Source organism: Homo sapiens, chromosome 19 (genome assembly GCF_000001405.40).
Source record: "Homo sapiens chromosome 19, GRCh38.p14 Primary Assembly".
Classification (NCBI taxonomy): domain Eukaryota; kingdom Metazoa; phylum Chordata; class Mammalia; order Primates; family Hominidae; genus Homo; species Homo sapiens.
In genome coordinates, this window is record NC_000019.10 from 18,047,825 (window position 1) to 18,571,396 (window position 523,572).

Genomic DNA, 523,572 nt, shown 5'->3' on the forward strand with positions numbered 1-523,572 from the left:
AGAAATCGCTTGAACCCAGGAGGAAGAGGTTACTGTGAGCCGAGATCCTGCCACTGCACTCCAGCCTGGGCAACAGAGCAAGACTTCATCACAAACAAATGAACAAACAAAACTTATTTATTTTCTAGAAACAGGGTCTCGCTCTATCACCCAGGCTGGAGTACATTGGCATGATCATAGCTCATTGCAGCCTCAAACTCCTGGACTCAAGCGATCCTCCCACCTCAGCCTCCCTGAGTAGCTGGGACTACAGGCACCTGCCACCATGCCCAGCTACATTTTTTCAATTTTTTGGAGAGACAGGATCTTACTACATTGCCCAGGCTAGTCTCGAACTCCTGGGCTCAAACAATCCTACAGCCTCGGCCTCCCAAACTGCTGGGATTACAGCCTTGAGCCACCAACCTTGGCCAGATTTAGATTTGTATGGCCTTACGTTTCTGAGTTTGTAAGATTATATACGATTCATTTGTTCATTCATGTTCATTCATTCCTGGCCACATCCAGGTGCCTGCCTTATTTGGGGTAATGCTCGAGGCCCCAGCTTGGGAAGGTCCAGGCTGGATAGAGATATTCTTGTTCCCACAGGGTCAAGGCTAGGCTGGAGGGAGGTACCCAGGGCTGGGGGTCCCCAGCGATCCAGGAAGTGGGGGGCTTGCTGAAGAAGGGAACCTCATGCCAAAGGCCTGGGTCCCTTCCTCCTCATGCCCACCACCCCCATGACGAAAGCCAGAGAGGATGAGGGCAATGTGGGGCTTCCATACCCCAAATATGATCCTGGTGCCTGGTATGGAACCCCAGAGCCTGCCACCGTGTCTCTAGTGATCCTTGAAAAGTTCCAGCATATTTTGGGAGTACTCAACACCAACATCGATGGGTGGTGGAAAATAGCCTTTGCTATCACTGCCATTAAAGGTGTGGATGGAAGATACGCTTATGTGGTGTTGAGGAAAACAGACATTGACCTCACCAAGAGGGCGGGAGACTCACGGAGGATGAGATGGAATGAGTGATCACCATTGTGCAGAATCCACAGCAGTACAAGATCCCAGACTGGCTCTTGAACAGACAGAAGGATGTAAAGGATGGAAAATATAGCCAGGTCCTAGCCAGTGGTCTGGACAACAAGCTCCGTGAAGACCTGGAGCAACCGAAGAAGATTCCGGCCCATAGAGGGATGCACCACTTCTGGGGCCTTCATGTCTGAGGCCAGCACACCGAGACCATTGGCCGCCATGGCCGTACCTGTACCGTGGGTGTATCCAAGAAGAAATAAGTCTGTAGGCCTTATCTGTTAATAAATAGTTTATGGCCGGGCGCGGTGGCTCACGCCTGTAATCCCAGCACTTTGGGAGGCCGAGGTGGGCGGATCATGAGGTCAGGAGATTGAGACCATCCTGCTAACACGGTGAAACCCTGTCTCTACTAAAAATACAAATAATTAGCCAGGTGTGGTGGCACACGCCTGTAGACCCAGCTACTCTGGAGGCTGAGGCAGGAGAATCTCTTGAACCCGGAAGGCAGACGTTGCAGTGAGCTGAGATCATGCCACTGCACTCCAGCCTGGGCGAAAGAGCAAGACTGTCGCAAAAAAACAAATAGTTTATATACCAAAAAAAAAAAAAGGAAGAGGAAAAAAAACCTGAGCCCAAAGCCTAGCCCTAAACGTCACCTCCGGTCCCCATTCCCGGCTTGCACCGGGCAGCAGCCAACACCACGGGGAAGTGGCCTGGGCTTCCCGCCAGACTGCCTGCTGGAAAACTAGCTCTGGGAGGTGGGGGTGTCACCATCCAGTATGTGAGGGTGGAACCTTCTGGGCTGACCATTTATGGGACAGGCCCCTAGAATGGGAGGCCCAGGACAGCCGGAGAGCCACAGAGCCCAGCAGCTGGACCAGGGTGACCATGATGCCACTGGGGCTGGGACACCTGCACGAGACTCTTCAGGAATAAGCCCCTATTTCCCCACCTAAAAATGGAAGTGGGGCCGGGCACAGTGGCTCACGCCTGTAATCCCAGCACTTTGGGAGGCCGAGGCGGGTGGATCACTTGAGGTCAGGAGTTCGAGACCAGCCTGACCAACATGGTGAAACCCCGTGTCTACAAAAATACAAAAATTAGCCAGGCATCATGGTGGGGGGCCTGTAATCCCAGCTACTCAGGAAGCTGAGGGAGGAGAATCACTTGAACTGGGAAACAGAGGTTGCAGTGAGCAGAGATTGTGCCCCTGCCCTCCAGCCTGGGCCACAGAGCGAGACTCTGTCTCCAAAAGTAAAAAAAGAGACAAATAAACAGAGAAACAAGGAGAGACAGAGGCAGTGAGAGACAGAGACACAGAGAGATACACAGGGAGACACAGAGACAGGTGAAACAGAGACAGAGAGAGATGAGACAGAAACACACAGAGAGACAGACACAGAGAAACAGGGAAAGAGAGAAAGGGAGACACAGGGAGACAGAGACAGAGAGACAGAAGTGAGACAGAGAGATGAGACAAAGAGACAGAGAGAGAGACAGGGAGAGAGATGAGAAATGAGATAAAGAGAAAGATGACACAAATATTTTGGGAGGCTGAGGGGGGAGGATTGCTGGAGGCCAGGAATTAGAGACCAGCCTGGGCAACATAATGAGACCCTTATCTCTACAAAAAGAAAAAGAAAAAAAAAGATGGCAAAGAAAGAGACAAGGAGAGAGACAGAGAGACAAAACACAAAGATAGAGAGAGAGGGGCACAGGGAGAAAGAGACAAAGAGGGGCAAGACAAGCCAGGTGCGATGGCTCACTCCTGTAATCCAAGCACTTTGGGAGGCCGAGGAGGGCGGATTACCTGAGGCCAGAGAGTTCAAGATCAGCCTGACCAACATGGTGAAACCCCGTCTCTACTAAAAATACAAAAATTAGCATAGTAGGGTGGCGCACGCCTGTGATCTCAGCTACTTGGGAGGTTGAGGCAGGAGAATCTCTTGAACCTGGGAGGTGGAGGTTGCAGTGAGCCAAGATCACGCCATTGCACTCCAGCCTGGGCAATAGAGTGAGACTCTGTCTCAAAAAATTAAAAAAAAAAAAATTAAAAAAAAAAATAAAAGCAAGTCAGAGAAATAGAGACAGAGAGACAGGAAGAGATGAGAAATGAGAGATAGGGAGAGACAGGGAGGGAGGAAGGAAATAGGAAGCTGGGGGTGGGGCCAGGACACAGTGGCTCATGCTTGTAATCCCAGCACTTTGGGAGGCTGAGATGGGAGGACTGCTTGAGGCCAGGAATCTGAGACCAGCCTGAGCAGCAGAGTGAGTGCTCTTTCTACAAAAAATACAAAAATTAGCTGGGCTTGGTGGCACACACCTGCGGTCTCAGCTACTTGGAAGGCTGAGGTGGGAGGATTGTTTGAGCCCAGGAGGCTGCAGTGAGCTATGATCACACCACTGCACTCCAGCCTCTGGGTGACAGACAGAGACAGTGTCTCAAAATAAAACAAAATGAAAATTAGCCAGGCATGGTGGCGGGCACTTGTAATCCCAGCCACTCGGAAGGCTGAGGCAGGAGAATCGCTTGAACCTGGGAGGTGAAGATTGCAGTGAGCCGAGATCGCACCAGCCTGGGAAAGGAGAGCAAAACTCCGTCTCAGAATAATAATAAAATAAAATAAAGATCACTCCTGTTTAGTTGGTTAAGAAGAAAAAAAAAAGAGGTTAGGGGTACAAGACCAGCCACTGGGAGAAGAGGGCCCTCCTACCCGGCCAGAGGAGCCCCCTGCCTGGAGCTCCTGATCCCAGCACATAAGGTTTAATATTATTAAAGGTGATGATATCTTGGAGGGTTGGGCACCTCGTTCACCTAGCTCCTTCTCACCTCTCATAGGCCTCCCCGGGGGGTTAACTACCCCATTGCACCGATGGGGAAACTGAGGCTCGGAGAAGCCCTGGCTGCACAGGCAGTTGGAAGCAGAGCCAGGACTCGGCTGGATCCTTGAGACGTTTGTCGACTGACTGTGTGACCCTTGGCCCCTCCAGTCTCCAACCCGGAGGAGAAACCCGCCCCTCTTCCCGTCCCCCACCCCCAGCCCGCCCGGCGGGTGTTTTTTTTTTCCTCCTCCTGGGTATTTTGGTTTCGGCAGGAACCGCCCCGGGGAGCAGGCGGTTCCCGCTGGCAGGGTCAGCCCAGGGCGGGGACGGGAGCCAGGAGCAGCTCCAGGCCAGGGAAGGTGGGGAGGACTCGGGGAGGAAGCCTGGCCGTGGCCCCGACCACTGGGACCAGGCAGGTCGCGTCCCCATCCCAATCTTCCGGTGCCTCAGTTTCCCCACCTGGAAAGCGGGGCTCTGCGTGATCGCGGCACAGCCCGTGGAGGCGCGTCGCGCATGGGGCCGGGCGGGGTTTCCACGTCTCCGCCAAGGTTCTGTCCACTCAGTTATTAAACATTGATGGATCGGGGACAGAGCCAGAGGCCAGTGCCCCAAACCGGGGCGGGAGGTGGGGAGGGGAGGAGGGGGGAGGGACAGGCCAGAGGTGGGGGCTGGGGGCGGGGAGGATGGGGAGAGGTGCCCGCAAGAGGGGTTTATCAAGATCAGGAGGATTCTCAGGTAGCACACCCAAAGCACAAGCCAGCAAAGGAAAATAGATCAACCCGACTCCACACAATGCAAGACTTTTCTTCTGCAAGGCCACTATTAAGAGAGGCCTGGCACAGTGGCTCACACCTGTAATCCCAGCACTTTGGGAGGTTGAGGCAGGAGGATCGCTTGAGTCCAGGAGTTCAGGATCAGTCTGGACAACATAGTGAGATGAGACCTTGTCTATACAAAAAATATTTAAAAATTAGCCAGGTGTGGTGGTGTGTGCTTGTATAGTCCCAGCTACTGGGGAGGCTGAGGTGGGAGGATCGCTTGAACCCAGGAGTTCGAGGCTGCAGTGAGCTATGATTGCGTTGCTGCACTCCAGCCTGGGCAAAAGAGGGAGACTCTATCTCAAAAAAAAAAAAAAAAATGACAACCCACAGAATGGGAGAATATATGTGCAAATTTTGTATCTGATAAGGGTCAAAAAGATAAATAATCCAGTCAGACATGGTGGCTCACGCCTGTAATCCCAGCACTTTGGAAGGCTGAAGCGGGCAGATCACTCAAGGTCAGGAGTTCAAGACCAGCCTGGCCAACATGGTGAAACATTGTTTCTACTAAAAATACAAAAATTATCCGGGCATGGTGGCTAACGCCTGTAATCCCAGCTACTTGGGAGGCTGAGGCAGGAGAATCGCTTGAATCTGGGAGACAGAGATTGTGGTGAGCCAAGATAACGCCACTGTACTCCAGCCTTGGCATCAGAACATCAAAAAGAAGAAGAAGGAGGAGGAGGAGAAGGAGAAGGATAAGAAGAAAAAGGAGGCCAGGCGCAGTGGCTCACGTCTGTAATCTCAACACTTTGGGAGGCTGAGGTGGGAGGGTTACTTGAGCTCAGGAGTTCCAGAACAGCCTGGCCAACATGGTGAAACTCTGTCTCTAGTAAACATACAAAAATTAGCCGGGCATGGTGGCAAGAGCCTGTAATCCCAGCTACTTGGGAAGCTGAAGCACGAGGATGATCGCTTGAACCCGGGAGGCAGAGGTTGCAGTGATCCGAGATCACGCCACTGCACTGCAGCCTGGGTGACAGAGTGAGATCCTGTCTCAAAAAAAAAAAAAAAAAAAAGAAAAGAAAAAGGAAAATAGCAAGTGTTGATGAGGATGTGGAGAAATTTGAACCCCCATGCCTTGCTGGAGGGAATGTGAAATGGTACAGCTGACGTGGAAAACTTTGGCAGATCTTCCAGAAGTTAAACACAGAATTACCATATGACTCTGTGATTCCACTCCTAGATGTATACGGAGAAAACTGAAAACAGGTGTTTACGCCAAAACTTGTACACAAACTCTCAGAGCTGCGCTATCCACAATAGCCAGAAAATGGAAACCACCGAAATGTCCATTGATGGCTGAGTGGATAAATAAATAGTGACACATCCACACAATGGAATGCTATTCAGCCATCAAAAAGAACGAAACCCTGACACACACTATAATGAGGATGCGTTTCAAAAACATCTGAGTTTCTTTCACAAAAGAACAGACAGAAAGGCCACATATTGTATGATTTCATTGATATGAAATGCCCAGAACAGGCAAATCCATAGAGACAGGAAGCAGATTAGTGGCTGCCAGGGGCTGGGGGAGGGGAACGGGGAGTGGCTACTGATGGCACAGGTTTTCTTTTTGGGGAGATGAAAATGTTCTAGAATTAGGTATGAGTGATGGCTGCACAACCTTGTGATTGTACAAAAACCACTGAATTGTACTTTTTTTTTTTTTTTTTTTTGAGACAGGGTCTCACTCTGTCACTCAGGCTGGAGTGCAGTGGTGCAATTACGGTTCACTGCAGCCTCAACCTCTTGGGCTCAAGTGATCCTCCTGCCTCGGCTTCTCAAAATGCTGGGATTGCAGGCATGAGCCACCACGCTCAGTGTCAACTGTACACTTTAAGAGGGTGAATTGTATGGTGTGTGAATGTATCTTAAAAAAGGAGGAATGGCCGGGCGCAGTGACTCACGCCTGTAATCCCATCACTTTGGGAGGCCAAGGTGGGCAGATCGCCTGAGGTCAGGAGTTTGAGACCAGCCTGGCCAACATGGTGAAACTCCGTCCCTAGCAAAAATACAAAAATTAGCCATGCATGCTTGGTGGTAGGTGCCTGCAGTCCCAGCTACTCCAGAGGCTGAGGCAGAAGAATTGCTTGAACCCAGGAGGTGGGGTTGCAGTGAGCCGAGATCACGCCACTGCACTCCAGCCTCCTGGGCGACAGAGTGAGATTCCATCTAAAAAAAAAAAAAAAAAGAGGAATAAGGCTGGGGCTCAGTGGCTCGTGCCTATAATCTCAACAGTTTGGGAGGCTGAGACAGGAGGATTGCTTGAGCCCAGGAGTTCAAGATTGGTCTGGACAACATAGCAAGACTCTGTTTCTACTTTAAATTTTTTTTTTAAATGAAAGAAATGAGTTAAAAAAGAGAGAGAGAGAAATGGGCAGAGGGCAGAGTTGGAAGAAGGGCCTTCCTGGGCAGAGGGCCTGGCATCTGGGGCACAGATAATAAAGTATCAGGGGCCAGGCCAGGGGCTACCCTGAGTCCAGGGGTCATCTCCTGCAGCTCATGGTTCCCAGAAACCTGACACCTCAGTCCCATCCCGGCTGAAGGGCAGAGGCAGAGACAACATCTGTTTCTGACCAAACCCAGAGGCTACTGGAGAGATAGAGAAGGAAGGTACCTGGGAAGGTAAACTGAGGCAGCCTATCTCTCTGATGGAGACACGCTTCCCACCCAGTAGGTGGGAGCCATGGAGAAGGGAAAAGATGGATCAGGAAAGACAGAGACAGAGGAGGGGAGGTGGGAAGAGGGGCAGGGGCTCTGGAGAGGCTGCCTGACCACATCCATTTTATGGACCAGAAAACTGAGGCCCACAAGATGAATCACTTACTCCCAGCTGAACTGCAGCCAGAATAAACTCTGAACCTCTCACCCGTCAGGACCTGACTCTCCAGCTCCAGGACCCCACAACCCAAGAATAAAACCCTAGCCCGCCAGGCGCGGTGGCTCACGCCTATAATCCCAGCACTTTGGGAGGACGGGGCAGGCGGATCACGAGGTCAGGAGATCGAGACCATCCTGGCCAACATGGTGAAACACCGTCTCTACTAAAAACAGAAAAAGATTAGCCGGGCATGGTGGCGGGCGCCTGTAGTCCTAGCTACTCGGGAGGCTGAGGCAGGAGAATGGCGTGAACCCGGAAGGCAGAGCTTGCAGTGAGCCTAGATCGCGCCACTGCACTCCAGCCTGGGCAACAGAGCGAGACTCCATCTCAAAAAAAAAAAAAACCTAGCCCACGGGTACAGTGGCTCACGCCTGTAATCCCAGCACATTGAGAGGCCAAGACAGGAGGATCACTTGAGCCTAGGAGTTTGAGATCAGCCCAGGCAATATGGTGAGACTCTGTCTCTACAAATAATCAAATAAACTAAGCTGAGCGTGGTGGCACGTGCCTGTGGTTCTAGCTGCACAGGAGGCTGAGGAAGGAGGAACAGTTGAGCCCGAGAGGTCGAGGCTGCAGTGCGCTGTGGTCACGCCACTGCACTCCAGCCTGGGCGACAGAACGAGACCCCATCTCAAAAGAAAAAAAACAGCTCTGGTCCATATGCCCCCAGCCTCACGTGGGCTACAACCTCTTCCCCCATCCCCCGTCCATTCCCCACCAGCAACCTCAGGGCCTTTGCACTCCCTCTTCTGGCCCCTCTTTACCACCTTGGTCCTAGCATTGCCTCCTCCAGGAAGCCCTCCCTCACTGGCTACTCCTCACATCCCCACTCATCACTCTTACGGTTTCTCATAACTCTCTGAGTGATAATTAGATTAGTGTCTGCCTTCCCCACCCAGCTAAGAGCCCCTTATGACCAGGAAGATCCTGACTTGTGCAAGATGGGGCCTGGTATACAGTAGGCACTCAATGCTGGCTTTTTTTTTTTTTTTTTTTGAGACAGGGTCTCACCTTGTCACCCAGGCTGGAGTGCAGTGGCGCGATCTCAGCTCACTGCAACCTTGACCTCCCCAGGTTCAGGTGATTCTCCCACCTCAGCCCTCAGCCTCCCAAGTAGCTGAGACTACAGGCATGTGCCACCAAACCTGGCTAATTTTTGTATTTTTAGTAGAGACGGGGTTTCACCATGTTGGCCAGGCTGGCCTCGAACTCCTGAGCTCAAGCGATCGGCCCGCCTTGGCCTCCCAAAGTGCTGGGATTACAGGTGTGAGCCACCGCGCCGGACCCTGATTTCTTAAATGAATGAATGAAACTGAGCTGTGAAATGGGGGCTAACACCATCCTGACTCCTGGAGCTGCTGGGAGAAGCTGAGGCAATGGCTGCTCTGAGGAGCCCTGGAGTAATAGTTGCATAGCAGTTGCTCAATAAATACCAGGCCAGGGCCCAGCTAAGCAAACTTGCTGGGCCCATTGAGAAAAGGACTCCAAATCCCTTCCTATTTTATAGACGGGTAAGCAGAGGCCCAGAAAGAACCTCCTGTTGGTCATTTTCTAGGGACAGAAGAAGGACTCAAAGTGGCTTCATCAAACAGGGAACTGAGGCCGGGTGCAGTGGCTCATGCCTGTAATCCCAGCACTTTGGGAGGCCAAGTCAGGTGGATCATTTGAGCTCAGCAGTTCGAGACCAGCCTGGGCAACATGGCAAAACCTTGGCAACAAGGCTTGAGCCTGAGGCTGAGGCTGGAGGATCACTCGATCCTAGGAAGTGGAGGTTGCAGTGAGCCAAGATGGTGCTACTGCACTCCAGCCTGGGCAACAGAGTGAGACCCTGTCTCAAAAAAGAAACAAAAAATAAAAAAAAATATTTATTTATTTATTTATTTATTTATTTATTTTTTGAGACGGAGTCTCGCTCTGTCGCCCAGGCTGGAGTGTAGTGGCACAATCTCGGCTCACTGCAACCACCCCCTTCCAGGTTCAAGCGATTCTCCCGCCTCAGCCTACCAAGTAGCTGGGATTATAGGCGCTTGCCACCACGCCCAGCTAATTTTTGTATTTTTAGTAGAGACGGGGTTTCACCATGTTGGCCGGGCTTGTCTCAAACTCCTGACCTCAGGTGATCAGCCCGCCTCTGCCTCCCAAAGTGCTGGGATTACAGGCGTGAGCCACCATGCCCGGCCTAAAATATTTTTTAAAAACAGGAACCAGATGGAAAATATTGGGTTTCAGGTATGGCTGGATCCAGGAACTAATGCTTCATCTCGGTGCTGCTGTCCTCCCTGCAGGCTCCTCTCTCAGACAGGCATCCCCACGGTAGGAAGGAAAGAGGCTCCAAGCTCCAGGCTTCCCTCTGTCCAGCTCAGTCTCCCGCTAGTGGAAGCAGGGTGTGCATCTTCCCCATGCACTCTGGCAAAAGTCCCAGCTGCTGCCAGTAAACATTGCCTGTCTCCTACTTCTCGCACCCAAGGGACTGTGCATAGGGGTGGGTTTGCAGCCAACTCCAGGGGCCTCCAGGGCTCACACCTGCAATCCCAGCAGTTTGGGAGGCCGAGGCGGGTGGATCACTTGAGGTCTGGAGTTCAAGACGAGCCTGGCCAACATGGTGAAACCCTGTTTCTACTAAAAATACAAACACATTTTAGCTGGTCAGGGTGGCGGGCGCCTGTAATCCCAGCTACTTGGGAGGCTGAGGCAGGAGAATCGCTTGAACCCGGGAGGTTGCCGTGAGCCAAGATCGCGCCATTGCACTCCAGCAACAAGAGCCAAACTCCGTCTCAGAAAAAAGAAAGGAGGATAAACGCTCAAGGGAGGGCATGCCTGGTGGAGGGAACGGCTTGAGCAGAAGCTGGGATGTGGCAGATCCGGAGCGGGGCGGGGGGCATTTGCAGAACTCTGACCAGCCACCGTGTGGCTGGGGCACCGAGATCCAGGCCTCTGTTTCCCTATCTAGATGCATCGATGGGGAAAGGGAGGCCCCCAGACCAAAGGGGCGGGGCCTGGGCCTCTTGCCTCCTGGCCCTATTGGCTGCCAGGGGTCTCTCCCCGAGAGGTCTCATCCTTTTTTTGCCACAAAATTCAGTAGTTCTGGGCTTTTTAACTCCCCTCCTCTGTCTGAAACCGGAAAAGTCTGTTTAGCAAACGCGGTGGGAGGAGGCAGGGCGGGCCCGGCCGGGGAAACGCGCGCCGCTGTTGCCACCTGGTGGCCATGGGGAGAATCTGGACTACCCGCTAATCGCCAGGGCTGGGGTGGGATTTCAGGAGCCCCCCCCCACACCTCGGCTCAGACCGCAGTGGGGATCAGGGGGAGGCGGCTGCAGAACGCGAGGGAGGTGGGGCAGTGTGGGCAGAAAGAGGGAGGATTCAGGGTGTGTAAGGGGGGCAAGGGTCCTGCTGCGAGTTGGTGGGCGTGAGGAGGAAGGAGCGTGGGGGCAAACCACGGTTCCTGTTACCGGAGTGCCCGGCTGCTCCACTCCCCCTAGGCCGTCCCTTCCCCTGCTCAGTCCTAACTTAGTAGGGTTCCAAGCTCTCATCCGGCTCTGTCTCCCCCGGATTAGGTGCTCCTGGAGGAGACCTAGAGGAAGAGATTAATAAATATATGTGGAATGAATGAATGAATGAATGAATGAATTCCAAGGCTCGTGTTTTGAGATTTTGAGCAGGACATTCAAGCTTCAAACAGGAAAAAAATACCCAAGAGGAGGCTCATTTACGATGATTTTGAACAGCTGTGTAAGGTCATTATCACCACCCCCATTTTATAGGGGGGTGAGGGTGGGGTGGGGGGTGGGATGGGAGGACCGTCATTTTTCCCACAAAGTTTACAGCCCCCTTCCCTATATGCCTGGATCCTCCAAGCTACAAGACCCCGCAATGCTGCAGGGAGCCCTTGAGTCCAGACTCCCCATCCAGTGCTCCTGGGGGTGGATGCCCAGCCCAGGGTCCAGGGATCCATCTGAGCCCCCCTTGCCCCCATTCCCAGTCCATTCTACGCCAGAACAGGTAAATGGCAGGGTCTGCTCCTGCCCCACGGATGCCAGGCCCAGCAGGGTGCAGCAGCTTCCATTTCATGGCAGCATCTAGGGTTCCCCCGCAGGATGGGTGGCAACAGGCACGGGGCAGAGAGGAGGCAGGTGCACTGGAGCCTGGAGGAGCTCTGGGTTATTTGGGTCCAAATGTGACTCCTGTGTGTGCTACGTAGCCTCGGGCGAGTCACTCACCCTCTCTGAGCCTCAACGATCACATCTGTAAAGTACAACAGTCATGGTTCCTTTCAGGGGGTGGTTGTAGGGATTTGGTAGGGAATCATGTGAGTGGATGGAATGGGCTGGGTATGCCATAAGTGCTTAATAACCAGCCGTTGTGATTGAGATAGTCGCTCTTCGTGTCTGTAAGACAAAGTGGATGTTTTCGTTTCTCCCTCAGGCCTCCAGGCCCTGATATCCCAGGAGCGATGGATGTCTAGCCCCCCCACCCCCCGGGCAGGGTTGCACCCCTGACCGTCTGGCCCACTGGGCCCCAGGACCTTGGCCTTGCACCTGTCTCCATCCTCCAAGGACAACTCTGTATCCAGGGCCAGCTCAGGGGCACCCTCAGGTAGCTCTGTCTTCTCGAGAGGCTCAGTCCTCTCGCCTTTGTCCCAGGACATCTCTACCACCAGGGCCTCCTGCAGGGATGCCTCTTCCTGGAAGTCCACTGGGTTGATCCACTGCCAAGTCTGCAGAGGGAGGGTAGGGCCACAGCTGTGAGCAGAGCTCTACTTCCCATCCACAGCAGGATGGAACGGACCAGGTCACTGCTGGTTAAATTCTCTAACATCCTGAGACCTGGACGGGTGCAGTGGCTCACACCTGTCATCCCAGCACTTTGGGAGGCTGAGGCGGGTGGATCACTTGAGGTCAGCAGTTTGAGACCAGCCTGGAGAACATGGCCAAACCCCATCTCTACTAAAAATACAAAAATTAGCTGAGCTTGGTTGCGCACGCCTGTAATCCCAGCTACTTGGGAGGCTGAAGCAGGAGAATCGTTTGAACCCGGGAATCAGAGGTTGCAGTGAGCCGAGATGGCGCCACTGCACTCCAGGCTGGGTGACAGAGCGAGACTCCATATATCCTGAGACCGATTTGAGGATGGAGTCTGCCGCACTGACTCCCATTCAGCCCCTCTTAGGAAGAGCACTCCCATCTGTCTTTGGGAAATTTCCCTCCCTCTTTTCACAGATGGTGTGGTTGACAGTGCAGTGACCCCACCTCAGCTCTAGCAATGGTCATGTGACCCTGGCCAGCCCACCCATCAGACCCTTCCCTACCCCTCTGGTTCTAGCCATAGGCTCAGGGAAGGGCATGTGACCCAAGCTGGACCAATCAGTGATGGCCCTGAGACTTTTGCCCCAGTTAATGGGGAAAATGGACACCCTGCTTCCAATCAGAGAAGGCTCAGCCTGCCTGCGGAAGAACCCTGAACGGGCAGCTCCGAGATAGACCCCAATCGCTGGATTCAGGCATATCTGAAGCCCATTCCCTTGGGATTTTTTCCATCAGGTTTCCTTTATAATAAAGCCACTTTGAATTCTGTTTCTAGTGCCAGGAAATGGACCTCTGCCTGCCTGTCTTTAAAATGGGAAGGGGTATGGAGCACTGGTTTTGGAGTCCTTACCTTGATGAATTGGGAGAGAATAAAATGAGCTAATGCGTAACCCTTGTCCAGCATGTGCACCCAATAAAAAGACTTGGAATTAGAAAAGGCATCCTTACCTCCTTCCCTCCAGGGAACTCAATGGCGGAGCTGGCACAGGGTGTGGGCAGCGGCGGGCACAGGTGCCGTGCGGCCCTGGGGAGGAAAGGGGACCAGTGAGAGGAGCTGAGGTTTTTTTTTTTTTTGGAGACGGAGTCTTGCTCTGTTGCCCAGGCTGGAGTGCAGTGGCGCGATCTCGGCTCACTGCAACCTCTGCCTCCTGGGTTCAATCGATTCTCCTGACTCAGCCTCCTGAGTAGCTGAGATTACAAACGTGTGCCACCACACCCGGCTAATTTTTGTAGTTTTGGTAGAGAGAGGTTTCGCCATGTTGGCCAGGCTGGTGTCCAACTCCTGGCCTAAAGCGATCTGCCTGCCTCAGCCTCCCAAAGTGCTGGGATTACAGGAGTGAGCCACCGTGCCCGGCTTGAAAGCAGCTTTCAATCAGACATGCCCACCAGTGTCACCGCCCCTTTCCATGGGAATGACCAAGGACCCAAAAGTTACTATCCCTTCCCTAGAAATTTCTGCATAGGATCACCTGAGGTCAGGAGTTCAAGACCAGCCTGGCCAACATGGTGAAACCCTATCTCTACTGAAAATACAAAATAAATAGCTGGGTGTGATGGCACGCACCTGTAGTCCCAGCTACTTGGGAGGCTGAGACAGGAGAATGGCTTGAACCCGGGAGGGGGAGGTTGCAATAAGCCAAGATCGTGCCACTGCACTCTAGCCTGGGTAACAGAGTAAGACTCCATCTCAAAAAAGAAAAAAAAAAGAAAGAAATTTTGCATAAACTGCCCCCCTTAATCTGCATGCAATTAAAAGTAAGTATAAATCTGACTGCAAAACCGCTCTCAGCGGCTACTCTCCGCCTACAGGGAAGCCCTGCTCTGCAGAGGCAGTCACGGAGCTATAACTGCTGCTTCAATAAAGCTGTTTTCTTCTACCTCTGGCTTGCCCTTGAATTATTTCCTGGGCAAAGCCAAGGACCCAATCTGCGGGCTAAGCTCCACTTTAGGGCTCCCCTGCCCAGCATCATTACCATCGCTATGGTAACGGTAAGAGGTGTCAGTTACCTGTTCAGGCCAAGGTAGCCAAGGACGCCCACGAGAAGGATGCTCAGGAAGCTCCCCAGGGAGGCGAAGAAGATGAGCCAATCAGAAACCTGCACTTCTGAGGTGGGAGAGCGTGGGTTGGCAGAGGGCTACCTCCTGCCTCTTCCTCAGGGAAGGAGCTAGGAGGGCCTGGTTTCTCCATGAACTTGCTGCTGATCCTGGTGCACATGCCACGGGCTTCTCACTGGGAGACCACAGAACCCACCTGCCCGGTAGCTGTCAAGAAATAAAGGCCTGGCATGCAGGAAGTGTTCAAGACTCTGTAATTCCAGGCCGGGCACAGTGACTCATGACTGTTATCCCAGCACTTTGGGAGGCCAACGTGGGCTGATCACCTGAGGTCAGGAGTTCGAGACCAGCCTGACCAATATGATGAAACCTGTCTCTACTAAAAACACAAAAATTAGCTGGGCGTGGTGGTGTGCGCCGGTAATCCCAGCTACTTGGGAGGGTGAGACAGAAGAATCGCTTGAACTCGGGAGGCGGAGGTTGCAGTGAGCCGAGATCGCATCATTGCATTCCAGCCTCGGCAATAAGAGGGAAAATCTGTCTCAAAAAGATAAAAAAAGACTCTGTAATTCCAGGAGCCTGCACATAGGGCACATGTGGCTGCCCCTGGACCCAGGCCTGCCTGCCCCCCACCAACCCTGACTCTTTTGTTCTCTGGGTTCCAGTTGGTTCTCTTGGAACTGAAAGGACACCGTGGCATGAACAGGGATCATTTGATCTCTGAATCTCTTATAACCATGCACCCGACAACAGAGCCTGTGTTGTTCTCTTCCTCCTCCTCCTCCTCCTCCTCCCTCTTCTTCTATTCCTCTTCCTCTTCTTCTTCTTTCTTCTCCTTCTTCTTCTTCTATTTTTTTTTTTTTTTTTTTTTTTTTTTTTTTTTTTGAGACAGGGTCTTGCTCCGTCGCCCAGGCCAGAGTGCAGTGGTGCAGTCACGGCTCACTGCAACCTTGAACTCCTGGTCTCAAGCCATCCTCCCACCTCAGCCTCCTGAGCAGCTGAGACTACAGGTGTGCACCACCACACCCCACTATTTTAAAAATATTTTTTGTAGAGATGAGGTCTCACCATGTTGCCCAGGCTGGTCTTGAACTCCTCGGCTCAAGCAATCCTCCAGCCTCAGCCTCCCAAAGTGCTGGGATTACAGGTGTGAGCCACCACACCGGGTTTTGCCTGTGTCCTCCTTATTTTTGCATTCATTTATTTGTCGCTCAATGAACAGATTCCTGCATCTTCCTCCTCCCCAAGAGCCCCCAGATACCTTGACACATCTACCCCAACCCCGCAGTGTCAGACCAGGGAGAAGGGACAGTTGTAAACAAGGGCATGGCCAGAAGGAGGCAGAGAAGTCTTGCTGGAGGAGGGAACTTTTGAGCTGAGTTTTGAAGGACGAATAGGAGTTGGACCGTGTGGAAAACAAACATTCCAGGCAGGAGGCAGGGAAGGGCCTGCATGGGCAAGGCTCCTGGAGTGTGAGAGGAAGCTGCGAGAGAAGGCAATGGGAGCAGTTTGAGCTGCTACTTTCTCCTGAGGGCAGTAGGGAGCCATAGAGGGAGTGAGAGTGAGGGCAGGGCTGCTAAGATCATTGTGGGAAGCGCAGTGCAGTGCATGCTGGGTAAATAACTGGGTCCTACCCCCTCCACTCACCGATGCTGAAGCGCTGGGGCTGGCTCCAGACACCCCTCAGCCACGCTGTGTCTGCTCGCACCTGCACCGTGTAGGCTACACCAGCCCGCAGGCCACTGAGGGTAACTTGGGTCTCTGTGGGCTGCACGGGATGCTCTGCAGTGGGAGAGGCAACCCTGAGTCCTGGGACCTCTTTACTCCTCAGAGGCCAGGCTGGGCTACCACAGCCTGTGGGTGGGGTGGGGATTCATAGGCATTTTGCTAAAATCTCTACTCTTTCTTTCTTTTTTTTTTTTTTTTTTTGAGACGGAGTCTTGCTCTGTCGCCCAGGCTGGAGTGTAGTGGCGCCATCTCGGCTCACTGCAAGCTCTGCCTCCTGGGTTCACACCATTCTCCTGCCTCAGCCTCCCGAGTAGCTGAGACTACAGGCGCCCGCCACCACGCCCAGCTAATTTTTTGTATTTGTAGTAGAGACGGGGTTTCACTGTGTTAGCCAGGATGGTCTCGATCTCCTGACCTCGTGATCTGCCCACCTCGGCCTCCCAAAGTGCTGGGATTACAGGTGTGAGCCACCAAGCCCAACCTAAAATCTCTTCTCTTAATGCGCCCATTCATCTCAAGATTTTTTTTTTTTTTGAGATGGAGTCTCACTCTGTTGCCCAGGCTGGAGTGCAGTGGCACAATCTCAGCTCACTGCAACCTCCACCTCCCAGGTTCAAGCGATTCTTGTGCCTCAGCCTCCTGAGTAGCCGGGATTACAGGCGCCCACCACCATAGCCAGCTAATTTTTTGTATTTTTAATACACATGAGGTTTCACCATGTTGGCCAGGCTGGTCTTGAACTCCTGGCCTCAAGTGATCCGCCCGCCTCAGCCTCCCAAAGTGCTGGGATTACAGGCGTGAGCCACCGCGTCCGGCTGACTTGTTGGATCTTTGGGCAGGTGGATCTGAGGTTGGAGGCAGGATTGGACTCTGGAGGCAGGGCTTGGACACAGGACCAAACTGAGGACTAGCTAAAGCAGGTCCTGGGCTTTCCATAAGACACGCCCACCAGTGTGCCATGTCAGTTTACCATTACCATGGCAACACCCGGAAATTACCGCCCCTGTCCACGGCAATGATCCCACAACCCGGAAGTTACTACCTTCATCCTAGATATTTCTGCATAAACCGCCCCTTCATTTGCATATAATTAAAAGCGGGTATAAATATGAGACGTAGCTGCCCTGCCTGTGGGGCGTCCCCACTCTGCAAGGAGCAGGACTTCTGCTGCTGCTCTACACGGCCACTTCAGTAAAAGTTTCTGTCTAACACCACCGACATGCACTTGAACTCTTTCCTGGGGAAAGCCAAAAACCCTCCTGGCTAAACCCTGTTTTGTGGGCTTTCCTGTCCCTCATCAGATCCCCCCTCCAGGCCTTAGTTTCCTCATCTGTGGAATGGAGACAGTCATCCCTGCTTGATGAGAGTTCAGCTGCTGCTACATGTGAGGGGCAGCTTCCCATGGATGAATCCAATACACCATAAGCACTTGGCTGGTGCCCACCCAGCCTTCTCCAGGGTCTGCAAGGGGTGATCGAGACCCTCAAGTTCAGCTGGGTGCTCATGACTAATCCCAGCACTTTGGGAGGCCAAGGTGGGAGGATAGTTTGAGGCCAGAAGTTTGAAACCAGCCTGAGCGAGGCCGGACACGGTGGCTCACACCTGTAATCCCAGCCCTTTGGGAGGCCAAGGCGGGTGATTCACCTGAGGTCAAGAGTTTGAGACCAGCCTGGTCAACATGGTGAAACTCCGTCTCTGCTAAAAATACAAAAATTTGCCAGGCATGGTGGTGGGTGCCTGTAATCCCAGCTACTTGGGAGGCTGAGGCAAGAGAATTGCCTGAACCCGGGAGGCAGAGGTTGCAGTGAGCTGAGATGGCGCCACTGCACTCCAGCCTGGGTGACAGAGACAGACTCCCTCTCAAAAAGAAAAAAAAGAAAAAATCCCAGCCTGGGCAATATAGCAAGGCCTCATTTCTACAAAAAATAAAATATTAACTGTGCATGGTGGTGTGCACCTGTGTTTCCAGCTACTAGGGAGGCTGAGGTGGGAGGATCGCTTGAGCCCAGGAGGTTGAGGCTGCTGTGAGCTATGATGGCACCACTGCACTCCAGCCTGGGCACAGAGTGAGTCCCTGTCTATAAAATTAAAAAAAAAAAAAAAAAGACCCTCAAGTCTAATTCTCTTGTTTTTGTTTTTTGTTTGTTTGTTTTCGTTTTTGTTTTTTCTGAGACAGAGTCTCACTCTGTCACCCAGGCTGGAGTGCACTGGTACAATCTCGGCTCACTGCAATCTCCGCCTCCTGGGTTCAAGCGATTCTCCTGCCTCAGCCTCCCGTGTAGCTAGAATTACAGGCATGTGCCACCATGCCCGGCTAATTTTGTATTTTTAGGAGAGACGGGGTTTCTCCAAGTTTGTCAGGCTGGTCTTGAACTCCTGACCTCAGGTGATCCGCCCGCCTTGGCCTCCCAAAGTGCTGGGATTACAGGCGTGAGCCACTGCGCCCAGCCAATTCTCTTGTTTTAAGGGTTTGATAACCAAGGCCCAGAGAAGGACGGCAAGGTGCCCAGGGTCACACAGCAAGAGAGATCACAGGCCAGGATCCTCCCTTCCTCCCCAAGCCAGGTCTGCACTGCCTCACGTACCTGACACCTGTTTGCTGTCTTCATCTCGGCAGCGGACAACATACTCCTTTAGGACGCCGGGACAGGTGCTCAGCAGGGATGGTGCCCAGTCCACAGACACAGAGTCCAAGCTATGATTCTTCACCGAGACGTGGTGCGGTGTCCCAGCTGCTGAGGCTGCAACCAGTACCATTGTCATAGTCAACACCAAGAATGCTGGTCGAGGCCTGGCACAGTGGCTCGCACCTGTAATCCCAGCACTTTGGGAGGCCGAGGTGGGTAAGTCATTTGAGGCCAGGAGTTCAAGACCAGCCTGGCCAACATGGCAAAACCCCTTCTCTACTAAAAATACAAAAATTAGCCAGGCATGGTGGCGGACACCTGTAATCCCAGCTACTCAGGAGGCTGAGGCAGGAGAATCACTTGAGCCCAGGAGGCAGAGGTTGCAGTGAGCCAAGATGGCACCACTGCACTCCAGCCTGGGCAACAGAGCAAGACCCTGTCTTTAAAAAAAAAAAAAAGCCCAGCCACGATGGCTCATGCCTGCAATCCCAGCATATTGGGAGGCCAAGGTGGGTAGATCACTTAAGGTCAGGAGTTCGAGACTAGCCTGAGGAACATGGGGAAACCCTGTTTCTACTAAAACTACAAAAATTAGCCAGGCATGATGGTGGGCGCCTGTAATCCCAGCTACTCGGCAGGCTGAGGCACGAGAATCGCTTGAACCCGGGATGCAGAGGTTTCAGTGAGCCAAGATCGTGCCACTGCACTCCAGCCTGGGCCACAGAGAGTGACTCTGTCTCAAGAAAAAAAAAAAAAAAAAAAAAAAAGGAGTGCTGGTTGAGCACTTCCTGAATGCCCAGCCTCCCACTGTCCAGAGACGGAGGTAACATTGGCCACAGAGTCAGGTGAGCTGGGTTTTAATTCTGGTTCTGCCACTCAGTCACTGTCATTTCCCTTCCCTGGGCCTCAGTTTTCTTATCTATAAAATGGACAATGCTGGCCGGGCGCAGTGGCTCACACCTGTAATCCCGGCACTTTGGGAGGCCAAGGCAGGTGGATCACGAGGTTAGGCATTTGAGACCAGCCTGGCCAACATGCTAAAACCCTGTCTCTACTAAAGATACAAAAAATTATCCAGGCATGGTAGTGCACACCTATAATCCCAGCTACTCAGGAGGCTGAGGAAGGAGAATGGCTTGAACCCGGGAGGCAGAGGTTGTATGATTGCAGTGGTGCAATCATAGCTCACTGCAGCCTCAAACTCCTGGGATCAAGTGATCTTACCACCTCAGCCTCCTGAGTAGTTGGGACTACAGGCACATGCCACCATGGCTGGCAAACTTTTTTCTTTCTGTAGAGACGGGGTCTTGCTATGTTGCCCAGGCTGTTCTTGAACTCCTGGGTTCAAGTGATCCACAAGCCTCAGCCTCCCAAAGTGCCAAAGTGCTGGGATTACAGGGGTGAGCCATTCTGTCTGCCTTAACAGCATTGTCCTTTTTTTTTTTTTTTTTTTTTTTTTTGAGACAGAGTCTTGCTCTGTCACCCAGACTGGAGTACAGTGGCATGATCTCAGCTCACTGCAACCTCCGCCTCCTGGGTTCAAGCGATTCTCCTGCCTCAGCCTCCCAAGTATCTGGAATTACAGGCACCCGCCACCACACCCGGCTAATTTTTGTATTTTTAGTAGAGACAGGGTTTCGCCACATTGGCCAGGCTGGTTTCAAACTCCTGACCTCAGGTGATCCACCCACCTTGGCCTCCCAAAGTGCTGGGATTACATGCGTGAGTCACTGTGCCCAGCCTCTATTTTTTTAAATTATTTAAAAAGAAAAAATAATGTAAACCTGCAGGTTTGGGTCACTTACCATTGCCCCCAAAGTGGTAGGTGGACAGGACCGTAGACCACAAGGTGAGCTTCTCGGGGTGCGCAGAGGCAAAGATGGTAATGTAGTAACACTTTTCCTGCCCCATTGCCCCAGACTCTCGACTCCAGCTGTAGGTTGCTGGAAGGATAAGCAAAGGCCAGGCCATTCAGTAGATTGTGTTCCCACCTCTGCACCTTTGCACTGGCTGTGCCATCTGCCAGGAACCCCCAGAAAACTCCTACTCATGTTTCAAAGCCCTTGCACCAATATCCCCTCCTCCAAGATCTCTTCCCTATGCAACACCCCCAACCCCATCCCCATCCCCCTCTAACCCAGCCCTTACTCCATGGAACCAGGGCTTCTTTTTTTTTTTTTTTTGAGATGGAGTCTCGCTGTGTCACCCAGGCTGGAGTGCAATAGCGCAATCTTGACTCACTGCAATCCCTGCCTCCCGGGTTCAAGCGATTCTCCTGTCTCAGCCTCCTGAGTAGCTGGGATTTACAGGTGCACACCATCATGCCTGGCTAATTTTTATATTTTTAGTAGAGACAGGGTTTCTCCATGTTGGCCAGGCTGGTCTCGAACTCCTGACCTCTGTTGATCCACCTGCCTCAGCCTCCCAAAGTGCTGGGATTACAGGTGTTAGCCACCTTGCCCGGACAATGGGGTCAGGGGTTCCGTGTCCAGTTCTGTCTCCTCAGGCTGTGTATTCTTCAAGGAACAGGCTGAGGCTGAGGCTTTCTGGGGCTCTGGCAAGGCCCAGAGCAGGAAGCGGGAGAGTGAGAGGCCACCTGAGCCTCACGGCCCCCCTTTCCCTAAAGACTGCTCATTAATTTGCCACCAGCATCTCGCGAACTGCCACCTTCCCTGGCGCGGTTGAATATTTAACAAACACCTTGGGATGTGAGATTCATTACCTGTATGTGTGTGATCTGCCTGGAACTGAGCTCAGGATGCCAGCAAGAGGTTCCAGACCCATATGGGTGAGAGGCTCCGAACCTCACCCTGTCCCTACCTCTGTATGACATTGAGTAAGCAGCAACACCTCTCTGGGCCTTAGACACCCGCTGTGTGCCTTCCCTGCAGGTTTGAACCCACCAGGACCTAAAAGGGAGGGCACAGAGGAGGGGTAGGCGCAGGCCATTCCAGGCCATTACCCATTCCAGCCGGATCCGGGTCTTGCGGCGCAGTCAGGCTGCAGGTGGCAAGGCCCCCGTCCTGGCCCACAGGCTGCCATTCAATGCAATACGTCATGCTCTGAGCCCGGGCTGGCCAATACATGGTGGTCCCGTTGGTTCCGACGCTGATATTCAGAGCCACTGGTTCTGGAAGGAGAGGGGAGAGACGCATCGAGACAGTTGCCATCTCTCTCCCCAGTCCCCTTCTCTGGCTCCTGCAGCCTCTCTCCCACCCTCTCGTCTATACCCCTGACCCTACAGGGCCAGGGGTGTCTGTGTTTGGCTGTTTCCCTGCACTGGAGGCTGCCTTGGGGCCAGGCACAAAGTGGGTAGCAGATGGCGTTTGTTTTTTTTTGTTTTTTCTTTGGAGACGGATTCTTGCTCTGTCGCCCAGGCTGGAGTGCAGTGGCATGATCTCGGCTCCCTGCAACCTCAGCCTCCCGGGTTCAAATGAGTCTCCTGCCTCAGCCTCCTGAGTAGCTGGGACCACAGGCATGCGCCACCATTTCCTGGCTAATTTATTATTATTTTTTGGTGGAGATGGGGTTTCACCGTGTTGCCCAGGCTGGTCTCGAACTCCTGACCTCCAGTGATCCACCTGCCTTGGCTTCCCAAAGTGCTGGGATTACAGGCATAATCCGCCGCATCCAGTCAGCAGGTGGTGTTTGAATGAGCTGAGTCCTCCTCCAGCCTAACTGCTGTCTCCTTGCCAGGATATTCACCATGAGAGCTTCCTGTACTGCCATTACACCCACTTCCAGCCTTGTAGGCGTCTCCGGCTGTGGCAGATACCTGGCTGCCCACCACTTGCCTAGCCTAGGCGGAGAGTGTGATGCAAGACTAGGCCTCCCTGGCCTGACCGGCGCCACTGGTGGTCTCATGCCAAACTCAGAAGCACGAGCACACACCCACTCAGTCCCTGGGCAAATCTCTCCCACTCCCTCCCGCCAGGGCGTCTTCATGAATGTCAGAGAGATGGATACTGCTTGCAATTCTGGGGATAGCAACAGCCGTTTATTGAGTACCAACTGCATGTGCCAAGCCAATGCTGAGAGCTTTACAGGCACCATTTCACTATGATATGGGACCAGGCTGGGTACGGTGGCTCACGCCTGTAATCCTAGCACTTTGGGAGGTGGAGATGGGTGGATCACTTGAGCCCAGGAGTTCGAGACCAGCCTGGGCAACGTAGAGAGACACCTGTCTCTACAAAAAATAAAAATAAAAAATTAACCAGGTGTGGTGGTGCATGTCTGTAGTCCCAGCTACTCCAGAGGCTGAGGTGGAAGGATCACTTGAGTCTGGGAGTTCAAGGCTGCAGTGAGCCATGATTGCACTCCAGTCTGCCAACAGACTGAGAACCTAGCTCAAAAATAATAAAAATAGTAGGTCGGCCACAGTGGCTCACACCTGTAATCCCAGCACTTTGAGAGGCTGAGGTGGGTGGATCACCTGAGGGCAGGAGTTTGAGACCAGCCTGGGCAACATGGTGAAACTCCATCTCTACTAAAAATACAAAAATTAGGCTGGGCATGGTGGCTCACGCCTATAATCCCAACACTTTGGGAGGCCAAGGCAGGTGGATCACTTGAGGTCAGGAGTTCGAGACCAGCCTGGCCAACGTGGTGAAACCCCGTCTCTACTAAAAATACAAAATTAGCCGGGTATGGTGGCAGATGCCTGTAATCCCAGCTACTCGGGAGGCTGAAGCAGGAGAATCTCTTGAATCTGGAAGGCGGAGGTTGCAGTGAGCTGAGATCATGCCATCTGTCACAAGAAAAAAAAGAAATTAGATCTTAAATAAACACAGGGTCAACTCTAGCCTTTTTTCTTTCTTTCTCTCTTTTTTCTTTTTTGAAAAAGAGTGTAGCTCTATCAACCAGGGTGGAGCGCAGTGGCTCAGCTAGTTTTTGTTGTTGTTCTTTAATAATGCATAATAGCCAGGTATGATGGCACATGCCTATATTCCCAGCTATTTGGGAGGCTGAGGGAGAAAGATTGCTTGAGCCCAGAAGTTCAAGTCCAGCCTGGGCAACATAGCAAAACTCTGTCTCTTAAAAAAAACAAACCAACAACAACAAAAAACTGCATTATGGATCTTGATTATTGAATTTTTTTTTTTTGACACAGTCTTGCTCTTTGTTGCCCAGGCTGGAGTGCAATGGCACAATTTTGGCTCACTGCAACCTCTGGCTCCTGGGTTCAAGCGATTCTCCTGCCTCAGCCTCCCAAGTAGCTGGGACTACAGCCACCACACTCAGCTAATTTTTGTATTTTTAGTAGAGACTGGGTTTCACCACGTTGGCCAGACTGGTCTCGAACTGCTGACCTCAGGTGATTCACCTGTCTTAGCCTCCCAAAGTGCTGGGATTACAGGTGTGAGCCACCGTGCCTGGCTGATTACTGAATTTTTGATACACCCCTAAATCAGGCACTCCTTTAAAATTTTCTGCCTCGCTCCTCTCACCCTGGTCTAGCTGAGGCTCAGAGTAGGTGCTCAGCTCTGAGGGGCCCTCATACCGCCCTCCCCACCCAGAGGAGGCACCTGTGTGGGTGTCGGCAGGAATGTGCCACGTCTGGTTCAGGCCAGGACCAAATTGGTTCGAGGAGATGACAGCCACGTTGTAGGCAGCACCCGAGAGATAGGGCATCTTCCCCAGGTGCAGGGTCCTGGTGGCCTTGGCCTTACACGGGCAGGACAGCATGTGGAGCTGTAGTCGGTAAGTGACCTCCGTGCCAGGCGCCAGCCCTTGACAGCCTTCTGGAAGCTCCAGCTGGGTTGGCTGTCAGGAGTATGAAAGACAGCTTGTGGGTACCTGATCACACTCATCATCCCATAGGCAGACAGCAGGGCACAGCCTATGAAGACAGACTTGGACAAAGGCCACAGCCAATAACATGCATCAAAAATTAAAAGAATAATAAACCTCAATGCTGGCAAAGCTGCTGTGAGACAGGCATTCACCTCCCGCACACATCTAGCTTGAGGGAGGTGGGAAATTGACAAAACCCACTGACATTCAGGAAAACAAAAATGTTTCCATCTTTTAACCCAGTTACCTCAAGCAGAAAATTTTTCCTTAGAAAAGGAATTTGAGAGGCCGGGCACGGGGGCTCACGCCTCTAATCCCAGCACTTTGGGAGGCCGAGACGGGTAGATCATGAGGTCAGGAGATTGAGACCATCCTGGCTAACACGGTGAAACCCCGTCTCTACTAAAAATACAAAAAATTAGCCCGGCATGGTGGTGGGCGCCTGTAGTCCCAGCTACTCGGGAGGCTGAGGCAGGAGAATGGCGTGAACCCGGGAGGCGGAGCTTGTAGTGAGCCGAGATGGCGCCACTGCACTCCAGCCTGGGCGACAGAGCAAGACTCCATCTCAAAAAAAAAAAAAAAAAAAGGAAAAAAAAGAAGAGGAATTTGAGTTAGAGGAACATAGGAAATAAAGGATTTTTGCTACAGCCTTATAGTAACAGCCCATTAGGGACCTGACTAAGATGACTATGGTAAAGTCAACGAGTGGAGTATTTGTCAGTTTTGTCTCAACAGAGATACTCCCTCTATGCCTCAGTTTCCCTCTCTGTAAACTAATCAGACTGCACTTAATGGGTTGTTTTGGGACTTAAAGCAATAATCTGCTACCCAGGCAAATGCAGTCACCATTATCTCCTTCCTGGCCTTCTGGCTTCTGTGCAATTCCCCCACACTCTGTTTCTCACACAGGAGCCAGGGAAAGTCTGTGAACATCTGAGTCCAGTCATGTGCCTCTCCTGCTCACACACACACTCCATGGCTCCCTATTACCTTCAGAGTTAAACCCACAATTTGCCCACTTCCTGCCACCTCTACATCTCATCTCCCTCCATCTACCACTTGCTCATCCCCCGCCTAGGCTTTTGCCTCCTGCTCCCCATCCCAGGCCACCCCACAGCCCTGTGACAGCCCCGTTACCTGCTCTTTCAGGGTCAGCCGCCTCCTCCCATCCTGGCCCAGCTGCTCCACCGAGAATCTCACCTGAGGCTGTGGGGGGTTTTCTGCAATCAGAACCAAACCAACTAGACGAATTGGAAGGAGAGAAAGACTGATGGATGTTTTCTTTGTAAATGATGGATTCTCCACATTTACAAAGTGAAAATCCCTTGCTGCCCCAAATTGCAGAAAAGAGAAAAAACTGAAGGAAGAAAAATTAACACAATTTGCATCCCCAGGGATAACTGCCACCTGTAATCTCATGTTGCCTAAGGTTTTTTGTTTGTTTGTTTGTTCGTTTGCTTTTTGAGACGAAGTCTCACTCTATTACCTAGGCTGGAGTGCACTGGTGCGATCTCGGCTCACTGCAATCTCTGCCTTCTGGGTTCAAGCGATTCTCCTGCCTCAGCCTTCCAAGTAGCTGGGATTACAGGCATGCACCACCATGTCCGGCTAATTTTTGTATTTTTAGTAGAGACGGGGTTTCACCATGTTGGTCAGGCTGTTCTTGAACTCCTGACCTTGTGATCCACTTGCCTCGGCCTCCCAAACTGCTGGAATTATAGGCGTGAGCCACTGCGCCTGGCCTCTAAGTTCCTTTTTGAATGCAAATGTATTTCTCTGCATGGTTTTGTTGTTGTTGCTGTTGTTTTATAGACTAGAGACAGAGTCTCGTTTTGATTCCCAGGCTTGTCTCAAACTCCTGGCCTCAAACAATCCTCTGGCCTCGGCCTCCCAAAGTGCTGGGATTACAGGCATAAACCACAGCGCCAGGCCTTTCTGCATGGTTTGAAACCCTCTCACTCATTTTCCTGTTGCCCAGGCTCAGGGCAGCAGCTGTTTAGTACACCCTGCCACCTGCAGGTGACATTGTCCTTGAGACACCGTGAGGTTCAGCCTGATGATTCTCACTTGATAAAGCCCTGTAGTGGGCTGAGCGCAGTGGCTCATACCTGGAATTCTAGCACTTTGGGAGACCGTGGTGGGAGGATCACTTGAGGCCAGGAGTTCGAGACCAGCCGGGCAAACATGGCGAAACCCCATCTCTACTAAAAATACAAAATTAGCTGGGCGTGGTGGTGCATGCCTGTAAATCCCAGCTACTCTGGAGGCTGAGGCAGGAGAATCGCTTGAACCCGTGAGGCGGAGGTTGCAGTGAGCCAAGATCACACCACTGCACTCCAGCCAGGGTGACAGAGCAAGACAGTCTCAAAACAAAACAAAAAATAGCAGTAGGCCGGGCGCGGTGGCTCACGCCTGTAATCCCAGCACTTTGGGAGGCCGAGGAGGGCAGATCACGAGGTCAGGAGATTGAGACCATCCTGGCTAACATGGTGAAACCCCGTCTCTACTAAAAAATACAAAAAATTAACCGGGCGTGGTTGCAGACACCTGTAGTCCCAGCTACTTGGGAGGCTGAGGCAGGACAATGGCGTGAACCCGGGAGGCGGAGCTTGCAGTGAGCCGAGATGGCGCCACTGCACTCCAGCCTGGGTGACAGAGTGAGACTCCGTCTCAAAAAAAAAAACAACAAAAAACAACAAACAAACAAACAAAAAAAACAGCAGCAAAAAACCCTAAAGTGGGTGCAGCAAGACCGGATGCCACATTGTCAGGGTTTGAGCACCCATTTCTCCCTCTGCCTTATTTCTAACACTCACCACCTTGTTTCTAATACCTGCTGCCTTATTTCTTTTTCCATTTTATTTTATTATTACTTTTTTTTTTTTTTTTACTTTTTTTTGAGACAGAGTCTGGCCCTGTCACCCAGGCTGGAGTGCAGTGGTGTGATCTTGGATCCCTGCAACCTCCACCTCCCGGGTTCAAGGGATTCTCCTGCCTCAGCCTCCCAAGTAGCTGGGATTACAGGCTCCCGCCACCACGCCCAGCTAATTTTCGTATTTTTAGTAGAGAAGGGGTTTCACCATGTTGGCCAGGCTGGTCTCGAACTCCTGACCTCAAGTGATCTGCCCGCCTCAGCCTCCCAAAGTGCTGGGATTACAGGCATCAGCCACCACGCCCAGCCCCATTTTATTTTATTTTTTAGAGATGGGGTCTCACTATGTTGCCCGGGCTGGTCTCAAACCACTGGCCTCAAGTGATCCTCCCGCCTCAGCCTTCTGAGCAGCTGGAACTACAGGTGTGCACCACCACCTCCGGCTGTTGCCTTATTTCTAATGCTTGCCCCTGTTCCTGTACTCAGAGTGATCTTACCAGGGGGAACGCACACGGGGCTGCTCCACTTGCTCCAGGAACTTCCTTGGCTCCCCAGCTGCCGTCGTCGGAGCTGGAATTCCTGGGCCACATTCATCTCCAGGGGGCAGAGGCAGGACTCTGGGGAGAGGCAGGTCGAACATCAGGCCGTAAGAATTGTCCAGGACTTGGCACCAGTCACTTAACCATCATGTGCTTATTGAGCTCCAACTGTGTACAGAGCCACGTGCTGGGTCCTGGGGGCTCAGCAGAAGCAGGCCAGGCCCTGTCCTCTTAGGGCCTCCAGGATCACCCACGTCCATCCCTGCCCCTCAGTTCAAGTCCTGGCTGCGGCCATCCCTTCGGTCGTGACCTTGGCCAAAGGCTTCTCACCCCCTCCAAGTCGTGATTTGTTTCCCCACCTGCAATTTGGAAAGAATCCAATACTGAACTATGGGGCAGGGTAAGAGGCATACAAAAAAATTCAGCATTGGACCTGGCATACAGTAGGTGCTCAATTAATGCCAATTTGCTGCAGCTGTTGTTGTCATTACTATTATTATTCTCACCAGTATCATCATCCTGAGGTCCGCAGTCGCCCTAGAATAAAAACATATTCATATATTGTTTTGCATTTTGGTGCTGAAAAATATTTGCTGTTTTACAATTAGTTATTTATTTACTTATTTATCTGAGACACGGTCTCACTCTGTCATCTAGGCTGGAGTGCAGTGGTGCAATCATGGCTTATTGAAGCCTCAACCTCCCAGGGCTCAGGTGATCCTCCCGCCTCAGTCTCCTGAGTAGTTGGGACTACAGGCATGCACCATCACACTCAGCTAATTTTTGCATTTTTGGTAGAGACGGGATTTCACCATGTTGCCCAGGCTGGTCTCAAACTCCTGGCCTCAAGCAATCCCACCCCAACTCGGCCTCCCAAAGCACTGGGATTACAGGCGTGAGCCACCGCACCTCGCTAAATTTTTTTAAATTAAAGACCATACTTCCAGGGATTATTTCTATCGTTAATTACTAGAGAACCTTCTCTAGGTTCAAACCTTCTTTAGGAACATATAAAGCAGTAAAAAATTATTATAACTAAATTTTAAAAATTAATAATTATTTTACTAAACACAATGTGGGATCCTGGATTGAATCTGGGAGCAGAAAAAAGACATTCCTGGAAAAATTGGTGACATTCAAATAATGCCTGGAGTTTATGTAAGACATTAACATTAGAGGAGTTTGGGTAAAGGATATATGGGCGTTCTCTGCACCAGTTTATATAGTAACTTTTCTGAAAATCGAAGGTTATTCCAAAAGAAAAAATTTATTTTAAAAAATTTTAGTGGGAGCAAGGCGTGGTGGTTCATGCCTGTATTCCCAGCACTTTGGAAGGCCAAGGTGGGCGGATCACCTGAGGAGTTTGAGACCAGCCTGGCCCACATGGCGAAACCCCGTCTCTACTAAAAATACAAAAATTAGCTGCGTGTGGTAGTGGGCGCATGCCTGTAATCCCAGCTACTCGGGAGGCTGACGCAGGACAATCGCTTGAACCCGGGAGGCAGAGGTTGCAGTGAGCTGAGATCATGCCACTGCACTCCAGCCTGGGCGACAGAGCAAGGCTCCGTCTCAGAAAAAAAAAAAGAAAAAGAAAAAAACCACCTCAGGGGCTAGAGTGGGGGCTGGTTGGGAGCGGGGACAGATGCAGAGATGGTGAGACTGATTTGGGGGTGAAGGTGCCCTGGAGAGGCCCGTGTCCACCCTGGACTTGGGAAACAAACTCACCAACTTCCATGGGCTGCTGGGTGTCCGGTGCCGGAACTGCACCTCAGCACCAACCTGGTTATCCGGGGTCTCCCACTCCATACGCAGCTGCCCGGCCAACTTGGACACCTTGATGTCTCCCAGAGGAGGCTCATATTTAACTGGAAGCAGAGGTAGGGATTGGCGAGGGGCAGCCCACACGTATGTGAGTTAATGGGCCCTGAAAATCCACCCTGTCCAGGGTAAGCAACTGAATCCCTAAATATGAATTAGGGGACACTTGCAGGTCCCAGCTAAGCCTGGTATATTATGATCAAAAAGTCAAGATTTATACACAAGCCACATACGGTGGCTCACCCTGTAATTCCAGTATTTTGGGAGGCCAAGGCAGGAAGATCACTTAAGCCCAGGAGTTCGAGACCAGCCTGGGCAACATAGTGAGACCCCCTCATCTCTACATAAAAATTAGCCAGGCATGGTAGTTCATGACTGTGGTTCCAGCTACTTAGGAGAGTGAGATGGGAGGATCTCTTGAGCCTAGGAGGCTGAGGCTGAAGTGAGCCCTGATCACACCACTGCTCTCCAATCTAGGAGAGAGAGGGAGAACTTGTCTCTAAAAAAACAACAAATATGGCCAGGAGCAGTGGCTCATAGCTGTAATCCTAGCACTTTGGGAAGCCAAGGTGGGTGGATCATCTGAGGTCAGGAGTTTAAGACCAACCTGGCCAACACGGTGAAACACCGTCTCTACTAAATACAAAAATTAGCCAGGCATGGTGGTGGGCACCTGTAATCCCAGCTACTTGGGAGCCTGAGGCAGGAGAATCGCTTGAACCCAGGAGGCGGAGGTTGTAGTTAGACAAGATCCCACCACTGCCCTCCGGCCTGGGTGACAGAGCAAGACTCTGTCTCAAAACAAATTAAAATTAAATTAAAATTTAAAAATAAATAATTTTTAATAAAGATTTATACACAGGATCCTGTTAGTGAAGATAACTTTAAAATATTAACACCCATTGCTGGCAAGGCTGTGAAGAGACGGGCACTTTTGTAAATTGCTTGCCAGAGGGTAATCAATTCTGGTAAGCAATTTACAAAAGTGCCTGTCTCTTGGGGGTGATCCGCCCACCTCGGGCTCCCAAAGTGCTGGGATTATAGGCATGAGCCACTGTGTCCAGCCAATTCTTTTTTTGTTTGTTTGTTTGTTTAGAACTATCAGGGAAATCGTACTTAGTTTTTAGATCTATTTCAAGGAACCTGACCCAAGGAGAGACATAAATTAGCATAAAATAGTCTTGCTGCACCGTGGTCATACCCGGCCTGATTCTTTTTTTATATCATTGTATAAATTTAAGAGGTATGATGGTTTGATATACATATCCATAGTGAAATGATTACTACAGTAAGGAATTTAACATATCCATGGCCAGGCACAGGGGCCCACGCCTGTACTCGAAGCACTTTGGGAGGCCAAGACAGGAGGATCATTTGAGCCCAGGAGTTCAAGACCACCCTGGCCAACACAGCAAGACCCCATCTCTTAAAAATATATATACATATCCATCACCTTCTATAATTACTTTTTTGGTGTGTGGTGAGAACACTTAAAATTTTTTTTTTTTTTTTTGAGATGGAGTCTCGCTCTGTCACCCAGGCTGGAGTGCAGTGGTGTGATCTCGGTTCACTGTAACCTCCATACCACAGGTTCACGTGATTCTCCTGCCTCAGCATCCCGAGTAGCTGGAATTACAGGCGCCCGCCACCACACTCGGCTAATTTTTGTATTTTTAGTAGAGATGGGGTTTCACCATGTTGGTCAGGCTGGTCTCGAACTCCTGACCTCAGGTGATCCTCCCACCTCGGCCTCTCGAAGTGCTAGGATTACAGGCGTGAACCACTGCACCCAGCCCTTAAATCTATTCTTTTAGCAAATTTTCAATATACATTATTTTTAATTATAGTTCTCTACTGTACCTTGGAACTCTAGATTTATTTGTGCTGCGTAACTACAAATTGTATTCCTTTGACCTACATCTCCCCCATTTCCTCCTTCTCTCCATCCCCGGTAACCACAGTTCTACTTTCGGTGCCTAGATATTCGACTTTTTTTTTTTAAGATTATACATGTAAGTGGGATGGGCGCGGTGGCTCACGCCTGTAATCCCAGCACTTTGGGAGGCTGAGGCGGGTGGATCATGAGGTCAGGAGATCGAGACCACGGTGAAACCCCGTCTCTACTAAAAATACAAAAACTTAGCCGGGCGCGGTGGCGGGCGCCTGTAGTCCCAGCTACTGGGGAGGCTGAGGCAGGAGAATGGTGTGAACCCAGGAGGCAGAGCTTGCAGTGAGCCGAGATCGCGCCACTGCACTCCAGCCTGGGCGACAGAGCGAAACTCCATCTCAAAAAAAAGAAAAAAGAAAAAAAGATTATACATGTAAGTGAGATCATGAAATGTTTTTGTTTCTGTGCCTGGCTTACTTCACTCAGCGTAATGTCCTCCAGCTTTGTCCATGTTGTGGCAAATGACATGTTTTCCTTCATTCTTTTCTTTTCTTTTTTCTTTTTTTTCTTTTTTTTTGAGACAGTGTCTTGCTCTGTCACTCAGGCTGGAATGCAGTGACTTGATCTTAGCTCACTGCAACATCTGCCTCCTGGATTCAAGCCATTCTCCCGCCTCAGCCTCCTGGGTAGCTGGGATTGCAGGCATGCACCACCACACCAGGCAAATTTTTTTGGCTTTTTTGTGTGTTGCTGTTGTTTTTTAGATGGAGTCCTGCTCTGTCGCCAGGCAGGAGTGCAGTGGCTCAATCTCAGCTCACTGTAACCTCCACCTCCCGGGTTCAAGCGATTCTCCTGCCTCAGTCTCCCCAGTAGCTGGGACTACAGGCGCGCGTGGCCACTCCTGGCTAATTTTTGTATTTTTAATAGAGATGGGGTTTCACCATGTTGACCAGGATGGTCTCGATCTCTTGACCTTGTGATCCACCCACCTCAGCCTCCCAAAGTGCTGGGATTACAGGCGTGATCCACCGCACCCGGCAAAATACATGATGTCGAGTCATGAGAACAGATAATAAGAACCCAACCAGGTCTTGGCAGCATTATGGCTAGCAGAGAGAAACCAGAAGCAATCTAAGTGCCCACGAATAGGGGATTGGTAAGGGGACCATGAAAGACTGCTTTGTCACAATAGTGTTTGCGTGACACTACGTGAAGTGACAATGGCTAGTAGTATCAAGTCCCTTGCCAAGGGCCAGGAATCCTCTCTAGCTCCAGCCTTGCAGCCTGATGGCCTCTCTGGGTAAAAAACGGACGGGGGGAGAACAAGGTGCTAACCTGAGTTGTAGAGCTGCAGGGTCACCTCAGGAGACTTCTCTGTCTGGTTCCTGGCCCAGGATTCCACCCAGAGTGTGACAGTGTACAGCACAGACACCCCAGCCTGGTCGGAGAACTGCAGCCTGGTGGCTGAGCCGGCGGCGAAGTAGCAGCAGCGCCCGGAGCTAAGGCTGCAGCAGGAAGGAGGGTGTCAGTGCCGAGTCTGGGGTCCTAGTGGACCCCACAGCCGACTTTGTGCATCACATCCCAGCATCGTTTTTTTGGTGTTTGTTTGTTTGTTTGGAGATGGAGTTTCATTCTGTCACCCAGGCTGGAGTGCAGTCGCGCAATCTCGGCTCACTGCAACCTCCACCTCCCTGGTTCAAGCAATTCTCCCACCTCAGCCTCCCTAGTAGCTGGGATTACAGGCACATGCCACCACATGCGTCTAAGTTTTGTATTTTTAGTAGAGATGGAGTTTCACCATGTTGGCCAGGCTGGTCTCCAACTTCTGGCCTCAAGTGATCCGCCCACCTCAGCCTCCCAAAGTGCTGGGATTACAAGCGTGAGCCACCGTGCCCAGCCCCCAGCATCCTTTTCTGTCCCTTGTACACCTCCTCCCCCAGCCTGGGGGTTCCTTGGAGATCAGTCTGGGACTGGAGGGGTTTGAGGGACCCCAGTATCTCCCAGCAAGGACTGCACCACACAGCGAAGAAACGAATGAAAGGGCTGGGCGCAGTGCCTCACGCTTGTAATCCCAGCACTTTGGGAGGCCAAGGGGGGGTGGATCACCTGAGGCCAGGAGTTCAAGACCAGCCTGGCCAACATGGTGAGACTCTGTCTCTACTAAAAATACAAAAATTAGCAGGTGTGGTGGCGTGTGCCTATAGTCCCAGCTACTCAGGAGGCTGAGGCAGGAAAATCACTCTAACTCAGGAGGCAGAGGTTGCAGTGAGCTGACATCATGCCACTGCACTCCAGCCTGGGCAACAGAGCAAGACTCCATCTCAAAAAAAGAAAAAAAGAAAAAAGAAAAAATGGATGGATGGATGGATGGATGGATGGATGGATGGATGGTTGGATGGGTGGATAAGTGAAAGGGTGAAGAAGAAAAAAGGACTAGAGAGACCCTCATGGCCACCCACCCTGGGATGCCTACCTTCACTGACCAACCCCCCACCACAATCCTCCAACTCTCTCTTCTTAGATGAGAAACTGAAGCCCAGGAAGGAGTGTTGACCCAGCCAAGATCACGCATCCGAGAGTAGGGGCACCAGAGGGGGTTGAAGCAAGAGTGGGATGGTGGGTGAGGGTTTGGGAATGGTAGAGGGGTCCTCACCAACACCGCAGGAAGTGGCTGACCCCAGCTGTGGGACCCTCATACTGCCAGGAGCACTCGTAACGATCACTGGATATCCGATAGCATCTCAGGTCCCTAGGGCCCGAGGCCGAGCCTGGAAGAGATCCTGTAGGCTTGGGAACAGACCAGAGTCTGGAGGGGTCTTCGTGCCTAAGACAAATCTTTGTGATGCTTACATCTTTCAGCGTCACCTCAGCCTAAACCCTCCCCGCGTCCTTCCTACCTCATCCCCTGCCGTCTCTCACCTCAACCTATTCCGAATCCTCAGCCTCCTAACTTGTCCTCACAGAGGCCAGATGTCCTGCCACCTCTCTCTCTATCCCTCACCCTCCTCTGGTGTTTTTTTTTGGGGGGTCCCCAGGGCCCCAACTTTCCTCCTCTGGTTCTTCAAAACACATCATCACATTTGTGATAGACATTTGTTTGCCTGTTGTCTATCTCTTCCACTAGGCTGTGGTCTTGGGAAGTTAGTTGAGCTCATAGCCAGTTGCCTATGTCTAGAACTGTGTCCGCACATAGAAGATGCTCAGTAAATCGTTATCAAACAAAAGAATGGACAGCGTGTCTGCTTAGTGTTCAGACCCTTTTCAGGGTGCATTAGGAGCATAAATGTTCCGACAATATGGCCGGGCACGGTGGCTCATTCCTGGAATCCCAGCACTTTGGGAGGCTGAGGCAGGTGGCTCACCATCACCTGAGCTCAGGAGTTCAAGACCAGCCTGGGCGACATGGTGAAACCTGGTCTCTACTAAAAATACAAAAATTAGCCGGGTGTGGTGGCGGGCACCTGTAATCCCAGCTACTTGGAAGGCTGAGGCTGGAGAATAGCTTGAACCTGGAAGGTGGAGGTGGCAGTGAGCTGTGATCAGGCCACTGCACTCCAACCTGGGCAGCAGAACAAGACTCCGTCTCAAAAATAAATAAATGAAATAAATGTTCTAATAATTTATCAGGTTGGGGGGGGGGCTTCAAAATGCTTAACAGGTACTTTCTCCCATGTACCGACCAATCTGAACGGACACAGACACCAGCCCTGAGACCATGCTAGGGAAGTGATAATGTTCAGAGAGGCGGCTGGCTACTCCAGGGCAACTTGAACCTGGTAAGAATGGGCCAGCAGGTGGTGGGGTGGGGACTCCCAAGACCACAGGCAGGGCTGGGTCTTTGGCCTGGTGGTGGAGGCCATGGGAGGGGCCGCTGTGGATGGGGTCAGGCAGAGCCCTACATAATCCTCAGCCAACAATGAGGAACTGCCCCGAACCTGAGTCTGCATCCGGATATGGCGGGTCCTGAAAACAGCACTCACTGGTTCTGCAGGCAGCTGCAAAGGCAATGAAGACATAATGACATTCCTGGCCTTGCACTGTGTGGGGAGAAGGGCTCAGCCTTGGGGTCTACACCCAAGTGATCATCAGCCCTCCCACCCACCCACTTTCCCATCTATGCACCCTCCTACCACCACCCATCCATCCATCTGCCCATGTATTTATCTGCCCATCTACCCATCCATCCATGTATTTATTCATCCGTCCACCATCTACCCATCCATCCACCCATGAATTCATCCATTCACCCATCCATCCATCCATCCATCCATCCATCCATCCATGTATTCATCCATCATCCATCCACCCCACCATCCACCCATCTACCCATCCATCCATCCATGTACTCATCCATCCATCCACTCATCTACCCATCCATCTATCCAACCATCCATGTATTCATTCATCCATCCACCCATCTATCCATCCATCCATCCACCTCACCATCCACCCATTCACCCATCCATCCATGTATTCATCCATCCATGTATTCATCCATCCATGCACCCATCTACCCATCCATCCATCCATCCATCCATCCATCCATCCACCCCACCATCCACCCATTTACCCATCCATCCATGTATTTATCCATCCATGTATTCATCCATCCATCCACGCATCTACCCATCCATCTATCCATCCATGTGTTCATTCATCCATCTACTCATCCATCCATCTGCCCCACCATCCATCCATCCACGTATTCATACATCCATCCATCCACCCCACCATCCGTCCATCCATCCACGTATTCATCCATCCATCCATCCACCCCCCATCCATCTATCCATCCATCCATCCATCCATCCATCCATCCATCAATCCATGTATTAATCCATGCATCCACCCCACCATCCACCCATTTATCCGTCCATTCGTCCATTCATCCATCCATCCATGTATTAATCCATCCATCCATCCATCCATCCATCCCACCATCCACCCATTCACCCATCCATCCATGTATTCATTAGTCCATCCATCCATCCATCCATCCATGTATTTATCCATGCATCCATGCATTCATTAATCCATTATCCATTCACCCAACCATCCATCTATCCATCTAGTCACCAATCTATCCATCTATCCATCCACGTATTCATTCATCCATACACCCACCCATCCATCCATTTATCTACCTACCGATATATCCATCCAGCCATCCATCCATCCATCCATCCATCCATCCATCCATCCATACATACATACATGTATTTATTAATTCATCCATCCATTCATTTACCCACCCATCCACCTGTCTATCCATTCATCCACCACCCTTTAGTCCTCAGAGGTTGAGATGCATATTTGGGAGACACTCTCGGGAGGTACCCCTGCAGGAAAGAACAGTAAGACCAACAGTCTGGAGGGCAGAGAGAAGTGGAGGTGTGCCTGGGGTGGCACCAGTGTCTGAAGCCAGCATGGGGAAAGACAGTAGAGGGTGCATGGCAGGGAGAGGCCTGCCAGGGCTGGCCCAGGCAAGCACACTTGGCCCACTAGCAGTCAGGGCAATTATTAATAACATTTCTCCAGGAGGCAGCGACCTCCCTCAGCCACTGGGATCCCCGTGCCCTTTGGGATTGCCACAGTCTGCTAGGTGTGGAACTGGGTGAGAGAAGGAGGGGGATGCCACCATGGATGGGTCAGGAAGACCCCGGCGCCCTCACTCCCACAAGAAGGACCTGTCCTGAGCCCTGCAGGCAGATTGGAAGCCTTGGGGGAGAAGGCGGCACCCCAGGAAACAGCCCCAAGTGTCCAACCTTGAGGGGGGAAAGATGCTTAACACACAAGGCTCTCCATCCTTCCATCTCTCTCTGTGATGACACAGAACCCCCACCCACCCACCCACCCCTGAGAGCCTAAAGCCCATCCTCCTTCCCTTTCCCTGGACTGACCACTCACTGCCACTATCTCCAGGATACCTCGTGGGCTGCCTCTCGCCCCCTCCCTGCTGCTGGTCTCCAGCCATGCCTGGCCCCTGAAGGCGCTGGGACCTTGAGGTGTGGCCAGCACTGCTGTGGGCATTCTACAGGCACTCAGTGCATCTCAAGAGCCATTGAAAAAGTCAGCACCCCGCTGATCCCCAGTGTACAGAGAAGGAAAGTTTATTTATTATTATTATTATTGAGATAGAGTCTTGCTCTGCCACACAGGCTGGAATGCAGTGCTGCAATCTCGGCTCACTGCAACCTCTGCCTCCTGGGTTCAAGCGATCCTCCCACCTCAGCTCCTAAGTAGCTGGGAGTACAGGTGCCCATCATCAAGCCTGGCTAATTTTTGCATTTTTAGTAGAGATGGGGTTTCACCATGTTAGCCAGGCTGGTCTCGAACTCCTGACCTCAAGTGATCCACCCATCTTGGCCTCCCATAGTGCTGGATTTTCAGGAGTGAGTCACCGTGCAGGGCCTGAGATTATTAAAAGTATATGGGAAGGCTGGGCATGGTGGCTCATGCCTGTAATCTGAGCACTTTGGGAGGCCAAGGTGAGTGGATCATTTGAGCCCAGGAGTTCGAGACCAGCCTGGGCAACACAGCGAGACGCTGTCTCTGTAAAAAGTATACACCAAAAAAATTAACCAGGCATGGTAGTGTGCACCTGCAGTCCCAGCTACTCAAGGGGCTAAGGCAGGAGGATCACTTGAGCCCAGGTGGTCAAGGCTGCAATGAGTTATGATTAGGCCACTGCACTCCAGCCTGGGACACAGAGTGAGACCCTACCTCAGTAAATAAATAAATAAATAAATAAATAAATAAATAAATAAATAAATAAGTAAAGTATACGGAAGGATGTGCATAGGTTATATGCAAATACTTTACCATTTTATATCAGGAACTTGAGCATCTTTGGATTTTGGTATCTGCAGAGGGTCCTGGAACCATTGCCCCGTAAATATGGAAATGACTGTATACATTATATTATGTATGTCTATCTATTGTAAACTACATACATAAGATACTATACTATGTATACCTATTAGATACATACTTGCTTTTTATTCCTTCCTTAGTTTTTTTTCTCATTGAACTCCGGGAGGTGGAAAAAATTTAGTGCATTTCACAGAAGAGAAAATCTAGACCAGAGGAAAGATGTCTAAGTTCGATCCCAGAAGCCATGACTGCCCATCTCCCATTTGACAGCAGGAAAGACTGAGGCACAGAGAGATGAAACCAACCCACACAGCAGGCCCACAGCTCTCCACACATACACGTGCCTCCACCCAGCAAGAGGAGCCGCCATGCCAGGGTCAGGGGACTCACCGCCCTGCCTGGACAGCAGGAAGAGGAAGAGGAGGGGGACCACCCAGGTCACCAGCGGCTCCATCGGATCCACGTAGAGCCCCACAGCCCCAGGGGAGCCTCTCTGCCACCTGCGAGGTTCAGCCACCCCGTCCCCACTCCGGAACACATTGAAGCTGAGCAAGGAGAAAAGACTGAAAAAAAAGAAAAAAGAAAAAAAGTAAAGTGTCACAGCCCATCCCTAAGGCAAGTCAAAGTGAAAGAGAAACCCAGGAAGTCAGCTCCGTGGTGGTGGTGATGGTGGCGGCCACAGACTCTGGAGCAAGTCTGACTTTGGAGCAAGTCAGGGTTCTAGGGGGTTCTGCCCTGCTGGCCCCAGACCTGAACTGAACACCCAGATGCCAGCCCCATGGGCCCATGGGCCACCTGTGGTTCCATGCACTTGGCCAGGTCTCTGGCCCTCTCTAGCCAATTTTTTTTTTTTTTTTTGAGATGGAGCCCTGCTCTGTCGCCCGGGCTGGAGTGTGGTGGCATGATCTCCACTCACTGCAACTTCTGCCTCCCGGGTTCAAGCAATTCTCCTGCCTCAGCCTCCCGAGTAGCTGGAATTACAGGCAACTGCCACAACATCGAGCTAATTTTTGTATTTTTAGTAGAGACAGGGTTTCACCATGCTGGCCAGGCTGGTCTCGAACTCCTAACCCTAAGTGATCCACCCACCTCAGCCTCCCAAAGTGCTGGGATGACAGGCGTGAGCTACCGTGCCTGGCTGCCAAATTCTTTTTTTCTTCTTTTGAGATAGGGTCTTGATCTGTGGCCCAGCTGTAGTGCAGTGGTGCAATCACGGCTCACTGCAACATCAACCTCCCCAGGCTCAGGCCATCCTCCTACCTCAGCCTCCCCAGGAACTGGGACTACAGGCATGCACCACCACGCCCAGCTAATTTTTGCATTTTTTTTTTTTTAAGAGAGGGGGTTTTGCCATGTTGCCCAGGCTGGTCTCAAACTCCCGGGTTCAAATGATCCGTCCGCCTTGGCCTACCAAAATTCTGGGATCACAGGCGTGAGCCACCGCACCGGGCCATCTCGCCAGCTTCTGAATCTGAGACTCAAGAGCTGAAGGAGGGCAGTGTTCTTGGATGGCCTAATTTCATCCTTCCAACAAATTGTTACAAAGAGCTTGCAGCATGCTGGCCCTCCACAATGCCCACCTCCCCACATGCCAAGCTCCAGCCTTGTGCACCTGGGCTCACCCCTCTAATCCCAGCACTTTGAGAGGTCGAGGTGGGAGGATCACTTGACCCCAGGAGTTTGGGTCTACCTAAACAACATAGCAAGACCCCATCTCTATAAAAAATAAAGAATTAGGCCAGGCGCGGTGGCTCACGCCTGTAATCCCAGTACTTTGGGAGGCCAAGGCAGGTGGATCACGAGGTCAGGAGTTTGAGACCAGCCTGACCAAAATGGTGAAACCCTGTCTCTACTGAAAATACAAAAATTAACCGGGTGTGGTGGCAGGCACCTGTAATCCCAGCTACTGAGGAGGCTGAGGCAGGAGAATCGCTTGAACCCAGGAGGTGGAGGTTGCAGTGAGCCGAGATCGCGCCACTGCACTCCAGCCTGGGCAACAGAGTGACACTCCATCTCAAAATATATATATATATATAAATTAAAAGTTAGCCAGTCGTGGTGGCACACATCTGTATTCTCAGCTACTCAGGAGGCTGAGGTGGGAGAATGGCTTGAACCCAGGAGGTTGAGGCTGCAGTGAATCGTGATTGTGCCACTGCACTCCAGTCTGGGTAACAGAGCAAGATCCTGTCTCTTAAAAAAAAAAAAAAAAAAATTTAAGAGATGCAACTTAGTCTTTCCCCCATGTTCCATTTCTTAGCCTCTGAGTATTTTGTTTCCTGCCCCTCCCTCCCCACTGTCGGCAAAGCCTCTAAATGTCAGTGGAGAAGCTCTGATCCAAGCTACCATGTGGATGAACCCTCAAAAACATAATGCTGGGCTGGGTGCAGTGGTTCACATCTGTAATTCCAACACTTTGGGAGGCCGAGGTGGGCGGATCACCTGAGGTCAGGAGTTTGAGACCAGCCTGGCCAACAAGGCGAAACCCTGTCTCTACTAAAAATACAAAAATTTGCCAGGCCTGGTGACATGTGCCTGTAATTCCAGCTATTCGGGAGGCTGAGGCAGAGAGAATTACTTGAACCTGGGAGGTAGAGGTTGCAGTGAGCTGAGATCGTGCCACTGCACTCCAGCCTGGGTGACAGAGTGAGACTCCATCTCAAAAAAAAAAAAACACACATACACAAAAAAAAAAACCCATCATGCTGGGTGGACGAAGATGGACAGGAAAGGCACACACTGTATGATTCCACTTATATAAAATATCCAAAATAGGCAAATGTACAGAGGCAGACAGTAGCTGAGTGGTTGTCAGGGGCTGGGGGGAGGCGGGAGTGAGAAGTGACTGCTGATGTATGCGGGGTTTCCTTTTGGGGTGATGCAAATGTTCTGGAACCAGATAGAGGTGGTGGTTGCACAACACTGAATGTGCTAAATGTCACTGAATCGTTTGCTTTAAAATGATGAATTTCCGGCCCGGGCGCGGTGGCTCACTCCTGCAATCCCAGCACTTGGGAGGCCGAGCCAGGTGGATCATTTGAGGTCAGGAGTTCGAGACCAGCCTGGACAACACAGTGAAACCCAGTCTCTACTAAAAATACAAAAATTAGCTGGGCGTGATGGCATGCACCTGTAATCCCAGCTACTCAGGAGGCTGAGGCAGGAGAATCGCTTGAACCCGGGAGGCAGAGGTTGCAGTGAGCCGAGATCACACCACTGCACTCCCACCTGGGTGAGAGAGTGAGACTATGTCTCAAAAAAAAAAAAAAAGATGAATTTTAGGTTACGTGAGATGCATCTACAGAAAAAAGAAATATTCTTAGAGTCCAGGGGCACTGAGGAGGGAGAAGGAGAGGGTCTCTCCTGGGGATGAGCATCTGTGGAAACTGAGGCCCAAGTGGCCAGGGTTGTGCAATGCGGTTCAGCTTCCTGGGAGGAGGTCCCTCCTTCAAGAAGCCTGGCTCCGAGGGGCAGCTGAGCTGGCCAGGGTCAGGCGCCCAGCAGGCTATGAGGTCAGTGAGTTAGGGACAAAGACTCAGTGTCCTGGGCCTGGCACAGTGGGGACGGGGGCCCTGTGACCCCATACAGGACAGCCTTCTCTGGCCCCGGGGCCCAGGCCAGGGTCAGCTGGGGGATGGATGTGTGAGGCCTGGGGGAGGGGCAGAGACAGAGAAAGGGACAGAGATAGAGAGATACATAAAGATGGAGGAGGCCAGGCAGGGTGGATTATGCCTGTAATCCAGCACTTTGTGAGGCCAAGGCAGGAGGATTGCTGTAGGCTAGGAGTTCAAGAGCAGCCTGGGCAACATGGTGAGACTCCATCTCTACAAAAAATAATTTGCTGGGCATGGTGGCAGGTGCCTGTAGTCCCAGCTACCTGGGAGGCTGAGGCTTAAGCCAGGGAGGTCGAGACTGCAGTGAGCTCTAATTGCGCCACTGCACTCCAGCCTGGGCCACAGAGCAAGACCCTGCTCAAAAAATAACAAGAAAGGTGGAGGAAATAGGTAGAGATCAGAGGAAAGTCATGGCCCCCTCCTGACCATCCTGAGACCCTCCCAACTCCACCAATTCCTGGAGAGTCCCTCACTTGCCTTATTTCACAGATTGGGAAACTGAGTCCAGGGGCACTCAGACCACCTGAGGCCCCAGCTGGAGATGAAGAGATGGATTCAAACCACCCCTTGTGGAGTATAGTTTTGCCCCTTCCAGAGTGGAGACCGTGCCTCAGGGCTTCCCCCACCCGCACCAAGGTTGGCCCTCTCAGGCCTCATCTTTCCCACCTGCAAAATGGGCTTTTGTGAGTATGAAGGAGGGCTTGGCTTGCAGTGAGCGCTGTCCACCCGCTGGCCAGTGTGATTAGTCATTGTTGTTGTTCCCCAGTGGCCTCTGCCTGGCAGCTGCTGGAAAAACATCGAGGGAGGGAGATACAGGGCTGGGGAGGTGAAAAGCTGGACACAGACGCCCCTAGCCCCTTGGGATCAGGAACAGATGGAGGCCGGGTGCCCTGAAGTGGAGCAGGGAGGACTGCCTGGAGGAGGGACACTTGAGCTAGAATGTATAGAATTACAGGGCATCTCCGGCAGAGGCCACAGCAGAGGCAAAAGTCCAGAGGAGGTGCTTTGGGGACCACCAAGATGGACACAGTGGGTCTGGGTTTCTGTGGGGTGATGGGCTGGGGCCTCGAGCGCCAGGCTAAAGGGCCTGGCTTTCTCCGAGGGCGGTAGGGAGCCATGGCAGGTGTGTGAGCTGGAGGGGTACCCCAGACAAAGGTGAAGTGGTATTTCTCCCCTTATTGAAGTCACAACCTGACACTCCCTCTGAAGTTCCCCACATCCCACCTTCCCCTTGCCACATCTTGGCAAGCCCACCTCCTTCCCTCCGTCTCTAGGCCTGCCAAGAGGCCCTGTGGGCCCCTTATGGCCCCACCCAGCTGCCCCAGAAGCTCGTCTGAGATAAGTTCCCAGGGCTGCCCCACTTTCAGGTGCCCCACAGACTCGGGGGCGGGTGAAGCAGGAAGGATCGAGTCACGAGGGCCCCAGAAAACATGACGGGAGGAACCACAGCACTTCCCCACCTCCTCAGCTTCCGCCTTCTCAGGGAGAGAGACCTTCAGCCCGAGGAGGAGGGCCGAGCTTCCCTCCATGTGGCAAGAGACCCTAACGTCGCTGAGGATCATCTAAAGAGGGTGTTGAAGGATGCATAGGAGTTAGCCAGGAGACAACCCATTTGTTAATTTAACAAACTCATAGGCATCACTCATCAACAAGAACAATTTTCATCATTCAATCAGGACTTTCTAATGCCTCTGAGGGATCATTTGAGGATGTTTAATTATTATTTTTATTTGAGACAGGGTCTCACTCTGTTACCCAGGCTGGAGTGCAGTGACACAATCATAGCTCACTGCAGCCTCAACCTCCCAGTTTCAAGCTATCCTTCTACCTCAGCCTCTGATATAGCTGAGACACAGGCCAATGCCACCATGATGCCTGGCTTTTCTTTTTTTTTTTTTTTTTTTTACTTTTGAGACAGAGTCTTGCTCAGTCACCCAGGCTGGAGTGCAGTGGTGCGATTTCAGCTCACTATAACCTCCGCCTCCTGAGTTTAAGCAATTCTCCTGCCTCAGCCTCCTGAGTAGCTGGGATTACAGACATGCACCACCACACCCAGCTAATTTTTGTATTTGTAGTAGAGATGGGGTTTCACCATGTTGTCCAGGCTGGTCTCAAATGCCTGACCTTAAGTGATCTGCTGGCCTCGGCCTCCCAAAGGGCTGGGATTACCGGCGTAAGCCACCGCCCCTCGACCATCCAGCTTTTTTTTTTTTTTTTTCAGTTTTTGGTAGAAATGTGGTCTCATGCCTGTATCCCAGCACTTTGGGAAGGCCGAGGTGGGCAGATCACTTGAGGTCAGGAATTCGAGACTAGCCTGACCAACATGGAGAAACCCCGTCTCTACTAAAAATACAAAATTAGCCGGGCATGGTGGCTCCTGTCTGTAATCCCAGCTACTTGGGAGGCTGAGGCAAGAGAATCACTTGAACCTGGTAAGCGGGGTTTGCGGTGAGCCAAGATCGTGCCATTGCACTCCAGCCTGGGCAACAAGAGTGAAATTCTGTCTCAAAAAAATAAAATAAAATAAAAATACAAAATTAGCCAGGCATGGTGGCACGCGCCTGTAATCCTAGCTACTCAGGAGGCTGAGGCAGGAGAATCGCTTGAACCTGGTAGGCGGAGGTTGCAGTGAGCTGAGATTGTGCCACTGCACCCCAGCCTAGGAGACAAGAGCAAAACTCTGTCTGAAAAAAAAAAAAAAAAAGAAATGTGGTCTCACTATGTTGCCTAGGCTGGTCTCAAACTCCTGGTCTCAAGGGATCCTCCCACCTCAGCCTCCCAAAGTGCTGGGATTACAGGCATGAGCCACCGCTCCCAAACAGATTAGAGGATGTTTTAAGGAAGACTCAGGAGGTTACCAAGAAAAAAGTTCATTCAACCACCACACTTCCTGATGTCCCTTATAGAGACATGTGAGGAGAGTTTTGATGGGTACATAGAAGCTCACAAGAATAAAATGTATTTGTTCATTCAATACAAGGTCCTCTGATACTTCTCAAAGAGAATTTGAAGTGGATTTTGAAGAATATATAGATGTTAGGCCGGGCACAGTGGCTCATGCCTGTAATCCTAGCACTTTGGGAGGCTGAGGTGGGTGGATCGCCTGAGGTCAGGAGTTTGAGACCAGCCTGGCAAACATGGTGAAACCCTGTCTCCACTAAAAATACAAAGATTAGCCGGGTGTGGTGGCAGGTGCCTGTAATTCCAGCTACTCGGGAGGCTGAGCGCAGGAGAATTGCTTGAATCCAGGAGGCGGAGGTTGCAGTGAGCCGAGATTGCTCCACTGCACTTCAGCCTGGCCAACAGAGCTGGACTTTTGTCTCAAAAACAAAAAACAAAAAAACACAAATATATATATATATATACTTGTGTGTGTGCGTGTGTGTGTGTGTGTGTGTGTTAACCACAGAAAAACTGCATTCATTCATTCAGTCAGTCCAGTCAGTCACTCAATAAGCACTCCTTCTTGCCCACTGAGGGGTTGTTCAGGAGGCAGTTCAGTGTAGGAATTCTCCAGATGGAGCAGCGGATTTGAGACCTCTCTGGTGGCTCTCTCCAGCATGTTCCCACATGCCCAACCCAACCCTGGTTCAGGGAACCTCTCTTTCCCCAGGATTCCAGTCAAAGCCCCAGGGAGGGCTCTGATAGGCTGAGCTTGGGTCACATGTACACCTTGAACCAATCACAGTGGCTGAGGTGGATAAACGAGTCTGAGTCACATGTCCACCCCAGGCTGGACTAAGGGAGAACTTTGAGGCAGAGCTGCCCAGAGTCAGAACAATTGGCCATTGCAGGACATGAGCTTCTCATCACTTGGGGTGTGCAAGCTACAGCCTGAAGTTCACTTAGTGTAGGACTGCCAGATAAAACACACGACTTCCCCACCCCCATTGACTTCTGCCTTCTCAGGGACCTTCAGCCCGAAGAGTGGGGAGCTTCCCTCCATGTGGCCAAGAGACCCTGATGCCCCTGAGGGGTCATCTAAAGAGGGTGTTGAAGGATGCATAGGAGTTTGCCAGGAGAAAATCTATTCATTCATTTAACAAACTCACTCGTAGTCATTATTCATTAAATAACATTTAAATTAAATTCCCAGTTAAATTGGAATTTCAGACAACCAACATATTGGTTTGTGTTTTGTTTTGTCTTGTTTTGTTTTGTTTGAGATGGAGTCTCGCTCTGTCACCCAGGCTGGAGTGCACTGGCACTATCTCAGCTCACTGCAACCTCTGCCTCCCAGGTTCAAGTGATTCTCCTGCCTCAGCCCCCCGAGTAGCGGGGATTACAGGCGTGCCCCATTACGCCCCCTTAATTTTTGTAGTTTTAGTAGAGACGCGGTTTCACCATGTTGCCCAGGCTGGTCTCAAACTCCTGACCTCAGATGATCCACCCACCTCAGCCTCCCAAAGTGCTGGGATTACAGACATGAGCCAGCACACACGGCCAACACATTGTTGTTTAATGCAACTATGTCCCAAGTACTGAAGGGGGCATACTTACACTGAAAAAACATTCATTGTTTATGGAAATTTAAATTTAACTGGGTGTTTGCTTTGGAAAACAGCCTGGTTGTCTTTTACAAATTTAAAATATAGAGTTGCTGGGCGCAGTGGCTCATGCCTGTAATCCCAGCACGTTGGGAAGCCAAGGCAGGAGGATCGCTTGAGCCCAAGATTTTGAGATCAGCCTGGGTAACATGGCGAAACCTTGTCTCTACAAAAAATACAAAAAATTAGCTGGGCATGGCGGCATGTGCCTGTAGTCTCAGCTACTCCGCCCTCCAGCCTGGGCGAAAGAGCAAGACCCTGTCCCAAAACAAAACAAAACAACCCAAAACATAGAGTTACACCATATGACCCCGGAAGTCCATTCCTAGGTAAGTACCCAAGAGAACCAAAATATATCCACAAAGGCAGGGGGCGGTAGCTCACACCTGCAATCCCAGCCTTTCGGGAGGCCAAGGTGGATGGATCACTTAAAGGTCAGGAGTTTGAGACCAGCCTGGCCAACATGGTGAAACCCCCGTCTCTACTAAAAATGCAAAAATTAGCTGGGAGTGGTGGCGGGTGTCTGTAATCCCAGCTACTCAGGAGGCTGAGGCAGGAGAATCAATTGAACCTGGGAGGCAGAGGTTGCAGTGAGCCAAGATCCCGCGACTGCACTCCAGCCTGGGCATCAGAGCAACACTTCATCTCAAAATAAATAAATAAAGAAATAAATCTATGCAAAAAGTTGTATGCCAATGTTTATAGCAGCTCTATTCAGAATAGCTACCAAAATGTGAAAAAATCCAAGTGACCACCAACAAATGAGTGGATCAACAAAATGTACATGTACATATATACAATGGAATATTATTTGGTCATGAAACGGAATGAAGTACTGATATTTGCCACAACATGGGTGCATCTTGAAAGCATGATGCTGAACGAAGCCAGACACATAAGGCCACATGTTATGTTTTCATTTTTATGAAATATCCAGCACAGGAAAATTCATAGAACAGGAAGCAGATTGGTAGTTGCCAGGGGCTGAGAGAGGGGGAATGAGGACTGGCTGCTAATAGGTACAGGGTTTCTTTTGGGGATGATACAAATGTCCTGGAATCAGATCGTGGTGATGGTTACACAACTCTGTGAGTATGCTTAAAACACTGAATTTATTGCACACTTTAAAAGCGTGAATTTTATGGTATGTGAATTATATGTCAATTTTTAAAATTGTATGAGAAAAACAAGTTTTCCCTGGCATCCTGTATTTTTATTTGCTCAATCTGGCCACCATAACTTGATGCAATTCTACAGTACCTCATGGACAGTCAGGCCCAGTGACCCTTCCTAGGGTCCCCTCGAGCCTGAAAGCATACTCCAGTGTCCACACTGTACAGTGGGGCAGCCGAAGACAACTGCGGCTGCAGAGAAAGTGCGAGTCCCAGGGAAAGAAAAAATGCAGGTGCTAAGCCAGGCACAGTGGCTCATGCCTGTAGTCCCAGCGCTTTGGGAGGCTGATGCAGGAGCATCACTTGAGGCCAGGAGTTCGAGACCAGCGCGGGAAACATGGCGGTACTCCATCTCTACAAAAAAAACCCAAAAAAATTAGCCAGGCATGGTGGCATGTGCCTGTGGTCCCACCTACTCTGGGAGCTGGGGTATGGGGGCTGAGGCAGGAAGATCGCTTGAGCCCGGGAGGTAGAGGCTGCAATGAGACAAGATTGCACCACTGCACTCCAGCCTGGGTGACAGAGAGAGACCCTGTCTCAAAAAAAAAATTTTTTTTTAAATGTGGGTGCTATTTTGGGACTTTGGGCTTTTCTCAGCCTCAGTTTCCCCTCCTGCAAAATGGAGTAGAACAATTATCTTCAAATATCTGTGAGAGATGGTGTTTATGAGACACTTAGGGCAAAAAGGCAATCATCCTCAAAAAAGAAACTGACAACTGCAGCGGCTACCTGCTTTTGTAAGTAAAGTTTTATTGGCACCAGGGCCAGGATTAAAGGGAGGCAAACAAGGCTGAGTGGTGCAAGGACAAGGGTCTGATCATGTCTTAAGAGTTTTAGTGTTTTGGCCAGGCAAAACACCAAAACTCTTTGGCCTGCAATCCCAGAACTTTGGGAGGCTAAGGTGGGTGAATCACCTGAGGCCAGGAGTTCGAGACAAGCCTGGCCAACATGGTGAGACCTCATCTCTACCAAAAATACAAAAAATCAGCCTGGTGTGGTGGTGGGCACCTGTAGTCCCAGCTACTAGGGAGGCTGAGGCATGAGAATAGCTTGAACCCAGGAGGCAGGGGTTGCCGAGATCATGCCACTGCATTCTAGTCTGGGCAACAGAGAGACTCGTCTCATAAATTAAAAAAAAAAAAAAAAAGTTTTGGTGTTTTGGCCATATGCGGTGGCTGACACCTGTAATCCCAACACTTTGGGAGGCCTAGGCAGAAGGATCTTTTGAGGCCAGGAGTTCAAGACCAGCCTGGGCAACATAGTGAGATCCCCGTCTCTAAAAATAAAATAAAAAATAAAAGTTTTGATGTTTTGTTCATCATAAATGTTTTCATTAATTTTATGTTTTTAAAATATTATTTCTCTTGATGGCTGAGTTTTGTGGGGCCACCTTAAATTTTGCACAGGGGTGAGATCCTCACTCGCCTCACCCTAGAACCCGTTCTGCTGTGTGTACTGGGCACATTTTTTGTTGTTGTTTTGTTTTTGTTTTTGAGACAGAGTCTCGCTCTGTCGCCCAGTCTGGAGTGCAGCGGCGCTATCCCGGCTCACTGTAACCTCCGCCTCTTGGATTCAAGCGATTCTCCTGCCTCAGTCTTCTGAGTAGCTGGGATTACAGGCGCGCGTCACCACCCCCAAGTAATTTTTTTTTTGTTTTGTTTTGGTTTTTTTTGTTTAGTAGAGACAGGGTTTCACCATGTTGGCCAGGGTGATCTCGAACTCCTGACCTCAAGTGATCTGCCCACCTCGGCCTCCCAAAGTGCTGGGATACAGGCGTGAGCCACTGCGCCCGGCCAATGCGCTGGGCATATTGATTAACCTATCTTAGCCTCAGTTTCTTCATCTGCAAAATGGGGCTGAACGATGCTGCCTTACTTCTGAGAGGATTCATGCAAAATATTTACTTCTGCGCTCTGCTGGAGGGGCGGGGCCAGCTCGCCCAGTGGGGGCGGGGCCCTGTGGTCGGGCTCCCCGGGAGGGGCGGGGCCAGGCCGTGTCAGCTGACCGGCCTGGCCAATGGCACCTGGCGGCGGGGCCTGGCAGGCCGGGGCGGGGCCGGGGGCGGGCCTGGCGGCGCGGACTCCCGGGCCATGGACGAGTCGAGCCTCCTGCGGCGCCGCGGGCTCCAGGTGAGGCCCCTGCGCGGGCGGGCGGAAGGCAGAGGGCGCGGCCAAGTGGACGCGGCCTGAAAGGTGCCGGGAGGGGCGGGGCCTTCACGGGCTGTAGGGAAACTGAGGCAGAGGGTGGGGAACGCTCAGATCGCTTCTTTTTGACCACCCGCTTCTCAAAGTGCTTTTTCTCATGGTGGGAAGGGGGAAGGTGCCCCCTTGGACATCTAGGGAAACTGAGGCTCCAAGCGATGGCGTGGGAGGAAGAGGCTGAGGGCTCTGCCCCTCCCCACCAGCTGTTCTAATAATAATGCTAGCAACAGCAGCCAGAGAGCTCACCATATGTTCATGGTTGTTTTAGTCCTATTACTAGCGATGTATTAATATGAGTTCATATGTATTAATACCTCCTTGGGTCGTCGCTGCACCACTGTACACCCTCAGCTCAGCCCTACGACGACCTGGGGAGGTTGGGGCTGTCAGGCGCCCATTTGTCAGAATAAGGAAACTGAGGCTCTAGTCCCGGAAAGCCACTCTCCAGAGGTCGCCTAGCTGGGATTCGATCTGCGCCCTCAACCAGCTCTCTTACGGCACAAGGCGCTGCCAACCAGCAGTGTGACCTGGGGGGAGGGCACCCTTGCTTCTCTGGGCCTCAGTTTTCCAATGAGCCATAGGGTCCTCCTTTTACTGAGTTTATGTTTAGGAGGCTGTGTCATCAGGAGGTAGGGACACAGGCGTCGGGGACAGCAGAAGCCTAAGTTTGAAGCCACACAGGGACTACATGACCCCGGGCAGCCACCCTTTGACTTCTCTGGGCCTCAGTGTCCCCATTATAAGAAAAGAAAAACAGGAATTAAGATTTGGCCATTTTCCTCTGGGACTTAGACCACACCCTTAAGAAGCCACCAAGTTTTCAGGTAGGGAACCTGGGATTCAGCACTTACCCAACGAACATTTATGGAGCGCCTGCTGTGTGCCTGGCTCTGGAGAGGCAGCGGAGTGTTCTGCAACCTCTGGAGCTGCCCTCCTAGAAACCCCAACCTGTTGGGGGAGGTAGACGCCAGAGCAGCGGTGACCCCACGGAGTGATCAGTTGTGATAAGGGACTCACAGCAAGTGAAGGAGGCGCCTGACCCAGTCATTGCTGGGAGCCCTGGGGTAGAGGAGGCAGCCAAGGGTGGCGAGGCATTGCAGCGGGGGGCGGTATTTAGGGAAATGAAAGAGGTTGACAGAAGCTGGAACCTAGGGAGGACTGAGCAGGTGGGGTGGGGGTCGGGGACTGAGGTTAGCTCCGGGCGGGTTGAGGGGGTGAGAGGAATGGGGCCGGCGGGTCTCCAACCTGGAGCCGCACCGGTAGCTGCGGGACTGCGAACTCAGCAGGTGATGGGAAGCCAGGTCGGGAGTGGTCAGGGAAGGCACGGGCTGAGCTGCAGATCAGAGACACCCGGTCTCTGGCCGCGCGGGGGTGGGGCAGAACTGGAGGCGCTGAGGCCAGAGGCAAGAGTGGGGGACTTGGGCGGAAAGGAGGGGGCGGGGCGGGATTGGCGAGCAGCGTGGTGTTGGTGGGGGGGCAGTCCCGCCTCCAGCCCCAGTTAGATGCCAACCCGCCCGCAGCCTCTTAAAATAGAGAAACCGCCTCCGGGTAGGCGAATGGGGGTGCTGCTGACGTCAAGAAGTGGGGCCTGTTCCATGGTGGGGGGGTCAAACATTTCCTGATGGTAAGTTCTATGTTACAAAAGGGGAAACTGAGGTTCAGAGAAGCATAGCCACTGTCCGGGTTTCACAAAGTATAGGTGACAGAGTCAGACAGGATTTGAACCCACGCAGTTCCGGCTTCCTCTCCAAACCAACCCAGCACAGGCGTCCCTCCACGAAGGTGGAGGGATGAGCACGGATTCCCCGACTGAATGAGGGCATTCCGGGCAGAGGCCACAGCACGTGCAAAGGCCCAGAGGCATGTAGCCTTTCTTACCTGTTTATATGGGGAAACAAGAACTTGAACCTATTTCTTAGCACTAGAGGCTGATGGCCAGGACTTAATGCTTCCAGGGCCTTCAGTGCTGATTTTGAAGAGGTTAGACTTTCCCCCTAGGGTGATGGGGAGCTATGGAAGGTGCTGGAGCAGGAGAGGACATGCCCATATTGAGGGGCTGGGAAGACTCCTCTGGAGGGCTAGGAGCAGGAGTGGGGGAATCAAAAAGGGCAGGAAGCCAGGAAGGAGCATGGAATGAAAGTCTAAGTGTACCAGGTGTGGTGGCTCATGACTGTAGTCCCAGCTACTCAAGGAGGCTGAGGCAGAAGGATCTCTCTCTCTCTCTCTTTTTTTTTTTTTTGAGAAAGAATCATGCTCTGTTACCCAGGCTGGAGTCCAGTGGCGCAATCTCGGCTCACTGCAACCTCCACCTCCCGGGTTCAAGTAATTCTCCCTGCCTCAGCCTCCCGAGTAGCTGGGATTACAGGCACATGTCACCACGCCCGGCTAATTTTTGTATTTTTAGTAGAGACGGGGTTTCGCCATGTTGGCCAGGCTGGTATCAAACTCCTGATCTCAGGTGATCCGCCCACCTCGGCCTCCCAAAGTGCTAGAATTACAGGCGTGAGCCACCGCGCCCAGCCAAGAAGGATCTCTTGAGCCCAGGAGTTTGAGGCTATAGTGAGCCATGATCACGAGACCCTATCTCAAAAATAAAAATAAAGGTCCAAGTGGAAGAAGATTAAAATAATAATAAAATAATAGTAAAGTGGGAATAACCGTTCATATTAACAGGCTAAGCCCTCTCATGCATTCAATTCTCCCAACAGCCCGAGTGGTCAGTGCTATTATTAGTTCCACTTTTCAAAGGAAGAAACTGAGGCCCAAAGAGGGAAGTACCCACCAGGAAGCCAGAGAAATTCTAACCAATCTGGCACGTGAAGGTGTTGTCTTCATCAGCCCCAGTTTGGGGTCTCTTTTGACTGGAAACCTTGTTAATGGTCCAGGAGCACCCCAGCCAATCAGGGGGTAGATCGCTGATGCGAGCCAATCAGATTTCCTGGAGGCCAAAGGCCAAAGAGTCCATTCACAAACGGGTGCTGACCGGCCAATCCAGACGCATAGCCCAGGGCGTCCTCTCCGGTGGTGACAATGTGAGGCGTGCTGTTGGCTGTGTGCAGGAAAGGTCTGAAAAAGGATCCGGCCTGGCCCGCGGGCGGCCAGTTTGCGACAGCCCTGGGTCCAGGGAGGAGGTGGAGACCTTCCCAATTTGGGTTAAACTCAGCCTCACGCATAACGTGTGCAGGCACCGGGTAACGTGAGCTGTTATTACTACTACTACTATTATCTTATTACATTTATCATCTCCTACTTGGACCTTTGCTTTACACATGACCGAATTTCAAAACACCAGGTCCCACAAACAGAGCATCCCCCGGCAGAGAAGGGCTAGAGCCTGTATCTGGACTTTTGTCTCTGCCGCTACTGGGGTGGCTCCTCTAGGTTCAGCCCTCCAAGGTGATCCTGCTTTCTCATGGACAGCTTCCACTTATTTTCCTCCTCCTCCTCCTCCTCCTCCTTCTCCTTCTCCTCCTCCTCCTCCTCCTCCTGGAAGCCCTGGGGCTGGTGCCATGTGGTCCATGCTGACTTCTCTCCCATTTAATTCCAGGGGCATCGAACTTCCAACCGGGCTTGGTGCCCAGCAGGCTGAGTCTCACCTCCCTTTGCACGTGCTGTTTGCTGGGCATGGACTGGTGTTTTCCATGTGCCTGCAGGCTTTGTTTGACACCCCCTACTCCAGGAAGCCCCTTAGCTCTCCTCTCTGTGTGCCTCCAACCCCTCTTCTCCCTTTGAGTCTCTCTTTTTTTAGACAGGATCTTGCCCTGTCGCCCAGGCTGGAGTGCGGTGGCCCAGGCTGGAGTGCAGTGGCGCCATCTTGGCTCACTGCAGGCTCCGTCACCTGGATACAAGCGATTCTCACAGCCTCAGCCTCCTGAGTAGCTGGATTACAGGCGAGCGCCACCACACCCGACTAATATAATTTTTATATTTTTTAGTAGAGATGGTGTTTCACCATGTTGGCCAGAATGGCCTCAAACTCTTTTTTTTTTTTTTTTTTTTTTTGAGACGGAGTCTTGCTCTGTCGCCCAGGCTGGAGTGCAGTGGCGTGATCTCCGCTCATTCCACCTCCCAGGTTCATGCCATTCTCCTGCCTCAGCCTCCCGAGTAGCTGGGACTACAGGCTCCTGCCACCACACCCGGCTAATTTTTTGTATTTTTAGCAGAGACGGGCTTTCACCGTGTTAGCCAGGATGGTCTCCATCTGCTGACTTCGTGATCCTCCCACCTCGGCCTCTCAAAGTGCTGAGATTACAGGTGTTAGCCACTGCGCCTGGCCTTTTTTTTTTGAAACGGAGTTTCACTCTTTCGCTCTTCTTGCCCAGGCTGGAGTGCAATGGCACGATCTCGGCTCACCGCAACCTCTGCCCCCGAGTTCAAGCGATTCTCCTGCCTCAGCCTCCCAGGTAGCTGGGATTACAGGCATGCGCCACCACATCCTGCTAATTTTGTATTTTTAGTAGAGACGGGGTTTCTCCATGTTGGTCAGGCTGGTCTCGAACTCCTGACCTCAGGTGATCTGCCTGCCTCAGCCTCCCAAAGTCCTGGGATTACAGGCATGAGCCACTGCGCCCGGCCACCTTTTTTTTTTTTTTTTTTGAGACGGAGTCTCATTCTGTCACCCAGGCTGGAGTACAATGGTGTGGTCTTGGCTCACTGCAACCTCCGCCTCCGGGGTTCAAGGGATTCTCCTGCCTCGGCCTACCGAGTAGCTGGGACTACAGGCGCCTGCCACCACATCCAGCTAATTTTTGTATTTTAAGTAGAGACGGGGTTTCACTATGTTGGCCAGGCTGATCTTGAACTCCTGACCTTGTGATCCGCCCACCTTGGCCTCCCAGCGTGCTGGGATTACAGGCGTGAGCCACCGCACCTGGCTCAAACTCTTGATCTTAAGTGATCCTCCCGCCTCAGCCTCCCAAAGTGCTGGGATTACAGGCATGAGCCACAGCACCCAGCTGCTTCGGGTCTCTCTTAATCCCTCCAGTATGGGGGTGCTCCTGCTGTGCTATGTCTTCTCCAAAATGGGATTTCCTCAAGGTGGGGCTAAAGCTTGTTGGGGAGGCAGCATCCCCCAGCCTGGGCAAGCGCAGACGGGTATACCATAAATATTACCTTTAAAGGGCAGTTTCAGGGGGTCGGGGCCTCCCCAACCTCCACTCCTCTGGGTGGGAACCACTCCCAGGGGAACAGCAGGCACAGAGGGAGCTGTGGGTGGAAAGCAGATGGTGCGGGGACCGAAGGGTCCGGGAGTGGTGCCAGGAGAGTTCTGTGTGGTCCAGCTTCCCCGGGAGCCTTTGCAGGGAGCTGCCGATTTTGCCTCACCTCTCTCTGCCACTTTAAAAAAACATCTTCAGGCCAGGCACAGTGGCTCATGCCTGTAATCCAGCGTTTTGGGAGGCCGAGATGGGAGGACTGCTTGAGGTCAGGAGGTCAAGACCAGCCAGACCAACATGGTGAAATCCTATCTCTACTAAAAATACAAAATCAGCCAAGCGTGGTGGTGGGCGCCTGTAATCCCAGCTTACTTGGGAGGCTGAGGCAGAAGAATCGCTTGAACCCAGGAGGTGGAGGTTGCAGTGAGACAAGATCGCACCATTGCCCTCCAGCCTGGGCGACAGAGCAAGTCTCCATCTGAAAACAAACAAACAAACAAAATATTCACATCTTTTTGTCTTTTGGAAGCAACTTTCAACTGGTGGTTATTATTCACGTCTTGATCATTGTCTTGACTCCCATCCATCCAAGTCTCCCCCAGCACCAGGCTCTGAGCTTGCTACTCATTGATTCCTCCAGGGACCCTATGTCACTGGGCCATTTTCCAAATGAGAAAACTGAGGCACAGAGGGGTTAAGTCACTTGTCGGGTCACACAGTGCAGGAGTGGGGGAGCCAGACTGGGAACCTAGGACTGTCAGAGTTTTGGAAGGAAATGCCTGGATGGGGTGCAAGTGGGACCCCCCACCAGGGTTCAAATCCCTCCCTGTTTCACGTGGGGTAGTGGAGGAAGTGGTATAAGATCCCACAACTGGCTGGGTGCAGTGGCTCATGCCTGTAATCCCAGCACTTTGGGAGGCCAAGGCAGGTGGATCACTTGAGACCAGGAGTTCAAGACCAGCCTGGGCAACATGGTGAAACCTCATCTCTATAAAAAATACAAAAATTAGCCGGGTGTGGTGGCACATGCCCACAATCCCAGCTACTCTGGAGGCGGAGGTTGCAGTGAGCCAAGATTGCACCACTGCATTCCAGTCTGGGCGACATAGCCAGACGCTGTCTCAAAAAAAAAAAAAAAAAAAAAAAAAAAAAAAAAAAAAAAATTCCCACAACTATTGGAAGGGGAAGAAGGAGACCCTAATGGCCACGGTGATGGTGGTGATGGTTCCATCACCATGACTGCTTGAACTAAACGCCGTGAGTTGTCTGTCCTCAGACATATTCAAGCAGTCAGAGAGACCTTCGAGGGGTAGATTATTCTCCTCCCATCGTGACAGCTTGGTTTTCTGAGCGCAGAGCAGCTGAAGTCAGGCCTGGGGTAACGCCACACCCCCGCGACCCTTCCCCGCCTCTCCCGGGAGACCTTGCCCTCCCAGCTGGGTCATCCGGCAGCCCAGCAGCTTCCGGCCCCCTCCAATTGGCTGTAGGGGCCGATGGCGTCACTGGTTGCTATGGCGAACACCCAGATCACGACGTGGGCAGCCTGGAGCCCACCAAAGTAAAAATAGTCGTGTGTCCCCAACGTGGCCGCCCTGATGTGTGTGGAGGGAGGGTGTCCTGAGACCCAGTTTCCTGCCTCTCACTCCACTAAGAGACGTGGGCAGCCGGCTTTCCTCTGCACCTAAGTTTCCCTGCCAGTAAAACAGCCCCTGCCCGCGGTTCGTAGGAGGTGGCTCAGTAAATGCAAGGACATTTACCAGGTATTATGACAGCTTCCATGGTCCCTTGCTGAGCTCAACAATAGTACAACAGCACACAACAGCAGCAATAGTAATGGCTGATCATGATTAACCCAGAACCCTCCTCACGTCATCTCCAGTTACAGATGGGGAAACTGAGGCACGGGGCATACAAATAATTTGCATGGCCAGGAAGAAACAGAGAATTGAACTGGACCCAGGTCTGGGTGTCCCCAGATTCTAAACTTGTGCCACATGGCATTTTGAGAATTTAATAAACCCTCGTGATTGACCGGGTGCGATGGCTTACACTGTAATCCCAGCCCTTTGGGAGGCTAAGGTGGATGGATCACTTGAGGTCAGGAGTTCGAGACCAGCCTGGGCAACATAGTGAAACCTCGTCTCTGCTAAATATACAAAAATTAGCCAGGCATGCTGGCACACACCTGTAACCCCAGTTACTTGGGAGGCTGAGTCAGGAGAATCGCTTGAACCCGAGAGGCAGAGGTTTCAGTGAGCCAAGACTGCACCACTGCACTCCAGCCTGGCGATACAGTGAGACTCCATCTAAACAAACAAACAAACAAACAAAAAACTGGTTTTTTGGCCAGGCATGGTGGCTTATGCCTGTAATCCCAGCATTTTGTAATCCCGGCATTTTGGGAGGCCAAAGTGGGTGGATCATCTGAGGTCAGGAGTTCAAGACTAGCCTGGGTAACATGGCAAAACCCTGTCTCTTCTAAAAAAAAAAAAAAAAGTCCCAGCTACTCTGGAGGTTGAGGCAGGAGAATCGCTTGAACCTGGGAGACAGAGGTTGCAGCGAGCCGAGATTGTGTCATTGCACTCCAGCCTGGGCAACAAGAGCAAAAGTCTGTCTCAAAAAAACAAAAACAACAACAAAAAAAAACCCTCTTGGGCAGCCCATGTCTGAGGATGGACTGTGAGGTCACAGTGGAACACAAGCTCACGGCTTTCTATCCTTCATGCGGTGAGGGCACCCAGAGTTGGTGCAGGTCAGTTTGCTGAGCTCTAAAAGGGTCTTCAAAAGGGAGTCACCCGTCAGCCGTCCTCCCCACGCCCCCACTGGTACCCAGGGCCCAAACCTGCATAGGCTTTGCAGCGAGTGAGGAGAGAATGGCGTTCAGACCTAGACCCAGGAGGAGAGGGACATCTGAGATGGGACAGGGAGAGGACAACTCAGGAATCTCTGTTTTCTCAACAGATTATTAGTTTTTAGCCACTACTGACATACTTCTTCATAAATACAACTAATTGGTAATTTTAAATAAAATTATTATTAATTTTTTTTAGACTTAGAGTCTTGCTCTGTCACCCAGACTAGAGTGCAATGGTATTATCATAGTTCACTGCAACCTCCAACTCCTGGGGTCAAGCAATCCTCCCACCTCAGTCTCCTGAGTAGCTGGGATTGCAGGCGTGCAACACCACACCTGGCTAATTTTTTTTTCTTTTTTGAGACGGAATCTCTCATTGTTGCCAGGCTAGAGTGCAATGGCACCATCTCAGCTCACTGCAAGCTCTGCCTCCCAGGTTCAAGCGATCCTCCCGAGTAGCTGGGGCTACAGGTGTGCAATACCACGCCCAGCTAATTTTTGTATTTTTAGTAGAGACAGGGTTTCACCATGTTGGCCAGGATGGTCTTGATCTCTTGACCTTGTGATCTGCCCGCCTTGGCCTCCCAAAGTACTGGGATTACAGGCATGAGCCACCGCACTTGGCCCTTCTTATTTATTTATTTATTTATTTATTTATTTATTTATTTATTTATTTTTGAGATGGAGTTTCGCTCTTGTTTCCCAGGCTGGAGTGCAATGGTGTGACCTCGGCTCACTGCAACCTCCGCCTCCCGGGTTCAAGCGATTCTCCTGCCTTAGTCTCCCAAGTAGCTGGAATTACAGGCACCCACCACCATGCCTGGCTAATTTTGTATTTTTAGTAGAGATGGGGTTTCACCATGTTGGCCAGGCTGGTCTTGAACTCCCGACCTCAGGTGATCTGCCCACCTCAGCCTCCCAAAGCTCTGGGATTACAGGTATGAGCCACTGCGCCTGACCGGCCCGGCCTTTTTTTGGAGACAGGGCTCAAGCAATCCTCCCACCTCAGCCCCCCAAGTAGCTAGGAGTACAGGCTTGAGCCACCATGCCCAGCAATTTTTTTTTTTTTTTTTTTTTTTTTTTTTTGTAGAGACGGGGTTTCACTCTGTTGCCCAGGCTAGTTTCAAACTCCTGAACTCAAGTGATCCATCCGCCTTGGCCTCCCAAAGTGCCAGAATTACAGGTGTGAGCCACCGCACCCGGCCTACTCTGGCTAATTTTTTTAAAAAGTTTTGTAGAGATGTAGTCTTGCTATGTTGCCCAATCTGGCTTAAACTTCTGGGCTCAAACAACCCTCCTGCTTTGGTCTCCCAAAGTACTGAGATCACAGGTGTGAGCCACCGTGCCCAGCCTAAAATATTTTTTAATGCAGGTATGGTAGGAGCCGGGTGGGGAATTAGACTGTGAATCTGGAGGGCCTCCAGGAAGAAAGGATGTTGAGTTCAGATCTGGAGTATGAGCTGCAGTTAATTAGGGCCAGAAGGGAGGGAAGGCTGTTCTGAGAGAGCGCACAGATAGCGCAAAGGCCTTGAGGCAGGGCTGAGCCAGTGTGTAGAGTGAGCGGGAAAGATGCATTGGTTGGGGCATGGGATTGGGGATTGTGGGGGTGCATCAACGGCCAGGGGTTCTGAGGGCTAGTCTCTCTGAGAATGATCCCCATTTCTGTCTCATTGCAGAAGGAGCTGAGCCTGCCACGCCGAGGACGTGGGTGAGTTCACCTGGGACTGGCGGGCTGGGTGGGCCCCAGTGGTCTTGGAAGTGGATATTTCAGCAACAGCCACTGAATTGTGAATGTATTTAATAATTACAGCAACACATCTCATGTTCATTCTTGCCCTCGTGTTTGCAAAGTGCTTCACAAGCACCTGGCCTCTCACCACAAACATGGGAGGCCATGCCAGTTTGCAAATGAGGAAGCTGAGGTGCAAAGGGGTTTCATCACCAGCTAAGGACACTCAGCTGGGAAGGAGAGAAACTTGTCTGGAATCCAGAGTCCAGATGTTGAATTTCAGCTGAAGTGTATTAGAACTGGCTTGAATGCCTCTCATGACGGGGAGCTCACTTCCTTTTGGGGAACACCAGCAGAAAATCATCTCTCAGCTAGGCACGGTGGCTCCCGCCTGTAATCCCAGCACTTTGGAAGGCTGAGGCAGGCAGATCACTTGAGGCCAGAAGTTCAAGATCAGCCTGGCCAACATGGTGAAACCCCGTCTCTACTAAAAATACAAAAAAATTAACCAGGCGTGGTGGTGCTCGCTTGTAATCCCAGGTACTCAGGAGGCTGAGGCAGGAGATTCGCTTGAAGTGAGGTGAAGATTGCAGTGAACCAGGCTCCCACCACCAGACTTCAGTCTGGGCAACAGAGTGAGACTCTGTCTAAAAAAAAAGAAAAGAAAAAAATCATCTCTCTCGGGATCACATCAGTGTTCCTGTAGGTTGGGTTTTTTTTTTTTTGTTTTGCTTTGTTTTCTTTTTGAGACGGGGTCCCTCTCTCTCTGTCACCCACATAGTACAGTGCAGTAGTGTCATCTTGGCTCACTGCAACCACTGCCTCCCAGGTTCAAGAGAGTCTCCCGCCTCAGCCTCCAGAGTAGCTGAGACTACACATGCGAGCCTCCACACCTGACTTGTATGTTTAGTAGAGACAGGGTCTCACTATGTTGCCCAGGCTGGTCTCAAACTCCTGGACTCAAGCGATCTGCCTGCCTCAACCTCCCAAAGTGCTGGGATTACAGGCATGAGCCACCATGCCCAGTCTAGGTTACCATTTTTTATCCCCAAATCTTAGAGAACATTATTGTTCAATGCTTTCATTCATTTACAGATGAAAGAAACCAAAGGCCGGGGTGGGGAGGGGTTTTCCTTGAGCTAGTGGTCTGGAAGTGTGTGACTGTGGACACCCCATCTTTGGGAGCTGCTTTTGCCTGAGTTGGGGGTGGGAATCACTCAATGAACATTTTTTTGAGCACCTGCTGTACACTGGGCCCTGCTGAAGCCAGAGGGGATACAGACAATTCAATCTCAGAGCAATGGTTGAAGTTTTGTACTCAGGAGAGAGCTCAACCAGAGAAAGAGACAGAGGTGCTGGGGGTGGCTTTATCCTGAAGATCTGGGGCCTCTTGGAGGAAGTGACCTTTGAGCTTAGATCTGGAAGAAGAGGAGGAGCTGGCAGCGGGGAAGTCTGGGGAGAATGGCATTCCAAGCAGCAGGAACAGCTTGGGCAAAGTTTCTGGGGTGCCAGTATGCTTGGCGTTAGAAGAACAGCATGAAGACAAGGGTAGCTGAGTGGAGTGAGTGGAGATGAGGTGGCAGGACAGAAGGAGGAGGTCCTGGGAATGGGGTCAGAGTGGCCCCCAATCCCAGGCCATCTGCTTCTGTTCCAGTGGGGATGATACAGTTGGTGGGGAGGTGCTTGAAGGCCCCAGTGGTTGGGGGTTGCTGGGGGACTGGGACATTGCCCCGAGAGCCGGCACTGTTTCCAGCCTTGGCCCAAGCTGTGGGCAGAGTGTTGGACCGTGAATCAATGAGGACTGCCGAGGGCAAAGTCCTGGACCTTGGGGCAGGACAGAGCCAAAGACTCCACAAGGGATGTCCACTCCCTGCCACCTTCCCTGTGCCCCACTGGGTCCACCGGGGCCTCAAGAGGGCCAGAGTGAGACACAGACACCCCCAGACCGTGGGGTTTGCGCTGAGAGGGAGGAAGGACAGAGCTGGCGGCGCCTGGTGCTGGTGGGGGTGCAGGTACAGCTTGGCGGAGGAGGGGCTGGTGGGGTTGGGATCGTATATGGGTGAGGGGGCGACCTTCCTGGCAGAGGAAACAGCTGGAAGCCAGGGACTGGAGGTGTGGTCAGAGCCTCTAGTGTGCGCGGGGATGCGGAGACCCGAGCGGGTTAGGACCTCAGTGCTGAGCAGCTGGCCGGGATGCGGGGTTGGGGAGTTGGGGCGGACTGCGCTCAGATCCCGGCTCCCAGAGAGCCCCAGGGCCGGGGCGAGGGCAGAGGCCGGGCCGGGGCGGGGAGAGGCGGGGTCAGGCCATGGAGCAATCGCGCGGACCGCGGAGCCAGTGACCGCCCTTCCCTTCCGGGGCGCAGCTCGGGGGCTCCCAAGCCGGCGGCCTCGGCGTCCCTGCGGCAGACAGGGCGGCACCCGCGGCTCCCCTTTCCCGCTGCGCGACCCTCGCTGCCGGGCCGGGCCTGCGCGCAGGTGCGGAGCTGCGATCCCCGCCCCGAGGCGGAGCCAGCCCGGCCCCCAGCGGCCCAGCCCCCGCGTCTAGTCTGCCGCACCAGCCAGGCGTCTGTCCCTGCGTCCGTGTGTCCGTCCGTCGGTCCGCTCGCGCCACGATCAGGGCTTCCGGGGGCCAACAAGGGGGCGTCGGTACCCCGCCGCACAGAGGCGGCCTCTGCCTCGGCATGAAGTCCCGCAGGGACAAGCTGCACATCCCGGCGCTGACCCTCGAGTGAGTGTTGGGCAGGGCGGGGGTATGCGGGGTGCAGGGAGGACAGGATGACAACTACCCTCCCCCCACGTCTCTGTTCGTGTCGCCCAGAAACGCACCGCCGCCTCCGGGGAGCCCTCCCGGGCCATCGGTCTGGCCCCGCCCTCACGTCCTGAGCTGAACCCAGAATCCCCGGTCTTGGGCCCCTACTCCCTGAGGGAACCGCAGCCGCCATCCGGAGATCCGGATTCGGCCACACGAAGGGGCGGCCGCCAGGTTCACCGTCCCCGGCCTCTTTCTTTGCAGTCTGTCTCCGAGCAGCCAGAGCCCGTCCCTGCTGGGTCCCAGCAGCCCCTGCAGCCCCTGTAGCCCCTCCTTGGGCCTGCACCCCTGGAGGTAAGTGACAGCGCGTGTGGGCGGGGCGCAGACATCGCCCTGGCACCCCAGAGCCTTGGAAACCCTCCAGACTCATCGGTCTCCTCAAGATACTGCAGGTTGGTGACATCACCTCTCTGGGCCTCAGTTTACCCCTCCACATAATGGCACTGCGATACGTTCTAGGGGCTTAATGGGAAAATTCCATTTTTAGCCAGGCCAGCATCTGACAGGTGGCCAAGGAAAGGGAAGAACTTAAGCTGTTGCCCAAGGACTTCGCCAAGACAGGTGCCGGATTCCCAAGCGGCTCAGGGCACTCCCTGCTGAATTGGCCTGGACTCCTGGGTGGTGACCTCAGGGAGAAAGCTCCTCCCTCTAAAACACACGCACACCCAAGGCTGAGAGGCCACCAACGAGAGCCCTGTGAATTGAGATTAACCAAAGTGGCGCCGGGAGAAAAGAACCAGGGTGACTGAGCGCTCCCTAACCCTTTCCTGATCCCTACTTCCCAGTTAAGAAAACTGAGGCTCAGAGAGGAGATGCCAGTTTTCCTGATTCAGTCCATCCCCCGGGGGCCAAGCATCAGGGACAGCTTTGCTACCAGGTCTGTTGAGGGTTCTACTGGCCAGTTGGTTGACTCTGTGACTGGCCAGGTTTCAGGACAGGAAGGAGTTTTGTGAGCTCCTCTCATGGTTTGGGCAAAAGTTTAGGGAGGGACAGATGTGAGGTCAATGGTGTCTGTTAGAGTTATGTGGCCCATCAACCATTTACACTTTAGTATGAATGAGCTGCTTAACTCTTTCCACAGACTTTTTTTTTTTTTTTTTTTTTTGAGGCAGAGTCTTGTTCTGTCCCCTAGGCTGGAGTGCAGTGGTGCAATCTCAGCTTACTGCAACCTCCACCTCCTGGGTTCAAGCAATTCTCCTGTTGTAGCCTCCCAAGTAGCAGGGACTATAGGCACCTACCACCACATCCAGCTAATTTTTGTATTTTAGTAGAGATGGGGTTTCACCATGTTGGCCAGGCTGGTCGCAAACCCCTCTGCCTCAGCCTCCCCAAGTGCTGGGATTACAGGCATAAGCCACACGCTGGGCCATCCACAGACCTTTAACGGGGAGAAGAGAGAACAATATAGAGCCCACATTTGGGTGCTGGGCAACAGGGAGGTACCTTCCTTCAGACGCCAAGCACTTATGAGGCACCTACTGAGATCCAGGTGCTAAAGGCATTGCTATAAAGAAAACATAGTCCCTCCATCAATGACTTCTCAGTCAGCTTAGGGAATTCAGTGATAAAACTAATGGATAAACAAGATGTATTCAGACAGGGACCTCTTGGGGAGGTGATGTTTGAGCCAAGGCCTGGGCACAGCTAAAGAAAGATTGGCACCAGGCAGTGGGTACTGCATGTGCAAAGGTCCTGTGGCAGGACTGAGGTGGTGGGTTTTTTGTTTTTGTTTTTTGAGACAGTCTCACTTTGTCGCCCAGGTTGGACTGCAGTGGCATGATCTCGGCTCACTGCAACCTCTGCCTCCCAGGTTCAAGTGATTCTCCTGTTTCAGGCTCCGAGTAGCGGAGACTACAGGCGTGCCACCACGCCCGGCTAATTTTTTGTTTGTTTGTTTGTTTGTTTGAGAAGGGATCTTGCTCTGTTGCCCAGGCTGGAGTCCAGTGGTACCATCTTGGCTCACTGCAACCTCCGCCTCCTAGGTTCAGGTGATTCTCCTGCCTCAGCCTCCCAAGTAGCTGGGATTACAGGCACACACCAACACTCCCGGCTAATTTTTGTATTTTCAGTAAAGATGGGGTTTCACCATGTTAGCTAGGCTGGTCTCGAGCTCCCGACCTCAAGTGATTCTCCCGCCTTGGCCTCTCAAAGTGCTGGGATTACAGGCATGAACCACCAAGCCTGGCCTAATGTTTGTATTTTTAGTAGAGGTGGGGTTTCATTATGTTGGCCAGGCTGGTCTTGAACTCCTGACCTCAGGTGATCCACCCGCCTTGGCTTCCCAAAGTGCTAGGATTATAGGCGTGAGCCACTGCACCCCGCCTGAGATTTTTTTTAAGCCTCTGTGTCTGCCTTGGGGGGAGAAAGTTCTGCTGGGGCCAGGAATGGAGGTGGCCAGAGAGAAGGAGGTGGCTAGGACAACATCCAGGAACAAGTCGAGGCATCCACTGAGAATCAGAGACTGCCATCACCCCCATTTAGTGAAGAAAACAGGGGCATAGGACCTCAGAATGTGTTATCAGGAGCATCCTAGGAAGGTTTCGGGCCAGATCTGACTCTGTCTAAATCCTTGGCTTCCACCCCAGGTGAGGACATGATGAAGGGAGGGACCCGTGTGTTGGAGGCCGCTGAGCAGATTTGACCAGTTTTAACTGGGAGGGGAGGGAGGAAGTATCTGGGACTGAGAAAGGCCATAAGGCTGCCTCACTCACCACCGGGGGGCAGCAGAGCCACATTGCCTTGGGCCTGGCGGGGGAATGGGTCCCTGCCTGCCATGTTCCAAGCATCCTAGGAATAAGCTCATAAACGTCCCAACAGAGTCCAGCCTCTGCAACTCCCCTGCCTCCTTTTTTTTTTTGAGACAGTCTCGCTTTGTTGCCCAGGCTGGGGTGCAGTGGTGTGATCTCTGCTTACTGCCACCTCCGCCTCCTGGGTCAAGCGAGTCTCCTGCCTCAGCCTCCTGAGTAGCTGGGATTACAGGCATGCACCACTACACTCAGCTAACATTTGGGTGGTTTTTTTTGTTTGTTTGAGACGGAGTTTTCCTCTTGTTGCACAGGCTGCAGTGAAGTGGCACGATCTTGGCTCACTGCAACCTCCGCCTCCTGGATTCAAATGATTTTCCTGCCTCAGCCTCGTGAGTAGCTGGGATTACAGGCATCTGCCACCACTCCTGGCTAATTTTTTGTATTTTTAGTAGAGATGGGGTTTCACCATGTTGGCCAGGCTGGTCTCAAACTCCTGACTTCAGGTGATCCACCCGCCATGGCCTCCCACAATGCTGGAATTACAAGCGTGAGCCACTGCGCCTGGCCTGATCTTTATATTTTTAGTAGAGACAGGGTTTCACCATGTTGACCAGGCTGGTCTTGAACTCCTGACCTCAGGTGATCCACCCGCCTTGGCCTCCCACGGTACTGGAATTACTGGCATGAGCCATTGTGCCTGGCCTTGCAACTTCCCTGCTTCCATCCTATCCATCTCCCCGTCGCTCACTTGGCTCCAGCCACATGGCTGATCCTCCAGAATGCAGGCTGGTCCAGCCTCAGGGCCTTTGCACTTGCTGTCCCCACTGCCCAGAGCTCTGTTCCCTCCTTTCTTCTTCCGTCACATCCTCATCAAGGCCTCAGCCTCAGATAGGAAGCCTTCCCCAACCACCCCCTCCTTCCAGGCCCCACAAACATGGGGTATAATATGCATTATACCTGTCCATTTCCACATCCAGACCCCAGGGATTTTCTTTTTCTTTTTTTTTTTTTTTAAGACAGTCTTGCTCTGTTACCCAGGCTGGAGTACAGTGGTGCGATATCTCGGCTCACTGCAACCTTTGCCTCCTGGGTTCAAGTGATTCTCCTGCCTCAGCCTCGAGAGTAGCTGGGATTACAGACATGCGCCACCACGCCCTGCTAGTTTTGTATTTTTAGTAGAGACAGGGTTTCACCATGTTGGCCAGGCTGGTCTCGAACTCCTGAGTTCAAGCGATCTGCCCATCTCAGCCTCCCAAAATGTTGGGATTACAGGCATAAGCCACGGCACCCAGCCAACCCCAGAGATTTAATTTCCACATTGTCTTGTGTGATTATCCAGTTATTTTTCTCACCCAGAGGTTTGACAGCCTCTCCGAGACCAGACCTTGTCTGTCCTGGTCATATCGTAGACTCAGGGCAGGCCCAGGGTGTATACAGCAGGTGCTCAGTTAATGCATGTGGCTTAGATGAATGGGCAGTATCTGGGAGGGCTGTCCTTGTGGTAGTGATAGCATTGGGGGTTGGGGGTGTTGTTGAAGAAGGCCATGAGTTGGGCGCTCATAGGCAAAGTGGCTGTTCCAGGCAGCAACAGCATCGTCAGAGACACTTTCCTTCTGGAGCCTCAAATCCCAAGGGCAGGAAGAATGTGGATTTTCTACCTAGGGCACTAGGAGCCATAGAGTGTGGTGCTGGGAGCGGCACAGATATATGGGCAGGTGGGAAGCGCTGGGGTAGTCCCACTAAAAAGGGACCGTTGAACGGGGGTGTCTGTATATCTACCTGAGACTTTGGCATTTACAGTCACAGCACATGCAGGGAGAGTCAAATGCCAATGTCACAGAGTTTGTCAGGGACAGGGCTAGGATATGACCCCTGGGAGAGGGATTCACCCAGGAATGCAGTTTTGTTTTGCTGTGAGAGCAATAGGGAGCCATGGAGGGTTTGTGAGCAGGGGGAAGGGCATGATCTGGGGAGCAGTGGGCCGACACCAGAGATCAGTGGCTCAGCCAGCCTTTCATGGAAGGCCTTCACCGTGGCAGCAGGCCCTCTGGATTGTCAGCTGCAGCCCTGTTTTGCAGAGGGGGAAACTGAGGACAAATGAGCATGGGAGAAGGTTCTCTCCCTGCTACAGATGTCAGGGCAGTGGGTGTATGTAATAGGGGGTGTGTAGGTGTTACTGGGTGTAGCTGTGGCTGGGGACGAGGGGGCAGCGCCTTTACCGAGTGTGTGCAAAGGTGTGTCCCCGTGCATATGGGGTGGCTCAGCACGTAGTGACAGCAAGTGGAGACTGTGGCCCCATCCCCACTTGGGTCCCCAGACTCAAGAGAATCTGCACCCCGCATGAGGCTTGGGCTGCATACCTGGGGGTCATAGGTGACCACTCCCATACTCATCACCATCTCTGGTGGTCTCAAAACCACCATCTCCCCTGGTCTCAAAACAAGTCCCAAATCCACCCACTTTTCTCCACAGCTTCAATATTCCCCTCCCAGACACCGTCCCAGACCCTTACTGGCCTCCTGCTACCTTCATTCCTGTCCCCCAGCAGTCTGCTCCCCATAGCAGACACAAGGGGGTTTACAAACGTAGTCCACATCATACCCTTTCTCTGCTCAAGCACCCTCCATGGCTCCCCATTGCTCCTACAATACAATTGCACTCCTCCCTGCAGCCCACAAGGCTTATGTGGTCAGCCCCGCTGGCATTTTGCCCTCAGTGCTGCCTCAGAGAGTTGTGCCCTTTGCCTGGGACACGCTTTCTGCATAGCCAGCTCCTTCCTCCTCCATTTCTGGCTGGCTGCAGCATTACCTCCTCTGAGAGGCCTCCTGGCTAAAGTCGCCCCTTGCAGTGTTCTCTCCTTTCTCTTCCCTTCTCAGCCTTGGTATTTGAAATTATCTTTTTTTTTTTTTTTTTTTTTGAGACGGAGTCTCGCTCTATCACCCAGGCTGGAGTGCATTGGTGTGATCTCGGCCCACTGCAACCTCCACCTCCCGGGTACAAGTGATTCTACCACCTCAGCCTCCAGAGCAGCTGGGAATACAGGCATGCACCACCATGCCCAGCTATTTCTTTTGTACTTTTATTTCTTTTATTTTTTATTTTTTTTTATTTTTTTGAGACAGAGTTTCGCTCTTGTTGCCCAGGATGGAGTGCAATGGTGCTATCTCAGCTCACTGCAACCTCCGCCTCCTGGGTTCAAGCGATTCTCCTGCCTCAGCCTCCCAAGTAGTTGGGATTATAGGGACGTGCCACCACGCCCAGCTAATTTTGTATTTTTTTTAGTAGAGACTGGGTTTCACCTTGTTGGCCAGGCTGGTCTCAAACTCCTGACCTCAGGTGATCCGCCCGCTTCGGCCTCCCAAAGTGCTGGGATTACAGGCGTGAGCCACCACGCCCAGCCGAAATTATCTTGCTCATTGAATTGTTTCCTGTTGGCTGGGCAAGGTGGCTCACGCCTGTAATCCCGGCACTTTGGGAGGCCAAGGCGGGAGGATCACCTGAGGTCAGGAGTTTGAGACGAGCCTGGCCAACATGGTGAAACTCCGTCTCTACTAAAAATACAAAAAAATTAGCTGGGCGTGGTGGTGCAACACCTGTAATCCCAGCTTCTCGGGAGGCTGAGACAGGAGAATCGTTTGAACCCAGGAGGCGGAGGCTGCAGTAAGCTGAGACTGCGCCATTGCATTCCAGCCTGGGCAACGAGAGCGAAACTCTGTCTCAAAAAAAAAAAATTTGTCTCTTTAGCTATGAAGCCTGGGCCCCAGCATTGGGCCTGGACTGGGTCCCAAAGTGTCCTGTGGCCCAGGAAGGGGCATCCCTCATGATGACACTGCCCCTGACTTGCCTGGGCTGTCATGACAGGAGGAAGCATTAATTCAGTCCTTACGGTGGGAGACACTTCTGCTTCCATAGTGAACACATATTGTACCCTCAGCCCTGTTCCAGGCTCTGTGTCTCAGATTTTATTCTGTTTTCAGTATGGGGGATGTTACGCATGGGGAAACAGAGGCCTGGAAGTTAGCCTGATGCTATCGTTTATAGAGATAAATTATATATAGATATGGAACATATACCAGGTGCCCTTGGAAGCGCCCCCTTACATCTGATTTGTGTAATTCTCATGTCAGTTCAGTTTTCCTCCAATTTCACAGTTGAGGAGACTGAGGCTGGAGTTCAATCAGGTGGCTGCTTCCTAACTGAGGCAGGGCTGATGGCCTTTCCCGCCACACACAGACAGAGCATGTCAGACGCCCCGACTCAATTTGCCAAACACACCCTCTATGCCAGTCCGGTGCTGGGAGCTGCTGGGACCCTAAGGAGCCCCCAGCCTGGGGAAGACATAGCCGGACAGACAGGAAAGCGGGTTTTTCAGAGGAGAGGACGCAGTTTTGCCAGGCTAGATTCCAAGCAGTGGGGCCAGGGTGGGCGTGGTAGCATGAGCCGGCCAGGACGCTGGGGTGGGTCTTGGGTGCCGCACTGAGAAGGGGTCAGTGCTCTGGGAGAGAGGAAAAAGATGGAGGGAGCGATTAGATTTACATTTTAGCAGAAAGGAGCCAAAATGCCTGCCCCTAGCTCGAGGTTAAGGTGCTGCCAACGCCCCGCCCCCGCCGCCCGCGGTCGTAGCAACGCCCGGCCTCAGCCGCCCGCGGCCCTAGCAACGCTCCGCCTCTCCGCCCGCGGCCATGGCAGCGCCCCGCCCACTCGCCGGCACGCGGGTCCGCCGGCCTCGCTTCCGCGTCGCTCGCTCCGCCTCCCGACAGGCCCCGCCCCCAACGGCCCCGCCCCCGCACTCGCCTGGGCGGAGTTCCAGTCGCGCTCGGGGGCGCGCGCTTCCTTCTCGCCGCCCCCCCATCCCCGCAGCCCCGTGCGCCCCCCTCCCTGTCCGGCTCCGCGGGGCTCCTGGGGCCGATCCCACCGCCGAGGCCTCCCTTCCCGGCCTCGGGCGGCTGCGGCGGCACAAAGGGAAGCAGCATGTCCGACCCCAGCTACTGGACGGCGGTGGCGGCTCCCGGCCATCGGAGCCGCCTGGCAAAAGGCGCGCTGCTGCAGCGCTCCAAGAGGTAGGGGGCACGGCGCCGGCGAAGGCTCGGCGGCCAGCCGAGCAAACAGGAGTTGCCAGAAGTGTGTCCTGGCCGCGTGGCGCGGACCACGGCGAGCGTCTGTCTGTGGCAGCAGTGGGAAGGGGGGAGGACGCCTGTGGATCGAGGTGTCCCCTGGGGTCCCTGGCACCCTCCTTTCGCCCCTCGTTCCCTGGACTGGGGTGTCTGTCCGCCAGCGTCGCAGCTGGGGTGGTGACAGACAGGAGTGAGTTGAGATTGAGCTAGGATTTGAACCCGGGTGTCCAGGGCTGGGCAGAACCAGGGAGGAACTTCTTGGAAAAACTGAGGCTGATCTGCCGCTGGGGGTCCATTCAGCAGAAATGTTGGCTCAGAAGCAAATATTTACTGCACGAGGCTGGCATTTGGGTGGGGTGTCAGGAGTCCAGATAGTTGGGGTTAACCCCCGCCAAAGCCTCACCGCTCTTGGAGTCTCAGTTTCCCCTTTTGAAAAGCAGAGAGGATAAGTGAGGGCTGTGGATTCTACCAGACCTGGGTTCAAATTTCGACTCAGCCACTACCAGGCTGTGTGACCTCAAGTAGCTCCTTAACCTCTCTGTGCTTGGGTTTCTCATTGGTGCTGGACTGGGGCAAAGTCTGGGCGGTGGGACCAGCTACCGAAAGACCTTGAATGCTGAGTCCAGGGCTTAAACTTACCTCCAAGATCGTGGGGAGCATTGGAGGGGGAATATGGGTGCCAGAGGGATGAGGTGCAGGAGGCTGGCTTCAGGCCCCTGCTTTCTGCCACATTCTCTCTGTTGTGTCCTGGGTACCAAGAGAGGATCGTTCTCAAATGGCAACTTCTCGAGGTCCTGGATCTCCTCCAGGAAGAGTTGAACAAACAGTCGGCCCTGCATAGATGCTTGGGAAGTGAACAGATGATGCTTAGTTCTCCTTTGAGGCCTCACATTTGGCCGTGTTTTCAAGAAGACCTCGCCCAAGAACAGGAGGGAGGGCAACGAAGTGTTTTTCCCAAATGCTTTTGGAAGCAGCAAGTGATACAGCAGGATCGGGGAGGGAGGGTGCTGGTGGTGCAGTGTGGGGGCGAGGAACCAGGTGAGGGGCTGGGAGAGGATGTGGAGACAGCCAGGTGAGCGTGCATTGAGGGGTTGGCAGGAAGTTTTGCAGAAACCTGTGGGTTTCACTTTTGCTTCTGCAGCTCAGGCTGGGAGACAATCACTGTGACTGTTGACATCTGTGGCTTCAGTTTCCCAGTCTGGAAAATGGGCTCAGCTGGTCATTCCCAACTCTGGGGCTTGTTGGAATTGGCAGATGTTGGGGATGTAATTCACTCAGGAGGCACTGGCTGCCCTCCCGGCGTGAGCCAGGCCCTGTGAGCATTGTCTAGGCAAAGACAACAGTGTATGTACCCGAGTCCGACCCAAAGCTGAGCACTGGATGTGGTAGGTTTCATCCTTCAAGGTAGAGATGAGGAAACAGGCTCAAGGGGCAGCCACATGTGGAGACGTAGACAGGCTGGGCCTCTTCTCCCTGCCCACCTTGTCACCTGTGTCCTTTGATGATCATACGCTTGTTCTCCCATGGATTGACCTGCTCCGAGCATTCTGCCTGGGACCCCATTTCTGCACCTCGGAGGCCCCGAGACTTCATCTCTCCCTCCCCGCGAGATTCTCCCGCCGCTGAGCTGCGTTGGCGGCTTGGGGTGTGTGGGCTGATGCTCTTGTGGAGCAGAGCTGTTGCTGGGCAACTGCTCTGGTGGGGCGGGGGACGGTGTCGCTCCCAACTTCCTTCTGTCAAGGTGTGGGCTGAGGCCAGGGCCCAGGTGGGAGAAGAAGCCAGGCAGGGTGTGAGAGACCTGGGCCAGGGATCTGGTGGCCAGAAGGGAACTGGGATGGAAAGAGGAAAACGTGGGCAAAAGTTCAGCAGAAGAGGCAGGACTGTGAAAGAGGTTGCATTTAGGGTTTCTAGTTGGGTCACATTGGCATTTTAGGGGCATCTTGAGAAGAAGGAGGGTTGTCAAGAGATGGGAGCAGGGGCTTCAAGAGGGGTATATAGAATGGGGTGTCTCAGCCCATATCTGGGCTCCAGGGTGTGTTTGGTTCACCTGATTTGCTGGTGCTGCTGGCAGTAGCCATGGTACAGGGAAAAGTGTGGGGGTGGGACTGTGACACAGAACCCTGAAAAGCTGGTCCAGGGGCTCCTGGCCATATGTAGTGTCCTCCATCAGGCTAGAAGCACTTCATGCCATTGCTGTTAATAACAACACTGCCAATAGTTTGTGTTGGTTTTTGTTATTGTTTTTCAGATGAAGTTTCACTCGTGTCGCCCAGGCTGGAATGCAATGGCACTATCTCAGCCCACTGCAACCTCCGCCTCCTGGGTTCAAGTGATTCTCTGCCCCAGCCTCCTGAGTAGCTGGGATTATAAGCATGCACTACCACACCTGGCTAATTTTTGGTTTTTTTGTTTTGTTTTGTTTTGTTTTGTTTTTTGAGACGGAGTTTCACTCTTGTTGCCCAGGCTGGAGTGTAACGGCACGATCTCACCACAACCTCCACCTCCTGGGTTCAAGCGATTCTCCTGCCTCAGCCTACCAAGTAGCTGGGATTACAGGCATGCATCACCACGCCCAGCTAATTTTGTATTTTTAGTACAGAAAGGGTTCCTCCCTGTTGGTCAGGCTGGTCTCAAACTCCTGATCTCAGGTGATCTACCCACCTCGGCCTCCCAAAGTACTGGGATTACAGGTGTGAGTCACCATGCCCGACCTAATTTTTGTGTTTTTAGTAGAGACGGGTTTCACCATGTTTACCAGGATGGTCTCAAACTCCTGACCTCAGGTGATCCGCATGCCTCGGCCTCCCAAAGTGCTGGGATTACAGGGATGAGCCACTGTGCCCAGCCTTGTTTTTGTTTTTTTAAGAGAGAGGGCCTTGTGCTGTCACCTAGGCTGGAGTGCTGTGGCACCATCATGGCTCACGGCAGCCTTGACCTCCTGAGGCTCAAGCGATCCTCTTGCCTCAGCCTTCTGAGTAGCTGGGACTACAGGCGTGCACCACCACACCCAGCTAATTTTTAAATTTTGTATAGAGACGGGGTCTTGCTATGTTGCCCAGGCTGGTCTTGAACTCCTGGCTTCAGAGGATCCTCCCACCTTGGCCTTCCAAAGCACTGGGGTTACTGGCGTGAGCCACCATGCCTGGCCAGCAGTAGTGTCAATAATAAGGAATGTTAGTTGAGGGGTGATTCCCTCCTGGGCCTTGAAGACCTGGCTAAGGGCCATGGGGGAACCCAGCTGGGGGCAGAGTGGGAGTGGCCATGTCCAACATCCCATCCTTCTCCAGAACGGGCTGCGAGTGTGATTTAGGCTGGGCAGGTGGCTTAGCGCGGGGCCCTGGGCAGCCACCTACCCTGTCCCCTTTTCCCCCCACAGCTGCCGCAGCGGGAACCGCAAGAGCTTGGTGGTAGGAACGCCCTCCCCGACCCTCTCCCGGCCCCTGTCGCCATTGTCGGTCCCAACGGGTGAGTGTGGGAGCAGCCAGCGGGTGCTGTGTCCTGCCTCTGCCCCGCTGACTCAGTTTCCCCGCCTCCTCCTCAGCAGGCAGCAGCCCCTTGGATAGTCCTCGGAATTTCTCGGCTGCCTCTGCCCTAAATTTCCCCTTTGCCCGGAGGTGAGTGATTGCCGGCTTTGGGAGACAGTGCGGGCACCACGGGCAAGGGTTGGGCAGGGGCACGTGCTCGGTGGCTAGACCTGGCTCCTCATTCATTTCATTCACCTTTTCCCCTCCCCTGGCCCGTCTGGTGGTGGTCTCCCCCTCTGGCTCCCATTCCCGGCAAATGCATGCCATCTTGCAGCCACATCCCACGCATGGACAGGTAATTTCAACCAGCCCAGGGGGTGGGGGGTCATGGGGGGATATAGCCCTAAGAATCATTAACTCACTAAAGAAATCATTCATTCATTCACTTAACAAGAGCTGATTGAGCACCTGTCATGTGCCAGACGCTTGCATTTCATTTATTTATTCATACAACAACATTCATTAAGCACCCACTGTGTGTATGCTCTGTGCTGCGGGCTGAGGGCATGGTCGCAAATGGGCAGCTGGCCCTGAGCCCCTGGGGAGTCCTCCGTTTGGTGGGGGGTGGTCAATGTGTGCCCCAGAAGCTACAGCTCAGAGGTTGAAGCTTTGACAGGGGACACAGTGGCAGCTGGACTCACGGGGGGGCTTCCTGGAAGAGGTACCTAAAGAGAGAGAGCATGCAGTGGACTTGGTCAGCCTGTGTCTCTGTTCTTGGTTATTTTCAGGAGATCCTTCCTACAACAGGGCCAGAATATGCTGGCCACAGTGTCTGTTCTTAGTCCCCACAAACCACAGGGGCCAGGCCTTCCTTCCATCTGTTCTTGTTCCCCTCTCCAGGGCAGACGGCAGAAGATGGTCCCTCGCGTCTCTCCCATCTTCCGGCTATGGAACCAACACACCCAGCTCCACCCTCTCGGTACCCATAGCCCCACCTTGGCAGGTGGACAGGCAGATGCCGGGTTGTGGGGGGACACATCTTTGTGTGTTTTTTTCAAGGTGTTGGATAGTTGTGCAGTCAGCAAACATACTAGTTACTTCCTCCATGCACGCCCCATTCTGGGAAATGCAGGGTCCCCTGAGAAGACCCAGCCTTGGCCCCAAAATAGTCCCTGGTTGGGGAGATACAGATATCCTCAGCCTATGGGGTCAGGGCCTGACCAGAGGGGGACTTGGGGCTGCCCAGGGGTACAGGCAGAGAGGACTTCCTGGAGGAGAGGGCATCAGAGCTAGGGTTTTGAGGGATGCATAGGAGCTAGGCAGGAGAAAGGATGTTACCTTCTGATGGCCAGCAGGCAGCCTGGGCCTTGAGGGGTGGTGCTGGGTTCCTGGCCACAGCACTGACGGTGAACTCATGGCTCTGATCCCCACCACTCTCTACCAGTCAAGCTCATCCTCCCGGGAACGTCTCCACCAGCTTCCCTTCCAGCCGACGCCGGACGAGCTGCACTTCCTGTCCAAGCACTTCCGCAGCTCAGAGAATGTGCTTGATGAGGAAGGCGGCCGGTCACCCCGCCTCCGACCCCGCTCTCGCAGTCTCAGGTGGGCCGCGACCTCTGGCCCCAGCCCCGGCCCCTCCCTGGGCTGGTGTGGAGGCCCAAGTTGTGGCTCCTCCTTCACCCCAGCCCTGACCCTGCCTGAGCCTAGCCTCTGATTCTTGTCCCTCAACCCTGGCTCAGATCCCCCAACATCCTCCCCTGGGGTTGGTCTCAGGTCCCATATCACAAGCCAGCTGTCTTCCTTTCAGCCCGGGCCGTGCAACGGGGACCTTCGACAATGAGATTGTCATGATGAATCACGTGTACCGGGAGAGGTTCCCCAAGGTGGGCAGCGCCTGGCGGCTGGACCAGCCCCTGCACTTCTTTCCACATTGCTGTCCCTCCATGGAACTCTGTCTTCCTGGCTATGTCCCCTTTGCCAGTCTGTTCATTTCTGTCTTTCCTTCCCCTTCCGTTGAAAGATGTCGTTCCTCCTGCACCAGCCCTCCCACCCGATCGCCCCATTGCCCCATCTCCTCTCTCCCCAACCATGCCTCTCCTGCCCCATTCTGCGTGTGTCACTCCAGCCCCGCCCTCTGACCAGGTCGCCCCGTCTCGCCCCACCCAGGCCACAGCACAGATGGAGGGCCGTCTGCAGGAGTTCCTGACGGCCTACGCGCCCGGCGCCCGGCTGGCGCTGGCTGATGGCGTCTTGGGCTTCATCCACCACCAGATCGTCGAGCTGGCCCGAGACTGCTTGGCCAAGTCTGGCGAGAACCTCGTCACCTCCCGCTACTTCCTAGAGATGCAGGAGAAGCTGGAGCGGCTTCTGCAGGATGTGCGTGGTTTTTCGCATGTTGAGGTTTTGCATGCAGTGGGACGTGGAGTGAGGGGGGTCCCCAGGCCAGACGGTGCTGAGGACCTGTGGGTGATGCCACGACCCACCTCCCCCAGGCCCATGAGCGTTCGGACAGTGAGGAGGTCAGCTTCATCGTCCAGCTTGTCCGGAAACTGCTGATCATCATCTCACGGCCAGCTCGGCTGCTGGAGTGTCTGGTAAGTTTCTCTTTCTACGGCCAGCTTGGGGTCCAGGCAGAACTGAGATTGGGACCACAACAGTCCTGCCAAGATACAGGTGACAGTTCCCATCGTGTAGGGCTTTGAGAGGAACACAGGGTGCTATTGGGCTAGCGTGGGCTTCCCTAAGGAGGCAGCGGGAGTGGAGACCCAGTGGGTGAGCTGGGAAGGGTGCTCCAGGCAGAGGGAACAGCATGTGCAGAGGCCTGCAGGTGGAACCAAGCCCTGGGTGACCAGCCCTCCTGTGCCCCTAGGAGTTTGACCCTGAGGAATTTTACCACCTGCTGGAGGCGGCTGAGGGCCATGCGCGGGAGGGCCAAGGCATTAAGACTGACCTTCCACAGTACATCATTGGGCAGCTGGGCCTGGCCAAGGACCCCCTGGAGGGTAAGCCGGGATGGGAAGAGGAAACCAAGGCTGGGAAAGGCCGGATGGAGGCCAGGCACGGTGGCTCACACCTTTAATACCAGCACTTTGGGAAGCTAAGGCGGGCAGATCACTTGAGGCCAGGAGTTCGAGACCAGCCTGGCCAACATGGTGGAAACCCCCCCCCTACTAAAAATACAAAAATTAGCTAAGTGTGGTGGCGCATGCCTGTAATCCCAGCTACTCAGGAGGCTGAGGCACAAGAATTGCTTGAACTCAGGAGATGGAGGTTGCAGTGAGCTGAGATCGCGCCACTGCACTCCAACCTGGGCGACAGAGCGAGACCCTGTCTCAAAAAAACAAAAAAAGAAAGGGCAGATGAAGCCAGGATTCAAACCCAGGCCCATCCGATTCCAGAACCACCGCACTGTTCTTTGTCTCTCTGTGGCCTTGCTCTTAGGTCACCTGTGGGAATTATGCTGAGACCCTCTGATCTTTTGGGGCCCAGGGGCCTCAGTGTCCTCAAATGCCACGTTAAGATGGTCAGGAAGCCTGGGGACCAGTGTTAGCAGTGGCCTTCCCTTTGTCCTGCAAATTCACAAATGACTTTACCAATTTCTGTGGCCTTTACTGTGGCCCAGAAAGTGAACTTGGAGTCAAACAGGACAACCCGTAGGTAAGAAGACGGTCAAAAACTCCCACAGCCGGCCGGGTGCGGTGGCTCACGCCTGTAATCCCAGCACTTTTGGGAGGCCGAGGTGGGTGGATCACAAGGTCAGGAGTTCAAGACCAGCCAGGACAACATGGTGAAACCCCATCTCTACTAAAGATACAAAAATTAGCCGGGTGTGGTGGCGTGTGCCTGTAATCCCAGCTACTCGGGAGGCTGAGGCAGGAGAATCATTTGAACCCTGGAGGCGGAGGTTGCAGTGAGCCGAGATCACACCACTTCATTCCAGCCTGGGCAACAGGGCAAGACTCTGTCTCAAAAAAAAAAACAAACAACTCCCACAGCCAGCCAGGTGCAGTGGCTCACGCCTGTAATCCCATAATCCCAGCACTTTGTGAGACTGAGGCGGGTGGATCACTTGAGGTCAGGAATTCAAGACTAGCCTGGCCAATATGCAGAAACTCCATCTCTACTAAAAACAAATATTAGCCGGGTGTGGTGGCATGTGCCTGTAGATCCCAGCTACTTGGGAGGCTGAGGCAGGAGAATCGCTTGAACTCAGGAGGCAGAGGTTGCAGTGAGCCGAGATCACGCCACTGTGCTCTAGCCTGGGTGAAAGAGTGAGCCTACATTTCAAAAAAAAAAAGATGTAGCTGGGTGTAGTAGTGCGCGCCTGTAGTCCCAGCTACTCAGGAGGCTAAGGTGGGAAGATCGCTTGAGCTTGGCAGGTTGAGACTGCAGTGAGCTATGATCACACCACTGTCCTCCAGCCTGGGTGACAAAGCCAGACCCTGTCTCAAAAAGAGAAAAAAAAAAATTTCCACAAATAGCCAGGATAAGAGGAACTGAAAGCTGGAGCATTGAACTTGGACCTAGCCTGGTCCAGCAGTAGCCAGGGGGAGGCTCTGGGAGGAGGCAGTGTTCAAACTGAGGCCTGGAGGGCAGGAGGTGACCAGGTTGCAGATCCAAAGGAAAGAGTGAAACAGGCAGCATAGGCATAGACCCTAAGGTTGGACCATACCTGGAGTGGGACTGACCTGCCACTGTCCCCATTGAAAGCTGGGGAGGCCCGGCATGGTAGCTCACACTTGTAATCCCAGCACTGTGGGAGGCCAAGGCAGGAGGATCACTTGAAGCCAGGAGTTTGAGACCAGCTTGGGCAACATACTGAGATCTCGTCTCTATTAAAAAAACAATTAGCCAGGCATGATCGCACATGCCTATAGTCCTAGCTACTTGCGGGGCTGAAGTGGGAAGACTGCTTGAGCCCAGGGGTTTGAGGCTGCAGTGAGCTATGGTCGCACAACTGCACTCCAGCCTGGGTGACATAGCAAGACCCCATCTCTACAAAAAGTAATTTTTTTTTTTCTTTTTTGAGACAGAGTCTCGCTCTCTCGCCCAGGCTGGAGTGCAGTGGCACGATCTTGGCTCACTGCAAGCTCCGCCTCCTGGGTTCACGCCATTCTCCTGCCTCAGCCTCCCGAGTAGCTGGGACTACAGGCGCCCGCCACCACGCCCGGCTAATTTTTTGTATTTTTAGTAGAGGCGGGGTTTCACTGTGTTAGCCAGGATGGTCTCGATCTCCTGACCTCATGATCCGCCCGCCTCTGCCTCCCAAAGTGCTGGGATTACAGGCGTGAGCCACCGCGCCTGGCCTACAAAAAGTATTTTTAAAAATTAGCCAGGCGTGGCGGTGAATGCCTGTAGTCCCACCTACTTGAGAGGCTGAGGTGGGAGGATTGCTTGAGTTTAGGAGACTGAAGCTGCAGTGAGCCATGATGGCACCACTGCACTCCAGCCTGGGTGACAGAGCAAGAGCCTGTCTCTGAAATAATCATACTTGGCCGGGTGCGGTGGCTCACGCCTGTAATCCCAGCACTTTGGGAGGCCAAGGCGGGCAGATCACCTGAGGTCAGGAGTTTGAGACGAGCCTGGCCAACATGGTGAAACCCTGTCTCTACTAAAAATACAAAAATTAGGCTGGGCGTAGTGGCTTATACCTGTAATCCCAGCACTTTGGGAGGCCGAGGCAGGCGGATTACCTGAGGTCAGGAGTTCAAGACCAGCCTGGCCAATGTGGTGAAACCCCATCTCTACTAAAAATACAAAAGTTAGCCAGGTGTGGTGGCAGGCGCCTGTAATCCCAGCCACTCGGGAGGCTGAGGCAGGAGAATCTCTTCAACTCAGGTGGTGGAGGTTGCAGTGAGCCAAGATCTCGCCACTGCACTCCAGCCTGGGCGACAGAGTGAGACTGCGTCTCAAAAAATAAAAATACAAATACAAAAATTAGCTGGGCATGGTGGCACACGCCTGTAATCCCGTCTACTTGGGAGGCTGAGACAGGAGAAGCACTTGAACCCAAGAGGTGGAGGTTGCAGTGAGCTGAGATCACACCACTGCACTCCAGCCTGGGTGACAGAGCGAGACTCCATGTCAAATAAATAAATTAAATAATCATACTAATAAAAAATAAAGCTGAGGAAACTGAGGCTCCAGGCAGATAAGGCTGAGCAGGGAATCAAACCCAGGTGTACCTAAGGCCAGATCACATGTGGTCTGTGGCTGGACCATGTTTGCCAGGCATTCGCTAGGGGCTGCCCCTCTGCCAAGGCCTGGGGCAAGAACATATTGGACCCTCCACCTGGGCTGCACCCTGAGCTGAGGAAGATGTTAGGAGCTGACACCCAGGGGGCCTGTGTCTCATCCCGTCTTCACAGGCTCAAGGCTCAGAGCCTAAGTTTGATCATGACTGAGCACTTCAGAGCCAGGGCAGCCCACTGGCCCTTCTAGAAGGTTCCTAAGTCATTGCTTCATCCAGCCTCCCGGATGTGGCTTCATGACAGTGTCATGAGAGCTGGTCAGGGGAGGCACTGCATCCCCAGCCTGGGGTGAGAACTCTAGAGGCCTCAGGAAATTGCTGGGTGATGCAGGGTGAGGCAGGGAGGCTCCAGCTGAGCCTCCTCCCTCATCTTGCAGAGATGGTGCCACTGAGTCACCTCGAAGAAGAACAGCCCCCAGCACCTGAGTCCCCAGAGGTGAGTAGCAGAGGCTGGGGGACCCCCGCTCATCTTGTTCTTTCCAGAGTGGACCAGGCACCCGCAGAAAGGGCTGGGTTTGCCGAGGTCTTGCATGTAGCTTAATTAGCATCGGTGACTTTGGAGGCAAGGTGACGGCACGTGGGACTGCCCTGCCTTGGAAGTCGGGTGGGGGCAGTGCTGGAGGGGCACTGGACAGGTGAGTTTTGCAGGACGTGTAAGAATTTCCCAGGAGGAGGGCACAGCTGTGAGCAAAAAAGTACAGAAAGTCAGAAGCTGAGTTGGAGAAGTTTGGACAGGGGAGGAGGTAGCATCGGGCACCAGGACCAGTGGTTTGGGCTTGGGGGCAGGAGAAGCCTTCCCAGCTCTGCAGCGGGGCAGGACCCTAAGCCCTTCCCATCCCCTAGAGCCGCGCCCTGGTCGGCCAGTCACGGAGGAAGCCATGCGAAAGCGACTTTGAGACCATCAAACTCATTAGCAACGGAGCCTATGGGTGAGTCCCTGAGTCCTGCATAGACCCATTTCACAGATGCCTGAGGGGATGGTTGAGGCCCAGGCAGCTCCTGCATCCCCCTCCTACCCCAGCAGGGCTCACACATTCATCCTTGAATGGGCAGAGAAGGCACCTGAGGACTGGAGGGGGAAGTGGAGACACGCCATAGCGAGGTTACAGCCTCATGTGTGCTCTGTCCACGAGCCAGGCCTTTACCTGCCCCAGGTGTAGGGCGTTCTAGGGGCTTGGGGGCTGATCAAGGAAATAGATGCCCACCCAGTGGGAGTAGCACGCAGTGAGCTTTATTTAGGTGCTGCTTTGAATGGCAGGCTTGCATACAAGGGAAGTCCCTCATAGCATAAGCCTTTTGGAGGCTGAGGTTCCAGGAGTCACCATCAAGAGGGAGAGGCCGGCAAGGGAACTCCCCGGGCAGAGGGGGATCAGAGAGGGGGCTTACATGTCTAGGTGATGTTGTTCAACAGCATGGGCACTCAATCTCTGGGTCAGAGACTCCCTGCAGGGTGGTAGCAGCTTAGGGTCTTGAAATCCACAAAGTTCATCTTATCCATGGCTCAGAGATGGTGCAGTTTCACGAGTCTGCAAAGCAGACAGGCTCTCAGTGGCTAAAATTTTGCTTACTTGGTCTGTGTGTAAAACAAACGGATGTGTAAAACTTTGAGTTTGGTGCTAGCGGTCTTTTAAAAGAGCTAGACCAGGTGCGGAGGCACTTTGGGAGGCCAAGGTAGGAGGATCGCTTGAGGCCAGGAGTTCGAGACCAGCCTGGGCAACATGGCAAAACTCCATCAATACTAAAAATAGAATAATTAACTGGGCGTAATGGCACATGCCTGTAATTCCAGCTACTTGGGAGGCTGAAGTTGGAGGATCACCTGAACCCAGGAGGCAGAGGTTGCAGTGAGCCGAGATCACCCCACTGCACTCCAGCCTGGGTGACACAGTGAGACCATCTCAAAAAAAAAAAAAAAGGAAAGAAAGAAAGAAAGAAATACACAAGCAGCCAGGTGCAGTGGCTCTCGCCTATAATCCCAGCACTTTGGGAGCCCGAAGTGGGAGGGTCACTTGAGGCCAGGAGTTTGAGACTAGCCTCCACAACATAGCGAGACCCCATCTCTACAAAAAATTTAAACATTAGCCAGGTTCTGTTGTGGGAGGATCATTTGAGCCGGGGGGGTGGTAAAGACTATAGTGAGCCGTGATCTCATGACTGTGCTCCAGCCTGGGCAACAGAGTGAGGCGCTATCTCAAAAAACATAAGATAAAATAAAAATAAAAGAAACATACAACCTAGAGGCCAATATACAAGGGCCATGTGCAGCCCATTTATATGGCCCCCAGCCATGGTGGCTTAAACCCAAAGGTGGCTGCTCTGGGAGGGGGAACAGGTAAGGAGAATGGGTGGCCCAGGTGGAGGGCACAGCACAGGCAAAGGCCAGGCAGGTTGGGATCTGGGCTCAAGTTGAGCTGTAGTGCCTGCTGGGGCCTCGATCTCCGGTCCCAGCAAGCCTGGCCCTCTGTCCCCAGGGCCGTCTACCTGGTGCGGCACCGTGACACACGGCAGCGCTTTGCCATCAAGAAGATCAACAAACAGAACTTGATCCTGCGTAACCAGATCCAGCAGGTCTTTGTGGAGCGTGACATTCTCACCTTTGCCGAGAACCCCTTTGTGGTCAGCATGTTCTGCTCCTTTGAGACCCGGCGCCACCTATGTATGGTCATGGAATACGTGGAAGGTACGCTCACTGGGGCTTGCATGCCTCCAGCGATGGGGAGCTCACCCCTCCACGCCTGGGAGAAAATTTTTAGACCAAGTTGAGGTCTGTTCTGTCCTCCATGAGGTCTCACCCTGCTTTGGGGAACCCTCAGGAACCCCAGTCTGGGGTAGGGAGCCCAGCCATGGGGGTTTAGGGCTGGAGGAGCCCAGACAGGAGTGTGTGAGGATGGGACCCTGGAGGCAAGAGGAGGGTGGCCATCCTAGGTGGGGGGAACTGATGGGCAGAGGCCTGGAGACCAGAAGTGAAGGCAGGGAGATGTATGGTTCAGGCAGGTAAAGTACTATTACCAAAGTACTGCCAGGCGAGAGAGCGAACATGCACTTAGGAGACACCAGCTGTATACAGCACTAATTGCTGCCCTGTCGGGGAGAATCAGAAGGCAGGGTCTCAGCTTGGCGCGCTGGCTCACGCCTGTAGTCCCAGCACTTTGGGAGGCCGAAGTGGGCTGATCGCTTGAGGTCAGGACTTCGAGACCAGCCTAAGCAACATGGCGAAACCCCCATTCACGCCTATAGTCCCAGCTACTCGGGAGGCTGAAGCAGGAGATTCGCTTGAACTCTAGAGGCGGAGCTTGCAGTGAGCCGAGACTGCGCCACTGCACTCTAGCCTGGGCAACAGAGCGGGCAACAGAGTGAGACTCTGTCTCAAAAAAATAAATAAAAATTTAAAAAATAGGCCAGGCGCGGTGGCCAACGCCTGTAATCTCAGCACTTTGGGAGGCCAAGGCTGGTGGATCACGAGGTCAAGAGATCGAGACCATCCTGACCAACATAGTGAAGCCCCATCTCTACTAAGAATACAAAAATTAGCTGGGTGTGGTGGTGTGCGCCTGTAATCCCAGCTACTCTGGAGGCTGGGGCAGGAGACTCGCTTGAACCCGGGAGGCGGAGGTTGCAGTGAGCCGAGATCGCGCCACTGCACTCCAGCCTGGCGACAGAGCGAGACTCTCTCTCAAAAAGAAGAAAAAATTAAAAAATTAAAAATAAATGAAGGTAGGGTCCGCCCCTTCCCTCTCCCCCGACCCTCCCCGCTGAGATAGAACAAACTGGGGACCTTTTGCAGGAGGTAAAGCGAGGAGGATGCATAGGCATTGGGCATAACCTAAGGGGCGGGCGGGGGGCGGGGGTGCCCCGGGCCTCATGACTACATCCGCCCTTCTCCCAGGCGGCGACTGCGCCACGCTCCTGAAGAACATGGGCCCGCTGCCCGTGGACATGGCCCGCCTGTACTTCGCCGAGACGGTGTTGGCGCTGGAGTACCTGCATAACTATGGCATCGTGCACCGTGACCTCAAACCAGACAAGTGAGCTGAGCTAGCATGAGCGGGGCCTCGCGGAGGGCGGGGCCAGAGAGGATCAGGGGCGGGGCCAAAGAGGATCAGGGCAGAGCCTCTGAGGTGCATCCCGGGACCCTTCAGGAGCCCCATCTGTCTGAGCTCTGTTGGTACCTCCTGACAGGAAGGCAGGGAATGAGCGCATGGTGAACATCTTGTGTGTACAGAGGAGAGGAGAGCAGACACTTAATAGGCGTCTGCTGTATGCAGGGGAAGGCCGGTGCACTTATGGAGGTGCTGCCAATCCAGGGGAGAGGATGTGCACTTAGGATGCACACACTGTATACAGGAGAAGGGGCTGCGCACCCAGAGCTGCTGCTGCACAAGGGGAGAGAACATGCACTTATAAGACACCAACTACACACACAGAACAGGATTATGCAATTTGCGAGACCTTACATGTAAAGACAGTGACCGTGCATGTCTTGAGCACCTGCTGTATATTAGTGCAGGAAAGCAAGGAAGAGAACGTGTTTACTGAGAGCCTTAGGATGTTTATTTTATTCTGGTAGGTGGTAAGCACCTACTGCATGCCAGACCCTCTGTGGGCAACTGGGAGACACAGGGCCACCTGCTTTGAAACCCCTGTATTATTTTCTCCTCTGCATTTATTGAGCGCCTGCTGTGTGCAGGGAAAAAGGAATGCCTGTTTGTCAGGTGTCCTCGAGATACGAGGCAAGAACTGACATTTCTCACATACATGTGTGGAGATGTGAACATGAGTGTTAAGAGCCTTGCATGTAGGCCAGGCTTGGTGGCTCACACCTGTAATCCCAGCACTTTGGGAGGCCAAGGCGGGCGGATCACCTGAGGTCAGGAGTTCAAGCCCAGCCTGGCCAACATAGTGAAACCTTGTCTCTACTAAAAATACAAAAATCAGCTGGGAGTGGTAGCGCGCACTTGTAGTCCCAGCTACTCAGGAGGCTGAGGCAGGAGAATCTCTTGAACCCGGCGGAGGTTGCAATGAGCCAAGATCGTGCCACTGCACCCAAGCCTGGGCGACAGAGCGAGACTCCATCTTAAAAAAAAAAAAAAGCGCCTCGCATGTTTTCAGGGCATTTTGCAGTTGGCAAGTGGCTTAGAAAACAGACATGTATGTGGCACCTGCTGTATACTTGGGCCTGTGCTCGATGCTCTAAGGAACTCAGAAGCATGAATAACTCCTTACACACTAACGTTGGGTTTCTATATCACATTTTCTTGGTTGGCATGTACTTGTTAGGCACCAGGTGTATACAAAATAGGCAGAAGAACAGTTATTAGGCAATGACTGTGTACCTGGCCCAGAACACTTTATCTTTATTTATTTATTTATTTTTTGAGACAGGGACAGTCTTTGTCGCCCGGGCTGGAGTACAGTGGCGCAGTCTTGGCTCACTGCAACCTCCGCCTACCGGGTTCAAGCAATATTCCTGCCTCAGCTTCCCGAGTAGCTGGGATTACAGGCATGCGCCACCACTACGCCCAGCTAATTTTTTTTTTTTTTTTTTTTTTTGAGACGGGGTCTCACTCTGTCGCCAGGCTGGAGTGCAGTGGTGCGATCTCGGCTCACTGCAACCTCAGAGTCCCTGGTTCAAGCGATTCTCCTGCCTCAGCCTTCCAATTAGCTGGGATTACAGGCATGCGCCACCACGCCCAGATAATTTTTGTATTTTTAGTAGAGACGGGGTTTCACCATGTTGGTCAGGCTGGTTTTGAACTCCCGACCTCAGGTGATCTGCCGGCTTCGGCCTCCCAAAGTGCTGGGATTACAGTTGTGAGCCACTGCGCCCGGCAAATGAACTCATTTTTAAAACTCTCACGCAAGTACAGTATATACTGCTGTTTAGGTTTTCCTATGGACTTAAATATATAAATGTTTTGCTACATCATAGTGTCTTATGCACCAGCTGTATGAAGTCGCATTTCCGTGCACCTTCTGGGTGCATCTGCCACTTAAAAATACATTCCAGAGAATTCACTGTGTATAACCATCATTTAATGAACTATGTAGTCAGTACCTCCTGTTTGCTCCAGCTCTGTAAAGAAACAATTCTGTGCCGGCACTTTGGGAGGCCGAGGCAGGTGAACTACCTGAGATCAGGAGTTCAAGACCAGCCTGACCAACACGGCAAAACCCCGTCTCTACTAAAAGTACACTAAAAAAATATATATATATATACACACACACACATATACGCACACACAGTAGAGACCAGGCATGCTGGCTCACACCTGTCATGCCAGCACTTTCAAAGGTGGGAGGATTGCTTGAGGCCAGCAATTCAAGACCAGCCTGGGCAACATAGCAAGACCTTATGTCTACAAAAAAAACCTTAGCTGGGTGTGGTGGTGTGCACCTGTAGTTCCAGCTACTTGGGAGGCTGAGCAGGAGGATCGCTAGGGCCCAGGAGTTGGAGGCAGAGCTCTGCCCATCTCAGGCGGAGCCAAGGTCTAGGGCAGAAGGGGAGGCCAGGCACCCCAGCCCCCCAGCTCTGAGCACACTCCTAACCTGCCCACAGTCTGCTCATCACCTCGCTTGGCCACATCAAGCTCACGGACTTCGGCCTGTCCAAGATCGGCCTCATGAGCATGGCCACCAACCTCTATGAGGGCCACATCGAGAAGGACGCCCGAGAGTTCATCGACAAGCAGGTGGGCGGGCAGGTGGGTGGGCAGCCCCGGGATGCCTCCTCCTCTCTCCTGGGACCTCTCTTGGGCTGGGGGCTGGCCTCAGTTTCCCCGTTCTCCCTGGCCCAGGTGTGTGGGACGCCGGAGTACATAGCCCCCGAGGTGATCTTCCGCCAGGGCTATGGGAAGCCAGTGGACTGGTGGGCCATGGGCGTCGTCCTCTATGAGTTTCTGGTGGGCTGCGTGCCTTTCTTTGGAGATACCCCCGAGGAACTCTTCGGTCAGGTGGTCAGCGGTGCGTTTCCTCCACGGGCCTGGGTTTGAGCTGCAGCCCCACCAGAGCTCTGGGCAGCGGTCCTCCACCCGCATGTCAGGGAGAGAAGCAGGAAGAGGGGAGGGAGTTGGATGCCAGGTGGGGAGGCGGTGGGGTGCTGAGTGAGGCGGGTGGCTGGATTAATTATAGGGTCACAGAGGCTTCACTGAAGTGACTTGTGAGGCTGGGCACAGTGGCAAACACCTGTAATTCCAGCACTTTGGGAGGCTGAGGCGGGAGGATCATATAAGGTCAGGAGTTTAAGACCAGCCTGGACAACATGGTGAAACCCCATCTCTACTAAAAATACAAAAATTAGCCGAGCATGGTGGCGGGCACCTGTAATCCCAGCTACTTGGGAGGCTGAGGCAAGAGAATCACTTGAACCCAGGAGGCAGAGGTTGCAGTGAGCTGAGATTGTGCCACTGCACTCCAGCCTGGGTGACAGAGCGAGACTCCATCTCAAAAAATAAAAAAAAGAAGTGACATGTGAGCAGAGACCTGCAAGAACCTGAGAATGAGAGAAAGCCATAGAGACAGAAAAGAGAAAGGTGGCTCTGAGCATAGGGCACAGCTGTGGCAAAGGCTGTCAGTGGGTACCAAGCCTGCCACGTTGCAGGGGCAGAGGAGGCCAGTGGCTTGGAGTACAGTGAAGTGAGGGGAAATGGTGGATGGTACTAGAAAGGGGTACCCTGCCTTCTCCCTCCCTCCCTCATTTTACCTCCCTCCCTCATTTTAGATGAGATCATGTGGCCAGAGGGAGATGAGGCCCTTCCAGCAGACGCCCAGGACCTCATCACCAGGTTGCTCCGGCAGAGCCCGCTGGACCGTCTGGGCACTGGTATGTAGTGTGGGGGAGAACCCAGGTGGGTGGCTCCTTCAGGCCCTGGGACCCAGGGAATGGAGGGATAGCGCCCGGGGTAGACAAGAGTTCTACTTGGGAAGCTGCATGGAGGAGGGGGTTTGCAGCTAGGGTTTTGAAGGATGCACAGGAGTTCTCCAGGAACTATCACAAGACCTTGGAAAGAATAGAAAGTAGCTGGGTCTGGTGCCCATATGGAGCACTGAGCCTGAATAAGTGTGTGAGGCTGTAAAGTCACCAGGACCTGTGTCAAAGGCCCAGCCCAGAAGATCCCACTGTCCCAGTTTTCCCAGCCACCTGGTTAATCATTAAGGGACCGTTTGAGACTCATGCAGCCACCCATCACGTGGCCACTATGGCTCCTGTTCATGACTGAGGCTTTGCTATGGGAGACGGTTGGGTCCAAGGTCGGGGATCATCACCTGCTCTGTGGAGCAGAAGTGGGAGAAGCCCGGGAAGGAGGCCCTCGTAAGGCTCTGGGCTTTCTCTAGGCGGTGTGGTCCCAGATGGCAGCAGAGAGAAGGGCAGAATCTTTGGAACCTGGGCAGCCTGGGTGCTTTTTTATTTTTTTGAGATTAGATCTCACTCTGTCACTCAGGCTGGAGTGGAGTTGCACAATCTTGGCTCACTGCAACCTCCGCCTCCCAGGCTCAAGCGATCCTCCCACCTCAGCCTCCCGAGTAGCCGGAACCACAGGCATGTGCCATCATGCCCGGCTAATTTTTATACTTTTGGTAGAGACGAAATTGAGACGAAATTTCACCATGTTGCCCAGGCTGGTCTCAAACTCCTGACCTCAAGTGATCTGCCCGCCTCAGCCTCCCAAAGTGCTGGCATTACAGGCATGAGCCACCATGCCTGGCTGCTGGCCTGGGTTTGAATCCTGGCTTCGTCCCTCTCCAGGCTCCTAAATGACAGCGGATTTTTGTTCCCATTTTTCTGGTTCTTTGTTGTTGTTGTTGTTGTTGTTTTTTGAGACAGAGTCTTGCTTTGTTGCCCAGGTTGGAGTGCAGTGGTGCTATCTCAGCTCACTGCTGCAATCTCCACCTCCCAGGTTCGAGCGATTCTCTTGCCTCAGCCTCCCGAGTAGCTGGGAATACAGGCACCAGCCACCACACCCGGCTAATTTTTGTGTTTTTAGAAGAGATGGGGTTTTGCCATGCTGGCCAGACTGGTCTCGAACTCCTGACCTCAGGTGATCCTCCCTTCTTGGCCTCCCAAAGTGCTGGGATTACAGGTGTGAGCCACTGCGCCCGGCCCATTTTTCTGGTTCTGTGTTGTCCCTACTATGTGTCCAGCATGGGCAGTGGGGGTAGGGGGGCATCCTGTGGCGGGTGAGGTGAGGACCTGCAGGGCTCAGCGGGGCATATCTGCAGGTGGCACCCACGAAGTGAAGCAGCACCCCTTTTTCCTGGCCCTGGACTGGGCAGGGCTTCTCCGACACAAAGCCGAGTTCGTGCCCCAGCTCGAAGCTGAGGATGATACCAGCTACTTTGACAGTAAGGAGGGATCCCCCTGGAGGGGGGGCGGGGGGTGCTCTGCCATCCCTCAGTCCCTGGGGGCAGAGGGCTGTGTGCCAGGCATTCCACCCGAGCTTGGCACCTCACCTTAGGCCTGGAGCTTCCGACTTCCTGAGCCTTCCAAGAATCTAGGGCGTGTGTCGGCCGCCCCCTGGCTGGATTTCCTGTGTGTCTGGGCTCAGGAGGCCACAGCATCCCTCAGGCTTCAGAAGGAGAAACCAAGGCACCAAGTGTGGCAGACCCTTGTCTGGGGTTCCCCAGCAAGTTGGGCCTCCTGGGTGTCCGTCCCTGACCAGGCATGGGGCCCCATCTGTTACCCAGGAGGGTAGGGCGCCTAGTGCAGCTTTTTTGGAGGCGTCCCTGCAGGGGCACTGTAGGTGAGCTCTGAGGAATGACTCTCTCTCTCCCCACTTGGGGTTCCTGCCCTTCAGTGTCCAGCACCTCCTTCAGAACTTGCTTCATGTCAGAGGTCTTCTCTGAGCTTCTGTTTCCTCTTCTGTAAAATGAGGAACATCCTTTATGTTGGAGATGCACAATTTTGGCCAGGCGCAGTGGCTCAAGCCTTTAATCCCAGAACTTTGGGAGGCTGAGGTGGGCAGATCACCTGAGGTCAGGAGTTCGAGACCAGGCTGCCTGACCAACATGGAGAAACCCCATCTCTACTAAAAATACAAAAAATTAGGCAGGCATGGTGGTACATGCCTGTAATCCCAGCTATTTGGGAGGCTGAGGCACGAGAATTGCTTGAACCCAGGAGGTGGAGGTTGCAGTGAGCTGAGATGGCACTATTGCACTCCAGCTTGCGCAACAAGAGCAAAACTGCCTGAAAAAAAAAAAAAAAAAAAAAGATGCGCAATTTTACCTAATTCTGTGTGACCCATTTCAAGGAATCACTGAAGCTCAGAAATAGGAATTCCCGCCCCTGGTCCCACAACCTGTTTTTTTTTTTTTTGAGACGGAGTCTCACTCTGTCGCCCAGGCTGGAGTGCAGTGGCGCGATCTCGGCTTACTGGAACTTCTACCTCCCGGTTTCAAGCAATTATCTGCCTCAGCCTCCCGAGTAGTCGGGATTACAGGTGCCTGCCACCATGCTTGGCTAATTGGTCCCACAACTTTTTAATTATTTATTTTTTGAGATGGAGTCTTGCTCTGTCACCCAGGCTGGAGTGCAGTGGTGCGATTTCGACTCACCACAACCTCTGCCTCCCGGGTTCAAGCGATTCTCCTGCCTCAGCCTCCCAAGTAGCTGGGATTACAGGCGCTTACCACTACTGCCCAGCTAATATTTGTATTTGTAGTAGAGATGGGGTTTCACCATGTTGGCCAGGCTGGTCTCAAACTCCTGACCTCAAGTGAGCCACCCACCTTGGCCTCTCAAAGTGCTGGGATTACAGGCGTGAGCCACCGCACCCGGCCCCACAACTTTTTAGGGACACAGCTGGTGTTGATCCCCAGATATCTGCTCTGCCGCCCAAGCCTCCCGTGGTCCTTAAACACACCAGGCACTGTCCCACCTCAGAGCCTTTGCCCTGGCAGTGACCCTATCCTGAGATGCCCTCCCCGTATTGCCACACCGCCCTTGAGATCATCTCTGGGCATCAGGCGTGCTGCATGTGCCTCTCCCTCCCACAGCACGTTCGGAACGTTACCGCCATCTGGGCTCCGAGGACGACGAGACCAATGATGAAGAATCGTCCACAGAGATCCCCCAGTTCTCCTCCTGCTCCCACCGGTTCAGCAAGGTGGGCCCGGGTCCCGAGGGGAGCCACTGCTCAGAAAACATTGCATGATGTCTGTTTGCTTTCGTATCTGTTTTTTGATTTTGCTTTGTTTTGTTCTGTAGAGATGAGGTCTTGCTATGCTGCCCAGGCTGGTCTCCAACTCCTGAACTCAAGTGATCCTCCCACCTCAGCCTCCCAAAGTGCTAGGAATTGTATTGGTTTTTTGTTTTGTTTTGTTTGAGATGGAGTCTCGCTCTGTTGCCCAGGCTGGAGTGCAATGGCGCAGTCTCGGCTCACCGCAACCTCTGCCTTCCAGGTTCAAGCGATTCTCCTGCCTCAGCCTGCCGAGTAGCTGGGATTACAGGCGCATGCCGTCACGCCCAGCTAATTTTTGTATTTTTAATAGAGATGGGGTTTCACCATGTTGGCCAGGCTGGTCTCAAACTCCTGACCTCAGGCTATCCTCCTGCCTCAGCCTCCCAAAGTGCTGGGATTACAGGCATGAGCCACCACACCTGGTCAAATTTTTTTGTATTTTCAGTAGAGATGGTGTTTCACCATGTTGGCCAGGCTGGTCTCAAACTCTTGACCTCATGATCTGCCCGCCTCGGCCTCCTAAAGCGCTGGGATTACAGGCATGAGCCATCGCACCCGGCCTTGTATTTTTTTATTTTGTTTTGTTGTTTTAATTTGCTTTTGTTTTAGCCATTTTTTTTTTTTCTTTTTTTTTTTTTGAGACAGAGTCTCGCTCTTTTGCCCAGGCTGGAGTGCAGTGGCGTGATCTCTGCTCACTGCAAGCTCCGCCTCCCGGGTTCACGCCATTCTCCTGCCTCAGCCTCCCAAGTAGCTGGGATTACAGGTGCCCGCCACCACGCCCGGCTAATTTTTTGTATTTTCAGTAGAGACGGGGTTTCACCGTGTTAGCCAGGATGGTCTCGATCTCCTGACCTCGTGATCCACCTGCCTCGGCCTCCCAAAGTGCTGGGATTACAGGCGTGAGCCACCGTGCCCGGCCTGTTTTAGCCATTTTAAGGCAATTTCCGAGGCAGGCGGATCACTTGAGGTCAGGAGTTCAAGACCAGCCTGACTAACATGGTGAAGCCCTGTCTCTACTAAAAATACAAAAATTAGCCAGGCGGTGGTGGGTGCCTGTAACCCCAGCTACTCGGGAGGCTGAGGCAAGAGTATTGCCTGAACCCCCAGAGGTGGAGGCTGCAGTAAGCTGAGATCACAGCGCTGCACTCCAGCCTGGGCGACAGAGCGAGACTCTGTCTCAAAAAATAATGATAATAATAAAGTGTACAATTTCGTGGCATTCAGCACATTCATAATGTTGTGCAACCATCACCTCTATCTAGCTCTCAAATGTTTGATTCCCCCAAAAATTTGTACCCATTAGCAACCACTCCCCATTTGTCCTCCTTCAGCTTCCATCTTTATGGATTTGCCTGTTCTGGGCATTTCATATCAATGCAATTCACACTATGTGGCCTTTTGGGTCTGGCTTCTCTTACTCAGCATCACGTACTCAAGGCTCATCCCTACTGCAGTGTGGACCAGTGCTTGCTTCCTTTTTATGGCTGAGTAATATTCCATCATATGGATGGAACACATTGTTTATCCACCCATCTTTGATGCACATTTGGGTCTATTCCACCTTGTGAATACAGGTACCATTTTAGTTTATTTACTTATTTATTTATTTATTGAGATGGAGTCTTGCTCTGTTGCCCAGGCTGGAGTGCAATAGTGCAATCTCAGCTCACTGCAACCTCCACCTTCTGGGTTCAAGCGATTCTCCTGCCTCAGCCTCCCGAGTAGCTGGGATTACAGGTGCGCGCCACCACACCCGGCTAATTTTTGTATTTTTAGTAGCGACCAGGTTTCACCATGTTGCCCAGGCTGGTCTCAAACTCCTGTCCTCAAGCGATCCGCCTGCCTCAGCCTCCCAAAGTCCTGGGATTAAAGGCATGAACCACCGCACCTGGCCCTGGATGTTATTTTATAACCTCACGAGCTTAACTTACATTCCCTACTTTTTTTATGATCTGATCAAAAAATGCTCCACTCTGCTTTAGGCCTGGGCCCCAGGCAGGACTTTCTAGTCAACAGCAAAAACGCAGCTTGGTAGCCTGGCCCCTGAGCCTCAGTTTTTCCATCTGTACAATGGGCTAAAGTCTATGCTCTTTTAGGGATGTGGGGAGTGAGGATTTAGAGAAGTGACTCATACTGAAGCAACTGGTACATAGGAATCACTGGACTAAGCCAGCTTTCTTTTTTTTTTTTTGAAACAGAGTCTCGCTCTGTCTCCTAGGCTGGAGTGCAGTGGCACAATCTCGGCTCACTGCAACCTCCGCCTTCTGGGTTCAAGCCATTCTCCTGCCTCAGCCTTCCAAGTAGCTGGGACTACAGGCATGTGCCACCACGCCCAGCTAATTTTTGTATTTTTAGTAGAGACGGGTTTTCACCATGTTGACCAGGCTGGTCTTGAACGCCTGACCTCAAGTGATCCGCCCACCTCAGCCTCCCAGAGTGGTGGGATTACAGGCATAAGTCACCAGGCCTGGTCTAAGCCAGCTTTCTTGCCACCTTTGTTACTGGTTTTTTTGTTTGGGTTTCTTTTTTTTTCTTTTTTTGAGACAGGGTTTTGCTATGTTGCCCAGGCTGGTCTCAAACTCCTGGGCTCAAGTGATCCTCCCAGCTGGGCCTCTGAAAGTGCTGGGATTACAGGCATGAGCCACCGCACCCGGCTTACCATTCTTTTGTCTTGCCTCCCAGGTCTACAGCAGCTCTGAGTTCCTGGCCGTCCAGCCCACTCCTACCTTCGCTGAAAGGAGCTTCAGTGAAGACCGGGAGGAGGGGTGGGAGCGCAGCGAAGTGGACTATGGCCGCCGGCTGAGTGCTGACATCCGGTAAGTGGCCTGGGGAAGTGTAGGCAGATCCAGCTTCCAAGCCTGCTGGGAGGTAGAGACACAAAATCTGATGCAAAGGGAGCTTCCTAGTGGCCAAGTAGAAAAGGGTCAAACATATTGACCAGCCTATCAGGTCCCTGGCAACCTTGCTCCCTTTGGCTCTGTGTTCCTCACCATGCAAACATAAAACAGCTGTGTACCATCATGCTGCTAGGCACACTTTTCCTTCTGTCCAGAATGCCCTTTGCTTACTAACTCCTGTTCATCCTTCAAAGCTCAGACCCAACAGAAACAGTCAATGTCTGCTAGAGGATGGGTGTTGGAAGCTGGCCTTTTTTTTTTTTTTTTTTTTTTGAGACGGAGTCTCGCTCTGTCGCACAGGCTGGAGTGCAGTGGCGCAATCTCGGCTCACTGCAAGCTCCGCCTCCCGGGTTCACGCCATTCTCCTGCCTCAGCCTCCCGAGTAGCTGGGACTACAGGCACCTGCCACCACACCCGGCTAATTTTTATATTTTTAGTAGAGACGGGGTTTTGCCATGTTAGCCAGGATGGTCTCGGTCTCCTGACCTCGTGATCCGCCCTCCTCAACCTCCCAAAGTGCTAGGATTACAGGCGTGAGCCAATGTGCCCGGCCTTTTTTTTTTTTCTTTTTTTAAGAGACTGGTTCTCACTCTGTCTCCCAGACTGGAGTGCAGTGGCACGATCATAGCTCACTTCAGCCTCAGACTCCTGGGCTCAAGAGATCCTCTCAAGTAGCTGGGACTACAGGCGTGCACCACGGCACCCGGCTAATTTTTTAAGCAATTTTTTGTAGGCCAGGTGCAGTGACTTACACCTGTAATCCCAACACTTTGGGAAGCCGAGGCAGGTGGATTACCTGAGGTCAGGAGTTCAAGACCAGCCTGGTCAACATGGCAAAACCCCATCTCTACTAAAACTCCAAAAATTTAGCCGGGCATAGTGGTGCACGCCTGTAATCCCAGCTACTTGGGAGGCTTAGGCACGAGAATTGCTTGACCCTGGGAGGCGGAGGTTACAGTGAGCCAAGATCGTGCCACTGCACTCCGGCCGGGGTGACAGAGCGAGACTCTGTCTCAAAAAAAAAAAACAAAACAAAAAACAAAAAATTGCAGAGATGGGGTCTCCTTATGTTGCCCGCCCTGGTCTCGAACTCCTGGCCTCAAACAATCCTCCTGTCTCAGCCTCCCAAAGTGCTGGAATTATAGGTGTCAGCCACTGCACCCAGCCTGGAAGCTGGGTTTTAAAAGTTGAATAGGAAGCCGGGTGCAGTGGCTCACGCCTGTAATCCCAGCACTTTGGGACCCCAAGGCAGGCAGGTCACTTGAGCTCAGGAATTCAAGACCAGTCTGGCCAACATGGTGTAACCCCGTCTCTACTAAAAATACAAAAATTAGCCCAGTGTGGCGGCAGGCACCCATAATCCCAGCTACTTGGGAGGCTGAGGCAGGAGACTCACTTGAGCCCTGGAGGCAGTGGTTGTAGTGAGCTGAGATTGCACCACTGCACTTCAGCCTGGGTGACAGAGTGAGACCCTGTCTTTAAAAAAAAAGGTGAATAAGCGGTCTCCAGGTGGACAGAGAGGACAGTGCAGACAGAAGGAACTCGTCCTGTCTATGCAAATTACCCTTGACTGCAGACTGAGAGTTAAGATGTGGCCATGAAGGTGGCTGAGTATCCTGGGGTGCAGGTGCCTGGCAGGGGTGATGCAGGCTCTTCCTCCCTGCAGGCTGAGGTCCTGGACATCCTCTGGATCCTCCTGTCAGTCATCTTCGTCCCAGCCCGAGCGGGGTCCCAGCCCATCTCTCCTGAATACCATCAGCCTGGACACAATGCCCAAGTTTGCCTTCTCATCAGAGGATGAGGGGGTAGGCCCAGGCCCTGCAGGCCCCAAGAGGCCCGTCTTCATTCTAGGGGAGCCTGACCCCCCACCAGCGGCCACCCCAGTGATGCCCAAGCCCTCGAGCCTTTCTGGTAAGTGGGGCCCTGAGTAAGAGGGATGATGTCATGGAAGTTTCCCAGAGGAGGGGCTATTTGAGATGGGTTTTCAAGGATGAGTAGGAGTTCTCCAGAGCCAACAAAGGCTTTAAGAGAGGAGAAGCCAGGGTCCCAGAGAGACCCCCAGCCCCCAAGGAACCCCAGTCTAGGGTAAATGCCCCCAGCTTCATAGAGTCAGGATGGGACCCCTAGCTCCCAAGATGGGGGAACTAAGGGTCTAAATGGGTGTGGAGGAAGGCTTCCTGGAGGAGGGGACTTGAAGACTTTTGCATAGAGAATAATTTGGGAAGGGAGTGCAGGAAGAGGGAACTGCATGAGCAAAGGCCAGGAGGCTGGACTGTGTAAATAGTGACCAGGGAGGAAGGGCCTTAAGGTCCCTTTAGGACCACATGGTGAGTTTGAGGGGCACCCAGCTGACCCTGCTGACCCTCTAGCCGACACAGCTGCTCTCAGCCACGCCCGCCTACGGAGCAATAGCATCGGCGCCCGACACTCCACACCAAGGCCTCTGGATGCCGGCCGGGGCCGCCGCCTTGGGGGCCCAAGAGACCCAGCCCCTGAGAAGTCCAGAGCCTCCTCCAGCGGTGGCAGTGGTGGCGGCAGTGGGGGCCGCGTGCCCAAGTCAGCCTCTGTCTCTGCCCTGTCCCTCATCATCACGGCAGGTAATGCCCAAGGCCCCTCTCACCTTTGTCTGTCTGCACCCATTTTCACCAACAGGGTGGGGGCCCTTCCTGAGTTGGGGAGGCTGGGGATGAGCCCCAGAAGAGGGGAGGAGGAGTAGGACACATGGAGAGCTGGGGAGATGGTGTTCCCAGTAGAGGGCACTGCACGTGCAAAGGCCTGGTGGGGTGACCATGCTTGGGACATTGAAGCAACAGCAAAGTGGCCAGGGTGGTCGTTGTGGTGGGAAAGAGGGGGCCCCAGGGGAGACCTGTGAGGGAGTGAGTGACCCCCTCCCTAACCCCCTGCAGATGATGGCAGCGGCGGCCCCCTCATGAGCCCCCTTTCCCCGCGCTCTCTGTCCTCGAACCCGTCGTCCCGTGACTCTTCGCCGAGCCGAGACCCGTCCCCCGTGTGTGGCAGCCTGCGGCCCCCCATCGTTATCCACAGCTCTGGCAAGAAGTACGGCTTCAGCCTGCGGGCGATCCGCGTCTACATGGGTGATAGCGACGTCTACACTGTGCACCACGTCGTCTGGGTGAGTGCCGAGTGGGAATGGCAGGGACCCGGGTTCTAGTTTGACTCTGCCCGGTCATGTCCCTTCTCAGAGCTGCATTTTGGAGCCTGGCAGGGTTAGGTAGATAGAGCTGGTGCCACCGAGTTCATCTCGGTCCCTGTCATTTGGCAGGGAGGAGGTCAGATGAGAGAGACAAGGATGGATGGATGGAAGCTCACAGATCCCAAGTGGCATTAACCTCCCAGCTCCATATGGGGACGCACTGGGCATGTTATCCTCCCTCTCCCAGCCCAAGGGCGTCGAGGCATGCCCTCCCTATTGGTTGCTCCCTGAACAGACACAGAAGGCTTTCTGGAGAAGGGGGCGTAGGAGCTGGGGCTTTGATGGGTGAGTAGGAGTTCCCCCAGGATCAGGGAAACTGAGACAGCACAAGAGGCAGCAGCTTGCTGGGGTCCCACAGCAGACCCAGCCTGGGCTGGGGTCCCCAGATGTGGGGCCCAGGCCATTGACCCCACCGTTCTCGTCTGCCCCCAGAGTGTGGAGGACGGAAGCCCCGCCCAGGAGGCGGGCCTGCGGGCTGGGGACCTCATCACCCACATCAACGGGGAGTCAGTGCTGGGGCTGGTGCACATGGACGTCGTGGAGCTGCTGCTGAAGGTGCGGCACCCCCACTGCCCACCCTCAGGGCTCCCCAGCACCCCTTGGCCGCAGCTCCCGGTTCCCCGTGGTTCTCCGCGTCCAGACACACAACCCCACATTCAATGTCAACTCCAGGCCTGGCACATCCACTTCCTTCGGCCCAGAATACATGTCCTTCTTCAGCCCCCAACATCACCCCTTAGAGCTGCTCCTCCAGGAAGCCCTCCCTTCTCCCTGGGCACCCTCACATCTGTTCCTCCCTCTGGCCTGAGGCCTGGAGGTAGGAGATGGGCTCAAGACAGGAGGAAGGGCCGGGCGCGGTGGCACACGCCTGTAATCCCAGCACTTTGGGAGGCCGAGGCAGGATGATCACCTGAGCTCAGGACTTTGAGACCAGCCTGGGCAACAGAGCGAGACCCCCATCTCTGCAAAAAATTAAAAAATAAAATTAGCTAGGCATGGTGGCATGCGCCTATAGTCCTAGGTACTTAGGAGTCTGAGGTGAGAGGATCGCTTGGGCCGAGGAGGTTGAGGCCATAGTGAGCTGTGATCGTGCCATACTGCACTCCAGCCTGGGACACAGAGTGAGACCCTCCCTGGTTCTAAAAAAATAGAGGGCTCTCATGTGGGCAGCTGCATGGGTGGTTCATTGAATAGCTGGACACTGGGTAGGTGTCTTTGGCCTAATGACTCATGGGCCATTAGGTGAGTGATTGGGGGATGGGGAGATGTTGGGGTGATTAATGGGTGGATACCAGATAGGTGGGTGACAGACCCCGGGAGGGTGGAGAGTGAAGAGGGCAGGCCTCGATCGGCGTTGACCGCAGAGGGAAGGATCTTAGCAGGAGGGGTGGTGCTCCCTGGGCTATTGTTTGACCGGATATATTGGGTAGGTCACTGGTTGTGTGGATGAATGGATGCTGGGGTGGTGGGTCCCAGCTGGTGCCCGGAGTGAAGGGGACATAGCAGCTGCCTGGCAAGTGCTGGGCCCTGTGAGAGGCACAGAGGCAACCCCTCACCATCCCTCCCGCAGAGCGGCAACAAGATATCCCTGCGGACCACAGCCCTGGAGAACACCTCCATCAAGGTGGGCCCCGCCCGGAAGAATGTGGCCAAGGGCCGCATGGCACGCAGGAGCAAGAGGAGCCGTCGGCGGGAGACCCAGGATCGGTGCGCGGCAGTGACCACCAGGGAGCGGTACACAGGGGGCGGGGCCACGGGGACTGGGGTTCTTTTTTTCTTTTCTTTTTCCTTTTTTTTTTTTTTTTTTTTTTGAGACAGAGTCTTGCTCTGTTGCCCAGGCTGGAGTGCAGTGGCTCAATCTCGGCTCACTGCAACCTCCACCTCCCGGGTTCAAGCGACTGTCCTGCCTCAGCCCCCTAAGTAACTGGGACTACGGCGTGCACCATCATGCCCAGCTAATTTTTATATTTTCAGTAGAGACAGGGTTTCGCCATGTTGGCCAGGCTGGTCTCGAACTCCTGACCTTAAATGATCCATCTGCCTCGGCCTCTGAAAGTGCTGGGATTACAGGTGTGAGCCACCATGCCTGGCCAGGAGCAGGGGTTCTGAAGCCTCCGGTTTTCTTACCCCAGGCGGAAGTCACTTTTCAAGAAGATCTCCAAGCAGACCTCCGTGCTGCACACCAGCCGCAGCTTCTCCTCCGGACTCCACCACTCACTGTCATCCAGTGAGAGCCTCCCCGGCTCGCCCACCCACAGCCTCTCCCCCAGCCCCACCACTCCCTGCCGAAGCCCAGCCCCTGATGTCCCAGCAGGTGGGTGCACCCCGACCCCCCACCACCCCGGCTACCCTGGGAGCAAGGGCTGGTGGGCCCCAGGAGGGAGGAAGGAGTTCAGGGGATGGAATGACACGATGTAGGGAAAAAGATGACCGGGATCCTGGTGTCTAGCAGGGAACCTGGGAGTACTTAGAGACGAATGCAGGTGCCAGGGAAGGATGCACCCAGCAGAGGAAACATCATGGACAAATGGGGCTAGACAGGAGGGTGGGAAAACTGAGAAGAGGCCAGGCACGGAGGCTCACGCCTGTAATCCCAACACTTTGGGAGCCCGAGGCAGGAGGATCACTGAGCCCAGGAGTTTGAGACCAGCCTGGGCAACACAGGGAGACCCCATCTGTACAAAACATAAAAAAATTAGGTGGGTGTGAGGCCGGGCATGGAGGCTCACACCTGTAATCCCAGCACTTTGGGAGGCCGAGGCAGGTGGATCACCTGAGGTCGGGAGTTCAAGACCAGCCTGGCCAACATGGAGAAACCCCGTCTGTACTAAAAATACAAAATCAGCCAGGTGTGGTGGCACATGCCTGTAGTCCCAGCTACTAGGGAGGCTGAGGCAGGAGAATCGCTTGAACCCAGGAGGTGGAGGTTGCGGTGAGCCGAGATTGAGCCATTGCACTCCAGCCTGGGCAACAAGAGCAAAACTCCATCTCAAAAAAAAAAATTAGGTGGTTGTGGTGGTGCACACATGTGGTCCCAGCTACTCTGGAGGCTGAGATGGGAGGCTCACTTGAGCCCAGGAGGTCAAGGCTGCAGTGAGCCATGATTGCACCACTGCACTCCAGCCTAGGCAACAGAGTGAGACCCCATCTCAAAAAACAAAAGGGAAAAAAAAAAAGAAAACAGAAGTGATACAGAGAAGGCTTTCTGGAGGAGGGGGAGTAGGAGCTGGGGCTTTGATGGGTGAGTGGGAGTTCACCAGAGCTAGGCCAAGGAAACAACCCTGAGCAGGAGGCAGAAAAGTCTGGCATGAACCAGGCATGATGGCTCATGCCTGTAATCCCAGCACTTTGGGAGGCCAAAGCAGGCGGATCACTTGAGGTCAGGAGTTTGAGACCAGCCTGGCCAACATGGTGAAACCCCAACTCTACTAAAAATACAAAAATTAGCCAGATGTGGTGGCACATGCCTGTAGTCCCAGTTACTTAGGGGGCCGAGGCACGAGAATCATTTCAACCTGGGAGGTGAAGGTTGCAGTGAGCCAAGATCATGCCACTGCACTCCAGCCTGGGTGACAGAGCGAGACTCTATTGAAAAAAAAAAAATTAGCCAGCCATGGTGACGTGCACCTGTTGTCCCAGCTACTCAGGAGGCTGAGTTGTGAGGATCACTTCAGCCCAGGAGGTTGAGGCTATGATTGAGCCAGTGCACTACAGTCTGGGCAACAGAGCAAGACCCTGTCTCAAAAACAAAAACAACCAGGCATGATGGGTGGCCACATGGAAGGATGTGGGCTTTAGCAGTTTTTGTCAGTCCCACAGCTCCACTTCTGGGCTGGGGACATTGAGGCCAGCAGCCCTGACCTACGCTTATCACCCACAGATACCACTGCATCCCCACCCAGCGCATCCCCGAGCTCCAGCAGCCCCGCCTCCCCAGCTGCTGCTGGCCACACCCGCCCCAGCTCCCTGCACGGCCTGGCTGCCAAGCTTGGGCCACCCCGCCCCAAGACTGGCCGCCGCAAGTCCACCAGCAGCATCCCGCCCTCCCCGCTGGCCTGCCCGCCCATCTCCGCGCCCCCACCCCGCTCGCCCTCGCCCCTGCCCGGGCACCCGCCCGCACCTGCCCGATCCCCGCGGCTGCGCCGGGGCCAGTCAGCTGACAAGCTGGGCACAGGGGAGCGGCTGGATGGGGAGGCGGGGCGGCGCACTCGTGGGCCAGAGGCCGAGCTCGTGGTCATGCGGCGGCTGCACCTGTCCGAGCGCCGAGACTCCTTCAAGAAGCAGGAGGCCGTGCAGGAGGTTAGCTTCGATGAGCCGCAGGAGGAGGCCACTGGGCTGCCCACCTCAGTGCCACAGATCGCCGTGGAGGGCGAGGAAGCCGTGCCAGTAGCTCTCGGGCCCACCGGAAGAGACTGATCCCCTGCCAGGTCTCTCCCTGGCATCAAAGTTACGCGTTTTCTTGTGCAATGTTTTTTCCGTAAAGTCATGCCTGGATGGGGACTGAGCCACCAGCCTGACACCCAGAAGGCGAGAAGCCATCTCGGTCCTTGCTGGAAGGTGGAGACATCGCTTGTGTTCTGGTGTCAATCGGGGCTGGATGGGGCAAGAATGGGGGACAAGGGTGGCTTTGTAAATAGCAGCAAATCCCTGCAACTAATTTATTACTTTTTTTTTCTTTTTTTTTTTTTTTTTTTGAGACAGAGTCTCACTCTGTTGCCCGGGCTGGAGTGCAGCGGCGTGATCTCAGCTCACTGCAACCTCCGCCTCCCAAGTTCAAGCGATTGTCCTGCCTCAGCTTCCCAAGTGGCTGGGATTACAGGCGCCCACCACTATGCCCAGCTAATTTTTTGTATTTTTAGTACAGACGGGGTTTCACCATGTTGGTCAGGCTGGTCTCGAACTCCTGACCTCATGATTTGCCTGCCTTTGCCTCCCAAAGTGCTGGGATTACAGGCGTGAGCCACTGGGCCCAGCCTAATTTATTACTTTTTATAAGCGATAGCCGTACTGAGCCGCCCCCTGAAGGCGGCTGCCAGGTCTTGCCCCAGGCACCTGGGACTCTGTTTGCAGGCCCTGCCCTCTGGGCTGAGAAGGATGCACTTTGGACAAGTCATCTGTGTTTGTGTTTTCCAGTTTTTCTGTACTTTTTAAGTGTTTTGTGTTACCTGGTCTCATTCCCCTCCCCACACCTACCCATTTGAGGGGATGGAGTTGAAGTCACCTGGTCACCTGTACCGGCCCAGTTCGGCTACAACCTGGAGTGTCCGTAAACAATTCCTCTCACCCACAAAACAATGTAATCCCAGCGATGGACTGGATTCTGAAGGCCACTTCCCACCATCATAGCTGCCATGCCCAGGCAGTGCCTGCTCTATATATAGAGTCTGCCTCCAATCCTGCTGGCTTCAGCCTGGAGAAGGGATATGGGAGCTGGAGCTTTGATGGATGAATAGGTGTTCACCGGATCTGGGCAGAGGGGTCATCCGCTCCCCAGGTGGGCACTGATAAAGGAAGGTACAGGCCTCACCTGGAACTGCCAAGGCAGCCTCCAGAAATGCTCGGCTGTCTCGGGGCACGCTCCAGTATGCCAGTCCTGCGGGATTACGTCCAGCTACTTCCAGAAACACTCAGTGTCCCCTCCCCTCAGGCTCTGCCTTGGCCTGGCCTTGTCCAGTCTACCCTGGACAAGATGCCGTGTGTTTGAGGCCCAGCAGAGTAAGCCCTTGGCCGTGATGTGTCTGAAACACCTGTTAGGGGTTCCCTCCATATGTCAGAGCCTCTCTGGGATGAAGTTCAAGCCAGAAAACCCAGTCGAGGCTCAAGTTTGAATTTCAGCTTCACTGTGTGGCTCTGGGAAAATGGCTTTCCCACTCTGTGCCTCAGTTTCCTTGTGTTTACAAGACTAATCCCATTGACTGTTTATTAAGCACCTACTGTGTGCCAAGCGCTTTTACGTGGCTTCTCCCTCAGCCAGCCTTGAGAAGGCTGGAGGTGGTGTCATCACCTCCATTTTACAGACAAAGCAGCTGAGACCCCAGCGAGGGGCGGAGACCTGTCCCACGATCACCCAGCAGGAGTCGTGGCAGAACGGAGCATCAGCCAGACCCTGTTGTGGGCGTTGTCATCAAGGGAGCTTGAATGGAGGGTCTGGTGTCAGATACAGCCGACTCCAGCCCCAGCTCATCCCCCATGATGCTGTGTGACCCACTGGGCACTCTGGTGAGGGAGCTTTCCAGACATCAACAGCCCACTCTGCTTCCCTTTCTGAGTCCCCTGTCCAGCACTGCCTAGTGTTGGAGGGTAGACCAAGGCTGTGCATGATTCACCCCCTCCTTCCATCCTGGAGCTGGCAGTGAATAAAAGCCCGTATTTACAAAGATGAGCTCCAACGTCTGGATTTGTGAGGGGCTGAGAAAGGAGGAAGGGAAGAGTGGGGAGGGGAGCGGAGTGAAATAGACCCATGGCTCAAAGTCATTGCAAGTGGGTTTTGAGGACTGCATAGCAGTTCGCTGTTGAGATTCTTCCTGATGCCATCGCTGGTACCAGCCTCCTGCTACCCTCTCCCTGCGAGTACTCCATCATAGCCCTGCCTTTAAAAGCTTCCTCCAGACATCTGGGCCCTGAGCTATGTTTTTTATTTTTATGTTTTTGAGACAAGGTCTCGCTCTGTAACCCAGGTTGGAGTACAGTGGCGCAATCACGGCACATTGCAGCCTCGACCTCCTGGGCGCCCTGGGCTATGTTAATAAAATAAATAAGCGGCGGGGCGCGGTGGCTCACGCCTGTAATCCCAGCACTTTGGAAGGCCAAGGCGGGCGGATCTCCTGAGGTCGGGAGTTCCAAACCACCCTGACCAACATGGAGAAACCCCGTCTCTACTAAAAATACAAAATTAGCCGGGCGTGGTGGCGCATGCCTGTAATCCCAGCTGCTCGGGAGGCTGAGGCAGGAGAATCGCTTGAACTCGGGAGGTGGAGGTTGCGGCGAGCCGAGATAGCGCCATTGCACTCCAGCCTGGGCAACAAGAGCGAAACTCCGTCTCAAAAAATAATAACAAAATAAGCAATCGTCGCGTCCTTTCTATCCTGGTCTTAGCTTGCGCTCTGCCATAAAACTCCCTCTAGCCGAACCCGGCCCAGCCCTAGAGCAATCCGTTACTTCCGGGGCGCTCAGCCGGCATGCAAACACTCTTGGCTACAGCCCCATCTCCGAGTGCGTTCGGCTATTTCCGGAAACCGTCGGCATCTAGGCTCAAGTCCGCTAAATTCTAGTGCCCGTAGGGGTCGAGATCGTTGGCTGTTTCCGGACGCTCTGGGTTGCCATGGAAACTCCTTCAACCCTGGCTTTCTCCGACTTCTGCTTTTTGCGGCAGGCCCTTTCCCCACTCTACTGCCCCCTGTTTGCTGAGCTTGAGAACGCCTCATTTGTCCCCTGGAACCATCTATGCTTCAGTAATTCCCATAAGCTGGCGGTCGCCTCTGGGTCTAAACTCCCAAGGCCTCCATTGGGCACTGAGCACATTCGGTTATTTCCAGAAACGCTCCGCGGTCTTGGGGATCAGCCTCAGTTGTGCCAGTGCGGCCGTAGAGAGTGTTCGGCCATTTCCGAAAGCGCTCGGGCGTCTCTAAGCCCAGCCGAGCCCAGTCTCGGATCCCTCGCCGACCCGATTGCACTCGGCTACCTCTGGAAACGCTCGGCTGTCTCGGGGGCACCCTCTAGTCCACCAGTCCCGCGGGATTACGTTCGGCTACTTCCGGAAACACTCGGGTGCCCCCTTACCTCAGGCTCCGCCTCGGCCTCGGTTCATCCGCCCGGCTCGAATGCGCTCGGGCATTTCCGCCGGGGGCGGGCCAGGCCGCTCGGAACCGTGGCGGCGGCGGAGGCGGGGATCCCGCGGCTGCGGCGACGGTGGCCGCGGTGGAGCCACGGGGCGGGCTTGGCTTGGTGTGACGGCGGCTGCGGCGGCGGTGGCGGCCGCGACCAGGTGAGTCCTGACTGGCCCTCGTGGCGGGGGCGGCTGGGAGTGTGCTTAAATGCGGGGCGCCCGGGGGCAGTGCCGGGCCCCGGTGGAAGCCAGAACGCAAGCGCCAGGCTGCGTCGGGCCCCGCGGGAACTGGGGGGGCCGCAGGCAAGGGGGGGCCTCGGGCTCGGCTCCGCAGCGGTGCAGCCTCCTTGGGACGGTCGGGGCAGAATGGGGAGAGACTCCCCGCGTCCAAGATACCGGACTGGAGCCGAGGCCCCAAATGAAGGGAGGCCCTGCCTGGAATGGGGCTTCGAATAGTACCGAGGGGCGCCCAGGCATTGTGCGGGGCAGAATGGGGTGCGGGAGGGCCGGGGGTCGAACCCACTTCCGGTCCCCTAGCCGGGTGGCCGGGTCCACGCAGACCCAAGTGCGCGTCTGTGTGAGCGCTCAGGCCCTGCCTTCACCCGCGGAGCCCCCAGCCCTGCCTGCCCCGCCCCTCCCGCCTCCCGGATTCGGGGAGCGCTGCTCCCGGGGCGCGCACACCGGGGCGTGGGGGCGGGCTGGCAGGCAGATCCAGGCGGTTTTCTGGGCATCCCCTCTCGGGGCCTCAGTTTCCCCACCTGTAGAATGAGGGTAACAGAGGCCTAGGAATGGGTAAATTGGGCACCCGAGAATGTGGCGCCCCTCCGCCCTGCTCGGACACCTCTTGGGGTTCCCCGTGACTGAAGGATGCTCAGAGCCTCCACCTGACACTCGGGCCTCTTGGTGGATAGCACCTATCCTTATAGCCACCCTGAATCCTTGACAAGCAACTTAACCCACTGCCAAGGCTTTGCATGTGCCGTTCCGTCTGCCTGTCGCGCCTTCCTATCCGCTGTGATGATCCATTCTCTAGAACAGCACGTCCATCCCCCGACCCTAGCCCTGTCCATCACAGGGCGTCTGAACCCGCAGGGCTAGGCTGGGAATGTGTGCCTATCTCCGCCTCCCCAGGCTGGGACTCCTGGGGAATAATCAATGCCCTGCTGCCGGCAGCCTCCCCTCCTCCTCAGCTGCAGTACCCCCACCTTCTCCTGGCTCCCTGTCCCTGCCTGGGGCTAAGGTTCCTTCTAAGCACCTCCCCATCTGCATTTTGTGCCTACTCTGGGCCCCAGGCTGGAGCTACCTGCCAGCCCACTCACTCCTCCTCTGCAGAGACTGGAGGTCCATTTGCTTGGACTCACCTCGAGGCCTTTGCTTGTGTAGAGGCCTCTTCCTGGACTTTGTTCCCTACCTCTTAGTTCAGCTGGCCTGACCCCTCTATGGAGCTCCCAAAGCACCCGGAGTGGCCTCCATTGCGTCCTCCCTGCCCTAGGTATCTGGCCACCTGGCTGCTGCCCCCTCATGTCCAACTGGGCCAAGTCGGCAGATCTAGGTGTAAGTCCTGGCTTCCTCCTGGCCTACTGCACGGCCCTAGATACCTCCCTGCTCTGAGCCTCAGTTTCCCCATCTGTAACAGGGGTGATGAAAAGCCTGTTTACTGGCCGGGCGCGGTGGCTCACACCTGTAATCCCAACACTTTGGAAGGCAGAGGCAGGAGGACTGCTTCAGCCCAGGAGTTTGCGACCAACCTGGGCAACATAGCAAGACCCCACCTCTATTGGAAAAAAAAAAAAAAAGGCTGGGCAAGGTGGCTCATGCCTGTAATCCCAGCACTTTGGGAGGCCAAGGCGAGCAGATCACTTGAGGTCAGGAGTTCAAGACCAGCCTGGCCAACATGGTGAAACCTCGTCTCTACTAAAAATACAAAAATTAGCTGGGTGTGGTGGCCTGCTACTCGGGAGGCTGAGGCAGGAGAATTGCTTGAACCTGGGAGACAGGTTGCAGTGAGCTGAGATCACACCACTGCACTCCAGCCTGGGTGACAGAGCAAGACTCTATCTCAAAAAAAAAAAAAAAAAAAACTGATTTACTGAGCATGTAGTATACCTGGGGCAGGTTCTTGGGAACTCTACTCCCAGCAGCTCCAAGGGAAGGCTGTCAGTATACCCATTTTACAGATAGAGAAGCTGAGGCCCTGAGAGGGACCGGCCCCAAGGTCACCCAGTGATTCAGGGAATTCCAAATCAGGATTTGGGCCCATCTCCGTGTTGGGGGTGAGAGGAGTTGGCCTGGCTAACGCTGCCCTATCCCTGTCTCCCTAGGTCGGCGTCCTCAGCTGGCCGAGCATGGTGGCAGCCTGCACCCTTGGCTCCCTTGTCTGGTGCAGCCAGCAGAGCCGCCAGCCTTGGGCGCCCATGGCCCTCCGTGTGAGGGCGTGAGCGGCCTGCCCCAGCCTCACCTGCTGATGGAGGACTCAATGGCCCAGTGACCTGACACCACACCACCAACTCCCTCCCACCAGCTGACGAATGGTGGACCCAGTGACGAGTGGCCCTTGTAAGGGTCATGGAATAATTTGAAGCGAGGCATGAGCGGCCCCTGTGGTCGCCTGTGACTGCTGGAGATAGAGGTCCCAGCACCCCAAGCCAACCCAGCGGACCCTCCCAGCCCTGCTTCAACCAATGGGGCCAGTGGGGCTCCAAGCAGCCACCTAACCATCCAGACCCCACCCCACTCACGCGGCCATGGCGGGCCCTGAGGGCTTCCAGTACCGCGCTCTGTACCCGTTCCGCCGGGAGCGGCCGGAGGACCTGGAGCTGCTGCCCGGCGACGTGCTGGTAGTGAGCCGGGCGGCCTTGCAGGCGCTGGGCGTGGCCGAGGGTGGCGAGCGCTGCCCACAGAGCGTGGGCTGGATGCCCGGCCTCAACGAGCGCACACGGCAGCGAGGTGACTTCCCTGGCACCTATGTGGAGTTCCTGGGGCCCGTGGCCCTGGCCCGGCCCGGCCCTCGCCCACGGGGCCCCCGCCCACTGCCCGCCAGGCCCCGTGATGGGGCCCCTGAGCCAGGTGAGCAGCAAGCAGGGGCCCTGGAAAGGGGGGTGGTCCCCTCAGACCCTTGGTCTCCTCTTCTGTCCAGTGAGGCAATGGGATCTCCAAGGAAGGAGGAAAAAGGACATTTGGTCATTTGACAAGTGTCTTCAGTGCTAGGCTCAGCAGTGGACACAAGGCCTGTTCCTGCCCTCATGAGCTTCTGGTTCAAGAAGGGATGAGAGTGGGTTCAGGAGGTGACACATGCCATGAGGAAGGGGGCTTGCGTGGGAAGATGCGAGGGTGGAAGCTCAAGGCAGTGGGGGCAGCGAGGGCAGAGGCTGTGGAGTAGAACTCTAATGGCGGGAACGGCCAGCAGGAGGACCAGAGGGAGGAAGGGGAGGGCAATGTGCGCTGGCATGGAGGACTTAGTGGGATTGATTTTGAGGACAATGGAGAGTGTTCAGTAGGATTCAGAGGCTCAGCCTAGCTTCATCCTGCCTTTTGCAGACAGGGTCCCTTGAAGAACCCCTTTGGAGACCCTGATTTCCAAAATGAAGCCACAAGGAGGGTAGGATGTGGGCTGCTCAGCTGAGGCCACACAGCACAGTGGGATATGAGGACCCCACATCCCTCTTCAAAGACCCTTGGCCATCACCACTTGCCAGGGGTGTGCCAGGTGTAGAGAATCGGGGGCACCGAGCCCACTCAGTGACTGCTGTTTGATGGGCAGGGAGTGTGGGCTCTGGCCGGGGAAACTGTGGCCCAGGTTGCAAGGAGGAGGCTAAGAGGTGCTGCATGCTCGGCATGGTCTGCTCCGACCCTCCCAGCAGCCCAGCAAAAGGCCCTGTGTGCAGACCGGGAGGCCTGAGTGCAAGGCCGTCAAATGCCGTACTTGAAACCAGTTGGTCACCCAGGGAGGCCAAAGCCCCGGGAGGTGCCAGGCCTGCTTTGTGCCAGGGTGACATTGCCCAAAGGCAAACCAGAGTCCCCCAGCGCAGGGCGGAATAGGGGGTGCTGAGGTGGTGCGACGCTGGCCCCAGCCTCCAGGCATCTGGTATCTCCAGGGCCCAGGCCTGCGTCCTGCCTCGGCCTGAAGGAGCAGGAGGTGGCCCCGTCTGGGCTCCCAGCCAGAATCTGCCTCTCCCCCTGGTAACAGCCACCTCCCTCCTCTGCCTGGCCTCTGTCCAGCCACCATACACGGCCCCACGTGGGGCGGCTGCCCAGCCCCACCCTCTGAATCTTCCAGGGTTATGTGACCTCGGCCAGAACCCGCCCCCTCGAGGCCTCAGTTTCCTCATCTGGAAACAACAGGGTTGGTCCCTGGGGATGCTGGGACCCAACCCCTCGGAAATGTGCTGAAGTCACCTGAGCCCCACCTGGCTGTGCACCCACGGGGGAGGTTGCAGCCCCTCTGACCCACAATTCCTCACCTGCAAAGTCGGGGTGATGCAGTTCTGATGGGAACCCCCTCCCCATTCTGCAGATTGATCCCAGGCCACTCTCAGGGTTGAGTTTCCCAACCCACCGGCCAGAGTGTCACCCACCTCCACCTCCTCCTTGTCCTTTTCCTTTTTTTTTTTTTTTTTGGCGTTTTCGTTGCAGCTGGGCCTTTCTCCAGCTTGAGGCGCCACCTGGCCCATCACTCAGGGAGGCCCCGCAGGCCCCGGCTTGCCCCTGCTGTGTGCCAGGGCGTCCCCGCCGAGGGCCAGAGCAGCGTCCAATGGTGGCAGACAGCGAGCTGCTGAGGCGGGGATGCTGCACACAAAAGGCCCTGTAGTGCTGGGAAGCCAGGGCTGGGAGGGGGCTGGGCCCAGGATGCCGCCGGCACCCGCTAGGAGGGGTTTCAGCTTTTCCAAAAGGGGAGCAATAATTTTCTTTCTTTTCTAAATTTTAATTTGGGGAAGAAATAATTTTTTAGAAGCAAAATGATTAAGAAAACGGGTCATGGTCCTTGGAAGGAAGCTGTTCTGACCCAGGCCGGGATATTTTTCTTTTCTTTCCTTTCAACCACTTTTTTGTTTGCATCAAGAAGGGAGAAGCGGGCCGGGCACAGTGGTTCATGCCTGTAATCCCAGCACTTTGGGAGGCCAAGGCGGGTGGATCACTTGAGGTCAGGAGTTCAAGACCAGCCTGGCCAACAGGGTAAAACCCCATCTCTACTAAAATAATACAAAAATTAGCCAGGCATGGTGGCACCCACCTATAATTCCAGCTACTTAGGAGGCTAAGTCACGAGAATCGCTTGAACCCGGGAGATGGAGGTTGCAGTGATCCAAGATCATGCCACTGCACACCAGCCTGGGTGACAGAGCAAGACTCCATCTCAAAAAAACAACAACAACAACAACAACAAAAAACGAGGAGGCCAAGGCAAGTGGATCGTTAGGGGCCAGGAGTTTGAGGCTGCAGTGAGCTAGGATTGCGCCACTGCACTCCAACCTGGGTGACAAAGCAAGAACCTGTCTCAAAAAAAATGAGAGGCAATGTCATTGGCCCATTTTTCATTTGAAGGAACTGAGGCCCAGAGAGGGCAGGTCCTGTGGCCAAGATTGCACAGCAGGTTGTGGCAGAGCCCAAACCTGCTATATGACTTTCAGTGGCTGCCGCAAAAATTACCACCAACTAGGTGGCTTCAAACAATGGAAATGTTATTTATTAATTAATGTATCTTTTTGTTTTGTTTTGTTTTGTTTTGAGATGGAGTTTCGCTCTTGTCGCCCAGGCTGGAGTGCAATGGCGCAATCTTGGCTCCTGCAACCTCTGCCTCTCGGGTTCAAGCGATTCTCCTGCCTCAGCCTCCCGAGTAGCTGGGATTACAGGCACGTGCCACCACGCCTGGCTAATTTTTGTATTTCTAGTAGAGACAGGGTTTTACCATGTTGGTCAGGCTGGTCTCAAACTCCTGACCACAAGTGATATGCTCACCTCGGCCTCCCAAAGTGCTGGGATTATAGGAGTGAGCCACTGCGCCTGGCCTCCTTTTTTTTTTTTTTTTTTTAAATTATTTAAGAGATGGGGTCTCACTCTGTTGCCCAGGCTGGTCTTGAACTCCTGGACTCAAAGGATCCTCCTGCCTTGGCCTCCCAAAGTGTTGAGATTACAGACGTGAGCCTTTGCACCCCACCACAACAGAAACTTATTCTGTCATGTTTCTGGAGGCTGGAAGTCCAAAATCAGGGTCGTGCCCCCTCTGAAGTTTCCTTCCTTGCAGCTTCTGGTGCCTCCAGGCATTCATTCCTCTCATGCATGGGTTGATTATTCCAGTCTCTGCCTTGGCTTTCTCTTCTTTTTTTTGAGACAGAGTCTCACTCTGTCACCCAGACTGGAGTGCTATGGCATGATCTCAGCTCACTGCAACCTCCGCCTCCTGGGTTCAAGCAATTCCTGCCTCAGCCTCCTGAGTAGTTGGGATTACAGGTGCGCACCACCACACCTGGCTCATTTTTTTTTTGTATTTTTAGTAGAGATGGGGTTTCACCATGTTGGCCAGGCTGGTCTTGAACTCTTAACCTCAAGTGACCTGCTGGTCTCAGCCTCCCAAAGTACTAGGATTACAGGCATGAGCCACCGCACCCGGCCTGTTGACTTATTTTTGAAACGGAGTCTTGCTCTGTCGCCCAGGCTGGAGTGCAGTGGTGCAATCTTGGCTCACTGCAACCTCCGCCTCCCGGGTTCAAGCGATTCTCCTGCCTCAACCTCCCGAGTAGCTGGGATTACAGGCACCCACCACCACGCCCAGCTAATTTTTCTGATTTTAGTAGAGACAGGTTCGCCATGTTGGTCAGGCTGGTTCGAATTCCTGGCCTCAGGTGATCCACCCACCTCGGTCTCCCAAAGTGCTGGGATTCCAGGCTTGAGCCGCCATCCTGGCCGGCTTTCTCTTGTTACAAGGACATCAGCCAGTGGGTTTAGTGTCCACCCTAATGCCAGGCTGGTCTCATGTACAGATTCTTGCTTTCCTTACACCTGCAAAGACCTATTTCCAAATAAGGTCACAGGTACCAGGGATGAGGACTTGGACATATCTTTTTGGGGACTTTATTCAGCGCACTCCACCTAGTCTGTGAAGTTGTGTGAACTCCTCATATTCTAACCCAGAAAATTGTGTCCCATCAATTCTGCCCTTTCCCAGCCCCTCCACCCAAGGTCTTGCAGCCTCCTGCGGATGGGAGTCAAGGTGCCAAGCACTTGCCTGAGCTGGGCCCTGCCTCAAACTGCCCCAGCTGAGGTTCAGCCAGCAAAGAGAGGGGCTGGGCTCCTTCCAGGAACCCCACCAACATGCAACCCCCCTGTTTCCCCCACCAGGCCTCACACTCCCCGACTTGCCCGAGCAGTTCTCCCCACCTGATGTGGCTCCCCCTCTTCTGGTGAAGCTTGTGGAGGCCATTGAAAGGACAGGTAAGTTCCAGCCTGGCTGCAGCCCCTGGATTCTGCTTGCTTACCTCTAGTGACAGGCGACTCATCCTCTCACAGGGCCTCCAAGCTCATGCTGCACGGAAACAGGCTGAGCCTGGATGCCCTGGGCCTCTATGTTGAATAGGGCACAGAGTGACTCCTAAGGGAAGATGGGAAGGTGAACATGACCAGGCCACTGCATGTGCTGTGCCCTCTCCCAGTTCTCCCTCCCCACCCCTCCCATGCCCTTATCTCTGGGCAGCAAAGGGAGACTGCAGGGGGGTTGAGCGGCCAGTCCAGGCCTCACGAGGTCGGGGCAGCATTTGAGAGCTGACTCGCCTGTCCCCTTCACCCCCAGGGCTGGACAGCGAATCTCACTACCGCCCGGAGCTGCCCGCACCGCGTACAGGTGAAGGGGAGCCTCAATGGGGTTGGGAGGAGGCTGGGGGCCCCAGTACACATGAGTTGGACGTGTGCCCCCCTGCACCCGCAGACTGGTCCCTGAGCGACGTGGATCAGTGGGACACGGCAGCCCTGGCTGACGGCATTAAGAGCTTCCTGCTGGCACTGCCCGCGCCGCTCGTGACCCCCGAGGCCTCGGCCGAGGCGCGCCGGGCCCTGCGGGGTGAGCCTGGCGGGTAGCCCGGGGGAAGGAGGGGGCTGTAGCGGGTGGGAGGGCCCAGGCCTGGCTCACCCTGCCCTGGCCATCTGTCCGCAGAGGCCGCGGGGCCCGTGGGGCCGGCGCTGGAGCCACCGACGCTGCCGCTGCACCGCGCGCTCACGCTGCGCTTCCTGCTCCAGCACCTGGGCCGCGTGGCCAGCCGCGCCCCGGCCCTGGGTCCCGCGGTCCGGGCCCTGGGCGCCACCTTTGGGCCGCTGCTGCTGCGCGCGCCGCCGCCGCCGTCCTCGCCGCCGCCAGGGGGCGCTCCCGACGGGTGAGGGGCGGGGCGGAGCCGGAGCGAGCAGGGGTGGAGTTTGGGGTGGGGCGGGCGGGGCATGGCCAGAGTGAGCGGCGTCTAGACCCTAAGAAGGGAGGGGATGGGGTCCAGAGTGAGAAGCTGCGTTCTTGTGATGACGGAGCGGAGACCTGGGCTCCTGAGTCGTGGGACAGAAGGTGAAGGGGCCTAGTCCCGAAGCATGTGGGTGGTGCCTGCACCTTCCCTTCTGCTCGTCGCAGCTCCGGTACTGGTCTCTCGCTCGCCTTTGTGTGAGAATCTATGGAGCACTTACTGCATACAGCTATGAGGGAGCTGGCCTCGCACATGTGCCTGTATCATCTCCTCCTCCGCCCTGCACATACTGTCTCGTATATACCCCCAGGCGTGCAAGCGCACGCACAATCCTGTGCACATGCGTGGGCGGACAGGCCCTACCCAGCCCTCACCACACTCCCCTTCCCCCTAAGGAGTGAGCCCAGCCCTGACTTCCCGGCGCTGCTGGTGGAGAAGCTGCTTCAGGAACACTTGGAAGAGCAGGAGGTTGCGCCCCCAGGTGAGTCCCCTGTATTGCTGTCATTTCTTCCCGTTGGGGGCCGTAAATACTGATCCCTGAGTGCTGCCGGCATCAGCAGGCTGGTTGCAGTGGGAGGCAGCCACAGTATACAGTCGGTGCTCAGGATGCATTTGTTTTCCTGTCCCCCAGCGCTGCCGCCTAAACCCCCCAAGGCAAAGCCGGCCTCCACAGTCCTGGCCAATGGAGGGAGCCCACCCTCCCTGCAGGATGCTGAGTGGTACTGGGGGGACATTTCAAGGTAGGTTGCTGGCAGGGGGCCAGGGACCAAGGAGGTGTCACAGGGTGAGCGGGGTCTCCAGGTGGCTCGGCAGTCCCAATGTTGGATGTTCCCACAGGGAGGAGGTGAACGAGAAACTCCGGGACACTCCCGATGGCACCTTCCTAGTCCGAGATGCTTCTAGCAAGATCCAGGGCGAGTACACGCTGACCCTCAGGTGGGGGCCTGTCCCTGCAAGGATAACCGGGGGTCACAGGTCACAGAGACCGGGAGTTCAGAGGGGATAGAACATGTGCGGTTTCAAGAATGGAGGGCCAGGCACGGTGGCTTACACCTGTAATCCCAGCACTTTGGGAGGCTGAGGCTGGCAGAACACCTGAGGTCAGGAGTTTAAAACCAGCCTGGCCAACATGGTGAAACCCCGTCTCTACTAAAAAATTAAAAAAAAAAATTAGCCAGGCATGGTGATGGATGCCTGTAATCCCAACTACTCGGGAGGCTGAGGCAGGAGAATTGCTTGAACCCGGGAGGTGGAGGTTGCAGTGAGCCGAAATCGCACCACTGCACTGCAGCCTGGACAACAGAGCAGCAAGACTCTGTCTCAAAAAAAAAGGGGACAGGGATTGAGGGTCAGGTGCGGGGTCCCACTGGGTGCCGACACCCCTCTCCTCCCCCAGGAAAGGCGGGAACAATAAGCTGATCAAGGTCTTCCACCGAGATGGGCACTATGGCTTCTCAGAGCCACTCACCTTCTGCTCCGTTGTGGACCTCATCAATCACTACCGCCACGAGTCTCTGGCCCAGTACAATGCCAAGCTGGACACACGGCTCCTCTACCCTGTGTCCAAATACCAGCAGGTCCGTGCTGGCCTGGGAGCCAGGGAGGGTAGCACCTGGCTGGCCCCAGGCCTCAGTTTCCTAGGTAGACCCGACCAGGCTATGCATCTCCCCTCATTCCGCCACGTATCTCCAGGACCAGATTGTCAAGGAGGACAGCGTGGAGGCAGTGGGCGCCCAGCTTAAGGTCTATCACCAGCAGTACCAGGACAAGAGCCGCGAGTATGACCAGCTTTATGAAGAGTACACACGGACCTCCCAGGTACTCCAGGCCCCGTACATGAGGGAAACCGAGACATAGAGGGGCAGTGGCAAGGCCGGGAGCAGGATGACCAACCCCAGAGGACTTGAGGATGAATATCCAGTTGCAGGTCACAGAGCAGGCACTTAGCACCAAGGGCTGTTCTAAAAACATAGAAATAAGGCCAGGCACAGTGGCTCCCGTCTGTGTACTTGGGAGGCAGAGACAGGAGGATCACTTGAGCCCAACAGTTCAAGATCCTTCTAGGCAACATAGGGAGACCCGTCTACAAAAAAATTTAAAAATTAACTGGGTGTCGTGGTGCATGCTTCTACTCCCAGCTACTCAGGAGGCTGAGGTGGGAGGATCCCTTGAGCCTGGGAGTTTGAGGCTGCATTGAATTGTGATCATGCTGCTGCACTCCAGCCTGGGTGACAGGGCACGACCTTGTCTCTAAAAACAGAAATAAGCGTACGAGGCTGGGTGGGGTGGCTCACGCCTGTAATCCCAGCACTTTGGGAGGCCGAGATGGGTGGATCACCTGAGGTCAGGAGTTCGAGACCAACTTGGCCAACATGTTGAAACCCTGTCTCTACTAAAAATACAAAAATTAGCTGGGCATGGTGGCGGACGCCTGTAATCCCAGCTACTCAGAGGCTGAGGCAGGAGAATCGCTTGAGCCTGGGAGGCAGAGATTGCAATGAGCCAAGATCGTGCTACTACACTCCAGCCTGGGTGACAAGAGTAAAACTCCATCTAAAAAAATAATAATAATTAAAATAAAAAAATAAGTGTACAAGCTTTTACAAAACCAAAAAAGGACAGATGAGAAGGGCCCAACCAGCCTCACAGGAGTGGCTGAGCCAGGACCTGGGGAGTGTCCAGGATGAGCCTATCTCCGGCTGGCCCTCAGTTTTCCCATCTGCAGAATGGAACCAGGCACCTTGATTACTTATGTCCCCTTCAACCAAGATGTTATTCAAAATGAAATCATGCCAGGTGCAGGGCGCGCACCTCTAATCCCAGCTACTCGGAAGGCTGAGGCGGGAGGATCGCTTGAGCCCAGGAGTTCAAGACTAGCCTGGGTAACATAGCAAGACTTTGTCTCTTAAAAAAATAAAATAAAAATTAAGTGAAAGGTTTTGTCACTCAAGGACTGTGCTAATAAGCTTCTTTTGCAAGTTAAGAGGGAATAGATTCAGGTGGAACAGCTGGGAATTCCTCAGTCGTCCCTAGTACCCTAAGGGTTTTCTGTCCTCTTTTTTTTGTTTTGTTTTTTTTTTTTTGAGACAGTGTCTTGCTCTGTCATCCAGGCTAGAGTGCTGTGGCATGATCTCAGCTCACTGCAACCTCCGCCTCCCTGGTTCAAGCGATTCTCCTGCCTCAGCCTCCCAAGTAACTGGGACTACAGGCACGTGCCACCATGCCTGGCTAATTTTTGTATTTTTAGTAGAGATGGGGTTTTGCTGTGTTGGCCAGGCTGGTCTCGAACTCCTGGCCTCAAGTGATCTGGCTGCCTCGGCCTCCCAAAGTTAAAAAAAAAAAAAGAAAAAAAAAATTTAATAAAATTAAAAGGTAGGCCGGGCACAGTGACTCATGCCAGTAATCCCAGCACTTTGGGAGGCCGAGGCAGGCAGATCATCTGAGGTCAGGAGTTTGAGACCAGCCTGGCCAACATGGTGAAACCCCATCTCTACCAAAAAGATAAAAAAATTAGCCGAGCCAGGCACAATGGCTCAAGCCTGTAATCCCAGCACTTTGGGAGGCTGAGGCAGGTGGATCACGAGGTAAGGAGTTCAAGACCAGTCTGGCCAACATGGTGAATCCCTGTCTCTACTAAAAATACAAAAAATTAGGCGTCATGGCATGCACCTGTAATCGCAGCTACTCAAGAGGCTGAGGCAGGAGAATAGCTTGAACCTGAGAGGTGGAGGTTGCAGTGAGCCGAGATCACACCATTGCACTCCATCCTGGGACAGAGTGAGACTCCGTCTCAAAAAAAAAAAAAAAAAAAAAATTAGCCGGGCATGGTGGCTCACACCTGTAATACCAGCTACTTGGAAGGCTGAGGCAGGAGAATCACTTGAACCCAAGAGGCAGAGGTTGCAGTGAGCCAAGATCACGCCACTGCTCCAGCCTGGGCGACAAGAGCAAGACTCCATCTCAAACAAAAAAAATTTTGAGGTGCTGTCTCACCATGTTGCCCAGGCTGGCCTCAGACTCCTCAGGGTTCAAGAGATCCTCCCACTTTAGCCTCCCTACTAGCTGGGATTACAGGCATTCGCCACCACCCCTGGCCTCTGTCCCCTTTTTACTGATGTGTTAGCTGAGGCTCTAAATGGACAAGACAGTTGTCCAGGATCAGTTAGGAGCACTGTAACCTCAGAATTGACTTTGGCCCTGAGCCTCAGTTTCTCTGTTAATAGTTGTTACTTTGTTAGGGGTTGTTGGAAGGGTCCATGGGACAAAGTAAGGAAAGTCGTAGTGCGGCATCTCCCCCAAGAAGCCCTGTGAGCTGTAGCAACTAGATCTGTCATTCATTCTTAGCAGTGTTAACAGGTCCAGGTGTTTGTGGATACCTATAGGAGGATGTAAAGAAGAAGAGGGTTTGGGGGGTGGGGTTTTGAAGGCTGAATAGGAGTTCATTTGGTGCAGCAGGCGTTAGAAGAATGACACTCTGATAGAGGGACCAGCTTGAGCAGTCTCCGTATCAGAGTTGAGATGTGCCTTTACCCCTCACGAGGGCCTTTTGGGGAGTCCCAGGAGGTGCTGAGCTGCGCCCCCTCCTCCAGGAGCTGCAGATGAAGCGTACTGCAATTGAGGCCTTCAATGAGACTATCAAGATCTTTGAAGAGCAGGGCCAGACTCAAGAGAAATGCAGCAAGGAATACCTGGAGCGCTTCCGGCGTGAGGGCAACGAGAAAGAGATGCAAAGGTGAGTCTGGCGCCTCTGCCCTGCCCCACCCCACCCTGATCTGGTGCAGTACAAGCCAGGGAGGGAAGGAAGCAGAAGGAGGCCAGCCACTTGGAGGCAAAGAGTAGTCTGTTGAAATGGACTTTGGGCCTGGTGCGATGGCTCAGGCCTGTAATCCCAGCACTTTAGGAGGCCGAGGCGGGTGGATCTCCTGAGGCCAGGAGTTTGAAACCAGCCTGGCCAACATGGTGAAACCCTGTCTCTATTAAAAATACAAAAATTAGCTAGGCATGATGGTGCGCACCTGTAGTCCCAGCTACTTGGGAGGCTGAGGCAGGAGAATCGCTTGAACCTGGAGTTGGAGGTTGCAGTGAGCCGAGATTGCACCACTGCACTCCAGCTTGGGTGACAGAGAAAGACTGTCTCAAAAAAAAAAAAAAAAAAGAAATGGGCTTTGAAGGATGAATAGGAGTTTGCTAGAAAGAGAAATCAGAGGAAACAGCATATGCACAGGCTCAGAGGCTGGAAGCACATAGTCTGGTGCAAAGTAGGTCCTTGAGAAAACCCTGGAGGCCGGGTGCAGTGGCTCATTCCTGCAACCCCAACACTGTGGGAGGCTGAGGCAGGAGGATTGCTTGATCCCAGGAGTTTGAGACCAGCCTGGGCAACATGGCAAAATCTACCTCTACAAAAAATATTAAAATGTTAGCCAGACATGGTGGTGCACACCTGTGGTCCCAGCTACTCGGGAGGCTGAGGTAGGAGGGTCACCTGAGCCCAGGAGTTTGAGGGTGCAGTGAGCCGAGATAAAACCCTGAGGTCTCTGCGCCACCCCACCCCTCCCACAGGATCCTGCTGAACTCCGAGCGGCTCAAGTCCCGCATTGCCGAGATCCATGAGAGCCGCACGAAGCTGGAGCAGCAGCTGCGGGCCCAGGCCTCGGACAACAGAGAGATCGACAAGCGCATGAACAGCCTCAAGCCGGACCTCATGCAGCTGCGCAAGATCCGAGACCAGTACCTCGTGTAAGTGGCGGCTCCATACTTCCCTGCGGCTCCCTGGCGACTGCTGCGGCACATGGAGATCTCTCTAGGAGTCTCAGTCTCTCTCTCTCCACCAAGTGGCCCTTCCTGGGCCCCGAGACCCCTTAAACTCGGTTCCTCCCGGGCCCCTTGAAAGTTTTCCCATAGGTCAGCCTCAGCTTAGTCAGAGGTGTGTGCAATGGGAGTGTCACTCCTATCCCATTCCATTTTGTGGAAAGTTGGAAGCCTTCCACAAAAATTCCTGCTGGGCTGGGCGCAATGGCTCACACCTGTAATCCCAGCACTTTGGGAGGCTGAGGCGGGCAGATGGATCACTTGAGGCCAGGAGTTCAAGACCAGCCTGGCCAACATGGTGAAACCCCGTCTCTACTAAAAATAAAAAATACAAAACCCGGCCAGGCATGGTGGTGGGCGCCTGTAATCCCAGTTACTCAAGAGGCTGAGGCAGGAGAATCACTTGAACGGGGAGGTGGAGTTTGCAGTGAGCAGAGATTATGCCAATGCAGTTCAGCCTGGGCAACAGAGCAACACTCTGCCTCAGAAAAGAAAAGAAAAAAAAAATCGCCTGCTGTGCAACCTACCATGCTGGGTGGCTGCGGCAGCCCTGTCCTGGGTTCAAATCAGTTCAAATCCTGCCCCCACCCACCAACCTCCTGAAGACCTCAGCCAGAGCCTCCACCTCCCTCTTGGGCCTCAGGGAGGGCACTGTCGCGTGCCAGGTGCTGTGCTAAGCACCGTGCTCGTTATGAGTTCATTTGGTCCTTTTCAAGCCCTTTGTAAAGTTTGCCCTTTACAGCTGGGGAGACTGAGGCACAGAACCGACAGCTGCCCTGTGCAAAGGCCAGCAGTGCTGGAGTGAGCCTCTGGTGATGATGAGGGGCCTGGGCTGGCATCTTCTTGGGGGACTCCATAGGCGTTAACAGAAACAAAAAAATGAGGGGTGTGGGTCAGGGTTCCCCAGCAGAGCTGGGCGAGCCACCCTGGGTTCAGGCTGCCCTGAGCCAGGTCAGCTCTGCCCTCTTGTGGCAACCGGAGATATTGTACCCAGAACCCTCTCTCCTCAGCCAGACCCTGCCTCCCACCGGACAGGCCCACTGTGGGCTCAGCACCCACACAACTGCACAAGCCCACCTTTCCTGTTCCTTCTCAGGTGGCTCACCCAGAAAGGCGCCCGGCAGAAGAAAATCAACGAGTGGCTGGGGATTAAAAATGAGACTGAGGAGTGAGTGACCGTCTGGAGGGAGGCAGGGAGGGCTTCCCAGAGGAGGGGGCCATTTGGGGTGGGTTTCGAAGAATGAGTAGGAGTTCACCAGGGAGGAAAAGTTGTCCAGGCAGCTGGGGAGCCTCGGAGGCTGGCAGGTGAGTGACCAGGGCCCTCCCCGCCACCGCCCCCCACCCCAGCCAGTACGCACTCATGGAGGACGAGGACGATCTCCCGCACCACGAGGAACGCACTTGGTACGTGGGCAAGATCAACCGCACGCAGGCAGAGGAGATGCTGAGTGGCAAGCGGGATGGCACCTTCCTCATCCGCGAGAGCAGCCAGCGGGGCTGCTACGCCTGCTCCGTGGTGTGAGTGGACCGCAGCGGTGGGGATTCCCGCGTCCCTCCCAGAGCTCTCATTGAATGCCTGCCGCGTGCCAGGCCTTGGGAAGGAGTCCCTGGTGGGGTCATCCGGGACAGGGGAGCACGCGGCCCTGGAACGGGGAAAGCTTGGCGGGGAGGCCAGCCTTCCGACTCCCCCTCTCGTCTGCCCCCACAGAGTGGACGGCGACACCAAGCACTGCGTCATCTACCGCACGGCCACCGGCTTCGGCTTCGCGGAGCCCTACAACCTGTACGGGTCGCTGAAGGAGCTGGTGCTGCACTACCAGCACGCCTCGCTGGTGCAGCACAACGACGCGCTCACCGTCACCCTGGCGCACCCAGTGCGCGCCCCGGGCCCCGGCCCGCCGCCTGCCGCCCGCTGAGCACCGAGGACCCGCCCCAAGCAGAGCCGCCCCTGGGCCCGTCTGCGCCGGAGGCTGCGGCGGCGGGAGCCACGGACCAGACCAGCCACATCCAGGGGTCCTCATTTCTCCGGCTCTGGCTCTTGTTTGGGGTTCTCTCACCCTCTTTCTCTTTCCTTCCCTCCCCCATTCTCCAGATCTCCCTCTGTCTCCTTTTCTCTGTCTTTCTTGGCCCCTGTCTCTCTCCATGTTGGGGGTCCTAACTCCCCCACCCCATATCTACGTGTCCTCCGGGCATTGCCCTCTCCATGGCTCTGGTCACCCTGACCCTCTGCCCTGCCCACCGCAGGTCCCCCGGGGTCCCGGAAGCCCCTTCTGGCTGCACCTGCCATGTTTACAGAGGGCCCCTGGGCTGCGCGGCCCCAGCCTGGGCACCCTGATTTTTAAGCCATAGACCTGGGGTCAGGGCAGGAAGGAACTTCACTCTGCTGCTTCCGAGAACCTCGGCCGTGACATTCGGGGCCGGGCGGGACCCGCCCCACAGACTCCAACTTCCCCTCCAAACCCCGAAGTGAAACCCGCCACCGGGTTACCCCCACAAGGGGGCCGCTGCGAGAAGTTCACCCACCCCCGAAAAAATAATTAAACTCGCAGGCCAGGCACGGTGGCTCATGCCTGTAATCCCAGCACTTTGGGAGGCCAAGACGGGCGGATCTTTTGAGGTCGGGAGTTGGAGGCCAGCCTGGCCAAAATGGCAAAACCCCGCATCTACTAAAATACAAAAATTAGCCGGGCGTGGTGGCGGCCGCCTGTAATCCCAGCTACTTGGGAGGCTGAGGCGTGAGAATCTCTTGAACCCAGGAGATGGAGGTTGCAGTGAGCAGAGATCGTGCCACTGCACTCCAGCCTGGGTAACAGAGGGAGACTCCTCCGTCTCAAAAAAATAAATAAATAAACTTGTGAGCTGGCCCCAACCCCTCCTAGGAATCACAGCTCCCCGTACTGGTGCCGCCGCAGTGGCCAAGTTGCGACACTGCCCACGGCCCCTCCCTCTGATGCAGATTCAGGGCTTCTCTTCGATCATGTTGGGTTTTGATTCTGTTTTTCCTTGACTGCAAAACCCTCTTTCCTCTCCTCTTTTGGGACAAGAGCCCTGGTTTTCTACGCTGCCCTTGGCCACCACACTGCCTGCCCCACGAGCTGGGAGGCAGGTTTTGTACGGTACGTTGTTATTGATATGATATAAAACATCAAACGTCGTGGGTGATTCTGTTGTCAGTGACTGGGCTTCAGTACCACCTCTGCGTGTCGGGGACCCTGGTGTCTACGGGGGTCACAGCAGGTCGGACCCGTGGGTTTAACTCCAAGCCCCTCTGAGACCCGACAACCCCTCCCTCCCCCAGTTTAGCTGCTCAAGCCTGGAGAGGTTGAGGCAGTGCCCAAGGTCATACAGGAGAGAGATTCGAATCCTGAGCTCCCGACTGCTCAGGGGACCCCAGACCCCATCCAGCCCCTCAAGTGCTTCCAAGCTGCTTCCCCCGCCCACCGCCCCCAAATTTGAATCCTGTCGCAACCATCAGCTGTGTCCTTGGGAAAGTTGTATCCCCTCCCTGATCCACAGCTTCCTCATTCATTGCCAAGTGGCGTCAAAAGTCAAAACCCTCCCATGCCACAGGGAGGAGTCTCCCGTGTCTTTGATGTTCTCAAGTCGTCGGCACCTCCAGCCAGCATTGGAGGCTCTTCTCTGACCTCTCCTCACCCACTCCCATGCACAGCCCGCCGGGTCCCAGGAGACGCTGAGCAAAAGCCCTGTGGGGTTTTTTGTGTTTCTTTTTAAAGAGTCAAGGTCTCTCACTCTGTCACCCAGGCTGGAGTGCAGTTGTGCGAACACAGCTCGCGGCTCACAGCCTCAAGCTCCTGGTTCCCAGCCTCAAGCAGTCCTCTCATCTCAGCCTTTAGAGTCACTGGATTACGGGTGTGTGTCACCATGTCCAGCTAATTATTTTTAAATTTTTTTAGAAACAAGATCTTGCCGAGTGCAGTGGCTCACACCTGTAATTCCAGCACTTGGGGAAGCCAAGGCAGGCAGATCACTTGAGGTCAGGAGTTTGAGACCAGCCTGGCCAACATGGTAAAACCTGGTCTCCACTAAAAATACAAAAAAAAATTAGCCAGACATGGTGGCGCATGCCTGTAATCCCAGCTACTTGGGAGGCTGAGATAGGAAGATCAGATGAACCTGGGAGGTCAACGCTGCACCAAGCCAAGATCGTGCCACTGTTCTCCAGCCTGGGTGACAGAGTGAGACTCTGTCTCAAGAAAAAAAAAAAAAAAAAGGGTCTTGCCCTTTTCCAGGTGGGTCTCAAACTCCTGGCCTCTAGTGATCCTCCCACCTCAGCCTCCCTGAGTCGCGTAAGCCACCACGCGTGGCCTCATGGCGTCTTTGACTTGGACTCCTGTTTACCACCCTCCCCATCACACCCAGAATCCACACCCCCACTGCGACGTCATTGTCCCTTCAGCCCTCCCCAACCCTGGGGCCTCACTGTCCTTGTCTGTTTTGTACAGCCACCTCTCAAGGCCCAACAAGGCTGAACCTGGGGCAAGTGCAGAAAGAAACCTCCACTCTGACCCAGTCTACTGCTGGGACCTTGGGACAGGACCTGCCTCCCTTAGCCTCAGAGCCCCCTAGCCTTGCCAGGCACTGTCCCTGCCATGTGTCCTGTCTGGAGATAACCCATAAATAACTCCAGCCCAGATTGTGCCTCTCACTGCATAGGTGCTCACAGGAGAAAGGTTGCCATCTTTATGATCCCAGCTATGCTGAGCTGGGGGTGGAAGAGAATATCCCGTGTGGTCTCTAAAAACACTCAACCACTGGCTGTGTGTCCTTGGCAAAATAGCCTTCCCTCTCTGATCAGCCATTTATTTGTTACCAGCTGGAGTCAGTAGCACCTACCCCCAGCCCCAACTGGATGCTTCTGAGGGTTCAATGATAAAATGGGTTGTAGGCCCACTCTATGCCTGGCACCAAGCCAGAGAGCAATACATTGTAGGGTTACATTTATGATTTCTTCCAATAGGGCTGGTGCCTGGTAACTACTGGAAAAATTGTAGCAATTATATTTATGGTTATTTCTTCAATCCCACCCGGCATAGGGTAAGCACCAAAGTTGGGGTGGTGAGTCTTGGGGAGCCTTTGCCAACGGTTTGGTCGTCTGAGGGATGGGCTCGGGGACCATCCAGCCACTGGGACTTCAGAGAAGCTCCGGCTCCCAAACCAGCTACTGTGTGTGTGGCCAGGGTCTTCCCCACAACTAGAGGGGGGCACAGCTGGGGACTCAGGTATATCTTCCAGCTGGGTGTGGGACATTTTCTTCCCTAGGATCCGATGTGTCTTGCCCTGAATGTAAGGCCTGGCAGGGTTGGAATGTCTCAGTTATTCCCCCAACACTCCAGCCTCCATCTGGGCCTTTTTTCCAGGCTATTCTCTCTGCCTTCACTGTTGGGGCCACTGTCCTGTGTAGGCACCAAGGCCTGACCATGCCATCCAGAAGCCCCAGCCTGGGACAACTCTCCCCCACCTGCCTCTGAGCCCTCCATGGTGACTCTTGTTCCCCAAACCTTATCCTTCTCCCCATTACACAGAAGGGAAAGCTGAGGCTCTGTCACTCAAATCCAAAGCCAGGTGGACTCCAAGCCACCCCACCCCTATCCCAGACAGCACAGGCTGCCTCTCTCCCCCATGGGCGTCCCTTGAAGGCCAGGTTGCCCCCCACCCCCCACAAGCCTTGAACGATGAAAAGAAGGAAGGCCAGTTCTCTTCACCCCAAGCCAGAAGTGGGGCTGGGTGGGTACCCTAGAGAAATGACACGCCACTCCCTGCGCCAGCTTCTGCTTTCCGGCGTGGCTGTGGTCAAGCCTGAGTCAGTCCCACGGGACCACGGTGAGGGGTCTGGAGCGTCGGGGTCAGGAGTTTGAGGGGGGAAGGGTTGAGGGGCAGGATGTGGGGGTTGGGTGTGAGGGAGGTCACGGGCGAGACTGGAGGGAGGAGACCTGGCCACACAGGCCTTGCCCACTCTCGGGGGCCTGAATATTTCAGTTACTCCCCCAAAACCCCGGCCTCCATCCCATCCCCAGCCTCCATCCGACGTCACCCCTGTTAGGTCACAGGCCCACTCTGAGAGTGGGTCTCGGGCCTCAAGTCCCCTAGCCGCCCCTAGAAGGTCTAGGGGTGCGTGGAGACACCACCATTCCTCTCAGCCTGTGTCTGTCTCAAAGGCCCCACCTCACCTCCCCTAAAGGTAGTCTTGCGCCAGGGCTCACGTGCCTGGGCAGGGCTGATTGCCAAGGGGCCCAATGGCCTCGTGACTGGGGACCCAGCACCTGGCAGGGGTGGGGGTGGGACACTCAGAGGAAGGAGTGGAGGAGGGAGAGACGCTGGCCCGGGACCCGAGGGGCGTGGGCATCGGGAGGCGGGCCCGGGTTAGGGGCGGGACCGCCGCCTGGTTAAAGGCGCTTATTTCCCAGGCAGCCGCTGCAGTCGCCACACCTTTGCCCCTGCTGCGATGACCCTGTCGCCACTTCTGCTGTTCCTGCCACCGCTGCTGCTGCTGCTGGACGTCCCCACGGCGGCGGTGCAGGCGTCCCCTCTGCAAGCGTTAGACTTCTTTGGGAATGGGCCACCAGTTAACTACAAGGTAGGGACGGCGACAGGGCGGGCAGGCTGGAGGGAACAGGCGCCCTGTCGGGGCACGCGGCTCCTTCTTTCTCCCCAGACTTCACAGGGGAAGACCAGGGCCCCGAGGGGACGCTGTCCCTGCCGGGTTCCTGGAAAAACCCTGTTCAGTTCCCGGCGCTGCGGCCACACTCCCTCCGTGCCGTTTCGCTTTCGCATCCCGCATCTGAGAGGCGCAGCTGCCTCCACCCGCCTAGTCCCGCCCAAGGGTTCAATGAGCGCCTACTGTGTACTTTTGGGGCAGGAGCTGGGGTCTCCTTTTGTGGCCCAGGGCACAAGTTCAGCAGCTGGCCAAGGGCCGCCGGCATGCATTCTTGCTGCTACCCTTGATGCATTCATTCCAGCCAGGGCAGGGCTCGCGTGTCTTTGGGACCTATTAGGCAGATGCCCTAGAGGCTGAGCGACTTGCTCACCGCTCCAGCGACATGGGCCACCCGCCACCCCTCAGCTGAAGCCGGAAGTCAGCACCTATTAGGTGCCGCCTCTATTCAGTCGGACTTGGAAAGGGTTCACGTGGATCCCTTGCTCAGCTCAGAGGCAAGGTCTCCAGGTGAAGTGACAAGAAATGAGCATGGGCCAAGGCCGGAGGCGGTGGCTCATGCCTGTAATCCCAACACTTTGGAAGTCTGAGGCAGGCAGATCACGAGGTCAGGAGTTCGAGACCATTCTGGCCTACATGGAGAAACCCTGTCTCTACTAAAAATACAAAAATTAGCTGGGTGTGGTGGCATGTGCCTATAATCCCAGCTACTCAGGAGGCTGAGGCAGGACAATTGCTTGAACCAGGGAGTCGGGTGTTGCAGTGAGCCGAGATCGTGCCGCAGCACACCAGCCTAGCGACAGTGAGACTCCATCTCAAAAAAAAAAAAAAAAGTCTCAAAGTCAAGATTCCACCTGGCAAGTTCTGGAAGGCGTGCAAGATGAATTGCGTATCACAGCCCCCTTTCTACAAGACTACCAAGTGGGGTTGAGAGAAGTGGGGAACTGCCCAGGGCTACACCTGCCTCCCACGCCTTCCTAATCCACAGACAGGCAATCTATACCTGCGGGGGCCCCTGAAGAAGTCCAATGCACCGCTTGTCAATGTGACCCTCTACTATGAAGCACTGTGCGGTGGCTGCCGAGCCTTCCTGATCCGGGAGCTCTTCCCAACATGGCTGTTGGTCATGGAGATCCTCAATGTCACGCTGGTGCCCTACGGAAACGCACAGGTGTGTGGGCGCTGGGGAAACTGAGGCACGTGGGCAGGGGAGCAGGGGACCCAGCCTACCAGCAGGCTCTCACCCTGCTGCCTTGCAGGAACAAAATGTCAGTGGCAGGTGGGAGTTCAAGTGCCAGCATGGAGAAGAGGAGTGCAAATTCAACAAGGTGGAGGTGAGCGGCCCCAGGGCCCCACACTGGGGTGGGGGAAAACTGTCCCACGTACAGGAGGCAAATACGAGGATGCCAGCTCTGTCTTCTGCCTCGTGTGCTCCCATTTAATCACATCTTTATTCCCTATCTCCTGGGTGGGTACTGGTGATTATTACGAGAGGGTGTCAGGGTACCCTAGGCCCTCTTCATGCCCTCTCCTGCCCCCTCTCCAAACCCCAGGCCTGCGTGTTGGATGAACTTGACATGGAGCTAGCCTTCCTGACCATTGTCTGCATGGAAGAGTTTGAGGACATGGAGAGAAGTCTGCCACTAGTGAGTGACGCCCCTCACTCCACCCAAGGAGGGGGACATGGGTGGTAACCTTCCCTGCATCCAGGCAGACCCAAATTCAAGTCCTAGCCCTGACCACTGCTGTCTGTGCAGCCCAGGAAAACAACTACCCTTCTTTATTTTATTTATTTTTTTATTTTTTCTTGAGACAGAGTCTCGCTCTGTCGCCCAGGCTGGAATGCAGTGGCGCAATCCCAGCTCACTGCAACCTCCACCTCCAGGGTTCAAGTGATTCTCCAGCCTCAGCCTCCTGAGTAGCTGGGATTACAGTTGTGTGCCACCATGCCCAGCTAATTTTTGTGTTTTTAGTAGAGACAGGGTTTCACCATGTTGGTCAGGCTTGTCTTGAACTCCTGACCTTGTGATCCGCCTGCCTTGGCCTCCCAAAGTGCTGGGATTACAGGCGTGAGCCACCGCACCCAGCCCTTTTTTTTTTTTTTTTTTTTTTTTTTTTTTTGAGACAGGGTTTTGCTCTGTCGCCCAGGCTGGAGTGCAGTGGTGCAATCTTGGCTGACTGCAACCACTGTCTCCTCAGTTTAAGTGATCCTCCTGCCTCAGCTTCCCCAGTAGCTGGGACTACAGGTGTGCACCACCATGCCCGGCTAATTTTTGTATTTTTAGTAGAGACAGTGTTCACCATGTTGGCCAGGCTGGTCTCAAACTCCTGACCTCAAGTTATCCGCCTGTCCCAGCCTCCCAAAGGATTACAGGTGTAAGCCACCACGCCCGGCCCCAGCCTCCCCTCTTGAAGCCTCCATCTCTGAATCAGGGGAATGAATGCAGGTCTCTTAGGAGCATGAGTGATCACAGAGGACTTACTGGAGGAGGCATTTCTGAGCTGGGCATGGAAGGATGAGCAGGAATGTGCAGAGACACAGATGATGGGATGTGGAGATGATAGGACAGACCCCACCTACTTCCCCGGGGGATTGTGAAGAATGACTCCCAGAGAAGTGACTCATTGGCTCCAATCATTTATTCATTCATCAAACATCCGGGTCACCCAAGAGGCCTCACCTAGTGACACCCTAGTCCTGCAGGGTTAGATCAGGGCTGAGAGAGTGGCAAGGAGAGGGCACTGAGGAGACACTGTGGAAGGAGGATGAAGGGTGTTCCTGGCAGAGGGATCAGCCTGTGTGGAGGTCCTGAGTAAAGTGAGATACTATGGGGGTCAGAGGCAGTGGGTCTGGTCTTAGGGATGAAACCAAGGGAGCTAGGAGGCAGGAGCAGCCCAAGCCCTGCCTTAGGGGCCTCCACTCAAGCATGTATTGAGCACCTGCTGTTTGTGGGCTTTGTCGCATCACTGTGAAGCCAACTGTACCCTCTTCTCAGTGACGAAACAGGCTTGGCTCAGGGCTGGTGGGCGGGACCGTTGAGATAACGGGGAGGAAGCTGAGGCAACCCCCTGCTCCCCACCCACCCAGTGCCTGCAGCTCTACGCCCCAGGGCTGTCGCCAGACACTATCATGGAGTGTGCAATGGGGGACCGCGGCATGCAGCTCATGCACGCCAACGCCCAGCGGACAGATGCTCTCCAGCCACCACACGAGTATGTGCCCTGGGTCACCGTCAATGGGGTAAGAATCTTTTTAGCCCTCAGCTTGACACTCATAGTCCCATGGAGTCAGGGATGGACAAGACAGAGGGACCAGAGATAAAGGAACCCAGGCGGAGGTTGCAGTGAGCTGAGATCATGCCACTGCACTCCAGCCTGGGCAACAAGAGCAAAACTTGATAGCTTTGCATAGGGAAAGAGGGCATTGATGCTGGGGTTTTGAAAGGTGAGTAGGAGTCCATCAGGCAAAAAAAGTATGTATTAATTCGAAGTATTAAACATCCCTAGCCACCCCCATTGGGAAAGATGTGCCACTGATTTGCGAGGCGGGAGGCGGGGGCCAGACTTGGGAATATGTGCAGCCCTTTCTGGGCTGGAACCAGGGTGCATGGGTTGGGGTAGCTGCTGGGAATATGCGACCCCTGTCTTGCTTTGTGCAGAAACCCTTGGAAGATCAGACCCAGCTCCTTACCCTTGTCTGCCAGTTGTACCAGGTAAGCTGGGAGGGGAGCAGTGGGATTCAGGTGGTGGGGGTAGGGTCTCCTTCCAGGACCCCAACTCATGGCCTTCACCTCCAGGGCAAGAAGCCGGATGTCTGCCCTTCCTCAACCAGCTCCCTCAGGAGTGTTTGCTTCAAGTGATGGCCGGTGAGCTGCGGAGAGCTCATGGAAGGCGAGTGGGAACCCGGCTGCCTGCCTTTTTTTCTGATCCAGACCCTCGGCACCTGCTACTTACCAACTGGAAAATTTTATGCATCCCATGAAGCCCAGATACACAAAATTCCACCCCATGATCAAGAATCCTGCTCCACTAAGAATGGTGCTAAAGTAAAACTAGTTTAATAAGCCCTTCTGGATGGTGTAATTAATTTGATAAGTCAGCCATTCCCCCTTCCCCAGGCCTGGCAAAACCCGCTCTCTACTAAAAATACAAAAATTAGCCAGGCGCGGTGGCGGGCGCCTGTAATCCCAGCTACTTGGGAGGCTGAGGCAGGAGAATTGCTTGAACCCGGCAGGCAGAGGTTGCAGTGAGCCGAAATCGCGCCACTGTGCTCCAGCCTGGGCGACAAGAGCAAAATTCCATCTCAAAATTTTAAAAAAGTGACTGGTTGTGGCCGGGTGAGGTGGCTCACGTCTATAATTCCTGCACTTTGGGAGGTCAAGGTAGGAGGATTGCTTGAGGACAGGAGTTTGACACCAGCTTTGGCATGAAAGCAAGACCCTGTCTTTACAAAACATGAAAATAAAAAGAATTAGCAGGACATGGCAGCGAGCAACTGTGGTACTCGGGAGGCTGAGGCAGGAGGATCACTTGAGCACAGGAGGTCAAGGCTGCAGTGAGCCATAATTACACCACTGCACTGCAGCCTGGGCCAGAGAGCAAGACTCTGCCTCTTTTTTTTTTTTTTTTTTTTTTTTTTTTTGAGACGGAGTTTCGCTCTTGTTGCCCAGGCTGAAGGGAAACGCGTGATCTCGGTTCACCACAACCTCTGCCTCTTCAGTTCAAGCGATTCTCCTGCCTCAGCCTCCTGAGTAGCTGGGATTACAGACACATGCCACCACGCCCAGCTAATTTTGTGTTTTTAGTAGAGACAGGGTTCTTCCATGTTGGTCAGGCTAGTCTCGAACTCCTGACCTCATGATCCATCTGTCTCGGCCTCCCAAAGTGCTGGGATTACAGGCGAAAGCCACCACACCCAGCCAAGACTCTGCCTTTTAAAAGAAAAAGAAGGGAAAGAACATGTTCAGTGTTGTATTTTTTCCTACTGATGGACTGGTCAAATCATAGATGTATATATTCTTCCTTCGAGGAAGTGAGGCTTAATTCCACTCCCTACAAATATCTTTGTTTCTCTTTATTTTGAGATGGAGTCTAGCTGTGTTGCCCAGGCTGGTCTCAAACTCGTGGGCTCAAGCGATCCTTCTTGAGGATCCTGAAGTGCTGCGATTATAGACGTGAGCCAGCGTGCCGGGCCCTACAACCACCTTGACAGTGAACTAGATTGAGTAACTTGATTCCAAAGAGTAGAACAGGAAAAGTGAAAAAGAATACCCCGGCTGTGCGCGGTGGCTCAAACCTGTAATCACAGCACTTTGGGAGGCTGAGGTGGGTGGATCACTTGAGGTCAGGAGTTCAAGACCAGCCTGGCCAACATGGCGAAACCCTGTCTCTACTAAAAATACAAAAATTAGGCTGGATGCGGTGTCTCACACCTGTAATCCCAGCACTTTGGGAGGCCCAGGCAGGCAGATCACCTAAGGTCAGAAGTTTGAGACCAGCCTGGCAAACATGGCAAAACCCTGTCTCTACTAAAAAATACAAAAGTTGGTCAGGCGCGGTGGCTCACGCCTGTAATCTCAGCACTTTGGGAGGCCGAGGCGGGTGGATCACAAGGTCAGGAGATCAAGTCCATCCTGGCTAACACGGTGAAACCCCGTCTCTACTAAAAATACAAAAAACTAGCTGGGCGTGGTGGCAGGCACCTGTAGTCCCAGCTACTCGGGAGGCTGAGGCAGGAAAATGGCGTGAACCTGGGAGGCGGAGCTTGCAGTGAGCCAAGATCATGCCACTGTACTCCAGCCTGGGCGACAGAGCAAGACTCTGTCTCAAAAAAAAAAATTTAAAAAATACAAAAGTTAGCCATGCGTGGTGGTGCACGCCTGTAATCCCAGCTACTCCAGAGGCTGAGATGGGAGAATGGCTTGAACCCGGGAGGCAGGGGTTGCAGTGAGCCGAGATCACGCCACTGCTCTCCAGCCTGGGCAACAGAGAGAGACCCCATCTCAAAATAAATAAATAAATAAATACAAATCATCAAGTAGCAAAGGTGGCATGTTTTGAGGTGGCACGTCCTGAACTTCCTCATTCCCTGGCTGAATTGGTGGTGGAGAGAAATTCAGGGTAGAAGTTCTGAAGTAACACATCTACAGAAGGGGTAGAAAAAGACAGATTAGAACAAATAGAAAGGAATAAATATAAGCACACTATGCCAGATATTGTCGAATCAGTATCTTTGTCCTGAGAATAGGTTAGCTTGGTTACACACTTGTATCTCATTTTATTTTATTTATTTATTTATTTTTTGAGACGGAGTTTCGCTCTTGTTACCCGGGCTGGAGTGCAATGGCATGATCGTGGTCTTGGCTCACCACAACCTCCACCTCTGGAGTTCGAGCGATTCTCTTGCCTCAGCCTCCCAAGTAGCTGGAATTACAGGCATGCGCCACCACACCCAGCTAATTTTGTATTTTTTTTTTTTTTTTTGAGACGGAGTTTTGCTCTTGTTGACCAGGCTGGAGTGCAATGGCATGATCTCGGCTCACTGCAACCTCCGCCTCCCAGGTTCAAGCAATTCTCCTGCCTCAGCCTCCCGAGTAGCTGGGATTACAGGCATGCACCATCATGCCCGGCTAATTTGTTGTATTTTTAGTAGAGACGGGGTTTCTCCAAGTCGAGGCTGGTCTCGAACTCCTGACCTCAGGTGATCCGCCCGCCTCGGCCTCCCAAAGTGCTGGGATTACAGGCGTGAGCCACCGCGCCCAGCAATTTTGTATTTTTAGTAGAGACGGGGTTTCACCATGTTGGCCAGGATCGTCTCCAACTCCCGACCTCAAGTGATCTGCCTACCTCGGCCTCCCAAAGTGCTGGGATTACAAGTATGAGCCACTGCACCCAGCCTTGTGTCTCATTTTAGAAGGTGGTGGCTTAGGAGGGAGTTGGGAACCTATCTAAGTTAGGTCTCTAAATGGTGTGAGCAATCAGGCATTTAATGAGCATTTCTTCTTTCTCTCTCTCTCTGTCTCCCCACCCTCACTTTCCTTCCTTCCCTTTTTTTTTTTTTTTTTTTTTTTTTTTGAGACAGAGTCTCGCTTTGTCACCCATGCCGGAAAGCAGTGGTGCAATCTCAGCTCACTGCAGCCTCCACCTTCTGGGCTCAACCAGAGTAGCTGGGACTAAAGGCATATGCCACCATGCCTGGCTAATTTTTTTTTTTCCCGTTTGAGACGGAGTCTCACTCTGTCGCCCAGCCTGGAGTGCAGTGGCACATTCTGAGCTCACTGCAACCTCCACCTCCCAGGTTCAAGAGAGTCTCCTGCCTCAGCCTCCCGAGTAGCTGGGACTACAAGCGGGTGCTACCACACCTGGCTATTTTTTTTTTTTTAGTAGAGATGGGGTTTCATCGTGTTAGCCAGGATGGTCTCGATCCCCTGACCTCATGATCCACCCGCCTCAGCCTCCTAAAGTGCTGGGATTACAGGCGCAAGCCACCGCGCCCAGCCACACCTGACTAATTTTTGTATTGGTAGTGGAGACGGGGTTTCGCCATGTTGCTCAAACTGGTCTCAAAGTCCTGGACTCGAGCGATCTGTCCGCCTTGGCCTCCCAAAGTGCTGGGATTACAGGCGTGAGCCACTGCGCCCAGCTCTTCCTTTCCTACTCTACAGGATCTGGCTCTGTTGCCCAGGCTGGAGTGCAGTGGCACAATCATAGCTCACTGCAGCCATGACCTCCTGGACTCAAGCAATCCTCCTGCCTCAGCCTCTTAAGTCGCTGGGACTACAGGCTGGAGTGCAGTGGCGCGATCTTGGCTCACTGCAACCTCCACCTCCCAGGTTCAAGTGATTCTCTTGCCTCAGCCTCCCAAGTAGCTGGGATTACAGGCACATGCCACCACACCCAAGTGATTTTTATATTTTTAGTAGAGACAGGGTTTCACCATTTGGACCAGGCTGGTCTTGAACTCCTGACCTCGTGATCCACCCGCCTCAGCCTCTCAAAGTGCTGGGATTACAGGCATGAGCCACTGCGCCCCACCCCGAAGTTCACATTTACAAACAGATTTTGAAAACAATATTTAAGCAGGCATACTATAAAACATAATTATTGTTGAAAAGCTTATTTACAAGCTTTCATCTCACTTTCATTTAACTTACTTGTGTTCAACAATTATGCTTAATTACTCATGAACATTTCATAAAACATTGAAAAAATAATCATCATCTTAAGTTACTTTTCTTGTTGACAAATCAAGTATCAAAAATCAAAGAAGCAAAGAACCTAAAAAAATAAATATATGGGACGCAGCACCATGGCTCACACCTGTAATCCCAGCACTTTGGGAGGCCACGGTGGGAGGATCACTGGAGACCAGGAGTTCAAGACCAGCCTGGCCAACACAGTGAGATCCCATCTCTATAAAAAATACAAAAATTGGCCAGGCGTGGTGGCTCGTGCCTGTAATCCCAGCACTTTGGGAGGCTGAGGCGGGCAGATCACCTGAGGTCGGGAGTTCAAGACCAGCCTGACCAACATGGAGAAACCCCATCTCCATTAAAAATACATTAGCTGGGTGTGGTGGTGGTAGCTCTAATCCCAGCTACTCGGGAGGCTGAGGCAGCAGAATCGCTTGAACCTGGGAGGCAGAGGTTGCGGTTAGCCGAAATCACACCATTGCACTTGAGCCTGGGCAACAAGAGCAAAACTCAATCTCAAAAAAAAAAAAAAATAGCCAGGCCTGGTGGCTCACACCTGTAATCCTAGCTACTCGGGAGGCTGAGGCATGAGAATCACTTGAACCTGGGAGGCTGCAGTGAGCTGAGATCATGCCACTGCACTCCAGCCTGGGCGACAGAGCAAGACCTTATCTCAAAAAATAACCATCCAAGGAACCAAAAAAAATTAAAAACCCACATATGGGTCTCTCCTTTACTTTTTAAAATTAATTTTATTGTCAGGCTTGACATCCATTAAGCAAATCACCTTTTTTTTTTTTTTTTTCAGACAGGGTCTCACTCTGTCACCCAGACTGGAGTGCAGTGAGGTGACATCACAGCTCACTGCAACCTCTGCCTCCAGGGCTCAAGCGATCCTCCCACCCCAGCCTCCCGAGTGTCTGGAACTACAGGCACAAGCCACAACACTCAGCTAATTTTCTATATTTTTAGTAGAGACAGCTTTTCACTATGTTACCCAGGCTGGTCTCAAACTCCTGGACTCAAGCAATCCGCCTGCCTTGGCCTCCCAGAGTGCTGGGATTGCAGGCATGAGCCACCGTGCCCACCCTCAATTCACTTCGTAAAAATTTTTTTATTTATTTTTTGAGACAGGGTCTTGTTCTGTCACCCAGGCTGGAGTGCAGTAATGTGATCACAGCTCACTGCAACCTCCATTTCCAGGGCTCAGGCGATCCTCCCTGCTCAGCCTCCCGAATAGCTGGGACAACAGGTGCGAGCCACGAGCCAGCATGCGTGGTAAATTTTTGTATTTTTTTTTTTTTTTTTTGCAGAGATGGGGTTTTGCCATGTTGCCCAGGCTGTTCTTGAACTCCTGGCTTCAAATGACCTACCTCCATCAGCCTCCCAAAGTGCTGGGATGGATGACAGATCTGAGCCACCACCTGGCCAAGCAATTCACTTTTATTGCATGTATTGTTCTTAGGTTTATTTTATAGTTTTACAGTTTACACTTTTATAATCTTCAACATCTAAAGATAACATAAGCCTGTTTGACTAGTCTTAATTTACATAAGCAAATGTGGTTTTCTAAAGTCAATGAAATAGAGCTCCTTTACAAGTTAATCTTTAGGAATTCCATCAAGAGGGAGAAAGTGTTACATACCTATAACATATATATATATAAACATAAATAGGTGCAGTCAGAAATCTTATAGCTTTCATTTTAAAATTATAGCTGTGAGACAGGTGTGATAATACAAAACTCACTAGTTTTTAAAAAAATGGTGGAGCCGGGCACAGTGGCTCACGCCTGTAATCCTAGCACTTTGAGAGGCCGAGGCAGGCAGATCATTTGAGGCCAGGGAGTTCAAGACCAGCCTGGGCAACATGGAGAAGCCCCATCTCTACTAAAAATACAAAAATTAGCCAGGCGCAGTGACTCACGCCCATAATCCCAGTACTTTGGGAGGCCGAAGTGGGCTGATCACCTCAGGTTGGGAGTTCAAGACCAGCCTGACCAACATGGAGAAACCCTGTCGCTACCAAAAATACAAAATTGGCCAGGTGTGGTGGCACATGCCTGTAGTCCCAGCTACTCGGGAGGCTGAGGCAGGAGAATCACTTGAACCCAGGAGACAGAGGTTGCAGTGAGCTGAGATCGTGCCTCTGCACTCCAGTCTGGGTGACAGAGCCAGACTCAATCTCAAAAAATATAAATAAATAAATAAGTGAGATCCAATTTGCATCTGCAGAGGCAGATGAAATGAGTTAAGATTACCTACTCAGATCATGAAAGCTTTGTGCTAACATTTGTAAAGACTGTTAAAATTTTTCACTTGCCAGTTGGTTTCCAAATTGCCCTCTGAGAACACAGTTCTGATCCATTGCAGGGGAGCCCCAAATTTTGGGCTTAGCCCAGGAGGGCTCTTGGCTTCTTCTAGGAAAGTATCCAAGGGTGACCTGGTGGTGTTATACAGCACCTTTTTTTTTTTCCCTGAAAGAGTCTTGCTCTGTTGCCCAGCCTGGAATGCAGTGATGTGATCACAGCTCACTGCAGTCTCCAAATCCTGGGCTCTAGAATCCCCTTTGCCTCAAACTTCTGAGTAGCTGGGACTACAGGCATGCACCACCTATCCGAGCTAATTTTTTAAATTTTTGTGGAGATGGGGTCTTGCTATGTTCCCCAGGCTGGTCTCAAACTCCTGAGCTCAAGTGATCCTCCTGCTTCAGCCTCCCAAAGTGCTGGGATCACAGGTGTGAGCCATAATCCCAGCCTGATAAGAATTCGTCCTTTTCTTTTTTTTTTTTGAGACGGAGTCTGGCTCTGTTGCCCAGGCTGGAGTGCAGTGGTACTTTCTCGGCTCACTGCAACCTCCATTTCCCGGGTTCAAGCGGTTCTTCTGCCTCAGCCTCCCGATTAGCTGGGATTACAGGTGCCTGCCACTACGCCTGGATAATTTTTTTGTATTTTTAGTAGAGACGGGGTTTCACCATGTTGGCCAGGCTGGTCTTGAACTCCTGACCTCAGGTGATCCACCCACCTCGGCCTCCCAAAGTGCTGGGATTACTGGTGTGAGTCACCGTGCCAGCCTTTTTTTTTTTTTTTTTTTTTTTCTGAGACAAAGTCTCACTCTGTTGCCCAGGCTGGAATTCAGTGGTGCTATCTCAGCTCACTGAAACCCCAGCTTCCCAGGTTTCAGTGATTCTCCTGCCTCAGACTCCCGAGTAACTGGGACTACAGGCACACACCACCACACTCAGCTAATTTTGCTATTTTTTGGTAGAGATGGGGTTTCACCGTGTTGGCCAGACTGGTCTTGATCTCCTGACCTCAAGTAATCCACCCACCTCAGCCTCTCAAAAAGCTGGGATTACAGGCATGAGCCACCGCGTCCGGCTGAATTCTTACTTTGCATTGGCTTGTCAGGTCCCAGCATTTCTCCCCTGCAGACCCCAGAGGGAGCAGATATTCCCAGCCAATTGTAGCCCATCCTCATCACCAGAAACTAGCAGGGCTAGAGCTTTCCTCCTCTCTCTGGTGTCTGGCTCAGACTGACAGACAGATTAACAAAACAATAGCACACAAAGCTTATTCATTGTAGATGGGAGCCCTCACGAGAAAAATGGAGACCGAAAAAAGTAACTAGACCTAAGTGTTTGTTTTGAGACAGGGTCTTGCTGTGTCATCCAGACTGGAGTGCAGTAGCGGGATCACAGCTCACTGAAGCCTTGACCTCTCAGGCCCAAGCAATCCTCCTGTCTCAGCCTCCCAAGTAGTTGGGACTAGAGTTGCACACCACCACACCTGGCTAATTTTTTAAAAATTTTGGCCGGGCACGGTAGCTCATGCCTGTAATCCCAGTACTTTGTGAGGCAGAGGCTGGGGGATCACCTGAGGTCAGGAGTTCAAGACCAGCCTGGCCAACATGATAAAACCCGTCTCTAGTAAAAATACAAAAATTAGCCAGGCGTGGTGGCGGGCGCCCATAATCCTAGCTACTTGGGAGGCTGAGGCAGGAGAATCACTTGAACCTGGGTGGCGGAGGTTGCAGTGAGCTGAGATCGCGCCACTGCACTCCAGCCTGGGCAACAGAGTGAGACTCCTTCTCAAAAATAAAGAAAAAATAAAAAGATAGATCACAGAGCCCTTCTGGGCTGGCTGCGGTGGTTCGTGCCTGTAATCCTAGAATTTTGGGAGGCTGAGATGGGCAGATAACTGAGGTCAGGGGATCAAGACCAGCCAGACCAACATGGCAAAACCCCGTCTCTACTAGACATACAAAAATTAGCCGGCCATGGTGGTACATGCCTGTAATCCCAGATACTTGGAAGGCTGAGATAAGAGAATCACTTGAACCCGGGAGGTGGAGGTTGCAGTGAGCCAAGATCATGCCACTGCACTCCAGACTGGGCAACAGAGTGAGACTCCCTCTCAAAAAAATAAAAAGAAGAGCCCTTCTTGCATCCACTGTTTGCAAGTGTGTTTAACTCAAAATTCTCAATATCAATATGCCAAAGTTGTATGCTGGTATGTTATGGGTGACATGTCCTGAACACTATCAACAGAAACATACAAAAATTACTGCCAGGTATCAAAAGCTGCTCTTCCTGGGAAGCAATAAAGTATCTTTTGTTTTTCTGTTTTTGAGACAGAGCCTGGCTCTGTCGCCCAGGCTGGAGTGCAATGACAAGATCTCGGCTCACTGCAACCTTTGCCTCCCGGGTTCAAGTGATTCTCCCGCCTCAGCCTCCCATGTAGCTGGGATTACAGGCACCCGCCATCATGCCTGGCTGATTTTTGTATTTTTAGTAGAGACGGGGTTTCACTATGTTGGCCAGGCTGGTCTTGAACTCCCGACATCAGGTGATCCGCCTGCCTCGGCCTCCCAAAGTGATGGAATTACAGCCATGACCCACCGCACCCAGCCCCATAAATTCTCTTAATTTTATTTTTTATTTTACTTTTTGAGGCAGGGTCTCGCTGTGTCATCCAGGCCAGAGTGTAGTGTCACCATCTCAGCCAGCTGAAGACTCAGCCTCTGGGACTCAAGCGATCCTCCCACGTCAGCCTCTCAAGTAGCTGGGACTACAGGTGTGCACTACCGTACCCGGATAATTTTGTTATCCGGTCTTACCATGTTACCTGGTCTTACCATGTTGCCCAGGCATCTGGGCAACTCCAACTCCTGACCTCAAGCGATCCTCCTGCATCCAGGTCCCAAATGGTAGGATTACAGGCATAAGCCACCGAGCCCGGCCAAGCAACAATTTTTTTTTTTTTTTTTGAGACAAAATCTCGCTCTGTCGCCCAGGCTGGAGTGCAATGGCATGATCTCAGCTCACTGCAAACTCCGCCTCCCAGGTTCAAGCGATTCTCCTGCCTCAGCCTCCAAGTAGCTCAGATTACAGACATGCACCACCACACCTAGCTAATTTTTGTATTTTTAGTAGAGATGGGGTTTTGCCATGTTGGCCTGACTGGCCTTGAACTCCTGACCTCAAGTGATCCACCCGCCCCAGCCTCCCAAAGTGCTCGGATTACAGGCATGAGCCACCGTGCCTGGCCAATAAATTCTTAATTTATCCACCATTGTCTCTCAGCAACCAGTAATCCATTTGTAGATTACCAAATGGTCAGCTCAATGTCAAACAAAACTATGGGAGACCACTGTTTTGGACTGAGCTCCTGCACTAGGCACCAACAGACCAGATGAAACCAGAATGGAGTCACTCGTGCTAAATGCCACATAATCAAACTGAAACTTTGAGGAAGCAGACATATCCCAAACAGATCAGTTTCTTATTTTTTTTTTTTTTAAATTTGTTTTGTAGAGATGAGGTTCTGGCCAAGTTGCCCAGGCTGGTCTTGAACTCCTGGCCTCAAGCGATCCTCCTGCCTCAGCCTCCCAAGGTGCTGGTATTATAGGCATGGTCCACTGTGCCCAGCTGTCTTTCCTAAAAATAGATTTTAGTCTACCTGGGCCGGGCACGGTGGCTCATGCCTGTAATCCCAGCACTTTGGGAGGCCGAGGTGGGCGGATCACAAGGTCAGGAGATCGAGACCATCCTGGCTAACATGGTGAAACCCCCTCTCTACTAAAAATACAAAAAATTAGCCAGGCGTGGTGGCTGGTGCCTGTGGTCCCAGCTACTGGGGAGGCTGAGGCAGGAGAATGGCGTGAGCCCGGGAGGCGGAGCTTGCAGCGAGCCGAGATCGCGCCACTGCACTCCAGCCTGGGCGACAGAGCGAGACTCTGTCTCAAAAAAAAAAGATTTTAGTCTACCTGAATTAGCCCGATAAGGAAGTCCCCTCTGCTTTAACACTTACCAAAAAAAGTAACCTGAAGTTAATCAGGTTTTTCTTTTTCTTTCTTTCTTTCTTTCTTTTTTTTTTTTTTTTTTTTTGAGATAGAGTCTAGCTCTGTCGCCAGGCTGGAGTGCAAGTGGCACGATCTTGGCTCACTGCAACCTCCACCTCCCCGGGTTCACGCCATTCTCCTGCCTCAGCCTCTCTGAGTAACTGGGACTACGGGCGCCCGCCACCACACCCGTCTAATTTTTTGTATTTTTAGTAGAGACGGGGTTTCACTGTGGTCTCGATCTCCTGACCTCATGATCCGCCCACCTCGGCCTCCCAAAGTGCTGGGATTACAGGCGTGAGCCACCGCACCGGCCTTATTATTATTATTATTTTTTAAGATATTCTGTAGTTATGGATTGGAAAAATCCATATTGTCAAAATGTCCATACTACACAAAGCAACCTACAGATTCAATGCAATTTCCATCAAAATACAATACCAATGACATTCTTCACACAAAACAGAAAGAACAGTTCTAAAAAACAGTCCTAAATTTATATGAAATCACAAAAGACCTTGAATAGCCAAAACTATCCTGAGCAAACAGAACAAAACTGGAGGAATCCCATTACCCAACATTCAATTATACTATAGATCTACAGTAACAAAAACAGCATAGTACCAGCACAAAAATAGACACATACATAAATGGAACAGAATGGAGAACCCAGAACCAAATCCATACATCTACATTGAATTCTTTTTTACTATTATTATACTTTAAGTTCTGGGATCCATGTGCAGAACGTGCAGAAGGTGCAGGTTTGTTACATAGGTATGTATACACGTGCCATGGTGGTTTGCTGCACCCATCAACCGGTCATCTACATTAGGTATTTCTCCTAATGCTGGCCGGGTGCGGTGGCTCACGCTTGTAATCCCAGCACTTTGGGAGGCCGAGGCGGGCTGATCACGAGGTCAGGAGATCGAGACCAAGGTGAAACCCCGTCTCTACTAAAAATACAAAAAATTAGACGGGCGTGGTGGCGGGCGCCTGTAGTCCCAGTTACTCGGAGAGGCTGAGGCAGGAGAATGGCGTGAACCCGGGAGGCGGAGCTTGCAGCCAGCCGAGATCGCGCCACTGCACTCCAGCCTGGATGACAGAGCGAGACTCCGTCTCAAAAAAAAAAAAAAAAAAAAGAAGTTATTTCTCCTAATGCTATCCCTCCCCTATCCCACCCTCTGACAGGTCCCGGAATGTGATGTTCCCCTCCCTGTGTCCATGTGTTCTCATTGTTCAACTCCCACTTTCTTTTTCTTTTTTTTTTTTTTTGAGACAGTCTGGCTCTGTCACCCAGGCTGGAGTGCGGTGGCGCAATCTCGGCTCACTGCAGCCTCTGCCTCCAGGGTTCAAGCGACTCCCCTGCCTCACCCTCCGGAGTAGCTGGAATCACAGGTGGGGGCCACCACACCCAGTGGTTTGTTTGTTTGTTTGTTTGTTTGTTTGTTTGTTTTTTGAGACGGAGTCTCGCCCTGTTGCCAGGCCGGAGTGCAGTGGTGAGATCTCGGCTCACTGCAACCTCCACCTCCCGGGTTCAAGCGATTCTCCTGCCTCAGCCTCTTGAGTAGCTGGGACTACAGGCGTGTGCCACCGTGCCCAGCTCATTTTTGTATTTTTAGTAGAAACGGTGTTTCACCGTGTTGACCAGATTGGTCTCAATCACTTGGCCTCATGATTCGGACGCCTTGGCCTCCCTAAGTACTGGGATTACAGGCCTGAGCCACCTCGCCCGGCATTGATCAGGTTTTTTTTGTATTGTTCTGTTTATTTGTCCCACTTTACGAAACTCACTGTTCTCCTATTGCCCAGGGGGACATGTCATTTTATCTATTCTCAGTAACTCATGCCTGTAATTCCAGCACTTTTGGATGCAAAAGTGGGCGGATTGCTTCAGTACAGTTCAAGGCTAGCCTGGGCAACATAGTGAGACCCTGTCTCTACTAAAGAGGAAAAAAAAACAAAACCTTTCTTTAAATAAAAGTTTTAAATTGGGGGAAGGAAGGAAGAAGGCTCTATCTCAAAAAAAAAATCAGAAAACCATGAAGGGTGTCCTCTGACTGGGCAAATTTTTGTTGTAAAAACCCATATTGTAGGCTGGGCATGGTGGCTCACTCTTGTAATCCCAGCACTTTGGGAGGCCGAGGCAGGTGGATTTGAGATCAGGGGTTCAAGACCAGCCTGAGTAACATGGTGAAACCCCGTCTCTACAAAACTACAAAAAATAGCTAGGCATGGCGGCGGGTGCCTGTAATCCCAGCTACTCATGAGGCTGAGGCAGGAGAATCGCTTGAACCTGGAAGGCAAATGTTGCTGTGAGCTGATATTGTGCCACTGCACTCCAGCCTGGGCAACAGAGTAAGACTCCGTCTCAAAAAAAAAAAAAAGCCATATTTCAGTTTTACTTTTTACAGGCCAACAAATGGCATGATTGTGTTTCAATGACGTTTGGCTTATTCTATGACCTGAAAATTATATGAAATGCAAATTTGTGTCCATAAGTAAAACTTTATTGAAACACAATCATGCCATTTGTTGACAAAAAGAGTGAAACTCTGTAAAATATGGGCCGGGCGCGGTGGCTCACGCCTGTAATCCCAGCACTTTGGGAGGCCGAGGCGGGCGGATCATGAGGTCAGGAGATCGAGACCATCCTGGCTAACACGGTGAAACCCTGTCTCTACTAAAAATATAAAAAATTAGCCGGGTTTGGTGGCGGGAACCTGTAGTCCCAGCTACTCGCCAGGCTGAGGCGGGAAAATGGCGTGAACCCGGGAGGTGGAGCTTGCAGTGAGCCAAGATCGCGCCACTGCACTCTAGCCTGGGCCACAGAGCGAGACTCTCTCAAAAAAAAAAAAGAAACTCCGTAAAATATTTAAAGAGGTTAATTCTGAGCCAAACGTGAGTGACCACGGCCCTAGGCACAGCCTTTTTTTTTTTTTTTTTTTTTTTTTTTTGAGACAGTCTCGCTCTGTGGCCCAGACTGGAGCTATCTCGGTTCACTGCAACCTCCACCTCTCGGGTTCAAGAGATTACCCTGCCTCAGCCTCCCGAGTGGCTGGGATTACAGGCGCCCACCACCACGCCCCTGGCTAATTTCTGTATTTTTAATAGAGATGGGGTTTTACCATGTTGGCCAGGCTGGTTTTGAATTCCTGACCTCAGGTGATCCAGCTGCCTCCGCCTCCCAAACTGTTTGGGATTACAGGCGTGAGCCACTGCGCCTGGCCAATCCCCACCTTCTTGACTGACCATTTAAAAAATGTAAGAAACACCTTTAGCTCATCATGAGCAGCACAAAACAGGCAGGGACAGGATTTGGCCCTGAGGCAGGAGAATAGGTCTGGAGGCAGGGAACATAAGGCCAAATCAAATGGAAACAATTCAGCTATGACAGGAAATATCTTCTCCATTTAAAGAGGGCATACATCCAGTAAATGACTTTGTAACTTTACTTCATCCTCTTCATTTACATAGGACGTACATTAAGTAACCAGTGAAAACCTCTAGAGGGCATTTAAACCCCAGAAAATTCTTAAACAGGTCTCTTGAGTCCGTATGCTCCACTGGCTCCCACCCTGCGGAGTGTACTTTCGTTTTCAATAAATCTCTGCTTTTGTTAAGCTTCATTCTTTCCTTGCTTTGTTTGTGCACTTTGTCCAATTCTTTGTTCAAGATGCCAAGAACCTGCACACCTTCAACAGTTAACAGCCCACAGGCAGTAGTTTGCGACTCTAGTAGAGAATGCATAGGGATTTCCATTGAAAATCATTTTTTAAGCCAGTTACGGTGGTTCACGCCTATCATCATCCCAGCACCTTGGGAGGCCAAGGCGGGTGGATCTCTTGAGGTCAGGAGTTCGAGACCAGCCTGGCTAACATGGCAAAACCCCTGTCTAGACCAAAAATACAAAATTAGTTGGGCGTGGTGGCCCGTGCCTGTAATCCCAGCTGTTTGGGAGGCTGCGACACGAGAATCGCTTGAACCCGGGAGGGAGAGGTTGCGGTGAGCCGAGATCGCGCCACCGCACTCCAGCCTGGGTGACAGAGCGAGACTCCATTTCAAAAAAAGAAAAAAAATAATTGTTCCCTACGGGAACGGTATAATTAGGATATAATTGTTTCTGGCCACAGATCACATCCCTTCTGGTTAAGTCCAGGAGAATCTGGAAATACGTAGGGCAACCAGGCCAGAAGGCGTTGTAACTGCCTAAGATTGACCAACCCTAACGCGGGAGGCGGGACGACGGTCACTGATTTGCCAGCGTGACGCCGGTCTGCGACTGGCCAGTGCCGTCCTGGGCGTGTCGGTAGGACGGGGCTGCGACGGTTTCCCATAGGCTGGCACAGAAAGGGGCGGGGAAACAAGAGTGCAACGTTACCAATCGGCATGCGGGACGTAACGCAATTCTTTTTTCCGATTGGTCCGTGAAGCTCGGGAGGTCGTTGGGGGCTCGACCTTGGGATAGAACGCCTGCCTTTTATTGGTCAATACTCTTCGGGCCGGGCAATGTGGCTCCCCGAGGCTGCCTGCGATTGGTGAACGCGTCGCGGCTCGGGGCGGACCTGCGGACTGAAGATCCTTATGCGATTGGCCGGGGAGCCGGAGGGGCGGGCAATTTGGGATCGACAGTGACTCGCGACTGGTCGGCGCGGCGAAAGCAGAGCGGCGCGCCGGTTCCTTGGTTCCTGAGGGCGATGGCGCGGGGTGGCTGGCGCCGGCTACGCCGCCTGTTATCCGCGGGGCAGCTTCTATTCCAGGGCCGCGCGCTGCTCGTCACTAACACGCTGGGCTGCGGCGCGCTCATGGCGGCCGGTGATGGCGTGCGCCAGTCCTGGGAGATCCGCGCCCGGCCCGGCCAGGTTTTCGACCCACGGCGCTCCGGTGAGGACGCCACGCTGCTTAGTCCTTCACCCCGGGCGACCTTTGATCCCGACACCCGACTGCGGGCCGTGACCCCTGACCCGTGGCCTCAGTCCCCCGCAGGACCCTTGCCCTGACCGCGCCTCTCCCCGGGTGTCTGTCTCCCCGCAGCTCTGGGTCTCCATCACCTCCCAACCCCCGGAGGTCTCTGCCCACTACCCAGGAGCCTCTGGAGCCGCGCCTCCTGGTGGGGCTTGTAGTGGAAGAATGCACGGGTGGGCTCTTCCGGTTTTCCCGGTGAGGCTGAGGCTCCGGGATGGCATTGGGCTTACCCAGGCCTTAGCCAGGGAGGGAGAGAGGGAATGGACTGAGGAACTTGCCGGCCCGACCCAGCCCCCTGACTTACACTCTTATAGCGAGCATGTTTGCGGTGGGCTGCAGCATGGGTCCCTTCCTGCACTACTGGTACTTGTCGCTGGACCGCCTATTCCCTGCGTCTGGCCTCCGAGGCTTCCCAAATGTCCTCAAGAAGGTCCTCGTGGATCAGCTGGTAGCCTCTCCATTGCTGGGCGTCTGGTACTTCTTGGGTAAGGAGCCTCCTAAGCCTAGGCTTTGCCTCTCATAGGTCGGGAGGGGTGGAGCCAGCTTTGTGTTAAGAAGGATGCAGAGGTGCATTTCCAATTTGCCCCCTGTTTGGGTCGCCCTGGACTAGGAGCCAGGTCACAGCGGGGACAGGACGGACTCGGCCGATGTGAACGCTGGCGAGTGTAGGAGGGACGAGGACTGTATCTGTTGGGGCTGCCCTGGGCGGGAGGTTGAGAGCATTTCCCAAAGAAGGGGACCACACTCAGTTGAGACATGAAGAGGGAACCAGCGGGCAGAGGGAACAGCTAATGCAAAGGCTCTGAGGCCTGAAGGAAGAGAAATTGAGGCTAGACTTAATGGGGTGCAACCGTGCCAGCCCTAGGCTCGGTAAAGACAGCGGTATTAATAGAGGAGTCTCTCATTCTCCACCTCCCAGCCCGGCTTCCTGGTCTGTGATGGAAAAGTAACACAACTCCCTCAACTTCAGGGTGTCTCCATTGGGGCACGTGTTTATATGTTTATAACCTCTCTTTCTCTCACTGGGACTGACTTGCTCTGTTTTGTCTCTACACCAGCTACCCTAATTCTCTGTCCATCCCATCTGAAAGTCCCTGTCCCTCTGCCCGGGGTGGGCGGCGTGGGCTCTCAGGGGCCCAACCCCGCCCCCTCCATCGTCAGCCCATCTTGTCGTCTCAACAGTACTTCCTGGCCTCTAACACTCTCATTTCTTGGTTTGCTTCCCAGGCCTTGGCTGCCTGGAGGGTCAGACAGTGGGTGAGAGCTGCCAGGAGCTGCGGGAGAAGTTCTGGGAATTCTACAAGGTGGGAGCACCCGCCCCTTGCACATGTCCGGCCCCGCCCCCTGATGGCCGCTCCGCCCCCGCCCAGCTCTGGCCCCGCCCCTCATCCCCCGCCTCTCCCCGCAGGCAGACTGGTGCGTGTGGCCTGCTGCGCAGTTCGTGAACTTCCTCTTCGTGCCCCCCCAATTTCGAGTCACCTACATCAACGGCCTGACGCTGGGCTGGGACACGTACCTGTCCTACTTGAAGTACCGGGTGAGTGTGGAGGGCATACCAGGCACCCAGGGGACTCCCCAGGGGGCTACACGTGTGAGCTCCAAGTGGCAGTGTAGCCAGCCACCCTGGAGGGTGGGAGTCTCCTGTGCTCCTGACAACCCACACCCAACAGTGGGCTGGCGGAGAGCTCCTCACTAGCAGTTAAGACCCAGCCGTGGCTGAGCGCCGTGGCTCATGCCTGTAATCCCAGCACTTTGGGAGGCCGAAGCGGGTGGATCGCCTGAAATTGGAGTTAGAGAGCAGACTGGGCAATATGGTGAAACCCCTTCTCTACTAAAAATACAAAAAATTACTGGTACGCACCTGTAATTCCAGTTACTTGAGAGGCTGAGGCAGGAGAATTGCTTGAACCCAGGAGGCAGAGGCTGCAGTGAGCCAAGATCATGCCACTGCACTCCAGCCTAGGTGACAGAGCGAGACTCCGTTTCAAAAAAAAAAGACCCATGCCGGGCGCGGTGGCTCACGCCTGTAATCCCAGCACTTTGGGAGGCCGAGGCAGGCGGATCACGAGGTCAGGAGATCGAGACCGTCCTGGCTAACATGGTGAAACCCTGTCTCTACTAAAAATACAAAAAAAAAATTAGCCGGGCGTGGTGGCGGGCGCCTGTAGTCTCAGCTACTCCGGAAGCTGAGACCGGAGAATGGCCTGAACCCGGGCAGCGAAGCTTGCAGTGAGCCGAGATCGCGCCACTGCACTCCAGCCTGGGCGACAGTTCGAGACTCCGTCTCAAACAAACAAAAAGACCCAACCCTTCTCTGCTGTCTGATGTGACCTCAGCCCGGTCCCTGCCAAGTCTGTTGAGCAGGGCTGACCTCTGGCCCAAGGGCAGGTAGAGGGACAGGGAGGGATGAGCCAGGCTTCTGACCAGATGCCTTGTCTTGTGTGGACAGAGCCCAGTTCCTCTGACACCCCCAGGCTGTGTGGCCCTGGACACCCGAGCAGACTGAACTGTCTGCTTCCTGGACCAGATGCAAGACTGTCTCCTGGCGGACCACCCCCTCTGACAGAAGGGGAATGGGCTCCTGCAGCAAGCTCGGGTCTTGAGCCACGTCCCAGCACCACTTCAGCTCCGGAGCATTGGGCTGAGCCGCCCTTTCCAAGCTCACTTCTGGGACTGAGTTTCCTCAACCGGAACACACCCATGAAGATGGATGATCATCCCCTAGCCCTTCTCAGCAGGAACCTCATGCGACCTGTGACCAAGATGTCCCATCCTCAGCACAGGGCCCACTCTGCCAACCAGTCTCAAGCACCAGCCCCTCAACACTGCCATCCACCTGGCTCTGGGCCAAGCCACCAATCCAGAGCTCCCTCAGGTCCTGGGACTAAGGCGGGGACATGACTGATCCCCTCAGAGCAGGCTCAGGCCTGGAGTCGGCCCCCAAAAGTTTCACATAGGGCCAGGCAGCCTCTGTGTTTCTTTCCCTGGTCCTGAACTGTGGAAATGCCATTAAACTCTCTCTATAATGTAACTGAAACTGCTGGCTGGGCGCAGTGGCTCCCACCTGTAATCTCAGCCCTTCCCGAGGCTGAGGTGGAAGGATTGCTCGAGGCCAGGTGTTCGAGACCAGCCTGGGCAACATAGCAAGACCCTGTCTCTATTTATATTGAAAAATAAAAATAACAAAAGAAAATGCTGTGGATGATCAAAACCAGGGTGGGCAGGACCCGGTGCTCACAGGGACACACATGGATGGTCCATTCGCTTTATTGGGTGCGTGTAGTGTTGTCATGACATCTCCTAAGGAACTGGGGGGCACGTTTGACACTCATGAGGTCAGAACAGGTCTGGTGGGCGGGGGGGGGGGGGGTCCCAGGGTGGTGAATACCCACAGCACACCCCCCCACCAAAAGAGAAAACGGGGAGAGGAGCCTGGCAGGCCAGACTCTGATCCCCATGGTCCACACAGGGAAACCCCCAACAGCGGCCTCGGCCCACCGCGGCAGAGCCGAGGGGCTGGCAGGCCTGGCCACCTCCCATTGCCCGATCAGCCTGCTTTAGGGTGTCATCTGGCCCCTCTTCACAACTGACAACTGTGGATGGGGGTGAATTTTAAAAAAAGGCGGGGGGGGGGGGTTCAGGAGGGTGAGCGGTGAGTTCACGGGGCCACGAGACACCACAGCTGAGTGGGGAAAGGGCTATATGTACAGGAGGGGCAGGGCTTGGGGCGGGCAGGGGAGCCTGGGCCCCTGGGGGACATCTTCAATAAATAAATAAATAGCTACAATAATAAATAAGGGTGACGGGCTAAGTCAGGAGCAGGGGTCTTGTGCCCGTGGCTGGTAGGGGCCGGGTCAGGCCCGGGTAGTTGGGGGAAGGTGGGGAAGACAGGGAAGAGGGGAAAGGGAGTGGGATGGCTCTCAGCAGGCGCAGTCCTGGTGCGGTGGCACCTGCTGGTCACTGAGCTGTGGGCCCTGCTTGGCGCCTGTGACCGCAGGGTCCGCCGTGTCCAACGACTCGGACATCTTCTCGCAGATGACATCCACCAGGCGCTCAAAGGTCTGCTTGACGTTAATGTTGTCCTTGGCGCTTGCCTCAAAGAACTCGAACCCTGTGGTCAGAGAAGGCAGGGATGAGGACCCTGGCCACGCCCTATGCCAACTCCCAGAGATGCTTCTCTGAGGAAAGGGAACACCTGGAGATTCCCAGTGCCAAGCAACTTATTGAAGGTACTGACAAATCCCACAGAGAAGAAACTTATTGAAGGTACTGACAAATCCCACAGAGAAGCAACATGGAACTGGGTCAGCTTTGCATTTCCTGCTTTTTTTTTTTTTTTTTTTTTTTGAGACAGGGCCTTGCTCTGCTGCCCAGGATGGAGTATGGTGGCGTGATCATAGCTCACTGCAGTCTCGACCTCCTGGGCTCAAGTGATCCTCCACCCCCACCTCTCAAATTGCTGGGATTATAGGTGTGAGCCAGCGCACCTGGCCTCCTGCCCTTCCTTCCTAAAATTGTGTCTCGTTGTCCTTAGGGACCTGGCAAGACATGCCCTGCAGCGTCCAGCCCAGCCCCGTGCACTGGCCCTGGAAGGCTCTGACACTCAAATCCAGCTGTGACCTCCCCCTGCTCACACACCCTCTGTGACTCCCTATTGCCCTCCAAAGAGTCCCAGCCTCTCAGCACATGGTTGAGGCCCTCTGTGATCGGCCACATTTCCTCCAGCTGACCCTCATGTTCCAGTCTTGTGAAATTATTACCAAAACACACAGGACCTTTCTCACTGCAAGCCTTTGCCCAAGCTATTTCCTCTGCCTGAAAGACCCTTCTTCACTACCCACCACTCCAGGAAGCCTGGCTCCTCTCATGTGCTCCTCCCATCCAGGTCCCTCCCTCTACCTCAGGGGTCCCTCGAGGCACCCCTAGATGCCTCTTGAGCCCAGCAACACCCAACAAAGCGTTGGACGGTGAGTGTCAGAATAAATCCTTAAACTTTCTGCATGGCAAACTCCTACACATCCCTCAGGATCCAACTCAAATGGCTCCTGGATGAAGGCTAGTTTGCAGAAAGTGTGAATTACCTGGCTTTAGCTGTAAGACCTTGGGTGTGTGCCCTCCCCTCTCTTAGTGTCCTTTTTCTAGACTTGTGGGTCTCCAGCCCAGCTGGGCACTCACCAAGGTGGTCAGCTAGCTGCCGGCCACGTTCTGATGACACCACCCGCTCATCCTCCATGTCACACTTGTTTCCTACCAGCAGCACCTGGGCATTGTCCCATGAGTAGGTCTTGATCTGGGTGGACCTATAGGAGGCACCAATGGGGGCAGGTCAGGGCTTGGAGGATCCCAGCTCCACCCTGACGGGCTGATGTGGAGCCTGTGTCCTTGTCCGAGGAAGAAAGACCCAGAAGCTTGCCCCTCCATCCTCCCCACCATCCTTTCCCCCAATGTGCCCCGCTTTCACCCCACTCCAGCCCCCGACTGACCCATTATTGTTTCTGTGTTTTGGGGTTTTTTTTGAGATAGAGTCTGGGTCTGTTGCCCAGGCTGGAGTATCTGCCTGCCTTCGCTTCTCAAAGTACTGGAATTACAGGCATGAGCCACCCAGCCCAGAAATTTTCTTTTTTTGAGATAGAGTCTTGCTCTGTCGCCCAGGCTGGAGTGCAGTGGCGCGATCTAGGCTCACTGCAATCTCCGCCTCCCAGGTTGAAGTGATTCTCCTGCCTCAGCCTCCTAAGTAGCTGGGACTATAGGCATGAGCCACCATGCCTGGTAATTTTTTGTGCTTTTAGTAGAGACAGGGTTTCACTATGTTGGCCACGATGGACTCGAACTCCTGAGCTCAAGATCTACCCACCTCGGCCTCCCAAGGTGCTGGGATTATAGGCATGAGCCACTGTGCCCAACCCAGAAATTTTTTTTTAAAGTTATTACTTCTGAGCAGAAAATTGAAATGTTTACAATCTCTAACCTATGCCAACTCTCCTTTTTTTTTTGAGACAGAGTTTTGCTCTTGTTGCCCAGGCTGGAGTGCAATGGCAATCTTGGCTCACTGCAACCTCCACCTCCCGGGTTCGAGCGATTCTCCTGCCTCAGGCTCCCAAGTAGCTGGGATTACAGGTGTGCGCCACCACGTCTGGCTAATTTTTGCATTCTTAGTAGAGATGGGGTTTCTCCATCTTGGTCAGGCTGGTCTCGAACTCCCGACCTCAGGTGATCCACCTGCCTCAGCCTCCCAAAGTGCTGGGATTATAGGTGTGAGCCACCGTGCCCGGCCATGCCAACTCTCCTTATAGTCTCTATATTCTCCACCCTACACTTGCAGATATTTGTTTCTATATGGTTATAGTTTTACTTTTCCATCTGAAATCCTTCTCTGACCCCTACGTTTTATTTATTATTTTTTGAAGAAAGTTTGGCTCAGAGACAATGGCCCCAGAATGAGTGTGGAAGGCCAGAAGCGATGGCTCACGCCTGTAATCCCAGCACTTTGGGAGGCCAAGGTGGGCAGATCACTTGAGCCAAGGAGTTCAAGACCAGCCTGGGCAACATGAGGAAACCCCATCTCAACTAAAAATACAAAAAAATTAGCCAGGTGTGGTGGTATATGCCTGTAGTCCCAGCTACTTGGGAGGCTGAGGCAGGAGGATCACTTGAGCCCAGGAGGTCGAGGCTGCAGTGAGCCCTGATCGTGCCACTGCACTCCAGCCTGGGTGACAGAATAAAACCCTCTCTCAAAGAAAAGAAAAGAAAAAAAAAGAGCAAGTGGGGTACACTCACCAGTCCTGCACTGCATTGAAGGATTCCTCGTTGGTGATGTCATACATGAGGATGAAGCCCATAGCGCCCCGGTAGTATGCGGTGGTGATGGTCCGGTACCGCTCTTGCCCTGCTGTGTCCTAGGGAGGAAGAGATGAAGGTCAGAGAGGACCTGCACATAAGGCCCTCGAAGAGGAAATGAGCTCTGATATCATCCAGTTCAGCCCCCTGGGAGAAGCAGGAGCTTGCCCAGGGGCACAAAGTGTCAGGAAGAGCAGGTTGGGTCACCAGTGCTCAGAATATATGAGTGCTCCATTATTCCACAGAGTCATTCACCAAACGTACTGTGCCAGGTGCTGTGGCTCACACCTGTAATCCCAGCACTATGGGAGGCTGAGGTGGGCAGGTGGCTTGAACCCAGGAGTTCCAGACCAGCCTGAGCAACATAGCAAGACCCCATCTCTACAAAAAGTACAAAAATTAACAGGGTGTGGTGGCTCACACCTGTAGTCCCAACTACTCAGGAGGCTCAGGTGAGAGGGTTGCTTGAGCCCAGGAGGCAGAGGTTGCAGTGAGGTGAGATCGCGCCACTGCAGTTCAGCCTGGGTGACAGAGTGAAACCCTGTCTCAAAAAACAAACAGGGGGTCGGGTGTGGTGGTGGCTCACGCCTGTAATCCCAGCACTTTGGGAGGCCAAGGCAGGTGGATCACCTGAGGTCAGGAGTTCGAGACCAGCCTGGCCAACATGGTGAAACTCTGTCTCTACTAAAAATACAAAAATTAGCTCGGCGTGGTGGCATGCACCTGTAATCCCAGCTACTCAGGAGGCTGAGGCAGGAGAATCGCTTGAACTCAGGAGACAGAGGTTGCAGTGAGCCGAGATCGCGCCATTGCACTCCACCCTGGGTGACAAGAGCGAGACTCCGTCTCAAAACAATAACAACAAAAAAAAAAAAAAAAAGAAAGAAAGAAAGAAAGAAAGAAAGAAAACAGAGGCCAGGCGTGGTGGCTCATGCTTGTAATCCCAGCACCTTGGGAGGCCAAGACAGGTGGATCACTTGTGGTCAGGAGTTCAAGACTAGCCTGGCCAACATGGCGAAACCCTATCTCTACTAAAAATACAAAAAAAAATTAGCTGGGCTTGGTGGTGAGCCCCTGTAATCCCAGCTACTCAGGAGGCTGAGGCAGGAGAATCGCTTGAACCCGGGAGGCAGAGGTTTCAGTGAGCCAAGATTGCACTACTGCACTCCAGCCTGGGTGACAGAGCAAAAACTCTGTCTCAAAAAACAAACAAACAAATAAACAAACATGGACTGGGCACTGATCTTTTCCACACCCTGAACTGGACACTGGGGACACAGTTGTTAACAAGATGGGCACTTCCCTTGCTAAGTGACACTCAGTGTGGGAAATAGAAAATAACGGTATAAATGTATCCTATATTGGAGAGTGACAAGGACCAAGGAGAAAAATCAAGCCAGATGAAGATGGAGAGAATTTAACTGTAGGTTTAAAAATTAAAGGAAGCTGACACTTGCCTGTACTCCCAGCTACTTGGGAAGCTGAGGCGGGAGGATTGCTTGAGCCCACGAGTTCAAATCCAGCCTGGGCAACAGAGTGAGACTCTGTCTCTTAAAACTAACAAGGCCAGGTGGGGTGGCTCATGCCTGTAATCTTAGCACTTTGAGAGGCTGAGGTGGGAGGATCGCTTGAGCCCAGGAGTTCAAGACCAGCCTGGGCAGACATAGCCCGACCCTGTCTCTACAAAAAAGAAAAAAATCAGCAGGCGTGGTGGTAGAAGCCCGTGGTCCTAGCTACTCAGGAGGCTCAGGTGGAAGAATGGTTTGAGCCTGGGAAGTCGAGGCTGCAGAGAGCCGTGATCACGTAACTGCATTCCAGCCTAGGGGACAGAGCAAGACCACCCTGTCTCAAAAAACAAACAAAAAAAGAGAATGGGGACCAAGATCCAGCTGAAACCTCATACATGGAAGAACTTGAAGATGGGGAAACTGAGGGACCAGGATTAGGTGCTTATGGGAGAACACAGGTGCTGTTTCTGCCCCGGTACACAGTGGGCACCTTACTGATAAATGCCCAGTGTGTAAGTGAATGACTCCAGTCAGGAAAGAGATAGACGAGGTTGGGGCTGCTTTTCCAAGTACGGGAATCCAACCGAGCCGGGCGGGAGCCCTCCAGCTGGGACCCACCCAGATCTGCAGCTTGATCCTCTTGTCGTTGCGATAGATGGTCTTGACCTTGAAGTCGATGCCCACGGTGCTGACGAAGGCAGGCGTGAACGAGTCGTCAGCATAGCGGAAGAGGAAGGACGTCTTGCCCACGCTGCTGTTGCCGATGATGAGAATCTTGAACATGTAGTCGAAGTTCTGATCCGAGGACTCCTTCTGCCCATAGCGCGAGTCTGTGGCGGATGCCATCTGGGGATACCGGGTGTAGCAGAGCCGTGAGGGGGGCTCTCTCCATCCTCATGTGCCCAAGCCCAGGCAGAAGATGGCAAGGGCTCCAGAAAACGGCCGGTGTATGGAGGACACCCTTATCCCATCAGGAGCCCCAGTATTAATTGGTGGTGCCCCCAGCAGAGGGCAGCCTGTGACCTTGAAATCCTGGGCGTTTCAGAGGAGGGGCTCAGAGGGTTGCCGATGGGGACACCCCAGCAGCCCCCTTCAAGGGGCAGGTGCCCCAGGTGGGGCTGTAACCCTAAACCCAGGGCTGAGCCCGGAGGGGGTGACTGCGGCTGGCTCCGCCCCCCATCAATCTTTCATGGTCCTCAGAACCCGGCCGCGCGGCCCCACGTGCACCGCGTGCATGGTCCCTCGAGGACGCGCATCTGCAGCCCCCGCTCCCCGCAAACCTCCAGGCCGGAGAGCTCCGGCCAAGGCCGCTGCATCACATGATACAGGAGGGGCATGCACACGCTCACGTGCACACAGCCTCAAACACGCTCATCCGTACATACAGGAGTGTGTGAACGCACTGAGGTGCACAGGACAAAGACACAGACACCTGTTTGCACACCGACTCGCCTATAGAAATGTGCAAACCACCCGTGCGCACAGGCCCCTCCACCCATGCAGGCGTGTGCACATCACCCACACGGACACGGATCCCCGTGCTTGTATGCACGGGCCATACCTGCACAGGCGGTCCACACGTCTTTCTCCACGCGCGTGCAACGCTCACACACTTAGGCCCAGACCCCCACGGCGTCACACGAGCATATCCAGGTACACAAGCAAGGGTGCACACAGACCCGCTGACACAGGCAGGCGCGCACACGCGTGTGCACACCACGCGCACGCGCACGCAAAAGCCTCCCGCGCGCACAGCTTCCCGCAAGGAGCTCGGCTCCCCTCCCCCTCCGCCGCAGAGCAGGGGGGTTGGGGGGGTTAGTGGTGAGGATCAGGCAGGAGTGGGGCGCCCGGGCCCTACCCATTCCCAGCCTCGCGACCGCCGCATCCTTCCCCCCATTCAACCCTAGTCAACCTCGTCCCCCACCTCCATCAGCCCATCAGTCAAATGAAGGTTATGCAGGTGCTCGGAGCCTGAGCACACCCGGCCGCCCAGGAGCTCACCTTGCCCTGCACCGATGCAACGGCGACCCTAGCGGCGGTGACTTTTTTGGCGGTGGCGGTGACAGGACCCCGGTGCGTTGATGTGGGGCTGCGCGGCGGCGGCGGCAGCAGCGGCTCAGGCCCCTGCAGTCCTCCGTGACGTCCTGCAAAGGGAGGGGCGGAGCCTCACATGTAGATAAGTCCGTGACGCCATCCGGAGGCGGAGCCGCGCGTAGAGATGTGGCCCATTGACGCACGCAGAGCCAGATGGGGCAGGGCTCCTGAGCAGATTGACGTGCAAATGGGGCGGGGCCTAGCGTGTGCATCCAGTAGGGGCGGGAGCGGCGCGGGGGCCGACTCCGCCTCTCGTCCGCCTCCTGTCCGCCTCGGGGAGGCGGGGCCCCTCAGCGTTCTCTCACTGGCTTAAGCTCTCGAGCGACGGGCGAAGTAGCCAATCAGAGATTGTCTACGCCCTCCTCTTGTCCAATGGTGGCATCTGGGAGATTGAAGGGCCGAGAGGCTGAGGCCTTGGCTGAGCCCCGGTCTTCGAGGGGCGGTTCCCTTACCCGCCCGCACCCACCCCAGGTAGGGGACTCTTGAGGCCACCGTCTAGTCCAAGGTGCTGTGACCCCTGTTAAATGCCCCTGACTCCCAATTGCAGAAAAGAAAAATCGAGGCCCAAGAGATGTTTTATACCCTCACATATATGGGGTTCAAAATAAATACCAAAGAATAAACAGGAGTCAAGAGGGACCCCTGTCCCATTCCCGAGGCGTAAGACCCCCCCACTGAGGGAGGGGCTAGTAAAGACTCCACCCCTCCCCCGTTTCTGAGGTTTGAAAAGAAAGAAGTAGAGGTCAAGAGAGCCTCCCCTCCCCACCATTCCCAGAAAAGGAGGAAGGGGCTGATGGACTCTCTGGGAACCCCCTCCCCTCCCTGCGCCCCGTCATCAAGAAGAAAATTCGAAGAAAAGGTTTAGCAGGGACAGAGAAGCGACCTGTCCCGGAAACCCCTTAAAGCCTGCGGTAAATGCCCCGGGAAACAGGGAGGGCACGAGCCGAAGCCTCCAGCTCTTCAAAGCTCGGATTCAAAGACCCGGGGGCTGGGAGACCCCCTCCCTCCATCCTGGGAAAGCAAAACTCAGAGGATGGAGCCTTTTGGGAGCTAAGATGGTCCATCTTTTATTCCTCCAAATCTTTAGGGAAGGAAGTCAGAATTTGGGGAGGGAGGAGGAGCCCGAAACCCCAGCCCCCACTTTGGGTCTCCTGCTCCCCCTACTCCAGCTTTCAAACCCTCCAGGGGTGTGTGGCCCCCAGGAGAGTCCTGATCCCCTAGATTCTCCCCCCACCCCTCCCAGTAGGCGGGGCTGGAGCGTGTGTGTGTGGCGGGGGGTGACTCGTCCTGTTTATAAAAAGCTCGCCAGCTGCGGAGGCGCCGAGAGACCAGAATAACTTAGCGCCTCGAGGCCCAGCCGCCGCCAACCCAGTCCCCAGCCCGCCCCCAGTGCCCTGGGAGTACTGGGACGCCCACCCCCACGTCCCCGCACCGTTTACATTTGGGAAATTTATTTTTTCTTTTTAGGGTAACATGTTTGCTCCCTCCTCCCCCACTCGGACTATAGAAGTATCACCAATCCACTGCAGAGAAATTGGGAAAATTCAGAAAAACAAAAAATAAAAAGAAATCCACCTCCCATTCTCCCTGCCCTCCGCGCCCACGCGGTAGTCCGTGCTCTGTGGGGGGCTCCAGGGCAGCTGGTCCAGGCCCTGGCCTGCCGCCTCCTTGGAGGGGAGGTTTTTCGGTTGCTCAGCTCCCTGATCGCCCAAAGGCACGCTTCCTACATGGGTGGCTCTCTCGGAAATACCTCCTGCCTTTTTTCCCCAGGAAGAGAAAAGTGAGCCACGAGAATGTGCGGAAGCTTCCGTCACTGACTTAGTATTTTAAAGTAAAAATAGCCGGGTGCGGAGGCTTACGCCTGTAATCCCACCACTTTGGGAGACCAAGGCGGGAGGATCGCTTGAGCCCAGGAATTGGAAACCAGCCTGAGTAACATAGGGAGGCCCCATCTCTACAAAAAATTTAAAAATTAGCTGGATGTGGTGTCGCGTGCTTGTGGACCCAAATACTCCCGAGGCTGAAGTAGGAGGATCACTTGAGCTCAGGAGGTCGAGGCTGTAGGAAACCGTATCGCGCCACTACACTCCAGCCTGGACGACAGAGTGAGACGCTGTCTCAAAAAATTAATTACTTAATTTAAATTTAAAAAGAATGCAAGCCCTTGATTGTCCAGAGCAGCATTGGGCTCTGGAATTAGAAATGGTTGAGCTGGGGGAGGGGCTGCGGGATTGGGGTATTTTCTTTGTGTCAGGGGAGACAGAGCTGGTGGGAGAACGGGCTAGGCTTCCAGGCCGGTCCCACTCAGAGGAAAGTCCAGAGGCTTCCCTGCATCCCTACCCTATCGTCTACACTAGACAAATAAAAATAAAAATGTGGCCAGGTGCGGTGGTTTATGCCTGTAATACCAGCACTTTGGGAGGCCGAGTCAGGAGGATCACTCCTTGACCTTGAGGTCAGGAGTTCGAGACCAGCCTGGCCAACATGGTGAAACCCCATCTCTGCTAAAAATACAAAAATTAGCCCGGTGTGGTGGTGCCTGTCCCAGGAGGCTGCTCAGGAGGCCCAGGCATGAGAATCGCATGAACCAGGGAGGCGGAGGTTGCAGTGAGCTGAGATCACCGGCACCACTGCACGCCAGCCTAGGTGCTAGAGGGAGACTCTGTCTCAAGAAAAAAAAAAAAAAGTATCCCAGATACGGGTCCAGGGACGACTTCTCGGGGAAGAAGACACTAACTTAAAACCCAGTGTGGGGGCCAGGTGTGGTGGCTCATGCCTGTAATCCCAGCACTTTGGGAGGCCGAGGTGGGTGGATCACCTGAGGTCAGAAGTTCAAGACCAGCGTGGTCAACATGGTGAAACCCCATTTCTACTAAATATTAGCCGGGCATGGTGGCGGTCGCCTGTAATCCCTGCTACTTGGGAGGCTGAGGCAGGAGAATCGCTTGAACCCGGGAGGCAGAGGTTGCAGTGAGCCAAGATCACGCCATTGTCCTCCAGCCTGGGCAACAAGAGCGAAACTTTGTCTAAAACAAAAATAAAAACAAAAATCTAATGGGTGAGGCTGGGGGCTGAGAGAGAAGCATTCCAGGTAGTGGGAACAGCTTGTTTGAAGGCCCTGTGGTGGGACCAGGCTTGCAGTGTGGCCAGAGCAGATGCAGTCAGTAAGAGGAGAGGGACAAATGCCTTTGGCTCAAACTGAAGGAGAACATATGAATATTCATTTATAAGAAATATGAATATTCTAGGGCTGGGTGCAGTGGCTCATGCCTGTAATCCCAGCACTTTGGGAGGCCGAGGCAGGCGGATCATGAGGTCAGGAGTTCAAGACCAGCCTGGCCAACATGGTGAAAACCCAGTCTCTACTAAAAATACAAAAATTAGCTGGGCATGGTGGTGGGCACCTGTAATCCCAGCTACTCAGGAGACTGAGGCAGGAGAATCGTTTGAACCCAGGAGGCGGAGGTTGCAGTTAGCCAAGATCACACCATTGCACTCCCGCCTGGGCGACAAGGCGAGACGCAAAGAAAGAAAGAAAGAGAAAGGGAAAAGGAAAGAAAAGAAAGACAGAGAAAGAAAGAAAAGAAAAGAAAGAAAAAAATATGAATTTTTTTTTTTTTTTTGAGACAGTCTCGCTCTGTCACCCAGGCTAGAGTGCAGTGGCTCGATCTTGGCTCACTGCAAGCTCCGCCTCCCGGGTTCAGGCCATTCTCCTGCCTCAGCCTCCCGAGTAGCTGGGACTACAGGCGCCTGCAACCACGCCCGGCTAATTTTTTGTATTTTTAGTAGAGACGGGGTTTCACTGTTAGCCAGGACGGTCTCGATCTCCTGACCTCGTGATCCGCCCGCCTCGGCCTCCCAAAGTGCTGGGATTACAGGCGTGAGCCACCGCGCCCAGCCAAAAATATGAATATCTTATAACAGATGGAGAAAAACTAGAGGGAAATAAGTCAAAATACTGCAGATAATCCATGGGTGGAGATACAGCAGAATTTTATTTCCTTCTTTATACATTTCCATTATTTCCAAATTTTTTACAGCGAACATGGTATTACTTTGTAAGCGGACTGGGGGGAAAAATCTTGAAAAAAAAATTCCCTAAATATCTTCTTTTTAAAAGTCTGGAAGGAAATGCACCAAGTTCGTGAACCCGGATGACTTTTAGTTCTGGCACTGTGGAATTTTATCATTAACTGTGATGATGATGAATTCTGAGTGGTTATAATATTTATGAACGAAGCCAGCTGCTCTGGAAGCCGAGGGCGGCTGTGATGACGCCTGTATCTTGTATAAATATTCAGGCACGCGAAGAGGGAGGCAGAGGGGAGGGATGGATACTGAGGCTTCCGGAGGCGGGGATCGAACCCTAGGCTTGAGCATGGTGCTGCCCAGTCCGCTCGGAGGCCCGACCAGCAGGACGAGCTCTTCCCGGCGAGGTGCGGTAAGTGGGACCATCAGGGCTGGAGGATGCCACCCCTCCGACCCACCCCCCAACCCCCGACAAGCGCGCCCCGCCGTGTCTCCCACGCCCGCCACCAGGGGGTGCCGCTGGCTAACATTGGGCGCCCAGATGCTTGACTTTGAGCTGGCAAGAGGACCTCTCTGCGCCTCAGTTTCCTCATCAGTGAAATGGCCAGGACACTCAATTTGGTCAATCGAATGTCTTAAGATGTAAAGATTTTATTTAACCCCAGATAAATGCTCAGTACCCCAAATGTCTAAGATATTTCAGGGAGGTCACAGACAACAACCCCCCACACCTCGTCGGAGTTTATCCAAGTACTAGGATCAGGTTACAGAGGGGAAACTGAGGCCCAGAAGAGGCTATGATGGCAAGAAAGCCTCAGGGGCCTCCCTCCCTCTAGGGGGAGTCTGAGGCAGTTTCAGGAATCAGGAGACTTAGAGACCTGCTAGAGAGGGAAAATTGTGTGTTTTTGTTGCTGTCCTAGGGAAGGAGGAACACGTAGGGGACCCAGTATGGAGTTCTGCGGACAGAGAAAGCAGGGGGCTCCTACATCCAGAGACACCAAAGACAGAAAATAAAGCGACTTAAAGCAACAACTGGTGCATAGGTTCAATCAGTCTTCAGAGACATGCCGGGCACAGAGCCCCCTCTTTTTATTGTTGTTGTCGTTGCCCAGGCTGGAGTGCAGTGGCGCGACCTCGGCTCACCACAACCTCCACCTCCCGGGTTCAAGCGATTCTCCTGCCTCAGCCTCTCAAGTAGCTGGGATTACAGGCACCTGCCACCATGCCTGGCTAATTTTTTTTTTTTCTTTTTGAGACGGAGTCTTGCTCTGTCACCCAGGCTGGAGTGCAATGGCACGATCTCGGCTCACTGCAAGCCCCGCCTCCCGGATTCAAGCGATTCTCCTGCCTCAGCCTCCCGAGTAGCTGGGATTCAGGCACCCAACACCATGCCCAGCTAATTTGTGTATTTTTAGTAGAGATGGGGTTTCACCGTGTTGGCCAGGCTGGTCTTGAACTCCTGACCTCGTGATCCACCCGCCTCGGCCTCCCAAAGTTCTGGGATTACAGGTGTGAGCCGCCGCACCCAGCCTCTAATTTTTTGTATTTTTAGTAGAGACAGGGTTTCACTATGTTGGCCAGGCTGATTTTGAACTCCTGATCTCAGGCGATCCACCCCCACTCAGCCTCCCAAAGTGCTAGGATTACAGGCGTGAGCCACCTGGCCCGGCTTTTTTTTTTTTCTTTTCTTTTTTGAGACAGTGTCTTGCTCTGTCGCCCAGGCTGGAGTGCAGTGGCATGATGTCGGCTCACTGCAACCTCCACCTCCTGAATTCAAGTGATTCTCCTGCCTCAGCCTCCCCAGTAGCTGGGATTACAGGCACCCGCCACCATGCCCAGCCAATTTTTGTATTTTTAGTAGAGATGGGGTTTCACCATGTTGGCCAGGCTGGTCTCGAACTCCTAACCTCAGGTGATCCACCTGCCTCAGCCTCCCAAAGTGCTGGGATTATAGGCATGGGCCACTGTGCTCGGCCTCAGAGCCCCGTCTCTTTCCTTTCCTTCTCTTTTCTTTTTATTTTTAGACAGGATCTTGCTGTGTTGCCCAGGCTGGAGTGCAGTGATGCAGTCATAGCTCTCTTCAGCCTCCAACTCCTGGGCTCAAGCGATCCCCTTTGTCTCAACCTTCTGAGTAGCTGGGATTCTCAGGTGCACACCACCATGCCTGGCTAATTTTTTTTTTCAGAGATGGTGGGGGTCTTGCTATGTTGCCCAGGCTGGTCTCAAACTCCTGAGCTTAAGCAGTCCTCCCACCTCAGCCTCCCAAAGTACCGGGATTACAGGCATAAGCCACTATGCCTTGCCCAGCCCTTCTTTTCTGCTCCTCTTCCTGCCCCCTACCGTAGTTTCAGAAACAAAACTGGGTATGAGTGAAGCTTTGGTGCTGAAAATTTTCCCCACTCACATTTCCATGCTCTTGCAGAGAGCCGCTTGGTAGAGGAAGACAGGGAGATGCCTTTGGGATGGTCTCCTGACTCCCCACCCTTTGTGCAGGGCTACTACAGAGGCAGAAAGCTGGCACGAAGTAGATGAGCAATAAATATTTGATAAAGAAGGAAATAATTAAGTGACAGATGTGACTCAAGAGTGACCACTGGAGAGGGTGGACTAGAGGCTCCAGCAGACAGCACCTCTCCTCACAGGGATAGAAGCCCAGGAGAAAGACACCAGGGCATCGTAAGAGGCTGCCCCTTAGAGAGCTCTTTTAGGCAAGTCTAGGGTCAGAGTGGACCCCAGCCAGGTGCCTCCAATTAGACCCTGGGAGCCACCTATAACTAAGAGCTTGATTGTCTCCCTAAATGGGTGGGAAAGTGAAGCAGGAGCCACATGGAGCCTCTTCCTGGAAAGTCTGCCTGCCAAGAGCCAAAGGGCTTTACCATCCATTGCCCCTGCAGTTCACGCAGGGCTGGCCCTAAGTCCTCTGGTTGTCGAGGGGTAAGTCCCCAGGGTCTGGGCCGGCTTCAGGGGACAGGAGTTCAGTGTCAGGCAACTCCAAGGCCTCTTTGGCTAAAGCTGTCTCTTCCCCCTCCTCTTCTTCCTCCTCATCCTCTTCCTCTGCCTCCTCCAGAGTCAGTTCAAACTGGAATCTGTCAGGCCCGTCCCGCTCGGGGTTGGTGAGGTCTGAGGGACTTCGGGGGATCTTGCTCTGGTACCACTCTCGATTGTCCTCCAGCGTGTCCAGCAGGTCCTGTGCATCTGGGTGGACCAGGTCAGCCCAAGTCTCCCACAGTGGGTGAGCAATGTAGTCAATGAAACCCACCTGTGGCGGGGGGTGGGGCATGTCGGCATTTGGTGAGTTACAGTGAACCCTAGACTCAATCCAGCCTCCAGATCTTTAGCCAAGTTGTTCCCTCTGCCTGGAATGCCGCTTCCCAACAACTGCTCATCCTTCAAAACCCTTTTCAAATAACTCATTCTCTAGAATGCCTCCCTTAACCCTTCTGGCCTCCTCCAACCCCAACCCTAACCCCACAGGGCTGAATGTACGTGTCCCCCAGACTGGAAGCCCCTCCAGGGTCCCGCATGTCACCTAGAACAGATGTTTCCAAACCCCAGAAGTGCATGTCCCTCTCCCTGAAGCCCAGAGAGAATGGATCCCAGGTCTAACTCGGCCCAGACAGCACCCTTCAGGCACACTCCCTGGCTAGCCAGCCAGGGCCAAACCAGGGCTCGTGGGGTTGGCTCAGCCCCTCCTTTTACTTCCTCCCAGTGTCTACCGGTTCAGCCCAGTCCCCTGCCAACCTGGGACTTCTCCACTGAGGCCGTATGCTTGTCACACATGGGACTGATGTCCAGGCCCGACTCACGCTCGCGGTCTCCCTGCTGGAAGAACTCGGCCATGATGCGGTCCGTCCACTGGCGGTACAGGGGCAGCGGCTTGGTGGGGTTGCTCAGATCAGCACAGTGCACCAGGTTCTGCAAGACCTACAGAGATCGAGGCTTGGGAGGGCACTGGCGGGGCCCAGCCACACCTAGACCTGGCACCTCCACAGACAGGCTTGGTGCCATGGACACATTCATCTTACAGGTGGGGAAACTGAGGCCTGAGACCTGAAGAAATGGTTAAGGCACAGGCATGTGACTCTTGCCATTTCTTCAAGTTTGGCATCCAGTCGGCACTTCATAAATGAAGCTAAATGAGAATTGCAAAAATGGAGGCCCTCTCCGATTTTTTTTTTTTTAATGAGTTAGGGTCTCACGCTGTGACCCTGGCTGGAGTGCAGTGGCAAGATCTTGGCTCACTGCAACCTCTGCCTCCCAGGCTCAAATGATCCTCCCAGCCCAGCCTCCCGAGTAACTGGAACTATAGGCATGCGCCACCATGCCTGGCTAATTTTTGTATTTTTGTAGAGACGGGGTGTTGCCCAGGCTGGTCTCAAACTCCTGAGCTCAAGCGATCCACCCATCTCAGCCTCTCAAAGTGCTGGGATTACAGGTGTGAGCCACTGAGCCCAGCTTTTTTTTTTTTTTTTTAAGAGACAGGGTCTCACTCAGTTGCCCAGGCTGGAGTGCAATGGTGCAATCACAGCTCACTGCAGCCTCTAACTCCTGGCCTCAAGCAATCCTCACACCTTGGCCTCCCAAAGTGCTGGGATTACAGGCATGAGCCACTGCGCCCAGCCTTCACTCTAAATGTGTAAGAAACCTGGCTAAAATTGTTTTTGTTTGTTTGTTTTGGCTTGTTTTTTTGAGATGGAGTCTTGCTTTGTCACCCAGGCTGGAGTGCAGTGGGGTGATTTCGGCTCACTGCAACCTCTACCTCCCAGGTTCAAGCAATTCTCTGCCTCAGCCTCCCGAGTAGCTGAGATTACAGGCGCCCGCCACCACACCCAGCTAATTTTTGTATTTTTAGTAGAGATGGGGTTTCACCATCTTGGCCAGACTGGTCTTGAACTCCTGACCTCATGATCTGCCTGCCTCGGCCTCCCAAAGTGCTGGGATTATAGGCGTGAGCCACTGCGCCCGGCTGCTAAAGTTGTTTTTAAAGTAAAACCGGCCGGGCGCGGTGGCTCACGCCTGTAATCCCAGCACTTTGGGAGGCCGAGGTGGGCGGATCTCAATCTCATGGAGATTGAGACCATGGTGAAACCCCGTCTCTACTAAAAATACAAAAAAAATTAGCTGGGCGCGGTGCCGGGCACCTGTAATCCCAGCTACTCGGGAGGCTGAGGCAGGAGAATGGCGTGAACCTGGGAGGCAGAGCTTGCACTGAGCCAAGATGGCGCCACTGCACTCCAGCCTGGGCGACAGAGTGAGACTCCGTCTCAATAAATAAATAAATACATAAATAAATAAATAAAGTAAAACCAAAATTTAAAAAGGAAGCCCCAGTGCCCATCCAGCTACACACCTGGATTCGGTCGGAATAGTTGTCCAGGAGGAGGACACCGAGGCTTGTCACCTTCTTGGTCTCCACCATGGTCTTGAGGTCGGCCAGGAGGTTCATGTGTTTGGACATGTCTGTGGCCAGCACCTGGGGGCAGGCAAGGGAAGGTGACAGGCGCGAGGACCCTGCCCACCCCAACCCTCACTCCCAACTCCCAGATGCCACTCTGGCTCAGACTCAGCCCTCTGGGCCTCAGCATACTCATCTGTGAAATGGAAGGATGCAACTGCATTCACTGCAAACTCTGCTCAAAAGAGGGGCTCAGTCAGGGGCCCCTTTTGGGAGGTCATCTGGGTTGGCCATGAATTCCACATGTGTGACAGGGTGTAGTGGGGAGGTGATCAAATCTGTGCGCCTGGGACTTGTCAGACAGAGTCTCCCACAGTGGGTGGGCATTGTAGTCAATGAAACCCACCTGTGGGGTGGGTGGGGCGGAAGGCATTCGTTGAGTCACAGCAAACCCTAGAACCAATCCAGCCTCCAGATCTTTAGCCACGTTGTTCCCTCTGCCTGGAATGCCGCTTCCCAACTCCTACTCATCCTTCAAAGCCCTTTTCAAATAACCCACCCTCAGGCTGGGCGCCGTGGCTCACGCCTGTAATCCCAGCACTTTGGGAGGCCGAGGCAGGTGGATCACGAGGTCAGGAGATCGAGACCATCCTGGCTAACATGGTGAAACCCCGTCTCTACTAAAAATACAAAAAGTTAGCCTGGCATGGTGGTGGGCACCGGTAGTCCCAGCTACTCGGAAGGCTGAGGCAGGAGAATGGCATGAACCCAAGAGGCGGAGCTTGCAGGGAGCCGAGATCCTGCAACAGATCTGGGCGACAGAGCAAGACTCCGTCTCAAAAAAAAAAAAAAAATAACCCATCCTCTAGGATGCCTCTGTTGACCCTTCTGGCCTCCTCCAACCCCAACTGTGACCCCACAGGGCTGGTTAGGGGCTAGGGTGACTTGTGCCTGAGGACAGTGGGGAGGATGAGTTCTGTGCAAAGGGGCTGGAAGAGTTGGGTACATGGGAGGGAACTAAAAGAGGTGGCTGTGGCTGGAAGAAGTGAGCTCAAGAGAAAGGGAGGTGAGATTGAAGAGACTGAGGGCCTCTGGCAGCTGGGGTAGATTGTCCAGAGGCTATGGGAGCCACAGGGGAGTTTGCAGCTCACTGTGGGGAGGGATGTGACTTCATACCCCTCAAACTTCCATGTAGCCACCATGTGCCCTGGAGGGCTATTTCTAGGCACAGATGTTTAAAAACCAGATTAACCCAGCCGGGCGCCGTGGCTCACACCTGTAATCCCAACACTTTGGGAGGCAGAGGTGGGTGGATTACCAGAGGTCAGAAGTTCAAGACCAGCATGGCCAACATGGTGAAACCCCGTCTCCACTAAAAATACAAAAAATTAGCCGGGTGTGGTGGCAGGCACCTGTAATCCCAGCTACTCAGAGGCTGAGGCAGGAGAATCACTTGAACCCAGGAGGTGGAGGTTGCAGTGAGCCAGGATCACACCATTGCACTCCAGCCTGAGTGACAGAGCAAGACTCCATTTCAAAAAAAAAAAAAAAAAAAACTTAACCCACCCATGTGGACTCAGCCCAGCCAGGAGTGACTCAGATGTGGTTCACCGGCTTCTCTGAGAGTCAGACAAAAGTCTCAAAACTTCTCCTCAAATCTCTCATCTGTCCCAAATGCTGTCTCCCCACCCTGTGGGTACCCACCACTCAAGACCCCAACTCCACCTCACCAAACGTTTAGTTCTTTCTCACTCCAAGCCTTGGCTTTCTCTAAGCCCTCCTCACGTGGGGTTCCCTCTGCTGAGAACACAGCCTTCCTCATTCTGCACACCCTGGCTTCAATGTTCCCTCTCCAAGAAGCCCTTTCTGACCTCTTTGGCTGGTCTGGGCTCCGAAAGCACCTTGAACCTTCCTCCTCACAGCTCTGCCTGCAGGTCCCTAGTCAAGGGTTAGAATTTCATAACGGCCGGAACTGTCTTTGCACAGATCAAGCACACAATAGGTGCTCAATAAATGCTTGTTAAGTGAATGAATGAGGCATGAGACCCCAAAACTTACTGATGTGCCCCTACCTAAAAAAAAAAAAAATTCAAATGGATAGATGTGTATAATTTTTTTTTTTGAGACAGAGTCTTGCTCTGTTGCCAGGCTGGAATGCAGTGTGCGATCTCCGCTCACTGCAATCTCCGCCTCCCGGGTTCAAATGATTCTCCTGACTCAGCCTCCCGAGTAGCTGAGACTACAGGTGCATGCCACCACACCCAGCTAATTTTTGTATTTTTAGTAGAGACAGGGTTTCACCATGTTGGCCAGGATGGTCTTGATCTCTTGACCTCATGATCCGCCTGCCTCGGCCTCCCAAACTGTTGGGACTACAGGCCTGAGCCACCGTGCCTGGCTGCTTAATTTTTTTCTTTTCTTTTTTTTTTTTTTTTGAGACAGAGTCTCACTCTGTTGCTGAGGCTAGAGTGCCGTGGTGCAATCTCCGCTCACTGCCACCTCCACCTCCCGGGTTCAAGCGATTCTCCTGCCTCAGCCTCCCAAGTATCTGGGATCACAGGTGCCCGCCACCAGGCCCGGCTAATTTTTGTATTTTTAGTAAAAACAGGGGTTTCACCATGTTGATCAAGCTGGTCTCGAACTCTTGACCTCAAGTGATCCACCCGCCTCAGCCTCCCAAAGTGCTGGGATTACAGGCGTGAGCCACCACGCCTGGCCCAGATGTGCTTAATTTAAGGCTTAGCAAAAGTTGCACCTGACACCCCAGAAACGGTTTCCACATTGCCTGGGTACAGCCAGGATCTGCTGGGCCCAGCAGAGGGCCTGGGGTTTGGGCAGTCACTAGCCCCTTTTTTTTTTTTTTTGAGATGGAGTCTCACTCTGTTGCTGAGACTGGAGTGCAGTGGTGCGATCTCAGCTCACTAGCTCACTAGCTCACTACAGCCTCCGCCTCCTGGGTTCTAGCAATTCTCCTGCCTCAGTCTCCCAAGTAGCTGGGATGACAGGTGCACACCACCACACCCAGCTAATTTTTGTATTTTTAGTAGAGACGAGGTTTCACCATGTTGGTCAGGCTGGTCTCGAACTCCTGACCTCAGGTGATTCGCCCGCCTCTGCTTCCCAAAGTGTTAGGATTACAGGCATGAGCCACCGCCCCTGGCCCCACTGTTCCATTTCACAGATGAGGAAGCTCAGACAGAGTGAGGACATGCCTGGGTCTGGATGAACCGCCGGCCATGCCAATATCACCCCACCCTGCTGTCTGCAGATGAGAAGGATGCCCCGCTCCCCTCTGCCCCTCCCGCCCCGCTTACTGCCCTGGCCTCACCATGTCAATGACCATCCTGCGCAGACTCAGTCGCTGCTTGGCGCTGAGGTTCTGGAAGATATCGCAGTTCTCTGCCTGCAGCAGCTTGAAGCCCACAGCCAGGTGATGGTTCTCCAGCACCGAGGCGTCGTTGTACATAAGCGCCAGCTCTGAGTCTGTGAGGGTATGGGACTGAGAGCCCCAAGATCCACCCGCCCCACCCACTCTACCCAAAAGCAGCTTTTGGAAATCCTTAGCAAACTCCTACCCATGCGTTGAAGGCCCAACTCTAGCATGCCCTCCTGTAAGAAACCATCCAGGTCCCTGGCGCTTCCCTGACTGCAGGGCTAGGGTTGTCTGTGTTTGGCTCTGCCTACCCAAGACTGGGAAGGCTCCTCATGGACCCCCTATGGCCAGTGACAGTGAGTACTCAGTAATGTTTTTTTTTTTTCTTTTTCTTTTTTAGAGACAGGGTCTTGCTGTCACCCAGGCTGGAGTGCAGTGGTGCAATCACGGTTCCCTGCAGCCTCAACCTCCTGGCCTCAAGTGATCCTCCCATCTCAGCCTCCTGAGTAGTTGGGATTACAGGTGTGTGCCACCACCCTTGACTAATTTTTGTTATTTTTTTGAGAGACAGGGTCTCACTGTATTGCCCAGGCTGGTCTCGAACTCCTGGCTTCAAGCAATCCTCCCACTTCGGCCTCCCACAATGTTGGGATTACAGGTGTGAGCCATGGCACCCAGTCTCTGGACTCTAGGTCCTTTTGAGTGAGGGGCCTCCACTCTCACCCCCAGCACTCCAGGGCTTGTACACAAAAGGTGCCCAATAATTGCCTGTCAACTGAGTTTTTCAGATTCCTCATAGGATCCTAAACTTTAAGATCTTGGTGGAACTGTCTGGGCGCGGTGGCTCGTGCCTGTAATCCCAGCACTTTGGGAGGCTGAGGCAGACAGATCGCTTGAGGCCAGGAGTTTGAGACCAGCCTGGGTAACAGAGCGAAACCCTGTCTCTACGAAAAATACAAAAATTAGCCAGGCATGGTAGTGTGTGCCTGTAATCCCAGCTACTCGGGAGGCTGAGGCTAGACAATCGCTTGAACCTGGGAGGTAGAGGTTGCAGTGAGCCGAAATCGCGCCACTGCACTCCAGCCTGGGTGACAGAGCAAGACACTGTCTTTAAAAATAAATAAATAAAGGTCTTGGTGGAACCAGATCAGCTCTGCCACAGCTCATTATTCTGTCATTTGTTGGCACCTACTGTGTACCCAGACCTGCTCCAAGACCCTGAAGGGAGGGAAAACTGTCATAGTCATTTCATAGACAGGGAGACTGGGCTCAGGGCAGATGGGAACCCCCTGAGATCACCTGGTGGACAGGGTGGAGGCAGGGTCCACCTCTTCTCCTGCACCCACTTCCCACTCCTACTTACTGGTGTTAATCAGAAACTGGTTGGAGACCCCAGGATGGTCCACGTCGTGGATGGCGCTTGCAAAGAGGGCAGCCAGGATTTCCAAGTCTGTGAACACAGCCTGAGCAGGCAGAGGGCACAGGCGGTGAGGGGCGGGTTCTCTGGGCCCTGCACCCGCCCACCTGCCTGCAGTCATGGCGCAGTACCTCGAGGGCGGGCGTAGCCAGCAGCACATGCGTGGACTGGGCCACGTCGGCGGCATGTAGGCTGTTGTGGTAGGCCACATTGGCGTGGTAGTGACCTTCCAGCATCAGCAGGTAGGTGGCCAGTGTGTCTGCTGGGATCTGGAATGTCTTCAGCAGGTCCCGCTCCTGGTCCATCACAGACCCTGGCTCAGGGCCTTGGCCTTGGGGCTGCAGCACACGCTGTTCCTACCCCTCTCTTCTGAACTCCTATCTATGCCTCAAGCACCTGCTCCTCTGAGATGCCCTCTGTGCTCTCCTGAACTCCTCCACTCTGTGTTATTTGGTGGTCCATCCCTGACCCTACAGGACTGGGGGTGTCTCTGTCCAGCTCTTCTCTCCAGATTTCTCTCCTCTTCAGGGCCAGGGGCCGGGCCAGGGCTGAGGCTTCTGGACAACAAACTGTTCATCTGAGTGAACTCCTATTCATCCTTCAATACCCTGCTCAAATTATCCCCTTCAGAAATGTCAGGGAGGATTTGAAAAATGAGTGTCCCTGAGGTCTGTGGTAGGAAGCAGTGAGGGAAACCCCAGGAGTTTTTCCTTGGAAGCCAAGGGCAGGGTAGGTACCTGAAAAATGCTGAATATGATAGCTGTGAGGGGCCGGTTCCCACTTAGCTCCGCCACCTTGAACACATCAAGTCCCCACTTGTTGGTGTCTTCTAGCTCCTAAGATATGAAGGGCTGAAGCTTAATTAACCCCAGCCCAACTTCCCCAGACTCTAGAGCCTCCATCCTCCCACCCCAGGTTCCACAGTGAGCCCCAACTGCCCAGTATATAGGTGGGCAAACAGGCCCGAGATAGGGCATCCAGACAGAGCCAGGGACCAAACCTTGATCTTGGCATTGTGGTTGGGGACCCACCTTGGCCAGTTGCTCCTCCTGGTCAGTCTGGACCCCAAAGCGTGGGACAGTGGCTGAGGAGAGGCTGGCACTGTGGCAGAGCCCATGTAGGCCACTGATCCGGGACATGGGCTGTGGGGCCTCCTCAGCGGTCACCTTGGGCAGCTCCACCTCGGTCTGCTGGTCTGCGGATGGGCCAGGGTGAAGCTCAGAGAAGCCGATTTCACCTGCTGGGGCCTGGCCTCAGGACCTGAATTTTGCCAAACCCCAGAATCAACCTATTTCCCTTTCTACAGGAACCAAAGTAAGTTCGGAGTAAAGACCCTGTCGGCCGGACGCAGTGGCTCACGCCTGTAATCCCAGTGCTTTGGGAGGTCGAGGTGGGCAGATCACTTGAGGTCAGGAGTTCGAGACCAGTCTGAGCAATACGGTGAAACCCCATCGCTACTAAAAATACAAAAATTAGTCACGTATGGTGGCAGGCACCTGTAACCCCAGCTACTCAGGAGGCTGAGGTGGGAGAATTGCTTGAACCCAGGAGGCGGAGGTTGCAGTGGCTGAGATTGCACCACTGCACTCCCGCCTAGGCAACAAAGTGAAACTCTGTATCAAAAAAAAAAAAAAGATCCTGTCTTGCCTGTAGCTACCTACCCCTCTCCTCTGTTCACAGCTGATCTCAGTAAACCCTTCTGCTAGGCTTGGCCCCTGGGTGCCTGGGGCTCAGCATTTTCCCCCAAACAGCCTAATGTCCTTTCCGTCTCCCAAGCTAGTGTCTGGTTCCCTCCATCTCCTCCTAGGCAAATTTCTACTCATGCTTCAAAACCGTAGCTTTAATGTCCCCTGCTCCTGGAAGTTCCCCTTGTTCCTCCCTCTGATCCAGCCCTGACTCATGGGGGCTGAAGGTGTCTGTGTCTGGCTGTATCTCCCCCAGACTGAGGTCTATCATAGGAATCTTTCTTTTGTTTCTTAGTACTCCTAAAATGTCGTCCAGGCAGTGACTCAACAAAGCTCACCCAGGAAGGTCCGGGAGATGTACTCGGACACCTGGTTCCCGGAGCGGCTGGTTTCGGACAGGTGGGTCAACTCCCGGTTCAGGATCCGCTTGAACTGGGGCGGAGAGAAGGTGAAGACCGTGATGATGGGGCACCGTGGGCCGAGGCAGGTGAGCTCAGCGATCTGCCCCACCTCACCTTGTTGGAGGCCATCTCCCCCACCGAGTGCCGGGTCTGCAGCGTCTCCAACTGATCCAGGCACCAGTCCAGCTCGTCTAGCGTCTCCAATGCCAGCTTCTGCCCCGTGTCCTCTGGGAGCCGAGGCAGTCAGGGGCCTGCCCAACCCCCCCGCTCAGGGACCCCACGCCTCTCGCGACTTCGTCTCTTCATCTGGACCCTGAAACTGTTCCCACGGGGGCCACCCAGGACTCCTGGACCCAAGTTCCAGATCTGTTCCCCGAGTGCCTGTGTGACCATGAGATCTCTGGGCCTCAGCCTCCTCATCTGTAATATGAGTGTGGTGGGGTCCATCCCCGAGGGCGTTATTGTTTTTGCAGGGGCGGGGCTACAATTAGCCCCAGTATAAGGGGCTCATGGACTGGGGAGGTCACTATGGAAAGGAAGCTCCCAGCTGTCCTCAGCGGGGGAGGGAAGGAACAGGTACTTTACCTGCAGGAGGGAGCTGATTGCTGGATGAAGGGTTTCCGACGGGTCCCTGCCTGCGGTACAGCAGCCTCAGGCGTGGCTGCTCCGCCCATCTCGCCCCGCCCCCAAGTCCACCAGGCCCCGCCCCTCAAACCCACCTGGAGGCGCCGGAGCCCCAGCCTCAATTTGCAGCCCGCTTTCCGCCCACCTTGTCTCTGCCGGCCCCGCCCCCGCCCCGCCCCGCCCTCTACCTACTTGGCTGCTCCTAGGCATTGCTGGCGGGCAAGGGCCGCCACGTTGCTCCGAACGGTCCGCAGACTGGCCAGGACCTGTTGGGAGGAGGTGGTAGGCGGTGGGAAGGAGAGGCCGGATCCGGAGGGGGTCAGGGCAGGGAGGGCGGGGGACACCCACCTGGGCAAAGGGCGTCACAATCATGTCCTCTCCATGTCTGCGAGGAGACGGGCCATCAGGGAGAGCTCTCTCCCATCTTCCAGCTTTTTACCCACACCATATGCCCTCAACTGAGGGGGTCCTGCTCTCAGGACTTCTCCTCCAGGCTCCTTCTTAGTCCCTGGGGTCCCCTCATGCGACTCTCCCTGAGACCCAGCACAGCCCCTCCAACCATTCACTCACTTTATCGGCATCTCATAAATGGGGAAACTGAGTCCTAGGGGTACGTAGATATTTCCCTTTTCATTATGCCTACTAGGAAGCTCAAATCAAAGTATTTCTTCATTTGCTGCTAATTGGCCTTAATGGTTTGTTTGTTTGTTTGTTTGTTTGTTTGTTTTCTGAGGCAGACTCTTGCTCTTTCGCCCAGGCTGGAGTGCAGTGGTGCCATCTCGGCTCACTACAACCTCCGCCTCCTGGGTTCAAGCGATTCTCGTGCCTCAGCCTCCTGAGTAGCTGGGACTACAGGCGCGCGCCACCACACCTGGCTAATTTTTGTATTTTTTAGTAGTGACAGGGTTTCACCATGTTGGCCAGGCTGGTCCTGAACACCTGACCTCAGGTGATCCGCCCACCTCGGCCTCCCAAAGTGTTGAGATTACAGGCGTGAGCCACCGTGCCCGGCCGACCTTAATGTTTTTGGATTACCACCCCTACTCCAGCAAAAGGCCAAGTTCTCTACACACTTGATTGAATATATGAGCTGTCTGGCAAACTCCTACTTAAACTTCAAAACCTTCCTTAAATGGCTATTTGAAGGAGCTTGCTGAATAGAGGAACAAAGGAAGGAGGGAGGGTAGAGGCGGTGTCATCCCACCAGCCCCAGACTCACAGGTCGCTGGCCACAGAGGAGTTCCGAGACATGGCCTTGGGCGAGAGTTCATAGTCGCTATCTGAGCGGTACAGGAAGGACTCGCGCCGCTGGCTGTGCGGGACTGGAGCCTGCATAATCCGGCCCAGGCCAGGGCTGGACTGAGGGTCCAGGGCCCTCCTCCCACACGAGAGCCCATTTTCCAGGTCAAAGCTGAAAGGAGAGACGGCATGGTCAGAGACGAGGGTCATGACAACTGGGTGCCGGGTCGTGGCCACCTTGTCTGGTGCGTCCTCCCTGGGGCTGCTTGGCAGTCAGGCAAGTGTGGTTTCCAGCTTGTTCACCTGCCCCCAGCTACACCCTCAGGAACCCTGCACCCCTCACACTTTGGTCTTTGAGTCTACACTGGACTCCAGGACCTCAGTTCCAGATCTTCCTCAAAGTGGCTATGTGGCCATGGACAGGTACTGACTTTCTCTGGACCTCAATCACCCTATTTCTTTTATTTTTTTTCTCTCTTTCTTTTTTTTTTTTCTTTCTCGTTCTTTCTCTCTCTCTCTCTCTCTCTCTCTCTCTCGCCCTTTCTTTTCTTTTTTTTTTTTTTTTTTTGACAGGGCCCCACTTTGTCACCCAGGCTGCAGTGCAGTGGTGTGATCCTACCTCACTGCAGCCTCAATCTCCTAAGCTCAAGCCATCCTCCAGCCTCAGCCTCCTGAGTAGCTGAGACTACAGGAGCATGCCCCAACACTCGGCTAATTTTAAAATTTTTTGTAGAGACCAGGTCTCACTATTTTGCCCAGGCTGGTCTTGAACTCCTGGCCTCAAACAATCCTCCCAGCTCCGCCTCCCAAAGTGCTGGGATTACAGGAGTGAGCCACCGCACCCGGCCTCCCCATTTCTTTTTTTTCTGTTTTTTGGGGTTTTTTTGAGACGAAATATTGCTCTGTTGCCTGCACTGGAGTGCAGTTATCCATGCTGGAGTGCAGTGGGGGAACGATCTCGGCTCACTGCAACCTCCACCTCCCGGGTTCAAGCAATTTTCTCGCCTCAGCCTCCCAAGTAGCTGGGATTACAGGTGCGCACCACCACGCCCGGCTAATTTTTTTTTTTTTTTTTTGAGACAGAGTTTCACTCTTGTTGCCCAAGCTGGAGTGCAATGGCACAATCTCAGCTCACCGCAACCTCCGCCTCCCAGGTTCAAGCAATTCTCCTGCCTCAGCCTCCCAAGGAGCTGGGATTACAGGCGTGTGCCACCACGCCCAGCTAATTTTGTATTTTTAGTAGAGACGGGGTTTCTCCATGTTGGTCAGGCTGGTCTTGAACTCCCGACCTCAGGTGATCCGCCCGCCTTGGCCTCCCAAAGTGCTGGGATTACAGGCGTGAGCCACCGTGCCCGGCCAAAGTTTTGTATTTTTACTAGAGACAGGGTTTCACCGTGTTGGCCAGGCTGCTCTTGAACTCCTGACCTCGTGATCTGCCCGCCTCGGCCTACCAAAGTACTGGGATTACAGGCATGAGCCACCGCACCCGGCCTCTCCTGTTTCTAACATGTGCGTGATGTAGCCCATCCCCGAGAGCTCTTTGAGGGGGTTACAACCGAACATCCAAAGACTGCGACTGGATGACCATATTGCAAAGGGACAAACTGAGATCTAGCTCACATGGTGGACACGTGGACTGGAAACAGCTTCTTGGGCTCTTCTACCTGGAGGAGGCCGGGGTTCTGCCTAGCTCCTGCGTGCGCCTTAGTCTAGAGAGACCCCACTCCTAGCCAACTTGCTCACACCCTTGGCTACCTGCCACGCCCCCAGCGTTCCAGGCTCCACCCTCAGCCCATAAGGCTCCGCCCCACGGCCGCCGACCACGCCCCCAGCTAGCCGGGTCCTGCCCTAGGCTCCCCCACTCCTCCACTTCATCTTCAGCCTGAACGTTCCGCCTGTTATCTTCCACCTCCGGGTCTTTGCACAGGCCGTGCTTTCTGCCCGGCCCACCCTCCTCCCTCTCCACACTACCTGTCCCGTTCTACCCTCAAACCCTGTCTTTCCCTCTGGCTCCTCCTCTTTGGGGTCAGAGGTCAGAGAAAGGGCGTAGGGCAAGAACTGGGGCGCTAGAGAAGGCGGTGACCTGGGGGTGGGTTTTCAAGAAGGGCAGGCGGAAGCGGCACCGACAGGAAGACAACCGGGACCGCCTGAGACTCGGAGCTCCCGGCCGAGGGCCAGTGTCCGGCTGGTCCCGGCCAAGACTTTTGGGTCAAAGGTCACCGTATCCCCGTCCACGAGCTGGGTCGGCACCCCGCGTAGGCTCAGATCTGGGTAGAGGTGGGGGATTTGGCAGCATTCGGTCCAAGTATGACCGGGTCTGAGTTGGGTCTGATCACGTCGAATTGGACTTGGTCACGAAGAGTTTGTTCGATGAGTTCGGGAGAATTCGGCTACGTCCGATTGAGCTCGGGAGACTTCGGATAAGTTCGAGCTTGTTCGCCTAAGTCCGGTTACGCTCGGTCTGCTTCGAACAAGTCCGGGTGACGCTCGGGCCGGGTCGGGCATGTTCGGTCACGTCCGGCTACATGAGGGCTAGTTCGGGCATCTCCGACTAAGACCGGCCGCGCTCGGCCTGTTCCGTCCGACTCCAGCGGGTTTAGCAGCACCGGGATGAACCCCACGGCCAGCCGAAGGGGCGGGGCTTCTTAACCCTTCCCTGGCCCGTCTGGGGTGCGCCGTGGGCGCTGTGGTGCAATGGGAGACGCTCTTAGGGGCGGACTGGAGGCGGCGGATAACCCAGATCTGCCCCTCGAGGGGGAGGCATGCGGATCGCGACCCCCTACCCCTCTCTCGGCTCTCCCCAAGGGTTCCAGAAAAGCGCGTCTGTGGACAAATAGGGAAACTGAGGCCAGGAGCGGCCACAGGGCGTGCAAATCCGGATCCCGGGCGCGGAGGGTTAAGGACTGGGCCCGGGTTTTCTTGGGGCGGGGGAGGCTGTTTTTCTTTCTGCTCTAAACTTAGCCGGGAGCGGCGGGGTCAGGCTGTGGTTCCATGACGCGGGCGGTGCGGGGGTAGAGCCCCCCGGCTGTGGGAACGGCGCGGCTGCCCATTGGCCAGGGGGGTAAACTGAGCCAGGGAGGCTCGGACTTGGGTTCGGGTCTGGCCTGCGCGGGGCCGGCCCTCGTTCATCCTCACTTCTGAGTACCCGCGACGCGCCCTCGACGTCCCTGCGCTGTCTCTAGCGCCTTCAAAAGGGAATGTGCTTCGCTAGTGTTTGGTGCCCCGAGGTCGCTCTCCAGGACACGGAACCCCCACTCTCCCACTCCCTGGTTGAAATGGAACCACCAGGAACCACGGTCATACCTTCTCCCTCCAACCCCAGCTATGACCTTGGAGAGGGACCTCCCCTCTCAGCCTTTGGGTGCCAGACTTACCAAGTGGGTGCCAATTCGGCGCGGACCAAGCGCAGGATGCCAGCCACAGTCGGCGCCCACAAGCCCCACTCCGAACCCCAGCCTTGCCCCCATCCCTCCCCACGAGGTCACAGTCGTTTCTGGAAAGGCAGGGATTCGAACCCAGAGGGGTGGACCGAGTGCTTAGAGGATGCAGCGCAAGCAGCTGCCGGGCGCAGGCGCGCGCTCAGCCTGGGACTCCCGAACGCCCTGCCTCGAAAACCCCCTCAATTCAGGTCTTCCTCCGTGGACACCCAGAGTTCATTGTGAGGCCCCCAGGGCATCTCTTTGCTGGCACTGGGACAGGATGCTGGTGGGAGGGGGCACCAAGGGAAGGAGTGCCCCTTCCCCCTCCTCCCACTGCCAGGACGCACAGCCTGCCTGCCCCAGGCCGGCGAGGGTCAGGAGGAGACGTGAGCCTCAGCCCGTCCCACTCTGGGCCTCACAGCTGGAAGGAGACAGACGGCTGGTCCCCTGGGCCTATATCCAGGCGGCGGGTGGAGACAGACGGAGACAGAGAGAGACAGAGTCACCAACTGCGAGACAAAAGTAGGGTAAGGTAGGGTAGAGGGAGAGAGATACAGAGAAAGCGAGGGAGAGGCAGAGCGTCCAAGCCCGGACTCCGGCCCCGGCCCCAGCTGTCCCTGGCCTTGTCCCTGTCCCTGCCCTTCCCACCTCCACACCGGGCGTCCCGGTGACCCCGCCAGGCCCTCTGTCCAGCCTCACCACAGCGGATGGGCCACCGTGAAGCGCCGCTGCAGGCGGATGCTCTGATTCACCAAAAGCTTCCTGAAGAGCCCGGGGGAGCCGCGCGGGGATCCCCGAGGGGAGCCGGGCCCGGGGACCGGGGCGGGCGCGGGGGGGCCCTGCATCGCCAGGACTGCGTGGAGGCTGGACCGAGCGCCGGCTGCGCGGGACCTTTTCTGGACAGCTGCGGGGGCGGGGCCCAGCGGGGAGGGGGCAAAGGGCGCATCGGCCCCGCCTCGAGGCCGGCGGCTCCCTGACGACCCCCGGGACAAACGGGGAAACTGAGGCACAGAGTCAGACGCAACTCTCTGCTCCTTTTTTTTTTTTTTTTTTTTGAGACGATCTCGCTGTGTTGCCCAGGCTGGAGTGCAGTGGCACAGTCCTAGCTCATTGCAGCCTCAACTTCCTGGGCTCAAGGGATCCTCCTACCTCAGCCTCCCAAGTAGCTGGGACTACAGATGCACACCACCACGCCCGGGCTAATGTATTTTCTGGAGAGATGGGGGTGTCTCTTTATGTTGCCCAGGCTGATCTCGAACTCCCAGACTCAAGTGATCCTCCTGCCTCAGCCTCGCAAAGTGCTGGGATTATAGGTGTGAGCCATTGCGCCAGGCCCAACTGTACTTCTTTAGAGGGCTGCCCCTAAGATCTCAGAGCCTGGATCTTACTCAGCCTTCCTCGGCACGTCCCTGGTTAGTGCAGCTTGCTGGGCCAATAACTGCTAAAAAGTGTAGAATGAGGGAGTCAGAAAGCAAGGTGCCCAGAGAAACAGCTGTCTTGCCTTCCATTATTGAGGGCATCACCGAGGTATAGAGTTTGCCAATGTCCGATCCCACGCAATGTTTCTAATCCTCCTCTGCCCATTTTCCAGATGGAGAAACTGAGGCCTAGTGCCATCAAACAGCGCACCAGAAACTACAAACCCTTAATCCTTTGCCAAGTGGGGAAACTGAGGCTTCCATGGACGCGGTCACGGGCATGGGTCTTTGTTGCAGAAAGCGAGACCCAAACTCAGGGCCCCCTCTCCCAGCACCCCTCCACGCAACTCCCCACGTGATCCCCCACCTGCTCTGACATTCCCCAGGCCCTGTCTCTGGATGCCTTCACCTCTCCTGCTGTCTCCTCCTAGACAAACATCCGCACATCACCTCTGCCAAGTCTTCTGTCCTGCGAAACCTCAGCCGCCCACCCCTGCCATCAGAGGGACCTCACTGTCCCAGGACTGGGGGGGGCCTCTGGTGTCTGGGAGGATTCCCAGAGTCTGTACCAGGTGCTCTACCCTCAGAATGCTGGAGTCAGGCTGGCCTTGTTCCACTTTACAGAAAAGGAAACCAAGGCTTAGCATGTGTCACACAAGGAGGAGGGACCTAGAAACAGCCATGTCACAGGCAGAGGCCCAGGGGACCTCCCAGCAACTGAGGCCTGACCGTGCCCCTTGCTGTGGAATGACCTCTGTCTCTCAGCCTGGGCCTTCCCCCCGGGGCGGCTGCCTCAGTCTTGGTGTCCCCAGACATGGTACCCATGTTTCTGGCAGTCCTGGAGAAGCCCATTGATCAGGGATCCCACAGGAGATCCTGAGGCAACCATGCTAAGGCCAGATACATGAGAGTCTCCCCATTCTACAGATGAGAAAACAGAGGCTCAGAGGAGGAGTCACACAGCCCAGAAAAACAGAGAGCCTCAGGTATCTGGCCAGGAAGCCCCCCTAACCCCCGCAGTCTTGCAACCAGACACCTGGCGGGAACCAGACCTCGCTGTCCCCAAGACAAAAATACCATCGTTGTCTGCTGGGGCCAGACCTAATTATAGCCATCCCTAGGGGACACATGCTGCTAGGATTGGCCTTGTGGGGACACTGGAGCCAAGGTCTCAGCAGTCTTGACACCACCTCCCCGCCACTGTGAGAGAAGTGACAATAGTTACATGTCCCCAAGGAGAAACCGAGGCACAGAGATTCAGCCCCTCCCCCAAAATCACAGACATAAAATAGGAGGCTAAGACTAAACAAAATTATGTAAACTGAGTGCTTCAAAAACATGCAGCACTCAGCCAACAGCAGTGAAGGGAAAAGTCATTGGATTTTCAGACGAAACCTACAAAGTGTGGACTACTATTCCCATTTCGAGGATGGGGCTACTGAGGCACAGAAAGGCACAGTCATTTGCCTAAGGACACACAGCCATAAGGTGCAAGACTGGGGTCATTTGAACCCGGACAGGTAGTGTTCTTCCCAGCCTGGGTCCTCCCGCACTGGATGCGTTAACTCATTTCATCCCCTCTGTAGTCCCAGGGGCGAGTCTCACATTAATATTTTATCAATAGGTTTACTATTAATGTTTCATCCATATATTTAATTTTAAATATTTTATTAACAGTTCTAACAGGAAGGTGTTAATTAATAGCTGTTCGGATGGAGAAAGAGTCACAGCAAGGGGTGGCCACAGAGCCAGGACTCAGCATTCACAGCCTGGCTCCTACCAGGCCCTGGGAGGCTCTCCAAGCCCCGCTGGGTAAGGGACAAAAGCTGAAAGAGGTTTGGACAGAAGCACCCCTACCCTGACTCCATCCCTGCATTACTGCATCTCCTGTAGAGGTGCCCAGTAGTCTCTGGTGCCTTTATTTATTTTATTTTATTTTATTTACATATTATTATTATTTTTTGAGAACAGAGTTTTGCTCCTGTTGCCCAGGCTGGAGTGCAATGGCACAATCTCGGCTCACTGAAACCTCCGCTTCCTGGGTTCAAGCAATTCTCCTGCCTCAGCCTCCCAAGTAGCTGGGATTACAGGCATGTGCCACCATGCCAAGCTAATTTTTTTTTTTTTTTTTTTTTGTATTTAGTAGAGACGAGGTTTCACTATATTGGTCAGGCTGGTCTCGAACTCCTGACTTCAGGTGATCACCTGCCTCAGCCTCCCAAAGTGCTGGGATTACAGGCGTGAGCCACTGTCCCTGGCCTTACTTTTTTGAGACACAGTTTCACTCTGTCGCCCAGGGTGGAGTGCAGTGGCGCAATCTTGGCTCACTGCAACCTCTGCCTCCTGGGTTCAAGTGATTCTCCTGCCTCAACCTCCCAAGTAGCTGGGATTACAGGCATCTGCCACCACGCCCAACTAATTTTGGTATTTTTAGTAGAGACGGGGTTTCACCATGTTGGCCAGGCTGGTCTTGAACTCCTGACCTCAGGTGATCCGTCTGCCTCAGTCTCCCAAAGTACTGGGATTACAGGTGTGAGCCACTGCGCCCATTCTGATGCCTTTAGCACAGCACTGCCTCAGTTTCCCTCATTTGAATGTTCCCTTCTCTGGGCAGGCACTTTTCTCCACTGCCACCAGGTGGCCCCAGAGAGATTTTTTTAAATGGGTGTTTTTGACCATTTTACAGATGAGTAAACTGAGACGTGGAGAGGGGAGATGACTTGCCCAAGTCCCCACGGAGGAGTCAAGCAGAATGAGCAGGGTGGGGGCCAGGTCACATGTGTAGATGTTCGCATGGGTCAAATCACACACTCCTTTGCTGCAGACCCTCCCATGGCCCCCCATTGCCCTCAGATCTGAATTCACACCTCCCAGAGGTCCCATGTGGCCCATCCCCACCTCACTTCTCTTGGCTTACACTGTTCCAGTCTCTCCCCACTCCTCACTGTTCTCTGAATCAGCCAGGCTTATTTCCACCCCATGGCCCTCACCTGAATGCTTGTCGCCTGCTGATGCTTTGTCTTTTGGGTTACAGTTAGAGTCACCTCCTCCGAGAAGCCCTCCCTGACTAGCCAGGTAAATGCCTCAGAGCACCCTCCAGCCATGGATACAACTTCACATTTATTGTCATGATTATTTGCCTGTGAGTCCCTGGAGAGCAAGGCCAGGTCTGCCATGTTCCCTGCTGTTCCCTCAGTACTTGGCACTTAGTAGATGCTCAATAAATGCTTGTAGCGGCTGGGTGTGGTGGCTCATGCCTGCAATCCCAGCACTCTGGGAGGCCACGGTATGTGGATCACTTGAGGTCAAGAGTTTGAGACCAGTCTGGCCAACATGGCAAAACTGTCTCTACTAAAAATACAAATATTAGCCAGGCATGGTGGTGGGCACCTGTAATCCCAGCTACTGGGGAGGCTGAGGTAGGGGAATCGCTTGAACCCAGGAGGCAGAGGTTGCAGTGAGACAAGATTGTGCCACTGCACCCGGCCTGGGCAACAGAGTGAGAGACTCCATCTAAAAAATAATAAATAAATAAATGCTTGTAGCATAAACAGAGAGCCTCTCCTTCCATCCTCAAGCCACACTGATCCATTTTCAGCTCCTCACATGCCTGATCCTCTTGAGTCTGAGGCTTTGCACATTCTGTTCCTTCTACTTAGAATACCCTTCTTGCACTCACCCTAGCTGACCTCTTTCCTCCTGCAGGCTAAGCTTAAATGTCACTTCTCCCAAGCAGTCCTCCCTGACTCCCACCCCACTGCTGGGTCTGGAGCCTCCTCTGGGCTTGTTCTCTGACCTTTCCCTATCAACCTGTGCCTTCTCCACCTGGTATGAGTGTCTCCACCATCAGCCTTAGGGGACACAGCTTCTTATCCATGGTTGCGTCTCCAACACAGGGCCTGCCACCCAGTAGGTGCTTAAATGCCTTCTCAACAAAATGCTTAGACCCTCCCATACCCCTGTGATCCATCTGGGGCTGTGGGGAAGCACATTCCCCCAACAGTTTCTAGGGCTGAGTAAAGAGCCACAAGCTGGGGACCCAGTGTGTACCAGGCTCAGGCACAGAATATTCACCTCTCTGATGAGGACGCCGAGGCTCCGGGAGGCACCACGGCTTGCTCAATACCACACAGCAGGTTGGCCTTGGGGCCTGGCCTTGAACTCAGTTTCGCTGGGCTTCCCCCTGGGGTGAACCCCTACCCTCATATCAGCACAGAGAAGCACAGTGGGCCACATGCATGCTCATCCACGTATGTGTGACTGCAGCGCATACGATGCGCAGAACGACGTGTGTGTGCACACACACGTGCACAGGGACACCCAATCCACCGCTCCTGCCTCCCAGAGCCAAGCGGGGGCTTCCCCTAGAAGAGCTCATACCAAGGCTCTGTTTGTTCTTTCTTGAAAATGGAAAATCATGAGTCACCAGAAGGGATGGGGAAGGAGGAACTAGAAGCCGGGGCGGGAGAAGGGGCTCCTGGGTCACCTGAGAACAGCTCCAACCCCTCTGGGCTGTGGGAACCATCTACCCCAGATGCCTCCCAGGCTGCTGGAGGGCCAGGCTGGGGGCGAGAGGCCAGGCTTGCTGATGGAGTCAGAAGCCAGTGGCCCCTAGGGGGTCCATGCACCAGGACGCAAGAAAGCCAAGCTCCAGAGCAGGGAAGTAACCCATCCAAGGCCACTCAGCCTGGACTGAAATCTGGGATGCTGGTCCAGCTGACTTGGTTCTCCCTCCAACCTAAGGAGGGCTTGGAGTTCCTGGACCCTCCTTCCTGGCCCTGGAGCCTCCACCTGGTAGTTGGAGACCCTCATGTAGGGCCCCCTGAGGATTCTACATTATCTTTCTATGAGTCTCTTCTGTCTCTGTCCTAACCCCACCCCACTCAACTTACACGAAACAGGAGAAGCAGCCCCTCCTTACTTAAGTGAAAGAAACTTCCTGTGCACGAGCTTCCCAAGGGACTTCCCTTCCTCCTACAGGGGAGCAGGGTGGGGTGAGGGAGTGGGGGCGGGGGAGGTAGCAAGAGAAGACTCCTCCCCCCAACACTGGAGGCAGCCTGCCCTGGCCCTTATATATCTATAATATATTAAATAGGCCAGGTGCTGTGGCTCACACATGTAATCCTAGTACTTTGAGAGACTAAGGCGGGAGGATTACTTGAGGCCAAGAGTTCAAGACCAGCCTGGGTAACATGGCAAAACCCCGTCTCTAGCAAAAATACAAAAATTAGCCAGGCCTTGTGATATGCCCCTGTAGTCCCAGCTACTCGAGACTGAGGTGGGAGGATCGCTTGAGCCTGGGAGGCAGAGGATGCAGTGAGCCATGATCGAGACACTGCACTTGTACCTGGGCAACAGAATGAGACTCTGTCTCAAAAATAAAAACGTGTGTGTGTGTGTGTGTGTGTGTGTGTGTGTGTGCGTGTGTGTGTGTATTTATATCCAAGCACCCCAGGGTTACCTCGGGTGCTTGAGCTGGTCACAAACTTCCCCCACAGGCCTGCGGACATTCCACAACCCCGAAAACCTTCGGACCCCCAGCTATGTTAGCACAAGGACAGTCACACTCAGCCACATACCTACAGGCACCACAAGGGGAGACACACAGGCACACCCACAACTACCTGGGACACATGGAATCATACCCAAGCATGAACGTACAGGAGCACCCCAAACACATCTGGTCACCCCAGTCTCACGCGCGCGCGCGCACACACACACACACTCTTTCAGTCCCAACCGCACGTGGGCACACCCGGTCACACAGACCCACAAGCCATGATGACACCAGCACCCTCAGCTCCACCCCTACGTAGAAATAGCTTTTTCCTTCCAGGCGCCAGCCTCAACCAAGCAGCAGAGACCCCCGCCCCCTGGAGAAGCAAGGACCCTCCCCCACTCCCGCCAGGCCCCGCGCGCCCCTCCCCCGCGCTGCAGGAGGCCCCTGCCCCGGCCACCTACCGCCTGCAGGAGGAAACGGGCCAGGAGAGCCGCGACTTCCTGAGCTCCGGCCGCGGGCTCAGGTCCCTCTCGCGGCAGCCCGCGGACTTGTCCGGATCCGAATAGAAGCGCTGTTGGATGCGGATGGGGCGCCGGGGTTGCCGCCACAGGTGCTTCGGGGCTCTGGTCATGCTGTGGCGGCCGCGAGAGCGACTCAACCTGCTGCAAGCCTCTGCCCCTTCGCCGACCCCCAGGTTCTCCATGCGCCAGAGAAAGGGGTCTGGGATAGCAGGGAGCAGGACTCGTCCCCGTGAGCGGGCGCCGAGGAGCGTCTGCTCCCGGGTCCGGCCCAGGGCCGGGAGTGGAGGCGACAGCGAGGAGCTGTCCGCGCCGGAGGTGCTGAAGCGGTAGAAGGTGGAACTGGGGCTCAAGGTGGGGCCGACACCGAGGAGCTGTCGATGCCCAGATGGTGCTGAAGGGTAGAACAGGGGAGAAGAACGTGGTGAGGGGGTGTTGAAGCTAGGGGCTGAAGAGACCCCCCCCCAACACACCAGCCCCGAAAACCGTCTGCCGTCCCCTATAGCGCTGCATGGAAAAGAACCAAGACAAGGACTTGGAGTGGAGAAGACAGAAATTGTCCACTGATCGCTGCTAAATGGAGGGCAGGGAGACAGGGTCTCAGGAGACCCCCGGGGCCGAGACGGTGTCCCTCGCACCGTGTTGAAAGAGAAAAAGGTAGCTTTGGGTTCTCCGGGTGGATGAGACAGCGAAGAGCTGTCCGCGACCTGATGGTGCTGAAGGCAGGGGAGGGAGACCGGGGTTCAGGTGCACCCCCAGACCAGGGCGTCATCCGCCCAGGAGGTGCTGAAACATGAGCAGTGACGGGCCCTCAACCTTCCCCAGCAACAATGGCAACAAGGAGTCTGGAAGCAGTCAAGGTTCTGGTCTTCGGAGGTACGTACAGATAGCAGTCTTTCTGCCAAGCCCAGGAAGGTAGGCTCCGCGGTTCAGCCCCAGAAGGGGTCTCTTTGGAGCCCTAAAACCCCCACCCATGCCAGGCAGGGATATGAGAAGGACAGGGAAATTGGCAAGGCTGTGAGGGGGCTCCCATGTCTGGGATGGGCACACAGAGGCTACCTCTGGCCAGAGCTCCAAACAGCTACCAGTAGGGATGGGCAAAGAGGGGAAGTCAGGTCTCTCTAAGAAACATCCTAGTTCTGCTTCTAAGACCCTCCCCACCCCAAAGCCATGCTGCAGCTGAGTTGGGGGAGGACTGGCAGAAAACCCACCTTTTGTGGAAGCTCAGGACAGGCAGGAGGAGTATCTCTGAGACTCTCGTGCTTTTAAAGCCACACCAACACACAGACCCTCAGCGGAAATGGCAGGATCTCATTCGCCCTGAGAAAGGCCCAGGCCCCACCTCACAGCCACGATTCCTGCCCTCAAACCCCAGGCCTGCCCCTCCCTCCCAGTTCTGGAAACTCAAGTCTCCACCCACCAGGCGTCTTAGTCTCAGGGGTAATTTCCTGGGAAGTGCAAGGATGGGTAAGAACATTTTCCATCATGGTTAACTGAAGTAGGCATGAACAGCAGCAGGGCTGGGCGGGTGAGTGTGGTGCAGAAAGAGGTGAGATTTTGTACTCCCAGGGTCATGACTTGGTGGAGGCCTCCTGTGGGCTCTGGGCTTGGGCAGGGAGGCATTTAAGGCCATTAGGGTGCCTCTTGCTGCATCAGATTTGAGAAGAGCCCCGATGTTTTTGGAAGTCTCAGAAGCACTCAACAAGGTCTTTCCCATGGAGACCATCTCCCAGTGACCCCAGCCATGTCCCCAGGTTGGAGAAAAGGAAAACATTTGGGCCAGGATGTCAGACAGACTGAATTCAAGCCCCAGTACCATCATGTCTTGCTGTGTGACGCATGACAAATGACTCCCTCTCTGTTCTATGCTTGGGTGGTTCAGTCCCTGTTCTCCACCCCCCCACCACTCCCAAGAACTGACTGTGGGAGACAACTTGGCTCAATGGTGAGGGACATGGTCACTGGCTGGCTCTGTCACTTCCCCTCCCAAAGTCTTTTTTTAAAATATTCTGGAAAAGAGGAATAATAATGGTGTCTCCAACTCTTGGCATCATTGCAAGGACTAAAAGTGATGCCAGATGTAAAGGGTCTGAGACCAGGAGCTGTGCATACCAGTGCCCCCTCTCCCCAGCTCCTGCTAGCATCCACCAACAACTGGTGTGTCTAGTTTGTTTGTTTGTTTGAGACGGAGTCTCACTGTGTTACCCAGGCTGGAGTGTAATGGTGCGATCTTGGCTCACTGCGACCTCTGCCTCCCAGGTTCAAGTGATTATCCTGCCTCAGTCTCCCAAGTAGCTGGGATTACAAGCACCCGCCACCACACCCAGCTAATTTTTGTATTTTTAGTAGAGACGCAGTTTCACCATGTTGTCCAGGCTGGACTCGATCTCCTGACCTCAGGTGATCCACCCGTCTTGGCCTCCAAAAGTGCTGGGATTACAGGCGTGAGCCACCATGCCCAGCCCTGGTGTTGTGTCTACTTTGTAAATGTCATCCAAAGCTCCTCACTTCTCTCCAGCCCATGGCTCCCACCCTGGTCCAAGCACCAGTATCTCCTGCCCAGACACTGCCCAAGCCTCCTTCCTAGTCTCCTTGGTCTCCTTCCACTCCTATCCCTGACAGTCAGTGCTCCACAACAGCAACCACAGGGAATTTTTTAATGCCAATATTGACCAACTCTCTCTCCGGAAGACACACCTCTCACTCTCCAGGGCACCCCATGAGGTCTGGTGTGTGGTTTCAGCTCCTGCCTACTTCCCGGGGCTCCCCTCCCACCCTCCAGCCACACTGATCTGTTTTCAGCTCCTGACACACCTGATCCTCTTGAGTCTGAGGCTTTATACATTCTGTTCCTTCTGCTTGGAATGCCCTTCCCCGCACTCCCACTGGTTGACTTCTCTTCATCCCTCAGGCTAAGGATTTGTTTTACTGTTTTTTGTTTGTTTGTTTGTTTTGTTTTGTTTTTAGATGGAGTCGCCCAGGCTGGAGTGCAGTGGTGTGATCTCAGCTCACTGCAAGCTCTGCCTCCCGGGTTCACGCCATTCTCCTGCCTCAGCCTCCTGAGTAGCTGGGACTACAGGCACCCGCCACTACGCCTGGCTAATTTTTTTGTATTTTTAGTAGAGACGGAGTTTCACCATGTTAGCCAGGATGGTCTCGATCTCCTGACCTCGTGATCCACCCACCTTGGCCTCCCAAAGTGCTGGGATTACAGGAGTGAGCCACTGCACCCGGCCTGTTTTTATTTTTTTAAGATGGTGTCTTGCTCTGTCACCCAGGTTGGAGTGCAGTGGTGCAACCTCGGCTCACTGCAACCTCCACCTCCCAGGTTCAAACAATTCTGCTCCTGAGTAGCTGGGACTACAGGTGCACCCCACAACTAATTTTTGTATTTTTACTAGAGACAGGGTTTCACCATGTTGACCAGGCTGGTCTCGAACTCCCGATCTCAAGTGATGGACCGGCCTCAGCCTCCCAAAGTGCTGGGATTACAGGCATCAGCCACCACAACCAGGCCCTCAGGTTAAGTTTAAATGCCACTTCTTCCAGGTAGTCCTCCCTGAGCCCCCTCGATGTGAGGTCAGGAGCCTCCTCTGGGCTCCTCTGTTCTTCTCCATCACAGCATGATTACTTTGTCCTGTCTCTGCCTGGTATGATCTGTCTCCACCATCAGCCTGTGGGCACCTCCTTGTGCATGGCTGTGTGCCCACTGTGTGCCAAGTACAGGGCCTGGCACACAGTGGGTGCTAACTTAATAAATGCTTTCTGGATAAGGTCAAGAAGGGTTCAGATGGACGAACTGCTCTTCCTCTCCTGGGGCCGGCCCCTTTAATCCCCATCAGCCTTCTCACCTATCTGGGACCACGCTGTCTTTTCTCTGTCCCTTAAGCCTCAATGGTGAACACCACATGGGTACTGGGCTCGACCTCTCCAGGCAACACAAGGCGGCTCGGCAGCGATGGCAGCAATGGGGTACCCGAGAAGCCTCTCCGGATGATACCACCACCAAGGGGGCTCACAGGGGCCAAGCCAGAATCCACCAACTCCCAGAACCACTGGAAGAAACCAGAAAGACATGAGCAAGTTCTTGGTCATGGGACCTCTCTAGGACCCTGAAGTGCCCTCACCCAGACACCTGGACTGGCCCAGAGAGCTGTATCTCAGTCCTACTCTCCTGAGTGAATTTACCTCTCTGAGCCTCAGTTTCCTCATCTGTGAAGTAGGGATCTCAAACGTGGGGGGATATAAATAGTGCCTGGTCCAGGCCAGGCGCTGTGGCTCGTGCCTGTAATCCCAGCACTTTGGGAGGCCAAGGCGGGAGGATCACCTGAGGTCGGGAGTTTGAGACCAGCCTGACCAACATGGAGAAACCCCACCTCTACTAAAAATACAACATTAGCCAGGCGTGGTGGTGCATGCCTGTAATTCCAGCTACTCGGGAGGCTGAAGCAGAAGAATCGCTTGAACCTGGGAGGCGGAGGTTGCAGTGAGCCGAGATTATGCCATTGCACTCCAGCCTGGGCAACAAGAGTGAAATTCCATCTCAAAAATAAAAAATATAAATAAATAAATAGTGCCTGGTCCAGCCAGGCCCAGTGGCTCACGCCTGTAATCCCAGCACTTTGGGAGGCTGAGGCAGGCGGATCACGAGGTCAGGAGATCAATACCATCCTGGCTAACATGGTGAGACCCTGTCTCGACTAAAAATACAAAAAAATTAGCCGGGCGTGGTGGCGGGCGCCTGTAGTCCCAACTACTCAAGAGGCTGAGGCAGGAGAATAGTGTGAACCCGGGAGGTGGAGCTTGCAGTGAGCTGAGATCGGGCCACTGCACTCCAGCCTGAGTGACAGAGCGAGACTCCATCTCAAAAAAAAAAAAAAAAAAAAAGTGCCTGGTCCACAGTACACATTGCAGAAATATTTATTTATTAACTAATAATAGCATGCTCAGTAGGGCACGGTGGCTCATGCCCATAATCCCAACACTTTGAAAGGGTGGTTTGACCCCAGGAGTTCTAGACCAGCCTGAGTAAAATAGTGAGACACTAGCTCTACAAAAAATAAACAAAATTAGCCAGGCATCGTGGTGTATGCCTGTAACCCCAGCTACTCAGGAGGCTGAGGTGGGAGGACTGCTTCAGCCCAGAAGGTCAAGGCTGTAGTGAGCCAAGATCATGCCACTGTACTTTAGCTTGGGTGACAGAGTGAGACCCCCTGTATCTCTCTCTCTCTCTTTTTTTTTTTTTTCGAGATGGAGTCTCGCTCTTTCAACCACATCGGAGTGCAGTGGCACAATCTCGCCTTACTGCAACTTCCATCTCCCAGGTTCAAGTGATTCTCCTGCCTCAGCCTCCTGAGTAGCTGGGATTACAGGTGCCCACCACCACGCCTGGCTAATTTTTTGGTATTTTTAGTAGAGAGGGGTTTTCACCACGTTGGCCAGGCTGGTCTCGAACTCCTGACCTCAAGTGATCTGCCCACCTTGGCCTCCCAAAGTGTGGGAATTACAGGTGTGAGCCACTGCGCCCGGCCGAGACCCTGTCTCTAAAAATAAAAATAAATAAAACAGTATGTTTATTTTTATAACATATTATATGCTATATAATGCTATTTATTATAATGCTATGCACCATAGTGATATTCTATTGTATATTTTTTCTTACATTTGAGATTCCAATATATTATTTATTAAAATATAAAAGTAGGGCCCAGCACAATGGCTCATGCCTGTAATCCCAATACTTTGGGAGGCCAAGGCAGGTGGATCACAAGGTCAGGAATTCGACACCAGCCTGGCCAACATAGGGAAACCCCATCTCTACTAAAAATACGAAAATTAGCCAGGTGTGGTGGCACACGCCTGTAGTCCCAGCTACTCAGGAGGCTGAGGCAGGAGAATCACTTGAACCCGGGAGGCGGAGGCTGCAGTGAGTGGAGACCACACCACTGCACTCCAGCCTGGGTGACAGAGCAAGACCCTGTCTCAAAAAAAAAAAAAAAGTAAAACAATAAAACATGCAGTAAATAAGCAAATGAATAATAACGATAGTACTAATGGCTAACATTTTCTGCACAATCACCCTGTATAAATGCCGTTCCAATAGTACATGGATGGGCTCATGAAGGTATAATGAAGCCATTTAGCACCATTATTTCCATTTAACAAAGGAGGAAATGAAGGCTCAGAGGTTAAGTAACTAGAGCCCAAGGTTGCAATTCATAAATAAAAGCAATTCTGAGCTTCAGTGCCGAGTTCCTTGAAGGAAGGACTGAATGGGAGAAACTAAATGAGATGCTGTTTCCAAGCAGGCTCTGGGTAAATGCTGGATACATTTTAAGAACAGGCAGAATCAGTCTGAACGGATGCGTTGGGAGTGTGAGCTCTTCAGCGCAACAGATCTGGGTTCAATCCAGGCCACGTGGTCCAGGGCAAGCGGCCTCAGTTTGCCCATCTGGGAAATGGAGGCGAAAGGGGTACGGATCCCTCAGAGGTGTTGATGATAAAACAATGGGACCCACGTGCGCCAGACACAGGCTGTGTGCTGTCCGCGGTGCTGACCCCAGAATGGGGCACAAAACTGGAACTCACAGCTTTGGGGTAAGGCGATCAGTGAAGACAAATGTGGAGATGGGAGAGGTGGGGTTCAAAGAGATGGCCCAGTCTTCCCCTACTGTCCTCCTGAGCCTCACCAATGAGCCTATCTCCACCACCAGACTGAGCATTAAAACTGGGAAACTGGCCAGGCGCGGTGGCTCACGCCTGTAATCCCAGCACTTTGGGAGGCTGAGGCAGGCGGATCGCTTAGGGTCAGGAGTTTGAGACCAGCCTGACCAACATGGCAAAACCCTGTCTCTACTAAAAATACAAAAATTAGCCGAGCATGGCGCTTTGCACCTGTAATCCCAGCTACTTGGGACGCTGAGGAAGCAGAATTGCTTGAACCCAGGGGGTAGAGGTTGCAGTGGAAAGATCTGGGCAACAGATCTGGGCAACAGCACTCAGGCTGGAGTGCAATGGTGTGGTCTCTGCTCACTGCAACCTCTGCCTCCTGGGTTCAAGTGATTCTCCTGCCTCAGCCTCCCGAGTAGCTGGGACTACAGACACATAGTCCCCATCTCAAAAAATAAAAAAGTAAAAATAAAAATAAAAAAGCTGGGAAACTGCCAGGCATGGTGGCTCATGTCTGTAGTCCCAGCACTTTGGGAGGTTGAGGCCAAAAGTGAGTTCAAAACCAGCCTGGGCACCCCGTCGCTACAAAACATTTTATAAATTAGCCAGGTGTGGTGGTACATGTGCCTGTAGTTTCAGCTCCCAAGGAGGCTGAGGCAGGAGGATTGTTTGAGCCCAGGAGGTTGAGACTGCAGTGAGCTATGATTGTGCCACTGCTCTTCAGCCCGGCTTACAGAGGGAAACTCTGTCAAAAAAAAAAAAAAAAACGGGGCTGGGCACGGTGGCTCATGCCTATAATCCCAGCACTTTGGGAAGCCGAGGTGGATGGATCACAAGATCAAGAGATCGAGACCAGCCCGGCCAACATGCTGAAACCCCATCTGTACTGAAAATACAAAAAAGTTAGCTGTGCCTGGTGGTGCGCACCTGTAGTCCCAGCTACTCAGCAGGCTGAGGCAGGAGAATCGCTTGAACCTGGGAGGCAGAGGTTGCAGTGAGCCGAGATCATGCCACTGCACTCCAGCCTGGCAACAGAGCGAGACTACGTCTCAAAAAAAAATGGGGAAACTGAGGTCCAAGACCATGCTGCTAATCAGGACCAGAGCCAGGGCAAAGTGGGGTGGGAGGAAGAGGGTGCGGAGAACGGATGTGAGTTGAACTTGAACTTCTGTGTGTGTAAGGGATGCAACATAGCTCATTTCCTTGCCTATGAGTGGAGGGCCCTCTGACTCGTGTTGTGGAGGAAGACATCAAAGCTTGGAGAGAAAATGACCTGCTTGCTGGGAGTCACACAGCTGGGGGCTTGAGCCACGCTCAGATCTCATCCTTCTAGGACTGTTCCCCGCATTTGAGCACAACTTGTCCCCACCCTTTCCCAGGGGCACCTGAAATTTAAGGCAGAAATGCAAGTGCTCTACAAGAGGCCTCCCTCGGGAGAGTTCCTGGTAGCTGGGAGGGTGTGTCGGGAATGAAGAGGGTGGGGTGTGTGGGGACAGTTAGCATCTCCCAGATGGGAGGCCCCTGAGATGTCAGCTGCTCATTTTCTTTTTTCTTTTCTTTCTTTCTTTTTTCTTCTCTTGTTTTTTTTTTTTTTTTTTTTTTTTTTTTTGAGATGGAGTCTCGCTCTGTCGCCCAGGCTGGAGTGCAGTGGCGCGATCTCGGCTCACTGCAAGCTCCGCCTCCTAGTTTCACACCATTCTCCGGCCTCAGCTTCCCAAGTAGCCGGGATTACAGGCACCCGCCACCATGCCCGGCTAATTTTTTTGTATTTTTAGTAGAGACGGGGTCTCACCGTGTTAGCTGGGATGGTCTCGATCTCCTGACCTCATGATCTGCCCGCCTCGGCCTCCCAAAGTGCTGGGATTACAGGCGTGAGCCACCGCGCCCGGCCAAGACAGGGTCTTTCTCTGTCACCCAGGCTGGAGCGTGCAGTGGTGCAGTCTTAACTCACTGCAGCCTCGACCTCCTAAGCTCAAGGATCCTCCCACCACAGCCTCCCAGGTAGCTGAGACTACAGTCACACACCACAACTCCCAGCTAATTTTTGTATTTTTTGTAGAGACAGGATCTCACTATGCTGCCCAGGCTGGTCTTGAAATCCTGGGCTCAAGCGATCCACAAACCTCAGCCTCCCAAAGTGCTGGGATTCCAGGCTTGAGCCATGGCGCTGGGCTTGTCTGCCCATTTTCCTGCTGGGAAAACAAGGTTCCAGATGGGAGAACTCCCTGCACACATTCCTATTTGTTCACGTATTCATTGAACAAATGCAAAAAAATAATTCACCTCGTGTTAGGAAGAAAAGAAAACTGGACAAGGGTCTGGGAATGAGGGAGTGGATCACATTGCTGGGGTGAGTTAGGGAATTTTCTGAGGAGGTGGCTTTGAGCCGAGGCCTGAAAGAGGAGAAAGAGCTGGCCAGGAGAAAGATAGGGGAACAGCATACCAGGCAGAAGGAACAGCACCTGCGAAGGCCCGGAGGTGGCAACAAGTTGGTAGGTTTAAGAAATGGGAATTGGTAAGCCAGGCACTGTGGCTCACGCCTGTAATCCCAGCACTTTGGGAGGCCGAGGCAGGCAGATCACCTGAGGTCAGTAATTCAAGACCAGCCTGGCCAACATAGTGAAACCCTTGTCTCTATAAAAATACAAAAATTACCTGGGTGTGGTGTTGTGTGCCTGTAAGCCCAGCTACTCGGTAGGCTGAGGGAAGATAATTGTTTATGCCCGAGAGGCGGAGGCTGCAGTAAGCCGAGGTTGCACTGTTGCACTCTGGCCTGGGCAACAAAGGGAGACTCCATCTCAAAAAAAAAAAAAAAAAAAAAAAAAGCCAGGCACAGTGGCTCACACCTGTAATCCCAGCATTTTGGGAGGCTGAGGTGGGCAGATTGCCTGAGTTCAGGAGTTCAAGACCAACCTGGCCAGCATGGTGACACCCTGTCTCTACTAAAAATACAAAAAAAAATAGCCAGGCATGGTGGCATGGGGCAGTAATCCCAGCTACTTGGGAGGCTGACGTAAGGGAATTGCTTGAACCAGGGAGGTGGAGGTTTCAGTGAGCCAAGATCGCACCACTGCACTCTAGCCTGGGCCACAGAGCAAGACTTTCACCTCAAAAAAAAAAAAAAAAAAGGGAATTGGGAGCCAAGGGCCAGGGTGGAGGGAAGTTCATTGCTTCAGGGGCTGGGTGAGGACTTAGGATTTGATTCTGGGAGAATGTTGAGGTTTTGAGGAATGTGATCTACTTGGGGATCACAGGAAGCCTGCTGTGGCCAATTTGGAGAGCAGGGCCTATCCCTGGGGCAGAGGCTAGAGCAGTGGCCAGGTGATATGGACCAGAGCGGGGCCTGTGAGTGGATCTGAGATATGTTTTGGGGGCTGAAAGACAGGCCATAGCCACGGGGTGTGAGAAAGAGAAGATTCAAGGGTGACTGGTGACTTTTTTTTTCTTTCGAGACAGAGTTTCGCTCTTGTTGCCCAGGCTGTAGTGTAATGGCACAGTCTCACTGCAACCTGCAACCTCTGCCTCCCATTTTCAAGCAATTCTCCTGCCTCAGCCTCCCGAGTAGCTGGGATTACAGGTGCCCACCACCATGCCCAATTAATTGTATTTTTTAGTAGAGACAGGATTTCACCATGTTGGCCAGGCTGGTCTCGAACTCCTGACCTCACGGGATCCACCCACCTAGGCCTCCCAAATTGCTAAGATTACAGGCGTGAGCCACCACATCCGGTGGTGACTGGTGATTATTAAGCATGATTACTTGTTTTTCAGAAAGCCAGGAGTCACACAGTTACCTGGGGAATGGGGCTGCCATTACTTGCATGGGGAAAATTGGGGGAAGCACCAGGCTTTGGGTGGGTTCCAATTTCGCTGGAGCATCACATGAGTCCCAGATGGAGCCAGCAGAGGCAGCTGAATGTTTGGATCTGGAATTATGGGGGACCTGGCTCAACTGAAGGTGAAACAGACCTAACAGGTCTGGGGGCAGTTGCCAGCATCTGGCTGTTGGTCAGATGCGGGGGTGCTCCCAAGAGCCCTGATTCCTGGGACCCAGCCAGCTATCCCTCCCCCATCTGGAGTGGAATGGGGTAAGGATGGGGCTCCCAGGGACTAGGGATGGGGTATAGTGGGGTGTCCTCTGGTCTCAGCTGCAGCACACATCAACCTACCACTCCTGATTTTTTATCTTTTATTTTTGAGACAAAGTCTCACTCTGTTGCCCAGGCTGGAGTGCAGTGGTGCCATCTCGGCTCACTCCAACCTCCAACTCCCTGTTTCATGTGATTCTCCCACCTCAGCCTCCTGAGTAGCTGGGATTACAGGCGCCCACCACGATGCCAGGCTAATCTTTTTTTTTATTTTTTATTTTTTTATTTTTAGTAGAGACAGGGTTTCACCCTGTTGGCCAGGCTGGTCTCTAACTCCTGGCCTCAAGTAATCCACCCACCTCGGCCTAAAGTGCTAGGATTACAGGCATGAACTGCTGCACCTGGCCCTGCTACTCCTGATTAATTGCCCTCTTCATTAAGAAGCTGGGATGGGGATGGAGGGCCTGATGGGAGGCTCCTGGGTGGGGAAGGCCTTCGTAGGAGACCCTGAGCTACCTCCCCTTTTTGTTTTGTTTTGTTTTTTTTTTTGAGACGACGTCTCACTCTGTCACCCAGGCTGGAGTGCAGTGGCGCAGTCACAGCTCACTGCAGCCTCGGCCCCCTGGGATAAAGCAATCCTCCCACCTCAGCCTCCCAAAGTTCTGAGATTACAGGCGACCGCGACCACACCTAGCTGAGAGCTCCCTTTTGTTGTTGTTGGGTTTTGTTGTTGTTGTTGTTGTTGTTTGTTTTGGTTTGTTTTTTGAGACAGGGCCTTCCCTCTTGTCACCCAGGCTGGAGTGCAATGACGCGATCTTGGCTCACCGCAACCTCCGCCTCCTGGGTTCAAGCGATCCTTCTGCCTCAGCCTCCCGAGTAGCTGGGATTACAGTCATGCACCACCACACCCAGGTAATTTTGTATTGTTAGTAGAGACGGGGTTTCTCCATGTCGATCAGGCTGGTCTCAAACTCACAACCTCAGGTGATCCACCTGCCTTGGCCTCCCACACTGCTAGGATTACAGGCATGAGCCACAGTGACCAGCTTTTTTTTTTTCTTTTTCTTTCTTTCTTTTTTTATTTTCTGTTGAGATGGAGTCTCACTCCTTCACCCAGGCTGAAGTGCAGTGGCGCGATATTGTCTCACTGCAACCTCTGCCTCCCAGGTTCAGGTGATCTTCCTGCCTCAGCATGCCGAGTAGCTGGGACTGCAGGCGCGTGCCACCATGCACTGCTAATTTTTTGTATTTGTAGTAGAGACAGGGTTTCACCATGTTGGCCAGGATGGTCTCGATCTCTTGACCTCATGATCCGCCAGTTGTGGCCTCCCAAAGTGCTGGGATTACAAGCATGAGCCACTGTGCCTAGCCTGTTGTTGGTTTTTTGTTTGTTTGTTTGTTTGTTTGTTTGTTTGTTTGAGACAGAGTCGCACTCTGTTGCCCAGGCTGGAGTGCAGTGGCACAATCTCGGCTCACTGCAACCTCCACCTCCTGGGTTCAAGCAATTCTCCTGCCTCAGCCTCCCAGGTAGCTAGGATTACAGGTGCCTGTCACAACACCCAGCTTATTTTTTGTATTTTTAGTAGAGACAGGGTTTCTCCAGGTTGGCGAGGCTGGTCTCAAACTCCTGTCCTCAAGTGATCCACCTGCCTCAGCCTCCCAAAGTGCTGGGATTACATGTGTGAGCCACCGTGCCTGGCCTCTTTGCTGTTCCTTAAACCTGCCTCGGGGCCTTTGCATGTGCTGTGCCATCTGCCGGGGACACCCTTCCCCCGGCTGTTAAAATGGCCAGCTGCTTGTTTCCATCCATACTTCAGCTAAAATGTCAACTTCCCGGAGAAGGCCCTCCTGCCCAGCTCGAGCAGTCTCATGAGCACTCACCCAACCCCACATTTTCTCTTTTTTCTTGCCTTAACATCTGTCTCATGAGCCCTGTCATTTTGGGGCCTGTCACTGCAGTTCTGTGTCCTACACACTCAGCATGTGGCTTGGCACACAGCGGGTGCCCATGTGCAGGTGAAATGACTGATGCTGTGAGCTGAGTGTGGGAGAGGTCATCAGAAGGTCCTTTATTTATTTATTATTATCATTATTTTTTGAGACGGAGTCTCGCTCTGTTGTCCAGGCTGGAGTGCAGTGGCGCAATCTCAGCTCACTACAAACTTCACCTCCCAGGTTCAAACGATTCTACTGCCTCAGCCTCCCGAGTAGGTGGGATTACAGGCACCTGCCACCATGCCCAGCTAATTTTTTTTTTTTTTTTTTGAGACAGAGTCTTACTCTGTCATCCAGGCTGGAGTGCAGTGCAGTGGTGTGATCTTGGCTCACTGCAACCCCTGCCTTCCGGGTTCAAGCGATCCTCCTGCCTCAGCCTCCCAAGTAGCTGGGATTACAGGTGCCCGCCACCACACCAGGCTAATTTTTTTTTTTTTTTTTTTGAGATGGAGTCTCGCTCTGTCACCCAGCCTGGAGTGCAGTGGCATGATCACGGTTCACTGCAGCCTCGACCTCCCGTGCTCAAGCAGTCCTCCTACCTTAGCCTCCCAAGTAGCTGGGACTACAGGCGTACACCACCATGACTGGCTATTTTTTTTTTTTTAATAGAGATAGGGTCTTACTGTGTTACCCAGGATGGTCTTGAACTCCTCGGCTCAAGCGATCCACCTGCCTCGGCCTCCCAAAGCGCTGAGATTACAGGCGTGAGCCACCGCGCCCAGACTACCCTTTTCCTTTCCTCTTCCTGCAGATGGCTGGAGTGTGGATAAATAAACATTAAGGCATATGCAGCTACGCCTGCCCTAGGAGACCCGAGGCTCACCCTGAGCACCCTCATTCCACACAAAGTTAGCCCAGTTTTTTAACACACAAAAACGCTGAGTTCTGGCCAGGTATGGTGGTTCATGCCTGTAATCCCAGCACTTTGGGAGGCTGAGGCAGGTGGGTCACTTAAGATCAGGGGTTCAAGACCAGCCTGGCCAACATGGAGAAACCCGTCTCTACTAAAAATACAAAAATCAGCCGGGCGTCAAGGCTTGTGCCTGTAACTCCAGCTGCTCGGGAAGCTGAGGGAGGAGAATCACTTAAACCCGGGAAGCAGAGATGGCAGAGAGCAAAAATCACATCACTGCACTCCAGCCTGGGCGACAGAGTGAGACCCTGTCTAAAAAACAAAACAAAACAACAACAGAAACCACTGAGTCCTAGAGAGGTTACCAGCCACTCAGGTGATGGGCCTGGGATTTGAATCCAGCCCCCGCAGGGTTTTCCTCTTGGCTCAGTTTCCCAGAATGGGGGCACTGGCTGTGATCTGAAGTTGTGACCTCATGACCCACTGCTCAGGCCCGGGGGCAGCCAGGTCCCCTTTTCTTGGGTGAGTCAAAACCTTGTGTCCAGGCACAAGGGATCTCCTGCTCCCAAAAGCAGTGGCCACAGCCCTGGGCTGGACAGTTGGATCAGGTCCCCAATTCCCTGGTGGCCTCTCTGGGCCTCAGTGGGCCCCTGTGAGCTGGTCCCCGAGCAGCTCTAAGTGTTTCTTTTTTTTTTGGTGGTGGGGACAGAGTCTCACTCTGTCTCCCAGGCTGGAGTGCAGTGGCGTGATCTCAACTCACTGCAACCTCCGCCTCCCAGGTTCAAGCAATTCTCCTGCCTCAGCCTCCAAGTAGCTGGACTACAGGCATGAGCCACCATGCCCAGCTAAGTTTTTTGTGTGTCTAGTAGAGACGGGGTTTCTCCATGTTGGCCAGGTTGGTCTTGAACTCCTGACCTCAAGTGATCCGCCTGCTTCGCCCTCCCAAAGTGCTAGGATTGCAGGCGTGAGCCACCGCGCCTGGCCAGCTCTGGGTATTTCTCAGTAGAGGGTCTCTGGGATCTCCCCACCATGGCCTGGGCCACCCCCACCCCCTACTCACTTCACTCAGCAGGAAGGAGAGTGTTGTCCTGCTGTGCCTCATGCTGCTGGCATCTGTGGCCCTGCAGAAATGGTTCTGAGACCTCCAGACCACTGGGAGCCCAGGTACGGCCCTGTGGGACACCCCCTAGACAGAAGCTCACTCCCACACTCTCTGCACCCTCCCTTGAACCCCAAGGAACTAAATCAAGGTGGCATGGACCACACCACAGGCACCAGTGTGAGACACCCGCCCGGACCTTGCAGCGGTCCCCATCCAGGGACAGCAGCCAGGTGCCCAAAGCCCCTCCCCACACCTGTCCAGGTTCAGCAGCCTGGGTGGGGGCATCAGGACTGGCGAAACAAGGTCTCCTGGCCCCAGACACATGGGAGACCCATTCAGCTCCCAGAGTGGCTCTGATGGTTTCAGGGGGATTACGAGACCCCAGCACCTCTCCTGAGACGCCCCCAAGCTCAAGAATAAGCTTGCTCCAGGAGGCCCAGGCATGTCTGGCACTTACCACCACTGCGGAGTCCTGCCTGGGTCCCATGACCTGCTGGCTAGTGAGGGAAGGAGGGGAGAAAATGACCTGACCAAGAGGGAGGCCCAGGGCTCCCTCAACACCCACTCAGCGGAGCCCCTTAACTGTCTGGGCACCAGGCCAGGACATAATCCACACACTTTCCTTGGGTGAGGCTCCCAGTGGGTGGAGGGCAGAGTGTCCAAGAGGGCCTGAGGGGACGAGAGAGTGGCCAAGAGGGTGGCCGGGCATGGAGGGGGAGGGGCGGGGAGGGCAGAGGAAGGAGGGGGGAAGGAGGGAAGGGAGGCGTAGGAGTGAGGAGGCTGGGTGAGAGGTGTTAAGATTAATTGTTCATGTGTTTGCATATGATAGAGTGAGAGAGAGGGCGCGAAGGAAGATGGTGGTAGGGGACCAGCAGCTCTGGGAAGGGGGGGATTTTATCAACTCAGGGTCTAGGATATCTGCTTCCAAGCAGAGCCCATGGGGTGTGGCCTAAGGAGCTTGGGGGCTCCAGGAAAGTTGCCCGCTGTGCTGTGCCGCCCCGGGTAGATCAAAGACCCTCTCTGGTCATTGGCTGGGCGCGGTGGCTCACGCCTGTAATCCCAGCACTTTGGGAGGCGGAGGCGGGTGGATCACGAGATCAGGAGATCGAGACCATCCTGGCCAACATGGTGAAGCCCCATCTCTACTAAAAATACAAAAAAATTAGCTGAGTGTGGTGGCAGGTGCCTGTAATCCCAGCTACTTGGGAGGCTGAAGCAGGAGAATCGTTTGAACCCAGGAGGCAGAGGTTGCAGTGAGCTGAGATCGTGTCACTGCACTCCAGTGTGGGCAACAAGAGCGAAACTCCATCTTATTAAAAAAAAAAAAAAAAGAATGGCTTGAACCCAGGAGTCAGAGGCTGCAGTGAGCCAAGACTGCACTACTGCACTCCAGCCTAGGTGACAGAGGGAGACTGTCTCAAAAAAGAAAAAAAGAGAGAGAGATGGGGTTTTGCCATTTTGCCCAATTTGGTCTCAAACTACCAAGCTCAAGCAATTCACCCACCTCAGCTTCTCAAAGTGCTGAGATTACAGTGGTAAGCCACCATGCCCGGCACCCCCAGTTTTGTTTGTTTGTTTTGAGACAGGGTCTCACTCTGTCACCCAGACTAGAGTGCAGTGGTGCAATCTCAGCTTACCGCAACCTCTGACTCCCAGGCTCAACCAATTCTCCTGCCTCAGCCTCCCTAATAGCTGGGATTACAGGCACACACCACCACGCCTGGCTAATTTTTGTATTTTTAGTAAAGATGGGGTTTCACCATGTTGACCAGGCTGGTCTTGAACTCCTGACCTCAAATGATCCACCCACCTTTGCCTTCCAAAGTGCTGGGATTACAGGTGTAAGCCACTACGCCTGGCCCTATTTTTTTTTTTTTTGAGATGGAGTCTTGCTCTGTTGCCCAGGCTGGAGTACAATGGGGCGATCTCAGCTCACTGCAACCTCCGCCTCCCTGGTTCAAGCGATTCTCTGCCTCAGCCTCCTGAGTAGCTGGGATTACAGGCACCTGCCACCACGCTCAGCTAATTTTTGTATTTTTAGTACAGACAGAGTTTCGCCATGTTAGCCAGGCTGGTCTCAAACTCCTAAGCTCAGGAGATCTGCCCGCCTTGGCCTCCCAAAGTGCTGGGATTACAGGTGTGAACCACCGCACCCAGCCAAGTGAGCTCCTGATTCTTATCTGTCCCTGCCTTGAGTCTGTGGATCCCCTGAAAGTAAAGACATGGTCCCCACTGTGACCCCAGCACAGAGCCCAGCACATAGTAGGTGCTCAGTTAATGTTTTCACACGAGTCCATAACTCGTGTTTTCACACGAGGCCTTGGATGAATGGTAGGGGCTTTATTTCCTCAGGTTCTGCTCCTCCCCAGGAACCCCAGCCCCATCCATGCCCCCATCTCTGTTGGCTCCTCAGGGCTCACTCCTGGAGGTGGTGGGCAAAGGACAATCTGTCATTCACGGATCCCTGAGGAAGGAACACACAGGGAGGCATTCAGACACCAAAAGGCTCTGCAGCCCAGGTTGGCCCTGCTTGGGATAGCAGCTCCCCCAACCATGCCTTGGCCCCAGGGCTGAGCCCCCAGCCCAGCCCTACCTTACCATGGACACCTCGTCCAGGTTCTCAAACTTGGACTCATTCCGGTGACAGAATCTCACAGCCATGACCACAGACCCGATGAGCAAAAGAGACACCAGCAAACACACGACCACCACCACACTCGGGTTCCTGTGTAACTCACGGGGCCCAGTGTCACCTGGAGCTGGGGAAAGGAACTCAGAGTCAGCACTGGGTCCTATTCCCCACAAGCCTAAGACACCCACCAGGGCCCAGAGCCTTTTAAAATCTGTTCTCAGGAAGCTGACCTCTCTTCCCTCTCCAGTTGAGGCTGCCACTTTTTAATCATGTATTTTAGAGACAGGGTCTCACTCTGTCACCCAGGCTGGAGTGCAGTAGTGCAATCACAGCTCACTGCAGCCTCTATCTCCTGGGCTCAAGTGATCCTCCCACCTCAGCCTCCCAAGTAGCTAGGATTACAGGCATGCACCACCATGCCTGGACAATTTTTTTTTTTTTTTTTTGAGACAGGGTCTTGCTCTGTCACACAGGCTGGAGTGCAGTGACGTTATCTCAGCTTACTGTGACCTCCATCTCCAAGGATCTAGTGATCCTCTTACCTCAGCCTCCCCAGTAGCTGAGACTACAAGTGTGTGCCACCACACCCAGCTAATTTGTGTACATATTTAGTAGAGATGGGGTTTCACCATGTTGCCCAGGCTGGTCTTGAACTCATTGGCTCAGGTGATCCACCCGCCTCGGCCTCCCAAAGTGCTGGGATTACAGGCGTGGGCCACTGAGCCCAGCCTAATTTTTAAATTTTATTTAATCAATTACTTTATTTATTTTTGAGATAGAGTCTTTTTTTTCCCCCCCGAGATGGAGTCTTGCTCTGTCTCCCAGGCTGGAGTGCAGTGGTTCAATGTGGGCTCACTCCAACCTCCGCCTCCTGGGTTCAAATTATTTTCCTGCCTCAGCCTCCCAAGTAGCCCGGATTACAGGCGCCCGCCACCATGCCTGGCTATTTTTTGTATTTTTAGTAGAGACGGGGTTTCACCATGTTGGCCAGGCTGGTCTTGAACTCCTGACCTCAGGTGATCCTCCCACCTTGGCCTCCCAAAGTGCTGGGATTACAGATGTGAACCACCACGCCCAGCCATTTTTATTTTATTTATTTATTTATTTGAGACAGAGTCTTACTCTGCCACCCAGGCTGGAGTGCAGTGGCACGATCTCAGCTCACTGCAACCTCTGCCGCCTGGGTTCAAGCGATTCTCCTGCCTCAGCCTCCCGAGTTGCTGAGATTACAGGCGTCTGCCACCACGCCTGGCTAATTTTTGTAGTTTTAATAGAGACGGGGTTTCACCATTTTGGCCAGGCTGGTCTTGAACTCTTGACCTCGTGATACACGCCCCCCCCGCCCCCGCCCCCGCCCTCGGCCTCCCAAAGTGCTGGGATTACAGGCTTGAGCCACCGCGCCCCGCCATTTTTAGATTTTTTTGTAGAGACAAAGTCCTGCTATTTTGCCCAGGCCCAAATACATAATGTATAACCTGTCTCCCCACCACAGCAAGTATTAGTTTCTCTCTTTGCCCATCGCTGCGTGCCCAGCCGTGACATACACTAGGCACTTAATAAATGCGCATAGCATGAAGAGCTTTAGACAATGGAGCAGAGACAAGAAGCCCTTCCTAGAGCATTCTCGGGGCTGTACCTCCCCCTGGTGGTCAGTTCCAAAACTGCAGCCTGTTACACCCGCCACCTCCCTACAAACACCCAAATCTCTTAATACTCACCTGGGCCAGGGGGCTCCAAGGTCTGGTCAGTGGAGGTCAAGGGCTCCGTTCCGGGGCTGTGGGAAGTGGGGCTCCAGTGCGGGGTCAGGGATTCGGAACTGGGGAGGGTGGAATGGGAAGAGGGGGTGAGCTCTGCACTGGGGGAGCCAGAACTAGGGTGCGTGATTGTCTCTGGTTGTGGGGAGGAGGGTATCATCCTTGAATCTGTGGAGCTGGGGCTCGGCTGGATGGTAGGGGTTGCCCCTGAACTTGAGGGGCTGAGGTGGGTTATGGAGTCTGTCTCCAAACTCATGGTGCTGGAGTAGGATTTGGGGGGTTCCCCTGAACTGTGGGTGCTGTGGGCGAAGGGAGAAGAAATCAGAGAGCTGACAGGTGATGTCTCCATACTGTTCTCTGAGGTCACAATATCTGGAAAGAAAAACTGGGCGCGGTGGCTCACGCCTGTAATTCCAGCACTTTGAGAGGTCAAGGTGAGAGCATCACTTGAACCCAGGAATTAGAGACCAGCCTGGGCAACATAGCGAGACCCTCTCTCTCTCTCTTTCTCTCTCTCTTTTTTTTTTTCTTTTTTTGAGATGGCGTCTCGCTCTGTCACCCAGGCTGGAGAGCAGTGGTGCCATCTCAGCTCACTGCAACCTCCACCTCCTGGGTACAAGCAATTCTCCTGCCTCAGCCTCCCAAGTAGCTGGGATTACAGGCGTGCATTACCACGCCTGGCTAATTTTTGCATTTTTAGTTTCACTGTGCTGGCCAGATTTGTCTCGAACTTCTGACCTCAGATGATCCACCTGCCTTGGCCTCCCAAAGTGCTGGGATTACAGGCATAAGCCATCATGCCCAGCCTTTTCATTTTTATTTTTAATTAATTTATTTTTTTGTCCAGGTCATAGGGAGACCTGAAAGATTTAGGACACCATGTGAGCTCTCAGTGGGAAACTGAAGCTCCCACTCAAATTCATGCTCCTGGTCTGAAGTCCCACAGCCTGGGTTCAAGTGCAGATCAGCGTTCCCAGTCCTCTTGGCTGAGAGCTCTAGAAGCCCTTTGGATATGGGAAGTGACTGCATCCCAGGCAGTGCTGGGCAGCTCCTTTAAATTTTCTGGGACTCAGTTTTCTTTTCTGTAAAATGGAGTTCATGTGGAGTTGGTGCCTCTGACAGTTCATCAGTCAGGTTCATAGTGGGTGTACACAAGCTGGGTGCTCCCAGCTACTGGGGAGGCTGAGGCGGGAGGATTGCCTGACCCCAGGAATTCAAGGCTGTAGTGCGCCATGATTGCGCCACTGCACTCCTGCCTGGGAGACATAATGAGACCTTGTCTCTACAAAAAAATAAAACAAAAATTAGCCAGGCATGGTGGTGCATGCCTAGTCCCAGCTACTCAGGAGGCTGAGGTGGGAGGATCGCTTGAGTCCAGGAGTTCAAGGCTGCAGTAAGCCATGATCATGCCACTGAACTCCAGCCTAGGCAACAGAGTGAGACTCCGTCTCAAAAAAAAAAAAAACACACACACACAATAGAATAGAAACACAGTGGGTGCACAGTGACACTCAACTATAAAGATCCACCTATGAGCTCAGAGAGGATCAGCCCTAATTTTCTCCAGGTAGCCCTAGGCTAACCTCAACTTTAATGGAAGACACAAAGACACAGGCGCTGGGAACATGTCTCCGGAACCCACCCTTCTACGTGTTGGTCCAGCTACTTCCTGGCTCACATCCCATCCCAGGCATGGAGTCCAGGGACCAGGCTGAGGGCAGGTAAGCAGTTCATGAGCCACCTCCCACAACGACTTCCCACCCAGTTCCAGGTGACTGGGCCTCTTAGGCACTTACAAGTTCATTCATCAACTCTCTGCTCCACCCATGCACTCTGCTCTGGGCCAAACTTTGTGCTTCCTCCTTGACTCACCCTAGGCAGCAGAAATGCGGAAATAACACACAACACTGGCCCTGAGAGGGGGCTGGGTCCACATGCCACCCTCCCCAGATCTCTATGTAGCCCCCCAGGCCCTGTGGGGATGACGGCTGAGTCTAGAAGAGGCATGGAACTCAGGCTGGGCTTCATCCCCATTTGACAGATGAGAAACTGAGGCTCAGAGTAGCAGAGGGTCTGGCCTGAGGTGACTGGGGAGCTGGGAAGAACGCCCCTCAAGGACCCTTGTCCTCTGTTTCTGCTGAAATGAAGATGATTCAGAGGCCAGAGTGGACCCCAAGCCAAGTCAGAATTCTGGGGAGCTGAGTGCTTAGTGAACTGAGGAAAAGCTGTGGACTTGAAAAAGGAAGAGTTGGAGGACACAAGCCCTGTTGAGTGCCTGGCACTGAGTAGGCACTGGTGAGCTGCTGAAGGGTTGACCAGAAGGTAAAAATAAAGATGTTTCTAGGCACTGTGCTGGGTGTTTGCTCTCCCCAGAGACTCCTAGACTGGGAGGCTCACATGAGCCAAGTCAACCAGTTCTAATCTGGGTCTGGGACAAGCTGGACTGAGCCTCAGTTTCCTGAGCTATGAAATGGGGATAAAAGTGGTGCCTTCTGAATGAAACCCTTCCCTGCAATGAGCATTTCAGCAGCCATGGTGGCCTCTGCTCTGCTATTACAGGTCTGTGGGGTAGGACACCGGTCAGAGAGAGTGACAACATAGTGGCAGGTAAAGGGCAGAAAAAGGGAATGCGAGAAGCTCAAGGCTCCTCCCCTCCACCCTAGGCACTGTCTTATAGGAGAGCAAGAGGGAATTAAGTCAGACACCCAGAAGAACTTCTCATGGGAACCACAGATGTTTGATGACCAGGAAGTGAGTCCCTGTTCCCTGGAACCCCCATGGCCCTGAGGTCTTCACCATTCTCCCTTTGGGGATTGGCTAAAAGCAACAGATTTGAAAAGGAGCCCAAAAGTAGGTGTGAGGCCATCTGTGGCCTCCAGCAGGTTCAGGGCTCACTGGAGTTGCAGGACCCACAGCCCCAGGGCTTGGGAGCAGCGGTGCCTCATCTGTCCTCACAGCTGCTCCGTTTGTTTCTGGGGGAAAACCCAGCCTTCCTCGGAGGGTTGGCGGACCAGCGTGGCCTGAGGGAGGGGTCCAGAAGCCAGGTGTGTGACTGGGCTGTGCGTCCCCCACCCCCACCCTTCCGCTTTCTGGAAGCTGAGCCTCTTTACCAGCTCTTACCTGTAAAGGGAGTATTGTAATTCACACCAGCTTTCAGCAGCACCACCAGCACCAAAAGCAGAAGTGGCGGCAGCTGGGGGCACGCCATTCCTGCGCCGGGAGGGCCTGCCACCGGCTCTGCACAGGTGTGTGGCCAGGTGTGTGCCCAGGTGCCAGCTCCTTGCACCTGCGTGTGCGCTCCCTGCTGGCGGAGCGCGGGGCTGTGCAGGGGCAAGGCGCAGGTGGGGCTGCAGGGTGTGGGACCTCCCTGGGGCGCTCCTGTTCCCCCGGGTGCGGTTCTCGCCCTCTTCACCTGGACTCCACCCCTTCTAAACACGACGACCCAGAAGCTCTCAAAGCCAGTCATCCACTAAAGACACCCTGCCCCTGCCGTCCTCTTTCCCCCTGCTCCTGGTTCCACAGCTGCCCAAACCCCTGCTGTCACTCCCTCTGCCCCTCGTCCAGCCAGGTTGTCCCCTCTGGGAGCACCAATTTCTCCCACCTCCCTCCGATCCCTGAACCCACAGGGCTGGGGATGTCCTTGTTCTCTGTCCTCGTCCTCCTCTGTCCTCTGTCTCACCCAGACTGGGGCCTTTTGGGGACATGACTGAAACCTTCTAACCTTCTAGCATTTCTATTATGGATTTCTTTTTCTTTCTTTTATTCTTTTTTTTTTTTGAGACGGAGTCTTGCTCTGTCACCCAGACTGGAGCGCAGTGATGCAATCTTGGCTCACTGCAACCTCTGCCTCCCGGGTTCAAGTAATTCTCCTGCCTCAGCCTCCCGAGTAGCTGGCGCCCGCTACCAGGCCTGGCTAATTTTTGTATTTTTTAGCAGAGACAGGGTTTCACCATGTTGGCCAGGCTGGTCTCGAACTCCTGACCTCAAGTGATCCACCCGCCTCGGCCTCCCAAACTGCTAGGATTACAGGCATGAGCCACCGTGCCCAGCCCTTTTTTTTTTTTTTTTTAAGAGACGGGGTCTCACTCTGTCGCCCAGGCTGAAGCACAGTGGCACAATCACAGCTCACTGCATTCTCAAACTCTGGGATTCAAGCAACCTCCCGCCTCAGCCTCCCAAGTAGCTGCGATTACAGGCGTGTACCACCATGCCCGGCTAATTTTTTTTTTTTTTTTTTGAGACTGAGTTTAGCTCTTGTTGCCCAGGCTGGAATGCAATGGCACAATCTTGGCTCACCACAACCTCCGCCTCCCGGGTCCAAGCGATTCTCCTGCCTCAGCTTCCTGAGTAGCTGGGATTACAGGCATGTGCCACCATGGCCGGCTAATTTTGTATTTTTAGTAGAGACGGGGTTTCTCCATGTTGGTCAGGCTGATCTCGAACTTCTGACCTCAGGTGATCTGCCCACCTCGGCCTCCCAAAGTGCTGGGATTACAGGCGTGAGCCACCGTGCCTGGCCTTTTTTTGTTGTTGTATTTTTTTTTAGTATAGATGGGGTTTTACCATGTTGGCCAGGCTGATAGCTCTAACTCCTGACCTCAGGTGACCCACTCGTCTTGGTTTCCCAAAGTGCTGGGATTACAGGCATGAGCCACCACACCCAGCCATCCTGTAGGATTTTTTAGGGGTGAGGGACTTGAGGTGAGTGCTCTGGGCCAGGTCCCAGGCACATTTCTAGAGTGCACTGGGGACAGTTTCCATCTGGGACGGGCTGGACACCACCCCACTACCTGTACGTGGATATGGCAGAGGCACAGCTGAGACCACATTGGCAGTGCCTGACCTCCAGGAAAGATTTGAGGTCCCCATGCTGGCCACAGACCCCAGATGCATACTGCATGGTTGGTAACTTCAGAGTTCTCTTCCCTCTGGGATGTTCCAGATTCCCCCACTATACCCAAGCCACTTCCATTAACCCAGAACACATCACCCAAGATCTAGGCTGTGGAGGACTTTATTCATTAGACCCAGAGAGCCATGAGTGCCTCCCACGAAGTCCCCACTGCAGGGAGCCAGGGTCCTAGATGCCAGGCCAATGCATGTGCCGTGAGCTGGCCGAGGGGTCTGCTGGTCCCAAGAGCGCCTCTGTGTTCTTCAGACAGCTCCGGGTATGGTGGCCTCGCCAGGTGGCTTGAACTATCTTCGCTGCCATTTGCTGCTGCCTCATCTGCTGGCGGATCTTAAAGCCCCTCCAGGCGGACTGGATGGCTGTGGCCGCTTTGTCCTGGCGATGCGGCTGCCTGGGACTCAGGGCAGCCAGCTGGTAGGCGGAGGCCCAAGACACTGCCCCGGGGCCCTCAGTGCCCTGGCCCATGCCCTGCACCACACGGGTGGGCTGTGTGCGTCCACAGGTATGACAGGTGCGAGGGCTGGAGCCCACTAGCATCACCACGCTGGGCGGGCTCCCGATCCTGGAGCTCAGGGAGTGGCAGACGCTGCAAGCGTGTGCCTGGCAGGACTGGAAGCAGCGATGGTCAGATACTGTCCTGGCTCTGCCATCCTGGAACCAGCTTCGGTCAGACATGACCCCGGCCCGGCTGCCCAGCTCCACCCACGTGACGGGGTGGAGCATCTGCCAGTGCCGGGCTTGGTCCCGGCGGGTGCTGTAGCCGCGCCAGGCAGACTGGATGGTCGTGGTGGCTCTGCAGAGGTGTGCCAGGTTCCGCCGCACACGGTAGCCGCGCCAAGTAGCTTGGATGACCATGGCCCCCCGGTGCCACAGCCGGATCCTGCGACGCGCCAGGTAGCCACGGACGCCCGCCTGGATAGTGATCACTGCGAGGATGCGGATCTCCTCTGCAGCCTGCATGGACACCATTGGCTCCCCGGACCGCCTGGGAGGCACCACCGCCTTGTTGCGCCAGGTGTCCCAGGACGCAGCACCCCTGGCTGGCTCCCATGCGCGGTTCCACGATTGGCCACCAACCACACCAGCGTCCGCGGGGCCCTGGAGTATAGTGGAGTTCAGGGATGCCTTGTGACTAACGGCAGGATTCTGGGGGCTATAGGAGTCCTGCCGTCTCCACGGTGACTCCTGGTTAAAAAGGGGTGGCAGGGAACCACTTGGGGAAGACTCATAGCCTAGAGACACCCTCCGAACTCCCGGGGCCAGCGGAGGAATGACCGAGGAGTGTGTCATCTCCCCAGTGCGGATGACGGGCCTTACCTCTGCAGAGGGCCTGTGGGTGGGGTTTGCACCACTTCGGGCTGAGGCCTGGGATGGTTGTCTTTGCACATACTGTAAGGGCCTAACCCTGGCCACAGAACTTTCTAGCAGTTCTGGAACAATCCTACCATGCACGGATCTGTAGGAATTTTTAGGGCCCATGGCGTCCCAGCGGCTGCTCGGAGCCATGTTTCCAGACACTGTTTTCTGGAGTGGATTGGGGACAGCTTCTGTCTGGAAGGGACTGGACAATGCCCTTCTAGCCGAGGACGGATATAGTGGCACATGTGAGACCATGCTGGTGGTCCCTGACCTCTGAAGAAGACTAGGATTCCCCATCCTGCCCACAGACACTGAAAGCAATCTGAAAGCCTCAGTACTGCCACGGGCCAGCTGGGGTGATCCTGAGACTACATTAGAAGCCACTGTACCCTGAGAGTGATTTGGGGGTATGACGTGAGTGACAGACCCCTGTTGATAAACTGAGGGGGACTTAGTGGCTAAACCCGGGGCCTGGAAAGGGACAGGGACCATGCCACTAGCATGGCTGGGAGCCACCTCCCTTGGGGAAGAGACCCTTTCTCAGACAGGGACCTATGATCATGGCCCCCATCAGCTCCCAGAGGACTGGAGTACATCCACTGGGTTGCACCAGTGACCCTGGCTTTGCTGAATAGGTCATTGGATCCACTTGATCCTGACACTTGGAACACAGCCTCATCCAATTCTCCTAGCTTGGCTTGGTCCCCTGTGACCCCAGATGGCATTATCCTAGCATCTTGGCTCAATTGTAAGGCTCTTGATAGAACCGTGGGCACTCGGTGTAGACTCCTCACTGTGCCACTAGCTGCCGGGGCTGAGGAGTGACCTGGAGCCAGACTGGTGGTGTGGGGCATCTGCAAGGGGGCTAAAGACCTCTCCCCAGCCAGGCTTTGAGGTAAGGAGGGGCAGTGATGTCAATCACCATGGGCCCCTTGGAGCAGCTCTGAGCCACACTAGAGGCCCCCATCATTGGCACAGAACCAGGGGGACAACTGGGCTCACCCGACTCACTACTGAACCTGGGAGCAAGTTTGGAGCAGCTAAGCTAGCGGAGGGTCTTACAGATAGACTTGGCTTCTTTCTGTCTGCCATCAGACTGGGAGCCACCCAACTGGACACAGAGCCTGCGGGAAGGCTGTGACCCATGCCTCGGATGGTGGAGCCCGGGGGAAGGCTGGAGGTTATGCCACCAGGCAGAGTGCCTGGGACTGCGCCCGTGCTCATTCTACTGGCTACAAAACCTCCTGCCGCACCACGACCAGCCCTGCTCTTCAGAGAGTCCTGCGGAATCACATCTCTCTGCTGGTAACTGGGTGGGACCATGGATGCCTCAGAAGGGTGCCAGCAGTCTATGTTTTTTGGAATAACCACACTGATCTGGGAGCTGCTGGGGTCCATGCTGTTCAGGGAAAGATTAGACTGAGTCACGGCCAGTCTGTTGGGCACTGAAGCCAGAGAGGGGCTGGGGGCCATCCCTGTGGTTCCAGAGGGATGTGTCAAAGGGCCACCTGCCTCTAAGACCTGGGATGCAAGGGAAGCCATGCCATTGGCCACCTGACATTGACTTTGGCCCATGCCAGTTGCTATGGTTCTCCAGGGGAGATTCCCAGCTAGGCCAGGAGATGTGGTCCCCTGAGACCCACTGGGGAACATAGCATCAGCCAAAGGCTCCTGGGGATGGCTTACAGCCACACCCCTGAACAGAGGCGTGATTCACTGGCCTACACAACAGGCCTCCTCATCAGCATGAGAGAGATTTGGTGTTGAAACACTAACCACAGAGGGTGGACACACATGCCTCCCACCAACCCTGGGTGGATGATGGAACCCAAGGGACACGTCGTTGAACTTGAAGTCCGGGGGGCTGGATACCATCTCACTAACCATCAGAGGTTCTTCACATAGGTTCACCCCAGTACCCAGGGATGGCTGGTTCAGACCCTGGTCCATATTTCCAGCCACAGAGGGATATGGTCCACCCAGGCTAACTGAAACAAACGCTGATGGGTGACACAGACACGGGGCTACTGAGTCCACCCTTGAACACTGCAGATTTGAATCCAGCCTAGAGCCCCAGCATGGCTCATTGAGGCCATGACATGTACCACTGACCACAGATGGCTGGGATCGGCTTGGGGCCAACCTAGTGTCCGGGGGTGACTGAGCCAGGCTTAGGGCTTCCGTGTGGGCCACAGATGGTGGGAATAGGCTGGGGGCTATAGCTGGCTCGGCTAGGCTGGAGGCTAGGGTACAGGATGAATTTGTCTTGCCTGGACTGGAGGCCACAGATGGTTGGGCTTGCCTTGGGGATACTGCAGTGGTCTGAGATGGGTGGGCTAGGCTGGAGCCCGCCCCACTGGCCACATATGGGTGAGCTAGACTTGGAGACAACCCATGGGGTCCTGATGGGTGGGCTAGGCTTGGGGACACACCAATGGCTTGAGATGGCTGGGCTGGGCTTAAGGACACCACACAGGTCATAGGTTGGTGGGCTAGCCTTGAAGACATCCCTGTGGCTTGAGACGGCTGGGCTAGGCTTGGGGATACACCACAGGCCATAGGTTGATGAGCTGGTCTTAAGGGCACTGCAGTGGTGGCCTGAGATAGCTGGGCAAGGCTTGGGGACACCTCACTGGGCATAGATCGATGAACCTGGCTTGGGGACACCATACAGGTCATAGATGCATGAGCTCTGCTAGGGGACATCCTGCTGGTTATAGATGCGTGAGCTTGGTTTGGGGACACCCTGGAGGCCACTGGTGGGTAATCTTGTCTAGGGGACATCCCACTGGCTTGAGATGGCTGGGCTAGGCTTGAGGAAACCCTACTGGCCACAGATTGGTGGGCTACACTTGGGGACACCCCAGTGGCCTGAGATGGCCAGGTCAAGCTTGGGGATTCCCCAGTGGACTGAGGAGGCTGGGCCAGGCTTGGAGACTCCCGAATGGCCATAGATGGGTGAGCTAGGGTTGGGGACACTCCAATGGTGTGAAATGGCATGGCTAGGCTTGGGGACACTCCAATGGTCTGAGATGGCATGGCTAGGCTTGGGGACACTCCAATAGTCTGAGATGACATGGCTAGGCTTGGGGACACTCTGATGGTCAGAGATGGCTGGGTCAGGCTTGGAGACTCCCCAGTGGGCTGAGATGGGTAGGCTGGGCTTGGGGACATCTCAGTGGGCTGAGATGGGTAGGCTGGGCTTGGGGACTCCCCAGTGACCACAGATGGGTCGCCTGGGCTTGGGGACACCTCAGTGGCCATAAATGGGTAGGCTGGGCTTGGGAACACCTCAGTGCGCTGATATGACTGGGCCAGGCTTGGAGACTCCCCAGTGACCACAGATGGGTAGGCTGAGCTTGGGGACACCTCAGTGGGCTGAGATGGCTGGGCAAGGCTAGGGGACTCCCCAGTGGCCACACATGGATAGTCTGGGCTTGGGGACACCTCAGTGGGCTGAAATGGGTAGCCTGGGCTTGGGGACACCTCAGTGGCCATAGATAGGTAGCCTGAGCTTGGGGACATCTCAGTAGGCTGAGATGAGTAGTCTGGGCTTGGGGACACTTCAGTGGCCACAGATAGGTAGCCTGAGCTTGGGGACACCTCAGTGAGCTGAGATGGGTAGCCTGGGCTTGGGGACACCTCAGTGGCCACAGATAGGTAGCCTGAGCTTGGGGATATCTCAGTGGGCTGATATGGGTAGGTTGGGCTTGGGGACACCTCAGTGGCCACAGATGGGTATTCTGGGCTTGGGGACATCTCAATGGCCATAGATAGGTAGCCTGGGTTTGGGGACACCTCAGTGGGCTGATATGAGTAGGCTGCACTTGGGGACACCTCAGTGAGCTGATATGGGTGGGCTGGGCTTGGAGATACCTCAGTGGGCTGAAATGGCTGTGCCAGGGTTGGGTACTCCCTAATGGCCTGAGATGGGTAGGTTGGACTTGGGGACACCTCAGTGGGCTGAAATGGCTGAGCCAGCATTGGGTACTCCCCAACAGACTGAGATGGGTAGTCTGGACTTGGAGACACCCCAAAGGCTTGAGATGGCTGGGCCAGATTTGAGGTTACCCCAGGGGCTTGAGATGGCTGGGCTAGGCTTGAGGGCTCCCCACTGTCCATAGATGGCTGGGCTAGGTTTTGGGACCCCCAGTTAGCCATTGATTGGTGACCTTGGTCTGAGGCCACTCTAAAGGTCCTTGATGGGTGTCCTCGGCTTGGGGACCTCCTAGTCACCACAGATGGCTGTGCTGGTCTTGGTGTCACTCTATTAGGCACAGAGGAGTGTGGTAGCCTTGGGGTCACCCAATTACCCATAGATGGGCAGGTTAGCCTTGGGGATACCTTACTGGATGCTATATGCTGGGATAGGCTTGGGGCCAGCCTACTGAACCCTGATGCCTGGCCTAGGTTTGGGGCTACCCTACTGGCCAGTGTAGCCTGGGACACAATTGGGGCCAAGCTCTTGGCCACAGATGGTGGCTTATATGCAGTGGAGACCACAGTACCTAAAGACAGAGTCCTCCTCAGCTCTGTCTTGACGGTTGCCTGGGACACCTCAATCAGATTCACAGAGCTCTTGCCTAAGGAGAACTTGTGGATCTCAGCCTCTGAGCCCCAGTGAACACGCAAGGTCAAGCAGTTAGACACTGAGCTGTGTTGGAAACTGGGCACTTTCTCCGAGGCTGGAGTGGGCCGGTAGGGGAAGTGTAGGGTCATGTACCTATAGCCGGTTTCAGTCTCTTGCGTATCCTTAAACCTCTGGAGTGTCCCCATGGACTCCGGAGGAAAAACAGACTTCACCGCAAGGTCCCCTTCTAAACTGCTTTCCCGTGACTCATCTATCTTGTTGACGGCAGGCAGGCTGGCCACAGACATAGTGGAAAGGCTGAGGGAACTAGAACTTTGCAGAGAGCTTTCGGAATTGTTCTCCTGACTGTAGGTCACAAAGCCCTGGGAGAAGCTCCTGGCCAGGTCACCGTCTCGATCCTGTGGCAAACCACCTACTGGCTCACCGAGGATGGATGGCTGGTGGTCTGTTGCTAGCTTCTGGGGGCAGAGCAGGGCAGACACAGAACCCTGTGTTCGATTCCTCCCCTGTCCACAGACAGATGTCTTGGGACGAACTTGAGCCAATGCACTGCCGGGGGAAGCTTGAAACAGACCATGAGTCTTGGATGCCTGAGTTTTGGTCACCATGGTGACCTGCAAGGGACTTGGGGCCCCCTTGTCTATCACCTCCCTAGTACCCGGGGGGGCCTGTTTGCGATTTGGGGGCTGATACCTCCTCCCCAGGCTCTCCCTGGAAGCCCTGGATGCCTGCTGCTGGCCTCTGGCCACTAAGGGTTGGTAGAGACCACGATGTACCCCTGAGGACTGACACCAAGGCAGGCCCCCACAGGTGAGGTAAGGCTGGTGAACATGGGCAGCCCTCCCACCACCCACGCTGCAAGGAAGCCTACCCGAGGCCACCCTGCCCTCCCTGGTCGATAGATAAGAGGCCACCCTGCTGACCACATGTGGCCTGTGGCAGCTCGGGGCTGTGCCATAGATCACAGAGGGCTGGTTCATGCTTGGGCCCACACAGTTGGCAATGAGAGGCTGCCACAGACTCGGGGGTGGCTGCATGTGGGACAGCTTGAGCAAACTGGGGCCCTCCCCACTCCCCTCGGGGTTAAAATCTGATGCCAATGTGCCAGGCTCCAGGGTCGGGCATGCTTCTTCCTTTTGGAACTTGGGGCTCAAATCCAGGTTTGAGGAGAAGTCCCTGCTGGACTCCATCATCTCCCGGGACAGCATGGGATACAGGCCAGTGATCAGGGGACCCTGGTGAATGCTGGTGATGACGCTACCCATCACCGAGGCTCCCACAGTGACCACAGATAAGCAGGGTGACCCCCACAAGATGGCCCCATCAATCCCCCATCTCCTCCAAGGGCCCGGCAGGTTGGCCCATGGTGAAACAACCCCAGATCCCAACCTGGGAATCCCTGACCTTGCTGGTCTGTGGTCTCACGGGGCCCAGGGAGGGCCCCCATGCGGCCGATGGACTCCTCCTGCAGGCCACCTTCACCAGGGCCGGCGTCTTAGTCACCCCGCTTCCTGTTGATTTCGAGGCGGCCTTGGGGAGGATGGTTCCAGTCCTCAGGGCCACCCGACACCAAGACTGGCTCAGGAGAGCACCCAGCTCACCCTGACACAGGGCCTGGCTCAGAGCCACCCACTCCTCCTCCGTCAAAGCCTTGCTAAGCACCTCGGCCAATTTACCCTGCATGACCTTGGTGAGTTCCGCCCGCAGCTCGCCCCGGGACAGGGCTCGGGACAGGGTCAGGCGCAGCTCACTCCAGGACAGCGCCTTCACCAGCGCCATGCTCAGCATGCTCTGGGGCAGGGCTTTGGTGACAGTGGCACCCAGGACCTCCTTGGACAGGGCCTGGTTCAGAGCTGCCCAGACTTCTCCCTGGGAGAGGGCTTTGGCCAACAGAGTGCGGAGATCCTCCTGGGATGCCAGCACACCAGCTACTTCAGCACACAAGGAGGCCAGCAGGGAGCCTACCGTGTCCTCCTGGCAGGGCACCGCCTGGCCGGGCATTGATGGCTGGGCACGTGTGGCTCCGTTGTCTCCCCAGGACTCAACGTTGCATGTGGAATGGCCGGTGGGTGCCATCGGCGGCACCAGCATACCCTGGACCTCACAGGCTGCCGGGCATGGTCCCCCCTGAGTGGTCTTCCCCGGCACGTGTCCGTGGGGCTGTGGCTGGGTCTGTCTGTCCTCTGGCTTGGCCCAGGGTGGGGCGCTGAGGCCACCGAGGCGCTGGCAGGCGTGGTTGGACACCTTGGACCCTGTTAGGAGCACCTGGGAGTGGGTGTTGCTGCTGAGATCAGCAGCCTGGTGCGCTGGGATGAGGCACGTGGTTATGTCTGTGATCGGCTGCCCCCGGGACTGCGTCTTGGTCAGACAGGTGGCTAGAGGCGCTTGGGACTGGACCTTCACGGCACCTGTGGCCAGATGTGTCTGGGAATGCATCTTGCTCAGACAGGTGTCCAGATGGGCCAGGGATGGGGTCTTGGTCAGCTCAGTGGGCAGATGTCCCTGAGATGAGGCCTTGGTCAGCGGGGCGGCCAGTGGTCTCTGGGACAGGCAGGGTGGATGTCTCTGGGATGAGGCATTGGTCAGTGGGGCAGCCAGCTGTCCCCGGGGCAGGGTGACAGCCATGTCTACAGGCACATACACGTGAGGTGGCTTGTCCCCTTCCTCAGCAACTTTTGTCCAGGATGGAGCCCCAGCCATTTCCACTGCCACACTGGTCTTAAATGCCATGTCTGTTTTCGCCTGTTTCTGGGTGCCAGTCTTGATTTTCTCGGCTTCCAAAGGAAGCTCAGCTGCAGCCCTGGGGACCCCAGTTCCCGGATGTGGTTGAGCCAGGCACCTGATCTTCCCCTCAGCCAAATAGGAGGGGGATGAGGCTTTCACCACCTTTGCAGCCTGCTTCACATTCACGGTGGCCTTGGCCTTGGGTGGGTTCTCATGGATGGAGCCTGAGGTGTTGGGAGTTCCGGCTGCTACCGCCACTTGGGGTGGAGCCTTGACATTTGCCACTGTTGGAGAGGCCAGACACAGAGTCTTGAGGATGGTGGCCACCGAGCGTAACTGGGCTGGGGTCTTGGTTATCATGGCTGGCAGGCGGGTCTGGGGTGAGGGCTTGGTCACCCCAACTGGGCTCCTCTGGGATGAAGTCTTGGACATTGTGGCTGACAGACATGTTTGCAATGGGTTTTTGGCTGGGGTGGTGACCGGGTGCATCTGGGGTGGGGTCTTTGCCATCGCAGGCCCCGGGCATACCTGGGGCAGGCTCTTCATGATGGAAGCCAGAAGGGAAACCTGAGGTCGGTTCTTTGCCGTGATGGTCGCAGGGCATGTCTGCCGTGGGGTGCCAGTTCTGGAGGCTGTGGGGTGTACCTGGATCTTGGTCATTGTGGGCATGGGGCATGTGTGAGGTGCAGTTTTGGTCACTGTGGGCCCCGGATACATCTGGGCTGGGGTCTTGATTATTGTTACTTTGGGAACTGGGCTAGTCTTGGGTGGGGTGGTGGTCATCGTGGACGCTGGATATGTCTGTGGCAGGGTCACGGAGACCACTGGATATGTCTGGAGTAGAGTCTTGGTGATCATGGGCCCTGGACATATCTGGAAGGGGGCTTTGGGGGTCTCTGCTTTCACAGGGCCCTGGGTTTGGGCTCTGGATGGTCTCGTAACTGCCTGGTCATACCTTCTGGACAATGGTGTCTCCGGAGCCCTGGCTTTGTTGGTCCGGGCACTTACACGTTTGGTCTTCACTGAGTCACCCTCTATGTGGACGAGGCAGGTGCTTCTGATGGTTCTGGTCAGCAGGCATGGCTGGCATTTTGCGTCCAGACTCACTGGGCAGGGAAATCTGATGGTGACCGTCTGGTGTGGCAGGAAGGCCAGCCCCCGGACTCTGGCAGCATGAGGACCCTGCACACAGGGCTCTGGGGTACCCTGAGCTGCTGGGGGCTGCAGGAGGGGGGACGACTGGGGTCTGCAGAGGACCAGATTGTCACAGGAAGGGAACTGGGTCTCCTTGTTCACCATGATGGGCGGGGACAGAAGGCGGTTCTCTTCCGGATGCTGGAAGCGCACCTGCTGTGGGGCGTGATAAGGTATGTCCCCCTCCTCCGCCCTCGTTTTCTTTACCAACGACTTGCTGGAGTGAAGGATGTGTCTCTTGTTGAAGCGCCGCCAGGCCTCCTGGATGGCCTTGGCCGCCATCATCTGGGAAATCAGCTTCTGCCGGAGCCAATAGCCCCTCCAGTTGGCTTGGATGAGCGTGGCTGCACGGGCGTGCATCATGTCCATCTCGTCTACCAGGATGTTCTTGAAGGCCTGGCTCTCGACCACAGCCCGGAGGCGTGGGACGCGGCGGGACGCCGTCTTGCCTTCGGCAGGCTGTTGCGGAAGATGCTCCTTGGACTTGAGGCCCTCGTGCTGGGGCTGTGGAGGCGCTTTCTCCATTTTGTCCAGGAGACTGGGGTGAGCGGGGGCTGGAGGATGCACCGCCCACTGGGTGACAACTGGCTCGTGAACTGTAGCTAGGCGGCCGGCTGCATTGCCTTGATTACCGGACAGGTCAGCTCTGCCTGTGGGGGCGGCAGGGGGTGGTCAGGGTGTAGCAGGTCCTGCAAACAAGAGGTCTCCTGGCTGGGGTGGACACTGGCCCCCCAGGCCCAGATCTTGTTCCTGGCACGTTGCGATCTTCCGCCTCCCTTTTTCCATCCCTCCCTCTCCCAAGTGGTCTTTGCCATCCTTATATCCACCTCTCATCACCCTACGGCCACTTCATCTTGGCACACAGTGTATGACACCTGAATGCCCGACCACTTACCTGCTTTTCTTTTTTCTTTTCTTTTTTTTTTTTTTTTTGAGACAGAGTTTTGCTCTTGTTGCCCAGGCTGGAGTGCAATGCTGTGATCTTGGCTCACCACAACCTCCGCCTCCTGGGTTCAAGCGATTCTCCTGCCTCAGCCTCCCGAGTAGCTGGGATTACAGGTGCACGCCACCATGCCTGGCTGGCTACTTTTCTGTATTTTTAGTAAAGACGGGGTTTCACCATGTTGGCCAGGCTGGTCTCGAACTCCCGACCTCGGGTGATCCACCTGACTCAGCCTCCCAAAGTGCTGGGATTACAGGTGTGAGCCACCGCGCCCGGCCTGCTTTTCAAACTTTATCTTGGATGTACCCTGGGTTTAGCACTGATCACAATGTTTTGGAAATTTCCTGTTTGCCTCTGTGTGTGTGTGTGTGTGTGTGTGTGTGTGTGTGTGTGTGTGTTTGAAAAAGAGAGAGAGAGAAGTGTGGTGGGGGAGATTATTTGCCTCTCCCCATTGATTGTGAATCCTAGAAGACAGAGTCATTTCTGTGTCCCCATCTCAGTCATAGAGCTTGGTTCCAAGCTGTGAATGGGTAGGTATTGGGTGGGGGGGGCATCTTGACTGATAAATGGTGAGTGGATTGGAAGTTGGATGGACAGATAGATACAGGACTAGATACTGAATGGATGAATCAGTCGATGAGTGAATGGTAGATGGGTTGGAAAGACAGATGAAGGTTTGGATGAATAGGTAAATAAAGCTGATGAATAAAGTGTTAAAGGCAAATTGGCCCGGCACGGTGGCTCATGTCTGTCATTCCAGCACTTTGGGAGGCCAAGGTGGGCAGATTGCTTGGGGTCAGGAGTTCGAGGCCAGCCGGGCCAACATGGTGAAACCCGTCTCTACTAAAAATACAGAAAAGTAGGCCAGGCACAGTGGCTCATGCCTGTAATCCCAGCACTTTGGGAGGCCGAGGTGAGCGGATCACAAGGTCAGGAGTTTGAGACCAGCCTGGCTAACGTGGTGAAACCCCATCTCTACTGAAAATACAAAAATTAGCTCGGCATGGTGGCTCGTGCCTGTAATCCCAGCTACTCAGGAGGCTGAGGCAGGAGAATTGTTTGAACCCGGTAGGCAGAGGTTGCAGTAAGCCGAGATCGCGCCACCTCACTCCAGCCTGGGTGACAGAGCAAGACTCTGTCTCAAAAAAAAAAAAAAAAAAAAGAGCCAGGTATGGTGGCATGAGCCTGTAGTCCCAGCTAGTCGGGAGGCTGAGGCAGGAGCATTGCTTGAACCCGGGAGGAGGAGGTTGCAGTGAGCCAAGATCACGCCATCACACTCCAGCCTGGGCAACAGAAGTGAAACTCCGTGTCAAATAAAAGGAAAGAAGGAAGGAAGCAAGGGAGGGAGGGAAATTAAAGAGAGCTGGAAAGACTGGTGAAGAGATAACCCAACAGGAGGTAGACTGATGGGTGGATGGGTGGGTGGGTGGATTAGGGGATGGGTAGGTAAATGGCATATGGAAGGATGGAAAGAAGGAAGAAAAAGTGGTGACTGTGGCTTTCAGAAGTAACTAGGATGCAGAGAGAGCTGGGACACTGTCAAGCCACCCTGATGCATAGCCTGGAGCACAGCACACTTGTTTGGCAGAAGCCCCTCTCTTCAGGTTGGACTAGCCAGACCCCTTGCCCATAGACCATCTTCTTACCTTGAAGGGTCATAGATTTGGAGGAGTAGCAGGAGAAGAAGGTGCAATCTCAGAAGCCAGCCTGCAAGAGGAGGCAGCCTTCAGCCTTTCATCCATGCAATATGCAGCAACACTGCCCTGGGCTGGCTCAAGACCAACACAAAAAGAAATGTTAAAAGCAAAAATGCTAAATTCTAAAATTTCTAAATTCTAAAAAAGCTAAATTCTAAAAAAAAAAAAAAATGTGCAAAGATGAGGAAATTTATTCCAGTGTTATTTTGTAGCTAGAAATCAAACAAAACAACTGGAAATAACCAAAACAGTGATTGGTAGAGGTTCTGCTACAAATGAATACAGAAGTATGTTCAAGGATGTTTAACACTGTATTGTTTAGCAGAGGAAAAACTGGAAGAAACCAAAATTATCAATGGAGACAGGCTTAAATTAATCATACAAGGGCATGATATCCAGGCATCAGAAATGGCGTCCAGGCTGAGCACAGTGGTTCTTGCCTGCAATCCCAGCACTTTGGGAGGCCAAGATGGGAGGATCACTTGAGGACAGAAGTTTGAGACCAGCCTGGGAAACTAAGCAAGAACTGTCTCTTAAAAAAAAAAAAAAAAAAAAAAAAAAATTGGCCAGGCGTGGCTCACGCCTGTAATTCCAGCACTCTGGGAGGCCGAGGAGGGTGGATCACCTGAGGTCAGGAGTTCGAGACCAGCCTGGCCAACATGGTAAAACCCCGTCTCTACTAAAAATACAAGAAATTAGCCAGGCATAGTGGTTGACGCCTGTAATTCCAGCTACTCAGGAGGCTGAGGCAGGAGAATATCTTGAACCTGGGAGGCAGAGATTTCAGTGAGCTGAGATCGTGCCATTGTACTCCATCTGGGGCAACAAGAGCAAAACTGTCTCAAAAAAAAAAAAAAAATAGGCCGGGCACAGTGGCTCACGTCTGTAACCCCAGCAATTTGGAAGGCCAAGGTGGGTGGGTCACTTGAGGCCAGGAGTTCCAGACCAGCCTGGGCAACATGGTAAAACCCGTCTCTACTAAAAACATAAAAATTAGCCAGTCATGGTGACATGCACCTGTAGTCCCAGCTACTCGGGAGGCTGAGACAGGAGGATCATTTGAGGCCAGGAGGTTGAGACTGCAGTAAGCTACGATGGCACCACTGCACTCGAGCCTGAGCGACAGAATGAGACCCTATCTCTTTTTTGTTTTTAAAACAGAGTCCCACCCTTTTGCCCAGGCTGGAGTGCAGCGTCACAATCTCGGCTCACTGCAACCTCTGCTTCCCAGGTTCAAGTGATTCTTGTGCCTCAGTCTCCCAAGTAGCTGGGATGACAAGTGTAAGCCACGGTGCCTGGCTGAGACCCTGTCTCAAAAAAAAAAAAAAAAAGATTGTGATTAAAGAGTAAGTATAAGATAAAAGGTAACCTGGGAGGCCAGGCATGGTGGCTCACACCTGTCATCCCAGCACTTCGGGAGGCCAAGGCAGGTGGATCACAAGGTCAGGAGTTCGAGAACAGCCTGGCCAACATGGTGAAACCCCGTCTCTACTAAAAATACAAAACTTAGCCAGGCACAGTGGCATGCACCTGTAATCCCAGCTACTTCAGAGGCTGAAGCAGGAGAATCACTTGAACCCGAGAGATGGAGATTGCAGTGAGCCGAGATCACGCAACTGCACTCCAGCCTGGGCGACAGAGTGAGACTCTGTCTCAAAAAAAAAAAAAAAAAACCAGGCGCAGTGGCTCACGCCTGTAATCCCAGTGCTTTGGGAGGCCGAGGTGGGTGGCTCACGTGAGGTCAGGAGTTCAAGACCAGCCTGGCCAACATGGTGAAACTCTGTCTCTACTAAAAATACAAAAATTAGCCAGGTATGATGGCAGGTGCCTGTAATCCCAGCTACTTAGGAGGCTGAGGCGGGAGAATCTCTTGAACCCAGTAGGCAAAGGTTGCAGTGAGCTGAGATCATACCATTGCACACCAGCCTGGGTGACTGAGCGAAACTCAGTTCAAAAAAAAAAAAAAAAGATAAAAGGAAACTCTATGTGGTACTTTAGGGCTGAGGGAGTATCCCCAAAAAAGGGGCAAATTTGGAGAGCATTCAGACTTCCTTGGAGAAAGTATGGTCCCGCCTAACAAGTTAACGGAGATAATTGCTGGATCGGCCAAGCCAGAGCTGGTCTGGAGTTGCAAAACAAGCAAAAGGCCCACCCTCCAGGGTGCAGATGTGGGAACAGGTTATCAACAGTTGGTGCTCTGGATGTGCACTGGAAACCTAAGTGTTGCTGGGGCAGGAGGCCTTCAATGTGTATGGGCCACCGTGGGGGCTCTGTTCGTTTATTATCATTTATTTATTTATGATTTTTGAGACAGAGTCTCACTCTGTCCCCCAGGCTGGAGTGCAGCGGCACTCAGCATCTTGGCTCACTGCAACCTCCGCCTCCTGGGTTCAAGCGATTCTCCTGCCTCAGCCTCCCGAGTAGCTGGGATTACAGGCATGAATCCCACCACACCCAGCTAATTTTGTTTGTTTTGTTTTGTTTTGTTTTTGGAGGGACGGGGTTTCACCATGTTGGCCAGGCTGGTCTCAAACTCCTGATCTCAGGTGATTCGCCTGCCTCGGCCTCCCAAAGTGCTGGGATTACAGGCGTGAGCCACCGCGCCTGGCCTTTTTTTTTTTCTCTCTCTCTTTTGAGTTTTGTTCTTGTCGCCCAGGCTGGAGTGCAGTGGCGCGATCTCCTTTCACTGCAACCTCTACCTCTCGGTTTCCAGCGATTCTCCTACCTCAGCCTCCTGAGCAGCTGGGATTACAGGCACCTGCCACCACGCCTAGCAAATTTTTGTATTTTTAGTACAGATGGGGTTTCATCATATTGGTCAGGCTGGTCTCAAATTCCTGACCACAGGTGATCCACCCACCTTGGCCTCCCAAAGTGCTGGGATTACAGGCATGAGCCACCGCGCCCGGCCTTAGGGGCTCTGTTTTTTGTGTGTGTTGAGAGGGCTGCAGAAAGGTTTTCACCAGGTCAAGACTGCAAAGTCACAGGACCACGTTCTGGATCCAGGGCTCGGGCAGGCTTCACCTGGTGTCTTCACACCTCTATCCCTAATGCCTCACCAGCGCCCTCTATTGAGAAATCTTAGCATTGTGCTCACTTTTTTTTTTTTTTTGAGACGGAGTCTCGTTCTGTCTCCCAGGCTGGAGTGCACTGGCACCATCTCGGCTCACTGCAAGCTCTGCCTCCCGGGTTCACGCCATTCTCCTGCCTCAGCCTCCTGAGTAGCTGGGACTACAGGCGCCTGCCACCACGCCCAGTTAATATTTTGTATTTTTAGTAGAGACGGGGTTTCACTATGCTAGCCAGGATGGTCTCCATCTCCTGACCTCGTGATTCGCCCACCTCGGCCTCCCAAAGTGCTGGGATTACAGGCGTGAGCCACCGCGCCTGGCCGAGCATTGTGCTCACTTTAAACAAGACATAACGAAAGAAATTCCTTTGTTTATCACATATTGAAAGGGTCCATTCGGAGACAAGAGGCAATGCATGGATAATTGACACACATATATTTATTATTTTTATTTTTTTGAGATGGACGGAATCTTGCTCTGTTGCCCAGGCTGAAGTGCAGTGGCACGATCTTGGCTCACTGCAACCTCCGCCTCCCAGGTTCAAAGTGATTCTCCTGTCTCAGCCTCCCGAGTAGCTGGGATTACAGGCACTTGCCACCACACTTGGCTAACTTTTGTATTTTTAGTAGAGTTGGGGTTTCGCCATGTTGGCCAGACTGGTCTCGAACCCCTGACCTCAAGTGATCCGCCCGCCTCGGCCTCCCAAAGTGCTGGGATTACAGGCATGAGTCACCATGCCCGGCCTAATTATTATTATTATTCTCTTTGAGACGGAATTTCACTTTTGTTGCCCAGGCTGGAGTGCAATGGCGCCATCTTGGCTCACTGCAACCTCTGCCTCCAGGTTCAAGCGATTCTCCTGCCTCAGCCTCCCAAATAGCTAGGATTACAGGCATGCGCCACCACACCTAATTTCGTATTTTTAGTGGAAATGGGGTTTCTCCATGTTGGTCAGGCTGGTCTTGAACTCCTGATCACAGGTGATCTGCCCGCCTTGGCTTCCCAAAGTGCTGGCGTTACAGGCGTGAGCCACCTTGCCCGGCCTAATTTTTGAATTTTTAGTAGAGATGGGGTTTGACCATATGGGTCAGGCTGGTCTCGAACTCCTGAGGCAGGAAAATCACTTGAACCCGGGAGACAGCAGCTCTGGGAGCTGAATGGGCCCATTCCAGGGGCTGAGGTTTCATCAACCAAACGGTGCAGCTCTTTAGAGGAACTCAACCAGAAGGGGTGAGAAACGGGATTGTGGGGGATGAGAAGAAGGAACAGGGGCCCCCTGGACACAGAAGCCAAGCGACTGGCTCGGTAATTTTGAGTAAACCCCTCTGAGCCTCAATTTCCCTATCTGTCACAAGACATAAGATCACCATCCTCAGGTTGCCAAAGAGACACAACAGGCTCAGCTGGGCGCAGTGGCTCCTGCCCGTAATCCAAGCACTTTGGGGGACCAAGGTGGGAGGATCGCTGCAGCCCAAGAGTTTGAAAACAGCCTGGGCAACATGTCTCTATTTATTTAAAAAAATAATAATAAAGAGACATAACAGGCTCTCCATGATGTCCCCCATCACAGGTGAACAAATCCACCATCAAGGCTTTAGAGGTCCCTAGAGCCCCTGCTGTGAGGGGCCAAGGAGCTGACCCATCATTTGCAGTCACCCAGAAGGCCCAGAAGGGCTCTAAAGGCACTGGGGGCCAGAGGAGAACGACAGGGTCCCCCACGAACCCTCGCAAACAAGTCCTCCACCAGCCCCACTCACCCGCCCCTGAAGCCACCAGCCCCACTCACCCGCCCCCAAAGCCACCAGCCCCACTCACCTGCCCCTGAAGCTAAACCTAGCAGTCTGAACGGCCAGTCTTGGAGCCCTGGTGCCGCAGCAGCTTTGTGACTCAAAGCCAAGTTCTGGCCAATCCCTGGCAGCTCTTAGGGGGTGGGGATTCTAGAAGGCACAGCCAGAGGTTGGGGAACAGGATGCAGGGCAGGGCCAAAGGTCATGGTGGTTGCTACCTACACCGGCTCATCCTGAGTACAAAGGGTTCTCAGCACAGAGGGAACCCCAAATCTCCCCCTCCATGTACCTAGAGGCAGTTTCAGTCTTTCATCCCACGGGCATTTTCTGAGCACCTACTATATGCTGGAATTTGCCCCATGTCTGGGGATACAAACAACTCAAAGAATTTGAGGCTGTAAAATGGCTAGATGGGAAGGGACCAAAAAGGGGGTGCAACGGGCCAGTCAGGGTTCTCACTGATGTCTTGGGTGTGGCTCTGAGACTGCGGGCTCCTTGGGGTGGGGCCGGACTTGATCTCTTGGGATCCCCACTGGGCCCGGCAAAAGTGGGTACTGACCCTGAGCCGCAGCGCTATAAGGGGAAGTCAGGCTGCTGTCCTGGATCACCTCCTGGGGCTGGGCTGGGGCCCAGCATGAGTCACCGCTGGCTGGGCCAAGGCTGACACGCACCTTGGACTCAGTGCAGCTGGCTCCAGCCAAAGCCAGCCTGGCCCAGAAGCCTCTGCCTGGCTTCCTTGGGGAGCCGCTGGGGGTTGCCGGGACAAGAACCAGCAGGGGTGCCTGACCTCCCTCTGCAGCGATCACCCCCTCCAAAACCTTCCCTATACTGTGGGTGTGACTTTGGACAAAATCAGGGACATGGCAGATGGCAGTTGGGTGGGGTTTATATCCTTTGTCTGTTTTTTGAGATTGAGTCTCGCTCTGTTGCCCAGGCTGGAGTGCAGTGCTACGATCTCAGCTCACTGCAACCTCCACCTCCCCGGGTTCAAGCGATTCTCGTGCCTCAGCCTCCTGAGTAGCTGGGACTACAGGTGCATGCTATGACGCCCAGCTGATTTATGTAGTTTTAGTAGAGATAGGATTTCACCATGTTGGCCAGGCTGGTCTCAAACTCCTGACCACAAGTGATCCGCCTGCTGCGGCCTCCCAAAGTGCTGGGATTACAGGCATGAGCCACTGCACCCAGCTCATCCTTTGGATGTTTCATCAGAACAGGTCCCTTCTGTGCTGTCAACGAGCTAAACACAAACTGGGAGTTCTCAGGGCAATTGGAGACCGTAGGAGCCCAGTAAGGTGCTGGCCTAGCCTGAGGGTTACTAGGGACAGGCTTCCGAGGACTGTGCAGCTGAGGCTGGGAGGTGGCGCTCAGCTGCATGACTGGGGGAAGAGTAGCTGGCACAGAACTACAGCTGCAGCCGTGCAAAGACCCTGAGGCCAGGAAGGCAGGATATTGGGAATTTGGGTGGAGAGGCTCCTGAAAGGAGACACTGGCCAGCCCAGGGACTGGTGCAGTCAGGACTTTTTCCAAAAAGGTTTCAAGTAAGGAGTCAGATCTGTGATTTAGAAAAAGCCCTTCACATCACAGCTCATGCCTGCTTGACTCCCCCATCAGACTGGAGGGCTGGCCTCAACTAGGTGTCAATAAATGCTGGGGACGCTGGGCGCGATGGTTCATGCCTATAATCCCAGCACTTTGGGAGGCCAAGGCGGGCAGATCGATTGAGCCCAGGAGTTTGAGACCAGCCTGACCAATATGGCAAAACCTCGTCTCTACTAATAATACAAAAATTAGTCAGGCATGATGGCAAATGCCTGTAATCCCAGCTACTTTGGTGGCTGAGGCAGGAGAGTCACTTGAACCCAGGAGGTGGAGGCTACAGTGAGCCAAGATTGCACCACTGCACTCCAGCCTGAATGAGAGACCCTGACTCAAAAAAAAAAAAAAAAAAAAAAAAAAAAAAGAGGCCGAGTACAGTGGCTCAATACCTGTAGTCCCAGCATTTTGGGAGACCGAGGTTGGAGGATCACTTGAACACAGGAGTTCAAAACCAGCCTGGGCAACATAGATCCCATCTCTACAAAAAAATTATTTAAAAATTAGTAGGGCGGCTGGGCGTGGTGGCTCACGCCTGTAATCCCAGCACTTTGGGAGGCCAAGGCTGGCGGATCATGAGGTCAGGTGATCGAGATCAACCTGGCTAACACGGTGAAAGCCCATCTCTATTAAAAACACAAAAAAATTAGCCAGGCATGGTGGCAGGCGCCTGTAGTCCCAGCTACTCAGGAGGCTGAGGCAGGAGAATGGCGTGAACCTGGGAGGCGGAGCTTGCAATGAGCCGAGATGGCGCCACTGCACTCCAGCCTGGGCGGCAGAGCAAGACTCCGTCTCAAAGAAAAAATAAAAATAAAAATTAGTAGGGCATGGTGGCGTGCACCTGTGGTCCCAGCTACTTGGGAGGCTGAGGTGAGGCAGGACAATCAGTTGAGCCTAGGAGGTCAAGGCTGCAGTGAGCTGTGGTCTTGCCACTGCACTCTGGCCAAGGCAAGAGCGAGACCTCATCTTGTAAAGAAAAAAAAAAACAAACTTGTGGGGCCCAGTGGCTCACGCCTGTAATCCCAGCACTTTGGGAAGCCAAGGTGGGTGGATCACCTGAGGTCAGGAGTTCGAGACCAGCCTGGGCAACATGGTGAAACCCTGTCTCTACTAAAAATACAAAAAAAAATTTAGCCAGGCAGGGTGGCTCACGCCTGTAATCCCAGAAACTTTGGGAAGCTGAGGCGGGCAGATCACGAGGTCAGGAGATCGAGACCATCCTGGCTAACACGGTGAAACCCCGTCTCTACTAAAAACACAAAAAAATTAGCCGGGCATAGTGGCGGGCGCCTGCAGTCCCAGCTACTCAGGAGGCTGAGGCAGGAGAATGGCATGAACCAGGGAGGCAGAGCTTGCAGTGAGCTGAGATCGCGCCACCGCACTCCAGCCTGGGAGACAGAACGAGACTCCGTCTCAAAAAAAAAAATTTAGCTGGGCATGGTGGCAGACACCTGTAATCCCAGCTAATCAAGAGGCTGAGGCAAGAGAATCGATTGAAACTGGGAGGTGGAGGTTGCGGTAAGCCAAGATCAGGCCATTGCACTCCAGCCTGGGCGACAAGAGGAAGACTCAGTCTCAAAAAAAAAAAAGAAAAACAAAGTACGTCCTCCACCTCTCTGCAGGGCTCCTCAGAGTCCTTTCGCCTTAGACCACTTGGGGGCAGGCAAGCAAGAGACCTGGGTTTGAATCGCTGCTCTGCCATTTAACAGGGGTGTTGGCCGGGCACGGTGGCTCACGCCTGTAATCCCAGCACTTCGGGAGGCCGAGGCGGGCGGATCATGAGGTCAGGGGATCAAGACCATCCTGGCTAACACGGTGAAACCCCATCTCTACTAAAAGTACAAAAAATTAGCCAGGCGTGGTGGCGGGCGCCTGTATTCCCAGCTACTCAGGAGGCTGAGGCAGGAGAATGGCATGAACCCAGGAGGCGAAGCTTGCAGTGAGCCGAGACTGCGCCACTGCACTCCAGCCTGGGAGACAGAGCGAGACTCTGTCTCAAAAAAAAAAAAAAAAAAAAACAGGGGTGTTGGGCAAGTCTCAAAACCTCCCTTCCCCTTCTCTACTAATTGGGGGCCACAGTAGGTACCATCATTGAGTGCGGTCACTGTTGTCCGTCCCCTGAGCACCTCCCAGTTCTGACTTCTGACCTGAGAGATGTTATGCTGGATGCAAACACCCGCATCTCACAGCACAGGATGTAGAGGCCATCGGGGGAGGAGGACTCGCCTGAGATCTCACAAATGCCAACTGGAACCTAAGCTGGGTCCCGGTCTCCCAACCAGTGACACTCTGCCCGAGATGTGGTTCTTGGTCTCTTGTGTGTCAAGACACCCCTGCTCTCCCACCTCAGCCTCAGTTCCCTTCAGCAGGTTCCTTCAGGCCCTGCTGAAACGTCTGCATGACCTCCCACAAGGCAACGTGACAGCTAAAAACCAAACCCTGGCCGGACGTGGGGGCTCACGCCTGTAATCCCAGCACTTTGGGAGGCCGAGGCGGGTGGACCACTTGAGGTCAGGAGTTCCAGACCAGCTTGACCAACATGGTGAAACCCTGTCTCTACTACAAATACAAAAAAGTAGCCGAGCATGGTGGGCACCTGTAATCTGAGCTACTTGGAGGCTGAGGCAGGAGAATCACTTGAGCCCGGGGAGGCAGAGGTTGCAGTGAGCCTAGATGGCGCCACTGCACTCCAGTCTGGGTGACAGAGCGAGACTCTGTCTCAAACAAATGAACCCCAACATAGCTGTTGGTGGCAAGGCCTTTCTCCATGACCAAGGGACGGTGGCCATTCTCTCCAAGTTTCTTCATCTGTAAAATGGGTACAATTCAGTGGCCCTCCCTAACAGGGCTGGCTAGGTACACATGGCCACCAGCCCTACTTGCTGTGTGACCTCGGCCACTAATGTTCACATCCCTCAGGGTCCCCAATGAGTTGGAAGCCCAAAGCGCAGGGTCTTAACAGCAAAGGGCAGAGCAGGCAGGAGAAGCAGGAAGCCTCGGGTCAAAGCTCTGAAAGTGAGGGAGTCCAAGGTCAGACTATCTCTGCACAGTCTCCTTAAAAGGCTGTGTGATGTCAAGCCAGTTGCTCAACCTCTCTGAACCTTAGATTTCCTCAAAGTAGGGAGTAGGATGTTGGGAGGAGGAGGAGAAGCGAACTTCAGGGAGATACTTGGAAAATCCCAGTCCTGGAGGCAGACCTCTTGGGTTAGATCCCACCTGTGCCAACTTCCTCCTGGTACTGGGTCCATCAGCTTGTCCTGGGCCTCAGCATCCCCCGATCCACCAAAAGAGAAAAGCTTACACTGTAAGCCAAGCACTGCTCTGTAAACATAAACTCTCTTAATCGTCACAACTTTATGGGGCAAGTTTTTCGACTGTTCTCCCCATTTTATACGGACAGGCAAACCAAGGACCAAAAGGTTAAAAAGTTTACTAAGTTTCTGTCTCTTCCTTCCTGCTTTGGGCTGGGGCTGTGCCCTTTCCACCTCGAAATCTCTCCTTCCCAAAAGGCAAGGGGGCATTAGCTAGTTCCAAACGCAGATCAAAGACCCCAAGACCCCTCCCCAACCTGGACATCAGCCGGCCCCGCGCCAAGGCGCGTCTAGGGGGCGCTCGCTGCGCGCCAGATGTGCGGGCCGCTCTCAGACACCCGCTCTCTGCTCCCTCCAACAAGGGGAGGAGCTAGGGACAGAGGGAGGAGAGAAAGGCGGGGGTGTAGGGGGGAAGCGAACCAGGCCCCGCCCAGCCCGCCAGGCCCCGGCGGGGGAAGAAGGAGGCGGAGAGCCGAGCTGGCGTAACGAGACTTTACTGAAAACAGAAAACCGGGCGAACCAAGGATTACAAACAGGAATGTGGACTCGTAGCAAAACAAAACAAAACAGAACAAAAAAGGGAGGGGGGACCGGTCGAAAGAACCGAAGGGGGGAGCGAGATCGAGGAAAGGGGCGGAGAATTTTTTTTTCTTCTTCCCATTTCTTTAAAAAACCAACACAAGAAAACACACACACACACAACCAACGTTTGTTCCCGAGTAGAAACATAAATAGGGCAGAATCGAACACTCTGTTCTTCTCTCTTCCAAAGAAAAAAAAAAAAAAGTAAAAGTAAAGGAAAGGCAGGGTTTGAGGCTGCGCCCCCTCGGAGCCCCCTTCCGCGGCGCGGTGTACAAAGGGGCAGCCGAGACGCGCGGGTTTGTGCAACACGGGGCGGCCGCGCGGGGGAAAGAGGCAGCGCGAGGGCGGGGGGGTCATGCGCTCGCCCCCCCGGGAGCAGGGGGTCCAGCTTGTCGAGTCCTGGGCACCCTCGGGGGGGGGGAATCCCCGGGGGCCGCGCCCTCTCTGAGTTCCTGGGCACACTCGGGGAGGGGGGGTCCCCAGGGCCGCACCCTCTCCAAGTCCGGGGCGCCCACGACACCCCCCCGCGAGCCCGCCCCTTGGGGAGGGTGGCCGCGCATGCGCCCCGCGCGCGGACTCAGTACGCGGGCACCTGGTGCTGGGGCAGCAGCTGGCAGCCGCTGTTGACGTGGCTGAGGACTTTCTGCTTGAGCTGCGCCACCTGCTCGCGCAGCAGGCTCGCCGTGGACGCCAGCTCCGTGTTCTGACTCTTGAGGGTCTTCACTTTCTCTTCCAGGCGCGAGATGCGCTCCAGCTTGCGCTTGCGGCACTTGGAGGCGGCGATGCGGTTGCGCAGCCGCTTGCGCTCCGCCTTGATGCGCTCCTGCGTGTCCATGTCGATGGGCGACAACGGCGGGCTCTCGCCGAAGCTCGGCACGTCGGGCACCGTCTGTGGCTCGTCCTTGAGCGCAGCCAGGCGCGGCGGCCCCAACGCGCCTGGGGGTGGCGGCGGCGGGAAGGGCACAGGTTCGGCAGCGAAGGCGACCGTCGCGGCGCCCCCCGCGCCCCCGGCGCCGCCCGCGTAGCTGCTCAGGTTCGCGTAGACAGGCGCTTCGGGCGCGGCCGCCGCCGGGGCCAGCTCGCCGGGGGGCGCGGAGCCCGTGGCCGTGCCCGAGGGCCCCCCGGCGGCGGCGGCGGCGGCGGCAGCGGCCGCGCCCGCGCCGAGCTGGTTCTGCTTGTGTAAATCCTCCAGGGCCTTGACGAAGCCCTCGGCGAACTCCTGCTCCTCGCTGGCCGCCACCTTGGGGTAGAGGAACTGTGAGCTCGTCGGCGTGGTGGTGACCAGCCCGTTGGACTGGATGATGAGGCGCTCGAGCTCGGGGGAGGCCAGCTTCAGCAGCCCCAGGTCGGGAGAGGCGAGCAGGCCGTCGGGGGGTGCCGCGCTGGGGGCGCCGTCGGCGCGCAGGGGGGTAGGAGGCGGCGCGGCCGCAGGCTTGAGCGCTGCCGCCACCTGCTCACTCAGGCTCAGCGTCAGCGCGTCCTTCTTCATCATGCTGCCGGCCGCGGCCGTCGGGGGCGCCCCGGGGAACAAGCGGCCCGGGGACGCGAAGCTGCCGCCGCTGCCACTGGCGCCGCCGCCCAGGCCGCTCAGCGCCTCATCGCCGTAGAAGGGTGTTTCCATCCTCCGCCTCCCCCGCCGCGCCGGCCCGGGGGGGAGTGGCCGCGGCCTCCCGGGGGGCCCGCGCCCCCCCGTCCGCTCGGCCCTGCGCCCGCCCCGGCCGCGGCCGCAGCGCCCGGCCCTCCACTGGCGGCGGCTCCTGCGCCGCGCCACTTGTGCGCCCTCTTATAGCCTCGGCTCGGCGCGATGAGCTCACCGCCCCCGTTCGCCATTGGGTGCGGGTGACGTCGCTCATTTGCATGGAGGGGCGGGGCCAAGCCGCCGACGCCCGCCCGGCCGCCGTTGCCCCGGCGACGCGCGGTAAACGCCACAACAGCGCGCTGCCTTGTGGGTTGACGTCATGGGGGCGGCCGCGCGCCCGGGCCGGGTCACCCCGCCCCGGGACCGCTGTGTACGACCGATCTCCCCGGCGCCGCCTCCGCCAAGGCACGTCCCGGGTGGCGTGATGGGCCCGGGCCACCAGGCGCCCGCCCGCCCCGAGGCCCCGCCCCGTGTCCGCGCGTGGGGCCCCGGCCGGGCGGGGGCGGGGGCGGGGGCGGTGCCGGCCTCCGGGGACTGGAGGGGGATGGGGTCCCGCATGGCTAAATAACTCCTTGGCGCCTCCTGCTCTGCTGTGCCGCCAGGGCCTCCCCTAGCGCGCCTTCTGGAGAGGCTTTGTGCGGATACGGGGCTGGAGGCCTGGTGGGGCTGTGTCCGGGGGCTCGCCGGGGGTGTGGGGAGGTCTGCGTTCCTCACCCTCCCTCCTTCCTTCCCTCCCTCCCTCCACCCCGCGTGTGATTGCTCAGGAAGAGACGGGAGGGGAGAGGAGGGTCGCCAGAAGTTGCTGAAAGCGCTTGGATCCTGATCATTTTCACTGAGTGCGTTCTAGAACCAGGAGTCCTACTTCCTGCCTTTACAGATGGGAAACTGGGCTCAGAGAGGTGGAGTGACCATCCCCCGAGAGTTAGCTAGGAGTCACAGCAGGGCCCGGGCTGTGACTAGGCCTGAGCTCTTGTCCACCCTTAGAACCCTAGAACCTGGGAGTCCAGGCCCCTGCGCAGCCCCTTCCTTCCGCCGCCCACGTTTTAACCCCAGGTCTGCCAGGGCTGTGATGTCCTGGGCGAGGGTGCCCAACTCCAGGGGCTGGGCTGATGAGGCAGGAATGCCGGGTATAATTATTACATGCTTGTTACCACTATCATGGCTGTTAGGGCTTAATGAGCCACTATTAAGACTGGCTGGGAAGGGGGTGTGAGGGAGGAGAGATGGACCCACCCCACCAATACTCACAAGGGATCCTTAGGACATCTGGATCTGACCTACAGCCTCTGCATGCACCCCTCCAGCTCCCCACCTCTGTCTGAATGGAGCCCACACCCTCCTTTCCCTGACCTCCTTCCCCTCACTCTCTCTGATCCTTGGCCTCCCAGTTGCAGGACTAATCGTACCTCTGGGCCTTTGCACGTGCTATGCTCTCTGCTTGGTACTCCCTTCCCCCAGTGCAAAGATGTGTCTTCAGGAAGTGCCCCACCCTCAGACTTTACTCCTTTATTGTAGCCTCTGAATCTGCCAGAATGATGGAGTGGACCATAGTCCCTGAAGGTCAGGGACATTGCCTATGCTGAGCCTGCTGACAGGGCCTCGCATAGAATGGATGCTCAGTATTAAAGGTGAATGCGGGGCTGGGTGTGGTGGCTCATGCCTGTAATCCCAGCACTTTGGGAGGCCGAGGCAGGCAGATCACTTGAGGTCAGCAGTTCAAGACCAGACTGGCCGAAATACAAAAATACAAAAAAAAAAAAAAATACGAAAATTAACCGGGTGTGGTGGTGTGCACCTGTAATCCCAGCTACTCAGGAGGCTGAGACATGAGAATCGCTTGAACCCGGGAGGCAGAGGTTGCAGTGAGCTGAGATTGTGCCACTGCACTCCAGCCTGGGAGACAGAGTGAGACTCCAGTCTCAAAAAAAAATAAAAAATAAAGGTGAATGCAACAAAAGGTTGCTTGTGTGGGTGGTCTCTAGCCTCAGTTTGTCTGCCTGGCCAGTGGGCATGCGTTACTCCTTTTCTATCCTCCTTACTCACCTGGCTCTGCCCCCAACTGGGGCATGAAGGCCATAAGGGAGGCTGTCCTCATCACCAAGAGAGGTGGCCTGTCGGCCACACGCGGTGACTCCTGCCTGTAATCCCAGCACTTTGGAAGTCTGAGGCAGGCATTTGAGGTCAGGAGTTTGAGACCAGCCTGACCATCATGGTGAAACCCCATCTCTATTGAAAATAAAAATTAGGCTGGGCGCAGAGGCTCACGCCTGTCATCCCAGCACTTTAGGAGGCCAAGGCAGGCTGATCACGAGGTCAGGAGATCAAGACCATCCTGGTTAACACGGTGAAACCCTGTCTCTACTGAAAAATAAAAAAAAAAATTAGCCGGGCATGGTGGCGGGCGCCTGTAGTCCCCAGCTACTCGGGAGGCTGAGGCAGGAGAATGGCATGAACCCGGGAGGCAGAGCTTGCAGTGAGCCGAGATCACACCACTACACTCCAGCCTGGGCAACAGAGCGAGACTCCGTCTCAAAAAAAAAAAAGAAAAAAGAAAAGAAAAAAAAATTAGCCAGGTGTGGTGGCAGGTGCCTGTAATCCCAGCTAGTCGGGAGGCTGAGGCAGGAGAATCGCTTGAACCCGGGAGGTGGAGGTTGCAGTGAGCCGAGATTGCGCCATTGCACTCCAGCCTGGGCTACAGAGTGAGACACTGTCTCAAAAAAAAAAAAGAAGAAAAAAAAAATAGGCTGGGCGAGGTGGCTCACACCTGTAATAAGCACTTTGGGAGGCTGAGGCGGGCAAGTCATCTGAGGTCAGGAGTTCGAGACCAGCCTGGCCAATATGGCAAAACCCTGTCTCTACTAAAAATACAAAAATTAGCCAGGCATGGGGAGCGCACCGGTAATCCCAGCTGCTCTGGAGAAAGGAGAATCACTTGAACCCAGGAGATGGAGGTTGCAGTGAGCTGAAATCATGCCACTACACTCCAGCCTGGGCAACAGGGCAAGACTCCATCTTAAAAATAATAATAATAATAATAATAATAATAATAATAATAATAATAAAGACCTGGCCTGGCAGGCCTGGGATTCAAATTGCCAGGGCAGGGAACTGGAGGTGTGGGTTTGTTTTGTCTCTAGATTGGTTAGGAAGGTGTCTGTCTGCCTATTGGAGTGTGTGTCTGTGTGTGCACCTGTGTCTGTCTGTATTCGTGTTGTATAGACAGACGCAGGTACACACAGATACATACTCAGATCCATGGGTCTCTGTGCTCTCTAGCCCAGGTTCTATCCTGGACAAAGAGATCCCTAGTGGGACAAGATCCAGCCCGCAGACCTGTAGCCAGCCCTGCCCTGGGAACCCCTCTCTGGGTCCCGTGCAGTGGGGCCAGAGTGGAGGAGACGGGGTCATGCCTCTCCCTGAGGCAGGAGGTGAGTGGGCGGCCTACAGAGGCCCTGCCCTGAACTTGGGCCTCAGCCTTGGCAGCTGGGGAGATGGTCTGGTGAATGGTAGGCTGAGACAGCCTGAGCTGAGTGGAGCACTTTCCTGCAGGCAGGCAGGTGAGATACAGAGGCCTGTCAACCTCTCTGAGCCTCAGCTTTTCCTTCATGAAAATTGAGCAAATAAACCTACCTACTTTGTGGAGTATCGCGATTTTTTTTTTTGAAATGAAAGGCCTCACATATTTATTACTGAACCCAGCCAACCCACACGTTCATAACAGATTCAGAGAGGAAAACACGTCGAACTCTCCAGATAGTGGTGACACTTTCAGTTTGATATGCTAACGTGATCGTGACCTTCAGACAGCATAAATATGTGTGCCATCTCATGTGCAATTCCTTATAGACCCAGCTTGGTTCTTCTCCAGTGTCCTTTTGGAGTTGTACCTGATTTTATTTCCAGTTTTCATCCAAATCCACTGGGGAATGGGACGATTTTGCTTTTGTTTCTTGTCCAGGAATCGCTTAATCCTGAAAGTCTTGTAGGAAGATATGGCGAGAAGTGGAGTCAAGAACACACCACGATGGTGCAGAAAGGAAAAGCATTGCGATTTTTATTGGATTTGAAGAAATAGTAAGGGGTCAGGCTGGGTGTGGTGGCGCACGCCTGTAATCTCAGCACTTTGGGAGGCTGAGGCAGGTGGATCACGAGGTCAGGCGTTCGAGACCAGCCTGGCCAACATAGTGAAACCTTGTCTCTACTAAAAATACAAAAATTCTCCCGGTGTGGTGGCGCACGCCTTTAGTCCCAGCTACTTGGGAGGCTGAGGCAGGAGAATCACTTGAACCCAGGAGGAGGAGGTTGCAGTGAGCCGAGATCGCGCCACTGCACTCCAGCCTGGGCAACAGAGTGAGACTCCAACTCAAAAAAAAAAAAAAAAGAAAGAAAAAACAAATAGTAAGGGGTCAATAAATGCTTTCTATGATTGTATTATTTGCCCAAATGTAACTGCAGTTCTTTGGTTTTGAGTTCTCTCAGCTTGGAATACCCTTACACTCTTGGCGAACTCCTACTCATCCTTCAAAACCCACCACCTTCTCCAAGAAACCCTTCCTGACCATGTCCCCTAGGACCGTCGTCAATCCTCTCCATCTGGCTAAGACCTGTCTGTCCCTTATCTGTGTCTTGTTCTGTCTCCTCCATAGAAGGGGAGGGGAGGTCTTCAGGACTGGATGGGGAAGGCCTCTCCTGGCCCCTAAGTGTGGGAAGCTGCCTTTGCCACCCCCAAGGGCTCCTTTCTTCTTTTTTTTGAGATGGAGTCTCGCTCTGTCGCCCAGGCTGGAGTGCAGTGGCTTGATCTTGGCTCACTGCAACCTTCCCCTCCTGGGTTCAAGCGATTCTCCTGCCTCAGCCTCCCTAAATAGCTGGGATTACAGGCATGTGCCAACACGCCCGGCTAATTTTTTGTATTTTTAGTAGAGACGGGGTTTCACGATGTTGGTCAGGCTGGCCTTGAGCCTGACCTCATGATCTGCCCGCCTCAGCCTCCCAAAGTGCTGGGATTACAGGCTTGAGTCACTGCGCCTGGCCTCCCTTTTTCTTTCTCTTCGCATTTTCTGTTGCTCCACCTCAATGCCCTTTCCTACCCTCTCCTTCCTCCTCCCAGCCAGAGAGCCCTCTGGGACACCCCATTCCTGTCCTTCCATTTATCCCAGCCCTGACACCACAGCAGCTGTTGGTCCAGCTCTGTTTTCCCAGAGTGGGGGTTCCTCCGGGGCAGATCTGAAGCCACTTTGGACATATGGGGCGGAGGGTGTCTCTAACGCCATCAGCTAGTCCCATACAATGAACTAGAGAGAACTTTCATTCATTCAATCCACATACACTGATTGAGCCCCTACTGTAAGCCAGGGGAAAGGGCACACATGAACAAGACCAACATCTGCACCTTTGTAGGTCCCCACACCAAGGGAGAGCCAGACCGGCGCAGTTTTCAGGAGAATCAATGGTGTCCCCGCCATAGATGGTAGTGGAGGGGGCTGATATTTTAGAGTTTGGGTAATCTGGGAGGGGTGGCCCAGGATGTAACACCAAGTGACAGACAAGCTGGACTTAATTGCCAATTATTGGGGGATCAGAGGGTTCCGGTAATAGGAACAGCCAGTTCAAAGGCCCCGGGGCAGGAACCAGTTGGACACATTTCTAGAAGGTGGGGAGGCAGGTGGGACTGGATTGGGAAGCCAGTGAGTGCCAAAGGAAGAGAAGGGGAGTGCCGAAGCCTCCACCTCTGCTCAGGAGGGATTTACCCCCAAGGCAATGAAAGTTGCAGATGAGGTTGGGGCAACACTAGGGCTTGGTCCGGGACTCTGCATTTTCACCTTTATCTCAGCAGCAGCTCCACGAGTGGTGAGGGACGTTATCCCACTTCTCAGGGCAGTGTCTGGAGGGGGCGCGCGACGTGCCCAGAGTCGTACAGGCCAGGCCAGAGAGAACCCTGCCCTCCAAGCAGAAGCCGAACCTGACGCCCCGCAGCCGCCGGGGTTTGAATCGCTGCGGCTGTAGTCCTTCCCCAGCGCAGAGATTTATTGTTTAAAGCAACCTGCAGGCCGGGCACAGTGGCTCAGGGCAGTAATCCCAGCACTTTGGGAGGCCAAGGAGGGAGGGTCGCTTGAGCCCAGGAGTTTGAGACCAGCCTGAGCAATCTAGTGAGACCTCTTCTCTACAAAAATAAAAAAGTTCGCTGGGCATGGTGGTACACGCCTGTGGTCCCAGCTACTTGGGAGGGTGAGGTGGGAGAATCGCTTGGGCCCGGGTAAGTTGAGGCTGCAGTTTAATTTTTAGTCTTTATTTGAACACCCAGAAACCAAAAATCACGTTGATAAATCGGAAAGCCCCAAAGAAAACCGAGTTAAGCAGGCAGCCGAAGGGGTGAGGTGGAGCCAGGCACTCACGACCCCACAGCGGGGAGGTGGGGCTTGTGAGGACCCTAATCCAGCGCTTAGGACCCTTAGGCTCGCAGAGGCGGGACTTGCAGGGAAAGTGCCCCGACTGCCGGACCCCCGCAGGGCGGTCGGGAGTGGGGCGCCAGACTCGGGCTGGGGGCGCTGTCTGGCCCGCACATTCCTGAGGATCAAGTTACCCGAGAAGGCTGAGGCCTCTCTGTTCCCCTCCTGCCAGGCTTCCGCCCTCTCCAGGAGCAGGAACCGCAGTCTGTCCCCAGTCCAGCGCAGGTGTCTGCCCAGCCTCTCGGAGGGGACCCAGGCCCTGCCCTCTGGACTGGCACCGGATCCCTCCTGCCTCATAAAACCATTTTACAGATGAGGAAACTGAGGCACAGCCCCCCTTCAGCATTGATGGAACCAGATTGAACCTGGCTCTGCCAGCTTTATGACCATTTTTACTAACTGGGCAGGCCTAGAAGAATGGTTCAGTCAAGTGTTTGTTGATTGACTGACCATCTAGAATCAGTCTCCAAAGCCTCTTATTATAGCACAAGGAGAAAAGAACTTCCCATACCACTTACCCTCCTACCCCACCCTAGGACAGACAGGACCCCTGCACTTATCCAGCATGCATTTAATGTGCACTTCCTGTATGCCCAGGCCTGGGTTAGGCCGTTTCACAGGTAGATACTGGAGAACCAGAGGGTTTGGGGATCAGAAGGTAGTGAATTTGCTTTCTTTAGACCAACTTCAGAAATTGGTTTGGGCCAGGCAAAATGGCTCACCCCTGCAATCCTAGCACTTTGGGAGGCCGAGGCAGGAGGACTGCTTGAGGCCAAGCATTCAAGACCAACCTGGCCAACATAACATGACGATACCCCCGTCTCCAAAAAAAAAAAAAAAAAAAGAGGCCAGGCACCGTAACTCATGCCTGCAATCCCAGCACTTTGGGAGTCTGAGGCGGGCGGATCATGAGGTCAGGAGATCGAGACCATCCTGGCTAACACGGTGAAAACCTGTCTCTACTAAAAATACAAAAAAAAAATTAGCCAGGCGTGGTGGGCAGGTACCTGTAGTCCCAGCTACTGGGGAGGCTGAGGCAGGAGAATGGTGTGAACCCGGGAGGCGGAGCTTGCAGTGAGCCAAGATCGCACCACTGAACTCCAGCCTGGGTGACAGAGTGAGACTCTGTCTCAAAAAAAAAAAAAAAAAAAAAAAAAAGATAAATTGGTTTGTAGTCTGAGCAGGGTGGCTCATGCTTATAATCCCAGCTCTTTGAGAGGCAGAGACAGGAGGATCTCCTGAGCCCAGAAGTTCAAGAGCAGCCTGGGCAACATAGCAAGAACCCATCTCTACAAAAAGATAGAAAAATTAGCTGGTTGGGAGGCTGAGGCGGGCGGATCACAAGGTGAGGAGATCGAGACCAGCCTGGCCAACATGGTGAAACCCCATCTCTACTAAAAATAGAAAAATTAGCCGGGTGTGGTGGCGCATGCCTGTAATCCCAGCTACTCAGGAGGCTGAGGCAGGAGAATCGCTTGAACCTGGGAGGCAGAGATTGCAGTGAGCTGAGATCGTGCCACTGCACTCCAGCCTGGGCAACAGAGCGAGACCCTGTCTCAAAAAAAAAAAAAGCTGGTTTGGTTTTTTGTTTCTTGGTTGTTTTGGGCCAAACTCACATACCATCATTCATCGATTCAACCATGCTTTTTTTTTTTTTTTTTTTTTTGGAGACAAAGTGTCACTCTGTCTCTGAGGCTGGTGTGCAGTGGCACGTTCTCAGCTCACTGCAATCTCTGCCTCCCAGGTTCAAGCAATTCTAGTGCCTCAGCCACCAGAGTAGCTGGGATTACAGGCACATGCCACCACACCAACTAATTTTTGTATTTTTAGTAGAGATGGGGTTTCTCCATGTTGACCAGGCTGGTCTTGAACTCCTCACCTCAAGTGATCCGCCTGCCTCAACCTCCAAAAGTTCTGGGATTATAGGCATGAGCCACTGCGCCCGACGACCATGCTCTATTGAGTGCCCGCTGTGTGCTGGGCAGGTGGGTTCTCACCGCCCAGAGGTGATGTTCTGGGGGACTGGAAGCAAGGTCATTTTAGAGAAGCATGCTGTAGGTTGGTCTCACGATTTTCCTTTAAGTTGGCCCCCTTTTCTGTTTTTACTTCAGTAAATACATTTTAAAAGGGAACCTTCATGTCACCACCAAGAATGGAAAACCAGTTTCTCTTGCTATAAATAGAAGGAAACCAAAAAACTATGAAATGAGAGCAAAGTCAGGCATTCCCACCTCAGGAACACTCAGGGCTGGGGCTGGACTTCGAATGTCTGAGTCTTATCAAAGGCAGGGAAGCCCCAAGCAGAAGGGCAGGAGGGGCCACAGGGACCCACTTGGCAGATGCTCCAGTCCCGTGGGTCCCAGCACACAGTAGGTGCTTGATGAATGTGTGTTGATCTGTTAACATGCAACCCATTATTGTAGGTGCCCCCCCCCACCATGATGTGTGGGTTTTGCCTGCATCCGACCACATACTCGTGGCTTTTCCAGGTACTGAGCCATTTCCCCGCTGACAGACTGAGGGCAGGGTGGTGCCTGAATGGGGAGGGGTGGGGGAGGTGGCAGGCAGCTGCCTCTTGGGCAGGGGACCCCACAGGGGCCTCTCTGGGGAGGCTTCGGTTTGGTTTGGTGACATGCCAGGATGCAGCTCTGGGCAAACGTTTATTTGCAGCCTTGGGGCTGTCCCCACCCACGGTCCTGTGGGCCCCTGACGTCTGTCCACACTGAGATGTGGGCCCCTGTGGCCCGCCGCCCTCCCTGGCTGTCTGTGGTGTGTGAATCAATGAATGAGTGAATGAGTAAAGGAATGAATGCAATAAGTAGCATAATGGATGAGTTCGTAGAATAATGAATGGATGAGTGAATTAATGAATGAGTGGAAGTATTCATGCTGCCAAGATGGGAAACCCATTCTCCAGGTATTCTTTTTTTTTTTTTTTAAGACACAGTCTTGCTCTGTCGCCCAGGCTGGAGTGCAATGGCACTATCTCGGCTCACTGCAGCCTCCACCTCCTGGGTTCAAGTGATTCTCCTGCCTCAGCCTCCTGAGTAGCTGGGATTACAGGCGTGCGCCACCACGCCCGGCTAATTTTTGTATTTTTGTAGAGACGGGATTTCACCATGTTGGCCAGGCTGGTCTGGAACTCCTGACCTCAAGTAATCCGTCCGCCTCGGCCTCCCAGAGTGCTGGGATTACAGGCGTGAGCCATCTAGATATGCTTTGTCCCCTTTTTTCGGATGGACAAACTGAGGCTGTCAGCCAAGAAAGGCTTCAGTATGTGGAAGGCAGATTCGAAGCCAGTTGGCCCTGCACATCGTGGGCTGCATTTCTGCACCAAGACTGGGGGTTCCTGGAGCGAGCTTAGGGGTCCGGACTGGTGCAGACGGGGCGCTGGACCTGGCCCCCAGCCAGCGGAAGGGATCTGGGCCCCAGATGGGGAGTAGATGGAACTGGAGGCAAGGCAGGCGGCAGGGGGTGAAGAGGCCGCTGCCCCAGGCTGCGGGGATGGGGAGGCACCGGCAGGGTCCGCGTTGATTCAGAAAGGACCCCAAGGAAGGAGCAACTTTGGGGGACCCCAAAGTTGTCTGAGTGGTATCAAAGGCCGTGCACATGGGGCCCTTAAGCGCTACAGCAGGGGCAATAGTGGAGAGACCCCACGCCTTCCCGCCTCCCGCTGCCCCCGCATCCCCTTCCTCCCGCCTCCCGCCTCCCCCCTGCTCCTCGCCTCTCGCTCTCCCGGGGAGGAAGTGGCGAGAATGCGGGGGTGGGCACCCTATTCTCACTTCCCCTGGGGAAGGGCGGGGCCTGCGGGGTCCTCTCCGCCGCCGGGAGACGGCATCTCCGCGTACAGGGGTGGGGGCGGGGAGCCCTAGGAGCTGGGCAGGCGCTGCTCAGTCCCTGGCCAGGTGACGTCCGTAAGTTTCCTGGTCTTCGATGGTTCTCGAATGAAAAATGGGGGGAAAGACATTGAGTTGGAAACAGCGAGTTGTTGGGGAGAGAGGACCCCACCCCGGGCCGGTACTAGCAGCCAGACACGGACACGCCCTGCCCCGGAGGGGTCAGGGCCAGGCCGAAGGGAGGGAAGTCGCAGTAAACACAGGGTTGGGTTGGGGCGGGAGGCGCATTCCAGGCGGAGGGAACGGCGCGGGCAGAGGCCTGGAGGCTGGTGGAGGCCTCCTGCCTCGCCTAGCTGCGGGGTCCTCAGCGTGTGGCCCCTCCCCTAATGGGAGGGGGGGAGAAAGGATCCGGGGGGAGAGGTCTCGGAGCTGTCGGCGGCAGTGGAAGAGTTAACTTCCCGGGGCTGCCGGACCCCGCCGCGAGCTGGCGGGTGGCGTCAGCGCCAACGTCAGGGCGAAGTGGTGCCGCGTAGACGCGGACGCTTCGGCCGCCCGGCCCCCACCCCACGCGGCGCTGGAGGCCGCGGGGATGGGGGCGGGGGCGGTCGGCCCTGCAAGCAATTTACTGGGCTCTGTGCAGAGAGGGAAATTGAGGCACGGGAACGGCCGTGGCCTGGCTGGTGCTAAGCCCGCTAGCCCGCGTCCCACACTACCGCCCCCTCCCAGCTCCTCCAGGTCGCCGGACGACCTGGAGCTGGTTTGGGCTTGTTTTCCATTGCGCAAATACCTGCGAATAAACGTTTGCCCCGAGCTGCGACTTGGCACATCACCACCTCTGCATGGCCTCAGTTTCCTCAACCGGATAATGGGGAGAGTTGACATTTAGTGTGGGCGCTGGGTTCGGCCTTGAAAAGGGGGTGTGGGAGGGGACTGCACCCCAAGAAAGAGGCTGGAGCGGGGACACCTGCGAGGCTGTCTGTGAATTCCGGGCTGGTTCTCCAGCCCCCTCCTCTCCTCCCGTCGCTCACTCCCCTCCTCTCCCTCCCCTTCCTGCTTCAGCTTCCCCTCCCCTCTTCCTTATCCCCTTCTCCCTCCCGTCTCCCCCGATCTCCTCTCCACCCCCTCTCTCCCTTTCCCCCGCCCGCCCAGCGAGGCCGCCCCACCGGACTGCTAATTAAATGCAGAGCTGGGGGGAAGGGACGGCGCGTGGTTAACCCCTTCCCCGCCGGGGCCCTGAACCGGGGATGGGGAAGGGTGTCCGCCACCGGAATTTCCTCCCCCCCAGGGGCAGGCCTTAAGCTCTAGGACAAGCCCATTTATTGAGTGGGTATATCGAGGCCAAAGGAACGGCCCCAACGTTCTGGGTGAGGCTGTACTAAATCGGGCCTCCTGATTGGAGGGCCAGAGCTTCGAGATAGCGGAAGAGAAAAGCAATATCGTGGCTTGGAAATAAACCAAGAGAAAAAAAAATGAGTTGGAAGGAGAGACAGCGGGAGAGGGAGGCTGGAAAAAAATCTAGGAGCAAGACAGAGACAGAGAGACAACCAGGTAAGGGAGGTGGAGCTCCGGGTGTGGCCTGGAGGCACCCAGGCAGGCTCCCGGTAGGAGGCGGCTTCCTGGAGGAACCTGTGGTGGAATAACTCCTGGCCCTGGTGTTAGCCTCCAGGCCTGGCTCACGCACTGACTGCTGACTTCTGATAGGGCCTTGTGGCCTGAAAGGAAGGTCATGCCTGCCTTTGGAGCCATCGGTCAACCCAAGTCCCCGCCCTGTCCCTGAAAACATCAGAGAGGAGCCCAGCGAAGCGAAGTGTGGGCTATGTGCTGTGAGGTGACTCAGTGGCCCCTCATTCTTGGGACGGGAACAACTGAAAGAAGTGAATGATATAAAGTCAGGTGGTGAGAAAGCAAATGACAGCAGGCGGAGGGAGTGTGGGGTGGGGGGGGCCAGAGGATCCATGATACCAGCAGCAGGGCCACCATGAGGATGCCCCAGGGAAGGGTGTTCCTGAAAGCTGGAGTAGCACGTGCAAAGGCCCTGGGGAGGAATTTGAGGTATTTGTTTGTTTGTTTTTTGAGAGGAGTCTCCCTCTGTCCCCCAGGCTGGAGTACAGTGGTGCGATCTCAGCTCACTGCAACCTCCACCTACCAGGTTCACGCGATTCTTCTGCCTCAGCCTCCCGAGTAGCTGGAATTACAGGCGTGCGCCACGATGCCCAGCTAATTTTGTATTTTTAGTAGACAGGGTTTCACCATATTGGCCAGGATGGTCTCCACCTCTTGATCTCGTGATTCGTCCGCCTCAGCCTCCTAAAGTGTTGGGATTACAGGCGTAAGCCACTGTACCCGGGCTGAATTTGAGGTGTGTTAAGGGAACATCCAGGAGGAGGCGTGGCGCAGGGTGAGGAGAGATGGAGGATTACAGGGGCCTCCAGATCCTAAGCAGGGAGGGTGGGGGGTGGCTTGAGTCCTTGGCCAGCCCAGGTGGAGCCTGTGACTGCTCTCCCTGCCTCACTTTTCCTACCATTATGCATGCTCCAGAAGCAGCAGGGGAGGCTTTGGGGATGTGGAGGTTGCCCAGGGTCACAGGGACCCCTGTTGTGCCCTCCGTCAGTGCCCCTCTGGCCTCCCCACACCCTCTGTGGCTCCCTGCTGTGGCCAGTCTTCCCCATCATCGCCCCTGGCTCTCTTCTCTCCTGCAGTCCAGCCACTCAGCCCTTGTACATGTCCCTCATCTGTTCTCACAATGCCCACCCCAGGTGACAACATCCTCCCAAGCCCCCTTCAGGAGATGGTGGGGCTGACACTAACAGGGGAGGGGGTGTAGGGAAGGTGAGCACCCTGGCCCCTGAGTGCTGCACACAAACTGTGTAAAAATAGCTGCTCCCCCTGCCCCCTGTGAGGAGGCGGCTGTGACGGTGGTGGCTGCAGTGACGGGGATGTGCCCAGAGAAGCATCCGGCAGGGCCAGTTGCCATGGTGATGCTGACTCAGCGGCAGAGGCAGGTAGCAGCATCTGGTACCCGGCCGGCACGCCTCTGCTTGGCCTACGCTCATAGCACCCTGTCCAGCCCCAACTTTCCAGCCTCCACCCTGGGGGTGTCTTCTGAGGCTGCAGAGGGGTGGGTGAGACCTCGGGAAGGACTGGACAAGTTCCTCCACCAGACACCACTCAGTCATCTGCTGGAAGGTGGGAGACGCTGCTTCTCATGGAGCGGACCTCAGTGTCAGGTCTTCCTCCCTCTATCAGCCATCCGCCCATCTACCTACTCACCCATCCATCCACTCATCCACCATCCACTCATCCCCCATCCATCCACCATCCACCCATCCATCTACCATCTGCCCATCTACCATCCATCCACCCACCTGTCCATCTATCCACCCATCCACCATCCACTCATCCCCCATCCATCATCCACCAATCAGTCCATCATCCACCCATCCATCCACCATCTACCCATTCATCCATCCATCCATTCCTCCACCCAGCGGCCATCCATCCATGCACCATCTACCCATCCACCATCTGCCCATCCACCATCCATCCATCTACCCACCATCCATCCATCTACCCACCCACCCATGCATCCACCATCCACCCATTCACCATCCACCCATCCACCATCCGTCCACCGTCCACCCATCCACCACCTAACCATCCACCAGCCATCCATCCACCTGTCTACCCACTGACCCATCCATCCACCATCCACTCACCCACCCATCCACCCATCCATCCACCCATCCACCTATCTACCCACCCACCCATGTATCCACCATCCACCCATTCACCATCCACCCATCCATCCACCATCTACCCATCCACCATCCATCCACCATCCACCTACCATCTACCCATCCACCATCCATCCACCATCCACTCATCCATCTACCATCTACCCATCCACCATCCATCCACCATCCACTCATCCATCTACCATCTACCCATCCACCATCCATCCATCCATCCACCTATCTACCCACCAATCCATCCATCCACCATCCACTCATCCACCCATCCATCCACCATCCACCCATCCACCTATCTACCCACCCACCCATCCATCCACCCATCCATCCACCCATCCACCTATCCACCATCCACCCATCCGTCCACCATCCACCCTTCCATCCACCAATCCACCTATTCATCCAGCCACCCATCCACTTACCACACACCCACCCATCCATCCATTCCTGTGTTCATCCATTCACTCAACATTTTTGGAGCACTTACCGTGTACTGACATCCTTCTGGGCACATGGTGGTTGCCACTGTCGATGCAGGCAGGGTATCAGCAGTCTGGGGTGCAGGGACTTGGGTGAGGACAAGGCCTCCTTGGCTACTTGGAGCCAGGCCTTGAGATGCTGAGGCCCTATCTCTTCCTTGTTCTCCTAGTCTTGCTCCCTCTCTCTTCCTGCATCTCTCAATCTCTCTGTTTTCCCATCTGAGTCCATCTTAGATCCTTCCCCATATCCCCAGGCCCCCCAGCAGCTGCCGTCTATTCCCCTCTTCTTCTCCCCACTCACTTGTTCCATGCCAGCTTTCCCTTGGGTACAGCTATGTATTCCCACCTCGGGGTCTTTGCACATGCTGTTCCCACTGTCTGGGAGACTCACTCACCTGGAATTGATCATATTTAATTCTTGGCTGGCTTTCTTTCTTTCTTTCTCTCTCTCTCTCTTTTTTTTTTTGAGATGGAGTCTCACTCTGTTGCCCAGGATGGAGTGCAGTGACGCAGTCACAGCTCACTGCCCCCTCCATCTCCCGGGTTCAAGCGATTCACCTGCCTCAGCGTCCCGAGTAGCTGGGATTACAGGCACACGGCACCACACCCTGCTAATTTTTGTATTTTTAGTAGAAACGGGGTTTCACCATGTTGGCCAGGCTGGTCTTGAACTCCTGACCTCAGGTGATCTGCCCACCTTGGCCTCCCAAAGTGCTCTGGGTTTACCATATTTAATTCTTGCCTTCCTTAATGTCTGCCTCTATCCCCATCCCCAGAGTATAAAGGCCAAAGAGCTGACCTGTGGTTCTTTCAGGGACCTATTTGTGCCTTCATATCTCCAACTACGAAATGGGTAAATGGACATGGTGCTAGCAGGATGACCTCATAACTGGGGCAGGGGTTGGGAGGAAGCCCTTAGACCTGTGCCCACTGCAGATTAAACACTCAGTAAACTCCCTTCCTTGGAAACAGCCCAAATGTCCATCAGCTGATGAAGGATCAACAAAATGTGGTCCACCCACACAATGGAATATGATGCAGCCACAAAAAGGCATGAAGCAGGCCGGGCACAGTGGCTCATGCCTGTAATCCCAGCACTTTGGGAGGCCGAGGCGGGCAGATCATGAGGTCGGGAGTTCAAGACCAGCCTGGCCAACATAGTGAAACCCCGTCTCTACTAAAAATACAAAAATTAGCTGGGTGTGGTGGCACACATCTGTAGTCCCAGCTACTCAGAAGGCTGAGGCAGGAGAATCGCTTGACCCGGGAGGCAGAGGTTGCAGTGAGCTGAGATCGCACCATTGCACTCCAGCATGGGTGACAGCATAAGACTTAAGACTCCATCTCCAAAAAAAAAGGCATGAAGCACTAGTCTGTGCTACCACGTGCACAAAACTCGAAAACACGATGCTGAGTGAGAGAAGCCAGGCATGAAAGGCCACACAGTGTGAGATTCCATTGATATGAAATGTCCAGGACAGGCAAATCCACAGAGACAGGAAGCAGCTTCCTGGTTGCCAGGGGCTTGGGGGAAGGGAATGGGGAGTAACTGCTGATGGGGACCAGGTCTCCTTTGGAAGGGATGAACATGTTCTAGAATTAGAGGCGATGGTTGCACAACAGTGTGTGTGTATTAAATGCCCCTGAATTATACACTTTAAAGTGGTTCATTTTATGTTATGTGACTCCTGCCTTACTTTATTTTAATTTTTTGAGACAGGGTTTCACTCTCTTGCCCAGGCTGGAGTGCAGTGGCATGATCTTGGCTCACTGCAACCTCCGCCTCCTGGGATCAAGCAGTTCTCCTGCCTCAGCCTCCCAAGTAGCTGAGATTACAGGTGTGCACCACCACAACCAGCTGATTTTTGTATTTTAGTAGAGACGTGGTTTCACCAGGCTGGTCTTGAACTCCTGGCCTCAAGCCATATGCCCACCTCAGCCTCCCAAAGTCATGGCTCCCATGAGCCACCGCGCCTGGCCTTCAATTTATTTTTTAGAGACAAGGTCTTCCTCTGTCGTTCAGGCAGAGGTCAAACCGTGCAGTGGTTCAATCTTGGTTCACTGCAGCCTGGTCTCCAGGGCTCAACCAATCCTCCCACCTCAGCCTCCTGAGCAGCTGGTACTTACAGGGGCCACGCCACCATGCCAGGCCAATTTTGTTTATTTTTTGTAGAGATGAGGTTTCACTATGTTGCCTAGGCTGCTCTCGAATCCACTTTCCTGGATTCAAGCGATCCTCCTGCCTTGGCCTCCCAAAGTTCTGGGATTATAGGCGTGAGCCACCACCATGCCAGGCACCTCAATTTTTTTTTTTTTTTTTTTTTGGAGACAGAGTTTCACTCTTTTTGCCCAGGCTGGAGTGCAATCGTGCGATCTCCGCTCACTGCAACCTCTGCCTCCTGGGTTCAAGCAATTCTTCTTCCTCAGACTCCTGAGTAGCTGAGATTACAGGTATGTGCCACCACACCTGGCTAATTTTGTATTTTTAATAGAGACGGGGTTTCTCCATGTTGGTCAGGCTGGTCTGGTCTCGAACTCCTGACTGCAGGTGATCCGCCGGCCTCGGCCTCCCAAAGTGCTGGGATTATAGGCGTGAGCCACCGCACCCAACCACCTCAGTTTTTTTTGTTAAGTACAGTACATTAGGTAAAAACGAAGGAAATCTGAATAAAGTAGGGAATTTAGTCATTACAAACAAAACAAAACTGCTTCTTAAGTGGTTCAGGGAGGTTGGTTCTCTGAAGGTGTCTCTAGGTTGACTCATCCTCTCTAAGGGAAAACAGAGGGCCAGGGAGGCCCTCACATCTACAGTGTGCCAGCCCTTGCCCGGTACCCTTACCCTTGCTTTTTGTTTTTTTTTGAGATGGAGTTTCACGTTGTCACTCAGGCTAGTGTGCAGTGCCATGATCTCGGCTGACTGCAACCTCTGCTTCCTGGGTTCAAGTGATTCTACTGCCTCAGCCTCCCAAGTAGCTTGGACTACAGGCATACACAGCCACGCCCGGCTAATTTTTGTATTTTTAGTAGAGACGGGGTTTCGCCATGTTGTGGCCAGGCTGGACTCGAACTCCTGACCTCAGGTGATCCGCCTGCCTCGGCCTCTCAAAGTGCTGAGATTACAGGCGTGAGCCACTGTGCCCTGCTCCCTCGCCCTCACTTTGCTCGCCAGCCAGCTGACTGCCTTTTCAACACACCCAGCACACACTTTCTTCAGTGCCTTGACACCTGCCATTCTCTCTAATTGGAAGCCTCAGGTGATCGAGAAACGCTGGATTCCACCCCAGCAGGTGGAACCGAGGTACAGTTCTGTGTGCTCTGTTATCCCCACCTTCCTTAGGCCACCAGAAAGGTCAAGGTGCTTGGTGGTTAGGACAAAGTTGACCGCACCTTGGGGCCACAGAGGCCGTTGAATATGACCAGGGAGGCTGACAGCCTGAGATGACAGCAGGGTGTGAGGGTATCTTGGAGGGCACAGTGCACACCCCTCTCCCACCCTGGGAGGGAGAGGACCCTATAAGTTAAGTGGGGTCTCGAAGCCAGTGGGAGGGTGAGGAGGTGGAATTCAGACCAGCTGGGGGCTCTGTCAAAAGGGCCTGCTTCTGGCTGCCTCAACAATGCAAACGGCAAGAACTTTTTTTTTTTGGTGGGGGGGGGGTCTTGCTTTGTCACCCAGGCTGGAGTGCAGTGGCGCAATCATGGCTCACTGTAGCCTCAACCTCCCTACTCAAGTGATCCTCCCCCTTCAGCCTCCTCAGCAGCTGGGACTACAGGTGTGTACCGCCGTGCTTGGCTAATTTCATTTGTTTTGTAGAGGTAGGGTCTCACTATGTTGCCCAGACTGGGATCCTGGGCTCCAGCCATCCGCCCGCCTTGGCGTCCCAAAGTATTGGGATTACAGGCTTGAGCTACTGTGCCCGGCCAAGAACCATTTTTAAATCTAATTAATTTTTTTTTTTTTGAGATGAAGTTTTGCTCTTCTTACCCAGGCTGGAGTGCAGTGGCGAGATCTCAGCTCACTGCAACCTCTGCCTCCCGGGTTAAAGCAATTCTCGTGCCTCAGCCTCCTGAGTAGCTGGGATTACAGGTGCCTGCCACCACACCCGGTTAATTTTTTTGTTTGTTTGTTTTGGTTTTTTTGAGACAGAGTCTCACTCTGTTGCCAGGCTGGAGTGCAGTGGTGTGACCTCGGCTCATTGCAACCTCTGCCTCCCGGGTTCAAGCAATTCTTCTGCCTCAGCCTCCCGAGTAGCTGGGACTACAGGTGTGTGCCACCAGGCCTGGCTAATTTTTGTATTTTTAGTAGAGACGGGGTTTCACCATGTTAGCCAGGATGGTCTCCATCTCTTGACTTCATGATCCGCCCGCCTCGGCCTCCCAAAGTGCTGGGATTACAGGTGTGAGCCACCACGCCCGGCCAATTTTTATATTTTTTAGTAGAGACGGGGTTTCACCATGTTTCCCAGGCTGGTGTCAAACTCCTGACTTCAGGTGGTCCACCCACCTCAGCCTCCCAAAGTGCTGGGATTACAGGCATAAGCCACTGCACCTGGCCCATTTTTTTAATTTTTAATTTTTTTTCCCAAGACAGTCTTGCTCTGTCACCCAGGCTGGAGTGCAGTGGCATGATCTCGGCTCACTGCAACCCCCACCTCCCAGGTTAAAGCAATTCTCCTGCCTCAGCCTCCCGAGTAGATGGGATTACTGGCGCTCACCACCATGCCCGCCTAATTTCTGTATTTTTAGTAGAGACTGGGTTTCACCGTGTTAGCCAGGCTGGTCTTGAACTCCTGACCTCGTGATCCGCCCGCCTCAGCCTCCCAAAGTGCTGGGATTACAGGTGTGAGCCACCACCCCCAGCCATTTTTTTAATGTTTAAGGAAAACTGCTGGGCAGTGAAGGTCTCCCCAGACAATGTCACTGAGCCCCGGCCTCCCCAACCTGGTCTGAGATTTCAGGGGGTTTCAGAAGAAGCTGACCTTTGAGAAGGCTCTGGGGCCAGGATGTCTGAGTTACTTGATGCTGGAGGGGTGGGGCAAGGAGGGTCTGGCCCTGGTGGTGCAGAGGAGGGGAGATGAGGGTGGGGAAGACACTTGAGGACGTGAGGAGTATTTTTAGGTGCTGAATGCAGCCCTGAAATATTTCCACGGCCACTCCCGAGAGCGAGCTGGGTGACTATTTCGGTGCCTGGTTCCAGTGGAGGCGGGGCAGGGGTGAGTCACTCACTGCCCAGTGGCCGCAGAGGCCAGGCCCAGGCTGGGAGGCGGCTCGAAGGGCAGGATCGCAGGCCTGCAAGGTGAACGGTCACTGGCCTGGGGCCAGGCTTCCTAAGCCAGCCTCCAGGGCACAGAGGACAGCGGCCTTTCTATTCCCCATGGCACTGGCCAATCCAGAGGGGCCACTGCCTGGGTGCCCTGGGACAATGAGCTGCTCACGCCAACCCCATAGTTGTAAAGATGGAGGGTCCCCCGTGAGGTTCTGGACACCCCACAGGTGCTAGGCGAGATGCCATCTTAGATTATTTCAAGCATTTATTGAGCACTTGCTGTATACCAGGCCAGTCCTAAAATGATTACTGGCATCCTCCCTTCATGCAATCTGCCCAATAACCCCCATGAGGTAGAGCTGCTGTTATCCCCCCGACCAGGGAGGAAACTGAGGCACGGTAGGGTTAAGCCCTCCAGGCACCTAACTATGTGCCTCAAATCCTGTCCCTCAGCTGATGTTACAATCAGGGGAGTGAGTTTTAAAGCAGCAGCCGATCTTGCTTACCCCCCACACCCTATTCCCAACCAATTTTGGGGTCCTGACTGTGCCTGAGCTGGGAGAAGGTCAATGGATCCTTCAGGTTTAAGGAGGCAGTGGAAAGAGGAGGTCACCATTGCTGTGTGACCTGGGGCAGGTTCCTCACCCTCTCTGTGCCTGAGCAGTGAATGACGATGCCACCCTATGGGTGAGTTCCGGAGCTGCCTGGCACACATTCATGATAGATAAACAATGGTTGGCTGAGCATACTGGCTCAGGCCTGTAATCCCAGCACTTTGGGAGGCTAAGGTGGGAGGATCGTTTGAGCCTAGGAGTTTGAGACCAGCCTGGACAACATGGTGAGACCCCTATCTGTAAAAAAAATAAAAAACAATTATCGGCTGTTGCTTGGATTGTGTGCCTGTCCTGAGCCTTCATTTCTCCATCTGTGAGGACCCTCGGAGGTGCTGGGTTGGAAGTGGCTTTGGAAACCCACGGGGCTGAGCGGCAAGGCTGAGTGGGAGCTCGGGGAATCCTCGCCCTCACTCGAAGTCTCCTTGAGAAGAGGCTGATGCTTGGCCGGGCGAGATGGCTTACGCCTGTAATCCCAGCACTTTGGGAGGCCGAGGCGGGCGGATTGCCCGAGGTCAGGAGTTCGAGACCAGCCTAGCCAACATGGCGAAATCCTGTCTCTACTAAAAAATGCAAAAATTAGCTGGGCGTGGTGGCGGACGCCTGTAATCCCAGCTATTCGGGAGGCTGAGGCAGGAGAATTGCTTGAACCTGAGAGACAGAGGTTTCAGTAAGTGGAGATCGCGCCACTGCCCTCCGGCCAGGGCGACAGAGTGAGACTTTGTCTCAAAAAAAAAAAAAAAAAAAAGAAGTGGCTGATGCCAAGCGTCAGGAACAGATCCCTGCAAGTGCCCACCCCAGCTCCTGTAGGGGCTTCTTTTTTATTTTATTTTATTTTATTTTTTCTTTTGAGACGGAGTCTTGCTCTGTCGCCCAGGCTGGAGTGCAGTGGCGTGATCTCCGATCACTGCAAGCTCCGCCTCCCTGGTTCGCGGCATTCTCCTGCCTCAGCCTCCCAAGTAGCTGGGACCACAGGCGCCCACCCGCCTTGCCTTCCCAAAGTGCTGGGATTACAGGCATGAGCCACCGCGCCCGGCCCTGTAGGGGCTTCTGGCCTGAGCCCTGACCCCCTCTGCCCCTTCCCCACAGAAGTTCAGAGGCTCCGTGCTTGCAGTTCCTCCACCTGTTCCGGCTCTCTCTGTGTGGCCAGCAGCTTCTTGTCCACTCGAGACTTGGTTTGACTGGACCTCCTCTTAAATTTTTAAAAAATTTTTAATTTATTATTAGTAGTATCATTTTTTTGAGACAGACTCTCGTTCTGTCGCCCAGGCTGGAGTGCAGTGGCGCTATCTTGGCTCACTGCAACCTCTGCCTCCTGGGTTTAAGCAATTCTCCTGCCTCAGCCTCCTGAGTAGCTGGGATTACAGGCACCACGTGCCACCACACCTGGCTAATTTTTGTATTCTTAGTAGAAATAAGGTTTCACCTCGTTGGCCAGGCTGGTCTCAAACTCCTGGCCTCAGGTGATCCGCCTGCCTCGACCTCCCAAAGTGTTGGAATTACAGTTGCCGCTGTGAGCCACAGCACCCAGCCGGCCTCCTCTTGCTCTGTGGAAAGGAGGTGCCACCTCGGGGTCCTGCACTTCCTGGGCAAGGCCAGCTGGTCAGCCTAGGCCCTGGCAGCCTCCTCCTCCCTGCCCTGAGGCCCCAGCACTGCCCCCTTCCTGCTTCCACCCCTGCTTCTGACTGTTCCAGAACCCTCTGTGGCTGCTTCTCATGTCACTCAGGGCCCACATCCTCCCCATTTCCTGCCCTTCTGTTTGCTCCTGTGTCCCCTGGGCACAGGGCCTTTGCACGGGACTGTCCTCCTGACCCCTGCTGGTCCAGAATGTTCTTTCCCAAGGTGGCTGGCTCCCTCGTCTCTCAGGCCCTTCCTGAATCTTCAGTGTCCTTCTCTCACCTTCCCTGACCACCTCTTCATTCACCTCCTCACGAGCCCGCCCTGTTTCTGGTTTCTTTTTCTTTTTTTTGAGAGTCTCGATCTGTCGCCCAGGCTGGAGTGCAGTGGCGCGATCTCAGCTCACTGCAACCTCCGCCTCCCAGGTTCAAGCGATTCTCCTGCCTCAGCCTTCTGAGTAGCTGGGATTACAGGTTTGTGCCATCACGTCCGGCTAATTTTTGTATTTTTAATAGAGATGGGGTTTCACCATGATGGCCAGGTTTTGAACTCCTTATCTCAGGTGATCCGCCCACTTCGGCCTCCCAAAGTGCTGGGGTTACAGGCATGAGCCACTGCGCCTGGCCTGGTTTCTTCTTTTTACAGCATTTATGCATTTGATATGCATATGCTTGTGGCTGGCTCACTCCTGTGGAAGGGAAGGATTGCCGGGGCTGTGTCACCAGCACCTGGGACAAGGCAAGTGGCCCTAGTGCCAGGCTCGTGCCAGGCCCTGGGCTCCAAAAGAAGAAGGTGGGGAGGGAGGTGACAGGGACACAGGCCATCTGGGGGTGGCTGTCAGAGTAGTGCTGGGAACAGCAGGTGAAGCCCAGAGGAGGAGAGGAGGAGGAGAGAGAGGAGGGGGATGGGGGATGGGAGTGGGGGATGAGTGGAGGAGGATGGAGGAGGAGGGGAATGGGGAGGAAGATGGGGAGTGAGAGGAGGGGGATGGGGGAGGAGAAGGAGAAGGAGGAGGAGGAGGAGGAGAGAGGGATGGCTTCCCACAGCTGCCTCTCGGGGGCCACTGCCCAAGGCCAGCCTCTGCACTTTTGTCCCTGAAGCGGGTGTTTGGCTCCAGGATGAGGTGGCGTCAGCAGCCGACCCGGGCCTGTCGCACTCTGGCGGGGGACTGTGGGCTGGCCCTGCAGAGCTCAGCCCCCGGCTGAGTCACAGCACAGCGCCAGGCGTGGGCCTCCCTAACAGAAAGCAAACTCCAGGCGAGAAGGTCTGGGGGCGGGTGGGGACCATCTACGATAAAGGCAGCCCCAGTTGGGTGAGGAGGGCACAGACCATCGGAGGGACAGAAAGACCTGGAAGCCTTGGATTTAGGAACTAGACTGGTGCTTTTGGTTTCTTTTCTTGTTGAGGGGGCTGAGGATGAGGCTTTGTGAAACCAACCAGGAAGAATGAAACACAGAGCTGGTCCGACACCCAGCTCGAGGGAGGGGGGCCGGAAGCTTCTGGAAGTTGGCTGCCCCTAAGCAGGGGCCACTCTAGCCCACAAGGCCAAGTTGGCAGAGGCAGACGAGGGGACTCTGCGGCTCAAGTCACGGGCCAGGAGCCCGCAGCTGCCGGGCTGGAAAGGTCAGAGCCGGCTCTGCGTCTGGCTGCGCCGGCAAGAAGCCACAATTACGCAGGCAAAAGAGCCCGGGGATTAGCCCCAGCACCTGGGACCCTGAATGGTGAGAAGGCACCTAGGGGGTGTTGGAACACATTCTGAGTTCAGAGCCTGGTCAGGGAGAAAAAACCAAACGGAGATCAGGAAGGGGAAGGGGCCTTCGAGGGCTTTCCCATCCCAACTTCCCAGGATGCCTGACCCCAGAGCTCCTGGATTTGATCCACGCCTCGTGACACACACAACCCCTGGGAGGAAGGAGCCCAGGCCCCTTGGAGAGCCCCAGAGGCCTCTAAGGGCCGGTGAGTCTAGGACATGGGGCAGGAGCTGCAAATGGGGCCTCCCTGCTCCCCACCCTTCCTTCCCTCCTCCTCTAAACATTGCCCCACCCACCTCGCCCTGTGAGCCCAGCCCCCTGCACGGCCCACACTGTAGGGGCATGGGGTGTGCCAAGAGATGCTCCTGTCGACCAGGCGCAGTGGCTCATGCCTGTAATCCCAGCACTTTGGGAGGCCAAGGCGGGAGGATCACTTGAGATCAGGAGTTCAAGACCAGCCTCGCCAACATGGTGGAACTGTGTCTGTACTAAAAATACAAAAATTAGCCGTCTGTGTTGGTGCACACCTGTAATCCCAGCTACTCAGGAGGCTAAGGCAAGAGAATCGCTTGAACACACGAGGCAGAGGTTGCAGTGAGCCAAGATTGTGCCACTGCACTCCAGCCTGGGCAACAGAGCGAGACTCCGTCTCAAAAAAAAAAAAAAAATGCTCTTGTCCAACAGGCAGGTGGGTGCCGTGGGCCGGTGCATCCCAAGGCTTCCAGGCCCGGGCCCCCAACTGCTGCCCCTGCCTGTGTTGAGGGGGCGGGTTTGTGAGGTTCAGGGCAGGCCACATCCTGGACCCCACATGCCCCATCTCTAACCATCAATCAAGTGCCGCTGTGGCGGAGAGGATTCAGGCGACTGCAGATATCCATCCCTGTCCCCCACCCCACACACAAGGAGAACATCCCAGGCGAGGACATTGTAAATGCAAAATCTATACGATGGCAAGTAACTCTGAAGACTCAAGAAAAAGAGTTCCTCACGGACGGGACCTTTTATTCCAATCACCTCTCAAAATAGGTCTCCGAACGAGGACCCTGAAGAGAAGGCTATGCAGGGGGACGGGCCGCTGCCTGGCTCAGGGCTTCCCTCTGGTTTCTTCACGGTCCACAGATGCTACCCGGAGCCTTTCTCGAAAGCGCTGACTCAGTGTCTCAGGTGCGCGCCCGAGGAGTGGCAAACCCGGCCTGGCTCAGAAAGGGGGCAGGAGCCTCGTGAGAATCTTCCATGAGCATCTTCCGAGGGGATTCCTGTCCTGTCTTCTCTGTGTGAACGCCAGTGTGGACAGATGAGGATAGATGATGGAGTCCAGGCCACCCAGGAGGGGGTGATGGGGACCATGCGTGGCCCCTGCCTGGGACTTCCCTCCCCACACACCCCTTGGCATTAACGTCTCCACAGAGGGGAGAGGGTTATAGGACAACCTGGTGTGGGGGGCGCCGGGGACTCTCAAGAGCCCCCACTGTCCAGATGCTGGTCTTGCCTTTTGTAAAAGGACATCAGTGCCTCACTGTGCCGCTGACACCTGGTGAGAACTCTCAAAAGGAAGCTTCCCTTACGGGAACGGGGATTTCCTGAGAGTCCAGCGATGGACAGAGGGCAGGAGACCCGCTAGGTGCACCCAGAAGCTCAAAAGGAACAGTGGATGTGCAGTGTGTAGTTTTATTTGTTTTTATTTCCATAACACAAGAGAGGAAGCGAAGGGCCAGGGCCCGAGGCATCCCCTGCACGGTTCGAAGGCTTTCAACCGTCCCGGGTTTGTTTTGAAGGCAATTTTGGGGCCGCGCCCAAGGAAACCCTGCAGGCTGTCAGTCCCAGCATGAACAGCTTAAAATAAAAATCTCCCGTCTGGTTGCTGCTCGGAGAGGCTCCAAGAAATGCAAAACAAACCCGCCTGGAAAATGCTGCCCTGAGAACCAGAGCGAGGGCTTGAAAGATGCCTTCAACACAGACTCTTCTAGGAATCCAGCCAGTTTTGGGACGGCCGTTTCACAAAACCAAAAAACACCAAGTAACATTTCTAACCGGAGAATTGCCGGTTTTAGCAAGAAAAAGGGGCTTCACCTAAAAGGGAGGGTCACAAAACACGAAGGGGGTTCCCCCTGGCGCCTGCCTCTTCCTTTCTGAGCAGATCCGTCCGAGACTGTGGAGCGGAATCGCCACCCTGGCAGGAGGGGGCGCAGCAGCCGGTCTGGGTGGGCGCTCACTGTTTGCCCGCCTGTCTGCCAGGCTTCTTCTCTGGCTGGCCTCTGCCTGTGCCCGGGATCCCACCTCGGCCCCGGCCACCAAACACACCTAGAGGACAGAGAGAGGGCGCTGCAGCAGAGCCAGGTGGGTGGGACCTTCGACAGGATCCCGGCGCCCTGAAACTCTAGGCCAGGTCACCTAAGTCTCCAGCCTCAGCTTCCTCATGTGTGAGGTGGTGACTGAGGGTGCTTGGATCTCCTCCGTGGGGCAGAGCATCTGAGGAAGGCAGGAACTCCAGGGCATCCTCATTATGGGACTAGACCCAGCCCCCAGGGATGCGGGGGGGGGGGACTAGGCGACAGAGGACACTAAGTCACATTGGGGGTTGGGGCAGGCTTCCTAAAGGACAAAGCCAGAAGGGTTTCCTGGAGGAGGAGGAGGAGGTAGGAGAGGCGTGGAGCAGAGACCAGGGCAGTAGGCCAGGCTGGGGGCTCCCTGGCGGGGGGGGGGCCTCCTATGCGCCACAACCACCCACAGCCCCTCATCTACCTGCCAGGAGGAAAACAGAAAGAGGGATTTCTGTGTATCCAGCCCCAGGGATGGGGAAGGGGAGGGGACTCCCCAGCAGGCCTGAGGCCAGAGATAGACCATGAGGACAAATGACATTTTCCATGAAGCCCCTGAGGTGGGAGCATGTGGCCACTGGGGAGGTGACAGGGGGTTCCCGGGAGATGAGGGCCCCAGGGACTGAGTGGACGCTACAGCGGCACCTCCAGTAATCCTGAGCAGGCTGCACGCAGGGCACGCCTGTCCCCACACCCTCTGTGTGCCTGGCGCCCCTTCACGCCACCCTCACCACAGGCCAGGCCTGGACGCAGCAGGTTGGTCAGGCCGGGACCCAACATTGATCCCTCCCTCTCTGTCTCCCTTGGGGACCCCAGCTCTGTAAGCCCCGTTTAGGGAGCCGTTTCAGAGAACTTTCTAGCTGGACGAACGCTTGAGGAAATCAAAGCTGGAGCTTCAAACAGCAGGAGAGCCAAGGCCAGCAAGAGGAGCTGGCCCTGTGGCCCATGTGCTGGGTGCCAGGGGCCAGAGGCCAGCGCTGCAGGCAGCATAGCTCAGGCCCTCCACAGAGCCCGCTGGGAGGCTCAGTCGTGGGCCAGGGAGGTCTGGGGACAGGAGGACTGACCCCAACAGGAACTGGAATCACGGTCTACTCTGCAGACCTCAACCCCGTGAAGGTGGGGTCAGGGGTCCAGATTCAGAGGATCTAAGAGGTCAGGGCTCTCACCAGCCAGGGGCCACCAGGCCCTGTGGGGACAGAGGCCAGAGGCCAACGCTGGCCTGGGCCACCAACCTCCCCTCTCACCAGGCAGGACCAGCTGTGCTAGGGTGCACAGCCTGGTGGGGGTTACTGCGAGGCTGCTATCTGCACTCCATGGCCCAGTGGCTTCCTGCAGAGCAGCCAGAGAAAACCCCCCACTTCCCTAGGTAGGACCCGACCCACTCTCTCAACAACCTTGACCCCAACTACTGGGAAGGAGCCAGGCCGGGGACCCCAGAGGCCCCACCCACCCTGAGATCCCCAAAGCTCCCTGCCTGGAGTACTATCCCTGCCCCTCCCTCGGGCTCACTCCTGACCACCTCGTGAGCCTGCACAGAATTGGCGCCTGGGGCCTTCCGGGGGCAGCCATGCCGTGCTGCAAGCCCCCAGGCTGGCACCTGAGCCCAGCACACAGGCAGTGCCCATGGATGGCAGAAGCAAAGCCCAGGTCCCCCCGAGAACACAGAGCTGGGGACAGAGAGGTGAGGAAGGGCAGGGGCTACAGATGGCCCCTGGGCCTAACAAATGGAATTTTATGCCAATTCATCATCTCCGGTGGGGGCGGGCGACCTTGGCTCTGGATAGAGCCACGCCAGGTTCCAAGTGGAGTTGCCAGCGGCCTGGACAGATGGGCACCACCATACCCTCTCAGAGGGGAAACTGAGGCTTGGGGAGGTGACTTGATGTGCCCTGAGGACCGCCAGGAGGCGCAGTGAGAGGAGGGCTGAGTCCCAGGTCTCGGGGCTCCTCTGCCTGGGCCTCGGCTCATGGCCAAGGACCAGGAGGGGGGCCCGGGAGGGTTGGGAGGCTCCGAGGCAGCGCTGCAAGGGCAACCCCAAGAAGGAGGGATGCCACGTGTGGCTGTCTTCCCGCCCCAGGTACGTCCACTGGAGAGGGGAGACCCACCTCGGCCAGCGCCGCCCATGCCGCGGCCTTTCTGCTGCTTCTGCTGCTGCAGGCCTCCGCGGCCGCGGCCCTTGGCCACCACCTCCTCCTTGACCATGTCGATGATCTCGTCGGGGATGCGCAGGTACTTGATGGTGCTGCCGCGGATGTAGCACTCGGGCATCCGCCAGAACTTGTCCCCGTCCTGCGGAGAAGGGGAGCAGGTTATTAACTTACCACCGGGCCGTCTGGCCCAGCCCTGGGAGCGCGGGAGGCCCTGCAGATCCTGCCCAGCCTGCACCCCGTACCACCCCTGCAAGCTGCACAGTATCAGTCCCGGGACATACGTGGCAAAGGGTCCACCCTGCAGGCAGGATCTGTCCTGACCCCAGGCAATCCTTCACCCAGGAGCAAGGGTGGGTGTGGTAGGCGCAGCCCCCATTGTGCACTCACAAGGAAGACTGGCTCCTATCCTCTGCCCGTGGGCCTGGCTCAGGAGTGGCTGACTGGGGCTCCCTCCAGCCTGGGATGGGGCTCTCTCTGGTTGGGGTTCTTCACCTGCAGCCCAAAGCCCAGAGCGGGTGGGGGCCTCCCTGTGCACCAGACACAGCCGAAGCCCAGCTACTCCTCCTCCTGCCCCAGCCCCACCTCACTTCTGGAAGCCTCTCTACATGCCCTGACTCATTCATTCATCTAAGTATCTCCTGACAGGGCCTGCGCTGGGTGCAGGGACATGCGAGCAAGCTACAGGCCTAGTGTGGTGGGTGAAGAGGGGCGGGAAATGGGGGGACTTGGGTCCTGCCAGGGTGGCTCAAGGGCGGCTCCCAGCGATGCCAGTTTTAGGAGAGCTAACCAAGACTGGAGAAATGGGGGCCTTGCAAAGACACAGACTCATGCTGCAATGCCTCCGAGGCCCCCACTGGGACAGATCGAGGGATTAGCAGGGGCCAGGGCCATTCCTACCATATCAGTTTCCCAGCCCCGCCCCACCGCCCAGGTTCCTGGACAGACCCACGCACGACGCCTGGATGGCCTTTGCCCCCGATGCCCTTTAAAGTCAGATCACAGTATGTTCCAGCTTGGAACCCACCCAGGGCCCCCTCCAGCCTGGGGGCAAGGTCTAAGAACCTCAGCAGGGCTCTCTAGGGCCCGAGATCCTGCCCCGCCCTGGCGGTCCTCTCCCAGCCCGACGACACTCCCTCCAGATGGAACTTTCTGTTTCCGGAACACACGCCATGGGCTTGCCCCCAGAACTTTGCACGTGGTTTTCCCACTTCTCATCTGGCTAACTTTGACCCCAAAAGGCCTTACCTGCCCGAATCCCCAAGTCCTCCTGTCAGACACTCTCCTCCACACCTGGGTAGGTGTGGCCTGGCCTAGCGCTGGGCGGGGAGGAACAGCCCCTTTGGGTGCTCACTCTCCCAGGAACCCCTCGAGGGCTCGTGGGGCGGACACACCATGGTTCTGTGGGGACTCAGGGCCTGGGCAGGTGACTTGGCGCCCAGCTCTCCCAGGCAGGGCCCAGAGGCTTCCTCGTGCAGGAACCTGGGCAGGGCCTGAGCTCACTGCAGGGAGGCCCCTGCCTCCTGCCCACAGCGCTCCAGAGGTCTCTCAGCCCGGGGTCTCTGCATCCTGCGGCCTGCCTCTGAGGGAGGGAGGGCCCCACTTAGATGGGGACGATGTGAGTTCCCATCGCCTCTCCTCCCAGCCACATGTGACGGCAGCATCACCGCCTGGCCACAGAGGCAGGCTGCTCAGGGAAAGCCATCCGTCCACTCGAAGCTGGAGGCAGAGGCCAAACCAACCCCTGGAGACCACGCAGCCTCTGAATCAACAGGCTTCTCATGTCTAGGACCTGGAGGTGTCCACAAGACCGCACATGCTCACGCACGCAACACGCCTGGTGATTCCAATACCGGAAGTGGACAGAGCCCCGCTGGCCGCAGATGGGAGGCACGCGGTTCTGCACCAAGGCACCATCCGACACAGCCAGACTGGACCCACCCAGACGCCCTCCGACAGGCTATGGCACGAAACCCAGCAAGCAGTTTCTAGAGCTTCTAGCGCTGCTGCACAGCAGCCTCACCACCTGTCCCCACCCCGCCCAGCCCTGTGCTGATGAGAGGCCCAGTCCCGGGTGGGGGTGGCGGTCAGGGCAAGATACGGCCACTTCAGGAAGAAGCGCCTCCCCCCTCGAGCCCTGTTGTCCTGTCAAGGTGACCCCAGGCAGGCACTCCAAGCTCCCCAGCAGTTTCCTCCCTATACCATGGGGGGCTGTCACCCACAGGGAGACAAGACAGATGGGGTCAGGGAAGGTTGGTGGGAGGAGTCCAAGGGAGCCGCTGCCTTCAGCACCATCCCTGGCCTCCTCCTCAGTGCTCTGTGGGTCATCCCAGGGGCAGGGAAGGCCCGTGACACCAGGGGAACCATCTTCCAGCCCCGGCCGACCCAGCAGCACTCCTAGCCAGGCACTTCCGGTCTTGGGCTCTGGCTGGTGGCTCCTGACCCACCGGGCCCTGGCGCTGCTCCTGCCCACCGTGACCTGGGCATCCCGGACATCCCAGGGCCACACTACCATGGCCCGCAGAGTGCAGGCAACATCCAGGCTGGACTAAAGGCAGCAGAGTCCGGGAGTCTTGGGCCTCCCCTGGAGGGGGCTGCCCCAGCCTGAGCCACAGGGAGTCCCCAGTCCTAGGTCCTTCCAGGTCAGGGGTGGCACCAACAGACACACAGCAGGAAAGTCTCCCACAGGGTCAAAGTCCAGGGCACACTGGGAGACTTGGTGGCCTAGCTCACCCTGCCCTGTCCCTCCTGACTGACCCCTGGAAGGACGAGCAGTCCTAGGCGGCCTCCCCCACTGACTCCTCCCATGAGGCCCAGGGAGGGAGGGAGGAGGCTGAGTGTGCACCCCCTGCATCCCACCCCCGTTGGTGGGTGCAGCACCCACCCTGGACGTGCAGATGACTTCTCGCAGGTTAATGTTCATCCAGTTGTCGCAGCTCACCAGGTGTCCATTGTACGTCTCCCCATTTTTCAGCTCCACCAACTAGAAGAGAGACAGGCTAGAGGTTGGCTGTAGCCCTGGAGCCCTGCGCCATGGGCCCCTCAGGAGGTGTAGCTCTGCCCTGAGATGGACCACCACCTCCGGGCCTCAGCCCACAGTTCCCAGACCCCTAAATGGCCTTCCTTACAGGCGACAGGCTCTGCCTCCGCTAGACACTTCGCTGGCAGTTAGACAGTCTATCATGACGCCAACCTTTGTGCAATTAAAAAATGATACTGGGCCGGGCGCGGTGGCTCACGCCTGTAATCCCAGCACTTTGGGAGGCCGAGGCAGGCAGATCACGAGGTCAAAAGATTGAGACCATCCTGACCAACATGGTGAAACCCCATCTCTACTAAAATCATAAAAATTAGCTGGGCATGGTGGTGCATGCCTGTAGTCCCAGCTACTCGGGAGCCTGAGGCAGGAGAACTGTTTGAACCCAGGAGGCGGAGGTTGCAGTGAGTTGAGATAGGGGGAGGTTGCAGTGAGCTGAGATCGCACCACTGCACTCCAGCCTGAGCAACAGAGTGCCACTTGGTCTTAAAAAAACAAAAAACTAAGAAACACAGAAATGTTTAAAGGAATAAGTGAGACAATGGTGATGGTGGCCACTGATCCAGGGTGGCTGGGGGCCAGGTGGGCACAGCTGGGCTGGTCCTGGCAGGCACCCCCACAACACCAGATATTTGGGCTTCAGTGTTCCACAAATGCTGTTTTTTACTGCAATAATTACTCATCTATTTTGGTATGTTTTGAGAACAAAGATAAGTAGCAGATCATTCTGAGGATATGCTGCTGTTAGGAAAAGACTGATATTTTTTGGTGTCTTTTATGAGACAGGGTCTTGCTCTGTTGCCCAGGCTGGAGTGCAGTATCGTGATCATGGCTCACTACAGCCTCAACCTCCTGGGCTCAAGCCATCCTCCCACCTCAGTTTCCCTAGTAGCTGAGACTATAAGCGCACACTACCACATGTGGTTAATTTCTTTTCCTTTTGTAGAAGTGGGGTCTCACTGTTGCCCAGACTGGTCCCAAACTCCTGGGCTCAAGTGATCCTCCTGTCTTGGCCTCCCGGGGTGCTGGGATTATAGGCATTAGCCACCACACTCAGTCCAAGCCTGAGATTTTCTTTTGAGATGGAAGTTTCTCTGTTGTTGCTCAGACTGGAGTGCAATGGTGTGATCTCAGCTCACTGCAACTTCTGCCTCCCGGGTTCAAGTGATTCTCCTGCCTCAACCTCCCAAGTAGCTGGGATTACAGGCGCCTGCCATCACGCCCAGCTAATTTTTTAGTAGAGACGGGGATTTCACCATGTTGGCCAGGCTGGTCTTGAACTCCTGACCTCAGGTGATCCACCCGCCTTGGCCTCCCACCAGGGCTGAGATTTTTAAATGACTCAACTTAGGCATCTGCCCAAGAGAAATGAACACAGGCAACCATACAAAAATGTGTGCGTGAATGTTCACAGTGACACTGTTCGCAATAGCCAAAAAGGGGAAAGAGCCCAGATGCCTATCAGCAGACAAACACATAAACAAAATGTAGGCCGGGCGTGAGCCTGTAATCCCAGCACTTTGGGAGGCCGAGGCGGGCGGATCACGAGGTCATGAGATCGAGACCATCCTGGCTAACACAGTGAAACCCCGTCTCTACTAAAAAAAAAATACAAAAAAAATTAGCCAGGCGTGGTGGCGTGTACCTGTAGTCCCAGCTCCTCAGGAGGCTGAGGCAGGAAAATGGCGTGAAACCAGGAGGCGGAGCTTGCAGTGAGCCCAGATCACTCCAGGCTGGGCGACAGAGCTAGACTCCCTCTCAAAAAAAAAAAAGTGGTAAGTATCCGCTCCACGGAGTATCGTCTGGCTATAAGGAATGAGGCACTGACACAGGCCACAGGGTGGATGAACCTCAAAAACACGTTGCTGAGTGACAACCACCAGGCTCGAAAGGCCTCATGGTCTCCGTTCGCATGCATGGGAAATATCCGGAATAGGCAACCCCACAGAGACGGCAGCTGCCTCATGCTCATCAGGGACTGGGGCTGGGAAGTGACTGCTGATGGAAATGGGCTTTCCTTTTGTGGAGACGGAAATGTTCCGGCCTAGATAAAGGTGGTGGTTACACAACCTGTGACTGCACCAAATGCCACTAAATTGTGCACTTTAACTGAAGTGTTAGTATGTAATATTATCCTTTTTTTTTTGAGATGGAGTCTCGCTCTGTCACCCAGGCTGGAGTGCAGTGGCGCGATCTCAGCTCACTGCAAGCTCCGCCTCCCGGGTTCACGCCATTCTCCTGCCTCTGCCTTCCAAGTAGCTGGGACTGCAGGTGCCCGCCATCACGCCCGGCTAATTTTTTTGTATTTTTAGTAGAGACGGGGTTTCACCGTGTTAGCCAGGATGGTCTCGATCTCCTGATCTGCCCGCCTCGGCCTCCCAAAGTGCTGGGATTACAGGCATAGAGCCACCACGCCCGGCCAATATTATCATTTTTTGGAGACAGGGTTTCACTGTCACCCAGCGACCTGCAACCTCAAACGCCTCAGGCTCAGGTGATCCTCCTGCCTTAGGCTCCCAACTAACTGGAACTACAGGTGCACGCCACTACACCCAGCTAATTTTTATATTTTATGGAGAGACGTGGTTTCTCCATGTTGCCTAGACTGGTCTCTGAACTCCTGGGCTGAAGCCATCCTCTAGCCTCAGCCTCCCAAAGTGCTGGAATTATAGGCCTGAGCCACCATGCCCAACCTGAAGTTCTTTTTATTTTTTTAAGTGACAGGGTCTTGCTATATTGCCCAGGTTGGATTTGAACTCCTGGGCTCAAGTGATCCTTCCACCTCATTAATTTTCTTTTTCTAGAGACAAGGTTTCACTCTGTCGCTCAGACTGGAGCGCAGTGGTATGATCATAGCTCACTGCAGCCTCAAACTCCTGGGATCAGTCGATCCTCTTGCCTCAGTCTCCTGAGTAGCTGTGACTATAGGCACACACCACCTCATCTGGCTAATTTTAAGTTTTTCTTCTTGCCCAGGCTGATCTCGAACTCCTGAGCTCAAGCGATCCTCCTGTCTTGGCCTCCCAAAGTGCTGGGATTACAGGCGCGAGCCACTGCAACTGGCCCATTAAATTTTTAGTAAGTATGTATGTATTACTCTTACAAGCAGCAGAAATGACAGGAGTGTGGACACTCCTGGGGAGGGAGAAGAGAGCAAACTGCCATGCTGGTGGACAGGCAGGCCAGGAAGCCGTCTGCTCAGCCACCGCCCCTGTGCTGAGGCTGGCCCCCTCTCAAACAGGCTTTCCCAGACCACTGAGTACTCACCATGGGGTGATTCTGAGCCGTCTTCAGCAGTGACAAGGGAAGCTGAAAGGCAAATAAAGCCACATGATTTGTCTGTTTGACCAGCGCCTGGGAGCTCTGGTCTTGAGTCCCACCCATGACTCATAGATGGTGCGGTGCGGTTGAGGGGGCACAGGAGTGCGTGTCAATCACCCCCCACTGGAAATGCCATTTCCTCACTCTGCCCAGCCCTGGAACACACACCTGCCTCTCAGATTAGGAAGAAAAGCCTCACACACCCTCCCTACTCCCGTAGGTGGCCACCACCTGCTCTTGGTGCTGAACACTCTGGTCAATTTTTTTTTTTTTTTTTTTTTTGAGACGGAGTCTCGCTCTGTCACCCAGGCTGGAGTGCAGTGGCATGATCATGGCTCACTGCAACCTCCACCTCCCGTGTTCAAGCCTCACAAGCAGCTTGCCTCAGCCTCCCAAGCAGCTGGGGACAACAGGCATGCGTCACCACACCCAGCAAATTTTTGTATTTTTAATAAAGGCGGGGTTTCACCATGTTGGCCAGGCTAGTCGCAAACTCCAGACCTCAGGTGATCCACCCGCCTCGGCTTCCCAAAGTGCTGGGATTACAGGCATGAGCCACCGTGCCTGCCCTAATGCTTGTATTTTAAGCTCAAACTGGTATCTCTGAGATGCATCCATGTTGATGAGGTTACTCTGAGTATGGAGTTGAGGACACTACAGCTTGGAAACCCGAGGAACTTGCCCAGTACTATGGCGCTAGGAGGAGACAGAGCTGGCCTGGTCCTGTCTGTCTGAAGCAAGCACAAGACCATGCCTTGCAGGGCAGCCCCAACTGGCCCAAGACTGACACTGCCAGGCCCCAATGCAGGGGTCAATCCCATCAGAGAAGGCCACATCTGAGCTGGTTTTATTTTTATTTTTTTAGATGAAGCCTTGCTCTAAAAATACAAAACTTTGCTGGGCACGGTGGTGCGCATCTGTAGTCCCAGCTACTTGGGTGCTGAGGCAGGAGGATTGCTTGAGCCTGGGAAGCAAGCCTGTCACCCAGGCTGGAGTGCAGTGGTGTGATCTTGGCTCACTGCAACTTCCACCTCCCGGGTTCAAGTGATCCTCCCGCCTCAGCCTCCCAAATAGCTGGGATTATTAGGGGTGCACCACCATGCCCAGCTAATTTTTGTACTTTTAGTAGAGATGGGGTTTCTCCATGTTGGCCAGGCTGGTCTTGAACTCCTGACCTCAAATGATCTGCTTGCCTGGTCCTCCCAAAGGGCTGGGGTAACAGCATTGAGCCATCACCCCCCGCCTGAACTGGGTTTTCTTTTTTTTTTTTTTTGAGACGGAGTCTCGCTCTGTCGCCCAGGCTGGAGTGTAGTGGTGCAATCTCGGCTTACTACAAGCTCCGCCTCCCGGGTTCATGCCATTCTCCTGCCTCAGCCTCCCGAGTAGCTGGGACTACAGGCGCCCACCACCATGCCCGGCTAATTTTTTTTTATTTTTATTTTTGTATTTTTAGTAGAGACAGGGTTTCACCGTGTTAGCCAGGATGGTCTCGATCTCCTGACCCCGTGATCCGCCTGCCTTGGCCTCTCAAAGTGCTGGGATTACAGGCGTGAGCCACCGCACCCGGCCCTGAACTGGGTTTTCAAAGACAGGAAGTCACCAGGTAAGGTGAACTTTCAAGATTTTTTTTTTTGATGGTGACAGGCTTTTACTATATTGCCCAAGCTGGTTTTGAACTCTTGGCCTCAGGGAATCCTCCCATCTCAAGCTCCCAAGTAGCTGGAATTATAGGTATGCACCACCACGCCTGGTTTCAAGATGTTTTTTTCCATCATTACTGAATTTCTTTATTATGTCAAATATGTAGTATTTCTATTACTGGGGGGGAAATCAACACTTTCATTTTGGAAACAGAAAACTCAACCCGTACGCTGGGAGCTGCCTCGGGTAACGCAGAGCTGTGCCTGGGTGCGGGGTCCTATAACATGCCCGTTCTAGTACTGCCATGAGGAAGGCCCCAGCACCAAGGGGCCCTGACAAGACAGTGCCTCATGGGACACAGGCTTCACCTAGCCCTGTCCTGGTGACTGGAATTCCAGGTGGCCCTGACCCCAGATGCCTTTGCTGGGAGTCCTGCCCTGGCCACCACCCTAATCCACAGTGTGGCTGCTTTTCCAGGTGGTGTGAACTTGAAGGCCTCTCCCTGTGGAGGCCGGAAATGGCCCTCAACCCTGGCCGGGTGGCTCCCCAATGAAAGGAAGGGGTTGGGGAGGGAATCCTACATCCCACAGCCCCTTCCTGAGAAGAGCTGCCCAGGGGAGGTTGGTGCCAGCAGGAAGCCAGGCCCAAGCCCACTTCCTGCACCGGCTTCCTGGAAGAGCCAGATAAGGGGGAAGAAAGGGCCATGTGGCCCCGGGGCAGCTGCTAGGAGAGGCAGGGGAGGAGGGCTGCGGGCGGCTGGGTGTGCATCTGACTGGGTGCCACCAGCCACAGAGAAAACACAGGAGCCACAGACTGGCACACGGGTCTCATGCCCAGGTCGCCCTTTACTGTGAAGAAGCCGTGGGTTTTCCTCAGCAAGCCTGTTTTCTTTCTCTAGTCCGTAACAGGAACGGGACCTTGGACCTCCTCCTGGATCACCAGGGAAGGCGCAGAGGTCAGGCTAGCCCTTAAAGGCCCACCTCTCATTCTGCAGAGGAGGCGCCAGCGCCCACAGCAGAAGTGACCTGCCCAGGGACATCCAGCAAGGCCCTGGCAAAGCTGCCCAGAGGCAGGTAGCTTGTAGACACACCTTCCATGCCAGTGACAGACCCTCTTGGGCCACCACCTGGTCTCAGCGACCAATAGCACAGCCTGGGAGGACCCACGGCCTCCTTGCCTGTCACTTGCAGTCCCATCCAAAAAGCAGCAGAAAGAACATCTGAGAAACAAAGAGAGCTGGTGGGATGGCCACGGAGGCTCTCGCCTGTAATCTCGGCACTTTGGGAGGCTGAGGCGGGCAGATCACCTGAGGTCAGGAGTTCCAGACCAGCCTGGCCAACATGGCAAAACCCCACCTCTACTAAAATACAAAAATTAGCTGGGCGTGGTGGTAGGCAACTGTAATCCCAGCTACTCAGGAGGCTGAGGCAGGAGAATCGCTTGAAACCAGGAGGCAGAGGTTGCAGTGAGCCAAGATTGCGCCACTGCACTCCAGCCTGGGCAACAGAGCGAGACTGTTTCAAAAAAAAACAAAAAACAAAAAAACAAAACAAAAGAAAGACTGGCTAGGCGCCGTGGCTCATGCCTGTAATCCCAGCACTTTGGGAGGCCAAGGTGGGCGGATCACGAGGTCAGGAGTTCGAGACCAGCCTGGCCAATATGGTGAAACCCCATCTCTACTAAAAATACAAAAATTAGCCAAGCATGGTGGCGCACACCTGTAGTCCCAGCTACTTGGGAGGCTGAGGCAGAAGAATCGCTTGAACCCAGGAGGCAGAGGCTGCAGTGAGCTGAGATTGTGCCACTGCACTCCAGCCTGGGTGACAGTGACACTTCATCTCAAAAACAACAACAACAACAACAAAAAACCCAAATAGGGTTGGTGCAGACCCACTCTCACAACACTCCTCAGGCCCGCTATAGAGTCAAGGCAGACAGGCTCTGCCACACTGGCCGCCACACCCATTCCTGCCACCTGACCTTTGCTTCTGCTATTGCCTCTGCCTGGGGTGACCTTCCCCAGGCTGCTGAAACGTCACCTCCTTTGGCCAGGCCCTTTTAATGGCCACCCTCTGCCTCATGGGTGTTTGTTTCCATCATAGGATGCAGCCAGTCTTTAATTACCTTGTTTATTACCTGTGTCCCTCGCTAGACTGGAACACTCAAAGTGGGTGTGGACTTTGTCCAGGGCCAAGCACAAGGCCAGGCACATGAGAGGGACTCGGTAAATATTTGCTGAATAAATACACAAGAAAAATGCACACACTACCCAGGGAGGCATGCAGGGAAGGCAGAACACTCGCCCCACCCCACAGGTAAGGGAAGGAGTGGCTGCGGGACAGGGAGCTGCCTGACTCCCAGGCCCTCCCAGGCTGCAATGGCCTGGGCCTGTGACCATATATCTTGATTTCTCCTACATCCTCATCTCCAAACTCTGTTGGAGAGAGGTCAGAGGAAGGGGTGGATCCTCAAAATCTTAAAAGAAGATACATCAAAGTGCCAGGTGAGGCTGGGCACAGTGGCTTGTGCCTGCAATCACAGCACTTTGGGAGACTGAGGTGGGAGGATCGCTTGAGCCCAGGAGTATGAGACCAGCTTGGGCAACACAAAAGATTCTGTCTCTACAAAAAATCTAGAAATTAGCCAGGTTTAGTGATGCATGCCTGTGGTCCCAGCTACTTGGGAGGCTGAGGTCAGGTGGGAGGATCACGGGCCAGTGAGGTTGAGGCTGTAGTGATTGTGCCACTGCACTCCAGCCTGGATGAGAGTGAGATCTCAGCTCTGAAAAACAAAAAAAGTCTAGAGTGCAGTGGCTCACGCCTGTAATCCCAGCACTTTGAGAGGCCGAGGTGGGTGGATCACCTGAGCTCAGGGGTTCAAGACTAGCCTGGCCAACATAGTGAAACCTGATCTCTACTGAAAATACAAAAATTATCCAGGTGTGGTGGTGCGTGCCTGTAATCACAGCTACTTGGGAGGCTGAGGTAGGAGAATCACTCTCGGAGAGGTGGAGGTTGCAGTGAGCTGAGATTACACCACTGCACTTCAGCCTGGGCGACAGAACAAGACTCTGTCTCAAAAAAATAAATAAAATGAAATAGAAAAAGAAAAAAAGTGCCAAGTGTGATAGGAGAGGCCCCACCCTGGTTTATGGAAGGTCACAAGAAAATTCAGAAAAGAGAATTCCTTTCTCTGGGCTTTCTTGGAGCATCTGGAATCTGGTTCTCAGGTCTAGATCCACGAGGACCTAAACCCAGTGCCTCCTAATTCAGGAAGCTGTCCAGGACTGCCCATCCCCGCTGCTAACCTAGGCCACTCCTTCTGGCCCTGCCCTGACGACAGGGAACTGGAAGTGTGTATCCTGTGATGGCTTGTCCATTCTCGGCTACTCCTCCAGGAAACAGCTGGACAGCCAGGACTCTGGATGTTCAGAAGGTGGGAAGGGGCTGAATGAATGAGTTCACACTTTGCCCACGCACCGTTCTACATACTGGGAATCTAGTCGGAAGAAAAACGAAGATCCTGCTCCCACAAAACTTAACACAGGGATGGATCCTTCCAGCTCTGCCCAGTCTTACATGCCAACTCTGCCCTCTAAGTACACCGCAGAGAGGGACAGGCTCTCTGAATCCTTGCACTTGAAATCGCCTTTGCAAAAATTGTAGCGGGAAATTATGACAGTGAAAAGAGATCAGACCTAACCGACTCCATTGTGCTTCTAACCTTTACGCCATCTTTGCTTATTCCTAGGTATAGGCCAAACTAACCTTGGGAAGGGATTTAGTTTATAGTTTGACTCTGGAACAAAATTGGTAATAGCCCTTTCCCGAAAAGACCCTCTTCTTGCCTGGGGACCAGTCTGCCTTTGTAGGACTAACAAATAAGCTACAAGATTAGAAATTACCATTTAGGTAACTTCAGCCTCTGGCTGCAAGAGTCTGAAACTCCCCAAATTGCTCCTTGGGATAACATCACTATTATAAAATCTAAGATCAGTGCTTGAGATATTTTGCAGACCCCGTACTTGACGGATCAGCTGACACTACCCAGACCAGTAATCTGGCTCAACCAGTCCTGCGATCCCACCCAGGAACAGAAGACAGCAAGAAAACCTCACTTCAACACTCCCGTCGATGACTCCATCGACCTCAGGAAGCTCCAACCAATCAGCACTCCCCACTTCCTGAGCCCCTACCCGCCAAATTATCTTTCAAAACTCGGATCCCCTAATGCTCAGCGGAGACTGATTTGAGCAATAATAAAACTCTGGTCTCCTGCATAGCTGGCTCTGTGTGAAATACTCTTTCTCCACTGCAATTCCCCTGTCTTGATAAATCTGTCTAGGAAGACAGGCAAGGTGAACCCATTGGGTGGTTACACACTGACCAGCCGGATTTAGGGAGAGTTCTCACTAATCCACAGTTCTGATGCAGCCACCCCTGGGGGACCCTCCTGGTTACTGAATCTCCCACTGTCTCACAGAGTCTGGAAGTCACATCCCCAACAAGGGCCTTGGTTTCTCTCATTGAAAAAAGAAGGACCAGAAGCTGATGGGCCAGGAAACTCCCAGCTCTGAATTCCTTTTCCGATCTGCACAGTGGGGGACACGGGCACTTTCTAGCCCAGATCCAGAACTTCCAGAATCATAAACAATGGGCCCTGCAGAGACCTGGGCCGCAATTTTTCCTTCTTTGTATTGGGAGGATGTACTTTGTCCACCCCTAGCTCAAAACGCCCCCTTCCGCTGGAATGACATGCTATGTGACCCAAGGAGAAACACCACACCCCAGCACCAGGCCTGCTTTTCAGCCAGAAACCAAGAGGCCTAGGAGGCTGTGCTGCTAGCATCTTGCAAGCTCTGAAATTCCTAAAACTAAGTTTCACAACTCAGACTGGCCCCCTACTTCCCAGCACTCTAGTTTTCAATCAGGGAGGTCAGACTGGGCCCGAAGCGTAAGGGACCCCTTCCCTGCCCAAAAACTCTCTGCTGCATTTGGCGGATCCCCACCTTTTTTTTTTTTACTTCAGTTTCCCCACCTGCAAACTGGGAAAACTAACTAAGGCGAGGCCACTGTACTGTGGATACAAGTCCGTGCAACCCTAAATCCCAGACACGAACGTGATAGAGCCACCTGCAGTCTCCGGCCTCAGTTTCCCAGCCTCGTGCCGGGGGGCGGGACTCGAGGCTCGGACCTTACGTTCGCCCCGCGCCAACCAAGCCCACAGCGCCCGCCCGCAGGGATCCCAACGACTGCTGTTCCCGCCTCCCGGTGAGACCCCGCAGTTGCCCTGCCCTCACCATGGTGCCGGCGGGGACCGGGCTCGCCGGCCACTTCCGCCGCCGCCGCTGCACACGCTCCCGGCGGTCGTCGCCGCGCCGCGCGCCACTAAGCTGAAAGAAAGTGGCAGAGACGCAAGCCAGTCAGCACCGGGCTCGAAGGGCGGTCAACCAATCCACGCGGAGTAGGGCGGGGCCCGCTGGGCGAAAGGGCGGGGCGGGCCGTGTTCCCGCCGGAGGAACGAGGACGAGAGCCGTAAAGTGCCGCGGCTTGTAATGCAAAAGGAGGCGGAGCAACGCGCGCCGGCGCGGGGTGCATTGTGAGGAAATGCGTGCGCAGGTGAAACCTTCGTCGGTCTCCTGGGCTCCACGCTGTGGGCAAAGCCAGTTAATGCCTTTCGTTTGCAGTAGAGAGAGAGAAATCGAGGCTTCGTGGTGATTGGGCCGTGCCTGATGTTGCCCTTCCGACTCCTAGTTTTCTGATTCTGTAATTATCCAGGGAACATCATTTAATAGGTTGGAATCCTGACCACGACCCTCGGGGCCTCAGTTTGCTCCCTGTAAATAGTAGTGTCTGCTCCAAAACGTTGCTTACTGTAAGGATGAAATGAATGAAACCATGTAAAAGCACTTAAAACAGCGTCTGGCACATATTAAGTACTTATTACCTACTCTGTGCCTGTTTCTGCTCACAGAATGAACAAAACACAAAATTCGTGGCCCTCAGGGAGACAGACAGTAAACAAAGTAAATAGGCGAATGCTATTAGTTTTCTGGGGCCTGCTGTAACAAATGCCCACACACTGCGAGGTTTAAAACAACAGAACGTGATTTTCTCACAATTCAAGAGATCAGAATAATGAAGTGAGGTTGTCAGCACAGTTGGCTCCCTCTGGAGGCTCTGAGGACAATCTGTGTGTCCTATGCCTCTCTCCTGGGTTCTGGTGGCTGCTGGGAATCCTTGGAGTTCTTGGCTTGTAGATGCAGCCTTCCGCGTTCTGCCTTTGTCGTCACTTGGCCTTCTCTGTGTGTCTCTGAGTCTCAAATGTATCTCTCCTTTTTTTTTTCTTTTTTTTTTTTGTAGTAGAGACAGGGTCTCCCTATGTTGTCCAGGCTGGTCTCGAACTCCTGGGGTCAAGCAATCCTCCCTCCTCTGCCTCCCAAAGTGCTGGGATTACAGGCGTGAGCCACCGAGCCCGGCCGCTCCTTTTTCTTGTAAAGGACACTCCTTTCTCTTATTAAGTCCACCATAAATTTCAGGATAATGTCATCTCAAGATCCTTAATTACATCTGCGAAGACCCTGTTCTTTTTTTTTTGAGATGGAGTCTCATTCTATCACCCAGGCTGCAGTGCAGTGGTGCGATCTCAGCTCACTGCAACCCCTCCCTCCTGGGTTCAAGGGATTCTTCTGCCTCAGCCACCCGAGTGGCTAGGATTACAGGCACATGCCACAATGCCCAGCTAATTTTTGTATTTTTAGCAGAGACGGGGTTTTGCCATGTTGGCCAGGAGGTGGCCTCGAACTCCTGACCTCAGGTGATCCTTCCACCTTGGCCTCCCAAAGTGCTGGGATTACAGGCATGAGTCACCACGCCCAGCCTCGTTTTTAAATGACTGATGCTATTTATTGACATTATTCATAATATCAAAAGACTGAAAAAAACCCAATGCGACCAAATAATAGAGTAATACAGCTATAAAAAGGAATGAAGACAATCTTCATATACTGACATTGAATGGTGTCTGGATATCTTAAGTGAAAAAAACCAAGGTAGAGAACAGTTTTTACAATATGTCCTCTTTTGTGTGCAAAAAGAGAAATACATGCATGTGTATGTGTATATATATTTGCATGTGTGTGTGTATATATATATATATATATATTTTTTTTTTTTAACCACACCAAGCACGTGAACCAAATTTGCTTATATTTTTAATAAGAAACATAAAGGCCAGGCTCAGTGGCTCATGCCTGTAATTGCAGCACTTTGGGAGGCCGCGGTGGGCAGATCACCTGAGGTCAGGAGTTTGAGACCAGCCTGGCCAATATGGTGAAACCCCATCTCTACTAAAAATACAAAAAAATTATCTGGGCATGGTGGCGGGCACCTGTAATCCCAGCTACTCTGGGGGCTGAGGCAGGAGAATTGCTTGACCCCGGGAGGTAGAGGTTGCAGTGAGCCGAGAACGTGCCACTGCACTGCAGCCTGGGCGACAGAGTGAGACTCTGTCTCAAAAAAAAAAAAAAAAAGAAACGTAAAAAGTACGAACCAGGCCAGGAGCGGTGGCCCATGCCTGTAATCCCAGCACTCTGAGAGGCTGAGGTGGCTGGACCACTTGAGCCCAGGAGTTCCAGACCAGCCTGGGAAATACAGCAGCAAAACCCTGAATCTACAAAAAATGCAAACAAGTAGCCAAGTGTGGTGACTGTGCATGAAGTCTCAGCTACTCAGGAGGCTGAGCAGGGAGAACTGCTTGAGCCTAGGAGGCAGAGGTTGCAGTAAGCTGTGATCCTGCCTCTGCACTCCAGCCTGGGTGACAGAGCAACACACTGTCTCAAAACAAACAAACAAAAGAAGCATGAACCAAAATATAGGCCAGGCACGGTGTCTCACACTTTAATCCCAGCATTTTGGGAGGCTGAGGCAGGTGGATCACCTGAGGTCATGAGTTCGAGACCAGCCTGGCCAACATGGTAAAACCCCATCTCTATAAAAATACAAAAATTATCTGGGCGTGGTGGCGCGTGCCTGTAGTCCCAGCTACTCAGAAGGCTGAGGCAGGAGAATCACTTGAACCCGGTTAGGAGGAGGTTACAGTGCATGCCATTGCACTCCAGCCTGGGTGACAGAGCAAGACTCCATCTCAAAAAAAAAAAAAAAAAAAAAAAAGTAACCTGGGAGAATAAGGGAACAAGATGAAATCATAAGAATGAAAGCCAGACTTCTTTCAGTGTACCTTATTGTCTAGTTTCAACTTTGGAAGCATAATTAAAAATAAAAGTCAAAAGGAAAAATCAAAAGAAATCCCTAAAAATGGAAACAAACAAATGAACCTCACTGTATATCAAGTTGCAAAGACCCTATTTCAATTACAGTCACATTCACAGCTACCAGCAGGTTAGGATTTGGATATACGTGTGTGTGTGTGTGTGTAAATTTTTTTACGACTGCGTCCCTCTTGCCCAGGTTGGAGTATAGTGGTGCCATATGGCTTATTGCATCCGCAACTTCCTGGGGTCAAGTGATCCTCCCATCTCAGCCTCTGAGTAGCTGAGACTGCACACAGGTGTCACCGCCACGCCCAGCTTATTTATTAATTTAATTTATTTATTTATTCATTTTGTAGAGATGGGGGTCTGCTTGTTGCCCTGCCCTCACCGTGCTAGCCTCCAACTCCTGGGCTCAAGAGATCCTCCCACCTTGGCCTCCCAAAGTGCCAGGATTATAGGCATGAGCCACCATGCCCAGCTGGGATATATATTTTTAGGGGCTACTACTCATTACATCAAGTATCAGCTGTGGTAGCTTTAAACATAGGCATTTATTTGAGTAGTTTACTTCTCCACAGTGACATGCCTATAGTTTTTTTTTTTTTTTTTTTTTGAAACAGAGTCTCATTCTGTCACTCAGGCTGGAGTACAGTGGCGCGATCTCGGCTCACTGCAACCTCCACCTCCTGGGTTCAAGCGATTCTCCTGCCTCAGCCTCCCAAGTAGCTGGGATTACAGGTGTGCACCACCACACACAGCTAATTTTTGTATTTTTAGTAGAGACGGGGTTTCACCATGTTGGCCAGGCTGGTCTCAAACTCCTGACCTCGGGTGATCCACCTGCCTCGGCCTCCCAAAGCGCTGGGATTGCAGGAGTGAACCACTGTGCCCGGCCAATGACATGCCTATAGTTACATACACTTGCAAGCAGGACTATAACCTGAATTCCTAGAAGAGGCTTATCTAGGTGCCAATCAAAGGTTCCATCCCCTGGCCACATGCCTTGACTTTCAGGCCTACAAATGAGCAATAGGGGACCTCATAAAGTGACTCCTTGTATCCCAGCCTCCTGAGTCTCAGCACTGCCCTGAGAGCCTTTTCTTACCAAGTCCAGGGTGAGGAACTTCTGGCTGAAAGGACCCTATGCCTCTCAGAGCTGAACTGGGGAACCCTTGTTCAACTTCTCAAAGATTTTCCTGCTGGGCATGGCGGAGCACGCCTGTAGTCCCAGCTACTCAGGAGGCCGAGGCAGGATGATCGTTTGAGCCCAGCAGTTCGAAATCCCAATTCCCTGATCCTTCTGACTGGCACCACATCCAGGTGGAGTGGACTCTGGAGGTCTGAGAAAGCCCAGGGAGCCTTATAAGAGGAAGCCAGGCCAGGCGCAGTGGCTCACACGTATAATCCCAGCACTTTGGGACGCCGAGGTGGGAGGAGATCACTTGAGCCAGAAGTTCCAGACCAGACTGGGCAACATAATAAGACCTACGTCTCTACTAAAAATTTTAAAATAGGCCAGGCATGGTGGCTCATGCCTGTAATCCCAGCACTTTGGGAGGCCGAAAGTTCAGGAAAGTTCAGGTTCAGGACCAGCCTGGCCAACATGGTGGAAACCCTGTCTCTACTGAAAAAAAAAAAAAATACAAAAATTAGCTGGGTGTGGTGGTGCGCCTGTAATCCCAGCTACTCAGGAGGCTGAGGTGGGAGAATTGCTTGAACTAGGGAGGTGGAGGCTGCAGTGAGACCAGATTGCACCACCGCACTCCAGCCTAGGCAACAGAGCAAGACCCCATCTCAAAAAAAAAAAAAAAAAGAAAAAGAAAAAGAAAAGAAAATATGGCGAAACCCCATCTCTACTGAAAATACAAAAATTAGGCTGGCGCGGTGGCTTACGCCTGTAATCCCAGCACTTTGGGAGGCCGAGGCAGGTGGATCACCTGAGGTCAGGAGTTCAAGACCAGCCTGGCCAAAATGGTGAAACCCTGTCTGTACTAAAAATACAAAAATTAGCCAGGCGTGTTGGCGGGCGCCTGTAATCCCAGCTACTCAGGAGGCTGAGGCAGGAGAATCGCTTGAACCCGGGAGGCGGAGGTTGCAATGAGCTGAGATCGCACCATTGTACTCCAGCCTGGGTGACAGAGCGAGACTCTGTCTCAAAAAAAAAAAAAAAAAGATTAGCTGGGTGCAGTGGCCTGCGGCTGTAGTCCCAGCTACTTGGGAGGCTGAGGCAAGAGAATCACTTAAGGCCGGAAGGCGCAGTTTGTAGTGAACCGAGATGGTGCCACTGCACTCCAGCCTGGGTGACAAAGTGAGACTCCATCATAAAAAAAAAAAGGAAAGAAACAGGGTCTATGAGGTGTCCCAGCATCAACATGGCGATGAAGGTAGCAGCAAACCGCATGCTGGGTCATCCTTTCTGACTTTTCTAGACTTTTCTACATGCAGTCTTTCTTTTTTTGCACAACTTGCAAACTCCTATTCATCGTTGAAACCTCTGCTTCGGTGTCCCCTTGTGGCAGCCAGTGGTTACTGCAGTTTTTTTGTTTGCCCTTTCAACAGTAAGGGTGGCCAATCAGCGTTCCCCATCCCCCTGGCTACAGGGATTGGTTAAAGAAAGAGCACGGAATTTACCAAGGCCAATGAGATTCTCCCCTGGGAAGGATACCGAGGGCTGGGAGGGAGAAGAGCTGGTTCCTGGGGAGTTAAAGGGAAAGTCCAGCACCCCTTAGGCTCTGTCCTCTGGAAGAAGCTTTCTGCAGAAATAATCCAGCAGACACAAGACAACGGAGGTACTCGGTGGAAAGGGAAGTATGGTTTGAGCCCCTGGATCCAGCTATAGTTGAAGCCACAGCTATGATGAGCTTAAATGAGCCCAAGAAGTTTTTTTTAATTGCTTCATCCACTTGGAATTTGCAGTCTGTCCCTGGCAAAAGAGCCAGTACTAATGCATATCTGCTCTGTGAACTCTTCCTTAGCTGCCTTGCTCAAAAGCTAATCATTCCTTCTCTTATACTTTGAACTTTAGTACCCTCCACTGATTTCCATCATTGCCTGGTTTATGCCATGTTGTAATTGCTTGTTTCAGCCCTCTCAACTTTGACTTGTAGGAGCAAGGACCTAAGAGGTTTCCTGGGGCTCTATTTGGGGCTGTTCAGGACAGTTTACCCTCCCCTATCATCATGAATGCATGACCCAGGCTGGGGCAATCAGAAGGCTTCCCTGGCTGGCTGAGCATGGTGGCTGATGCCTGTAATCCCAGCACTTTGGGAGGCCGGCCGGTGGATCACCTGAGCCCAGGAGTTCGAGACCAGCCTGGGGAACATAGCGAGACCTCATCTCTCCAAAAAAAACTTAAGAAGAATTAGCTGGGCGTGGTGGCACGTGCCTGTAATTCCAACTACTTGGGAGGCTGAGATGGGAAGATGGCTTGAGCTTGGGATTTCGAGGCTGCAGTGAGCCATGATCATGCTACTGCACTCTACCCTGGGTGACAGAGCGAGATCCTATGAAAAAAAAAAAAAAAATCTTCCTTGGGATGGTTTTGGGATTGCAGAGCTGGAGTGATCGGCGATCACAGTCAGGTATAGCCATGGCCATTTCTTCACTGCAGAGTCATGGCCGTGTCTAAGCCTGAGCCCAGCTGTATCTGATGCTTCATAAATCTTCATTCTTCCGTATTCCACTAACCAAAATCCTATTCTGGATCCAGCTTAAATTATATTTCTGACCGGGCACAGTGGCTCACACCTGTAATCCCAGCAATTTGGGATGCCAAGGCGGGTGGATCACCTGAGGTCAGGAGTTCGAGACCAGCCTGGCCAACATGGCAAAACCCTGTCTCTACTAAAAATACAAAAATTAGCCAGGCGTGGTGGTGGGTGCCCGTAATCCCAGCTACTCAGGAGGCTGAGTCAGGAGAATCACTTGAACCCAGGAGGCAGAGGTTGCAGTCAGCCGAGATCATGCCATTGCACTCCAGCCTGGGCAACAAGAGCAAAACTCTGTCTCAAAAAAAAAAAAATTGTATTTCTTCCAGCAGAAACCTAAGAAGTCTAGATCAATGTACGTCTCCAACTAACAAAAATACCCTACCCACTACTAAAAAAAAAAGAACAGCATAAAAGCCAGTACTGGCAAGGTTGTGATGAAACTGGCAAACATGTGTTTCCTTTTAAATGGGAAAAAAGTTGGTATTATATCTCAAAAGCTATAAAAGTATCACACCCTTCAGCTCAGCAATCCATTTCTGAACATTTCTACTAAGGAAGTCTTTCGGGTGAAGGGAACCACCATGCCAGGGCCTCACAGCAATATCGCCAATTCTAAAAGAGCAATATTTTGCTGGGCGCAGTGCCTCACACCTGTAATCCCAACACTTTGGGAGGCCAAGGCGGGTGGATCACTTAAGGTCAGGAATTCAAAACCAGCCTAGCCCAACATGGCAAGACCCCGTCTCTACTAAAGGTACAAAAACTAGCCAGCCATGGTGGCGTGTGCCTGTAATCCCAGCTACTTGGGGGGCTGAGGCATGAAAATCGCTTGAACCTGGGAGGTAGAGGTTGCAGTGAGCTGAGATCACGCCATTGCACTCCAGCCGGGGCAACAGAGTGAGACTCCATCTTAAAAGTAAATAAGTAAATAGCAGGTTTTTTTAAAAAAAATTAGCTGGGCCAGGCGAGGTGGCTCACGCCTGTAATCCCAGCACTTTGGGAGGCCAAGGCGGGCGGATCACGAGATCAAGAGATCAAGACCATCCTGGTCCACATGGTGAAACCCCATCTCTACTAAAAATACAAAAATTAGCTGGGCATGGTGGTGATCACCTGCAATCCCAGCTGTTTGGGAGGCTGAGGCAGAAGAATCGCTGGAGTCCAGGAGGTGGAGGTTGTAAAGAGCTGAGATCGCGCCAGTGCACTCCAGCCTGGGCAACAAGAGTGAAACTCCGTCTCCAAAAAAAAAAAAAAAGGAAACGCAGACACCCTCCTGGGTTGCGCTTCGCTGGTCAAGGCAGTGACCCTCTCCCATCCGGGGAACCAGGAGCCTCACATGGATCAGGCCCTTCCTGATCCATGGCCACCTGAGCTGAAACAAAATATCATTTGTACCTTGCCCAGTGCATTCCTGGGGTGCAGGCAACCAAAGAACAGAGGTTCATTTGCCCCTGTCCTTGGCCGCCTTCATATCCCAGAGTCAGAAGAAGCAGAGATTCCTCAAATGGGTTTTGTTTTGTTTTGTTTTGTTTTTGTTTTTGTTTTTACTATTTTGAGACGGAGTTTCGCTCTTGTTGCCCAGGCTGGAGTGCAGTGGCGTGATCTCAGCTCACTGCAACTTCTGCCTCCTGGGTTCAAGCAATTCTCCTGCCTCAACCTCCTGAGTAGCTGAGATTACAGGCATGTGTCACCACGCCCGGGTAATTTTGTATTTTTAGTAGAGACCGGGTTTCTTCATGTTGGTCAGGCTGGTCTTGAACTCCCGACCTCAGGTGATCCACCTGCCTCAGCCTCCCAAAGTGCTGGGATTACAGGCGTGAGCCACTGCACCCAGCCATGGGGTCTTTCTTTCTTTTTTTTTTTTTTTTAAGACAGAGTCTCAGAAAGACCCCCTCAAGTGGGGTCTTGAAACTTCCTCCACTGTCCACCTACGCCCAGTGGCCTGGTAGAAGTTCCTTAGATGGGCACGGAGACTGCTGGATCCAGCCCCCCTTCATCCTGCACACATCTCTGCCCCCGCGCATTAATTGTGCACCTACTGTGTGCTGGCACAGACTAAAGGGAAAGAAGACCCAGCCTCAACGTTCAAACTACTCCAGGCGAAAAGAGGGAGAGGCAGGAGTGGGGAGTGGAGCAGTAAATATACCCTCCAAGGGGCGGGCCAGGGCTGGATGTGGGAGCAGGGGCCATGGGCAGTGGCTGACCACCAAAAGCACATCTGTGGGCCTAGTCTTTTTGTTGTTGTTGTTTGAGACAGGGTCTCACTCTGTTGCCCAGGCTGGAGTGCAGTGGCAAGATGGTAGCTCAGGCCAGGTGCGGTGGCTCACACCTGTAATCCCAGCACTTTGGGAGGCTGAGGTGGGCAGATCACTTGAGGCCAAGAGTTCGAGACTAGCCTAGCCAACATGGTGAAACCCCATCTCTGCTAAAAATACAAAAATTAGCTAAGTGTGATGGCGCGTGCATGTAATCCCTGCTACTTGGGAGGCTGAGGCAGGAGAGTCACTTGAACCTGGGAGGTGGAGGTTGTAGAGAGCCAAGATCACACGACTGCACTCCAGCCTGGGCAACAGAGTGAGACTCCATCTCAAAAAAAAAAAATAAATAAAAGGATAATAGCTCACTGCAGCATTGAACTCCTGGACTCAAGTGATCCTCCTGTTTCAGCCTCCTGAGAACCTGGGACCTGATGAGCTCGCTACCACCTTCGGGTGATTTTAAAATTTTTTGTAGAGATAGGGTTGCACAGCCTGGTCTTGAATTCCTGGACTCAACTCATCCTCCTGCCTCCACCTCCCAAGTATGAGCCTTGTCTTCTAGCCTGAGCTCCCCAAAGGCTTCACTATCTCCAGACACCGCCTGGAGAAAAAGGACACATTCATCCTTTAAGAATGCATGTCTGGGCCAGCCACGGTGGCTCATGCCTGTAATCCCAGCACTTTGGGAGGCCAAGGCAGGTGGATCACCTGAGGTCAAGAGTTTGAAACCAGCCTGGCCAACATGGCAAAACCCTGTCTCTACTGAAAATACAAAAAAGTAACCAGGCGTAGTGGCAGACAACTGTAATCTCAACTACTCGGGAGGCTGAGGCAGGACAATTGCTTCAACCTGGGAGGCAGAGGTTGCAATGAGCCGAGATCGTGCCATTGCACTCCAGCCTGGGTGACAAGAACGAGACTGTGTTTAAAAAACAACAACAACAACAACAACAAAGAATGCATGTCTGCCCAGACATCTCTCTCCCTACCATGGCCATGAGGCCCCCTGCAGTCCTCAAACTGGGCTTGGTTTACTCTGACAGAGCCAAAAGGACAGAGCCCTAACGCAGAGCCGTGTCGTCCCCATGAGCTCCAAATCTCCCTCCCTTCCAAGGCCACTCCTATTAGCAACTGGCAAAGCCCAGAGAGGCTTGGAGCCCCCAGGGGCAGGATCTGAGCGCCGGTGCAGAGTCCATGAGTCCTGCCTTCCCCCACCTGGCTCCCTAGGGCTTGGGTTCAGGGTGGCCTTAGTCCTCAGAAGCTCCCCAAACTTCCCTGGGTTGTGGAGGTGGGAGGCTAGAGAAAAATGTAGCTTCTGCCCAGCGCAGCGATACACATCCGTGATCCCAACTACTCGGGAGGCTGAGGCAGGAGGATCACACGAGCCCAGGAGTTGTGGGCTGTAGCGCACTGTGCTGATTGGGTGTCCACATTAAGTCTGGCATCAATATGGTGACCTCCCGGAGCAGGGAACCACCAGGTTGCCCAAGGAGGGGTGAACCAGCCTAGGTTGGAAACGGAGATGGTCAAAACTCCAGTGCTGATCCGTAGCGGGATCATGCCTGTGACTAGCCACTGCACTCCAGCCTGGTCGACAGAGTGAGACCCTGTCTCTAAAAAAGATAAATTTTAGGCTGGGCGAGTGGCTTATGCCTGTAATCCCAGCACTTTGGGAGGCTGAGGCAGGCGGATCACTTGAGGTCAGGAATTCCAGACCAGTACGGTGAAACTCTGTCTCTACAAAAATACCAAAAAAAAAAAAATTAGCCAGGCGGTGAAACTCTGTCTCTACAAAAATACAAAAAAAAAAAAAAAAATTAGCCGGGCATGATGACCTGCGCCTGTGGCCCCACCTACTCCGGAGGCTGAGGCACAAGAATTGCTTATACCTGGGAGGTGGGGTGAGCCAAGATTGCACCACTGCACTCCGGCCTGGGTGACTGAGCAAGATTCTCTCTAGAAAAAAAAAGAGATACATTTAAAAAATGCAGCTTGTTTTGCAAACCAACATCCAGCTTGGCAGGTTTTGCTCTATTTAGCATTTTTTTGTTTGTTTGGTTTTTTTTTAGATAGGTATTGCTCTGTTGCTCTGGCTGGTCTCACACTCCTGGCCTCAAGCAATCCTCCCACCTCACCTTCCCAAAGCGCTGGGATTACAGCAGGGGTCCCCAACCCCTGGGCTAAGGACTGGTACCAGTCTGTGGCCTGTTAGGAACCAGGCCGCACAGCAGTAGGTGAGCAGCGGGCAAACCAGTGAAGCTTCATCTGTATTTACAGCCAGTACCCATCACTCCCCAGTATCTCCTGAGCTCCGCCTTCTGCCAGACCAGCAGCAGCAGCATTAGATTCTCATAGGAGTGTGAACCCTATTGTGAACTGCACATGTGAGGGATCTAGATTGTGCACTCCTTATGATAATCTAATGCCTGATGATCTGAGGTGGAACAGTTTCATCCTGAAAACATCTTCATCCCCCCCAACCCCCAAGTGCATGGAAAAATTGTCTTCCATAAAACCAGTCCTTGGTGCCAAAAAGATTGGGGACTGCTGGATTACAGGCATGAGCCTCTGCGTCAGGCTTCACAGCATTGTTTTTTGTTTGTTTGTTTTTTTGAGACAGACTCTCGCTCCGTTGCCCACGCTGGAGTTCAGTGGTGCGATCTCGGCTCACTGCAACCTCCACCTCCCAGATTCAAGCGATTCTCCTGCCTCAGCCTCCTGAGTAGCTAGGATTACAGGCATGCACCACCATGTCTGGCTGATTTTTGTATTTTTAGTAGAGATAGGGTTTCACCATGTTTGCCGGGCTGGTCTTGAACTCCTGACTTCAAATGATCCACCCGCCTTGGCCTCCCAAAGTGGTGAGATTACAGGTGTGAGCCACCGTGCCCGGCCATTTATTTTATTATTTATTTATTTTTATTATTTTATTTTATTTTATTGAGATGGAGTCTCGCTCTGTCTCCCAGGCTGGAGTGCAGTGGCGTGATCTCGGCTCACTGCAAGCTCCGCCTCCCGGGTTCACGCCATTCTCCTGCCTCAGTCTCCTGAGTAGCTGGGACTACAGGTGCCCGCCACCATGCCCTGCTAATTTTTTGTATTTTTAGTAGAGACAGGGTTTCACCGTGTTAGCCAGGATGGTGTTGATCTCCTGATCTCGTGATCCGCCCGCCTCGGCCTCCCAAAGTGCTGGGATTACAGGCGTGAGCCACCGCGTGTGGCCTATTTATTTATTCATTGAGACAGAGTCTCGCTCCGTCGCTCAGGCTGGAGCGGAGTGGTGCGATCTTGGCTCACTGCAATCTTTGCCGCCTGAATTCAAGCGATTCTCCTGCCTCAGCCTCCAAAGTAGCTGGAATCACAGGCATGTGCCACTGATACGGGAGTGCTGGGATGGGGGGAGCGTGGTGCCTTTAAATGATAGGGAAGGGAAGTGCGGGGTAAAGGAGGGCCTGGTCCCTGGCTAGGGCTCCACCCCCAGAGACCTAGGTGAGGATCCGCACTCCCGCCTTCGTGCCCAAATATTGCATTTTCCAGGACCACACTGGCCCGCCACGCCCCCATCCTGTGCCTATAAAAACCCGAGACCCTAGCGGGCAGACACACAAGCTGCTGGACGTCTTGACGTACACATCCATGGAAGAAGATACAAGTGGCTGGACAGCGAGAGGACGTCGAGGGAGCACGCTCGCGGAAGGGCACACTGGCATGCAGGCGGGTAGTCGACCAGTGGAACTAGGCTGAGTTTGGCCTGGGCAGTCAGAGGAGAGCTGGGGCCGCCTAGCGACCCAACTCCAGAGAAAGACCATCTCCCTTCTCGCTCCCCCATCTACTGAGGGCTACTTCCACTCAATAAAACTTCATACTCATTCTCCAAGCCCAGGTGTGATCTCATTCTTCTGGTACACCAAGGCAAGAAACCCCAGGATACTAAAATCCCTCTGTCTGGGCTGGGCGCAGTGGCTCATGCCTGTAATCCCAGGACTTTGGGAGGCCTAGGTGGGTGTATCACTCAAGGTCAGGAGTTTGAGACCAGCCTGGCCAACATGGTGAAACCCCATATCTACTAAAAATAAAAAAAATTAGCCAGGTAAGGGTGCGGTCACCTGTAGTCCTAGCTACCTGGGAGGCTGAGGCAGGAGAATCACTTTGAACCCGGGAGGCGGAGATGGCAGTGAACCAAGATCAAGCCACTGCACTCCAGCCTAGGGGACAGAGCGAGAGTCTGTCTCAAAAAAAAAAAAAAAGAAAAGAAAAGAAAAAAAGAAAAGAAATCCCTCTGTCCTTGTGACAAGGTAGAGGATCTAACTGAGCTGGTAAGCTGCCTATAGATGGCAAACTAAAAAAAGCAACCTGTAACACACGCCCCCTGGGGCTTCAGGAGCTGTAAACATTCACCCCGGACACTGCTGTGGGGTCAGAGTCCCACAGCCTGCCCATCTATATGCTCCCCTAGAGGTCTGAGTAGAGGAGCACTTCAGAAGCAAGCCACACCCCCATCGCCCACCCTGCGAGGGGAACAAGGGAACCTTTCCCGTTTCACCACCATGCCTGGCTAATATTTTTGTATTTTTAAGAGACAGGGTTTTCCCATGTTGGCCAGGCTGGTCTTGAACTCCTGGCCTCAAGCAATCCACCTGCCTCAGCCTCCCAAAGTGCTGGGATTATAGGCATGGGCCACCACACCCAGCCACAGTCATCCAATTCATAGAGACAGAAAGTGGAATGTTGGGTGCTAGGGGCTGAGGGAGGGGAATAGGGAGGGAGCGTTTAATAGGTATGGAGCTTGTTTGGGAAGAACAAGTTCTGGAGATGGATGGTGGTAATGGTTCCACAACAATGTGAACGTACTTAATGCTACCCAAGGGTATGCTTAAGATGGTAAATTTTATGTTATGTACATGTTACTACAAACCACTGCCCCCCAACCCCGGCCGAGGCGGGCAGATCACTTGAGGTCAGGAGTTTGAGACCAGCCTAGCCAACATGGAGAAACCCCATCTCTACTAAGAATACAAAAATTAGCCAAGCATGGTGGCGTGCACCTGTAGTCCCAGCTATTTGGGAGGCTGAGGCAGAAGAATGACTTGAACCTGGGAGACAGAGGCTGCAGTGAGCCAAGATCGTGCCACTGCACTCCGGCCTGGGTGACAGTCTCAAAAAAAAAAGTTCCTCCAAGTTGGGCATGGTGGCACATGCCTGTAGTCCCAGTTACTTGGGAGGCTGGGGTGGGAGGATGGCTTGACCCCAGGGGGTGGAAGCTGCAGTGAGCTGTGACTGTGCCACTGTGCTCCAGTCTGTGAGACAAAGCAAGATCATATCTCAAAAAACAAAAATATGGCCCAAACATGATTAGGGCTACGAGTGAACATTAGCCTTTACGCCAGTCACTGGGGCAGTGGGGCATGACTCAGTTTCTCCCCATCACTGCTGACTCTACATGTTTTCGTTCCTCCCATTGCAATTGAGGAAACTAAAATCCACTGTCACTTCCCTCTCGCCTTCCCTCTTCTAGCAACGCACATACTCCACACCAGGCACGTATGACATATTCAGGTTATAAAACCTGCCTTTGGGTGAGTGGTTTTTTTGTTTTGTTTTGTTTTTTTCTGAGACGGAGTCTCGCTCTGTCGCTTAGGCTGGAGTGCAGTGGCACGATCTCAGCTCACTGCAACTTCCGCCTCCTGGGTTCAAGTGATTCTCCTGGCTCAGCCTCCCCAGTAGCTGGGACTACAGGCACGCGCCACCACTCACTGCTAGTTTTTTGCATTTTTAGTAGAGACAGGGTTTCACCATGTTGGCCAGGCTGGTCTCGAATTCCTGACCTCAAGTGATCCGCCTGCCTCGGCCTCCCAAAGTGCTGGGATTACAGGCGTGAGCCACTGCGCCTGGCCAGGTTAGTGTTTTGATCTGCTCTTTTCTCCCTCTTGGCTTGGACCTCATTCCCTGGCCAGCTCAGACAGCTCTCTGATGTTCTGCATTCTACCTGAAGCTGCTAAAGACCAAAATAGCCACTGAGCGTGTGACCTGGGGTGTGGGCTTCCAAACAGGGCTCAGGGGCAGTCTAGAGAACTCTGCCCTTGGTGTTGGAGGAATTCGGGGGTGGAGCCAGTAAACACCATAGTACCAGCTGGGCACGGTGGCTCATGTCTGTAATCTCAGCACTTTGGGAGGCCAAGGCAGGCAGATCACCTGATGTCAGGAGTTCAAGACCAGCCTGGCCAACATGGTGAAACCCCATCCCTACTAAAAATGCAAAAATTAGCCGGGCACGGTGGCAGGTGCTGGTAGTCCCAGCTATTCAGGAGGCTGAGGCAGGAGAATCGCTTGAACCCAGGGGCCGGAGGTTGTAGTGAGCCTAGATCGTGCTATTGCACCCCAGCCTGGGCGACAGAGTGAGACTCTGTCTCAAACAAACAAACAAAAAACCATAGTGTCTTGGCGAATGATGGCAAAGTCAAAGTGGAACGGGCTATCAGTGAACCACACAGTCAGGAGTTCTGGCTCATGCCTGTTATCCCAGCACTTTAGGAGGCTGAGGCAGGAGGATTGCTTGAGCCCAGGATTTCAAGACCAACCCAAACAGGCAACATAGCAAGACCTCGTCCCTACAAAAAATATAAAAATTAGCCGGGCATGGCAGCACGCGCCTGTAGTCCCAGCTACTCGGGAGGCTGAGGTGGAAGAATTGCTTTAGCCTTGGAGATTAAGGCTGCAGTGAGCTGTGATCGCTCCATTGCTCTCCAGCCTGGGCAAAAGAACAAGATCCTGTCTAAAAAAAAAAAAAAAAAAAAAATTCGTGACCCAAGTCCAAGGTCCAGTCCTGTTTCTGAAGATGTGGCCAGAAACTCAGCTTTCATTTTCTACCTGTTTTTAGAGGAATTCTGGTCTCTGATGAATGTTGGCAGAATGTGCCTGGGGATGTGCTGGGTGTTGAGACGCAGCTCTAACAGAACAACGCTTCCTCCTCTAGAAGTTCTCATCTCTATGTCGGAGGAAACGGGAAGCCAACCAGAGAGGCTGTGACCATACTAAATGATTTCTGCTTAATAATACCTGGGGAGGGGGCCGGAGGCAGTGGTTCACGCCTGTAATCCCAGCACTTTGGGAGCTGAAAAGGGTGGATCACCTGAAGTCAGGAGTTCGAGACCAGCCTGGCCAACATGGTGAACCTCCCTCTCTACTAAAAATACAAAATTAGCTGGGTATGGCGGCACTCGCCTGTAATCCCAGCTACTTGGGAGGCTGAGGTGGGAGAATTGCTTGAACCCGGGAGGCAGAGGTTGCAGTGAGCCAAGATCACACCACTGCACTCCAGCCTGGGTGACAAGAGTGAAACTACGTCTCAAATAAATAAATACATATATAATTTCTGCTTAATAATACCTGGGGGACTAAATAATCTGTACAACAAACCCCATGACACGAGTTTATCTATATAACAAACCTGCACATGTACCCCAAAACTTAAAAGCTAAAAAAAATTAAAAATGATTTCTGGCCAGGTGTGCTGGTTTACACCTGTAATCCCAGCACTTTTGGGAGGCCAAGGTGTGCGGATTGCTTGAGCTCGGGAGTTCGAGACCAGCCTGTGCAACACTATGAAACCCCCATCTCTACAAAAATACAAAAATTAGCTGGGTGTGGTGCCACACACCTGTAGTCCCAGCTACTCAGGAGGCTGAGATGTGAGGATCAGTTGAGCCCTGGAGGTCAAAGTTACAGAGCTATGATTTTGCCACTGCACTCCAGCCTGGGTAACAGAGTGAGACCCTGTCTCCAAAAAAAAGAGAGAGAAAGGAAATTATTTCTGAGCTTTATTGCTATGAAGAGGATGGAACCAGGGAATGAGATGGAACCACTGGGGGGTAGCAGTGAGGTCATTTCAGCCAAGGAGGGCCAGAAGGAACCCTCAGAGGAGGTAATAGGATAGCAGGGAGGTGATAGCCAGAGAAGGCCACAAGGAGAAAGTGACAGTTCACCCCTCGGAGGAGGTGACAGCCAGGACAGGAGGAGGGCCCCTGGGAGGAGGCGACATTGGAACACTGGAGCTGAGGCCTGAAGGAGGCCAGCTTCGCAGGTACCTGCGGGGTGTGTTCCGGCAGAGGGAACAGCAGGTACAATCGCCCTCCCCCATTAGCCTCCTAGGACCATGGGGGCCTGCAGAGAAACTTCTGGCACCACACAAATATGGTTGTCGTGTTTTTCCTTTTTTACTCTGTCCTCCCCCACCCCCGCCAACTTCCTGGCCTGAATGCTGCTCCTGTGACCCCTTGAGGCGAGTGACCTCGGGGAAGTGGCATTCTGTGCCTCAGTTTCCTTATCTGGAAAACGGGCCTTGCTCGCGGGGACTTCCCTCCCTAATTCTGCGCAGTATGCATGCATAGGGCAGGCCCTCAATGAACCCTTGCAGAATAAAGGACCGGCTCATCCCCAGCACCTGGCTCAGTGCGTGCAAGCGGCTACACACTACGGCATAAGATGTTCCCATTTTGCAGACGGGGAAACGGAGGCTGGGGAATACCGGGCCTAGCCGACGGGGGCGGGGCGCAGGGCGCGCACGCTGCGTCTCGGGCCCGGGGGCGCGCACGCCGAGCGGCTGACCGGGGGCGAGGCCGGGGGCTTGACAGGGGCGTGGCCTCGCGCGGCCGAGAGGCTGCAGCGGCAGCAGCTGTCGCGCCAGTCGCAACAGAAGCAGGTCCGAGGCACAGCCCGATCCCGCCATGGAGCAGCCGAGGAAGGCGGTGGTAGTGACGGGTACGCTGGCTGATGGGGGCTGTAGCGGCAGCGGCCGGGGGCAGAGGCGGGGGCGGCTCCGGGACTGCGGGGCCGAGAGGGGCAGGTGCTGGAAGTCCTCTCAGATTTGGAAGGTGTCATCACCCGCGGGAGCCCCGCGCAGCCCAGGCTTCCTGGAAAGTGGAGGAGGAGGAGCCTTGGGGGTCCCAGGGTCGGGAGTCAGGGCAGTCGGGCGCGGGGCTTGGGGGGCCGGGCAAAAGCCCGGCGCTGCGCAGGCCCCCCTGGCGTCCTTTCCTCCCAAGGTGGGGATGGTGACCCTCCTGGCACCTGCCTCCTCTGTCTGGCCTGCGGGCTGGACTGGACCCTTCCTCCCTGCCCCTTCCGAGGTCCAGCCTGTCCCCACACCGCTCCCCCAACCCCTGGCCCCAGGGGACAAAGGCCGATTTGCGGGCAGGAAGTGTCCCAGTGACAAATGAACCTCCCAGTCACTGCTCGCCGCGCCCTGCGCTCCTGGGGGGCTACTCTCCCAAGGCAGGGGCAGGTGGGGGTCCGGGGACCTCGGGCTCTCCCAGCTGTCCCAGGGACTGTCTTCAGCGGAAACCTTTTTGTGTTTTGTGCCAGGGCTGTTTGTTGGTGAGTCAGGGCCCCTGCTGTCACCGACTCCCCCCCACCCCCAAACCAACTGTTTCTCCTCCCTGAGACTCCGCCTCGGGGCCACGTGGGGCGCCAACTTCCGCTGGGGCCTCAGAGTCAAGGAGTGGGGGGGTCATTTTGACCTGCTGTCTGGAGGGGTCAGAGTGGGAAATCCAGCAAAGGTGCACACAGGTGTTTTGTGGCTGTTGAAGGGAGATTGAGGCTGATCCAGGAGATTCAGGGAAGAAGGAAGAAACAAGGCACCTGCTTAACAGGTGTGTATAATTGGGAGGAGGGTCACTGCCCCCATCCCTTCCAGCCTTCCTTTATCTGGTTATTTATTCCAGCACTTTTTGCATGAGCTGATTACATCTTTACTGTCTCCATTTTGCAGAAAGGGAAACTGAGGCTCACAGAGGTCATCCAGTTTGTAAGGGGCTGAGCTGAGACTCAAACTTTGGCTGTACAGAAGGATAGAGTTAGGAGGTCCCCTCCTGAGCCACAGCCCCTACCTGCTATCCCAGGCTACAGCATCTCTGCATAGCATTCATATCCTGTGGGATCACTGGCCCAGATGGACCGTATTTTTTTTTTTTTGAGACGGAGTTTTGCTCTTGTTGCCCAAGCTGGAGCACAACGGCGCGATCTCGGCTCACTGCAACCTTCGCCTCCTGGGTTCAAGCGATTCTCCTGCCTCAGCCTCCTGAGTAGCTGGAATTACGGGCACGCATCACCCCATCTGGTTAATTTTTTGTATTTTTAGTAGAAACGGGGTTTCACCATGTTGGCCAGGCTGGTCTCAAACTTCTGACCTCAGGTGATCCGCCCGCCTTGGCCTCCCAAAGTGCTGGAATTACAGGCATGAGCCACCGCACCCAGCCCCAGATCTGGATTTGAATCCCAGCTTTTTCACCTTCTTGCTGTGTGACCTTGGGCAGCTAGCTTCACCTCTCTGTGCCTCAGTCCCTGCTCCTGGAAACTGGGCCTAGGAAACACCCTTGCCTGAAAGGGGATGTGGCCAGGCTTAATGCCAGGAAGATCACTTAGCACAGCCTTGGGCGACTGTCGTGTTTTGGAAAGGGGGCCTGGAGTTTGAGCTAGCAGGGAGGAGGGTGACAAGGTGAAATCTAGACAGCCTGGAGGGCTCATTCCTCATTTGGTGCCGATTCAGGGCATTTTGGGACAGTGACACAATAATTGTAGGTTGAGTCAAGGGGACCAGAGGAAGTGAAGACAGGATCAGGACCTTTTCGGAGGCAGAAGATACCTCTGGCCCCTGGCTGAGCATGAGGGGCAGGTGGAGGTGAAGACAGGAAGGGACTCATTGACTTCAGAGCGGACAGGTGCAGGACGGCGGCTCTGACGGGCCTCCAGGTGCTCCCAGAACTCAGGACCAGGCCCCCAATGTTGTCCTTGGCAGCTGCGCCCTGAAGCTCCTTTCTTGCTTCTCCAGGTGGGAGTAGCGGCCAGGCCAGGGGCAGACTGGGAAGGGCCACTCTTGGGTAATATATTGCTTTTCCTGTTTTTTCAGGATTTGGCCCTTTTGGGGAACACACCGTGAACGCCAGTTGGATTGCAGTTCAGGTAACTTAGATCCGGAGGGTGGGAGTCAGGCTTGGAGCTGGGCACACCCCAGAAAGTTATGGCATCCAAGAAGGTCCCCTTTTAACAAAAACTTTTTTTTTTTTTTGAGACGAAATCTTACTCTGTCACCCAGGCTGGAATGCAATGGCACAATCTCAGCCCACTGCAACCTTCGCCTCCTGGGTTTAAGCGATTCTCCCACCTCAGCCTCCAGAGTGGCAGAGATTATAGGTGGCTGCCACCACGCCCGGCTAATTTTTGTATTTTTAGTAGAGTCGGGGTTTCACCATGTTGGCCAGGCTGGTCTCGAACTCCTGACCTCAAGTAATCCTCCTGCCTCAGCCTCTTAAAATGCTGGAATTACAGGCGTGAGCCACTACGCCCAGCCAGCTCTTAAAAAACGATGTCGGATCCACATCTCTTCCTGGATGGTAACCACCGGAGCACACATCTGTTGAGTGTTTGTACCCCAGCGCTCTGAATCCTCCCAACAACCCATGCATAGTACGTGTAGTTATTCTTGTGCCCACTTAACAGAATAGGAAACTGAGGCCCAGAGGAGGGATGAAGGGAGTTCTCCGAGGTCACACAGCCAAGAAATGGGAGTGGCATTGCCTCAGAAGTGCCCCAGGCCCTGGCCAGCGGCTACAGATCTGGGTCTGGAGGGCCAGGTGTGGATATAAACGTAGCTGGTTTCCAGGACACAGCTGTTTATGTGGTGCTGGCGTCTACTTTACCTAGGAATTATCCAACTCTAGGATCTCCCTCTTTTTTTTTTTTTTTTTTTTTTGAGACGAAATCTCACTCTGTTGCCCAGGCTGGAGTGCAGTGGCGCGATCTTGGCTCACTGCAACCTTGCCTTCTGGGTTCAAGCGATTCTCCTGCCTCAGCCTCCAGAGTAGCTGGGATTACAGGCACCTGCTACCACGCCTGGCTACTTTTTTCTATTTTTAGTAGAGATGGGGTTTCACCATGATGGCCAGACTGGTCTCAAACTCCTGACTTCAGGTGATCCACCCACCTCGGCCTCCCAAAGTGCTGGGATTACAGGTGTGAGCCACTACCCCCGGCCAGGATCTCCCTCCTTTTTAAAAATCTTTTCCATTGACTCAGACAAATCGTGACTCAGGTTGGTTTCTGAACAGCCAAAGTGAGAATTCTCTGGTATGTTTTAGGCAGGTAATTCATGGTTCAGGAAGGACCAGGCAGGAATATGTGGGGTGGGGTGGCAGGGGAACATATCTTGACCTTGTAGGAAGGGGTACAGTGAGCCTCGCTGTCATCTCCTCGCAGCTGGGGGAGGAAAAGATGGCATATTAGGGGCCGAGGGGGGCTGTCATTCCTGGTGCCCTGAAGAAGATGCCAGTCTGCAAAACCTTTCTAGTTTCTTTTCCAGATGGAGTATTTTGTAGGGACAGGCTGGGGAGCAATGCACAGAGAGAAAGACGGAAGTGTTTTCTCGTTATATAAATCAGATCGGCAGAGACCAGAGCCAAACCCCTGTTTATCCTAGCCTATGAGCTGCCTGATTTAAAGTAACCTCTGTTCCCATTCCAGAATCCTAGATTTGGAGAAAAATCTAAGTTGAAACCTCAGCGTGGCAGTCCCCAGCTGTACCCCCCATTTTTTAATCACCCCCTCATCCCCAACTTCAGACCTCAAAGTTTTGGCTGTTTCCCTTTTTTTTTTTTCTTTCCTGCCCACTTCGTGAACGGGATGGAGGGACGGGGTCCCGGGACCCTGCAGATGGGAGCGTGCCCGAGGCCCTGCCTGCTCACCCGCTCCCCGGAGAGCCAGACAAAAAGAAACAGCATGTTTCTGAAGACTTGTGTGTCAGGCTTTGTGCACATTTCAGACAGGAGCCTTCACGGGGCTGAGTGGACACAAAGCCGGGTGTCTGAATTCCTGGGCCCCAGACACTGATCTACATCTAAATAGAAGAAAAATCAATTAAACAATCTTTGGAAATCCCTCCGAGCTTCGGGGCTTCTCGGATGGTGAAGGATGGCAGCTTTTTATCTTGTGGCCAGAGAGGAAATAGCCCTTCTCCTTGGTTCTCCTCTCTCCAGACCTGCAGTTTCCACTTTTTGCTTTCTTTTTTTTCTGGAGACACAGTTTCGTTCTTGTTGCCCAGACTGGAGTGCAATGTCACGGTATCAGCTCACTTCAACTTCCGCCTCCTGGGTTCAAGCGATTCTCCTGCCTCAGCCTCCCTTAGTAGCTGGGATTACAGCTGCGCACCACCAGGCCCGGCTAATTTTTGTATTTTTAGTACAGACGAGGTTTTGCCATGTTGACCAGGCTGGTCTTGAACTCCTGACCTCAGGGGATCCGCCCGCCTCGGCCTCCCAAAGTGCTGGGATTACAGGCGTGAGTCACTGCGCCCAGCCCCACTTTTCACTTTCTTCCCAAAGTTTAGGACACAAGATTCCCCACCATTCGCCTGCCAAAAAGATGCCAACCTTCTTAGATCTGATTGTTTCACTTAAACAAAACAAAACAAAGTTTAACATATATACACCCAGAACACTCATTAGTGAAATTTTAGGCCTGATATGATGGCTCACGCTTGTAATCCCAGCACTTTGGGAGGCTGAGGCAAGGAGTTCGAGACTATCCTGGCCAACATAGCAAGACCCCATCTCTAAAAAAAAAAAAATACAAACAGCCGGGAGTGGTGGCGCATGCCTGTAGTCCCAGCTACTCGGGAGGCTAATATGGGAGGATCACCTAAGCCTGGGGAGGTAGAGGCTGCAGTGAGCCCTCATAGTATCACTGCACTCTAGCCCAGGTGACAGAGCTAGACCCTATCTCAAAAAAAAAAAAAAAAAAAAGAAAAGAAATTTGGCCAGGCACAGCGGCTCACGCCTGTAATCCTAGCGCTTTGGAAGGCTGAGGCGGGCAGATCGCTTGAGGTCAGGAGTCAAGACCAGCCTGACCAATATGGTGAAACCCTGTCTCTACTAAAAATACAAAAATTAGCCAGAAATCACTTGAACCCAGGAGGCAGAGGTTGCAGTAAGCCGAGATTGTGCCACTGCACTCCAGCCTGGGTGACAAAGCGAGACTCTGTCTCAAAAAAAAAAAAGAAATTTTACATATGTGCACCCCCAAGGGCCAGGTCAAGATCTCGAACATTCTCTGGTTCTTCCTCGCATTCTTCACAGAAGCCCCACATAGCCTCTCCCCCAAGTACTCCCAAGCCCTCCCGATGTAAACCTCTGCAGACTTTTTTGCGCCAGTAGGTGAATTTTGCCTGTTCCAGAAGTTGGCAGGAACAAGCAGCTTCCAGGTGCCACACCTCTGCGAGAACCGCCCCTGGAGTTGCTGCTTGGTTCCTTCCTGTCCTGGATTTGCCTGTTAGAAAGGTGTCACTGCTGGATGGGTTGAATCCATTCCTCCAAAAAATGTGCCCTGGAGTGTTGTTGGTGTAATGCAGGCAACTGTTGCCAGGCGTCACCTCCACCCAAAGATGGGTGTTTTGTTCTGCACTGTGGGTGGCAATTGCTTCCTGCCGTGACCGATTTTTCGGAAGCTCCTCATCCTTCAGGGACCCCCTAAGTACTTCTCTGTGTCTCTCCCCTCTTGCTCCCTCTGGGTCTCTCTCTGTCTCTTTCCTTTCTTCTATCTGTTCATATCTGTGTCTCTCTTCATCTCTCTGTCTCTTCTGTCTCTCTCTCTGTCACTTTCACCTTCTCTATCTGTGTGTGTCTGTTTCTCTCTTTTTTTTTTTTTTTTTTTTTTTTGAGACAGAGTTTCGCTCTTGTTGCCCAGGCTGTAGTGCAATGGCACAATCTCAGCTCACCGCAACCTCCGCCTCCCAGGTTCAAGCAATTCTCCTGCCTCAGCCTCCTGAGTAGCTGGGATTACAGGCATGTACCACCACGCCCAGCTAATTTTGTATTTTTAGTAGAGACAGGGTTTCTCCATGTTGGTCAGGCTGGTCTTGAACTCCCGACCTCAGGTGATTCGCCCACCTCGGCCTCCCAAAGTGCTGGGATTACAGGTGTGAGCCACCGCACCCGGCTGTTTCTCTCTCTTGTGTCTTTCTTCCTCTCCCTCTCGTCTCTTTCTGCCTCTCTCTCTCTGGGTTTCTCTGTTCCTTCCCACCTCGTCCCTTCTTTCTCTCTCCGTTTCTCTCTTTCTCGCTCTCTTTTTTTTTTGAGACAGGGTCTCACTCTGTCGTCCAGACTGGAGTGGAGTTCAATGGTCGATTGAACGAGTGAGGTGAGCAATCTCAGCTCACCTCATCCTTGACCTCCCGGGCTCAGGTGATCCTCCCGCCCCAGCTTCCCCATTAGCTGGGACTACAGGCATGCACCACCACACCCAGCTAATTTTTTTTTCTTTCTTTCTTTCTTTTTTTTTTTTTTTTTTGTAGAGATGGGATTTGGCTATGTTGCCCAGACTGGTCTCAAACTCCTGGGCTCAAGCCATCCTCCTGTCTTAGCCCCTCAAAGTGCTGGGATTACAGGCATAAACCTCCATGCCCATCCTTCTCTGTTTCTCTCTGTCTCCCTGTCTCTCTCTCTCTCTGGGTCTTACTATCTCTTCCCCTTTCTCTCTCTTCCTCTCTATCTTTGTTAATCTCCGTGTGTCTCAGTTTCTCTCCCTGTGTGTGTCTCTGTCTCCTTGTTTCTTTCTCTCTGAATCTGTCTCTTTCCCCTTCTCTCTCTCCCCATTTCTGTTTCTCTCTGACTCCATCTCTCTGTCTCTGTCTCTCCTTTTTTTTTTTTTTTTGAGACAGGGTCTCACTCTGTCACCCAGGCTGGAGTACAGTGGTGCCATCTTGGCTCACTGCAACCTCTGCCTCCCGAGTTCAAGTGATTCTCCCGTCTCAGCCTCCCAAGTAGCTGGGACTACAGGTGCACGCCACCACGCCCAGCTAATTTTTGTATTTTCAGTAGAGACGGGGTTTCACCATATTGGTCAGGCTGGTCTCGAACTCCTGACCTCGTGATCCGCCTGCCTTGGCCTCCCAAAGTGCTGGGATTACAGGCATGAGCCACCGCGCCCGGCCTGTCTCCGTCTCTTCTGATCCTTTCTCTTTGTCCCCTGGGTGAAGTCATGCCCACAGCATAGGTGGAACTGTTTCCCACCCGCAGTGTTCAGGAGGTGGGAGTTGGTGGGGTACAGAGGGGACCCCCCCTTGTCTTTCCTGGGATGGCAGCTTCCCCCAGCACCCCAAGCACGAGGCACCATGTGTCTCGTGTGTCCCGTCTCCCCTACCTCTCAGGGTGGACTGGGGCACTGGCTGTGTTTCTCTTCCGAGGAGGTGCAGGTGGGTGTTAAGGGCTGGGGAGCTCCGGGGCTCGGGGCCATCTGGGGTGTCTCTTGCCAAAGCTGGGTGAGGAGGACCCGGGTCACAGAACTTGGTAACATCACGGGACAATTGCTGCCACAGTGAGTCTAGACAGACCTGCTAAGGATATTACCAGGGAACAAAGAGGGTCTTTGTCGTGGGGTCAGGGGAATCGGTCAGACGAGGCTGCGCGGCGGGGTCCTGTCAGGTAGATGGGGTGTAGACAATGGGGCGTCTGCCCGAGCCCCGTCCTTTCACGGTGTATGCTTTGATGGTGCATGAGGCCGGGTGTGCTGCTGGCAAAGTGATGTGGGACTTGGGGTGCCCTGCCCCCCTTCTCCCGGAGGAGAACCATCCAACCCTTTTGGAACAGAGCGTGTTCAGAGGCTAAGACTTCAGCCAGATTACCAGCCACACACTTCCTTCTAGTGCCAGATACACTGTATGGCAGGTGGCTCCCTGCCGTTACCCTATTTAAAATTGAGTGATAATTTACATCAGGCAATGTGAACAGACCTTAAGTTTCCCTATCACTTTGGTGAGAAACTTTTTTTTTGTTTTGAGATGGGGTCTTGCTCTGTTGCCTAGGTTGGAGCGCAGTGGTACAATCATAGCTCACTGCAGCCTCGACCTCCTGGGCTCCGGTGATCCTCTTGCCTCAGCCTCCCAAGTAGCTGGGACTACAGGCATGCACCACCATGCCTGGCTAATTTTTTAAATTTTATTTTTTGTAGAGATGGGATCTCACTATATTGCCCTGGCTGGTCTTGAACTTCCGGGCTCAAATGATCCTTCCACCTCGGCCTCCCAAAGAAGCTGGGATTATAGGTGTGAGCCACCGAGCCCTGCCATCAGGTGGGTCTTGGCAAACACACACATGAACACCTCTCTTGTGACTGCAGGTCTTGGGGTATGTGTATATGCTGACAGTGGTTTTCTTTCTTTCTTGTTTTTTTGTTTGTTTGTTGTTTTTTATTTTTGTTTTTGAGACAGAATCTCACTCTGTCATCCAGGCTGGAGGGCAGTGGTGCAATCTCAGCTCACTGCAACCTCCACCTCCCGGGTTCAAGTGATTCTCATGCCTCAGCCTCCTGGGTAGCTGGGACTCAGCTAATTTTTGTATTTTTAGTAGAGACAGGGTTTCGCCATGTTGGCCAGGCTGATCTTGAACTCCTGGCCTCAAGCAATCCTCCTGCCTCAGCCTCCCAAATCGCTGGGATTACAGGTGTGAGCCACCCACCCCTGACCCTATTTTTCTGAATACAGCTTTCCCTGTTGATTTTTAAAGTAACACATCCCATGAGACTCAAGACATCACCTTGTGCCCATTAGGGAAAAGACAGAAAAGAGGCAGATCTGTTGATATGGGACTATGGGTTGTTTTATTTTATTGTTTTTGATTTTGTAAAACACTGAAATGGTTTAAAAGTCAAAATCATGCGATGAGTTTTTTGCATAGAAGTCTCCCTCCCGTCCCCATCGCCGCTCCCATTCCTTCCTTGCCCAGAAGGTGGCACAGTCTCGCCACGGGTCATGCCGGGAAATCCCTCCAGGTTGGTCCAAACAGAGATTACTCATTCTTTTAAATATTTTCATTTTGTTTTTAATTTTGATGAAATCCAGTTTATCAATTATTTTTCTTTTATTGTCTGTGCTTTTCGTGTCATTTGGTGTGTGGGGGCTTTTTGGTCTTTTTTCGAGATGGGGTCTCACTGTGTTGCCCAGGCTGACCTCAAACTCCTGGCCTCAAGTGGTCCGCCCCAGTAGCTGGGATTACAGGCATGAGCCACTGTGCCTGGCTGCTGATTTGTTTTTTGTTTGTTGGTTTGTTTTGAGACACAGCGAGACTCTAGCTGGAGTGCAGTGGTGTGATCTTGGCTCACTGCAACCTCCACCTCCCAAGTTCAAGCGATTCTCCTGCCTCGCCCTCCCGAGTAGCTGGGACTACAGGCATGCGACACCACGCCTGGCTAATTTTTTTGTGTATTTTTAGTAGAGACGGGGTTTCACCATGTTGGCCAGGCTGGTCTGAAACTCCTGACCTCAAATGATCTATCCATCTCGACCTTCCAAAGTGCTGGGATTACAGGCATGAGCCACTGCACCCGGCCTGTTGATTTGTTTTTAAGAGAAAAGAGCTCTGTGGGTCTCCTCTTGGAGATTAGGGGAAGACGCATTTATAAACGGTAAAATTTTCTCCTCTGGGACGTATTGAATATGAGGTGGGAAAACCAGGCTTCAGTGTAACGATCTCTCTCAATAGCAAGTATGTATTGACTGATCTGCAGTGCAGCAATGCCCCTACTTGGCATTTATGCCCCACCCATCAGCATGAGAAGTTTGCATGAGGACGTTCACTGCAGCTTGGCTTTACAGTAAGGAAAATTAGAAGCCACTTAGATGTTCCAATGTAGGGGAATGTTTAAATCCATAGCGACCAGTTTCTGAGGTGGAGTATTATGCAGCAGAGAAAAGGATGCGCTGAGATCTCCGTATAGTAATGTAGACAGATCTCTGAAATAGACTGCTGAGTGGAGCAAACAGAGTTGCAGGATAAAATCAATGGCTGGGCACAGTGGCTCATGCCTGTCATCCCAGCACTTTGGGAGGCCGAGGTAGGAAGATCGCTTGAGCCCTGGAGGTCAAGGCTGCAGCGAGCGCTGATGGCGCCACTGCACTCCAGCCTCAGTGACCAGAGCTGGACCCTGTCTCAGAATTGCTTTTTTACTGCCTATGAATGGAAAAGCAGCAGTAAATCTTTTTAAAAACTTTACTTTTGGCCGGGCACAGTGGCTCACGTCTGTAATCCCAGCATTTTGGGAGGCCAAGGTGGGCGGATCATGAGGTCAGGAGATGGAGACCATCCTGGCCAACATGGTGAAACCCCGTCTCTACTAAAAATACAAAAATAAGCGGGGCATGGTGCCTGTAATCCCAGCTACTCGGGAGGCTGAGGCAGGAGAATCACTTGAACCCAGAAGGTGGAGGTTGCAGTGAGCTCAGATCGCGCCACTGCACTCCAGCCTGGGTGACAGAATGAGACTCCATCTCAAAAAAACCAAACAAAACTTTACTTTTAAGTGCTGTTGGACTTTGTCTCAATGCAATTTTTAAAAAAGGATAAAATCAGGCCAGGCATGATGGCTCTTGCCTGTAATCCCAGCACTTTGGGAGGCTGAGGCAGGCGGATCACCTGAGGTCGGAAGTTGGAGACCAGCCTGACCAACATGGAGAAACCCTGTCTCTACTAAAAGTACAAAATTAGCCAGGCGTAGTGGTGCATGCCTGTAATCCCAGCTACTTGGGAGGCTGAGGCTGGAGAATCACTTGAACCCAGGAGGTGGAGGTTGCGATGAGCCGAAATCCCGCCATTGCACTCCAGCCTGGGCAACAAAAGCAAAACTCCGTCTCAAAAAAAAAAAAAAAAAAGAAGATAAAATCGATGTAAAAACAAGCCAGATGTGGTGGTACATGCCTGTAGTCTCAACTAAGGCTAAAGTGGGAGGATCGCTTGAGTCTAGGAGTTCAAGACCAGCCTGGGCAATGTAGCAAGACCCCATCTCTAAAAGAAAAAATTCTATGGGATTTCTCAGGTGTGTGAATAATAGATTAGAAACAGGTCTGCATGGGGCTGAGTGCAGTGGCTCATGCCTGTAATCCCGGCACTTTGAGAGGCCAAGGGGGGGCTGATCACTTGATCTCAGGAATTGAAGACCATCCTGGCCAACATGACGAAACCCTGTCTCTACTAAAAATACAAAAATTAGTTGGGTGTTGGCCGGGCGCGGTGGCTCACGCCTGTAATCCCAGCACTTTGGGAGGCCGAGATGGGCGGATCACGAGGTCAGGAGATCGAGACCATCCTGGTTAACACGATGAAACCCCGTCTCTACTAAAAATACAAAAAAATTAGCCGGGCATGCTGGTGGGTGCCTGTAGTCCCAGCTACTCCGGAGGCTGAGGCAGGAGAATGGCGTGAACCCGGGAGGCGGAGCTTGCAGTGAGCCAAGATTGCGGCACGCCAGCCTGGGTGACAGAGCGAGACTCCGTCTCAAAAAAAAAAAAAAAAAAAAATTAGTTGGGTGTTTTCCCAGTACTCGGGAGTACTGTAATCCCAGTACTCGGGAGGATGAGGCAGAAGGAACTCTTGAGGCCGGGAAGCAGAGGTTGCAGTAAGACAAGATCATACTACTGAATGATTTTTGATAATCCATCTCAAAAAAAAAAAAGAAAGAAAGAAACAGGTCTACATGATGTGTGCCCTGTCACCTCTGTGGTGTGAAGATGGGAATTAGTGTAGGTTTGTTGACGGAACGGATGGTGGGGCCTTTGAAAAATATAATTGTCTTTTTTTTTTTGAGACAGAGTCTTGCTCTGTCGCCCAGGCTAGAGTGCAGTGGCACAATCTGGGCTCGCACTGCAACCTCCACCTCCCAGATTCAAGCCATTCTCATGCCTCAGCCTCCCGAGTAGCTGGGAGTACAGGTGCGCACCATCACGCCCAGATAATTTTTGTATTTTTCATAAAGACAGGGTTTTTCCATGTTGACCAGGGTAGTCTCGAACTCCTGACCTCAGGTGATCCTCCCGCCTCGGCCTCCCAAAGTGCTGAGATTACAGGCGTGAGCCACCGTACTCAGCCACCTCTCACTATTATTCAACTTTTTCTGGGATACTGCTGAGTTACTTGGAAACAGGTTGAATCTTTTTTTTTTTTCCTTGAGACAGAGTTCTACTCTTGTCACCCAGGCTGGAGTGCAGTGGCACAATCTCGGCTCACTGCAATCTCTGCCTCCCAGGTTCAAGCCATACTCCTGCCTCAGCCTCCTGAGTAGCTGGGATTACAGGCACCTGCCACCATGCCCGGCTAATTTTTGTATTTTTTAGTAGAGACGGGGTTTCACCACGTTGGCCAGGTTGATCTTGAACTCCCGACCTCAGGTGATCCACCCACCTCAGCCTCCCAAAGTATTGGAATTACAGGCATGAGCCACCGGGCCTGGTTCATTTTTTTTTTTTTTTGAGACAAGGCCTTGCCCCGTTGCCCAGGCCATAGCGCAGTGGTGCAATCTTTGCTCACTGCATGCAGCCTCCCCCTCCCTGGCTCAAGCAATCCTCCCACCTTAGCCTCCCAATTAGCTGAGACTGCAGGCATGTGCCACCACATCCAGCTAATTTGTATTTTCGAGTTTTGCCGTATTGGCCAGGCTGGTCTTCAACTCCTGGGCTAAAGCAATCCTCCTGCCTTGGCCTCCTAAAGCACTGGGATTACAGGCATGAGCCACTGTACCTGGCCAAATTAATCATTTTAAAGTATATAATTGCATGGCATTAAGTACACTCACTGTGTTGCGCAACCATCATCTCTATCTAGTTCCAGAACATTCCATCACCCGAAAAGGAGACCCTGTCCCCATCAGTAGCCATTCTCCATTCCCCTCCCTCAGCCCCTGGCAGCCACTCGTCTGCTTCCTGTCTCTATGGATTTGCCTGCTCTGGGCATTTCATATCAATGGAATCATACAATATGTGGCCTTTTGTGTCTGGCTTCTCTCACTCAGCATCATGTTTTCAAAGTTCATCCACATTGTACCACGGATCAGTGCTTCTTTCCTTTTCATGGCTGAATCGTATTCCATCGGATGGATGGACCATATTTCATTTATCCATCTGTTGATGGGCATTTGTGCTATTTCTACCTTTTGGCTTTTGTGAATACTAGAGAGGCTTCTTTTTACAAATTGGACACAGTGGCTCACCCCTGTAATCCCAGCACTTTGGGAGGCCAAGGCAGGTGAATCACTTGAGGTCAGGAGTTTGAGACCAGCCTGGCCAACATGGTGAAACCCCATCTCTACTAAAAATACAAAAATTAGCTGGGCGTGATCCCGCATGTCTGTAATCCCAGCTACTGGGGAGGCTGAGGCTTGAGAGTCACTTGAACCCAGGAGGCAGAGGTTGCAGTGAACCGAGATCATAGCACTGCGCTCCAGCCTCGGTGACAGAATGAGACTCTGTCTCAAAAAAATAAAAGACTCTTGGGAGGCAGAGGCAGGTAGATCACGAGGTCAGGAGATCGAGACCATCCTGGCTAACACAGTGAAACCCCGTCTCCACTAAAGATAGAAAAAATTAGCCGGGTGTGGCGGTGGGTGCCTGTAGTCCCAGCTACTCGGGAGGCTGAGGCAGGAGAATGGCATGAACCCGGGAGGCGGAGCTTGCAGTGAGCCGAGGTGGCGCCGCTGCATTCCAGCCTGGGTGACAGAGTGAGACTCTGTCTCAAAATAAAATAAAATAAAATAAATAAAAGACTCTGTTGCAGGGCACAGGGTCTCACCCTGCTGCCCAGGCTGGAGCGCAGTGGCACGATCATAGCTCACTGCAACCTCAACCGCCTGGGCTTAGGTAATCCTCCCATCTCAGCCTCCTGAATAGCTGGGACCACAGGTGTGCACCACCATGCCCAGCTAATTTTTAAAGTTTTTGTAGAGGCCAGGTCTCACTATGTTGCCCAGGCTGGTCTCAAACTCCTGGGTTCAAGCGATCTTCCAGCCTCAGCCTCTCAAAGTGCTGGGATTACAGGCATGAGCCACTGCACCCAGCCCCATTTCTAAAATAATAACAGTAATAGGATAATGGCAGCCAATGTCATTTGAACACTTAAAATATGCCAGACATGGTGCTTAGAACTGTTAGCGTGAGTGAGCACATTTAATTTTGAAAGCTATCCTGTGAGGTAAGTCGATACTTTTTTTTTTTTTTTTTTTTTTTTTGAGACGGAGTGTTGCTCTGTCACCCAGGCTGGAGTGCAGTGGCACAATCTTGGCTCATTGAAAGCTCTGCCTTCCAGGTTCATGCCATTCTCCTGCCTCAGCCTCCCCAGTAGCTGGGACTACAGGCACACGCCGCCACGCCCAGCCAATTTTTTTGTATTTTTAGTAGAGATGGGGTTTCACTGTGTTAGCCAGGATGGTCTCGATCTCCTGACCTCGTGATCCGCCTGCCTCGGCCTCCCAAAGTGCTGGGATTACAGGCATGAGCCACCGCACCTGGCCTTTTTTTTTGAGATGGAGTTTCGCTCTTGTTGCCCAGGCTGGAGTGCAGTTACGTGATCTTGGCTCACTACAACCTCTGCCTCCCGGGTTCAAGTGATTCTCCTGCCTCAGCCTCCTAAGTAGCTGAGATTACAGGTGTGTGCCACTGCACCCAGCTAATTCTTGTATTTTTAGTAGAGATGGGGTGACACCATGTTGGCTAGACTGGTCTCGAACTCCTGACCTCAGGTGATCCGCCCACCTTGGCCTCCCAAAGTGCTGGGATTACAGGCCTGAGCCATCAGGCCTAGCCTGATACTCTGTTATTCCCATTTTACAGATGAGGAAACTGAGACTCAGAGAGATTAAGTGGATTGCCCAAGGTCACACAGGCAGGATTGAGTCCAAGGAGCCTGGGATTTAACCCCAGGGACCATAGAATCATGTCACCTTCCATAGAGATACAGAGAGACTTTGAGGCAAGAGGGTGGGGAAGGAAATGAGGGGCTTTGAACTAAATCAACACACACCCTTGCCATCCTGCAGAATGAGTCTGGAGAACGCCTGTTTGTTTCACCCCCCAGAGAGCGCATTATCCCCATAGCTGTCATCTGGGGCCATGACACTCCCACTCTCCTCTCTTCCAGGAGCTAGAAAAGCTAGGCCTTGGCGACAGCGTGGACCTGCATGTGTACGAGATTCCGGTTGAGTACCAAACAGTCCAGAGACTCATCCCCGCCCTGTGGGAGAAGCACAGTCCACAGGTGAGTGGTGCCAAGGGGCGGCACTTCCTCATCAGGACTTACAGGTTGGCACCCTTCATGTGGAGGACTTAGGTGGCTTTGGTCCTGATCAGATCACGTGACCAATGCCATACAGCCTTGTCCTCAAAAGGGCTTTTCAGGCCGGGCATGGTGGCTCATGCCTGTAATCCCAGCACGTTGGGAGGCCGAGGCAGGTGGATAACCTATACTCAGGAGTTCGCAACCAGCCTGGGCAACATGGCAAAACCCTGTCTCTACTAAAAATACAAAAAATTAGCCGGGTGTGATGGTGGGCGCCTGTAGTTCCAGCTACTCGGGAGGCTGAGGCAGGAGAATCGCTTGAACCCGGGAGGCGGAGGTTGCGGTGAGCCAAGATTGTGCCACTGTACTCCAGCCTGGGCAGCAGAGCAAGACCTGTCTCAAAAAAAACAAAAAAACCCAAAGGGCTATCCAGGCCAAGGGTAGTGGCTCATGCCTGTAATCCCAGCACTTTGGAAGGCCGAGGCAGGAGGATTGCTTGAGTCTAGGAGTTTGAGACCAGCCTGGGCAGCATAGTGAGATCCCATCTCTACAAAAAAATTTAAAAATTAGGCATGATGGTACATGCTTATAGTCCCAGCTACTCAGAAGGCTGAGGCAGGAGGATTGCTTGAGCCCAGGAATTTAAGACTGCAGTGAGCCAAGATTTTTATGCCACTGCACTCCAGCCTGGGCAACAGAACAAGTCTCTTAAAAAAACAAACAAGACCAGGCATGGTGGCTCACGCCTGTAATCTGAGCACTTTGGGATGCTGAGGCGGGTGGATCACCGGAGGTCAGGAGTTTGATCCCAGCCTGGCCAATATGGTGAAACCCTGTCTCTACTAAAAATACAGAATTAGCCAGGTGTGGTGGCGCATGCCTGTAATCCCAGCTACTTGGGAGGCGGAGGCCAGAGAATCGCTGGAACCCAGGAAGGGGAGGTTGCAGTGAGCTGAGATCGCGCCACTGCACTCCAGCCTGGGCGACAGAGCAAGACTCCATCTCAACAAAGAAACAAAAACACTGCATTGGCATTTTAACACTTGCATAGCAGCTCATTATTTATTGAACTAACTCCGCTGGATGGCTAGTTAACTTGTTTGCAGTATTTGATTTTGATAACAAGAACAGCTGCAGTGAACAGCCCTTCATGTTTCAAATTCTTGCCTGTCTTACATGGCATACCTTTTTCCAAGAGTGACTGCAGGGTCTATTCTAGCAGCAAGAGGTCAGAAACAACACAACCCCAGGCAGAGCTCATTAAGGATGCTGCCTTTTCCCTGGCCTCAGGGGGACCCCTCTGAGTCCCACGGGCAGGCCATGTTAAGTCCTGCCCCTGTCTGTGTGCAGCTGGTGGTGCATGTGGGGGTGTCAGGCATGGCGACCACAGTCACACTGGAGAAATGTGGACACAACAAGGGCTACAAGGGGCTGGACAACTGCCGCTTTTGCCCCGGCTCCCAGTGCTGCGTGGAGGACGGGCCTGAAAGCATTGACTCCATCATCGACATGGATGCTGTGTGCAAGCGAGTCACCACGTTGGGCCTGGATGTGTCGGTGACCATCTCGCAGGATGCCGGCAGGTAGGGCCCTGTGGGGTGGGAGTGAGTGGGGATTTCCCTCCTCCACCCACTGAGCCTGGTGTAGAACAAGCCAAGCGTGTTGACCTTGGCCTCTTTGGACCAAGCACTCAGTGTATACTAGGCACAGAGCCAAGTATTTGTACGTAGCAGGTGCCGTTGGTTCTGCTCCTGGGACTCATGGATCTGCCCACTTCTCCCCACCATCACGGTCCCCACCAAGGCCCCCAGCATCTCCCACCTGGACACTGCCCCAGCCTCCATCTCAGTCTTCCTCCCTGCTGCCTCCACCCCAACCCAAGCAGTCAGTTTCTGTGTTAATTTCCTGGAGCTGCTATAACAAATACCCACAAACTGGGTGGTTTCATATAACAGAAATGTATTGTCTAACAGCCTTGGAAGTCAGAAGTCCAAGGTCAAGGTGGTAGCAGGACTGGTTCCTTCTGGAGGTGCTGAGGGTGAGTCTGTCCCAGGCCTCTCTCCTGCAGCTGGTGGCTGCTGGCCATCCTTGGCTTGTAGACACATCGCTCCAGTCCCCGCCCCTATCCTCACATCACTTTCTTCCCTTTGTGTGTGGCCGTGTGGTCTTCTTATTAGGACACCAGTCATTATATTTAGGACTCATCCTAATCCAGTATGACTTTTTTTTTTTTTTTTTTTTTTTTGAGACGGAGTTTTGCTCTTGTTGCCCAGCCTGGAGTGCAATGGCGTGATCTCAGCTCACTGCAACCTCCACCTCTTGGGTTCAAGCGGTTCTCCTGCCCCAGCCTCCCAAGTAGCTGGGATTATAGGCATGCACCACCACGCCCGGATAATTTTATACTTTTATTAGAGACAGGGTTTCTCCACGTTGGTCAGGCTGGTCTCGAACTCCCGACCTCAGGTGATGCACCCACCTCTGCCTCCCAAAGTGCTGGGATTACAGGCATGAGCCACTGCGCCCAGCCGACCTCATCTTAATTTAACTAATTACATCTGCAAAGATCCTCTTTCCAAATAAGGTGACATTCTTTTTTTTTTGAGATGGAGTTTTGCTCTTGTTGCCCAGGCTGGAGTGCAATGGCGCCATCTCGGCTCACTGCAACCTCCGCCTCCTGGCTCAAACAATTCTTCTGCTCCAGGCTACCAAGTAGCTGGGATTACAGGCGTGCATCACCAGACCCAGCAAATTTTTTGTATTTTTAGTAGAGATGGGGTTTCACCATGTTGGTCAGGCTGGTCTCGAACTCCCGATCTCAGGTGATCCACCCTCCTCAGCCTCTCAAAGTGCTGGGATTATAGGCATGAGCCACCAAACGTGGCCCAAATAAGGTCACATTCTGAGGTCCCAGGTGAACACGAATGTTGAGGGAGATGATTCTATTGCAAAAGGTCTTTTATAAATTTAAATCAGGGCCAGGCGCAGTGGCTCATGCCTATAATCCTAGCACTTCGGGAGGCCAAGGCAGGAGGATCGCTTGAGCCCAGGAGTTCAAGACCAGCCTGGGCAACATAAGGAGACCCCATCTGAACAAGTAAAAAAAATAGCAGGCTGAGACAGGAGGATTCCTTGAGCTTGGAGTTCAAGGCTGCAGTGAGCTGTGATAGCGCCACTGCACTTCAGTCTGGGCAACAGAGCAAGACCCTGTTGGCTCTAAATAAATAAATGCATGTGTTCCTTTCCTAGACCTTCCCTATGGCTCCCATTGCACATAGAATAAAATTCCAACCCTGGCCCTTGGCCCGCCTCTCCACCCCGCTCTGCCTCTACTCACCCCATATCCATTGCACTCCAGACACATGAACCAGCTTCCTCCTGCTCCTCAAACACACCAAGTTCACTCCAGCCTCAGGGCCTTTGAACACCCTATGGCCTCTGCCCAGAACACCTTCCTCTGGGAACACCTCTTTCCAGTCTTTTTTTTTTTTTTTTTGAGATGGAGTCTCGCTCTGTAGCACAGGCTGGAGTGCATTGGCGCGATCTTGGCTCACTGCAACCTCCGCCTCTGACGTTCAAGTGATTCTCCTGCCTCAGCCTCCCAAGTAGCTGGGATTACAGGCGTGCGCCATCATTCCCAGCTAACTTTTGTATTTTTAGTAGAGGCGGGGTTTTGCCATATTGGCCACACCAGGGTGGTCTCGAACTCCCGACCTCAAGTGATCCACCCACCTCAGCCTCCCAAAGTGCTGGGATTATAGGCCTGAGCCACCGCGCCTGGCCCTCTTTCCAGTCTTAATTCCAACACGAGTCACCTCCTTGTGACTTGTAGGCCTCTCCAACTCCCCAGACCAAGTTATACCCTCCCAGCACCAGCTTCCTCACTTTTCCCTAATCTGTGCGCTTGTCCAACTCAAAGGCAGCTATTGGTCAATGCAGTTGAGTAGCTGAAGGAAGGAATGCCTGGATTTACCATCAGGATTTTTGTTTTTGGAGACAGGATCTCGCTCTGTTGCATAGGCTGGAGTCAAGTAGTATAATCACAGCTCACTGCAGCCTCCATCTCCTGGGATTAAGTGATCCCCCGCCTCAGCCTCCCGAGTAGCTGGGACTGCAGATGGACACCACCACGTCCAGCTAATTTTTGTATTTTTTGTAGAGATAGAATCTTGCTACATTGCCCAGGCAGGTCTTGAATTCCTGGGCTCAAGTGATCCTTGTGCCTCGGCCTCCCAAAGTGCTGGGATTATAGGCAAAAGCCACCGCACACCACTGAGTTCTTTTTAAAGCTAACTTTTTCTCTTTTTTAATTGAAAACTAATTGTTATTTAGTTGTTTATTTATTTTGACAGGATCTCGTTCTGTATCCCAGGCTAGAGTGCAGTGGCAAAATCACAGCTCATTGCAGCCTTGACTTTTTGGGCTTAGGTGATCCTCCCACCTCAGCCTCCCAGGTAGCACAACCAAACCCAGCTAATTTATTTTTTATTTTTATTTTTTTTGAGACAGAGTCTTGCTCTGTCGCCCAGGCTGGAGCCAGGCTGCAGTATTGTGGCACAATCTTGGCTTGCTGCAACCTCCACCTCCCGGGTTCAAGCGATTCTCCTGCCTCAGCCTCCTGAGTAGCTGGGATTACAGGTGCCCATCACCACACCCAGCTAATTTTTGTATTTTTAGTAGAGATAGGGTTTTATCATGTTGGCCAGGCTGGTCTCGAACTCCTGACCTCAGGTGATTCGCCTGCCTCGGCCTCCCAAAGTGCTGGGATTACAGGCATGAGCCACCGCGCCTGGCCTAATTTTATTTTATTTTAGTTTTTTTGAGACTGCGTCTAGCTTTGTCACCCAGGCTGGAGTGCAGTGGCTCGATCTTGTTGCACTGCAGCCTCCATCTCCCGGGTCAAGTGATTCTCCTGCCTCAGCCTGCAGAGTAGCTGGGATTACAGGCACCCACCACCACACCCAGCTAATTTTTGTATTTTTAGTAGAGATGGGGTTTCACCATGTTGCCCAGGCTGGTGTTGAACTTCTGAGCTCAAGCAATATGCCCACCTTGGCCTCCCAAGGTGCTAGAATTACAGGTGTGAGCCTCCGCACCCAGCTCAATTTTCTTTCTTTTTTTTTAAAGACAAGAGTTTCGCTCTTGTTGCCCAGGCTGGAGTGCAATGGCAGAATCTCAGCTCACCGCAACCTCTGCCTCCCAGGTTCAAGTGATTCTCCTGCCTCAGCCTCCCAAGTAGCTGGGACTACAGGTGCCTGCCACCATGCCCAGAAAATTTTTGTATTTTTAGTTGAGATGAGGTTTTCAGCATGTTGGCCAGGCTGGTCTTGAACTCCTGACCTCAGGTGATCCACCCGCCTTGGCCTTACAAAGTGCTGGGATTACAGGCGTGAGCCACCGCGCCCGGCCACCCAGCCCAATTTTTTTGTATTTTTGGTAGAGACAAGGTGTTGCAATGTTGCCCAGGCTGGTCTCGAACTCATGGAGTCAAGGGATCCTCCCACTTCAGCCTCCCAAAGTGCTGGGACTACAGGTGTGAGCCACCATACCCAGCTTCCATCAGTCTCTTTATAAAATTAATTTTTAATCATAGGTAACTCTAGAACATATCCTCATATGTCTAATTGGGAAAAATTCTCATTCCCTCTCTTTTTCCATAGCGGTCCCTCTGATAAGTCAGACACGGAAACCATGAAGCTCCTACTGACTGACACGTTTCCGTACATATATACATCACTTGGCCTGCTGCTTTATGATTTTATCTTGTTTTGCTTTGCTTTTACGTGGATGGAGTCACATGGCGAAAGTCACACTTACTGAGAATTCTCATCCTTAGTTTTCATTTGTGAGCGTTCAACATGCATCTGGCGAGTTCTCCATTTTTTTCTGGCTGTACCACATTCCTTGTAAACAGATTCATAGGATTCCATGGTGTGGATAAACCAGAGTTTACTAAGCCACTCCCTGTCAGTGGGCTTTAGGTTGCTTTCTGTTTTCCTGCTTTTATACATAATACGATGGGGAGCATCCCTGTTTGTACTTTCTTGTACCCTTGTGCAGATGGTTCCTGAGGGTAGATCTAAAAACGGGAAATAGGCCAGGCGTGGTGGCTCACGCCTGTAATCCCAGCACTTTGGGAGGCCGAGGCAGGCGAATCACTCGAGGTCAGGCGTTCCAGACCTGCCTAGCCAACATGGTGAAACCCCGTCTCTACTAAAAACATAAAAATTAGCCGGATGTGCTGGCAGGCACCTGTAATTCCAGCTACTCGGGAGGCTGAGGCAGGAGAATCGCTTGAACCCGGGAGGCGAAGGTTGGAGTGAGCCAAGATCTCAACACTCCACTCCAACCTGGGTGACAGAGTATGACTCCGTCTCAAAAAAATAAATAAATAAAAATAAAAACTGGAAATAGGGCCAGGCACGGTGGCTCACACCTGTAATCCCAGCACTTTGGGAGGCTGAGGTAGGCGGATCACTACAGGTCAGGAGTTTCAGAACAGCCTGGCCAGCATGGTGAAACCCTGTCTCTACTAAAAATACAAAAATTAGCCAGACGTGGTGTGGCCCACGCCCGTAATCCCAGCTACTCGGGAGGCTGAAGCAGGAGAATCACTTGAGCCGAGGAGGCAGAAGTTGCACTGAGCTGAGATTGTGCCACTGCACTCCAACCTGAGCAACAGAGCAGACTCTGTCTCAAAAAAAAAAAAAAAAAAAGCCAGTGGTGGTGGTGCACACCTGTAGTCCCAGCTACTCAGGAGGGTGGGGTAGGAGGATCGCTGGAGGCCAGGTTGCACTCCAAACTGGGTGACAGAGTGAGACCCTGTCTCAATAAACAAAAAATGGAAATACCAGGTTGTAAAGTCTGGGTGATTATAATTTTACTAGCCTGACAAATTGCCTTCCACACGGGGACAACCAGCGTGCCTTCCCACCAGCAATAGCTCACTCTGCCCATTTCCCCACATGTGCCACAGCACTGGGAGTTATCAAGTTTTTTTTGTTTGTGTGTGTGTGTGTGTGTGTGTGTGTGTGTGTGTTTTAAAGAGACAGGATCTCACTCTCTCACCCAGGCTGAGTGCAGTGGTGCAATCATGGCTCACTGCAGCCTTGACCTCCTGGGCTCAAACAATCCTCCCGCCTCAACCTCCTGAGTAGCTGGGACTACAGGCACGTGCCACCACCTCTGGTGATTTTTTTTCATCTTTGCCAACCTGGGGAGGGAGGAGAGTGTTGTTCCATCTTGTGGGTTGCTGGTAAGGTCTTCCCTTGGATTTGGATGGGTGCTGTCACCTTGGTCTACGGATTGCCCCTCTGACCCCGTTTTGGTCTCTCTCTTACCCGCCACGCCCTGCGGCTTAGATATCTCTGCGACTTTACCTACTACACCTCTTTGTACCAGAGTCACGGTCGATCAGCCTTCGTCCACGTGCCCCCACTGGGGAAGCCGTACAACGCGGACCAGCTGGGCAGGGCACTGAGAGCCATCATTGAGGAGATGTTGGACCTCCTGGAGCAGTCAGAGGGCAAAATCAACTATTGCCACAAACACTGAGGGACGCTCAGGTCTCCTAAGACCTCATCCTGCTGGGGACCCCACGAGGGGACATCCACCCTCTGGGGTGTGGCCAGGAAAAGACAAGCTCTTCAGCTTGGGGATCCGATCTGGAAGAGAGATTCTGATCTGCCCACCTCCTCTTCCTCCTTCTCTACAAAAGCTCCGGTTGATTCGAGGGAAGTGGTGAAAATTTTTTTTTCTCCCATTTTCCTCCCTGCATCTGGGGACACAGCTGCCGTGACCAGGGAGGCCAGCCTGGGAGGTCCAGATGCCCAGGGAGAATCTTGGTCTGGTGAATCCATGAGCTGCGATACCACGGCTGGGGCCATATGTTCACCTGCTTTCCTGTCCGTTGGTGAAGGAATTTCAGAATTCATTTTATATCCAAGACTGGCTTTTACCAAATTTAAAAGCCTCTCAATGCGTCCTCGACCTTGAACTGTGCTCAACAGCCTGGCCCTTTCTGGGGCCACCCTGGGATATGGCTGGCTGGCTGGCTTTCTTTCTTTCTTTCTTTCTTTCTTTCTTGCTTTCTTTCTTTCTTGCTTTCTTTCTTCTCTCTCTCTCTTTTTTTTTTTTTTTAAATAGTGCTAGTTTGGGCACAGAGTAATTTATATTCCCTTTGGTTAAAATGCAGGCTTTTTAGCCAACAACAAAAGTGTTTTCCCCCCACCCCCACTCGCCCACCAGGGTGATGCCACTTTTGCCTCCTGCCCTGAAAATTGGACTTAAGATGCCATGTCTTGGCCAGGCGCAGTGGCTCATGCCTGTAATCCCAGCACTTTGGAAGGCCAGGGTGGGCGGATCACCTGAGATCAGGAGTTCAAGATCAGCCTGGCCAACATGGTGAAACCCTGCCTCTACTAAAAATACAAAAATTAGCCGGGCATGGTGATGAGTGCCTGTAGTCCCAGCTACTCGGGAGGCTGAGGCTGGAGAATCGCTTGAACTTGGGAGGCAGAGGTTGCAGTGAGCTGAGATTGCACAGCTGCACTCCAGCCTGGGTGACAGAGCGAGACTCTGTCTCAAAACAATTGGACTTAAGATGGCATGTCTTTGTTTTAGGGCCAAAAATGAGGCCCCCTTGCTTAAGGCATGGGGTCCGTGGCCAGGCAACGGGGTGGGACTGCTGCCCCAGATGTGGCCATGGGGGTCGTGGTCCTTTCAACACCAAGCTATGAGCTGTCGCCATGGAGACCAGGGCCACCTGTGGAAAGGCGGATTTTGTCTGCTTTTGACTTTTCTTTTTTAATATGTAAAACTCCACATCAGCGGAAACCCCCCCCTACTTCTGGCCTGGAGCTTCAGGGTTTTGGTGCTGGGACGAGTTTGTTGTTCTCCTTAGCGGGGTGGCGCGGGGGGCTCAAAACGGGGGCGCGGGGGCTGGAGTTGGCAGAGCTCTGCATGTCCCGGCATGTCTGAGCAGGAGGAATTCCGGGCGGCCAAAGGGTTTTATGTAGATTGCTTTTGGACACTCGCCCAGGAGTCAGGAGTTGATTTTTATCTCACTTCCTGGTAACCTTGAACTTACCAGGCAGGGATGAGATGACGTAAACTTCCTCAGATGATGTAAGTTCAGCCACATCTTGCTGCCCATTAGGGAGAGAGGACGACCCCCACAGTGAAAGTAATTGAGTGAAATGCACGTTCTGGAAATCAGTTTCTATTTTGGCCTGGAGGAATGTGGCTATACTGCTTCCCTGAGTGTGACACAGTTGGAATCTAATCTTGTTGGTTTCCCAACATCTAGGTTTTTGTTTGTTTGTTTGTTTTTATGATAGGGTCTTGTTCTGTTGACCAGGCTGGAGTACAGTAGTGTGATCATGGATCACTGCAGCCTCTACCTCCTGGGCTCAAGTGATCCTCCCATCTCAGCCTCCTGAGTAGCTGGGACTACAGGCATGCACCACCACACCTGGCTAATTTTTAAATTTTTTATACAGACAGGGTTTCACCATGTTGCCCAGGCTGGTCTCGAACTCCTGGACTCAAACTGATCCTCCTTTCTCGGCCTCCCAAAGTGCTGGGATTACAGGCATGAGCCACTGCACCCAGCCCAGTTCTTTCTTAAAACAGCTGAGAGTTTTGTTTTCTTCAGCGTTCACCTTCCTTGTCTCCAGTTCCGATGCTGGCAGTGGTTCCTACCTCTGTTGGGTTTCTAGATAGTTTGGGAACGGGGTTGATGGGTTTCTGTGAAACACATTTTCCAAGTCTTGGGCTTTCTCTGGAGGGGAAGGTGGATGCTGGCGGGTGACTTGCAGTGGGCGCCTGGCAGTGGGTGTGGACTGTAACTGACAGGTGGAAATGAGTAGGGACACTATTGTTCCCTCCATGCCAGCTTTTTTTTTTGCTGGAAATGCCCCCTCCACACCCCTGGTAGCTCTGTGTCCTGAGAAATCCAGAGTGTGGGAGACATCACTGCATCTGTCCCCCCAGCTTCTGTGAAGGGAAGCTGTGGCCTCTTTTGAATGTGGGGAACAACTGAAGACTCAGGGGTCACCCAGAGGTCTGGTGGAAAGCAACTTCAGGTTTCATCTTGCTCTATTCCTCAAAGGTCTGGTCTGTGGGCCTCTGAGGAGAAAACAGGTCTAGCCAAGACAGGGACAAAATGGGGAAGGGGATGTGCCAGGCCTGAACTGAGCTAAGCACCTGCCCCGGGCTCCACACTTCCATCTTTCTTTTGTCTTCATTTCACCTCTGTGTTTAAAGCACTGTGTGACATAGCTCCTTAGAGATATAACCTATTGTCTGCTCATTGTCACGTGTGTGTGTGTCATCTTTGTATTCTTGCAGTGGTTTCACATTTCCTTACCCAGTCAAGCCAGTATCCCATCCTTCCTCATAATGCACAACATTTGGCTCATTTTATTTTTCTCATTGTTATTTTTTATTTTTATTTTTTGAGATGGATTCTCACACTGTTACTCGGGCTAGAGTGCAATGGCGTGATCTCGGCTCACTGCAACCTCCACCTCCTGGGTTTACACAATTCTCCTGCCTCAGCCTCCCGAGTAGCTGGGATTACAGGCGCCCGTCACCACACCTGGCTAATTTTTGTATTTTTAGTAGAGATGCAGCTTCACCATGTTGGCCAGGCTGGTCTTGAAATCCTGACCTCAGGTGATCTGCCTGCCTTGGCCTCCCAAAGTGCTGGGATTACAGGTGTGAGCTACTGCGCCTGGCCAAGTTTTTTACAAATATTTTTCTTTTGGTGGAACTCATCTGTGCACTCTCTGGTGTGTTTTTCCACCTTTGTTGGGTCTTGGCTTAAAATATCCTCATGTGGGCTAGGTGTGGTTACTCACACCTGTAATCCTAGCACTTTGGGAGGTTGAGGCAGGAGAATCCCTTGAGCCAGGAGTTCAAGACCAGCCTGGGCAACATAGCAAGAGATCCCATATCTACCAAAACATACAAGAATTAGCCAGATGTGGTGGTGCATGCCTGTGGTCCCAGATACTCAGGAGGCTGAGGCAGGAGGATCACCTATGCCTGGGAGGTTGAAGCCCCAGTGAGCCATGATCACACCACTGTAGTCCAGCCCGGGTGACACAGCAAGACTCTGTCTCAAAAAAAAAAAAAAAAAAAATCCTCATGCAAGAAGGGAAGGACCAAGTCCCATTCCCTCTTGCCTCATTTTCAGAGCCTGGGGTAGGGGCTACAGGTGGCATAGGAAGGGTCTGCAAGGTGGGTGGGACTTGGCAGGTGTTGGGAAGAGGAATAGGGGTGGCAAGTGTCAATGGTGAAAAGACAGGCTGAGGGGTGTGGTGGGAAGGCTGGGGGAGAAAGGTGAGAAGTGATTGGGGGGGCTTCCCTGATGAGTCCTCATGGAGGGTGCTGAGGCAGGGAACAGGGGTGCAGGGACAGTGATCAGGGCACCTGGTACCCTGACCAACTTGATGATGGCATCTCTTTTAAGATGCCCAAGTCTGCGCACTTTTATTCCTTTATTCGGCCCCTAGCACCCCCTCCCCACCCCAAAGAAGGTCAGTTGCATGCGTGTGGGGATGTAGCTCAAAAAAGAAATAAGATGGAGTGGAAAGGAAAGAAAGGAAGAAGCAGGAATTCAAGGTGGGTGGGCTGAGCTTGGGGCCACCTAGCCCACCTGCTCCAATCAAGGGCTGGAACAAACCTGAGGCCACTTGGAGAGGCAGGGCTGGGCAGGGACAGGGGGTGGGGGCCGAAATCACAGCTTCCCCATCAGAGCCAGATGTGTGAAGGAAATGTCCCAGATGGCAGTAGTTTCTCGGCAAGGAGGGGAATCCTGGAGATGGTTCATGTCTGTGATCCCAGTGCTTTGGGAGGCTGAGGTGGGAGGATTGCTTGAGCCCGGGAGTTCGAGACCAGCCCTGGGCAACATGGCGAGACCCCATCTCTACAGAAATTAAAAAAAAAAATTAGCCAGTTGTGGTGTCAAGCACCTGTAGTCCCAGCTACTTGGGAGGCTGAGTTGGGAGGCTTATCTGAGCCCAGGAGGTGAAGGCTGCAATGAGCCATGATTACACTACTGTACCCCAGCCTGGGCAACAGAGCAAGACCCTGCCTCAAAATTAAGAAAAAAAAAAGGGGGGCCAGGCGCAGTGGCTTATGCCTGTTATCCCAGCACTTTGGGAGGCCAAGGCAGACTGATCGCTTGAGGCCAGGAGTTTGCGACCAGCCTGGCCAACATAGCAAAACCCCATCTCTACTAAAAATACAAAAATTAGTCAAGAGTGGATGGTGCGTGCCTGTAATCCCAGCTACCTGGGAGGCTGAGACAGGAGAATTGCTTGAACCTGGGAGGCAGAGGTTGCAGTGGTGTGAGATCACGCCACTGCATTCCAGACTGGGCAACATAGCAAGACTCTGTCACAAAAAAAAAAAAAAAAAAGAATTCCCTGCTCTGCTTTTCTGCTCGTTGCTGGCATAGAAACATCTAGAACAGAAAGTATCCACTCTGGGGCAGATGGGAGAGCTGGAAAAGTAGATTCAAGATGCCTTTTAGTCTTGGAAGTTTCTTCCAGGAAGCAAGACCAGCTGGTATGTTTACACCTGCACTCCAGTGCCCTGGGGAGGTGACCAGGTGGAGGGGGATGGCTCATGGAAATCTGTCCCGCACAGCTGGCCCCCTTTTGGCTGCCACTGTCTAGACTGTTGGCCTTTGACCTCTCTGCCTCTTGTGGCGTCTGAACCTAGACGTCCCTTTTGGAGACAGCTGGACAAAGCCCTATTCTCCGCAGCCCCAGCCTCTATCCTGAGGCCTCTGGGAGCTGCGTGACGGCCAGCATGGGGTGCTGATCATGGTCAAGGAGGCAGGTCTTTGCCAGGTTGCCCCATGCAGCCACCCATCCTCAGCATCCTAACTTGAGGGGGCAGGAGAGGGCTTTGTTTTTATAATCCGGATTAAATTTCCCTTCCCTGGGCACAAGTGCCTCATGAGGGCCCGGGGCTGCTGGTTGGGAGGGAAAGCATCCCCGTTTTTGCAGTGAGGAGGCCGGCCGAGGGCTGGGGTTCCACTTAGACCCTTGGCAGAATGGCTGTTGAGGGGCAGGCGCTGCCCAGTGCCCACGTCTGGAAAGCTAATTCCCGGGTGGACGCTGAACATACCTGCTGAGAGACTCTGTCCCCTGGTTTCCAGGACAGTTGTCACAAGCTGAGTGGGGGGGGACTCCCAGGACTTGAGGGACCCAGTCCCACCCCAAACTGCTCCCCCTCCCCCAAATTCCCTTTCTCCTCCTGCTCTTTCTCCCCGCTGTGCCTCCCCCAGTTACCCACAGAAGTGCCTGCCTCTCCAGCGCTCACAGAACACACAAAAAGGGACAGGAATTGGTCACTGGGTAGTGGCCGTGGCTCCTGACGATCCAGACCAGCGTCTGGCCCAAGCCATTCAGAGGTGGGGTCTGGGGCCTGGGGGTTTTGTGTCGTGACACTTTGTCTCAAGGAGATTCCACATAGGGATTTGAATTAGGCTTTCTGCTTGCCAAGGCCTGTGGCATCTGAGCCTGGCTGAGGGCCGGGCAAGCCTCCCCTGAGCCTTTGGAAGCCGAGTTCACTCTCTGCCTGCCCAGGGGAGCACCGGCTTGGTTCTGGGGGCTCCTCTAACATCTCAGGTTTTTATCTTGTCTTAAATTTCTTTCTAGGAAAAAACCCTTCCCTGCCAAAGGTGACTGTGTTTTCTGCCGCCGAAGGAGGGCCCGGTCCCTCCAGGCTCAGTGTGGCTTCTCCCTGACCCCCGCCCTAGAACTTTTGCCAGTGCCTTTTCTGAAACTCCTGTGTCCCGGGCCCCCCAGGCGGAGAAGGATATGCCGGATTCTGCCTGGGGCTGGGCTCTAGGAGACCCCAAATTTGACACCACAGAAAGCAAATAAAACACTTGAAATACGCATACATTTCCTGTGTGTCCTTTTGTGGGGCTGGAGTTCAGCTGGGTGCCCGGGGATAGAGGGGACCCCGTGTCACTGGGTTTCTATTCTCGGTGGTGCTGGGCCCAGGGCAGCTGGTGACCATGTGCTGAGTGAGCGAGAGGAGGGGAATTCTGCCTCCAGTGGTCTCCTTCCTCAAAATCAGAGGCCTGGCCCAGCGCAGTGGCTCACACCCGGAATCCCAGCACTTTGGGAGGCCGAGGTGGGTGAATCACCTCAGGTCAGGAGTTCCAGACCAGCCTGGCCAACATGGCGAAACCCCGTCTCTACTAAAAATACAAAAATTAGCCAGGTGTGGTGGCACGTGCCTGTAATCCCAGCTACTCAGGAGGCTGAGGCAGGAGAATCGCTTGAACCCGGGAGGCGGAGGTCACAGTGAGCCAAGATCGCACCACTGCACTCCAGCCTGGGCAACAGTGTGAGACTCAGTCTCAAAAAACAACAACAAAACCCGCGGACCTTTGTTCCAACACACAGGGAGGTTGAGGAACTTGCCTGTGGTAACACAGGCACTGGGGTTTGAGCGATGATCTGCATCAACCTCCAGGGCATACAAAATCCCCATCATGGCTGGGCACGGAGGCTCACGCCTGTAATCCCAGCACTTTGGGAGGCTGAGGCCGGTGGATCACCTGAGGTCAGGAGTTCAAGACCAGGCTGACCAATATGGTGAAACCCTGTCTCCACTAAAAATACAAAAATTAGGCCAGGCGCAGTGGCTCACACCTGTAATCCCAGCACTTTGGGAGGCCGAGGCGGGCGGATCACAAGGTCAGGAGATCAAGACCATCCTGGCTAACACGGTGAAACCTCGTCTCTACTAAAAAATACAAAAAATTAGCCGGGCACGGTGGCAGGCACCTGTAATCCCAGCTACTTGGGAGGCTGAGGCAGGAGAATGGCGTGAACCCAGGAGGCAGAGTTTGCAGTGAACCGAGATCGCGCCACTGCACTCTGGCCTGGGCAAAAGAGCGAGACTCCACCTCAAAAAAAAAAAAAAATACAAAAGGTAGCTGGGTGTGGTGGCAGGCACCTGTAATCCCAGCTACTTGGGAGGCTGAGGCAGCAGAATCACTTGAACCCGGCGGGTGGAGGTTTCCGTGAGCTGAGATCACGCCACTGCACTCCAGCCTGGGCGACAGAGCAAACAAGACTCCACTTCAAAAAAAACAAAAAATCCCCATCATTCTGACAGGGGATGCCATGCCATTGCCACCTTTACAGACAGGGAAACTGAGTTTCCACCAGTTGAAGCCCCTTGTCCCCTATGTCACGGCCAGGGAGAGTAGGGGTGGGAATGTGAACCCAGGCGGGCTTCTCTGGAGCGGAGGGCCTTGAAGAACACAAATGGACATGTTCATTCCCTACGCCTGTCCTCAGCAGGAATGAAGACACCCTGGTCTCTGGCTCTCTGAGAATAAACTTTTGACACCAAAGGGACTTGGACAACAGTTAGGAAGATGTCCTGGAGCAAGTGGACCCCGTGGGTTGGGGGAACTTCTTGGACTCACAGAGGACTGAGGGTTCTTGCACCCCCAGTGGAGGTATTCATATCTGGGTGGTCTTTCCCATAGGGTCGACTCTTATTATTGTTATTTAATGTAGAGACAGGGTCTTGCCATATTGCCCAGGCTGGTCTCAAACTCCTGGGCTTAAGTTCTCTACCTGCCTCGGCCTCCCAAAGCTCTGGAATTCCAGGCATGAGCCACCATACCCGTCCCTTTGCTGTCTTGAGCCTTAGTTTACCCATTTCTCGTGGGGCTTTTGTGGCAATTCAATGAGATTCTGCTTTTACAGCCCTTAACTTGGAGCCTGGTGCCCTGTCATTGCTCAGTAAATACAATGATCAGGGTGTGGGCTCTCGCTTATAATCCCAGCACTTTGGGAGGCCAAGGCGGGTGGATCACTTGAGGTCAGGAGTTCGAGACCAGCCTGGGCAACATGGTGAGACCCCCCCCCCCCATCTCTACAAAAAATACAAAAATTAGACAGGTGCAGTGGCGCACACCTGTAGTCCCAGCTACTCAAGAGGCTGAGGTGGGAGGATCACCTGAGCCTGGGGAGGTCAAGGCTGCAGTGAGTGGTGATCGTGCCACTGCACTCCAGCCTGAGTGACAGAGTGAGACCCCATCTCAAAAACAAAAACCCGGTCGGGTGCGGTGGCTCATGCCTGTAATCCCAGCACTTTGGGAGGCAAAGGCAGATGGATCATTTGAGGTCAGGAGTTTGAGACCAGCCTGGCCAACATGGAGAAACCCCATGTCTACTAAAAATCCAAAAATTAGCCAGCCATGGTGGTAAACACCTGTAATCCCAGCTACTCGGGAGGCTGAGGCAGGAGAGTCGCTTGAACCAGGGAGGCTGAGGTTGCAGTGAACTGAGATCGCGCCACTGCACTCCAGTCTGGGTGATAGAATGAGACTCCGTCTCAAAAAAAAAAAAACCCCACAAAATAAATACAGTTACCATCACCTCCTCTTCCAGGAAGCCCTCCTGGCTACCTAGGCATCTCCTCTGACTCCTACAGCTGCCTGGGTGTCCCCATTGTAGCACTCTGGGTGGTAATTGACAGCCTCTGTGAGAGGGTGGATGGGTATGTGTGGGGCCCCCTCTGTGTCTTCTGTGCCCAGCACAGTGCCAGGGACACAGTAGGGAAGCAATAAACTGCTGGGAGGAGAGGTGAGTGCTGTGGGTCCACTCCTGAGGCCAGCCAGGGGCTCAGCAAGGCACCAATGCCTCCTCCCAGGAGTGAAAGATGCTGGAATCACCAGGCTCCTCCTGCAGTCTGGGGTCCCCACCTAAGGAGGCCCCTCACCCCGTGGCTGTCCCAGTCATTCAGGAAGTGTCCACTGTGGGCTGAGCCCTGGACTGGGGACACAGCAAGGATCAGGCAGCTGGGAGTACAGCCTGGAGGTCCCCCCTTGGGATGAGGGCTGCACAGGCAGTTAAAGGGTCCAAGGATCATCCCAGGATATGGCTGAGAGGCTGCAAGAGGCTCCATCCCCTAGAGGCCCCCTCCGCCCTCGCCTGGGTGCTCCCAGCCTTACTCAAAGGAGCAGGTCGGCCCGGTGCGTTGTCTCACACCTGCAATCCCAGTGCTTTGGGAGGCCGAGGCAGGCGGATCACTTGAGCACAGGAGTTCCAGACCAGCCTGGGCAACATAGCAAGATTCTATCTCTACAAAAGTAAAAATAAATCTTATAAAGTAGCTGTGGACTGGGCACAGTGGCTCACACCTGTAATCCCAGCACTTTGGGAGACCAAGGTGGGCAGATCACCTGAAGTCAGGAGTTTGAGACCAGCCTGGCCAACAAGGTGAAACCCCATCTCTACTAAAAATACAAAAATTAGCCAGGCATGGTGGTACACATCTGTAATCCCAGCTACTCAGGAGGCTGAGGCAGGAGAATCCCTTGAAACTGGGAAGCAGAAGTTGCAGTGAGCTGAGATCGTGCCACTGTACTCCAGCCTGGGTGACAGAGTGAGACCCTGTATCTAAAAAAATAAAATAAAAATGAAAAGATGAGGATCTTGGCCTCCATTCTTGCCCTTCCACTCCATTCCAACTGCTGAGCCTCTCACACCCTCTGTGGCTCCCTTTCGCCTACAGGAAATAGGATTTCTGTACTGGGCATTTGAACCCCATTCCCTTGTTTCTGCTGACCCCCAGCAGTCTCAATATCCCCTACTTCCTCTTCCCAGAACCACCCTCCCCAAAGCCCTTATCGATGCTTGGAGGATTCCTATGCATCCCTCAAAATCCAAGGTTTGGGAAAGATGCTGCAGTGGTCTCAAGACATCCTCAGTGTGATGACAGCCTGGGGTGGGGGTAAGGGGGCAAAGTACAGCACCAGAAATCCCAACTGAGTCCCCCCACACGTCTTCCACCTTCCCACCCTCTCTTTCGGGTTCTGGCTCCCTGCCTCCAGGCAATCACCAGTTTTTACCAGGAGTGCCTCAGACCTGCCCGGACATGTCCAAGTCCCCTAGAAGCAGGGAGGGGTGGGTGAGGCTGTCACCTCTCCCTTCCCTGTATGGTGCTGATAAGGGCGTGGGGAGGCAGAGACAGGCAGAGATAGACATGATGAGAGACAGGCAGAAATGGAGGGAGAGCCAGGGAGAGAGAGACACAAAGAGAAAAAGTGGAAATTCTCCAGATATTTTGTTTAGGGTGAGGACACGGAGACACAGAGAGGGACTTAGCCAGCTGAGGATGACGATTTGGGATGTTAGGTCACCCAGGTGCTGTGCTGTGTAACTCAGGCACAGAGCTGCCCTGTTCCGAGCCTCAGTTTACCCCTGTGACTCAGAGCAGATCTCCATACCCCCATCACAGGGCTGTGTATCCGAGCTCAGCCAGAGCCTGGCATGCAGTAGGTGCTTCATAAATACACACTGTGGACAGTAGAATTATGATGGGAGCGAGCGTGTGAACTGGGTTGCTAATGTGGAGCGTGAAGAGGGAGGCCCAGGGTTACTCGGCCAATGGGTTCCGGGCAGCAAGCACGTGGGGGAAGCCTCAGCTGACCACTTCCTGGCCAGTTTATGCAGGAACTCGCACAGCCGGTCCCTGAGGCTGAGCCCACCACTTCCGCCCCCCATGGTCCCAGCCCTGCTGACTCATACTCAGCTGCCACGGTCCGCTTTCCCTGCTGAGCACGGGGGTGGGGGCGGGGGGGAAGAGGGGGAGGGAAGGGCACCTGACCGAGGCCAGAGGCCCAGAAAGGACAGAAGGTCATGGCTGGGGAGAAGCAGGCAGGAGAACCGAGTCTTGGCCTTAACTGGCTGGCAACGTAAAACCTGCCCTCCACAAGGACAAGATGAAAACTTGGGGATTTGGAGGGGACAACAAATTAGACTCAATCACAATTTCAAACTTTTGGATGTCAATATATCCATCAAGAAATTGAAAAGAGGCCTGGCATGGTGGCCGATGCCTGTCATCCCAGCACTTTGGGAGACCAACGTCGGAGGATCACTTGAGGTCAGGAGTTCCAGACCAGCCTGGGCAACGTGGTGAGACCCGGTCTCTACAAAAAAATTTAAAAATTAGCTGGACAGGGGCCAGGCGCAGTGGCTTACGCCTGCAATCCCATCACTTTGGGAGGCCGAGGCCTGGATGACAGTGAGAGACTCTGTCTAAAAAAAAAAGGACAGGTGCGGTGCTTCGCGCCTGTAATCCCAACACTTTGGGAGGCCAAGGCAGATGGATCACCTGAGGTCAGGAGTTCGAAACCAGCCTGGCCAACATGGTGAAACCCCATCTCTACTAAAAATACAAAAATTAGCCAGGTGTGGTGGCGCATGCCTGTCGTCCCAGCTACTTGGGAGGCTGAGGCAGGAGAATCACTTGAACCCGGGAGGCAGAGGTTGCAGTGAGCCGAGATCGTGCCATTGCACTCCAGGCTAGGTGACAGACAGAAACTCTTGTCTCAAAAAAAAAAAAAAAAAAAAACCCACCAGAGATAAAAATGGGCAGCAGATGACATTGTTTACATAATACTGACCACAAACTTGATGTCCTAAAAGAACAGGGACTTCTCTCAGAGTTCTGGAAGCCAGAAGTCCGAAATCAAGGTGTCACAGCAGGACTGGTTCCTTCTGGAGGCTGTCAGGACTCAGAATGTGATACTCCAAAGTATGGCTCCTTGGCAAAAACTTTGTGGTTTTTGTTTTTAGAGACAGGGTCTTGCTCTGTCACCCAGGCTGGGGTGCAGTGGTACAATGATAGCTCACTGCAGCCTCTACCTCCTGGGCTCAAGCAATCCTCCCACCTCAGCCTCCCAAGTAGCTGGGACTACAGGCATGCGCCACCACACCTGGCTAATTACTTTTATTTTTGTAGAGATGAGGTCTCGCCGTGTTGCCCAGGCTGGTGTCAAACTTCTTCTTCTTCATTTTTTGTTTTTGAGATGGAATCTCGCTCTGTTGCCCAGGCTGGAGTGCAATGGTGTGATCTTGGCTCACAGCAACTTCCGCCTTCTGGGTTCAAGTGATTCTCCTGCCTCAGCCTCCCGAGTAGCTGGAATTACAGGCATGTACCACCGTGCCTGGCTAATTTTGTGTTTTTAGTAGAGACGGGGTTTCTCCATGTTGGTCAGGCTGGTCTTGAGCTCCTGACCTCAGGGGATCCACCTGCCTCAGCCTCCCAAAGTGCTAGGATTACAGGCGTGAGCCACCGCGCCCAGCGAAGACAGTTATTTTAAAGTATTTGTCTAGTGAGTCTGATGTGTGGGCTTCCTTAGGGATGGTTTCTGTCTGTTAATTTTGTTCCTTAAAATGCGCCACACTTTGCTGTTTCTCTGTATGCCTAGTGATGTTTTTGTTGTTGAAAAGCGAGCATTTGAATATTCTAAATTATGGTAACTCCAGAAATCAGATTCTCCACCTTCCTGAGAGTTTTGTGATTTTTGTTTCTGTTTTTAATTATGGAAGGCAGTAGCCATCTCTTTGTTTAGATAGTTTTCCAAACCGCTTTTTTTTTTTTTTTTGCAAAGACTGTATTCCGGCCGGGCCCGGTGGCTCACGCCTGTAATCCCAGCACTTTGGGAGTCCGAGGCAGGTGGATCACGAGGTCCGGAGATCGAGACCATCCTGGCTAAAACGGCAAAACCCCCCTCTCTACTAAAAATACAAAAAATTAGGTGGGCATGGTGGCGGGCACCTGTAGTCCCAGCTACTCGGGAGGCTGAGGCAGGAGAATGGCGTGAACCCGGGAGGCGGAGCTTGCAGTGAGCTGAGATCGTGCCACGGCACTCCAGCCTGGGCGACAGAGCGAGACCCTGTCTCAAAAAAAAAATAAAATAAATAAAATAAATAAATAAATAAATAAACCTGTTCCCCAAATATATATATGAAATTAAAACATGCGTGGTCATGATCAAGTTCTAATTACAGACAAAGACTTCCTTGAGATTGGGGAGAACCTGCCTTGGACTACGGGGACCACTTCAACTCTCTTGGGAATGATTTTTCTTTAGGTGGGTGCTGGATAGGGGTGTTTGTGATTTTATTATTAATACTTTTGTGTGTGCCTGAAAGATTTCACAATGACAAATAAAACTGAGAGGAAAAGGTTTGGCAGTTCCCCATTAAGTTCAATACAGGGTTACTCTGTGACCCAGTAATTCCACTCCTCAGTAGAGAGCCAAGTGAAATGAAAACAGGTGTTCAAACAAAAACGTGTACACCCACTTTTACAGCAGCATTCTTCATCAAGGCGAAACTACAGTACAAATATTGTAAGATTCCATTTCTGTGAAATGTTCCGAATAGGTAAATCTATAAAGGCAGAAATTAGGCCAGGTGCAGAGGCTCATGCCTGTAATCCCAGCACTTTGGGAAGCCGAGGTGACAGGATCGCTGGAGGTTAGGATTTGAAGACCAGCCTGGGCAACATAGCGAGATCCCATCTTTACAAATTTTTTTAAAAATTAGCAAGGCACTGGCTGGGTGAAGTGGCTCACGCCTGTAATCCCAGCACTTTGGGAGGCCGAGGCGGGTGGATCACCTGAGGTCCGGAGTTCGAGATCAGCCTGGGCAACACGGTGAAACCCCCGTCTCTACTAAAAATTCAAAAATTAGCTGGGCATGGTGGTGCATGCCTGTAATCCCAGCTACTCGGGAGGCTAAGGCAGGAGAATCGTTTGAACCCAGGAGGTGGAGACTGCAGTGAGTCGAGATGGCGCCATTGCACTCCAGCCTGGGCAACAAGAGTAAATCTCCATCTCACAAAAAAAAAAAAAAAAAAAAAGCAAGGCACAGTGGCATCAGGCTGGGGTGGGAAGATCACTTGAGCCCAGCCATTCGAGACCAACCTGTGCAACACAGGAAAACCCCATTCTACAAAATAGTAAAAAATTATCAGGGCATGGTGGCACATGCCTATAGTCCCAGCTACTCGGGAGAGTGATGGGGGAGGATCACTTGAGCCCAGGAGGTCGAGGCTGCGGTGACCTATGATTGTGCCACTGCACTCCAGCCTGGGCTACACAGCCAGACCCTGTCTAAAAAGAAACAAAACAGGCAGGACGCGGTGGCTCACACCTGTAATCCCAGCACTTTGGGAGGCCGAGGTGGGCGGATCACCTGACATCAGGAGTTCGAGACCAGCCTGTCCAACATCGTGAAATCCCCCTCTCTACTAAAATACAAACATTAGCCGGGCATGGTAGTGGGTGCCTGTAATCCTACCTACTCGGGAGGCTGAGGCAGGAAAATTGCTTGAACCTGGGAGATGGAGGTTGCAATGAGCCGAGATCGCGCCACTGCACGACAGCCTAGGCGACAGAGCAAGACTCCATCTCAAAAAAAAAAGAAAAAGAAAAAAAGAAGAAACTCTCATTGATGGAGTGTTCATTGATGGAGCACTTTTTGGGAGTGGGTTGACATGCTCACAGGTGTTTTTAACCTCACCTCGTCTCTGAAGAGGTGCAGATAAAAGTCACCTGGTGAGGAAAATGCCTTTTTAAAAACAATTTTTAGAGGGCCAGCACGGTGACTCACGACTGTAATCTGAGCAATTTGGGAGGCCGAGGTGGGCGGATCACTTGAGGTCAGGAGTTCAAAACCAGTCTGGCCAACATGGTGAAATCCTGTCTCTACTAAAAATACAAAAATTAGTTGGGCATGGTGGCACATGCCTGTAATCCCAGCTACTCGGGAAGCTGAGGCAGGAGAATCACTTTAACCCAGGAGGTGGAAGTTGCAGTGAGCCAAGATCGCGCCAGTGCACTCCAGCCTGGGCAACAGAGCGAGACTCTGTCTCAAAAGAAAAAAAAAAGAGATGGGGTCTTGGGGTCTCACTGTGTTGCCCAGGCTGGTCTCCAACTCCTGGCCTCAAGCAATCCTCCTGCTTTGGCCTCCCAAAGTGCTAGGATTACATGCCTGAGCCACTGTGTTCAGCCAGGGTGTCCCTTTTCTGAGACTGCATTCTTTCCACCTTGCCCAAGTATTGCAGGAGAACCACAGGCCCCATGCTGTGCTGGCGAAAATCTCATCTCATGCTGGCCTGTTAGGGTGGCCATATCCTCTCATTTCAGAGGCTCTGAGGGAGATGGAACAGGCTCAGCGGCTGGCTGCTTGGGGCTCTAACCCCAGCCCTGCTGTCTTCTGGCTGTGTGGCCGTGACGAGCCCACCTCTCTGGCCTCAGTTTGTCATCTGTGAAATGGACATAATCTATCCACCACATCAGGCTGTATAAAGATTAGGCCAGGTGTGGTGCCTCACACCTGTAATCCCAGCGCTTTGGGAGGCTGAGGCAGGCAGATCACCTAAGGTCAGGAGTTCGAGACCAACCTGGCCAAAATGGTGAAACCCTGTCTCTAATAAAAATACAAAAATTAGCTGGGCATGGTGGCATGTACCTGTAATCCCAGCTACCCAGGAGGCTGAGGCAGGAGAATCGCTGGAACCCGGGAGGCAGAGGCTGCAGTGAGCCAAGATTGCACCACTGCACTCCAGCCTGAGTGACAGAGCGAAACTCCGTCTCAGAGAAAAAAAAAAAAAAAAAAGATATGTCCAAGTCCTAACGCTCAGTATCTGTGACCTTATTTGGAAAGAAGGTCTTTGCAAATGTAATTAAACTAAAGATCTTGTACTGAGATCATTCTGAATTAAGAATGGACCTGTGGCTGGGCACAGTGGCTCACACCTGTAATCCCAGCACTCTGGGAGGCTGAGGTGGGCAGATCACCTGAGATCAGGAGTTCAAAACCAGCCTGGCCAACATGGCGAAACCCCGTCTCTACTAAAAATACAAAAAAAAATTAGCTGGGCGTTGTGGTGCACACCTGTAATTCCAGCTACTCGGGAGGCTGAGGCAGGAGAATCACTTGAACCTGGGAGGCTGCAGTGAGCCGAGATTGCGCCACTGCATTCCAGCCTAGGCAACAAGAGTGAAACTCTGTCTCGAAAATAAAAACATAAAAAGAGTGGACCCATGGCCAGGCACAGTGGCTCATGCCTATAATCCCAACACTTTGGGAGGCCAAGATGGAAGGATCGTTTGAACTCAGCCGTTTGAGACCAGCCTGGGCAACATAGTGAGACCCCTGTGTCTAAATACAAACACAAACAGAAAACAAAAAGAACCCGGGCTGGCTGCGGAACCCCCTAGATGGCACAGGCACATCCTGGCTTTCGAGGACAGTCACGAGCATGAGACAGCATTTCTTCTTGTCCTCGGGGCCTGCAGGAAGTTTTTAAGTAATCTGCTTTTGTGCCTCTTCCAAATCTCCTCCTATGACCCTGTTTACCTTACATCACAAGAAACAATCAATAAAAGTGGTTTGTGTTCGTGAGTGCCGTGTGTTTGACAAAGGCGTTGATAACTGAGAGCTGGTAGTGGAGGGGGGAGATTTTGGGAGATTGGGGCCCTGCCAGGTGGACGGACTGGCCTGACCTCCGGCCCCTGTGCTCTGTTTACTTCCATCCCAGCTCCACCTCTGGGGACCCATGGAAGCTGTCGGTGAGGAACACAGGATCCGACCTGCTGAGCTCATCTCTGGCCACCTGCCTGCATCCGCCCCATCTCTCCTCTCAGCTTGGCCATGAGGCGGGCTATGAGGTCATTGGTTAAAGATTTGGGGAAGCAGAGCCAGGCGAGTGGCCAGATGTGGTGGCTCATGCCATCACAGGATCCCAGCACTGTGAGAGGACAAGGAAGGAGGATGCTTGAGCTCAGGAGTTCGAGACCAGCCTGTACAACATAGCAAGACCCCCGTCTCTACAAAATATAAAATTAGCCAGTTGTGGTGGCACGCGCCTCTAGTCCCAGCTACTCGGGAGGTTGAGGTGACAGGATCCCTTGAGCCCAGGAGGTCGAGGCTGCAGTGAGTGGGTAACAGAGCCAAACCCTGTCTCTAAAACAAACAAAAACAGAAACAAAAAGTACACTACTTACTGTCCTGCTTCTCACCATTCCAGCCTGGTAGTCCTTTTTTTTTTTTTTGAGACAGGGTCTTGCTCAGTTGCTCAGGCTGGAGTGCAGAAGCGTAATCACAGCTCACTGCAGCCTTGATCTCCAAAAAGACTACCAGCTTGGCTGGGTGTGGGGACTCATGCCTATAACCCCAGCATTTTGGGAGCCAGAGGCAAGAGGATTCCTTGAGCCAAGGAGTTCGAGACCAGCCTGGGCAACACAGTGAGACCCTATCTCTAAAATTTTTTTTTTTTGAGATGGAATTTAGCTCTCGTTGCCCAGGCTAGAGTGCAATGGTGCAATCTCAGCTCACCACAATCTCCACCTCCCAGGTTCAAGCAAAATTCTCCTGCCTCAGCCTCCCGAGTAGCTGGGATTACAGGCATGCGCCACCATGCCCGGCTAATTTTGTATTTTTAGAAGAGACGGGGTTTCTCCATGTTGGTCAGGCTGGTCTCAAACTCCCAACCTCAGGTGATCTGCCTGCCTTGGCCTCCCAAGGTGCTGGAATTACAGACATGAGCCACCGTGCCCAGCCTAAAAAAAATTTTTTTAAAAAATAGCTGAGTGTGGTGGCACATGCCTATAGTCCCAGCTACCCAGGAGGCTGAGGTGGGAGGATTGCTTGAGCCCAGCAGATCAAGGCTGTAGTGAGCCAAGATTGTGCCACTGCACTCCAGCCTGGGCAACTGAGCGAGACCCTGTCTCAAAAAAAAAAGAAAAAGGAAAAAGAAAAAGAAAAAAAAAGGACTACCAGGTGTTTTTTTTTTTTTTTTTTTTTTGAGACGGAGTCTCGCTCTGTCGCCCAGGCTGGAGTGCAGTGGCGCAATCTCGGCTCACTGCAAGCTCCGCCTCCCGAGTTCTCGCCTTTCTCCCACCTCAGCCTCCCGAGTAGCTGAGACTACAGGCACCCACCACCATGCCTGGCTAATTTTTTTGTATTTTTAGTAGAGAGGGGGTTTCACCGTGTTAGCCAGGATGGTCTTGATCTCCTGACCTCGTGATCCGCCTGACCTCGGCCTTCCAAAGTGCTGGGATTACAGGCACGAGCCACCGCGCCCAGCCTGGTGTCCTTATTTCTTGGGAAAGGATACAGAGGGTCAGAGAGGCGCCCCAGCTTGTGCAGGAATGCATTCCTGAGATCTGGCCTGGCCGTGGTCACTGGAGTGTTTACTCTGCTTACAGGGTCTGGTGTAGTGGGGGATGGCTGGGTAGGAACGTGCGGGCTATAAAGCCAGACCCCAGGTGTCAGTGCGGTTCAGAAAGCAACTAGCACAGCCATGCCCAGGCCAGGACCCGTGACACAGCGATGCTCTCAGATGCTGCTGATGTTACAGATGTTGTTGGGGGCACCCTGAGGGGGCACCCTGACTCTGCAGGTGAGAACCTTCTGGGGTTCCTAGGACCCTCGGACAAGCACTCTGATCCGGATGACTCCAGGTCCCAGGAGTTGCAGAAACGCCACCAGGACCTTCAGAGCACCAGTTAGACAAGGAGAGCCAGGAGGAGCTGGGCCCCAACCTCATCCAAAAGCACAGGTGAGCTCTGAGACCTCCACCCCCAGGACAGCCCCCACGTCTATTTTCTTTTTCTTTAAAGATGTTCTTATTTGGGGGCCAGGCGTGGTGGCTCATGCCTGTAATCCCAGCACTTTGGGAGGCCGAGGCAGGCGGATCACCTGAGATCAGGAGTTCGAGACCAGACTGGCCAACATGACAGGGTGAGACCCCATCTTTACAACAAATACAAAAATTACCCAGGCATGGTGGCACACGCCTGTAATCCCAGCTACTAGGGAGGATGAAGCAGGAGAATTGCTTGAACCCGGGAGGCGGAGATTGTAGTGAGTTGAGATCGCACAACTGCACTCCAGCCTGGGCAACAGAGCGAGACTCCAATCCAAAAAAAAGAAAAAAATCCCCTAGGACAGGGCTGTGGCTGAGACCCTGAGGGCTGGAGGCTTGGCTGGCCTTGCACAGCAGCGGGTGCATGCTGGGGTGGGGAGAGGCCTGGAGACCCTGTGACTCCACTGGGGGCCTTGCTGTGTGACCCCCTAGTGAGTCCTTGTGTCTCTTACCCACGCATGCCTGTCACATGCAGACACCCACACACACCCAGTATCTGCCGGACAGGGCAGCCCTTCCTCTCCGCAGCCAGGAAGCTGGACATAGGCACAAGGGCTGACGCCTGGGGCCAGGAATCCTGCCTGAGCATTAGGAGAAGGTCTGGAACCCCAGGGGGAAGGGCACTCCTGGGGCATCCCCTGCCCCTCTACCATCTGGTGGCTGGACTCTACACCAGCCTGCCCTGCTCTAAAACCCCAGCTCCTCAATTCTGTGCCACCTCCTCTCTGGGCCCAGACAAGAGCAGATTCATCCCTGCCCCAAAGGAACCACCAGTCTTGGGTCAGCAGAGCTGGGCACAGACACTTCCAGTGCCGTGGGGCTGTAACTGTGATAGGTCTGTTGCTCCATGCACTTGGCAAGTCAACAGCTGAGAAAACAGGTTGCAACATGGAAAGAGTTTTAATCCGACCGGCGTGGTGGCTCATGCCTGTAATCCCAGCACTTTGGGAGGCTGAGGCGGGTGGATCATCTGAGGCCAGCAGTTCAAGATCAGCCTGGCCAACCAGGTGAAACCTCATCTCTACTAAAAATACAAAAATTAGCCAGGCGTGATGGTGCGCACCTGTAATCCCAGCTACTTGGGAGGCTGAGGCAGGAGAATCAATTGAACCTGGGAGGCGGAGGTTGCAGTGAGCCAAGATCATACCACTGCACTCCAGCCTGGGCAACAGAGCGAGAGACTGTCTCGGAAGAAAAAAAAAAAAAAAAAGGCTGGGGGCAGTGGCTCATGCCTGTAATCCCCACACTTTAGAGGCAGAGGCCGACGGATGACTTGAGGTCAAGAGTTCGAGACCTGCCTGGCCAACATGGTGAATCACCGTCTCTACTAAAAACACAAAAATTAGCCAGGTGTGGTGGCGCATGACTGTAATCCCAGCTACTCAGTAGGCTGAGGCAGGAGGCGGAGGTTGCAGTGAGCCGAGATTGTGCCACTGCACTCCAACCTGGGGGACAGAGAGAAACTCCGTCTCAAAAAAAAAAAAAAAAAGAGATTTAATCCTAGGGCCACCCAATGAGGAGATAGGAGGGAACCTCAAATCCATTTCCAGGAGGAGGAGTTTGGGGCCATATAAATGTATATATACAAATATATATATTTTTTTAAGATGGAGTCAGCCGGCCGTGGTGGCTCACGCCTCTAATCCCAGTACTTTGGGAGGCCGAGGCCAGCGGATCACAAGGTCAGGAGATTGAGACCATCCTAGCTAACACGGTGAAACCCCATCTCTACTAAAAATACAAAAAAAAATTAGCCAGGCGTGGTGGGGGGTGCTCATAGTCCCAGCTACTCAGGAGGCTGAGGCAGGAGAATAGCATGAACCTGGGAGCTGGAGCTTGCAGGTTGGAGTGCAATGGCATGATCTCAGCTCACTGCAACCTCCGCCTCCTGGGTTCAAGCGATTCTCCTGCCTCAGGCTCCCGAGCAGCTGGGATTACAGGCATGTGCCACCACGACCGGTTAATTTCTGAAATTTTTTAGTAGAGACAGGGTTTCATCATGTTGGTCAGGCTGGTCTCGAACTCCTGACCTCAGGTGATCCGCCCGCCTTGGCCTCCCAAAGTGCTGGGATTACAGGCGTGAGCCACTGCACCTGGCCAGGGGCTAGAGTTTTAATTTTTAAGGATTTTGGAGTGGGCTGAAGTGTGGAGGTCATTGCTTGGTGAAAGAGTGCAGGAGGTGAAGTCACAGACAGTAAGAAACTGTATTCTCATGCAGATTCCGTTCCTCTGTGGGGTCTTCACACTGGTGGGTGTCATTGGTTAAGGATTTCAAAAACATCTTAAGAAATTCTTCTAAAAAGTCTTATGATTCTAAGGTCGGAAATCACATCTATAGCAAATGGTCGGTATCAGGTGCTACAAGCAACTTGCGGTCACAAGGAAGTGGGTCAAAGTGCAGCCTGATTAGTGCTTAATTATAACTAAGTTTCTGTCCAGAATTCTTTTTTTTTGAGACAGAGTTTTGCTCTTGTTGATCAGGCGGAAGTGCAATGGTGAAAACTTGGCTCACTGCAACCTCCGCCCTCTGGGTTCAAGCGATTCTCTTGCTTCAGCCTCTCGAGTAGCTGGGATTACAGGCATGTAATCCCACCACCAAGCCCAGCTAATTTTGTATATTTAGTAGAGACAGGGTTTCTCCATGTTGGTCAGGCTAGTCTAGAACTCTTGACGTCAGATGATCCACGTGCCTCGGCCTCCCAAAGTGCTGGGATTACAGGCGAGAGCCACCGTGCCCGGCGCAGAATTCTTTTTTTTAGAGATGAGGTATTGCCATCTTGCCCAGACTTGTCTCGAACTCCTGGGCTCAAACAATCCACCCACCTCGGCCTCCCAAAGTGCTGAGATTACTGACATAAGCCACCATGCCTGGCCCCCAGAATTATGAATCCTGTGAGGATGGCTTCAAGGTGAGCGCTGAGCCAGACAAAAGGATGGGGTTTGGGAGCACCCTGCTTAGACTGGAAAGATAATGTTGGAGAAGACTTCCTGGAAGAGGGGCTTTTTGCGTAGAGTTTTGAAGAATGAGTAGGAGTTCTCCAGAGGAGGATGAGTAACTGCAATAACACCCAGTTTATCAAGTGCCTCCTATGTGTCTGGCCCTGTGCTTTACCCCTCATTTGACCACCTCTCCAGTGAGAGTCTCAGTCCTTTTTTTCCTGGTGAGGAAACAGGCATGGCAGAGAGGCATGACACATCAAGGTTGCCCTTCCTGGCTCCATCTAGCCCGTTCTCCTCTGCTTCCTTTGTTTTTCACCATCTTTAGCCTTTGACCCCAACCAAAAAGAGAAGAGAGGAAATCCCATGGGCATAGACAGCCACCTCTTAAACTCTTGTCTGGAATTTTTCACATAGTAACAATGTCTTTTTTTCCTCCAAAAAGACTCCCAGGCTGGAATGGTGTCCTCATATCGAGGAAGAGGATACTGAGGCCCAGAAATGTGCCCTAGCTTTACTAGGAGCGCCCCCACCTAAAGATCCTCCCCCTAAATACACCCCCAGACCCCGCCCAGCTGTGGTCATTGGAGTGTTTACTCTGCAGGCAGGGGGAGGAGGGCGGGACTGAGCAGGCGGAGACGGACAAAGTCCGGGGACTATAAAGGCCGGTCCGGCAGCATCTGGTCAGTCCCAGCTCAGAGCCGCAACCTGCACAGCCATGCCCGGGCAAGAACTCAGGACGGTGAATGGCTCTCAGATGCTCCTGGTGTTGCTGGTGCTCTCGTGGCTGCCGCATGGGGGCGCCCTGTCTCTGGCCGAGGCGAGCCGCGCAAGTTTCCCGGGACCCTCAGAGTTGCACTCCGAAGACTCCAGATTCCGAGAGTTGCGGAAACGCTACGAGGACCTGCTAACCAGGCTGCGGGCCAACCAGAGCTGGGAAGATTCGAACACCGACCTCGTCCCGGCCCCTGCAGTCCGGATACTCACGCCAGAAGGTAAGTGAAATCTTAGAGATCCCCTCCCACCCCCCAAGCAGCCCCCATATCTAATCAGGGATTCCTCATCTTGAAAAGCCCAGACCTACCTTTGAGCCTCAGTTGCCCCATCTGTGCCCTGGGTAGGAATATCCTGGATCCCCTTGGGTCTGATGGGGTAGCCGATGCCTGATTTGCACCCACAACGTGGGAGGTTATAACCTGTCCCCAAGTTGCAAATGGGGAAACTGAGGTACAGGGATGCCAGGGACCCTCCTGAATGTGCACAGCACCTGGGAAACCCGGGGACGGGGTCGGGCGTGCGGTGTGGGCATGGTCCCTGACCTGGGCTGGGGCCAGGATCCAAGAGAAACAATGGGGGTGTGGTGCATGGATAGAAGTTTGTGATGGGCAGAGCCAGCTGGAGCTGGTTCTGAATCTGATGAAATCGCTTGTCAAGGCACTGCTAAAGTCACATGCAACGAGCGACTTGTTAGGGGAGGAGGAGAGTATTTTCCCCATCTCTGTGCCCTCCATGGAGGCTCCAGGGGTGCAGGGCACTGGATGAGGTCTGGGCTGTGGTGGGACCCAGGAGGGGGCAGGCAGAGGGGCACACTCTTAGCCCGCCCTAAACCCATCTGTGCCGTGTGACTCCGGCAAACCTCTCACCCTTGCTAAGCCTAGCAACTAGGTTAAGGCACCCTCAAACCCCAGTCTCCCCAGTCTCCCTAACACTTGTACCAGCCTGAGGGGCTGTGATTCCTAGAGGCTCAGTAGTCTGGAATGTGATGGGTTTGGCACTCTTCATTTCTCGGGATTACACCTGTAATCCCAGCACTTTAGGAGGCCAAGGTGGGAGCATCGCTTTAGGCCAGAACATTGCAGCCTGGGCAGTATAGCGAGAATCCATCTCTACCAAAAATGTTTAAAAAAAATTAGCCAGACATGATGGTGTGTGCCTGTAGTCTCAGTTATTCAGGAGGCTGAGGCGGGAGGAGCACTTGAATCCAGGAGATTGAGGCTGCACTGAGCCATGAGTGCCCCACTGCACTCCAGCCTGGGTAACAGCAAGACCATAATAAATAAATAAATAAGTGAAGCAAGTAAGTTTTTGACTGCCAGAAGAAAAGCAGAGCCATGGTTGGAATCTCAGGCTGCCTGAATATCAGATATACATTAATTCCTTCAAGTATTTACTAAGCACCTATTGTGTGCCAGGCACAGTGTCAACCAAGCTAAGATTCTAAGTAGGGAATATGAATGATACACAAGGAAATAAAATAGGGTGCTTCCTATTTTAGGCAGGCTGGAAGGAAGAGGAGGAGCCAGCCATACTGAGATTCAGGAGATTCAAGGGGAGAAATGCCCTTTTTTTTTTTTTTTTTTTTTTTTTTGAGAGGGAGTCTTCCTCTGTTGCCCAGGCTGGAGTGCAGTGGCACGATCTTGGCTCACTGCAACCTCCACCGCCCCGATTCAAGCCATTCTTCTGCCTCAGCCTCCCGAGTAGCTGGGATCACAGGCGCCAGCCACCATGCCCAGCTAATTTTTGGTATTTTTAGTAGAAGCGGGCGTTTCACCATATTGGCCACATATCGGCCAGGCTGGTCTTGAACTCCTGACCTCAAGTGATCCACCTGCATCGGCCTCCCAAAGTGCTGGGATTACAGGCGTGAGCCACCGCGCCCGCACGGAGAAATGCTCTTGGTAGGGGAAATAACTTGTGCAAAGGCGCCGCCGCCGTGGTGAGATCCAGCTTGGCGTGTTAGGGGAAATGGGCACCCTCGTTCCTGGAAAACGGTAGGCCTGTGGGTGACCAGCTTCCCTATCTGTCTTCCCACAGTGCGGCTGGGATCCGGCGGCCACCTGCACCTGCGTATCTCTCGGGCCGCCCTTCCCGAGGGGCTCCCCGAGGCCTCCCGCCTTCACCGGGCTCTGTTCCGGCTGTCCCCGACGGCGTCAAGGTCGTGGGACGTGACACGACCGCTGCGGCGTCAGCTCAGCCTTGCAAGACCCCAGGCGCCCGCGCTGCACCTGCGACTGTCGCCGCCGCCGTCGCAGTCGGACCAACTGCTGGCAGAATCTTCGTCCGCACGGCCCCAGCTGGAGTTGCACTTGCGGCCGCAAGCCGCCAGGGGGCGCCGCAGAGCGCGTGCGCGCAACGGGGACCACTGTCCGCTCGGGCCCGGGCGTTGCTGCCGTCTGCACACGGTCCGCGCGTCGCTGGAAGACCTGGGCTGGGCCGATTGGGTGCTGTCGCCACGGGAGGTGCAAGTGACCATGTGCATCGGCGCGTGCCCGAGCCAGTTCCGGGCGGCAAACATGCACGCGCAGATCAAGACGAGCCTGCACCGCCTGAAGCCCGACACGGTGCCAGCGCCCTGCTGCGTGCCCGCCAGCTACAATCCCATGGTGCTCATTCAAAAGACCGACACCGGGGTGTCGCTCCAGACCTATGATGACTTGTTAGCCAAAGACTGCCACTGCATATGAGCAGTCCTGGTCCTTCCACTGTGCACCTGCGCGGAGGACGCGACCTCAGTTGTCCTGCCCTGTGGAATGGGCTCAAGGTTCCTGAGACACCCGATTCCTGCCCAAACAGCTGTATTTATATAAGTCTGTTATTTATTATTAATTTATTGGGGTGACCTTCTTGGGGACTCGGGGGCTGGTCTGATGGAACTGTGTATTTATTTAAAACTCTGGTGATAAAAATAAAGCTGTCTGAACTGTTCCCTGTGGTGTCCAGGATAAGGGAAGGTGACCTTGAGAAGATCCTCCTCTCCCTGACCTCAGTTTCTCTAGGAGACCTGGGAGGGGGTAAGTGGAAAGGCTCAAGGAATGAGTGGCAAGGTGTTCTCGGAGATGCCAAGCCATTGGAAGGTGCTTACGACACCTGTGGGCTCTAAGGGCAGCCTTGGCCATTCCTGACTCCCTGACTCTCTGTCTCTATTTCTCTATCTCCTTATTGCTGTTTCTTTTTTCTTTTTATTTTTTTTAGACGGGGTCTCACTCTGTTGCCCAGGCCGAAGTGCAGTGGCACAATCACAGCTCACTGCAGCCTCAACCACCCGGGCTCAATCGATCCTCCCACCTCAGCCACCTGAGTAGCTGGGACTACAAGTGCATGCCATCATGCCCAACTAACTTTTGTATTTTTTGTAGAGGCTGAGTTTCGCCATGTTGCCCAGGCTGGTGTTTCTGTTTTGGAAACAGCTGAGACCCCATACCTTTTTAAGTCTCAGCTTCCCTCCATCTTTCCTCATTCCTCAAAACTTCTCTCTTTGGGGTCTGAGGCAGAGGATCTGTCTCTGTCTTTGTCTCTATCACCATCCTGTTGCTCTCCCCACTTGGGAGTCACCTTTCCAAACACAGGCAGCTCAGAGCCAAGTCTATCTGCAACCAAGTGCCTTGTTTTGTGGTACTGTCCCCAACCTGAGGGGTTAGTCCCATCACCCCTCCTGTTTGTGGCACTTCCATGTTAGTGACACCTCATTCTTTCACATATAAAGAGTAGGGAGAAACAAATAAGTTGTGAAGAATATTTTCATGCACACCACATCTCCCAGGTTATATATACTTCCTGTTTAGGATGTTGGAATTTTGAGGTGTGCTGAGTCCAGCCCCCTCTCCACACCAAACTGCCTGCCCATCCTGAATCTCTGAGAGGAATGGCGATGGGTGTCTTGAGGGACAGAGTACCCACTTCCAGCAGTGAGGTGTATCTGCTGGGAATGCCATCACCCACAGGCCAACCTGAATGACTGCAGGTTCCCCTTAACGTATTCAGTGAGTGCCCACTTTATGCCAGGCCCCGGACACAGCTGTAAAAAGACACACAAGGACCACCCCACTTTGCGGAGCCTGGTTGAGTGAAGGGGACAAATGAGTAAATCCTAAGAAAGTAGTTGATTGCAGTAAGATTTGTGCTGGGGATTCAACCCATCAGTTCATTAGTGAACGGAGGCAGAGGTGATCTAGATAGTTGGATGGGGAGGCCTCCCTGGGGAGGGAGGTCACATTTGAGCTGAGACCTGGAGGAAGAAAAGGAGTCGGGGAGGGGGTAGTTGAGGGTGGACATTGCAAGTAAATGCAAACAGCAAGTGCAAAGGCCCTGAGATGGGAGCAGGCTCACTTCAGTCACAGCAAAGCTGTTGAAAATGGGCACCTAGGAGGCTTCAAAATTAAACTCAATACCAAAAGGCAGCAGATGGTGTCACTGAGTCTTTCCCCAAACAACAGCTGTTGCCTTTGCAAGGTATAGGGCTGGGCCTGTGCCTTCTCTGTGCTTCTCCAGGCTCTTGCACAAGTTGGTCCACCCAGCCAGCATGCCCTTTCCTCTCCAATTCTCAAACTCCTATGCATCCTTCAAAACCCACTGCAGATTCCCCTCTTACATGCAGCCTTATTCAAACTCATTCAATTGTCTCCATGTGGGGACTGTGCTCCCATTCTTCCCTTTGGCCCAGGCTTGATCTCCCAGGACTGAGGGTACTTGTCTCTAGTTCTATCTCCCCCAGGTTGGAGGATTGGGCTGGGACCAGCTGATAGGAAACCCAGTTGAGGCATGAGCCTGAAAAAACTCTTGAAATACAGACATCTGTGAGTCATTAACTCTGCCTGAGAAGAAACCAGGGACAGCTTCTCAAAGGAGGTGGCATTGCACCAGGGTCTTGAAAGATTTTCTCAGAATATTAGAGCTAAAGGAATATATACATTTTTTTATTTTGGGGTTGGTGTGGGCTGCTCTGGAGGCCAAGCCTGGAGATCAGGGACCTGGGAAGGGGCCCTGAGAGGGGCAGAAGGGAGGAATGTGCCTGGGCGCAGTGGCCACGCCTGTAATCCCAGCACTTCAGGAGGCCGAGGCGGGCAGATCGCTTGAGGTCAGGAGTTCGAGACCAGCCTGGCCAACATGGCGAAACCCCATCTCTATTATAAATACAAAAATTAGCTCGGCATGGTGGCGGGTGCTGTAATCCCAGCTACTCAGGAGGCTGAGGCAGGAGAATCACTTGAACCCAGGAGGCGGAGGTTGCAGTGAGCTGAGACCGCAGCATTGCACTCCAGCCTGGGTGACAGAGTGACACTCAGTTTCAAAAACAAACAAACAAACAACAACAACAAAAAAAAACAGGGATGGGAGGTGGGGAGCAATTTGGGAGTCTCAGATGGAGACTTGGTCTTAGAACTCAGAAATCCCCACCTTGAGGAACCCACGCACCCTGAGCCAGCAGCCTCATCAGCCTCGAAGCATTTATTGAGCACTGCCTGTACATCCACAGGAGGGTGATGACAGGATTGGCACAGTGACCGTCCTGTCCCCTTGTTGGGGGTCTCTCCTCTTCCCCCTCTAGGAGCTGAGGGAGCTGAGGAGCGGCATGAGGGACAGGGAGGGGGCGGCAGAGCTTCCTGGGGCCTCAAGGACAATCCTTTCCTGTACCCATTCTTCAGATGGGGAAACTGAGGCCATGGAGGCGTTAGGACGCCCTGAGTCACCCAGCAGGGACTGAAGGGGTTCTGGGTGGAGGTTAGGACATCTTAGGCTCAGTGCCCGGGGATCACGTACTCCTCTTCATCCATTGGGGCCTGGCCCAGTGACTGCAGGTTACAGTAGACAGGCTGGGAAGCCAGGTCGATGTCCTTGTAGTTGATGTAAAAGTCATTGTCCTCTGAAGGGTGAGCCCTGGGGGGACAGACAGACCAGGGGTAAGTGTGGGAGGGGGAGGACTCAGGGGACAGGCACATGAGCTTTGAGAAAGTCCAGAGTGGGCCAGGTGCTCTGACTCACGCCTGTAATCCAGCACTTTGGGAGGCTGAGGTGGGTGGATCACCTGAGATCATGAGTTCAAGACCAGCCTGGACAACATGATGAAACCTCGTCTCTACTAAAAATACAAAAATTATCCAGGCATGGTGGCACAGGCCTGTAGTCCCAGCTACTCGGGAGTCTGAGGCAGGAGAATCACTTGAACCCAGGAGGTAGAGGTTGTAGTGAGCCGAGATCGTGCCATTGCACTTCAGCCTGGGAGACAGAGCAAGACTCTATCTCAGAAGGAAAAAAAAAAAGAAAGCTTCAGAGTGGCTCAGTCCACCCCGAATATTTACATATGGGGAAACTGGCACGGGCTAGCGTTCTGACTCCTAGCCAACCCCACCTCTCTCTGAGGAGGCTGCGGGAGGGCAGTGATTTAGGGAAGGTTCTGTGGGTGTAACGCTGCGGTCTGAGGACCCTGAACCCTTTTTCCTTCCTTAAAAATGAGATAGCGGCCAGGCGCGGTGACTCATGCCTGTAATCCCAGCACTTTGGGAGGCCAAGGCAGAAGGTCTGCTTGAGGCCAGGAGTTTGAGACCATCCTGAGCAACAGGGTGAGACCCCATCTCTACAAAAAATTAAAAAATTATTCAGGCGTGGTGACGTGTGCCTGGAGTCCCATCTCCTCGGGAGGCTGAGGTGGGAGGACCGCTTGAGCCCAGGAGGTCGAGCCTACAGTGAGCCGTTATCACACCACTGCACTGCAGCCTGGATGACAGAGGGAGACCCCGTCTCAAAAAAAACAGAAATTGAGGTAGCTGTTCATTATTACATTAAAATCTAAATTTTTGTTTCCTCTTGAAAAATCGGAAGCTCTGGCCACGTCAGTCACATGCACACAAGTGGCTGCACCCACACTCTGTGCTCCTTCCGATGGGAAATGTTTTCACCACTGAAGCAACTGACTTTGTGGCCCTCATATATAAAAGCAAGTCTCTGAGCCTCAGTTTCTGCATCTATAGAATTGGTCAAGGAGCAGGTAGCTACTTAGGAATATTTGTTATGGTCAGCAAGACCTCCAGAGAATTTTCCTGCCTCCTGAACATTCTAATTCCAACCCAGCTCCTCTTGTAAAAAGGGCCACTGGGCCAGGTGCGGTGGCTCACGCCTATAATCCCAGCACTTTGAGAGGCCAAGGTGGGCAGATCACCTGAGGTCAGGAGTTCAAGACCAGCCTGGCCAACATGGCAAAACCCCGTCTCTACTAAAATTAGCCGGGTGTGATGGTGGGCGCCTGTAATCCCAGCTACTCGGGAGGCTGAGGCAGGAGGCAGGAGAATCACTTGAACCCGGGAGGTGAAGGTTGCAGTGAGCCGAGATCATGCCATTGCACTCTAGCCTGGGCGACAGAGCGGGAAAAAAAAAAAGGCAAAAGGGCTACTTTGTGTTAACAGCATCTATCAGTCAATTATACTCTAGTACGAATTGCCCACCAACCCCTAAGTGGTTGTAGGGGGACGAACAGGTCTGGGACGCAGGGTTTGTGTCCTGCCTTTTTTGACTGGCTATGTGACCTTGGACAAGTCATTTCCCTGCCTCCCAGAGCCTCCATGTCTGTAACTGTAAGATGCAGGGTGGAAATGACACAGTCAATTCTAAACACAGTGTTTCTGGAGGCCAGTACATAAAGGAGGCTGATCCGGAAGCCTCGGGGACAGGGAGGCCAAGATGAACATCAGAGCACAAGCTGCTTTTGCGAGTCCAGTGTCTTCAACACCCTGCCTCAGACCATTTCTGCTTTTGAGCCATGTTGACATCTGCTTTGCATATTTTCTCCTTTCTCACCAACAGCCTTCCGATAGCCTCCCCACCTCCTGGCACGGACTCTGCTGCCCAAACACAGCCATGGCCGCGGCCCCTTCCTGCTTGGCCCTCCCTGTTCCCCTCAGGCCTCAGCTTTCAAGTCATCCCTTCTCAAAAACCATTCACAGCAAATTCTCTGTTCTTTCCCACCTCTGGGTCTCTGCCCCTGAGGGTCCCACCCCTTGAAATTCCCTCCATTCCCTTTTCCAACCTAGAAAAGCTTTTCTTTTCTTTTTTTCTTTCTTTCTTTCTTTTTTTTTTTTTTTGAGACGGAGTCTCGCTCTGTCGCCCAGGCTGGGGTGCAGTGGTGCGATCTGGGCTCACTGCAACCTCCACCTCCTGGGTTCAAGTGATTCTTCTTGCCTCAGCCTCCCAAGTAGCTGGGATTACAGGCACCCACGACCATGCCCGGCTAATTTTTGTATTTTTAGTAGAGACAGGGTTTCACCATATTGGCCAGGCTGGTCTCGAACTCCTGACCTCGTGATCCTCCTGCCTTGGCCTCCCAAAGTGTTGGGATTACAGGCATGAGCCACCGTGCCCGGCCTAATTTTTGTATTTTTTAGTAGAAACAGGGTTCCACCATGTTGGTCAGGCTGGTCTTGAGGTCCTGACCACAGGTGATCTGACCTCGCCTTGGCCTCGAAAAGTGCTGGGATTATAGGCATGAGCCACCGCACCCCACACCAACCTAGAAAAGTTCAACTCATTTGTCTAAGCCCAGCAAAATCATCCAGAAGCCGGTGGCGGTGGCTCACACCCATAATGCCAGCACTTTGGGAGGCTAAGACATGAGGATCACTTGAGGCCAAGAGTTTGAGACCAGCCTGAGAAATATAGCAAGACCCCCGTCTCTATGAAAAATACAAAAATTAGTTGGGTGCGGCGGCATGTGCCTGTGGTCCCAACTACTCTGGAGACTGAGGCAGGAGGATCACTTGAGGCCAGGAGCTTGAGGCTGCAGTGATCTGTGATGGTGCCACTGCACTCCAGCCAGGGCGACAGAATGACACTGTCTCAAAAAAAAATGTCGGCTGGGCGCGGTGGCTCACACCTGTAATCCCAGCACTTAAGGAGGCTGAGGTGGGCGGATCACGAGGTCAGGAGATCGAGACCATCCTGGCTAACACGGTGAAACCCCGTCTCTACTAAAAATACAAAAAATTAGCCTGGCGTGGTGGCGGGCGCCTGTAGTCCCAGCTACTCGGGAGGCTGAGGCAGGAGAATGGCATGAACCCGGGAGGCGGAGCTGGCAGTGAGCCGAGATCGTGTCACTACACTCTAGCCTGGATGACAGGGCCAGACTCCATCTCAAAAAAAAAAAAAAAAAAATCATCTAGTGGTGATGGGACTTTGTAGGGCACCTCTTTAGTATCTCATGTGTGTCATGGGGAAATGGGGGGCTGTCCCCACTCTATGGAGACAGAAATGGAGGTTCAGAGACAGCCTTGGGTCACATGGGACCTGGGCCTATGCTGCTGACCGCCACCGCGGAGCCCCAACTCCGCTCAAGCAGTTGCCTCCTGTCTCCCCATCCTTGGCCGCCAGAAACTGGGTTTACAGGTCATAAGGGGGGGAAGTTTGTCCCATATATGGGAACTCACTTAATTCTTACCCCAACACACTATGATGGGGGCTGTAATTCTCCCTCATTTTACTTTATTTTATTGATTTTATTTTTGAGATGGAGTCTCACTCTGTCACCCAGGCTGGAGTGCAATGGCATGAACTTGGCTCACTGCAACCTCTGACTCCCAGGTTCAAGAGATTCTCTTGCCTCAGCCTCCTCAGTAGCTGGAACCACAGGCGCCCGCCACCACACCTGGCTAATTTTTGTATTTTTAGTACAGACTGGGTTTCACCGTGTTGGCCAGGCTGGTCTCAAACTCCTGACTTCAAGTGATCCGCCTGCCTTGGCCTCCCAAAGTGCTAGGATTACAGGTGTGAGCCACCATGTCCAGTCCTCTCCCCATTTTATAGGTGAGGAGACTGAGGCTCAGAGAAGTAAAGCTACTCACCTAAGATCCCACAGCCTTCAAGCGGCAGAGCTGGGATTTGAACCTCGGCCATCTGGGTGTGGAGCCTTATTATTCACCACTTTGGCAGGTGTCTCAGTGGCTTACTTACCCTTGTTCATCCCACTGGTGCTCGGCTGCTGGCTGGCCCACAAACATGTTCTCATAGTCGGGAGTGGAGGGGCAGGATGGCACGGCCACTTGGGGCTTGGGGGCGCTCCGGCTGCCGTACCGTGGCTGCAAGCCTAAACCGGGCTTGGGCCCATCCTGAGCAGCCCAGGGTTTGTTCAGCTCCCGGCTTCTGGCCACTCGGCATCGCCAGAGTCTCCAGGCCAGCACAGGGCCAGCGATGGCAAGTCCAAGAAGCAGGCACCCGCTGACCACCACTGCCCCGATAGTTGCAGAGGCCAGGCCAGGGGCGCAGCTGACCTCCAGGAAGGCAGAGAGGTTGTGCTGGGAGCTGGTTGTGTCCCAGCAGAGCAGAGGCTTCTGGCCAGAGCAGTTGTCTCGGCGGATGTCGTGCCAGGACTCCAGGGCACAGTTGCAGTCGGCCTGCAGGTCAAGGTCACAGCGGGCGGCCAGCGCCCCATCCACACGAGACAAGGGGTTGCGTAGCACGTTCAGGACCTCAAGCTTCTGCAGGTGGGCAAAGAAGGTCACTGGAAGCTCTCGCAGGCCGTTCCCAGACAGGTCAAGGAGAATCACGTTGCTGGCCCGCAGAGACTGGTTGTGAGGCAGGCTCAGGCTGAGGCCACTGAAATTCAGGCACGTGGCACTGAACTCCGCGTTCCAGTCCACATCCGCGGAGGACACGGTGCACGACGGTTCTAGGCTGTCTGACTCCCGCAGCAGCAGCGGCAACAGCAGCGTCCATGCCAGGGTGCCCCCCATTCAAGCAACCTACGTAGAGACACCGGAATCCTAGCCCTGACCTCAGCCCTGTGGTCGCCCTCGCCTCCACCGCCAGTGTTTATTATTATAGCTCAGACCAGCTCAAGCCGCTTCTGAAATGGTAAAACGCAGCCCCAGTCTGGTCGCCTCCTTTGGCTGGTGGGCTGCCTCAGTCTCCCCTTCTGGGGAATGGGTAGATAACCCCAGTGCTTAGCGGGCTTGGAAGGCGAGGAGGAGATCCGGGCCAGTTAACCCCTTCTTCTATGTCCTGAACATTTGGGGCGCCCTCGTTGGCCAGGACGGGACCCTATGCAAATAAGCGGTTGCCTTGGAAACGGCCCCGCCCCCTGATCACGCTCCCGGTATCTCCCAGAACGGCGGGTCGCTGGGAAGTCCTGGGATAGGGTGGAGTGGGGGCTGCTGAAAGGGTCCTCCCAGGTCTGGTTTGCAGTCCCTGCACAGGTGCAAGTTCTAGAGCCTCAGTCCTACCTTTTGGGTCCCACTGCCACGCTTTTGCCTCTGCGATGCTGGAAAAGCGACGGCGCCCAGAGGCTGCGTCCTGGCCCACCTGGACACGGGGGCCGCAGCGGCCACGGCCAGCACCGTCCGCAGCGCTGCTGGGGTCGCTGGCGTTCCTCTGGCTCTGCACCCAGCGACTCAGGGGGAAGAGGAACTGGTGTCTGGGTGGAGTGCAGAGGGGAAGAATGAAGACAGAGATCCGCCCCCTTGCAGGGCCTCAAGGTTCTCACCAGAGGTGGATGGAGGGCAAGAGGGAGGGGTGGACCAGAGTCCCGCTTCCCTCTTGCTAGAACCCAGTGACTTCATGTCCTCTATTAGCACCCCAACCGACTGCCACCTCATCAACTCGCTTCTTGATCTCAGCTTGGCTGGTTCCCAGCTCATGCAGTCATTTATTCATTCAACAAGCATCACCCACGCTGGGCCCCCAAGAGGCCTCAGCCCTGACCAGGTCCTCAAGGAGCTATCTTAAGAGAGGACAGAGCTGGACATAGACACTCCTAGTCCCATGCAGTTAAGGAAGGTCCAGAGGGAAAGACAGGGTCCTGGAAGGCTTCCTGGAGGAGGAGGCATTACAGTTGGGGCTTCAACGCATGAGTAGGAGTTCACTAAGATTCCCCAAACCTATCATTGGCTCTCCAAGCTCCTCCAAGCCTCTCCCACTGAGTTCTTGCACAGTGGCACCTCTATGCTGGAGGGGACAGTGAGGAGGGCTCCCAGCAGCTTGGGAAAATGTAGCTGGCTGGGATAGCATGGTTAGGAGTGGAGAGGATAGAAGGAATTGGTGGTGGGGGAAGAGGTCCATGTGGAGCCAAGGCAGGTGCGTGGGCAGAGGGGCACTGGCTCAAGAAGTCCCTCTGGAGTGAGCCTGGTGTCTGGGGTGGGCAACTTGGGGAGGAGGCTGAGGTCCCAGAAGCAGATGGGGGCCTGAGGCAGACTGGAGGGGTAGTAGTGACAAAAATGATACTGAGGAGGGGTGGGCTGGGAGAAGGCCTCACCTGAACCTGGTGTCAGGTGGACCAGGTACAACCTATGCCAGCCCGACTCACTGTGCCACCTTAACTGCGTGTGACACCATGTCCACAGCTGTCAAATGCACAGAGGCTTCTCCGGGATCTGGGAGGCTGGGAGTCCACTCCCCCACGTTTTCCCCTCTTTTCGGCCTCTGTCCTTCACATCGCCAAACTCCAAGAAATGGTCAAAGGCTTTGAACGGAGACCTTGAAGAAAAAGCGGGAAACTGCTTTTCAACATGTCCAGAGATGCTCATTCTTGCCAGGTGCAGTGGCTTACACCTGTAATCCCAACACTTTGGGAGGCTGAAGTGAGCAGATCGCTTGAGCCCAGGAGTTCGAGACCAGCCTGGCCATCATGGTGAAACCCCGTCTCTACTTTAAAAAATACAAAAATTAGCCAGGTGTGGTGGTATGTGCCTGTAGTCCCAGCTACTCAGGAGGCTGAGGCAGGAGAATTGTTTGAACCCAGGAGGTGGAGGCTGCAGTGAGCCAAGATCACTCCACTGCATTCCAGCCTGGGCAACAGAGTGAGACCTGTCTCAAAAAAAAAAAAAAGTTCACACTTAATAAGAAAACTGCAAATCACAAACTGTTTGTCTTCACCAATCAAATTGGCAAAAATCCAACAATGCAATGACATTCTGTGCCAGCCAGGCTGTGGGGTGCGTCCATGGTGTAGCACTGGTGGAGGGCACCCTGGCACAGGCCACCGGAATGATAAACTCATGTGCCTGCTGACACAGCAAGTCCACTTCTGGGAATCCCTGCCTGAATATTTGCATGTTTACAGTGTGAACTGACTAACGAATAAAAAAATGTGGCTCAGCCTGGACGTGGTGGCTCATGCCTGTAATCCCAGCACTTTGGGGGACCAAGGTGGGCGGATCACGAGGTCAGGAGTACCAGACCAGCCTGGCCAACATGGTGAAACCCCGTCTCCACTAAAAATACAAAAATTAGCTGGGCATGGTGGCACGTGCCTGTAATCCCAGCTACTAGGGAGGCTGAGGCAGGAGAATCGCTTGAACCCAGGAGGCAGAGGTTGCAGTGAGCTGAGATCATGCCACTGCACTCCAGTTTGGGCGTTAGAGCGAGACTCCATCTCAATAATAATAATAATAATAATAATAATAATAATTTAAAAATTAGCTGGGCATGGTGGCTTCAGCCTGTAGTCCCAGCTACTTCAGAGGCTGAGGTGGGAGGATCCCTTGAGCCCAGAAGGTTGTGACTGCAGTGAGCCGTGATTGTGCCACTCCACTCCAGCCTATGCAGCAGAGCAAGACCCTATCTCTAAAAAATAATTTAAAATAAATGGCTGGGCCGGCCGCGGTGGCTCATGCCTGTAATCCCAGCACTTTGGGAGGCTGAGGTGGGCGGATCACCTGAGGTCCAGAGTTTGAGACTAGCCTGACCAACGTGGAGAAACTCCATCTCTACTAAATACACAAAATTAGCCGGGTGTGGTGGCGCATGCCTGTAATCCCAGCTACTTGGGAGGCTGAGGCAGGAGAATCACTTGAGCCTGGGAGGTAGAGTTTGCAGTTGAGCCGAGATCACGGCACTGCACTCCAGCCTGGGCAACAAGAGCAAAACTCCATCTCAAAATAATAATAATAAATAAATAAATTGGCTAAAATGTTCAATTTTATGTTGTGTGTATGTTGCAGGTTTGTTTTTTTGAGAAGGCAAAGTCAGGCGTGGTGGCTCACACCTGTAATCCCAGCACTTTGGGAGGCTGAGGTGGGCGGATCACAAGGTCAGGAGACTGAGACAATCCTGGCCAACGCTGTGAAACCCTGTCTCTACCAAAAATACAAAAAATTAGCTGGGCGTGGTGGCATGTACCTGTAATCCCAGCTACTCGGGAGGCTGAGGCAGGAAAATCACTTGAACCAGGGAGTTGGAGGTTGCAGTAAGCCTAGATCGCGCCACAGCACTCCAGCCTGGTGACAGAGCGAGACTTCATATAAAAAAAAAAAAGAGAGAGAGAGAGAAGGCAAAAAGATGCTCCAGGCTCAAAGTGATTCATTGCAGCATTGTTTGTTACATGAAAAAAAATAAAATGGGCCGGGCACAGTGAGTCATGCCTGTAATCCCAGCACTTTGGGAGGTCAAGATAGGAGGATCGCTTGAGCCCAGGAGTTCAAGACTAGCCTGGGCAATATGGTGAAACCCCATGTCTACCAAAAAAAAAAATTTTTATATATATATATAGATAGATATACACACACACAAAAATTAGCTGGGAGTGGTGGCACATCCTTACAGTTCCAGCTACTCGGGAACCTAAGGCAGGAGGATCGCTTGAGTCTGGAAGGCAGAGGTTGAAGTGAGCTGAAATCGTGCCACTGCACTCCAGCCTGGGGTGACAGAGTGCAGAGTGATCCTCTGCCTCAAGAAGAAGGAAAAAAAAAAAAAGGAAATAACTTAAAGGATTGGTTACATTAGTAACAGTTCAGTTCATCCATCCTAGCATGCCACAAAGTTCTGAAAATGAAATTATAAATCTCTATGAACCTATAAGGAAAGACTCATTCATTTCCTCTGTAAGCCTTTATGAAGTTCCTGTTGTATACCAGGTACTATGAACCACAGACACAGCAGTGAATAAAACAGACAAAAATCCCAGCCCCCCCTCCCCCCACCTCTCACTGTAGTTGGGGAAACAGACAACAGGCAGAATCCATCGGGAAAATATATCAAGTGCAGGTGGTGGGAATGCTGCAAAGAAAAATAAGGGCAGGAAATGAGATGGGAAACTTTTATTTATTTATTTATTTATTTATTTATTTATTTATTTATTTGAAACGGAGTTTTGCTCTTGTTGCCCAGGCTGGAGTGCAGTGATGCGATCTCGGCTCACTGCAACCTCCACCTCCCGGGTTCAAGCGATTCTCCTGCCTCAGCCTCCCAAGTAGCTGGGATTACAGGCGCATGGGACCATGCCCAGTTAACTTTTTGTATTTTTAGTAGAGACGGGGTTTCACCATGTTGGCCAGGCTGGTCCCGAATTCCTGACCTCAGGTGATCCACCCTCCTCAGCCTCCCAGAGTGTTGGGATTACAGGCGTGAGCCACTGAGCCTGGCCGCAGAAGCAACTTTTCAATGGGATGATCAAGGAACCCCTTAGGGAGTAAGGAGGAAGGGATGTGGGGAACAGCATCCAGGAGTGGGAACAGCATGTGCAAAGGCCCTGTGGTGGGAGCAGCCCTGGGTAGAGAGCAGATGTCTCCAAATGTTTGTTCAGGCTGCTATAACAAATATGCCGTAAACTGGGGTAGCTTATGAACAACAGTTCCGGAAGCTGGGAAGTCCAAGATCAAGGCACCAGCAGATTCACTTCCTAGTTTGCAGATGACCGTCTTCTCACTGTGTCCTCAGTAGACAGCAGAGGGAGCAGGGGAGCTCTTGGGGCCTCTTTTATAAGGAGCAGAGGGATGGAGGAGCCCAGCCAGCAGTGAGCCTCATGCAGCTGCACGTCCTCCACGCCCAGTTCTGAGGCCTCTTAGAAAAAAAGGAAATAAAGAAATGAGGAAGTGCCAGACCCGAGGCTGCAGGTGGTGGGGGACAGGCAGGCCTGGGGTCTGGGATAGTGAGTTTTGGAGGTGGGTCTGGGGGAGCCGGGGGCCTTGGAGTCTGAGGTCTGTGGGGTCCTGAGATTTGGGGACTCTGAGGTCTGGGGATCCAGGGGTCTGAGAGTCCTGGAATCTAAGGGTCCTGAGGTCTGGGGGTCCTAAAGTCTGAGGATCCGGAGGTTTGGGGGTCCTGGGATCTAGGGGTCTTGGGATATGGGGGTTTGGTGGGGGGGTATAGGGGTCTGGGGATCCAGATGTCTGAGAGTCTTGGGGTCTGGGGGTCCAGGGGTCTGGTGGTTCTGAAGTCTGGGGATCCAGAGGTCTGGGAGTCTTGGGATCTGGGGGTCCTGCAGTCTGGGGGCCCTGGAGTTTGGTAGTCCTGGGGTCTGGGATGTAGGGAAAAGAAAAAGCGATCAGACTGTTACTGTGTCTATGTAGAAAAGGAAGACATAAAAAACTTCATTTTGACCCATACCCTGAACAATTGCTTTGCCCTGAGATGCTGTTAATCTGTAACTTTAGCCCCAACCTCGAGCTCACAGAAATATGTGTTGTATGGAATCAAGGTTTAAGGGATCTAGGGCTGTGCAGGATGTGCTTTGCTAATAAAATGTTTGCAGGCAGTGTGCTTGGTAAAAGTCATCGCCATTCTCCATTCTCGAGTAACCAGGGGCACAATGCACTGCAGAAAGCCGCAGGGACCTCTGCTCTGGAAAGTCAGGTACTGTCCAAGATTTCTCCCCATGGGATAGTCTGAAACATGGCCTCGTGGGATGGGAAAGATCTGATCGTCCCCCCAGCCCGACACCCGTGAAGGGTCTGTGCTGAGGAGGATTAGTAAAAGAGGAAGGCCTCTTGCAGTTGAGCTAAGAGGAAGGCCTCTGTCTCCTGCCTGCCCCTGGGAACTGAATGTCTCGGTATAAAACCCGATTGTACATTTGTTCAATTCTGAGATAGGAGAAAAACCGCCCTATGGCGGGAGGCGAGACGTATTGGCAGCAATGCTGCTCTGTTACTCTTTACTCGGCTGAGATGTTTGGGTGGAGAGAAGTATAAATCTGGCCTACGTGCACATCCAGGCACAGTACCTGCTCTTGAACTTGTGACACGGATTCCTTTGCTCACATGTTTTCTTGCTGACCTCCTCCCCACTATCACCCTGCTCTCTTGATGCATTCCTCTTGCTGAGATAGTGAAAATAGTAATCAATAAATACTGAGGGAACTCAGAGACTGGTGCCAGTGCAGGTCCTTGGTATGCTGAGCGCCGGTCCCCTGGGCCCACTGTTCTTTCTCTATACTCTGTCTCTGTGTCTTATTTCTTTTCTCAGTCTCTCATTCCACCTGATGAGATATCCCACAGGTGTGGAGGGGCAGGCCACCCCTTCATGCAGGTCTTAGGATGTGAGGGTTCTGAGGTCTGTGGGTTCTGGGGTATGGGGATCCAGAGGTCTGGGAGTCTTGGGGTTTGGGAGTCCTGGGGCCTGAGGATCCTGGGGTCTGGGGATCCTGGGGACTGAGGGTCCTGGGCTCTGGGGATCCAGAGGTCTGGGAGTCTTGGGGTTTGGGAGTCCTGGGGCCTGAGGGTCCTGGGGTCTGGGGATCCAGAAGTCTGGGGGTCCTGGGGTCCTGAGGTCTGGGGGTCTTGGGGTCTGGGGGTGCTGGGGTCTAGGGATCCAGAGGTCTGGGAGTCTTGGGGTCTGGGGCCCCTGGGGTCTGGGCCTTCCTGACACAGCCCCAGCTGGCTACTCCCAGGTTTCTGGGAAAGGGGACAGCTCAAGGCTCCACTGGCCTCATCCCTGGCTGAAGGGAGCCTGGAACTTTCAGAGGCCACCTCCCTGGGGTCCCTCTGCTGCCCCCTGATGTACCTGAAGCCGTCCCAGGCTTGAGTCCCAGGCAGGGCCAGCCAGTCTGCACAAAAACCTCCAGGCAGCCGCCAGAGATGGCCCCAGACAGAGAGACACCAGCCCGCCCCCCAGCTATACTCAGAGATGCCAAGAGACCCTCAGAAACACTTGGGGGCCACCATAGGCATGCAGAGACACCTAGGGACACTCAGAAACGCCCAGGGATGCCCAGAAAACCTCAGAGACCCCCAAGATCCTCAGAGACATTTAGAGACCTTCAGAGACTCCCAAAGACCCTCAGAGACCCTCAGAGACCCTCAGAGATCCCCAGAGACCCTCAGAGACCCTCAGAGATCCCCAGAGACTTTCAGAGACATTCAGAGACATCCAGGCTGGGCATGGTGGCTGACGCCTGTAATCCTAGCACTTTAGGAGGCTGAGGCAGGTGGATCACCTGAGGTCAGGAGTTCACGACCAGCCTGGCCAACATGGTGAAACCCCGCCTCTACTAAAAATACAAAAATTAGCCAGGAATGATAGTGCACGCCTGTAATTCCAGCTACTCGGGAGGCTGAGGCAGGAGAATCACTTGAACCCAAGAGGCAGAGGTTGTAGTGAGCTGAGATTGTGCCACTGCACTCCAGCCTGGGTGACAGAGCGAGACTCTGTCTCAAAAAAAAAAAAAAAAAGGCTGGGCGGGGTGGCTCACGCCTGTAATCCCAGCACTTAGGGAGGCTGAGGTGGGTGGATCACAAGGTCAGGAGATTGAGACCATCCTGGCTAACACGGTGAAACCCCGTCTCTACTAAAAATACAAAAAATTAGCTGGGCGTGGTGGTGGGTGTCTGTAGTCCCAGCTACCGGGGAGGCTGAGGCAGGAGAATAGCGTGAACCTGGGAGGCAGAGCTTGCAGTGAGCCAAGACCACGCCACTGCACTCCAGCGCAGGTAACAGAGCGAGACTCCATCTCAAAAAAAAAAAAAAAAAAAAGATAAATATTCAGAGACATTGAGACCACCCAGAGATCCTCACAGACCCTAGAGATGCCCTGGAAAGCCCAGAGGCCCCCCCCCCCGCGAAAGAAAAAAACATGGAGAGCCAGGCAAGAAGCTCCCTGGGGTGGCCCCGCCTCAATTCAACCCCATCACCACATTCACCCAACACCCTCAGGTCCTCAGAGCCCACCCTGAGGTGGGTGATGCCAGAGTCCCTCCAGGCCTCAGCCTGGGTGCTGCCCCAAGAACCCTCAGTCTAGGCAGTGGGGCAACCATGGATGCCTGGCCCTGTGGAGTCAGATCAGGCTGGAACAGGGTCAAGGGCTGCCCTCCCCCTTCCCCAGCCACCTGCACAGACCCCAAATCTCCCACCCCAGCCTCCTCCTTCCTGGTTTTCTGCCACCTCCATCCTCTCTGTGACAGCCATGAGGCAGAGCAGGGGAATTTAAAAACCCTCCCCCACGCCAGGCGTGATGGCTCATGCCTGTAATCCCAGCACTTTGGGAGGCCGAGTTGGGAGGATCGCTTGAGCCCAGGAGTTCAAGACCAGCCTGGGCAACATAGTGAGACTCTGTCTCTACAAAAAAAAAAAAAAAAATCTTTTTGAGACAAGGTCTCTGTCCGACACCCATGCTGGAGTGCAATGCTAAAATCATTGCTCACTGCACTGCATCCTCAGCCTCTGGGACTCAGGTGATCCTCCCACCTCAGCCTCCAGAGTAGCTGGGTCTGCAGGCACATGTCACCATGCCTGGCTAATTATCTGTATTATTTTAAGAGATGGGGTTGGCCAAGTGCAGTGGCTCATGCCTGTAATCCCAGCACTTTGGGAGATCGAGAGCAGGCAGATCACGAGGTCAGGTGATCGAGACCATCCTGGCTAACAAACACAGTGAAACCCTGTCTCTACTAAAAATACAAAAAATTAGTTAAGCGTGGTGGCGTGCGCCTGTAGTCCCAGCTACTCCGGAGGCTGAGGCAGGAGAATGGTGTGCACCTGGGAGGCGGAGCTTGCAGTGAGCTGAGATTGCGCCACTGCACTCCAGCCTGGGTGACAGAGCAAGACTCCGTCTAAAAAAAAAAAAAAAAGACAGAGAGAGAAAGAAGAGAGATGGGGTTTTTGCCATGTTGCCCAGGCAGGTCTCAAACTCCTGGGCTCAAATGATCCTCCTGCCTCAGCCTCCCAAAGTGTCGGGATTACAGGCGTGAGACACTGTACCAAGCCAAAAACTTTATTTATTTATTTATTTTTATGAGACAGGATCTGGCTGTGTCGCCCAGGCTGGAGTGCAGTGGCACATTCTCGGCTCACTGCAACCTTCCCTTCTCGGGTTCAAGGGATTCTCATGCCTCAGCCTCCCAAGAAGCTGAGATTATAGGTGTGCGCCACCATGCCCAGCTATTATTATTATTACTATTATTATTATTATCATTATTATTATTATGTAGAGACGGGGTTTTGCAATGTTAGCCAGGCTGGTCTCAAACTCCTGGCCTCAAATGATCTTCCCACCTTGGCCTCTCAAAGTGCTGGGATTACAGGTGTGAGCCACCACGTGCTGCCTAAAAAAGTTTTTTTAAATTAGCCAGGCCTGGTGGTGTGCGCCTGTAGTCCCAGCTACTCGGGAGGCTGAGGTGGGAGGATCCGTTGGGCCCAGGAGGTCAAGGCTGCAGTGAGCCATGATTGTGCCACCGCACTCCAGCCTGGGCCACAGAGTGAGGCCCTATGTCTAAAAAATATAAATTAAAAAAAAAAATACAAAGTCTGCCCGCAGGTCCGCTGCTGGTGGAATCCAGTCTTCCCCAGAGAGATGGGGAGGGCTGAGCCAAGCACCAGAGACCCTCAATAAGGCCTGGAAGTCTGGAGGGGTCTGAGGGGCTCTGGAGCCAGCGGTCAGGACCAGAAGTAGGTGTAATGACCATGAGTCTGGGCCAGGGAGGACTTAAAGGAACGGCTGGAAGGTGGACTGACATGGACATTGTGGACCTATACGCATTCATTCATCAAACGATGATTGAGGCTGGCTCAGACACTTCCAAGCTGTGTGACCTAGGACCCGCACCTCAACATCTCTGTGCCTTGGCTGCCTCCTCTGTATTTTTATATTTTTTATTTTATTATTATTATTATTATTTTTGAGATGGAGTCTCGCTCTGTCTCCTAGGCTGAAGTGTTAGGGGCATGAACTTGGCTCACTGCGACCTCTGCCTCCCGGGTTCAAGCGATTCTCATGACTCAACTTCCCAAGTAGCTGGAATTACAGATGCACACCACCACGCCTGGCTAATTTTTGTATTTTTAGTAGAGACGGGGTTTCACCTTGTTGGCCAGGCTGGTCTCGAACTCCTGACCTCAGGTGATCCTCCCACCTCGGCCTCCCAGAGTGCTGGGATTACAGGCGTAAGACACAGCACCCAGCCCAAAGCATGACTTTTTAATAACATGAGAAGACCTTGTTTAAGGTCACATGGCCTTGTTAGTTATAGTAATGTTTTTTTTGTTGTTGTTTTTGTTTTTGAGACGGAGTCTCGTTCTGTTGCCCAGGCTGGAGTGCAGTGGCGTGATCTGGGCTCACTGCAAGCTCCGCCCCCCGGGTTCACGCCATTCTCCTGCCTCAACCTCCCAAGTAGCTGGGACTAGAGTAGCTGGGACTACAGGCGCCCGCCACCACGCCCGGTTAATTTTTTGTATTTTTAGTAGAGACGGGGTTTCACTGTGTTAGCCAGGATGGTCTCGATCTCCTGACCTCGTGATCCACCCACCTCGGCCTCCCAAAGTGCTGGGATTACAGGTGTGAGCCACTGTACCCGGCCTTAGTAATTTTTGTTTTGTTTTGTTTTTTGACGCAGAGTCTGGGCTCAGTCACCCAGCCTGGGGTGCAGTGGCGCAATCATGGCTCACTGCAACCTGCACCTCCTCGGCTCAAGTGATCCTCCTACCTCAGCCTCCCAAGTAGCTGGGATTACAGGTGCACACCACCACACCCGCCTAATTTTTCTATTTTTCTGGTAGAGACAGGGTTTCACCACATTGCCCAGACTGGTCTCAAACTTCTGGGCTCAAGCAACCCTCCTGCCTTGGCCTCCCAGAGTGCTGGGACTACAGGCATGAGCCACCACGCCCGCCCTGCTGGTTCTAGTAAAATTTTAAAAGCCACTGAATACCTTTGGGAGAGTCGTGGGGAAATAAAACGTGGCATGAAGGCAGCCATGGTCGGCCAAGCATGTCCCACCTGTGAGGCTTGCATTTCTTGGCTGACAGTGACGCTGACCACGGGAGGCCACGTCATGGCCACATGGCTCTCTTGAGAGCAGTCTTCAACCACAGACGGAAGGAGAGTTGGCTGTAAATGCCTCCGCTCCCTCCACCCTCAGGTAGGACAACAGAAGCACCTCTTCTGTTGCTGTCTCCCTGAGAAAGGACCCATTCCTGGTGGCCCACGTTGAACCTGCTCGCTGGCACCCCCTGCAGGGCTCCCCTTCCCTTCCTGCCTCTTTAACCCCCAGGAGGGCTTCTGGGATCACCTCTCAGATAATGCCCCTGAATTGAGTCTTAGAGTCTCCTTCACCAAGCCACCAATTTTTTTTTTTTTTGAGACTGAGTACCGCTCTATCTCCCAGGCTGGTGTGCAGTGGCACCATCACGGCTCACTGCAAACTCCGCCCCCCAGGTTCAAGTGATTCTCCTGCCTCAGCCTCCTGAGTAGTTGGGATTATAGGCGCCCGCCATCGCACCCGGCTAATTTTTGTATTTTTAGTAGAGACAGGGTTTTGCCATGTTGGCCAGGCTGGTCTCGAACCTGATCTCAGGTGATCCGCCTGCCTTGGCCTCCCAAAGTGCTGGGATTACAGTCGTGAGCCACCGCACGCGGCCCAAACCACCAAATTAAGACAGTTCTTTTGGTTTGTTTTTTTGAGACAAGGTCTCACTCGGTCACCCAGGCTGGAGTGCAGTGGCGTGATCTCACTCACTGCAACCTCCACTTCCTGGGCTCAAGCGATCCTCCTGGCTCAGCCTCCCATGTAGTGGGGACCATGGGTGTGGGCCACCACACTTGGCTAATTTTTTGATTTTTTGTAGAGATGAGGGTCTTGCTATGTTGCATAGGCTGGTCTCAAACTCCTGGCCTCAAACGATCCTCCCGTCTTGCCCTCCCAAAGTGCTGGGATTACAGGCATGAGCCAACATGCCCGGCCTAAATCAGCAAATTATAAAGGAGATTAGACAGTAATAGTGCTGTGGTGCTGATCTGCCTATGGAGTGGCCATTCTTTTTTTTTTTTTTTTTGAGACAGAGTCTCGCTCTGTCATCCAGGCTGGAGTGCAGTAGTGCGATCTGGGCTCACTGCAACCTCTACCTCCCAGGTTCAAGCGATTCTCTCGCCTCAGCCTTCTGAGTAGCTGGGATTGCAGGTGTGCGCCACGTCAATTGGCTAATTTTTTGTGATTTTGGTACAGATACGGCTTCACCATGTTGCCCATCTGTTCTCGAACTCCTCAGCTCAGGCAATCTGTTTGCCTCGGCCTCCCAAAGTGTTGGTATTACAGGCGTGAGCCATGGCGACCAGCTGTAGCCATTCTTTTATTATTTTACTTTCTTAATAAATTTGATTTCACTTAAAAAAAAAATGCCATGGCCAAAAAATTAGAGTCAAGGAGTCGGGAGAGTAGGATGGTTCAAAGATTTTTCTTGTTTTGAAACAGAGTCTTGCTCTGTCACCCAGGCTGGGGTGCAGTGGCACAATCATGGCTCCACCACATCCAGCTAATTTTTTATTTTTTGTAGAGACAGGAGGTCTCACTGTGTTGCCCAGGCTGGCCTCAAATTGCTGGCCTCACGTGATCCTCCCTCCTCGGCCTCCCAAATGCTGAGATTACAGGCATGAGCCACCGTGCCTGGCCTGGTTCAGTTTTTGTTTTTTCTTTCTTTTTTGAGTCTGAGTCTCGCTCTGTCATCCAGGCTGGAGTGCAGTGGCTCAATCTCGGCTCACTGAAATCTCTGTCTCTCAGGTTCAAGCGATTCTCCTGCCTCAGCCGCCTGAGTAGCTGGAAATACAGGCGCATGACACCACACCTGGCTAATTTTTGTTTTTTGGAGACGGAGTCTCGCTCTGTCGCCCAAGTTGGAGTGCAGTGGCACGATCTCGGCTCACTGCAAGCTCCGCCTCCCGGGTTGAAGCCATTCTCCTGCCTCAGCCTCCAGAGTAGCCGAGACTACAGGCGCCCGCCACCACGCCCGGCTAATTTTTTTTTGTATTTTTAGTAGAGACGGGGTTTCACCGTGTTAGCCAGGATGGTCTCGATCTCCTGACCTCATGATCCGCCCGCCTCGACCTCCCAAAGTGCTGGGATTACAGGCGTGAGCCACCCCGCCCGGCCTAATTTTTGTATTTTTAGTGAAGACAGGGTTTCACCATGTTGGCCAGGCTGGTATTGAACTCCTGACCTCAAGTGATCCGCCCACCTCGGCCTCCCAAAGTGCTGGGATTACAGGCGTGAGTCACCGCGCCCGGCCTGGTTCAGTTTTAAACGGGCTAGTCAAAGAAGGCCTCTCTAGAAAAAAATATGGACAAACAAGAAAAAAAGATGCGCAGGGAGGAGTTCAAAATGGGGACAGGATTTTTGGGGGTGTGGCGTGACTGGGTGATGTTTTCTATATTTGCCTCCTCCTTGCCATGAAATAATTCAATACAGAAATATGTAAATATACATTTGTAAGCCGACCTGAGAGCAAGGGCAAGGTCAAGAGAGGCAGACTAGATTCCACCGCTGACCCTTGGGGTCTTAGCTCAGGGAGGCCTCAAGGGGATGCTGGGGGCGGGACCTGCTGGGATTCTCAGGAGTTGCTACATTGAGTCTCTGCTGCCCTCAAGTGGTTATATTCGGAACCGCAGGTGCTGGCTGCCTTGGCGAAGGCAGGCAACTCCGTAGACCACACAGAGGAGTTCAGCACAGAGGGGACATTGGTAATCTTTAGTCCATTTGCTCAGCAACAAATATTTGTTGAGCACCTACTGTATGCCAGAAAGTGTTATAAGCGCTAGGGACACAGCCCTGAACAAAACATACAAATTTCGGCCGGGCGCGGTGGCTCACGCCTGTAATCCCAGCACTTTGGGAGGCCAAGGCAGGAGGATCACTTGAGGCCAGGAGTTCAAGACCAGTCTGGGTAGCATAGTGAGACCCCCTTCTCTACAAAAGAAAGCAAAACATAGAAACCTCCTGCCCGCATGGAGCTCAAGGGTTCCTGGGGCAATAAATATGCAAAAATTAACAAACAAGATATCCAGGAAGGGTCAGGTGCATGGGCTCACGCCTGTAATCTCAACACTTTGGGATGCCAAAGTGGGCAGATCACCTGAGGTCAGGAGTTTGAGACCAGCCTGGCCAACATGATGAAACCTTGTCTCTACTAAAAAAATACAAAAAGTAGCCGGGCGTGGTGGCACACACCTGTAATCCCAGCTACTCGGGAGGCTGAGGCAGGAGAATTGCTTGAACCCAGGAGAGGGAGGTTGCAGTGAGTCAAGATTGCGCCACTGCACTCCAGCCTGGGCAACAGAGCGAGACTTCGTCTTAAAGAAAAAAAAAAGTATCCAGGAAGATCCAACAAGGTAATATAATCCAAACAGAGGTTTGGGGACCTCTCCGAGGGTATGTCACTGGAGCTGAAGCCTGAAGGATGAAGAGAAGCTGGCCATGGTGTACAGTTGTAGAAAAGGTATCCCGGCCAGGAGAAAACCCAATGCAAAGGCCCTGGGGTGGGATGACCTGGATGCATTTAACATAATCATGTCAAAACATGCTCAATATCAGGTACTTACCAAGTGTGGACTCTGTGGTGTTGTTAAGCCAAAGGACCCCCAGAAGGGAAGAAAAGACTCGTGTCCCTGTACCATCCCGAGAGGGATGGACCTTAGGGTACCACAGGAAATCTTTCTTCCACCAGTAAGAAGAGAGACTGAATCTGGGCACAGTGGCACACATCTGTAGTCCCAGCTACTTGAGAGGCTGAGGCGAGAGGATCGCTTGAGGCCAGGAGTTCGAGACCAACCTGGGAAACAAAGTCAGACCCCCCACACACACACACAAAATAAAATTAGCTGGGCTTGGTGGTGCACGTCTGTTGCCCCAGCTACTCGGGAAGCTGAGCTGCGAGGATCGCTTGAGCCCAGGAGTTTGAGGCTGCAGTGAGCTGTGATTGTGCCACTGCACTCCAGCCTGGGTGACAGAGTGAGACTGTCTCTAAAAAAAGGAGGATGAGGGCCAGGTGCAGTGGTTCATGCCTGTAATCCCAGCACTTTGGGAGGCTGAGGTGGGTGGACCATCAGGTCAGGAGGTCAAGACCAGCCTGGCCAAGATGGTGAAACGCCGTCTCTACTAAAAATACAAAAATTAGCCGGGCGTGGTGGCAGGCGCCTGTAATCCCAGCTACTCGGGAGGCTGAGGCAGAGAATTGCTTGAACTCAGGAGGTGGAGGTTTGCAGTGAGTCGAGATCGCACCACGGCACTCCAGCCTGGGCAACAGAATGAGACTCCATCTCAAAAAAAAAAAAAAAAAAAAAGGAGGAGGCGGAGGCTGGAGCTCTAGACAGACGAGGTGAGGAATGGGCATTGTCAGGGTACCTCGAAGTCAGATCTGGTGCCTCCACTCCCTGATTTGTGTCCCCAGGCAAGTTGCTTTGCTGCTCTGAACCTTTCTCAGACATAGGTGAGTGCCACCTATGGGTCTCTCACACGACACCCTTGATGCCGTGATGAGCCTCAGTTTCCCCATCTGTAACATGGGGAGAAGAAATGACAGCCAGGAGTGGTGGCGCACACCTGTGGTCCTAGCTACTTGGGAGGCCAAGGTGGGAGGACTGCTTAAGCCCGGGAGGTGGAGGCTGCCAAGGCAGCTGGTTGAGGTTCAGCGAGAGCACTGAAGCAGAGCGCTGGGTGCACGGTAGCTGGGGCTTCCAGTAGCTGGCTCTGAGTTGAAGATTCAAGGGCAGGTGGGATCAGGTGGGGTGAGGGGATACCTGGGAGGTGACCCCAGGAAGCTCCTGGTAGGGAATGGGACATGAGACAGGAAGGGAAGGAGCCCTACAGGGGGCACCAACTGCCAACAGACATGACACATGTGGATGAGTGGCGCTCAGCCCCGCCTGGGACAGCTGGGGGACAGTGTAGATGCTCATCTCAGAGGGGTCCCACTCAGGGGCGAGGAGCGTGGGGTGTTTTGGTTTGGGTTTTTTTTTTTTTTTTTTTAGACGGAGTTTTGGTCTTATTGTGGACGTGGGGGAGGGACGACGAACGTGAGGGTGGGAGGTTGTAGGTTCAGCAGAGGCTCCTCGGCCAGGAGTGCAATGGCACAATCTCAGCTCACGGCAACCTCCGCTTCCTGGGTTCAAGAGATTGTCCTGCCTCAGCCTCCTGAATAGCTGGGATTACATACAGGCACGCGCCACCACGCCTGGCTAATTTTTTGTAATTTTAGTAGAAATGGGGTTTCACCATGTTGGCCAGGATGGTCTCAAACTCCTGACCTCAGGTGATCCACTCGCCTTGGCCTCCCAAAGTGCTGGGATTACAGGCGTGACCCACCACACCCAGCCCTGTGGGGTGTTTATCCACCCCCAACCTCATTTTGATTTCCCAGAAAACAGACCCAAGATGGCACACTGAGAATGTGGGGCACATGGGTATCCGGCCATGGGAGCTGGGGAAGGGCCCTGCAGGGGGTGCCCAGGAGCAGGGGAGGTCGTGGGAAATGAAGCTCAGTCCTGTCGGAGACCTTAGGGAGACTGGCATGTCCTTAGACGGGGCATTCCCAGGGCAGGCACGGTGGTGGCTCACACCTGTAATCGCAGCACTTTGGGAGGCCAAGGCGGGCAGATCGCCTGAAGTCGGGAGTTCAAGACCAGCCTGGCCAGCATGGTGAAACCCCGTCTCTACTAAAAATACAAAAATTAGCCAGGTGTGGTGGCAGGCACCTGTAATCCCAGCTACTCAGGAAGCTGAGGCAGGAGAATTGCTTGAACCTGGGAGGCGGAGGTTGCAGTGAGCCGAGATTGTGCCACTGCACTCCAGCCTGGGCAACAGTGCAAGACTCCATCTCAAAAAAACAAACAAACAAAAAAAACGGCATTCCCTCGGCCAGAGAAAGCTACAGGTGAGGAGTAGCAGAAGCTGGCGGTGGGGAGTGCAGCCACGTGGTTAGGCCCAGGATGGGCTGCAGCCAGCGTGCACCCAGAGCTACCAGCAGCTATTACAGACCCTCCTCCTAGACCTGGGATTTCTAAGAGACACCTCGAGTCTCCCAGACCAGACAGGGTACTGGAAGCACTCTGATGGGTGGGGTATTGCCTCTGGGTCGCTCACATGACGTCCTTGGTTCCTTTACGAGCCTCAGTTTCCCCATCTGTAACATGGGGAGAAGAAATGATGGCTGGGCTTGTTAGTGCATGCATTTGGTCCCAGCTACTTGGGAAGCTGAGGTGGGAGGATCACTTAAACCCGGAGGTTGAGGCTGCAGTGAGCTATGATTGTGCCGCTGCACTCCAGCCTGGGTGACAGAGTGAGACACCCATATCTAAAAAGAAAAACTAGAGATGCTGCCACCTTCTTTGGTCTGGAAGGAGGACATTACCAGAGGATGGAAGCCAGTTCCCAAGGGTTAGTATGACTCTGGAGTTCAAGTGCAGGGCAGAGGGGTGGGGCTTCGATGTGTGGCCGGTGAAAGCCACACAAGGTGCTAGAAGCACAGAAGTGTACCGGCTTTGGTTAAGCTTTGTGGAGGACGGACGTGGGGGTGTGAGTTGCAGGTTTGGCAGAGGCTTCTTGGCCAGGCCCTCCTGTATCCCTTCTGTCACCCGGAGTCCCTCGCAGCCCTGTGGGATTGGTGGCATGACCCAGTGGCTTGGAGGGGTCACTGAAGTTCAGCTGTTTCCCGGTCAAGGCCACACAGTGAGCCAGGGCACAGCTAGGTTCAAACCCAGGCCCAGAGCCTCTATCTGTGAGTTTCCGCCTCCAGGCAACTAGTCTTGGGGTATAATCCCCATTTCAGAAACCCTAGCTGGCTGTCCAAGGAGTGAGGCTGTCTGAACACCCCTCTGCCCATGCTGGCCACCCCCAGCCTTCCTGAGTCAAAGGCCCAGCTCCTCCCACCCCCCACCCTCGACCTACCCTCGTGTTCACCAGCTGCTGTGGCTGCTCCCACCCTGGTGTTGTTTGGGTTTTAATTTTTGTGTTGCATTTAGAAAATTACCCATAATTACAGCTTCTGAGAGGAAACGGTCTCCTAGCGCAGACCCGGCTCCCAGCTGTGGCCGCCTCCCACGCACGCACGGCTGGGGAGGGGTTGCAGGGGGCGCCAGCCCCAGTCCTGGCCCCTCCCAGGGCCCCCCACTTTAATGAGGAGGAGGGAGGGAGGCCGTTTCCGCCACCTATGGAGAAGAAAAACCACCAGCAGGAAAACCCAACCCGGCCTCCTCTGCAGGAATGGGGAGTACTCGTGGGCCCCCCCACTGCTGTGTCCTCAAGGAGACAGGACCCAGAGGAAGGCGGAGGCGGCCAACTGAGGACGGGATGCGTTATTTCATCCGAATACTGCCAAGTCCAACTAGGGACTGTGCGGAAACAGTCTTGCGGGGGCAGTGCCCAGGGAAGGCTTGGAGGAGGAGGAGGAAGAGGAGGAGGGAGAGGAAGAGGAAGAGGAGGAGTTGGCCTCCTCCCCCAGGAGGACCAAGGAGGAACCCTTGGCCAAAGGAGGAGCCTCAGTAGGCCAGGCCAGAAGCCAGAGAAAAAGCGTTCCAGGCGGCAGGAACCGCTAGCGCAAAGGCTTATGGGTGGGACTGTGCAGGGTGGATCCAGGGTGAGGGTACAGTCGGCCCCTTCTCCTGGCAACCTCCCTGCCCTAAAAGAAGATTCTCCTTAGGGCTCCTCCAGGCACAGCCCCTGACCCGTATTTAGGGGACATCCATGGTGGGTGACTCACCACTGTCCACCCCAAGAAGCAGAGACCCAGCCGAGGACCTGCCCTGGGCCCCTTCCCCGGGGCAACCTCCCCGCCCCCTCTGTGCCACCTTGATCTCACTGGCAACGGAGCTTCTTAGGTTTTTTTAGTTTTTGTTGTTGTTATTTTGAGACGGAGTCTCACTCTATGCCCAGGCTGGAGCGCAATCTTGGCTCACTGCAACCTTCGCCTCCCGGGTTCAAGCGATTCTCCTGCCTCAGCCTCCTGAGTAGCTGGGATTACAGACGCCCGCCACTACACCCAGCTAATTTTTGTGTTTTGAGTAGAGAGGGGGTTTCACCATGTTGTTTAGGCTGGTCTCGAACTCCTGACCTGAGGTGATTCGCCCGCCTCAGCCTCCCAAAGTGCTGGGATTACAGGCATGAGCCACCGCGCCCGGCCGGTTTTTTTAGTTTTTAGTAAGAGTCTTGGTCTGTCGTCCAGGCTGAAGTGCAGTGGCACGATCACAGCTAACTGCAGCCTTCACCTGCTGGGTTCAAGCCATCATCCTGTCTCGGCCTCCGAAGTGCTGGGGCTACAGGCACACGCTGCCACCACGTGCGGCCTCCCATGGAGCTTCTTAAAATCGTGACGTAGATCCCATCCTCTCCTCGCGGCTCCACACCCTCCCATTGCTCCCTAATGCTCTTAGAAAAAAATCTCACCCCCTCCCCTCTGGGCGTGGTCTAGCTCTCTGCCTTCCCTGCCATCATCCCCCTCTTCTTCACCCTGCCCCGGCCACGGCTGCTTCCTGGCTCTGCCTCCAGCGCCTTCGCCGTGTGCCCACCTCAGGGCCTTGGCCCTTACTGTGACTACAGTCTGAACATTCCACTTCCAGGTCTTTCAAATCCACCCCTCCTCTCCCCGTTATTAATAATTTTTCCTCCCCGCCCTGCCCGTCCTTCGCGTGGGTGGGGGGTCCCTTTCTGCGGGTTCTGCCCCCGCAAGGCGTGCGCCCTGGTTGGGAGTGCGCGCGGCTCAGCTCCCCGACGCCGCGTGGGACCCAGGGCCCGCTGCCCTCGCACTTTTCCGCCAGCGCCCAGGCTGTGTTTGGAGATCCTTCCCGGTTGCCATGAGAACCGCGCTCCTCGCTCCCGCCCTCCGCGCCTCCCCCATCACAGCTCTCTGGGCCGCCGGCGCCTCAGCCTCCCTCCCTCCTTCCCTCCCTCCCTCCGCCTCCGCCCTCCCCCGGGAGACCGACCGACCCCGCCGTCGCCCGTCCTGTCACCAGGGGTCCCCTCCCTCTCACGCACGTGGCACTCCCTGAAATTAACCGACTGACTCGCCAGCTTTTGACTGTCCGCCTCCCCCATCAGATTCTGAGCTCCAAGAGGTAGCAACGTGTCCCGGCTGGGTCTCCGGAGCCCAGCACACAGTAGGCGCTCAATACATGTTTAATGGGGTGAAGACTCACATTGACCCAAGGAACCGTGGCTCACAGGGGGCGAGGGACCAACCAGGGCACACAGGGCCCTGGGGAGCCACGGAGCTTTAGGAGATTAAACTGGGGGTGGCAGGAGGGGCATCTGCCGGGCCCGGGAGTGCCGGTTGTCACCAAGGCTCTGTGTGACTTTGGGTGAGCCACACCCTCTCTGTGCCTCATTAGGAGTAGGCGCTGGCGGGGGCAGTGGTGGGAGCGGTCATTAGGATGGGAGTGACCTGGACGCCGAAGCCCACGCCCCCCGTGGTCCCCCAGGCTCCGGGGCCGTCGCCAGCCCGAGGCCCTGCGGAATTGTGCGGGCCCCTCCTACCCCGCCGAGCCGGGGCCCGGAGGCCCGCGGGAGAGGAAGCTGGGGGAAGGGGCGGCCGGCTGGACAGGAAGTGGGAAGGGCTGGCGTCCCCCCTCCCGCGCCGAGGCCCCTCGGGGAGGAGGCGGGGCTGGGGCCGGTCCTGCCCTTCCCTTCCTCTCCGCGGGTCTGGAGCCCCGGCGGCTCCCGACTTCCCGCCGGCCAGAAGGCTTGGGGTGGGGGCGGGGGGTTCTCACGTACTGGGGGGCGGCCTCTATCGGGGAGGCATCTGCGGGGTCAGCTGGCAGCGAGAGACATCCAGACATTCACACACAAACACACACACGAAACGTGAGCACAGAGCCACACACAGGTCCTAGGGAGCTGGCGGCCCACCCACGCGCGGAGACACACACGTGCACATTCGGCACACACTTGTGCACGCAACCTCACTGAGCGACTCGGCCCGACTCGGACCCACAACTGCCACCGCGCAGCCAGGGACAGTCGCCGAGACAGCGATAATTTATTGGGTGTTTGCCCGCCCCCCACGCACAAGGATGCACACGTGCACTCACACGGGAGCCGCGTGTTTGCACACACGCGGGCTTGCCTAGGAAAAAAGAGGAATAGCCGTGGCAAACACAGAAACATCTAGACCCAGAGTCAACCGCACCGCCTTCCCCTACCCTGCCCATCCACACACGACCCACTGGTACCCGGGCATCCCTGCCCTGCGGGGGTCCCTGACTCAGTATCCGCCCCCACCCTCTCTGAACACCCCTGGTGGGGGGATGAAGGGCCCTAAAAGGGGAAAAGGGCACCCACTGCCTGCACCCTGACTCCCGCAGACAAAGGTGGGATGCGCCCCATTTACAGCTCACAGCACCGAGGCTGAGAAGCCCAAACAGCAGTCACCCAGCACCTAGTATTGTCACCGGGTGTTACTTCGGGGTGGTGCCAGGTGGCTCCCACAGCCTGGGTACTATAGGAGCTTTGTGTCTGTGTGCCTGGGTTGTGTCTGTGTTGTGTGACTTCGGGCGGGACGCTGAGTGTCCGCAGGCCCTGTGACTGTGGAGCTGGGTAGGGTGTGGTTCTGAGGAGGCCGCGATAGTGCGCCCCAGGGTGACTGTGAGTTAACTCCGTGGGCTCTGTCCACGGCTGTTGGAAGCTGTGGCACGGCCTTGCATAAGCGCGCGCCTGCGTGAGGCTGGGTGCCTGTGTGCGGTGGCCTGTGTTTAGTTGTTCCAGGACGGCCACTGTGAGCTGGGTGTGTGGCAGTGTATGTGTGTCGCTGGGCGGGCTGTATGTGCGGTGGTTCCCACCCTTGCTGAGTGTGGGTAGCTCTGCGGGGTGAGACACCCAATGTCACTGCCTGAGGCTTTATGGGGCTATCCGCAGTCGTTCCAGCAGCGGGGTACACTTTTGCTGTGTGGAGCGCTATGTTGAGTGTCGCTGCGAATGTGTGTGGCTGGGTGTACAACAATGTGGGTGGCCGGCTCCATTTGAGGTGAGTGAACGTGTGTGTGCACGCGCGCGTGTGCAGCCGCGATCAGCTGTGCGTCCCTGGGTGGCCGTCCGGGATCCTGACCCGCGAGTGTGTAGCCGCGCCCCCACCCCCCGCGGCGGGCACTGCGCGTGCGCGCTCCGGCGGCGGGACCCACCCGCGCGCCCGCCATCGCCCCTTTAAGAGCTGCGCCCGCGGGCGGCGTAGAGGCAGCGGGCGGGGGCGCGCGCGGCGGGAGGAGGGGAGCGCGCGTTTCCCGGAACAGCCCGCGCGGAGGAAAGGGAGGAAAAAAAGCCACCCTGCGGCCGGGGCCGGAGCTGGAGCCGCCGCTGCCGCCGCCGCCGCGGCCGTCTGGAGCTCCCCCGCGCGGACGATGCCTGCCGTGCCCGCCTGGGGCTCGGGGCGGTGAGGCCCGGGGCGCGGGGTAGCTATGGCGACGGCAAGCGCGGCCCGCGGCGCCGCCTGACAGGTGTGGGCCCCGGCGGCGGCGGCGTGGAGCAGCATGTACGCCAAGGGGGGCAAGGGTTCGGCCGTGCCCTCCGACAGCCAGGCCCGCGAGAAGTGAGTGCGGGGCCGGGGGCGGGGCTCGGCGTCCGCGCTCTTCCGTGGGCTCCGGCGCGGGCGGGCACCGCGCGGGGCACGTGGGCGCGGGCGGCGGGGAGCGCGAGCCTGAGCGCGCTCGAGGGGTCGCGAGATTGGCGGGGGCGCGCGACCCCCGAGGGGCACGAGATTGGCGGGGGGCGCGCGAGACCCTGAGGGGTCGCCGGAGTTGAGGGTTGGCGGGCGACCCGAGGGGCGCTAGACGGGAGTGGACGGGCGAGACCGGAGCGGCTCCAGGGGTCGCGAGATTGGCGGGGGCGCGCGAAACCCGAGGGCGCGAGATTTGAGGGGGCGCGCGAGATCCCCGAGCGGGTCTCGGGGGTCGCGAGGCCTCCTCGAGACGTGGGTGCGCGAGGCTGCGGACGCATGGGGATCGAGGTCAGCGAAGTTTTCCGGGACGAACAAGAGTGTCGGCTCGGGGACCCCAGTCGCCTGGGGTAGAGCTGGAGAGCGGCTGGAGGGGCGCGCCGCCACCTGTCTGCCCTGGCCCCAGCAGCTGTGTGGGGCCCCTGGGGAAGCCGCACGGTTCACAGTCCAGGGGCGGGTGGGGACGACGGAGCCGCTCTCTTGATACCACTGAAGAGTGCATACTGAGGGCCCCTTTTGTTCTGGGCGTGGCTCCAGGCCGTGGGTACCAGGCGCTCTGAAGCTGGTAGGGGCAGGTTCCACCGTGCGGATGGAGGAAGGGTCGTGGTGGGGCTGAGGTCTCTCGGGGTGGGGAGTCAGCCGAGTGTGCTCTCCGGGTGGAAAGCATTTGAAAGGTGCTTGGAGCAGTGACCGTCCCGCAGGAAGGGCACGGGGCAGTTTGCAGTGTTGTTAAAAGTGCCCAGAGGCCGGGCGCGGTGGCTCACGCCTGTAATCCCAGCACTTTGGGAGGCCGAGGCGGTCGGATCACGAGGCCAAGAGATCGAGACAATCCTGGCCAACATGGTGAAACCCCGTCTCTACTAAAAATACAAAAATTAGCTGGGCGTGGGCGCCTGTAGTCCCAACTACTCGGGAGGCTGAGGCAGGAGAATCCCTTGAACCCGTGGCGCAGAGGTTGCAGTGAGCCGAGATCACGCCACTGCACTCCAGCCTGGCGACAGAGCCAGATTCCATCTCAAAAAAAAAAAACAAAAAACAAAAAAACAGTGCCCAGGAGGAGGGGAGTCTTGTCATAGCTGATGGGGGACTTCCAGGATCCTTGAAGTTGAGCCACCTGGAGTGGCCCGTGGTGTGGAACTGGCCACCCAAGCAGAGAGGAGGCTGGGTCAGCAGGGAGGGGTCCCATGAGGACCTGCCTTGAGGGCCAGGCCAGGAGTGAGGACTTGAATGTCTGGGTGCTGGAGAGGAGCCCTGGACGTTGGCTGAGTGTCCCCCATCCTGCCTCTTCTGCCTAGGCTGACTTGGGATGCCCCACCCCTCCACAAAGATGCCTGTCCCCTCTGCCCAGCCTCTGGGTCATTTTGGAGAAGAGGCTCTTCTGGCTAGAAGGTGGTAGGCAAATGACTGCACTGTCAGGCCTCCCTTGCCTGTGTGCAGTTAGGAAGATGAGCTCCATTTCCAAGCACCCTTAAGCCCAAAGACTTTTTGAAACTGGCCTCTGGCTCCTGCTCAGGTCGGAAGCAGGAGGTGTCTGCCATGGTCACCCCTGGACCCCTGGTCTGTCTCCTGTGTGTCTCCAGGCAGCTGCTGGCTCTGGAGGCATCCACCCACCCAGTGGGAATCGGGATCGTTCACTGATTCAGCATATCTGCCCTGGGTGTCCCTGGGTGTGGCAGTCGGGAAGGCAGGCTCCGGTCGGGATGGCAGGGTCGGTGGCCCTGAAGAAGCCCCCACCCCAGCAGGGAGGCAGGTATCCAGTTAGCAGGAGAAAGCAAAGTGGATGATAGATAGCGAAGGGTGAGGGGATGTCAGGTGGAGGGCACAGCAAGTGCAAAGGCCCTGATATGGGACCAGGAAAAGGAGCTGGGGCTGGGCCCAGGTGGAGGAAGAGGCAGCCTGCAAGAGTGCCAGATGGGCCCCAGTGGGTTGTGTGTGCAGAAGTGCGCTCTGGCTCCCAGGTGGAGTGGGGCTTATAGGGGTCAGGAACAGAGGCTGGGAGGCCCTGGGGATGTGGACACAGTTGTCTGAAAGAGAGCTGGGGAGGCCGGGCGTGGTGGCTCACGCCTATAATCATCCTAGCACTTTGGGAGGCCAAGGTGGGTGGATCATTTGAGGTCAGGAGTTCGAGACCAGCCTGGCCAACATGATGAAACCCTGTCTCTACTAAAAATACAAAAATTAGCCGGGCATGGTGGCGGGTGCCTGTAATCCCAGCTACTCTGGAGGCTGAGGTGAAAGGATCGCTTGAACCTAGGAGGTAGAGGTTGCAGTGAGCTGAGATCGTGCCACTGCCCTCCAGCCTGGGTGACAGGGCGAGACTCCATCTCAAAAAGAACAAAAAAGAAAAACAGTGAAAGAGAGCTGGTGGCAGCCTGGACCCAAGTAAGAAGGAAGAGATTTCATAGGTTTGAGCCGGGGGTGGTAGGGTGAGGGGGTTAGCTGCATTCCTGGCCCCCTTCCCATACTGTCCTCCCACTCCCCAACCTGCCCAGCAGAGGTGCTTTGGGGACACTGGCCTCGGGACTCAAGGCTCTCGGAAGTCCCTCAGCTGCCAGTGGGGAGGCTGCAGGGCCCATCTTTGGTCAGAGCCAGCCTGCATGCTTCCATTTCACGGAGAGGGTCTCGTATAAGTGTTGGTTTGGAGGTGAGGTTCCTCTATGAAAGAAAGCCTGGAAAACGCCAGATGGCCGCATGCACCCATTTCAACGAAAGGGACACCAGGGCCCTGGAGAGGAAGCCACCTGATGAGAACTCAGCTTCTCTGGCACAGATGAGCTCTCAGAGGCAGCCCCAGGCCTCAGTTTCCTCATGTGAAATGTGGACGACCCATCTTTCAGGATCTTTGCAAGGACTGGGTGGGAGCCCGTAGGCAGAGCACCTGCCGGGGCAGCCACGCGGCTCTCAGGAAGTATCTGCCTCGGGCAAGCCACTTCCTGCCTCTGGGCCTCGGTTTCCTTCTCTGTGAAATGGGGTGAAGAGGTTACACTGCTCCAAACCTTGACTCTCCAGCACTGCACTTTTCTTCCTGCAATGAGCCTCATGCCTCCTAAAAATGAGGCGCTGCATATCCTTCCTTCTCTCTCTGGCCCCAATCCTGAGCCCCTTCTGGCTGCCCTTGGAGCCTACAGGCCTTCCCGGCTTACACTAGGTCTCGGCCAGCTGGCTCCAGAAAGGGACCGAGCACCTGGTGGGTGCCTGCCCTCGGGGGCTCGCAGCAGATGGCAGTGACTGTGGAGTGCAGGGGCAGCAGAGTGGGCTGAGGGAGGCTGGGGTCTGAGTGGGCCACTTGCAAGAAGAGGGGCATGTGTATATCCTTCAGCACTCAAGTGTTGCCAGGCAGGTTGAGAAGAGGTCCATGAATCACAGCCATGGTTGGTGTTGCCTGGCAGCTCGTGGGTTTCTCCCGGGCTTGATTTTGAGCCGGCACATGGATGTCGGTGGCTTGTTCATCAGCCTGGCAGGTAAGCCAGGGATGGGATTCACGATTGGACGTGGTCATTTTGGCCCCTGGCTGGAAATGGCTATGAGGGGCAGGTGTGGAGGGTAGTAAGGAGAGGCCGCCACTTTGCCAAGAAGCTGCCAGAGGCCTGGCCTTTAGGGTTGGCAGAGGGGAGGGAGGACGGCGAGGGTTGGAGGGTCAGGAGTGAGACCTGGTGACGGATGGCAAGGTGACACAAAGCCATGAGTGGCAGGTGTCTCCTGCCCCAGCAGCATCTGTGTCTAGGAAGGCGCTGAGCAGGGAGCATCCATTGCAGCCATTCTGGGTAATTATGGTAACTCGCGTCATTACGGTGGTAGCTGTGGTACATTTCAGGCCACCAGGCGCTAGCACCCCATCCTGGCTCTGCTTCCCTGCACAGCCTCATGCTCGCTCCAGGTCCAGGCGCCCCATGTCCTCCGAGTCTTGTGTTCCTTCTGCAGGGAGAGCTGCCTGCTGCTCTTCCGGGTGCCTCCCTGTTTTCCTTTCTGGCCACCTGCCTGTGTGACACAGGGAGCCCTCATAGGTGACAGGCCCTGAGAGGTTGTACCGGCCCAGGGCAGGTGGCCGGTGGGGGGCAGAGGGCATGGGTGATTTGCATCCAGAGCCCTTCCCTATAACTGAGCTCAGGGCCCCAACCGGTGGCGCCCCCAGACCTGGCCCCCGGAGCAGTCCTCTGGGAGGGGAGGACCTTGTAGGTCCCAAAACTCCCTGGCCGAACAGCCAGGCTTCAAAACTTTTCACCCAAAACAATAACAACCCACAGTTCTTCCCTGGAGACTGAATCCTGTTTAAAATAAAAGGACCAATGTGGAAGGGAAATCAGCAAAACCGAAAACTTCCTTTGGCCTCCCATCGCTCCCAGGATAAACTCCCAAATCCTCAGTATGGACAGAATAGCTGCTGACCTTCATCAGTACTTACCCCATGGTTCGCCTAATCCTCCCGGCATCCCAGGAGGGGGTCCCCGGGCCGGTTTGTTCATTCACTGGGGTGACTGGGGCCCAGGATGCCCAGCTCCATTCTAAGGTCGTTGCAGTGAGCAGACTCCAAGTCCCCGCCCCACGTCAAGCTACATTCCATTGGGGGCCCAAGACAGAGACTCTCAGATGGAGGAGACGGAGCAGGGTGGGGGCTTCCATGTGACAGTGAAGCCCCGAGAGGTGACACTGGAGTCTCTGGGTGGAAGTGCCCCAGGCAGGGAAACAGTGCGCAGAGGCCCTGGGGTGACAGGGCAGCCAGTGTGTGGGTCGGGGCGGGGGGCGGCACAGGAGGGTTTGAACAAGGAACATGGGGGTGGGGGGAGCAGCACCTGGAGGGGACTCTGTCGTAATCCAGGTGGGAGACGGTGGGTGGCCTGGCCCAGGTGTGCAGTGGAGGTGGGGAGAGGGGCCCAAGTCAGGAAAGAGATTTCCTTCGGTGTTTTTTTAAACGCAGTGATGTTTGGGGACAGCTGGGTGGATCTCACACAGGTGCACGCCTGTGCGCACGCCACCAGAGGCTCCTTGGACAGGATGCATGTGTAAAGGCCAAGCTGACAGTCTCTGAGCAGGGAGGGGGAGAATGGGGAAGGGGTGGGGGCTCAGGGTGTCGAGGCTGGGCCTCTAGATGTCAAGTGAACAGGGAATCCCAAGTTTGGGGAAGGTCAGGCCATAGCACCCTCTGGACAGCCCCTACTTGAAGGCATCATCAAAACAGGACGGGCGGCCACACAGGGAGAGCAGAGGAGAAGACAGAGCTGGTAGCCGGGGGCGGGGGCTGGAGGCAGGAGGACAGCAGGAGGGGGCGGAGAGGGCGGGGTGGGCTCTAGGGGGCCACCTCCTGGGTTAGGCACTTATGGGGACAGTCGAGGAACAGGAGACAAGGAAGGCAGGTAGAACCCTTCGCAGCCCCCTCCTTCAGGAGTCCCCCTGGGCCTTTTGGACAGCCGTGCCCTGGGTGTGGGGTACCCAGAATGCAGCCTCAGCAGGACCTCCCGCTGCCCCCGCCCTCCCGGGGCCGCTCACCAGCGTTCCTGCAACTCTGTCTTACCCCACTCTGGCCTTTCATGCCCCCTGCTCTGACCCCTAAGTGGCTGGGGTGGGAACTCTCTTCCACACCTGGCAGGTGGGTTGGCACTGGGCTCCCCAGGCTAGTCGGTCTGCCCCTGGAACCTGCTCACCCTGGCCTTGTGTGCTCCCCTTCCACTGATGGACGCAGGCCTGTCAGCCACTAGCCACAGGGAAAAGCTCAGAAGCCTCTAGATGGGCCAGGGTGCCACAGAAGTGAGCTAGACAGGTGGGCCTGCAGGCCGCCGGGCCAGGAAAGTGGAGGAAGAGCAGGTGTGGGAGACTGGAGGGGTGGAGGTCAGGATCTAGCAGGGCCTGGGCTGGGGGCAGTCTCTTCAAGAGTGCTGTGATGATGCAGGGGTGACCATTGGGCGCTGTGTGTCCTGCCCCATCCCTGCCCCTGGGGTGGCCTTCACAGCTCATGTGGTGCAGTGTGAGCCTGGCGCACTCCACCCTGGACCGCCTCCCCTCCCTGATGTCACCCCCCCACTTGCCTTTCCGTAGCCTCAGCGCCTTCCAAGCTGCCACAGAGCTCACCTCTCTTGACAGGTATTGCCTGTCTCTGTCTCTCCCCTCAAGAACATGGCCTCCAGGACAGGGGCCGGGTGTGTGCACTGCGCAAAAGGCACTTCATGGATGCTGGAGGAACTAATGAAGAAGTGAATGAACGAAGGAGGGGAGGCAGGATGAGATTTGGGGCAAGGGCAGTGCCCATGAGGACCAGGTGGGGGCAGGAAGTCCCCATGTTCTCTAGGGGCCGGGGCAGGAACAGGAGGACTGGAAATCTGAAAGGGACTTGGGGGCCCTGATGGGTGGTGGGTGCTAGGATTGGAGCAGCCTGGCTGGGAGGGAGCAGAGCGTGAGTCAAAGGAAGGTTATTTTAGGATGGGGCCCGCAGCCAGAGAGGGCGGCGCAGCTGAGCTGGAGGCGGCTGTGGAAGGGCCCCCAGGCCTGCCTGCTTCTCGCCTCTAGGGCTCAGCCTCAGGCTGGCCCTCTGGTACCCTGTCTTGAATCTAAGAGTCCCCCAACCCCCAGCAGACTCTCGTGGTCCCTAGCTGGACAGTACAAGAGCTCTGAGCAGGGAGCGGCTCAGTTCCAGGGAGGTCCAGAAGGGCTGGTGCCACAGGACTGGGCGACCCTTTGGATAGGGGGTTTGTCCTCTGCTCTCTGGTGTGGCAGCTGGACTGGAGCGGGGTGGACAGTCCGGCCTCCCCCTGTGACCTGCAGAGGGCCGTGCTGGAGCCACCTGGCTGGGCGAGGGTGACTCAGGTCCAAGCCCTTGGGGTGCACAGTGGTTGGGAGGGTGAGTCCAGGGGTCCCTGGCAGGCTGGGGACTCGCGCAGAGCCCTGTGGGTGTTTGGGTAGGGCAGCACCACTGCAGACATGGCACTGCAGGCCCTACCTCCCCTGGCCCCCCACCTCCATTCCCCAGACATTGCCCCAGGTTCAGCACTGCCCTGACTGGGGACAGTCTGCAGAAAGGGTTGAGGCCACCATGGTGGATGGGCATCTCTTCCCCAAGGAAGAGATGGGGTCCAGGGACTGCAGGGGATGTGGGGTGGAGGACCCCTTCCCTCCTTCCTTCCTGGGCCGGGGAGGCTGGGGATGAGTTTGGAGGTGGGCCCTGAGCACACTACATGGCCCAGGGTGCCCAGTGGTCGTCCCCACCCTGCACACACACAGGAATGACACTCCTCTATGGAGGAGACCTCCCCAGCGCTGAGGCCTCTCTGGAGTCTCAGTGTTGGCAGGACATGGCCAGGACTTGGTCCTCGAGGGAGCGTGGAACACAGCCGAATTCGGCCCGGAATTGGGGGTCACGGATGCCTGGGAGGGGCCTGCAGGACATAGATGGATAACTATGAGCTGTCCCTGCTGAGCAGCTGGTGGGGAGGCCACCTTTCCACCCGCCCTCCTGAGAGATGGAGGGGCTTTGGGGTGGGCCCTTGCCTTGGAGAGTCTGAGCTCCCTGGGCCGCCTCGCCCCCACAGGTTGGCGCTGTACGTTTATGAGTACCTGCTGCACATCGGTGCCCAGAAGTCAGCCCAGACCTTCCTGTCTGAGGTAAGCCACCACCTCCAGGCTGGCCCTCCCTCCTCACCCACACTCCGGGGGTCCTTCATTTCCACTGGGGATCCAGGGGGTGGGCCCGCGTTGCCCCTCTGATGGCCCTGGGAACTGAGGGCTCTGCAGGGTCCAGGCCCTGGGCTAGCATCCAGGCATCTGGTCCACATGCCCAGCCGGGACCTGCCACACATCCTGGGGCCCTCTGCCCACCCTGTTACCCTTCCCTCCCCACTCCCTCCCTGCCCAGATGTTCTCTGGGCACCCTGCTGGGTGGTGGGGCAGGGTCAGGTAGGGCCACCCCCTCACCACCTTCCTTTCCCTGCAGATCCGATGGGAGAAGAACATCACGCTGGGGGAGCCCCCTGGGTTCCTGCACTCCTGGTGGTGGTACGGGCTGGGCTGCTGTGGGTGGGCTGTGGAAGGGGGTTGAGGGAGGCACGTGGAGCAACCATCTTCCCCTTTGGCCCACAGCGTCTTCTGGGACCTGTACTGCGCGGCGCCTGACAGAAGAGAGGCCTGCGAGCACTCCGGCGAGGCCAAGGCCTTCCAGGACTATGTGAGTCCTGGCCCCAGGGACTCAGGGGCTCCAGGGCGGGAGGTGTGCTGGGCCTGTGGCTGGGGAGGTGGGGTGGGGGGCTGCACAGCCAGAGGAGGGCTGGGGATGGTGGCAGTTTGGGGTTGACAGGCAGAGCTGCAGCCTCCACTCAGGCTCTTGGCCACTTTTGGGGGGTCCTTCCACCCTCCACTTGGTCCAGGGTCACTCACAGAGTAAGGGAAAGCTCTTTCCACTGCACACACTTCTGAGGGTCCCCACAGCCCTCCCACCCCCATTGGGGCACTGGGGGGTGCCATTTCCCCGCATCTCATGTGAGCCTGCGTGGAGATGGGGGAAGCTCACTGCCTTCCCCCTCCTCTGCCGTGTGTGCATTGGGGGTCACTGCTGCTCCTCTGAGCGGGGAGCACAGGTCGGGGTGCCTGATGGGCCAGGCACTGGGACACTTTCTGACCTTGCCAGGTATCTGGAGCTGCCCACTCCCTCTCTGCTGTCATTTTCCCTCTGGGTTGGAAAAGGTCAGAGGCCGGCCTGGAGTGGAGGCTGCCTGGCTAACACTAGGGGATGGCAGCCTCCTGTTGTCATGGGGCAGCAGATGGCAGCCCTTCCCTTCATCCTCTGCGCTGGACCACCTGGCCCCCTCTGTTGGGTCTGAGGGGGAGGTGCCGGCTCTGCCGGTGGGCGTCTGGGGGGCGCCAGTCCCGCCCACCCCCTACCCCCTGTGCGCCAGAGCGCAGGCCCCAGCAAGGCAGAGGCGGCCCGAGGGGTGGGGCGCCCATGTCTCTGAAGATGCCTCCAGCACTCTGCATGAGAGCTGGGCAGGCTGAAGCCCTCCTGGCGTCACTGCTGTTCACCCCCATGGTGTCCCACTACTCGTGTGTGGTCCCCTTGTCCTAGTCCCGCTAGATCTGGGGCCCCGGGGGTGTCTGGAGCTGTGGACTTGGGCGACTCTGCCCCCATCCCTGCCGTCTGGGTCTAGCATCCTCTCTGGGCGCCCCCCGCCGGGCCAGGAGGGCGGAGCTGGAGAGTCGGCGTGAACGCGCTTCCCAGGCGCGCAGCGGTTACCATGGCAGCGCCGGCGCAGAGCGTAGACCGCAGGGCCCAGGGCGGAGGCCGCCCAAGCCCTGGGGTGACCGAATCCCCGCGGGGACTCGTCATGCCGGGCCGTCGCCTCCGTTGCTCTCGCTCTAACTGGGGGCGCCTTGCCCGCCGAGCCTGCACGGAGGCGGCCCCTTCCTCTCTCGCCCTCCGAGGCGGGGGAGGGGGGCGGGGGGGGCTCTGTTCGCCCCTCCCCGGCTCCCTGCCGACCTTGGCGTCTCCAGGAAACGCCGGAGCGCCCAGCCCATCGCCATGGCAACGCGGGCCGGGCCGGCTCCTCTTCAGGGATGATTGACGTAGGGGGTCTGGCCCGGGCCAACCGCCGGGGAGGGCGCGCCGCCCGGGATTAACTGCTCAGGGCCTAGAGTTGGGAAGCTGCGGGTCGCAGGGGGCGGGGGGGGGGTGCGGTGGAGCGTCCCCGACCAGGAAACGCTCAGGCACCCGCTGTGGCCCGTGAGGGGATTGCCCTCCCTGCGGGGTGGACAGACACAGGGCTCAAAGGTGCCCCCTCCCCACCCTCGGGGAGTGGACCGGAGGGGCCGCCTGGGAGGGCAGCTGCTCCAGGCCATTGTGTTTGCGGGAGGGGGCGGGGTGGGGGCCAGAGCCCAGAGGGGACCTGGAAGTTTGGAACTGAGAAAGTGGCACAGGAGTAGGGCACGAGGGCTTTCGAAGGATTTGTTTTGGGCCTTGGGAGTGCTCGCCGTCACGGTGGGCTTAGGGGGCTCCCGCCTCCAGCCCCTCCCCCAGTTTAGGACCCTGGCGGGAGGCTTGAGGCTAACCTCAGAGAAGGGGCAGGAAGGGGTCAACCCGCAGCCCCACAGGGGGAGGGAGGATTTCTCCAGGAGCCCTCCTCTAGGCAGGGGGCCCCTTGCAGCAGTCCCTGAGGGCAGGAAACGCTGTGTGACTGTAGGCAGAGTGCTCAACCTCTCTGAGCCCAAGTGGCTGTAGTTCATGCCACAAACACCTGAGTGTCCCTGTGTGCTGGCTTGGGCCGACCCCAGAGAGAGCCCATCACCTTCTTTTTGGGGTTTGGGGCTTGGCCTGGACCATACAGACAGGGGCCAGGAGAGAAGTTCTCCCCTCCCTGTCCCCAGACGTGTTCCTCTGCCCTCATAGACTGGGCCTCCCTTCCCACCTCACATCCCCCTCCCCACCTTCCCCCTGCCAGACCCTGTAGGCCCCATAGCAGACAGGTCTAGAACTTGGTCCCCGGCCAGGTCTGGGCTGCCACCACAATTTCTGGCAGATACAGGAAGCCCCCTCTCCAGCACCCTGTCTTGTCGCCTTCTCCATCTGAGAGAGGCTGGGGGATGGGGACCCCACCCCAGAATCCTGCTTTTCACCCTCCCTCCTGGACGAAGGGCAGGGTGGGGTGGGGCAGGGGTCTACACTTGTTCTAAGGTGGAGCCTTCAGGGAGGCTCTTGAAACTGCCGGTATATTTGTGTGTATGTTTATTTGGGGGGTCCTGAGTAGAGTTGGGGACCCAGCTGAGCTGCCCTGCCAGCCAGGACGATGCAGGGCCAGTTGAGATGGGTCTGGAGTGGGGAGCAGGTCTGTGAGAAACGAGGGCGACACTGGATCCTGCGTCCTACAGGGTCTTCAGACCCACAGATCCTCAGGCCGACAACCCCAGTGTGCTCACTGACCAATGCCAGCTCGCTGTCCCATGGGGCCGGCCACCTGCAGAGAGGGGGGGCACACCCCAGGTAGGAAGTGTCCAGGTGTCCTGACCTGGCCCTCTGGGTTTCCCGCACCCTTACAGAGTGCTGCAGCCGCCCCCAGCCCCGTTATGGGGAGTATGGCCCCAGGTGACACAATGGCCGCAGGCTCCATGGCGGCTGGCTTCTTCCAGGTATGGCCCCGGCTGGAGTCCACTGGCCCCCAACTCTGGCTGAACATGCGTTTGAGGGTGGGGGGGGTCCCACGTGGGCAGAGGTCATGAGGCCGGCAGGCTGGAGTTGGGTGGGAGGGTCCTCTGTGCCGCAGGTGTGCCCAGGTGGGCCTTTCAGGGGCCAGCGAGGGAGGGCCCGAGTGCAGTGGAGGGTGGGTGTCTGTGCACTTGGCCTGCACATGTGTGCGCACAGGGTGCTTGGGGATGCAGTAGCCACAGTGGTCCTGGTGACCACTGGTGCCTGAGTCCTGCCCTCAAGCCTTCCCACAAGGTCCCTGTCCCACAGGCTGGCCCACCCCTCTGCCTCCATGGAGCCCCTCCCCTCCTCAGCCAAACCCAGTAGGGCCTCACTCCCCCCCACCCACCTGGTTCTGTCCTCCTAGGGCCCCCCCGGCTCCCAGCCGTCCCCCCACAACCCCAACGCCCCCATGATGGGGCCTCACGGTCAGGTAAGGAGCTGTGGTGCCTGCCCCTCACACACACACATCCCCTCCCCCAGCGCCGCCCCCTCCCACCCTCAAGCCATGAGGTCCTGGCTGGTGCCAGCTGGCCGGGCTTTGCTGGCTGGTTCTGGAGGAGGGGGCTCCCCAGGTCGGGGGCCCCAGCATAGCAGGAATGGGGTAGCTTTGGGGACCAGAGGGTGGGGGAAGGTGCTGATCCCCGCCCACCTCTTCCAGCCCTTCATGTCACCGCGCTTCCCAGGGGGCCCCCGGCCCACCCTGCGGATGCCGAGTCAGGTGAGAAAGGGATGAGGGGAGGGCGGGCAGGAGCTGGGCCGGGGAGGGAGCACCCCACACTCAGTGCCGCCGCACCCCCTCCGCAGCCTCCCGCAGGCCTCCCTGGCTCCCAGCCCCTCCTCCCTGGCGCCATGGAGCCCTCCCCACGAGCCCAGGGTGAGTAGGGAAGCTCCAGCCCCTATCCCGCCATCAATCAGAATTCCAGCTCTCAGAGCCCAGACCTTGCTGCCTCCCCACTGTCCACACTGGGGAATGGTCCAGGTCCAAGTCCCCTTCCTTCTGCCCCACCCCAGGGCATCCGAGCATGGGCGGCCCAATGCAGAGGGTGACGCCTCCTCGTGGCATGGCCAGCGTGGGGCCCCAGGTAAGAGTGGAGCCCTGGTGGGTGGGGCCTTCGGGCTGTCCCCGGTCTACCCCTCACAGCCCCTTTGCCTCCGCAGAGCTATGGAGGTGGCATGCGACCCCCACCCAACTCCCTCGCCGGCCCAGGCCTGCCTGCCATGAACATGTAAGACCCTGGGGGATCCTAGGAGTGTGCAGTTCGCAGGCCACCACCAGCTTCATGGCTGGGTCAGCTGGGGCAGGTCCTGAATCCTCAGGACAGCCTTGGATATTGTTTATTTCATGGCCACCGTTGAGGGGAAACTGAGACTTGAAGTAGCAATTAGTCTCCTGGGGCCAGTGATGGGTTGGGATTGGAACCTGGCAGCTCATGGTGGCCACTTTTCCAGCAACATCTGCTGCTCTGTGGTCGGTCTGGGGATACAGTGGAGCAGGGTGTGGGGGGTGTGTGGTGAGGGCTGTGATCCACATGGACTAGCCCCAGAGTCTGTCATCCGCGGTCTCTTCCAGGGGCCCAGGAGTTCGTGGCCCGTGGGCCAGCCCCAGTGGAAACTCGGTGAGCCTATGGCTGGGTGGGCAGGCTTGGGGTGGGGTGGGAGGGACACTGGGTGAGCCGCCTGGCTGACTGCTCACAGCTGCCCTTGTCCCCAGATCCCCTACTCCTCCTCATCCCCCGGCAGCTACACCGTAAGTCTGAGCAAAGCTGGGTCACCCCTGGGCAGGGGTTGTGGGATGGCAGATGAGGGGCCATTTCTCACGGTTCCTGTCTCTTGTGTGCAGGGACCCCCAGGAGGAGGTGGGCCCCCTGGAACACCCATCATGCCTAGCCCTGGAGGTATGGCCTAGTAAGAGGTGGGGGTGTGCTAGGGTGGGTGTGTTTGGGGGAAACCCCGTCACACCTGGCACCCTTCTGGTCTCCCCCAGATTCCACCAACTCCAGCGAAAACATGTACACTATCATGAACCCCATCGGGCAGGGCGCCGGCAGGGCTAATGTGAGTGGGGGCTTGCAGGGGTGCTTCTCGAGGCGGTGACCCCACTTGGGGAATGGGTGGCCCGAGTCCCACGCTGTCCCCATGCCCGCAGTTCCCGCTCGGCCCTGGCCCGGAGGGCCCCATGGCCGCCATGAGCGCGATGGAGCCTCACCACGTGAACGGATCCCTGGGTGAGTGGGCGTCCCTGCTCCCGCCCACGTTGCCTTCCGGGCCCGTGCGCTCCCTGGCTGCTTCCCCCTGCCGTCAGCCCGCCTGCCGGGTGGAGGCGTCTAGTGGCGTCCTGAGCCCCCCGGGGGCCGCTCAGTGACAGGGGCTGCCCCGAGCTGGAGGGGGATCCAGCGACCAAACCAGAGGATGCACTGACCGCCCCTCCCCCCCAGGCCCAACCCTCCACCTGGCCTCAGTCCCGGGGTTCCTGGCGGGCTGTGCGGGGCGGGGGCGCGTCGGCGGGGGCAGCTTGCGAGGGTCGTTGGCCCCTGGAGGCCGAGGGGCATGGCGCCAGCACGTCTGAGCCGGTGCCCGTGTCTGTCCGTGTCTGTAGGCTCGGGCGACATGGACGGGTTGCCGAAGGTAAGGAGGCTGCGCTCTTGCCGGGGGTGGGATCCGGGGGGGGTGGCGGGGAGGGGGCGGGGCGGGGAGTTGCGAGCCGACGGCGGCCGCCCCCAGAGTTCCCCCGGCGCCGTGGCCGGCCTGAGCAACGCCCCGGGCACCCCGCGGGACGACGGCGAGATGGCGGCCGCCGGGACCTTCCTGCACCCGTTCCCGAGCGAAAGCGTAAGCGACTGCGTCGACTCCCCCCCCGCGGCGGCGTCGGGCCGGAGGGGCTGGCGGGCAGGCCCCGGCGGGGCGGCCGGGGGGCCAGAGCAAGACCGTGACCGCGGCGGGCCAGGTGGGGGGGCGGCCGCGGCATCCTTTCCCTCTCCTCAACCTCTCCCCACCCCCCACCACCTCCCGCTCCTATTTCACCGTCCCGATCCCATCCGCCCCCACCCCGGGACCCGCGCCCCAGGGCGGCCTTCCCATGCATCGCCCCTCCCCCGTTCCCTCCTGTCCCCACCCCATGTCTGCCCAGGACCCAGCCCTGCCCTGTCCCCCATTGTCCCTGGGGGCGGGTCCCAGCCTCTTCCGGAGCTGAACTCGGCCCCTGCGCGCTGCCCCCTCCTCTCTCCGCAGTACTCGCCAGGGATGACCATGAGCGTGTGATGGGGCGGCAGCCCCGGGCCTCTCTGCGGGCCTAGGCTTCTGCCCAGCGCCCCTGCTCAGGGCGAGGGGCTGAGGTCACACCTCGGGCACCTGGACTCCTGGCCAATCAAGGCTTGCCCAGCTGGGAGGCCCCACACGAAAGACTCTTACCATTTTATTAAAAACGCAAGGACCTCAGAGACGTTCTTTTCTGTATGGACCCTTCCTGCCATTTGTATTTTGTCCCAGAGAGAAAGGCTCTTTGGGGGGCCCCTCTCCCCAGGACGTCAGGGGGTGGGGCCCATAAATAAATGGAAGCTGGTTTTGGTTTTTGGTAGCTTGTCTCAGATTCCCTCTTTGGCCTTCTGCCACCACACTCTCCACCCTGTGGTCTTGTTCCGTCCCCGCCCCCATCTAGCCCCACCTTTGAGAACTGGGGGCAGAGCGAGGCTCCAGGTTCTGGGCTCTCCCTGGGAGTTGGGGTGATGACCATGGGCAGAGGGGATGGGACTGAAGCTGGGCGCTCAAGAGTCGGGGAAGTAGAGGGAGGCAGAGTCAGGTCACAGGCCCCAAGAACCCCAGGTGGAAGGAGGGCTGAGTGGCAGCGCCTTTATTTGTGGGGGCCTTCAAGGTAGGGTCGTGGGGGGCAGCGGGGAGGAAGAGCCGAGAAACTGTGTGACCGGGGCCTCAGGTGGTGGGCATTGGGGGCTCCTCTTGCAGATGCCCATTGGCATCACCGGTGCAGCCATTGGTGGCAGCGGGTACCGGTCCTTTCTTGTTCAACATAGGGTAGGTGGCAGCCACGGGTCCAACTCGCTTGAGGCTGGGCCCTGGGCGCTCCATTTTGTGTTCCAGGAGCATGTGGTTCTGTGGCGGGAGCCCCACGCAGGCCCTGGAGAGGTCACACAGCTTAGCAGAGCCAGACACCCACAGGGAGAAAGGGGGGGTATCCCTGCCACCTACAGCCCCCCAAGCCCTGTGCATAGCTTAGCCAGGGGGGTATCTGGGCCCCGGGCGGGAACCTGGAGGCTGGGGTGCACCTGAGGATGTTCTCGATGCAGCTGCGCTGGCGGAAAAGCGCATTGACCACCGGGCTGCCGGGCGGCACTAGTGGCGCCTTGAAGAGGAAGCTGAGCAGGGACAGCACGGGGTGGAAGGTCTGCGGCTCGGGGTCCATGTCAGTGCAGAAGCTCACGCGCTGGCACAGCTCGGTCAGCAGCGCTAGGTCCAGCATGATGGGTGCGGCCAGCAGCGAGTCCTGCGGGGCGGGTGGGTCAGGAGATGGGGGCGGTGGCCAAGCCCTGCCTCCCATAGCAGCCCCTGAAGCCGCGCCGCACCTCACACGTGTTGTGCAGCACCAGTGTGTTGGTTCCGCCCAGCATCAGCTCCGAGGTATACTCATCCAGCGCGCGCTTGCTGTCACCCACGTACGGCACATACTTGATGACCACCTGGAGTGCAGCAGGAGTTTGCCCGGGTCCCTGCCACCCCTCGCCGGGCAACCCCGCGCCCGCGCCCGCGCCCCACGCACGCAGTGGTCAGGCTCTTCGCCGGGCGTATAGAGCACTGGGTTGCTCTGCACCATGTCGTCCACCACGTTGCTCTTGGACACCTCCTTAGAGCGGAACTGCAATGGCGCCGATAGGTTCTCCCCATCGTTGTTGCCCAGGTGGTTGTAACTCACGATGGACATGGTCTGTGGGTACAAGGGAAGCCCCAGCAGCTGCAGGCCCTGCGGCCCCACAAGCCAGGTGCTCGCGGCCCAGGCCCCCTTCCTGCACTCGGCAGCTCCCTAGGCCCACGCACCTTGAGGCCGGAGCCAATGAGGAAGTCCACAAGCACGGACTTGACTTTGGTCTGGCCTGACTTGAAGTCATCTCCGCCCACAAAAACCCGGTGCTGCCACGCGAGCTCAAGAGCTCCGGGCACCAGGGTGTTCTGCGGAGACCCATTGAGGAAGGCACAGCCCTCCAGGATGCTGGCCACGGCGAAGAGCGTGGAGGGCGACACCTCCAGACCGAGCTGTGGGCAAGGCGGGCAGTCAGCACAGAGCTGTGTCTGTGACTGGCCCTGCCTGACCCGCTCCACCCGGGCGTTCGCCCACCTCAATGGTGCGCAGCAGGTTCTCGGCTGTGTCGTTGAGGCCTGGAATCACCTCACAGAAGCGCTCCGTGTTCGCCGTCCACAGCACTATGACTTTGTCCAGCCCCGCGCTAGACCGGAAGTCTCGGATGTCCCTGCGGATCTGCTCCAGCTGTGGGTTGGATGGTGAGGGTGTGGGGAGGATGGAGAGGGTGTAGGGAAGTTGGTTGTACATACTCTCGGACTCACAGAGGCCTGGGCTACTCAGTTCCCCGGGTGTCAAGTGAGGCCTGGATTCGCGGGGTGGGGCAAAAAGAGGGAACCAAGTGGCGAAGAACAGGTGGCAGGAAGCAAGGGATGCGGGATGGGACAGCACCTGCTGCGCACGCGAGCCTGGGATGAGGTTGTCCGCGCGCGCGCTCTGGTTGGCCGCGATGAATTCGGGGATGTAAACAGAAGGCCGGGGCCGCAGGGCCTCCATGTGCGGCCACAGTTGCTCCTGCAGCCCCCAGTCCAGCACCTTCGCGCGCCGCATCGCCTCGGCCAGGTTCAGCGACGAGATGTCCCAGCCTGGGGGGACCCTCACACTCGGCCCTGCCCGGATCCTGGGCCCCTCCAGACCCCATCTCCCATCCCGCCCCACCCCGGCCCAGGGCTCCGCCCACCATCGAACACGAGGTCGTTGGGCGCCACCATGGGCAGCACCGCGCTGAAGGGTACGAACACCTCCTGGCCCTCGGCGTCCAGGCCCAGGCTCACGGTGCCCGCCTGAGTCAGCGAGCCGTAGTAGTTGGCCTCCTGGGGGTCAGCAGACACGGCGAGGTGACGGGTGGGAGTGGTGAAAGGGCCGCGACCCGGCCTGGGCCCCACCTAGACTCTCAAGCCCCGCCCCACTTTCGGGCATTTTTCAGTTCCAGGCTCACAGCCAGGACGGAAGCCGCTGCCCCCAGGCCCCTCCCCTGAGACCTCCGGCACCTTAAGCTCCGCCCCTGTAAGACTCCCGAGGAGTCCCCGCTACCTCGCGAAACCCTTCCACGGGGTCCGCCTGCAGCCAGGCCCCGCCCCCTGCAAGCCCTCCCGCCCCACAGAGCTTCGCCCCCTGCAGGTCCCTCGCCCACTACAGGCCTCCAGACCCGGGCAGGTCCCTCGCCCCTGCAGCCCCTCGCCCCGCGGAACCCCACCCCCTACAGCCCCCCTGGTCCCGCAGAGCCCCGCCCCCTGCAGGCTCCCGCCCCCGCCCGCAAGGACTCCCACCAAGCCTCCCTACCCACCACGCCCCTCCCGCCCCCACCTTGCGGCCGCTGCGCGTGGGCCAGGACAAACGCAGTCGATTGGCCAGCACCGCGGCGGTGAGTGTGGAGCCGTTGTTCCCGCCCCAGCCGACAAGCATGACCCCGAGCCGGGGCACCTGCCGGGCGGTCCGGAAGGTGAAGCGCGTGGACGTGGGGTGCACCTGAAGACAGGCCGCGCAGTGAATCCCGGGTCCCGTGCCCTTCTCCCCGAGCCGCCCCGCTCTCCCCAGCACGCCTCCTTCCTCAGCCCCCTGGTCCACCTTGAGAACGCCACCCTCGCGGCTGACGCGCGTCGTCCGGTACTCGTATTGCGCCTCGATGGCCTCGGGGCCGTAGACCACGTCCGGGCTCTCGACGAAGAACTGGGCGGCGGCCTCCATCGCGGCGGGCTGGGGGCCCGGGGTGAGCAGGGGGTCAGCGGGGACTCTAAGCGGCCGGGGCCAAGCCAGCCTGGGTCCCCACGGAGGCCGTCCCTGCCCCGAACCGCACTCACCGGCGCAGAGTCGACTCAGGCAGCGGCGGCGGACAGCGCGGGCTCTCGGGCGCGCGACCTCCGGAGAAAAGCGCTGCGGCCCCTCCCCCGCCCCGCCCCCTTCCCCGCCTCTCCCGCGCTGGGAGGGAGGGGCCCAACGTCTGGAGACCCGGTTCGAGGCCCGACAACCCAGAGCCACCGTGGCCATCGGGTCCCCGCCTGGCGGAAGTGGCCAGGCGTCCACGAGCGCGGCGCGTATAGGTTCACCTCGCTCGCTCCGCAGCCCCCAGGGGCTCATGGCTGCCTATCCCCCCTTTACAAGAGGACAATGAGGCTACACATGAGCCCAGCCACAAGCCAGGGGGTGGAGCTGGGCAGGGAAGCTGGGCCTCCGGGGGGGTAGGTAGGGGGTCTGGGTCAGAGACACTGCAGGGGAAACAGGCAGAGGACCAGAACTCCAAAGCCAGAATCTCCTCGGAGCCACACTGCCACCTACTCCCCCTTCGTGGGCAGCAGCACCTACCAGGCAGTCCCATCCCCTGGCTCCCCATGTCCGCCCCCATCCATCTCGGGGGACAAAGTCACTCTGTCCCCACGGGGCTCACAAGGATGGGGCCTGTTTGGCCTGTTTCCCCACCTGCAGCAGGAGGGCTTGGCAGGAGTGGGCCGGAGCGGGAGGCTGTTCGCTGGAAAGGGGAGGGGACGCACAGGCGGGCAGGGCCGAGGCAGGGGAGGAATGAGGCCTGCACTGCAGGGCGCCCCCCTCATGCGCGCTGATAAGGGAGCGTGGGAACCCAGCGGGCAGGCCGGGGCAGCTCCCCCAGGAACTTTCCAAAACAAGCGCCTGGAGGCCGGAAAGTTTCCACCACTGGAGCTGGCCCAAAAGGTGGATAGTTGGGAACGTTTGCAAGAGACAGGGCCTGACCTTGGAGGATGAGGGCTTAAGACTCTGGGTCCAGGCCTCACCCTGAAGGGGCCCCAGTCTGAGGGAGTTGGAAGTGGACTGGGACACCCCCGCCCCAGTGGGTGGGAACTCACAGGCAGGGCCCCTGCAAGACAGGCTCCCCAGATGAGGGGGCTGCTGGCAAGGGTTTTGAGACATGAAGAGGAGTTCACTGAAAGAAAACTACAGGCCAAGCCACCTGAGCCACCCAGACAGGGCAGATGAAAAATTGGCTACGTGGGAGGCAGTTTGGGGTCTTGGGCAGACCCTGAGGGCTGGGGATAGGGAGTGTGAAAGAGTATTTGGTGTTTGTTCCTGGTTCTTGGTTAGACATTGAGCTCAATCACCAGTGGCCAACGATTTAATCAATCACATATATGCAAATGAGACAGTTGGGGCTCAGAACACAGAAACTCCCCTCAGCCTCAAGTTATGGGGCCTTGGCCTGCCCCGCGCTTTGAGCAGGGCATCGGAAAGCTCAGAATCGAGTCTCTCCGACCTTCTCCTGCCCTCCTGCCTCTAGCCCCTTTCTCCCCTGGAAACCATAGAAACCAGAATTCCTCTTCCCCAAGGCAGGTCAGAGACACTGGAGCCCTTCTCCCCTTAAAACAAAAAAAAAGCCACAAAGCCGGCAAAGGTCACTCTCTGCCTGCTCCCTTGAAGACCCTCATTCCGGGAGGGTCCTGCCCATACCCTGGAGGAAGGAATGCTACCCAGAGTCTAGGAAGTCTGGGCAGGCTGGCCCCCCTCCCCCACCCAGTCTGCTCCCTTTAAGATCTACAGTGTTTCAACACATTGATACACATTCTTCATAGAACCTAAGCCGAAAAATAGGCAGTCAGCCAGGCACGGTGGCTCATGCCTGTAATCCTAGCACTTTGGGAGGTCAAAGCGGGCGCATCGCTTGAGCCCAGGAGTTTGAGACCAGCCTGGGCAACACGGGGAAACCCCGTCTCAATACAAACAAACAAACAAAAAATAGCCGGGCTTGGTGGCGCACACCTGTAGTCCAGCTGCGTGGGAGGCTGAGGTGGGAGGATCACCTAAGCTCAGGAGGTGTAGGCTGCAGTGAGCCATGATTGTACCACTGCACTCCAGCCTGGGCAACAGAGTAATACCCTGTCTCAAAAAAAAAATGGGGTTTAGGGGAAAATATGGAGGGGCTGGGAGGGTGGCATGCCTGGAAAAGGCATGGAAGCTTCACGGCCCGCCCATACCTTGCCCTGTGCGCCTCCTCCATTTGGCTGTGAGCATTTTCCGGAGTTCTGTGAGCTGTTCCAGCAATTATCAAACCTGAAGTGGGGTCATGGGAACTCGCAATTTATTAGCCTGCTTGCCAGAAGTATAGGTGGCATCTGACACAGGTGCAGCCCTGTGGGACTGACCCCCATAACTTGTGGAGTCCGATACCATCTCTGGGAATGGAACTGTTGGACATCCTGTAGGTACTGGAGGATCAGAGAATCGGGGAGTTTGTGCCTCGAGGCGACACGTGATTCAGGAACCTGTGTAGTTGAGAGACATGAGGAAGGTCCCAAGACCCAGCCCCGGGGAGCCTGTGTTCACAGGGCCACCTGTAGAGGGTGCCGGAGGATGGGAGCTGGCACAGGGCAGCTGGAGGGAATCGGCATAGAGGCTGGGCTGCTTCCACTCCCAGCAGTTGACAAGGCCGAAGGAGGGGGTTTGGCCCCTACAGTCAGGCCTGGGTGTGCTGAAGTCGGTGGTGAGATGCACTGTTATTCCCCAGCAAAGTGTGGGCTCCCTGAAGGCAGGGATGAGGCTGAGTCACTGCTGTGTTGCAGAGCCCAGGTGGAGCTTGGTACAGGAGGGGGCTGCAGGAACAGGGGTGCCCGTTGAAAGAGGACAATTGGGGCCCCTGGCAGGTGGCAGGAGAGGGTTTAACAGCTCTGAGCCCCTCTCTACCAGGGTGCCCAGGTCATGAGGGTGGGAAGGCTCTCCTGAATATCCGGGGCACTAGACTGATGGCATCCATGGCTCAGGAAGGTCAGGGGACTGACTGTGGCCTCTGCAGGCTGCGGGGGTGATGGCCAGAGTATTGCTGGGCAGTTGGCTTAGGGCTGGCGTTGGAGGGCCGGGGGAGGCAGGACCGTGAGCTGCAGGAGGTTGGTGTTGGCCCTGGGATGTTGGGACAGAGATGTTATCCTGGGAGAACAGCGTGGCCAGGCTATGCTGGGAGCAGGGTACACGCTGCCCCACTGGGCTGCATGACTTCCCCTCCCGCGCCCCTCAGATTCCTGGGTGGCCTTAGAACTTGGGCCAAGGCCACGGACGGGCAGGGAGGCCAGGCCCCCCCCACAGCTGCAGGCCCAGGACCTTTGCCCACGGTCCTATTCTTCGGTGTTATCGCTTACTAAATGCACCCCTTCTTGTCCTTGGCTGGCAGGTTGAGTGTTATGTTCTCCATGGCCCCTGGCTCGTTCCACCTGCACCACCGCCGCTCCCGTCAGGCCTTTTCCCCATCCCCACTAGTGGCACAGGGGATGCCCCTGCCCCAGTGTGGGAAGAACAGGTAATATTACCGTTACCTGCTGCTGCTTTCATCAGAGGGAGACAGTCACAGCTGGTTTCCCCCACCCCCAGCCCCACTCCTGTAGCCTTTGGTGCCACAGGGGGCCAAGGAATCCCAATGCTGGGTTCAGCCCACCCTATCCACACCAGAGGGTACTGCTGTGCTCACACACCTGCTATGGCTCCCTATCCCTCCGCCCTGACCCAGCCTGCCCCCACCCCCGCGCTCCCCGTCACCTACAGGGCCCTCTGATTTGGTCCTTTCTCAGGCAACGGCTCAGGTAGGCTGCAAACTCTGCCTTCTTATCTGGTCCCAGCCAGAGCCCCTGAACAACCCTTTCTCATCATTATGGCGGCCCCAGGTCACATCACCTCCTGATGCCAGCCCACCCCCAACCACAGGACAGGGACAGCCACCACAGAAACCAGGCTGTGACACACCCACACACTACACACACACCCACACCCCAACACACACCACACACCCAACACACACACCCCCAACACACACCACACCCTCACACCACACACACACCTACACACCCCAACACACACCACACACCACCCAACACACACCACACCCTCACACCCCAACACACACCACACATCCGGTCAACACACACCAACACACACCACACCCACACCAACACACCCCAACACACACCACACCCACACACCCCAACACACACCCACCCTCAACACATCCCCAACACACCACACACACCCCACACCACACACCCCAACACACACCACACCCTCATACCACACACCCAGATACACCACATCCACACACCACACCCCAACACACACCCACATCCCAACACATACCACATCCCAACAAACACCACATCCTCACCACACACATCCCCAACACACACCACACACCCCACACCCCAACACACACCACACACAACACACCCACACATACAACACACACACCCTAACACATCACACACACTACACACCCACACACAACATCCAACACACACCGACACAGATATACTACACACCCACACACCCCAACACACACCACACACACATACACACCATACACCACACACACAGATACACCAACACCCACACACCACACACACCAGCCAGGCAGCCTGGGCTGCCAGGTTCAGTTCAGTGAAATTTATTGGAGAATGAAAAAAGTCAGCATTCACCTGTTTAGTGTACAAAAAGGACACTAGATCTTTTAAGAAAATATCAGGAAACTGAAGACGCAGATAGATGCCTTTCAATTGTAACATTTTGGCAAAAGTGGAAAGTTCTTGTAAACACCAACCCCATGGCTCAAAATAGTTTTTCTCCACAGTACAACATTAAAAGAAAAAAAAATAGTATCAATAAGTTAGACCATATTTAATCAGCTAGAACTTTGTCCACCAACCCCCAAAACACAAAACTTTTCTTAGCTTCATAATTCCTTAAAAGGAGAACAAATAAACAACAAAAACAACAACAACAACAAAAAGGCAAATTCAACTGACAGCCCCTTGGACTGGTTCCCAGGGCAGAGGGGCGGGCAGTCCCGGGCTGGGACCTCCTGAAATCATCCCACCTCACCGGTGTCTGCAGGGCTGCCTGCGGGCGACACAGCAAGGTCCAGCTGACTCTGGAGGCCTCCTGGAGCCTGCTCGGCCCTTCCCCGGCCCGGCCCGGCCCAAAGAGAAAAACAACAACAGCTATTGAAACATGAAGGATCAGTTTCCTCGGAGCTCTGGGAACCCGGGGGTCCCAAAGGAGAGAGACTCTCGGGCAGGGGTGGGATACACTGTGGGCCCTCCACAGTCAGCTCTTTGGAAGCTGTCAGGAGGCACCCCTCCACCCCCCAGTTTAGAAAAATAGACATCTGTATTTTTGCATTTCTGTTCTCCCTGCCTGACTGCTGATGGCAGCAGTGACCCCCATGTGATCCCTGGGCCCTGAGTCACAGCCGCCATCCACCCCCCACCACCTTTCCAAGTCATGGCTTCATTCAGCCCTAAATGGGAACACACGCCTCAGACCCCACCATGCCCTGGGGGGTCCCCACATACGCACACTCACACACCCACACTTGCGTGGCCCCCCGATGCTTTGGGGGACACTAGACTAGGCACAGCAACAGAGCAGCAATTGGGGTGTCTGCAGAGCCTGCACCCCCAGAGCAGGCAGACCCATCCTCCTGGCTCCCCAGCTCTGCCCATGGGTCCCTGGGGCCTCCCTGACCCCATGGCGCCCAGCCCTCCATCAGCCCCTCCCTGAGTGCAAACCTTGGCGGTGGCTCTGCTAAGACGACCCCAGGACCCACAAGTGGACAGAGGGACGGAGGGAGGCCAGCAGCATCGAGACCACAAGGTCTCAACAGTGTGGAATGAGCAGCAGCAGCAACAAATGGGAAACCGAGGACATCGCAAAGAAAAGTCTGACGCCGCTGCGGCCGAGTCTCAACTTGGAGCACAGAAACACAGTGGCCCCCGACAGCTGAGGGCCTGAAATAGCAGGGCAGGCCTGGGGGCGCTGAAAGCCCTCTGCCCCCTTGGCTCTGAGCAGCTGTCTGGGGGCACCAGCTGGAGTTCTCAAAATAGCCACCTGGGCCACCCTGTTTGCTTGCTGGAGCAGAGACCCTGCCCAAGGAGGAGAGGCTGGGGAAAGGGGTGCCTAAACGTAGAGCCAGAGACCAGCAGAGGCCACCTGCCCATTCCCCACGCCCTCAGAACGCAGCTGCACCTTTCGACGACCTCTGTAATACTGCAGGCAGGACCCAGGGCAGCGGCTAGACCCTGGGTGTCCGAGGAGAGGGAGGCACAGGTTTAGAAAAAAGATTTTGCTTCTCTTTTGTACAAAAATAGACTCAAGTCTCATTAGCAGTAGCTAAAAGTGGCTGTCTTTGTATAAAACTAGAAAAGGCAGGCGCGCCACCCCAAGGGCCTAGGAGTCTTCTGGCGAGACAGGAGGCTGAACCCCGGAGGCTGCAGCCAGGGAGGAGGCAGTGGGCTTCCTGGGGAGCCCATCATAAGCAGGGACTGCTCAGGAAGCGCAGGGAGGGCCGAGGTGGGCTTGCAGCCACCCGCCAGGGCCAGACGTCTGCAGGGGCTGCCCTGAAAGCCGGCGGTGCTGGCTCAGATGAGCATCTTCCTCGGGTTTATTTTTTTAAATAAATCCTCTCTCACCGCCTTTTGCTCCCCCGACCCTCCCAGATCCCCGCCATCGGGGAGGGCGGCTAGGGCCAAGCCTGCAGCTGCCGCTGGTCGTACTCGGCGATGAGCCTCTTGATGTGGGCCAGCTTGCTGTGCAGGTACTCGCAGCGGTGCTTCTCCTGGCTGTAGTTGGTGTTGGTCTGTGGGACAGCACAGTCATGCTCAGGACAGAGCCGCCCTGGGTGCTGCTCCCCGCTGTAAGCAGGCCAGTGTCCCCCCCAAACCAAAAACCTGGGCTTGGTGCCCAGCAAGGAGGGTTGTGGTCCAAGGGCAGAGTGGGAGTTGGTCCCCCGCACCTCCACAGCTTGTGTGGCTGGGCCAGGATGCCACAGCTGAAGACTTAGCTGGGGGTGGTGGGGCAACTTTGGCCTCAGACTCAAAGGCTCTTCCCCCACACCTTGGAAGTAGCGGGCAGGGAGGCTGCCCCGGGCCCACCCTCCTCCCTCCAGCTCCCATGGCTCACTTGGAGCCCACCCCAACACAAGAGACACTCACCTTTTTGATTTTTCGATATTCCTGCAAAATCTGCCCTCGAGTAGTCTAGAAGAAAAACAAAATTTTGAGAAAACAGAATGTGTCCCCGCCTACAGGAAACCCAAATTGAGTGGTCCCAGGTGCTCTGAGAAGGGGGCATGGGAGGGTGGGGCAGCCTCAAGGACAAGGCCAAGTAACACCCCAGGGGCCCACAGCGGCTGTAGCTCCGGAGTGGGTGGGGCATGAGGGAAAGGCTGCCGGGTCCCCTGGAGGCAATAGCAGGTGGGGCACTGCTGTTGTGGGGGCGTGGCAGGACAAGGAAGTATCCATGTCGTGGGGGGGTGGGGAGGGGGTGGGGGGGTGCAGCAAAGAGGGAGGGAAGGGGAAGGAGAGATGCCCCAAGAACCCGTGGCTCGCAGCCCCTAGAACCCCATCATGAGTCGTCGTCTTTGGAAGGCAAAGGGGCCTTGGCCAGGAGAGACCCCGGCATCTGATTAATCAGGGCCCAGCCCTGTAGTCAGGTCACCAGTTCCGAAAGGTGGCAGGTGGGGCGGCTACGTCCAAGGCTAGGCTAAGGGTGGAGACTCTCTGTATACACAGGGCAGCTGAATGAGCTGTGAGCTCAAGCCAGGGGACCACAGGAGTCCTGATTCCCAGGACCACAGGGACCTGTCACCTCCCCCTGCTATAGTTGTGGCAGCATGGATGGGCCCCAGGGTGCTGGACAGAGCTCAGCTGCGGAGTCTCCTGAGGGTTTGGCACAGGTACCAAGAGCCCTGTGTCCTAGGCTGTGAGAGGACCCCAGGCGCTCAAACATGTGGGGATCCATGTACCCCGGCTCGCCCCCATCCAAGGAGGTGGGTCACAGCTGTCCCCACTGCAAAGGAGGCTGACAAGCTGGGCTGCCTTCAAGGACTCCCACAACAGGACCCCAGGGCCGGGCCAGAACCATGGGGTTGCTGCATGGAGTGCACCAGGGGGAGAAGCGCTGCCTGGGGAAGGGCCAGACTCTGGGGCCACCAAGCTCGTGGTGGCGATGGTGCGCGCCCAAGTGGGCCCTGGCTCCCGCCAGAGCCAGGGCACAGTAGGCAGCGGGGGGGCTCTACCTCATACTCCTCGGAGCCCTGGGAGAGCTGCCGGAGCTGGGCGTCGAGCTGGGTGAACCGCCGCGTGATGCGCTCAATGCGGGCGTGCAGGTCGCGGTACTCGCTGTACTCGGCATTGAAGTCGTTCTTGTAGCTCTGGCGCTGCTCCGAAGAGGAGATGGCTGCGTACTTCCTGAAACAGGAGAGAGGGGCCACTGAGTGGAGGCTGGAAGGACCCAGCCCCACCCAGGAAGTGGCCATCCTGGCTCCACCGGCGGCCTGGCCTCTCGGGTGATTCCCTGGATTATGAGGGGGCCTGGCCCAGAAGAGGCTGCTATGTTTGGAATTCACATACTCAGACTTGCAGTGGCTTCTACCTCTGATAACCTGCAGTGCTGGGGGAGGGGGTCTGAACCCAGAAAAGGGAGGCCTGGCCTGCAGGGCCCAGACAAACACTCACAGCAAGTAGTCAGGCGTCTCCGACGTGGACGTGGGAACACTGGAAACGCTGCAGGTTCCGTTTAAACCTACGAGAGCAAACACATACCTCCTGAGTCTGCGCCCATGGCACCGGTCGGCAGGAAGCACGCCAGGATGGGGACATGCATGAAAACTGTACACTTTGCTGCTGGAGGGACATAGAGGGATAGCAGAGGGGATGACTGTGTGGCAGGTGCAAGGGCTGAGCCCCTCGCACCTGGCAACTGTGGGCTGCTGGACCTGGGCGTGCCCTCCAGGTGGTGAGCAGAGCTCAGCGTGCACCTGCGTGTCCAGGGCAAAGCCCTGCAGGACACAGAGCACCCAGGCATCACCACAGTCACATTCTTGGCAAACAGCGGACAGGTCAGGGAACTGCAGGGCCAAAGCCTGCACAACCGGTCAGAGCTTCCCCCAGGCCAGGCCCTTGCTGCCTCCACTGACTGCATGTCAAAGGTCACTAAGCTGAAAACAAATGACCCCTGGCTTGACCTGAGTCTCTGGGGCATCCCAGTCTCTGGCCAGACAGGACAAAGACAAGATGGCCAGCAGGGCCTGCATCTCTTGCTGCTGACAAAGTTCCACGCCCTTGGTCTGTGCCCCACCCAGATCATCCCGTCCTTTCCACTAGACACTGAATTGCACGCTCCACAAGGCAGCTCCAGGACAGGGCCAGCCAGAGGAGCCCATGGGCCACCCCAATCGGCCATCCATGAGCAAAGTGTCCATGATGACGCTCAGCCCTTCGCCCCTTCAGGGGCCTGCCCAAAGCAGCACAGCTGATGGCTAGATGGCACCCCAGGCAGCTGTCCTGCTCCTGAGCCATGTGGTGGGGTGCCCCGGCCACATAAGACAACACCCCTGAGGGTCTGGAAATCAGGGAGGGGAGGGGCAGGAAGACTGAAGTGCGCGTCGCCTAAGACCACAACTACAATTTAGTGCGTTTTCTAGACCTTCTTGCAGTGGCTTTCTTTCCGATACAGAAATGATTTTATCAATTTCAGATGTATCCTCAATACACTTTTTTTTTTTTTTTAGAGACAGGGTCTTGCTCTGCCACCCAGGCTGGAGTTGCAATGGTGCGATCATGGCTCACTACAACCTTGAACTCCTGGGCTCAAGTGATCCTCTTGCCTCAGCCTCCCAAGTAGGTGAGACTACAGGCATATGCCACCATGCCCAGCTAATTACAAAATTTTTTTGTAGAGATGGGGTCTCACTGTGTTGCCCAGGCTGGTCTGAAACTCCTGACCTCAAGCAATCCTCCTGAACTGGCCTTTCAAAGCGTTGGGATTAAAGGCATGAACCACCACACCTGGCGAATTTTTTTTTTTTTTTTTTACTTTTTAGTAGAGATGAGGAGGCTTGCCTATATCGCCTAGGCTGGTCTTGAACTCCTGGACTTAAGTGATCCTCTTGACTTGGCCTCTCAACATGCTGGGATTATAGGCGGAACCACTGTGCCTGGCCCTAGTGCACATTTTCAGGGGCCCTCTGCACTATCCCCTGAGAGAGCAGGAGTCTGCGATCTCCAGTTTGCTGAGCCCTCTCTCTCAGTGTAACACACCTGGGCTGACCACAGCAGCTTCTCTGCTGCCAAATTCCCAAAAGTGGACGAAGCTCACTCCCCACAAAGTTTCTAACACTCCCCACTTTGGGCCAGACACTGTCTTCCATATCACCACCACCCCCACCTGGGTTGTCTTTAAGAGGCTGTGGCCTTCCCAGGGACGCAACTCAATGGGCATGTATTGAATGGGTCTGACCCTGGTCCGGGCCAGAAGGAAGTGAGAGGCAAGGCGCAGCTGCGAAGGCCAAGCCCATGCTCCCGCCACGCAGTGGACTCCGTGGGTATTCTACAACAGATAACTGCCATGTGTCAGGCTGGTCAACATTACCTCATTTGACATGCCCCAAGATCTTCACCAGCTAGGATGACAAACGGGGAAATCAAGGCTCAGGGTCAGCTCAACCTGGTACCAGTGGGACCTTCAAAGTCCAGCCCTTGGCAAACCTCAGCGGCCCCCGACTCCTACTCAAGCTCTGGCTGTGTGGGGCCGGCCAAGCTGGTCCCTGCTTCGGGGCCCCGGAGAACACCCCCACAGCAGCTCCTCTCCCCATCTCTCCCCTTCACAGCCCACGTCTCTCTACTTGCTTGTCCTGGGCACGGGCACAGGACAGCTAAGACATGCCCTGCACAAGTACCACCTTCAGGACTCTGGTAACATGGACCACCAGCACCAGGCTCAGCTTCTGGTGCCTCCACTGTCCTTTTCTTGGTGCTTGGGACATCTACCCCTGCTTTGCATTTTCTCACCTGTGGTAGAGATGACAGCCCCTGGGCCGGGGATGAACTGCCTAGGGGCCAACACGCACCAGGCCAGACAGGAAACCACCTTGAGTCCCCAGGCCTGTCTTGGCACCTAGGCACTGGGCATCCAAGGAAGGGACACAGCCCAGAGTGGTCTGTGGACCCTGGAGCCGGGCCAAGGGTCTCAAATGGCAGATCCTGCCATTTGATCGTGGCCCAGGTCTGGCTGTGGGGTGTGGGTGTGTCCTGGGAATCAGGAGTCCTGCCCTGAGCATGGCCCTGGTCAGAGAGGCTGCCCAGGGAGTAAGGCCACCTTCTCCCCGTCGGCCCCCACATGCAGTCCCACGGGAGGTGGGAAGCCCAGCACGAGGCAGGGCTGACCCAACCCCGAAAGTCTTCCTTCCTATCCAGTAAGACCCAGCCACAGTTGTGAGGACCTGCTCTCCAGCCACAGCAGGGGACGGGGCATGGCCCTCTGAGCAACGCAAAGCTATAATGAAAGAAGGGCTCCCACCCTCATCCCAGGAATCCCCTGACTCAGCCTCCTCCCCAGAGACACAACCCAAAAGCACAGCAGGTGACACCACCTGGGCTGCCCTGGGCCAGCTGGCGCCGAGAGCGAAGTGGCCATCTGCAACTGGCCGCCATCGCCACATGGGACCACTGCAGCCCCTGTCGCACATGGTGGTGGAACAGCCGCTGCACGCTGGCCACTGCTTCTGCTGGTTCCTATAAATGAACAGCTGCGCAGGCTCATGGCCACGGTGCTAGGCGGGTGCTACTGCTGCTCAGTTTAGGTGCCTGGGCTGTGGTCTCGGAGCCGCCCAGGTCTCCTGGCTCCCCAATCCCAGCCTGCCAGGCCCTGTCCCCACAGCAGAAACCTACAGTCCACAACAGTCGCACGGTGCCTACAGAGGTCCAGGTGCTATCCCTCTCCCACCAGGATCTGCCCATCTGCACCTGTGCTGCCTCTCCCTGAATAGGGCTGGCTTGCCTGGGCCCCCACTGTCTTCCCTGAACCCCAGCAGACCTCAGCATGGCCCTGGCTCCTGGGGCTTCCCTGCAGTCAGAGCTGGGGCCTGGGCCCCATTCCTCTCTGCATGTTAGCCCCTTCTGCGGCCTCAGTTCCCCACAAGGCTCTGGGCCTCCGGCCCCCAGTGCTGGCCTGGCACATTGACTGCAAGTGGCACCGGGCACTCCAGACAGGCAGGGAGAGGACCAGGTGCAGGAACATAGGGTGCCAGGTGCCAGGCACACAGGGCAAATCTGATGGGGCCTGGGGCAACAGGGTCCCCTCCCCTGGCTTCTACAGCTTGAGCCCCCTCGACACCCCATGAGGGTGAGGCGGGTGTGGGGCCAGTACTTAGAGCCCCGGCAACGCCCTCCTGCCTGGGCACCTACCTGGGGTGTCTGCTGGGGCTCCGGGGGTGGCATGGGTGGCAGGTGCACAGTCTGGAAGCTGGGCCCGGGGCTTGTCCTCAGCCGCCCTCTCCTTGTCTTTGTGCTTCTTGGACTTCTTCTTGGGCTTGCTGCGCGAGGGGCTGCCGTGTGGCCTGCTGGGCTGGGCACAGTCCGTCAGCAGGGGCAGGCCGAGGCGCACAGTGGGGGCTGGGGCAGCCGCCTCTCCGTGCTCACAGTCTCGGCCGCTGTGGCCCAGGTCATTGCTGACATCGGCCAGGGGGTCGTGGGCCCTCGGGGGCTCCAGCCGCGGGGGCAGGTGAGTGCTGGAGCTGAGGGTGTCCGTGCTGGCTGGTGGGCCCGGGGTGGGCAGCAAGGCCTCACGGCCATTGGGCACGCCCAGCTTCCCGTTGACGGCAGGCTGAGCTCTCTGAGTGAAGTGCGATATCCGGGGTTTCTTGTTGGCTAGGGGGTCGATGAAATCAGGAGGCTGCAGCCGCTTCTGGAGAGGAGCAGAGATCATTTTAGAGGGGAGCACAGAGTGGCTGAGCAGCAACAGGCAATCCCCTGGCCTGGCTAGAAAACCCAACGCCGCCTGCAAGGCCCACGCTGGCCACATGGGGGCGCCCGAGCACCAAGTCAGGTCCCAGGTGCCGCTCAGGGTGGCCTCAGCTGGGGCCCATCAGCCTGCTGGGATCGATGCAGGGGGAGGGCAGGGCCCAGTGTGTGAGCGGGCCACCCCTGGGGACTGGTCTAAAGCGCTGCTGTGCTCAGCATGCTTCCCCAGTGATAACTGTGACACAGGAGCAGGAAGCCCAGGGTTGAGCCCACATCAGGGAGCCGCCCCCCGTCCCAGGTTCCGCACTGTGACACTGGGGTGCTGCGGCCACACTGGCAGGAATCTGCCCCCAACCCCAACCCGACAGCTTCCCCCTTGGTCCCTGGGCGGAGGGAGGCGGCTCAACTTGGAGCAGCTCATGCTCCAAAGAGCTGGTGAGGAAGGTGACAAGGGTTACTGATGCAGCACAGAGTGCCCTGCAGGTGCTTGGGACAGTCACCCCAGGCATGCCTCACTTACCTGTGGGGGCGAGGCCGAGCGCCCACGCTCGCCTGGGGGGCTGGAGGCAGCAGGGTCTCCAAGGAGGCTGCCAGTGCTCTGTGGCTGGCACAGCTTCCTGCGAAGGAGAGGCAGGGCTAGGTCAGAAGGTGCTGAGGGGGCCTAGGGGCCCCAGGCCTGTATCCACATGGGGGCCCGGTGGAGATGCCTCAAGGAAGGGACCCCCCTCCTCCCAAATCCAGAGCAGGGCCAAGGGGTCACAGGAGCCTGGGCCTGAGGCCATCCTGCCCCCGACTTCACCCAAAGGAGGACTTCCCCACTCACTGTCCCCCTGAGCCCAGAGGAGGATCACTTTGTGTAGGTGCCTGCTACCGGAGAGACCAGGGACACACGCTAGGGTGCTGGACCCTGCTTTTAAAGACAGCTGTTCATCCTGTTCAGAACGCTCACTGCAGAAACTGTCCAAAATGCAGAAGAGAACGGAGGGCCCTGGCCTAGGATGAGACAGCCTTCCTGGAAGCCCAGGTCACAGCAGGATCTGGAGGGCGGCAGAGTGGCCACCAGCTTGACTAGGTGATGCAGCTGGGGAAGAAGGGAAGAAACACCCCAGTGCATGCCCCTTCTCCCGCTCCATGTGATCTGGGCAAGTGGAATCCCCCACCCCCGCCAGCAACCCTGCAGCTTATGGGTATCCTCTCTGACCCAACTGTTCAATTCCCGGGGGCTGTGCCATCTCAGGGCAGCCTAGCGCCCCTCCAGGCCCTGCAGAGAGACTTAAGTCCAGGGCCGTGGCCATTCTGCCAGCCAGTGACACCCAGAGCCCATCTCCCTAACAAATGGGCTAGGCTACAGACCACTGCAGGTGTCACTTCCCTGGTGGCCTGAGAGGAGAGCCATGTGGACATAAACAGAACTCCCAGTTAAAGACAGAAAACTGAGAACAGGCATTTGCATCCACTGGACAGGCAAGGCAGAGACAAAAGGAGGAGTGAAGACACCGGAAAGCATAGCAGAAGCATGAGTGGTGACTGCTGCAGGATCCAGAGAATCCAGGGCCCAGAGCAAGAGGCACCACGACCTCAGGGGACAACAGACTGCTGCAGGGCCATCCCCCACAGCTCTACTCCAGATCCTCATCACTGCTGGTGGGGCTGCAGGACAGTGAGCCCAGGGCTGTCAGGCAGCAAAGAGGCTCGGGCCACTCCTCCAGGCAGTTGGGAAGTTACCTGGGCCACAGCTGGACAACAGGATGGCCAGATGTGTGGCCTCAGGAGAAGAAGAAACAGGGCCCAGGACTAGGGCACATCGGGATTCAGAGGCCCCAAGCTGTGCAGTGTCCCCAACGGCTGCACTGCAGCTTCCAGGCAACAAACGTCAGACCTCAAAACAGAGGAACACGAAAATACATTTGAAAAGAGACTCCACAGGGAGATGAAAACGTTAAAAAATAAATCAACAGGCCGGGCGCCCATGGCTCACGCCTGTAATCCCAGCACTTTGGGAGGCCAAGGCAGGCGGATCACCTAAGGTCAGGAGTTCGGGACCAGTCTGGCCAACATGGTGAAACCCCGTCTCTCCTAAACGTACAAAAAAATTAGCCGGGCATGGTGGTGGGCACCTGTAACCTCAATTACTTGGGAGGCTGAAGCAGGAGAATCACTTGAACCCGGGAGGCGGAGGTTGCAGTGAGCAGAGATCATGCCATTGCACTCCAGTCTGGGCAACAAGACCGAGACTCCGTCTCAAAAACATAAAATAAATAAATAAAAAATGCCAGTTTTCGTGTCCTTGGAAAAACAAAAGCTCTGAATAGACGTTTCTTCAAAGAAGCTATACAAATGGCTAAAAGCACATAACAAGATGCTCAATGCCATGTGTCATCAGGGAAATGCAAATCAAAACAACGAGACACTGGCTACTCTGGGCACACTGCCTATGGGTTAGCCCTGCCCTGCAAGGAGCAATAATGAACAAACAAACCCACCAAACAAAAAACAAACAACGAGATACCACTTCACACACACCCAGGGATGACTGGAATAAAAAAAACAGAAAATAGGTTGGGCGCAGTGGCTCACGCCTCTAATCCCAGTCACAGCTCACTGCAGCCTGGATCTCCTGTGCTCAAGTGATCCTCCCACCTCAGCCTCTAGGGTAGCTGGGATCACAAGAGCACAACACCATGCCTGGCTAATTTTTTCATTTTTTGTAGAGATGAGGGTCTCACTATGTTGCCCAGGCTTGTCTAGAACTTGAGCCCAGGCTTGGGCTCAAGCAATCCTCCCACCTAAGCCTCCCAAAGTGCTGACATTATAGGCATGAGCCACCACGCCCGGTCCTGATTCAACATTCCTCACAGCTACAAGTTTCCACAGATTACATGTCAGCCACACAGCGTATAATTCCATTGATCTGAAATGTCCACAACAGGCAAATCAATAGAGACAGAAAGCAGATTAGTAGTTACCAGGGGCTGGGAGCATGGGAGGGAATGGGGAGAATGACTCCTGATGGGGATAGGGTTTCCTTTTGGGGAAATGAAAATTTTCTGGAACTAGACAGAGGTGGTGGCTGCACAATATTATGAACGTACAAAATGTTACTGAGCTGCTCACTTTAAATGGATGACTTGTGTTACATGAACTGTATCTGAATAAAGCTGTTATTCTTTAAAAAACATCCTTAGAGGCCGGGCCCGATGGCTCACGCCTGTAATCCCAGCACTTTGGGAGGCCGAGGCAGGTGGATCACGAGGTCAGGAGATCGAGACCATCCTGGCTAACACGGTGAAACCTCATCTCTACTAAAAATACAAAAAATTAGCCGGGCATGGTGGCGGGCGCCTGTAGTCCCAGCTACTCGCGAGGCTGAGGCAGGAGAATGGTGTCAACCCAGGAGGCGGAGCTAGCAGTGAGCCGAGATCGCGCCACTGCACTCCAGCCTGGGTGACGAGCAAGACTCCGTCTCAAAATAAATAAAGAAATAAATAAAATAAACATCCTTAGAGTAGGTTAAAAATGACATCCTGGGCTGGGCATAATGGCTCATGCCTGTAATCCCAGTACTTTGGGAGGCTGAGATGGGCAGATTACCTGAGGTTGGGAGTTCCCGACCAGCCTGGCCTGCATGGTGAAACCCTGTCTCTACTTAAAAATACAAAATTAGCCGGTCGTGGTGGCAGGCGCCTGTAATCCCAGCTACTCGGGAAGCTGAGGTAGGCGAATCACTTGAACCTGGGAGGCAGATGTTGCAGTGAGCAGAGATTGCGCCACTGCACTCCAGCCTGGGCAACAGAGTGAGACTCAGTCTCAAAAAAAAAAAAAAAAAAGGCATCCTGGCTGGGCACGGTGGCTCACACCTGTAAACCCAGCACTTTGGAAGGCTGAGGCCCTTGAGGTCAGGAGTTTGAGACAAGCCTGGCCAACATGGTGAAACCCCAGATCTACTAAAAATACAAAAAATTAGCCGGGCATGGTGGTGCATGCCTGTAATCCCAGCTACTCAGGAGGCTGAGGCAGGAGAATTGCTTGAACCGGGGAGGCAGAGGTTGCAGTGAGCCAAGATTGCGCCACTGCACTCCAGGTTGGGCGATAGGGTGAGAGTCCCTCTCCAAAAAAAAAAAAAAAGAAAGAAAGAAAGAAAAAGACATCCTTTCCATTAAATAAGAACATGATGAGTTAGGCCAGGCACAGTGGATCACGCCTGTAATCCCAGCACTTTGGGAGGCCGAGGCGGGTGGATCATGAGGTCAGGAGTTCCAGACCAGCCTGGCCAAGATGGTGAAACCCCATCTCTACTAAAAATACAAAAATTAGCCAGGCGTGGTGGCGGGCACCTGTAATCCCAGCTACTCGGGAAGCTGAGGCACAGAATTGCTTGAACCCAGGAGGCGGAGGTTGCAGTGAGCCGAGATCATGCCACTGCACTCCAGCCTGCGTGACAGAGCAAGACTCTGTCTCAGGAAAAAAAAAAAAAAAAGAACATGCTCCTACGAAAACGCAATGGGGAAGACTCTTAGAAACTAGAAATAATAGGCCTTGCATGGTGGCTCACATGTGTAATCCCAGTGCTTTGGGTGGCTGAGGCAGGCAGATCACTTGAGGTCAGGAGTTCAAGACCAGTCTGGAGAACATGGTGAAACCCCATCTCTTTGCCTAGGCAACAGAGCAACACTCTGTCTCAAGAAAAAAAAAGAAACTACAAATAATAGTAAATTAAGAGACAGGATGAGAAATGTCAAAGAAGTCTCCTAAAAGGAGAATAAAAAAGAGCAAGAGATGAAAACCAGCTGGGCGCGGTGGCTCACGCCTGTAATCCCAGCACTTTGGGAGGCTGAGGTGGGCGGATCACCTGAGATCCGGAGTTTGAGACCAGCCTGACCAACATGGAGAAACCCCATCTCTACTAAAAATACAAAATTAGCCGGGCATGGTGCGCATGCCTGTAATCCCAGCTACTCTGGATGCTGAGGCAGGAGAATGGCTTGAACCCAGGAGACGGACGTTGCTGTGAGCCGAGATCGCGCCATTGCACTCCAGCCTGGGCAACAAGAGCAAAACTCCATCACAAAAAAAAAAAAAAGAGATGAAAACCAGGAAGAGGAGGACAGACTCTAGCAGCCTGCCAAGAGCAGTTTGAGGTGGTGTGCAGTAGGATAGGCCTTTCCACTACCACACACAGGACAGAAGGACGGATAGACGGATAAGGCAAGTTTTCAGCCTGCGGGGGCCGTGGTGCCCACCATCCCAGAGTAGGTACCTGGCCAGCCCCTGGCTCTGTGGACCAGCACAGGGTTGGGGTGGGAAGCCTCTGACCTTCAACGTGGAGGGAAAGCATCTTGGACTCTACAAGTCTAGATGTGATCAACCGCCGGCTCAGCAGGACCATCGTCTGGGCATGAAGATGTGGCCAGCAGTCCTCCTGGAGCCCTGTCCTCAGAGAGGTGCTCCAGGAGCTGTGCTCCCTTGGCACCAGGGAGGAGCAGGAAGGAGGAGTATATAGACTCTGGCATGGGGCTCACAGGAGAGGGGAGTGGCTCAGGTTGGAGGTAAGGGCACCAGGCAGTGTGTGGCTTGGGCAGAGGAATCAGGAACTCTTGGGGGGACCTGCAGGACCCCTGACCCATGGACAGTGATGAGAGGAGATTTGGATACCAGGGACAGATCGGGTTTGGACATCATGAACAAAGAGAACATGAGTGGAGAAACCACCCCCCAAAGCCACATGTGGTGCCAGCTCAGCTGGGGAGGCTCCTGCAGTGACTTGGGCCCCCACATCCCATCTGTCTCACGGCCTGCACTAGGCTAACGGCCTGCACTGGGCTAGCCCAGCTGGTAACAAATACTCCAAGGCCCTGCTTTGATATACACGAAGCCATGGTGTCAAAAACTGCTATAAATGGGGCTTTCTTAGGGATGGGGTGCTAAATAGGAAAAAAAAAAAAAAACAGCTATGCAGAGGGGCACCGCAGGTCACCTTCTATGTGGTTATGGCCCAGGGACATCAACCCTGCCCCCTGCACGCTAGTGGAAGCTTGTGAAGGCAGTGCTGATCCCCATGCCGGCCCAGAGTGAAAGCAGAGTGCCAAGGGGCTGGCATGAGCCCAGCAAGCTCACTCAGCAGACGGAACATGAGCCTTGAATCAGGGGAGCTGGAGGCGGCTCTGGAGCCTGCATCCCGGGGAAGCTCCCCGACGCCCCAGAGGTGCAGCCCAGCCTTCTCCACCTCACTCCACTAGCTCTGGGCAGTTCTCCTTCCAGTGCCCTAAGGGTCTGAGGAACCCAGGGGGCCAAGGGAGAGGACACAGGGTATGAGGATGGGGGCGGGTCTTCTGCCAAGACTGTGCCCTCCGCCAGCCTGCCGCCAAGCCAGGGCAGTGCCCCGCAGGCCCCTGACCTGCACACCCAGGGTGGACAGGCAGGCACTACCCTCTCAGGGGAGCAGAGTGGACCCCCAACTTCATTCTGCTTTCCAGAGGCAATTACTGCTTTAAACAGCTGAACTTCCAAAAAACAACTACAAACTCATAAATACCTCCGAGTCCCTGAGAAATCACTTACGGACTAATTAGCAGATTGACCTGCTTCACAGCCCGAGCTCCCCTAGCTGGCAGCAGTGGAGAAGGAAGTCATTAGCCGCCTGCCTCCTTAACCACTGCTCCCCTGAGCTGCTGCCACTTCTGACCCTGGGTCCCAATTAGCCTGAGGGGATGCATTTAATTAACGCTGCTTAATGACGCCTGCCCTGCCGGGAGTGTCGTTTGGCCTTATTTCTCTCTACTTCAGGTTCTTGAGAGGCTCTTTTCAAAAAGTCAGTGAACTTCCCAGGCCCTGTGGGGATGCCCAGGTTGTGGAGGGAAGCATGAAGGGAAGTTGGGGACAGCTGAGGAGGGTCTCAGCAGACTGAGGCCTTTTGTCTGAAGATTCCAAGGTCGGGGCCAGTGACTCACACCTCCGTCCCACTCTGTGAGCGTGGCCTTCCCCCACCACGGGACACCCTGGGGCACCACGTGGGCAGTAGGGAGGATGGCCAGAGAGGCCTACTTGGACCCTTCCATCCTGCTCCCAAGCCCTGTGGCCTTCAGGACCACACAAGACCACCCCAGCATCCTCTGGGTAAGCTCTGGCTGCCTTCATGCGGGTGGGGACATGCTGGGGGATGGGAGGCGGCATTACCGGACGAGCACCCGCTTCAGCAGCTGCTGGTCCCCCTCCGAGTAGCCAGGCCAGTCCTTCTGCACATCCTTGTACATGCAGTCCTGCAGTGTACACGTGCCGTCCTTAGCACTCATGTTGGCCACCTGCAAGACAGAGCCAGCCATCACTTTGTGGGAATCCTGAGAGAGACGGGGGACTAGAGAAAAAAGATCTGATAGTGGGTTTGGGAGGGTGTGCAGAGACAGTGGGAGACAGACAGAGACAGAGGAGAGGAAAGAGGATGGCCCACTACCGATCCGTGATGTCTCCCACCCCCAGTTCCCCCGCACACAATCCTCAGGGTGCAGAAGGGATAATGAGGGTCATGAAGGCAGGTCCAGACTCAACTGTCTTAGAGGTGCTGGGGCCAGGCTGGCTCCAAAAAGGGGAGGGCTACCACCTGCAGTACTGAGACCCCATCACCTGCCCCCTGGCCCCTCTAGCCTGCTTTTTTTCCTTTTTTGATACAAGATCTTAGCTCACTATAGCCTAGACCTCCTGTGCTCAAGCGACCCTCCCACGTCAGCCTCCCAGGTAGGTGGGGCCACAGGTGTGCACCACTATACTCCAGCTAATTTTTTTTAAGAGATGGGATCTCGCTATGTTGTCCAGGCTTGTCTTGAACCCCTGGGCTCAAGCGATCCTCTGATCTCAGCCTCCCAATGTGCTGGGATTCCAGCCACCACACCTGGCTCCTATTTCTTCCAGGCTGGAGTGCAGTGGTGTGATCAAGGTTCACTGTAGCTGCAAACTCCTGGGCTCAAGCGATCCTCTTGCCTCAGTCTCCCAAGTAGGTGGGCTATAAGCATGCACTATCATACCCAGCTAATTTTTTGTATAGATAGGATCTCAGTATTTTGCATAGGCTGGTCTCGAGCTCCTGGCCTCAAGGATCCTCCCACCTCAGCCTCCCAAAGTGCTGGAAACAGGCGTGAGCCACCGCGCTGGGCTCCACCCCATTTCTGATCACAACTCCCAGGGAAGAGTCAGCCACGGCTGGGGATGCTGGGTGAGGGGTACCTCTGGGGCCACGTCTGAGCCCACCTTCCCTACAACCAGCCTGCCTTGCTGTTGCCGGTTGACCAAAGCTAAGTTCGTCTCCCAGACTGCTAACAAAGATGGATTCAGAACGTCTGCCTTAGAGGGATCTGAGGAAGCTCCAGGTCACTGCCCTGAGTGGGTGCTGCGTGCTGGCCTACAGGGCACTCTGGTCTCCATCTTGCTGCAGGCATAGCAGTCACTGTTTTCTGCTGCATCTGACATGGCTCTGCGTCACAGCGTATCCCATGGGGAGCATTTTTTTTTTTTTTTTGAGATGGAGTCTCGCTCAGTTGCCCAGGCTAGAGTGCAATGGCGCTATCTTGGCTCACTGCAAGCTCCGCCTCCCGGGTTCACGCCATTCTCCAGCCTCAGCCTCTGGAGTAGCTGGGACTACAGGCACCCGCCACCACGCCCGGCTAATTTTTTTGTGTGTGTATTTTTAGTAGAGATGGGGTTTCACCATGTTAGCCAGGATGGTCTCGATCTCCTGACCTCGTAATCCACTTGCCTCGGCCTCCCAAAGTGCTGGGATTACAGGCGTGAGCCACCGCGCCCGGCCCATGGGGAGCATTTTTAACAGTTGAGTAATATCCCACCCCCAAACTGCTGCCAGTTTCTCTGTAGCATAAACAGACATTACTGTGTGCAGTTTTTTTCAGGTTGGCAACAGTTTCCTTCGACGGGATTCCCAGAAGCCAGATTAGTAGGTCAAAGGCTGAATATTTTTATGGCTCATGACAGGCTTTGCTAAATATTACTCAGCCGTCAACACCCCTCCCCTTGAAGGATAGGCTTGCGGGTTTCCCTGGGGCTCAGCCAGTCCTAGAGGTGGACACCTTCCATCTCTGCTCTAGATTTTTCCACAGAGGGAGGGCCAAGCACCTTTGAGGCATGCAGTTTTGTCACTGCCATTCCTCAGCATGTCTGAGGGCCTGTGAGGGGCTGGAAATGACCAGTCTGGGTGAGGCACATCCCCCTCCTCTTCTACAAGCCAACAGTGTCCTGCTGACCCCCACAGCTGCTTGGGGGGAAGCAGCTGCATAATGAATATAGAAGCAAGAAGCAGACGAGCTGTCCAGGGGAAGTCACAGTGGCACAGGAAGGGACAATCTGCCTGCAGATGCTGGCCAGGCCTGCTCCCAGGAGGCACTGAACCAAAGTCACCTGGAGAAGCCAGGCACCAGCACAGACACCTCCTGGCCAGGCCAATGCAGGTCCCACATCTGATGACTCCATCGAGCTCCCTTCAGCAACTCCTGCTGGCACCATGCCAGCCCTAGCCTTGGGAGCAGGATGGGGGTGGACGAGGGCCAGGCTGACATCCTCCCAAGGAATGTGGAACAGGGTCCCACCAGCCGCGCACCCGAGAGGGACGCCTATGAGGAGCTCCGTAAACATGGAAGAACGTCCTTTATACAGCTGCTATCCCGGCATGCCACAGCATGTGCTTTTTGCTGCAGGCATCACCTGTGTTCCTGAGGTGCTGGATGTGACCCCGAACATCCCACTTCCATCATCCTAAAAGGTGCAAGAGGCTCAGCCATGTCTCTTCCTCCACCACAGCAGCGATCCGAGGAGACCCATCCTCAGTTCACCTCAAGGCTGCATCTGCATAGCCTGGCTAATGTTCTGAAGCCAGTGCGAGTCACTCCCCTTCCCAGGGACCCCAGGAAGCCAAGGTGGAGCCTCAGGAACCTCCATGGGTGAGGGGGGTGGAAGGCAGTCAGGGCCATCGCACCTGCTCCAATGCCCGGGGTGTTTCTCAAGAGCAGGCTCCACTCGCCAGCACCACATTCCAGATGGCCTAGCCTCCAACCCCAGGGAGGGGCACTGCAGGTCACAGATGGAAGCCTGATGGTCTGAGACGTGAAGCCCCTCACCCGGAGGCGCAGGTGGAGGGCGGCAGGCAGCTGATTCACACTGAGGCCTGCCAGGCTCTGCCAGGCACGTGTAGATTCCTTCCCCAGGCCTTGAGTCCACAAATCGTCTGCAACTGAAGCCTGAATCCACTGTGCCAGGCCCCACGGCCCGTGTGTCAGCAGACAGTGAAGGAGGGCCTGGGCTCCATGCTGAGTCCACCTCTCAACCCTGGACAGTCGGGGCCATGCCCAGAAACGCATCCATGGCCCCCTAAGCTTGTTCTAATCCAGGAGGCCCTGGCTCTCAGGCAGGTTCTGAACCTGTGAGAGACCCCAGGAAGGGCTCTTCCTTGCCAGTCCCAATCCCAGTCTCCATGCTCTGGCCCATCCCACCCGCACAAGACCATCTGCGGAGACCACTGGTAAAGACAAGACATCGGGGCGGCACCCACCTGCTGGAGGAGGCCATCCAGCGCGTCCTTGTCCGCCTGCGTCAGGCCGTCCTTCTGCAGTCGCAGCAGCAGCTCAGCCTTGCGGTAGGGCCGTAGTGCCAGGAGGTGCAGCACTCGGTCACGGAAGGGCCTCTGGGACACCCCGCTGCCCCCACTCACGGCACTGGCACCACTCTTCCTGATGGCACTCGCCAAGTTGATGGGGGTTGCCCGCTTCCGGGAGGGCACCGCGTCTGTTGCACCTGGGGCTGGTTTCCGAAACTGAACCTTCTTGCCTGCAACAAGAATCCAAGCTTTAGGGAACAGAGAGGGCGCTGCCGTGTCCTAAGCCAGTGCTGCTGACCAGGTGCCCAGAGGTTTGAGACTATAGACAGTGCTGGTGGGAGGCACCACACCAACCACAGCAAAAGCCAGCTTGCTCCTTGGGGACCCTGGGCGACCAAGAGCGCCACCTGCTGCCCAAGGCAGGCACCTGCAGGGCACCCAGCCTCAGAAGTGGGAGGTGCAGGCGGCAGAACTGTGTTAGAGCCTTACTTACTTCATCACAGGCAACCTAAATCCTGGACAGCAAAATCACCTGATCACTCTCACTCTGGTGGGCAGTGTGTGTGTGTGTGTGTGTGTGTGTGTGTGTGTGTGTGTGTATGTAATCACCTGATCACTCTGGTGGGCAGTATGTGTGTGTGAGAAATCACCTGATCACTCTGGTGGGCAATGTGTGTGTGCGTGTATGAAATCACCTGATCACTCTAGTGGGCTGTGTGTGTGTGTGTGTGTGTGTGTGTGTTTGGGCGGGGGGCGGGGGGGGAAGGATTGTTTTGTTTTTTGAGACAGGATCCTGCTCTGTCACCCAGGCTGGAGTGTAATACAATCATGGCTCATTGCAGCCCCAAACTTCTGGGCTCAAGCGATCCTCCCACCTCAGCCTCTGGAGTAGCTGGGACCACAGGTGTGCACCACCATGCCTGGCTAATTTATATTATTTGTAGAGATGGGGTCTCACTATGCTGCCCAGACTGGTCTCAAACTCATGGGCCCAAAGGACCCTCCCACCTCAGCTTTCCAAAGTGCTGGTATTATAAACCAGAGCCATCCTGCCCAACCTGAGGCAGGGGCTGTTTGTAAACCCTTCTGATGTTAAACTGGGGGTCCCTGAACTGCAAGAGGCAGTCACTCCCAAGCCTGCACTTCAGAGTCCTATGCTGGCCCCATGTGGCTGCCATTTTTGTTTTTCTAAAGTCAGTAAAGATGTCGGAGCCACTTTCAGCAGCTGCTCTGAAGACCCTGAGGTGCAAGTGGCACCCCAGCCTTAGGCCTGGTCAAGCTCTCCTCTGGCAGGCGTGGCTGTGCCCAGAGCCCTGGGGAGAGCAGGTTCCCCTCTATCCCCAACGCAGAGACGTGGGCAGGGTCCAGCACGCTGCTCCCCTGCTCTGTCCTGAACAATGATGCCCCGGCATCCTTGGGAACAGGGTCGGCCGAGCAAGCTCAACAGTGCCTCAAATCCTTCCCCCAAAAGCTCTTCGTAACAACATCACTCTGATCTTATCTCTCAAAATCTGATCTGTCAAATTAACCCAGAAAGCCTTGCTTTCAGAATACCCAGGGCCAGTGCTCACACCTCTGGGGTCTGTTCAGTGGGGTCCTGACAGCAGGGCTGGACTCACCCATATAGGGCCAGGCTGATTGACAGGGAGGAGGAGCAACCTGAGGGGGGCACTGTGAGACAGAGGAACACGCACATTCACATCTTTTTTTTTTTTTTTTTTTTTTTTTTTGAGACAGAGTCTCACTCTGTTGCGCAGGCTGGAGTGCAATGGCACAATCTCAGCTCACTGCAACCTCCGCCTTCCAGGTTCAAGAGATTCTCCTGCCTCAGCCTCCCGAGTAGCTGGGACTCCAGGCGCACGCCACCACAACTGGCTAATTTTTGTATTTTTAGTAGAGATGGGGTTTCACCATATTGGCCAGGCTGGTCTCGAACTCCTGACCTTGTGATCTCCCTGCCTTGGACTCTCAAAGTGCTGAGATTACAGGTGTGAGCCACTGCATCTGGCCACATTCACATCTTAACAGACAGCGTCCCCTACCAGAACATAAACTGTTTCAAAAACCCTCACTGGGCCAGGGGCGGTGGCTCACACCTGTAATCCCAGCACTTTGGGATGCTGAGGTGGGCGGATTACGAGGTCAGGAGATCGAGACCGTCCTGGCTAACACGGTGAAACCCCGTCTCTATTAAAAATACAAAAAAAAAGAAAATTAGCCGGGCGTGGTGGCAGGCACCTGTAGTCCCAGCTACTCGGGAGGCTGAGGCAGGAGAATGGCGTGAACCCGGGAGGCGGAGGTTGCAGTGAGCCGAGATCGCGCCACTGCACTCCAGCCTGGGCGACAGACCGCGACTCCATCTCAAAAAAAAAAAACCCTCACTGTACCCAAAGTGGTGTGCTAAGATACATTTCTGATCAAGTTTTTGGCTGAAGGACCCACAGATTTATTAACATGTATATGGGGCCAGGTGCGCTGACTCATGCCTGTAATCCCAGCATTGTGGGAGGCCCAGGCGAAAGGATCATTTGAGCCCAGGAGTCAGACACCAGCCTGTGCAACATAGCGAGGCTCTGTCTCTACAAAAAATCTAAAAGTTAGCCATGTGTGGTGGCACACACCTGTGGTCCCAGCTACTCTGGAGGCTGAGGTAGGATCACTTGAGCCTAGGAGTTTGAGGCTGCAGTGAGCTATGATTGTGCCACCGCACTCCAGCCTGAGTGACAGAGAAAGGTCCTGTCTTTAAAAAAAGAAAAAACAAAAAACAAAACACGCTGTCTCTTCAACTGTTCTCCCCACAGCAGCCCTGTGCTTGGGGCTTACAGCCCAGGGCCTCAACATCATGGACAACCCGGGCTCCCTGGCCATACAACATGTCCACCCGGACTCAGTGTTGACCAGGAAGACCAACCCCTGCACCCACATCTGGGGTTTCACTCAGAGGGAACCCCTCTGCTCAGCAAAGGGAAATCACGTGCTTTCTTCGGAAGGAGGAGAGAGAGGAATTGAAATGCCCCCGCCTTTTCTTAAAGATAAAACTCAAAAAGCCATCAAGGCTGTCGTCTGCTCTGAGCCATCTCCCTCCTCCCTGAAGCCCGGCACCCTACTCCTGCCGTAATGAGTTCCCATGACTCCTGGAGCTCTGCCTGGACTAAGAGGCGGGGTGCTGCAGCTCTGTAAACAAACAGCACTGTGCTTCCCACTGTCAAGGCCTGTTGGCTTCTCAACTGCTGAAACCGTTTCCAAGTTGATGCTGAGTGGCCAGAGCTTTCCTGCAGTGCTGGGTCGCTGGCAACAGGGCCTGTGAGGCTCATTTCCTGCCTGTTGCCGGCTGTGGTGGCGTTGGGCAGGAGCTGGCTGGTCAGGTGAGGGTGGGGGCAGCCTCCAGAGACAGACATGGGCCTTGCCCTAGGCTGCATGCCCATCTTCAGGGAGCCTGTTGATCTCCCTGACAGGTGAAGGTCCCCAAGGCTGCAGCCTGAAAGCAGGGACCACCAACTCACAGCTCCTGGAGTTCTCAGGCCCCTTTGTCCACCTCAGGCTTCACAAGCCAGCAGCTGCCATAACCCAACCCCCTATCCCTCACATAGCCCCCAGGCCCATGTGGCCATACCTCTCTTCCCAACCCAGACTCTGGTCCAGGCACGTCCTGCTCAGGGACCGACTCCTCGGTTGACCCATCATTTCTGTGCAGGGCACAGCCAGTGCCCAGCCTGGACAGGCCCCAAATGTCTCCCGACACTGGCAGCTGCCCGGCTGCCCTACAGCCCTGCCAAACCCACTGCTCACCCAGGTAGCGGCCTCCAGCCTTGATGACAATGGCACTTCGGCTCCGCGTCTCCTCCTCCGCCTGGGCCATGCTCTGCCGCGCCTTCTGGTAGGAGTCGTCGGTGGCACACACCGTGATCTTGTCCTGTATGCTGCCCAGGCAGTCCAGGTGAACTTCCCCATGACTGCAAGACAAGGCCAGGAGCTGGGGTCAGCAGCTGGGACAATGCAGGGAGGATCCGTTGAGGGCCCAAGCCCCCAGCCCACCACCTGGCCTGGAAAATGGACTCTGTCAACACCATCTCAGGCAATATGGTTTCAATGGGGCACATCTCAACCCTGGGCCAGAGGTGGCAGGGTGACCTCAAGAGCCGGCGGGGTGCTCTGGGGTGGGGCGGCGCCTCACCTGGAGACATACTGCTGGATGCAGTCGAAGCTGCCCTGGGGGTTGTCGCGGCCGATGTTGGAGAGGTAGAAGGAGAACGTCCGCGCCTCTGCGGGGCAGTCAGGCTGGGGGATGGAGATGTGCTGCGTGGAGGGGGAGGGGGTGTCACTGGGAGGTCCTCGGCAGGACAGGTCCCCAGCCTGCATCTTCCTGCATGAGTCCCCACAGTGCAACCCTCACAACAGGAATGTGCTGGCCCTTTTCCCTAAAACACACCCCTGCTCTTCAGCCAGTGACGGGACAGGCAGCCCATCCTCAGCAACACACACTGCGTAGAGAGGGGACTCAGGCACCTATGCGGGTGGGCATGGGGCCAGGGGCCGTTTTCAGCAGCAACAGCACTGCTGTCTGAGGACAGTGCTCAGCACCTGCCCAGATGCAGGGCCCCCACCCCAATCGTGTGACCCCTGGAAAGTGGTTTGTCTGGACCATGACTCACTTTCCCCACCACCAAATGGACAGACCTGGCCTGCGACACCCTATGAGGTAAAATGCAACAAGAGGGGCTTGGGCAGCCACGCGCAACTCTGGCGCCCCTCCTTGGCGACCCCCTCTCAGCATCCCCCCACAAAGGACATGGACTCCACGTGAGTCTCCATTTGCTGCAGCTGTGAATCAGGTAGGCTTGTGTCCCAGGGGCTCACAGATCAGAAGCACTGGCCCCCAACAAGCCTGTCATGGGTCACACCAGCCTGACTTTGGCTGTGCCCCTGCAGCCCAGCTGGGCAAAGCTCCAGCCCTGTCTGGGAGGACGGACAGCCAGGGGCAGGCAGGCGGATGGACGGACTGCGCTGGTCCCGGCCAGGCTCAGTGCAGGGCGGCATCACATCAGAGGCCATTGCATTCCAGGCTGACCCCAGACCCTCTGTCAACAGAGTTGGCCCTTCCTAAACTAATGCCTGGGCTTTGGCATGAGCTCCTCACAGTTAGACTGACACATGAAGGGCGCTCAAATAGTCCACAAGGAGGGGACAACATGGGGGGAGCCCTCAGGTCTTGTCCCCTGGCTGCAGCACCCCCTTGGCACCCAAGCCCCGTCTCCTCCTCTGTGACACCATGAGCGCGGGAGAGACTGTGGCTGAATCTCCTGCCCCCTCGCCCCTGCTGAGCTGCCTCATACGCCCATGGGAGGCTTTGCCTGCCTGTGCCTCACCTGTGAGACAGGACGGGGCTCCTGCCACCAGACACGTGGAGGAGCACCAATCCCCGGCCCTGCTGTGTGGCCTTGACTGGGACTTGTCCCCTGGGGTAGTGTTTGGACACACAAGGGAAGCCATGGCTGCACCCAGCCCAGTGCCAGTCCCTGCTCCCAAGACAAGAACAGTTCCTGGGTTCGGCCACTTGGGGCAGGAAGAGTCTGGTCTGGGCTTGCAGGCAGTCCCTGTACCAGCCAGTCTGCCCGGCCTGCAGACCCTTCTCCAGAGGCCCATCCTGCCCCTTCCCCAGGCTGAACACTGCCCCAGGAAAAAAGCCGTCCCATCTGCTGGGGTCTGCCCAGCATCCCCTCTCAGCCTCGAACATGTCCCCCTAAGGCAGGTGCCCTTGTCCCTGTCATGCTGATACAGAAACACAAGCTGAGGGGTCAGGGCCCAAACAGCGTGCTGGTGGAGGGCAAGGCCAAAGTCCATTGTGGGCCCACCATGCCAGGCCACACCTGAACACAAACACACATCTCTATCAGGGTCAGAGAAGGCAGAAACGGCCTGCACTCAGCATCGGAGAAATCACACACATATAGCCTCTGATGATTCACCCTCGGACAGAGAAACCCTCCCCACCCGCCCCCACCACACAACCACACACACACACACACACACACACACACACACACACACACAAACACAACCCCTCCACACACAATCTCCCCACACACAATCCCCCACAACCACACAATCCCCACACACACACAAACACAACCCCTCCACACACAATCTCCCCACACACAACCCCCCACAACCACACAATCCCCCCACACACACAAACACAACCCCTCCACACACGATCTCCCTACACACAACCCCCCACAACCACACAATCCCCCCCACACACAAACACAACCCCTCCATACACAATCTCCCCACACACAACCATACACACACAATACCCAACACATAGCGCCACACATACAACCACCCCGACAGCACCACACACAACCTCCCCCACACACAAACACAACCCACACACACAACCCACACATGCACAACCCCCACACACACAGCCACACACAAACCCCTCCACACCAAACCCCTCCACACACAAACCCCTACACACAACCACACAAACACAACCCAGACATAAACCCCCACACAGCCACACAAACACAACTCACACATAACCACACACACAACCACAACCCACACAAACACAACCCCCACACACACAAACAATCCATACACACACACACACACAAACACAATCCATACACACAGAAACACAACCTCCCACACACAAACAACCACACACGCCCTGAAGCCTCAGCCAGAGCCATGTGGGTGACCCTGGCCATCCAGATCTGTCCTGCTTCGACGCCACTGAGGTGTTTTTTCACCCAACACACACAGGTGCCACCCTGCCCTGCCTGCACCTCCCTTCCCAGATGTGACTTTTATTCTCGTTCATACAAGAAACTGGAAACACGCTGCTGGGATGAGGGAAGCTCAAGTTTGTGAGAGGCTCTGTGGTGGCCAGGTGCACAGGTGACATGGTGACCCAGAATGAGCCAGCCAGGGAAGCTGGGGACCACACGTCCAGGGAAACCAAAAAGAGTGGCTGTGGGAACCTGAGCCTGGCCTGGGTGGCTCTCCCGCCCTCCTCTGTCATCTCTTTAACCCCCACTGCCCCCTGTGGTCCTGGCCTGAGGCCCAAGTTGCCAGTGGCTCCTGCCCCACAGTGACTAAGGGCTGGGCACCCTCACGTGCAGCCCTGTCCCAGGAAAACCCCAGCTCCACCCAGGTTGGCAGGACTCATTCTGTCACCCTGGCTTCAGGGGAGATGCCACTCAGCAGAGAGCTGGCAGTGAGACCAGGCCACTGCCTGTGGCCTGGGGCAGCTGTACACCCAGTCAGCACTGACAGGGCCCCCCTGCCTGAGCCTGCCCAGCAACCTTGCTTCTCTGTGGGTAGGGGCTTCATAGTGGCCCTTCACCCTGCTTGGATCTTTTCCACACAGGTGTAGACATCTGCCCCCCAAACTCCATCCTAGAAGCAGGGGCCAGGTGCAGAGCCCAGGGCCAGGTGTGCAGCTGTGGCGGGGAGTAGGGGCTGCATGAAGGGGGGTGACACAGGCCTCAAAGCTGATGCTCGGGAGAGTGTCGTGCTGCTGGCGAAAAGGGGAAGACACACAGAGGGCATGGCGGTTGGCGTCCTTCAGGATGCAGGGGTGAGAAGGTGGGGAGAGTGTTAGGAAAGGTTTCCCGGAGCCAGACACCGAGGTTCTCACAGGCCCTGCCTCCCCTAGCACACGAAGCGCTATGGAGCCCTCTGATTAACGGGCTGTTTTGCTGCTGGTTAATGGTTACCAGCCCGGGACCGTGGGGAAGCCAGCGGGATGGGAGCAGCCCAGGAATGCGGCCACTTTCTTCGCACTAGCCAAGAGCTTGCCCGGGTTCTGGGACAAGGTTTGAAACGCAGCCCCTGCTCAGCCTTCTGAATGGGGTCTTGGTTGCTCCTTGGGGACTGCTCATGGGCCCAGTGACCCACGTACCAGTGGGCTGCCATGGGGCCCTCAGATGGCCCACGCACAGCAGGTCTGGGTATGTCTGAGGTCAGTCCCGGCTCCAGGTTATAGGGTGTGGGGAGGAGTTGCCATAAACCTAAGCACTAGTCCATGCTCACAGACACAGAGCCCAGGCCACAGGGGCTCATCCTAGGCGCTTCCGCAGGGCCCAAAGGCCCGCTCTGCCCTTCCCGCTGACCTGACCATGGCCACCAGGGGGCGTTGCTTCCACCACCGCTCAAGTCCCTGCCAGAGTCCGTTCATCTCTTCCCTTTGAAATCCATCCCAAATTGGGGCCTGCTGCACTCCCCACCTGACCCCAGACAGGAGCTTGGGCGATGCTGGCTGACTGGATCCATGAAGGAACACCATCCAGGGGGCGTTCCGACAACGATGAGCCCAGTGCAGGCTCTGTGGCAGGCTGCCGGCAGCATGGCCCAGGACCAAGAGCCCCAAAGCTAACAGCCCACTAAAGTGAAGCAGCTGGCCAGGCGCGGTGGCTCCCGCCTATAATCCCAGCACTTTGGGAGGCTGAGGTGGGTGGATCACCTGAGGTCAGGAGTTCGAGACCAGCCTGGCCAACATGGCAAAACCCTGTCTCTAGAAGGAGGTTAGCTGTGTAGCCACCCCAGGTCTCTCTCAGTGACTTGGGCCCCTGCTACACATGTTATTAGGCTCCAGGTCAAGGCACATGGCATGCTGCACGCAAGGACACCACTGTGTGCTTCGGCCATGGCCAGGCTGCAGTGTGTCATCTGACGGGCTCGCTGAGATGGGGGTTGGGGATGAGGGGCCCCCCCACTGCTCAGGTTGGGGTAGAGGGGCATGGGTGGTCAGGCAGCAGCAGAAGGCACAGAGTGACTGCTGTAGGACACCAGAGGGCACTGTGGGGCTGCTCTGGCAGCAAGCCCAGGCCAGCCCGCCCCTGCCCCCAACCTCTGACCCCTGAGAGAATGTCCTGGGGAAGGTAAAAAGGAGGTGGCCAAAGGGTGACCACAAGACCCAACTGGGGCTGATGGAAGTGTGGGGTTGTGTCAACTGGCTAGGCTGCAGCCCCTGGAGATTCATTATTCCATGACATCCCGTCTAGGGGTGCCCTGGAGGTACTCTGTGGACATGGTTACCATCCACAAACCAGATACTGAAAGCAAGTAAAGGAGATGACCCTCGATGGTCTGGGTGGTCCCATCGAATCAGCCCAAGGCCTTAAGAGGGAAACTGGCTGGGGTTTGGCAGGAGGAGGAAGAAACTCTGCCTGAGGACTGCTCCATCAGCTCCTACTGGAGGTCTGCAGCCAGCCCTGAGGGTTACAGACTCCCCAGCCCACAGTCGTCTGAGCCCACTGCTTGCAATGCATCTTTTTATCAGCACACACAGACACACGTCTCCTAGAGGCTCCATGTCTCTGCAGAACCCTGGGCTGCACCTGGAAGCCCATGGATCATCATGTCCATATCCCCACATCCAGCTGTGCAGAGCTCTCAGGCTGTGGACAGAAATTGATTTAGGTACAACATGGTAACTCTAAAAGAAAAAAAAAAAGTTGGGTGCAGTGGCTCACACCTGTAATTCTAGCACTTTGGGAGGCCAAGGTGGGAAGATCATTTGAGCCTAGAAGTTCAAGACCAGCCTGGACAACATAATGAGACTCCGTCTTTACAAAAATAAAAATAAAATTTGCCTAGCATGGTAGTGTACACCAGTAGTCCCAACTACTTGAGAAGCTGAGGTGGGAGGATCCCTTGAGCCCAAGAGTTCAAAGCTGAAGTAAGCTATGGTTGTGCCACTGCACTCCAGCCTCGGCAACAGAGAGACTCATCTCTTAAAAAACAAAACAAGGCTGGGCGTGGTGGCTCACCTGTAATCCCAGCACTTTGGGAGGCTGCAGCAGGTGGATCACCTGAGGTCAGGAGTTTGAGACCAGCCTGGCCAACATGGTGAAACCCTATCTCTACTAAAAGTACAAAAATTAGCCAGGCATGGTGGCAGGCGTCTGTAATCTCAGCTACTTGGGAGGCTTAGGCAGGAGAATTACTTGAATCCAGGAGGCCGAAGTTGCAGTGAGCCAAGATTGCACCACTGCACTCCAGCCTAGATGCAGGGGAACCTGCAATAAAGGCTAGAAGAAAAATCAAACCATTCTAAGGCATATCGGGTAGGTTAGGGGAGATGAAGAGTCCTAAAACAGGGGGTCAAAGAAGGTAGATGACTCACCCTTTCTCTCATTCCCTGATTTTTCTATAAGATGGTCATTTAGAAGAAAACATATTTCAAAAAAATGAGGGTGCTGAGTTTCTATGAACCTCTCTCCCAACCAAAATCCAGACAAATGTCCAAGGTCCTTGTGTGCCCTAATGCAGCAGTCCCCTACCTTTTTGGCACCAGCGACTAGTTTCGTGGAAGACAATTTTTCTTTTTCTTTTTTTTTTTGAGACAGAGTTTCGCTCTTGTTGCCCGGGCTGTAGTACAATGGTGCGATCTCGGCTCACTGCAACCTCCACCTCCCAGGTTCAAGCAATTCTCCTGCCTCAGCCTCCTGAGTAGCTAAGATTATAGGCATGCACCACCACACCCAGCTAATTTTGTATTTTTAGTAGAGACGCGTTTCTCTACGTTGGTCAGGCTGGTCTCAAACTCCAGATCTCTCAGGTGATCTGCCTGCCTCAGCATCCCAAAGTCCTGGGATTATAGGTGTGAACCACCACACCTGGCCAGAAGACAATTTTTCTATGGATGGTGGAAGGGGGACAGGGAGCCATAGGGGAGGATGGTTTCCGGCTGAAACTGATCCACCTCAGATCAGGCATTAGATTCTCATAAGGAGCACGCAACCTAGATCCCTGGCATGCGCAGTTCACAATAGGGTTCGCGCTCCTGTAAGAATCTAATAACAGGCTCAGCTGACAGGAGGCAGAGCTCAGGTGGTCGTGCTCACTCACCCACAGCTCACCTCCTGCTGTGTGGGCAGTTCCTAACCAGTCCAGTGCTGGGGGTTGGGGGCCCCTGCCCTATCAGAGTGGAAGCTAGGTGCACATCGCTGCATGAAGGGAGCCACTGGGAGAGGAGAGCCGCCCATTGCCCAAGCAGCCTGTGACGTGCACCCGACACGTCCTGGTGTGGCCCCAGCCAAGGGGCTATCCTGGGGGCCTAGAACCCAGCCTTGCATGGTGGCAGACAGGGCCCAAACACTGCCATGAGCTGCTGCTGTACCCAGCGAGCAAGGACAGACCTGAGACTATACCAGTCCCAAGATTCCAAATATGAATGATTAAGACAAAAACTTACCCCTTGGCTTCCTTGAAATCGGATAGATGGCCTCAGTGAAACAGAATCCTATAAAAAAAAAAAAAAAAAAAAAAAGGTGAGGGGAACATCAATAAAGACATTGGGAAACCCAAAGACTCCCTCCCCAGGTATAGAAGGAGCAGGGTGAAGATGGTGTTCTCAGGAGAGGGGAAAGGAAATGCACACACTCTGAAAATTATAGGCAAGGTCACCGGAGCAGGGTTTTAGAAGGATCAGTAGGAGTTCCTCAGATGGACAGAGGGCTGGGGACACATGACAGGTAAGAATGGGGCCTCCAGACACAGGCAACAGGCTGGCGGAAGGCCCAGGATGCAGGGGCGGGGAGTGTGCCATCCTTGGAAAGCCACCACCAGCCTGTGAATCCACCGGGAGAGAAGGGCAAGGCTCAAGGTGCTCACAGCCCTGCCAGGAAAAAGCAAAGACAGGTCAGGGTTGACCCTGGATCATGACTCTCCCAAGGACCCATACAGGCAAAAGCAGCCCCCTCCACTCTCACAGCCCCAGCTGATCCCCTGAAACCACCAACCAGGCTAAGTCCTGTCTCACAAACACTGGCTTTTAACAACCAGGTGGGTGAGCACTGTCTATCAGAGCAGGTGCGGTGGGGCCACCTTGGAGCCTGGGGTGGGAGCCTGAGGCCTGCACAGCTCCACCACACGGCCTTGGGGCAGTCACATGGCTTCTGGACAGCTGGTCACTGAGCTTGGAGCAGTGGAATTTCCAAGGAAAAAATATACAAAAGAGCTCAAAATAAATACTGACGCTTCAGCTATTCAGAGACCAGCCTTCTGGCAGTATCTGAGAAAGAACTGCGAGCCAGAGGAGGACTGCACCTCTGCATCTTCTTCCCTCTTCCCAACCTGGGGCCCTAAGCGTAGATCTCAGTGTCCCAGATGCTACCCCACAGCATAGCCCTGGCTGATCACCATGATTCTTGGTCCCCAAACCCACCCCTGCACCACCTGGCCCCACTGCCCCACTCAGGTCCAGCCCACTGAGATGCCCTCCCACCCAGGCCTTGCTCCTGTCCTCATAGTACCCCGTCCTGGGCTCCGTCTCCACTGCTCAGGTCTCACTCCCTCCCACCCTGGTCTGCCCATAGCTCTCCCCAGAGGGCAAAGCACTACTTGAGTCTGGAGAGGCCTGTCGGAAGACCCGGGGTAAGCGGAGCAGCTCCACACCTGCGACAGTATCAGAGACAACACCTACCCCATGGGTCAGCCCAGGGTCCGCCCTCTGGAGCCACTCAGCACTGTTCCAGGACTCCAGCTTGAGATGGCACAGGGCCCTCCAACTGCTCACATCCAGTGCCCATCAGTTGGGAAAGACAGGAGCTGCTAGGAGCAGCGGAAGCCGCCTGGGACATGAGAGATGGCTGGCCTTTCAGCACCTGCTCCATGTGTGCCCTGAGCCATGGGTCTGCTTGGCCAGCTTAGACCACGCAGCTGTATACATATGACATGCATAGTGCCCAGAGTGGGAGGCACCGAGTGCCTCACTTTGGTCTACCAGGAGCCCCCTTCTTTGCCAAGTCTCTCCAAGGATTTTGCCAAGACTCCCCAAGGATTCTGCTGTTTAGGGGAGAACAGAGGGATGGTGCCCCTGCACGCTAACACCACCCAGGCCGTGATGCCCCAGAAACTGCCCCATGCTTCTCAAACACGCCACCCCTCAACAAATACATGGGCCCACTCCACAGCGAGCACGATTCACGGCGCAAGCCACCACTGTCCATGGTGCAACACGTCCATGGCCCACTCCCTTGTCCTGTTCCAAGACCAGGAAACAGCTGCTGCAGTCACAAGGGCCACTGTGCTACTGCGACAAGGGGGGCTCGTCTAGAGCAGCTCAGGAAGGGCTAGCCCTGTACCCCAAAACACGACTCAACCACCAGCCTGTGCTGCTACTGCAGAGAACAGGGGACCTCGGCCTGGCTGGGACCTTGGGGAAGCAGCATCTGAATGACCTTTGCTACAAATTTGGTTAAACAGGCCAGGTGGTTCACGCCTGTAATCCCAGCACTTTGGGAGGCCGAGGTGGGCAGATCACTTGACGTCAGGAGTTCGAGACCAGTCTGGCCAACATGGTGAAACCCCCATCTGTACTAAAAATACAAAAATTAGCTGGGCGTGGCAGTGGGCACCTGTAATCCCAACTACTTGGGAGGCCAAGGCAGGAGAATCACTTCAACCCAGGAAGTGGAGGTTGCAGTGAGCTGAGATTGCACCACTGCACTCCAGCCTGGGCAACAGAGTGAGATCCTGTCTCAACAACAGCAACAAAAAAGAATTTGGTTAAACACAGACATGAAAAAGAGACCTATAGGGACCAATTAAGGTGTGAAAAGACACCGGATGCCATTACTCATCAAGGAAATGCAAACTGTAACCATAGTGACCTAGATTGATAGCCATAAAAATATTTTAAAAAATAAAAAAAAACATAACCACACTGAGATAGCTCTGTACCCATCAGAGCAGCTAATCTAAAAGAAGCTGACAAGAGCAAGTGTTGGCGAGGACCCAGAACCTCTGCCGTCGTGGGCGGGAGTGGACAAGGCTCAGCCACTGTGGAAGCCACCTGGCAGTTTTCTAAAAGGTTAAACAAAGGGTTAAACACACCCAGCAATTCCACCCCGGGTATACACCCACAAAAACACACTTCCGTACAAAAACTTACACCTGAACATTTATAGCAGAATTATTTAGAGAATCCAAAAAGCGGCAGTAGCCCAAATGTCCGTCAACTGGTGGAGAGAGAATCAAACAATGGAATACAGAGGACCATGCCAAGTGAAAGAAGGCTGCACGTCATGCCACAGGCTGTATGACTCCATTTCTATAAATCCCCAGGTAAGGCAAAACCAAAGAGACAGAAAGCCGACCAGCAGGTGTCCAGGGCTGGAGGTGGGAGTGGGGAGTGGCTGCAGCCGGGCGAGGGTAGAGGGTCAAAACTCACAAGATGGGACGTTTTACAGGATGTTCGCTACACCTTCCCAACTGCCCTTGAGCTCACAGGGGCCGTCTTTGTTGACTCAGGGCACAGGAGCAACATTCTCTGACACACACACGGCGAGTTCTGGAACAGACGGAGGAGAGTCCTGTCCGTTAACCATTTTCAATGCACGAGTGAAAGGGAACTGGCGTAAGACACAAGAACCACACGGAGCAAAGGAAGCACCAAGGCAGAATGGCCCAGCCCACCCCACTCAGGGAGCCCCCACAAACTCATGGCACCAGTCCTCATGGGCCCCAGGAGCACACGACCAAGGCCAGGTGGGAAGGGTATTCTGGAGGAGGGAGCAGCAGGGGACTGGAGCAGGAACTCAGTGCAGCAGCTGCAGAGAGCAGGTGGGCCCCGTCTCTCGCGGTGCAAACCTCTGCAGAGGGGTCGGCCCGGGGCTAACACAAGCACCCTGTCTACTGTCCATGCGAGGCCTCTGCATGTGCAGCTGTGAGCCAGGGATGAGGGCTCAGAAAACAGTGATGATGCTGAGGCCAGTTAGGGTGACAAGGGACAGGAACCAGTTAGGGTGCACAACCCCCCCAAGGAACTGTGCCAGGGCAGCCCCAGCTGTGCAAGGCTGAGGGTGACAGGCCTTGAACACACTGGCCCTCCCACCCACCCCGTGGCTCCATGCTCCCTGTGGGCCACGCCATCCAGTGAGGCATTTAACCAGGTTCTGGTAGCTGACTGTCAGGTGGGTCACCTTCAAGACTCCTTTCTTGCCAAGTCGCTTATCCCCCAAGGGTATGGAGAACAAGACTTCATGCCTCAGAGGAGAAGGGCTGAGGGGCCACAGAGCCAGCCTTTCTCTATGATGCCAGGAGGGCTAACCTCAAGTGCCTGTCCCCATGAGAGGTGGCCGTCATCATGGCCAGGCTCCCAGCCACTCTGGCTCACACTGTATCCCCACCCTCCAGCAGGAGACCAGGCCCTTGTTAACAACAGAGCAATTCACTCCTAACATCACGCACGCATGAGGGTGACAGACACAGGACGCACCCAGCCATTAACAGACACGGGCACTAAGGCTAACTCCCGTCTAAATCATGGCCAGCCCTGTGCGGACCATCGGGCAGGGACCCACCTCATAAGAACGCCATGTGGTATCTATAAGCAGAACCCTACAGACACGTGAAGCAGCAGGAAAACGAGACTCCTAAGCCAGGGGGAAAATGAGTCGGCACAAAGACGTGGGAAGCACAGAGATGCCGACTGAACAGACAGGGGCTTTGGGACAGCTACTGTGAACTTGGAATGCTCCAAGCCTAAAGGAAAACAGCTGAAGAGGAAGACGTACGGGTATCGTGAGAGAGCCACGAGGGGCTTCTGGAGCTGAGACACGGAGGATCGGAATGAAACGGCCACTAGGTGGAAGTCACAGCAGGCACCACAGAAGAAAAGGGCAGCGAACTTGAAGACAAAGCCACAGGAGCCACCTAGATGAATCCCACAGTAAGAAGCCTACAGGAAACGAACACCACCTCGGTGACCTGCGGACGACAGCAGGGGATCCCACGTGCAAGTAACTGGAGTCCTGAGGGCAGGCGGGGGATCTGAGAAAAGAGTGGCCAGAGATTCCCAAATGTAACAAATGCTATAAATCCACAGACCCAAGAAGCCTTGTCAACCCCCAGCAGGAAAACTACCAGGTCGTGGCGCATCATGAGCAAATCAGCACAGCCACAACAGTCGCCCCAAGTGCCGAGGTGCCGACACTGCACATCAGGAGCCAGCCCCGACACTGGGAGGGCATCTTCAAAGTGCTGAGGGAGAAACACCGCCAGACCACAATTCCATGCCCAGTGAAAAGAGAAAGGGAAATAAAGATTCGCTCAAACAAATGCTGAGAGAATCTTCTGTCAGCATCTGGCCTGCACTGTGAGGAAGGTTCTAGAAGTTCTTCAGAAGGAGGGAGAGTGACCCTAAATGGACCTATGGATTTGCAGAGGATGACGCGGGCACAGTGAGCATGCATGAATAGAAAAGGCTTTTTTCTTATGATGTTTCTGCAAAAGATCATTCAAGGCATAAATTACGGTAGTGAGGCTGGGGTTTTGAATGTGGGGTGCTAAATAGATGGTGATGAGAACACAAGGACTGGGTGGGGGGGATGAGAAAAAACACAGAAAGCAGCTGGGGTGCAGTGCCCTGACAAGCCAATCAAGGGCCCAGGAGGTGAGTGTCGGCTGCAGACAGGCAGAGCCAGCTAGGTCCCTTCACGGTGGGACCAGCTGTCACCCTCTGTGCTCACCAGCCTGGCCTGGTGGGGACGCCTGACAGCATGTGGCCCACCACACCCTCTTCTGGCTGCTCCCTCCAGAGCCAACATGCGTGGTGTCATGGCCGAACCCTTGTCAGGGGGGCCAAGCGCCTCGTTACCTCATCTATGAAGCAGGACAGAGGGTCAGGAACAGACTGTAGCACAGGTGATTTCCCTGCTGCCTTAGAAGCTTTGGGGTTGGCCTCAGGCTGCATTAATTAAATAACGGGGTAACTCAGTAGCACATGACACCTGCAGGGTACTGCCCATCTCACACCCAAGAACACCCAGCAGGGGAGAGCCATGCCTCAGGCCACCGCCTGCCCAGTCTCTGTAGACCCTCTGAGGGGTCATCACCCCCACAAGTCCTCTCAGGCCCTCGAGTGGCAAAAATCCAACTTTCATTACCCAGCATGAGGTATGGAACTGGGAGCTCCTGAGATACAAAGTCACCCCCGCTGCTGTACTTCAGGCCAGGGCCCCAGGTGGGAGCTGGGGAGCCTGGTAGGGCCGCCACAGCTGGCCTGACACAGTCAGCAGGTCAGCTGGGTCTTCAAGGCCGGACAGGCAGGCACTGAGCTGTGCCGAGGCTGGTGCTCCCCAGACCCAACTGGACTTCAGACCCTGACTCGGAGAACAGACCTCAACACAGCAGGGCAGTGATGCCTGCGCCCTGCGGTCACTTGGCCTGGGCGCCCACTGGGGCTACTGAACACAGACTGGGAGACTCCTGTAGGCAGCTCCCCCTCAATGAGGACACTCCTGTAAAGACAGCAATGCCTTTGGGAAAAGGGTCGAGGGTGCAGAGCCTGGGAGGCAGTGAGAGTCCTCAATGCTGAGACAGAGGAAAGGGTGAGGAGGAACCTCTCCAGGGCCAGAATCCCCTGATCCTCTCCCCTCCGGCAAAGAGCACTTCCGGGGATGAAGCAACAGGAAGTGGCTTACGAAATCCACCTCCAGGCCGAGTGACCAGTTTACAGGAAGTGTGGTGGGTGAATCTTCCCCAGGGCACGAGGCAATGTCTGGAGCCATTTCTGGTCCTCACCACTGAGGGCGGGGACAGTCCCCACCATCTGGCTCGGGGGAGGCCAGGGATGCTGCTCAGCACACTGCAGGCAACACAGAACCTCCTGCCCCAAATGTCAAGCAGTGCAGGGGCTGAGAAGCCCTGGGCTGACCCTGCCACGGGAAGCGACCATCAGAGCAGAAAGCAGAAAAATCTATGGGAAAAAAGACCTGCTCCCTTCAACAAATATAAAATATAAATGGAAAAGTTACGGGTGAAGAAGAACGTATCTGATTGTTGGCCAGGCATGGTACCTCACACCTGTAATCCCAGCATTTTGGGAGGCTGAGGCAGGTGGACTGCTTGAGGTCAGGAGTTCAAGACCAGCCTGACCAACATGGTGAAACTCCATCTCTACTAAAAATACAAAAATTAGCCAGGCATGGTGGCATACGCCTATAATCCTAGCTACTCGGGAGCCTGAGGCAGGAGAACTGCTTGAACCCGGTAGGCGGAGGTTGCAGTGAGCTGAGATCAAGCCACTGCACTCCAGCCTGCACGACAGAGTGAGACTCCATCTCAAAAAAAAAAAAAAAAAAAAATCTAGGATTGTTTTAAAAACTCTCCAGCAAAGACAGAAACTAGGGAGAGGGCACAGTGAAGAGATGAGACACACAGACAGATGGACGGGGCCCAATCTGGCCAGGTCCCAGGATACCTGCTACCAGCCTGGGGACAATGAGGCCCAAGGCAGCAGGTGCCAAGGCTGCCCCAAAGACACATGATCCTTCCCACCACCCTCCAGAAGCACCCACTCAGCAGAAGTGCCCACTCTCCCCAGGCAGCACGTTCTCCCTGCTGTCTACTGGGCAAGGCCTGCCACCCCACCCCTGATGCAGGAAATGACAGAAAGGAATGCATCTGTTCCTTCTTCAGAAGTCCATCTTGCTGACTCTCCCAAGCACCAGTGTCAGCACACACGTCCTGATCTTACAGAGCTGGGTCACCCTGCCAAGCCACGGCGTGTGGTCCAGCAGAGGGAAGGTGAAGTCCCGGGAAGAGCCCTGGACGGTGGCCTCCCCACAACAGGCCCCCCCTTTCCAGTAAAGCACAAATGATTGGGAAACGCTATTCAGGAATCCTCCTTGAGACTTCCTGGCAGGACTGGAGCAGGACATTGAGGCCACGGAGAGTTTAGACAGTGACTGAGTGGGGCTGTCTCCGTGAACTACAAAACAAAGGAAGATCTGCCCAGTGAGCTTGGTTGGCTCAGGGACGAGCTAGGGAACTTGGACAGACACATTGTGGACCTCACTGGTTCCAGCCTAGGGAACCAGGTGGCCACGGTCAGGGCAGAGCAGAGGGCAGGACCCACGGCAGCTCCTCTGCCAGCCTGGGAGGACAGATGGTGTGTTCAGCAGGCCAGGTGGGCCTGTAAGAGCAGGAAAGGGACTCCAACTGGCTACAAGCCAAGTGTAATTCAGTGGCCGGCATAGCAAGTATTTTTTTTCTTTCTTTCTTTTTGGAGATAAGCTCTCACTCTGTCACCCAGGCTGGAGTGCGGTGGTGTGAACACGGCTCACTGCAGCTTCGACCTTCTAGGCTCAGGTGATCCTCCTGCCTCAGCTCCCGAGTAGCTGGGACCACAGGCACACACCAACACACCTGGCTAATTTTTCTATTTTCTGTAGAGATAGGGTTTTGCCATGTTGCCCAGGCTGGACTTGAACTCCTAGGTTCAAGCAACTCGACAGACTCAGCCTCCCAAAGTGCCAGGATTACAGGTGTGAGCCACCGCACCCAGCCCGCAGCAGATATTTCTATCTGCATTCACGAAGGTGCATAGAAAGCTTATGGAAAAGGGTTTTTCAGAAATCTTGTAGACAAAAATATGCAGATTGCCCAAAACTGTGGCCTCTACACGCTCCACGCACCTTGCTTGCTTTTCCCAGGACAGCACGCTGAGCAGGCCACCTTCCTTTCTGCCCAATTTCCTGCATCCCCACTTGGAGACTGACCCTCCCCGCACCCTCAGCAATCCTGGATCTGTTTTTTTGTCCCTATGGTTTTGCCTTTCCAGAAAGTCTTATCAATGGAATCACATAAGATGAGTTTCCCGTGGTCCTTGCAACAACTGAGCATAAACTTGTGGCTTAAAACAATGGAAACTGGTTCTCTCACGGACTGGGGGCCAGAAGTCTGAAATCCAAGTGTTAGCAGGCTCCCTCCTTTTGGGGGCTCTAGGGGAGGACCTTTCCTGGCCTCTTCACCTGCTGCAGGCTCAGGCACTCCCTGGCTTGTGGCTGCATCACCCTAATCTCTGCCCACTGGGGTCATGCAGCCTTCAAGTCCTCTTCTGTCTACATTAAATCTGTCCCTCTCTTACGAGGACACTTGTGATGACAAACAGGGACCACCCAGATAATGCAGGGTAACCTCCCCATCTCAAGATCCTTAACCTAATCTCATCTGCAAAGTCCCTTTTTCCACAGAAGGTTACACTCACAGGTTCCTGGAATCTGCTGTGGCCATGATTCAGCCAACCACCTACTCAGCATGACGCCTTTGAGATCCATCCTGTGTGTTGCCCCGCAGTATAAATACGCCACCTTCCCGTGCATCCATTTGCTGGATGAAGGACACAGGTTGTTTCCAGTCTGGAGAATTAATGAATCAAGCAGCTATAAATACTCATGGACAGGTTTTTCTGTGGACGTGTTTTCATTTCACTTGGTGAACACCCAGGAGCCCGACTGCTGGGTTACAGAGTAGGTGTACATTTAATTTAATATGAAACTGCCAGGCTGGCTCCCAAAGTTGCTGTACCATTTTGTACTGCCGCCGGCAGCGAATGAGAGTTCCTGTTGCTCCCCATCCACGTCAACATTTAGTGCTGTCAGCTTATTTAAAATGTCAGCCATTCTGGTAGGTGTGTGGTGCAGTGACAGCTCGTGGAGGTTCATGTTTGGGTTTCCCTGCTGATTAAGCATGTTGAGCATCTTTTTACAGGCTAATGTGCCATTCTTCTAGCTTCAGTGGTGAAGCTGTACAAATCTTTATCCCATTTTTAAAAATTGGGTCATTTTCTTACTAAGTTTTGAGGTTTTTTTTTTTATATACAAGAGCTTTATCAGATAAATTTTACATTTTACTCCTAGTCCATGGCTTGTCTTTTCATTCCTTTTTTTTTTTTTTTTTTTTTTTTTTTTAAACAGGGTCTCGCCCTGTCACCTAGGCTGAAGTGCAGTGGTGTGATCTCAGCTCACTGCAACCTCCGCCTCCTGGGTTGAAGCAATTCTCCTGCCTCTGCCTCTGCCTCTGCCTCTGCCTCCCAAGTAGCTGGGACTACAGGTGCGTACTACCACACCCAGCTTATTTTTTTGTATTTTTAGTCGAGACGGGTTTTCACCATGTTGGCCAGGCTGATCTCAAACTCCTGACCTCAAGTGATTTCGGCCTCCCAAAATGCTGGGATTACAGGCGTGAGCCACTGCGCCTGGACTGCCTTTCCATTCTCTTAACAGTATCTCTCAAAATACAGAAGTTCTTAATTTTGATGGAGTGGAATTTTTCAATTTTTTTCTTTTATGGGTGGGTCTTGATTTTGTGTCTTAGTTCCTCCCATCTTTTTGGTTTTTGTTGTTGTTGTTGTTGTTGTTGTTGTTGTTGCTGCTGTTGTTTTGAGACAGGGCCTCACTCTGTTGCCCAGGCAGTGGGCAGTGGCACTATCACAGCTCACTGCAGCCACAGTCTCCTGGGCTCAAGAATCCTCCCACCTTATCCCCAAGCAGCTGTGCCACCATGCCCAGCTACGTTGTTTTTTTAACTCTTTTGTAGAGGTGGGGGTCTCCCTGTGTTGCCCAGGCTGGTCTCAAACTCCTGGGCTCAAGCGATCCTCTCACCTCAACTTCTCAAAGTGCTGGGATTATAAGCGTGAGCCATCACACTCCCATCTTTTTTTTAAATAGCTCTATTTTAGGAAAATCCTCCAAACTGCCATTCTTTACCAACTCCCCTCTCCCCTCCCAAACTAGCAGCTCTGGGTAACTCCTGCCTACACCCGTGGCTGCCACAGCCCCCAGTGAAGGGTCTCTCAGATTCCTTTGTCTGCATGCACCCTGGGTCATGACCACAGATGCTCCCTGGATATTCCCCGGATGCCACCGCCCACCTGGCAGTTGCAGTGCAGGGTTTTTGGACACTATCCAGGTCCTTCTTCCAGAAGGCGCTCAGCAGGTGAGCAGAAAGTGGCCTGTGTCTCATGGGAAGCCCCTCAGATGTCTGTCCATTCCTGCGTCATAGCTGGGGGTGGGGGAGCTGCTTGGACTCCCTGTCCGTAGAAATCACAGCCAAATCACACGCAAGGACTCGTGGTACCACAGACGGCCAGCCTCCATCACTAACCCACTCTCATCCTAAACTGCATGGGATCGGGTTCCGGTTGTTACAACTGAGGAAAATGAGGTACTGAGAGAGGACAGGGCTGCCCGAGGTCACAGCAGACCTCATCCCAACCTCACAGGAAAACTGAGCCCTGGGGTCCCCATGAAGATTTCACAACTTATCCAACCTCACATGATCCCAGGGTAGCAGGATATGACAAACATTTACTACACAATTCTTCAAGTTACAGTGCTTCTATGTCCCTGAGCCCTGCTTCATCAGACAGACAGAAGTCTCCCTCCAAGGGAGGGACAAGCACCCTGCCTGCCCTGCCCACCCTGCCTGCACCTCCATGGGTCAATCTCCAGGCATGGCCCAGGCCTGCTTCCAGGACAGTGCATCTCAGAGCCATGCAACCCATGCCTGGCACAAGCCCTCCTGCCAACACCTTAACTTTGCCTTTCCCCCTTATTATTCCACCTTTTGCATCTGCCTTTCTTCAAACAGGGAAAGACGCTGTCGTATGTGGGCACCTGCTGCACAAGTACACTCCATGGGCACCTGGGCCACAGTGTCAGGCCCCTCTGTCCCCTCTAGCGCACTCTGCAGTGTCTGAAACAGAGCAAATCTGCAAGTGCCAGTGTGATGGGCACAGAATCCCGTTTGGCAGCCAGACGCTGTGGTGGCTCACGCCTGTAATCCCAGCACTTTGGGAAGCCGAGGTGGGTGGATCACTTGAAGTCAAGAGTTCGAGACCAGCCTGGCCAACGTGGTGAAACCCCCATCTCTACTAAAAACACAAACTTTGGCCAGGCGTGGTGGCAGGTGCCTGAAATTCCAGCTACCCGGGAGGCTGAGGCAAGAAAATCGCTTGAACCTGGGAGGGGGAGGTTGCAGTGAGCCAAGATCATACCACTGCACTCCAGCCTGGGCAACAGAGTGAGACTCAGTCTCAAGAAAGAAAAATAAAAAATTTAAAAATTAGCCAGGTGTGGTAATGCGCACCTGCAGTCCCAGCTACTCAGGTGCTGAGGCAGAAGGATCACCTAAGCACAGGCGATCGAGGCTGCAGTGAGCCATGGTTCCACCACTGCACTCCGGCAGGGGTGACAGAGAGAGATACTGTCTTTAGAACAAAACAAAACAAAACATAACAAAACCGGCAAGGAAGCACATGAGGCTTCACAACCAATGCTCTTTTGCCTCCACCTGTGCTCCTCAAGAGGAGTGCAAGAGTTTGGTGGGGTTTTGTTTTTCTTTTTAATCATTCACTAAAACTCACCAACAACAGGTACTGGACCTAGGAATTTTGAACGGAAGGCCTTCGAGAAACTGCCCTCTCACCAAACCTGCCTTCTGCCCATGGTCTGCGGTGCCAGATAACAACTGCTTTCCCCCAGACAACAGTGACCATGATCTGATCACATCTGACAATGGAAGAAGCTAAGGGACTGACCTAGGTCACTGGGGTCCTCCAGGGCACAGCATGGGCCTCTCCTAGCCCTGGGTTCCTGACGTTTCTGAGGTGAATGAGAACGCTCTAGGGCCTGACATGGGCCATCCCCTCATCAGAGCCCAGGCCAGGCCTCTGTGGGGGTTGGGTCCCTGAGAATGCAGCTCTGCCTTGCCACTGTGCTTCCTGCTCAGGCAGCTAGGAGGTCCCAAACCCCATTCACCTCCATGGGACTATTTGGAGCCCAGCAGAAGCGGCCCATGGGCTCTCCTCTCCCCAGGAGGCCCCTCCAGGCCTCCATCTCAACTCCCCTGCAGACAAGGCCATGTGTGTGCCTTCGACCTGTCAGTCTGTAGGGCCACCTCACTTTTGGGCCTTCCAAGCTCAACTGCTATTAGAGCGCCTCCTCTCTGCCACACTCCCAAGGCCACCCGTCCTCAGCCTCACCACAGAGCAGACTGGCCCCTTCTGCCGAGCCCCAGTGCACCCAAGCTTTCCAGCTGCCTCCACCTCTCCCCTGAAAACAGCTAACACTCCACTATGGGAGCCCATCTCCTCCCAGGGCCAGGGAGACCAGGGAGACCAGGGAGACCAGGTCTGGCCCCCAACTCTAAGGCTCATCTTAGAGGCGAGATTCAGGCCCAGCCCAGGGTGCCCCATGAGGCCTGGTGGTTGGAGGCAGAGGGTATCCCTTGCCCAAATTCGTGCCACATTCACAGTCACTGGGAAAGCTACGGGGATGGGCCGGGCGCGGTGGCTCACACCTGTAATCCCAGCACTTTGAGAGCCAAGACGAGCGGATCACGAGGTCAGGAGATTGAGACCATCCTGGTTAACACGGTGAAACCCCATCTCTACTAAAAATACAAAAAATTAGCCGGGCGTGGTAGCACACGCCTATAGTCCCAGCTATTTGGGAGGCTGAGGCAGGAGAATTGCTTGAACCCAGGAGGCAGAGGTGGCAGTGAGCCAAGATCACACCACTGCACTCCAGCCTGGGCGACAGAGCGAGACTCTGTCTCAAAAAAAAAAAAAAGAAAGCAAGCTACGGGGATGAAAACAGTTAAGGCACTCTCCTGGATGCATCACGAAGCCCCTCAGCCACTGTTTCTCCCTGAGAGCACAGCCACCCCCTGCTGACCTTGGCAGGAAGCAACAAGCCCCACAGCACAAACACCCCCAGGCTGCCCTGCAGAGGGGGCTCCACCTCGGGTGGGAGCCCTGCAACCTGGGAAGGAATCTGGGGAGGGGCTTCTGTGTGAAGCTTAGCTCAGGGCCCCAAGGGCGGTCAGTGTCAGGCACTGGCTCAACAGGGGCAGGAAGAGAGAGGCTGCTGAGCACCTCGTCCTCAGGCCACTCTGCCCCGTTTCTAACAGTCTATGTACAACAGACCCACCCAAGATGTACTCTGTGACCCAGAGTGGGGGTGCGGTCCTGGGAGTGTCCACTGTGGATGTGACCCAGGTCAGAAGGAGATGGCAGCTTGCCAAGCTACCAAGGCACACACTCAGGACCCAGGAGGACCGTCCTTCCTCCTCCGGTGGTCGGCCACACTCACCAAGGCTGCCCCTGAGGCCCTCAGAGACCCAGGCGGTTCTGAGAAGGGAGCCTGTCTCTGAAGCAGAAACCACGCCCTTTCACGGGGCCCCTGTGTCACGTCAGCCGCCTGGATGATTCACAGCTCCGCACCGGACTCGGCTCTTACCGCCTCATCTCATTGTCTGCTCACTGCAACCTCTGCAAAGCACCCAAACCCCTGTCCCAGAAGATAGGCAAAGATCACAGAAAAATAAGAGGATGCCAAGAGAATCTGGCACCCTTCAAGGCATGACCCGTGGTCCCCAGCCAGTACTCACTGCAAGGGTGCTCTTAGGTCCCCTTCCCAGTTTGAACCTGCAACCTGGGAGCTGCCACATCTGGACCTCAGGGATGTGACCTTGCCAGCCACAAAGGTTGGCATCGGGTCCTGCCTGCCACCTCACCCACATGCGCCTCTGCAGCCAACCAAAGCCTTCCAAGATGCTGGCCTCCACCGTCAGCTACATGCCATGCTGACACCTCCGATGCTTCCACCACCACGCAGTGGGTAAATCCTAATCACTCAGGAACACAAAGAAGGCCCTGTGCGTGTAGACCCTGCTGCTCAGACCCCGCTACCCCCCACCAGGAGACCCCCTGAGAAAGGAGTAACTGCTTCTGAGCCATTGCCCATATGGGCTGGCATTCCCCATAAAAACCCATTGAGGGCTCCAGAGGCTTCTGGGAACATCTGGACAATCCAACCACCCCAGAGAGTAGGGTCACCCCTCAAATGGGCAGGCCCAGTGAGGACAGAGCAAGCGTTACATATGTGTCCTGAGGTGGGCATCAAGGAGGTGCCACGAGAGCCAGGCCCCAGTCTTCCTTCGTGCTTGAGGAGCAGCTGGGTTTGGGGGACAGTTGCCCTCAGCATGGCCATAAACCACCTTGAGTGCTTAGGATGCGCACAGATCCCTGAATGTGCTGTCTCAGGAAAATCCTCCACCTTGCTGGGTCTGACAGAGGCAGCTGCATGAAACCAGCCCACTTTTAACTTTAGAGACAGAACCTGATGTGGCCACGGCCAGGCTGCACTAGCCCCTCAGGGAGGCCCCAGGCCAGATAAGCACTGCCTGCATCTTCCACTGAGGAACATCTCTGGGACGAGGACCCGTGCAGCTGCCTGATGCTCAGGTTCATCACCAACAGCACCAAGTTGTTCCTCTGGAGAGAATGAATCAGTCCCTTCAGATCCTCATCCTCCTGAAAGTTGAGCACATGGCTTCTAACAGGCCCAGGTGCTTACCTTCGGAACAACGGGATCTTCTATTACCCAGAAAAACAAAGTAGAGCCTTCCCGGTACAATCTGTACTTTCAGAATCCGAACACTCAGGAGCTGTGCTCAGAACCTGGCTGGCAGGGCCTGCTCTGCCCCATCCAGCTGTGGTCCCAGCCACCAGACTCCAACCTACCCTGACAGGAGCCCTGTGCCTGCCGGCCCCACCTCACTCTGGCCACAACCAGGCTGGCAAGTGTCCACCGTGGTCTCTGCCCAGTAATAACCTCAGCAGTGTGGTATGGTGTGGACATCCTCACCTGGTGGGCCCATCCTGAGAAACATGCCTGAAGGCACCCGGCAGGTGAGCAGGGAGAGAGGTAGGTCCCAGCCCGCCTCTCCACCTGGGTCTTATCTCACAAAAGGATCGGCCCTGTTATTGGGTTAGGTCGTGGGTAAGCGTACACCAAGATCCGCCAACTGACTTCTTCCCAGAAAGATGCCCGTCCTTCAGAGCAAACGGCCTGACAAGAAATGTCACCAAACTGGACTCCTCCCCACCAGCAGCATAGAACCCAGAGCACAGCTCCCACAGAGCCAAAAGGAGACCACACAGCAGGAAGCACGTGGCACTGCCAAGCTGGATAGGAGCTGCAGAGGCAGCCTGTGACCAGCAGGGCATGTGCTGGCCAGGGCTGGCCCAGGGCAAGTCCCCAAACCTCAGAGTACCCAGGAGGCCCTGGGGCTCAGGATCCAGGGCTCTAGGGAGGGGCTGCATGCTCCCAGCATCCACGGGGCGGGGGCTAGAACAGAACATGCTCTGCCAGGTGCTCAGCGCCCACACACCCTCAAAAGTCTGATCGCAGGGACCTTCTATGGACCGGGCTGTGCATCTTGAGGGCCAACTTCAAGCAAAGGAAAGCCTGATCACAGGGACCTTCTATGGACAGGGCTGCGCATCTTGGGGGCCAACTTTAAGCAAAGGAGGAGACTGAGGCTCAGGGAAGCCAGGTGCCTTGCTTAAGGCCACCAGCTCAGTAAGTGGCAGGGCTTGAGCTGAAACACAGGACTCTCCCAAAATGACGAGGCAATGGCACCCTGCTATGTCAGAATGTGTCTTTTCTCCTTCCAAACTGACAAACTGACTCTTCACAGGCGCAGGTCATGCGTCCTGGACCGGCTGACCAGAGTCCTGAACTGAAGCTGTGCAGGCGCGGGTCCCTGCATCTGCAGACCGACTTCCGTCATCCCACCTGCAGGGGGTGTGGAGGAGCCTTGCCTGACAGCCGGAGGGAGCTGGAGTCTGAAATCTCAGCTGCTCTTTTTACAGAACGTTTTGTCACCTGCCTTCAAATAAAAGCGCCCAATTTCGGCTCAAGGTGACATGGATTGGGTATTTGCCTAGCAGCTGACACACACCAGAAAGCAGGAGACAGCAGGAGCTCTGCCAAGTGTGCTGTGGATCTAGGTCAGAACATGGTGCAGGTGTGAGCGAGGGGGCGTCCTCCCAGGAACGCTAGCACAATTCCAGAAGTTTCAAGAGAATGCTGAAGTTCAGCCAGGTCAGACAACCACTTGACCGCGGACAGATTTAGAGAAAGTCATGCAGGCCTGGGCAGACCTCGGGCTGGCCGCCCCGGGTGCTCCCATCCCCCTCATGTTAGCCCCTGGTTCCCCCAACCACCACTCACTCCTGCTGGGACGTCAAGAGCCCCAGGTTCTTGGCTGCTGCCATCCAAGACCTGAGCCTCTCCCAGCCAGCTCTGGCACCTTCTCTAGTTTCCTCAGAGGGGAATCTTACCCAAGTATCTATTGGATCACTCCCTGCACACCCCAGCTGCCTGATAAGGCCGGCAGGCTTAGCCCTGCAGCCCCCAGCAGCCCACGCTGGCCCCTTCATGGTACTCACACTCAGTGCTGTGTGACCCCTGTGCCTACTGCAGTCTAGATCCTCCTGGGATCCACCTGGCCAACACCTCCCCCAAGGCGTCATCAGAGAGGCTTTCCAACTGTGAGGGCTCACTGGGGCCCCGGCCTCTGGCTGTGAGCATCTCACTGATTGGGGTGCGAGGTTGGTCTCTTCCCACCTAAAGGGGAGTTCCAGGAGGAGCAGTCCCTCCTGTTTCTGCTGACCCCTGGGGCTGATGGCCTAGCACTAGGACAACAGAATAAGGGCCCAGACGCGCACTGAGCAGAGATATGGAGCTGGCCCTGACCACGCTGTGGAGCCCGTGCTGGTCCCTCAAGCCTCCAGCCACCTGCACGCGGGGCCAGCCAGGCCAGGTGAGACACAGCCTTGCTTACACGCCAGCTGCGTCTGAGAGCAGAGAACCCTGCTGTCGCCTTCTCTCCTGGACGCAATCTAAAACAATCTCAACTTACAAAAAACCTGCAAGAACAGTACAAAGAACAGCCATATTCTGTGACGTTTCTGCCACCTGCCCCTCCCCCCCACCCACGCCTATTATCCACATACTTAGATGTAGCAACACACTTGCTTCTTGAACCATTTGAGGGCCGGCTGGAGACTTTGCCACACTGTGCCCCTAAACGCAGCATGTTTCCTGAGAGTAAAAATACTCTTCTGGGCCGACACAGCAGGGACCAGCTTCACATTTATTATTAATATGACACTTCAAGCCACCGTCTGTCTCCCAGGTCATTGCCTGACTTGGTGGTGACCTCACATTGTCCTCCCCGCAGCGGGAGCCCATGGGCAGTGGCACACTGCACTCAGCTGCCCTCATCAGCTGCCTCTAATCTGCAAGTTTCTTGGCCATTCTTCAACATTCAATGTTTTTGGGTAACATAGACCCCTCCTCACTTTCTTCATCAGAGTGTGCTGGATTTTGGGTCTGCTTGGTGTCTCCTGAGACCAAATGCATGGTATCTTCCCGGCCAAGAGCCACACAGTGACCACGGCCCTCGGAAGGCATCCCACCCTCATCAGCCGTGAGCTCTGACGGCCCAGACAGCGCTGCCCCGTGCCACAACCCTCCTCCCCTCAAATCTCCCAGCAGGTACCCACTGCACACCCGCAGCCCCAGGTGTAGTGCCTGCCATCTGCAGTTTGGCTATGGTGGCCATAAAACCCTGGTTCTATCTCCACTGGCCTGGGGAGGAGCCCCCTCTCTCCCCGGTCTCACACATGCTCACCACCGGCAGCAGGTGACATTCTCACACATGCTCACCACCAGCAGCAGGATGGCTAGCATCACACATCAATGTGGTTAGGCTACAGTATCCAGCTGTTTGGCCAAACAACAGTCTAGATGTTGCCATGAAGGTATTTTTCAGATGAGATTAACATTTAAATCAGTAGACTGTTTTGTTTTTTCCTTTGAGACAGGGTCTTGCTCTGTCGCCCAGTCTGGAGTGCAGTGGTGTGATCACAGCTCGCTGCAGCCTTGACCTCCCTGGCTCAAGCAATCCTCCCACCTCAGCCTCCCAAGTAGCTGGGACTACAGGTGCTCACCACCACACCTGGCTAATTTTTTTTTTTTTTTTTTTTTTTTTTTTTTTTTTTTTTTTTTTAGTAGAGATGGAGTCTTACTGTGTTGCCCAGGCTGGTCTTGAACTCCTGGGCTTTAGCAATCCTTTTGCCTCAGCCCCATAAAATGCTGGGATTACAGGTGTGAGTCACTCTGCCAGGCCAAAATCAGTAGACTTTGAGTAAAGCAGATCACCCTCCAACGTATGGGTGGGCCTCGTCCAATCAGTCGAAGGCCTGGAGGGCCTCTGGCAGAAGGACTCTAGGCTTGAGCTGCAACATCCACTGTAACCTAGGTCTCCAGCCTGCCGTCCTGCCCTGCAGATTTTGACCTTGTCCCCCCAACCCCATAAATGCTTAAGCCGATTCATTAAAATAAAGATGGACCAGGCACAGGGGCTCATGCCTATAATCCCAGCACTTTGGGAAGCCAAAGCAGGAGGATCGTTTGAGCCCAGGAGTTGGAGACCAGCCTGGGCAACATAGTGAGACCCTGTCTCTACAAAAAAAAACAAAAGATTAGCTGGGTGTGATGGCACACACCTGTGGTCCCAGCTATGCAGGAGACTGAGGCAGGAGGATTGCTTGAGCCTGGGAGGTTGAGATTGCAGTACAGCCTGGGTGAAAGTGTGAGACCCAGTCTAAAAAATAAATAAAATAAAGATGACTTTATATTTACCTACCTACCTCTCTTCTCTCTAAATATACATATACACACACTCCCTTTAGATTCTGTTTTGAGAGCCCTGACCAATACAGACTCACAGGCTACCTTTTGCAAATGGCCTGGAGCACGACACTGCCCTTAAAGTCTTCATGTTCAGATTGTCCCAGGCTGGCTTTTTGTACTGGCTCCTGGCTCTTCCCCAACCTCCTCTGAGCCCCCACTGAGACCATGACACTAGGAGAGGATCCAGGCTCCACCCGGCCTGTTCTGGCCACACCATGGGGTTACCTACCTCTGTGAGGAGGCCACATTCGGTGACCTGGAAGCTTCCTCATCCGTCATGGTGACGCTGCTTACAGAGGTCTCCTGCACGGGACAGCTCCCCACTGCCCTATGTGCAAGGACGGCCATTCCTGCATGGCTCAGCCTAGGGGTGTCCTTGAATTTGAGTGGGATGAAGGAACATATCTGTTTTTCATAAACTAAAACGTAGCATTTCCTTCCATTTGAAACATAAGCAATAAGCTACAGTGGTATCAGCACTATCTGTGCCTCTGACGTGCTGTTAGTGCATCCAACGATGGCTGTGCTGCTATCTGGAAATGCCACTTCAGCTCACCACTAATTATGGCAGTGAGACTCGCTACTCAATCTCATTATTAATGTGTTAAAAGAGTCAATCTGTTACTGGGTCACATATTTCTTTTGAGCGACTGATAACTCTCCTGACACACAAGTGTGCCCTCTCCTCCTCTCTGCCAAAGGCATCCCCAGACCTCTCAACTACCAAGGAGGGGAGGTGACAGAAGCTGAAGCTGGCAGAGGGCAGCTCAAGTCAGAAAGCAGGGCTGGAGTCCAGCAGCCAGGCCCAGGCCCAGCTCCACTGCCCTCTAAGCGGCATGGCCTTGGGTGGATGAGTGAGCCTCTCTGAGCCTCAGTTTTCTCTTCTGGAAAAATGGGGCCGTGAAGTCCCACTGGCCAGGCTGCGATGACACCAGGAAAAGCTAGGACAAGTTCATTCCCCCACTCCTCTCATGATTCCTCCCCTCCAAATGAAAAGCCATTTCATTTGCTTCCCACTCTCCAAATGAAAAACCATGACCTTGTCACCTGCTGCTCCTAATCCCCAGGTGGCTTCTAAAGCCAACAGTGACAAGCAGAGGGAAGAGCAGGCTGCCTTCATCTTCCCCTCCGAGACCAGACCACAAGGGTGACCGAGAAGGAAAGATGGAGCTTATCCCATGGAGACAAGCCACTTCTACAAGTCCAGGGATTTGTCTGAGATAATAAAGGAATGGGGCTGGGGATCCCATCAGGGCAATTCAGAAACCCTGGTGAAAAGAAGGGCCGCTGTCACCACAGTGGCCCACCAGGCCAGGGGGAAGCTGTGCCCACACCTTCCAGAAAAGATGGGCTCTGTGCTGCGGCCCTGAGGGGCTTGCCCTGGGCCCTGGGCAGCATAACAATGCATCTGGCCCCTCTGAAGCCAGGGCTGTGCTGTCACTGCTGGCCAGGGCAGGGAGGGCTGGCTCCCCAAATGCAGGGCCTGGTGCTCCAACTTGGGTGGAAAACAGAGACCCTGAACTGGGAGTGAGCTGCCGCACTTGGGAGGAGAGAGTGACATGAACATGGTGTACTCTCAACCTCTGACCCATACCGGCAACCCGACAGGCAAGGCACGCAGAACGACTGCAGCCAGACGGCCCCACACTCCACAGACGCCTGGAAGGGAGGCGTGTGTCCAGCTGTCTCCACCTGGACTCCCAAGGCTCAGTTGGCCCTGCCTCAGGCCCTGCCCCAGAAGTGCCCAGCTCCCTAACAGGGGCTAGGGAAGAAAGTGGCCTACAGGCCCACCAGCAACCCCATCCCTTTCTCATGGCCCGGGAAAGGCCTGCTGGGTCACTGACCACTCCTCATAGCTCTTTGCTCTCTTGTCTGCACACACAGATGTCCACCAGTGGGGACAATCCTGAAGACAATTGAAAGGTGATCTAACCTACGAGGGCACAGTAAAGTGAGTTCATGGCCTCTTGTCCCAAGCAGGTAGACAGAAACAACAATCAGTACCAGAAATCCATCCAAGGACAGGCAGGTCCACACAGACCAGAGGCCCCCAAGATATCTCCAGGTCTTTCTCCCTTATTCCAACCTCACTCCTCCTCTCCACTGCCCAGAGTGAATCGCCACAAAAAAAAGTTTCTGTTTGGAGACTGAGGTAGGAGGATCGTTTGAGCCCAGGAGTTCAAGGTTATAGTGAGCTGTGATCAAGCTACTCCACTCCAGCCTAGGCAACAGAGCAAGACCCTGCCACGAAAAAAATTTTAAAAAGAGGGGAGGGGAAGGGGAGGGGAAGGGAAGGGGAGGGTCAAAGAGAGAGAGAGAAAAAGGAGAGATTTGGATGTAGACGGTGCCAGCCATGACAGCATCAGCTCCCAGCCCACGTAGGAAGGAAAGGAAGAAAGTTAGTTTCTTTTTTGTTTTTTTGTTTTTTTTTTTGAGACGGAGTCTTGCTCTGTCACCCAGATGGGAATGCAGTGGCGCGATCTCTGCTCACTGCAGCCTCCTCCTCCCAGGTTCAAGCAATTCTGTCACAGCCTCCCAAGTAGCTGGGATTACGGATGCCTGCCACCACACCTGACTAATTTTTGTACTTTTAGTAGAGACAGGGTTTTGCCGTGTTGGCCAGGCTGGTCTCGATAATCTGACCTCAAGTGATCCGCCCACCTTGGCCTCCCAAAGTGCTGGGATTGCAGGCATATGAGCCACCGCACCAGGCCAGAAGTTAATTTCTGATTCCCACTCTCTGCCCTCCCCTCCCCCTCCCCACCTGTGCTGATGACAGACCCCACTGTCCAGCCTTCTGGGCTCTGACCAGGTGGGGCATCTTCCTGTCTCTGCCTTCAGAGCTTGGGAGGCCCCACCCGTACCTGAGCTGGAGCCTCACCTTCCTCCACTTCCCTAGCCGGGTGGCATCTGGACAACTCTACCCTGTACCTCTAGGCAGATGTGATCTCAGAACCACCATGTGCCCAGGATTTGAGAGTTGAAAAAGACAGCAAGGCAGAAGTCCAGGGCATATGGCTGGCGCTAACTCAATCAAGGTGTGGGCTATAACATGTTAGGCCCTGGGAACTCATCAGCCAAGGAGACAGATGTGGCCCTGCCCATTCAGAGCCCCTGGGCACAAATGTTGGAGTAGACAAAAACTAGAGTGACACAGGGACCCCTGGCAGGGCTGTTCTAACTGCCAAGGGTTAGGGACCACTGAGCCGAGAGCCGAGAGCAGAAGTGCAGGAGGCGAGCTGACCCCAGGAGACTGCAGGCCTTGTGGGGTGGTCTGTGGAGGAGTGGGGAGGGTCAGTGTCTGGCATGACAAGGCTCGGGAGCATCTGGGGGAGGGCCTGGCCCCACGTGCACATCACCAGCACCCTGGGCTGCTGGGGTGTGGAGAGGAACTGGCAACAGCAGCAAAAAGCCCAAGCAGGAGTTGGTGGGCCCCACCATTCCCACCCACTCACTCGCATCCCCATCAGGGAGGGCACAACACCCACCCAGCTGCCCTGAGTAGCACAGCTTGCAACTTCCTTGCTTCAGGCGTCAGGAGGACCCTAAAGGCTTCTTGGAAGCAGCGCCCCGCATGAGGGTGCCCAGCTCCCACTGCAGCTGAAGGAGGAGGGCCGAGAGCCTGCGGAGACAGGGCTGGTAGGCAGAGTGACAGGCGGCAGTGGCTGCCCCACTGAGGAGAAGAGGAGGAGCCACAAGCCCTGGCTGAGTGAGCAGAAGCCAGTCCCCCTGCCCCCTGTACGAGTGGCCACTCTGGGGCAGTATGCACTGCAGTGGAGGGATGGGGAGGCAGGCAGGTCCCACGCGCCTCAGCTTCCCAATACTGACCAAGACCTGGGCTGTAGGGGAGACTTGGACATGGACAGCGCCAGCCAGGGCAGGCCCACTGAGGCCTCTTCTGATCTTACCTTGGACTATGAGGCTTAGGGTGGAGGGCTGAGGAGCAGGCTCCCGCCACATGGGCCTGAAAGGGGCTAGCCTCCGTGAGCCCCTACCCTACCTGCTCCACACAGTGGGCGTTTGGAGGTGATGTGGGAGGTTTATATGGGGACTGCAGAGGGCGTGGAGATGCAGGCACAGTGCCACCGACACTCCACTCGGTCCCCACAACCTCCCGGACAGATGGGGTTACTCCCTCCTTATGGATGGGGAAACTGAGGCTCAGGTGAGGCCATGGCTGCGCCCCACAAAAGCACCTTTCAGTACTACTGGGCCAAACATTAGAACTTGATACCAGAGCTGTGACGGCCATGCCTGAGTGTGTGGGCGTGGTTGTGAAAAGAGCCACCCGTGAGCCCCAAGAGGTGGCCGGGCCACTGCCTCATCCAGAAAACTCCCCTGCATGCAGGAAGAGCTCAAGGGCTGCTGTGCAGAGACACTGGGTGAGGAAAGAGCTCAAAATCTCCCTGAGGGATGACTCAGGAGACAGAGACCTGACCAGACTCAGCCTCACACTGCACCCAGAGTGCTTCCTCTACTTCCTGTGGTAACAGAGCCTGTCTTCCTGGGCTCGAGAATAAATAAAACCAGGTCAAGTGCAGGTAACAACTTTTTTTTTTTTTTACCTTATTAGAAACATATAGTTTGGCAGGAGCTACAGAGATCATGGGTTGGAGGCGTGGAGTAGGGTTGGGGTTTGGCACAAGTCCAGGCACAGGCCCTTCCCCAGTGTCCCCTGCCAGCAGGTGGGGCCAGCTCCAGGCTGCTGCTGTCCACTCAGGTGGTGCGGACTGGGGGAGGTCCTTGCCAAGGCCAGGCGGGTAGCACAGGAACCTGTGGCTGTGGCCCGTCATACCAAGTCTTCCACTATGGGCAAACATCACTTCAATAATATAAAAAATCCAGAAGGAAAAGTCTAGTCTGAAATGACAATGAGATACCACCACATGCTTATTAGAATGCCCAAAACTCAGAACAGACAGCACCAAGTGCTGGTGAGGACATGGGGCAACAGGAACCTCATTCACTGCCGGTGGACATGCAAAATGGTGCGGCCTCAACAGATTCCTGAAAAACTAAACTAACATACTCTCACCATCCAATGCAATAATTGCACGCCTTGGTATTTGCCCAGAGGCACTGGAAACGTGCGTCCACATGAAAAATACTAATTACAGCAGCTTTATTTGTCATTGCCTAAACTCAGAAGCAAACAAGATGTCCTTCAGTAGATGAATGGATAAATAAACCATGTCACATCCAGACAACAGGATATAACAAGAAATGAGCTAGGAAACCATGCAAAGACATGAAGGGGCCTTAAAAGCATACGACTAAATCAGCCAGTCTAGAAAGGCTGCACACTGCACAGTTCCAACTACAGAACACGCTGGAGAAAAACAAAACTATGGAGACAGTAAGAGCATCGGTGGATGCCAGCGGGCAGAGGGGAGGAAGGGGATGAGTAGGTAGAGCTTGGAGGATTTTTGGGGCAGTGACATGACTGTGTGGCACTACCATGGTGGACATGTCATTATACATTTGTCTAAACCCACAGAATGTACAGCACCAAGAGTGTGTCCCAGTGGAAACTCAGGGCTCCAGATGATAAAGACGTCAGGCTGGGTGTGGTGGCTCACACCTGTAATCCCAGCACTTTAGGAGGCCTGGGTGGGAAGATCACTTGAGCCCAGAGTTTCAGACCAGCCTGAGCAACACAGCAAGACTGTCTAAAAAAATTTTTTTTAAATTAGCTGGGCATGGTGGCATACACCTGTGGTCCCAGCTACCCGGGAGGCTGGGGTGGGAGGATCACCTAAGCCTAGGAGATCAAGGCTGCAGTGAGCTATGGTTATGCTACTGACTCCAGCCTAGGCAAAAGAGTGAGATCTCATCTCAAAAAAAAAAAAAAAAAAAAAAAAAGATGTCAGCCAGATGTGATGGCTCATGCCTGTAATTCCAGCACTTTGGGAGGCTGAGGAGAGCAGATCGCCTGAGGTCGGGAGTTCGAGACCAGCCTGACCAACTTGGAGAAACCCTGTCTCTACTAAAAATACAAAATTAGCCGGGTGTGGTGGCTCATGCCTGTAATCCCAGCCACTAGGGATGCTGAGGCAGGAGAATCACTTGAACCCAGGAGGTGGAGGTTGGATGAGCCGAGATTGCACCATTGCACTCCATCCTGGGCAACAAGAGCGAAACTTGGTCTCAAAAAAAAAAAAATGTCAGTGCAGGCTCATCCATTGGAAACAAATGTGCCACTCTGTGGGGTGGATGGGACACTGAGAATGGGGGAGGCTGCAGGTGCGGGGAGGCGGGGAGAAGTATATAGGAACTCTACCTTCCACTCAACTTTGCTCAGTATTGGCCAGAGCCAACCCGGATCACTAAAACTATTTCTGACCTAAAATTAGATTTCGAGAAGGGCTTCATAGTAGCAGGACCTGACGGGACCCTAGGGCAGTCGCCTCAGCTAGAAGACAACCAGGAGGTCTATTCAGTTAGGAAGGGAAAACAAAACTGTCTTTCTGATGCCAGGCAGCTGCACTCAACGGTGTGAGACTGCACAGTACCATCCAAACTCCTGGATTTCTATGATTCTGGGAAAACAGAATCGGCAGTGTCACGACCAGGACAGAAGGTCCGGTTTAGCTTCAGGGACCCTGTGAGACCCTCCCCAATGACCAGCAGCTGGGCTGGCCTCTCAGGACATTGCTGCCCCCGGATGGGTAGACAGGCTGGGTTAAGAACACAGAAAGCTGGGTGTGGTGGCTCATGCCTGTGGCACTTGGGAAGCCAAGGCGGGAGGATCGCTTGAGCTCAGGAGTTCGAGACCAGCCTGGACAACATGGTGAAACCCTGTCTCTACTAAAAATACAAAAATTAGCCAGGTGTGGTGGCAGGCGCCTATAGTCCCAGTTACTTGGGAGGCTGAGGCAGGAGAATCGCTTGAAACCAGGAGGCAGAGGTTGCAGTGAGTCGAGATCACACCACTGCACTCCAGCCTGGGCAACAGAGCGAGACTCCTTCTCCAAAAAACAACAACAACAACAAAAACCCACACAAATGTGTGCACTAGGGACAAAGCTAAAGGCTGGCTCCCTCCTGCACGCCACCCTAGGCCACTCATTCTCAAGCCCAGGATGCCAGGAGGGAAGCCTGGCCTCAGCCTTAAAGCTGAGGCAGCTCTTGAGGCAGTGTCAACGACCTCTCCTAGCTGGAGATCCCAGCAGCACACTTCACTCATCCCAGCAGGGATGGGAGGGCTCAACAGGAATGACACAAGGGCCACCAGCAGCTGCTGGGAAGTGAAAGCAAAACTTCTATCTTGGGGCCCAAGAACTGAGATCAGAAGATTCACTTCCAACTTATGATCTGCCATTTAAAAGCTGTGTGACCTCAGTAAGACACTTAACCTCTCTGGGCTTTGTCACACAGGGTGATGATCTAACTTGCAAGGCTGCTGAAACAACATATTAACAGCACAAACTGGACCCTAACATACCCGTGACCTCCAGCATCTGCCTGTAAGCTTCTAAATGCTGGAAATAAAGCAACATTCTTTAAAACAAAACAAAACACAAATACAAATCCTGCCACGAGGAAGGGGGCAAGGTCTCGGGCCCCTGTAGACTTCCCAGGGTTGGGGAGATGGTCCCTCAGCCCACCGTGTGGCTGTGAATGATGGACTTGACATCTGAACTCATCAGTTTTCTCATCTGTAAAATGGGAATAACCCCATCCTCCCTTTCAGGGGCCACAGTCAGGGCATGAGTAGCCACAGCCACACCACCTCACGGCATCTGCTCCCGAGACAGAGGAACAGAGGGGCACAGGGGACAAGGGCTGGGAGAAAGGACACTGGGGGGCTCTCTGGGTCTCTAGGAGAACCCACCAGGGATGGCTGATGGGACAGGCCCCACAAATGGAGGAAGAGCGGGGCCGAGGGAGCCATCTGACCACAGAACATGCTCAGTGACCTTTCTCAAAACTGCATCAATGACCCCAAATAATATTTAGCAAGGTGAGAGCAAACCCATTAAGTGCTTAAGCAAAACACGAGGCCAGGTGTGGTGGCTCACGCCTGTAATCCCAACACTTTGGGAAGCCGAGGCGAGCAGATCACTTGAGGCCAGGAGTTTGAGACCAGCCTGGCCAACATGGCAAAATGCCATCTCTACTAAAAATACAAAAATTATCTGGGCATGGTGGCGGGTGCCTGTAACCCCAGCTACTCAGGGGGCTGAGGCAGGAGAATTGCTTGAACCTGGGAGGCGGAGGTTGCAGTGAGCTGAGATCGTGCCATTGCACTCCAGCCTGGGTGACAGAGCAAGACTCCGTCTCAAAAAAAAAAAAAAAAAAAGTGAGACCACCAGCCACGTTCCTGTTCCCGCCTTCCTCACTCCTGAGACAGGTGTGACCATGAGGCTTCCTGTGCATATCGTGGGTTTGTAAATGAACCCCACTGGGCTGTACCAAGTGCCCTTCAAGAGGTCCACTTCTCCTACCACCTTCACAGCCGCTCCATCAACTGGCTGCTTGTGACATTTGAAATCTTACACACAGAATCCAGTTTTCTCCAGGCAGGACCTGGCACAGCTTTGTTCCCAGAGAGTCCATTCTCACAAAAGGAGAGACGGGAACTGGGAGGTTCCCTCAAGGAAGCAGCTGTGTGTTGGGGCCGATGGAGAGGTCGACTGGTCCCCTGGGAAGGTCGGCATAACACTGGTGCCCTGCAACCTCTTGGCGAGCTCTCCCTGTGCCAGGCCCCGGGCAGCATGGCAGAGGGTGGTCTTGGGCTGGAACATACCATTGTGCAAAATAGCTCTGGGAACTGTCAGGGGCCATACAAAGCTCACTATTTTTCAACTCAAAAACACTGCTTTAGCTTTTTAATACGTCACTGAGGTACACTGAAGCATACCCAAGACTCTCAAAAACAGCCTAATACAGTTTGAGTGCTTCAAAAAATACCAGCCAATTTGCACACAGATCACACTCAGGAAAGTGAACACATGGCGGCTGCTCGCCAAATTCAACTCCACAGAGTTGACTCTGTGACTCCACAGAGCAGAACCTGCAGGGAAGCAGGCCAACCTCCAACCACCGAACTTGGGCCAAAACTCACAGCAGGAGAGGCAATGCCGTCCCATCCCAAGCATGTGGGCGCACACCCAGGAGAAGAACGAGCGGGCCACGACACTGTTCTCGCCAGCTATGCCTGTGGGCAGCAAGCAGCACACCTCCAGGGGCCACGTAGACAACCTGTGACACAGTGAACCCCACTCCACGCCAAACCACCCAATGGGAAACAGTGGTGAGCACAGCCATGGACCACAGAGAGTAACGCAAGTGGGCAAAACACATGAGAAGCCACCAAGCAGACCCGGATGAGAGCAATACTGTGTGTGCCCAGCACCAACACCAAATTAAGAGGAATCAAAAACCCTGCTGAGCGAGAGAACGTGGGAAAGGGCCTGGGATGGGCCCACTGTTGGCGAGGAGGGGCCCACGCCTCAACAATGAGGCGGACCCTCCAACGTGCCTCACACTTCAAGGCAGCTCTTCCAGGCCAGCCGGGGCCTTGGAGTGAGGGGCCACTGGCAGAAGGGAGCAAGACACTGGTCCACGGCACAGCCAGCTCAGAGCCAGGCGGATGAGACGGGGGCCAAGCCAGGGGCCGGCTACTCACGAGTGCACACGAGGACAGCCAGGATTCACTAGGACAGGATCTGCCCAATCCCAGGCACTTCCCACTGGTCCATCTGACACACCTGGGGGCCCAAGAGGTGATGGCATCACATAAAAGCAAAAGAAACTTGAAACCACCAATCCAGGCAAATTCGGACTCTCCCACAAATGGTCCATCCTTGGGGAGCATCTCCCCCACATCCTCAACCTCCAGCTACGTGTCTGCGGGTGGGCAGGAAGGAGGGGAGGCAGCATGGGCACCAGTGACCAGGACAGCCCTTTCCAAAAGAAGGCCCTGAACACAGTCAAGAGGAAGAGGAAGAAACACTGGGGCCTGGCGGGCAGGTCCTGGGGCCTCATGAGGGTGGTTTGGGGTCAGAAGACACACGATCAGGAACCAGGCGTCACCCCCAGAGGCTGCTGGAGTGCGTCCCACAGAGGCATGAGCAGCACCTGGCATGGGGACAAGGAGCTTACAGCAAGTGGGAGGTGCTCTGGTGCTCTACGCTAAGCTGCCTGGTGCCCCACAGCTCCACGGGGCAGGAGCACCCGGGAGGCTCCTACCACCACAGCCAGATAGCCCATTGAGGACGCACACCCCCAGTCCAGCACCCAGAGGTGAATGAAGGATTCCAGGACAGCAAGGGAGACACATGACCACCCTAGGGTGGACCATGGAACAGCTGTGGGTACACAAAGGCTCCCTGGAGCCATCATCCGTGGAGAGCACCAACTACGTCTTCTGAGTTGTGGGCAGGCCAGGAGGGGAGGGAGGTGTCCCAGGTGAGGGCCAGGCCTGTGGTGACTGTGCCTCGCAGTGGGCAGGGCTGCCAGAACCCAGCAGTGAGCTCACCTTAGTCAATTCTGCCAGCGGGCACCCCCACCACCAGGGAAATCCTGCAACCAGCCGCATCAGGAGCAGACGTTTATAACTAAAAGATCAAATATCCCCAACCACAAAAGTCCCAGTAATCCACACATGGGACTTCCCAAAATCCCATCTCTGAGAGATGACAACTGAAGAAGCCGAGGAGGAAGAGACGGTGTTTAAATGAGAGAGAGGGCCCAATGACAACGGACACCAGACACCTGCCACTTGTCATGTTGCAGATGCCAGGAGGAGGAGTGGGAACACGGGGTGGCAGCATGGGTTAGTGTTCTGCAAAGAAACCCAATGACCTTCCTGTTTTTGCTTCTGAGACAACTTAGGGAAGGAGTTTTGGGCCATCAATGCGGAATCCAAAAGCCCCTGTCTTGGGAAACCACGGGGCCACCTGGCCGGGTGTGCCAATGCCCAGCAGAGCTTCGGTTATTAACAGGGCAGGCCAGCGCTCCAGGCAGGCAGCTCGGCACTTCCAGTGGCTGCACACCCACCACACACAGGCACAGGGCTGGGAGGCACTGCTCGGCTCCCTGGGCCCTGCCAGAGTGGCTCCCTATCACTTGCTTATTTTATAAAGTGGCACTTTACAGCTGGTTTAATGTGGTAAAACAGGAACCTGGCTTAAAAAGAAAAGGGAACTCGCACTGTGCCAGGCTGGCACCCAGCGCAGGGACATCCCTGTAAGCATCCGTGGTCTGGAGAGTGTCCAGTGGCACCGCCCGCCCAGCAGTCAGGGCCGCGGGTATCTTTATGGCATCTGGGAGGGAGCACCCCCACCCTGGGGTGATAAGTGGGATGAAAAGAAGGTGACAGAGTTTTTCTGTCTTATTTCTGGAAAAGGCAACTGGCAAAGCTGGAGAACAGCAAGGGAGTGAAGCAGACCCATAGGAGCGAGGGAGCCCCAGCAAGTGGGGGGCACGTCTGGCCAGGCTCTGAGGAACTGAGCTGCCCGTACTGGGAATCCCAGGCAGGATGTGGGCTCTTGGAGGTGATGGAACAGACAGAACAGGCTATTGCAGGACACACGTTCCTCCTCACCCGGCCCCACCACATGTTCATCTAGTAACAGTTCACCAAGTGAGCTGATGTGGCCCCAGACACCCAGAGCTCAGGGTACGTGCAGAGCCACGGCTGCTGAGCACTCAGGGGCTGTGAGGAGATGTCTGAGCAGTGGTGGGAAGGGACGGGACCTGTTACTCTGGCCACCTGGAGCCAGCGGGAGTGGAGAATGGGCTGTTCCCAAGCACCCGCCTAGGGCTCAGAAACACCACCCTTCCTTGGGTCCTGCCGAGCTTCCCTCCTCAGGGAGCCTTCCCTGCTGCAGGCTGGATGAGGGCCCACGGGACTGTCACTCATCACTCCCGTTCAGAATGCACCTGGCTAACTGGAGTCACACGTGGGGGCCTGGCTGCTGCCTGGCCAAGGTTAAGGACACACACTCTGGCCAGACGCTAGGTCTGACCCCACTCCTATCCATGTGGACAACCCGCTCACTCACATCCCCCCGCCTGATCCAAGGGGCTCACTGAAGCACTGACTCCTCGGCATCCAGGGAGGCCTCGCCTGGTGGCTGCAGCGTGCAGAGGATCTGCGGGCTGTCACGGCGGATGCAGGGGTCAACTGTGCTGGCACCTCTGCTAAGCATGCATCACTTCATTTTGGCCTCCTCAGCCACTTGTGCCAACAGGCCAGGGACGGCACAGAGAGGCTGGAGGGGTGAGGCTGAGGAGGAGGGGAGGTGGGCAAAGGGCATCTGTCAGCCATCTACCTAAGGGTGTGCTCACTGACGCACAGAGGCCACTCCTGCTCTGTTTTTCCAAAGCAATCTGTGACTCTCGGGATTACCCACATCTCAAGTCACATCCTGATTGAAATCCATGACGCGTGGCTTGCTTTGCTAAATTTCCCCTACATTTTCTACAGAGCTCAGCATTCTTCAACTCCCATCTGAAATTGCCATGTACATCTCATCCCTGTCACGTTCATCTCTGCCTGGGAGGAAGGGGAAGTGGCTACAGACTCCAGAACCTGCAGCCTGGGTCCGGTCATCAGAGCAGTGATGCTCTCTGTCATTGGTCAGCAGAGGTTAGGCCCACCTGTCAGGCCTCAGAAGAGCCTGGCACCGCCCACAGGGTGGATCAACGGGTTAATAAGTCACAGCAGAAAACCTGAGGCTCGACTTTAAATAAACAGAACTCTCCCAGCTGCATCCCTGCCAAGGCCCGAGAGTGACACTGGCACATGAGCTATATCTCCCCCCACCAACACACCCCATGGGCTGTCATGAGAAACACTGCATATACCAGAACCCATTTACTCTGGGACACTCTCCACGGAGCCCTGCCACCACCTGTCCAGTGGACAGGGCCTGAGGGACACAAAGCCCCCACAGCCCTGAGCACCCGAGGAGCCACCTGGCCTGGGGATGTGTGATGCCTGCGCACAGGAGGCTCTCAGCCCACAGCTCCAGCAGAGGAAAAAACTCTTGCCTTGTGGAGACAACCCAGGCTTTGACTATTCTGGGCTGCCAGGGCTGTGGGAGCAGCAGGTCAAGGTTCAGGACATCTCACCCTCCTGCCATCATGGCCAAACCTCAGGCGACTGAGAACGATGGGCAACTTCTGTGTGCCAGAGGGCAGTGACATACCAGGACATCAGGGGAACACAAGCCACTGTCCCGTAGCCCCCACTCCTCTCCCATCCTCTCCTCCCCTCCCCTCTCCTCTGTGGTGTGCTTTCTTCTGCATCTGCCACAGCTCACCCAACAGCAAATGCAATCCCAACTAGTTAGGCTCTTGTTAGGACTGAAGATAGCTTTTGCTATTCTTCTCTACTCAATTCTTCATCCTAAGGATGCTGTGGCCAGTCACACCCTCCCACGGGCAAGGGCACCCGGCAATAAGCCCCAGCTACTGCCATTACTCATCCCACTTCCCAGGCAGGCAGGAAGGCAGGTGTGCAGAGCACTGGGCAGGGCCATAGTACCTGTGCCACACACACACATGCTCTTCACCTCATCCAGAGTTTCCTAGGTTTTGGTGCTTCAACAGCCCTCAGTAACGCAGGCTCCTTACTATGAGATAGCCTGGGAGAGAGCTGGGGTTTCTGTGATGGGAAAGGGCTAAGCCGGGAAAGGAAACAGTGTGTGACTGGCGCCTTGCAAGCCACCTAAGGCACCAGGCACACACAGGGGAGGGGAGAAGAGGACGGGAGAGGAGTGGGGGCCACGGGATGCGGCTTGTGTTCCCCTGATGTCCTGGGACACAGCTCCCTGAACCCCAAAACACCCCACGGACAGGAAAGCAAAGTAAGGAGAGGTGAATGTGAGTTGCAGGAGGGGCTGCAGGCACTGACCTGACCTCCCACCCACAGGATGACCCCACACAGCAGAGGGAGAAACTGAGGCCCAGAGGGTGGCACCACTGTACAGTCAGGTACCCCCACCCTGTGTCCTGCTCTGTACTACACAGACCACCCAGCACACATGTGGCCAATACCAGTGAGGCAAAGGTGGCAGCCTGGGCCCCCCATGCTGGCCCTCAGCCATCCCTGGGACAACAGTCTAGACACCCAGAAGCTCTGCACCTAGGCCCACTGACCCAGCCTCCCTCCAAGCCCTGGGTGCCCATGTGTGCCCAGGCTGCTGCCCCTGGCACTCAGGCCATGCCACACGCAGCAGCTGGGTCTGAAGCCTGGCTTGGAACCAGCCCCCCACAGTCAACATGGAGACAGCCCTGCTGGCACCGCCCCAGGCCTGGGCCCTGTCTCCCGCACCCTCCAGCGACCTGCCTGGGCCACCCTCAAGGTGCGCCTGCTCCTAAGCCGCCTCCCACAGTGGAGGGACACCCGGGCTGCTTCAGAGCAGACTGTGGCAAGTTACCCTCTCCCCCAGGGGGAAAGGGATCCAAAGCTCCTGTGCCTCTGGGGTGCAGCATCAGCCCAGACTTCTGCTCGGCTGGGTGCCATGGCTCACGCCTGTAAGCCCAGCACATTGGGAGGCCAAGGCAGGAAGTTCGTTTGAGGTCAGGGGTTTGAGACCAGGCTGAGCAACACAGGGAGACTCTGTCTCCATATAAATAAAAAATTAGCCAGGTGTGGTGCCACGCACTTGTAGTCCCAGCTATTTGGGAGGCTGAGGTAGGAGGATCACTTGAGCCCGGGAGCCAAGGCTGCAGTGAGCTATGATCACACCACTGCACCCCAGCCTGGATGACAGAGCAAGACCTCGTCTGAAAAAACAAAAGCAGACTTCCGTTCAACAGCATGTGAACCTCACCTTGCACACCTAGGAGTTCGTTACCCTCCTCAGCTCAGAGATTAGAGGGAACTCTCCCCACAGAGATGCTATGATCAGAGGGCCAGGGACCCTGTCTCATTGATCCTACGCTCTACGCCAGACATCGCCTCAGAATCCTTCTCAACACGGCTCCACTTCCTATCTACAAGGAGCTGGCCTACAAGATGGAAGCGATTCCTACATTATGGGGTCATGTGGCTCCAGGCACATGGCCCTCGACCAGTGGGAGCCTGTGCACAGGTAAGAGAGCCAGGGCAGCCTGGAGATGAGCTGGACACAGGCTGCCAGCACTGGCTGTCCCCTCCCACTTGCCAAATCCAGTGTGAGCTGAGCACATTTCACTGGAACAAGCAGGCGTCTGAGAGCATCCAACTCCAAAAATAGTGCCACCAGGAGAGGAAGGAACACGCTCTTCTAGCTGCACCCGCTCCCTGCCCTCAGATACCTCCCTGCACAGTCTGTGCCTGGCCTGTGGCAGTTCAAGGGTCACACCCAACTCTGAAAAGGGAGAGATAACATCCCCAGATAAGAAGAGTGAAAACAGGCCAAGTCTGCTGCCAGAGCCTGGCCACAGACCCACAGCCCCTTGGCAGAGAACTGCTCAGGAAGTCCTCCTCTGAGTCTTTCAAGCCACTGGTATCTAACAAAGAATCTAATCTGCACACGGCACTTGCCCCGAGCTAAGAAAGTTCTGGAAGGGTCTCCTAGGTCTCCCCAGCCCAAGGTGAGCTTGCTTCTGTGGAGGGAGATGCCTGCCTGCCCATGTCCACCACCACTGCACACCAAGCCAGTCTGAAGCCACCATGATCTGGCTGTTGCTGGTTTATGGTGCACCTCCCCGCTGCGAAGAAGTGGGCCATGTGAGCGCAGGGGCTTCATCCCTCCTGCTTCTTACTGGAGAAACACTCCTGGAGGCAGCCGAACCCTCACTGGGTGCAATCCCTCTGTGTAGGAGATTGCACTGTGTAGGTTGTGCCCCGCCGAACAACCACGCAGCTGAGGCTCAGCTCAGAGACTGCATTCAGAGCCCAACTAGAATCAGACACAGGTTCTGCGGGCCCCACTACCCATCTGGAGGCAGACGCCTGACCCCCAGCTCCATCCCCAGAGATGAGGATGCAGCAGGCTGAGGCTGACTCCATGCGGCAGCTGCTCCCAACTCCACAAGGGACACACAAGCCAGCCCTTCCCATCCAGGCTGCACATGACTGTGTTTTGTTTCAAAGGTCACATACAGGTCACAAATAAAGAGGCCGGTTCCCACTGGAGGCTATGTCAGGATTGATGCAGTCCCTGAGAAAAACTCCCGGAAAACCCAGGGACTCCCATGCGGGCTGAGAAACATTTTGAGTTTGCATGAGATCAAAATAGGAGTCACAGCTGAGTGTGGTGGCTCACGCCTATAGCACTTTGGGAGGCCAAGGCGGGAGGATCACTTGAGGCCAGGAGTTAACAGACTGCAGTGAGCTATGATCACACCACTCCACTCCAGCCTGGACAGCACAGCAAGACCCTCTCTCTAAAAAATAAAAACAAAAATAGAATAAAATAAAATACAATACAAGAGTCAGCAGCCAGGAGGGTAGCCTGTCCCAGAGTGGATGCCCTCAGGTTCAAGGTTTGACATCATCTGCACTAACTGTGTGATCTCAAGTTAGCCATTATCTTCTAGATGTCCCATTAGTGAAATAAAGGGGCCAGAACAAAAGGACCCTCCAAAGTCTCAACTGGCCCTGGCCAACAGCAAGGCTTCACAGGGCTGCCTGGCACTGCACAGGGGCCTGGGAGCCCAAGGCCCGAGCCTGGCCCCACGACAGTGGTTCCATTAACACACCAACTCTTCCTGCCACACACCCAGCTGGACACCCTAGACCAGCGGCCAGCAAGCTTCTTTTATGAAGGGCCAAAGAGTTGGTATTTCAGGCTTTGTGAGCTAGACAGTTGCAGCCTTGGCTGCCGTCACAGGGCAAGAGCAGCCATAAATTACAGGTAAGCAAGTGGGCAGCTGTGTCCCTATAAAACTTTATTTACAAAGACAGGTGGCAGGCCAGACCCAGCCCTTTGGCCACAGTTTACCAACACGCTATAGTCTCTAGGGTTGCTGCTGAAAAAGATCACACTACAGCCCACTCTGTCCGCGTCCTAACAAGGCAGCAAGCCTTGTTGTGGGGATAAGCAACTATAGCAGTGACCCTGGGCAGAGCCTATAGGCCTCAGTTTCCTTGAGGACACAAAAAGAGACCCTGTGAGTCACCTCTACCACTAATTCCATGGGGAAATGGAGCAAACATGAGGTGGACGCAGCCCAGGTTCCCCTCAAGATCTCGGGAATAATATTTCAGAGTAGCCGTGAGCAGGAGGCACCCACCAGGGCCCTTCCCCACAGCAGCCAGGTTGGAGGTCCTGTGAACCAGGCGCCCTGATGCAATCCAGCAGGCATCCTTATCACAGTGCCCACTGAGACCCTAAGGTCACTCCCTCCAGGTGTAGGGGCTACAAGATCCACAGCAGGAAGCTCATTGTACCCCGAAAAGTCACTGTTTTCAGAAAGGAAAAAGGAACTTCCCAACCCAGCTTACCCTCCTCAGGCCTGTGGGAGGAGACAAGGCCACCCCAAGCCCTTTGGGTTCCTGGTGGGGAGTCACCCTTCCGAAAGAAGGGCAATGTGATGGGGTGGCCGCCCCCACCCGGCCCCTTGGCCCACAGGCCCCCACTAATCAGCCTACCCTGGATAGAGGGGCCCAACCTAAGGTCTCCAGGGTGAACACAGATGGAGACACAGGCCAATGCACGTGCGCGCGCGCGCACATACACACACACACACACACACACACACACACACACACACACACACACACACACACACACACTCCCCTCCCCAACTGGAGGCCTGGGGCTCCTCCTGGAAGTAGGTGGATTCCACCTGCCCACAGGATCCTAAGAAAACTCTGCTCCTCCTCTTCCCTCCCACCCACCTTCAGCAAATGCCTCAGGGCTAGGCCAAGGGCAGCAGCTGGACCCCCCCGCCCAGCCAGTGCCCCCCAGTGGGCTGTCCCTGACCTGCAGGACCTCCAGGCCACTTCTCACCTGGAAGAGACCTCATTTTCCACAAAAGCTTAATCCAAAAAGGGCTAAAAATAGAGATTCTGCACCCATCTGAGCTCTTTGCCTGAGAAGGGCCCTGAAGCCTCAGTACCTGCAGGGCTCAGAAGTCCTGCCACTGAGAGGCTCAACCACCCTGGCCAACCTCACCCAAGGCCCTTCCTAACCCTCACTGCTTACAGAAACCCATGTCCCAGCTGGGCACGATGGCTCACGCCTGTAATCCCAGCACTTTGGGAGGCCAAGGTGGGTGGATCACTTGAGGCCAGGAGTTTGAGGCCAGCCTGGCCAGCATGGTGAAACCCCGTCTCTACTAAAAACACAAAAAACTTAGCTGGGCATTGTGGCGCAAGCCTGTAATCCCAGCTAATTTGGAGGCTGAGGCACGAGAATTGCTTGAACCTGGGAGGTGGAGGTTGCAGTGAGCCAAGAATCACACCACTGCACACTCCAGCCTGGGTGACAGAGTGAGACTCGGTCTCAAAACAAAAAGAGAAACCTGCATCCCAACACAGGCCGGGCAACCGCACACTGGCTATGCAGAAGCAGGGCACGTAGCCACTGTCATCTCCACTCAGCCCCAGCTTCCCTCACTGCAGAGCCACACCGGGCTCTCCCTGTCCCTTTCTCTCACCTGAGCCCAGGTGATCCTGCTCGAGACCTTCCTCTGTCACCTGTGACCAGGTGACTCCTGGGTCCATCCAGGGGCATCAGAGGCCCTGCAGGTCCTAGCTCTCACAGGACAGTCACATACATGAGGGCATTTAAATGGCTCCAAGACCACCCCACACCCATTAAGATGGCTACCATCAAAAAATAACCAGTTCGGGCAAGGACGTGGCGAAACCACAACCCTTGTGCACGGCTGGTGGGAATGTAAAATGCTGCAGCCGCTGTGGAAAACAATCTGGCAAATCCTCAAAAAATTAAACACAGAATGACCAAATGAGGCCGGGAGCAGTGTCTCACACCTCTAATCCCAGCACTTTGGGAGGCCGAGGTGGACAGATAACCTGAGGTCAGGAGTTCAAGACCAGCATGGCCAACATGGTGAAACCCCGTCTCTACTAAAAATATAAAAATTAGCTACGCATGGGCCGGGTGCGGTGGCTCATGCCTGTAATCCCAGCACTTTGGGAGGCTGAGGCGGGCAGATCATGAGGTCAGGAGATCGAGACCATCCTGGTTAACATGGTGAAACCCCATCTCTACTAAAAATATAAAAAATTAGCCAGGCATGGTGGTGGGCGCCTGTAGTCCCAGCTACTCGGGAGGCTGAGGTAGGAGAATGGCATGAACCCGGGAGGTAGAGCTTGCAGTGAGCTGAGATAGCACCACTGCACTCCAGCCTGGGTGACAGAGCGAAACTCCGTCTCAAAAAAAAAAAAAATTAACTTGGCGTGGTGGTGGGCGCCTGTAATCCCAGCTACTTGGGAGGCTGAGGCAGGAGAATTGCTTCAACCTGGGAGGCAGAGGTTGCAGTGAGTCAAGATCACGTCACTGCACTCCAGCCTCGGCGATCCAACAGGTCTACTTCTGGGTATGTATCCAAAAGAACTGAAAGCAGGGGTTTGAACAGATACTTACATGCCCTGTTCACAGTAGCATGGTTCACTACAGTCAAGAGGTGGAAGCAACCCAAATGCCCATGGACAGAGGAATGGATGAGCACGATGTGGTCCATCCACACCACAGGACATCAGTCTGGTTCCCTGCCCACTGCCCACCACCCACCATACCACCGGAGGGGGCCTGATGGAGAAGGTGGAAGTACAGGGGGCCCCAGCTCCCTCTGACAGTGCTGTGGGCTTTCCAGTGGGAAAATTGCTAAAGAAACCAGGAAGCTGGCCAGGCACAGTGGCTCAAGCTTGTAATCCCAGCATTTTGGGAGGCTGAGGTTGGAGGACTGCTTGAGCCCAGGAGTTCGAGACCAGCCTGCGCAACACAGTGAGACCCTGCCTCTACAAATTAAAAAAAAAAAAAGGGCCGGGCACAGTGACTCACGCCTGTAATCCCAGCACTCTGGGAGGCCGAGGTGGATGGATCATGAGGTCAGGAGTTCAAAACCAGCCTGGCCAAGATGGTGAAACCCCGTCTCTACTAAAAATACAAAAATTAGCCGGGCATGGTGGCAGATGCCTGTAATCCCAGCTACTGGGGAGGCTGAGGCAGGGGAATCGCTTGAACCCAGGGGGCAGAGGTTGCAGTGAGCCAAGATCATGCCACTGCACTCCAGTCTAGGCGACAGAGTAAGACTCCGTCTCAAAAAAAAAAAAGAAAAAAAATTAGTTGAGTGTGATAGCATATGCCTGTAGTCCCAACTACTGGGGAGGCTGAGGTGGGAGGATCGCTTGAGCCCAGGATGTTGAGGCTGCAGTGAGCTGTGATCACGTGATTGCACTCCAGTCTGGGCAACAGAGCAGAAAGCTCCGTCTCAAAAATAAAGAAATAAAAATAAAGAAACAGGCCAGGTGCGGTGACTCACGCCTGTAATCCCGGCATTTTGGGAGGCCAAGGCGGGCAGGTCGCTTCAGCTCAGAAGTTCAAGACCACCCTGGGCAACATGGTGAAACCCCATCTCTACAAAAACATACAAAAAGCAACCAGGCGTGATGATGGGTGTCTGTAGTACCAGCTATTTAGGAGGCTGAGGTGGGAGGATTGCTTGAGCCTGGGAGGCAGAGGTTGCAATGAGCCAAAACTAGGAAGCCAGTTCTCTATTTCAGAAAAAAAACAATAAAACCCTAACAGCAGAGCTATAGGAGAAGCTATTTTAAATTTTGGAGGCTTTGCTTTCTGGGATCATTTTTTGGGTCAACGAGGAGAGCAGCTGACACCTCGTGCACAGCCAGGGAGAACAAGCCTGTCTCACCTCTAGGACAACACCTTCACCTGAATTGGGAAGTTGAGGCTCAGGGAGGGTGCCAGCAGCCTGGAGCCCCAAATTGTCAGTGGGAGCAGCGCCACCAATGTACCTGATCCCCAATATGCAGTTCTCAGCATCCTTCAAGAGAGACGCCTCTTTGTGAAAACATTTTCACCAACATATAAAAAGGACACGGGGCGCAACAACAGCATCTCATGAAGAGCTGAGGCCCCCGATGGGCCTGGGGGAAGGACAGGGGTGTTAACAGTAGGGTATATACTTGCGGTCTCCCCATCTGAAGAACGGTGAGAAGGACTGACCACAGCCCTCCATCACCAGCAGCTCAATTTGTCCAAAGAGGAGCAAGCCAAGCGGGGCTGAGCTGCCTTCCCTGGCCTCAAAATCGCAGCCTCATACTCCAGGCTCCACTCACAGACACATGGGCATGCCAGGCCGTGGCCTGTGCTGGGTCACCTGCCTCACCTCACCTCATCGCTCTATGTAGCCTCACTACGGGACAGTGGACTGGCCTGTACACACACAAGGCCTGCAGCATCCGGACATCCCCAGAACCAAGCATAGTGCCAAGAACACAAAAATGCCCGAAGAATACTGACCTGTCAGGCTCCACGATGCACAGAAGGTGCAGCATTAAAACATAAAGTGTTCAGGGAAGAAGAGACGCAAAACCATATGATTGTGCCACTATGACAACACGGTACACCCAGGCGAGACAGAGGAGGGTGCAAAGGTGTCAACAGAAATTACCTGGGGCAATGAGAACAGACTTGCTAATTTTAGGTACATTGCAGGCTTTCTACCCTGAGTTATACTGCTTATATAGTAAAAAGGAAAAAAAAAACTTCACAGGATGCTTTTAAAACAGGAGTTCAGGCTGGGCCCAGTGGCTCACGCCTGTAATCCCAGCACTTTGGGAGGCTGAGGCGGGCGGATCACAAGGTCAGGAGATGGAGACCATCCTGGCTAACACGGTGAAACCCTGTCTCTACTAAAAACACAAAAAATTAGCCGGGCGTGGTGGCGGGCGCCTGTAGTCCCAGCTACGCAAGAGGCTGAGGCAGGAGAATGGCATGAACCTGGGAGGCAGAGGTTGCAGTGAGCCAAGATCACACCACTGCACTCCAGACTGGGCGACAGAGCGAGACTCCATCTCAAAAACAAAACAAAACAAAACAAAAAAATCGGAATTCAGTTATTCCACAAACTTGACCAGAACTCGAAGCCCTACCCCTTCACAAACACATCTGCTGGCCTGGCTGCCTCAGTCAGGAGCCGTGTCTCCACTTGGTCAGGAGGGTCCAGCCCTGGAGGATATAATTAGCATCAGACTCTGGGGCCCACTGCCAGGTCAGATGGAGGCGGGAGGTCTCTAGGACGCTTTTATCTGGGAGAATAGTCTCCCTGCGGATGGTTTATTTGGACACCAGCTTTTTTCATTAAAAAGCAAAGTGACAGCCGGGCACGGTGGCTCGCACCTGTTAATCCCAGCACTTTGGGAGGCCAAGGCAAGCAGATCACGAGGTCAAGAGATCGAGACCATCCTGGCTAACACGGTGAAACCCCATCTCTACTAAAAATACAAAAAAATTAGCCGGGTGTGGTGACGGGCGCCTGTAGTCCCAGCTACTCAGAAGGCTGAGGCAGGAGAATGGCGTGAACCTGGGAGGCAGAGTTTGCAGTGAGCTGAGATCACACCACTGCACTCCAGCCTGGGCAACAGAGTGAGACTCCATCTCAAAAAAAAAAAAAAAAAAAAAAGCAAAGTGACAAAATAACCACATGTCATGGCCATCTCTGTCATTCACTGCACCTGCAGGTCACAGGCCATTTGGATGCATTGTTCTACATTTCCCTTTGGACTCTGTGGCTGACTACACAGGTGAGATTGAAGACAACCCTGTCCATGAGATTCAGAGACCAAGGAGAAAGTGTAACAACTGAATTCATCAAGGCAGAAAGCACAACGGGGAGCAAGACCCTAAAACAAAGGACACAGAAGAGGCCAAACCCAAAATGTGCAGTATCAATCACAAGTCTGTGCCCTGCCAGGTGCCTTAAACAAGGCTGATGCCCCCTGAGAAGCAGACCTCTGAAAACTAGGGTCTCTTCCCTGGGCAGCTGCTTCGAGCCCAGGGCTACGTGGAGCAGAGAGGCAATCCTGTTTGTCAGGCTGGCGGGTTCCTCCCTCAAGGTCTCCCAGTCGGGATGTCACAATCCGGGTGTGATGTCAAAACTGCTTCAAAGGTGATGAACTACGGCCTTGGCCGTGAGTCAACAGAGGGGTGGGTTTCCGAGTGAGCGCTGCCTGCTGTTTACACACAATCACAGCCACGGCAACCAGCTGAAAGCACAGTCAAGGGTCACGATGCCGAGTGCAGAGCTCAGTCCCTCACACACACTCTTGCCTGCCTCCTGCAGAGACTGCCAGCTCGGGCCCACAGACTCAAGCTGGCTTGTCCTCTTCTAGCACCTTCTGGGAGAATCCACCCAGAACCACCAAATGCTCACCTTGAAACACACAGGCAAACCATACCCTGGTGCACCAGTGGGCCACTCCTGATGCCTCCTGGCAGCCCACCTGTTCCACCCCAGCCCATCCAGCGGCCACAGTCCTTCAGAGGTGGCAGAGCCCAGGCCATGACACTTGGATTCTGAGTTCTCAGCTACTTCCCAGCTGGGAGATCCTGCCTGGTGATTCAGCCTCCTCCAGAGTCTCCACCCATATCCTCACCTAAGAAATGGGAACTGCTCCCACCACGGGGAAGATGGGATGAAATGCAGTACTGTGGGTGGCACAGCCAGCACTGGCGGGGTGGGGCACCCTCCACAGGTGTAGGTGCCCATCACCTTTCCACTTTCTTGGGGGAGGGGGTCCAGCATAGCCAGCAACCGGAGGAATCTGCTCAGTCACTCACGTCACCAAGGTTCGGGCCTCTTGGGGACGCGGAAAGTTGCATTTAAGTGAGGCTCAGGACCCCAGTGTGACTCCCCTTCAGGTCAAGACCCCTGCAACCTCAAAAGATAGTTTGGCTTGAGCACTCAAGAGGCAGTATGGGCCAGTGAGGACAGCCGAGCACCCTTGGACAGGTGATGCCGCCTCTCAGAGCCTCATCTGTCCCTGTCGTGAAGGGGGACCATAAACTTCCTCTCCCGGCAAGTGGTCAAGATGATGTGCACCCATGGGAAGGGATGGGGGTCTAGCCCAGGGCCAACAGGGGCAGCACTAGCACTAGGTCTCTAAAGAAGGCCTTCTCTGAAAAGCAGGCAGGGCTGGCAAGAAGCTGCCCTGCTCAGAACCAAGGGGGGTGCCCACCGGGAAGGGAAGATAAGTCGGGCCTCTGGGGCCCTGCTGTGAGAATGGATCACAGGCTGAAGTAAGGCTCCTCCTGCCACCGGTGCCAAGGGTGACATCCACACAGCCCACCCACTTAGCAGCAGACAGTAGCCCCCAGCACAGCTCCAGGGCCACCCAGAAGAGCTGAGTACTGGCCACAGGCCTGAGGCACAGCACCCCTCTACCTCCACTCCCTTCACACCCTTCCCTGCGACAGCACACCGGCCATGCCTGGGACCCTTCCCCCAGCAGACTGCAGCTCCGTGTCACCTGCTGGAAGCACTCACTGACTGCCCCACCTATACCCCTCACCATCATTAACGTTGACCGCCGGTGAGTTACTCTTGCTAATTTCTGTGCCATCCTTCCTGTTCATGAATTCTGTCTCCTGCCACTAGAATGTCAGCTCGTGACATGAGGGGCCCATCTCAATCACTGGTGGGTATCCCGCCCTGAGCCATGGGCACTGACCAGAGGCTCAATCATACCAGGTTAGATGAGTGATCTGGAGTCTCCCACCGGCTCTGTACGAACCTCCAGGCAGGGACCAGCCCCCCAGGAGCCAGCTCTGGGTCCATTCACTAAGGGCTCAGAGCACAAGAGGGGTCAGGTTATTCTCCTCCCAAGAGGAAGAGAATCTGGAACTCAGAAAGGGTCAGGCACCAGGATCCTCACAGCCCTGAGAGAAGGATCTGGAACTTGAGGGAGCAGGTCAAGTACTGCTGACCCCAGTTCTGAGAAGGATTCGGAGATGGGAGGGGTCAGGCACTCACCCATGGCCTCAGGAGGCAGGTGGAGCTGAGATTCAAATGGAGAGAGGCTCTAATCCCCAGGCCTCCTGAAGCACTTCCTGGGCCCTCATTTTTTTCTGAACAACGGTGTGCTCCTCTCCACCAAGGAGCTTGTGATCCAAAAGAGGTCACTCAGCAACAGAGCCCATGCAAACACCTAATGATGAACTACAACCCAAGTGCCCCTGGGAGGGTCACTTCCTCAGACTGACCAGAGGCTACTTTTCCAAGCAGGTGAGTAACACTGTCCTGGAAGGAGGGGGTGTGTCCATGCTTCCACTCTCCCCTCTCCCAGAAATCACTCATCAGAGCAAACCGGGAGATCCACAAGAACAGCCACCTCACAACCCATGAAGGTTTCGTTTTGTTTTTTGACACAGGGTCTCCCTCTGTTACCCAGGCTGGAGTGCAGTGGTGCGATCTCGGTTCACTGCAACCTCCATCTCCCAGATTCTCCTGCCTCAGCCTCCCAAGTAGCTGGGATTACAGGCATGCACCACCACGCCTGGCTAATTTTTTTGTATTTTTAGTAGAGACAGGTTTTCACCATATTGTCCAGGCTGGTCTCAAACTCCTGACCTCAAGGGATCCTCCCACCTCAGCCTCCCAAAGTGCTGGGATTACAGGTGTGAGCCACCACGCCCGGCCATCCCATGCAGGTTTTTATATTCAAAGAAAAACAGACACGTAGTTCATGCCTGTAAGCCCAGCACTTTGGGAGGCCGACACAGGAGGATCCCTTAAGCCCAGGAGTTCAAGACCAGCTTAGGCAAAATGGGGAAACCCCATCTCTACAAAAAAAAATTTTTTTTAATTAAAAGAAAAAGAAAAAAACTGGGCCAGGCACAATGGCTCATGCCTGTAGTCCCGGCACTCTGGGCAGCTGAGGTGGGAAGATCACTTAAGCCCAGGAGTTCAAGGCCGCAGTGAGCTATGATCACACCACTGTACTCCAGCCTGGGTGACAGAGTAAGACCTTGTCTCAAAAAAAAAAAAAAAAGAAGGAGAAGAAGAAGAAAAGAAAAGAGAAAAACTAGGCCAGGCACGAAGGCTCACTCCTATAATCCCAGCACTTTGGGAGGCCAAGGGAGGAGGATCACCTGAGGTCAGGAGTTCGAGACCAGCCTGACCAACATGGTAAAACCCCGTCTCCACTAAAAGTACAAAATTTGTAGGGCATGGTGGTGCATGCCTGTAATCCCAGCTATTTGGGAGGCTGAGGTTGCAGTGAGCCAAGATAACACCATTACACTCCAGCCTAGCAACAAGAGTGAAACTCTGTCTCAAAAAACAACAACAACAACAACAAAAACTAGGCCAGGCACGATGGCTCACTCTTGTAATTACAGCACTTTGGGAGGCTGAGGCAGGGAAATCACTTGAGCCCCGGCGTTTGAAATCAGCCTTGGCAACATAGTGAGACCCCGTCTCTACAAAAAAATTTAAAACTTAGCCAGGTGCAGTGGTGCACACCTGTGGCCCCAGCTACTCAGGAGACTGAAGCAGGAGGGTGGTAGTTCGAGGCTGCAGTGAGCTATGATCATGCCATTGCACTCCAGCCTGGACAATGGAGCAAAACCCTGTCTCAAAAAAAAAAAAAAAGGGGGCCCAGCGTGGCGACTCAAGCTTATAATCCCAGCACTTTGGGAGGCTGAGGCAGATGGATCACTTGAGGGGTCAGGAGTTTGAGACCATCCTGACCACATGGTAAAACCCCATCTCTACCAAAAATACAAAAATTAGCCAGGCACGGTGATGCGTGCCTGTAATCCCAGCTACTTGGTAGGCTGAGGCAGGAGAATCACTTGAACCCGGGAGGCGGAGGTTGCAGTGAGCTGAGATCACGCCAGCGCAATCCAGCTTGGGCGACAGGGCAAGACCCTGTCTCAAAAAAAAAAAAGGAAAGAAAAACTGCACAAAGTCCAAGGTAGAGTGAGAAGGCCAGCAGCTATGTGTACTGCTGCGCCTTTACCTTCCACCACGCTGCTCCAGCTGGCTACCAGGTCAACACCAGAGCCCTCTGGGGAGAGAAAACAGGAGGGCTTCTACCTGGGCTGTTCCCAGAGCTAGGATTACCTGCTCCTGGGAGCCACAGAGAAAGTTCCACAGCAAGTTCCTTTCTAGCCCCTGCCACACCTGAATTTGTAAAAGCCTCTTCACAATTAAAAACTAAAAATAGGCCGGGCACGGTTGGTCACGCCTGTAATCCCAGCACTTTGGGAGGCCGAGGTGGGCAGATCACAAAGTCAGGAGATCGAAACCATCCTGGCTAACACGAAAAATCGCACCACTGCACTCCAGCCTGGACAACAGAGCAAGACTCCGTCTCAAAAAAAAAAAAAAGAAATTAAAAATAAAAGCCCTCTCCACAAGTTGCAATTGGCAAACTATATAACCACAGCATCGAGGAATACAAAACTCTGGCTTCTGGGTGATAGAGTTGTCCACATGAGAGTTTGTCCATAACCAGTATATTTCTCTGGTTACACAATCAAGTTCTTCAAGCCACCTTCCTCAAGCTCACTACCCAAAACCACAGAGAGCACGGAGCTGCCGTGCCTTAGAAAAGTCCATCCACTATACTGCCCCATGGGCAAGATTAAATTCGAAAGTAGCCAAGCTGGCTGGGAGCAGTGGCTCATGCCTGTAGTCCCAGCACTTTTAGAGGCTGAGAAGGACGGATCACTGGAGGTCAGGAGTTCAAGACCAGCCTGGCCAACATGGCAAAACCCTGTCTCTACTAAAAATACAAAAATTAGCCGGGTGTGGTGGCACGTGCCTGTAGTCCCAGCTACTCGGGAGGCTGAGGCAGGAGAATCGCTTGAACCCGGGAGGCAGAAGCTGCAGTGAGCCGGGATCGCGCCACCTCAATGAAGCCTGGGCAGCAGAGTGAAACTCCATCTCAAAAAAAAAAAAAAAAAAGAAAGAAAGAAAGAAAGAAAGTGGCCAAGCCACTTAAATTACCAGACAGCTTTTTGAGAAAAATCCAAGTTTGAATCACCCCAAAATATAATCCAGCCAGCCAAGTTGCTCTGGATGGCTTGGAAAAGTTCTTCTAGGAAGCCCCTCCTGGCTGGTCAACACACTGCCCTACACAGCTGGGCTCCGAGCCAGAGGAGTTTAACAGTCCACAGTTACCTTCACCCTAACATGAGGAAGATCCAGCTTAGAGAGGGGATGTAACCAATACCCTAAAGTAAAAATAGCAGTGTGACAGCATGAGGTGGACACACAGGCGGACCTTCTGGACTGAAAAGCAAGCGAGGGCAGCATCAGAGAGAAGGCGGAGCTCCTGGTTCCTAAAGCACAGAAGACAGTGGTGACCAGGTACCAAGTCCATCGTAGTTATATGACTCACGAGCTCTCCCCCAGCTGTTTCTAGGAAAGCCTGCCTTCCTGCAGGACAAGTCAGAATCGCTCAGGGAAAAAGACCCAGGGCCAGAATTCTACCAGGAAGAGAGGCTCTGGCTGGTCATGGGCCAGCAGCTGCTGTCGCTGCCACTGTCTCCTCCTCACCTGCAGGGGCGCCTTAGCCTCATCTTGGGGAGTCTTTTTGACAAGGTGCGAACTTGCTCTTTCAAAAAAAAATGAAATCCTCATTCCATGAAGGGGAAAACTGCGACACCGGGACAGGGAGGAAATTGCCCAAAGACATGGGAAGAAGCACGGAAGGGGTGGGCACCGGGAGAGTGGTGGAAACGAAACAGGGGGAAGAAATTCTCGGCTTAGCTAATGGAGCTGAACAAGTTCGGGGCAGGAAGAAAGCCACATTCCTTCCTAGTTAGTCTCCCTCCTCCCCCGCCCGCGGCACCCCCCCACCCCCACCATCAACAGTATACACAAACACACACACACGCAGGGAGCAGGGCTCTCTGAGCCCGAGACTAGACCCACCCCCACTCCCTTTAGGGCAATGAAGCCCCCAATTTCCAGAAAAGGAGTTACAAGGTTCCTAAACCACTTCCCCTCGGGACCTGACCACTGGTCATCTGCAACTTCTGACCCAGCACAGACGGGGGGAGGGGGGGCCATGACACAAACAGAAATGAAAAAGGCAGGTTTCTGACCACGGCCCCAGATGCGCCCCAAAGTCAGGCCCAAGAGAACATACACAGCAGCCTCCCCTCCCCACCACCAGCCAGGTGGCAGAACCGAAACGCCTCAAACTTCCCCCAGATGGGCCCAAATCGGCCTCTGAGAAGTTCCAGAGTCAGCGGCCAGATGTGGTAGCCAGAGCTTCCTCCTGGGTGGCAGGGATCCCCTACATGTGCCCTGAGGATAACATCACAGCCGCCCCCAACACTTCCACTCTCCAAGGAACCTCTCTCCGGAGAGAGAGGGTCACCTGGGGGTAAGGGGAGCAGAAAGCTGGGACAAGCTGTCAGTTTCTGCCCAAACTCCCCGTCCCAAGAACCAAAGTGGCCCAACCTGAGTGGCTTCATCGGAACGCGTCAAAGCCAGCCCCCAGCTGCAAAGCCTTCCACCCAGACAGAACAGACCCCCACAAGTGCCTCGCTGACCACCCCCTGCCGGGCACCCAGACGATCGCTGCTTCCCAGGAGGACAGACACAGTCACCCCCACCAACGGCGCTGCCCCGGCCCCAGATGGAAAAGCCCCCAGCTTCCCCCTATCACGGTGCCGGGACCGTGCGGCCCACCGCCTCCTCGCCCCGCCGCCAGGTGCGCAAACTGGACCCTGCCCAGGTGCCCAGCAGGCCAGAAAGGCCCCGGACGCCGCCAGGTGCCGACACCGACGCCCCCCGGGCCCGGCGCGCGAGTCTGGGCCCCTCAGCAGCCCCGGGCCACCCGCCTGTATTGCCTCCTAGTGCTGAGAAGGAACGCGGTTCTCAGCGCTCCAGGCCGGACTGGCGCCCACTCCGCGCCCCGCCGGCCCAGGGACCCGCGAGCAGCACCACAGACCTAGCGTCTCCGAGCCCGGACGCCTCAGTGAGGGGAGCGCGAGGCCGGCCCGCGTCCGGACGTTCCCCACTGGCGCGCCGGGCGCCATGCCACTCACCTGTCTGGCGCGGTAGCTCTCGAAGGCCCTCAGGGCACTGTCGGTGAGCTTCACGTGGAACACCGACACCTTGCTGCCGTCGCTAACCCGCCCGCACGACAGCCCGTAGCTCCTATCCTCCTTCAGCGCCGCCATCTTGCGACCATCTCTCCCCCGCGCCCCCTTCCCGGCTCCAGCGCCGCCACGCCGGCCACGCCCCGCCCCGCCGCCCGCTGACGCGCTGCATTATTCATGAGACGCGGCTGGCCACGCCCCCCGAGTCCGACCAAACCAACAGTCGCCGCCACACCGGCAGGCAGCGCACTACATTATTCAGGAGACGCGCCTGGCCACGCCCCATGAGGGCCCCACAAGGCCCACAGTCAACGCCCCAAGTTGTTGCATATTCATAAGGCACTTATGGCCCCGCCTCTTCAGGCCCTAGGGGTGGCCACTTCCGTGAACGAACTCCGCCTCAACACGCGCACCCCTCCAGGCCCCGCCTCCATAGTATTATACATAACCCTGACTCAGCCAGCCAGGCGCGTCAAAGCCCCGCCCCTACAGCCGCTGACGTGATGCATTATTTATGAGATCTCTACAGTCTTCCGTCTTTGGCTTCTGTGGAAAGCCGCAGAGAGGGCGTGGAGGGGCGGAGCCGGCTCGAAACACGTGGGTGGGTAGGCCCCGCCGCGGGCCGGGAGGGTGGGCGTGGCTATGTAAACGGAGCGCGCGCGTTGGACGCTGGGTTGGACACATAAGGCATCCCTTAGGCGGGGTGGATGGGACTTCCACCCAGGGAAGGTGCTGGACCGGTAGGTGGAAGAGGAGCTGGTAAACTTTTTCTTATGAGATGAGTACTTTTAATAGGATAAAATCCTACATCCCCACAGTCCCTGAGCGATGGTGCAGTCCAGCTTCATTTTCCTATTTTAATTTTTTTTTGAGGGGTCTTGCTGTGTTGCCCAGGCTGGAGTGCAATGGCGCCATCATGGCTCACTGCACCCTCGACCTCCTGAACTCAAACTGATCCTCCTTGTCTGGGTCTGCTGAAATGCTAGGATTACAGGAGTGAGCCACCAAGCCCAGACTTCCATTTTCTTTTCTTTTCTTTTTTTTTTTTTTTGAGACGGAGTCTTGCTCATCAGCCCAGACTGGAGAACAGTGGCGCTATCTCGGCTCAATGCAACCATCGTCTCCTGAATTCAAGCGATTCTCCTGTCTCAGCCTCTCGAGTAGCTGGGATTACAGGCGCCCGCCATCATGCCCAGCTAATTTTTGTATTTTAGTAGAGATGGGGTTTCACCATGTTGACCAGGCTGGTCTTGAACTCCTGACCTCAGGTGATCCGCGCGCCTCGCCCTCCCAAAGTGCTAGGATTACAGGCGTGAGCCACCTCCCCCAGTTTTTGTTTGTTTGTTTGTTTTTAGACAGAGTTTCGATTTCCTTGCCCAGGCTGGAGTGCAGTGGTGTGATCTCGGCTCACTGCAACCACCGCCTCCTGGATTCAAGCAATTCTCCTGCCTCAGCCTCCCGAGTAGTAGCTGGGACTGCAGGCGCCCATCACAACGCCCAGCTAATTTTTTGTATTTTTAGTAGAGACGGGATTTCACCATGTTAGTCAGGCTGGTCTGGAACTCCTGACCTCAAGTGATGCACCCACCTCGGCCTCCCAAAGTGCTGGGATTACAAGCATGAGCCACTGTGCCCGGCCAGCCTTCCATTTTCTAAAAAGCAACTTCATTGAGTCACATTTTACATATAAAATATATTCCCAATGCTGTGTAGCTGTCACCACTATCTAATTTCCGAGATTTTTTTTTCTTTTTCTTTGAGACAGAGTTTCACTCTTGTTGCCCAACCTGGAGTGCAACGGTGCCATCTCAGCTCGTTGCAACCTCCGCCTCCCAGGTTCAAGCGATTCTCCTGCCTCAGCCTCCCGAGTAGCTGGGATTACAGATGCCCACCACCACGCCCAGCTAATTTTTGTATTTTCAGTAGAGACGGGGTTTCACCATATTGATCAGGTCTCTAACTCCCAACCTCAGGTGATCCGCCTGCCTAGGGCTACCAAAGTGCTGGGACTACAGGCGTGAGCCACTGCGCCTGGCCAAGGGAGGAGCTGGCTTGGAGGGCCAACCAGCTCGCTCTGTGATCTTGTGAAAGGCACCTCCTGCTTCTGAGCCTCTGTGGATTCACTTCGGAAACAGGAAACAGCAATAAGAGCAGTACTCAGGACCTAGCAAGGTGTCTCACACCTGAAATCCCAGCATTTTGGGATGCCATGACGGGAGGATCGCTTGCACCCAAGGGCTTGAGACCAGCCTGGGTAACAGGGCTAAGCCCCCTCTCTACAAAAAAATTTAAAAAATTAAAAAAATTAGCCGGGCATGGTGGAGCACCCCTGTGGTCCCAGCTACTCCGGAGGCTGACATGGGAGGCTCTCTCAAGCCCATGGGAGGTTGAGGCTGTAGTGAACTATGTTCGCACCACTATATTCCAGCACTCCAGCCTGAGTGACAGAGTAAGACCCTGTCTCCAAAAAAAAAAAAAAAAAAAAAAAAAAAAAGCCAGGCCCCCAGTGGCTCACGCCTGTAATCCCAGCACTTTTGAAGGCCGAGGGGGCTGGATCATGAGGTCAGGAGTTCGAGACCACCACGACCAACATGGTGAAACCCCGTCTCTGCTAAAAACACTAAAATTAGCCAGGCATGGTGGCACACGCCTGTAATCCCAGCTACTCAGAAGGCTGAGGCAGGAGAATAGCTTGGACCCAGGAAGCAGAGCTTGCAGTGAGCCGAGATCGTGCCACTGCACTCCAGCCTGGGTGACAGAGCAAGACTCGGTCCCAAAAAAAAAAAGTATTTCTCCACGTCTACTTTACATTTGATTCCCCAGTGGATCTCAATGAGACCCCAGGAAAAATAAGGCAGAACTTATCAGACGTTGGCATGCTCTGCAGAAGTTTCTTTTTTTTTTTTTTTTTTGAGACGGAGTCTCACTCTGTCGCCCAGGCTGGAGTGCAGTGGCACAATCTCGGGTTCACTGCAGCCTCCGCCTCCTGGGTCCAAGCGATTCTCCTGCCTCAGCCGCCCGAGTAGCTCGGGTTACAGGCACGTGCCACCACGCCTGGCTAATTTTTTGTATATTTAGTAGACGGGGTTTCACCGTGTTAGCCAGGATGGTCTCGATCTCCTGACCTCATGATCCGATGATCCGCCTGCCTCAGCCTCCCAAAGTGCTGGGATTACAGGCGTGAGCCACCATGCCTGGCCTTTTTTTTTTTTTTTTTTTTTGGAGACAAGTTCTCACTCTGTCACCCAGGCTGGAGTGCAGTGGCATGATCTCGGCTCACTGCAGCCTCCAACTCCTGGGCTCAACCCATCCTCCCACCTCAGCCTCCCAAGTAGCTGAAATTACAGGCATGCTCCACCATACTGGGCCAATCTTTTGTATTTTTTGAAGAGATGAGATTTTTCCATGTTGCCCAGGCTGGTCTCTAACTCCTGGGTTCAAAAGATCCTGTCGCCTAGCCTCCCAAAGTGCTAGGAAGTGCTAGGATTATAGGCCATAAGCCACTGCACCTGGCCGTCTGCAGACATTTTTGTTTCTTTGTTTTGAGACGGAGTTTTGCTCTTGTTGCCCAGGCTGGAGTGCAGTGGCACGATCTCGGCTCACTGCAACCTCTGCCTCCTGGTTCAAGTGATTCTCCTGCCTCAGCCTCCTGAGTAGCTGGGATTACAGGCACACGCCACCACACCCAGCTAATTTTGTATTTTTAGTAGAGACGGGATTTCACCATGTAGGTCTCGAACTCCTGACCTCAAGTGATCCACCCGCCTCGGCCTCCCAAAGTGGTGGGATTACAGGCGTGAGCCACCGTGTCCGGCTTTGTCTGCAGAAATTTTTAAGAACTAGGTTACCCATGGCCAGGCATGGTGGCTCACGCCTGTAATCTCAGCACTTTGGGAGGCCGAGGCGGGTGGATCACTTGAGGTCAGGAGATCGAAACCATCCTGGCTAACACAGTGAAACCCCGTCTCTACTAAAAATACAAAAAAATTAGCCAGGCATTGTGGCAGGCGCCTGTAGGCCCAGCTACTCCGGAGGCTGAGGCAGGAGAATGGCGTGAACCTGGGAGGCGGAGTTTGCAGTGAGCCGAGATCGCGCCACTGCACTCCAGCCTGGGTGACACAGCGAGACTCCATCTCAAAAAAAAAAAAAAAGGAACTAGGTCACCCACAATATTGCAAGTGAGTTGATCACCCTGGGGTGCCCCCCGGACACATAGTCCACCTGGTGAGCTCTCTGATGGAAGCAGTGACCCCACCCTGCCCCTTACCCCGTGTGTGGTCTTGGACACATCTTGCCATCTCTGTTCCTCAGTTTGCTCATCCAGAAAACAGGGAGTGTAACAGCATCTACCTGATTCTTCTGTGACAATGACATGAGACAAGGACATGTGTAGCTCGCCCTGTTCAAGTGTTCCAGAATTGTGAGCTCGCGTACACATACAAAATTCCTTCCGCAGTGCTCACTTCCAATTCACAGCCCATGGCAAGTCGGGTAAGGCCCTCCTGAGTCACTGCTCAAGGCCAGGTATATGGGAGGTGTTAGTAAATGCTTTGGTATGAAAGACAAAGCCATCCCCGTCGTTCTCCAAAGGTACCACACATGGTCCAGCTGGCATACCTTGCACAGCTATGCCATCCACAAGGGATACCCTTCACCACCCATTAAAGGCATCCCATGCCTTCAACACAACTGCAGCGTCACACGTGCTGGATGCTCCAGCTCACCACCCACAACCAGCTCAGACCTTTGAGGATGAAGTGGCCGAGTGAATAACCACATTCAATTTCACACTCCTAGTCTGGCCATTCGGGGCCTCTCTCCTCCCCGTCCCCGCACCATGTCATAACTTGCATGTTCTAGGCAGCTCCGGGCCTATTTCTTTTTTCTTTTTTTGAGATGGAGTCTTGCTCTGTCACCCAGGTTGGAGTGCAGTGGCGCGATCTCAGCTCACTGCAAGCTCCACCTCCTGGGTTCACGCCATTCTCCTGCCTCAGCTTCCCATGTAGCTAGGACTACAGGCGTGTGCCACCACGCCCGGCTAATTTTTTTGTATTTTTAGTAGAGACACCACGTTGGCCAGAATGGTCTCAATCTCCTGACCTCGTGATCTGCCCGCCTTGGCCTCCCAAAGTGCTGGGATTACAGGCTTGAGCCACCGCGCCTGGCCAGCGGGGCTATTTCAACTCCAGACATTGGCACCGGCAGTTTGCTTGGCCAGGAAGGACATTTCCTTCCTTTAATAAAGCTTTTTTAAAAGTTTATCAAACAAGCAGCCAGGAGTAGTGGCTCATACCTATAATCCCAGCACTTAGGGAGGCAGAGGTGGGGGAATGACTTGAAGTCAGGAGTTCAAGACCAGCCTGGTCAGCATGGTGAAACCCTGTCTCTAATAAAAATACAAAAATTAGCCGGGTGTGGTGGCACGTGCCTGCAGTCCCAGCTACTCCGGAGGCTGAGGTAGGAGAATTACTTGAACCCAGGAGGCAGAGGTTGCAGTGAGCCGAGATCGCCCCACTGCACTGCAGCCTGGGCGACAGAGTGAGGCTCCGTCTCAAAAAAAAAAAAAGTGTATCAAACAAGTGAGTGAAATATTAACTATCAGTCTCACATTTAGCCAGGTCTAGGCTGCAATTCAAGACTAAAATATTGGCTGAGAGCAGTGGCACGTGCCTGTAGCCCCTGCTACTTGGGAGGCTGCAGTGGGAGAATCACTTGAGTGCAGTGGGGTGGGTCAATGCTGCAGAGAGCTGCAATGGTGCCACTGTACTCCAGCCTGGGTGACACAGCAAGACCGTGTCTCTAAGAAAAAAACAAGACTAAAATATCTTAGGAGCTCCTGGATTGAAGAAATTCTGTATCTTAAGATTTGTATGCTGGCCAGGTGTGGTGGCTCACGCCTGTAATCACAGCACTTTGGAAGGCCGAGGCAGGCGGATTACGAGGCCAGGAGTTCGAGACCAGCCTGGCCAACAAGGTGAAACCCCACCTCTACCAAAAATACAAAAAAATTGGCTGGACGTAGTGGCACTCACCTGTAATCCCAGCTACTTTGGAGGCTGAGGCAGGAGAATTGCTGAACCCAGGAGGCAGAGGTTGCAGTGAGCCGAGATCAGGCCACTGCATTCCAGCCTGGGCAACAGAGCAATACTCCGTCTCGGGGGGAAAAAAAAGGATTTGTGTGCTACATGAACAGGAAACAAGTTGACTTTGCATTACGAAAAGTCAAGAGGTTCTATATATATATTTTTTGGCGATGAGTTTCACTCTTGTTGCCCAGGCTGGACTGCGATGGCGCGATTTTAGGTCACTGCAACCTCCGCCTCCTGGGTTCAAGCCTATTCTTCTGCTTCAGCCTCCTGAGCAGCTGGGATTACAGGCTTATGCCACCATACCCGGCTGATTTTTGCATTTTTAGTAGAGATGGGGTTTCACCATGTTGGCCAGACTGTTCTCGAACTCCTGACCTCAGGTGATCCACCCACCTTGGCCTCCCAAAGTGCCGGGATTACAGGCTTGCTATAGGGATTCTGAGGCACAAGAATCCCTTGCACCCGGGAGGTGGAGTTTGCAGTGAGCTGAGATGGTGACACTGCACTCCGACCTGGGTAGCAGAGAGAGAGAAAAAGAAAGTTAATCACCAATGTGGTGAAACTCCGTCTCTACTAAAAATACAAAATTAGCTGGGCGTGGTGGCACGCACCTGTAATCCCAGCTACTCAGGAGGATGAGGCAGGTGAATCCCTTAAATTCTGGAGGCGGAGGTTGCAGTGAGCCAAGATGCACCACTGCACTCCTGCCTGGATGACAGAGCAAGACTCCATCTCAAAAAAAAAAAGGCCAGGCGAGGTGGCTCATGTCTGTAATCCCAGCACTTTGGGAGGCCGAGGCGGGTGGATCATGAGGTCAGGAGTTCAAGATCAGCGTGGCCAACATGGTGAAACCCCGTCTCTACTAAAAATACAAAAATTATCTGGGCATGGTGGCGTGTGCCTGTAATCTCAGCTACTCGGGAGACGAGGCAGGAGAATCGCTTGAACCGTGATCTGGGAGGCAGAGGTAGCAGTGAACAAGATCATGCCACTGCACTCCAACCTGGGTTACAGAGCGAGACTGTCTCAAAAAAAAAAAAAAAAAAATTAGTCAAGCTTGGTTGCGTGCCCCTGTAATCCCAAGCTACTTGAGAGGCTGAGGTGGGAGAACTGCTTGAACCCTGGAGGCGGAGGCTGCAGTAAGCTAAGATTGGGCCACTGCACTCCAGCCTGGGTGACAGAGCAAGACCCCATCTCGAAAATAAATAAATAATAAAAAAAATTGGCCAGGTGTGGTGGCGTGCACCTGTAATCCCAGCTACTTGGGAAGCTGAGGCAGGAGAATCGCTTGAACCCGGGAGGCAGAGGTCAGAGGTTGCAGTGAGCTGAGATCATGCCACTGCACTCCAGCCTGGGTGACAGAGCTGGCATGCAAAAAAAAAAAAAAAAAATTAGCTGGGTGTGGTGGCACATGCCTGTAATCCCAGCTACTTGGGAGGTTGAGGCAGGAGAATTGCCTGAACCTGGGGCTAACCACTGGAAAGAGAGCACAGCCTCAAGCCACACTCAGCCTCAAGTCATCCAGGTGACCCAGAGAACAAGGGCCTGGAAGAAGCGGGTGAGTGGGTGAGGTGGAGGTGTAGATTGGAGTCCTAGGCCTTTGGGAGGCCCTCCAACCTCCCTTCTGCACCAACTTCTCCTGGGTGGCTGTGGCAGGCAGCTTTCCCTCCTGGGCTGTAAGGGGATAGATGCAGGTGAGGTGACTGTAGTGGTCTATTTTCAAGGATGCCCTTATTCTTGGGGGCAAGATGGAACAGCAGGAAGAAAGGGTGTGGGTGCTGGGCTGACAGAGGCCCCGATGCTGGCTCCGCCCATCCTGGCTGCACTGGTGAGCGGCATCATAGGAGAAGCTCCCAGAGTCCAGAGTTGGGAGAGCCAGATGGGATCAGGGAACCTCCCAGCATCAACCCTGGCCCTTCCTCATGGCCCCTAAAGCCCTGCAGGGTATGGCTCTGCAGGCTACCCAGCCTCATCCATCTGGAATGCACCAGGCTAGACCTGGCCCCAGGGTCTTTGTACTGGGCGTGCTGTTGCCCAGACCTGGGGCTGTCGGCTTCCTGCATGGGCAGACCCTTGCCATCGCTGAAATATCAGCGCACACATCCCCTGGGAGAGGTCTTCCTGGGCCTCCAGCTGTGCCTTCTCACAGGCTGCATCCAGACATTCACATCCTCTCCCCTGGACCCCATCTGTCTCTTGTTTTGAGATGAAGTCTCCCTGTGTTGCCCAGGCTGCAGTGTAGTCCCATGATCTCGGTTCACTGCAACCTCTGCCTCCCGAGTAGCTGGGATTACAGGCATGTGCCACTACACCCAGCTAATTTTTGTATTTTAAGTAGAGCTGGGGTTTCACTATGTTGGGCAGGCTGGTCTGGAACTCCTGAGCTCAAGTGATCCACCCACCTCGGCCTCCCAAAGTGCTGGGATTACAGGTGGGAACCACTGTGCCTGGTGCACTTTTTTTTTAAACATAGATGGAATCTCACTGTGTTGACCAGGCTGGGCTCAAGCGACCCTCCCACCCTGGCTTCCAAAGAGCTGAAATTACAGGCCATGACACTACACCCCACCTCTTTATTAAAAAAAAAAAAAGGCCGGGCGCGGTGGCTCACGCCTGTAATCCCAGCACTTTGGGAGGCCAAGGCAGGTGGATCACGAGGTCAGGAGATCCAGACCATCCTGGCTAACACGGTGAAACCCCGTCTCTACCAAAAATACAAAAAATTAGCCAGGCGTGGTGGCAGGCGCCTGTAGTCTCAGCTACTCGGGAGGCTGAGGCAGGAGAATGGCATGAACCCGGGAGGCGGAGCTTGCAGTGAGCCAAGATCACGCCACTGCACTCCAGCCGGGGCCACAGAGCAAGACTCTGTCTCAAAAAAAAAAAAAAAAAAAAGAGCCGGGCACGGTGACTCACACCTGTAATCCCAGCACTTTGGGAGGCCTAGGCAGGCAGATCACAAGGTCAAGAGATCAAGACCATCCTGACCAACATGGTGAAACCCTGTCTCTACTAAAAATACAAAAATTAGCTGCGCATGGTGGCGTGCGCCTGTAGTCCCAGCTACTCGGGAGGCTGAGACAGAAGAATTGCTTGAACCCGGGAAGTGGAGGTTGCAGTGAGCAGAGATCGTGCCACTGTACTTCAGCCTGGTGACAGAGTGAGACTCCGTCTCAAAAATAAATAAATAAATAAATAAATAATAAAAAGAGAGACCTCACTCTGGTGAGGTCTTCCAGCCTAGGCTGGAGTGCAGTGGTGCAATCATAGCTCACTAAAGCCTCAAATTCCTGTGCTCAAGTCATCCTCCTACCATCTGTCTCTTTTGAATTCAGTACATCCACTAGGTAAAGCAATGATGCCACAGAACCCATGCAGCAGCCTCAAGGTAGGGCCCACTGGGGTCCTGGATTTCAGGTGAGTAAACAGTGAACGCTGGGGTAACGAGTGGAGCTGGGCAGTAACACCCCCAGAGTCCAGCTGAGTCAGACCTCTCAACCCACTTGCCCCTGCTACATCACCCCACTTCTCTATGCCTCAGTTTCTCCTCTGTAAAGTGAGTATGTTGTGCCCGGAGAGGAGACCCCCAGCTCCAGCTGGCTCAACCACATCCACCATGCTGTGTGACTCCAGATGCATCACAGGCTGTCTCTGGCCCAGCCCCAGACAGCGGGAGAAGAAAGCTCAGGAGTCCGTGGAAACTGCAGGGTGGGATGCTTTATTTCACTGTGGCGGGGAGGGAACCTGGACAGGGGGCGGCAGGCGGGGTGGGGGGCTGGCACTCAGGCGGGGACTAGGCAGGGGAAGGGCTGCCCCCAGGCCTGTTGAGGAGAAACTGAGGCCAGCCCTGGCGGAGACCTAGCCCAGCGGGGTAAGGAGGGTGGGGGAAAACTGGGTCTGAAGGAATGAGGGCCCCCTCCCTCTGGGCTTTCCTCCTAGAGGGCCTCAGTCCCTCCTGCTGGCTGGGCTGCACGACCCCCAATCCTTGCTCCCCTAACCCGGAGGAGGGGGCCAGACCAGGGAGGGCAGTGGACAGGGAGCCTGGGGGAGTTGGGGAGCGCAGGGCAGGGTCCATGGTGTGCAGAGGGGGTGGCAGCCACCTAGGTGGTCAGTTCCTGGCAGCGATGACCACAGAGAGTGCCACACCCCCCAAGGCAACAGCAGTCGCCCCAAACAGCCACTTCCATGGGATGGACTGTGGATAAAAAGGAGGGGAGAGAAGGGTGGAGGGAGGTCAAGACTGGCCTCTGGGGCCTCAGCTGCCAGCACAGCCCAAACAGACCTCCCAACAAATCATTGCCTGACTATGTATTTCCCACTTCCTGGCAAACTCCTACTCATGCAGCAAAACCCAAATCAAATGGCCCCTCCTCCAGGACACCGCCCCTCGTGCCCTGGAAGAGGCTCCACAGTCCACCCCCAGCCCTCCAGCTTGAGTTCCACCTTCGACTCCACTCATGATCACACAGGGCTGGGCTCTCTCCACGTCCCCTGCATCGCCCAGGACGGCCCAGTCTCCGAGGACATCCATGTATGCAAAATAAAATCCCTCTGCTAGGCGTGCCCTGCACACAGCCCCTGCCCATTCTGTGCCCCAGCTCACCCAGGCACCCTTGCCAGGGCACTTAGCAGGCAGCCGGCTGGGGTTGCCCAGCATTTTCCGGTACAAGGCGGTCTCCGTGCTCCGCTGCGCCGCATGCTTCTTCACCAGCTTTGAGAGCTCTGCGTGGATCGTCTGCAGAAGGCAGGGGAAGCTGAGAACACGCAGCGGCCAACCTGTCATCACTGGCGCTCTGCCTTACTGGGACCCTAGGCTGTTTGGGTGGTGGGACTGTTGGGACACAGGGGTCCCATCTGCCCCTTTCTGGGCTTAGCAAAGTCAGGGCTGCTGACCCCATCCCTCCTAGGGAGCCAATTGATGGCGCAGAGCACAAGGTAGCCAGGAGACAAAAGGTTCTGGAAGGAAGGCCAAGGACACTGGCATGGAGCAGGCTGGCAGTGCCCTCAGCTGCTGGAGGAGTGAGAGCCCAGACTGCCTGTGTGGCCGTCATGAGGGTCTTCACAAGCTGACCAGGACCCTTCAGGTACCTACTCCGTGCCACTGCCCAGGTGGGAACACAACAGAGAGCCACAGCAAGAAAGACCTGGGGCAGACCGCAGGAGGGACTTCCCAGCCGAGCAAGTCCCAGGGCACCCCTGTCCTGCTCACCTTGTTGGAAGGTTCCAGCTTCAGGGCTGCCCTCAGGATGGGGATGGCCTCACTGTACTCCCCCTGCTGGGCCAGCACCTGTAAGGGGAAGGGGGTGGCATCACTCTGGACCCATACCTGGGCCTGTCCTTCAAGAAATCCAGCCCAGGAGGTTGCAGTGAGCCAAGATGGTGTCACTGCACTCCAGCTTGAGCAACAGAGCAAGACTCCATCTCAAAAAATAAAATAAAATAAAAACAGCCTGGCCAACATGGAGAAACCCCGTCTCTACCAAAAAATACAAAAATTAGCCAGGCGTGGTGGCATGCACCTGTAGTCCTAGCTACTCAGGAGGCTGAGGTGGGAGGATTGCTTGAACCAGGGGGCAGAAGTTGCAGTGAGCCGAGATCACACCACTGCACCCCAGTCTGGGTGACAGAGTGCAACCCTGTCTTAAAAAAAGAAAAAAAAAAAAGGGTCGGGCGCAGTGGCTCATGCCTGTAATCCCAGCACTTTGGGAGGCCGAGGCGGGCGGATCACAAGGTCAGGAGATCAAGACCATCCTGGCTAAGACGGTGAAACCCTGTATCTACTAAAAATACAAAAAAAATTAGCTGGGCGAGGTGGCGGGCGCCTGATAGTCCCAGCTACTCGGGAGGCTGAGGCAGGAGAATGGCGTGAACCCGGGAGGCGGAGCTTGCAGTGAGCCGAGATCGTGCCACTGCACTCCAGCCTGGGCGACAGAGTGAGACTCCATCTCAAAAAAAAAAAAAAAGGCTGGGCGCGGTGGCTCACACCTGTAATCCCAGCACTTTGGGAGGTCAAGGCAGGCGGATCAAGAGGTCAGGACGTCAAGACCATCCTGGCTAACATGGTGAAACTCCGTCTCTACTAAAAAATACAAAAAAATTAGCCGGGCATGGTGGCGGGCGCCTGTAGTCCCAGCTACTCGGGAGGCTGAGGCAGGAGAATGGCGTGAACCCAGGAGGCAGCACTTGCAGTGAGCCGAGATCACGCCACTGCAGTCCAGCCTGGGCGACAGAGCGAGACTCCGTCTCAAAAACAAACAAACAAACAAAAAAAACAGCCAGGCTCCTGGCTACTCATACAAGTGCCAAATGGAGCTCTGGCAACATCCCTGGGTTCCAGCCACTCCCAAACTGCTCTCCTAGCCCTCAAACTCCATCAGTGCACACTTAGCTTGGCATTGGTCCCCGCAACATGCTCCTCCTTCCTGTCTCAGCTGCAGATCTAGGCACCCACCTCGCTGCCTCCTCCCTCACCACCTCCACTGGCGAGAGGCCGAATGGATGCTTCCAGAGGTTGTTGTTTTTTTTTTCTCTTTCCTTTAGAGACAGGGTCTTGATCGGTCACCCAGGCTGGAGTGCAATGGCATGATCATAGCTCACTGCAGCCTCAAACTCCTAGGCTCACACAATCCTCCAGCCTCAGCCTCCCGAGGAGCTGGGACTACAGGCGTGTACTACCATGTCCAACGAATTATTTATTTATGTATTTATTTATAAAATTATTATTACTATTGTTATTATTATTATTTTGAGATGGAGTCTCACTCTCGCCCAGGCTGGAGTGCAGTGGCACGATCTTGGCTCAATGCAAGCTCTGCCTCCCGGGTTCACGCCATTCTCCTGCCTCAGCCTCCCGAGTAACTGGGATTACAGGCACCTACCACCACCGGCTAATTTTTGTATTTTTAGTAGAGACAGGGTTTTACCATGTTGGCCAGGCTGGTCTCAAACTCCTGACCTCAAGTGATCCACCTGCCTCAGCCTCCCAAAGTGCTGGTATTACAGGCATGAGCCACCGCTCCAGGCCTACTTATTTATTTATTTTATTTTAGAGACAGGGCCATGTTCCCCAGGATGGTTTCGAACTCCTGGGCTCAACCAATCCACCTGCCTCGGTCTCCCAAAGTGCTGGGATTATAGGCGTGAGCCACCACGCCCAGCCCTTAATTATTTTTTAAATTTTTGTAGCAATGGGGTCTCACTATGCTGCCAAGACTGGTCTTGAATTCCTGGGCTCAAATGATCCTCCTACCTTGGCCTCCTGAAGTGCTGAGATTACAGGCGTGAGGCACCACACCTGGCCCTGATGTTTCCAAAGCTTTGGCCATAGTGAATGATTCAGGACCAGGCACATGACCCAAATGAGTCAATGAGATCCAGCCTGCACTATGCTGGTGCTGATGGGAGATGGGTTGCTAAGGGGAGAAGATGGAGCTGGGCGAAGTGGCTCACGCCTATAATCCCAGCACTTTGGGAGGTCAAGGCAGGTGGATCACTTGAGGTCAGGAGTTCAAGACCAGCCTGGCCAACATGGTGAAACCCCGTCTATACTAAAAATACAAAAAAAGGCTGGATGTGCTCGCTTGAACCCAGGAGGCAGAGGTTGCAGTGAGCCAAGATCGTGCCACTGCACTCCAGCCTGGGTGACAGAGCAAGACTCTGTCTCAAAAAAAAAAAAAAAAGGAGGGGGTAGAAGATGGAAATCTGTAACTTTCCAGGGGGGAGGGGGGAGCATCATGGTCACCCTGAGAGAGGAGCCGGCCCAGGAGGGAAGGTCAGAGCAGAGAAACAGCATCCCCACAATATTGTGAGTGCCTGGATCCAGCTATGCCTGAAGCCAGCTAATCCAAACTTGGCAGTTCCATGAGCTATCGATCCCTCCTTTCTGCTTGAACCTGTTTGAGTGGGTTTCTATCACCTTCAACCAGCAGGTCCAAACTTGTATGAAGCTACACAAGCAGCCACTCCTGCTGCCCCCAGGAGGATACTACCCCCAGGTTGAGAACAAAGCCTTCAAAAACAGGAACTGCATCTTCTCCCTCTTCATATTTCTCTGCAGAACTCCGCACACAGTATGTCCTTAATAAATCCCAGCTGGAGGGAGCCCCACCTCAGGCTTTTCAGAAACACAGCAGGTGAGCCAGTATCTGTGCCTCAGTTTCCTTCGTTAACTGCTAAAAGGTCCTGAAAGCCCCACCTAGGGGTGAGGCTGTGAGGATGAACAGAAAAGGGGGTGAGAATGAAGGTCAAGTCTGTGCAAGCCAGATTCACCCCTATGTTCTGCCAGAACTTTTTTTTCTGTTCTCGTGTTTTGTTTTTGACACAGGGTCTTGCTCTGCTGCCAAGGCTGGAGTGCAGTGGTGTGATCAAGGCTCACTGCAGCCTTGACCTTCGGGGCTCAAGCCATCCTCAGCCTCCTGAGCAACTGGGACGACAGGCCCGCGCCCCCACACCCAGCTAATTTTTGTATATTTTGGGTAGAGAAGGGGGTCTCCCTATGTTGCCTGGGCTCGTCGCAAATGTCTGGGCTCATGCGATCCTCCTGCCTTGGCCTCCTGTAATCCCAAGTGCTGGGATTACAGGAATGAGCCATTGTGCCTGGCCTCTGCCAGGACTTTTACTGAGCACCTACTATGTACCTGGCCCTGTTTGCAAGGCTGGAGATCCGGCAGTGAGCAAGACAGACCAAATCTCCACCTTTGAGTAAGGTAGATGGACAAGAGGCATGTCACCTCCACGTGCTGCCTGTCAGGAACATCTCAGACAGTCGGCAATGCCTACGCAAAGGCCCTGAGGTGGAGAGAGCCTGGCTAGACAGCAGAAAGGGAGAATGCCACGTGGGATGGAGAGAAGCAGAAAGTGAGGTGGGAGAAGTGATAGCAGGAGGGGGAAGACCAGACAACTCAAGGCCCCAAGGGCTGTGACTAGGATTCCACTTTACTCTGAGGAAAACTGGGACCCATGGAGGTTCTATGGGAGGAGGTTTCAACACTGGGCCAAGCCGGGCACGGTGGCTCAGGCCTGTAATCTCAGCACATGGGGAGACTGAGGCGGGCAGATCACTTGAGGTCAGGAGTTCGAGACCAGCCTGGCCAATATGGCTAACCACATCTCTACTAAAAATACAAAAATTAACTGGGTGTGGTGGCTCGCACCTGTAGTCCCAGCTACTTGGGAGGTTGAGGCAGGACAATCGCTTGAACCCAGGAGGAGGAGGTTGCGGTGGTGAGCTGAGATCACACCACTGCACTCCAGCCTGGGTGACAGAGTGAGACTCTGTCTCAAGAAACAAACAAACAAACAAACAAAAAACACTGGGCCAAAGGTTGGGGACCCAAGACTCGAGGATCAAATTCTGGCCTCAGCCAATGAATTGTTGTGACCAGGCCACACTCCTGCACCCGTCTGGGCCTCAGTTTCTCCACCTGCACCCCACAGAGCTCAGCTGGCTTATATACCTATGCCTTTCTCAAATGCAGGGTTGGGGACCACCCCGTATACCCCAGGCTGAGTGACCCGGCCTGGCACCCCGGTGTGGCCTACCTTGCCCTTGCGGAAGAGAGCCTTGATGTTGTCTGGCTGGTGCTCCAGCACAAGGCTGCAGGAGCGCAGGGCTGCGCGGTAGTGGTCGAGCTTCAGCTGCGAGGCCGCCAGGTTGTTCAGACACTTCACCTTCAACTGCAGGAGCTGTGCCTCCTCCTCGAACGTCATGTCCACTATTGGGAGACAGTGCCCGCCACGGCAGCCGTCACCATGCCACCAGACACCCCGGCACCCACCCCTCTGCGGAGGCTGCCTCTCTGGCCTCAGTTTCCCCAATTTTAACCCCGGACCAAGGGCCACGCTTTCCTGGGGCTCTCCTGAGGAAGCTACAAGATGGAGACTTAAGCAAGCGAGGGCCTAGCCTGTGGTACATGTGAACTGGCCCTGTCTATGGTCACCCCATCCCCATATCCACTTGCATTCTACAACACTCCACTGGTCTGGGATATACCACGAGTCTGTAACAGGCCCTAGCTTAGGGGCAGTTGGGGATCTACCCATATTCTGGGCTATTCTAGAATATTCTGAGTCTGAGGCTCTCTGGGGCTGGAAGTTTCTGGCACGGAGTGGACACCTTTGCAGGGGAGATGGTGGAGATCTGACCCAGGCGGTCACCTTTGGCGCTGGAGGTGATAGCCTTGATGGCGAGGTCGTAGGAGTTGGCGGCCAGGACGAAGTCCGCCCGCTGGTAGTGGGCGTTGCCGCACTCCCGCTTCCGGTTGGCCAGGGCCACGCGCTCCTGCCCCGTGAGCATCTCCAGGTCAGGCCCGTCCACAGCCGTCTTCAGGGTCACCTCCAGGCACAGGGCCGCGTGCGGGGGGATGTATGGGCTCCTGCTAGTTGGGTGGGAGCAGGCAGGGGCAGCACTCAGACCTGGTGACCCCTAAACCCGCTGGGCTGGCTAGGAAGGAGTGAGCTTGGCTCAAGCCCCCGATCTGTCTCCCCTCTGCCCTCCATCATTCCCTCCTCAGTAAAGTGCAGGGGAAGTGACTTGCCGCCTTGGAGCTGCGGGACTTGACGAACGAGTTCCCCTCCCTAAGCCTCGGTTTTCCTCCTTTTTATTAAGAGACAGGTTCTCACTCTGTTGCCCGGGCTGGAGTGCAGTGGTGCAATCTTGGCTCACTGCAGCCTCAAAAACGTGGGCTCAAGTGATCCTCCTGCCTGAGCCTCCTCAGTAGCTGGGACTACAGGTGTGCACCACACCCAGCTTTTTTTTTTTTTTTTTTTTTTTTTTGAGACAGTCTTGCTCTCTTGCCCAGGCTGGAGTGCAGTGGTGCAATCTCGGTTCACTGCAAGCTCCGCCTCCCGGGTTCACGCCATTTTCCTGCCTCAACCTCCAGAGTAGCTGGGACTACAGGCACCCACCACCACGCCTGGCTAATTTTTTGTATTTTTAGTAGAGACGGGGTTTCACCGTGCTAGCCAGGATGGCCTTGATCTCCTGACCTCATGATCCACCCGCCTTGGCCTCCCAAAGTGCTGGGATTACAGGCGTAAGCCACCACGCCCGGCCCACACCCAGCTAATTTTTAAATTTTTTTGTATAGAGATGCGGTCTATATTGCTTAGGCTGGTCTGGAACTCCAGGTCTCAAGCAATCCTCCTACCTCAACCTCCCAAAGTGCTGGGATTTCAGGTGTGAGCCACCTCACCCAGCCTCAGTTTCTTGTCTATAAAATGGGCAAGTAGATGGGGTGAGCCGAGGGGTACACCCACTCCACCCATCCCCCTCCTGAGACCTGCAGAGACCTAAGGGTGGCTGACTCTCACCTGCCTTGGGGGCCGTAGCAGTACTTGGAGTCAGCAGTGACCATGGCCGTCTCCCCCACGTCCATGAGTGGGACACTGAGATCCAGGGCCTGGGGTGTGTGGGGATAGCCAGCTGTCAGGCAGACTCAGACCCAGCAAGGCACGCCCCTCGCCCCTGCCCTGTCCCGCCCCAGCCCGCACCTGGATGACGTCACAGTCACCCAGAGTGAACACCAGCTCCGGCTCCTCCTGCACCCGTGTGCCATTCTCCAGCGACGTCTGCAGATGTACGGTGACCACCTGGCCCTTGACCGGGCGGCTCGAACCTGGCGGCCCTGGGACCAGCGTCTTCTTCCTCAACAGCCCGTTCCCTGCCAGGGTCCAGGGACATGCAGCCTGTCACCTGGCAGCTCAAACAGGCACCCGCTCCCCTGAGCCCCCACTCCTACCCTCAGCTCTGCCCACTAGCTGTCCAGAGGGGGCTGGCCCAACACTGGGGCACAAACCAAACTTCCAATGGCCACTCTGCCACCAGAGTGGGGAACCCCACGTGCAGGACACTGGGCAGGATGGGACAGACTTCAGGGTGACAGTGCTGGTGCTAGAGACCAGCTCAGTGAACAATGGTTGGTCTGGTTTTTTTGTTTTTTTGTTTTTTTTTTTTAAGAAAACTGAGACTTGCCGAGTTTCCATCTATTTGAGAGGCCAATGTGGGAGAATCACAAGTTCAGCCCAGCGTCTGGGCAAAATGGCAAGAACCCAGTCTCCCCACCCTCCTCAAAAAGAAAGAAAACCAAAGCTCAGAGAGGACAAACAGCCCTCAGGCTGAAATCCTTGCCCTGAGATGTTTGGGCCTCGGTTTACCCAGCCATGAAATGAGGTGCTCATGGGACCTTTGGTTAGCAGAGCCCCTGTGACACAGTGTCCCCACCACAGCACCAAGTGGGATGAATTTATAAGTTAAGCAAAGGACACACATGGTGGCTCATGCCTGTAATCCCAGAACTTTGGGAGGCTGAAATGAGAGGACTGTTTAAACCCAGGAGTTTGAGACCAGCCTGGGCAACATAGTGAGACCCCATCTCTACAAAAAATAAAAAATGACCAGGCATGGTGGCTCACACCTGTAACCCCAGCACTTTGGAAGGCTGAGGCAGGAGGATCACTTGAGGTTAGGAGTTTGAGACCAGCCTGGTCAACATGGTGAGACCCTGTCTCCACTAAAAATACAAAAATTAGGGGCCAGGTGTGCTGGCTCACACCTGTAATCTCAGCACTTTAGGAGGCCAAGGCAGGTGGATCACCTGAGGTCAGGAGTTCGAGACCAGCCTGGCCAATGTGGTGAAACCCTGTCTCTACTAAAAATACAAAAATCAGCCAGGCATAGAGGTGGGCACCTGTAGTCCCAGCTACTCAGGAGGCTGAGGCAGAAGAATCGCTTGAACCTGGGAGGCGGAGGTTGCAGTGAACTGAGATCGCACCACTGCATTCCAACCTGGGTGACAGAGTCAGACTCTGTCTCAAAAAAAAAAAAAAAAGTAGTAAGATTTTTATCAGTAGTGGTGGTGATATTTAGTAATATTTCTGTTCCATCAGTGTCAATATGATTGGAAACTATTGCTACAGTATTGTTATTACAATTGATAGTGGTAATGATATCTTATTATTTGCATGGGCACCAGCATTATTTGGTATATTAGATATCAGTACTATACTAGTAGCAAGACGTCTTCCACAGAAAACTAACATTTCTCTTGTTTTCAGTTGCTGTGATGGGGTATGTTGGGGGGAACATGTGGGGGCTCATGTAGTTTTCTTCTTGTAGGATTGCTCTGAGCATTTACAATACTATCACTACTGTGAACCAACCAGAAGGCTGAACAAAATAACATTCCTCTGATCCACTTGACCCCAGAACACATTTTTTGTTTTGGAAGTTGGGGTCTCGCTGTGTTGCCCAGGCTGGCGTGCACTCAGGACACATTTTTCAGAGCCCAAGCATGTGTCAGACAAATGCCAAAAAAAGATGCATTGATGGGGTTAGGAGCTGCCAGCGCCTGGCGTGCTGGCTGTGTGGCTCTGGGCAGGTGACTCAGCCTCTCTGAGCCACTGTTAGCAGATCTGGGAAACGGGGACACAGCACATTGTGCATGTGTGTGAGTCAGTGGATAGAGTACATCAATGTGAAGCATCTCCAGTAGTTGCCTCTGGCTGGTGATCACGGTGGTGACCACGTGACTTCCAACCCTCACAGCACAGATGGGGAAATGAGGCTCAGGGGACGAGAGGGCCAGGGCCAAGGGCACCCTGATCCACCTTTGCTCCTTACCCAGAATGTCCAGCCACTCTTCTGGGGCCGGGGCTGGGGCGGGCTCGGGCTCCATGGCAGCAAGGAACTCTCGGGCCAGGGCCCCAGGCTGCTCAGCCTCCTCCGCCGGGGGTTGTCCCATGTCCTCCAGCGGTGGCAGCTCACTCAGGTCATCCTCTTCCTCCTCTTCCTCCTCCTCTTCCTCCTCACCCTCTGCATCCTCAACCCCATCCAGTACCTCGAAGTCCTCGAGCGGTGGGACCCCGGCGGGCAGTGGGGCAGAGGGCTCAGAGGGTTCAGCACACGATGCCATGCTGCTGGGGGGACAGGAATTGGCCCTGGAAGTGGGGGGCAGAGATGTGGGTCAGAATCCTACACAGCCCCTCAAAGTCTCCACTGTACTGATTCCCCACACTGCCGATCACTTTCTGTGTAACTCAAGGGCTCCAGGCCTCAGTTTCCTCATCTATACAGTGGGTGTAACAACAACCCCAGCTTGTTGGGAGAAATTAACCCATGCATCAAGCCCTTGGCATCAGGCTCAAATAGTGTTAGCCATTATTAGAGCTAATTATTATTTAATGTTTACAAATACTCCAGGAAGTAGGGAAGATTCCCCTCAACATTTTGCAGAACAGGAAACAGGCCAGAGGGGCAAAGGCATTTGCCCAAGGTCACAGAGAAAGCCAAAGGCCAAAGGAGGATTTGAACCTGGGGCTTCAGGCCCTGTGGCTTTGCCTGATTATAAGCTGAGCGAAGGGTGCTGGGATTTTTGTGGAGAGGACAGCCTCCGAGGCCTTAGGGAAGCCATTTTTAGAGCCTCTAAGGCCACTGGGGGAAATTGAATCTTTTACCAGGGCCTCCCACCTCCAGCCTCTTCTCCAAAGGGGAGACCCTCCCCAAAAGCACCAACTGTAATCACCCAGAAACCCCAAGCGTTTTTTCCTTCCACACTCTGAATCTAACACTATCCCCCACAACCCCAACATCAGGGACCCTGGCCCAAATCCTTCCCCAGGAGACCATCCTCCTCTCATCAGGCCTCGGTCCCACCCCCTCAAAGCAGCCTCCTTTCCAGGAGTGGTCGAGGTCCCACCACATTCTACAGCCTCTTCCTTGCCCCAGACCTCCTGAACCAATAACCAACCCCTCCGTCCCCCAGGCCCCAAGCTCAGAAGAGTGTGGCACAGCCATCAAACCAGCCCGCCGCATCCCCTCCCTAACCCTCACCTGCCTGCTCCTCCCGGGCTCGGAGCCCCACTTTGAGAGACCCTCCCAGCCCCCACCCCCATAATTCCCCGCGCCCGCACAATTCGGCCTCCCCTCCCACCCCCCACCCCAACCACCACCGCCCCCAGCACGGGCCAGCTCCCCCCACAGCCGCTCCGTCTCGCCGTAAACACTCCAGTGTCCCCAGACGCCCCCCCCTTTCCGATCCCATAACACCCCACGCTCTCCTGACGCCCCACAGCCCCGGCCGGGCCCTCAGTCAAGCCGCGACCCAGGCCCCCAACGACCCACGCCTGTCTGACGCCACCAGTCTGGGGCACCCGACCCCCGCACGCCTCGGGCGCCCCTGGCCCTGCACGCCTCCATCGGGACCCCCCCACTGGATCCCCTTTGCCCCCAGTGACCCCCATCCCTGGCCACCCCCGCCCGGCCGCGCCCCCTCGGGCACCCCCGACCCCCGTGCCCCCCCGGCTCGCCACCCCCGCGGCCCCTCGCCCCGCCCATCGGCCGCAGCCCCCGGCGCGCTAGCCCCCGGACCAGCCTAGGCCAGGGCAGCGGCCCGGCCGGCACGGCGCCCCCAGCACCCCAGGACACTTGCCTCTGGCTCCGGGACCCCCACTTGGGGTCCTGCGCCCCCCTCCCCGCCCCCAGCCGCGGCCGCCGCGCCTCGGGAACCAGGTTCGGCCGCTTGGCCCCGCCCCTGCCGTGCCCATTGGCCGCCGCTGCCGCGACTGCCGCACCCGTTGGCTCATGCAGACGTCCGTCCCGGGCGTTGGCACCTCCCCCTTCCTGCTTGGCCCCGCGGGGCGTTCTTAAAGGGACCGAAGCCTCCCGGCTGCTGGGGCTGGGGCGGGGGCTGGGGCGGGGGCTGGGGCGGGGGCTGGGGCGGGGGCGGGGGACCCTGGGCTGGACCCCAACACGGGTCAGTATCGCGCAGCCTGTGCGACTCCTGCCTCTCCTCTGAGCTTCATCCTGACCATCTGCGAAATGGGGATAAACACCCCCATCTATGCACTCTCACCTTGGGGGCTGCTGGGGGCACAGTCCACTCTAAATGTTATTTCCTTAAAGAGTTCAAGCTTGACGGGCAGGGCAGCTCTGGGGTTGCTGAATGACCCATCCTGAAGCCTTAGTTACAGAAGTGAACCTGAGGGCCTGAGGAGGAGTGACGTGCCCAAAGGCATACAGAAACCTCCCTCCCATCCCCCACACAGTTTAATGTCTAGAAGGTTGCCTGGTGCATACTGGAGGCGCTCGATTACTGCTGCGCAGGCGACTGAGCCAGCAGGGCCACTGGGAGGAGTTCCTCCTCTATGCACTGTCTGCTGGAGGGTGATAAGGTCCCCATGGCTCGGGAAGAAGGTGGCATCCTTGATTAGCTAAGTTTTTGTGGATCTTGTTTTGAAACCGGGACACTTCTCCCTCCTTCACTCAGTTTTATTTCCTTCCTAGCAGTTACTCCTTCCAGAATTATCTTGTCATTATTTTGCTTGTGGTTGGAGGGACCATCCCTCACTCTGCTTCATCCTGGCAGAGATTTTTACCTGATTTGTACCCAGCACCTCCTTGAACCATGCCTGGCATCTATAGAAGCTCAATAAATGGGTAGGTGGATGGATGGATGGATGGATGGATGGATGGATGGATGGATGAGTCAGACACCAGCTTTTGGAGGTAGCTATCATGGAGGTGGTAACTGGCTTTTTGGAGATCACTTCTAAGGTTGGAGTTCCCAGGTTACCTCCTACAGGAAGCCCTCCCAACCTCCCCAAGGCAAGACCAGGTGCCCCCTTTAGCTGTCTTGGCACAATGAAGTTGATGAACGTCCACTTCATAACTAGTTTACTTGGGTTTTTTGTTTGTTTGTTTGTTTTTGTTTTTTGAGAAGAAGTTTCACTCTTGTTGCCCAAGCTGGAGTGCAATGGCGCAATCTCAGCTCACCGCAACCGCTGCCTCCCAGGTTCAAGCGATTCTCCTGCCTCAGCCTTCCAAGTAGCTGGGAGTAGAGGCATGCACCACCATGCCTGGCTAACTTTGTATTTTTAGTAGACACGGGATTTCTTCATGTTGGTCAGGCTGGTCTCAAACTCCCGACCTCACGTGATCCGCCCACCTCGATGTACCAAAGATTACAGGCATGAGCCATCGTGCCTGGCCTTTTTTTTTTTTTTCTTTCTCTTTTTTTTTTGAGACAGAGTCTCTCTCTGTCGCCAGGCTGGAGTGCAGTGGCGCGATCTCGGCTCACTGCAACATCCACCTCCTAAGTTCCAACGATTCTCCTGCTTCAGCCTCCTGAGTAGCTGGGACTACAGGCACCCGCCACCATGCCCAGCTAATTTGTATATTTTTAGTAGAGACAGGGTTTCACCATGTTGGCCAGGATGGTCTGGAACTCCTGACCTCATGATCTGCCTGCCTCGGCTTCCCAAACTAGTTTACTTATATCTCTGCCTTTTTTTTTTTGAGATAGGGTCTTACTTTGAAACCCAGGCTGGAGTGCAGTGGCACGATCTCAGATCACTGCAACCATGTCTATCTCCTGGGCTCACGCAATCCTCCTGCCTCAGCCTCCTGAGTAGCTGGGCCCACAGGTGCACCATCATGTCCAGCTAATTTTTTTTTTTTTTTTTGAGACAGAGTCTCGCTGTGTAGCCCAGGCTAGAGTGCAGTGGCGCAATCTCGGCTCACTGCAAGCTCCGCCTCCCAGGTTCACACCATTCTCCTGCCTCAGCCTCCCAAGTAGCTGGGACTACAGGCGCCTGCCACCATGCCCGACTAATTTTTTGTATTTTTAGTAGAGTCAGCGTTTCATCGTGTTAGCCAGGATAGTCTCGATCTCCTGACCTTGTGATCTGCCCACCTCGGCCTCCCAAAGTGCTGAAATTACAGGCGTGAGCCATCGCGCCCGGCCCAATGTTTATATTTTTTGTAGAGATGGGGTTTCCCCATGTTGCCCAGGCTGGTCTCGAACTCCTGGGCTCAAGCAATCCTCCCACTTTGGCCTCCCAAACTGTTGGGATTATAGGCGTGAGCCACTGCTTTGATTTACCTCTGCCTTGCCCTCTACACTGGCAGAGCCCCAAAGTCTGGGAAGGCTTTGTTCTTTCTCATTGTTATAGCTCTGAGGCTTGCACAGTGCCTGCCACAAAAGGTAGTGGTGGGGTCTCACGGAAATCACTGAGGAAGGAAGGGAGGTTAAAGGTGGTAGCATAGCAGAGCTATGTAAGAAATCACCTGGAGGGCTGGGTGCGGTGGCTTATGCCAGTAATCCCAGCACTTTGGGAGGCCGAGGTGGGTGGATCACCTGAGGTCAGGAAATCTAGACCAGCCTGGCCAACATGGTGAAACCCCGTCTCTACTAAAAATACAAAAATTAGCCGGGTATGGTGGTGCATGCCTGTAATCTCAGATACTGGGGTGGCTGAGGCATGAGGACTGCTTGAACCCCAGGGGTGGAAGTTGCAGTGAGCAAGACCCAGTCTCAAAAACAGCCTTTGGGAGGCTGAGGCAGATGGTTCACCTGAAGTCAAGAGTTCGAGACCAGCCTGGCCAACATGGTGAAACCTGTCTCTGCGAAAAATACAGAAATTAGCCGGGTGCGGTGGCACATGCCTGTAATCCCAGCTACTTGGGAGGTTGAGGCAGGAGAATCGCTTGAACCCGGGAGGCAGATGTTGCAGCGAGCCAAGATCACGTCACCGTACTCCAGCCTGGGCAACCTAAGCCTGGGTAACGTAGTGAGAGCCTGCCTCTACAGAATATTAATTAATTAATTTGGAGACACAGTCTCCCTCTGTCTCCCACGTAGAGTGCAGTGGAACGATCTGGGCTCACTGCAACCTCTGACTCCCAGGTTCAAGCGATTCTCCTGCCTCAGCCTCCTAAGTAGCTGGGATTACAGGCGCCTGCCATGACACATGACTAATTTTTTTTTTGAGACAGAGTCTAGTGAGGCTGGAGTGCAATGGTGTGATCTCGGCTCACTGCAACCTCTGCCTCCCAGGTTGAAGCAATTCTCCTGCCTCAGCCTTCCTAGTAGCTGGGATTACAGGCGCCTGCCACCATGCCTGCCTAATTTTTTGTATTTTTAGTAGAGATGGGGGGGTTCCGCTATGTTGGCCAGGCTGGTCTTGAACTTCTGACCTTGTGATCCACCTGCCTTGGCCTCCCAAAGTGCTGGGATTACAGGCATGAGCCGTCACACCTGGCCTCTACAGAAAATTTAAAAATGTAGTCCCAGCTAAATGGGAGGCTGAGGTGGGAGGGATCCCTTGAACCCAGGAGGTCGAGGCTACAGTGAGTTATGATCAAAGTTCTGCACTGCAGCCTGAGCAACAAGGCAAGACGCTGTTTCTAAAATAATAGTAATAATTATTATTATAAATTAATAAGCTACTAAAATAAACTATAAAATAACACCACCAACAATAATAATAATGGCTGGCACTCATTGAACAGATATTTGCAGGCAAACATTTTACTTATATTTGCTTTTCCCTTTTTTTTTTTTTTGGGACAGAATCTCGCTCTGTCGCCCAGGCCGGAGTGCAGTGGCACGATCTCGGCTCACTGCCACCTCTGCCTCCCAAGTTCAAGCAATTCTCCTGTCTCAGCCTCTGGAGTAGCTGGGACTACAGGCACCAGCCACCAAGCCTGGCTAATTTTTGCATTTCTCGTGGAGACGGGGTTTCACTGTATTGGTCAGGCTGGTCTCAAACTCTTGACCTCGATCTCAAAAACAAAACAAAACAAAACAAAAACAAAAAAACAAGACTGCTCTACTTGGAGGCCATATCATTGGCTGCATGTAGAGTTGCAATTGTGTTTCCTGGTGAACTGAACCTTTTTTTTTTTGAGATGGAGTCTCAATCTGTCGCCTAGGCTGGAGTGCAGTGGCAAGATCTCAGATCACTGCAGCCTCTGCCCCTTGGGTTCAAGTGATTCTCCTGCCTCACCCTCCCGAGTAGCTGGGATTACAGGCACCCGCCACCACGCTTGGCTAATTTTTGTATTTTTAGTTGAGACGGGGTTTCGCCATGTTGGCCAGGGTGTTCTCAAACTCCTGATCTCATGTGATCCACCTGCCTCGGCCTCTCAAAGTGCTGGGATTGCAGGCATGAGCCAGAGCGCCAGGCCCGATCTGAACCTTTCATTGTTAAGATGTGCCCCTCTTTACTTCTTTCATTTTTCCCTTAGAGTGCACTTTGTTAAGATTGCACACCAAGCTTGGGCATGGTGGCTCACTCCTGTAATCCCAGCACTTTGGGAGGCCGAGGCGGGCTGATCACGAGGTGAAGAGATCGAGACCATCCTGGCCAACATGGTGAAACCCCGTCTGTACTAAAAACAGAAAAATTAGCTGGGCATGGTGGCACACTCCAGTAATCCCAGCTACTCAGGAGGCTGAGGCAGGAGAATTGCTTGAACTCGGGAGGCGGAGGTTGCAGTGAGCCAAGATTGCGCCACTTCACTCTAGCCTGGAGACAGAGCTAGACTCCATCTCAAAAACAAAAAAGAAAAAAAAATTACACACCAATTCTCCTTGGTTCATGTTTTCTTTCTTTCTTTCTGACACAAGGTCTCACTGTGTGGCCCAGGCTGGAGTGCAGTGGCACAATCATGAGTCACTGCAGCCTCAATCACCCACGCTCAAGCAATCCTCCCAGCTCAGCCTCTCCAGTAGCTTCAACTACAGGTGTGCACCACCATGCCCAGCTACTTTTTTTATATTTATTGTTTGTAGAGATGGAGTCTTGCTACATTGCTCAGGCTGTTCTCAAACTCCTGGGCTCAAGCAATCCTCTCACCTCGGCCTTGCAAAGTGCTGGGATTATAGGCATGAGCCATTGCGCCCGGGTCCATCTTTGTTTTTTAACTGGGGAATTTGGTCTATTGGTATTTAATGTAATTATGGACATATCTAGACATAAATCTGTCTCATTAGGTGGTTTTCCTCTTTTTTTTTTTTTTTTGAGATGGAGTCGCTCTGTTGCTAGGCTGGAGCAGTGATCACGCCATTGCACTTCAGTACAGGCAACAGAGTAAGACCCTATCACACACACAAAAAAGGAAATGAAATGGAAAAAAGTGGCAGAGAAAGCCTTCCAGTCCCCAAACCCGACCCCCGAAAGTCCCCATCTCTGGGCAGACTGAATGTTCGCATAACTTTCTATCCTCTCCCTTCATCATACAAAAAAACATGTTCTTATCTCAAGTCCAGTGTATACAAAACATCAGGGGCCAGCCAAGTCCCTTTTGGCCTCAATCTATAGTCCCCACCCCTTCTAAGACCCTCGTAAATGTTCCTTGGCTTCCAAAAGAGCCCCAAGGACCCACTGAAAAGTTTGATTTTGGCTTGGCACTGTGGCTCATATCTGTAATCCCAGCAATTTGGGAAGCCAAGGCGGGTGGATCACTTGAGGTCAGGAGTTCGAGACCAGCCTGGCCAATATGGCGAAACCCTGTCTTTACCAATACAAAAATTATCTGGACATAGTGGTGCATGCCTGTAATCCCAGCTACTCAAGAGGGTAGGGCAGGAAAATCACCTGAATCTGGGAGGCCGAGGTTGCAGTGAGCCAAGATTGCAATACTACACTCCAGTCTCAGTGACAGAGCAAGACCTGGTCTCAAAAAAAAAAACAAAAAACAAAAAAAAACAAACAAACCCGGGCGCAGTGCTCATGCCTGTAATCCCAGCACTTTGGGAGGCTGAGGCGGGAGGATCACAAGGTCAGGAGATTGAGACCATCCTGGCCAACATGGTGAAACCCCTCTCTAGTAAAAATACAAAAATTAGCCGGGTATAGTGGCATGTGCCTGTAATCCCAGCTCCTCAGGAGGCTGAGGCAGGAGAGTCACCTGAACCTGGGAGACGGAGGTTGTAGTGAGCTGAGATTGTGCCACTGCACTCCTGCCTGGATGACAGAGTGAGACTCTGTCTCAAAAAACAAACAAACAAACTGTTGAACTAAATATACAAGAATTCTAGTCAGGCGCGGTGGCTCACGCCTGTAATCCCAGCACTTTGGGAGGCCGAGGCAGGTGAATCACAAGATCAGGAGTTCGAGACCAGCCTGACCAACATGGTGAAACCTGGTCTCTACTAAAAATACAAAAATTAGATGGGCGTGGTGGCACACACCTGTAATCCCAGCTACTTGGGAGGCTGAGCCAGGAGAATCGCTTGAACCCGGGAGGCAGAGGTTGCAGTGAGCCGAGATCGCACCACTGCACTCCAGCCTGGGCGACAGAGTGAGATTCCATCTCAAAAAAAAAAAAAAAAAAAAAAGAATTCTAGCCAGGTACAGTAGCTCACACCTGTAATCCCAGCACTTTGGGAGGCCAAAGCGGGCGGATCACCTGAGGTCAGGAGTTTGAGACCAGCCTGGCCAACATGGTAAAACCCTGTTTCTAGTAAAAATACAAAAATTATCCAGGTGTGGTGGTGGGTGCCTATAATCCCAGCTTCTGGGGACGCTGAGACAGGAGAATCACTTGAACCCAGAAGGTGGAGGTTGCAGTGTGCTGAGATCGCACCACTGCACTCCAGCCTGGGTGACAAAGTGAGACTCTGTCTCAAATTAAAAAGCAACAGCCTGGCCGGGCGCGGTGGCTCACGCCTGTAATCCCAGCACTTTGGGAGGCCGAGGCGGGCGGATCACGAGGTCAGGAGATCGAGACCATCCCGGCTAAAAAACGGTGAAACCCCGTCTCTACTAAAAATACAAAAAATTAGCCGGGCGTAGTGGCGGGCGCCTGTAGTCCCAGCTACTTGGGAGGCTGAGGCAGGAGAATGGCGTGAACCCGGGAGGCGGAGCTTGCAGTGAGCCGAGATCGCGCCACTGCACTCCAGCCTGGGCGACAGAGCGAGACTCCGTCTCAAAAAAAAAAAAAAAAAAAAAAAAAAAGCAACAGCCTGGGCGTGGTAGCTCACACCTGTAATCCCAGCACTTTGGGAAGCCAAGGAGGGGTGGATCACGAGGTCAGGAGTTGGAGACCAAGCTGGCCAACATGGTGAGACCCTGTCTCTACTAAAAATACAAAAATTAGCTGGGTATGGTGGTGCACACCTGTAATCCCAGCTACTCGGGAGGCTGAGGCAGGAGAATGGCTTGAATACGGGAGGCAGAGGTTGCAGTGAGCTGAGATCACGCCACTGTACTCCAGCCTGGGCAACAGAGTGAGGCTCAGTCTCAAAAAAAAAAAAAAAAAAAAAACCGCCACCAACAACAAAAACCAATTGTTGAACTAAATATATAAGAATTCCTGCCGGGTGTGATGGCTCATGCCTGTAATCCCAGCACTTTGGGAGGCCGAGGCGGGCTGATCACAAGGTTAGGAGATCGAGACCATCCTGTGAATGGTGAAACCCCGTCTCTACTAAAAATACAAAAAAAAAAAAAATTAGCTGGGTGTGGTGGCAGGCACCTGTGGTCCTTGCTACTCCGGAGGCTGAGGCGGGAGAATGCTGTGAACCCAGGAGGCAGAGCTTGCAGTGAGCTGAAATTGCGCCACTGCACTCCAGCCTGAGCGACAGAGCGAGACTCTGTCTCAAAAAAAAAAAAAGGATTCCAGTCCTCATTGACTTCTTTTTTTTTTTTTTCTGAGACAGGGTCTCCCTCTGTTACCGAGCCTGGAGTACAGTGGTGAAATCCTAGCTTACTGCAGCCTGGAACTTCTGGGATCAAGTAATTCTTCCACTTCAGCCTCCCAAGCACCTGGGACTACAGATGTGCACCACCACGCCCAGTTAATTTTTAAAATTTTTTTTAGAAACAAGGTCTCAATGTTTCCCAGGCTGGCCTCAAACTCTTGGGCTGAATGGATCCTCCAGCCTCTGCCTCCCAGTCACTGACTTTCCCATGAATGACGGCAGCAGAACCTGGGAGCGATATTATCAACAGTTTACTGAGGGCTTACTGTGTACCAAGTCTTGTTGTAAGGATTTTGCCTACGTGATTTCATAGAGTTAAGCCGCTTGCCCAGGGCCATTCAGCTAGGATTTAAAACTCAGATATGTGTAATTCCAGGGCTCTGAAACAGTCTTCATGTGCCCAAGAACTTGTGTGTTTATCTTCCAAGCTCTCAACAACCTTCAGAGATAGATGTTGTGATTACACAGACTCGCAATTAACAGAGACTCAGAGAAGTTACAAATATAATTTATAACATACACACCGTATAGAATCTCAATAGCTAACAGTAATTACTTGTAAACATTAATTTTATTTTTTTAAACCTAATGACACACTTCTGAAAAGCAAACATGTATGGAGCAATTACTATTCACCTTGTTTTGTTCATACATTTAACTTGGATTATCTCACTTTAAAAAAGGCATCCTAGTGGCCGGGAGTGGTGGCTCACGCCTGTAATCCCGCACTTTGGGAGGCTGAGGCCGGCAGATCACCTGAGGTTGGGAGTTCGAGACCAGCCTAGCCAACAAGGAGAAACCCCATCTCTACTAAAAATACAAAATTAGTAGGGTGTGGTGGCACATGCCTATAATCCCAGCTACTCGGGAGGCTGAGGCAGGAGAATCCCTTGAACTCAGGGGGCAGAGATTACGGTGAGCTAAGATAACGCCATCATACTCCAGCCTGGGCAACAAGAGCGAAACTCTGTCTCAAAAAAAAAAAAAGAAAAAAAAAAAGGCATCCTAGGTAGGGCGCGGTGGCTCATGCTTGTAATCCCAGCACTTTGGGAGGTCGAGGTAGGCGGATCACCTGAGGTCGGGAGTTTGAGACCAGCCTGACCAAATGGAGAAACCCCATCTCTACTAAAAATACAAAATTAGCCGGATGTGGTGGCGCATGCCTGTAATCCCAGCTACTCGAGAGGCTGAGGGAGGAGAATCGCTTGAACCTGGGAGGCAGAGGTTCCAATGAGCCGTGATCCTGCCATTGCACTCCAGCATGGGCAACAAGAGTGAAACTCCACCTCAAAAAAAAAAAAAAAAAAAGCATCCTTGGCCGGGCGCGGTGGCTCACTCCTGTAATCCTAGCACTTTGGGAGGCCGAGGCAGGCAGATCATGATGTCAGGACTTTGAGACTAGCCTGGGCAACATAGTGAAACCCCGTCTCTACTAAAAATACAAAAAATTAGCCGGGCATGGTGGTGGGCGCCTATAATCCCAGCTACTCAGGAGGCTGAGGCAGGAGAATTGCTTGAACCTGGGAGGCAGGGTTGCAGTGAGCCGAGATGGCGCCATTGCACTCCAGCCCAGGCAACAACAGCGAGACTCTGTCTCAAAAAAAGAAAAGGCATCCTCATCTCCGTATGAATTCATGGTTTGTATTTATTTTTTATTTTTTGAGACAGGGTCTTGCTCTGTTGCCTGACTGGAGTGCAGAGGTGCAATCACGGCTCACTGCAGCCTCCACCTTTGGGACTCGGGTGATCTCACCTCGGCCTCCTGAGTAGCTGGGACTACAGGCATGCGCCACCACGCCCAGCTAATGTTTTTGTTTTTGTTTTTGTTGTTGTTTTGAGACAGAGTCTCACTTTGTCACCCAGGCTGGAGTGCAATGGCGCGATCTCAGCTCACTGCAAACTCCGCCTCCTGGGTTCAAGTGATTCTCCTGCCCAGCCTTGTGTGTAGCTGGGATTGCAGGCACGTACCACCATGCCTGGCTAATTTTTGTATTTTTAGTAGAGACGAGGTTTCACCATGTTGGCCAGGCTGGTCTCAAACCCCTGACCTCATGATCCACCTGCCTCGGCCTCCCAAAGTCCTGGGATTACAGGCTTGAGCCACTGCACCTGGCCACTGAGCCACCGCGCCTGGCCACTTGTTTTGTTTTTTGAGACAGAGTCTCACTCTATCACCCAGCTGGAGTGCAACGGCACGATCTCGGCTCACCGCAACCTCAGCCACCTGGGTTCAAGCGATTCTCTTGCCTCAGCCTTCCAAGTAGTTGGGATAACAGGCATGCGCCACCTCGCCCAGCTAATTTTTGTGTTTTTAGTAGAGACAGGGTTTCGTCATGTTGGCCAGGCTGGTCTCAAACTCCTGACCCCAGGTGATCTGCCCCCCTCAGCCTCCCAAAATGCTAGGATTACAGGAGTGCACCTGGCCATGTTTGTATTTTTTGTAGAGACAGACTTTTGCCATGTTGCCCAGGCTGGTCTCAAACTCCTGAGTTCAACTGATCTGCCCGCCTCGGCCTCCCAAAGTGCTAGGATTACAGGCATGAACCACTGCACCCAGCTTCATGATTTGTATTTATTTGGAGAATGGGTCTCTGTCACCCAGGCTGGAGTGCAGTGGCTTGATCACAGCTCACTGCAGCCTCAAACTCCTGGGTTTAAGTGATCCTCCCACCTCATCCTTCTGAGTAGCTGAGATTACAGGTTTGTGCCACCACGCCTGGCTTATTGTTTAGCTGTGCCTGCTGACGGGTACCTCTAGAAGCAGTGACACCCCAGCAGCAATGAGCACACACAGCACCCAGATCTTAGTTTAATTTTTTTTTTTTGAAGACAGAGTCTCACTCTGTCCCGCAGGCCGGAGTGCAGTGGCGCAATCTCAGCTCATTGCAACCTCTGCCTCCCTGGTTCAAGCCATTCTCCTGCCTCAGCCTCCCTAGTAACTGGGATTACAGGCACACGCTGCCACACCCGGCTAACTTTTTGTGTTTTAGTAGAGACAGGGTTTCACTGTGTTGCCCAGGCTGGTCACGAACTCCTGAGCTCAGGCAATCTGCCTGCCTTGGCTTCCCAAAGTGTTAGGATTACAGGCATGAGCCACCGTGCCCGGCCTTTTTTTTTTTTTTTTTTTTTTGAGATGGAGTCTTGCTCTGTTGCCCAGGCTGGAGTGCAGTGGCGTGTTCTTGGCTCACTGCAACCTCTGTCTCCTGGGTTCAAGCAATTCTCCTGCCTCAGGCTCCCGAGTAGCTAGGACTACAGGTGTGCACCACAATGCCCAGCTAATTGTGTGTGTGTGGTGTGTGTGTGTGTGTGTGTGTGTGTTTTAGTAGGGACGGGGTTTCACCATGCTGGCCAGGCTGGTCTCAAACTCCTTACCTCAGGTAATCTGCCCGCCTCGGCCTCCCAGAATGCCGGGATTACAGGCATGAGCCACAGCACCCGGCTAATTTCTTTCTTTCTTTCCCTTCTTTCCCTCCCTCCCTCCCTTCCTTTCTTTCCTTCTTTCTTTTTTTTTTTTTTTTTTGAGATGGAGTTTCGCTCTTGTTGCCCAGGCTGGAGTGCAGTGGTGTGATCTCGGATCACTGCAACCTCTGTCTCCCAGGTTCAAACGATTCTCCTGCCTCAGCCTCCCAAGTAGCTAGGATTACAGGGATGTGCCACCATGCCTGGCTAATTTTGTATTTTTAGTAAAGACAGGGTTACTCCATGTTGGTCAGGCTGGTCTCGAACTCCCGACCTCAGGTGATCTGCCCACCTCAGCCTCCCAAAGTGCTGGGATTACAGGAGTGAGCCACTACACCCGGCCTCTTTCTTTTTTGTTTTGAGACAGAGTTTCGCTCTTGTTGCCCAGGCTGGAGTGCAGTGGGTGATCTCAGCTCACTGCAACCTCTGCCTCCCAGTTCCAAGTGATTCTCCAGTGTCTCGAGTAACTGGGATTACAGGTGCCCACCACCATGCCTGGCTAATTTTTTTGTGTTTTTAATAGAGATGGGGGGGTTTCATCATGTTGGCCCAGGTGGTCTCGAACTCCTGACTTCCTGATCTGCCCACCTCAGCTTCCCACAGTGCTGGGATTACAGGCGTGAATCACTGAGCCCCGACTGATCTTGGTTTCTAAATCCTACTCTTGAAGCAAAGGAACCAGGTTCCTTGGAGAAATGGCTGATTCCAGGGATTTTACACAGCATTGGATCATGTTGTGGAGCCCAAGATAAATAATGCTCAGAGAATGGTGGCGACATATTAAAAGGACACAGGAGCTTATTTATTATTTATTTATTTATTTATTGAGACGGAGTCTTGCTCTGTCGCCCAGGCTGGAGTGCAGTGGCTCGATCTCTGCTCACTGCAAGCTTCGCCTCCCGGGTTTGCACCATTCTCCTGCCTCAGCCTCCCGAGTAGCTAGGACCACAGGCACCTGCCACCACGCCTGGCTAATTTTTTGTATTTTTAGTAGAGATAGGGTTTCACCATGTTAGCCAGGATGGTCTCAATCTCCTGACCTCATGATCCGCCCGCCTCGGCCTCCCAAAGTGCTGGGATTACAGGCGTGAGCCACTGCACCCAGCCAGGAGCTAATTTAAAGGGGCAGGAAAGGAAATAATTATAATTATAATGATGTGGATTTATTAATCCACATCAGTTTATAGCGATTTTTGTTGTTGTTGTTGTTGTTGCTTTTTGAGACAAAGTCTCATTCTGTCACCCAGGCTGGAGTGCAGTGGCACAATCTCGGCTCACTGCAATCTCCGCCTCCCAGGTTCAAGAGATTCTCATGCCTCATCCTCCTGAGTAGCTATGATTATAGCACCTGCCACCACGCCAGGCTAATTTTTTTTTTTTTTTTTTGGATTTTTAGTAGAGACGGGGTTTCACCATGTTGGCCAGTCTGGTCTCAAACTCCCGACCTCAGGTGATCCACACGCCTGGCATCCCAAAGTGCTGGGGTTACAGGCGTGAGCCACTGCGCCGGGCCTGTTTGTTTTTTGAGACTGGGTCTCACTCTGTTGCCCAGGCTGGAGTGGGGTCTTCGTTCACTGCAACTTCTGCCTCCTGGCCTCAAACGATACTCCTACCTCAGCCTCTTGAGAAACTGGGACCACAGGCTCGGGCCACAGGCCCGTTTTTTTTTTTTTTTCCAATTGTAGCTGTGAGGCATTTTATTACAAAAACTTGGTACTCGTATACACAAACTAACATGAACTTAAAATACATTTTCTTCATTTTTTAGCTTGACCTTCTTTTTTTTTTTTGAGACGTGGTCTTGCTCTATCGCCCAAGCTGGAGTGCAGTGGTGCGATCTTGGCTTACTGCAGCCTCTGCCTCCTGGGTTCAAGCGATTCTCCTGCCTCAGCCTCCTGAGTAGCTGGGATTACAGGCTCCCGCCACCACTCCCGACTAATTTTTTTTATTTTTAGTAGAGACAAGGTTTCACCATGTTGGTCAGGCTGGTCTCGAACTCCTGATCTCGTGATCCGCCCGCCTCGGCCTCCCAAAGTGCTCGGATTACAATGACAGGATGTGAGCCACCGCGCCCAGCCTGTAAACCCTTTTGAAAAAATTCCCCAGCGCATTACTCCAAAACAACGTGGAAGTGTAAATGGAAACCAGGGCTGGGCGCGGTGGCTCATGCCTGTAATCCCAGCACTTTGGGAGGCCGAGGCGGGCAGATCACCTGAGGTCGGGAGATCGGGACCCGCCTGACCAACATGGAGAAACCCTGTCTCTACTAAAAACACAAAACTTGCCGGGCATGGTGGCACATGCCTGTAATTCCAGCTACTCCGGAAGGCTGAGGCAGATGAATCGCTTGAACCTGGGAAGCGGAGGTTGCGGTGAGCCGAGATCACGCCATTGTACTCCAGCCTGGGCAACAAGAGCGAAACTCTGTCTCAAAAAAAAAAAAAAAAAAAAAAAAAGGAAACTTGGACCAAAAAAATCAGCAAAAGTGGAGCAGGGATGTCTGAACACAGATGAGTCTAATTCCCTGCTTGGAAAGCAGGACACCTGAGTGTGGTTTGGCCTCTGACCACTGTAGCATTTACGACCTTGGGGAGGGTTACCACTCTGGGACCTCAGTCACACTATCTACAAAATGGGACACTTCTCTCAGCCTTCCTTCTTCCGGGCCGCTTTCAAGCCTGGGCTTCTGGAAATACGCAGGCGCGAGATGAATTGTTTGATTGGCTATTCATTGTGATGCACCCACGAGCTGAAGCTCCGTCTAAGCCCCGCCCTTTCCTGTCGTGACTTAACGCACGCAAGCGGCTCCAGGGTACGTCCCCGCCACGCGCGCTCGCAGGATCGGTGCGTGGTGACGTTTCGCCGGCGCGGGCGCCATCCCGGAAGCGCGAGCAAGGCCGCCAGATGTGCAGGTGCCGCCGCTACCGACGCCGGGGCCGAGTTTGGGGTGGGGCTGGGGACTCCAGGGCCGCGGGGAACCGGTCCGGGTCGGGCGCGGCCCCCGGGCTGCGGTGGGGTGGGGTGCGCCACTGGCCACATCTGGTCATTCCTGCTGCGCACAGGCCTCAGTTTCCCCGTCTGCTCAATGGATACGCAGGCGGCGCTACGGGCTGGATCTGGATCCGGATCAGGGGCATAGGAATTGGGGCCTCCTGTGTTCTGGGTGTGTCGTGTAACCTGGAGCTGGGCGTTGCCCGGTTTGTGCCTCAGTTTCCCTGTATTGTAGGGGACGGGGCGTGAGGGGATATTTGAGCCCCTCCCCACTTGGGGTTTTTCAGAGCTTGGATGGCTGAGTTAAATTCTGTTAAATAACCTGGATATAGAACCGTGGTGCTTCTCTGCCTCTCCCTGTGAGTTTCGGCAACGGAGCCCGCCCCTGTGAGCCTCAGTTTCACTCGGAGATGATTGTGTCTGCCTCGTAACGGTGATTGAGGATGAAATGAAGTGCTCTACAAGTGTTTGCCCGTAATATATTCTTAGAGGCCCCTGGGATGCTCTCAAAATGTTGATTCCCGGGACTTCTTCACACTCCTCTTGGAGAAACAGCCTGTCCTGAGCTCCAGTCGTTATCACCTTTGGTTTCAGTTGCCACAGACAGCACTGTGAGATCTTCATTCTACCTTATTTTCATTTTATGGTTGAAAAAACTGATTCAGAAGGGTGAAGTGGCTCTCCCATGGTCAAACAGCCTACCTCTCTGCGTTTCTTCAATAAATCTACATTTGGAGTTGGGATCAGAGCTCTTGCTGGGTCAATTTCACTGTGTATGTGGGCCAGACTAGCAGTAATCAGGGAAGGCTTCTTGGGAGAGGAAGTTGCGGGGGGACGGGAGGGAGGTGCCAGGAACCCCTCAGCCCTCACATCTGGGAGCCAGAGACAGAAAAGAGTCCTGTTTTGAAGGAGGAGTGTATCCCAGAAGGTCCCAGTACTGTGTCTCACTGGTACTAGCTATGGGCCTCCCTCTCCAGGTGTCTTTTTTTTTTTTTTTTTTTTTTTTTCAGTTGAGATGAAGTCTCCCTCTGTAGCCCACACTAGAATGCAGTGGCTTGATTTTGGCTCATTGCAACCTCTGCCTCCCGGGTTCAAGCGATTCTCCTGCCTCAGCCTCCTGAGTAGCTGGGACTACAGGTGCCCGCCATCATGCCTGGCTAATTTTTGTATTTTTAGTAGAGACGGGGGTTTCACCATGTTCACCAGGCTAGTCTTGAACTCATGACCTCAGGTGATCCACCAGCCTTGGCTTCCCAAAGTGCTGAGATTACAGGCATGAGCACCCGGTCCAGGTATCCTCTTTATACAAGATCATGCTTCTTTGGGAATGTGGAGACTGGGTGTCTCTGCATGGCATGTCATAGGAGTTCAATAACCATAGTTATTATTAGAGGGAAGGGGGTTTTGCTGGGTGTGGCACCTTATTTCTAGAAGGTGCTGCAAACCACTGACCAGATACAGATCACAAATAGATGCTCTTGGCCTCCATGATATCTTGGAAAAAAGTATTGATTGCTGACATTTGTCAATGAGGCAATTTCCCAGAAAAAAAAAATCCCTGTTTCCTTTTTCCTGGAGAAACATCAGAAGTCAGGCAGAAATCAGCTGCTGTAAGAAGCCACTGTCCTGTCACAGCTGGATATTGTGCACCTGTTCAGATTCACACCTTTGTGAGACCCGTGGGCTGTGGCCGTTTGTTGTGACTTAGGTTCACTGGCTGTGTGACAGTGGCCCAGTTTCTCAGTGTCCCTGAGCCTCAGTTTTCTCATCTATAAATAAGAATGATAACAGTATGTATGAGCTTGATGCTTTGTTTAGCATAGAGTAGCTGCTGAATAAATGGGAGAGTACATTAAGTGAGCTCTGAAACCCTTTCTTTCTCTTTCCTTTCTTTCTCTCTTTCTCTGTCTCTCTCTCTTTCTCTCCTCTCTCTTTCTCTCTTTGTCTCTCTCTCTTTCTCTCCTTCTCTCTCTCTTTCTCTCTCTCCCTTCCTTCCTTCCCTCCCTCCCTCCCTTCCTTCCTTCTTTTCGAGATGGAGTCTCACTCTGTCGCCCGGGCTGGAGTGTAGTGGCATGATCTCGGCTCATTGCAACCTCTGCCTCCCAGGTTCAAGCCATTCTCCTGCCTCAGCCATCCAAGTAGCTGCGACTACAGGTGCCCGCCACCATGCCCGGCTAATTTTTTTTGTATTTTTAGTAGAGACTGAGTTTCACTATGTTGGCCAGGCTGGTTTTGAACTCCTGACCTCAAGCAGTCTGCCCACCTCGGCCTCCCAAAGTGCTAGGATTACAGACGTGAGCCACCACACCCGGCCTCTGAAACCCTTTCTGATCCAGTAGAAGTTCGTCTCTGTTTCTTGGCTATTAAATGTGTGGGCCTCAGAGCCAAACTATATCAAGATCCTAGATTTTTCCTGAACTCCCTAGGAGGGTCAGTGCTGTAGCCCCTCCTACCCTGGCTGCTCCGGGAAGTCCCTGCCTGCCATTACGGTCATCTGTGTGCCAGCAAAACTGGGAACCTCAGAACCATCTGGATTGCTGGGGCCCACAGGTTGGCTGTGAGTACCTGCAATTCTTGGCTTTAATTTGCTAATAAAAGTGTCACGTCAGAGCTGAGTTTGAAAAGTTCTGTTGCCCTTCCCCACAACAACATTCTGGCAGCCCCTTGCTATGAGCCAGACTCCGGGTCGGGTTCTGGTGACAGACACACCTCTACTCCTTCTTTTTTTTTTTTGAGACGGAGTCTCTCTGTTGCCCAGGCTGGAGTGCAGTGGCACAGTCTTGGCTCACCACAACCTCCGCCTCCTGGGTTCAAGTGATTCTCCTGCCTCAAGCTCCCGAGTAGCTGGGACTAAAGGTGCCCACCACCATGCCTGGCTAATTTTTGTATTTTTAGTAGAGATGGGGTTTCACTATGTTGGCCAGGCTGGTCTCGAACTCCTGACCTCGTGATCCACCTGCCTCGCCCTCCCAGAGTGCTAGGATTACAGGCGTGAGCCACAGCACCTGGCCACCTCTGCTCTTTTGGAGCTGACGTTGTGGCGGTGACAGGCAAACGGGTTAGCTGATAACTAGGATAATTTCATGAAGAGGTGAACCAGTGAAGCAGTTAAATCAAGGTAAAGGGTGGCTGGGCGCAGTGGCTCAGGCCTGTAATCCTAGCACTTTGGGAGGCCAAGGCAAAAGGGTCGTGTCAGCCTAGGAATTTAAGAGCAGCCTAGGCAACATAGCGAGACCCTGTCTCTTAACAAACAAACAAACAAAAACAAGGTAAAGTAGCCTGGGCGCGGTGGCTCATGCCTGTAATCCCAGCACTTTGGGAGGCTGAGGCGAGTGGATCACCTGAGGTCAGTAGTTCGAGACCAGCCTGGCCAAAATGGTGAAACCCCGTCTCTACTAAAAAATACAAAAATTAGCCAGGCGTGGTGGCGGGCACCTGTAATCCCAGCTACTTGGGAGGGTGAGGCAGGAGAATCGCTTGAACCTGGGAGGCGGAGGTTGCGCTAAGCCAAGATCGCGCCATTGCACTCCAGCCTGGGTGACAGGAGTGAAACTCTGTATCAAAAAGAAATAAAAAAACGAGGTCAAGTAGTAAGAGAAGCGGTAAGAGTGACGGGAACAGGAGTCATTGACCTCTTGGGAGAGGAGACATTGGAGGTGGTGATGATTTGCTGAAGCAGCCACACACGTTCAGCTTGTGAGGACAGCAGTTGTTAGGCAGGGGATGAGGGAGGAAGCTGGCAGATCTGTGCAGGTGAGAGGTACCTGTGGCCTTGGGCTCATGGAAGTGGGAGGTGATGGGATTCTAATGTGCTTGGGTACAGTTTACAAATACAACCTCTCTTAGTTTGCCCAATACCTCCAAATTCCTGGGGTGGCACACCTGAGGTTCAGGTGGCATGACTGAGCCACAGTCACACATCCCCACTGTAGGATACCACCACGGTTGGGTTAGGTTCCAGCACATGGCGGTCCCGGCCTGGCCTCTTGGTCCCACCTCACCTGGTGACTAGTGCAGACCACTCTGTTCTTGCCTGTTTCAGGCAGCGGAGGAGGAGAAAGAGATGGACCTCCCGGACTCGGCCTCGAGGGTCTTCTGCGGCCGCATCCTGAGCATGGTGAACACAGATGATGTCAACGCCATCATCCTGGCCCAGAAGAACATGTGAGTGGCGGCTGGGGGACCTGAGCGTGGGAAGGAATCCACAGGCTGGCCAACATTCTTGTCTTGCCCGCCCCTACCCGGGGCCCACACTGGTGATAAAATGAAGGAAATGAGCAAATCTGTCGCTGGCTCCAAAGTAAATTCCTTCCCGGCCTGGAGGCGAGGCCTTGGCACAGGAAGCAGGGCTTTGGGGAGATTTTGCAGCTGCGGATGGCTTGGCGGGGGCCGCAGGGGCTCCTGTCCCGAGACCTGGGGTGGGAGAGTTGAAGGACCAGAGGGGGCCACATGCAGGTTTTTTTGTTTATTTGTTTCTTGTTTTTGAGACAGAGTTTTGCTCTTGTTGCCCAGGCTAGAGTGCAATGGTGTGACCTTGCCTCACTGCAACCTCCGCCTCCCGAGTTCAAGCGATTTCTCCTGCCTCAGCCCTCTGAGTAGCTGGGATTACAAGCATGTGCCACCATGCCCAGCTAATTTTTGTATTTTTAGTAGAGACGGGCTTTCATCATGTTGGTCAGGCTGGTCTCGAACTCCTGACCTCAAGTGATCCACCCGCCTCGGCCTCCCGAAGTCCTGGGATTATAGGCCTGAGCCACTGTGCCTGGCCTTTATGCAGGTTTTATGCTGGTGCGCCTACTTCCTGGTGAAGGACTAGTCTCCCAGAGCCCAGGCTGTGTCTGCACAGTGCCCAGGGTCTCTTGGAGCGGACATAAAGGCCTCTTGTCCTCACTGGGGTTTGGTGCTGTGGCTGCTGAAACCTTGCCCTAATTCAGGCCTGCCCTGTGGGGAAGAAAGGCTAATACCAAGCTTGTCCAACCCTCGGCCTGTCCAACCCTTTGAATGTGGGCCAACACAAATTCGTAAACTTTCTTAAAACATTACGAGATTTTTTTTGTGATTTTTTTCTTTTTCTTTCTTAACTCATCAGCTGTCGTTAGTGTTAGTGTATTTTATGTGTGGCCCAAGACAATTCTTCTTCCAATGTGGCCCAGGGAAATGAAAAGACTGGACACCACTGGGCTAATACAGTCTTGGAGTGGAAGCACAGCCTCCCGCAGCTTTGTTTTTGTGTCTCTGAGCCAGAGGCTCTTCTCAGCTGTCACGACACAGTACAGACCTGATTTCCTTACCTTTTCTCCCAGACCCAGAGCAGCTCCGAGTCTCAATAGTACCTGTCTCTCTCCTGTGTCTTTTTTTTTTTTTTTTTTGGGAGACAGAGTCTCACTCTGTCGCCCAGGCTGGAATGCAATAGCATAATTGCTGCTCACTACATCCTCTGCCTCCTGGGTCAAGTGATTCTCCTGCTTCAGCCTCCTGAGTCGCTGGGATTATAGGCATGCACCACCATGCCTGGCTGATTTTTTTTTTGTGACGGAGTCTCGCTCTCTCGCCAGGCTGGAGCACAGTGGCGCAATCTCAGCTCACTGCAACCTCTGCCTGCTGGGTTCAAGCGATTCTACTGCCTCAGCCTTCCAAGTAGCTGGGACTACAGGTGTGCGCCACCACGGCCAGCTAATTTTTGTATTTTTAGTAGAGACGGGGTTTCACCACGTTGACCAGAATGGTCTCAATCTCTTGACTTCGTGATCCGCCCGCCTCAGCCTCCCAAAGTGCTGGGATTACAGGTGTGAGCCACCGTGCCCGGCCCTGATTTTTTTATTTTTAGAAGAGATGTGGTTTCACCATGTTGGCCAGACCTCAAGTGATCCACCCTGCCTCAACCTCCTAAAGTGCTGGTCTCCTTTTTTTTGAGACATAGTTTCGCACTGTCACCCAGGCTGGAGTGCAGTGGCGCAATCTCAGGTCACTGCTATGTCCGCCTCCCGGGTTCAAATGATTCTCCTGCCTCAGCCTCCCGAGTAGCTGGGATTACAGGCGCCCGCCACCATGCCCAGCCAATTTTTGTATTTTTGGTAGAGACGCGGTTTTCCCATGTTGGCAAGGCTGGTCTCGAACTCCTGACCTCATGATCTGCCTGCCTTGACCTCCCAAAGCGCTGGAATTGCAGGCATGAGCCCCCATGCCCGGCTGGTCTCCTGTTTTTTTAGGTCAGATTCAGACCTGGCTCTGGGAAACTTCTAGACTGAGGGGAGACAAAGCCAGACACAGACCCTCCTGGCCCTATGGTGTCAGGGCTGGGCCAGAGGAACAACCTGGGGCTAGTGGAATTAAAAGAGTCTGATTGGGCCAGGCACGATGGCTCACTCCTGTAATCCCAGCACTTTGGGAGGCCGAGGTGGGTGGATCACGAGGTCAGGAGATCGAGACCATCCTGGCTAACCTGGTGAAACCTCGTCTCTACTAAAAATACAAAAAATTAGCCAGGCATGGTGGCGGACGCCTGTAGTCCCAGCTATACTCGGGAGGCTGAGGCAGGAGAATGGTATGAACCTGGGAGACGGAGCTTGCAGTGAGCCGAGATCGCGCCACTGCACTCCAGCCTGGGTGACGAAGCAAGACTCTGTCTCAAAAAAAGTCTGACTGAATAGAGGTAGACAAGGCTACATGAGAAGGACACACTTGAGTAGGGTTTTGAAGGTTGAATAGGAGTTTGCTAGGTGGCTCAAAGAGTAGGTAGAACTCTGCAGGACAAGGGAACAGCCCATGCAAAGGTTGTGAAGCAGGCAAGGGCTTGGCATGAACAGTCTTCTGGGCCAGGTTGGGCAGGGCCCTGAAGCTGGGCAGTGAAGCTCATGCCCTCTCTCCACCATCAGGCTGGACCGCTTTGAGAAGACCAATGAGATGCTGCTCAACTTCAACAACCTGTCCAGTGCCCGCCTGCAGCAGATGAGCGAACGCTTCCTGCACCACACGAGGACCCTAGTAGAGATGAAACGGGACCTGGACAGCATCTTCCGCCGTATCAGGTGGGTGCTCAGTGCCACCCCAGCCCAGCTGACCTCTGCCTCCACCTCCCCATCTGAGCCTCAGTTTCCTTCACATACCAGGGTAAAGGGAGATTTCTGTTTGTTTTACAAGGCTTCACTGCGCACTTAAGTGTCTGGGACAATTCCAACCCTGGGATAAAATCTTGACGTAAGTTTATTTACTGATTGATTAATTGATCGAGACAGAGTTTTTTTTTTTTTTTTGGAGACGGAGTCTCGCTCTGTTGCCCAGGCTGGAGTGCAGTGGCGCGACCTCAGCTCACTGCAAGCTCCGCTTCCCGGGCTCACGCCATTCTCCTGCCTCAGTCTCCGGAGTAGCTGGGATTACAGGTGCCTACCACCACGCCTGGAGAATTTTTTGTATTTTTAGTGGAGATGGGGTTTCACCGTGTTAGTAGTCAGGATGGTCTCGATCTCCTGACCTCGTGATCCAGCCGCCTTGGCCTCCCAAAGTGCTGGGATTACAGGCGTGAGCCACTGCGCCCGGCCGAGACAGAGTCTTGATCTGTGGCCCTGGCTGGAGTGCAGTGGCGTGATCTTGGCTCACTGCAACCTCTGCCTCCTGGATTCAAGCGATTCTTGTGCTTCAGCCTTCTGAGTAGCTGGGTCTACAGACATACTGTACCACACCCAGCTAATTTTTGTTGTTGTTGTTTTATTTTTGAGGTGGAGTCTTGCTCTGTCGCCCAGGCTGGAGTGCAGTGGTGCAATGTCAGCTCACTGCAACCTCCGCCTCCCAGGTTCAAGCGATTCTCCTGCTTCAGCCTCCTGAGTAGCTGGGACTACAGGCGCATGCTGCCACGCCCAGCTGATTTTTTGTATTTTAGTAGAGACGAGATTTCACCGTGTTGCCCAGGCTAGTCTCAAACTCCTGAGCTCCAGCACTCTGCCTGCCTCGGCCTCCTAAAGTGTTGGGATTACAGGTGTGAGCCTAATTTTTGTATTTTGTGTAATTTTTGTATTTTTTTAGTAGAGACAGGGTTTCCCCATGTTGGCCAGGCTCATCTCGAAGTCCTGGCCTCAGATGATCCATCCACCTCGACCTCCCAAAGTGCTGGGATTATAGGCATGAGCCATCATGCCCAGCCTTGCAGTTTATTTATTCTTAAAAAATGTAACACAGTGCGGCTGGGCGAGGTGGCCCATGCCTGTAATCCCAGCACTTTGGGAGGCCGAGGCAGGCGGATCACGAGGTCAGGAGATCAAGACCATCCCGGCTAACATGGTGAAACCCCGTCTCTACTAAAAATACAAAAAATACTAAAAATACAAAAAATTAGCTGGGCGTGGTGGTGGGCGTCTGTATTGCCAGCTACTCGGGAGGCTGAGGCAGGAGAATGGCATGAACCCAGGAGGTGAGCCGAGATCGCGCCACTGCACTCAAGCCTGGGCGACAGAGCGAGACTCCGTCTCAAAAAAAAAAAAAAAGTAACATAGTGCTAGACACATAATGAAAAGGCAGGAATGGCTGGGCACAGTGGCTCATGCCTGTAATCCCAGCAGTTAGGGAGGCTGACGCAGGCAGATCACCTGAGGTCAGAAGTTTGAGACCAGCCTGGCCAACATGATGAAATCCCGTCTCTACTAAAAATACAAAAAAATCAGCTGAGCATGGTGGCACGTGCCTGTAATCCCAGCTACTTGGGAGGCTGAGGGAGGACAATCATGTGAATCCGGAAGGTGGAGGTTGCAGTGAGCCAGGATGGCACCACTGCACTCCACCCTGGGCGACAGAGTGAGATTCTGTCTCAAAAAAAAAAAAAAAATTTATCAGAGAAGAGGCCACATGTAAGAAGCAGCCTCGCAGGGGGAGCCCCCAGCCAGTGCCTAGGCTCAGAGCACCCAGAGTCTAACTAGTTGGGGGTTGGTGCCTACCTTGGGGCTGGAGGCCGGCTGGTGGGCGACTGTCAGGGCCGTGGCTGCTGGGCCGAGCACCTAGAGAGAGTGAAGATGTGAGGTGATGAACAGTGTGGGGGTTCTCACTCCCGTCTCCCCTTGCCCTCAGCTGGCAGCAGGGGCTTGTGGCCAGCACCAGGCCCAGCCTACCTGCTCAGCAGGTTAAGCCCTGTGTGCCTTCTCTCCCCTGCAGGACGCTGAAAGGGAAACTGGCCAGGCAGCACCCAGAGGCCTTCAGCCGTAAGTGTCACGCAGGGTTCCTGCTCCCGAGCACGTCAGCACTCTCCACCCAGGGCAGGCTTCTGGAAGGCCACCTTGGGGCCTGATACTGAGACCAGGCTGTAATGGGCAGTGGGTCTGGGGAAACCTGGGGTGGGGGCAGGGTCAGGGTGCTGGCCTGGTCCTGTCAGCAGCTGGCAGAGTGGGCACTAGGACGGGAGTCCGTGCCCCGTGGGGAGGCCGCACAGGAGAATGTGGATAAGCAGCATGACAATCCTTATCCCTGTGTGCATTATGAGCCATCTCAGAACAGAGCACGGGCTCATGTGACACCAGCCCCGACATCGTCTCGCCTTCCCTGAGCCCCAGCTTCGAGGATCTGTCCCATGTCCAGCTGTTACCCACAGTCACCCATGGGGTGGGGACTGTGAGTATCACCGTTTCATGGAGAGGGAAACAGAGGCCCAGAGGGGCAGGACTTGAGTTCGCATCTGTCTGGCTAGAGAGCTCGCGTGTTCTCTGGGGTACCATTCCATGTTGCCACCACCTTAAAGGGCTCTGCAGGCTGAGCCTGGGTTCACACCATCTGTTGAAAAGGCCGACAGCTCTCCATCCCAGGGCCTCCAACAGCAGTTTACAGAGCAGGGAGCTGGGCTGAGGGGAGGTCATATACCTAGCCCAGGTAGTGCAGTGAGCCAGGTTCGCCCTCAGGGCTCCTGTAGGCCTAACCCCAGATCTTGTGTCCCTTCCTCACCTCACCTTGAAGGGAGGGCTCTTCCCTGCCTGGGCCTCAGTTTTCTCCTCTACAAAATAAAAATGGGCCAAGTCTGCCAGGCGCGGTGGCTCATGCCTGTAATCCCAACACTTTGGGAGGCTGAGGCGGGTGGATCACCTGAGGTCGGGAGTTCGATACCAGCCTGACCAACATAGAGAAACCCCGTCTCTAGTAAAAATACAAAATTAGATGGGCGTGATGATGGGCATCTGTAGTCTCAGCTACTCAGGAGGTTAAGGCAGAAGAATCGCTTGAACCCGGGAGACGGAGGTTGCAGTGAGCCGAGATTATACCATTGCACTCTAGCCTGGGCAAAGAGCGAAACTCCGTCTCAAAAAAAAAAAAAAAAAAGGGTCAAGTCATACCCCCATGGGGTGAGGGCAGCCGTTAGGGGTCACATGGACAATAAGTCCTACATCACAGAGCTTGGCAAGGTGACAAAACCAACTCTTGGGCCTCCTTCCCCCAGATATCCCAGAGGCATCCTTCCTGGAGGAAGAGGATGAAGACCCCATCCCACCCAGCACCACGACCACCATTGCCACCTCAGAACAGAGCACGGGCTCATGTGACACCAGCCCCGACACCGTCTCGCCCTCCCTGAGCCCCGGCTTCGAGGACCTGTCCCATGTCCAGCCTGGCTCCCCAGCCATCAACGGCCGCAGCCAGACAGATGACGAGGAGATGACGGGCGAATAGCCCTGCTGCCCGGTGCCTTGAGGGGGTCTCAGGGCAGCAGCATACAAGGTGGCAGCGGGTAACCCTGCCTTGTTCTGTCATCCAGGGCTCCTTTGCTGCCCCGTTCTGTCACCCAGGGCTCCTAGGGGGACAAGGCTCTCTCCCGAGGGGTGTGGAATTCCTGGGGGGGTCTTTAATTCTGGCTCCTTCCTTCCTCAGAACATCTCTATTCTGCAAGACCCCTCTGCCATGCCAGGGCACGCCCATTCCAGCTGGAGTCGTGGGGCTGGGCACAGGGGAATTTTTCCAGAGCTGAGCCTGACGTCTGCTCTGAAGAATGCTTAGAAGGTTCCCAGACACCAGAGCCAGATGTCCCCCACCACCGGTCAGGACCTCCTTGAGGTGCACAAGCACGGTCTCCTCTGAGTTCACCCCAGCCCACCCCCGCACCCACTAATTCTGCTTTTCCTGCCCCTTGCTCCGTAAAAGTATCAAATACTTTCTCCTTGGTATCTCAAGGAGGTTTCTGAGATAGGTAGAAGTCTTGAGACGGAGGCTGGCCATCCATTCAGCCCTGAGCGTGCTGAGTTCTGTGTTTCTCTGAATAGAGGTGTGGAACCTGAGGGGCCAGCAGGCCTCTCTGAAGGCCTCCATGGAGCAAACGGAGCCACCTCGGGAAAGAGTTTAATGGAATATTTTTGTACCCGATGTTTACAGATGCTGTTGGGAAGTTATCAATAAAAAGACACCATTACTAAAAAGGGAAAAGTACACCTAGCTGTGGCTTCTTCAGTCCTTAAGCCAAGCAACCCAAAAGGAGGGCAAGTGCTGGATGTGGGGCTGGGGGCCCTGCTGGAGGGAGGTGCAGACAATCAGGCACTACAGGGCTAGAAAGAGATGTGGCCCTTTTTTGGAACCCCCCCTGGTGGGAGCTATAACAACCCAAGTTCCCGTCACCAGCTAGGTCTTCCCTCACGCTGCTGTCACTGCTCACAATACTAGTGTTCCCATCCTCATTTCATAATTCCTTCTCCAGATCTCAGCCTTCCTCCAGATAGGGGAGCCACACTAGATCCATTCCCCATCAGACACACTCCCAGGGTTACCTCATCTTCTGAGTACTTAGAAATTATGTTGTTATGACCGGGCTTGGTGGCTCATGCCTGTAATCCCAGCACTTTGGGAGGCCGAGGTGGGTGGATCACCTGAGGTCAGGAGTTCGAGACCAGCCTGGCCAACATGGTGAAACCCCATCTCTACCAAAAATATAAAAATTAGCTGGGTGTGGTGGTGTACACCTGTAATCCCAGCTACTTGGGAGGCTGAGGCAGAATTGCTTGAATCCAGGAGGCAGAGGTTGCAGTGAGCCAAGATCGCACCACTGCACTCTAGCCTGGGCAAAAAGACCAAAACTGTTGTCTCAAAAAAGAAAAGGAAATTAGGTTCTTAAAGGCATCTTCCCAGACGTGAGAGTGTCTGCTTTTGCCTGGTATAGTAGTGCCTGCAAATGTTCAAGGAAATAAACAGGTACCCCTGTTAAGCCTATAGGTAACTTCTCATTGCTCCCCATCTTCTCTGTACTCAGCACTTTTTTTTTTTGTTTTGTTTTTGAGACAGCACCTCTCTGTTGCCCAGGCTGGAGTGCAGTGGCTGAATCATGGGTCACTGCAATCTCAAACCTATGGGTTCAGGCAATCCTCCTGCCTCCGAAGTAGCTGGGACTGCAGGTGCGCACCACCACACCTGGATAGTTCAAAATAAAACTTTTTTTTGTAGAGACAGGGTCTCACTATGTCTTCCAGGCTGGTCGTGAATTCCTGACCTCAAGTAATCCTCCCTCTTTGACCTTCCAAAGTGCTGGGATTACAAGTGTGAACCACTGCACCCGCCGTGGCACTTTTTTTTTTTTTTTTTTTTTTTGAGATGGAGTCTCACTCTGTCACCCAGGCTGGGTGCAGTGGCGTGAACTCAGCTCACTGCAACCTCCACCTCCCGGATTCAAGCGATTCTCCTGCCTCAGCCTCCTGAGTAGCTGGGATTACAGGCACCCGCCACCACACCTGAAAAATTTTTGTAATTTTTTTTTTCTTTTTTGAGACGGAGTTTTGCTCTTGTTGCCCAGGCTGTAGTGCAATGGCACTCTCTCGGCTAATTGCAACCTCTGCCTCCCGGGTTCAAGCGATTCTCCTGCCTCAGCCTCCTGAGTAGCTGGGATTACAGGCATGCGCCACCACGCCCAGCTAATTTTGTATTTTTAGTAGAGATGCGGTTTCTCCATGTTGGTCAGGCTCGTCTCGAACTCCCGACCTCAGGTGATCCGCACATCTCGGCCTCCCAAAGTGCAGGCGTGAGTCACCGGACCCAGGTCCCGCCCTGGCACTTTTTAACCACCCACAAATCTGGATCCTACACTGAAAAGAGACACTGCAGTGGCTCACGTCTGTAATCCCAGCACTTTGGGAGGCCAAGGCGGGCGGATCACCTGAGGTCGCGAGTTTGAGACCAGCCTGACCAACATGGAGAAACCCCGTCTCTACTAAAAATACAAAAGTGGCCAGGCATGGTGTCGCACACTTGTAATCGCAGCTACTCGGGAGGCTGAGGCAGGAGAATTGCTTGAACCCAGGAGGCGGAGGTTGCGGTGAGCCGAGATCGCGCCATTGCACTACAGCCTGGGCAACGAGAGCGAAACTCCGTCTCAAAAAAAAAAAAAAAAAAAATCCTGAGTCCCGCTTGACACCTTTTGTCAGGCACCACCACCTTTCTGGGCGAATGCGGTAGTACCG

General features: G+C 54.4%; 20 protein-coding genes, 6 long non-coding RNA genes, 2 other non-coding genes and 3 pseudogenes across 157 annotated transcripts in view, besides 165 other annotated features; 17 read left to right on the forward strand and 14 right to left on the reverse strand.

The window, feature by feature from the left end:
- Positions 805-1,310, forward strand: RPS18P13 (ribosomal protein S18 pseudogene 13; annotated as a pseudogene).
- Positions 1,544-1,705: a silencer, noted in NCBI's record as "fragment chr19:18160178-18160339 (GRCh37/hg19 assembly coordinates)". NCBI's record gives its function as "represses an EF-1alpha promoter that drives an FKBP-Casp9 reporter gene in an ReSE screen in K562 erythroleukemia cells {active_cell/tissue: K562}" and the evidence as "EXISTENCE:reporter gene assay evidence [ECO:0000049][PMID:32094911]".
- Positions 3,743-4,244: an enhancer, noted in NCBI's record as "H3K4me1 hESC enhancer chr19:18162377-18162878 (GRCh37/hg19 assembly coordinates)". NCBI's record gives its function as "activates a minimal SCP1, AML or CMV promoter by ChIP-STARR-seq in primed H9 embryonic stem cells {active_cell/tissue: H9 hESC(primed)}" and the evidence as "EXISTENCE:reporter gene assay evidence [ECO:0000049][PMID:30033119]".
- IL12RB1 (interleukin 12 receptor subunit beta 1) lies at positions 11,171-51,103 on the reverse strand. Of its 25 annotated transcripts, XM_047438769.1 has the most exons (19): positions 50,931-50,992; positions 42,826-42,945; positions 38,936-39,108; positions 35,608-35,667; positions 34,326-34,452; positions 33,008-33,177; positions 29,692-29,831; positions 28,473-28,503; positions 27,925-28,044; positions 25,693-25,796; positions 24,288-24,525; positions 21,722-21,889; positions 20,565-20,702; positions 18,718-18,873; positions 16,052-16,186; positions 14,357-14,453; positions 13,298-13,373; positions 12,083-12,261; positions 11,171-11,932 (listed from the first exon to the last, which is right to left on the reverse strand). In XM_047438769.1, the coding sequence occupies exons 3-19, from the start codon at positions 38,997-38,999 to the stop codon at positions 11,818-11,820; spliced, it is 2,118 nt and encodes a 705-aa protein (XP_047294725.1). In that variant the 5' UTR covers positions 39,000-39,108; positions 42,826-42,945; positions 50,931-50,992; the 3' UTR covers positions 11,171-11,817. The 25 variants fall into 25 exon arrangements, with proteins under 25 accessions (XP_047294725.1, NP_001276953.1, XP_011526277.1 ...); NM_001290024.2 differs by lacking the exon at positions 42,826-42,945 and having other exon boundaries at positions 11,171-11,789; positions 12,070-12,261; positions 25,693-25,775; positions 34,326-34,440; positions 50,931-51,103; XM_011527975.3 differs by lacking the exon at positions 42,826-42,945 and having other exon boundaries at positions 11,171-11,789; positions 25,693-25,775; positions 34,326-34,440.
- Positions 17,035-17,329: an enhancer, noted in NCBI's record as "tiled region #12288; HepG2 Activating non-DNase unmatched - State 4:PromP, and K562 Activating DNase matched - State 5:Enh". NCBI's record gives its function as "activates a minimal TATA promoter and a strong SV40 promoter by Sharpr-MPRA in HepG2 and K562 cells {active_cell/tissue: HepG2 | K562}" and the evidence as "EXISTENCE:reporter gene assay evidence [ECO:0000049][PMID:27701403]".
- Positions 39,022-39,371: an enhancer, noted in NCBI's record as "active region_14295". NCBI's record gives its function as "activates an Ori minimal core promoter by ATAC-STARR-seq in GM12878 lymphoblastoid cells {active_cell/tissue: GM12878}" and the evidence as "EXISTENCE:reporter gene assay evidence [ECO:0000049][PMID:35858748]".
- Positions 39,382-39,441: an enhancer, noted in NCBI's record as "active region_14296". NCBI's record gives its function as "activates an Ori minimal core promoter by ATAC-STARR-seq in GM12878 lymphoblastoid cells {active_cell/tissue: GM12878}" and the evidence as "EXISTENCE:reporter gene assay evidence [ECO:0000049][PMID:35858748]".
- Positions 45,806-45,885: a silencer, noted in NCBI's record as "silent region_10368". NCBI's record gives its function as "represses an Ori minimal core promoter by ATAC-STARR-seq in GM12878 lymphoblastoid cells {active_cell/tissue: GM12878}" and the evidence as "EXISTENCE:reporter gene assay evidence [ECO:0000049][PMID:35858748]".
- Positions 49,689-50,198: a silencer, noted in NCBI's record as "silent region_10369". NCBI's record gives its function as "represses an Ori minimal core promoter by ATAC-STARR-seq in GM12878 lymphoblastoid cells {active_cell/tissue: GM12878}" and the evidence as "EXISTENCE:reporter gene assay evidence [ECO:0000049][PMID:35858748]".
- On the forward strand, positions 49,954-103,863 carry MAST3 (microtubule associated serine/threonine kinase 3). Of its 42 annotated transcripts, none has more exons than NM_001393501.1 (29): positions 49,954-50,007; positions 59,763-59,794; positions 62,828-62,917; positions 73,861-73,949; positions 74,026-74,098; positions 74,283-74,303; positions 74,849-74,927; positions 75,393-75,550; positions 75,756-75,831; positions 76,115-76,324; positions 76,441-76,542; positions 76,818-76,950; positions 80,576-80,634; positions 81,042-81,127; positions 82,670-82,878; positions 84,085-84,223; positions 86,755-86,887; positions 86,993-87,158; positions 87,916-88,017; positions 89,415-89,537; positions 91,191-91,300; positions 94,058-94,191; positions 95,939-96,183; positions 96,642-96,869; positions 97,179-97,405; positions 97,919-98,041; positions 99,057-99,220; positions 99,619-99,800; positions 101,367-103,863. In NM_001393501.1, exons 1-29 carry the CDS (start codon positions 49,969-49,971, stop codon positions 101,900-101,902), a joined length of 4,068 nt encoding a protein of 1,355 aa, NP_001380430.1. In that variant the 5' UTR covers positions 49,954-49,968; the 3' UTR covers positions 101,903-103,863. The 42 variants fall into 42 exon arrangements, with proteins under 42 accessions (NP_001380430.1, XP_047294432.1, XP_047294430.1 ...); XM_047438476.1 differs by having other exon boundaries at positions 99,057-99,193; XM_047438474.1 differs by having other exon boundaries at positions 74,029-74,098.
- Positions 56,565-56,674: a silencer, noted in NCBI's record as "silent region_10370". NCBI's record gives its function as "represses an Ori minimal core promoter by ATAC-STARR-seq in GM12878 lymphoblastoid cells {active_cell/tissue: GM12878}" and the evidence as "EXISTENCE:reporter gene assay evidence [ECO:0000049][PMID:35858748]".
- Positions 62,053-62,362: a silencer, noted in NCBI's record as "silent region_10371". NCBI's record gives its function as "represses an Ori minimal core promoter by ATAC-STARR-seq in GM12878 lymphoblastoid cells {active_cell/tissue: GM12878}" and the evidence as "EXISTENCE:reporter gene assay evidence [ECO:0000049][PMID:35858748]".
- Positions 62,053-62,882: a biological region, named in NCBI's record as "H3K27ac-H3K4me1 hESC enhancer GRCh37_chr19:18220925-18221494".
- Positions 62,291-62,860: an enhancer, noted in NCBI's record as "H3K27ac-H3K4me1 hESC enhancer chr19:18220925-18221494 (GRCh37/hg19 assembly coordinates)". NCBI's record gives its function as "activates a minimal SCP1, AML or CMV promoter by ChIP-STARR-seq in naive H9 embryonic stem cells {active_cell/tissue: H9 hESC(naive)}" and the evidence as "EXISTENCE:reporter gene assay evidence [ECO:0000049][PMID:30033119]".
- Positions 62,393-62,442: an enhancer, noted in NCBI's record as "active region_14297". NCBI's record gives its function as "activates an Ori minimal core promoter by ATAC-STARR-seq in GM12878 lymphoblastoid cells {active_cell/tissue: GM12878}" and the evidence as "EXISTENCE:reporter gene assay evidence [ECO:0000049][PMID:35858748]".
- Positions 62,703-62,882: an enhancer, noted in NCBI's record as "active region_14298". NCBI's record gives its function as "activates an Ori minimal core promoter by ATAC-STARR-seq in GM12878 lymphoblastoid cells {active_cell/tissue: GM12878}" and the evidence as "EXISTENCE:reporter gene assay evidence [ECO:0000049][PMID:35858748]".
- Positions 69,885-70,344: a silencer, noted in NCBI's record as "silent region_10372". NCBI's record gives its function as "represses an Ori minimal core promoter by ATAC-STARR-seq in GM12878 lymphoblastoid cells {active_cell/tissue: GM12878}" and the evidence as "EXISTENCE:reporter gene assay evidence [ECO:0000049][PMID:35858748]".
- Positions 69,885-70,948: a biological region, named in NCBI's record as "H3K27ac-H3K4me1 hESC enhancer GRCh37_chr19:18228711-18229582".
- Positions 70,077-70,948: an enhancer, noted in NCBI's record as "H3K27ac-H3K4me1 hESC enhancer chr19:18228711-18229582 (GRCh37/hg19 assembly coordinates)". NCBI's record gives its function as "activates a minimal SCP1, AML or CMV promoter by ChIP-STARR-seq in primed H9 embryonic stem cells {active_cell/tissue: H9 hESC(primed)}" and the evidence as "EXISTENCE:reporter gene assay evidence [ECO:0000049][PMID:30033119]".
- Positions 70,435-70,484: an enhancer, noted in NCBI's record as "active region_14299". NCBI's record gives its function as "activates an Ori minimal core promoter by ATAC-STARR-seq in GM12878 lymphoblastoid cells {active_cell/tissue: GM12878}" and the evidence as "EXISTENCE:reporter gene assay evidence [ECO:0000049][PMID:35858748]".
- Positions 74,336-75,535: an enhancer, noted in NCBI's record as "BRD4-independent group 4 enhancer chr19:18232970-18234169 (GRCh37/hg19 assembly coordinates)". NCBI's record gives its function as "activates an origin of replication core promoter dependent on BRD2, P300/CBP, MED14 and CDK7 cofactors, and independent of BRD4, by STARR-seq in HCT116 cells {active_cell/tissue: HCT116}" and the evidence as "EXISTENCE:reporter gene assay evidence [ECO:0000049][PMID:35650434]".
- LOC124904650 (uncharacterized) lies at positions 91,265-95,944 on the reverse strand. The gene is made up of 3 exons (XR_007067153.1): positions 95,837-95,944; positions 94,035-94,236; positions 91,265-91,326 (listed from the first exon to the last, which is right to left on the reverse strand). It is a non-coding gene; the product is annotated as an uncharacterized LOC124904650 (long non-coding RNA).
- Positions 97,457-97,958: an enhancer, noted in NCBI's record as "H3K27ac-H3K4me1 hESC enhancer chr19:18256091-18256592 (GRCh37/hg19 assembly coordinates)". NCBI's record gives its function as "activates a minimal SCP1, AML or CMV promoter by ChIP-STARR-seq in naive and primed H9 embryonic stem cells {active_cell/tissue: H9 hESC(naive and primed)}" and the evidence as "EXISTENCE:reporter gene assay evidence [ECO:0000049][PMID:30033119]".
- Positions 97,959-98,459: an enhancer, noted in NCBI's record as "H3K27ac-H3K4me1 hESC enhancer chr19:18256593-18257093 (GRCh37/hg19 assembly coordinates)". NCBI's record gives its function as "activates a minimal SCP1, AML or CMV promoter by ChIP-STARR-seq in naive and primed H9 embryonic stem cells {active_cell/tissue: H9 hESC(naive and primed)}" and the evidence as "EXISTENCE:reporter gene assay evidence [ECO:0000049][PMID:30033119]".
- Positions 104,090-104,169: an enhancer, noted in NCBI's record as "active region_14300". NCBI's record gives its function as "activates an Ori minimal core promoter by ATAC-STARR-seq in GM12878 lymphoblastoid cells {active_cell/tissue: GM12878}" and the evidence as "EXISTENCE:reporter gene assay evidence [ECO:0000049][PMID:35858748]".
- Positions 104,712-105,604: an enhancer, noted in NCBI's record as "NANOG-H3K27ac-H3K4me1 hESC enhancer chr19:18263346-18264238 (GRCh37/hg19 assembly coordinates)". NCBI's record gives its function as "activates a minimal SCP1, AML or CMV promoter by ChIP-STARR-seq in naive H9 embryonic stem cells {active_cell/tissue: H9 hESC(naive)}" and the evidence as "EXISTENCE:reporter gene assay evidence [ECO:0000049][PMID:30033119]".
- Positions 104,712-105,679: a biological region, named in NCBI's record as "NANOG-H3K27ac-H3K4me1 hESC enhancer GRCh37_chr19:18263346-18264238".
- Positions 104,910-105,189: an enhancer, noted in NCBI's record as "active region_14301". NCBI's record gives its function as "activates an Ori minimal core promoter by ATAC-STARR-seq in GM12878 lymphoblastoid cells {active_cell/tissue: GM12878}" and the evidence as "EXISTENCE:reporter gene assay evidence [ECO:0000049][PMID:35858748]".
- Positions 105,300-105,679: a silencer, noted in NCBI's record as "silent region_10373". NCBI's record gives its function as "represses an Ori minimal core promoter by ATAC-STARR-seq in GM12878 lymphoblastoid cells {active_cell/tissue: GM12878}" and the evidence as "EXISTENCE:reporter gene assay evidence [ECO:0000049][PMID:35858748]".
- PIK3R2 (phosphoinositide-3-kinase regulatory subunit 2) lies at positions 105,339-122,708 on the forward strand. 3 transcript variants are annotated; one of them, NR_073517.2, is made up of 16 exons: positions 105,339-105,470; positions 107,633-108,377; positions 112,647-112,739; positions 113,095-113,145; positions 113,230-113,361; positions 113,455-113,671; positions 114,142-114,227; positions 114,378-114,486; positions 114,584-114,682; positions 115,143-115,323; positions 115,439-115,564; positions 118,287-118,478; positions 119,306-119,482; positions 120,651-120,722; positions 120,902-121,072; positions 121,263-122,708. NR_073517.2 is itself a non-coding variant. In NM_005027.4 (16 exons), the coding sequence occupies exons 2-16, from the start codon at positions 108,056-108,058 to the stop codon at positions 121,468-121,470; spliced, it is 2,187 nt and encodes a 728-aa protein (NP_005018.2). In that variant the 5' UTR covers positions 105,339-105,470; positions 107,633-108,055; the 3' UTR covers positions 121,471-122,708. The 3 variants fall into 3 exon arrangements, 1 of the variants encoding a protein (NP_005018.2); NM_005027.4 differs by having other exon boundaries at positions 118,336-118,478; NR_162071.1 differs by lacking the exon at positions 113,455-113,671 and having other exon boundaries at positions 118,336-118,478; positions 120,651-120,726.
- Positions 105,990-106,209: a silencer, noted in NCBI's record as "silent region_10374". NCBI's record gives its function as "represses an Ori minimal core promoter by ATAC-STARR-seq in GM12878 lymphoblastoid cells {active_cell/tissue: GM12878}" and the evidence as "EXISTENCE:reporter gene assay evidence [ECO:0000049][PMID:35858748]".
- Positions 108,802-109,660: an enhancer, noted in NCBI's record as "H3K27ac-H3K4me1 hESC enhancer chr19:18267436-18268294 (GRCh37/hg19 assembly coordinates)". NCBI's record gives its function as "activates a minimal SCP1, AML or CMV promoter by ChIP-STARR-seq in naive H9 embryonic stem cells {active_cell/tissue: H9 hESC(naive)}" and the evidence as "EXISTENCE:reporter gene assay evidence [ECO:0000049][PMID:30033119]".
- Positions 111,568-111,772: a silencer, noted in NCBI's record as "fragment chr19:18270202-18270406 (GRCh37/hg19 assembly coordinates)". NCBI's record gives its function as "represses an EF-1alpha promoter that drives an FKBP-Casp9 reporter gene in an ReSE screen in phorbol 12-myristate 13-acetate-treated (for megakaryocytic differentiation) K562 erythroleukemia cells {active_cell/tissue: K562(+PMA)}" and the evidence as "EXISTENCE:reporter gene assay evidence [ECO:0000049][PMID:32094911]".
- Positions 112,556-113,105: an enhancer, noted in NCBI's record as "H3K27ac-H3K4me1 hESC enhancer chr19:18271190-18271739 (GRCh37/hg19 assembly coordinates)". NCBI's record gives its function as "activates a minimal SCP1, AML or CMV promoter by ChIP-STARR-seq in naive H9 embryonic stem cells {active_cell/tissue: H9 hESC(naive)}" and the evidence as "EXISTENCE:reporter gene assay evidence [ECO:0000049][PMID:30033119]".
- Positions 113,264-113,763: a silencer, noted in NCBI's record as "silent region_10375". NCBI's record gives its function as "represses an Ori minimal core promoter by ATAC-STARR-seq in GM12878 lymphoblastoid cells {active_cell/tissue: GM12878}" and the evidence as "EXISTENCE:reporter gene assay evidence [ECO:0000049][PMID:35858748]".
- Positions 120,610-120,759: an enhancer, noted in NCBI's record as "active region_14302". NCBI's record gives its function as "activates an Ori minimal core promoter by ATAC-STARR-seq in GM12878 lymphoblastoid cells {active_cell/tissue: GM12878}" and the evidence as "EXISTENCE:reporter gene assay evidence [ECO:0000049][PMID:35858748]".
- Positions 123,087-123,306: an enhancer, noted in NCBI's record as "active region_14303". NCBI's record gives its function as "activates an Ori minimal core promoter by ATAC-STARR-seq in GM12878 lymphoblastoid cells {active_cell/tissue: GM12878}" and the evidence as "EXISTENCE:reporter gene assay evidence [ECO:0000049][PMID:35858748]".
- Positions 125,734-126,043: a silencer, noted in NCBI's record as "silent region_10376". NCBI's record gives its function as "represses an Ori minimal core promoter by ATAC-STARR-seq in GM12878 lymphoblastoid cells {active_cell/tissue: GM12878}" and the evidence as "EXISTENCE:reporter gene assay evidence [ECO:0000049][PMID:35858748]".
- On the forward strand, positions 125,989-130,293 carry IFI30 (IFI30 lysosomal thiol reductase). The gene is made up of 7 exons (NM_006332.5): positions 125,989-126,149; positions 127,216-127,398; positions 127,487-127,561; positions 127,781-127,873; positions 129,316-129,468; positions 129,887-129,940; positions 130,025-130,293. The coding sequence occupies exons 1-7, from the start codon at positions 126,018-126,020 to the stop codon at positions 130,085-130,087; spliced, it is 753 nt and encodes a 250-aa protein (NP_006323.2). The 5' UTR covers positions 125,989-126,017; the 3' UTR covers positions 130,088-130,293.
- Positions 126,354-126,423: an enhancer, noted in NCBI's record as "active region_14304". NCBI's record gives its function as "activates an Ori minimal core promoter by ATAC-STARR-seq in GM12878 lymphoblastoid cells {active_cell/tissue: GM12878}" and the evidence as "EXISTENCE:reporter gene assay evidence [ECO:0000049][PMID:35858748]".
- Positions 126,551-127,216: an enhancer, noted in NCBI's record as "H3K4me1 hESC enhancer chr19:18285185-18285850 (GRCh37/hg19 assembly coordinates)". NCBI's record gives its function as "activates a minimal SCP1, AML or CMV promoter by ChIP-STARR-seq in primed H9 embryonic stem cells {active_cell/tissue: H9 hESC(primed)}" and the evidence as "EXISTENCE:reporter gene assay evidence [ECO:0000049][PMID:30033119]".
- Positions 144,919-145,098: a silencer, noted in NCBI's record as "silent region_10377". NCBI's record gives its function as "represses an Ori minimal core promoter by ATAC-STARR-seq in GM12878 lymphoblastoid cells {active_cell/tissue: GM12878}" and the evidence as "EXISTENCE:reporter gene assay evidence [ECO:0000049][PMID:35858748]".
- Positions 145,394-149,124, forward strand: MPV17L2 (MPV17 mitochondrial inner membrane protein like 2). The gene is made up of 5 exons (NM_032683.3): positions 145,394-145,644; positions 146,040-146,210; positions 146,953-147,029; positions 147,134-147,262; positions 148,175-149,124. Exons 1-5 carry the CDS (start codon positions 145,458-145,460, stop codon positions 148,229-148,231), a joined length of 621 nt encoding a protein of 206 aa, NP_116072.2. The 5' UTR covers positions 145,394-145,457; the 3' UTR covers positions 148,232-149,124.
- Positions 145,489-145,538: an enhancer, noted in NCBI's record as "active region_14305". NCBI's record gives its function as "activates an Ori minimal core promoter by ATAC-STARR-seq in GM12878 lymphoblastoid cells {active_cell/tissue: GM12878}" and the evidence as "EXISTENCE:reporter gene assay evidence [ECO:0000049][PMID:35858748]".
- RAB3A (RAB3A, member RAS oncogene family) lies at positions 148,960-156,218 on the reverse strand. The gene is made up of 5 exons (NM_002866.5): positions 156,072-156,218; positions 154,689-154,916; positions 152,503-152,621; positions 150,901-151,025; positions 148,960-149,836 (listed from the first exon to the last, which is right to left on the reverse strand). The coding sequence occupies exons 2-5, from the start codon at positions 154,914-154,916 to the stop codon at positions 149,646-149,648; spliced, it is 663 nt and encodes a 220-aa protein (NP_002857.1). The 5' UTR covers positions 156,072-156,218; the 3' UTR covers positions 148,960-149,645.
- Positions 155,460-156,242: an enhancer, noted in NCBI's record as "H3K27ac-H3K4me1 hESC enhancer chr19:18314094-18314876 (GRCh37/hg19 assembly coordinates)". NCBI's record gives its function as "activates a minimal SCP1, AML or CMV promoter by ChIP-STARR-seq in primed H9 embryonic stem cells {active_cell/tissue: H9 hESC(primed)}" and the evidence as "EXISTENCE:reporter gene assay evidence [ECO:0000049][PMID:30033119]".
- Positions 156,235-156,624: a silencer, noted in NCBI's record as "silent region_10378". NCBI's record gives its function as "represses an Ori minimal core promoter by ATAC-STARR-seq in GM12878 lymphoblastoid cells {active_cell/tissue: GM12878}" and the evidence as "EXISTENCE:reporter gene assay evidence [ECO:0000049][PMID:35858748]".
- Positions 156,275-156,569: an enhancer, noted in NCBI's record as "tiled region #13953; HepG2 Activating DNase unmatched - State 1:Tss, and K562 Activating DNase unmatched - State 4:PromP". NCBI's record gives its function as "activates a minimal TATA promoter and a strong SV40 promoter by Sharpr-MPRA in HepG2 and K562 cells {active_cell/tissue: HepG2 | K562}" and the evidence as "EXISTENCE:reporter gene assay evidence [ECO:0000049][PMID:27701403]".
- Positions 156,755-156,854: an enhancer, noted in NCBI's record as "active region_14306". NCBI's record gives its function as "activates an Ori minimal core promoter by ATAC-STARR-seq in GM12878 lymphoblastoid cells {active_cell/tissue: GM12878}" and the evidence as "EXISTENCE:reporter gene assay evidence [ECO:0000049][PMID:35858748]".
- On the forward strand, positions 156,906-157,739 carry LOC102725254 (uncharacterized). The gene is made up of 2 exons (NR_134910.1): positions 156,906-157,075; positions 157,632-157,739. It is a non-coding gene; the product is annotated as an uncharacterized LOC102725254 (long non-coding RNA).
- Positions 157,510-157,569: a silencer, noted in NCBI's record as "silent region_10379". NCBI's record gives its function as "represses an Ori minimal core promoter by ATAC-STARR-seq in GM12878 lymphoblastoid cells {active_cell/tissue: GM12878}" and the evidence as "EXISTENCE:reporter gene assay evidence [ECO:0000049][PMID:35858748]".
- On the reverse strand, positions 160,141-207,538 carry PDE4C (phosphodiesterase 4C). 7 transcript variants are annotated; one of them, NM_001414480.1, is made up of 19 exons: positions 207,396-207,538; positions 204,240-204,337; positions 202,488-202,648; positions 189,034-189,237; positions 185,126-185,576; positions 174,308-174,499; positions 173,437-173,473; positions 173,281-173,354; positions 173,050-173,099; positions 172,579-172,691; positions 172,402-172,495; positions 171,410-171,573; positions 171,116-171,214; positions 170,510-170,674; positions 170,325-170,424; positions 168,917-169,071; positions 165,544-165,666; positions 163,935-164,117; positions 160,141-163,452 (listed from the first exon to the last, which is right to left on the reverse strand). In NM_001414480.1, the coding sequence occupies exons 5-19, from the start codon at positions 185,365-185,367 to the stop codon at positions 163,105-163,107; spliced, it is 2,139 nt and encodes a 712-aa protein (NP_001401409.1). In that variant the 5' UTR covers positions 185,368-185,576; positions 189,034-189,237; positions 202,488-202,648; positions 204,240-204,337; positions 207,396-207,538; the 3' UTR covers positions 160,141-163,104. The 7 variants fall into 7 exon arrangements, with proteins under 7 accessions (NP_001401409.1, NP_000914.2, NP_001317101.1 ...); NM_000923.6 differs by lacking the exons at positions 189,034-189,237; positions 202,488-202,648; positions 204,240-204,337; positions 207,396-207,538 and adding an exon at positions 200,347-200,376; NM_001330172.2 differs by lacking the exons at positions 189,034-189,237; positions 202,488-202,648; positions 204,240-204,337; positions 207,396-207,538 and adding an exon at positions 186,394-186,422.
- Positions 171,465-172,664: an enhancer, noted in NCBI's record as "BRD4-independent group 4 enhancer chr19:18330099-18331298 (GRCh37/hg19 assembly coordinates)". NCBI's record gives its function as "activates an origin of replication core promoter dependent on BRD2, P300/CBP, MED14 and CDK7 cofactors, and independent of BRD4, by STARR-seq in HCT116 cells {active_cell/tissue: HCT116}" and the evidence as "EXISTENCE:reporter gene assay evidence [ECO:0000049][PMID:35650434]".
- Positions 176,042-176,111: a silencer, noted in NCBI's record as "silent region_10380". NCBI's record gives its function as "represses an Ori minimal core promoter by ATAC-STARR-seq in GM12878 lymphoblastoid cells {active_cell/tissue: GM12878}" and the evidence as "EXISTENCE:reporter gene assay evidence [ECO:0000049][PMID:35858748]".
- Positions 176,722-176,961: an enhancer, noted in NCBI's record as "active region_14307". NCBI's record gives its function as "activates an Ori minimal core promoter by ATAC-STARR-seq in GM12878 lymphoblastoid cells {active_cell/tissue: GM12878}" and the evidence as "EXISTENCE:reporter gene assay evidence [ECO:0000049][PMID:35858748]".
- Positions 178,498-178,557: a silencer, noted in NCBI's record as "silent region_10381". NCBI's record gives its function as "represses an Ori minimal core promoter by ATAC-STARR-seq in GM12878 lymphoblastoid cells {active_cell/tissue: GM12878}" and the evidence as "EXISTENCE:reporter gene assay evidence [ECO:0000049][PMID:35858748]".
- Positions 183,727-184,418: an enhancer, noted in NCBI's record as "H3K27ac-H3K4me1 hESC enhancer chr19:18342361-18343052 (GRCh37/hg19 assembly coordinates)". NCBI's record gives its function as "activates a minimal SCP1, AML or CMV promoter by ChIP-STARR-seq in naive H9 embryonic stem cells {active_cell/tissue: H9 hESC(naive)}" and the evidence as "EXISTENCE:reporter gene assay evidence [ECO:0000049][PMID:30033119]".
- Positions 200,517-201,420: an enhancer, noted in NCBI's record as "H3K27ac-H3K4me1 hESC enhancer chr19:18359151-18360054 (GRCh37/hg19 assembly coordinates)". NCBI's record gives its function as "activates a minimal SCP1, AML or CMV promoter by ChIP-STARR-seq in primed H9 embryonic stem cells {active_cell/tissue: H9 hESC(primed)}" and the evidence as "EXISTENCE:reporter gene assay evidence [ECO:0000049][PMID:30033119]".
- On the reverse strand, positions 202,126-207,595 carry CIST1 (colon, intestine and stomach enriched 1). 2 transcript variants are annotated; one of them, NR_036575.1, is made up of 4 exons: positions 207,396-207,595; positions 204,240-204,337; positions 202,488-202,648; positions 202,126-202,353 (listed from the first exon to the last, which is right to left on the reverse strand). NR_036575.1 is itself a non-coding variant. In NM_001396036.2 (4 exons), exons 1-4 carry the CDS (start codon positions 207,481-207,483, stop codon positions 202,306-202,308), a joined length of 705 nt encoding a protein of 234 aa, NP_001382965.1. In that variant the 5' UTR covers positions 207,484-207,538; the 3' UTR covers positions 202,210-202,305. The 2 variants fall into 2 exon arrangements, 1 of the variants encoding a protein (NP_001382965.1); NM_001396036.2 differs by having other exon boundaries at positions 202,210-202,353; positions 204,240-204,647; positions 207,396-207,538.
- A 1,678-nt stretch (positions 207,596-209,273) lies between these two features.
- Positions 209,274-226,628, reverse strand: IQCN (IQ motif containing N). Of its 4 annotated transcripts, none has more exons than NM_025249.4 (4): positions 226,579-226,628; positions 221,642-221,763; positions 217,100-219,702; positions 209,274-210,282 (listed from the first exon to the last, which is right to left on the reverse strand). In NM_025249.4, the coding sequence occupies exons 2-4, from the start codon at positions 221,652-221,654 to the stop codon at positions 209,356-209,358; spliced, it is 3,543 nt and encodes a 1,180-aa protein (NP_079525.1). In that variant the 5' UTR covers positions 221,655-221,763; positions 226,579-226,628; the 3' UTR covers positions 209,274-209,355. The 4 variants fall into 4 exon arrangements, with proteins under 4 accessions (NP_079525.1, NP_001138776.1, NP_001138777.1 ...); NM_001145304.2 differs by having other exon boundaries at positions 216,539-219,702; NM_001145305.2 differs by having other exon boundaries at positions 217,100-219,741.
- Positions 227,055-227,349: an enhancer, noted in NCBI's record as "tiled region #4774; HepG2 Activating DNase unmatched - State 1:Tss, and K562 Activating DNase matched - State 5:Enh". NCBI's record gives its function as "activates a minimal TATA promoter and a strong SV40 promoter by Sharpr-MPRA in HepG2 cells, with weaker activity in K562 cells {active_cell/tissue: HepG2 | K562}" and the evidence as "EXISTENCE:reporter gene assay evidence [ECO:0000049][PMID:27701403]".
- Positions 227,133-227,252: an enhancer, noted in NCBI's record as "active region_14308". NCBI's record gives its function as "activates an Ori minimal core promoter by ATAC-STARR-seq in GM12878 lymphoblastoid cells {active_cell/tissue: GM12878}" and the evidence as "EXISTENCE:reporter gene assay evidence [ECO:0000049][PMID:35858748]".
- Positions 231,077-231,156: an enhancer, noted in NCBI's record as "active region_14309". NCBI's record gives its function as "activates an Ori minimal core promoter by ATAC-STARR-seq in GM12878 lymphoblastoid cells {active_cell/tissue: GM12878}" and the evidence as "EXISTENCE:reporter gene assay evidence [ECO:0000049][PMID:35858748]".
- Positions 231,497-231,706: an enhancer, noted in NCBI's record as "active region_14310". NCBI's record gives its function as "activates an Ori minimal core promoter by ATAC-STARR-seq in GM12878 lymphoblastoid cells {active_cell/tissue: GM12878}" and the evidence as "EXISTENCE:reporter gene assay evidence [ECO:0000049][PMID:35858748]".
- Positions 231,757-231,956: a silencer, noted in NCBI's record as "silent region_10382". NCBI's record gives its function as "represses an Ori minimal core promoter by ATAC-STARR-seq in GM12878 lymphoblastoid cells {active_cell/tissue: GM12878}" and the evidence as "EXISTENCE:reporter gene assay evidence [ECO:0000049][PMID:35858748]".
- JUND (JunD proto-oncogene, AP-1 transcription factor subunit) lies at positions 231,870-233,798 on the reverse strand. Of its 2 annotated transcripts, none has more exons than NM_005354.6 (1): positions 231,870-233,798. In NM_005354.6, exon 1 carries the CDS (start codon positions 233,658-233,660, stop codon positions 232,617-232,619), a length of 1,044 nt encoding a protein of 347 aa, NP_005345.3. In that variant the 5' UTR covers positions 233,661-233,798; the 3' UTR covers positions 231,870-232,616. Both variants share the same exon structure in this region, with proteins under 2 accessions (NP_005345.3, NP_001273897.1).
- Positions 232,387-232,696: a silencer, noted in NCBI's record as "silent region_10383". NCBI's record gives its function as "represses an Ori minimal core promoter by ATAC-STARR-seq in GM12878 lymphoblastoid cells {active_cell/tissue: GM12878}" and the evidence as "EXISTENCE:reporter gene assay evidence [ECO:0000049][PMID:35858748]".
- Positions 232,932-233,783: an enhancer, noted in NCBI's record as "H3K27ac hESC enhancer chr19:18391566-18392417 (GRCh37/hg19 assembly coordinates)". NCBI's record gives its function as "activates a minimal SCP1, AML or CMV promoter by ChIP-STARR-seq in primed H9 embryonic stem cells {active_cell/tissue: H9 hESC(primed)}" and the evidence as "EXISTENCE:reporter gene assay evidence [ECO:0000049][PMID:30033119]".
- Positions 232,932-234,276: a biological region, named in NCBI's record as "H3K27ac hESC enhancer GRCh37_chr19:18391566-18392417".
- Positions 233,277-234,276: a silencer, noted in NCBI's record as "silent region_10384". NCBI's record gives its function as "represses an Ori minimal core promoter by ATAC-STARR-seq in GM12878 lymphoblastoid cells {active_cell/tissue: GM12878}" and the evidence as "EXISTENCE:reporter gene assay evidence [ECO:0000049][PMID:35858748]".
- MIR3188 (microRNA 3188) lies at positions 234,253-234,337 on the forward strand. Its single transcript, NR_036155.1, has one exon. It is a non-coding gene; the product is annotated as a microRNA 3188 (primary transcript).
- Positions 234,268-238,109, forward strand: LOC124904652 (uncharacterized). Its single transcript, XR_007067154.1, has 2 exons — positions 234,268-235,306; positions 237,637-238,109. It is a non-coding gene; the product is annotated as an uncharacterized LOC124904652 (long non-coding RNA).
- Positions 237,339-237,721, reverse strand: RPL39P38 (ribosomal protein L39 pseudogene 38; annotated as a pseudogene).
- Positions 239,868-240,711: an enhancer, noted in NCBI's record as "H3K27ac-H3K4me1 hESC enhancer chr19:18398502-18399345 (GRCh37/hg19 assembly coordinates)". NCBI's record gives its function as "activates a minimal SCP1, AML or CMV promoter by ChIP-STARR-seq in primed H9 embryonic stem cells {active_cell/tissue: H9 hESC(primed)}" and the evidence as "EXISTENCE:reporter gene assay evidence [ECO:0000049][PMID:30033119]".
- Positions 242,166-242,805: an enhancer, noted in NCBI's record as "H3K4me1 hESC enhancer chr19:18400800-18401439 (GRCh37/hg19 assembly coordinates)". NCBI's record gives its function as "activates a minimal SCP1, AML or CMV promoter by ChIP-STARR-seq in naive H9 embryonic stem cells {active_cell/tissue: H9 hESC(naive)}" and the evidence as "EXISTENCE:reporter gene assay evidence [ECO:0000049][PMID:30033119]".
- Positions 242,166-242,823: a biological region, named in NCBI's record as "CRISPRi-validated cis-regulatory element chr19.2871". NCBI's record gives its function as "regulatory_interactions: JUND".
- Positions 242,455-242,823: a transcriptional cis regulatory region, noted in NCBI's record as "candidate enhancer chr19.2871 targeted for multiplex CRISPR interference". NCBI's record gives its function as "positively regulates JUND gene expression with high confidence in K562 cells {active_cell/tissue: K562}" and the evidence as "EXISTENCE:mutant phenotype evidence [ECO:0000015][PMID:30612741]".
- Positions 242,766-245,019, reverse strand: LOC124904653 (uncharacterized). The gene is made up of 2 exons (XR_007067155.1): positions 244,748-245,019; positions 242,766-244,063 (listed from the first exon to the last, which is right to left on the reverse strand). It is a non-coding gene; the product is annotated as an uncharacterized LOC124904653 (long non-coding RNA).
- Positions 242,858-242,907: a silencer, noted in NCBI's record as "silent region_10385". NCBI's record gives its function as "represses an Ori minimal core promoter by ATAC-STARR-seq in GM12878 lymphoblastoid cells {active_cell/tissue: GM12878}" and the evidence as "EXISTENCE:reporter gene assay evidence [ECO:0000049][PMID:35858748]".
- Positions 243,403-245,958: a transcriptional cis regulatory region, noted in NCBI's record as "candidate enhancer chr19.2872 targeted for multiplex CRISPR interference". NCBI's record gives its function as "positively regulates JUND gene expression with high confidence in K562 cells {active_cell/tissue: K562}" and the evidence as "EXISTENCE:mutant phenotype evidence [ECO:0000015][PMID:30612741]".
- Positions 243,403-246,002: a biological region, named in NCBI's record as "CRISPRi-validated cis-regulatory element chr19.2872". NCBI's record gives its function as "regulatory_interactions: JUND".
- Positions 243,588-244,017: a silencer, noted in NCBI's record as "silent region_10386". NCBI's record gives its function as "represses an Ori minimal core promoter by ATAC-STARR-seq in GM12878 lymphoblastoid cells {active_cell/tissue: GM12878}" and the evidence as "EXISTENCE:reporter gene assay evidence [ECO:0000049][PMID:35858748]".
- Positions 244,085-244,723: an enhancer, noted in NCBI's record as "H3K27ac-H3K4me1 hESC enhancer chr19:18402719-18403357 (GRCh37/hg19 assembly coordinates)". NCBI's record gives its function as "activates a minimal SCP1, AML or CMV promoter by ChIP-STARR-seq in naive H9 embryonic stem cells {active_cell/tissue: H9 hESC(naive)}" and the evidence as "EXISTENCE:reporter gene assay evidence [ECO:0000049][PMID:30033119]".
- Positions 244,468-244,637: a silencer, noted in NCBI's record as "silent region_10387". NCBI's record gives its function as "represses an Ori minimal core promoter by ATAC-STARR-seq in GM12878 lymphoblastoid cells {active_cell/tissue: GM12878}" and the evidence as "EXISTENCE:reporter gene assay evidence [ECO:0000049][PMID:35858748]".
- Positions 244,724-245,363: an enhancer, noted in NCBI's record as "H3K27ac-H3K4me1 hESC enhancer chr19:18403358-18403997 (GRCh37/hg19 assembly coordinates)". NCBI's record gives its function as "activates a minimal SCP1, AML or CMV promoter by ChIP-STARR-seq in naive and primed H9 embryonic stem cells {active_cell/tissue: H9 hESC(naive and primed)}" and the evidence as "EXISTENCE:reporter gene assay evidence [ECO:0000049][PMID:30033119]".
- Positions 245,364-246,002: an enhancer, noted in NCBI's record as "H3K27ac-H3K4me1 hESC enhancer chr19:18403998-18404636 (GRCh37/hg19 assembly coordinates)". NCBI's record gives its function as "activates a minimal SCP1, AML or CMV promoter by ChIP-STARR-seq in primed H9 embryonic stem cells {active_cell/tissue: H9 hESC(primed)}" and the evidence as "EXISTENCE:reporter gene assay evidence [ECO:0000049][PMID:30033119]".
- Positions 245,368-245,447: an enhancer, noted in NCBI's record as "active region_14311". NCBI's record gives its function as "activates an Ori minimal core promoter by ATAC-STARR-seq in GM12878 lymphoblastoid cells {active_cell/tissue: GM12878}" and the evidence as "EXISTENCE:reporter gene assay evidence [ECO:0000049][PMID:35858748]".
- Positions 245,592-245,794: a silencer, noted in NCBI's record as "fragment chr19:18404226-18404428 (GRCh37/hg19 assembly coordinates)". NCBI's record gives its function as "represses an EF-1alpha promoter that drives an FKBP-Casp9 reporter gene in an ReSE screen in HepG2 liver carcinoma cells {active_cell/tissue: HepG2}" and the evidence as "EXISTENCE:reporter gene assay evidence [ECO:0000049][PMID:32094911]".
- Positions 246,003-246,642: an enhancer, noted in NCBI's record as "H3K27ac-H3K4me1 hESC enhancer chr19:18404637-18405276 (GRCh37/hg19 assembly coordinates)". NCBI's record gives its function as "activates a minimal SCP1, AML or CMV promoter by ChIP-STARR-seq in primed H9 embryonic stem cells {active_cell/tissue: H9 hESC(primed)}" and the evidence as "EXISTENCE:reporter gene assay evidence [ECO:0000049][PMID:30033119]".
- Positions 246,879-247,061: a silencer, noted in NCBI's record as "fragment chr19:18405513-18405695 (GRCh37/hg19 assembly coordinates)". NCBI's record gives its function as "represses an EF-1alpha promoter that drives an FKBP-Casp9 reporter gene in an ReSE screen in HepG2 liver carcinoma cells {active_cell/tissue: HepG2}" and the evidence as "EXISTENCE:reporter gene assay evidence [ECO:0000049][PMID:32094911]".
- Positions 246,921-247,000: a silencer, noted in NCBI's record as "silent region_10388". NCBI's record gives its function as "represses an Ori minimal core promoter by ATAC-STARR-seq in GM12878 lymphoblastoid cells {active_cell/tissue: GM12878}" and the evidence as "EXISTENCE:reporter gene assay evidence [ECO:0000049][PMID:35858748]".
- Positions 253,226-253,645: a transcriptional cis regulatory region, noted in NCBI's record as "candidate enhancer chr19.2873 targeted for multiplex CRISPR interference". NCBI's record gives its function as "positively regulates expression of the KCNN1 gene with high confidence and the ISYNA1 gene with lower confidence in K562 cells {active_cell/tissue: K562}" and the evidence as "EXISTENCE:mutant phenotype evidence [ECO:0000015][PMID:30612741]".
- Positions 256,875-257,254: an enhancer, noted in NCBI's record as "active region_14312". NCBI's record gives its function as "activates an Ori minimal core promoter by ATAC-STARR-seq in GM12878 lymphoblastoid cells {active_cell/tissue: GM12878}" and the evidence as "EXISTENCE:reporter gene assay evidence [ECO:0000049][PMID:35858748]".
- Positions 256,875-257,650: a biological region, named in NCBI's record as "H3K27ac-H3K4me1 hESC enhancer GRCh37_chr19:18415779-18416284".
- Positions 257,145-257,650: an enhancer, noted in NCBI's record as "H3K27ac-H3K4me1 hESC enhancer chr19:18415779-18416284 (GRCh37/hg19 assembly coordinates)". NCBI's record gives its function as "activates a minimal SCP1, AML or CMV promoter by ChIP-STARR-seq in primed H9 embryonic stem cells {active_cell/tissue: H9 hESC(primed)}" and the evidence as "EXISTENCE:reporter gene assay evidence [ECO:0000049][PMID:30033119]".
- On the reverse strand, positions 258,412-275,252 carry LSM4 (LSM4 homolog, U6 small nuclear RNA and mRNA degradation associated). 2 transcript variants are annotated; one of them, NM_012321.5, is made up of 5 exons: positions 275,194-275,252; positions 268,200-268,241; positions 264,780-264,878; positions 261,854-262,037; positions 258,412-259,731 (listed from the first exon to the last, which is right to left on the reverse strand). In NM_012321.5, the coding sequence occupies exons 1-5, from the start codon at positions 275,194-275,196 to the stop codon at positions 259,640-259,642; spliced, it is 420 nt and encodes a 139-aa protein (NP_036453.1). In that variant the 5' UTR covers positions 275,197-275,252; the 3' UTR covers positions 258,412-259,639. The 2 variants fall into 2 exon arrangements, with proteins under 2 accessions (NP_036453.1, NP_001239058.1); NM_001252129.2 differs by lacking the exon at positions 268,200-268,241.
- Positions 259,117-260,074: an enhancer, noted in NCBI's record as "H3K27ac-H3K4me1 hESC enhancer chr19:18417751-18418708 (GRCh37/hg19 assembly coordinates)". NCBI's record gives its function as "activates a minimal SCP1, AML or CMV promoter by ChIP-STARR-seq in primed H9 embryonic stem cells {active_cell/tissue: H9 hESC(primed)}" and the evidence as "EXISTENCE:reporter gene assay evidence [ECO:0000049][PMID:30033119]".
- Positions 266,718-267,218: an enhancer, noted in NCBI's record as "H3K4me1 hESC enhancer chr19:18425352-18425852 (GRCh37/hg19 assembly coordinates)". NCBI's record gives its function as "activates a minimal SCP1, AML or CMV promoter by ChIP-STARR-seq in primed H9 embryonic stem cells {active_cell/tissue: H9 hESC(primed)}" and the evidence as "EXISTENCE:reporter gene assay evidence [ECO:0000049][PMID:30033119]".
- Positions 267,845-274,173, forward strand: LOC105372300 (uncharacterized). Of its 3 annotated transcripts, none has more exons than XR_007067157.1 (2): positions 267,845-268,010; positions 273,910-274,173. It is a non-coding gene; the product is annotated as an uncharacterized LOC105372300 (long non-coding RNA). The 3 variants fall into 3 exon arrangements; XR_007067156.1 differs by having other exon boundaries at positions 267,921-269,856; XR_936365.1 differs by lacking the exon at positions 267,845-268,010 and adding an exon at positions 271,693-272,397.
- Positions 270,415-270,709: an enhancer, noted in NCBI's record as "tiled region #14103; K562 Activating DNase unmatched - State 5:Enh". NCBI's record gives its function as "activates a minimal TATA promoter and a strong SV40 promoter by Sharpr-MPRA in K562 cells {active_cell/tissue: K562}" and the evidence as "EXISTENCE:reporter gene assay evidence [ECO:0000049][PMID:27701403]".
- Positions 270,790-271,536: an enhancer, noted in NCBI's record as "H3K27ac-H3K4me1 hESC enhancer chr19:18429424-18430170 (GRCh37/hg19 assembly coordinates)". NCBI's record gives its function as "activates a minimal SCP1, AML or CMV promoter by ChIP-STARR-seq in primed H9 embryonic stem cells {active_cell/tissue: H9 hESC(primed)}" and the evidence as "EXISTENCE:reporter gene assay evidence [ECO:0000049][PMID:30033119]".
- Positions 275,133-275,312: a silencer, noted in NCBI's record as "silent region_10389". NCBI's record gives its function as "represses an Ori minimal core promoter by ATAC-STARR-seq in GM12878 lymphoblastoid cells {active_cell/tissue: GM12878}" and the evidence as "EXISTENCE:reporter gene assay evidence [ECO:0000049][PMID:35858748]".
- Positions 275,373-275,592: an enhancer, noted in NCBI's record as "active region_14313". NCBI's record gives its function as "activates an Ori minimal core promoter by ATAC-STARR-seq in GM12878 lymphoblastoid cells {active_cell/tissue: GM12878}" and the evidence as "EXISTENCE:reporter gene assay evidence [ECO:0000049][PMID:35858748]".
- Positions 275,791-276,393: an enhancer, noted in NCBI's record as "NANOG-H3K27ac hESC enhancer chr19:18434425-18435027 (GRCh37/hg19 assembly coordinates)". NCBI's record gives its function as "activates a minimal SCP1, AML or CMV promoter by ChIP-STARR-seq in primed H9 embryonic stem cells {active_cell/tissue: H9 hESC(primed)}" and the evidence as "EXISTENCE:reporter gene assay evidence [ECO:0000049][PMID:30033119]".
- Positions 280,510-280,629: an enhancer, noted in NCBI's record as "active region_14314". NCBI's record gives its function as "activates an Ori minimal core promoter by ATAC-STARR-seq in GM12878 lymphoblastoid cells {active_cell/tissue: GM12878}" and the evidence as "EXISTENCE:reporter gene assay evidence [ECO:0000049][PMID:35858748]".
- On the forward strand, positions 280,901-288,011 carry LOC124904654 (uncharacterized). The gene is made up of 2 exons (XR_007067158.1): positions 280,901-280,955; positions 287,672-288,011. It is a non-coding gene; the product is annotated as an uncharacterized LOC124904654 (long non-coding RNA).
- RN7SL513P (RNA, 7SL, cytoplasmic 513, pseudogene) lies at positions 285,452-285,749 on the forward strand (annotated as a pseudogene).
- Positions 292,623-292,812: a silencer, noted in NCBI's record as "silent region_10390". NCBI's record gives its function as "represses an Ori minimal core promoter by ATAC-STARR-seq in GM12878 lymphoblastoid cells {active_cell/tissue: GM12878}" and the evidence as "EXISTENCE:reporter gene assay evidence [ECO:0000049][PMID:35858748]".
- Positions 292,623-293,331: a biological region, named in NCBI's record as "H3K4me1 hESC enhancer GRCh37_chr19:18451278-18451965".
- Positions 292,644-293,331: an enhancer, noted in NCBI's record as "H3K4me1 hESC enhancer chr19:18451278-18451965 (GRCh37/hg19 assembly coordinates)". NCBI's record gives its function as "activates a minimal SCP1, AML or CMV promoter by ChIP-STARR-seq in naive H9 embryonic stem cells {active_cell/tissue: H9 hESC(naive)}" and the evidence as "EXISTENCE:reporter gene assay evidence [ECO:0000049][PMID:30033119]".
- On the forward strand, positions 292,774-322,126 carry PGPEP1 (pyroglutamyl-peptidase I). Of its 8 annotated transcripts, none has more exons than NR_138029.2 (6): positions 292,774-292,891; positions 295,035-295,087; positions 301,124-301,244; positions 308,071-308,187; positions 309,559-309,791; positions 315,607-322,126. NR_138029.2 is itself a non-coding variant. In NM_001329478.2 (6 exons), exons 5-6 carry the CDS (start codon positions 309,586-309,588, stop codon positions 315,757-315,759), a joined length of 399 nt encoding a protein of 132 aa, NP_001316407.1. In that variant the 5' UTR covers positions 292,774-292,891; positions 295,035-295,087; positions 301,124-301,244; positions 308,071-308,187; positions 309,559-309,585; the 3' UTR covers positions 315,760-322,126. The 8 variants fall into 8 exon arrangements, 7 of the variants coding, with proteins under 7 accessions (NP_001316407.1, NP_060182.1, NP_001295295.1 ...); NM_001329478.2 differs by having other exon boundaries at positions 315,567-322,126; NM_017712.4 differs by lacking the exon at positions 301,124-301,244 and having other exon boundaries at positions 315,567-322,126.
- Positions 296,111-296,950: an enhancer, noted in NCBI's record as "NANOG-H3K27ac hESC enhancer chr19:18454745-18455584 (GRCh37/hg19 assembly coordinates)". NCBI's record gives its function as "activates a minimal SCP1, AML or CMV promoter by ChIP-STARR-seq in naive H9 embryonic stem cells {active_cell/tissue: H9 hESC(naive)}" and the evidence as "EXISTENCE:reporter gene assay evidence [ECO:0000049][PMID:30033119]".
- Positions 296,951-297,788: an enhancer, noted in NCBI's record as "NANOG-H3K27ac hESC enhancer chr19:18455585-18456422 (GRCh37/hg19 assembly coordinates)". NCBI's record gives its function as "activates a minimal SCP1, AML or CMV promoter by ChIP-STARR-seq in naive H9 embryonic stem cells {active_cell/tissue: H9 hESC(naive)}" and the evidence as "EXISTENCE:reporter gene assay evidence [ECO:0000049][PMID:30033119]".
- Positions 298,291-298,873: an enhancer, noted in NCBI's record as "OCT4-NANOG hESC enhancer chr19:18456925-18457507 (GRCh37/hg19 assembly coordinates)". NCBI's record gives its function as "activates a minimal SCP1, AML or CMV promoter by ChIP-STARR-seq in naive and primed H9 embryonic stem cells {active_cell/tissue: H9 hESC(naive and primed)}" and the evidence as "EXISTENCE:reporter gene assay evidence [ECO:0000049][PMID:30033119]".
- Positions 301,830-302,038: a silencer, noted in NCBI's record as "fragment chr19:18460464-18460672 (GRCh37/hg19 assembly coordinates)". NCBI's record gives its function as "represses an EF-1alpha promoter that drives an FKBP-Casp9 reporter gene in an ReSE screen in HepG2 liver carcinoma cells {active_cell/tissue: HepG2}" and the evidence as "EXISTENCE:reporter gene assay evidence [ECO:0000049][PMID:32094911]".
- Positions 314,160-314,945: an enhancer, noted in NCBI's record as "H3K27ac hESC enhancer chr19:18472794-18473579 (GRCh37/hg19 assembly coordinates)". NCBI's record gives its function as "activates a minimal SCP1, AML or CMV promoter by ChIP-STARR-seq in primed H9 embryonic stem cells {active_cell/tissue: H9 hESC(primed)}" and the evidence as "EXISTENCE:reporter gene assay evidence [ECO:0000049][PMID:30033119]".
- Positions 317,095-317,389: an enhancer, noted in NCBI's record as "tiled region #798; HepG2 Activating DNase unmatched - State 5:Enh, and K562 Activating DNase unmatched - State 5:Enh". NCBI's record gives its function as "activates a minimal TATA promoter and a strong SV40 promoter by Sharpr-MPRA in HepG2 and K562 cells {active_cell/tissue: HepG2 | K562}" and the evidence as "EXISTENCE:reporter gene assay evidence [ECO:0000049][PMID:27701403]".
- Positions 325,628-326,827: an enhancer, noted in NCBI's record as "MED14-independent group 3 enhancer chr19:18484262-18485461 (GRCh37/hg19 assembly coordinates)". NCBI's record gives its function as "activates an origin of replication core promoter dependent on BRD2, BRD4, P300/CBP and CDK7 cofactors, and independent of MED14, by STARR-seq in HCT116 cells {active_cell/tissue: HCT116}" and the evidence as "EXISTENCE:reporter gene assay evidence [ECO:0000049][PMID:35650434]".
- Positions 326,015-326,309: an enhancer, noted in NCBI's record as "tiled region #10546; HepG2 Activating DNase matched - State 5:Enh, and K562 Activating DNase unmatched - State 1:Tss". NCBI's record gives its function as "activates a minimal TATA promoter and a strong SV40 promoter by Sharpr-MPRA in HepG2 and K562 cells {active_cell/tissue: HepG2 | K562}" and the evidence as "EXISTENCE:reporter gene assay evidence [ECO:0000049][PMID:27701403]".
- Positions 326,039-326,258: an enhancer, noted in NCBI's record as "active region_14315". NCBI's record gives its function as "activates an Ori minimal core promoter by ATAC-STARR-seq in GM12878 lymphoblastoid cells {active_cell/tissue: GM12878}" and the evidence as "EXISTENCE:reporter gene assay evidence [ECO:0000049][PMID:35858748]".
- Positions 327,676-327,903: a silencer, noted in NCBI's record as "fragment chr19:18486310-18486537 (GRCh37/hg19 assembly coordinates)". NCBI's record gives its function as "represses an EF-1alpha promoter that drives an FKBP-Casp9 reporter gene in an ReSE screen in HepG2 liver carcinoma cells {active_cell/tissue: HepG2}" and the evidence as "EXISTENCE:reporter gene assay evidence [ECO:0000049][PMID:32094911]".
- Positions 332,618-333,185: an enhancer, noted in NCBI's record as "H3K27ac-H3K4me1 hESC enhancer chr19:18491252-18491819 (GRCh37/hg19 assembly coordinates)". NCBI's record gives its function as "activates a minimal SCP1, AML or CMV promoter by ChIP-STARR-seq in primed H9 embryonic stem cells {active_cell/tissue: H9 hESC(primed)}" and the evidence as "EXISTENCE:reporter gene assay evidence [ECO:0000049][PMID:30033119]".
- Positions 337,878-338,700: an enhancer, noted in NCBI's record as "H3K4me1 hESC enhancer chr19:18496512-18497334 (GRCh37/hg19 assembly coordinates)". NCBI's record gives its function as "activates a minimal SCP1, AML or CMV promoter by ChIP-STARR-seq in naive and primed H9 embryonic stem cells {active_cell/tissue: H9 hESC(naive and primed)}" and the evidence as "EXISTENCE:reporter gene assay evidence [ECO:0000049][PMID:30033119]".
- Positions 338,289-338,458: an enhancer, noted in NCBI's record as "active region_14316". NCBI's record gives its function as "activates an Ori minimal core promoter by ATAC-STARR-seq in GM12878 lymphoblastoid cells {active_cell/tissue: GM12878}" and the evidence as "EXISTENCE:reporter gene assay evidence [ECO:0000049][PMID:35858748]".
- Positions 338,334-341,352, forward strand: GDF15 (growth differentiation factor 15). The gene is made up of 2 exons (NM_004864.4): positions 338,334-338,642; positions 340,462-341,352. The coding sequence occupies exons 1-2, from the start codon at positions 338,366-338,368 to the stop codon at positions 341,109-341,111; spliced, it is 927 nt and encodes a 308-aa protein (NP_004855.2). The 5' UTR covers positions 338,334-338,365; the 3' UTR covers positions 341,112-341,352.
- MIR3189 (microRNA 3189) lies at positions 338,738-338,810 on the forward strand. Its single transcript, NR_036156.1, has one exon. It is a non-coding gene; the product is annotated as a microRNA 3189 (primary transcript).
- A 1,960-nt stretch (positions 341,353-343,312) lies between the features above and the next one.
- On the reverse strand, positions 343,313-349,798 carry LRRC25 (leucine rich repeat containing 25). Of its 2 annotated transcripts, XM_005259739.5 has the most exons (3): positions 349,629-349,798; positions 348,361-349,148; positions 343,313-344,301 (listed from the first exon to the last, which is right to left on the reverse strand). In XM_005259739.5, exons 2-3 carry the CDS (start codon positions 349,137-349,139, stop codon positions 344,163-344,165), a joined length of 918 nt encoding a protein of 305 aa, XP_005259796.1. In that variant the 5' UTR covers positions 349,140-349,148; positions 349,629-349,798; the 3' UTR covers positions 343,313-344,162. The 2 variants fall into 2 exon arrangements, with proteins under 2 accessions (XP_005259796.1, NP_660299.2); NM_145256.3 differs by having other exon boundaries at positions 348,361-349,798.
- A 5,102-nt stretch (positions 349,799-354,900) lies between these two features.
- Positions 354,901-386,738, forward strand: SSBP4 (single stranded DNA binding protein 4). 21 transcript variants are annotated; one of them, XM_047438370.1, is made up of 18 exons: positions 354,901-354,972; positions 379,527-379,599; positions 379,928-379,989; positions 380,074-380,158; positions 383,017-383,106; positions 383,529-383,594; positions 383,823-383,882; positions 383,969-384,038; positions 384,176-384,246; positions 384,323-384,390; positions 384,735-384,780; positions 384,876-384,911; positions 385,005-385,059; positions 385,149-385,219; positions 385,311-385,389; positions 385,761-385,789; positions 385,886-385,993; positions 386,393-386,738. In XM_047438370.1, the coding sequence occupies exons 1-18, from the start codon at positions 354,929-354,931 to the stop codon at positions 386,420-386,422; spliced, it is 1,143 nt and encodes a 380-aa protein (XP_047294326.1). In that variant the 5' UTR covers positions 354,901-354,928; the 3' UTR covers positions 386,423-386,738. The 21 variants fall into 21 exon arrangements, 20 of the variants coding, with proteins under 20 accessions (XP_047294326.1, XP_047294324.1, XP_047294330.1 ...); XM_047438368.1 differs by having other exon boundaries at positions 354,914-354,972; positions 385,886-386,108; XM_047438374.1 differs by lacking the exon at positions 354,901-354,972 and adding an exon at positions 367,970-368,057 and having other exon boundaries at positions 385,886-386,108.
- Positions 360,337-360,837: an enhancer, noted in NCBI's record as "H3K4me1 hESC enhancer chr19:18518971-18519471 (GRCh37/hg19 assembly coordinates)". NCBI's record gives its function as "activates a minimal SCP1, AML or CMV promoter by ChIP-STARR-seq in primed H9 embryonic stem cells {active_cell/tissue: H9 hESC(primed)}" and the evidence as "EXISTENCE:reporter gene assay evidence [ECO:0000049][PMID:30033119]".
- Positions 360,599-360,698: an enhancer, noted in NCBI's record as "active region_14317". NCBI's record gives its function as "activates an Ori minimal core promoter by ATAC-STARR-seq in GM12878 lymphoblastoid cells {active_cell/tissue: GM12878}" and the evidence as "EXISTENCE:reporter gene assay evidence [ECO:0000049][PMID:35858748]".
- Positions 362,885-362,984: a silencer, noted in NCBI's record as "silent region_10391". NCBI's record gives its function as "represses an Ori minimal core promoter by ATAC-STARR-seq in GM12878 lymphoblastoid cells {active_cell/tissue: GM12878}" and the evidence as "EXISTENCE:reporter gene assay evidence [ECO:0000049][PMID:35858748]".
- Positions 363,005-363,054: a silencer, noted in NCBI's record as "silent region_10392". NCBI's record gives its function as "represses an Ori minimal core promoter by ATAC-STARR-seq in GM12878 lymphoblastoid cells {active_cell/tissue: GM12878}" and the evidence as "EXISTENCE:reporter gene assay evidence [ECO:0000049][PMID:35858748]".
- Positions 366,649-368,104: a transcriptional cis regulatory region, noted in NCBI's record as "candidate enhancer chr19.2899 targeted for multiplex CRISPR interference". NCBI's record gives its function as "positively regulates SSBP4 gene expression with high confidence in K562 cells {active_cell/tissue: K562}" and the evidence as "EXISTENCE:mutant phenotype evidence [ECO:0000015][PMID:30612741]".
- Positions 368,231-368,866: an enhancer, noted in NCBI's record as "H3K27ac-H3K4me1 hESC enhancer chr19:18526865-18527500 (GRCh37/hg19 assembly coordinates)". NCBI's record gives its function as "activates a minimal SCP1, AML or CMV promoter by ChIP-STARR-seq in naive H9 embryonic stem cells {active_cell/tissue: H9 hESC(naive)}" and the evidence as "EXISTENCE:reporter gene assay evidence [ECO:0000049][PMID:30033119]".
- Positions 369,250-369,309: a silencer, noted in NCBI's record as "silent region_10393". NCBI's record gives its function as "represses an Ori minimal core promoter by ATAC-STARR-seq in GM12878 lymphoblastoid cells {active_cell/tissue: GM12878}" and the evidence as "EXISTENCE:reporter gene assay evidence [ECO:0000049][PMID:35858748]".
- Positions 369,590-370,129: a silencer, noted in NCBI's record as "silent region_10394". NCBI's record gives its function as "represses an Ori minimal core promoter by ATAC-STARR-seq in GM12878 lymphoblastoid cells {active_cell/tissue: GM12878}" and the evidence as "EXISTENCE:reporter gene assay evidence [ECO:0000049][PMID:35858748]".
- Positions 369,745-369,984: a silencer, noted in NCBI's record as "fragment chr19:18528379-18528618 (GRCh37/hg19 assembly coordinates)". NCBI's record gives its function as "represses an EF-1alpha promoter that drives an FKBP-Casp9 reporter gene in an ReSE screen in K562 erythroleukemia cells {active_cell/tissue: K562}" and the evidence as "EXISTENCE:reporter gene assay evidence [ECO:0000049][PMID:32094911]".
- Positions 371,350-371,899: a silencer, noted in NCBI's record as "silent region_10395". NCBI's record gives its function as "represses an Ori minimal core promoter by ATAC-STARR-seq in GM12878 lymphoblastoid cells {active_cell/tissue: GM12878}" and the evidence as "EXISTENCE:reporter gene assay evidence [ECO:0000049][PMID:35858748]".
- Positions 375,519-376,020: an enhancer, noted in NCBI's record as "H3K4me1 hESC enhancer chr19:18534153-18534654 (GRCh37/hg19 assembly coordinates)". NCBI's record gives its function as "activates a minimal SCP1, AML or CMV promoter by ChIP-STARR-seq in primed H9 embryonic stem cells {active_cell/tissue: H9 hESC(primed)}" and the evidence as "EXISTENCE:reporter gene assay evidence [ECO:0000049][PMID:30033119]".
- Positions 376,021-376,520: an enhancer, noted in NCBI's record as "H3K4me1 hESC enhancer chr19:18534655-18535154 (GRCh37/hg19 assembly coordinates)". NCBI's record gives its function as "activates a minimal SCP1, AML or CMV promoter by ChIP-STARR-seq in primed H9 embryonic stem cells {active_cell/tissue: H9 hESC(primed)}" and the evidence as "EXISTENCE:reporter gene assay evidence [ECO:0000049][PMID:30033119]".
- Positions 380,818-380,937: a silencer, noted in NCBI's record as "silent region_10396". NCBI's record gives its function as "represses an Ori minimal core promoter by ATAC-STARR-seq in GM12878 lymphoblastoid cells {active_cell/tissue: GM12878}" and the evidence as "EXISTENCE:reporter gene assay evidence [ECO:0000049][PMID:35858748]".
- Positions 381,248-381,637: a silencer, noted in NCBI's record as "silent region_10397". NCBI's record gives its function as "represses an Ori minimal core promoter by ATAC-STARR-seq in GM12878 lymphoblastoid cells {active_cell/tissue: GM12878}" and the evidence as "EXISTENCE:reporter gene assay evidence [ECO:0000049][PMID:35858748]".
- Positions 381,988-382,047: an enhancer, noted in NCBI's record as "active region_14318". NCBI's record gives its function as "activates an Ori minimal core promoter by ATAC-STARR-seq in GM12878 lymphoblastoid cells {active_cell/tissue: GM12878}" and the evidence as "EXISTENCE:reporter gene assay evidence [ECO:0000049][PMID:35858748]".
- Positions 382,575-383,123: an enhancer, noted in NCBI's record as "H3K27ac-H3K4me1 hESC enhancer chr19:18541209-18541757 (GRCh37/hg19 assembly coordinates)". NCBI's record gives its function as "activates a minimal SCP1, AML or CMV promoter by ChIP-STARR-seq in naive H9 embryonic stem cells {active_cell/tissue: H9 hESC(naive)}" and the evidence as "EXISTENCE:reporter gene assay evidence [ECO:0000049][PMID:30033119]".
- Positions 383,124-383,671: an enhancer, noted in NCBI's record as "H3K27ac-H3K4me1 hESC enhancer chr19:18541758-18542305 (GRCh37/hg19 assembly coordinates)". NCBI's record gives its function as "activates a minimal SCP1, AML or CMV promoter by ChIP-STARR-seq in naive H9 embryonic stem cells {active_cell/tissue: H9 hESC(naive)}" and the evidence as "EXISTENCE:reporter gene assay evidence [ECO:0000049][PMID:30033119]".
- Positions 385,407-385,846: a silencer, noted in NCBI's record as "silent region_10398". NCBI's record gives its function as "represses an Ori minimal core promoter by ATAC-STARR-seq in GM12878 lymphoblastoid cells {active_cell/tissue: GM12878}" and the evidence as "EXISTENCE:reporter gene assay evidence [ECO:0000049][PMID:35858748]".
- Positions 385,917-386,046: a silencer, noted in NCBI's record as "silent region_10399". NCBI's record gives its function as "represses an Ori minimal core promoter by ATAC-STARR-seq in GM12878 lymphoblastoid cells {active_cell/tissue: GM12878}" and the evidence as "EXISTENCE:reporter gene assay evidence [ECO:0000049][PMID:35858748]".
- ISYNA1 (inositol-3-phosphate synthase 1) lies at positions 386,564-390,309 on the reverse strand. 6 transcript variants are annotated; one of them, NM_016368.5, is made up of 11 exons: positions 390,269-390,309; positions 390,036-390,164; positions 389,775-389,936; positions 389,149-389,281; positions 388,860-389,053; positions 388,506-388,655; positions 388,208-388,423; positions 387,933-388,097; positions 387,739-387,852; positions 387,442-387,659; positions 386,564-387,293 (listed from the first exon to the last, which is right to left on the reverse strand). In NM_016368.5, the coding sequence occupies exons 2-11, from the start codon at positions 390,153-390,155 to the stop codon at positions 387,089-387,091; spliced, it is 1,677 nt and encodes a 558-aa protein (NP_057452.1). In that variant the 5' UTR covers positions 390,156-390,164; positions 390,269-390,309; the 3' UTR covers positions 386,564-387,088. The 6 variants fall into 6 exon arrangements, 4 of the variants coding, with proteins under 4 accessions (NP_057452.1, NP_001164409.1, XP_011526361.1 ...); NR_045573.2 differs by lacking the exon at positions 388,860-389,053; NM_001170938.2 differs by lacking the exon at positions 389,775-389,936.
- Positions 387,709-388,606: an enhancer, noted in NCBI's record as "H3K27ac-H3K4me1 hESC enhancer chr19:18546343-18547240 (GRCh37/hg19 assembly coordinates)". NCBI's record gives its function as "activates a minimal SCP1, AML or CMV promoter by ChIP-STARR-seq in primed H9 embryonic stem cells {active_cell/tissue: H9 hESC(primed)}" and the evidence as "EXISTENCE:reporter gene assay evidence [ECO:0000049][PMID:30033119]".
- Positions 389,534-390,521: an enhancer, noted in NCBI's record as "H3K27ac-H3K4me1 hESC enhancer chr19:18548168-18549155 (GRCh37/hg19 assembly coordinates)". NCBI's record gives its function as "activates a minimal SCP1, AML or CMV promoter by ChIP-STARR-seq in primed H9 embryonic stem cells {active_cell/tissue: H9 hESC(primed)}" and the evidence as "EXISTENCE:reporter gene assay evidence [ECO:0000049][PMID:30033119]".
- Positions 389,547-389,686: a silencer, noted in NCBI's record as "silent region_10400". NCBI's record gives its function as "represses an Ori minimal core promoter by ATAC-STARR-seq in GM12878 lymphoblastoid cells {active_cell/tissue: GM12878}" and the evidence as "EXISTENCE:reporter gene assay evidence [ECO:0000049][PMID:35858748]".
- Positions 390,167-390,386: a silencer, noted in NCBI's record as "silent region_10401". NCBI's record gives its function as "represses an Ori minimal core promoter by ATAC-STARR-seq in GM12878 lymphoblastoid cells {active_cell/tissue: GM12878}" and the evidence as "EXISTENCE:reporter gene assay evidence [ECO:0000049][PMID:35858748]".
- Positions 390,522-391,508: an enhancer, noted in NCBI's record as "H3K27ac-H3K4me1 hESC enhancer chr19:18549156-18550142 (GRCh37/hg19 assembly coordinates)". NCBI's record gives its function as "activates a minimal SCP1, AML or CMV promoter by ChIP-STARR-seq in primed H9 embryonic stem cells {active_cell/tissue: H9 hESC(primed)}" and the evidence as "EXISTENCE:reporter gene assay evidence [ECO:0000049][PMID:30033119]".
- Positions 392,854-392,973: an enhancer, noted in NCBI's record as "active region_14319". NCBI's record gives its function as "activates an Ori minimal core promoter by ATAC-STARR-seq in GM12878 lymphoblastoid cells {active_cell/tissue: GM12878}" and the evidence as "EXISTENCE:reporter gene assay evidence [ECO:0000049][PMID:35858748]".
- Positions 393,134-393,193: an enhancer, noted in NCBI's record as "active region_14320". NCBI's record gives its function as "activates an Ori minimal core promoter by ATAC-STARR-seq in GM12878 lymphoblastoid cells {active_cell/tissue: GM12878}" and the evidence as "EXISTENCE:reporter gene assay evidence [ECO:0000049][PMID:35858748]".
- Positions 393,987-394,036: a silencer, noted in NCBI's record as "silent region_10402". NCBI's record gives its function as "represses an Ori minimal core promoter by ATAC-STARR-seq in GM12878 lymphoblastoid cells {active_cell/tissue: GM12878}" and the evidence as "EXISTENCE:reporter gene assay evidence [ECO:0000049][PMID:35858748]".
- On the reverse strand, positions 394,839-474,246 carry ELL (elongation factor for RNA polymerase II). Of its 5 annotated transcripts, none has more exons than XM_017027335.2 (13): positions 474,097-474,246; positions 427,990-428,109; positions 425,011-425,058; positions 417,973-418,094; positions 417,588-417,751; positions 413,754-414,028; positions 410,381-410,505; positions 403,728-403,824; positions 402,653-403,151; positions 398,924-398,990; positions 398,485-398,656; positions 397,400-397,444; positions 394,839-397,044 (listed from the first exon to the last, which is right to left on the reverse strand). In XM_017027335.2, the coding sequence occupies exons 5-13, from the start codon at positions 417,655-417,657 to the stop codon at positions 396,928-396,930; spliced, it is 1,467 nt and encodes a 488-aa protein (XP_016882824.1). In that variant the 5' UTR covers positions 417,658-417,751; positions 417,973-418,094; positions 425,011-425,058; positions 427,990-428,109; positions 474,097-474,246; the 3' UTR covers positions 394,839-396,927. The 5 variants fall into 5 exon arrangements, with proteins under 5 accessions (XP_016882824.1, XP_047295435.1, NP_006523.1 ...); XM_047439479.1 differs by lacking the exon at positions 474,097-474,246 and adding an exon at positions 429,335-438,737; NM_006532.4 differs by lacking the exon at positions 427,990-428,109.
- Positions 398,497-399,025: an enhancer, noted in NCBI's record as "H3K4me1 hESC enhancer chr19:18557131-18557659 (GRCh37/hg19 assembly coordinates)". NCBI's record gives its function as "activates a minimal SCP1, AML or CMV promoter by ChIP-STARR-seq in primed H9 embryonic stem cells {active_cell/tissue: H9 hESC(primed)}" and the evidence as "EXISTENCE:reporter gene assay evidence [ECO:0000049][PMID:30033119]".
- Positions 402,372-403,178: an enhancer, noted in NCBI's record as "H3K4me1 hESC enhancer chr19:18561006-18561812 (GRCh37/hg19 assembly coordinates)". NCBI's record gives its function as "activates a minimal SCP1, AML or CMV promoter by ChIP-STARR-seq in naive H9 embryonic stem cells {active_cell/tissue: H9 hESC(naive)}" and the evidence as "EXISTENCE:reporter gene assay evidence [ECO:0000049][PMID:30033119]".
- Positions 403,179-403,985: an enhancer, noted in NCBI's record as "H3K4me1 hESC enhancer chr19:18561813-18562619 (GRCh37/hg19 assembly coordinates)". NCBI's record gives its function as "activates a minimal SCP1, AML or CMV promoter by ChIP-STARR-seq in naive H9 embryonic stem cells {active_cell/tissue: H9 hESC(naive)}" and the evidence as "EXISTENCE:reporter gene assay evidence [ECO:0000049][PMID:30033119]".
- Positions 407,725-407,941: a silencer, noted in NCBI's record as "fragment chr19:18566359-18566575 (GRCh37/hg19 assembly coordinates)". NCBI's record gives its function as "represses an EF-1alpha promoter that drives an FKBP-Casp9 reporter gene in an ReSE screen in phorbol 12-myristate 13-acetate-treated (for megakaryocytic differentiation) K562 erythroleukemia cells {active_cell/tissue: K562(+PMA)}" and the evidence as "EXISTENCE:reporter gene assay evidence [ECO:0000049][PMID:32094911]".
- Positions 414,260-414,319: an enhancer, noted in NCBI's record as "active region_14321". NCBI's record gives its function as "activates an Ori minimal core promoter by ATAC-STARR-seq in GM12878 lymphoblastoid cells {active_cell/tissue: GM12878}" and the evidence as "EXISTENCE:reporter gene assay evidence [ECO:0000049][PMID:35858748]".
- Positions 420,897-421,534: an enhancer, noted in NCBI's record as "H3K4me1 hESC enhancer chr19:18579531-18580168 (GRCh37/hg19 assembly coordinates)". NCBI's record gives its function as "activates a minimal SCP1, AML or CMV promoter by ChIP-STARR-seq in naive H9 embryonic stem cells {active_cell/tissue: H9 hESC(naive)}" and the evidence as "EXISTENCE:reporter gene assay evidence [ECO:0000049][PMID:30033119]".
- Positions 421,698-421,807: a silencer, noted in NCBI's record as "silent region_10403". NCBI's record gives its function as "represses an Ori minimal core promoter by ATAC-STARR-seq in GM12878 lymphoblastoid cells {active_cell/tissue: GM12878}" and the evidence as "EXISTENCE:reporter gene assay evidence [ECO:0000049][PMID:35858748]".
- Positions 421,848-421,897: a silencer, noted in NCBI's record as "silent region_10404". NCBI's record gives its function as "represses an Ori minimal core promoter by ATAC-STARR-seq in GM12878 lymphoblastoid cells {active_cell/tissue: GM12878}" and the evidence as "EXISTENCE:reporter gene assay evidence [ECO:0000049][PMID:35858748]".
- Positions 428,647-429,474: an enhancer, noted in NCBI's record as "H3K4me1 hESC enhancer chr19:18587281-18588108 (GRCh37/hg19 assembly coordinates)". NCBI's record gives its function as "activates a minimal SCP1, AML or CMV promoter by ChIP-STARR-seq in primed H9 embryonic stem cells {active_cell/tissue: H9 hESC(primed)}" and the evidence as "EXISTENCE:reporter gene assay evidence [ECO:0000049][PMID:30033119]".
- Positions 430,730-431,632: an enhancer, noted in NCBI's record as "H3K27ac-H3K4me1 hESC enhancer chr19:18589364-18590266 (GRCh37/hg19 assembly coordinates)". NCBI's record gives its function as "activates a minimal SCP1, AML or CMV promoter by ChIP-STARR-seq in naive and primed H9 embryonic stem cells {active_cell/tissue: H9 hESC(naive and primed)}" and the evidence as "EXISTENCE:reporter gene assay evidence [ECO:0000049][PMID:30033119]".
- Positions 431,046-431,115: an enhancer, noted in NCBI's record as "active region_14322". NCBI's record gives its function as "activates an Ori minimal core promoter by ATAC-STARR-seq in GM12878 lymphoblastoid cells {active_cell/tissue: GM12878}" and the evidence as "EXISTENCE:reporter gene assay evidence [ECO:0000049][PMID:35858748]".
- Positions 435,794-436,294: an enhancer, noted in NCBI's record as "H3K27ac hESC enhancer chr19:18594428-18594928 (GRCh37/hg19 assembly coordinates)". NCBI's record gives its function as "activates a minimal SCP1, AML or CMV promoter by ChIP-STARR-seq in primed H9 embryonic stem cells {active_cell/tissue: H9 hESC(primed)}" and the evidence as "EXISTENCE:reporter gene assay evidence [ECO:0000049][PMID:30033119]".
- Positions 436,295-436,795: an enhancer, noted in NCBI's record as "H3K27ac hESC enhancer chr19:18594929-18595429 (GRCh37/hg19 assembly coordinates)". NCBI's record gives its function as "activates a minimal SCP1, AML or CMV promoter by ChIP-STARR-seq in naive H9 embryonic stem cells {active_cell/tissue: H9 hESC(naive)}" and the evidence as "EXISTENCE:reporter gene assay evidence [ECO:0000049][PMID:30033119]".
- Positions 437,643-438,228: an enhancer, noted in NCBI's record as "H3K4me1 hESC enhancer chr19:18596277-18596862 (GRCh37/hg19 assembly coordinates)". NCBI's record gives its function as "activates a minimal SCP1, AML or CMV promoter by ChIP-STARR-seq in naive H9 embryonic stem cells {active_cell/tissue: H9 hESC(naive)}" and the evidence as "EXISTENCE:reporter gene assay evidence [ECO:0000049][PMID:30033119]".
- Positions 447,197-448,096: an enhancer, noted in NCBI's record as "H3K4me1 hESC enhancer chr19:18605831-18606730 (GRCh37/hg19 assembly coordinates)". NCBI's record gives its function as "activates a minimal SCP1, AML or CMV promoter by ChIP-STARR-seq in primed H9 embryonic stem cells {active_cell/tissue: H9 hESC(primed)}" and the evidence as "EXISTENCE:reporter gene assay evidence [ECO:0000049][PMID:30033119]".
- Positions 448,832-448,881: an enhancer, noted in NCBI's record as "active region_14323". NCBI's record gives its function as "activates an Ori minimal core promoter by ATAC-STARR-seq in GM12878 lymphoblastoid cells {active_cell/tissue: GM12878}" and the evidence as "EXISTENCE:reporter gene assay evidence [ECO:0000049][PMID:35858748]".
- Positions 452,602-453,588: an enhancer, noted in NCBI's record as "H3K27ac-H3K4me1 hESC enhancer chr19:18611236-18612222 (GRCh37/hg19 assembly coordinates)". NCBI's record gives its function as "activates a minimal SCP1, AML or CMV promoter by ChIP-STARR-seq in naive H9 embryonic stem cells {active_cell/tissue: H9 hESC(naive)}" and the evidence as "EXISTENCE:reporter gene assay evidence [ECO:0000049][PMID:30033119]".
- Positions 456,809-456,858: an enhancer, noted in NCBI's record as "active region_14324". NCBI's record gives its function as "activates an Ori minimal core promoter by ATAC-STARR-seq in GM12878 lymphoblastoid cells {active_cell/tissue: GM12878}" and the evidence as "EXISTENCE:reporter gene assay evidence [ECO:0000049][PMID:35858748]".
- Positions 459,597-460,438: an enhancer, noted in NCBI's record as "H3K4me1 hESC enhancer chr19:18618231-18619072 (GRCh37/hg19 assembly coordinates)". NCBI's record gives its function as "activates a minimal SCP1, AML or CMV promoter by ChIP-STARR-seq in naive H9 embryonic stem cells {active_cell/tissue: H9 hESC(naive)}" and the evidence as "EXISTENCE:reporter gene assay evidence [ECO:0000049][PMID:30033119]".
- Positions 472,930-472,979: a silencer, noted in NCBI's record as "silent region_10405". NCBI's record gives its function as "represses an Ori minimal core promoter by ATAC-STARR-seq in GM12878 lymphoblastoid cells {active_cell/tissue: GM12878}" and the evidence as "EXISTENCE:reporter gene assay evidence [ECO:0000049][PMID:35858748]".
- Positions 473,235-473,750: an enhancer, noted in NCBI's record as "H3K27ac-H3K4me1 hESC enhancer chr19:18631869-18632384 (GRCh37/hg19 assembly coordinates)". NCBI's record gives its function as "activates a minimal SCP1, AML or CMV promoter by ChIP-STARR-seq in primed H9 embryonic stem cells {active_cell/tissue: H9 hESC(primed)}" and the evidence as "EXISTENCE:reporter gene assay evidence [ECO:0000049][PMID:30033119]".
- Positions 473,710-474,019: a silencer, noted in NCBI's record as "silent region_10406". NCBI's record gives its function as "represses an Ori minimal core promoter by ATAC-STARR-seq in GM12878 lymphoblastoid cells {active_cell/tissue: GM12878}" and the evidence as "EXISTENCE:reporter gene assay evidence [ECO:0000049][PMID:35858748]".
- Positions 473,710-474,266: a biological region, named in NCBI's record as "OCT4-H3K27ac-H3K4me1 hESC enhancer GRCh37_chr19:18632385-18632900".
- Positions 473,751-474,266: an enhancer, noted in NCBI's record as "OCT4-H3K27ac-H3K4me1 hESC enhancer chr19:18632385-18632900 (GRCh37/hg19 assembly coordinates)". NCBI's record gives its function as "activates a minimal SCP1, AML or CMV promoter by ChIP-STARR-seq in naive and primed H9 embryonic stem cells {active_cell/tissue: H9 hESC(naive and primed)}" and the evidence as "EXISTENCE:reporter gene assay evidence [ECO:0000049][PMID:30033119]".
- Positions 474,410-474,739: an enhancer, noted in NCBI's record as "active region_14325". NCBI's record gives its function as "activates an Ori minimal core promoter by ATAC-STARR-seq in GM12878 lymphoblastoid cells {active_cell/tissue: GM12878}" and the evidence as "EXISTENCE:reporter gene assay evidence [ECO:0000049][PMID:35858748]".
- Positions 481,684-482,569: an enhancer, noted in NCBI's record as "H3K4me1 hESC enhancer chr19:18640318-18641203 (GRCh37/hg19 assembly coordinates)". NCBI's record gives its function as "activates a minimal SCP1, AML or CMV promoter by ChIP-STARR-seq in naive H9 embryonic stem cells {active_cell/tissue: H9 hESC(naive)}" and the evidence as "EXISTENCE:reporter gene assay evidence [ECO:0000049][PMID:30033119]".
- Positions 483,939-495,749, reverse strand: FKBP8 (FKBP prolyl isomerase 8). Of its 2 annotated transcripts, none has more exons than NM_001308373.2 (9): positions 495,662-495,749; positions 493,855-494,171; positions 491,727-491,896; positions 491,547-491,635; positions 490,392-490,609; positions 489,777-489,949; positions 485,446-485,523; positions 484,840-484,971; positions 483,939-484,431 (listed from the first exon to the last, which is right to left on the reverse strand). In NM_001308373.2, the coding sequence occupies exons 2-9, from the start codon at positions 494,144-494,146 to the stop codon at positions 484,345-484,347; spliced, it is 1,239 nt and encodes a 412-aa protein (NP_001295302.1). In that variant the 5' UTR covers positions 494,147-494,171; positions 495,662-495,749; the 3' UTR covers positions 483,939-484,344. The 2 variants fall into 2 exon arrangements, with proteins under 2 accessions (NP_001295302.1, NP_036313.3); NM_012181.5 differs by having other exon boundaries at positions 490,392-490,612.
- Positions 490,315-490,609: an enhancer, noted in NCBI's record as "tiled region #11651; HepG2 Activating DNase matched - State 18:Pol2, and K562 Activating non-DNase unmatched - State 14:Gen5'". NCBI's record gives its function as "activates a minimal TATA promoter and a strong SV40 promoter by Sharpr-MPRA in HepG2 and K562 cells {active_cell/tissue: HepG2 | K562}" and the evidence as "EXISTENCE:reporter gene assay evidence [ECO:0000049][PMID:27701403]".
- Positions 493,502-494,002: an enhancer, noted in NCBI's record as "H3K4me1 hESC enhancer chr19:18652136-18652636 (GRCh37/hg19 assembly coordinates)". NCBI's record gives its function as "activates a minimal SCP1, AML or CMV promoter by ChIP-STARR-seq in naive H9 embryonic stem cells {active_cell/tissue: H9 hESC(naive)}" and the evidence as "EXISTENCE:reporter gene assay evidence [ECO:0000049][PMID:30033119]".
- Positions 495,565-495,994: a silencer, noted in NCBI's record as "silent region_10407". NCBI's record gives its function as "represses an Ori minimal core promoter by ATAC-STARR-seq in GM12878 lymphoblastoid cells {active_cell/tissue: GM12878}" and the evidence as "EXISTENCE:reporter gene assay evidence [ECO:0000049][PMID:35858748]".
- Positions 509,073-509,864: an enhancer, noted in NCBI's record as "H3K27ac hESC enhancer chr19:18667707-18668498 (GRCh37/hg19 assembly coordinates)". NCBI's record gives its function as "activates a minimal SCP1, AML or CMV promoter by ChIP-STARR-seq in naive H9 embryonic stem cells {active_cell/tissue: H9 hESC(naive)}" and the evidence as "EXISTENCE:reporter gene assay evidence [ECO:0000049][PMID:30033119]".
- Positions 509,865-510,654: an enhancer, noted in NCBI's record as "H3K27ac hESC enhancer chr19:18668499-18669288 (GRCh37/hg19 assembly coordinates)". NCBI's record gives its function as "activates a minimal SCP1, AML or CMV promoter by ChIP-STARR-seq in naive H9 embryonic stem cells {active_cell/tissue: H9 hESC(naive)}" and the evidence as "EXISTENCE:reporter gene assay evidence [ECO:0000049][PMID:30033119]".
- Positions 510,046-521,554, forward strand: KXD1 (KxDL motif containing 1). Of its 11 annotated transcripts, XM_047439388.1 has the most exons (7): positions 510,046-510,090; positions 512,596-512,726; positions 514,212-514,333; positions 517,045-517,197; positions 519,308-519,354; positions 520,578-520,855; positions 521,006-521,554. In XM_047439388.1, the coding sequence occupies exons 3-6, from the start codon at positions 514,233-514,235 to the stop codon at positions 520,805-520,807; spliced, it is 531 nt and encodes a 176-aa protein (XP_047295344.1). In that variant the 5' UTR covers positions 510,046-510,090; positions 512,596-512,726; positions 514,212-514,232; the 3' UTR covers positions 520,808-520,855; positions 521,006-521,554. The 11 variants fall into 11 exon arrangements, with proteins under 11 accessions (XP_047295344.1, XP_016882770.1, XP_047295345.1 ...); XM_017027281.2 differs by having other exon boundaries at positions 510,046-512,726; XM_047439389.1 differs by lacking the exon at positions 512,596-512,726 and having other exon boundaries at positions 510,046-511,306.
- Positions 510,145-510,304: a silencer, noted in NCBI's record as "silent region_10408". NCBI's record gives its function as "represses an Ori minimal core promoter by ATAC-STARR-seq in GM12878 lymphoblastoid cells {active_cell/tissue: GM12878}" and the evidence as "EXISTENCE:reporter gene assay evidence [ECO:0000049][PMID:35858748]".
- Positions 514,279-514,864: an enhancer, noted in NCBI's record as "H3K27ac-H3K4me1 hESC enhancer chr19:18672913-18673498 (GRCh37/hg19 assembly coordinates)". NCBI's record gives its function as "activates a minimal SCP1, AML or CMV promoter by ChIP-STARR-seq in primed H9 embryonic stem cells {active_cell/tissue: H9 hESC(primed)}" and the evidence as "EXISTENCE:reporter gene assay evidence [ECO:0000049][PMID:30033119]".
- Positions 515,942-523,572, forward strand: part of UBA52 (ubiquitin A-52 residue ribosomal protein fusion product 1) — a 13,785-nt gene continuing 6,154 nt past the window's right edge. Inside the window, exon 1 of the mRNA XM_005260054.2 lies at positions 515,942-515,955. The gene's annotated coding sequence lies outside the window, so the exon portion shown is untranslated. The remainder of the gene's footprint in view (positions 515,956-523,572) is intronic.
- Positions 523,367-523,572: part of a biological region, named in NCBI's record as "H3K27ac-H3K4me1 hESC enhancer GRCh37_chr19:18682001-18682677", that runs on past the window's edge.
- Positions 523,367-523,572: part of an enhancer, noted in NCBI's record as "H3K27ac-H3K4me1 hESC enhancer chr19:18682001-18682677 (GRCh37/hg19 assembly coordinates)", that runs on past the window's edge. NCBI's record gives its function as "activates a minimal SCP1, AML or CMV promoter by ChIP-STARR-seq in naive H9 embryonic stem cells {active_cell/tissue: H9 hESC(naive)}" and the evidence as "EXISTENCE:reporter gene assay evidence [ECO:0000049][PMID:30033119]".
- Positions 523,414-523,533: an enhancer, noted in NCBI's record as "active region_14326". NCBI's record gives its function as "activates an Ori minimal core promoter by ATAC-STARR-seq in GM12878 lymphoblastoid cells {active_cell/tissue: GM12878}" and the evidence as "EXISTENCE:reporter gene assay evidence [ECO:0000049][PMID:35858748]".

Coding starts and splice junctions, on each gene's coding strand:
- IL12RB1 (XM_011527966.3), bottom strand. Junction 20,703..21,721: donor CCCGGATCCGGCTGGAATGG/GTAATGGCCTGG, acceptor TTATCCTTCCAG/CAACCTACAGCTGGAGTCGA. Junction 13,374..14,356: donor GGCTACCTTGGCCTGAACAG/GTAACTGACACC, acceptor TTTCCTCCCCAG/GGCCGCACGGCACCTGTGCC.
- MAST3 (XM_006722699.3), top strand. CDS start 61,475: ATGATACAGTTGGTGGGGAGGTGCTTGAAGGCCCCAGTGGTTGGGGGT. Junction 75,832..76,114: donor ACCGGGAGAGGTTCCCCAAG/GTGGGCAGCGCC, acceptor CGCCCCACCCAG/GCCACAGCACAGATGGAGGG. Junction 84,224..86,754: donor CGTGACCTCAAACCAGACAA/GTGAGCTGAGCT, acceptor ACCTGCCCACAG/TCTGCTCATCACCTCGCTTG.
- PIK3R2 (NM_005027.4), top strand. CDS start 108,056: ATGGCGGGCCCTGAGGGCTTCCAGTACCGCGCTCTGTACCCGTTCCGC. Junction 112,740..113,094: donor GGAGGCCATTGAAAGGACAG/GTAAGTTCCAGC, acceptor CTTCACCCCCAG/GGCTGGACAGCGAATCTCAC. Junction 115,565..118,335: donor AGTACACACGGACCTCCCAG/GTACTCCAGGCC, acceptor CCCCTCCTCCAG/GAGCTGCAGATGAAGCGTAC.
- IFI30 (NM_006332.5), top strand. CDS start 126,018: ATGACCCTGTCGCCACTTCTGCTGTTCCTGCCACCGCTGCTGCTGCTG. Junction 127,399..127,486: donor TGCCCTACGGAAACGCACAG/GTGTGTGGGCGC, acceptor GCTGCCTTGCAG/GAACAAAATGTCAGTGGCAG. Junction 129,469..129,886: donor CCTGGGTCACCGTCAATGGG/GTAAGAATCTTT, acceptor TGCTTTGTGCAG/AAACCCTTGGAAGATCAGAC.
- MPV17L2 (NM_032683.3), top strand. CDS start 145,458: ATGGCGCGGGGTGGCTGGCGCCGGCTACGCCGCCTGTTATCCGCGGGG. Junction 146,211..146,952: donor GGGCGTCTGGTACTTCTTGG/GTAAGGAGCCTC, acceptor TTTGCTTCCCAG/GCCTTGGCTGCCTGGAGGGT. Junction 147,263..148,174: donor TGTCCTACTTGAAGTACCGG/GTGAGTGTGGAG, acceptor TTGTGTGGACAG/AGCCCAGTTCCTCTGACACC.
- RAB3A (NM_002866.5), bottom strand. CDS start 154,916: ATGGCATCCGCCACAGACTCGCGCTATGGGCAGAAGGAGTCCTCGGAT. Junction 152,622..154,688: donor GGATCAAGCTGCAGATCTGG/GTGGGTCCCAGC, acceptor CTTCCTCCCTAG/GACACAGCAGGGCAAGAGCG. Junction 151,026..152,502: donor TTCAATGCAGTGCAGGACTG/GTGAGTGTACCC, acceptor TGCCTCCTATAG/GTCCACCCAGATCAAGACCT.
- PDE4C (NM_001414480.1), bottom strand. CDS start 185,367: ATGGAGAACCTGGGGGTCGGCGAAGGGGCAGAGGCTTGCAGCAGGTTG. Junction 172,496..172,578: donor GGGAGATGGCCTCCAACAAG/GTGAGGTGGGGC, acceptor TCTCCGCCCCAG/TTCAAGCGGATCCTGAACCG. Junction 163,453..163,934: donor CCTCAGTGGAGAAGTCCCAG/GTTGGCAGGGGA, acceptor CCCCCGCCACAG/GTGGGTTTCATTGACTACAT.
- CIST1 (NM_001396036.2), bottom strand. CDS start 207,483: ATGGCGTGCCCCCAGCTGCCGCCACTTCTGCTTTTGGTGCTGGTGGTG. Junction 204,648..207,395: donor TTACAATACTCCCTTTACAG/GTAAGAGCTGGT, acceptor TTTTCTTTCCAG/ATATTGTGACCTCAGAGAAC. Junction 202,354..202,487: donor ACCTGGACGAGGTGTCCATG/GTAAGGTAGGGC, acceptor TTCCTTCCTCAG/GGATCCGTGAATGACAGATT.
- IQCN (NM_001145304.2), bottom strand. Junction 210,283..216,538: donor TGAGACCACAGACCAGCAAG/GTCAGGGATTCC, acceptor ACTATACTCCAG/GGCCCCGCGGACGCTGGTGT.
- JUND (NM_005354.6), bottom strand. CDS start 233,660: ATGGAAACACCCTTCTACGGCGATGAGGCGCTGAGCGGCCTGGGCGGC.
- LSM4 (NM_012321.5), bottom strand. Junction 264,879..268,199: donor CGGCTCAGAATCACCCCATG/GTGAGTACTCAG, acceptor TCTCTCTTCTAG/TTGGTGGAGCTGAAAAATGG. Junction 262,038..264,779: donor AAGTCATCTGCACGTCCAGG/GTGGGTGCTGCA, acceptor CCTTCTCCGCAG/GACGGGGACAAGTTCTGGCG.
- PGPEP1 (NM_017712.4), top strand. CDS start 292,858: ATGGAGCAGCCGAGGAAGGCGGTGGTAGTGACGG. Junction 308,188..309,558: donor GGGAGAAGCACAGTCCACAG/GTGAGTGGTGCC, acceptor GTCTGTGTGCAG/CTGGTGGTGCATGTGGGGGT. Junction 309,792..315,566: donor ATCTCGCAGGATGCCGGCAG/GTAGGGCCCTGT, acceptor CCTGCGGCTTAG/ATATCTCTGCGACTTTACCT.
- GDF15 (NM_004864.4), top strand. CDS start 338,366: ATGCCCGGGCAAGAACTCAGGACGGTGAATGGCTCTCAGATGCTCCTG. Junction 338,643..340,461: donor CCGGATACTCACGCCAGAAG/GTAAGTGAAATC, acceptor GTCTTCCCACAG/TGCGGCTGGGATCCGGCGGC.
- LRRC25 (XM_005259739.5), bottom strand. CDS start 349,139: ATGGGGGGCACCCTGGCATGGACGCTGCTGTTGCCGCTGCTGCTGCGG. Junction 344,302..348,360: donor CACCAGTGGGATGAACAAGG/GTAAGTAAGCCA, acceptor CTGTCCCCCCAG/GGCTCACCCTTCAGAGGACA.
- SSBP4 (XM_006722665.5), top strand. CDS start 371,201: ATGGGGCTATCCGCAGTCGTTCCAGCAGCGGGGTACACTTTTGCTGTG. Junction 380,159..383,016: donor CCAAGGCCTTCCAGGACTAT/GTGAGTCCTGGC, acceptor GCACCCTTACAG/AGTGCTGCAGCCGCCCCCAG. Junction 385,390..385,760: donor CCACGTGAACGGATCCCTGG/GTGAGTGGGCGT, acceptor CCGTGTCTGTAG/GCTCGGGCGACATGGACGGG.
- ISYNA1 (XM_011528059.3), bottom strand. CDS start 390,155: ATGGAGGCCGCCGCCCAGTTCTTCGTCGAGAGCCCGGACGTGGTCTAC. Junction 389,282..389,774: donor CCACGCGCAGCGGCCGCAAG/GTGGGGGCGGGA, acceptor GCTGACCCCCAG/GAGGCCAACTACTACGGCTC. Junction 387,660..387,738: donor TGCTGCACAACACGTGTGAG/GTGCGGCGCGGC, acceptor CCCGCCCCGCAG/GACTCGCTGCTGGCCGCACC.
- ELL (NM_006532.4), bottom strand. CDS start 474,231: ATGGCGGCGCTGAAGGAGGATAGGAGCTACGGGCTGTCGTGCGGGCGG. Junction 425,059..474,096: donor AGAGCTACCGCGCCAGACAG/GTGAGTGGCATG, acceptor TTTTTTTTATAG/GATTCTGTTTCACTGAGGCC. Junction 403,152..403,727: donor GCTCGGCCTCGCCCCCACAG/GTAAGTGAGGCA, acceptor GCTCCTCTCCAG/AAGCGGCTGCAGCCTCCTGA.
- FKBP8 (NM_012181.5), bottom strand. CDS start 494,146: ATGGCATCGTGTGCTGAACCCTCTGAGCCCTCTGCCCCACTGCCCGCC. Junction 491,636..491,726: donor GTGACTGTGACGTCATCCAG/GTGCGGGCTGGG, acceptor CACACACCCCAG/GCCCTGGATCTCAGTGTCCC. Junction 484,972..485,445: donor AGCTGGAACCTTCCAACAAG/GTGAGCAGGACA, acceptor TGCCTTCTGCAG/ACGATCCACGCAGAGCTCTC.
- KXD1 (XM_017027281.2), top strand. CDS start 514,233: ATGGACCTCCCGGACTCGGCCTCGAGGGTCTTCTGCGGCCGCATCCTG. Junction 517,198..519,307: donor AGCATCTTCCGCCGTATCAG/GTGGGTGCTCAG, acceptor TCTCCCCTGCAG/GACGCTGAAAGGGAAACTGG. Junction 519,355..520,577: donor GCACCCAGAGGCCTTCAGCC/GTAAGTGTCACG, acceptor TCCTTCCCCCAG/ATATCCCAGAGGCATCCTTC.